Source organism: Pristiophorus japonicus, chromosome 1 (assembly GCF_044704955.1).
Source record: "Pristiophorus japonicus isolate sPriJap1 chromosome 1, sPriJap1.hap1, whole genome shotgun sequence".
NCBI classification, from domain to species: domain Eukaryota; kingdom Metazoa; phylum Chordata; class Chondrichthyes; family Pristiophoridae; genus Pristiophorus; species Pristiophorus japonicus.
Window position 1 is genome coordinate 387,367,502 of NC_091977.1, and position 519,624 is coordinate 387,887,125.

At 45.1% G+C, this 519,624-nt stretch overlaps 3 protein-coding genes and 1 long non-coding RNA gene across 13 annotated transcripts in view; 2 read left to right on the forward strand and 2 right to left on the reverse strand.

Annotated features, from left to right (window-relative positions):
* Positions 1–55,271: 55,271 nt before the first annotated feature.
* On the reverse strand, positions 55,272–399,085 carry LOC139274170 (ATP-binding cassette sub-family C member 9-like). 6 transcript variants are annotated; one of them, XM_070891221.1, is made up of 33 exons: positions 399,001–399,085; positions 397,935–398,054; positions 360,650–360,695; positions 355,856–356,536; positions 354,556–354,665; positions 348,688–348,760; positions 347,150–347,206; positions 346,856–347,041; positions 330,752–330,904; positions 328,499–328,654; positions 326,218–326,406; positions 286,276–286,384; positions 269,094–269,134; positions 264,097–264,207; positions 249,478–249,645; positions 229,724–229,893; positions 180,063–180,186; positions 142,945–143,208; positions 140,281–140,342; positions 134,737–134,893; positions 132,340–132,445; positions 123,741–124,027; positions 123,460–123,574; positions 123,182–123,284; positions 121,036–121,224; positions 102,812–103,007; positions 102,447–102,560; positions 100,970–101,102; positions 96,766–96,969; positions 75,841–75,949; positions 75,643–75,721; positions 59,294–59,470; positions 55,272–56,551 (listed from the first exon to the last, which is right to left on the reverse strand). In XM_070891221.1, exons 4-33 carry the CDS (start codon positions 356,456–356,458, stop codon positions 56,372–56,374), a joined length of 4,725 nt encoding a protein of 1,574 aa, XP_070747322.1. In that variant the 5' UTR covers positions 356,459–356,536; positions 360,650–360,695; positions 397,935–398,054; positions 399,001–399,085; the 3' UTR covers positions 55,272–56,371. The 6 variants fall into 6 exon arrangements, with proteins under 6 accessions (XP_070747322.1, XP_070747317.1, XP_070747311.1 ...); XM_070891216.1 differs by lacking the exon at positions 399,001–399,085 and adding an exon at positions 398,716–398,964; XM_070891210.1 differs by lacking the exons at positions 397,935–398,054; positions 399,001–399,085 and adding an exon at positions 398,716–398,964.
* On the forward strand, positions 398,228–413,489 carry LOC139274226 (uncharacterized). Its single transcript, XR_011595430.1, has 3 exons — positions 398,228–398,375; positions 411,574–411,737; positions 412,814–413,489. It is a non-coding gene; the product is annotated as an uncharacterized lncRNA (long non-coding RNA).
* A 13,174-nt stretch (positions 413,490–426,663) lies between these two features.
* On the forward strand, positions 426,664–488,291 carry LOC139274237 (somatomedin-B and thrombospondin type-1 domain-containing protein). The gene is made up of 5 exons (XM_070891231.1): positions 426,664–427,343; positions 462,646–462,840; positions 464,040–464,118; positions 485,755–485,931; positions 486,878–488,291. Exons 1-5 carry the CDS (start codon positions 427,121–427,123, stop codon positions 486,993–486,995), a joined length of 792 nt encoding a protein of 263 aa, XP_070747332.1. The 5' UTR covers positions 426,664–427,120; the 3' UTR covers positions 486,996–488,291.
* Positions 488,292–512,791: 24,500 nt separating this feature from the next.
* The window catches only part of terf1 (telomeric repeat binding factor (NIMA-interacting) 1), a 69,431-nt gene continuing 62,598 nt past the window's right edge, over positions 512,792–519,624 (reverse strand). For 3 of the 5 annotated variants that reach the window (XM_070891234.1, XM_070891233.1, XM_070891232.1), the window contains one exon: positions 512,792–514,537. In XM_070891234.1, the coding sequence (XP_070747335.1) occupies positions 514,352–514,537 (186 nt within the window). In that variant the 3' untranslated portion in view covers positions 512,792–514,351. The remainder of the gene's footprint in view (positions 514,538–519,624) is intronic. The other 2 variants (XR_011595440.1, XM_070891235.1) reach the window with 2 other exon arrangements.

The window sequence follows — 519,624 nt, forward strand, 5'->3', positions numbered from 1 at the left end:
TGCTCATGAAAAGGGCACTTAATACAAGGCTCTCGTTAGTCTACCCTGATCTACACGAACAGGTAGAGAGCAGGCGGCTTCAACAGAATACATATCACGATCGCGCAAATGTGGCATGCGAAATCGAGATAAATGATCCTGTATTTGTGTTAAACTATGGACAAGGTCCCAAGTGGCTTCCCGGCACTGTCGTGGCCAAAGAGGGGAGTAGGGTGTTTCAGGTCAAACTTTCAAATGGACTCACCTGCAGGAAACACTTGGACCAAACAAAACTCAGATTCATGGACTACCCAGAACAACCCACAACAGACTCTATCTTTTTCGACCCTCCCACACATACACAATTGTCAACCGACCCAGTGGTTGACCACGAAGCAGAACCCATTACCCGCAGCAGCCCAGCAGGACTCACCACGCCCAGCAGCCCAGCGAGGGCCCAACAAATAACTCACCAAAACCAGCATTTGCACCAAGACAATCAACCAGTGAAAGGAAGGCCCCAGATCGACTCATATTGTAAATAGTTACACTATTGACTTTGGGGGGGGGGGGGGCGGGGGAAGTGTTGTTACATCTGTAAACCTGTAAATACCATGTTTAACCACCAGAGTCCCCTGGAGTCCCAAGGGATCCCACAATCCCTTGGGAGCACCTGTACATAAGGAGACCTCACAGGCTGGAGAGGCACTCTGGAGACTTGTAATAAAGGACTATGGTCACACGTTACTTTGAGCTGACAGTATCTGCTCAGATTCTTTATTCAGGACATAACACCCTTAGTGTCCAAATCTATACTCATCGACAGAGCATCCACAGCCCTCTGGGGTAGAGAATTCTAAAGATTCACAAGCCTCTGAGTGAAGACATTTCTCCTCTTCTCCGCTCAGCATCTACCCTGTCAAGCCCTCTAAGAATTTTATACATTTCAATGAAATCATCTCTCATTCTTCTATCTCCAGAGACTATAGGCCCTTTTTACAATCTCTCTTCATTGACAGCCCTCTTATCCCAGGAATCAATCTAGTGAACCTTCATTACACCCCCTCTAAGACAAATATATCCTTCCTTAGGTAATGAGACCAAAACTACACAGTACTCCAGACGTAGTCTCACTATAGCTCTATATAACTGCAGCAAAACTACCTTACTCATACTCCCATCCCCTTGCAATAAAGGTTAAAACAACATTTGCCTTTCTAATTGCTTGCTGTACCTGCATGTTAACTCACTGCCTCTCTACCTCTCTTTCCTTCTTAAAACCTACCTCTTCGACCAAGCTTTTGGTCATCTGTCCTAATTTCTCCTTATGTGGCTCAGTGTCAAATTTTGTTTTATAATGCTCCCGTGAAGCACCTTGGGACATTTTACTACGTTAAAGGTGCTTTATAAATGTATGTTGTTATGGGTGTTGTGTACAAGGACACCCAAATCCCTTTGAACATCAACATTTACCAGTCTCTCACCTATTAAAAAGTATTGTGCTTTTCCATTCTTCCTACCAAAGTTGATAATTTCATATTTCCCCACGTTATACTCCATCTACCAGCTTCTTGCCCACTCACCTAACCTGTCTATATCCCTTTGCAGCCCCTTTGGGTCCTCTTCACAGCTTTCCCACCTAGCTTTCTTTCGTCAGCAAACTTGGATATATTACACTCGATGCCCATCTAAGTCATTGATAAAGATTGTAAATAGCTAAGGCCCAAGCACTGATCCTTGCAATACTCCACTGGTTACATCCTGCCATCCTGAAAATGACCCGTTTATTCCTACTTTCTGTTTACTGTTGATTAACGAATCCTCAATCCATGCTAATCCATGTTAATATATTACTCCCAATCCAATGAGATCTAATCTTATGGAACAACCTTGTGTGGCACCTTATTGAATATTTTCTGAAAATCCAAACATCCTGCAGCCACAGGTTCCCTGTTAACAAACCTACTAGTTACACCCTCAAAAAATTCTTAATAGATTCGTCATATACAATTTCCCTTTCATAAAAGTATGTTGACTCTGCTTGATGACACCCAACTCTACCTCACTAGCACTTCTCTTGACCCCTCCACGGTCTCCAAATTGTCAGACTGCTTGTCCGACATCTAGTTCTGGATGAGCAGAAATTTTCTCCAATTAAATATTGGGAAAAAATATTGTTTTCGGTCCCTGCCACAAACTCCATTCCTGAGCCACTGACTCCAGCCCTCTTCCCAACATCTGTAATGAGGTTGGACCACACTGTTTGCAACCTTGGCATCATATTTGACCTTAAAGTGAGCTTTCAACCACATATCCACAGCATAACTAAGATCGCCTATTTCCACCTCCGTAACATCGCCCGTCTCCGCCCTTGCCTCAGCTCATCCACTGCTGAAACTCTCATCCATGCCTTTGTTACCTCTAGACATGACTATTCCAATGCACTCCTGGCTGGCCTCCCACATTCTACCCTATGTAAAATAGAAATGATCTAAAACTCGACTGTCCTAACTCATACCAAGTCCCGCTCACCCATCACTCCTGTGCTCGCTGACCTACATTTGCACCCGGTTAAGCAATGCCTCAATTTCAAAATTCTCCTCCTTATTTTCAAATCTCTCCATGGCCTCGCTCCTCCCTTTCTCTGTAATCTACTTCAACCCCACAATACCCTGAGATATCTGCGCTCCTCTAATTCTGCCCTCTTGAGCATCCCTGATTATAATCGCTCAACCATTGGTAGCCGTGCCTTCTATTGCCTAGGCCCCAAGCTCTGGAATTCCCTGCTTAAACATCTCCGCCTCTCTACCTCCATTTCCTCCTTTATGACGTTCCTTAAAACCTACCTATTTGACCAAGCTTTTGGTCACTTGCCCTAATTTCTCCTTATATGGCTCATGTCAAATTTTTTGTCTCATAATACCCATGTGAAGCACCTTGGGATGTTTTACTATGTTAAAGGCGCTATATAAATACACGTTATTGTTGTTGTAATCATATTGTGATTTTCCAAGTGCCCTGTTACCATGTCCTTTAGAATAGATTCTAGCATTTTCAACTGATGTCAGGCTAAAAGATATAGTTCCCTGCATCTTTCTCCCTCCTTTTGTGAACAGCAGGGTTACATTTTCTACCTTGCAAACCACAAGGACCATTTTAGAATCTAGGGAATTATGAAAGATAGCACTATCTTTGTATCCACCTCTTTTAAAACCCTAGGGTGTAGGACATCAGGTCCAAAGGATTTGTTGGCTTTTAGTCACATTAATTTCACCAGTACTTTTTCTTTACTGATATTAACTACTTTAAGTTCCTGACTCTCTTTAGGCCCTTGGTTCCCACAATTGTATGTCTTGGTATGTTCTTGTGTCTTCTACTATGAAGACAGACATAAAATATTTGTTTAACGTCTCTGCCATTTCCTTATTCCCCATTTTAATTTTTCCTGTCTCTACCTCTAAGAGAGCAATGTCTACTTTCACTAATCTCTTCCTTTTTACATACTTGTAGAAGCTCTTACAATCTGTTTTTATATTTCTTGCTACGTTACTCTCATATTCTATTTTCCCTCTCTACCAATTTTTTGGTCATTTGTTGCTGATTTTAAAAATCCTCTCAATCCTCAGGCTTTTTGGCAACATTGTAAGCTTCTTTTTTAATCTAATACTATCAACTTTTCTAGCCATGGCTGTACCACTTTTCCAGTGGAGCTTTTATTCCTCAAGGGAATGCATAGTCGTTGAGAATTATGAATTATTTCTTTAAATCTTTGCTATTGCTTATTAACAGTTACTGTTTAATCTAATTTCCCAATCGGCCTAAGCCAACTCGCCCCTTGTACCTCTGTAATTGACTTTGTTTAAATTTAAGACTCTATCTTGTGATTTAATCACATCAACTGGAGTTGAGCTGGAAGGTGAGGAGGAAGCAATCCTGGGGAAGATCTCCGCTCAATAGCTGGCAGCGGTGGAATGATTTTTGTGGAGCCAGGAGAAGCATTCATTCATCTGTGGCTTTCTGTCCTGTTTTCAGAGCGGCTTGTAACGGTACCTCAGTCGAGGAGGCGGGAGCTCGGAGCAGCGCGAGTCCGGGGTCGGCGAGAGGCCTATAAAGGCCAGCGGGAGTCGAGCAGTTCGAGCAGTCAGTCGAGGAGGCGGGAGCTCGGAGCAGCGCGAGTCCGGGGTCGGCGAGAGGCCTATAAAGGCCAGCGGGAGTCGAGCAGTTCGAGCAGTCAGTCGAGGAGGCGGGAGCTCGGAGCAGCGCGAGTCCGGGGTCGGCGAGAGGCCTATAAAGGCCAGCGGGAGTAGAGCAGTTCGAGCAGTCAGTCGAGGAGGCGGGAGCTCGGAGCAGCGCGAGTCCGGGGTCGGCGAGAGGCGTACCGGTGCAGCTACAGGGAGAAGGCAAAGATACAAAGGTGACGTCACAGCCTAGGGGGTAAGTGATTGGCTGGTGATTGGTGAGTAGTTTTTCTTTTTCTTCTTATATTAGTCAGTAACTTTTAACATTGTTATTACCAGTTTAAGTGTATCCAAGGGTTAAGACATGGCAGGAGAGCTCGGTCGGGTGTTATGCTCCTCCTGTACCATGTGGGAACTCAGGGACACTTCCGGTGTCCCTGACGACTACGTGTGCGGGAAGTGTGTCCGCCTTCAGCTCCTGACGGTCCGCGTTGCGGAGTTGGAGCTGAGGGTGGATTTACTCTGGAGCATCCACGATGCTGAGAATGACGTGAGTATCACGTGTAGTGAGTTGGTCTTACCGCAGGGAAAGGGTCCACAGCCAGCGAGGGAATGGAAGACCAGCAGGAAGAGTAGTGCAAGGAAGGTAGTGCAGGGGTCCCCTGTGGTCATCCCCCTGCAAAACAGATACACCGCTTTGGGTACTGTTGAGGGGAATGACTCATCAGGGGAGGGCAGCAGCAGCCAAGTTCATGGCACCGTGGCTGGCTCTGCTGCACAGGAGGGCAAGAAAAAGAGTGGGAGAGCGATAGTGATAGGGGATTCAATTGTGAGGGGAATAGATAGGCGTTTCTGCGGCCGCAACCGAGACTCCAGGATGGTATGTTGCCTCCCTGGTGCAAGGGTCAAGGATGTCTCGGAGCGGGTGCAGGACATTCTGAAATGGGAGGGAGAACAGCCAGTTGTCGTGGTGCACATTGGTACCAACGACATAGGTAAAAAAAAGGGATGAGGTCCTACGAAACGAATTTAAGGAGCTAGGAGCTAAATTAAAAAGTAGGACCTCAAAAGTAGTAATCTCGGGATTGCTACCAGTGCCACGTGATAGTCAGAGTAGGAATCGCAGGATAGCGCAGATGAATACGTGGCTTGAGCAGTGGTGCAGCAGGGAGGGATTCAAATTCCTGTGGCATTGGAACTGCTTCTGGGGGAGGTGGGACCAGTACAAACCGGACGGTCTGCACCTGGGCAGGACCGGAACCAATGTCCTAGGGGGAGTGTTTGCTAGTGCTGTTGGGGAGGATTTAAACTAATATGGCAGGGGGATGGGAACCAATGCAGGGAGACAGAGGGAAACAAAAAGGAGACAAAAGCAAAAGACAGAAAGGAGATGAGGAAAAGTGGAGGGCAGAGAAACCCAAGGCAAAGAACAAAAAGGGCCACTGTACAGCAAAATTCTAAAAGGACAAAGGGTGTTAATAAAACAAGCCTGAAGGCTTTGTGTCTTAATGCAAGGAGTATCCGCAATAAGGTGGATGAATTAATTGTGCAAATAGATGTTAACAAATATGATGTGATTGGGATTACGGAGACGTGGCTCCAGGATGATCAGGGCTGGGAACTCAACATTCAGGGGTATTCAACATTCAGGAAGGATAGAATAAAAGGAAAAGGAGGTGGGGTAGCATTGCTGGTTAAAGAGGAGATTAATGCAATAGTTAGGAAAGACATTAGCTTGGATGATGTGGAATCTATATGGGTAGAGCTGCAGAACACCAAAGGGCAAAAAACGTTAGTAGGAGTTGTGTACAGACCTCCAAACAGTAATAGGGATGTTGGGGAGGGCATCAAACAGGAAATTAGGGGTGCATGCAATAAAGGTGTAGCAGTTATAATGGGTGACTTTAATATGCACATAGATTGGGCTAGCCAAACTGGAAGCAATACGGTGGAGGAGGATTTCCTGGAGTGCATAAGGGATGGTTTTCTAGACCAATATGTTGAGGAACCAACTAGGGGGGAGGCCATCTTAGACTGGGTGTTGTGTAATGAGAGAGGATTAATTAGCAATCTCATTGTGCGAGGCCCCTTGGGGAAGAGTGACCATAATATGGTGGAATTCTGCATTGGGATGGAGAATGAAACAGTAATTTCAGAGACCATGTTCCAGAACTTAAAGAAGGGTAACTTTGAAGGTATGAGGCGTGAATTGGCTAGGATAGATTGGCGAATGATCCTTAGGGGGTTGACTGTGGATGGGCAATGGCAGACATTTAGAGACCGCATGGATGAATTACAACAATTGTACATTCCTGTCTGGCGTAAAAATAAAAAAGGGAAGGTGGCTCAACCGTGGCTATCTAGGGAAATCAGGGATAGTATTAAAGCCAAGGAAGTGGCATACAAATTGGCCAGAAATAGCAGCGAACCTGGGGACTGGGAGAAATTTAGAACTCAGCAGAGGAGGACAAAGGGTTTGATTAGGGCAGGATAAATGGAGTATGAGAAGAAGCTTGCAGGGAACATTAAGGCGGATTGCAAAAGTTTCTATAGGTATGTAAAGAGAAAAAGGTTGGTGAAGACAAACGTAGGTCCCCTGCAGTCAGAATCAGGGGAAGTCATAACGGGGAACAAAGAAATGGCAGACCAATTGAACAAGTACTTTGGTTCGGTATTCACTAAGGAGGATACAAACAACCTTCCGGATATAAAAGGGGTCAGAGGGTCTAGTAAGGAGGGGGAACTGAGGGAAATCTTTATTAGTCGGGAAATTGTGTTGGGGAAATTGATGGGATTGAAGGCCGATAAATCCCCAGGGCCTGATGGACTGCATCCTAGAGTACTTAAGGAGGTGATAGCGGATGCATTGACAGTCATTTTCCAACATTCCATTGACTCTGGATCAGTTCCTATTGAGTGGAGGGTAGCCAATGTAACCCCACTTTTTAAAAAAGGAGGGAGAGAGAAAACAGGGAATTATAGACCGGTCAGCCTGACCTCAGTAGTGGGTAAAATGATGGAATCAATTATTAAGGATGTCATAGCAGTGCATCTGGAAAATGGTGACATGATAGGTCCAAGTCAGCATGGATTTGTGAAAGGGAAATCATGCTTGACAAATCTTCTGGAATTTTTTGAGGATGTTTCCAGTAAAGTGGACAAAGGAGAACCAGTTGATGTGGTATATTTGGACTTTCAGAAGGCTTTCGACAAGGTCCCACACAAGAGATTAATGTGCAAAGTTAAAGCACATGGGATTGGGGGTAGTGTGCTGACGTGGATTGAGAACTGGTTGTCAGACAGGAAGCAAAGAGTAGGAGTAAACGGGTACTTTTCAGAATGGCAGGCAGTGACTAGTGGAGTGCCGCAAGGTTCTGTGCTGGGGCCCCAGCTGTTTACATTGTACATTAATGATTTAGACGAGGGGATTAAATGCAGTATCTCCAAATTTGCGGATGATACTAAGTTGGGTGGCAGTGTGAGCTGCGAGGAGGATGCTATTAGGCTGCAGAGTGACTTGGATAGGTTAGGTGAGTGGGCAAATGCATGGCAGATGAAGTATAATGTGGATAAATGTGAGGTTATCCACTTTGGTGGTAAAAACAGAGAGACAGACTATTATCTGAATGGTGACAGATTAGGAAAAGGGATGGTGCAACGAGACCTGGGTGTCATGGTACATCAGTCATTGAAGGTTAGCATGCAGGTACAGCAGGCGGTTAAGAAAGCAAATGGCATGTTGGCCTTCATAGCGAGGGGATTTGAATACAGGGGCAGGGAGGTGTTGCTACAGTTGTACAGGGCCTTGGTGAGGCCACACCTGGAGTATTGTGTACAGTTTTGGTCTCCTAACTTGAGGAAGGACATTCTTGCTATTGAGGGAGTGCAGCGAAGGTTCACCAGACTGATTCCCGGGATGGCGGGACTGACCTATCAAGAAAGATTGGATCAACTGGGCTTGTATTCACTGGAGTTCAGAAGAATGAGAGGGGACCTCATAGAAACGTTTAAAATTCTGACGGGTTTAGACAGGTTAGATGCAGAAAGAATGTTCCCAATGTTGGGGAAGTCCAGAACCAGGGGTCACAGTCTGAGGATAAGGGGTAAGCCATTTAGGACCGAGATGAGGAGAAACTTCTTCACCCAGAGAGTGGTGAACCTGTGGAATTCTCTACCACAGAAAGTAGTTGAGGCCAATTCACTAAATATATTCAAAAGGGAGTTAGATGAAGTCCTTACTACTCGGGGGATCAAGGGTTATGGCGAGAAAGCAGGAAGGGGGTACTGAAGTTTCATGTTCAGCCATGAACTCATTGAATGGCGGTGCAGGCTAGAAGGGCTGAATGGTCTGCTCCTGCACCTATTTTCTATGTTTCTATGTTTCTATGAAATTCAATCATATTACCTGTATGTTCACTCCTTCCCAGAGGACCCTTTACTATAAGATTATTAATTAACTATGTCTCATCACACAATACTAAATCTAAAATAGCTTGTTCCCTAGTTGGTTCATTGATATTTTGTTCTAGAATTCTGTCTCAAATGCATTCCATGCATTTGTCCTCCAAGCTACTTTTGCCAATTTGGTTGGACCAGTATATATGAAGAAAATAGTCCTCCACAGTTATTGCATTACCCTTGTTACATGCTCCTCTAACTTGTTGATTTATACTGTGCCCGACACTACAACTACTGTTAGGGGGACCGTATAAACTACTCCCACCAGTGTTTTCTGTCCTTTGTTATTTTGTAGCTCCACCCATTCTGATTCTACATCCTGATTTTCTGGCTCAGATCCTTTCTCTCTGCCTTTATCTCATTGTTTATTATCAGGGTTACCTCACCTCCTTTTCCATTTTGTCTATCTTTTCTCAAAGTCAAGTACCCTGGAATATTTAGTTCCTAACTTTGGTCACCCTGCAACCACATGTCAGTAATGACTATTAGATCACACCCATTTATCTCTATTTGTGTCTTTAATTTGTCTATCTTGTTCCGAATGCTTCTTGCATTCAGATATAGCATCTTTGATTTTAACTTTTTACTATTTTCCGTTGATGTGACCTTCGTCACTAATGCCCTATTACAATTATTAAACTTTCTTTCCCTTCCTAACCCAATCTGCTTGATTTTACCCAAATTGCTTCGCTGCTCTGCTCTACACCCTTGACATTTCTCTTCAGACTTATAAATTTATCTTCATCTGAATCCTCCTTTCCCCTTATTAGTTTAAAGTCCTATCTACCAGCCTAGTTATTCGATTCACCAGGACACTGGTTCCAGCCTGGTTTCAGTGGATTCCATCCCAACAGAACAGCTTCCTCTTTCCCCAGAACTGGTGCCAGTGCCCCATGAATTGAAACCCCTACCTCCCACACCATTCTTTCAGCCATGCATTTAGACCCCTAATCTGTTTGTTCCTATGCTAATTTGCATGTGGACCACATAGTAATCCAGAGATTATTACCTTTGAGGTTCAGCTTTTTAATTTGTACCCTAGCTCCCCAAACTCCCTCAGCAGAACCTCATTTCTAATTCTACTTATGCCATTGGTTATTACGTGAGCCACAACAACTGGATCCTCCCTCTCTTCCTCCAAATTCTTCACCAGCAGTGAGGAGATATCCTTAACCCTGGTAGGCTACACAGTCTTTGGGACTCCCGGTCGTGGCTGCACAGAACATCCCCTGGACTATACGATCCCCTACGACAATCACATTATTTTTGGCTCCCCCCACATGATTGGACTCCTGTACCATGGTCAATTTGCCCATCCTCCCTTTCCTCAATAACGTCCTTGAACGTGTGATTACCTCCCAAATTCATTCCCATCTTTACCAGAACTCCATGTTCACATACCTCCAATCAGGTTTCTGCCTTGTCACAGGACTGAAACAGCTCTAATCAACGACACAAATGACTTCCTATGTGACGGTGACAAAGATAAACTATCACTCCTCATCCTTCTCAATCTGTCTGCAGCCTTTGTCATGGTTCACCACTCTATCCTCCTCCAGTACCTCTCCATCGTTGCCCAGCTGGGTGGAACCAGGCTCGCCTGGTTCCATTCTGGTAGGAAAAGCCATAAGACAGCTCAAGAACAACAATGCTACGGGATCGGATGGAATCCCCGCTGAGGCGCTAAAGTATGGTGGCGAGGTGCTGTTGGCGTGGATACATGACCTCATCTCTCTCATCTGGAGGGAGGAGAGCATGCCGGGAGATCTCAGAGATGCAGTAATTGTGACCATCTTCAAAAAAGGGGACAAGTCTAACTGCGGCAATTACAGGTGAATCTCCCTGCTATCAGCCACTGGGAAAGCTGTCGCTGGAGTCTTCCTCAACTGTCTTCTCCCTTTGGTCGAGGAGCTCCTCCCGGAGTCACAGTGCGGATTTCGTCCCCTACGGGGCACAATGGACATGATCTTTGCAGTGCGACAGCTGCAGGAAAAATGCAGGGAGATGGCCTTTTTCGACCTTACAAAGGCCTTTGACACTGTCAACTGTGAGGGTCTATGGAGCATCCTCCTCCGTTTCGGATGCCCCCAAAAGTTTGTCAACATCCTTCGCCTGTCCCACGACGACATGCAGGCTGTGATCCTTACCAACGGATCCATTACCGACCCAATCCAGGTCCGGACCGGGATCAAACAGGGCTGCATCACTGCTCCAACTCTCTTCTCAATCTTCCTCGCTGCCATGCTCCACCTCACAGTCGACAAGCTCCCCGCTGGAGTGGAACTAAACTACAGAACCAGTGGGAAGCTGCTTAACTGTTGCCGCCTCCAGACCAGGTCCAAGATCACCCCAACCTCTGTCATTGAGCTACAGTATGCGGACGACGCCTGCATCTGCGCACATTCGGAAGCTGACTCCGGGACATAGTAGACGTATTTACTGAGGCATACGAAAGCATGGGCCTTACTCTAAACATCCTTAAGACAAAGGTCCTCCACCAGTCTGTCCTCGCCGCACAGCACTGACCCCAGTCATCAAGATCCACGGCACGGCCCTCGACAATGTGGACCAGTTCCCATACCTCGGGAGCTTCTGATCAACAAAAGTAGACATTGATGAGGAGATTCAACACCGCCTCCAGTGCAGCCTTCGGCCGCCTGAGGAAAAGAGTGTTTGAAGACCAGGCCCTCAAATCTACCACCAAACTCATGGTCTACAGGGCTGTAGTAATACCCACCCTCCTGTATGGCTCAGAGGCATGGACCATGTACAGTGGACACCTCAAGTCGTTGAAGATATATCACCAACGATGTCTCCACAAGATCCTACAAATCCCCTGGGAGGACAGGCGCACCAACATCAGCATCCTCATCCAGGCTAACATCCCCAGCATTGAAGCACTGACCACACTCGATCAGCTCCGCTGGGCAGGCCACATAGTTCGCATGACAGACACGAGACTCACAAAGCAAGTGCTCTATGCGGAGCTCCTTCATGGCAAACAAGCCAAAGGTGGGCAGCGGAAAAGTTACAAGGACACCCTCAAAGCTTCCCTGATAAAGTGCGACATCCCCACTGACATCTGGGAGTCCCAGGCCAAAGACCGCCCTAAGTGAAGAAAGTACGTCCGAGAGGGCACTGAGCACTTTGAGTCTCAACACCAGGAGCGTGCAGAAATCAAGCGCAGGCAGCAGAAAGAGCGTGCGGCAAACCAGTCCCACCCACCCCTTCCCTCAACGACTGCCTGTCCCACCTATGACAGAGTCTGTGGCTCTCATATTGGACTATTCAGCCACCAAAGAACTCACTTCATGACTGGAAGCAAGTCTTCCTTGATTCCGAGGGACTGCCTATGATGATGATGATGGTTCCATTCTTATATATCTAATCATAACCAGAGACTCACTTGCAATGGTTTTGTCATGTCTCCTACATGGCTACTGTTGGTATTATCACAAGGTGTGCCACCAGAGGGCACAGCATTAAGAAACTTGTAGGTTACCTGTGTAGTTTCTCTGCACCTTGTTACAAACTCACACGAGGCATGTATATAGAAACATAGAAACATAGAAAATAGGTGCAGGAATAGGCCATTCGGCCCTTTGAGCCTGTACCGCCATTCAATGAGTTCATGGGTGAACATGCAACTTCAGTACCCCATTCCTGCTTTCTCACCATACCCCTTGATCCCCCTAGTAGTAAGGACGACATCTAACTCTTTTTTGAATATATTTAGTGAATTGTCCTCAACAATTTTCTGTGGTAGAGAATTCCACAGGTTTACCACTCTCTGGGTGAAGAAGTTTCTCCTCATCTCGGTCCTAAATGGCTTACCCCTTATCCTTAGACTGGGACCCCTGGTTCTGGACTTCCTCAACATTGGGAATATTCTTCCTGCATCTAACCTATCTAAAGCCGGCAGAATTTTAAACGTTTCTATGAGATCATCTCTCATTCTTCTGAACTCCAGTGAATACAAGCCCAGTTGATCCAGTCTTTCTTGATATGTCAGTCCCGCCATCCCGGGAATCAGTCTGGTGAACCTTCGCTGCACTCCCTCAATAGCAAAAATGTCCTTCCTCAAGTTAGCAGACCAAAACTGTACACAATACTCCAGATGTGGCCTCACCAAGGCCCTGTACAACTGTAGTAACACTTCCCTGCCCCAGTACTCAAATCCCCTCGATATGAAGGCCAACATGCCATTTGCTTTCTTAACCACCTGCTGTACCTGCATGCCAACCTTCAATGACTGATGTACCATGACACCCAGGTCTCGTTGCATCTCCCCTTTTCCTAATCTGTCACCATTCAGATAATAGTCTGTCTCTCTGTTTTTACCACCAAAGTGGATAACCTCACATTTATCCACATTATACTTCATCTGCCATGCATTTGCCCACTCGCCTAACCTATCCAAGTCACTCTGCCGCCTCATAGCATCCTCCCCGCAGCTCACACTTCCACCCAACTTAGTGTCATCTGCAAATTTGGAGATACTACATTTAATCCCCTCGTCTAAATCATTAATGTACAATGTAAACAGCTGGAGCCCCAGCACAGAACCTTTCGGTACCCCACTAGTCACTGCCTGCCATTCTGAAAAGTACCCATTTACTCCTACTCTTTGCTTCCTGTCTGACAACCAGTTCTCAATCCATGACAGCACACCACCCCCAATCCCATGTGCTTTAACTTTGCACATTAATCTCTTGTGTGGGACCTTGTCGAAAGCCTTCTGAAAGTCCAAATACACCACATCAACGAGTTCTCCCTTGTTCACTCTACTGGAAACATCCTCAAAAAATTCCAGAAGGTTTGTCAAGCATGATTTCCCTTTCACAAATCCATGCTGACTTGGACCTATCATGTCACCATTTTCCAGATGCACTGCTATGACATCCTTAATAATTGATTCCATCATTTTACCCACTACTGAGGTCAGGCTGACCGGTCTATAATTCCCTGTTTTCTCTCTCCCTCCTTTTTTAAAAAGTGGGGTTACATTGGCTACCCTCCACTCCATAGGAACTGATCCAGAGTCAATGGAATGTTGGAAAATGACTGTCAATGCATCCGCTATTTCCAAGGCCACCTCCTTAAGTACTCTGAGATGCAGACCATCAGGCCCATGGGATTTATCGGCCTTCAATCCCATCAATTTCCCCCACACAATTTCCCGACTAATAAGGATTTCTCTCAGATCCTCCTTATTACTAGACCCTCTGACCTCTTTTATATCCAGAAGGTTGTTTGTGTCCTCCTTAGTGAATACCGAACCAAAGTACTTGTTCAATTGGTCTGCCATTTCTTTGTTCCCCGTTATGACTTCCCCTGATTCTGACTGCAGGGGACCTACGTTTGTCTTTACTAACCTTTTACTCTTTACATATCTATAGAAGCTTTTGTAGTCCGTTTTAATGTTCCCTGCAAGCTTCCTCTCGTACTCTATTTTCCCTGCCCTAATCAAACTCTTTGTCCTCCTCTGCCGAGTTCTAAATTTCTCCCAGTCCCTAGGTTCGCTGCTATTTCTGGTCAATTTGTATGCCACCTCTTGGCTTTAATACTATCCCTGATTTCCCTTGATAGCCATGGTTGAGCCACCTTCCCTTTTTTATTTTTATGCCAGACAGGAATGTACAATTGTTGTAGTTCATCCATGCGATCTCGAAATGTCTGCCATTGCCCATCCACTGTCAACTCCTTAAGTATCATTCGCCAATCTATCCTAGCCAATTCACGTCTCATACCTTCAAAGTTACCCTTCTTTAAGTTCTGGACCGTGGTCTCTGAATTAACTGTTTCATTCTCCATCCTAATGTAGAATTCCACCATATTATGGTCACTCTTCCCCAAGGGCCTGGCACAACAAGATTGCTAATTAATCCTCTCTCATTACACAACACCCAGTCTAAGATGGCCTCCCCCTTAATTGGTTCCTCAACATATTGGTCTAGAAAACCATCCCTTATGCACTCCAGGAAATCCTCCTCCACCGTATTGCTTCCAGTTTGGTTAGCCCAATCTATGTGCATATTAAAGTCACCCATGATAACTGCTGCATCTTTATTGCATGCACCCCTAATTTCCTGTTTGATGCCCTCCTGAACATCACTACTACTGTTTGGAGATCTGTACAGAACTCCCACTAACGTTTTTTGCCCTTTGGTGTTCTGCAGCTCTACCCATATAGATTCCACATCATCCAAGCTAATGTCCTTCCTAACTATTGCATTAATCTCCTCTTTAACCAGCAATGCTACCCCACCTCCTTTTCCTTTTATTCTATCCTTCCTGAATGTTGAATACCCTTGGATGTTGAGTTCCCAGCCCTGATCATCCTGGAGCCACATCTCTGTAATCCCAATCACATCATATTTGTTAACATCTATTTGCACAGTTAATTCATCCACCTTATTACGGATACTCCTTGCATTAAGACACAAAGCCTTCAGGCTTGTTTTTTTTAACACCCTTTGTCCTTTTAGAATTATGATGTAGTGTGGCCCTTTTTGTTTCTTGCCTTTGTTTACTCGGCCTTCCACTATTGCTTTTTACCTTTCTACCATCTGTTTCTGACTCCATATTACTTCACCCTGTCTCGCTGCATAGGTTCCCATCCCCCTGCCATATTAGCTCAAACACTCCCGAACTGCGTTAGCAAATGTTACCCCTAGGACATCAGTTCCAGTCCTGCCCAAGTGCAGACCGTCCCTTTTGTACAGGTCCCACTTCCCCCAGAAGTGGTTCCAATGTCCCAGGAATTTGAATCCCTCCCTCTTGCACCACTTCTCAAGCCACGTATTTATTCTATCTATCCTGCTCCCTCTACTCTGATTAGCACGTGGCACTGGTAGCAATCCAGAGATTACTACCTTTGAGGTCCTACTTTTTAATTTAACTCCTAGCTCCCTAAATTCAGCTTGTAGGACCTCTTCCCGCTTCTTACCTATATCGTTGGTACCTACATGTACCATGACAACTGGCTGTTCACCCTCCCTCTCCAAAATACTCTGCAGTTGCTCCGAGACATCCTTGACCCATGCACCAGGGAGGCAACATACCATCCTGGAGTCTCGGTTGCGGCCGCAGAAACTCCTATCTATTCTCCTTACAATAGAGTCCCCTATCACTATAGCTCTCCCACTCTTTTTCCCGCCCTTCTGTGCTGCAGTGCCACCCATGGTGCCATGAACCTGGCTGCTGGTGCCTTCCCCTGGTAAGTCATCTCCCCCAACAGTATCCAAAATGGTATATCTATTTTGGAGGGAGATGACCGCAGGAGACTCCTGCACTAATTTCCTGCTCTTGCCTTGTCTCTTGGTCACCCATTCACTATCTGTCCTAACCCTTACCTGCAGTGTGACCAACTCACTAAATGTGCTATCCACAACATTCTCAGCATCGCGCATGCTCCAGAGTGAGTCCAAACGCAGCTCCAGTGCTGTAATGCAGTCTGTCAGGAGCTGCAGCTGGACACACTTCCCGCACACATAGTAGGCACGGACACTGGAAGTGTCCCTGACTTCCCACATAGCACAGCAGGAGCATGACATGGGTCCGAGCTCTCCTGCCATGACTTAACCCTTAAATTAATTTACTTCCTAAAATGTACTTAAACACCAAACAGTTACTTAGTAGTTTGCTGCCAATTAAACCAATCTTAAAGTCAGTCTAAAAGAGTTTTTCTTACCAGTCGAACAGCCAACCACTTACCAGCTTGCCTGTGACGTCACATCTCGATTTCGCACCCTTCTATCTTTGTCTGCAGCTGGTTGGACTGGTCTCTGGGCATCTGTCTGCTACTCTCGCACTCCTTATCAGCTGCTCTCGTGTCAGCACCGGTAGGAAAAACAAGACAAAACAGTACCTGCCACCCCCACTTACCAAACTCACGAATGCCACTCTTTGCTGCTGCACTCCGTACTGTGCACAAGCTGCCTCTTTTTATATCAGACATGGTCACTCTGTGACCTTCACTTTATTCCCAGGACCAAGGAGTCCTGACCCTGGGTGGGACCTCCCATTTTATACCTGGAAACCCAGGTGAGGAGTGTATCTCACAAGCTCACCCCCTGTGGTCAGGGTGTGCATTTCAAGGGTACAGGTACAGCGTGCATCAGTTACAGTTACATAACTATTGTTGTTGCAAGATGGTGAAATACATAACATCACCTCCCCTCTTAAGTCTTTTAGTTTCAGAGGTTAAGTCTATCGGGTGATCGACGCTCTCTTGTGGAGTGCCGCAGTTGTGACTCTAGTGGCTGAACCTCAGCACACGTCTCTGTAACTTGAGGTGATTCTAGCCTGTCTGGGCTGGCCGCAGGGACTGTGCATGCTGAGGGCTGTTTTTGTTCCTCATACGCTGGCAGTGGTGTGGGTAGTATCTCATCATGCTCTTCTTCTGGATCCTCTATGCTGAACCTTGTCTTTACTTGGTCCAAGTGTTTGCGGCATATCTGCCCATTGTTTAGTCTGACCACCATGGTCCTGTTTCCTTCTTTGCCAATTATGGTGCTCTCAAGCCATTTGGGTCCCAAAGCATGGTTAAGAACAAATACCGGATCATCTATTTCTATCACCTCCCCCTTGAGCCTTGATCATGGAGCTCGGTTTGGGACTGGCGCTTGCCCTCAACAATGTCTGCCAGGGCTGGGTGAATGAGGGACAGCCGCGTCTTGAGCGTGCGTTTCATGAGGAGTTCCGCTGGCGGGACTCCCGTGAGCGAGTGCGGCCGGGACCTGTAGGCCAACAGGAGGCGCGATAGGTGGTACTGAAGGGAGGGTCCTTGGATGCATAGCATGCCCTGCTTTATGACTTGGACCGCCCGTTCCGCCTGGCCATTGGAAGCCGGCTTGAAAGGTGCTGTCCGGACATGCTTGATCCCATTGCACGACATGAACTCCTGGAATTCATGACTGGTAAAACACGGGCCATTGTCGCTGAGCAGGACGTCCGGCAAGCCGTGGTCACGAAAACCTTACGCAGACTCTCCACAGTGATGGATGTCGTGCACGAGTTCAATATGATACACTTGATCCACTTCGAGTATGCATTGACAACGATCAGGAACATTTTCCCCATGAACGGGTCCGCATAGCCTATGTGAATACGTGACCGTGGCCTGGTGGGCCAGGGCCACGGGCTGAGTGGAGTCTCCCAGGGGGCATTGCCCAGCTGGGCACACGTTGAGCACCTGCGAACCCAGTGTTCCAGGTCTGAGTCAATCCCCGGCCACCATACATGTGACCGGGCAATGGCCTTCATTAACACGATGCCAGGGTGCTCGCTGTGGAGTTCCCTGATGAACGCTTCCCTTCCTTTCTAGGGCATGACTACCCGGCTGCCCCATAACAGGTAGTTGGTTTGGATGGAGAGTTCATCCATCCGTCTCTGAAACGGCCTGACTTCCTTGTGTGCGTGCGCCCAATTCCCAGTCAGGACACATTTTTTATCATGGATAGGAGGGGGTCCCTGTTGGTCCAGAGTTTGACCTGCCGGGCTGTGATGGGGGAGCCCGCAGTGTCAAAAGTCTCAAAGGCCATGACCATCTCGGTGCTCTGCTCCGACGCCCCCTCGGTGGTGGCCAGTGGGAGCCTGCTGAGTGCGTCAGCGCAATTTTCGGTGCCTGGCCGGTGGCGTATGGTGTAGTCATACGCAGCCAGTATGAGGGCCCATCGCTGTATGCGAGCTGACGCATTAGCATTGACAGCCTTGCTGTTGAACAACAGGGATTTTAACGGCTTGTGGTCCATCTCTAGCTCGAACTGTCTACCGAAAAGGTACTGGTGCATCTTTTTCACACCGTACACACACGCGAATGCCTCCTTCTCGACCATGCCGTATCCACACTCTGCCTGGGAGAGCGACCTGGAGGCGTAAGCCACTGGTTGGAGTCAGCCGTCATCGTTACCCTGCTGCAACACATACCCAACCCCGTAGGATGACGCATCGCATGTTAAAACCAGTTTTTTACAGGGGTCATACAAAGTCAACAGTTTGTTGGAACACAGCAGGTTCCTCGCCTTATTGAAAGTCCGTTCTTGACAATCCCCCCAAAACCATTCACACCCTTTACGGAGGAGCATGTGTAACGGCTCCAACAATGTGCTTAAGTTCGGCAGAAAGTTCCCAAAATAGTTCAAAAGTCCCAGGAATGATCGCAACTCCGACGTGTTGCCAGGCCTGGGCGCTCGGCGAATTGCCTCAGTTTTTGATTCAGTGGGCCGGAACCCGCCTGCAAAAACCCTCCTGCCCAGGAACTCGACCTCTGGGGCTAAAAACACACACTTGGCCTTTTTCAGCCGCAAGCCTACCGGATGCAATCGGCGTAGCACCTCCTCCAGGTTGCAGAGGTGTTCCTCGGTGTCTCGACCCGTTATAAGGATGTCGTCTTGGAATACGACCGTTCCAGGGATGGACTTGAGCAAGCTTTCTATGTTTTGCTGGAAGATAGCTGCTGCTGAACGAATGCCAAATGGGCACCTGTTGTAGACAAATAATCCTTTGTGCGTGGTGATGATGGTCAGAAGCTTGGAATCTTCTGCCAGTTCCTGAGTCATGTAGGCCGAAGTGAGGTCCAGCTTCGTGAACAACTGTCCACCTGCCAGCGTGGCAAAGAGGTCCTCTGCTCTCGGAAGTGGGTATTGGTCTTGCAGCGACACTCGGTTGATGGTGGCTTTGTAGTCGCCACAAATTCTAACCGAGCCATCTGCTTTGAGGACGAGAACGATGGGACTTGCCCAGTTGCTGAATTCAACGGCCGAAATTATGCCCTCTCTGAGCAGCCTGTCCAGTTCACTTTCAATTTTCTCACACATCACGTATGGCTTTGTGGTGCACTGGTCTGGCGTCCGGAGTGATGCTTATCACTACTTTAGTGCCCTTGAACGTTCCGACACCGGGTTGAAAGAGTGACTTGAATTTTTGCAATACCTGCGAGCGTGAACTTCGCTCCACGGATGAAATGGCGTGCACATCCCCCCATTTCCAATTCATCTCAGCTAGCCAACTCCTCCCCAAAAGCGCAGGGCCATTTCCCGGAACAATCCAGAGTGGCAGCCGGTTCTGTAATCCATTATGCGGTACCACCAAGTTTGCACTGCCCAGCACTGGGATGATCTTTTTGGTGTACGTACGTAGCTGCGTCTCAATGCACTACAGTTTGGGCCTGCTAGCTCTGTGTGGCCATAGTCTCTCAAATTGTTGGGCGCTCATGAGTGACTAGCTCCCGTATCCAGCTCCATGTGCACCGGGATGCCATTCAGTAAGACTTTCATCATCATGGGTGGCGTTTTAGTGTATGAGCTGTGGACGTCAGCCACATGAACTCTCTGAACTTCAGCATCCATTGTTATTCCCCAGGCCTCATCCTGCATTGCAGACCCCTCGTCTGGTTCCTCTGTCTCGCAGACTAGCCTCACTCCTGCCTTTTTGCACATCCTGGTCAAGTGTCCACTGACATTACAAATCCTACAGGTAAAAAGCTGGAACCTGCAGCTTTTGGCAGTGTGTCTACCCCCACACCTCCAGCATGAGCTGAGATTGCTGTTAACAAAAAGACTATTCCCAGGCATTCCTCTCTGATGGCCCGTTTGGCTGTTTCTAAGCACGCTGATGGAGGGTGTTAATGGTCCCATCACGGGATGCATTGTTGCTCGTGATGACGTGAATTGCCAATCCCCTTTCCATTGTACCTGTTATGGGCCCATCCTGGAGCTTGTTGCTGCCTAGGCGGTTTCGAATTGCCCTTGCCTGCCTGCCTGGGCGGTGTCCAATTGCCCTTGCCTGCCTACGGGGTTCTGTATCACTTTTACAACATTAATTCCCTGGTTCATCGCAACGATAAAACCAGGGCTGCGTGCGTAAATTAGCTTGGTCTCCTCGTCCCCTGCCATAAAGGTCTGAGCTATCAATGACTCCCCTTCTAAAGTCAGGTCCTTGGTCTTTATGAGCTTCCTGAAAATGCCGGCATGATTAATGCCCTCGATGAAACAGTCCCTTAACATCTCCCCCCTGCAGGCATCGGAGAACTTAGAGACTGGCCAAATGGCGCAGTTCCGCCATGAAGTCCGAGACATTTTGACTCTCCCGACGCCGGTGAGAATAGAACTGGGTGTCGGGCCATGTGTACGCTATTTGCTGGCTTGAGATGCTCACTGACCAGCTGGCTGAGCTCTTCGAAGGACTTGTCCGCTGGCTTTTGGGGTGCGAGCAGCTGGTCAGTAGATGCGCACTCCACTTGTTAGCCGCTGCCTCTTCCAGCCAGTCCTTTGTGACAAAGCTCTGCTGGAGTCTTTCCACAAAGTCGTCCCAGTCCTCACCCACACAGTAGCGTTTCTCTGTGCTACCGGTGTCCATCCTCGTGGTTTGGTGATTCCCGTTTCTCGTCGCCAGGTGTGGTGTCTCTGCACCTTGTTACAAACTCACATGAGGCATGTATATATCAGACACGGTCACTCTGTGACCTTCACTTTATTCCCAGGACCAAGGAGTCCTGACCCTGGGTGGGACCTCCCCTTTTATACCTGGAAACCCAGGTGAGGAGTGTCTGCCGCAAGCTCAACCCCTGTGGTCAGGATGTGCATTTCAAGGGTACAGGTACAGTATGCATGAGTTACAGTTACATAACATTTGTCATTGCAAGATGCTGAAATACATGACAACCTGTACAGGTATGCCTGGCCTAGTATAAAAGGCAAGCCACCAGGTGTGATCCTCACTCTGGAGTTACCAAATAAAGGACTAAGGTCACTACAGTTCAAGTGCAACACATTGCCTCGTGGAGTCATTATTAGAGCATCTAAGGACACAACAATTGGCGACGAGATTACGAACTTTCACGCGAAAATTGCTACCCTTGGTACGTTGCAGCAGTTCGCCGATGGTGATGATTGGGATGCCTTTGTGGAGAGGCTTGACCATTTATTCACAGCAAATGACCTGGCAGGAGACCCCCAGCCACACTGGCTGATAAGCGCAGAGCTATCTTGCTAACCAGTTGTGGGCCCACCGTCTATGGCCTCGTCAGGGACTTGCTGACACGAGCGAAGTCATCCACCAAGACGTAATAGGAGCTTGTAAACCTGATCCATGAGCAACTTATGCCCAAGGAGAGCATCTTTACAGCCAAATAACGGTTCTGCACCCACCGACGGCCCGAAGGCCAGGAAACCGCGAAATATGCCGCAGACCTCAGGAGGCTGGCGGCACCGTGCGAGTTCGGCACCCACCTCAATGAAGCGCTGCGGGACATTTTTGTCATTTGAATTGGCCATGAGGGCCTTCTGCATAAGCTACTGTCGGCGGATACCATAGTCACACTGCAGAAGGCCATCTCCATGAGCCAGGCATTCATGACCTCGACCTGCGGTTCTAGGCAGATGACTCACCCTCAGGGATTCAAACCCGGCAGGTACTGTGCACAGAGTGGTGCCATTTAGAGGCTGGACTGTAGAGTGTGAAGCCTCTCAGGGAAGAGAGAACAGGCTCTCGAGTCCCTTAACTCAGAGTCCACCGAGTGGGGCTAATCGAGTAGCTCTACGCTGACATTGTGGAGGGAATCACAGGGCTTACCAGTGCCGCTTTAAAGACTATGTATGCAAAGGCTGCAGCACAAAGGGCCACCTCCAGCGAATGTGTAAGAGAAATATGACTCACTGTGTCGATGAAGAGTCTGCAGATGGCCATGAATCCAGCGCGGATTATGAAACGATAGGCAGAGTCAGCTCAGCCCCTATAATATGTTTACCTGCACCACCGAGTGTTCCCCGCTGAAGATGGAAGTCGAGATAGATGGCGTTCCAGTCTTCATGGAAGTGGACACGGTGGCGAGCCAGTCAGTAATGAATCAAGAAGCCTTTGAGAGGCTTTGGGACAACAAGCTGAACGACCCAAGTTGGTCCTGGTTCAGGCAAAGCTGCGCACCTACACTGATGAAATTATCCCAGTCGTTGGTAGTGCAGATGTAAAGGTACTCCATGATGGTGCAGTGCACAAGTTACCTCTGTGGATTGTTGTAGGTGATGGACCAACGCTGCTCGGCAGAAGGTGGATGGAGACGATCCATTGGAAGTGGGAAGACTTCAACCTTCCAGCGATCGACGTCCTCCGCGTTTGGAGGCGCAGCAAGCCCTCACTTGAGGGTGGACCCGGCACCAGAGAGCAGACAAGTACAGCACCTGAAGTACAGACCGCTCAGCACAACTGCGTGGAGATGATCCAGCCGAGATGACCCAAATGCACCTTCCAGACTCCAGTGGCAGGACTCTGGAGGAAGAAAATCGGCTCCAGAGACGACTTCCCAGCTTCGGTGGCAGAACCCGGGGAGAAGAGGATCACCGCAGTCGACATCGTGGATGGAGGAAAGATGACGCCCAAACCACGAGGTGAAACGCTGAAGATAAAGATGGCCGTGGCTAGACCACGAGGTGCAGCACTGATGGAGCAACACGTGGCACCAAACGGAGAAGAGGATTGGGGTAAAGCAAACAAGGCTCTCTTAAAGGAGGCCTACAACCCACTACAATTAAAGGGACAGTTCCACACACTCAAGCAATGTAATAACAACTGTGAGTTCGAGTCAAAATGTGTAACTGACGATCAGTTACATGCAATAAGCAAGGAAAAGTCACGCGATCATGTAAAATGTGTAATTGATGATCTGAATTGTGTACATGCAACCAGCGAGGAACATGTTGCGCGATCACGATCAGAACTACAGAGTATCCATCATAAGTAATGAAAAGTTGTGCAATGTAGGATTTCAACTGCACGCAGCCAATGCAGCGGGCAGACACCCATCGGGAGCACACAGGTCCAGCGAGCTACCCAATGCTGTAGCTTGTGTCCCGGTGACCAGAGTTATGCAACATGGAGTGTGGCCACAAGCAGACAACACACACGAGCTGCAGAGCAAGCGACCTCAGCAAGTCAACGGCACTGGTATCGATACCGTGCCCCTGATCGGTTCCAGCTCTCAGGCACCCGATGGCACCAACAGCCACGAGCCTGAAAGAGCAGACTGTGCTAAGGCGCAGTCTCCAGACCCCATCGCCACCAAGGCCATACCCGTAAACGAAGAGTCACCTGCTACAGTCCCCCCAAAAGGGACCGGGACCAGCCAGGATCCTAAACCAAACAACGCTTGGGCCAGTGAGTCAGCAGTTCCCTGTGCACTGCTAGACGACAGCTCCTCAGGGAGCAGCAGCGACCCAGGGTGCAAAGAAAGGACAGGGAGCTCACAGGCATCTGTGAACCTGCCCGAGACTAGGAACCACGGCATCAGCCCCAAGAGCAGACAACCTGAGCCAACCGGGTTCCCACTGCCAGCACTGGGCACCGCGTCACCACTAGACTGCAGTGACACCACCCAGCAGCTCTGGAATTAGTCTGTCCTTACGCACTGGTCACCACATCGATAAGGTATCTCACCAGTCTAACGTACTTGTCTCACAAAGGAACCACAAATGTAATGCAACCTTGTTTTTCTGAACTAGAATGTACATGAAAGCAATGAGCCTCCGGCATAATCTATATATGCGGGAAGAGGGAGGTGGGGGGGGGGGTGGGGGAGAATGGAGTGGTCAGGGACACACACAAATAGCAACCACCAGCGCTCTACTGCACCAACCACTCACCCAAGATTGAAACGACCTGCCAAGGGCCAATCAGATAGAGCCCAGATAGAGCTAAGCCCAGAGCACAATCAATGCAGAGGTGATTTGCACTGAAGGCTTAAGGGAGAGTGATGTCATGTATCCTACATGGCTACTGTTGGTACTATCACAAGGTGTGCCACCAGAGGGCACAGCAGTGGGAGACTTTGTAGGTTACCTGTACAGGTGTGCCTGGCCTAGTATAAAAGGCAGGCCACCAGGTGTGATCCTCACTCTGGAGTTAGCAAATAAAGGACTAAGGTCACTAAAGTTCAAGTACAACACATTGCCTCGTGAAGTCATTATTAGAGTATCTAAGGACACAACAGGTTTCATTTTCCGTTCCTGTACCATTACCTCTGGAGCCTCCCAAAGATCTATGTGGACGAATTAACTGCGCAGGCAGCTATTCACGAATATGATATAATTGGGATTATGGAGACATGGCTCCAGGGTGACCAAGGCTGGGAACTCAACATCCAGGGGTATTCAACGTTCAGGAAGGATCGACAGAAAGGAAAAGAGGTGAGGTAGCTTTGCTGGTTAAAGAGGAAATTAACACAATAGTAAGGAAGGACATTAGCTTGGATGATGTGGAATTTGTATGGGTAGAGCTGGGGATTACCAAAGGGGAGAAAACGCTAGTGGGAGTTGTGTACATAGAAACATAGAAAATAGGTGCAGGAGTAGGCCATTCGGCCCTTTGAGCCTGCACCACCATTCAATAAGATCATGGCTGATCATTCACCTCAGTACCCCTTTCCTGCTTTCTCTCCACACCCCTTGATCCCTTTAGCCATAAGGGCCGTATCTAACTCTCTCTTGAATATATCCAATGAACTGGCATCAACAACTCTCTGCGGTAGAGAATTCCAGAGGTTAACAACTCTCTGAGTGAAGAAGTTTCTCCTTATCTCAGTCCTAAATGGCTTACCCTTTATCCTTAGACTGTGTCTCCTGGGGATTCTGGACTTCCCCAACATCGGGAACATTCTTCCTGCATCTAACCTGTCCAGTCCCGTCAGAATTTTATATGTTTCTATGAGATCCCCTCTCATCCTTCTAAACTCCAGTGAATTCAGGCCCAGTCGATCCAGTTACTCCTATTATGTCAGTCCTGCCATCTCGGGAATCAGTCTGGTGAACCTTCACTGCACTCCTGCAATAGCAAGAACGTCCTTCCTCAGATTAGGAGACTAAAACTGAACACAATAGTCCAGGTGAGACCTCACCAAGGCCTTGTTCAAATGCAATAAGACCTCCCTGCTCCTGTACTCAAATTCTCCAGCTACGAAGGCCAACATACCATTTGCCTTCTTCACTGCCTGCTGTACCTGCATGCCAACTTTCAATGACTGATGTACAATGACACCCAGGTCGCGTTGCACCTTCCCTTTTCCTAATCTGCCGCCATTCAGATAATATTCTGCCTTCGTGTTTTTGCCACCAAAGTGGATAACCTCACATTTATCCATATTATACTGCATCTGCTATGCATTTGCCCACTCACCTAACCTGTCCAAATCACCCTGCAGCCTCTCAGCATCCTCTTCACAGCTCACACTGCCACCCAGTTTAGTGTCTTCTGCAAACTTGAAGATATTACATTCAATTCCTTCATCTAAATCATTAATGTATATTGTAAATAGCTGGGGTCCCAGCACTGAACCCTGCATCACCACACTAATCACTGCCTGCCATTCTGAAAAGGTCCCGTTTATCCCGACTCTCTGCTTCCTGTCTGCCAACCAGTTCTCTATCCACGTCAGTACATTACCCCCAATACCATGTGCTTTAATTTTACACACCAATCTCTTGTGTGGGACCTTGTCAAAAGCCTTTGGAAAGTCCAAATACACCACATCCACTGGTTCTCCCTTGTCCACTCTGCTAGTTACATCCTCAAAAAATTCCAGAAGTTTTGTCAAGCATGATTTCCCTTTCATAAATCCATGCTGACTTGGTCCGATCCTGCCACTGCTTTCCAAATGTGCTGCTATTTCATCTTTAGTAATTGATTCCAACATTTTCCCCACTACTGATGTCAGGCTAACTGATCTATAATTACCCATTTTCTCTCTCCCTCCTTTTTTAACAAGTGGTGTTACATTAGCTACCCTCCAGTCCATAGGAATTGATCCAGCGTTGATAGATTGTTGGAAAATGATCACCAATGCATCCACTATTCCTCGGGCCCCATCCTTAAGTACTCTGGGATGCAGACTATCAGGCCCCGGGGATTTATCGGCCTTCAATCCCATCAATTTCCCTAACATAATTTCCCGCCTAATAAGGATTTCCTTCAGTTCCTCCTTTTCACTAGACCCTCGGTCCCCTAGTATTTCCGGAAGGTTATTTGTGTCTTCCTTTGTGAAGACAGAACCAAAGTATTTGCTCAACTGGTCTGCCATTTCTTTGTTCCCCATTATAAATTCTGAATCTGACTGCAAGGGACCTACGTTTGTCTTCACTAATCTTTTTCTCTTTACATATCTATAGAAGCTTTTGCAGTCAGTTTTTATGTTCCCAGCAAGTTTCCTCTCGTACTCTAGTTTCCCCTCTTAATTAAACCCTTTGTCCTCCTCTGCTGAATTCTAAACTTCTCCCAGTCCTCAGGTTTGCTGCTTTTTCTGGCCAATTTATATGCCTCTTCCTTGGATTTAACACTATCCTTAATTTCCCTTGTTAGCCACAGTTGAGCCACCTTCCACATTTTATTTTTACTCCAGACAGGGATGTACAATTGTTGAAGTTCATTCATGTGATATTTAAATGTTTGCCATTGCCTATCCACCGTCAACCCTTTAAGTATCATTTGCCAGTCTATTCTCGCCAATTCACGTCTCACACCATTGAAGTTACCTTTCCTTAAGTTCAGGACCCCAATCTCTGAATTAACTGTGTCACTCTCCATCTTAATAAAGAATTCTACCATATTATGGTCACTCTTCCCCAAGGGGCCTCGCACAACAAGATTGCTAATTAGTCCCTTCTCATTACACATCACCCAGTCTAGGATGGCCAGCCCTCTAGTTGGTTCCTCGACATATTGGTCTTGCAAATCATTCCTAATACACTCCAGGAAATCCTCCTCCACCGAATTGCTACCAGTTTGGTTAGCACAATCTATATGTAGATTAAAGTCGCCCATGATAACTGCTGTACCTTTATTGCACGCATCCCTAATTTCTTGTTTGATGCTGTCCCCAACCTCACTTCTACTGTTTGGTGGTCTGTACACAACTCCCACGAGCATTTTCTGCCCTTTGGTATTCCGCAGCTCCACCCATACAGATTCCACATCATCCAAGCTAATGTTCTTCCTTACTATTGTGTTAATTTCCTCTTTAACCAGCAATGCTACCCCACTCCTTTTCCTTTCTGTCTATCCTTTTTGAATATTGAATACCCCTGGATGTTGAGTTCCCAGCCTTGGTCACCCTGGAGCCATGTCTCTGTGATGCCAATTATATCCTATTTGTTAATTGCTGCCACAGCAGTTAATTCATCCACCTTTTTATGAATACTCCTCGCATTGAGGCACAAACCCTTCAGGCTTGTCTTTTTAACACATTTTGCCCCTTTATAATTTTGCTGTAATGTGGCCCTTTTTGATTGTTGCCTTGGGTTTCTCTGCCCTCCACTTTTACTTTTCCTCTTTCTATCATTTGCTTCTGCCCCCATTCTACTTCCCTCTGTCTCCCTGCATAGGTTCCCATCCCCCTGCCATATTAGTTTAATCCCTCCCCAAAAGCCCTAGCAAACACTCCCCCTAGGACATTGGTTCTGGTCCTGCCCAGGTGTAGACCGTCCGGTGTGTACTGGTCCCACCTCCCCCAGAACCAGTTCCAATGTCCCAGGAATTTGAATCCCTCCCTTCTGCACCACTCCTCAAGCAACGTATTCATCTGAGCTATCCTGCAATTCCTAATCTGACTAGCACGTGGCACTAGTAGCAATCCTGAGATTACTACCTTTGAGGTCTTACTTTTTAATTTAACTCCTAGCTCCCTAAATTCAGCTTGTCAGACCTCATCCCATGTTTTACCTATATCGTTGGTACCTATATGCACCACGACAACTGGCTGTTCACCCTCCCTCTCCAAAATATCCTGCATCCACTCCGAGACATCCTTGACCCTTGCACCAGGGAGGCAACATACCATCTTGGAGTCTCGATTGCGGCCGCAGAAACGTCTATCTCTTCCCCTTACAATAGAATCTCCTACCACTTTAGCTCTCCCACTCTTTTTCCTACCCTCCTGTACAGCAGAGCCACCCACGGTGCCATGAACTTGGCTGCTGCAGTCTTCCCCTGATGAGTCACCCCCCCTGTTGGAGAGAAATTTCTTAACCTGTAACCTTTGTAACTTTTATAATGTGTAGCCAGCTCCCCTGTCTTTCTCTGATGAATTATGGGACAGGGAGAGTGATCAAGTAAGGAATGTATACTTAAGCAGAAGGCATGGGTAGTCTCCAAAGTCTGCTGACCCTGAGTCATGGAGATAGGGGAAGTAAGACAATGGGCGGTTGGAAAGGCAACAGATGTATATCGCTTGTACTAATAACAGGAAGATAGTTCCTTGTTTTTCTGCTGATGCGAGGAAAATAACCCCACTTGTGTGTGTGTATGCTAGTTAACCTTTGACTTACCACAATGTAAAGATAGATTGTCATAGCATTACCATATAGGGTAAGACGTTACAAAAATGTTTGATAATTGGACAATGGTGTAAGGGGGCGGGACCGCCCCCAAAGGTATAATTGTAACTTGGAAAACTTCGCTCGGAGAAAAGGTGTGGTGAAGCTGCGGAGTTTCCCCATTTCTCCCAGAGCGCTCTGTACGAATAAACTGTGACGTTTCCCTCACTGTTCTCGGACTCGGTGTGGAATTTATTTCCCTTACAGATTTGGCGCTGCATGCAGGGGGAATATAGTCGTTTCGGGTCACCTAGCTGGTGGAGAGGGACGAGTAGTCAAGGTTTGACCGTCCAGTCAATTGAGCCCTGGGAAAGGGCGACTCCCGAGCCCCGATTCACCAAAGAACAAAACGTCCGTGAACGGTGAGAAAAACCACAGTTGAACCGCGGGTTAGAGTCTAAGCTAGCATGGTGTGAGTGGTGTGTGTGTGTGTGAAAGAAACGAATGTTCCCTGCCACCTCGATTGTCACAAACTATCTCAGTCACCTAACTGGAGCCGGAATTAAGAGGGCGAATGCCCCACGTGAAGGCCAAGGATTAAGGTCGAAGGGAACAAACGAGAGGACAAAGTGGCGACGGAAAAGTGGGGCAGTGAATGTGGTAGGAAATAATCTCATTGCGACTTTAAGCCACACAGGTCGGGACGTTGAGGATCGTGTGTAGAACAGATTAATGAGATCGTAGTAAGTCACGGAGGCCATTTTGAAGAATCGCAAGTGTAATCAGACACCTCTGACGATAAAGATTGCAAGTCCGCCTGGTAGAAGTGAGTAAGACCAGTCTTACCTCTGACAATCATGAGACCGTGACGTGAGACTACGATGAGTGGTTGTAGTAAGTTGCGGGTGCAGCTGGAAAAGATCGTAGTGGGTCGCGGAGGAATCGCAAGTGTGTTGAAACACCTCTGACAATAGAGACTGCAAGTCCTGAACGGACTGCTGACAGTAGTAAGACCACGACGGGAAAGACTGCGATGTCCGGTAAGGAAATGGAGTGGGGCCCCCGGGGTCCCTGACCAGACTGTACCTAGTCGACCAAAAGGGATTGAAGGAAACGGAGAGGGCCCCGCCTAGGGTCCCTCACCAGACTATACATGACCGAAAGGAGGGATGGGCCCCGACGGGGAAAAAAAAGTGTGAAAGAACAGAGAGAGGGGTGGGAAACTCAGAAACAGAAAGAAAAACTGGGACATTTGAGAGGGCGAAAAGCAGCCCTCAAAGCCTACGTGCTAGACTCCGTTCTAGTTATGAAAAGACAGGATAAAGATGCAGCCTTGAAAGAAAACAAATTGAACGAAATTGAAAGAAAAAGTGTCTTCGATTGTCTGAATTAGCAAAGTTACCGAGAGACAAGTCCTCTGTGTAAAATACCAAAACCTAATTTGAAGAAAGGAGATCAAAAAAAAAGAGGACATAACTTACTAAATACTAGTTGATATTGGCTGTGAAAAAAAAGATATTGGTTTAATTGAAAAGATTTTTGGAAGAGGTAAAAGACACTCCCCATTGAAAATGATTTTAAATTACGAGAAAGTTTCATTGCAGTTTGAAAAGATTTCCAGAATAGCCATGTTTATCAAGAAAAGTCCCGAACAGTCTAAACAAACAGGAGGGTTTTGAAAATAACAAGAAGAAGAGATCTAAGCTATGCGAACTCAGCACAGAAAGAAAAATTGGGAATTAGAAAATCTTACTGATTTTAAAATTCTTATAGGAAATGTTGGAATGCATACAGCTTGTGTGAAAATTGAAGTTCAGTAAACAAAATAGCTATTAAAAATGTGTGGTATCATTTTAAATCAATTAAAAAAATCATCTTTGGCAAGTACTTGAATTAGAAGTTAAGGAAAAAATTGAAATTTAATCTAAAATGCTGTCTGTCCTGATGAGAAGACTTCTATTACGACGACTTTACTAATGATTTCTGCTGTTTTAACAGATTCCTAATTTCTAAGCAAGTTTTGAAAGCACAAAGACTTAAAAAAAAAAACGAAATTCGGATGATTACGTGAAGTCACGTAATGACATCAGGCCTTCTTATAAACCTGTAAAGAAGTTAACCCTTTCCATTGACAACTGTTTTATATTGGACATTATTCATTTGAATTTCTTAATAGAATAAAGAAGACTCACCTGACAGATAAAGGAAATGGTGGGGTAGTCAGAATAAAATAAAACAGAATTAGCCCATGTAGTAATACTCACCTGATACAAGTAATGAAAAAATTATTCTAGGAACAGACTTAATAAGGGAATTTAAACTATTAATAGACGCCGGTTAACGTCCCAGAGCCCGAACATGAGGGACATAGGAGAAAACCCGGCAGAAGGCCTCCTGGGGCAGTGAAGCCGCACCAGTGTGAGGGAGTGGGTAGTGTGGCGCATGCAAAGGTGGACATAGTCCACCTTCACGCGGATACCTCCCCCAAGGAGCGGGAAGAGTGGAAGGCGATGGGAGGCGCCCCGGATAAAGACTCAGTGTGGAGGAAACAGGGGAAGGTCATAGCCCCAAATTGTATTAAGCACATTTTGTTGGACCTACACTACGGTGTGGCACATCTGGGCAGAGGGTCCATGACGGAGCTACTCACGCGCGAATGGTGGTGGCCTGGAATGGGCCGGGATATAGCCAAACACTGTCAGCGCTGTATAACATGTGCGCAACATAACCCTGGCAAGCCGGTTACGATACGGATGGTCCATCAAGTGAGACCAAGGGGGCCATGGGAAAAGATACAGATAGATTTCACCTGGCCACTGCCGGACTCGCGGGGGAAAAGATACTGCTTGGTGGTAATTGACCAATTCACTCGATGGGTGGAAGCGTTCCCCACACGAAATTGTACGGCCACTTCAGTGGCCAGGATACTGGCCGAGGAGATCATCCCCAGATGGGGGGTGCCGGTGCAAATGGATTCGGATCAGGGCACCCACTTCACGGGAGGGGTGATAAAGGCAGTATGTAAACTGATGGGGATAAGACAGAAATTCCACATCCCATACCATCCCCAGAGCTCGGGGATGGTAGAACGGATGAATCGAACCCTCAAGGTGGCGATTGCAAAGGCAATCCGAGAAACCGGGAGGACCTGGGTTGACGTGTTGCCCCTCATTCTAATGAAGTTAAGAGCGATCCCAAACAGGATGACTGGGCTGTCCCCCTATGAGCTAATGATGGGTAGAGCAATGCAACTCCCAGAAGGGATCGTCACAGGAGGGACTGATGTGGGACCCTTAAGGGATAGGATCAGGAGGTACGTCCTGGAAATGAGCAACAGTCTTAAGGAGATGAGAATGCAGGTCAGAGATAAGCAGCTCCGACAGGATGAGAAATTAGAATCCACCACCCTCCCAGATGTGCCCCAGGCAGGGACCCGCGTAATGGTAAAGGTTATCCCTGGGAAGCCTGGCTTTGCACCAAAATGGATAGGACCGTACGAGGTTATGATTAGCAGAGATACATGTGCCTGCATCGACATGAGAGGACAGGGGCAGTGGAAACACTGGATCCAGCTTAAGGTTTTCGAGCCGAAAAACTAATGCCTGTATTATCCACTATTCTTTGATTCGCCCACAGGTCAATAGAGACACTACAAGCAACATATACGGCCATTTTGCCTTTGACTATTTGTTAATATAGAGTGGTAAGATGAAACTGTGTGCCGCAGTCTGTATAATAGCCTTGGTGTACGCCAAGTGCAGCGCGTGGGAAGCGAGACAGGAACGAGAACTCCATGTAAACATCTTTCTGTATATGTCTTATGTTTATGCGCGAAATGGGAACTTTTCTAGTTGCTGGGTGTGCTCGCATATCCCTATACATTCCAAAGGGGGAATTCCTTTGCACCCCATTCCCCTGACCCTGACTGAGACTGTCAAGTGGCTTCTGAGCCAGAATGGCACGGGAGGAGGGGGGCCAATGCAAGAACGAAGGATGAAAGGCGGGTCAAGAGAGGGATCACGGATGGGAGGAGGACCATCATACCGTTACCGTGTGGACAACCACCGGACGTCACTGAGTGGGAGAGTGCTGGGTACCCCATTAGTCAAACGTTCCAGGGATGGTACCAACCACCCTATGACCATAAAAGGGAACCCCCATACCTAGTCCTGACCAATACCTCGGGGATCGGGAGACCAACCGGGACCATATGTTTAACCTGAAACGACATCAGCGGAAGGGGACGTGTCATAGGGTACAGCGATTGCCCACACAACCTCAATATCACAACAGGCGCACGGGTCACTATCCTCTCACGCCTTCCGAATAAAACAGGTGGAGGTCTGTGGGCCCAGTCTTGGGACCCCGACACGATATATGAAATGGCAGCGTATAACGGCACGTATTTTGTGTGCGGGCATCGGGCATATCCCTGGTTACCCAGGCGATGGACAGGGTCCTGTTATTTGGGATATGTGGTCCCCTTTGTCAGACAGATACATACCCTGGCAGAGGTGCATACACCAGGTCGATGAAGACGAGCGATTACCCCGGTAGAAAGACTCTTTGGAGTTGTGATGTTCCCATACAGGATAGGGCGCACCACGGATGAACTAAGAAACGTAGAGAGGGTTCTGGAACAAATAGCTAACGACACTGCCGAGGCGATGGAGAGCATAACAGGTGAAATGGTAACCATACGTACTACCGTACTTCAGAACCAAATGGCCCTAGATTACGTATTGGCCCAGAACGGAGGCACTTGCGCATTGATTGGGGCCGAATGTTGCACTTATATACCCGATAATTTGGAGAATATAACCAACCTAGCCGACCATATAAGGAGAGAAGTGAAGAAACTAACCACCCCGGATGGTGTTGTTGGCTGGCTGGGGGGATGGTTGTCTAAGTTGGGACAAAGTATTGTACAGGGGCTGATTTTGATTGTGGGCATATGCCTGGCCTTGTACCTCGCGGTAATGATGATTAAGATATGTATGTTCAAGTTGTGTACCGCGATACCCATAGCTGCCGGGACCCGCATCAACGATACAACAACCCAACTTCCACCCACAACATATCAGAAGCTGCCCCTTCATTTTCAGCAGTACCACCAACTCCAGGCTCACCCAAGAATCCTGGCACAAGACGACGAGACAGTCCGAATGTAGGATTGGATTGTTCTTATCCGCATGAGATGGGAAAAGATCAAAAGGAGGGACTGTTGGAGAGAAATTTCTTAACCTATAACCTTTGTAACTTTTATAATGTGTAGCCAGCTCCCCTGTCTTTCTCTGATGAATTATGGGACAGGGAGAGTGGTCAAGCAAGAAATGTATACTTAAGCAGGAGGCATGGGTAGTCTCCAAAGTCTGCTGACCCTGAGTCATGGAGATAGGGGAAGTAAGACAATGGGCGGTTGGAAAGGCAACAGATGTATATCGCTTGTACTAATAACAGGAAGATAGTTCCTTGTTTTTCTGCTGATGCGAGGAAAATAACCCCACTTGTGTGTGTGTATGCTAGTTAACCTTTGACTTACCACAATGTAAAGATAGATTGTCATAGCATTACCATATAGGGTACGACGTTACAAAAATGTTAGATAATTGGACAATGGTGTAAGGGGGCGGGACCGCCCCCAAAAGGTATAATTGTAACTTGGAAAACTTTGCTCGGAGAGAAGGTGTGGCGAAGCTGTGGAGTTTCCCCATTTCTCCCAGAGCGCTCTGTACGAATAAACTGTGACGTTTCCCTCACTGTTCTCGGACTCGGTGTGGAATTTATTTCCCTTACACCCCCAACAGTACCCAAAAAGATGTATATGTTTTGGAGGGGGATGACGCAGATGACCCTGCACTACCTTCCTTCCACTGCTCTTCCTGTTGGTCACCTATTCCCGAGTTTGGAGAGGCGGGAGTGCGTCGGAGGCAGGTCTATAAAAGGCCTAACGCGGCGGCAGTTCGGGGAGTTTGGAGAGGCGGGAGTGCGTCGGAGGCAGGTCTATAAAAGGCACAATGCGCCGGCAGTTTGGGGAGTTCAGAGAGGCGGGAGTGCGTCGGAGGCAGGTCTATAAAAGGCACAACGCGCCGGCAGTTTGGGGAGTTCAGAGAGGCGGGAGTGCGTCGGAGGCAGGTCTGTAAAAGGCACAACGCGGCGGCAGTTTGGGGAGTTCAGAGAGGCGGGAGTGTGTCGGAGGCAGGTCTGTAAAAGGCACAACGCGGCGGCAGTTTGGGGAGTTCAGAGAGGCGGGAGTGTGTCGGAGGCCTACTGGTGCAGCTGCAGCAGCGAAGCAAAAAAGTAGAAAGAAATCAAAAGATGACGTCACAGCCAAGGGGGTAAGTGATTGGTGAGTAGTTTTTCTTTTTCTTTTCTTTATCAGTAAGTAACCTTTTAACATTGTTGTTGCCCAATTAGGTTAATCTAAGGGTTAAGTCATGGACACGTGTTATGCTCCTCCTGTACTATGTGGGAACTCAGGGACGCTTCTGGTGTCCCTGACGATGACGTGTTCGGGAAGTGTATCCGCCTGCAGATCCTGATGGACCACAATGCGGCACTGGAGCTGTGGGTGGATTCACTCTGGACCATCCACGATGCTGAGAATGACGTGAATAGCATGTTTAGCGAGTTGGTCTTCCCACAGGTAACAGCCAGATAGTGAATGGAAGACCAACAGGAAGAGCAGTGCAAGGAAGGTAGTACAGGACTCCCCTGCGGTCATCCCCCTGCAAAACAGATACACTGCTTTGAATACTGCTGAAGGGGATGACTCATCAGGGGAGAGCAGCAGCAGCCAGGTTCATGGCACCGTGGCTGGCTCAGCTGCACAGGAGGGCAGGAAAAAGAGTGGGAGAGCGATAGTGATAGGGGATTCATTTGTAAGGGGAATATATAGGCATTTCTGCGGCCGCAACTGAGACTCCAGGATGGTATGTTGCCTCCCTGGTGCAAGGGTCAAAGATGTCTTGGAGCGGGTGCAGGACATTCTGAAAAGGGAGGGTGAACAGCCAGTTGTCGTGGTGCATATAGGTACCAACAATATAGGTAAAAAAACGGGATGAGGTCCTATGAGACGAATTTAGGGAGCTAGGAGTTAAATTAAAAAGTAGGACCTCAAAAGTAGTAATCTCAGGATTGCTACCAGTGCCACGTGCTTGTCAGAATAGGAATCGCACGATAGCTCAGATGAATACATGGCTTGAGCAGTGGTGCATAATTCCTGGGGCACTGGAATCGGTTCTGGGGGAGGTGGGACCAGTACAAACCGGACAGTCTGCAACTGGGCAGGACCGGAACCAATGTCCTAGGGGGAGTGTTTGCTCGTGCTGTTGGGGAGGAGTTAAACTAATATGGCAGGGAGATGGGAACCTATGCAGAGAGACAGAGCAAAATAAAATGGAGTCAGAAGCAAAAGATAGAAAGGAGAATAGTAAAAGTGGAGGGCAGAGAAACCCAAGGCAAAAAACAAAAAGGGCAAAAAAGGCAAAAAACAGCAAAATTCTAAAGGGGCAAATGTGTTAAAAAGAAAAGCCGGAATGCTCTGTGCCTCAATGCGAGGAGTATTCAGAATAAGGTGGATGAATTAACTGCGCAGATAGCAGTTAACGGATACGATGTGATCAGCATCACGGAGACATGGCTCCAGGGGGACCAAGGCTGGGAACTCAACATCCAATGGTATTCAGCATTTAGGAAGGATAGACAGAAAGGAAAAGGAGGCAGGGTGGCGTTGCTGGTTAAAGATGAAATCAATGCAACTGTAAGGAAGGACATTAGCTTGGATGATATGGAATCGGTATAGGTGGGACTATGGAATATCAAAGGGCAGAAAACACGAGTAGGAGTTCGATACAGGTCACCAAATAGTAGTAGTGAGGTTGGGGACAGCATCAAACAAGAAATAAAGGAGGTGTGCAATAAAGGTACAGCAGTAATCATGGGCGACTTTAATCTACATATTGATTGGACGAACCTAACTGGTAGCAATGCATTGGAGGAGGATTTCCTGGAGTGTATTAGGGGTGGTTTTCTAGACCAATATGTCGAAGAACCAACCAGAGAGCTGACCATCCTAGACTGGGTGATGTGTAATGAGAAGGGACTAATTAGCAATCTTGTTGTGCGAGGCCCTTTGGGGAAGAGTGACCATAATATGGTAGAATTCCTTATTAAGATGTAGAGTGACAAAGTTAATTCGGAAACTAGGGTCCTGAACTTAAGGAAAGGTAACTTCAACGGTATGAGGCATCAATTGGCTAAAATAGACTGGCAAAGGATCCTTAAAGGTTCGACGGTGGATAAGCAATGGCAAACATTTAAAGGTCACATGGATGAACTTCAGCAATTGTACATCCATGTCTGGAAGGTGGCTCAACCATGGCTAACAAGGGAAATTAAGGATAGTGTTAAAGCCAAGAAAGAGGCATATAAATTGGCTAAAAAAAGCAACAAACCTGAGGACTGGGAGAAATTAAGAATTCAAAAGAGGAGGACTAAGGGTTTAATTAAGAGGGGGGAAATAGAGTACGAGAGGAACCTAGCAGGGAATATAAAAACTGACTGCAAAAACTTCTATAAATATGTGAACAGAAAAAGATTAGTGAAGACAAATGTAGGTCCCTTGCAGTCAGATTCAAGTGAATTTATAATGGGGAACAAAGAAATGGCAGACCAATTGAACCAATACTTCGGTTCTGTCTTCACGAAGGAAGTACAAATAACCTTCCGAATGTACTAGGGGACAATGGGTCTCGTGAGAAGGAGGGACTGAAGGATATCCTTATTAGGCAGGAAATTGTGTTAGGGAAATTGATGGGATTGAAGGCCGATAAATCCCCGAGGCCTGATAGTCTGCATCCCAGGGTACTTAAGGAAGTGGCCCTAGAAATAGTGGATGCATTGGTGATCATTTTCCAACAGTCTATCGACTCTGGATCAGTTCCTATGGACTGGAGGGTAGCTATTGTAACACCACTTTTTAAAAAAGGAGGGAGAGGGAAAACGGGTAATTATAGACCGGTTAGCCTGACATCAGTAGTGGGGAAAATGTTGGAATCAATTATTAAGGATGAAATAGCAGCACATTTGGAAAGCAGTGACAGGATCGGACCAATTCAGCATGGATTTATGAAAGGGAAATCATGTTTGACGAATCTTGTGGAATTTTTTGAGGATGTAACTAGCAGAGTGGACAAGGGAGAACCAGTGGATGTGGTGTATTTGGACTTTCAAAAGGCTTTTGATAAGGTCCCGTACAAGAGATTGGTGTGCAAAATCAAAGCGCATGGTATTGGTGGTAATGTACTGACGTGGATAGAGAACTGGTTGGCAGACAGGAAACAGAGAGTCGGGATAAACGGGTCCTTTTCAGAATGGCAGGCAGTGACTAGTGGAGTGCCGCAGGGCTCAGTGCTGGGACCCCAGCTATACATCAATGATTTAGATGAAGGAATTGAGTGTAATATCTCCAAGTTTGCAGACGACACTAAGCTGGGTGGCGATGTGAGCTATGAGGAGGATGCTAAGAGGCTGCAGGGTGACTTGGACAGGTTAGGTGAGTGGGCAAATGCATGGCAGATGCAGTATAATGTGGATAAATGTGAGGTTTGGGGGCAAAAACAGGAAGGCAGAATATTATCTGAATGGCGACAGATTAGGAAAAGGGGAGGTGCAATGTGACCTGGGTATCATGGTACATCAGTCATTGAAAGTTGGCATGCAGGTACAGCAGGCGGTGAAGGCGGCAAATGGCATGTTGGCCTTCATAGATAGCGGATTTGAGTATAGGAGCAGGGAGGTCTTACTGCAGTTGTACAGGGCCTTGGTGAGGCCTCACCTGGAATACTGTGTTAAGTTTTGGTCTCCTAATCTGAGGAAGGACGTTCTTGCTATTGAGGGAGTACAGCAAAGGTTCACCAGACTGATTCCCAGGATGGCAGGTCTGACATATGAGGAGAGACTGGATCGACTGAGCCTGTATTCACTGGAGTTTAGAAGAATGAGGGGGGATCTCATAGAAACATATGAAATTCTGATGGGACTGGACAGGTTAGATGCAGGAAGAATGTTCCCGATGTTGGGGAAGTCCAGAACCAGGGGTCACAGTCTAAGGATAAGGGGTAAGCCATTTAGGACCGAGATGAGGAGAGGCTTCTTCACTCAGAGAGTTGTTAACCTGTAGAATTCTCTACCGCAGAGAGTTGTTGATGCCAGTTCGTTAGATATATTCAAGAGGAAGTTAGATATGACCTTTACGGCTAAAGGGATCAAGGAGTATGAAGAGAAAGCGGGAAATGGGAACTGAGGTGAATGATCAGCCATGATCTTTTTGAATGGTGTTGCAGGCTCGAAGGATCGAATGGCCTACTCCTGCACCTATTTTCTATGTTTCTGTGTTACCCTCAGCCCTCTCCTATTTGTCATCTACATTCTGCCCCTCGGCGACATCATCCGAAAGCACAGCATCAGTTTCCATATGAACGCCGATGACAACCAACTCTACCTCACCACCACCTCTATCGATCCATCCCGCTGTCTCTAAATTGTCAGATTTCTTGACTGACATCCAGTACTAGATGTGCAGAAATGTTCTCCAACTAAATATTGGGAAAACCGAAGCGATTGTCTTTGGTCCCTTCCACAAACTGCGTTCCCTAGGAACCATCTCCATCCCTCTCCCTGGCAAGTGTCTCAGGCTGAACCAGACTGTTCGCAACTTTGGTGTCATATTTGCCCCTGAGATGAGCGTCTGACATCATATCCACGCCATAACTAAGACCACCTATTTCCACCTCCATTACATCGCCTGGCTTCACCCCAGTCTTAGCTCATCTTCTGCTGAAAACATCATCCATGCCTTTGTTACCTCTTGACTTAACTTCTCCAATGCACTCCTGGCTGGCCTCCCATATTCTACCCTTTGTAAACTTGAGATCATCCAAAACTCTGCTGCCCATGTCCTAACTCGAACCAAGTCCCATTTACCCATCACCCCTGTGCTTCCTGACTTACATTGGCTCCCCGCTAAGCAAAGCCTCGATTTAAAAATTCTTATCCTTGTCTTCAAATCCCTCCATGGCCTCACCCCTCCCCATATCTGTAATCTCCTCCAGCCCCACAACCTTACGAGATATCTGTACTCTTCCAGTTCTACCCTTTTGAGAATCCCCTATTTTAATTGCTCCACCATTGATGGATGTACCTTCAGCGTCCAAGGCCGTAAGCTCTGGAATTCCCTCCCTAAATCTCTCCTCATCTCTTCCTCTCTTTCCTCCTTTAAGACGCTCCTTAAAACCTATCTCTTAGACGAAGCTTTTGGTCATTTGTCCGAATAGCTGCTCACGTGGCTTGGTGTTAAATTGTGTTTTATAACTCTCCTGCGAAGCACCTCTTCTGTGTTTTACTATGTTAAAGGTGTTATATAAATGCAATTTGTTGTTGAATACACTCAATGACTGAGCATCCACGGCTCTCTGGAGTAGGAATTAAAAAGATTCACAACCCTTTGTGTGAAGAAATTTCTCCTTGTCTCTGTCCTGAATGGCTGACCTCTTATTCTGAAATTGCTCAGTCTAGTTGTTGCCTCCCCAGACAGTGGAGACATTCTCCTAGCATCTACCCTGTTAAGCCCTTTAAGAATTTTATAGGTTTCAATGACATCACCTCTCTTCTAAACGCTAGGGAATATACAGGCTAATAAACCATTTGCTTAGCTAATTACTTACTGCATCTGCATGTTAACTTTCTGTGATTCGTATACAGGGATGTACAAGACCCTCTGAATTCCAACATTTCCCAGTCTCTCACCATTTAAAAAATATTCTGCTTTTCTTTTTTTATATTTACTGTCATATCTTTTAATCTAGTTTCCCAATCTACCTTAGACAACTTGAACCTTATACCTACATAGTTTGCTTTGTTCAGATTTAAGACTCTAGTTTTGAACTTACCTAAATCACTCTCAAACTCAATATAAAATTCTATCATATTATGATCACTCTTCCCTGGAGGATCCTTTACTACAAGGTTATTAATTGACATTGTCGCATTGCACAATACTAGATCTAAAATAGCCTGTTCCCAAGTTGGTTCCTCAACATACTAGAAAACTATCTTGAATCCACTTTCCTGCACTATCCCCATATCCCTTGATTCCCTCAACAACTGAGCCTCCAAAGCCCTCTGGAGTAGAGAATTCCAAAGATTCACCACCCTCTGAGTGAAGAAGTTTCTCCTCACCTCAGTCCTAAATGGCCAACCCCTTATTCTGAGACTGTGATCCCTGGTTCTAGACTCCCCAGCCAGGGAAACATCTTCCCTGCACCTACTCTGTCAAGCCCTGTAAGAATTTTCTATGTTTCAATGAGATCACTTCTCATTCTTCTAAACGCTAGAGAATATAGGCCTCGTCTCAATCTCTCCAAATAGGACAATCCCCCTATCCCAGGAATCGGTCTGGTGAACCTTCATTGCACTCCCTCTATGGCAAGTATATCCTTCCTTAGGTAAGGAGATCAAAACCGTACACAATACACCAGGTGTGGTTTCACCAGGGTCTATATAATTTCAGGAAGATGTCTTTACTCTCATACTCAAATCCTCTTGTAATAAAGGCCAACATACCATTTGCTTTCTTAATTGCATGCTATACCTGTTAACCTGTATACCATGCATGTTAACTTTCAGATTTGTGTACAAGGACACACAGGTCCCTCTGAACACCAACACTTCCCAATCTCGCACCATATCAAAAATACTCTGCTTTTCTATTTTCCTACCGAAGTGAATAGCTTCACATTTCTCCACATTATATTCCATTTGTCATGTTCTTGCCCATTCACTTAGCCTGTCTATATCCCCTTGAAGCCTCTTTGCATCCTCCTCCCAACTTACATTCCCACCTAGTTTGGTATCATCAGCAAACTTGGATATATTACATTTGGTCTCTTCATCCAAATCATTGATATTGTGTGTGAATAGTTGGGGCCCAAGCACCGACCCTTGCGGCACCCCACTAGTTACAGCCTGCCAACCCGAAAATGATCCGTTAATTCCTACTCTCTGTTTTCTGTCCATTAACCAATCCTCAATCCATGCTAGTATATTACCCCCAATTCCATGAGCCGTAATTTTGTTTAATAACCGCTTGTGTGGCACCTTATCAAATGCCTTCCGAAAATCCAAATACACATCCACTGATTCCCCTTTATCCTGCTAGTTCTAACCACAAAAAACTATAACAGATTTGTCAAACATGATTTCCCTTTCATAAATCTGTGTTGACTGCCCAATCCTATTATTATTTTCCAAGTGCCGTATTACCACGTCCTTAATAATAGATTCTAGCATTTTCCCTACTACTGATGTCAGGCCAGCTGGTCTGTAGATACCTGTTCGCTCTCTCCCACCTCTCTTAAATAATGGGGCTACCTTCCAATCCGTGGGAACCGTTCTAGAATCTATGGAATTTTAGAAGATGACAATCAATGCATCCATTATCTCTATAGCCACCTCTTTCAAAACCCTAGGGTGTAGGCCCTCAGGTCCAGGGGATTTATCGACTTTCAGTTGCATTAATTTTTCCAGTACTATTTTTTTTTACTAATACTAATTTCTTTCAGTTCCTCATTCTCGCTAGACCCATGGTTCTCCACTATTTCCGGGAAGTTTTTGCATCTTCTTCTATGAAGACAGACACAAAGTATTTGTTTAATTTCTCTGTTATTTCCTTATTCTCCATTATAATTTCTCGTGTCTCAGCCTGTAAGGGACCCACATTTACTTTCGCTGGCTAATCTACCGTGCAAGCAGACTGACAGTGGCGATGTCCAGACCTCTTAAAGGGACACACGAATTGTTCAGGTAAGTTTGAATTTAAGGTTTTGCACTTTTTTTTGATTTTATTGAAGTGGTGGCTTGCTGCAATAGATGTGAAACGTTTTTTTAAAGTGTGTGTAGGGAGTGCTGCTGGATGGTAAATTAAGGTTTTTGAGAAGAAATACTACGAATACTCAGCAGGCCACGCAACACCCGTGGAGAGAAAAAGAGAGTTCACGTCTCAGGTTGAGATGCTGCCTGACCAGCTGAGTATTTTCAGCATTTTATGCTGTTATTTCACATTTACAGTATCTGCTTGCAGAGGGAAGAGGAAGACACAGAAGAGGAGGAAGCAGAAGAGACTGAATCAGAAGGAAGGATGCAGCCCACACAGCCTCTTTTTGGCCGGGATATCCGGGATGGAATCATCTGCCGCCAATCCCAGTGACCACAAGCCCAATTCCCTTTTCAACCTTAGTCCCACACCTTACCTTCCATCTGTTACTGACTATCACAAGGTCCTCTTGGCCGTGATACTGAAGCCACCACAAAGCAAACTTTCCAATCCATCTATATGCATCTATCCATACAATGTGACATCAAGAAATCAACTCAAAACCCATTTTCAGCTGTATTAGTAAAACTGCACCAAGTTACCACTCTGATATAAATTAATGAATATAGTTTAATGCAAAGAAAAAAGTGATTATGTTCTATTACGCTGACCAATTGTGCTGGGTCATGGAAGATTTTATATTTGTGATTATGCAAATGAGCTTGGGCAGAAAATTGCACCTTAACTTCACTTTGGAAAAACAGCTTAATTACAAACACAATTTGCATCCAGTTTCTCTATTGCACCCAAAGTGGAAACTCTACCCCATTATGGAGCACCAATGATGACAGATGTGTTAAACAGATTCTTCAAATCAATCTTTACAAATAAAAACTGTATTCAAGTTCCCTCCAGTCATTTTGACTCTGCACTATATAACATTGGTACACATGAGTAAAGTTTATGTTATGAAGAAAATCAAAGAATTTAATCGGCGATTTTCCACTGAAGTGCATCACTGGCACATTCTGCATTGTGGGTGCAGGGAGAGAACCTCCTGCAATTTTTCAAGGTCTGCTCACTCCCTGTGCGGAATAGCCAAAGCACTAGAACTGTGGACGCTGGGGGGTGGCGAATCAGGGCTATGTGGAAAGAGGAGGAAGAACAGGTCAATGAAGTCCATTCTTTTAGGAGGTCTCCTTCCAGATCAGGGAAATGTTCAACACCTTGAAGAAGTTCTAAAGGTAATCTGCTGATATTATCACAGAAGGTGGTGATTTGTCCATCTGCCTGTGCCAGCTCTTTGGTAGAGCGATTCAATTAATCTCACTCACCTGCTCTTTCCCCATAGCCCTGTGTTTTGTTTCCCTTCAAGTATTTATCTAATTCTCTTTTGAATGTTACTGTTGAATCTGCCTCCATCACCCTTTCAAGCAGTGCATTCCAGATCACAACAACTTGCTGTGTAAAAAATAGTTTCCTCATGTTGTTCTGTTCTGTTCAGGTTCTGTTGCCAATTAGGTTACATCTGTGTCATCTGGTTACCGACCCTTCTCCACTGGAAAGTTTCTCCTTATTTATTCTATAAACCAGTCATGATTTTGAACACCTCTCTCAAATCTCCTCTTAACCTTCTCTGCTCCAAGGAGAACAACCCCAGCTTCACCATTCTAGTCAATCTCTTCTGCACCCTCTCCAAGGTCTTGACATTCTTCTTCTTCCCAAAGTGTGGTGCCCAGAATTGAATACAATGTTCTAGGTGAAGCCTAACCAGTGTTTTATAAAGATTTTTCATAATTTCCTTTCTTTTGTACTCTATGCCCTTATTAATAAAGCCAAGGATCCCATATGCTTTTTTAACAGCCTTCTCAATTTGTCCTGCCACCTTCAAAAATTTATGTACATACATCCTCAGGTCTCTCTGTTCCTGCAGCCCCTTTAAAATTGTACCATTTAGTACATATTGCCTCTCCTCATTCTTCGCATGGCGTGTTGCCTCCCTAGTGCCACGGTAAAGAAAATCATCTCTGTGTTAAATTTCATCTGCCATGCATCTGCCCATTTTACCAGTCTATCTATGTCCTCTTGAAGTCTGTTATTGGCCTGGAAATCGCGGCCTCCCTGGGTCCGTACGAAGTTTCTACTGACCCTGGAACACATCGGAAAAGCCAGTTTTCAGCACACAATGCGCATGCGCTGAAAACCGATTTTTCCGATCTGCAGATGATCCGCAGTTTGGGAGCGAGAACATTTGCTTGGGCAAGATTGCGGAAATTACCCATATCTTGCCCAGCAAATGTCCTCATAGCCTACTTTTACAGGCATAAGTATTTAAAAACATACACAAATATAATTAAATTAAATTAAAAAAACATTTTGTTGTAAAAAAAAACCCTGTCCACTACGTTACATTTATTTTTAACCATCATTAAAAAACTTTTTAAAAACTCGGAATTTTTTTTCTATAAGATTTATTAACTTTAATTTTAATTATGTGAGGTCTGTGATTTGTTTTTTTATTATATGTGTTTAGTGTGTTTGATTTTTTCCCCATTAATAGCAATGAGAACTCGTAGATACGGAGTTATCATTGTTATTAATGAGAAAGCTGTGGAATACAGTACTGATTGGCTGAGTATTCACATGTGACTGCATCTTCTGCTTGGGAACCTGGAGGATGGGAGCGCACTTTGCAGCGCGGGAAGAGAAGGCCTCCCCAATGGAATTACAGGCTCCTCCCGGACCACCAGGTACTTTCGTAGGAATGTTTCAAGCCTCCGACCGCAATTTCCGGGCCATCTTCTTCATTGTTTATTACATTTCCGAGTTTTGTATCATCTGCAAACTTTGGATTGATGTCCTGTATACCCAAGTCCAGGTCACTAATATATATCAAAAACAGCAGTGGTCCTAATACCGATCCATGGGGAACACCACTGTATATTTTCCTCTAATCTGAAAAAACATCATTCATCTCTTCTGTAGTGAAGACAGATGCAAAGTACTTATTTATTACCTCAGCCATGCCCCCTGCTTCTACAAGATTTCCTTTTTGGTCCGTAAGCGGCTCCACCTCTCCTTTGACTACCCTTTTACAATTTATGTGTTTATAAAAAACTTTTGGGTTCCCTGTTGTTAGTCTCTAATATATTCTCACACTCTCTCTTTGCCTCTCATTTCCTTTTTTAGCTCTCCTTTGTACTTTCTATATTCAGCTTAGTTCTCTACTGTGTTATGAACCTTACAATTGTCTCATTTTAACCTCTACATCTTTAGTAGACTTAGAACTAGTCCCAATGCCTCAGGAATGTGAAGCCCTCCCTCCTGCACCATTTCTCCCGCTATGCGTTAACCTGTTTTATCCTACTATTCTTATACTCACTAGAGCGTGGCACTGGGAGTAATCCAGAGATTACTACCTTTGAGATCCTGTTTTTTAACTTCCTCCCTAGTTTCTGAAGCTCTGACTGCAGGACTTCAACACTTTTCCTTCCTATGTCATTGGCTCCCACATGGACCATGACTTCTGGCTGTTCCCCTTCTCCCTCAAAATGTTCTGCACCCTCTTGGTGATGTCCTTTACCCTGGCACCAGGAGGGCAACACACCATGTGAGACTCACTTTGGTGGTTGCCGAAATGGCTGCCGATCTCCCTATTGAATCCCCTATGACCACTGCATTTCTACACTTTGCTATGTCGCCCTGTGCAGTCATTTGCCCACAGTGCCGTGGATGTGTTCTAGACAGCACTCCCCCAAGATGTCGTCACCCTCAGTGGTATTCAACACTGAAAACCAATTTGAGAGTGCCACATTCCTGGAGGATTCTGTCACAGGCTGCCTCTTGCTACCCTGACGGATGGCTGCACACTTACTATTCTCCTGAACTCTCTGTAGCTGTGGGGTGACCATCTCCTGGAACGTGTGCTCCAGGAAATTCTCAAATAAAAATAAAAAATGCTGGGAATACTCAGCAGGTCACTCAGCATCTGTGGAGAGAGAAACAGAGTTAACATTTCAGGTCGATGACCATTCTTCAGAATTGTACTGGAAAAAGAGGTGAGAGAGGGGACCTGAGTAGGACTGGAACAAAGAACGTTCCACATATCCCACTAAAAGGCAGGCATAGCTAGGCCCCATGTGGGTTCCCATAGCAACACCTTTTATTTTGGGGAAATGAGTGAAGTCAAAGGAGAAGTTGCTCAATGTGAGAACAAGTTCAGCCAGGCAGAGGAGGGTGGTGGTGGATGGGGACTGGTTGGGCCTCTGCTCGAGGAAGAAGCAGAGCGCCCTCAGGCCATCCTGGTGGAGGATGGAGGTGTAGAGGGATTGAACGTCCACGGTGAAAAGGAGACGGTTGGGGCCAGGAAACTGGAAACTGTTAAAGTGGCGCAGGGCATCAAAAGATTTGTGGAGGTTGGTGGGAAGAGACTGGATAAGGAGAGAAAAAAGAGTTGAGATAGGAAGAAACATGTTCTGTTGGCAAGAACAGGCTGAAACGATATGTCGGCCCGGGCAATCCTGTTTGTGGATCTTGGGAAGGAGGTTGAAGTGGAGCAGGCTGTGCGGGGTTGGGGGACTACGAGGTTGGTGGCCATGGAGGGAAGTTCTCCTGAGGAGATGAGATCAGTGACAGTCTTCGAGATGATGGCTTTATGTTCAGTAATAGGGTCATAATCCAGGGGAGATAGGAGGAGGTGTCAGAGAGTTGGGTGTTCTGCTACTGCAAGATAGAGGTCGGTTCAGCAAACAACAGCAGCGCCACCCTTGTCAGCAGGTTTAATGACAAAGTTATGGTTGGATCTGAGAGAACAGAGTGCTGCAAGTCCAGACGGAGGTAGATTGGAGTGAGTGAGGGGAGCAGTGAAAATGAGACAGTCGATGTCACGCTGGCAGTTCACAATGAAAAGATCTAGAGAGGGCAACAGGCCAGAGGGAGAGTTCCAGGTAAAAGAAGAATTATGAAAATGGGAGAAAGGGTTAGTGCACGGAGGGAAGACTCCTGGCCAAAGAAATGGGCATGGAGACGAAGGCGATGGAAAAAGAGCTCAGAGTCGTGCCGAGCTTGAAATTGATTGAGGTGGGGATAAAAGGTCATCGACCTGAAATGTTAACTCTGTTTCTCTCTCCACTGATGCTGCCTGACCTGCTGAGTATTTCTAGCATTTTCTGTTTCTATTTCAGATTTCCAGCATCTGCAGTATTTTGCTTTTGTAGCCAGGAAATTCTCAGCCTCCCATATGTCCTGCAGTGATTCCAGCCACTCCTAAAGTTCAGAAACCTTCAGCTTGAGTTCGAGCACCTGGAGGGACTTCCTGCACACATGGTTATCCAGGACACATGAAGCGTCCTGGAGTTCCCACATGGCACAGGAATTACTTGGCAGCGAGTCTCAGCTGTCCCATTTTTCTTTAAAAATGTCTTTAAATGTAATTAATTATTCTGCATATTTATATATTTACTGTTGCCCGTTGGTTTAAATTACTTAGCCCCTCCTTCTCTCATGAAATTCCCATTGTCACTCTGTTTAGCAAGCCACACAGTTCTGTGTGTAGCAAATATCCCTCTAATCTTGTTAAGCATTCTAGTCTGTCATGGTACTCATATGTTCACCTCCATGAGCTGCATAATCACATCTGATTCTTACTCATCTTAGTGGACTCCTGTGATTTCTCCAATCCACATTGATGTATAACACACCTTTCAGACTCCCAAGTGAATCACTGATGGTGAAAGGACCGTGCTGCAGTCTTACACTCTTGTTTTGGACAACACAGTGATCTATTGCATAGCTGTGGCAGGACTCATTATATAACAGTCAGCATTTCATCAATCTTGGTGTCAGCCATGGCTTAGTGGTAGCACTCTTGCCTTTGAGTCAAAGCTCCACAGCAGAGACATAAAACAATGGACAGGTAAAGCAGACGATCATCATCTACAGTTCTAACACCTGCACAGATCATGATATCTTCTGCAAATTTGCAGATTGTGTCCATATCCAGATCATTAATAAAAATAGTAAAGAGCAACGGTCCCAACGCTGATCCCTGCGGGACACCAAATTCATTTATAACTACTTTTTGCCTACAAGCTGTCAGATAGTTCTCAATCCAGCTATGAACGGGACTTGGTGCAGGTTAGGATATGGGCAGCAGAGTTTTGGATGAACTCAAGTTTAGGGAGGATGTAAGGTGGACAGATCAGACAGGAGAGTATTGGAATCGTCGAGTCCAGAGGTAACAAACGCATGGATGAGGGTTTCAGCTGCAGACGAGCTGAGGCAGGAGCAGAGACAGGTGATGTTACAGAGGTCGAAGTTGGCAGACTTAGTGATGGAGATATGGGGTCGGAAGCTCATCTCCGGTTCAAATAGGTCACCAAAGTTATGAACGGTCTGGTTCAGCCTCAAAGAGTGGCTAGGGCAAGGGATGGTGTCAGTGGCTAGGGATCAGAGTATGTGGCAGGGACCAAAGACAATACTGGATGTCAGACCAGCATTATGACAAATCACAAGCAGTGGAGGGGCCGAGTGCGGTCAAGGTGTGGCAGAGCTGGGTGTCGTCAGGGTACATGTGGAACCTGATGTGTTTTTGGATGATGTCGCTGAGGGACAGCAGGTGGGTGAGAAATAGGAAAGGCCCAAGGATAGATCCTTGGGGGACACCAGAGGTAACATCTGAAGAGAGGGAATGTTTACAATATCGGCTAACATGGGGCCCAGGATGGAAAGTTGGGTGGTTAGCAGTTTGGTAGGAATAAAGTCAAGGGAGCAGGAGGTGGGGCTCATAGACAAGATGAGCTTGGAAAAGATGCAAGTTCAGGGCAAGAGCAGGGGGAACCTCAGGTGAAGTTTGGCCTGGTGGGCTAGGGAAATGGTGGGAAGCAGCAGAGGTAGCTGATCGGATGGTCTCAATCTCAGTGACAAAGAAGTCGATGATATCCACGCACTTGTTGGACGTGAGGGTGGATGGTGCAGAGGACAGGGGTGTAAGAAGGCGGTTTGTAGTGAAAAAAAGCCGGGGGTTATCGCTGCATTCCAGCATAATCCTGGATCATCCAAAACTCTGGTGCCTGTATCCTAACTCGCACCAAGTGGGAGTAGTATATAGGCCCGCTAACAGTAGCTATACCGTTGAACAGAATATTAATCAAGGCTTGTAACAAAAGACTGGCCTTCAGTTTCCTGATGTACATAAACATATACACACGATGGGGGGAAATTTGCGGCCGGAGGCTTCCTTCGTACGATCGCCTCAGACACTAAAGAAATCTACGAAAGTACCTGATGGTCCCGGAGGAACGTAGGATTCTGTTTGGAGGCCTAGATTTGCTGTGCAGTGCCCGGGGAGATGTCTTTCACATACGTACGTCATGCTGGAGTCATGTGGGCCTGAACCACCAATCACTGCGCAGTATTCTCATTGATAAAAATGAGAGCTGTTTGTATGGGCTCCCATTACTATCAATGAGAAAAACTCCTAAAACACCGAAACACAGCATAATAAATAAATAAAACACCTCACATATTTCAAATTAGTTAAAATTAAATGTAATTAACTTTTGGAAAAAAATATTTTTTTGAATGTGTTTTAATAGGGTTAAAAATAAACTTACCTTAATGGATAGGGTTTTTAACTATAAAAATGAGTGTTTAAATTTAATTTTTAGATATTTTAAAACTCTAGCGCTGGTAAAAAATAAGCTATGCGCCTGCTTTTACTAGGTATAAAAGTTTGAAGGACATTTGCTGGGCAAATAGCCCAATCTCTGCCCTGTGGATGACCTTCTCCCGGGGATGTGGAGAATCTGTATGAAGAAATCTTGACGCATCAGAAAAGCTGGTTCTTGGCGCATGCGCATCGTGCCCTGAAAACCGGCTTTTGCGAGGCCTCGCCGGGTCCATGCGCACTTCGTACGAACCCGGCAAGGCCGCAATTTTCAGCCCTTATATATACGTACAATATATGTATGTAATATACACACACATGTGTGTGTATAATATATATATATATGTAGAAAAACAGAGTGGGAAGCATTAGTGGAATGCTGTAACAGACCAATCAAGTAATAAATCAGACGATTGCTCAACACCAGCTTCAGGAACAATCTCTCATCTTTCTTGTAATACAGTAACAGTTTGTTGATGACACAAAGCTGGCCAACTAACTCATGAAAAGGAGATTTATACAATTCAGAGGATTTGGACAAATCAAGAAAATGAGTTAAAAATTATAGATTATTTTAATGAGGACCACAACACCAACTGCATTATTACATTTTACAATGCATGAAATCATTTTGTATTGAAAATGGTCAAGTTTGATGGAACAGGGCTGAATGGCTTTTTCTCATCCCTTGTTTATGTATGTTACTAACAAAGATACTGCTTTATTAAGACTGAGCTGCTAGCTTCTCCAATACATTCAGACTGAAATCATCGAAGCTTGGATAGCGGAAGGCGACCATTCAGCCCATTGTGCCTGTGCAAGCTCTTTGACAGAGCTATCCAAGTAGTCCCACTCCCCTGGAGATGTTAATTATTAGGGACAAATGGAACAGTTGAATGACTTTTTTGTTTTAAAAAGTATATTGTAATGTGCTTCCTTCTTGAAAGTGCTGATTTATTCTAGGATCCAGTTTCACGAGTAACAGTCATCTTTAGTATCTTGTACACATTCTTGATGAGTGAACCTAGGTCAGTAGGTTATTTAACCATAGCACTCATCACAGGTCAAAATAATTAAGACTAACTGCTACCCAGCTGAGATTAGTTAACTCAACACAACTTGCCGATCAAACTTTATATTTGTCATGTGAGCCATTTATGCAGATTTGTGATATTGGAGATTGTAGGTAGTGGAGTTGAATTCCAGGTCTGGAAAGGATTTTTTTTTGTTTTCAAGGGTTTCTTAAATATTTTACATGCTTTATGCTCGAGTATTTTTTTATTTTTACTTATTTTTCTTCATAATGCTTGAATGGAGAAGAACATAGGAACAATGTGATATTTGGTTATGTAGTAAACTTCATCAGTTGGAAGTAGTCAGAATACGTCTGACGCCAATAATGAAATATTTGTTTGATTTGCTTCAATGTAATAAAGATTAATTTTTTTTTAAGTTTGAAAAGTGTGTTGAAATACTGTATGGGGTCGAAATTCCGTACTGCCAATTTTGAGGCGGTGTCACCGGCTGAGACGATTTTTTAACGCCAGGCATTAGGCGCGGCCCCAAAACGTAAAATTCAGTTTTGCCGCCTGAAAAGTGGATTGCAGCATAAAATCATGGCGTTGCATACTTACCTGGAGGCGGTAAGCGGTGTTGAGTGGGCTGTTAAGCGGAGCCTCAACATCTGGGCATGAGGCAGCATTTGGAGCTACGCTACCTGGATTCCATTGAGGTGTTGATTGAGTGCCTCAATGCCTCGTGGTTATATTCACTTCCTAGGCACTCACTCAGGCGGTGAAGATGGCAGACCGAGCAGCAGCAGCTCATCAGCAAGCCCACAGGTTCTCGGACGCTGCCGTGGATGCACTCCTTGATGCCCTGGAGAGGCGGCGGGTACCAATTCACAGAGGCCTATGGAGGGAAATCTCAAAACAAGTTTTTGCGAGAGACATGGTGGCCAGGACAACCACTTAATGTCTACAAAAGTGGAACGGGATGACGTTCCTGGTGAGGATGGGTATCATAAATGTGAACAGTCAACATGCTATGCTGAGCTCAATGTATGCAATCTGCTCAATGTACTGTTTCACAATCCATGCTCTTCGTGGGTGAGGCCAGATGCAAGGTTCCCATTTGAAGCCTCACCCACTGCAAGGGCCTGCATGTGCTATTAGCCTTGCTACTCGGTTCTGCAGACCCAATCCTGATGTTGTTAACTCCTCAGTGTTCTTATGCATCTCGAAGATGGTAGCCTCCCCGTTACTGTTAGATCCTGGCCCCCTTATTCTAGCATTTCCACAGCATGTCCACGCAGTGAATGGAAGCTATATCGAACTGTGAAGGCTCTCATACGGTTACATCGACTAAACTATGTAAGGCATTTGGGACACATTAATAAAAGGGCTCTAACTCAGACATTCTCTTTCATCTTACAGGAGAAGCTCGCTCACAGCCACAGGGAACAGATGAGGACTGGAGGAGAGGACTCTGAACTCCAGGACCTGACTGTTGGAGGAACGCGTCTTGGCCCTGATAGGGCGTTTAAGTTGATACCATGCCGACCCTCCCTGGGAACAGTGACGGTATGTTGAGTTTCTTTGCAGCATCCAGCAAGCCACTTAGGCCTGTCACCATAATCCTTCAGCTCTTTCCATGAGACAGCCAATCTCGAATGCCTTTGCCGCTTCTGGCCCCCTCCCCCGCAGGTAACTGTCCTTCTCTGGCGTTGTGCTTTCAGATGAAGAATCAGACGCCAGGGGCCTGCACGTCAGCCTTCCACTGCGGGTGACGGTGGAGAGGAGGAAGAGGCGGAGGACACCTCTCTGGACGCGACAGTGGATCCAGCGTCCTCACAGAGCGGGGTCAGCAGCTTTTTGTCGAAAGGCGTGGTCGGGGAGATGGAGATGGGTGATGCTCCGGGGCCCAATGGCCTGCAGCAACACCACGGGGGAGGGGAGATCAGGGAACCAGATCCCCGGAGGGTGAGTGCGCACCTGAGTGATGCTCAGCAGCACTCTAATGATCAGGCCGAATTAGAGGATCTCGCAAGACAGTCATTGCAGATACATAGCGATCTGCTGGGTGTTTTGTCAAAGGTGCCCGAGAATATCGATGCACTTGCTTTGCTTGTGGTGGAGGCCGCCTCAATGATTGCATTTGTTTCTCAGCAACCCATCGAGCCCACCCTTGGATGTTGGATGCTTCAAGTGACCATGGGGTCCCAAGCATGGTGGCACGGGCTAAGGCTGATGTGGCAGTAGCCATTGAGCACCAGGCCGACACAATGATAGCCCTGCAGACTGTCATGTCGTCAGTACGTGGTGGCATCAATCAGCTCTGTGGTGTGCTGCAGTCGCGGTCTGCTCTGATGCAGAGTCAACTTGAATCCCCATATCATCATCATAGGCAGTCCCTCGAAGCGAGGATGACTTGCTTCCATGCCAAAAAGGGATGAGTTCACATGTGTTTCAATGAAGGACCTAATATTCCAGATCCTGAACTACATTTTGAAGGGTGGAAGATGCCTGTGCATGGATTTTTTTAACATGTGGTGGGCATTGCACACCAGCCACCACACAGGCTTGACAGAGCTAGGTCTTGGTCCAGTGGCAAGGATTACCCAAGACGACTGAAGACCAGCTCTGCTGCACGGACCTAGTGCGCACACATATCGCAGTGTGGGCTGGCCCGTGCTGCCCCAGAGCCCTTGCCTCTTCTGAGCCCCAAACTCGGGCCTCTCCTGAGCCCCGGTCACTTCCATCTACAAACTCGTCTCTCCTTCGTCCCTCCTGCTGTGCCTGCCCACTTCACAGTCGTCGCCCTCCTGCAGCAGCATGCGCTGCTCCCTGCAGTGGCATGCCGTCGCACGCTGCTCCCTCCAATGGCACCGGCCTGCTGATCTGCTATTCTGTCCCAATTTCCCTTGAAAACCAAACCATTGGTCTTGATTATATATACTTCCACATTTCCACAGGTAGTCTGGAGGAGCAGCACCCAAACCCAGACACTCAACCTCCATACATCACTTTTCTTTATAGCTCCAATCAAGCACCGTTGGAGACGCATGATTCCCACAGGGAAATGTGAGGGAATCTAGCCATGCATGTTTTGGATTGTGACCCATACAGTAGGGCATTCAAGGGTCTGGTCCTTTATATTAAGGAATGCCACTGAAATACCATACATTGAAATACTTGAATCCACGCAGGCACTGACCGCTGCCATCGTGTCTGGGGCCCATCAGTTGCACGGGGAACTAACATTGGCGAAGCACGGCAGCAATCTGTGCTCAGCCAGATAGATCCAGATGCTGAGGCTCTGCCCCTGGGGAGTAGCAGTGTGTCGGGCCTGTTGGAACGTGGCGTCCTCTCTCAGGACGATATTATTCTGCCCCTTGCCCTTGCCGCTCTCTACAACCCATCCATCACAGAGTGCTGCCGCCCATGCTGAGGTGATGCAGCCCGCAGCCGGGCCTTCCCTGGCCAGAGTGGCTGGGGAATGTCCTGCTTGGCCATCAGCCGCAGGACAGCGTGGTGCACAACCTGTGTCCCCATAACTTTGCAGAGGTAAAAGCGATATGCTAGTTCTGAATGTATCCGTTGTTGAAGGCAACAATGTCTCCAAGATGCTAGTACTGAAGCTTAGGAGTCAGTAGCCGCAAGACACCAGCACCTTCGAACTGTTCAAGCAGCCAACGCAGCACAGACCGCAAACTCTGTGGGCCGGCTGCAACTCCCTGTAAATAACACCCCGGAGTCATTTTCCCACCTTGCGCACGGCAACTTTTTCAGGCGTCATTGCAGCCAACCGGTAAGTGAGGCGGACAAAGTGAATTTAGCGAGACCAGCGCCAAGGAGGTGTTGCACATGAGGTGACATCATGATTTCCATGGCGTTAACCGGCGGGACTTTAAATTTTAATGCCCTTGAAAAAGGACAACCGAATTTCCCATCAGGCAGTACCCGTGCCTAACGCCGCCGACCAGCCATTCACGCTCCGTTGCCACCTCACTCAGGCGTTATCAGCTGGTTGTAAGAACCGAATTTCGACCTCTATGTAATTTACATTCAGAGCACATTGGACAGCTAGTGAAAAGGCAGGTTGTTATAATCTATGTTCTTGATATTGTGTGATATTTGATGTTTATGCCAAACAATGTATGCAGTTGATTTTTTAATAAACAATCTAAATCTGTTATCTTGGATAGAAAAAAAATAAATCTAGGCCACAAAGTTTTCTAAGATCCTTTACTCACTCATAATATGAAAAGAAAATAAAAGTTACCCATTATCTCAGATTGTTTTTTTTATTAAACTTCTACCAAATGTTATGTTTTCTCAGTGGAACATCATTTACCTTGTCCCAGCAGGAGCTCCATTATATTCAATGGAGAAACTCTAATTGGGTCTCACTGGGAATTACCCCATGAGTCTATAGTAATGAAGTGAGTGTATTTCTTTGTTTGTATCCCTCACAGCTGGTCCTGGGAAAGTGTCAAGTGACATATACTATATAAATTGCAAGGTAGCTAATTTTTACAATGTCAATTTTAGGAGTGGCCACAAAAAACAAGTGTGTAAATAAATTCAGTCACATACCTACACACAATTCAGTCTTTATATAAAGACAATTTATAGTATTTTAAACAAAGTAAAAATGATCTAGAAAACCATTAGTGGACAATTACCGTATAGTGGGAAATTTGATCTACCACTTTCACAAAAAGCACCAAAATGAAATTCTCGCATATTACTTGGATTCAATGAATAATTAAGTGTTTTAAAAAAAAAACATTGATACATTTTTTTCTATTCCATAGAATAACTTTTTTTGGCAAGGATTCCTCTTGCTGGTATTTCCCACTATGCAGTATTTAAAAAATACATGCAACATTTTAGCAAATGCACTACATGCCTGGTCATCATTTGGTGCCCTTGACTAATTTAGCAAATAAACTATTATTTTGTTGCAGGATCTTTGGATCTCCATCTTCTACAATCCTCCCTTGTTCCATAACTAGAACTCTCTCACAATCCATAATAGTGCTTATACGATGAGCAATAATAAGTACTGTACTGTTCGTGAATGCAGTACGGATAACCTAGAGAAGAAACCAAATGAACAGAGTTACAATAAATGTTAATTCTGATATCAAATGCCAAGGCTTCCTATGGTTAGCAATGTAACAATCAATGTAATCAGTTTCTTCTACATTAATACATTAGTAATGAAATAACTCTGAAACTTGTGATTGTTAAAAAAAGCAGAAAATTGTACTGTGACAGCAATGGGTAACCCTTTGCTTGTGGGAAAATTTTAGGCTTTATTAACACACTGGGGTGTATAATGACATCCCAGTCCCACTGGGATCATCATTTCTAAGGTCTTGCATATGCTTGTATCCAAATTAATTGACCTTATAGGATAATGCAAAGTCAGTAAATTTGAACATTTTAATGGCATTCCTGGCATTTGGTGAATGATGGCCTGGGAGCACCACTCCGATCTGAAAGTTGGTCCTCAGCAACTAAATGGCCATTGGTTGCCTTGACAGCACCAATATTTTATTGAAAACAAAGATCATTGACAATTGATCATTGGCCTTTGGAGACTAGGCTTGGCAAGCAACATAAACAAGGGCTGTCCTGTTGGTAGGAAAGGGCCATCCTGAAGAAAACTTTACAATATTTGGACAGGCTTCTCCTGAAGTGCCGACTCCAAATAGGTGCTTTACTTCTGGAGCATCACTCAGACTCTTTAGTTGTATTACAGGCCTTTGGCCAAAGTTAAAAAGAAACAGAATGGTTAATGAGTCTTGCACACATTTGCTGCACAGGTTCTATGCACCAATTATGTAGTCGCAACACATTATGGAATTCATTGAGCACTGAATAGGCCCCAGAGCCCAATATTGTGGGCTTAAAGTGCTTTGGGAACTCATATGGCTTTATCTGTCCCATTCCATCGATAATGAATGCATTTCCCCCCTTCTCCTATGGTATGCATCAATCTCAGCAGAGTTCCTAGATCTCTGCCAAGGATGCACTTTAATCTGTACCTAGGAAATATGTAATACTAGTTTATCTTTAACATTTATCTATTTTGAAGGAAAATGCTTGGGCTCCTCTCATTCTTCTGCTCTTTTCCTTGCAGAATGATTTTTTAAATTTAATAGTAGCTATCATTATTTATATGTACACCAGAATCATTTTCTAGTAATCAACTGTTAAACTCAATAAAGCTGTACATCTTAATTAATTCTTCACTGTGGCTAATGCTACTGAAATACACAAAGTGCATTGGCTGGTATCTACCATGACCCAACACACAAAAATATCTTATCTAAATACAACAAAATCATTTCCATATATATGTTAAAGTTAACATGTGTGTGTGTGTGTGTGTGTGGTGGCATCACGCTGGAGGTGGCGTAAATGGTGGAGGATGGTCCATTGAATGAGGCCACACCTGGAGTATTGTGTACAGTTTTGGTCTCCTAACCTGAGGAAGGACATTCTTGCTATTGAGGGAGTGCAGCGAAGGTTCACCAGACTGATTCCCGGGATGGCGGGACTGACCTATCAAGAAAGACTGGATCAACTGGGCTTGTATTCACTGGAGTTCAGAAGAATGAGAGGGGACCTCATAGAAACGTTTAAAATTCTGACGGGGTTAGACAGGTTAGATGCAGGAAGAATGTTCCCAATGTTGGGGAAGTCCAGAACCAGAGGTCACAGTCTAAGGATAAGGGGTAAGCCATTTAGGACCGAGATGCGGAGGAACTTCTTCACCCAGAGAGTGGTGAACCTGTGGAATTCTCTACCACAGAAAGTTGTTGAGGCCAATTCACTAAATATATTCAAAAAGGAGTTAGATGAGGTCCTTACTACTAGGGGGATCAAGGGGTATGGCGAGAAAGCAGGAATGGGGTACTGAAGTTGCATGTTCAGCCATGAACTCATTGAATGGTGGTGCAGGCTAGAAGGGCCGAATGGCCTACTCCTGCACCTATTTGCTATGTTTCTATGAATGTGGAGGCTGGTGGGGTGGAAAGTGAGGACAAGGGGAACTACATTGTGGTTCTTGGAAGGAGGTGAAGGACGAAGCACAGAAATGAGGGAAATGGGACAGACACGGTCGAGGGCCCTGTCAACCATGGTGGAGGGGAATCCTCGGTTGAGGACTAAGGAAGATGTATTGGAAGCATTGGTGTGGAAGGATGCATCGTCAGAACAGATGCAATGGAGAAGCTGAGAATAGTCTTTTGCCTGGCACCACCATCCATTTTGTCATTTAATTACTCCTGCTTTTCATCCTATCACAGACCTTCCCTTTTGTTCTTTTCTCTGCGCCCCCTCCATCCCTGCCTTACTCTGTCTCTGGACTTGCTTAAAACTGTTATACCTGTAATATTTTCCAGTTCTGATGAAAGGTCACCGATCTGAAAGGTCACCGATCTGAAATGTTAACTGTTCTCCCTCCACAGATGCTGTCTGTTCTGCTGAATATTTCCTAGTGATATTATTGTTACATTATGTTGTTGTTACCCAAAAAACTATGGTCTTTCAGTATAAATCCTGCACTATTTGGATAAACAAAATGCACCAATATATGCTCATGACTTAAAATTATTGCAGTCCATCATTTGCATTAAACTACATCTACAATGCACAATACTCCTTAACATAACCCATACACACTGCAGTGGAAGGCTATTTATTAGTTAGGGCAAAAAACAATTTTGCAACAAATTAAATCCAGCAGTACATAACTTAGCTTTATGAATGTGCCCTGTAAAAACCCAAACCATGTTAAGAGTATTCAGCAAAAATAAATTTCTTACAGTTTGGAGAGCAGCATCAGTTTCCAGGTCAACAGATGCTGTGGCCTCGTCCATAATAGTAATTTTTGAATTCTTGATAAGGGCTCTAGCGATGCAGAAAAGCTGTCTCTGGCCCAGGCTGAAGTTTTCACTCCCTTCTGCCATAAGGGTGTTCAGTCCCTCTGGGAGCTCACTGACCTAATGAAATAAAGACCTTCATGAAACTGCAAGTTGGAAACACAAATATTTGGAAATTAAAATGATAGTTAGTCACTTTAAAAATTACTAATTGGGAGCTCTTTATCAGCATTGCTGTATTTGTTGCATGTGTGTGGAAATGTGTTCCTTAAACACAAACATATACCAATGGTCTATTTGTGAATAACACAGGTTTATTTACTAACATAAGAACATAAGAACATAAGAAATAGGAGCAGGAGTAGGCCGTTTGGCCCTTCGAGCCTGCTCTGCTATTCAATAAGATCATGGCTGATCTGATCGTGGCCTCAACTCCACTTCCCTGCCAGCTACCCATAACCCTTTACTCCCTTATTGCTCAAAAATATGACTATCTCCGCCTTAAATATATTCAAAGACCCAGCCTCTACAGCTCTTTGGGGCAGAGAATTCCATAGATTTACAACCCTCAGAAGAAATTTCTCCTCATCTCAGTTTTAAATGGGAGGCCCCTTATTTTGAGACTATGTCCCCTAGTTTTGGTTTCCCCTGAGTGGAAATATCCTCTCTGCATCCACCTTGTCGAGCCCCCTCATTATCTTATAAGTTTCAATAAGATCACCTCGTATTCTTCTGAACTCCAATGTATATAGGACCAACCTACTCAACCTATCCTCATAAGTCAATTCCCTCATCTCCAGAATCAACCTAGTGAACCTTCTCTGAACAGCCTCCAATGAAAGTATATCCTTCCTTAAATACAGAGACCAAAACTGGACGCAGAACTCCAGGTGTGGCTTTACCAATACTCTGTACAGTTGTAGCAGGACTTCTCTGCTTTTATACTCTATCCCTCTTGCAATAAAGGCCAACATTCCATTTTCCTCCCTGGTCACTTGCTGTACCTCCATATTAATTTTTTATGTTTCACTCACAAGGACCCCCAGGTCCCTTTGTACTGCAGCACTTGCAATTTTTCTCCATTTAAATTATAATTTGCTTTTCTATTTTTTATGCAAAGTGGATAACCTCACATTTTCCCACATTATACTCCATCTGCCAAATTTTTGCCCACTCACTTAACCTGTCTATATCCCTTTGTAGATTTTGTGTGTCCTCCTCACAATTTGATTTCCCACCCATCTTTGTATCATCAGCAAACTTGGCTACATTACATTCGGTCCCTTCATCCAAGTCATTAATATAGATTGTAAATAGTTGAGGCCCCAGCACCGATCCCTGCGGCACCCCACTAGTCACTGGAAAATGACCCATTTATGCCGACTCTCTGTTTTCTGTTAGTTAGCCAATCCTCTATCCATGCTAATATATTACCCCCAACCCTGTGAACTTTTATCTTGTGCAGTAACCTCTTATGTGGCACCTTATCGAATGCCTTCCAAATATACCACATCCACTGGTTCCCCCTTATCCACCCTGCTCGTTAAATCCTCAAAAGAACTCCAGCAAATTTGTCAAACATGGTTTCCCTTTCATAAAACCATGCTGATTCTGCTTGATTGAATCATGCTTTTCCAAATGTCCTGCTACTGCTTCCTTAATAATGGACTCCAGCATTTCCCCAACGACAGATGTTCAGCTAACTGGTCTATAGTTTCCTGCTTTGTTCTGCCTCCTTTTTTAAATATGGGCATTACATTCGCTTTTTTCCAATCCACTGGGACTGCCCCAGAATCCGGGGCAGGGTGGGGGGGGCGGTCAGAGGAACAGATTTGTTACTAAAATATAGCGCACTTAGAAATATCATGGCAAATAACAAAAGCTGCAGTAGAAACTTTAAACGCACAACAAATCTTCAGTATTGCTCTTTTTTTCTGGATTATTTACCAACTAGTAATTCAGAGGGACCTGGGTGTCCTTGTACGTAAATCACAGAAAGTTAACATGTGGGTAAAGCGAGCAATTACAAAAGCAAATGGTATGTTAGCCTTTATTGCAAGGGGGTGAGAGTATAAGAGTAAGGGGAGCCGAAATTCAGAGTCTCAAAGTGACCCGTTAATACCCGTTTGTGGCGGCCATTCCAAAAAATCGAATGTCCGCCGCTTTGGGGTCAACAAGTCGACCCGACCTAAATTCAGGCCGGGGATTTGTCGGCCTGGACCCCATTCCACCCAAGTAGTTGCACCGCCAATTTAAAAGGAATAAAAAAATACTTACCAGCCATTTTCAGATGAATCCCTCGATCCCCGCCGTGGTGCCCCCGACAGGTTTTTCTGCCGGTGCACCATCTCCGCACTGAGTGCAGCCCGGCCGACCTTAAAGGGCAGAGCCCACTGTTGTGGATGCAATGCAAAAATTTTTGCTGACCAACTTGCTGATCGGCCTGCAAAATTCTGCCCCCGGGTTCGGCCGTAACGCCAACGGGCAGCCTGGCACCCCTTCTTGGGTGCTAGGCCACTGGCCCAGCCGAATCCCTCCTTGGTGGCCCAGTAGTCAAAGTTAAAAAATGATAGAATCTCTCCCCTTTAACGGAGGGGAGAGTGTGGTGACGCACACGCGCTGTGACATCACCATGACTCCACCGCTGATTGACAGCGATGGATGCCCCAACCGACTCATTTTTCAGACAGTCAGCCTGGCTTTGAATCTAAGGCCCGCCCCTTTATGATCCGTTTCCCATAGGACTTTGAAAAAATTTCAAAGTCTTGAAAATGGATCTACTTACCGTACCAGGAGTTCCAGCGTTAAATACCACTCCAAAACCCATAGGTGCATTTGAATTTCGGCCCCAGGAAGTCTTGCTGCAATTGTATATGGCTTTGGGTGAAACCATACCTGGGGCTAGAACCTCCACTTTTTTTACATGCTTAAGGGCCACTTAACCGCTGAAATGACGTATAACGGCTATTTTGGCACAAAATGGAAACTGGCGGGCATTTTTAGGAAACTTATTGCCGAGCGTTACTTTCCCCATGTGCTTCACGCCGGGAAAAAATATTACCACCCGCCCACTTTTTTTGGGCTGAATCATCAGAATGGGCGAAATCAACAGCCATATCACCCAGCTTTACTTTCCGCATGGAATTAACGTCGAGATTCAATAATACCGCCCGCCCACTATTTTCTGTCGTAAAGATTACATCTGGCTAAACTAACGCCCAGGAGATTGCCCAGCGTCACTTTCGCCACCTAGCACACACATCGCCCACAATATCGCTCGCCCAAAAAACTGCACTGAAAAAGTGGAACTGTTCTGAATGAACGCCAGCGGTGTGGCTGGCATTTTTAAAATCGCAGGTCGCTTCATTCAAAAGGCTGCCTCAACTTCGGGGGAGTTGCATTGACTCTGGGGTTCTTCTCAGGTGAAGTGAACATCTCAACAGACATATTTTCAGACTCTGGACTATTGAGGGTTTACTCCAGGTGTATTTTAATGAGGAAATCATTGCTTCTGATCAATCGCTATTATACTTTCAATGCAATGGGGCTACCAAACAATAACTGTTCTTAAGCAGCGCTTCAGATGTCTTGACCACTCAGGAGGGGAGCTATAATACAACCCTGACTAAGTAGCTAAATTCGTGGTTGTGTGCTTGATGCTGCACAACCTGGCTATCAGGAGGGGCCAAGAATTGCCAGAAGGCACTGATGCTCCAACTCATGAAAGGGAGGAAGCTGAATGCTGACCTAGGGCCAGACAATCAGGCTGGCTATGCAACCATGCCCACAACCCCCTCCAGTCCGCAGGAAAGGGCCTGTGGTGGCTACAAAGCTGCAAGACTCTTACGTAAGGAGCTGATATCTGAACGATTTGCCTGAAAGAGCGTTGATGTGAGTGACAACGCTGACACGCTGCTGTGTGTGTGCAGCTCAGACATCTATGGTGCCCATCATCTTGGTGCCAGTTAAAGTTTACGTTGATTGATGTTAAGTTGTATTTAACCCTTTCATGTTAAGGAATCACTAGTGTGTAACAGTCCAGCTATCTGAGACAATGCACAACAAGGTTATGTTCAATAACAAAGATTTTATACCAACATTGGTCTGAAATCATAAGTATCACAGGCAACACCACCCAACCCCTGCCACACCCCATTTTTTCCACCATTGACATAAACCACATGTTCAACATGTCCAGCAACACAGAATACAAAGGCAAAGCAGGAGGGTGGCCCCCTCCCCCCATACATTACAACAAATTACATACACCCAGATGGAGATATAACACAGCCATCACCTGCGGACATGCACCTCACTTTCCTTCCCCCCTCCCCTTCACCCCACCTCTACCCCTTCACCCCCTCACTCCACGGCGCCTGGCTGAGGAGCTCCTCTAGCGGTGCCTCATTGGGGGGGATGAAGGCAGATGAGGTCGTTGCACGGGTACGGGAGCGGGGAGTGTCAAGGGGGCAACATTCTCTGATGCAGAAGCGGGATCTTGGTCCTTGCTCTCATCTGTCGTTCGCAATGGAGGTGCAGAACCTAGGGGTGGAGTGCCACGCTCAGGGACCACTGGGAGGCCTGTGCCAGCAGTGTTCCTGGCTATCGCATCCAGAGCCTCTGCCATCCGCGGAATGTACTCGGTCATGGTGGCCAGCTGTTGGGATATGCCCCCCAATGCTTCGATGAGCTGGTCACCAATGTCTACACTCCTCCTGGACAACTGTACCATCTCTCCGCTGTCATGTGGCGCTCGTGGAACAGACCTTCCGCATCCACGAGACCTCCGCGGGATTGGCGCCGTCCTAGGGACAAATGGGGTGCCCTGTGGCGAGGTACTTGGGGCCGGTACCTCCAGAGTGGAGGTGGGAATGACCGGAGGACCACTAGATGGCCTTGGGGTGGAATGGCTTCTGGAGCATGGCGATGCAGGTTCCTCGAAGTCTGCACTCTCATTAATGGAGAGCAGACCCAGCGGATTGACGGACGAGAATCGGAGCTCCTCAGCACCAGATGTAGGATCGTCCGGAGAGTCGGGCCCCGCGCCCCCATCTTCTGGCCTCTGTGATCTTGCCTTGGGACATGCTGCTGGCTGAGCTGCAAAACACAAATGAGGTTATTAGAGGTGTTATATATGTAAACTTGTATATGCTCTGTACAGCCACCAGATGGCTCATCCCCTGAAGTCCCAAGGGATCCCATAATCCCTTGGGAGCACAGGTATTTAAGGAGGCCTCACAGGTTGGAGAGCCACTATGGAGATCTGCAATAAAAGACTAAGGTCACACATTACTTTGAGCTCACAGTGTTCAGTCTGACTCTTTCTCCATAAATAACAACTGGCAACGAGATACAGATAGCGAACCCAAAGATGCAGAGAACAGTCGGCATCCTGGAGAAATTTTCGGAGGGAGATGATTGGGAAACTTTTGTGGAGTGACTCGACCAATACTTCGTGGCCAACGAGCTAGATGGGGAAGCGAACGTTACCAAACGAAGGGCGATCCTCCTTACTGTCTGTGGGGCACCAATGTATGGCCTCATGAAGAATCTGCTTACTCCAGCGAAACCAACGGAGAAATCGTATGATGATTTCTGCACATTGGTCCGAGAGCATGTGAACCCAAAGGAAAGCGTTCTGATGGCGAGGTACCGGTTCTACACCAACAAAAGGTCTGAAGGCCAGAAAGTGGTGAGTTATGTCGCTGAGCTAAGACGCCTTGCAGGACATTGTGAATTGAAGGACATTTGGAGCAATGCTCAGAGACTTTTTTGTACTTGGCATTGGCCAGGATACCATACATCGCAAACTTTTGACTGTAGAGACCCCAACCTTGAGTAAGGCCATAGCGATAGCCCAGGCGTTCATTGCCACCAGTACAATACTAAGCAAATCTCACAGCACACAAGTGCTGCTACAAGTACTGTGAACAAAGTGATGTTGTTTTCAAATTACAATGTACAGGGCAGGTCACACATGCCTGCAGCTGCACGTCCGCAGATGCCTCAGAGTCCACCATCAAAGGTGATGAATGCAAGGCCATTAACATCTTGTTGGTGCTGCGGGGGTGATCATTGTTTCCATTCATGCCGATTCAAAGGGTACGTTTGCAAGGGCTGTGGAACAATGGGACACCTCCAACATATGTACAGGCGAGCTGCAAATCCTGTTCAACTTGCAAACCACCATGTTGCAGAGGAGGATAGATCCACGGAGGATCACAACAAACCAGAGCCTCAGACCGAGGAGGCAGAGGTACATGGGGTGCATACATTCACCACGAATTGTCCCCCGATAATGCTGAATGTTGAACTAAATGAACTCCCAGTGTCAATGGAGCTGGACACGGGTGCGAGCCAGTCCATCATGGGCAAAAAGACTTTCGAAAGATTGTGGTGCAGCAAGACAAAAGACCAGTCTTAATTCCAATTCGTACGAAACTAAAACTTACACAAAAGAACTGATTCCTGTAATCGGCAGTGCTGCCGTAAAGGTCTCCTACGATGGAGCGGTGCACAAGCTACCACTCTGGGTGGTACCGGGCGATGGTCCCACGCTGCTCGGCAGGAGCTGGCTGGGAATGATACACTGGAACTGGGACGACGTCCGAGCGCTATTGCCTGCTGACGACACTTCGTGTGCCCAGGTCTTAAACAAGTTCCCTTCGCTGTTCGAACCAGGCATCGGGAAATTCCAAGAAGCAAAAGTGCAGATCCACCTAATTCCGGGGGCATGACCCATCCATCACAAGGCGAGAGCAGTACCCTATATGATGTGAGAAAGGGTAGAGATCGAGCTAGACCGACTGCAATGAGAGGGCATCATTTCACCGATCGAGTTCAACGAGTGGGCCAGCCTGATCGTTCCTGTCCTCAAGGGAGATTGCATCGTCAGAATCTGTGGCGATTACAAAGTAACTATCAATCGTTTCTTCCTGCAGGACCAATACCCACTACCAAAGGCCGACGACCTCTTTGTAATGCTGGCGGGAGGAAAGACGATCACGAAGCTGGATTTGACTTCAGCCTACATGACGCAGGAACTGGAGGAATCATCGAAGGGCATCACCTGCATCAACACGCACAAAGATCTTTTTGTTTATAACAGGTGCCAATTTGGAATTCGATCAATGGCGACGATATTCCAGAGAAACATGGAAAGCTTATTGAAGTTGGTCCCACGCACCGTGGTCTTCCAGGATGACATCTTGGTCACAGGTCGGGACACAGTCGAGCATCTGCAGAACCTGGTCTTAGTCGACTCAATCACATGGGGCTCAGGTTAAAATGCTCAAAGTGCATTTTGCTGGCGCCTGAAGTGGAGTTCTTGGGGAGGAGGATCGCGGCAGACGGCATCAGGCCCACCGATTCGAAAACGGAGGCAATCGAGAACGCACCGAGGCCACAGAATGTGACAGAGCTGCGGTCGTTTCTAGGACTCCTGAACAACTTTGGTAACTTCTTACCAGGTCTCAGCTCACTGTTAGAACCACTGTGTCTTACTGCAAAAAGGGGACGATTGGGTTTGGGGCAAAAGCCAAGAAAATGCCTTTGTAAAAGCGAGAAAATTGTTATGCTCAAACAAATTGCTTGCGTTGTATGATAAATGTAAGCGTTTGGTACTAGCATGTGATGCGTTGTCATATGGCGTCGGGTGTGTATTGCAACAAGCTAATGATTTCGGGAAACTGCAACCAGCTGCTTACGCATCCAGGAGTCTGTCTAAGGCTGAGAGAGCCTACAGCATGATTGAGAAAGAAGCATTAGCATGTGTCTATGGGGTAAAGAAAATGCATCAATACCTGTTTGGGCTAAAATTCGAATTGGAAACTGACCATAAGCCACTCATATTCCTGTTTTCCAAGAGTAAAAGGGATAAATACCAATGCATCGGCCCGCATCCAGAGATGGGCGTTCATGTTGTCCGCATACAGCTACGCCAATCCGCCACAGGCCAGGCACAGAAAACTGTGCCGATGCTCTTAGTAGGCTGCCATTGCCCACCACAGGGGTGGAAATGGCGCAGCCCGCAGATCTAGCCATGGTTATGGAAGCATTTGAGAGTGAGCAATCACCCGTCACTGCCTGGCAGATCAAAACCTGGACGAGCCAGGACCCCTTATTGTCCAGAGTCAAAAACTGTGTGCTTCACGGGAGCTGCTCCAGTGTCCCAGTGGAAATGCAGGAAGAGATAAAGCCGCTCTAGCGGCGCAAAGATGAAATGTCTATACAGGCAGACTGCCTTCTGTGAGGCAATCGAGAAGTAGTTCTCAAGAAGGGCAGAGATACTTTCATCAGTGACCTCCACAGTACCCACTCAGACATCGTAATGATGAAAGTGATAGCCAGATCCCACATGTGGTGGCCCGGTATCGATACAGACTTAGAGTCCTGCGTTCACAGATGTAATACATGCTCGCAGTTAAGCAATGTACCCATGGAGGTGCCGCTAAGTTTATGGTCTTGGCCCTCCAAACCGTGGTCTAGGGTACATATCGACTATGCAGGCCTGTTCTTGGGTAAAATGTTCCTTGTAGTTGTAGATACTCCAAATGGATTAAATGTGAGATGTCGGCTAGCAAGTCCACTGCCACTACTGAAAGCCTGCGGGCCATATTTGTCACACACGGCCAACTCGATGTCCTGGTGAGCAACAACGGGCCATGTTTTACCAGTGCTGAGTTCAAAGAATTCATGACCCGCAACGGGATCACACATGTCACATCTGCCCCGTTTAAACCAGCGTCTAATGGTCAGGCAGAGAGAGCAGTGCAAACCATCAAGCAGGGCTTGAAGAGGGTAATGGAAGGCTCACTGCAGACTCGCCTATCCCGAATCCTGCTTAGCTACCGCACGAGACCCCACTCGCTCACTGGGATCCCATCTGCTGAACTGCTCATGAAAAGAGCACTTAAGACAAGGCTCTCATTAGTTCACCCTGATCTACATGAAGAGGTAGTGAGCAGGCGGCTTTAACAAAGTGCATACCATGATAGCGCAAATGTGTCATGCGAGATTGAAAGCAATGATCCTATATTTGTATTGAATTATGGACAAGGTCCCAAGTGGCTTCCCGGCACTGTCATGGCCAAAGAGGGGAACAGCGTGTTTCGGGTCAAACTTTCAAATGGACTCATTCACCGGAAACACTTGGATCAAATCAAACTCTGATTCACGGACTACCCTGAGCAACCCACATTGGACCCTACCTTTTTTTATCCCCCAACACACACACCAGTGACAACCGGCACCACGGTTGACCATGAAGCAGAACCCATCATCCACAGCAGCCCTGCAGGGCCCAACACACCAGGCAACCCAGCAAGGCCAGCTGCACAGCAGCCCAGCGAGGGCCCAACAATTGATTCACAAGACCAGCTTTCACACCTAGATGATCAACCAGGGCAAGAAGGGCTCCAGATCGACTCATATTGTAAATAGTTACACTATTGATTTTGGGGGGCGGGCGGGCGGGCGGGGGCGGAGGGTGTTGTTATATATGTAAGCTTGTATATACTCTGTACAGCCAACAGAGGGCTCATCCCCTGGAGTCCCAAGGGATCCCATAATCCCTTGGGAGCACAGGCATTTAAGGAGGCCTCGCAGGTTGGAGAGGCACTCTGGAGACCTGCAATAAAAGACTACGGTCACACTTTACTTTGAGCTCACAGTGTTCAGTCTGACTCTTTCTCCATACATAAGAGGAGAAGGGGGTGCTAGGGTCACAAGGTGAGTCCAGCGCTACACACAGCATATGCATGACAAAAGCAGCACCGCTCTCAAAATCATCGTAGACATCGCATGTCATTACCATCAACACATTTGCATTCCAATGATTTTCATTAGGCCATTATTATTTCGAAGACAATCTTAGAAATCATCAATCATATATGATTGTTCGGATATGAGTGGGTGTGGCTTTACATCACGCAATGGTGTAAGCTTTACTCACATGGCATCATTTCAGAGTCTGCAGATGCGTCCGTGGCTGTCCGGGGGCTGCTTCCCCATGAGTGTGAGCACCCACTCCTGCAAATCCCCTGGGAGGACAGGCGCACTAACATCAGTGTCCTCGTTCAGGCTAACATCCCCAGCATTGAAGCACTGACCACACTCGATCAGCTTCGCTGGGCAGGTTACATAGTTCACATGCCAGACACAAGACTCCCTAAGCAAATGCTCCATGCGGAGCCCCTTCACGGCAAACGAGCCAAAAGTGAGCAGTGGAAACGTTACAATGACACCCTCAAAGCCTCCCTGATAAAGTGCGACATCACCACTGACATCTGGAAGTCCTTGGCCGAAGACCGCCCTAGGTGGAGAAAGTGCATCCGGGAGGGCGTTGAGCTCTTCGAATCTCAACGGCGAGAGCGTGAAGGGGTCAAGCACAGGCAGCGGAAGGAGCGTGCGGCAAACCATTCCCACCCACCCCTTCCCTCGGTGAATATCTATCCCATCTGTGACAGAGTCTGTGGCTCTCGTATTGGATTGTTCAGCCACCAAAGAACTCACTTCAGGAGTGGAAGCAAATCTTCCTCGATTCCGAGGGATTACCTATGATAATGATCTCAGTGATGTCGCTGGGGACTGGTGGCCTCCCACCCGTTCGCCTCTGCATGGACCTCATCGTCGATAGTTTCTTCTGTAAAAGGTGACAGGACGACATGGCATGAGATCATTGCGTGATATCATTGCTAGGTACTGTCACAGAGACTGATACAACACATAACCAACAGATGTAATCACGATTATCATGAAAATTATCATTCTTTACCTAAAGACGTACACCGTGACTGCAGGCTTTGAGTAAAACATTCCCGGTAAAAGTGAAAGACCTCACATCTGATGATAGTCACTCATGACTGTTACAAATCAAATTATATAAATACATAAGTACATGTAAATCAATGTAATACTTACTCTTACGGATCCCACAAAGTCGTCCCATCGTTTGCGGCATTGGTTGCCCTCACGAACCTCGTTGGTCGCAGACGAGACTACCTCTGCTATCTCTGTCCATATCCTCTGGTATGCCCTCCCCGTGTCAAATCACCCCAGCATGACTCGACCTCCTGCAGGAGGGAAGCACTTGCCTTGTCCGAGAACCACCTTGCTCTTTTGCGCCCTCCAATGTGCTCCTCTCCCACCTCACTGCTCTCTCCAGCGTCAGTCTCCACAGTGTGCTGTGATGCCTCCTCCTCTCTCTCCATTGTAGGCCAAATTTGGGTAAATATTTGGCTGGTAACAGCTAATTTTTGTTTGCCTACTTGCTGTGAAGCTCTAAAGTCTCCCTCCTTCCTCCCAAAGCAGCCACACCACACCCAGACACGCCTTCAGTCCCTCTGAGCTCCCTCTCTCTCTGTATCCTCTTCTGTGCATGTAATGATGACTCTTGACCTCCTGAATGGCAGGAATCGAGTGTTGCCATGCCGTTGCTAAGTACAGCCACACTTTACGGCAGAAGGTCAAAAAAATTTAACGCTACCACCCAGTTTATATCGCTCACGGTAGCGCCCATTTTCAAAAATGGAGACTAGGTGCTTTGAGAATGGGTGAGAAGCTGACGATCTGAAAACCCTTTTCAATGCCCATGCCGGAAGGGTGATAACTACAAAAGCGGAGGTTCTAGCCCCTGGAGTTGTGTGTACAGTTTGGGTCTCCTTACCCAAGATTGGATATACTTGTCTTAGAGGAGGTGCAACAAAGGTTCACTTGATTGATTCCTGGGATGAAAGGGCTGTCCTATAAGAGACGAGACTGAATAGAATGGGCCTATATTCTCTGGAGTTCAGAAGAATGAGAGGTGGTCTCATTGAAACCTATAACGTTCATAGAGGGCTTGACAGGTTGTTTCCCAAGGCTGGAGAGTCTAGAATTAGGGTTCATAGTCTCAGGATAAGAAGTCAGCCATTTAGGACTGAGATGAGGAGAAATTTCTTCATCCAAAGGGCTGTGAATCTTTAGCATTCTCAACCCCAGAGGGCCTTGGATGCTCATTTGTTGAGTATATTCAGGACGGAGATCGATAGATTTTTGGACACTAAGGGAATCAAGGGTGATGGGGATAGGGCAGGAAAGTGGAGTTGAGGTAGAAGATCAGCTATAATCTTATTGAATGGAAGAGCAGCTCAAGGGGCCGTATGGCCTACTCCTGCTCCTATTATGCTCTTATAATAAAATTAATTTTATACAAATTTATGTTAATTGAAAGATTGCTTGTTTTATTGCTGTAGGTGACAGAGTGCACAATGTTTTGCTAATAGATATGGCTTTTTATCTTCACTTTAATCGTTGGTTAGAACTTGTGTGAAATCTATATTGAAAGACAACTTGTATGTATAAATCACATACATTTTCATTTCAACTGCTCATTAGGAAAATGCTGACTGTTGCTCTAGGGTCTTGCTTGGTCTGTACAAGTATCTCTCACTCTACAACAGATGTGTTGGTGAAGTAAAGCCTACATTCTTTATACATGTGCATACATGACAAATGGAAAGTCTCTGACAGTGCTATTACCGATTTTGGTAGAACTTCCTCCAAGACCTGTCAAGGAGAAACTTTATCTTCTTAGCTACAAAAAGTAAAATATTCACTTCACTACATGGTAGTTTAAAAGAAATATTTTGAATTCCACGTTGAAGAGCATTATAAAAAGGCTTAGGGTGATCTATATATGACTTAAAAAAAATCTTTACTACAGTTGTACAGGGCATTGGTGAGGCCACACCTGGAGTATTGTGTACAGTTTTGGTCTCCTAACCTGAGGAAGGACATTCTTGCTATTGAGGGAGTGCAGCGAAGGTTCACCAGACTGATTCCCGGGATGGCGGGACTGACCTATCAAGAAAGACTGGATCAACTGGGCTTGTATTCACTGGAGTTCAGAAGAATGAGAGGGGACCTCATAGAAACATTTAAAATTCTGACGGGGTTAGACAGGTTAGATGCAGGAAGAATGTTCCCAATGTTGGGGAAGTCCAGAACCAGAGGTCACAGTCTAAGGATAAGGGGTAAGCCATTTAGGACCGAGATGCGGAGGAACTTCTTCACCCAGAGAGTGGTGAACCTGTGGAATTCTCTACCACAGAAAGTTGTTGAGGCCAATTCACTAAATATATTCAAAAAGGAGTTAGATGAGGTCCTTACTACTAGGGGGATCAAGGGGTATGGCGAGAAAGCAGGAATGGGGTACTGAAGTTGAATGTTCAGCCATGAACTCATTGAATGGCGGTGCAGGCTAGAAGGGCCGAATGGCCTACTCCTGCACCTATTTTCTATGTTTCTATGTTTCTATGTTTAGAGTCTTGTTTGAATACATCCCAAAAATGGTTGATGAAGGTTGCTTCCTTATGGGGGCTGAAGTTTTAAAGCAAAAAGAATCAGGCAGCTGCAATCTAGCCATTAACAGAAAGGTGTTCAATGACCTACATCACCACCAATCTTGCAATTGTTCAAAAAGACCTAAACTGAGTACGTGCAGAATGCAGAAATACTTAGTACAGCATTTTTGAGGCTCTAAATAAAGCTACATTATTATGGTCCCTATATTTTTCAGCATCAAATTTCACAAGTGCATCTGAAAATAGTTCATTATCCAGGTCTGAAAAGAAGATATATTTGACATTGCAACACTCACAACTGCTTGTATTGTTGACTGGTCCTCATTGCTCATGAAAAGAACTCTGGAAATTAACATGGAAATTACATGTTGATTCGAAGCCTAATAACACATTAGAGTTGTAGTGCCAGATGCTGGGCTCCCATCCAGGGGGTGGGGGGAGGGAGAAAGAGTGTTAAAATTCTGCAAAGGAGATCAAATCTTTCATATTCTGTAGATATGCAGAGAGGCTTAGGAGTTCAGATATAAAAATCTTTAAAAGTGAGAGGATATGTTGATGAAGCTCTTAAAAAACACATGGAATGCCAGGTTTTAAAAATAGGGATATTAAATACAAAAGCAAAGAGGTAATGATAATCCTTTACAAATCATTGGTTTGGCCACAGTTACAATATTGTGTCCAATTTGGGCACATACTTTGGGAAGGATATCAAGGCCAAGGTGAGGGTGCAGAAGAGATTTACTAAGATGATATCAACAATAAGAGCTTTAGTTCGGAGGAGAAACTGGGACTAATCACTCCACGTAATATCAAGAAATGGCTTATTTCACTGTACGCAGTAAAGGCTATGGGCTCAGAAAATATCCCAGCTGCATTGCTTAGGACCTGTGCTCCAGAACTAGTTGCATCTCAAGCCAAGTTAATCAGTATAATATTGGCATCTATCTGACAATGCAGAAATTTGCCCAGGTATGTCCTGTCCACAAAAAGCAGGACAAATCTAACCCTGTCAATTAACGTCCTACCAGTCTACTCTCAATCATCAGCAAAGTGATGGAAAGAGTAGTCAACAGTGCTATCAAGTGGCACTTATTCACCAATAATCAGCTCATTGATGCTCAGTTTGGGTTCCACAAGGACCTCCCAGCTCCAGACTTCATTACAGCCTTGGCCCAAACACGGACAAAAGAGCTGAATTCCAGAGGTGAGGTGAGAGTGACTGCCCTCGGCAGCATGGCAGCATTTGTTCAGTGTAGCACAAAGGAGCCCTAATAAAAGTGAAAACAACTGGAATCAGGGGGAAAACTCTCCAGTAGCTGGAATCATATGTAGCACAAAGGAAGATAGTTGTGGTTGTTGGAGGACAATCATCTCCAGCCCAGGACGTTGCTACAAGAGTTCCTTAGGCAGCGTCCTAGGTCCAACTATCTTCAGCTGCTTTATCAATACACGCCCTCCGTCATAAGGTTAGAAATTGGGCTGTTTGCTGATGATTGCACAGTGATCAGTTCCATTCGCAATTCCTCAGATAAGTAAGACCTGGACAATATCTAGGCTTGGGCTGATAAGTGGTAAATAACATTCGTGCCACACAAGTGCCAGGCAATGACCATCTCCAACAAGAGATACTTTAACCACCTCCCCATGACATTCAATGGTACTACCATCGTTGAATCCCCTATTATCAATATCCTGGGGGTCACCATTGACCACAAGCTTATTTGGACCAGCCATATAAATGCCGTGGTTACTAAAGCAGGTATTATATAGCAACTGACTCACCTCCTGACTCCCCAACACCTCTGTACCACCTACAAGACACAAGTCAAGTGTGTGATGGAATGCTCTTCATTTGCCTGGATGGTTGTAGCTCCAAGAACATGCAAGAAGCTCAACATTATCCTGGACAAATCAGTTTGCTTGATCGGCGCCCCACCACCAGTACATTGTGGCTGCGCAGTGTACTATCTACAGGATGCACTGCAACTTGCCAAGGCTTCTTCGACAGCATCGCCCACACTGACTTCCATCACCTAAAAGGACAAAGTCAGCTGGTGCACCAACATCTCTAAGATCCCCTCCAAGTTACACACCATCCCAACTTGGACATATATCACCGTTACTTCATCGTTGTTAGGTCAAAATCCTAGAACTCCCTACCTAACAGCACTTTGGGAGTACCTATATTACACAGACTGCAGTGGTTCAAGAAGACTCACCAGTACCTTACCTAGGGCAATTAGGGATGGGCAATAAATAGTGCCCTTGTTGCTGCCCATCTCCCAAGAATGAATTAAAAAAAAAAGTAGGCCAAGAGGAGGTATAATAGAGATGAACAAAATTATGACGGGTTTCGATAAGGGAATAAATATTTCTACTGGTTTGCGAATCAGTAATTTAAGATCATCACTAAATGAATGGAGAGCTTAAGAGAATCCATAATAGCTTTTAATGGTAAGTGGATCAATAAAAAAGGTTTACAAGAGTATGGGGAAGACCAGGGGAATGAAACCATGTAGACAGCTCTTTCAGAGAGCTGGCACAGGCAAAAGTGGGCTGAATGGCCTCATTTTGTGCTGTAAAATTCTATAATTGGATGATTCTATGTTTGTGGGAATATTTGAACTCAGGTATGTTCTATGGGCAAGGCTGATCAGTCTCCACACAAAACAGTTTATGGCAACAGTGTCCACCCTCGCAGTCACTTTTACTAGAAAAACTCAAGTCCAAATTTATGTAGGAATAAATAACATTTATTGCAGAAATAGTGGCAATTTTCTTCTAGCAATTCAGAAAATGAATTCCGTTTAATCTCACCCTTTCAAAATATTTAGCACACTTCTGGATAAAATATTCATGCAGAGATTAGATGAAAAACAGCAGAGAAAAAACTTACATACACCTTTGCTGTACAGCAACACCATTTTACCAGACAAGCCAATCACTTACCAAAGGTTTCAACTGCGCAATTTCCAGCGTTTCCCACACTTCTTCATCACTGTGCACCGACTCTGGGTCCAGATTAAATCTAGATATTAATGAGAACATTTGGTGTATTTCAGCAAGTTGGTCAAGAATAAATTGTAATTTTATGACTGTTTTCTTGTGTGTCTTGTGATACCTTTGCAACTGCTCTGCATGATTTACCTGATAGTGCCACTGAACAGAATAGGATCCTGGGGAATTATTGAGATTGCTTTCCTTAAATGGTCCAATGTGACAGAGGAAATATCTAATCCATCAATCTTTATACAGCCTGCAATGATAAAGACTATCAGAATTAACTGTTCAATTAACAAACAGAATCTGGATAAACATCTTGCATGAGGGTGTAGAAAGAAGTAACCCAGTACAAACAATATCACAAAGCCAGAGACGTGCACAAATACAAAATATGGTTTGCTCATTTACTACAAACCTGGACAAGAAGTCTGTCTTAAAAATGAATGTAATATTAGACCTTGGGAATATAAATAGGCATTATTATCAAAGACGGAAGAGATGAAGAGGAAATCTAGGTGTAAAGATATTAAATACATTATAGGTGTAAAGACATTAAATACAATGACCCAGAATTTGCAGTCGGGATTCGCCGCCATTCCACCTTTAAAACTGACCGCAACTTTGGGATTTGGCGCAAGTGGAAATCCCGAAGTTGCAGCCTGTCATTGACAGCCCCAAAACAGGTTACTCTGCAATGCCCCCCCAGAGCCGGCAATCTGTGTAATCAGCCAAACCATTGAAACTGACAAAAACTTCAGCTCTTCAGCAGTATCATAGAATCAATGGGCCCAAGTTTCAACTGGATTTGCTCCTATTTTTTTGGTGCAACTAGTTTTTTTGGGAGTATTCTAGAAATTGAAATTCTCCACATTTAGTTTGCTCCAGTTCTAATGAGTTAGTTTAGTTTCGTTTTAGTTCAGTTTTTTTTTCAAAAGGGGGCGTGTCCAGCCACTTACGCCTGTTTTGCAAGTTTGAACTGCGAAAAGTTACTCCAAACTAAATGAGAACGGAGTAAGTGTCCACTTTTGTACTCCAGGAAAAACCTTGTGTAGAGTTAAGAAATCAGCTCTGCTAGCCATAGATGGGCGGGTGGGGGGGGGGGGGGGGGTGAGGGAGGGAAGCGAGAGCACTAAACACCTTCACTTTTAAAAATAACCATCAATAATAAATGATAAATCAATCAATAAATTAATTAATAAAAAAATAAAAAATCAATGAATAAAAAAATAAAAGTCCGTACCTCACCTGCTGCAGCACGTGGCGTCTATCCGTTTGGCCAGGGGCCGGAAATTATTCACCCAGCAGCAAAGAAAATCACGCAGCAGCATATCTTCGGCCGTTCGGCCAGGGGCTAGGGGCGGGAAATCGATCACGCAGCAGCATATCTTCGGCCGTTTAATAATGGCCGATTACCAATGTTTCTGTGCCATTGCGCATGCGCAACGCTGCCGGCACTCAGACATGCTGGGCCCTAGCCCCGCCCCCATGCCGGCTATGTAGACACAGCACGTCGATAGCTCCGCCCCCCCGCAGCTCAAGCTGCGCTGCACCGACTGGAATGGAGGCCTGCAGACAGTTCAGAATAGCGAGGTACTTTTTAGGCACACTTTTAATTCTAAAATTAAAAGCGAGGTTCGGAGGTGCGCCGTTCTAATGAACAGTTCAAACTTGGGCCCACAGAATGGTTACACCACGGAAGGAGGGCATTTGGCCTGTCGAGCCCGTGTCGGCTCTCTGCAAGAGCACCTCAGCTAGTCCCACTTCCCCACCTTTGCCCCGTAGCCCTGCAAATGTTTTTCTTTTAGATACTTATCCAACTCCCTTTTGAAAGCAGGGATTGAGTCTTCCTCCACTCCCTTTTCAGGCAGTACATTCCAGATGCTAACCACTCGCTGTGAACAAAGACTTTTCTTAATTCACCTTTGGTTCTTTTGCCAATCACCTTAAATCTGTGTCCTCTGGTTCTTGACCCTTCTGCCAATGGGAACTGTTCCTCTCGATCTACTCTGTCCAGACCCCCCTTTAGACTTTGAACACCTTTATCAAGTTTCCTTTCAACCTTCTCTCCTCTAAGGAGAATAACCTCAGCATTTGCAATCTATCCATATAACTGAAATCATCATCATCATAAGCAGTCCCTCAGAATCGAAAAAGACTTGCTTCCACTCTAAAAATGAGTCCTTAGGTGGTTGAACAGTCTAATATGAGAACCACAGTCCCTGTTGCAAGTGGGACAGATAGTCGTTGAGGGAAAGGGTGGTGGGACAGGTTTGCCGCACGCTTTTTCCGCTGCCTGCGCTTGATTTCTGCATGCTCTCGGTGATGGGACTCGAGGTGCTCAGCGCCCTCCGGATGCACTTCCTCCACTTAGGGCGGTCTTTGGCCAGGGACTCCCAGGTGTCAGTGGACACTTTATCGGAGAGGCTTTGAGGGGGTCCTTGTAAACGTTTCCTCTGCCCACCTTTGGTTCGTTTGCTGTGAAGGAGTTCCGAGTAGAGCGCTTGCTTTGGGAGTCTCGTGTCTGGCAAGTGAACAATGTGGCCTGCCCAACGGAGCTGATCAAGTGTGGTCAGTGCTTCAATGCTGGGGATGTTGGCCTGGTCGAGGACGCTAACGTTGGTGCTTCTGTCCTCCCAGGGGATTTATAGGATCTTGCGGAGACATCATTGGTGGTATTTCTCCAGCGACTTGAGGTGTCTACTGCACATGGTCCATGTTTCTGAGCCATACAGGAGGGCTGGTATTACTACAGCCCTGTAGACCATGAGTTTGGTGGCAGATTTGAGGGCCTGGTCTTCAAACACTCTTTTCCTCAGGCGGCTGAAGGCTGCATTGGCGCACTGGAGGTGGTGTTGAATCTCGTCAGCAATATCTGCTCTTGTTGATCAGAGGCACCGGAGGTATGGAAAATGGTCCACGTTGTCCAGGGCCGCGTCATGTATCTTGATGACTGGGGTGGGCAGTGCTGTGCGGCGAGGATAGGCTGGTGGGTGACTCTAGTCTTACGGATGTTTAGCGTAAGGCCCATGCTTTCGTACGCCTCAGTAAATACGTTGACTATGACTTGGAGTTCAGCCTCTGTAATGTGCACAGACGCAAGCGTCATCATCCGCGTACTGTAGCTCGACGACAGAGGTTGGGGTGGTCTTGGACCTGGCCTGGAGAAGGTGAAGGTTGAACAGGTTCCCACTAGTTCTGTAGGTTAGTTCCACTCTAGCGGGGAGCTTGTTGACTGTGAGGTGGAGCATGGCAGCGAGGAAGATTGAGAAGAGGGTTGGAGCGATGACGCAGCCCTGTTTGACCCCGGTCCGGACTTGGATTGGGTCTGTAATGGATCCGTTGGCAAGGATCATGGCTTGCATGTCGTCGTGGAGCAGGCGGAGGATGGTGACGAACCTTGGGGCATCCGAAACAGAGGAGGACACTTCATAGACCCTTGTGTTGACAGTGTTAAAGGCCTTTGTAAGATCGAAGAAGGCCATGTATAAGGGCTGGTGCTGTTCCCTGCATTTTTCCTGCAGCAGTTGCGCTGCAAAAATCATGTCCCTTGTGCCCCATAGGGGACGAAATCCGCACTGTGACTCCGGGAGGTGCTCCTCAGCCACAGGGAGAAGATGGTTGAGGAGGACTCTAGCGACGACTTTCCCAATGGCCGAAACAGGGAGATTCCTCTGTAGTTTCCGCAGTTGGACTTGTCCCCTTTTTAAAGATGGTCACAGTCACTGCATCTCTGAGATCTCCTAGTATGAGGTAATGTATTTGCGGCAACAGTGCCTCTCCGCCATACTTCAGTGCCTCAGCGGGGATTCCATCCGCTCCCGTAGCTTTGTTGTTCTTAAGCTGTCTTATGGCTTTTTTTACCTCGTGCAGTGATGGGGTTTTACTGAGGTGGTGTTGGGTAGCATGCTGCGGGATGGAGTCGAGAACACTTGAGTCAAAGACAGAGTCTCGATTGAGGAGATCTTCGAAGTGTTCCTTCCAGCGGGCCCTGACTGCCTCGGTGTCCTTGATGCGTGTTTCCCCATTCTTGGCCAGCAGTGGGGTGGGATCTTGGGTGTTTGGACCATAGGTGGCCTTGACTGCGATGAAGAATACTCACACATCATGGTTGTCGGCCAGCTGCTGTATCTCCTGTGCTTTCTCCATCACCACCTGTTCTTTAGGTCCCGGTTTTTTTGTTGGACCTCAGCCATAAGCTGTCTGTAATGCTGCTTTGCTGCTCCCGAATTGGGTTGCTGCTTAAGGCTCAAAAATGCCCTGCGCTTGCGATCTATTAGCTCTTGGATCTCCTGGTCATTCGCATCAAACTAGTCCTGGTGTTTTCTGGTTGAGTGACCGAGCATCTCTTCTCAGGCAGTGGTTATGGAGGCCTGGAGGACAGACCAAACGTTGTGGGCATTCTGCGTCTCGGGGTCATCAAAGTACCTCATCCCTGGAATCATTCTCATAAATCTTTCCTGCACCGTCTCCAAGGCCTTCATATCCTTAATAAAGTGCGGTGCCCAGAATTGGACATAATTCTCCAGTTGAGGCCAGCCCAGTGTTCTAAACAGGTTCATCATAATTTTCACGCTTTTGCATCTATACCTCTATTCATGAAACTCAGGATCCTGTAAGCTTTTTTAACCACGTTCTCAACATGCCCTGCCACCTTCAACGGTTTATGCATATATACCCCTCAGTCTCTCTGTTCATGCACCCCCTTTAGGATTGTACCCTTTAGTTTATATTTCCTCTCCTCATTCTTTCAATCAAAATATATCACTGCGCACTTTTCTGTGTTAAATTTCATCTGCCATGTGTCCTCCCATTCCACCAGCCTGTCTATGTCCTCTTGAAGTCTCTCAATATCCTCCTCACTGTTCACCATACTTCCAAGTTTTGTGTCATCTGAAAATTTTGATATTGTGCTCTGTACACCCACATCCTAGTCATTAATATATATCAAGAAAAGCAGAGGTCCTAGTACCGACCTCCGTGGAACATTCACTGTATACCTTCCTCTGGTCCAAAAAACAACCGTTCATCACTAGTCTCTTTTTCCTGTCACTTAGCCAATTTTTTATCCATTCTGTCACTGTCCCTTTTATTCCATGGGCTTCAACTTTGCTGACAAGCCTATAAAGTGGCACTTTGACAAATTCCTTTTGGAAATCCATGTACACCACATACGCTGTTAAATTCCCCACTAAAAGTTAGAACCAAAGGAATTAGGTTTAATAACAACAGCTTGCATTTATAGAGTGCCTTTAACATAATAAAATGTCCCAAGGCGCTTCACAGGAATGTTATAAGACAAAACAATAAACGTGACACCGAGCCACATTTCAAAAAATGGAAAAGAAGTTTTAAAAAAAAGTTTGTCCATCTTTATTTCAGGTTTGCCTTTCCCCATGTAAGAACCCCAATCTTTCTTTTTCTCTCTCTAACTATTTTTAAAAGTTTGAGTTTTAAGAGCTTACTCACGTCACTGTCTGTGAGAATTCTGCCTTTTGATTGGCTGCTTAGATAGCCTGTTGACGTCACAGTAGTTCGAACAAGGGGATCTCCACTACAGTCCGTTGAATTGAACTGAAGGTCAGAAAACCCGAAGTTCTCGACACAGGGATCGCGAGATCCTTGTGAGGAGCGTAGTTCGGGGCCAGCAACAAATGCCTCTGAAGATACCCCAGTTATTCTGTCTTTTGATAGTTCATAAGCCTCAAATCAGGGAAGTACAGGGAATGATACCAAATGAAATCCTTGCAAATTTACCAAGAGCAGCTCATATTAGAATAACCCTAGGAATGCTACAAATTATTATGCACTATGTGTATTATCAGTTAATTTGTAAAAGCTTATTATAGAGGGCGAATTTGCCCACCGCCCGAAACGAGTCGCACCTACCGTTTTAGATAGGCTCCATCCACCCCAATGCATGGGGTAGCCAATCGGGAAAAATTAGCACTTCGGCTTTTTTTTGAAGCGGGGTGGAAGTGCGGTGGGGTCGGAATGGCTGACGCTGCAAGTCATCAGCGCGACTGACGCGTCGTAATGTCTCTCCATCAGGTGAGGGGGAGGACCGCTGCGAACTCTGCAGCCACTTTAGTGGCAAACACTGGGCCACCAGGGAGAGTTTCGGCTGGGTCAGCGGGTCATAACTGCCGGCCCGATCTGACAGTCAGCCAACAAAAAAAAACATGGAGTCACTGGCAACACCACCTCCCCTTTAAGGGAGGCCGCGCCACCAAGCCACAGAAAGGGTACCGACAGCAAAAGCTGTCGGGAGGCACCGAGCAGCGAGAAAAACATAGAAACATAGAAAATAGGTGCAGAAGTAGGCCATTCGGCCCTTCGAGCCTGCATCGCCATTCAATAAGAGCGTGGCTGTTCATTCACCTCAGTATGTCTTTCCTGCTTTCTCTCCATACCCGTTGATCCCTTTAGCCGTAAGGGCCATATCTAACTCCCTCTTGAATGTATCCAATGAACTGGCATCTACAACTGTCTGCGGTAGGGAATTCCACAGGTTAACAACTCTCTGAGTGAAGAAGTTTCTCCTCATCTCAGTCCTAAATGGCTTACCCCTTATCCTTAGATTATGTTCCCTGGTTCTGGACTTCCCCAACATCGGGAATATTCTTCCTGCATCTAACCTGTCCAGTCCCGGCAGAATTTAATATGTTTCTATGAGATCCCCTCTCATCCTTCTAAACTCCAGTGAATACAGGCCCAGTCGATCCAGTCTCTCCTCATATGTCAATCCTGCCATCCCGGGAATCAGTCTGGTGAACCTTCGCTGCATTTCCTCAATAACAAGAACGTCCTTCCTCAGATTAGGAGACCAAAACTGAACACAATATTCCAGGTGAGGCCTCACTAAGGCCCTGTACAACTGCAGTAAGACCTCCCTGCTCCTATACTCAAATCCCCTAGCTATGAAGGCCAACATACCATTTGCCTTCTTCACCGCCTGCAAAACCTGCATGCCAACTTTCAATGACTGATGTACCATGACACCCAGGTCTCGTTGCACCTCCCCTTTTCCTAATCTGCCGCCATTCAGATAATATTCTGCCTTCGTGTTTTTGCCACCAAAGTGGATAACCTCACATTTATCCACATTATACTGCATCTGCCACTCATTTGCCCACTCACCTAACCTGTCCAAGTCACCCTGCAGCCTTTTAGCGTCCTCCTCACAGCTCACACCGCCACCCAGCTTAATATCGTCTGCAAACTTGGAGATATTACACTCAATTCCCTTATCCAAATCATTAATGTATATTGTAAATAGCTGGGGTCCCAGCACTGAGCCCTGCGACACCCCACTAGTCACTGCCTGCCATTCTGAAAAGGACACATTTATCCCGACTCTCTGCTTCCTATCTGCCAACCAGTTCTCTATCCACGTCAATACATTACCCCCAATACCATGTGCTTTAATTTTGCACACCAATCTCTTGTGTGGGATCTTGTCAAAAACCTTTTGAACGTCCAAATACACCACATCCAGTGGTTCTCCCTTGTCCACTCTCCTCAAAAAATTCTAGAAGATTTGTCAAGCAGGATTTCTCTTTCATAATTCCAAGTTGACTTGGACCGATCCCGTCACTGCTTTCCAAATGTGCTGCTATTTCATCTTTAATAATTGATTCCAACATTTTCCCCACTACTGATGTCAGGCTAACCGGTCTATAATTACCCGTTTTCTCTCTCCCTCCTTTCTTAAAAAGTGGTGTTACATTAGCTACCCTCCAGTCCATAGGAACCGACGCAGATTCAATAGACTGTTGGAAAATGATCACCAATGTATCCACTATTTCTAGGGCTACCTCCTTAAGCACTCTGGGATGCAGACTATCAGGCCCCGGGGATTTATCGGCCTTCAATCTCATCAATTTCCCGAACACAATTTCCCGCCTAATAAGGATTTCCTTCAGTTTTTCCTTCTCACTAGACCCTCGGTTCCCTAGTATTTCCAGAAGGTTATTTGTGTCTTCCTTTGTGAAGACAGAACCAAAGTATTTGTTTAACTGGTCTGCCATTTCTTTGTTCCCCATTATAAATTCACCTGAATCTGACTGCATGGGACCTACGTTTGTTTTCACTAATCCTTTTCTCTTCACATATCTATAGAAGCTTTTGCAGTCAATTTTTATGTTCCCAGCATACTCTATTTCCCCCCTCCTAATTAAACCCTTTATCCTCCTCTGCTGTATTACAAAATTCTCCCAGTCCTCAGGTTTGCTGCTTCTTCTGGCCAATTTATATGCCTCTTCCTTGGATTTAACACTATCCTTAATTTCCCTTGTTAGTCACGGTTGAGCCACCTTCACCGTTTTATTTTTACTCCAGACAGGGATGTACAATTGTTGAAGTTCATCCATGTGATCTTTAAATGTTTGCCATTGCCTATCCACCATCAACCCTTTAAGCATCACTCAGCAGTCTATTCTAGCCAATTCACGTCTCATACCATCAAAGTTATCTTTCCTTAAGTTCAGGACCCTAGTCTCTGAATTAACTGTCACTCTCCATCTTAATAAAGAATTCTACCATATTATGGTCACTCTTCCCCAAGGGGCCTCGCACAACAAGATTGCTAATTAGTCCTTTCTCATTACACATCACTCAGTCCAGGATGGCCAGCCCTTTACTTGATTCCTCGACATATTGGTCTAAAAAAATCATCCCTAATACACTCCAGGAAATCCTTCTCCACCACATTGCTACCAGTTTCGTTAACCCAATCAATATGTAGATTAAAGTCGGCCATAATTGCTGTACCTTTATTACGTGCATCCCTAATTTCTTGTTTGATACTGTCCCCAACCTCACTACTACTGTTTAGTGGTTTGTACACAACTCCCACTGGCGCTTTCTGCCCTTTGATATTCCGTAGCTCTATCCATACAGATTCCACATCATCCAAGCTAATGTCCTTCCGTACTATTGCATTAATTTCCTCTTTAACCAGCAACACCACCCAAGCTCCTTTTCCTTTCTGTCTATCCTTCCTAAATGTTGAATACCCCTGGATGTTGAGTTCCCAGCCTTGGTCACCCTGGAGCCATGTCTCCGTGATGCCAATTACATCATATCCGTTAACTGCTATCTGTGCAGTTAATTCGTCCACCTTATTCCGAATATTCCTCGCATTGAGGCACAGAGCCTTCAGGCTTGTCTTTTTAACACACTTTGCCCCTTTAGAATTTTGCTCTAATGTGGCCCTTTTTGCTTTTTGCCTTGGGTTTCTCTGCCCTCCACTTTTACTTTTCTTCTTTCTATCTTTTGCTTCTACTCCCATTCTACATCCCTCTGTCTCCCTGCACAGGTTCCCATCCCCCTGCCATATTAGTTTAACCCTCCCCGACAGCACTCGCAAACACTCCCCCAAGAACATTGGTTCCGGTCCTGCCCAGGTGCCGACCGTCTGGTTTGTACTGGTCCCACCTCCCCCAGAACCGGTTTCAATGTCCCAGGAATTTGAATCCCTCCCTTCTGCACCACTCCTCAAGCCACGTATTCATCTGAGCTATCCTGTGATTCCTACTCTGACTAGCACGTGGCACTGGTAGCAATCCCAAGATTACTACTTTTGAGGTCCTACTGTTTAATTTAGCTCCTAGCTCCCTAAATTCGTCTTGTTGGACCTCATCCCGTTTTTTACCTATATCGTTGGTACCTATACGCACCACGACAACGCGCTGTTCACCCTCCCCCTTCAAAATGTCCTGCACCCGCTCCAAGACATCCTTGACCCTTGCACCAGGGAGGCAACATACCATCCTGGAGTCTCGGTTGTGGCCGCAGAAATGTCTATCTATCCTCCTTACAATAGGATCCCCTACCACTAGAGCTCTCCCATTCTTTTTCCTGCCCTCCTGTGCAGCAGAGCCACCTACGGTGCCATGAACTTGGCTGCTGCTGCTCTCCCCTGATGAATCATCCCCCTCAACAATACCCAAAGCAGTGTATCTGTTTTGCAGGGAGATGAGCGCAGGAGACCCCTGCATTACCTTCCTTGCACTGCTCTTCCTGTTGGTCACCCATCTGTCTGTGTAACCTTTACCTGCGGTAAGACCAACTCACTAAACGTGCTATTCACAGCATCCTCAGCATCGCAGATGCTCCATAGTAAATCCACCCGCAGTCCAGTGCAGCAATGCGGTCTGTCAGGTGCTGCAGGTGAATGCACTTCCCGCACATGTAGTCGTCAGGGACACTGGAAGCGTCCCTGACTTTCCACATAGCACAGGAGGAGCATAACACGTGCCCGAGCTCACCTGCCATGACTTAACCCTTAGATTAACTTAATTTGTCAACAACAATGCTAAAAGGTTACTTACCGATAAAGAAAAGAAAAAGAAAAATTACTCACCAATCAATCACTTACCCCGTCACCCTTCGATTTCTTTCTACTTCTATTTTGCCTCCCTGCTGCAGGTGTACCGGCTGGCCTCTCCGACTCCCAGCTGGATCCCGACGTCTGTTGGGCCTTATGTAGGCCTCCCCATGCTGCCGCTCCGCCTCTCCGATGTCCCGCTGGCAGTGCCATTCCCACGGGGCAATTCCAGAAGGAGGCAATTTCCCGCGGGGCAATTTCGCGAAGAGGTCGCCGCTGGTCGGTAAGCGGTTGGCATGTGCACGAAGCGGCGGGAAAACGGGTGGAGCAGTCCCCCAAACCACTCCAATAATAAAGGAGGGCAATGTTCAAAATTACGGCCCCTCCACAAGAAGTTCGCAGCCACACTGACTCGTGGCCGACGCTTTCAGGCGGCCACGGGCCTTATAGAAAGGGGCAATTTCAGTCCCGAAATGCTCTAATAGATGACAGAGGTCTTACTGGATTGAATCCATAATTTACTCAGAGTTTGAATCATGTAACTTACTCTGAAGACCAAATCATGGTACCTTCTATAAAACAGAATCTGCATCAGGCCACTGAACTACTTGTAAAATCAGGGATCATGCTAATAAATCTGTTGCATTTGAGGTCATTTTTCCTCTGCCTGTACCTCAGCCCATCTCCTGCTGAATCCCTCATCCATGCCTTTGTCATCCCCAATTGGTCTATTCCAATGATCTCGTCACCCTCTCTTCCACCACCCTCCAAAATCCAGCTGATCCAAAACTCTGCTGCCCATATCCTGTCCCACACCAGGTTCTGCTTACCCATCATCCCTGTCCTCACTGACCTGCATTGACTTCTGGTCCTCCATCACCTCAAAGTTAAAATTCTCATCCTCTCATGCCTTTATGGCCTCATTCCATCCTATCTTTGTAACCTCATCCTTCCTTACAACTTCCCCAAACTCTCCATTCCTCTGAATGGCCTCTTATGCAACCTTCTCTCCCTTCACCACACCACTGGCAGCCATGTTTTGAGCTGCCTGGGCCCCATGCTCTGGAATTACAAGCCTATGCCTCTCTGTCTTTCTACTTCCCTCTCTTCCTTTTCGACCCACCTTAAAACTCACAGCTTTGACCTTGCTATTGGTCACCCCTCCTGATCTCTCCTTTTTTGCTTAGTCTCCTTTTTTTAATTATGCCTCTGTGATCACTTTGCAATGTTCTTCTATATGTTAAAGGTTGTACATAAATGTAAGTTGTTGTTCTATTCTGACCCGATTGTGCTTGATGTTCTCTTTTTCTATCTATGCTACCAGTCTTTAGCTGGGAACACAGAAAGACTTGGAAAAAGTATACTGTGTGGTAAGGATTCGTTATAGTTCTTAAAAGTTTCGTGCAATCTGGCTGATTCCAGCTTTCAAAAATGAAAGCTGTTATGAAATTTGTGCATAATCTATTGGAAATTTTGCCTACACTAGTCAATCAAAACCCCATAAACATTGGTTGCTATATTTAAAAACAGATAGTTCCCAGTTTATGCACTGTGTTAAAGCATCATTGCACAGTCCCACATTGTGGTGGGATGAGGTTTGATCACGATCAACATTTGACAGGCTGAATTGTAAATCTTTTCTAAGATTATGACTGGAGTGGCATTATAGGTATTGTCAGTGCTGAAGGCAGGCCTCTAAATTTATGCCTGCCTCAGAAGAGCTACTGCAATTTCACCTCAACATTATCATCATCATAGGCAGTCCCTCGGAATCGAGGAAGACTTGCTTCCACTGAAGTGAGTTCTTTGGTGGCTGAACAATTCAATACGAGAGCCACAGACTCTATCATAGGTGGGACAGACAGTCGCGGAGGGAAGGGGTGGGTGGGACTGGTTTGCCGCACGCTCTTTCCGCTGTCTGTGCTTGATTTCTGCATGCTCTCGGCGTTGAGACTCGAGGTGCTCAGCGCCCTCCCGGATGCACTTCCTCCACTTAGGGTGGTCTTGGGCCAGGGACTCCCAGGTGTCAGTGGGGATGTCGCCAAGGAGGCTTTGAGGGTGTCCTTGAAACATTTCCACTGCCCACCTTTGGCTCGTTAAAAAGGGGACAAGTCCGACTGCGGCAACTACAGAGGAATCTTCCTGCTATCAGCCACTGGGAAAGTCGTCGCTAGAATCCTCCTCAACCATCTTCTCAACATTATATATCAATCCAAAAAGCAGTGAATTAGCTATAGCAAAGGTTTATATATGCCCTCTATCACTGACAGTTGTATTGCACGTAACTCTAGTAGAGTTTCACATACGAGGACTGATTTTAAGATCTTGGTAAATTGGAGTTAGAAATGACTGGCCTGCCAGTGCAGTCAGCCAAAAGTGAACTGAGATGACTGCATGGCATGGGCTCCTTGATCACCGCACAGTCCTTGTGGATACGAAGTCCTGTCTTCACACTGAGGACACCCTCCATCATTTTGTGTGGCACTACCATCGTGCTAAATGGGATAGATTCTGAACAGATCTAGCAGCTCAAGACTGGGCGTCCATGATGTGCTGTGGGTCATCAGCAGCAGCAGAATTGTATTCCACCACAATCTGTAAACTCATTGCCCAGCACATCCCTCACTCTACCATTGCCAACAAGCCAGGGAACCAACCCTAGTTCAATGAGGAGTGTAGATGATCATAACAGGAGCAGCAGCTAAAAATGAGGTGCCAACCTGGTGAAGCTACAACATAGGATGACTTGCATGCTAAACAGTGGAAGTAGCATGCTATAGACAGAGCTAAGCGATCCCACAATCAACAGATCAGATCAAAGCACTGTACTCCTGCCACATCCAGTGGTGAATGGTGGAGGACAATTAAGCATTTAACGGGAGGAGGAGGTTCCATGAATATCCCCATTCTCAATGATGGCGGGGCCCAGATCGTGACTGCAAAAGATGAGGCTGAAGCATTTGAAACCATCTTCAGCCAGAAGTGCTGAGTGGATGATCCATCGCGGCCTCCGCCTGAGGTTCCCACCATCACAGAAGCCAGTTTTCAGCCAATTCGATTCACTTCACGTGATATCAAGAAATGGCTTACCACACTGGATACAGCTAAGGCTATTGGCCCCTTCAACATCCCGGCTGCAATGCTGAAGACTTGTGCTTCAGAACTAGCCATACTTCTAGCCAAGTTGTTCCAGTATAGTTACAACACTGGCATCTAACTGACACAGTGGAAAATAGCCCATAAGAACATAAGAAATAGGAGCAATAGGCCATTTGGCCCCTCGAGCCTGCTCCACCATTTAATAAGATCATGGCTGATCTGATCCTGGCCTCAACTCCAGTTCCCCGCCCGCTCCCCATAACCCTTGATTCTTGTATCATTCAAAAATCTGTCCATCTCTACCTTAAATATATTCAATGACCAGCCTCCACAGCTCTCTAGGGTAGAGAATTCCAAAGATTCACGACCCTCTGAGAGAAGAAATTCCTCCTCATTTCTGTTTTAAATGGGCGACCCCTTATTCTGAAACTATGTCCCCTAGTTCTAGATTCCCTCATGAAGGGGAACATTCTCTCTGCATCTACCTTGTCAAGCCCCCTCAGAATCTTATATGTTTCAATAAGATCACCATTCATTCTTCTAATGAATATAGGCGCAACCTTTCTTCATATGACAACTCCTTCATCTCAGGAATCAACCTAGTGAACCTTCTCTGAACTGCCTCCAATGCAAGTATATCCTTCCTTAAATAAGGAGACCAAAACTGTACGCAGTACTCCAGGTGTGGTCTTACCAACGCCCTGTACAGTTGGAGCAGGACTTCGCTACTTTTATACTCTATCCCCCTTGCAATAATGGCCAGCATTCCATTTGCCTTCCTGATTACTTGGATGCTAACTTTTTGCATTTCATGCACAAGAACCCCTAGATCCCTCTATACCACAGCATTTTGTAATCTCTCCCTATTTAAATAATAATTTGCTTTTTTATTTTTCCTACCAACGTGGATAACCTCACATTTTCCCACATTACACTCCATCTGCCAAATTTTTGCCCACTCACTGAGCCGATCTATATCCCTTTGTAGATTTTTTGCATCATCAACTTGCTTCCCCACCTATCTTTGTATCGGCAGCAACTTTGGCTACGTTACACTCAGTCCCTTCATCCAAATCATGAATATAAATTGTAAATAGTTGAGGCCCCAGCACTGATTCCTGTGGCAATTAGTTACAGTTTGCCAGCCTGAAAATGACCCATTTATCCCGACTCTCTGTTTCTGTTAGTTAGTCAATCCTCTATCCACGCTAATATATTATCCCCAATCCTGTGAGCTCTTATCTTGTGCAGTAACCTTTTGTGTGGCACCTTATCGAAAGCCTTCTGGAAATCAAAATATACGACATCAACTGTTCCCCCTTTATCCACCCTGCTCATTATATCCTCAAAGAACTCCAGCAAATTTGTCAAACATGATTTTCTTTTCATACCATGCTGATTCTGCTTGACTGCATTATGATTTTCTAAATGACATGCTCCTACTTCCTTAATGATGGACTCATTTTCCAATGATAGATGTTAGGCTAACTGATATATAGCTTCTTGCTTTCTGTCTCACTTCTTTCTTAAATAGAGGGGTTACATTTGCGGTTTTCCAGTCCACTGGAACCTCTCCAGAATTCAGGGAATTTTGGGAGATTACAACCAATGCATCCACTATTTCTGCAGGCGCTTCTTTTAAGACCCTAGGATACATGCCATGAGGTCCAGGGGACTTGTCCACCTTTGGTCCCATTAATTTGCCTAGTATTTTATCTCTAGTGAAAGTGATTGTTTTAAGTACCACCAGCCGCCCCCCCCCCCCCCCCACCCCCGGCAATAGCTCCTTGATTATCAATTGTTGGGATGTTTTTTCAATGAAGACCGATACAAAATATTTGTTCAAAGTATCTGCCATTTCCCTGTTTCCCATTATTAATTCTACAGTCCCATCCTCTAAGGGACCAACATTTACTTTAGCTACTTGTTTCCTTTTTATATATGTGTAGAAGCTCTTATTGTCTGTTTTTATATTTCTTGCTACTTTACTCTCATATGCTATCTTCTCTGTCTTTATCATTTTTTTGAGTCATCCTTTGCTGGTTTCTAAACATTTCCCAATCCTCTGGCCTTCCATCATTCTTCGCAACATTGTATGTCTTTGTTTTCAATTTGATACCATCGTTTACTTCCTTAGTTAGTCATGGATGGTTCATCCTTCTCTTAGCATCTTTACTTCTCACTGGAATAAATCTTTGCTGAGAGTTATGAAATATCCTCTTAAATGTTTGCCATTTCTACAGTCTTACTACTTAATATATTTTTCCAGTCCACTTTAACCAGCTCTGCCGTCATACCTTTGTAATTACCTTTATTTAAGTTCAGGACACTAGTTTGAGACCTAAATTGAATTTGAAATTCTACCATGCTATGATCACTCTTTCCAAGATGATCCTTTACTATGAGATAATTAATTAATCCAATCTCAGTACACATTACCAGATCTGAAATAGTCTGGTCCCTGGTTGGTTCCACAATGTAAGAAGCCATCCCGCATACACTCTATGAACTCTTTCTCAAGGTTACCATTGCAATTTGATTTGTCCAATCAATACGAAGATTTAAATCGCCCATGATTATTGCTGTACCTTTCTTACAAGCCTCCATTATTTTTTGATTTATACTCTGTGCCACTGAGTGGCTACTGTTTGGGGGCCTGTAGACCACTCCCACCAGTGACTTCTTTCCCTTGTCTCCACCCAAACTGATTCTACATCTTGATCTTCTGAGCCAATATTATTTCTTACGACTGCACTGATCTCATCCTTTATTAATAGAGCTACCCCACCTCCTTTGCCTTTCTGCCTATCCTTGCGAAGTGGCAAATACCCCATAATATTTAGTTCCCAGCTTTGGTCACCTTGTAACCATGTCTCTGTAATGGCAATCAGATCATACCCATTTATTTCTATTTGTGCCGTCAACTCATCTATCTTGTTACGAATGCTTTGTGCATTCAGATATAGAGTTTTCGTGGACAGGTATGCCCCATCCACTAAAAGCAGGAAAAATCCAATCCAGCCAATTACTGCTCCATCAGCCTACTCTCAATCATCAGCAAATTGATGGAAGCAATGTTCCCGCTAATTTTTGTTGTGTGCGTGGCTCGTTAAAGGGGAATGCTTCAGCCTTGCCTTTTGCACTCACATGCTGGGCTCCGCCATCACATTCCTCCAATGGATATTGCAAAGATAGACAAACATTTAACGTTTATTTGAGCCTTGAAACAATATTTGCCTCCATATGCAGCCACTTTAAGTGGGTGCCATTACCTGCCCGCCTGGTTATATGGCCCATGTTGCTCACTAGCAAGGTATGTACTATGAAGTCGGGCTTTGTTTGATTTGCCCACAGCCCCAGCCTCATGCTCCAAACTGCTCCTTTGAATGTCCCAGGAAGTCGGGCTTTTTTTTGATTTGCACACGGCTCCAGCCTCGCGCTCCAAAACAAAGAGAGGAGCAGTTTGGAGTTTGGAGTGTGGGGCTGGAGCTGTGGAAAAATCAAAACAAGCTAGCCACCGCAGCAATAGAATCAACAACGCGGAGGTCATCAGCGACGAGGAGCGGTGGTCGGGATGGGCAAGGTCCGGAGGTCGGGACGGGTGAAGTCCTGACGGGCGAGGAGAGGACGGACGAGGCACGGGGGAGCAGAGAAGTCAGAGCACAGAGGTACAGCAGCGTGGACAAGATCAAGGGAAGGCATAGCATGGGCCAATAACGAAGGTGTGAGATCGTGAGGCTCACAGTGCGTACTATGAATTCCACGTAAAGAGAGAAAGAGAGGTACCGTGGGAAGGAGGAAGGAAGGAGGACAGTAGAAGTATGTTTGAGTTTGTATGTATGTATTGGCACATGCGGCAGAGCCTGGTCTCCAGTCGTCTTGGATCCCCTTGCCACTGGACCAAGACCTTGTGTGGTGGCTAGTGTGCAACGGCCACACAACATTAAAAGAATTCACGCACAGGTATCTTCCACTGTTTAAAATGAGTTTCATCAGTCACCTGAGTACTCATTTTTAGTATGGAAGCAGGTCATTCTCAACCCCGAGGGGCTGCCTATGATGATGCACTATGAGTTCAGGCCCTCAAATCTGGCACCATGCTTATGGTCTACAGGGCTGTAGTGATACCCGTCCTCCTGTATGTCTCAGAGACATGGACCATATACAGTAGACACCTCAAATTGCTGGAGAAATACCACCAATGATATCTCCGCAAGATCCTGCAAATCTCCTGGGAGGATAGATGCACCAATGTCAGTGTTCTTGATCAGGCCAACATCCCTAGCATTGAAGCACTGACCACACTCGACCAGCTCCGTTGGGCGGACCACATTGTCCACATACCCGACACAAGATTCCCAAAGCAAGCATTCTACTCGGAACTCCTACACGGCAAGCGAGCCCCAGGTGGGCAGAGGAAACGTTTCAAGAACATCCTCAAAGCCTCCTTAATAAAGTGCAACATCTCCACCAACACCTAGGAATCCCTGGCCAAAGACCGCCCTAAGAGGAGGAAGAGTATCCGGGAGGGCGCTACCACCTCGAGTCTCGTCGCTGAGAGCATGCAGAAAATAAGCACAGACAGCGGACGGAGTGTGCGGCAAGCCAGACTCCCCACCCACCCTTTCCTTCAACAACTGTCTGCCTCACCTATGACAGTGACTGTAATTCCCATATTGGACTATACAGTCACCTAAGAACTCACTTTTAGAGTGGAAGCAAGTCTTCCTCGATTTCGAGGGACTGCCTATGATGATGTGTACTATGAGTGGAGCCTTGCAAAATTTCTCTTGTGGTGTTGACCATTATTTCTTCGACCAGACTTGTGGAGGCACATATAGGGCTATGAGGAATGCCTGACAATTAGATAGGATACCATTCACTGTTGAAGGTTTTAGCTGAAATATTTCCCCACTGCCCTATTTACCCTTTACGCAAGGACATAGGTGCCTCTCCAGTTTAATTGAAGGCTATCTCGTCTGCACAGTTGTCTCGTCTGTACAGCCATCTCTTGTCCAGAAGTGTTCCAGTGTCCCAGGAATCTGAAACCCGATATTCTACACCATTCCTCCAGCCTTGATAATGTTAACCTTCCTCTCCGTCTGCTCCAGTGTGTGGCATTGCGAGTAATCCAGAGACAATTGAAAGTAGTTTACTACAGTCAAGGATATCAAGGGCTTGGAGAGGGTACAGAGGAGATTTACCAGAATGATACTACGGAAAAGGGAATTCAGTTGTGTGGAGGGACTCGAGAAGTTGATATTGTTCTCCTTAGAGCAGAGAAGATTAAGGGGAGAATTAATAGAGGTGTTCAAAGTTATGAGCCTTTTTTTTGTAGAGTATATAAGGAGATACTGTTTCCAGTGCCAGGAGGGTCAGTAACCAGAGGATACAGATTTAAGATAATTGGCAAAAGAACCAGAGAGGAGACGAGGAGAATTTTTTTTTACGCAGTGAGTTGTTATGATCTGGAATGCACTGCCCGAAAGGGTGCTGGAAGCAGATTCAATACTAACTTTCAAGAGGGAATTAATTGTTGTGCAAGACGTGAAGCACTTTTGATTTAACAGCTATTGATAATATTAGTTTAACTTGACTTCTTACCAAGGACATCAAAGCTGACCCAAAGTATAATTTAAAAATCTGTATAGGATCAGGTACATTTTGCTGAATTGGGCTCAAGAATTTGGATTCTGGTTACAGTTTGTCAGAAATATGAATTCTGATTTTTGAACAATTGTTCTAATAAGGAAGATCTCGAAGTCACATTGCAATGCCTCATACGGCACTAATTGTATTACTCAAGTATCAAGACATGTAATTTAGGTTAATGGGGGTTGGAAGTGGAGAGTTGTCTTATATGCAAATCAATGTGGCAGATGGTACTGCAGCTCAGTCTTGGAGAGTGTGCTCATCTCCCCATGACTTAGTCCTGCTCTTGTGTCTGCATGGACTCGTCATTTGCCAGCTGTCTCTCCAGCGCCTATGCCTTCTACTTGCCACAGTGGTGTAGGGATCACTCCAGAGAAAATGGCAATTTGATTGTAATGTTTCTGTTAATTGTTTCTAGCACTGACTCTGCTGTGCACCAACATAAACAGGAAGCAATAGACTAAGTGAGCCAAGAGGTGAGCAAGAGATCAGTTTCTAGAGTACAGATTGGGAACTGGAAGAGGGCAGTGAAAATGAAGGGACGGAAAGCTTAATATTATAATAAGTGCTTCTGCAGAATTGCAGCTGAAATTTAAATCTGATTTTGACAGTAATAATGCTCTTGTTTAAGGGGCTTTTGCTGGAAGTTGCAGGGGTCATCTTCTATCTGGGTCACCTTATAAACAGAATATCCAAATCAATATGTATTGACCAAAGTCTAAATTTGGATTGAGCTTAAGAGCTCCTCTATGGTAAAATGTAGAATTACAGACAAGCTTTTTGACATCTTTGACATGCCATTTGCAGGTTGTTTATGGTGTTTTCTGCAATTAACTTCAGATGCAGTTACCTGCAGCCACCCATTTATACTAGAGCACACAGCCAAGATTCGTCTTCTGTCTATTTGATCTTTCCTTTCTAGAATATCAACTCTCTTTTCCTTGCTGCATCTAGCTGTTCCTTAAATGGCTTAAACCACTCTTCCTGGCACAGTTCCAGCTGTTGATGACTCCTTACATTTTGCTCAAATTTCTCAACAAACCTGAACCTGTGCTATCTATCCAGCTCCGCTGTAGTATCTGTAAGTATTGTTTAATTTCGCTATCTTGTTAAGTATCTTACAAATCTCTGTCAAGTTCCCTCAGAGACATCTGTTTGCAAGACCGAAGAGTGTCAACCTGTCAAGTCAAGCTGCCCATAATTCTTGTGTTAGACACTAGGGATCAGCTTTGCTGCTTTTTTCTTCCCTGCCTCTAGTGTCTGGATGTCTCTTTCATGTATCAGTAATGAGAAGTGTGTGCAAAACTCCAGGTTGGGCCTAACCATTGTACTAACCTATAAATCCCAACATGTTAAAATACTTTAATACTGGATTTTTTTTTACTGTAATGCAGCAGTGTAGACAGTGCCCAGGTTGACAACCCTATGAAATATGTCTGATACATTGTTTTCTCATAATGTACTATACTTCTTCAGCATAACTTCTGCACATTTAAACTCATCCTGATTTGGAGACATAAACCAGCATCCCTATTTCTGTTTACTGTCAACTTACATTGTTTGTCACAATGGGAGATAACTCAAATAACAAATAATACCCCAAGGTTTATTTCAACTGAGATCATGTCACATTTTATCCCACCCACAAAACATACTTGTCTATTTTTACTTCTGATTTGCAGCATTTGTCTCACTCACACACACCATTATGATAAAACAGTATCAGACATATTGCACTATACAAGAGGTCTTTAAGATAGATTTCACTTTCTGTCTCATAATTAATTGTGACATTTTAAACAAATCATTCATCTTGTACAAAATTGTATAGTTTACAAATATTAGTGAGAGATATCTATTATGCAAATATCTGCAATTGATTGTCATATTTCCACATTTTAAATTTTGTTAAAACATATCTTTTCTATATGCTAAAAACTACCAATCTCTAAGCTTTCAACGTAAAATACTTTTATTGAAGTAATACAAACCTTCAAAATTGTCAATCATTCTCAGAAGGGCTAATGTCAGGCTTGACTTCCCACTTCCTGTTCGCCCACATATTCCAACTCTTGTGCCAGGGTTAATTTTTAGTGTCAGTTTGTGGAGGACAGGATCAAGCTTCTTATCATATCGTACACTGACCTCATTAAACTCTATCTCTCCAGAGTGTGGCCAGTTGGTAAGATTTGAACCTAGAGGAAAATTTACAAAAGGAAATTATGATGAATAATCAAATACTTTAAGTTACAGAAAGGAATTACTACTTGTACAAGTTTTAGTAAATGGAAGACTTTTTTCAATTAAAATAAAAAACAAAGTAAAATTGTAAGCAAAATTGTCAGAGCATGCAGGTGTGGTAACAAAATGATAAAGAAAGACTTGCATTTCTACAATGATCTTAGGACATCCCAAATCACTTTACAGCCAATGAAGTACTTTTGAAGTGTAGTCACTGTTGCAATGTAGGAAATGAGCAAGCCCCCACAAACAGCTGGATAGAGTGGAAGGACTCTGGTCTCAATCAGCACTATGATCTTCAGGAAGAAAGCAGATCTGAGCTGGAGCCAGCTGGAAAATGGTTCCACTAAGAAGAGAGAAATCAACTTTCTCTATTCACAGAGGTCACTTATACAGCAACATTGGAGGGTTTATGTGCAGATTTTACATCGACTGTAAGTAAGAGTCAAGTCTATGCCTAACAGGGAAGGAATAAAACCAAATACTATCAGCAAAGAATGACTAAGACAGCAAAGAATGACTAAGGCAGCAAAGAATGACTAAGAAAGCAATAAAGAAAGGAAAGCTAGATTACGAAGGTAAACTTGCACAAAACAGAAAAACGGATAGTAAAAGCTTTTACAGATATATAAAACGGAAAAGAGTGACTAAAGTAAATGTTGGTCCCTTAGAAGATGAGAAGGGGGATTTAATAATGGGAAATGTGGAAATGGCTGAGACTTTAAACAATTATTTTGCTTCGGTCTTCATAGTGGAAGACACAAAAACCATGCCAAAAAGTGCTGGTCACAGGAATGTGGGAAGGGAGGACCTTGAGACAATCGCTATCACTAGGGCGGTAGTGCTGGACAGGCTAATGGGACTCAAGGTAGACAAGTCCCCTGGTCCTGATGAAATGCATCGCAGGGTATTAAAAGAGATGGCAGAAGTTATAGCAGATGCATTCGTTATAATCTACCAAAATTCTCTGGGCTCTGGGGAGGTACCAGCGGATTGGAAAGCAGCTAATGTAACGCCTCTGTTTAGAAAAGGGGGCAGACAAAAGGCAGGTAACTATAGGCCGGTTAGTTTAACATCTGTAGTGGGGAAAATGCTTGAAACTATCATTAAGGAAGAAATAGCTGGACATCTAGATAGGAATAGTGCAATCAAGCAGACGCAGCATGGATTCATGAAGGGGAAATCATGTTTAACTAATTTACTGGAATTCTTTGAGGATATAACGAGCATGGTGGATAGAGGTGTACCGATGGATGTGGTGTATTTGGATTTTCAAAAGGCATTCGATAAGGTGGTACACAAAAGGTTACTGCAGAAGATAAAGGTACGCAGGGTCAGTGGAAATGTATTAGCATGGATAGAGAATTGGCTGGCTAACAGAAAGCAGAGAGTCGGGATAAATGGGTCCTTTTCGGGTTGGAAATCGATGGTTAGTGGTGTGCCACAGGGATCGGCGCTGGGACCACAACTGTTTACAATATACATAGATGACCTGGAAGAGGGGACAGAGTGTAGTGTAACAAAATTTGCAGATGACACAAAGATTAGTGGGAATGTGGGTTGTGTAGAGGACACAGAGAGGCTGCAAAGAGATTTAGATAGGTTAAGCGAATGGGCTAAGGTTTAGCAGATGGAATACAATGTCGGAAAGTGTGAGGTCATCCACCTTGGGAAAAAAAACAAAAAAAGGGAATACTATTTGAATGGGGAGAAATTACAACATGCTGCGGTGCAGAGGGACCTGGGGGTCCTTGTGCATGAATCCCAAAAAGTTAGTTTGCAGGTGCAGCAGGTAATCAGGAAGGCGAATGGAATGTTGGCCTTCATTGTGAGAGGGATGGAGTACAAAAGCAGGGAGCTCCTTCTGCAACTGTATAGGGTATTGGTGAGGCCGCAACTGGAGTACTGCATGCAGTTTTGGTCACCTTACTTAAGGAAGGATATACTGGCTTTGGAGGGGGTACAGAGACGATTCACTAGGTTGATTCCGGAGATGAGGGGGTTACCTTATGATAATAGATTGAGTAGACTGGGTCTTTACTCGTTGGAGTTCAGAAGGATGAGGGGTGATCTTATAGAAACATTTAAAATAATGAAAGGGATAGACAAGATAGAGGCAGAGAGGTTGTTTCCACTGGTCGGGGAGACTAGAACTAGGGGGCACAGCCTCAAAATACGGGGGAGCCAATTTAAAACCGAGTTGAGAGGAATTTCTTCTTCCAGAGGGTTGTGAATCTGTGGAATTCTCTGCCCAAGGAAGCAGTTGAGGCTAGCTCATTGAATGTATTCAAGTCACAGATAAATAGATTTTTAACTAATAAGGGAATTAAGGGTTATGGGGAGCGGGCGGGTAAGTGGAGCTGAGTCCACAGCCAGATCAGCCATGATCTTGTTGAATGGCGGAGCAGGCTCGAGGAGCTAGATGGCCTACTCCTGTTCCTAATTCTTATGTTCTTATGTTATGTTCTTATCTTTCTGAAAATACAATTTGAATATTATTAGAAAGTACTGTAATTTGCCCTTCTCACCCAGTATTCAGCAATTATTTTCTAGTTTCCGTCAATTCTGCTCTATAACTGGCTACATGAAAGAGTTCGGAGATGTTTCTGGCTTTTCCCTCTCTCAAGCTAAGGATTTCCATTCACATCTTCTCCCAATTGTCCAACTAAGAAATCACTCTATGCCACAGTGCATTGGTACACCAATCTGCACTACCAGACAGCACTTCAAGATTTCCTGAAATTCACAGATATGTTACTTCAGGAAATGACACTTAACTAATAAACAGAATTTTTGAACCGGTAAAAGAAAATTTATAGCTCCATGATTTCAATTAAGGCAGCAATAGTTTTGAAGGAATAATGTATGATTCATATCTTTTAAAAATAAATGCACATGACAAATCATGCATCCTTTCAATTATGTGATATGTTTAGAGTGAGCTAAGACCAGCCTTTTAGGAAATGGTAAAACTTTTGTATATTATGCGAGTATAAAACCTGAATTAGGTCAAATAATAGCACGATACACTGTAAAATTAAATTTACATAACTCACTGTGAATAAAGCATTAAACATTACAATGTAATCAAGAGTGGTATCCAATTTTCTGCTATCTGACTCATTTCAGTAGATTGTCCATTTAAAGAAAAATGACTTGTATAAGGTCTGAAATGCTAAAATCAGGACAATAATATATAAAAATAAACTCAGCATTCACAATATTGATGTTCATGGGTCCTATTACACTCAATTTCTCAACTAAATATTGTACATTAATTATGATTAAAACTGACACTCTCCCCATATTTTAAATCTGTATCTAAGCACAGTCTCTTGAAGGTAAATGGACCCATGAACATCAATATTGTGAATGCTGAGTTTATTTTTATATATTATTGTCCTGATTTTAGCATTTGACATTATACATGTCATTTTTCTTTAAATGAACAATCTACTGAAATGAGTCAGACAGCAGAAAATTGGATACCACTCTTGATTACTATTCTGCCACGCCTGTTGGCAGTCTGTGAAGGTCAAGTGACTATAGGATTGGGCTTGGTTGTGATGCCCTGTGGCCAAACAGTCTATCACCAGTAATCGTCAAATTCCCACTTGAATTATCAGCATTCACAGACTGTACCCTACAGGAAGCTCACATCTTTAAAAGAGATGGGGGAGGGGAGGTAATTGGTGGAAAAGGGAACTAAAAAGTTTTATCGGCCAGAATATTAAAATAAAGAAATAAAAATGAATCAAAGTGACATTATTCGGAGTAGAAAAAACACTGCTGATGGGTAGCTCAATAAGGCTGTAAACAAATTCCATACAATGATGTGACTAACATATTTAAGTTTGGGTTTGCAACATCCTGTTTAGAAGAATTCAGGTCATGCATTTACAACACTAATCAAGATTGGAAGTAACTGAATTAAATAAGCCAAGAACGTTTAACCTGTGTCAGTTTGAGATTCTTCAAGCTGCTGTTCAGATGGAAGGGTAGTGTAGTGATTCACCCGCTCGACTGCATTCATCTGCATTTCCATATCTGCAAACTCCCGGATACACCAGTTCAAGTAAGTAGACATCTGGAAACAAAGAAATACACTGTAAACAAAGGAAGTTGAAATAAGGAACTTGTTAAAATCACCCACTGTATTCTTGTGCACTTCTTGTGACTTTGACAAAATAGAATTAGAGATGTTACAGCAGAGAAACAGGTTATTTGACCTATTACACCTTTGCTAACAATTCTGTAAGAGTTGTCTACTCTAAACCATTTCCCTGTCCTTTCCCCGCTATCCTTTTACATGCTTCCTTTATGAATAATTATCTAATTCCTTGTAAATAATATTACAATCTTTGTCTCAGCAGCCACTTGCGGGAAAGCATTTCATGTTCTCATTAACCTTTATGAGAAAATAATCTTCTAACTTTCACCTTCATTCTTCTAGTGATAACCTGGAAGATGGTTCTGGCATCCCCATCATCACAGATTAGCTAACTCATCACAGAGCAGCGATTAAACCCATGTCTGGAAGGTTATGTGCTGTACTTATTAACAATTGAGAAGTGACACAAATGCATGAAAGGATGCAGAGAAGAACAAAAATCCCGATCCCAATTGTAAAGGGATTGAATTATTAGGAAAGATTGGAGAGCTTAAGTTCTACAGTCTGGATACAAATTTAAATTAGTGAAAAGTAAATTTAAAACCAATCTTGGAAAATATTTTTCACTCAAAGGATAATAAAGATTTGAAACGGTCTACCAGGTAAGGAAGTAAAATCAAAAGATTCAATGAATGGCCATTTTTTTAGTGAGGAGGAAGAGTAATTGAAACAAAACACTCGTGTTTAAAAATGGCCTTGCGGCAGCAGACCTTTGTTGCATTTGTGCAGCAAAATGCAAAATCAAAATAGGTATGTGAACAATGTTAAAATGTTCCTTTTGTATTGACTTTTATTCAGATTGTAGACTTGAGTAACAATTCTACCAATGAGACACATTATTCGACCTTGCTGATTTCTGTCCTTATGGATCATAACCACGTTAACACGTTTTTGCATCTGAAAATAATTCCCCACAGCAAAGATAAATGGATTTTGGAGGTTCATATAGCTTGAATCAGAATTTTGTGGGATTTTGTTTTTAAAAGCAAGATAGTGCCTGAAATGTAAATGGCTTTGTAACAGACAAAGGTGTGCGCCACACACCAATCGCGAGGCCCTGCGCAGGCCGCTCACCTGTTGTTGCCGCTGGAAGATGCACACTGCGCAGCATGTTTAAAGGGACCACGCTTAAAAGAGGGAACATTAACAGACTGCCAAAAATGAACTGAAAATCATACACCAGGTTTTGTATAATATTGGCTTTGTAAACATACTACCATCCAGATTTTTTATAAATATCATTTGCTTTTTCTTCTCTACCTTTAAGGCATATAAAATGGCAAGGCCTACGAGTCCAGCTTGCAGGTAGCCCAGTGTTGCTGTCAATAATGAGCAGAGTGTCGAAGCAAAAACAATACTTGTTCCAATTAAATCCTGAAAAATAGAATTGACATTAGAGTTAGCTATTCATTTCTATATTTATTCATCCAAATTCCGGCACCAAAAATCTTAAATTATATTAACAATTGTATCTTTTGGCAAACAAAGTTTAACATTTTAACTTTATCTTCTAATAAAATGCTTTCAAGTATTCTTTCTATAGTTCCATATAGACTCTTTCACAACTACTGAAAATAAACATCTCTCAAAAATCATTAAAATATATGGTTCATTTGAAAACTAACCAGTCGTATTCCCAGCCATCTGTTTACAGTGTTCAGATATAAATAAGCAACAGTGTTACAGTCAATCTTGTTAAGAATTTGTTGAAAGAACTTGTCTTCACGCCTATATGCTCTGATAGTTGTCAGACCTCCGAGCGTCTCAGAAACATGTGAAAAGACAGGTGATTTTGTGATGCTGTCCAATCGCTGAAGTTCCCTATATGATTAAGGACACAATTAATATCCTATTTACAAATGTTACTGTCGTTACATCTTACATTTATATGGCTGGATCAGTCTACCACAATTGCCTTATTAAGAGATTTTGAAGGTTATGTCGAGTTTCAATGGAAAGGCAGATGCACACAACTAAATACTCTCCAGATATTGATGACATTGACAGTAAGTTTTTCATTTTTTTTAAACATAGAAGTTTTAATTTTTCCAAAATGCTCTCTCTCTGCTCAGTGCCAAACTCTGTGATCAAATTCCTACTGGCAACAAAAGGGATATCAAAAAATATTGGAAGATCAATAATTCAGAATCAAGAGCAAAGAACTTGCTAATATTATAACACAGATTCTAAAAAATGCAACAATTTTTATGTGTTCATCAAGGTGAGGGTCGTTATTATTCGGAACAGTTTCTATTTCAGGCATGTAGCATCATCATCATCATAGGCGGTCCCTCGAATGAGAATGACTTGCTTCCATGAGTTCACAGGTGCTCCGATGAAGGACCCGATATTCCAATCCTGACCTCAGCTCTTCTGGGCCCCGTACACTCATCTGTCGCACCTCTGCCATAAACATCCACCGCATCTCGCCACAAACACTCGCGCTCATCTGCCCCGACCCTCCCACTTCTCTGTACCTGGGTCCTGCCGATGTTCCTGCCTACGCTCCAAAACGACGAGCAGGGTTTTGATGATGTCACCCAGTCGCCCGTCTCAAAAATATCGCACACTTGGAGTAGCTCGCGATGGAGGTTGAAGTGGTATGCCGTTCCAGCTCTTTTATTTCCCCACCTGTTTTCTCGCAGGTCGGGGGGGGCCACGGTGTTCCAGGGCCCACCACTCCAGCTCTTTTATATACACATCATACATACACACTCAAACACACACATTCACATATACTCAAGCATACACACAGATATACACACACATACATACACATCACACACATCATCATCATAGGCAGTCCCTCGGAATCGAGGAAGACTTGCTTCCTCTCCCAAAGTGAGTTCTTTGATGGCTGAACAGTCCGATACGACAGCCACAGATCGTGTTACAAGTGGGACAGACATTCGTCGAGGGAAGGGGTGAGTGAGGCTGGTTTGCCGCACGCTCCTTCCGCTGCCTGCGCTTGACCTCTTCATGCTCTTTGTGTTGAGACTCGACGAGCTCAACGCCCTCCCGAATGCACTTTCTCCACCTCGGGCGGTCTTCGCCCAGAGTCTCCCAGGTGTCGGTGGTGATGTCGCACTTTACCAGGGAGGCTGAGGGTGTCCTTATAACGTTTCTGCTGCCCACCTTTGGCTCGTTTACCATGAAAGAGCTCCGCATAAAGCATTTGCTTAGGAAGTCTTGTATCTGGCATGTGAACTATGTGGCCTGCCCAGCGAAGCTGATCGAGTGTGGTCAGTGCTTCAATACTGGGGATGTTAGCCTGGATGAGGACACTGATGTTGGTGCGCCTGTCCTCCCAGGGGATTTGCAGGATCTTGCGGAGACATCCTTGGTGATATATCTCCAGCGACTTGAGGTGCCTTCTATACATCGTCCATGCCTCAGATCAAGCAGGAGGGCGGGTATTACTACAGCCCTGTCGACCACGAGCTTGGTGGTAGATTTGAGGGCTTGGTCTTCAAACACTCTTTTCCTCAGATGGCCAAAGGCTGCACTGGCGCACTGGAGGCGATGTTGAATCTCCGCATCAATGTCTGCCTTTGTTGATAAGAGGCTCCCGAGAAACGGGAAATGGTCCACGTTGTCCAGGGCCGCGCCGTGAATCTTGATGATTGGAGGGCAGTGCTGTGCGGTGGTGACAGGCTGGTGGAGGATCTTTGTCTTACGGATGTTAAGCGTAAGGCCCATGCTTTCATATGCCTCAATGTATACATTGACTATATCCTGGAGTTCAGCCTTTGAATTTGCGCAGATGCAGGCGTTGTCCGCATACTACAGTTCAACGACAGAGGTTGGGGTGATCTTGGACCTGGCCTGGAGGCGGCGTAGGTTAAACAGCTTCCCACTGGTTCTGTAGTTTAGTTCCACTCCAGCGGGGAGCTTGTTGATTGTGAGGTGGAGCATGGCAGCGAGGAAGATTGAGAAGAGGGTTGGAGCGATGACGCAGCCCTGTTTGACCCCGGTCCAAATGTGAATTGGGTCTGTAATGGATCCGCTGGTAAGGATCACGGCCTGTATGTCATCGTGAAGCAGGCGAAGGATGTTGACAAACTTTTGGGGGCATCCAAAATGGAGGATGACGCTCCATAGGCGCTCATGGTGTCAAAGGCCTTTGTAAGATTGAAAAATGCCATGTATAAGGGCTTGCGCTGCTGCCTACATTTTTCCTGCAGCTGTCGCACTGCAAAGATTATGTCCGTTGTGCCCCATAGGGGACGAAATCCGCATTGTGATTCCGGGAGGAGCTCCTCGGTCACAGGGAGAAGACAACTGAGGAGAACTCTAGTGACAACTTTCCCAGTGGCTGATAACAGCGAGATTCCCCTGTAGTTGCTGCAGTCGGACTTGTCCCCTTTTAAAAAAAATGGTCACAATCACTGCATCTCTGCGATCTCCCAGCATGCTCTCCTCCCTCCAGATGAGAGAGATGAAGTCATGCATTCATGCCAAAAGCGCCTCTCCGCCATAATTAGCAGGGATTCCATCCGCACCCGTAGCCTTGTTATTCTTGAGCTGTTGTATGGCTTTGCCTAACTCGTGCAACGTTGGAGTTTCACTGAGTTGGTGGTGGGTCGCATGCTGCGGGATGGAGTCGAGAACACTCGAGTCAAACGCAGAGTCTCGATTGAGGAGATCTTCAAAGTGCTCCTTCCATCGGGCCCTGACAGCCTCGGTGTCCTTGAGGCGTGTTTCCCCGTTCTTGGCCAGGAGTGGGGTGGGGCCTTGGGAGTTTGGACCGTGGTATGCCTTGACTGCAGTGAAGAATCCTTGCATATCGTGGCTGTTGGCCAGTTGTTGTATCTCCTGTGCTTTCTCCATCCACCACCTGTTCTTGAGGTCACGGGTTTTTTGTTGGACCTGAGCCTTGAGCCGTCTGTAATGTTTTGCAGCTCCTGAGTTGGGTTGTTGCTTGAGGCTCAGAAATGCTTTACGCTTGCGATCTATTAGTTCTTCGATTTCCTGATCATTTTCATCAAACCAGTCCTGATATTTTCTGGTTGAGTGACCAAGTGTCTCTTCACAGGCACTGGTTATAGAGGCCTGGAGGGCAGACCAAGCGCTATGGGGATTCAGCATCTCAGGGTCATCAAGGCACGCCAGATTCGCTGTGAGGCGCTGGCTGTATAGAGCTCTCTTAGCTGGATCTCTAAGTGTTCCGGCATTAACTTTTTTGCGGAACTGCTTCTGCTGTCCCCTCTGCTTTGGGATATACACAGACACACACACACACCCACTCTCGCACCACACTCACACACATACATACATGTCTACAACACACATACATACACACACACACATACACATCATACCCACACATACACAGAAACAGACACACACATACACATCATACCCACACATACACACACACACACAGAAACATATACACACACACATATACCATTATCACCATCAACATAGGCAGTCCCTCGGAATCGAGGAAGACTTGCTTCCATTCTTAACCTGAGTTCTTAGGTGGCTGTACAGAGACTGTGATTCTCGTAGGCATGTAGCATTGAGCTCTCCCAGAGCATAGTTACATGCAGATTAAAGCTTCCTCTACTGTGCCACAACAATATGCCTCATTTACAACTCAGAAGAACATTTCTGTGCTGTATTTTTCCATTTCCCACACTCAATAACCTGTAACTTGTCTAAGCGAAATTGTCAATTTAATGTTAATTAGAGGCAATTTTGTGCTGTGGGCCCCTGTCCACTTGGAGCTGGATTGAGATTGCTCTATCTCATTTAATGGAGTAAACTTAGATCCCAAGTTTCCCTAATAAAAAATAATGGCGCTCACATACCTGGACGCTGTTTTTATTTGGCCTCTCAGTGCTGAAAATAAAAAACCTAAGTTTTCTTCTACCATGCTCACCTTTTGACACTGCGCTACCCGAGCTGATCTCGCAGGGTGGGGCTTCCAGTGTGCGCTGGAACCGCACAGCGCATGCATTCCAGAAAAAAACATGGGCAACTAATTGCACATGCGCAAAAAAATTTTAAAAAAAAATTAAAACGCCTTGTGCATGCGCACAAAAATAAAATCTGCGTGGAGGACCATTGGCCGGGGGCTAGCAGTGGCTGCAGTCAACGTCCCAGAGAATCAGGAGAAGGCTGCATTGGATGGTTAAAAAAGACAACTCGAATTTGTCTGCTATTTTTTCAATCCTGGTAATTGTAAAAGGTTTCCCTGCACTTTGTGGAAGATTTTGGGGAGTGAGAAGATCGTAGGAAAAAGGTAAAGATTTTTTTCTTTCATTGCAAGCTGACATTTATTATTGCAGGTGCAGCATTAATGGTAAGTTTACATTTATTTCTATTTTTATACTTGCCTATAGTTATTGTTTGCTTTTTAAATTCCCTGAAAGTTTATTTATAAGGGATAGGGAGTCCCTTTGACCGGGGATAGGAACAGTCCAGCACGGATTCTCTAACTGCAGGTAAGGGTTTCTCCTACGGGACTTCTAGGGTGTGTGTGTGCCGGTTTTAAAAATGTTGTTGCTGGGGAAAGTTTGTCTTTTGCACAGAAGTGGCGCGCTTTCTTCTTTTACAGGTATACCAGCGCTAGAATGTATGGCGCCAACATTCTGCCGCCCCGACATTGGGGAATCTTTGAACTGGGCTTCGGTACCAAAAAACTCACTGGGCGCCGAAAAAACGGCACCCAATGCTGGGCAAACTTGGGCCCTTAGAGTAAAGCTGATCTGTGCCACTAGTGTGAAATGTGCTCATAGGGAGTTGGCAGCCAGCCCCTTTTGACAACTTGCCAGATTTTCTTTCCATTGAAGTAAATAGAAAAAAAAAATGGGTGTAATGTAAAAGGGCTGCCGATTTGCTATGAGCACGTTTCACGCAATTAGCGCAGACTTATTTCACTCTCTTTCAGTCAACAAACAGAAGAGACTTCATTCCATTGTCTATGCTACTTTTGAGTCAGGCCTCAAGAGATGAAAGGCCAGTGTTAAATCCAATGCAAGACCCAATTCCCTTACAGCTGGATTTTTAGGTGATGTCAGTGTCAGTTGAAAAATCCTTAAGTTTTATTTTCAGCAGTGAATTTTGCTAGCACAATAAAACCAATGTATTTGCCATCCCTAACATAATCTCCGATGGTGAATTTGTGGACAATCTATTCAAGTCAAATATGCCAAGACACTTTGCTAAAAGACTCAACAAATAAAAATAAGCATGAAAGATGCTAATGGGGTATCTCTAATACCAACAAGTGCTGCTGTTACATTAATAGAGTACTGAATACCGAGCACAAGTAAAGCACCCATAAAACTATGAGAGATTTAATTCCGCCCCTTCCATGCAACACACTGCTCCTTGTCTAAAAAGCATGTGACCTGCATTCAAACCAATACTACATTTGCGCTGGCTTTTAGCAAGTGATGGAGTTAGACTAGGCTAATGCAATATAAGTAATTGCATGAATTAAGCCACATACTAACATTCTGTGGCTTTAAAATAAGTTTTCACTCCATAACCGACCTCCATACTCCTGGCCTAGGAACACTGATGTAGTGGCTAGCTTATTAAGTGTGCATACCATAGTTCACACAGTGGATTTCTTCCCTATGCAGGTGTGAAGTCAAGCTCACAGGAAAGGCTTCATTTTTAATCTGTTGTTTTGTGGATTTTCCAGTGTTTTACAGTAGACTTAAAAAAATATATATACTGAAATACGTTGCAATGCCTACATTCAAGAAAACAGCTTCCAAAAGAATAGGGCGAAGTTTAGCAAAATCTGCTTTAAGAACAGACAATAAAAAGAGTAAAAGGACGATAGAAACATAGAAACATAGAAAATAGGTGCAGGAGTAGGCCATTCGGCCCTTCTAGCCTGCACCGCCATTCAATGAGTTCATGGCTGAACATGCAACTTCAGTACCCCATTCCTGCTTTCTCACCATACCCCTTGATTCCCCTAGTAGTAAGGACTTCATCTAACTCATTTTTGAATATATTTAGTGAATTGGCCTCAACAACTTTCTGTGGTAGAAAATTCCACAGGTTCACCACTCTCTGGGTGAAGAAATTCCTCCTCATCTCGGTCCTAAATGGCTTCCCCCTTATCCTTAGACTGTGACCCCTGGTTCTGGACTTCCCCAACATTGGGAACATTCTACCTGCATCTAACCTGTCTAACCCCGTCAGAATTTTAAACGTTTCTATGAGGTCCCCTCTCATTCTTCTGAACTCCAGTGAATACAAGCCCAGTTGATCCAGTCTTTCTTGATAGGTCAATCCCGCCATCCCGGGAATCAGTCTGGTGAACCTTCGCTGCACTCCCTCAATAGCAAGAATGTCCTTCCTCAGGTTAGGAGACCAAAACTGTACACAATACTCCAGGTGTGGCCTCACCAAGGCCCAGTACAATTGTAGCAACACCTCCCTGCCCTTGTACTCAAATCCCCTCGCTATGAAGGCCAACATGCCATTTGCTTTCTTAACCGCCTGCTGTACCTGCATGCCAACCTTCAATGACTGATGTACCATGACACCCAGGTCTCTTTGCACCTCCCCTTTTCCTAACATGCGTGGCAGTGTTAAAGTGGGGGCGAAATTCCTGTGTTGTCCTCCTCCCGTTAGCGCCTCCGGGGGGGCGGGGGGGGGGGGACTGACGGGGCAGGAAAGTGTTTTCGCCCAGGGAGGGGGCGCTACCATCTCCTGTGAAATTGCGTGGGAATTAGCGGAGGCGTGAAAGCAGTAGCGTCATTGCTGTGTGCGATGATCCCTTCTCGCCCGGCGGCGGAAATTGGGAAACGCCCCTTCAGGCTGCTGTGAGCGATGTCAGTGCCAGTCTCGTGTTTCGCGAACCGGGCTGTACAGCGATCGCAGGGTGAAAGTTAATGGGAGGTGTGCTGTTCTGCGTGCCGCCTTTTTTTTTTACCTCCGACTCACCGGTCGTGCCATTGTCCATTGCTGTTGCGGGGTCCGGGCTGCGATCATGCAACCCAACACTCTGTTTTGCTGTGACCACGGCATCCTGCATCCCTGGTGGCCGAGTGAAGGCGCATCAAATGACCTTCAGGGTTCACAGCGTCCCTCCCCTTTAACAGAAGGATAGGCAAGAAGGGAAAGGAGGTGGGGTAGCTCTGTTAATAAAGGATGATATCAGGGCAGTTGTGAGGGATGATATTGGCTCCAATGAACAAAATGTTGAATCATTGTGGGTGGAGATTAGAGATAGTAAGGGGAAAAAAATCACTGGTCGGCGTAGTTTATAGGCCCCCAAATAATAACTTCATGGTGGGGCGGGCAATAATCAAGGAAATAATGGAGGCATGTGAAAAAGGAACGGCAGTAGTTATGGGGGATTTTAACCTACATATCGATTGGTCAAATCAAATCGCAGGGGGTAGCCTGGAGGAGGAATTCATAGAATGCATACGGGATTGTTTCTTAGAACAGTATGTAACAGAGCCTACAAGGGAGCAAGCCATTTTGGATCTGGTCCTGTGTAACGAGACAGGAAAAATAAACGATCTCCTCGTAAAAGATCCTCTCGGAATGAGTGATCACAATATGGTTGAATTTGTAATACAGATAGAGGATGAGGAAGTTGTGTCAGAAACAAGCATACTATGCTTAAACAAAGGGGACTACAGTGGGATGAGGGCAGAGTTGGCTAAAATAGACTGGAAACAAGGACTAAACGGTGGCACAATTGAGGAACAGTGGAGGACTTTTAAGGAGCTCTTTCATAAAGCGCAACAAAAATATATTCCAGTGCAAAAGAAGGGCGGCAAGAGAAGAGATAACCAGCCGTGGATAACCAAGGAAATAAAGGAAAGTATCAAATCAAAGACCGATGCGTATAAGGTGGCCAATGTTAGTGGGAAACTAGAGGATTGGGAAAATTTTAAGCAACAGCAAAGAATGACTAAAAAAGCAATAAAGAAAGGGAAGATAGATTACGAAGGTAAACTTGCGCAAAACATAAAAACAGATAGTAAAAGCTTTTACAGATATATAAAACGGAAAAGAGTGACTAAAGTAAATGTTGGTCCCTTAGAAGATGAAAAGGGGGATTTAATAATGGGAAATGTGGAGATGGCTGAGACCTTAAACAATTATTTTGCTTCGGTCTTCACAGTGGAAGACACAAAAACCATGCCAAAAATTGCTGGTCATAGGAATGTGGGAAGGGAGGAGCTTGAGATGATCACTATCACTAGGGAGGTAGTGCTGGACAGACTAATGGGACTGAAGGTAGACAAGTCCCCTGGTCCTGATGAAATGCATTCCAGGGTATTAAAAGAGATGGCGGAAGTTATAGCAGATTCATTTGTTATAATCTACCAAAATTCTCTGGACTCTGGGGAGGTACCAGCGGATTGGAGAGCAGCTAATGTGACGCCTCTGTTTAAAAAAGGGGGCAGGCAAAAGGCAGGTAACTATAGGCCGGTTAGTTTAACATCTGTAGTGGGGAAAATGCTTGAAACTATCATTAAGGAAGAAATAGCGGGACATCTGGAGAGGAATAGTGCAATCAAGCAGACGCAGCATGGATTCATGAAAGGGAAATCATGTTTAACTAACTTACTGGAATTCTTTGAGGATATAACGAGCATGGTGGATAGAGGTGTACCGATGGATGTGGTGTATTTAGATTTCCAAAAGGCATTCGATAAGGTGCCACACAAAAGGTTACTGCAGAAGATAAAGGTACGCGGAGTCAGAGGAAATGTATTAGCATGGATAGAGAATTGGCTGGCGAACAGAAAGCAGAGAGTCGGGATAAATGGGTCCTTTTCCGGTTGGAAATCAGTGGTTAGTGGTGTGCCACAGGGATCAGTACTGGGACCACAACTGTTTACAATATACATAGATGACCTAGAAGAGGGGACAGAGTGTAGTGCAACAAAATTTGCAGATGACACTAAGATTAGTGGGAAAGCGGGTTGTGTAGAGGACTCAGAGAGGCTGCAAGGAGATTTGGATAGGTTAAGCGAATGGGCTAAGGTTTGGCAGATGGAATACAATGTCGGAAAGTGTGAGGTCATCCACCTTGGGAAAAAAAAACAGTAAAAGGGAATATTATTTGAATGGGGAGAAATTACAACATGCTGTGGTGCAGAGGGACCTGGGGGTCCTTGTGCATGAAACATCCCAAAAGGTTAGTTTGCAGGTGTAGCAGGTAATCAGGAAGGCGAATGGAATGTTGGCCTTCATTGCGAAAGGGATGGAGTACAAAAGCAGGGAGGTGTTGCTGCAACTGCATAAGGTATTGATAAGGCCGCACCTGGAGTACTGCGTGCAGTTTTGGTCACCTTACTTAAGGAAGGATATACTAGCTTTGGAAGGGGTATAGAGACGATTCACTAGGCTGATTCGAGAAATGAGGGGGTTACCTTATGATGATAGATTGAGTAGACTGGGTCTTTACTCCTTGGAGTTCAGAAGGATGAGGGGTGATCTTATAGAAACATTTAAAATCATGAAAGGGATAGACAAGATAGAGGCAGAGAGGTTGTTTCCATTGGTGGGGGAGACGAGAACTAGGGGGCACAGCCTCAAAATACGGGGGAGCCAATTTAAAACCGAGTTGAGAAAGAATTTCTTCTCCCAGAGGGTTGTGAATCTGTGGAATTCTCTGCCCAAGGAAGCAGTTGAGGCTAGCTCATTGAATGTTTTCAAGTCAAAGATAGATAGATTTTTAAGCAATAAGGAAATTAAGGGTTATGGGGAGCGGGCGGGTAAGTGGAGCTGAATCCACGACCAGATCAGCCCAGCCATGATCTTATTGCATGGCGGAGCAGGCTCGAGGGGCTAGATGGCCTACTCCTGTTCCTAATTCTTATGTTCTTATGTTTATGTTGTTAAATGCCTCAGGGCTACACAGAGAGGCCATGTGGCACCCCCGATCCCGCCCCGAAAGGAAGCAGAACGCGTGACATTGCGCTCCACTTCCTGTGAAGAGTGATAACCTTAATTTCACTTCTGGGTCGGAACTTCTGCACCAGGCGCAAAATGTCCGGCCTCGGAAAGGTTACCGCTCCCAACTAGGGACCCTTTTTCTTTAACTTTTGCTACGTTGAAGGCGCTATATAAAGTTATTGTTGATGTTTTTCAGTTATGTAAATAATCAAGAGTGTCATCAAGGACTACCAGAATGATATCTAGTCTTAGGGCTCTTAACTATCAGGATAGCATTGGGGAATAGTTTTTTTTCATTGGAGAAGTGTAGATTTAGATGTGATATGATTGAATGTTTTCAAATTATGAAAGGAATAGATTACGTTATTTAGATATGTGATTTGAGCTAGAAAACGAAAGGAAAACTAGAGGACATCAGTAAAAATGAGGAAACATGGAGTTATGATATGCCAGGAAGTATTTATTTTTATTACTGACTTCTGGAATCATTACCAAAACATGCAGGAAGTATGGATTCGTGCAGTCCTTCAAAAAGGGGGCTGGATGAGTTCCTGAGAGTTGAGGATATTTCCAGTTATAAGAGGATATCTCCAGTTATAAAAGGTAGGTGCAGGGTTGTTGTATGCTCTGAGTTTTTTGAGTGACTAGTTGAGCTATGCCAGCCAAAGACAGCCAGCCACCACCTGCAACCAGAAGCCAATCAGCATTCGACAGCAGCCAGCCACCAGAAGTTACCTATTTACAATCAGCAACCAGCTGCTAGAAGCAAACCATCCAACAACATCTGCCACCAAACCTCAGCAAGCGAGCTAGCTAGCCGTCACCAGCCAACCACCACCAGAAATGAGCAGAAGCCACCCATTCACAACTAGCAGTCAGTCAGCCAGCCACCACCACCACATCAGACACTATTAGCCACCCATCCACAAATAGTAGTTAGCCAACAAAACCTTAAAGCTAGTGAGCTGTGCACAAGGAGCCAGCCAAATACTACCAGTTGCCCACTACCAGAAGTTACTAAACAGTCAGCTACCATTTCTCACAGCGACAGCTGGCCACTCTCAGGATACAGGGCAATGGGGTCAGAACCAGGGGAAGGGAAGAGCTGCTAGAAATGGGGGGTGGTGGGGGCAGAGGGGGAAAGGGGGGAAAGAGAGGGATGGAAAAAGCATGCTGTCAGAGTTTTGAGTTGGAGGATGGTAGATGTTAGTGCTGCCAGAACCAGAATCCCGCTCCTGCATAAAGAAAGAAGTACTTTTGAAGAGTAGTCACTGTCATAATGTAAGAAAACACAGCAATCAATTTGTACACAGCTGAAAAATTAGATAATGGCGAATGTTTTTGTGATGTTGCTTGAGGGGTAAATATTGGCCAGGACAGCAGAAGAACTCCCTCATTGCTGCACTGAAGTGGCAGCTTGAATAAGATGCTCAAGTCTCTGAAGTATCACAAATTCAGGACCTTGTTATTCACCGACAAGAGTACTACCACAGAACCAAGGCCGAGAGCTAACTCAGAAAATGACTGTTAAAGGTCAATCAAATAACTACACCAGAGCTGCTGTCTTTCCTGCTCCCGATACTGGGAACAACTGTTTGTCCCAGTCGCAAAAGTGACTGAGACAAGTGCATGCCAGCGTTTACAGTAGCTAATAAATGAGCATATTCCAATTTTAAAGTGAGTAAATGCTATATAGAAACTTAGAAAATAGGTGCAGGAGTAGGCCATCCGGCCCTTTGAGCCTGCACCACCATTCAGTAAGATCATGGCTGATCATTCCTTCAGTACCCCGTTCCTGCTTTCTCTCCATACCCCTTGATGCCTTTAGCCGCAAGGGCCATATCTAACTCATTCCTGAATACATCTAATGAACTGGCATCAACAACTCTCTGCGGTAGGGAATTCCACAGGTTAACAACTCTCTGAGTGAAGTAGTTCCTCCTCATCTTGGTCCTAAATGGCTTACCCCTTATCCTAAGACTATGTCCCCTGGTTCTGGACTTCCCCAACATCGGGAACATTCTTCCTGCATCTAACCTGTCCAGTCCCGTCAGAATTTTATATGTTTCTATGAGATCCCCTCTCATCCTTCTAAACTCCAGTGAATACAGGCCCAGTCGATCCAGTCTCTCCTCATGTGTCAGACCTGCCATCCCAGGAATCAGTCTGGTGAACCTCCGCTGCATTCCCTCAATAGCAAGAACGTCCTTCCTCAGATTAGGAGACCAAAACTGAACACAATATTACAGGTGAGGCCTCACCAAGGCCCTGTACAACTGCAGTAAGACTTCCCTGCTCCTAAACTCAAATCCCCTTGCTATAAAGGCTAACATACCATTTGCCTTCTTCACTGCCTGCTGTATCTGCATGCCAACCTTCAATGACTGATGAATCATGACACCCAGGTCTCGCTGCACCTCCTCTTTTCCTAATCTGCCACCATTCAGATAATATTCTGCCTTCGTGTTTTTGCCCACAAAATGGATAACCTCACATTTATCCAAATTATACTGCATCTGCCATGTATTTGCCCACTCGCCTAACCTGTCCAAATCACCCTGCAGCCTCTTAGCGTCCTCCTCACAGCTCACACCGCCACCCAGTTTAGTGTCATCTGCAAACTTGGAGATATTACACTCAATTCCATCATCCAAATCATTTATATTGCAAAGAGCTGGGGTCCCAGCACTGAGCCCTGTGGCACTCCACTAATCACTGCCTGCCATTCTGAAAAGGACCCGTTAATCCCGACTCTCTGCTTCCTGCCTGCCAACCAGTTCTCTATCCACGACAGTACATTACCCCCAATACCATGTGCTTTGATTTTGCACACCAATCTCTTGTGTGGGACCCTGTCAAAAGCCTTTTGAAAGTCCAAATACACCACATCCACTGGTTCTCCCCTGTTCACTCTACTAGTTACATCCTCAAAAAATTCCAGAAGATTTGTCAAGCATGATTTCCCTTTCATAAATCCATGCCGACTTGGACCAATCCTATCACTGCTTTCCAAATGTGCTGCTATTTCATCCTTAATGATTGATTCCAACATTTTTCCCACTACTGATGTCAGGCTAACTGGTCTATAGTTACCCGTTTTCTCTCTCCCTCCTTTTTTAAAAAGTGGTGTTACATTAGCAACCCTCCAGTCCATAGGAACTGATCCAGAGTCGATAGACTGTTGGAAAATTATCACCAATGCATCCACTATTTCTAGGGCCACTTCCTTAAGTACTCTGGGATGTAGACTATTAGGCTCTGGGGATTTATCGGCCTTCAATCCCGTCAATTTCTCGAACACAATTTCCCGCCTAATAAGGATATCCTTCAGTTCCCCTTCTTGCTAGATCTTCGAATCCCTAGTACATCGGGAAGGTTATTTGTGTCTTCCTTTGTGAAGACAGAACCAAAGTACTTATTCAATTGGTCTGCCATTTCTTTGTTCCCCATTATAAATCCACCCAAATCCGACTGCAAGGGACCAACTTTTCTCTTCACTAATCTTTTTCTCTTCACATATCTATAGAAGCTTTTGCAGTCAGTTTTTATGTTCCCGGCAAGCTTCCTCTCGTACTATATTTTCTCCCTCTTAATTAAACCCTTTGTCCTCCTCTGCTGTAGTCTAAATTTCTCCCAGTCCTCCGGCTTGCTATTTTTTCTGGCCAATTTATATGCCTCTTCCTTGGATTTAACACAACCCTTAATTTCCCTTGTTAGCCACGGTTGAGCACGTTTTATTTTTACTCCAGACAGGGATGTACAATTGTTGAAGTTCGTCCATATGATCTTTAAAGGTTTGCCATTGCCTATCCATCGTCAACCCTCTAAGTATCCTTTGCCAGTCTAATATAGCCAATTCGCGCCTCATACCATCAAAGTTATCTTTCCTTAAGTTCAGCACCCAAGTTTCTGAATTAACTTTGTCACTCTCCATCTTAATAAAGAATTCTACCATATTATGGTCACTCTTCCCCAAGGGGCCTCACACAACAAGATTGCTAATTAGTCCCTTCTCATTACACATCACCCAGTCTAGGATGGCCAGCTCTCTGGTTGGTTCCTCGACATATTGGTCTAGAAAACCATCCCTAATACACGCCAGGAAAACCTCCTCCACCGCATTGCTACCAGTTAGGTTAGCCCAATCAACATGTAGATTAAAGTCGCCCATGATTACTGCTGTACCTTTATTGCACACATCCCTTATTTCTTGTTTGATGCTGTCCCAACCTCACTACCACTATTTGGTGACCTGTACACAAATCCCACTAGCGTTTTCTGTCCTTTGGTGTTCCGTAGCTCCACCCATACCGATTCCACATCATCCAAGCTAATGTCCTTCCTTACAATTGCATTAATTTCCTCTTTAACCAGCAACGCCACCCCGCCTCCTTTTCCTTTCTGTCTATCCTTCCTAAATGCTGAATACCCCTGGATGTTGAGTTCCCAGCCTTGGTCACCCTGGAGCCATGTCGCTGTGATGCCAATCACATCATACCCGTTAACTGCTATCTGCGCAGTTAGTTCGTCCACCTTATTCCGAATACTCCTCGCATTGAGGCACAGAGCCTTCAGGCTTGTCTTTTTAACACACTTTGACCCTTTAGAATTCTGCTGTAAAGTGGCCCTTTTTGTGTTTTGCCTTGGGTTTCTCTGCCCTTCACTTTTACTATTCTCCTTTCTATCTTTTGCTTTTGTCTCCATTTTATTCCCCTCTGTCTCCTTGCATAGGTTCCCATCCCCCTGTCATATTGGTTAACTCCTCCCAAATAGCACTAGCAAACACTCCCCCTAGGACATTGGTTCCGGTCCTGCCCAGGTGCAGACCGTCTGGTTTGTACTGGTCCCACCTCCCCCAGAACCGGTTCCAATGTCCGAGGTATTTGAATCCCTCCCTTCTGCACCACTGCTCAAGCCACGTATTCATCTGAGCTATCCTGCGATTCCTACTCTGACTAGCATATGGCATTAGTAGCGATCCTGAGATTACTACTTTTGAGCTCCTACTTTTTAATTTAACTCCTCGCTCCCTAAATTCGTCTCGTAGGACCTCATCCCATTTTTTACCTATATCGTTGGTACCTATATGCACCACGACAACTGGCTGTTCACCCTCCCTTTTCAGAATATATTCAGGCATTATGCTCAATCACATTCCTGTCTAAAAGTAAGGGAGTGTGAGGAGAAATTCAGTGAAGGTTATCATGACTGATTGCTATCCAGTGATTCCTGCTGAAAAATGCATGAGTATGAGGTCAGAATCCGATACAAATGTGAGGAGTCCTTCCAACGCATGGTTGAATTGCCCGTCAACACTCATTGTCCAGTTTCACACAAAAGGCTAACTGGTATGTTTAGACCATATCCAGAGTGAATCACAATTTTCAGGACAGGAAAGAAAAATAATTAGAAGAGAGAAAAAGGAAATGTTAAAAAAGTAAGTTTTAATTAGAATGTCAGCAGTCGTGGCAATTGTCAGTTGTCGTGGTGCATATAGGTTTTAATTTCAAAAGGTCAGCACAGTATTGCTTTTTGTAGTTTTTGCTATGCACAGTACTTGGGTATTTTATTACTGTATCAATACAGTAGGATGAGATTGCAGTCATCAAATTTCACAAAACAGATCCTAACAAGTGTAGCCCACCAAATAACTGAGTAACTGATTCAGGATAGTTACACTGTCTCATTCTTTCTCATTTCATCTGCTAGTTTATTTGGAATGTCAGTCCAGCCTTCATTGATTAACAGTGCACCACTCTTACTTTACAAAAAATATTAAAAACTACCTGCAGGTAAGGATCATTACATTCTTGTTTTTTTTTACAGCCTAAGTTAGATCAAAATTAAACAGGATTGATACTTTAAATCAGACCAAAATGTCCAGCCACTGCTTATGGAAAATTCCTGAAATTCCTAAGAGTGTAAAAATGAATTGACCTGCATTTTAATTTTACAGGTGTGGGCAACAGGACCAAAAGAACATTTGTTAAATGTGATTTATTAACCATATAAATGCTGTTATGTATGTAACTATGTAATACTTGCCACCAGAGGGCGCGATTGTTGGAGTCCTAATGGTCACCTGCACACACGTGCAGGGCCAGTATAAAAGGTTGGCTGCCATGTTGTTTAGGCACTCTGGAGTTGTAATAAAGAAGACTAAGGTCACACTAAGTTTAGCTCACAGTACTCAGCCTCATGGAGTTCTTCTATACACAACAAATGCCATGTTAGGTTACCAGCTATTATACATTACGGACTAACTTTAATTGGCATGATTTATGTTGATGTTTACTGGCCAAAGCATAATGCCAAGATCCTGCACTTAACAGCAACATGGCACTGAACATTGCCAACTCACTATGATGTACTTCAAAGATCTTGCACCACACTAATGAAGGAGTGAAAACATGGCTAATTTGTTTTCAGTGCTATGAACTGCATTTAGAAAGCAGTGACAGCACAAGAGTAATTGAAGGAAGTTATTATGAACCTTTATAAAACACTGGCTTGGCCTCAACTGGAGTAGTGTGTCCAATTCTGGGCACTGCACTTTAGGAAGGATGCGAAGGCCTGAGAGAGGGTGCAGAAAAGATTTACAAGAATGGTTCCAGGGATGAGGTACTTCAGTTACATGGACAGACTGGAGAAGCTGGGGTTATTCTCCTTAGAGCAGAGAATGTTCAGAGGAGATTTGATACAGGTGTTCAAAATCATGAGGGGTCTAGACAGAGTAGATAGAAACTGTTCCCATTGGTGGAAGGGTCGAGAACCAGAGGCCACAGATTGAAGGTGATTGGCAGAAGAACCAAAGGTGACATGAGGAAAGTCTTTTTTACACAGCACGCGGTTAGGATCTGGAATGCACTGCCTGAAAGGGTGGTGGAAGCAGAATCAATCGTGGCTTTCAAAAGAGAATTGGATAAGTACCTAAAGGAAAAAAAATCACACGGCCATGGAGAAAGGCCGGGGGAGTAGGACTAGCTAATGTGCTCTTGCAGAAAGCTGGCACAGGCTTGACGGGCTGAATGGCCTCCTTCTGTGCTGTAACCATTCTATGATTCTATGAAGCAGGACCCCTTATTTCTACAAATTTACAGCATTAGAATACACCTAAACAACAGACTATGGACAATGGCCCTGAAATTCCGGCCTCCCCGGGTCCATACGTTGTGCGCATGGACCCGGGAAGGCATCGGAAAAGCTGGTTTTTGGCACGCAATGCACATGCGCTGAAAACCGGCTTTTCCGATCTGTCAAGTTTCTGGCTTGACAGATCGCACGCATCTCGGGAGCGAGTACATTCCCACAGCGGAGATTGGGCTATTTGCCCATCTCTTGCCCTGCAGGCACATAGCCTACTTTTACCAGCGTAAGAGTTTAAAAACATATCAAATTAAAATTTTAAAATACATATTTATGTTAAAAACCCTGCCCACTCAGGTAATTTTATTTTAAACCATAATTAAATCTTTTTTTTAAAAATCGGCAAATATTTTTTTTTTCAAAAACATTTCTATCAACATTAATTTCTACAGTGTATTTATGTGGTTTTTTTTTTAATGTTTGATGTAGTGTTTGGGTGCTATTACTATGAATGAGAAAACACTTTATCGTGATTGGGTGTCCAAGCCCACGTGACTCCTGCGGATGTCTCAAAGTGAACACGAACTGTTGCGCAAGAAGAGGAGACCTCGAGTCTGGGATCTCTGACGAGCATTCGACCAAAAGGTAAATGGGCATCTTTTGTCCTATTTTTAGTCGAGCGCCAACGAGAAGAAGAAACCGGAATTTCAGGACCATTATGCTTTTCAGAACCTGCAAAAAATGACTGCTGCCATTTCCACTAAAGAAAAACTAAAGAAAAAAAACTAATTAAAAAAGTGAAAATAATGTCTAAACCCAAATATTCCCAATCACTCAATGTGTAGGATATTTGCAACAAACTTACCTGGCGGAAGCTCTGAAAAACCTTTGAAGAAAATAGTAGAGAACAAGTAAGGGAATAACTGGAAGGAGGAAAAAAGGAGTCACGATAACATTGATCACAATGGCACTTAAACACATCATAATGTGCCACATAAGTCGCTCCAGGTTTGAGGGAATCTGATCATCTATGGTCTTGAAATCAGACGAAAACCTGGAAATAAACAAGGATTCAATGAATTTTTGCAGAGATGTGTATTTAAATGTTTACTTAAACCATCAACAATCAAAGGTCCATAGTGCACTTGATTTGCATTTTGCAGTAATCCGAAATGCTGCCCTAATTGCAGGGAATCTATTGTCTCCATTGATTTCCATATTTATGTTAGGTAATGAACAAATTTTATTTGCAAAAGAGACCAGGTTACCTTACCAACTACACTGGTAATTAGGCAATTCTTTTTACCTGAGTTGTGATCAAGCACAAGTAGGACAAGGAGGACACTAAGAAGTGCTCTAAGCTTTGACGCAGGCCGTATTTTCGTGAGCTTTAGAGCTGGGTTTTTGCCGCGATTTGACCCTCCGTGGCGAAAACCCAGTCGCAAAGCCCGGGCGGGATCCTCGGGTACCTGTTTGCGGTGGCGCTTCAAGTGCCGCCGGGGAGAGGGGCGCCGACGTGCAACGACACAGATTGCGTTTGCATCGGACTTTCGGCTCTCTCCCGACCCGTACGCCATGCCCAGAATAGCGACAGGTCAAACCTGTTGGTGCAGCCCTGCCAGCAGTGGTAAGTATGAAAACCTGCAAAAAAGGTAAGTTAAAGTTTTTATTTTTTACAGTGATTCAATAGTTAAGGGTTTTGTGAATGTTTTTGGAATTTTTTTGCAATTTTGGTCTCCATCCCAGGGCCTCTCTCACAGCGCTCCCGGCCCCAGACTAAATTTGGCAAAACTCGGGTTTCCTCGTGCAACGCCCCCCTTACCAGCAGACGTAAACCCAAAAGTTCGGCCTAAAAATGATAGCGCAACGTAAATGTTAATTCTCACATATTGCTACCATTTTTGCTGAAATACCCCGAAAGCCGAAAATCCGCCCACTGTTAAGATCACTGTGTTTATCTCTAATATTAAAAACATATCAGCAAGCTCACAACCCACTTAAAACAAGTTCTGGAATGAAAAGACAGGCCCTGAAATCCCGGCCTTGTGGGTCCATACGGAACATGTATGGACCCGGCGAGGCCTCGCAAAAGCTGGTTTTCAGTGCGCAATGCGCCGAAAACCAGCTTTTCCAATCTCTTGACAGAACTTCCGCAACCCCGTAGGAAGGACATTCGCATGGGCAAGATTGGGCTATTTGCCCATCTCTTGCCCTGCAAACGCTTGTGCTTGGTAAAAGCAGGTGCATAGCCTACTTTTACCAGCGTAAGAGTTTTAAAACATATAAAAATAACATTTAAATACACATTTTTATGTTAAAAACCCTGTCCACTAAGGTAAGTTTATTTTAAACCCTATTAAAACATTTTTAAAAATCCCCAAAATATTTTTTTTCTAAAACATTTAATTAACTTTAATTTCAATTAATTTTAAATATGTGAGGAGTTTTTCTTATTTATTATGTTGTGTTTGGGTGTTTTAGGGTTTTTTTCTCATTGATAGTAATGGGAACGCGTATAATCGGAGTTCTCATTACTACCAATGAGAATACTGTACCGTGATTGGTTGTCCAGTCCCACATGACTCCAGCTTCTCCGTCCGTATCTCCAAGACGTGGGTGCACTTCGAAGTACGTGTAAAGGAAGGCCTTCGGTCGGAATCGAAGGCGCCTCTGGGACCACAAAGTACTTTCGCAAAAATTTTTAGGGTCGGAGGCGTTCGTCCAAAGGAAGTATCTGACTGGAATTTTATATTGACTTTAAGTGGACAACCAAATCATGTCCCTTCTTGGTAATAGCAATTACCCGGGATGCTTGCGGATATGTATCTGAAGTTCTGACATAGTCTACATTTCTGGTTAGCTATTCATACAACACCTCAGTCTCACTTTCCACTATAATTATAGCTTCCAAATGCTGCACTGTCTGTGTCACACTACACAGTAATAAAATAAGAAAAGATGGTTATCTGGAAGTGAACTATATAATTAATGTAACTTTGCAAGATTCATACCTGTTTAAAATTCTTCCAACAGGTGTGGTTTCAAAGAATCTTAATGGAAGAGTTGTAATGTTTTGCAGCATGTTTGTGAAGAGATATTTTGAAGCACGGATACCTTCAATATAGCAAAAGAATAAGGAAATCACTATGAACGTTGAATGTATGGCATTTACTTTAGTTTAAGTAAAAACAATTCGAAAGGATAGCAAAAAGAATCTACATACACTTTTGTTTAGTTAAATTACAATTGATAGTGTTAAGTTCAATTGTCAGTTCAAGAATACACAAACCTGAAATGACATGTGCAAAGGAACTGAACAAAGCACATAATATTCCTCCACAAGCCAGCCCAATGTATCTATAGAGGTAATGATTGATAACGACACTTTCCACATCATTTTCATACTAAGGATATACAAGAAAAGCAAAACAATAATGGTGGTTAAGTGGAAGGGTATGACTGTTTATTTAGTAACAAATTTAAGTATTAACTCTGGTCTAACATTTAGTGATAGAGCTAGAGTTACTTAACAATATTTGGAAAGAAGACAAAAAGCTTTTGATAACAGACCTGAGTTGCAGTATCCGAATGGTTCCCTGCAGATGACCACTCAGCTAGCCAGAAATCAACAGCTACTAGAAAGCTTTGTTTTGTTACCACTGCGAGAATTAAAAAAAACAAAAACAAAAGGCCAATGGAGCGGGCATAAAGCCAGTAAATTTTTAGGGATATCGATCCTGTTTCTTTTTCCTCTTCTTGAATCAGTTTTCCACTCAAATAATCAGTGGGCTTTTTCTCCATTTTTGAAACTTCATCTACTATTTCAACATTGGTTTCTTTTTCTTCTTTATGGTCATCTAATAAAACACAATTTTATGTTTTTAACTTCTGGAAAAAAAAAACAAGGCAAACACATACACACACAATATAGAGATATTTGCTTTGTCTCTAGCAATTTTGTTCTGTAACTAGCCATGAAATGGTGAAAGTTCATGGTTATGGTATCCCATGGGAAAATACCTGGTCTCCACTTATTGCCTCCTCTTGATAGAAATGTTGCCATCTCAAGACTTGACTTTTCAAATGCCCTCACTACCCTACATAAACTCTAAATCGCCCAACACATCCTGCACAAAGTCCTGGTTCACCTATCACCCCAATTGACTTTCATTGGCTTCTCATCGATTCGCACTTTGGGATAATTTTCAACTTGCCACTCCGGTATAAAACTGGCATTACAGAATGGTGACCCAGTATAGGAACTACCAGATTTTCATTTCCCCCGCACCCCCCTCCCCCCAGGCAACAACTCCATCGCCAACGGGAAGACATGACAGATGAGTCCAATGTCAGGAGTTTAGTGGCCGGGTCATGGCTGCAATAGTGAAAAAAGTTCATTTGGTGGCCTATAAAATATTGGCCACTAAAATTCCTGGATTGCAGGTTTCAGGAGGTGGTTACTCCACAGCCAGAATAGCAAGCGGTTGGCCATCCAGAAAGGTCGGAAGAGGCAGGCAGTGCAAGAATCCTCTGAACGTGTGTCACACTCAAATTGATATTCAGCATTCAATACTGGTGAGTGTGACGACATCACGAAGGAATGCAGTCCAAGCCCAGCACCGTGAGGCAAAGCACAACGGAATAGAGCAAAGTGTAGGAACACAGTAATAATTGGGGATTTGATAGTCAGGGGGACAGACAGACAGACAGTTCTGTTACGGCCGACGTGGTGCCAGGGTGAGTGACATCATGAAGAGAGTGCAGAACATTCTCCAGAGGTGGCGAGGGGTGGGGGGGGGGGGGGAGGAGGAAAAGAGGCAGAAGTCATGGTCCATGTTGGAACCAACGATGTAGGGATGAAGTGGGTTGAGGTCCGCGTTTAAGGAGTCACGGATGGTAATTATCTCTGGATTACTAACAGTGAGAATAGAAATAGGAGGATATGGCAGGTTAACGTGTGACTAGAGACATGGCGCAAGAGAGAGGGCTTCAGATTCCTGAGACATTGGGACCAGTTCTGTGACGGGAGGGACCTGTTCAAGATGGATGAGTTGCACCTGAAAAGAGCTAGGACCAATATCCATGCGGGTAGATGAACTACTGCTGTGGAGGAGGTTTTAAACTAATTCGCAGGGTTTGGGCACCAAGGTATAGTATTAAAAATTAGAAACAAGGTGCAAGGACTAGGCAAGACAGTTAAAGTTAGAAATAATACAGAATACATACAGAATTGTATTTTATAGAAAATACAAAGGTTTGTAGTGCATGTGTGTAAATGCACGAAGCCCAAAAAACAGGTGCTGTGTGATCGAATTTCTACGTCATAGTTTCTGTGTATCTACCCTATCTAAACCCTTTATCATTTTAAAGACTTCAATTAGATCACCTTGGTACCATGCTGGTGAATCTGTGTTGTAACCCCGCCAAGACTAGAAATTCCCAAGGATCGCAGCCCAAAACTGAATGCAGTTTCACCAAGTCTCCGTACAACTGAAGTATCACTTCCTCATTTTTGTGTTCCATCTCCCTTGAGATAAAGGCCAACATTCCAGTAGCTGTTTGATTATTTTTTGTAATGATGCACTAGCTTTTAGTGATCACTGCACATGGACACCCAAATCCCTTTATTCTTCCACAGCTCCTAGTTTCTCATCATTAAGAAAATATTCCTATTTATTTTTCTCAGATCCAAAGTCGATGACCTCACATTTCCCCCATATTGAACTCCATCTGCCACAATTTTGCCTATTCAATTAGTCTATCAACATCCCTTTGCAACTTGTTGCTCCCATCCCCACAACTTATTGTGCCTCCTAACTTAGTGTCATCTGCACATTCAGGTACATAATTCAGGTAGAAATTGCCTCCCACCTGAAACGGGGTGCCACATCCCATTTGAATGGTTTTTACCGCAGCTGTGGTTCAGGTCGCCTCTTGAGCGACATTCCGCTCTTTGTTGTTTTTTTTTCCTTGGGTCCGGAAGTTGCTCTTAATGGGGGCGGTGACAACACTTGAGGGGCGGATATGCGACAGTGGCAACAACTGAGGGGCGGAAGTTGGGGGCAGTGCGGAGTGACCGCCGCGATGATGTCGTCATGGCGCCACGTCACCACGGCTCTCCCTTTCACTTAAAGGGGAGAACTTCCGCGATTTTAAAAGTTCGGCCCACTAGACCACCAGGGAGGGTTTCGGGCCAGGCACCCAAGAGGCAGTGCCAAGGTGTCTGTTGGCAGCCTGGCCGAACACGGACATAATTGTCGGGCCGATATGGCAGTTGGCCGATAAAAAAAAAAATGGTGGCAGCGGCCGTGCATCTCCCCTTTAAGGCCGCTGCAGAAGGCCACAGCCTCACAACCAGGCTTTGGCACCGCCAGGTGGGCCGAAGATTTTCCGAGGGGAATGTCGCCATCGGGAGTGTAGATCGGCAGTGCACACGGTGATGACGTGCTTACCACGGATCGGCAGCAGCAGAGTGGTGGGGGGGTGGAGCGGGGGGGAGATTGGGGCACCGCTGGGAAAACTCGGGAGGGCAATTGGGCTAGCAGCGGCCATTCCACTCCGCAGCGTAACAGGCCTTAAGGAGATGGGCAAGTTCGACCCCTCTATTCTTTTATCCAGGTTAATAATATATATGGTGAAAAGCTGAAGCCCCAGTAAAGGCCCAGCGGGAGTCCAGGGTCGGTGGTGGAGTGAGCAGTTAGCTGCAACCGGGTCAAAAGTAAGAGAGAAGTAAAAAATCATCGAGGGGAGATGTCACAGCCAAGAGGGTAAATGATTGGCTGGTTGAGTGGTGTGTAGTTTTCTTTTTCTTCATCTTTTTTCTTGTTCTTAGCAGTAAGAAACCTTTGACAATGTTGCAAAATTAAGTTAATTTAAGGGTTAAGTCATGGCAGGAGAGCCCAGACCCATGTCATGCTCCTCCTGTGCTATATGGGAAGACAGGAACGCTTCCAGTGTCGCTGATGACTACATGTGCAGGAAGTGTATCCTGCTGCAGCTCCTGACAGACCGCATTGCGGCACTGGAGCTGTGCATGGATTCACTCTGAAGCATCTGCGATGCTGAGGATGTCGTGAATAGCACGTTTAGTGAGTTGGTCACACCGCAGGTAAAGGTTACTCAGGCAGATAGGGAATGGGTGACCATCAGGCAGAGCAGTGAAAGGACGGTAGTGCAGGGTTCCCCTGCGGGCATCTGCCTCCAAAACAGGTACACCACCTTGGGTACTGTTGGGGGAGATGACTCATCAGGGAAGGCAGCAGCAGCCAAGTTCATGGAACCATGGGTGGCTCTGCTGCACAGGAGGGCAGGAAAAAGAGTGGGAGAGCTATAGTGATAGGGGATTCTATTGTAAGGGGAATAGATAGGTGTTTCTGCGGCCGCAAACGAGACTCCAGGATGGTATGTTGCCTCCCTGGTGCAAGGGTCAAGGATGTCTCGGAGCGGCTGCAGCGCATTCTGGGTGGAGGGGGGCGGGAGGGTGAACAGCCAGCTGCCATGGTAAATATAAGTACCAATGATATCGGTAAAAAACGGGATGAGGTCCTACAAGCAGAGTTTAGGGAACTAAGAGTTAAATTTAAAAATAGGACCTCAAAGGTAGTAATCTCAGGATTGCTACTAGTGTCACATGCTAGTCAGAGAAGAAATTACAGGACAGCTAAGATGAATACATGACTTGAGAAGTGGTGCAGGAGGGAGGGATTCAAATTCTTGGGACATTGGAACCGGTTCTGGGGAAGGTGGGACCTGTACAAACCGGACAGTCTGTACCTGGGCAGGACCGGAACCAATGTCCTAGGGGGAGTGTTTGCTAGTGCTGTTGGGAAGGGGTTAAACTAATATGGCAGGGGGATGGGAACCTATGCAGGGAGTCAGAGGGAAGCAAAATGGGGGCAGAAGAAAAAGATAGAAGGAAGAAAAGTAAAAGTCGAGGGCAGAGTAACCCAAGGCAAAAATCAAAAAGGGCCACATTACAGCAAAATTCTAAAAGGACAAAGTGTGTTAAAAAGACAAGCCTGAAGGCTCTGTGTCTCAATGCGAGGTGTATTCGTAATAAGGTGGACGAATTAACTTCGCAGGCAGCTATTAATGAATATGATATAACTGGGATTATGGAGACATGGCTCCAGGGTGACCAAGGCTGGGAACTCAACATCCAGGGGTATTCAACATTCAGGAAGGATAGACAGAACGGAAAAGGAGGTGGGGTAGCGTTGCTGGTTAAAGAGGAAATTAACGCAATAGTAAGGAAAGACATTAGCTTGGATGATGTGGAATCTTTATGGGTAGAGCTGCGGAATGCCAAAGGGCAGTAAGCGCTAGTGGGAGTGTGTACAGACCACCAAGCAGTAGTAGTGAGGTTGGGGACAGCATCAAACAAGAAATTAGGGATGCATGCAATAAAGGTATAGTAGTTATCATGGGCGACTTTAATCTACATATTGATTGGGCTAACGTAACTGGTAGCAATGCGGTGGAGGAGGATTTCCTGGAGTATATTAGGGATGGCTTTCAAGACCAATATGTCGAGGAACCAACTAGAGGGCTGGCCATCCTAGACTGGGTGATGTGTAATGAGAAAGGACTAATTAGCAATCTTGTTGTGCGAGGCCCCTTGAGGAAGAGTGACCATAATATGGTAGAATTCTTTATCAAGTTGGAGAGTGACACAGTTAATTCAGAGACTAGGGTCCTGAACTTATGGAAAGGTAACTTCAATGGTATGAGACGTGAATTGGCTAGAATAGACTGGCGATACTTAAATGATACTTAAAGGGTTGACGGTGGATAGGCAAAGGCAAACATTTAAAGATCACATGGATGAACTTCAACAATTGTACATCCCTGTGTGGAGTAAAAACAAAACGGGGAGGTTGGCTCAACCGTGGCTAACAAGGGAAATTAGGGATAGTGTTAAATCCAAGGAAGAGACATATAAATTAGCCAGAAAAAGCAGCAAAGCTGAGAACTGGGAGAAATTTAGAATTCAGCAGAGGAGTACAAAGGGTTTAATTAGGAAGGGGAAAATAGAGTATGAGAGGAAGCTTGCTGGGAACATAAAAACTGACTGCAAATGCTTCTATAGATATGTGAAGAGAAAAAGATTAGTGAAGACAAAAGTAGGTCCCTTGCAGTCAGAATTAGGTGAATTTATAATGGGGAACAAAGAAATGACAGACCAATTGAACAAATACTTTGGTTCTGTCTTCACGAAGGAAGACACATATAACTTTCCGGAAATACTAGGGGACTGAGGGTCTAACGAGAAGAAGGAACTGAAGGAAATCCTTATTAGTCAGAAAATTGTGTTAGGGAAATTGATGGGATGAAGGCCGATAAATCCCCAGGGCCTGATAGTCTGCATCCCAGAGTATTTAAGAAAGTGGCAATAGAAATAGAAAATGATCACCAGTGCATCCACTAACAGTCTATCGAGTCTGGATCAGTTGCTATGGACTGGAGGGTAGCTAATGTAACACCACTTTTTAAAAAAGGAAGGAGAGAGAAAACGGGGAATTATAGACTGGTTAGCCTGACATCAGTATTGGGGAAAATGTTGGAATCAATTATTCAAGATGAAATAGCAGCGCATTTGGAAAGCAGTGACAGGATCGGTCCAAGTCAGCATGGATTTATGAAAGGGAAATCATGCTTGACAAATCTTCTGGAATTTTTTGAGGATGTAACTAGTAGAGTGGACAAGGGAGAACCAGTGGATGTGGTGTATTTGGGCTTTCAAAAGGCTTTTGACAAGGTCCCACACAAGAGATTAGTGTGCAAAATTAAAACACATGGTAATGGGGGTAATGTATTGACGTGGATAGAGAATTGGTTGGCAGACAGGAAGCAGAGATTAGTGGGGTGCCGCAGGGCTCAGTGCTGGGACCCCAGCTATTTACAGTATACATCAATGATTTAGATGAAGGAATTGAGTGTAATATCTCCAAATTTGCAGACGACACTAAGCTGGGTGGTGGTGTGAGCTGTGAGGAGGATGCTAAGAGGCTGCAGGGTTATTTGGACAAGTTAGGTGAGTGGGCAAATGCATGCTAGATGCAGTATAATGTGGATAAATGTGAGGTTATCCACTTTGGGAGCAAAAATATGAAGGCAGAATATTATCTGAATGGCGGCAGATTAGGAAAAGGGGAGGTGCAACGAGACCTGGGTGTCATGGTACATCAGTCATTGAAAGTTGACATGCAGGTACAGCAGGTGGTGAAGGAGGCAAATGGCATGTTGGCCTTCATAGCTAAGGGATTTGAGTATAGGAGCAGGGAGATCTTAATGCAGTTGTACAGGGCCTTGGTGAGGCCTCACCAGGAATATTGTGTTCAGTTTTGGTTTCCTAATCTGAGGAAGGATGTTCTTGCTATTGAGGGAATGCAGCGAAGGTTCACCAGACTGTTTCCCGGGATGGCAGGACTGACATATGAGGAGAGACTGGATCGACTGGGCCTTTATTCACTGGAGTTTAGAAGAATGAGAGGGGATCTCATAGAAACATATAAAATTCTGACGGGACTGGACAGGTTAGATGCAGGAAGAATGTTCCCGATGTTGGGGAAGTCCAGAACCAGGGGTTACAGTCTCAGGATAAGGGGTAAGCCATTTAGGACTGAGATGAGGAGAAACTTCTTCGCTCAGAGAGTTGTTAACCTCTGGAATGTTTTACTGCAGAGAGTTATTGATGTCAGTTTGTTAGATATATTCAAGAGGGAGTTAGATATGGCCCTTACAGATAAAGGGATCAAGGGGTATGGAGAGAAAGCAGGAAAGGGGTGAATGATCAACCATGATCTTATTGAATGGTGGTGCAGGCTCGAAGGGCTGAATGGCCTACTCCTGCACCTATTTTCTACGTTTCTTTGTTTCTATATAAATACAAGTTGTTGTTGTTGAGGGATCTGGCAGTATTGGAGCGGCAGGGTCTAACAACCTTGCGATTGGAGGGGGATCCAGGAGAACGGGACTCAAATTGATCGTGGCACCTTTCAGACCACTTTTCGGCTTGGCAGCTGGTTCCTGAGCTAAGGCATTTAGCATACAATTAGGCAGTTTGTTGACTTACACACTCTTTAATAATCTGTAATTTTCATTAACAAAAAAAAATCTTATATAATACTCAAAAGGTTCATCATTTACGGTTTCTTCACTTTTTTATACATAACTATCCTTAAGCCCCAAAAATATTTCTGAAGGGAAAGGCTTTTCAAATTAGATTTTACCCAAAATATTGAAAGAAATGGCTTTCCATAATTGATATGGACAACAGCCAATCAGGAGGATCACAATCATTCAAACTTACGTTTATTTGGAAAAACAATTACATTCTCAATGAACAATTTTTGTTTTTTTCTAACTGTCAAGAAAATCAGAGCTGCTGTTAATCATACACATTGTCTAAGTATCATAACAGAAAAGAAAGAAAGACTTGGATTTATATCGCGCCTTTCACGACCACCGGACGTCTCAAAGCGCTTTACAGCCAATAAAGTACTTTTAGGAGTGTAGTCACTGTTGTAATGTGGGAAACAGTTGTTAATATTTTAAATGCGAGACTGGACCATAATAAAGCTATAAGAACTCAGTGTCCAGTTTGTTTCAAAGTGTTTTGGAAAAAGCAAAGAAATTCTCAAACGCCTCTTAGGATTAGGCGACAAACTCGTTACTTCAATTCACGCTGCTTCATGTTCCCATAGGGATTTCTCATTATAAATGTTGATATGTCAAACGTTACTCAAAAATCACAACACAGGAATTAAGAGAAATGTGTATTGGAAATGCATATCAGATGCAAGACTTATGTATATATTATTAGTACAGAAGGTCCATATTATAAGGCTCCCCAATATTGCATTATTTAAGCACTCATTTGATCAGAAAAATTCTGTGCAGATAACAATTTTTAGTGGAAATGTCTGATATATATTTTTTCTTCAATTTATTAGTAATCCAATAAGCAAGGTTAAAAATAGTAATTGCAGAGTAGATGTGGATTTATTAGAAATGGGGAGACATACTGTACAATAAAGTTAAGTGTGTACAGTTCAAATTTCCATTCAAGTACAGTTTGTCATAGACCTTGTGTAGTATATATTCTTGGTCATATTTTTACTGTTGAAAGAACAATGGTATTTAATGCATTTTATGCTAGGAGACAAACCTTTACTAGTCAGGCTTTTCCAAGTTTTTACCAGATTTGGATTTTGTTTAGAGATGTCCTGGTAGGTACCTTGGATTTCAATCTTCCCATCCTGCATAGCAATTATCTAAAAACAAGTGGATTGCATATAGAAGATTGCACATTTAAATATGTACATATTGCAGCTAGTATGTTTTATTTAGACAAATATTTTTGTTGAACTAAAATTTTTGATGAACAGAATTTCGATTACAAACATTGTTTTTAAATACTAAAAGGAGAAGGAGCGCCTGGGAAAAGAAATACATTTTAAAGTTATAAAGTATTTACAGCACAGAAACGGGCCATTCAGCGAACAGGTCCATGCCAGTGCTTATGCTCCACCAAAGTCTCTTCCTACACTCTTCATCTAACCCCATCAATACATCCTTCTATTCCTTTCTCCCTCAAGTGCTTATCTAGCTTCCCCTTAAATGCATCTATGCTATTCGCCTCAACCACTCCTTGTGGTACATTGGATACAAAGTACATCATCCATTTATCTCTCCAATGTGTACATATATAACACTACACAATCACTTTAATACGCGAGATTATCTAGGTCATTTTTAGCCTCCTCTGGTGGGGGAATCCAGACAAGGGGGCATAGTCGGAAAACTAGATCTAGGCCATTCAGGAGTGAAATAAGGAAACAAGTTTTCACGCAAAGCGTTTTGAAATCTGGAACTCGCTGCCCCAAATGTCTGTGGATGCTGGGTCAATTGAATTTTTCCACAACTGAGATTGATAGTATCTTTACCTAAAAAAAAAACCTAAGGGATATTGAACAAAGGTGGGTAAATGGAGTTGAGGTACAATCACCCATGATCTAATTGAATGGCAGAACAGCCTCAGGGGCTGAGATGCCGATTCATATTCCTATGTAACTTAAAGGCATGTCATAGATAGCCGTGAAAAGTACAGATACTAAACAAGGAAGGGACAGATTAAGAGTGGTGACTTAAACCTTGGTCAAGAGATAAGTTTTCAGAATGTTCTTAAAGGAGGGAGGAGAGATTTAAGGAGGGAATTTTAGACAGTATGGCCGAGGCAGCTGAATGCTTCGCAACCAATGACGTGAGGGAGGACTGCACAAAAGTTTGGTGTCAGAGAAATGGAGACTTCAGAGGAGATATTGAGTTTGAGGAGATTGCAGAGAGAGGATTTAAGATTTAAAGATTTAAAGACAAGGATGAGGATTTTGAATTTGATATTTTGGAGAACAGGAAGTCCATTCTTTTTATAAGAAGGATGTGGTGATGGGTGAGTGAGACTTAGTGCATGATAGGATATGTGTGGCAGAGATTTGGACAAGTTGGAGTTTATGGAAAGTGAAGGATGGGAGGCCAGTGAGGAAATTGTTTGAGCAGTAAAGTCTAGAAGTGACAAAGACATATATGAGGCTTTCATCACCAAAGGGTAGAGGTAGAGGCGGAGGTGGGAAATGTCATGGAGGTGGAAGTAATTGGTCTTTGTGATGGACAAAGAAATGGAGTTCCAAAGTCACCTGTGTGTTAAAGACAACATCAAGGTTATGAACAGTCCCAGTTAGGCCCGAGACAGTTGCCAGGGAGGAGGATGGAATCAGTAACAAGGGAGTGAAGTTTGTGGCAGAGACAATAGCTTTGATCTTCCCAATGTTGAGCTGGAATAAGTTATGATTCATCATGGATGTTGGACAAGCTGTCTGATAGTAGAGAAGCAAGTGAAAGAGTAGCAGAATTAATAGATAGCTGCTTGTCATCGGCATACAGGTGAAAGCTAACACCTATAAATAATGTCAATAAGGGCAGCAAATAAATGAATCGGCCAAGAAGAGAGAGGGTTAAGGTTGTTGCAGTAAAGATCAAAATCACTGAGGATGAGGAGTCATTTATTGCAAAGTGCTGAGGGAAGAGAGAATGGATGACAACTTAGGGAGGAAATTGGCATGGAGTTTGGAGGGTAAATATTGGAGATTTTAATTGACATTAAAGAAACAGTTGGATGGATATTTGGTATAGAAATACTCACCCAGCCAAAGGGTTGCTCCTTTCTTTAATATGGAATGAGTTGTAGAATTATGTCCATATTTAGAAATAATTATATTAATACTGTCAGCACAAAGGTACAGCACACCAATATATTAGAGTAATACTTTATGGAGCAGGAGGGTGGAAATTCATGATCTTGGGTTTTGAGAAAGTGCTAAGCAGAGATTAGGCACAGGGAGAAATGGTGAAGGAGAGAGATGGTGAGTCAGTCAATCACCACAGCACTGATGGAATTTATTCATTGAATGTTACATGTCCTTCCCACAGGAATCACGGAAGTCATCTAGAAAGTATGTTGATGGCTTAAAGGAAAACAACAGTAATTTGATCAAAATATCTTACGTACATAGTCAGCTTCCTCAACATATTCCAGTTTGTGTGTTACAATGATAGTTGTTCTGTTTTCCTTCTTTAAAATCCCCATGATCCCCTGGTGGAAGACATGACTTCCCACATGTACATCCAGGGCTGATAAAGGATCATCCAGAATTACAACAGAGCACCTAAATAAGATAAAAGGTAGAATAATTCAAGAAGTGTGTTTTCCAGGTACTATCAGACATTTAAAGTTTCAAAATTTTCAAAGTAATTCAAAAATCCAAAGGGTCATCAAACAATTTTGACGATTTCACCCTAGAATCAAAGCAGTTGTTCAGAAAGTATGCTCAAATTTTAAAGCGAATCTTATGCAATTTTGGCAAAATATCTTGTCTGATTCTTTAAAAATTTGTTCATGGGATGTAGGTGTCACTGGCAAGGCCAGCAATTATGGCCCATCACTAATTGTCCTCGAGAAGGTGATGGTGAGCCGCCATCTTGAACCACTGTCGTACGTGGGATGAAGGTACTCCCAACAGTGTTGTTAGGGAGGGAGTTCCAGGATTTTGATCCAACGCCGATGAAGGAATGGCAATATATTTCCAAGTCAGGATGGAAGGGACCTTGGAGGTGATGGTGTTCCCATGTGCCTGCTGCCATTGTCCTTTTAGATGGTAGAGGTTGCGGGTTTGGGAGATGCTGTTGAAGAAGCCTTGGCAAGTTGCTGCAGTGCATCTTGTAGATGGTACACACTGCAGCCATGGTGCACCGCTGGTAGAGCGAGTGCTTAAAAGTGGTGGATGGGGTGCCAATCAAACAGGCTGCTTTGTCCTGGATCATGTTGAGCTTCTTGAATGTTGTTGGAGCTGCACTCATCCTGGCAAGTGGAGAATATTCCATCACACTCCTGACTTGTGCCTTGTAGATGGTGAAAAGGCTTTGGGGAGTCAGGAGGAGAGACACATGCCACACAATACCCAGCCTCCAACCTGCTCTTGCAGCCACAGTATTTATCTGGCTGGTCCAGTTAAGTTTCTGGTCAATGGTGACCCCCAGGAAGTTGACGGTGGGGATTCAGCGATGGTAATGCCATTGAATGTCAAGGGGCGGTGGTTAGACTCTCAAGTTGCCTGGCACTTGTGTGGTGTGAACATTACTTGCCACTTATCAGCCCAAGCCTGAATGTTGTCCAGGTCTTGCTGCATACAGGCATGGATTGCTTCATTATTTGATGGGTTGTGAATGGAACTGAATACACTGCAATCATCAGCGAACACCTCCATTTCTAACCTTATGATGGAGGGTAGGTCATTGATGAAGCAGGTGAAGATGGTTCGGCCTAGGACACTGTCCTGAGGAACTCCTGCAGTGATGTCCTGGAACGGAGATGATTAGCCCCCAGCCATCTTCCTTTGTGCTGGGTATCACTCCAGCGAGTGGAGAGTTTTCCCCGATTCCCACTGACTTCAATTTTACTAGGGCTCCTTGATGCTACATGCAGTCAAATGCTGCCTTGATGTCAAGGGCAGTCATTTTGGAATTCAGCTCTTTTGTACATGTTTAGACTAAGGCTATAACGATGTCTGGAGCAAAGTGGTCCTGGCGGAACCCAAACTAAGCATTGGTGAGCAGTTTATTGGTGAATAAGTGTTGCTTGATAGCACTGTTGACGACACCTTCCACCCTTTTGCTGGTGATTGAGAATATATGGGGCGATAATTGGTCAGATATGATTTACCCTGCTTTTTGTGGATAGGACATACCTGGGCATTTTTTCTACATTGTCAGGTAAATGCCAGTGTTGTAGCTGTACTGGAACAGCATGACTAGAGGCGCGGCTAGTTCTGGAGCACAAGTCTTCACCATGACAGCCGGGATGTTGTCAGGACCCACAGCCTTTGCTGTGCTCAGCCGTTTCTTGATATGACGTGGAGTGAATCAAATTGGCTGAAGACTGGTTTCTGTGATGGTGGGGACCTCAGGAGGATTGTCAATCATGGTTACATCTTCCATTATAGTGACCCCAAAATAAAACATTAAAATTGTACTTAGAGGGGACATTTTTTTCCGAGATAGTTGGTAAGGTTGATGATTGGCTGGTTTTTATTGTGGGAAGTATTCATTAAGTTTTGTATTCCCCTATATTAGCCAGTAAAATAAATTCTCATATTAAACCTGGTGCATAAGTTGGAGCTGAATGCCCATTATGTCTGTCATAGCCACACTTACCATGAGAAAAATGGCAAATTGAATGAGGCAAAGCATAATAAATCTTTGAATACAAAACATTTTCACCTTTGTGTAGCATCGCAAAATAATGATCACAGACTACTGATTGGAGTCTGCATATCCGATTCTTCACTTTTGCATGTTGTTCTCTTACCCCTCCCGCTTTCTTTTCTTCAGTTTTATAAAAAGAGTCTTGCTCCTCCAGTTCTGATGGAGGCTCTACACCCAAAACGTTACCCTGTCTTTTCTCTATACAGATGTTAATGACCTGCTGTATATTTCTAGCATTTTCTGTTTTATTCCAGATTGTTGTTGTATTTCTATACAATATAAAGAAAACCACACTCCATACTGTGTTCCAATACATAATGCCCTATAGAATTGAAACAATATGAAGAAACTATAAATATTTCCCTTTTGGAGTTCAATTCCTCTGCGGTAGTTTTGTTTTCTCCTATACTTAATTGCTATATAAAGAGAATAGCAGTCCTGTGAAACAGCATTGCATGTGTAGTGTGATGGGACTATTTTATCTAGTTCAATGAAATCTTCTCTAATTGCCTTCATAATAGTCACTGCACTTTATAAAGTAACTTTGAAATAAAAACAGAAAATGCTGGAAATATTCAGCAAGCTAGGCAACATCTGTGAAGAGAGAAACAGAGTTAACGTTTCAGGTCGATGACCCTTCGTCAGAACTGGAAAAAGTTAGAAATGTAACAGTGCAGGGAAATGGGGGAAGGGAGGAAAGAACAAAATGGAAGGTCTGTGATAGGGTGGCAGGCAGAAGAGATTAAAAGACAAAAGGAACTGTGGTGCAAGGCAAAAGGAGATGTTTAATGGGACAAGTTTAGAAACAATAGATGGGTCTAGATGAGGTTTAACTGGAAATGGCAGAATCATCAACAGTTGCCATGGGGGAAAATAGGGGCAACGGTTATGGTCTGAAATTGTTGAACTCAACTTGAGACCAGAAGGTTACAAAGTGCCTAAACAAAAGATGAGGTGCTGTTCCTCGAGCTTACATTGAACTTCGTTGGAACAGTGCAGGAGGCTGAGGATGGAGAGATCAGAGTGGGAGTGGAACAGGGAATTAAAGCGACAGGCGACCGGAAGCTCAGGGTTACGCTTACCGACTGGACGGAGGTATTCCGCAAAGCGGTCACCCAATCTGCGTTTGGTCTCCCCAATGTAGAGACCACCACATTGTGACTCTAAAGTAACTCAATGGAATCGTAGAATTATACAGAATGGAAGGAGGCAATTCGGCCCATCGTGCCTGTGACGGCTCTCTGAAAGAGTTATCCAATTAGTCCCATTCCACTGTTCTTTACCCATAGCCTTGAAAATGTTTCCCTTTCCATTACATAACCAATTTCCTTTTGAAAGTTATTTCCACTACCCTTTCAGGCAGTATATTCCAGATCAAACAACTCGATGCAAAGAAAAACAAATTATTTATCTCCTCTCTGGTTCTTTTGTCATTTATTTTAAATCTGTGTCCTCTGGTTCCCGACCCTTCTACCAGTGGAAATCGTTTCTCCCAATCTACTCTATCAAAACCCTTCATAATTTTAAACACCTCTATTAAATCTCCCCTTAACCTTCTCTGCTCTAAGGAGAACTTTTGATGCTTTTGTTACAAAGGCACTATAGAAATGTAAGAATCATCATTACTTTTAATGATCATAGGAAATGCTTGACGAAAAAAAACAAGGTTTTCCTTCAACCATCCTGGTAGTCACTTGATCCAACAATAATGGATTTGGTAACTAATCTTGGCATTCAATCTTTATGAATTAGTCTACAAAAGAAACAAACGTGAGGCGAGGAAACCCCTAGTTGGAGAAAACTTTGGAAATCCTAGTTCGAAAATCACCCATTTCTCCCAAACATGCCACACTTACCATATGTCATCACAAATAATTGCTATACTGTATCCCAAAGTATTATTTTCTGAAAGAAATTATCTAATTTGCACTTGAATGAATCAACACTTTCTACTTCTACTGTCTCTCAAAGCCGTTTGTTCCATAGATTTACCAAAGTCAAAACAAAGTATACACAAAACAATTTCTTCATTTCACAAGCAACCCCCTTGTGAAAATGAAGAAAAAAAAACTATTTTCTAATAATTTTATTTTATACTTAGATGATGACCAGCAAGCTTTCGGAATTATAGGGCCCGAACTTGATCAAAGCTAAGGCCCACCCAAGTGCCACCCAAAAGACTGCCAAGAAACCTGGCGGTACTTTGGCAGGAAGATTCCTCAAAAAGATCTGCAAAGACCACCCGTTGGCAAAAAAACGACTTACGCCCTGAATGTGGCGGCAGTGGGAGGAGCTCCCAATCTCAGCGGCAAATGCAATCCTCGGAAAGTACTGCCGAGGATTGAGTCGGGCCCAGAGAGGGGGGAAAACACATAAAAATAAAAATTTACACAATAAAAAACCCACAGGAAAACCTTCAGGGGACCCCATTCATGTGAATCCCTGTAAAAAAAATAAATAAATAAAAGAAGTTTACTAACCTTTTTTTGCAGGTCTTCATACTTACCGTTGGGGTTAGGCCTGCCTCCATGCAGCAGTCCTTCCCCCTGCTGCCGCCGACTCCTGCCCGGAGGAATCGGTCAGCTCGGCGGGCGCGAAGACACATACGCGCCTTGTATGCTAGTGGACATCAGCTGGCAGTTCCCAGCATTCCTCCCCTCCCGCCTCGAGGAAACTGGGACCGAAGGGAAACCACCCAAAAAATTCGGCAGCAGCCGGCGACATGGTCAACTAAGTTCGGGCCCAAACTGTTTGAGTCATTTTCTGGAAATTTCAAATGCTTAAAAAAATCTTTTAAGAAGAAATACAGTTTCTGCTGCCCCTTACACGGATCGCATGGTGAGTGGCACAGAGAGAAAAATAAGTATATGAATAATTTAGTCCAATTCAGCATCTCAAAATAAATAGCTTTCATTGTTAGAATTTTCAACAGCTATTAACTTTTAAGATGTACTGTTAGAAATATTCTTCATAATAATCATAGAAGGCAACTTGTACAGCTGCAGTAATATATATCCTTATTGGAATTCGATTAGATTATAGAGCTGATTCCCTAATCAGGGACAGCAGGCACAGGGAGCACTGGTCCAGAAATCACAGGCCCAGCGCCCCTAATTTCCTGGCTATTTAAATGAGTGGATGGAAACTCAGGCGCTGTGGGCCTACTATTTCCGAACAGGTGCTGCTCCTCACTGGAAGAGCACAACTGGAAAACCATCCCTTATATCAGGTATCAGCTAAGTCTGTCAGTTAATTCCATCACAATCAAGAAACTACAAAAATGTATCCATACCTTGAGTAGAGTGCCCGTGCGACACTAACACGCTGTTTCTGGCCACCACTTAGATTAATACCCTGGAGAAAAATCAAAACGAATGCTTTTAATAACACAATACATGGCAGAATGAAATACATGGGGCCAGATTTTGCTGAAAATATAACGACGTCTGAACAACACACACCATTATTAATGTGCAAATTGGTCAGCAACTTGTAGCGAGGAAGAAATACCCCGTGAATTGCAAATTGCCATAAGTTGCTGGCTGATTTGAACCAGTCTGCCATTAGCTTCAAAGCACAGGGGAACCAGGTCACCTTCTAATCACTACAGAAAAGAAATATGGTGTAGTGTGGGTGAAGGAATAAATGTTAAATCTAATAAGGGATGCCCTGATTGCTCAGGAAATTTATCCAGTGAATAGTTTAGCTGTATAGCTCAGGTTGGATGCAAGTTTGATTTCCAGTCTCTGTTGAACTAGCTGATCTCACTATGATAGTGGTTACAATTTGCTTCAGTGCCTCCAAGTTAGAGTGGGTAAAATTGGTTCGCATTTCTGCTCCTGATTGCTATCTAGCAAACCCTTCTGGAAGTGCGTGTAAGAGATTTAGGCGAGATAAAGAGCTGGCTTGGCTGTGATTAGCCCTCTCTATCCTCCCTCTCGCAGTGAGCAAATAGCCTGCCCACACTCTCTGTCTAGGCTCATACATGAATAGCAGCCATTTGGGACAGGGGACTGGAGGATGACCGGTGGCCAAAGAGCCATTCCTCAGTGGGAAGTCAGCACCTTGAAGACGGGGTGGGAAAACTGAAAATTAATAGGAAAATGTTTTTCCATTATCAATTTGATTTCTTCATCCTCTCAGAAGCTTCTGTGAAATTTCAAATTAAAGGCCATATAATGTACAATACCCCTTCATGTGAAGTGAAACAAAATCAAACATCACTGCAGTTAAAATTACATGTTAAATGTAAGTTTAAATCACATAATATACTGCAGAAGCCTGGCCAGCGATTCCATCTGACTGCAGGGGAAATAAACAATTATAAGGCAGTGACAAAGAGAAGGTTGAGTTGCAAATGATAAACCACAAGAGTGACACTCTACTAGTTCAGTGGTTCTCAAACTTTTTGGCTGAAGGAACCCTTTTAAAATCGATTAGTAATCACGGACCCCCGAAGGACCCTTTTCAAATCGATTAGTAATCACTTTTAAATTATAATACTATATAATACTCATAATATGAAAGTGTTGCATGTATTAATGCTTTTACAAAGCAGGTATTTACTTACTGATATCAGTGTGCTGGGTGTACCTGCAGAGTCTGTCTTTCCGTGGTGTGATGTTTGACACTTTATTTAAAGCTGCTCACTTGCTCACTTGTTACATTAATTTTAAGTACCGTCCTAAAAACTACTGCTCATCTACAAATTTTAATTACAAACCTTTTTTTTTCAATATAATTTGAAATTAGCAAAAGCCTCAATTTTAAGTCAATGCTGAAGAGCTAAAGAAGTGAAATTAAAAAGAACTCAATTGGAAAAAAAACTCCCAAAACATACAGTCCCTTGAGCAATTGGGATCGTCTGTTTCACACACGTCTGCCGACATCCACATCAAAGAAACTTGTTCTTTTTGTGGTCGAGGCATTCTCAGCGGGTCAGGAATAAGTCCTTGCATTTCCAGCTGCCAACCAGTCTGCACCCTGCCGTTTCCAGTCTGTGACACGAGAACCTGAATTCTCTTCCCCTCTCCTCTCACCGCCCCCCCCTGAAAAAAAAACAGCCAGGCAACGTGACAGGACTTGGGTCTACAACAGTCTTGTTCGCTCCACTGTACAACCTTTCCAGAACTTTCCGGCACAATGTCCTGCGGTAACGGGATTTCGGCTTGATTCAGCCGTTTCAACTCGCTGACATGAATGATCTAAGATTATTCCGTGCAACTGGTTTGGGAAAACTTTACGCAATGAATAAAGTTTTCCAGCAGATCGCACAAAGCCAGCAGGAGATTTGTAGTGAACTATGACGACTTGCCCTTGGTTGAACTTTAAAACTCGCCGATTCACGATGAAATGTTTCTATTGTTCAGTCGCCCTTCGCCACATTACCAGCCAGCCAACCTCTGCTCTCCTCCCACAGACCAATGAAGTCCTTAGAAGAAACCCGAATATGAACATTCCGTTCCCACCTCCTCCCCGATCCTCGCTGGTTCATTTTTACACTCTGCAATTTTTCAGAGATCTTCTCCAACGACTAATTGGTCAATGTTTCGTGCATCCCTTGGAAAGTCTCCGCCGACCCCAGTTTGAGAACCAATGTATTAATTTACAATATCATCTTAACCCACTGAAGCATTATTAGCTTGTAGTGCACACCAGGCTATACATTATCCTATTTATGCTTACAACTATTACTTCCGAAATCACAAAGCAAGACAAAACTTTAGCTGGTTTAAATGGCACTAAAAGTGTTTTGCTCCACGGCCTTCAATTTATTTCAAAATGAAAAACTTTTGATATTTTTCAATTAAAATTAATTTTATATAAAAAGTCTGTTATTGGACCAATTTTTAAGGTCACATGTAAAATTCTAACTCTATGCCAATAAAAATTGAGAGGAAGTTACCTATAGAATATGACTGTTAAGTGTAGGCAATTATTGATTCAATGCACTTACTTTTTCACCAATTTCTGTGAGCCGCCCAGCTGGTAAAATGTCGATATCCGGCTTAAGAGCACAGGCCTCGATCACTGTCTGAAAACGCTCTTCATCAAAGCTTTCGTCAAACACAATGTTATCCTGTAAGGAAGCATTTTTCAGCCATGCAGTCTGTGCAGAATATGCTAGCGGCTGGTTGGCTGATGCCCACACCACATGACCAGAGACAGTTGTCATTTCTCCTAGTATGGCAGACACTAGCGAAGTTTTTCCACTCCCAATCTGAAATTAACAAAAATTGGATGGAAATGAACTAACAGGTTTGTGTTTTCTCCCCTACTCTCCTGCCGACGCGGTGTATGCTGTGTTATTATTCCTTGGGTACTGGCAGTTATCTGGTACCTCAGCCATATGCTCATTCATCATGTTCTGCTGATGTTTGAATGTCTCCTGTAGATCATCAAACTCTGGCCAATTTCTCTCCTCTAAGGGGTGCAGAGGTGGAGTTAGAATACCAGTCTTTATGGAGAGGGCGGGAAGAGAGCCAGCATTAAATGTGGGGGTGGGAAAAAAAAGAGTTCCAGTTTGAACTGGGGGGCAAGTATCAACATAGAACAGGTTACAGTACAAGTGACAGGTCGAACTGGTGTAGGTAATGAGAGAACAGGGTCAGTATAAATTGGGAGAGCTGAAGGGGAAACAGTGGCCCGGATTTTGCGGTTGTGGCGTAATTAAGGATTACGCCACCGGCATCCGAACGGAATGCACACTTACCTGATGGGGACCCTCCTTTGAGAACTTGCTGGCTGATGCTATGTAGAAGGCAGTGCAACGGCCCACGATTCCAGTGTGCGGAACCGTGCTTGGGATCAAACAGTCTGTTGCTCCAATCAGGTAACAGAAGGTCTCTCATTTACCCCCCCTGTCTCTCACTCACAAGCCAACAACATTTTTATCATGGGAAATTACTTGCATGTTAATGCTTGCAACATTCAAGTAAAATGCAGAAACTTTCTATTCGTATCCAAAAATAAAAATAGTGGATATATGCTACAGTGGAATGTTATTTTGTATATTATTGAACATTTTTGGAAGAGTTTTCTATGCTGATGGGGGCTCACGGTAAGTTTGAAAGGCTGGCTTGTAGCTTAAGCTTTTAAAATTAAATATATATTTAGATTTCCAAAAGGTTATCCCCTTATGCTGTGCAATTGCTGGGCAAAAGGAGCGGCAAGCGGTGGCCTGGAGCAGCGTGGTGGCCCCGACCTACGAGAGGCCATTAGTGGCAGGTCGGGGCCATAAAAGGAGCGGCGACCTGGAGCAGCATGGCGGCCCCTGGACAGCGTGGCGGTGTATCACTGCAAGGTACAGTGCGAGCTGGTGCAGGAGGGCGATGGCAGCGAAGAGGGTGACTGGATTGGACGTCATCAAGGTCCAGGTCGCTGATTGAAGCATGGGCAGGTACAGCAGGAGCGCGAGGTCGGAGCGAAGGAGCGGCAAAAGATCATGGAACAACGTGATAGGGACTCAGGAGAGGTGTGAGGCGAGGGCCCAGGGGCAGCATGGGCCAGCCCACACTGCGATATGTGTGCGCACTAGGTCTGTGCAGCAGAGCTAGTCTCCAGTCGTCTTGGTTAATCCTTGCCACTGGACCAAGACCTAGCTCCATCAAGCCCGTGTGGTGGCTGTTGTGCAACGGCCACCATACGTTAAAAAAATCCATGCAACAGGCATCTTCCACCCTTGAGAATGTAGCTCGGGACCTGGAATATTAGGTCCTTCAATGAAACACCTGTGAACTCATCCCATTTTGGCCTGGAAGCAAGTCATCCTCGATACGAGGGACCACCTATGATGATGGTGGGCAACTAGTTCAACTCTGCACCAGCAATAAATATTTCCATGATGCGGAACTTGACAGATGGCAAGTTTGGGATTTAGCGCGTGTGCTTACCGTCATACCGACCTCAAAATCCTGACCAGTATCTGTGTGACAAGGTGGTGAAATGGATAGAATACAATGTCTTTGATTACTCAGTCTGGAGTAGGTAGGGTGCCTCTGTGAACTAGAGTGGGGGGATGGGGGAGGAGGATTTGGATGCGGGAGAGTAACCGATGAGGTTGCTTTTGGGGAAATTATTGATTATGTTGAAAATCCAAATGTCTCTGTGTATTTCTTTTTTTTCCTAAAAATCAATAGTTAAGTACAGAAGTGCTTAAAAGTAACTAGAATGCATAATTTTCAATGCAACATTTTCCAAGCAGCAAGCCTCTCTGACCCCCTAGAAAGGTACCACCAAATTTGGGGTTTTCAACATTTATATTTTCCCATTCAGGCTTTCATATAATTATGCTTTTTCCCTCCTTATTACAAGTTTATGGCACATGAAAACGCGTAGGGGCTGAAATTCAGCACCCGAATAAGGCCCTTTACCACTCGTTTGCGGCAGCCATGTGGCAGAGTCGAGCGGCCGTCGATTTCTGGTCGCATAACTGCCGCAAGCTAAATTCAGCAGGGGAGGTTTTCTGGTGGTCCCCACTTTCACCCCGCTGCTGCTGACCGGCCGTGCGTGCATCATCAGTCCACACACCGCCAGCACCCCGCCACCTCCCGCAAAATTTAGCCATAAAAATCTTATTGCCGCCGAGCAGTGCCCCCGACAGCTTTATCTGTCGGTGCACCTTTGATTCCCTCCGTAAGTCCTGGCTGCATGGCGGCCATTAAAGGCAAGGGCCCAATGCCGCGACTGCTATTTAATTTTAAGTCGGCCGGACTATTGTGCCCCCTGGTTAGGCCAGGCTGCCAACAGGCACCTTCACTTGGGTGCCAGGCCACTGGCCCAGCTGAAACCCTCCCTGGTGGTCCAGTGTCCGATCGTGACTGATGGCTAATACTCTCCCCTTTAACGGAGGCGAGATACGTGGTGACGCAGACGCGGAATGACGTCACCGACGCTCCGCTGCTGAGTGACAGTGGCGGAGAATCCATCCCACTTTTACTTCCGCCCCACACCAGCACTTACCGCCGCATTTCCGACCCCGCGACCAACTTCCTTGCCGATTCAAAAAAAAGGCAAAAAGCTGAATTTCGCGAAAGGGGGGAACCTCTTCTGAAACGGCCGTAAAAACTCTTTAAAAAAACAGTAGGTACGCCAACTTTCCGGTGGGACTGAATTTCGGCCTCGTAGTTATTTGTGAATTGCCAGCTTTTTAAAGTCATGGGTAACATGTGGTATATCAAGTGAAAAATTCAAACTGATGCAATAGAGCTTCAGCTAAGGTTTAGGATGAAGTGCATTCTTCAGGCAGAGCTTTATTCTGTATCTGATTGTTTACACATGACCTGGGAGGTCCCTGATGCTGTCACTGGATGCTCTAAAGTGCAAGTACTCCATTCACAGAGCTGACATTCCTCACCTTAATCAACACGATTATTTGTTAAATATAAGAACCTGGATTACATATCTCTGTATGTTAGAAAAGCAAAAAGACAGATTTAAAAGGAAAATGCCCACATATATTAAAATGTTAACCAGGAGGAGCTTCCTGTAATTTATATTAATCGGCAGAAAGCTTAGATAGTTGGTCAATCATTGTCAGAGGTTTTTTTTAAAAGTAATCTGTGCCTAAGTTGCAATCATTTCCAAGATGAAAGCACCTTTCAATTAAGTGGTCTTATTTCTTGACGTCTAACCACCTCATGTTGGATTGGGTTTGTTGGCCTGTTTCTGTGCCATATATCCTATGTGATCTAGTCCTATGTTGACGTGCATACCAATGACAGCTCATTAAGCATTATAAGATTTTACACATGGAGGTACAAGTCGCTTTGGAGGTAATGGGTTTAAGTTTCAGACCCTCGCTAGAACAGCGCACATCGGAGAGGCCCGCCTAATTTGTAGAACAGAAATTGTGCCGAATACTTACCTTGCGATTCTCCTATATCTGTAGGCGCGGTGCGGCACAGCAGGAGCTGTTGGGGATGGAGCTACAGCCCTGCGCCAAAAACAGTGCCGGCAGCTGCACGCGTGTGCGGTGGAGGCTGTGCGTGTGCGCAGTAGCTCCTGGCTCTCCCAGTATGTTTCCGCGCAACGACCCTATCCCTGGCTGAAGGGACGTCGCCCCTATACCGGGCCTACGCGGCGGCCCGTCCGGCATCTCCTGGGGGCAGGCCCCGTCCGAACTCCTTGTCGGCGGTGGGGCCCGCCTGGCATCTCGCTGGGGGCGGGCCTCGCCCGAAGTCCTCGCCGGTGGCGGGGCCCACCGAAAGTCCTGGGCGGCGGTCCGGCATCTCGCTGGGGGCGGGCCTCGCCCGAAGTCGTCGCCGTCCTCGTCGGCAGTGGGGCCCACCCAAAGTCCTGGGTGGCGGTCCCGCATCTCCTGGAGGCGGGCCTCGCCCGAAGTCCTCGCCGTCCTCGTCGGCAGTGGGGCCCACCGAAAGTCCTGGGCGGCGGTCCGGCATCTCGCTGGGGGCGGGCCTCGCCCGAAGTCCTCGCCGGTGGCGGGGCCCACCGAAAGTCCTGGGCGGCGGTCCCGCATCTCCTGGAGGCAGGCCCCGCCTGAAGTCCTCGGCGGCGGCGGCGGGGCCTGCCCGAAGTCCTGGGCGGTGGTCCGACATCTCCTGGGGGCGGGGCCCACCCGCTCGGCTTCTCCTGGGGGTGCCCCGTCCCAGCAGGCTGTTGGAGGGCTCCCAGTGCTGCAGTAGGTGAGTAGAAACTTTTATTTTTTTATTTATTGATTTGATTTAATTTTTTTTTTGGATTGATTTATTGATTTATTTATCATTATTGATGATGACTCTTTATTTGTTAAAGTGAAGTCTTTAATGCTTGTAAACCCCCTAACTTCACTCGAACTTCCTTCCCCCTCCCATCTCTCGTCCCCTGCGCCTAATTTATAAGTGTAGGCATGGTTTTTCTGAGCGTACAAAAATCTACACTTACTCCATTCTAAGTTAGTTTGGAGTAAGTTTTCACTGCCTAAACTTGCAAAACAGGCGTAAGTGGCCGGACACGCCCCCTTTTGAAAAAAAACCTGTTCTAAAACAAAACTATTCTAACTCACCAGAACTGGAGCAAACTAAATGCTGAGAATTGCAATTTCTAAGATACTCCATTCTAAACTAGTTGCTCCAAAAAAATAGGAGCAACTCGAGCCGGAACTTGAGCCCAATAATTCTACTATGTCTAACTTCCAATATGACATGCATTCAAAAACAATATAAAATCAATCAATCAACATTTACAAAAAAAGACAGAACATATCTGCTGCGATTGCCCTTCAAGGCATCTATTTTACATTGGTGGCGAGTAGGCTGATAATGACTGAACTAAAGCACACATTTGAGATCGACGAGTTTCTGAAAAAAATGAACAACTGAGACACAAATCAATTGATTTATAATTTGTTATAACCTGATGATCAGATGACAAGTTCACTAACTGACAATAATGAGGTTTTTGCATCGAGAAGCATTTGATCCCACTGGACAGGGAATTAACATAGTCTGCACTGGTAGACCAATCAGCTTCATTCTGTTTTGTAAACCAAACAGTAATTCTAATTCAGTTTACTAGCCCAGTTATTATACTACAATCTGTTTGATAAGTTAAACTTGCTTAATTCTGATTACTGGATAATACGAGTTGTGTTAAAAAAACATCCTCCAGAATTGTTGTCTTAGATTTATTTAATTAGAATTACTTAGATGATTAGATAATTCAAATATTTGTGTGTAAAAATCAACTTTGAATTATGATGAGTAAAACTAAGAAATGCTAATTTTGTAATACATCAATGCAAAATCCATTGTATCACATGGGAATTAAGGGACTGAATTGACAATGCATTGAATTTTGGCAAGCAGTGCCAGACTACCTCAAGGCTGTAGTCGCAATTGGTTCCACTTCTCTCTAGCTGAAATGTAGCTACAACTGCTATGAAGTGACTTCAACTTGATTTTAAATTATTAGCATCCAGCAAAAAGTTGACTGACTGACTAACATTAAAAATATAACCATCGCCCGAATACCAGTAAGCAGAGCTCAGAACATGCACGGAAACACACATGCATTGAGTTTTGTTTTCATGACTAGACAGCAACATCATACCAGCAGTCTAAAAAGCATAGAAACTTACAGCGCAGAAGAAGTCCATTTCGGCCCATCGTGTCCGCTCCGGCCGACAAAGAGCCACACGGCCCTTCGTCAGCAGCCCTAAAGGTTACATAGAAACCCATGAACAATGACGGAAAGGCAAAGAGCACCCAGCCCAACCAGTCCGCTCCACACTAAAAACATTCTGCACTCCACCCCAACTGGAGCCATGTGATCTCCTGGGAGAGGCAAAAACCAGATAAAAACCCAAGCCAATTTAGGGATAAAAAAATCTGTGAAAATTCCTCTCCGACCCATCCTTTTTAGACCGCTGGTATGATGATCGAAATTAGTCCAGGAGATCACCCTGCCCGTATTCTATTCCCTGCAGTACTTAATATTATATCTGTGCCGACCAATAAAAATTTGTCTAGTCTAATCCCAATTACCAGCTCTCGGTCCGTAACCCTGCAGGTTACGGCACCTCAAGTGCCCATCCAACCATCTCTTAAAAGTGCTGAGGGTTTCTGCATCCACCACTCTTCCAGGCAGCGAGTTCCAAATCCCCACAACCCTCTGTGTAAAGAAGCCCCCCTCAAATTCCCTCAAGACCTTTCACCAACCCCCTTAAAACTATGCCCCCTCGTAATAGACCCCCCCACCAATGGGGATAGATCCTTACTATCCACTATGTCCAAGCCCCTCAATATTTTGTACAACTCGATGACGTCTCCTCTCAACCTCCTCTGTTCCAATGAGAACAAACCCAGCCTACCCAATCTGTCCTCATAACTAAGATTCTCCATTCCAAGCAGCATCCTAGTAAATCTCCTCTGCACCCTCTCTGGTGCAATCACGTCCTTCCTATAATACGGCGACCAGAACTGCACGTAGTACTCCAGCTGTGGCCTAACCAAAGTGTTATATATGAAGAAAGAGTCTGACTGGATACTGTGAGCTCAAAGTAAAGTATTTTATTGCAGGTCTCCAGAGTGCCTCTCCAGCTTGTGAGGCCTCCTTAAGTACCAGTGCTCCCAAGGGATTATGGGATCCCTTGGGACTCCAGGGGATGAGCCCTCTGGTGGCTGTACAAGGTAAATACACGTTTACATAACACAAAGTATAATACAATTTAAGCATAACCTCCCTGCTCTTATATTCTATGCCTTGGCCAATAAAGGCAAGCATTCTATATGGCTTCTTAACCACCTTATCTTCCTGCCTGTGCTACTTTTAGGGATCTGTGGATAAGCACTCCAAGGTCCTTTTGTTCATCTACACTATTAAGTGGCCTACTGCTTAACGTGTATACCCTTTCCTTATTAGCCCTCCCAAAGTTCATCACCTCACACTTCTCTGAATTAAATTCCATTTGCCACTGCTCTGCCCACCTGACCAGCAGATTGATATCCTCCTGCAGTCCATGACTTTCCTCTTCATTATTATCCACACAGCCAATTTTAGTGTCGTCTGCAAACTTCTTAATCATACTTCCTATTTTCAAATCTAAATCATTGATATATACCAGAAAAAGCAAGGGACCCAATACTGAGCCCTGCGGAACCCTATCTGAAACATCCTTCCAGTCACAAAAACATCCATCAATCATTACCCTTTGCTTCCTACCTCCAAGCCAATTTTGGATCCAACTTGCCACTTTGCCCTGTATTCCATGGGTTTTAACCTTCATGACCAGTCTACCATGCGGGACCTCATCAAAAGCCTTGCTAAAGTCCATATATACCACATCGTATGCACTACCCTCATCGACCGTCTTGGTTACCTCCTCAAAAAATTCAAGTATGTTAGTCAAACACGATCTTCCCTAAACAAATCAGTGATGACTGTCTCTAATTAATCCTTGCCTATCCAAATGCAGATTTATCCTGTCTTTCAGGATTTTTTCTAATAATTTTCCCACCACTGACATTAGGCTGACAGGCCTGTAATTACTCGTCCTATCCCTTTTTCCCTTCTTAAACAAGGGTACTACATTCGCAGTCCTCCAATCCTCCGGCACCATGCCCATATCCAAAGAGGACTGGAAAATGATGGTCAAGGCCTCTGCTATTTCCTCTTTTACTTCGCTCAACAGCCTGGGATGCATTTTATCCGGGCCTGGGGACTTATCTACTTTCAAAGCTGCGAACCCCTTAATACTTCCTCTCTCACTATATTTATTTCATCCATAATATCACACTCCTCCTCGATAGCAGTATCTGCATTACCTCTTTCCTTTGTGAAAACAGATGCAAAGTATTCGTTAAGAACCCGACCAACATCTTCCGCCTCCTCACAAAGATTACCTTCATGGTCTCTAATAGGCCCTACCCTTTCCTTAGTTACCCTCTTGCTCTTAATATATTTATGGAACATCTTAGGGTTTTCCTTAATTTTACTGGCCAACAATTTCTCGTGTTCTCTCTTAGCATTCCTAATATCCTTTTTAATTTTACCTCTTATCTTTCTATATTTCTTTAAAGATTCTAAAGTATTTAGCCGTTGATATGTGACCTAAGCATCCCTTTTTTTCTGAATCCTCCCCTGTAAGTCCCTAGACATCCAGGGGGCTCGAGAATTATTTTTCCCAGCTTTTTTCTTTAAGGGCACATGTTTGGCCTGAACCTTTCGGATCTCCTTCTTGAATGCCTCCCACTGTTCCGACACCGATTTACCCACAAGTAGGCCTATCCAGTCCACTATGGCCAAATCACTCATTAGCTTTTCCCCAATTCAGAACTTTTATTCCAGGCCTATTCTTGTCCTTATCCATAACCAACTTGAATCTGACTGAATTATGGTCACTGGCACCCAAATGCTCCCCCACTAATACCCCTTCAACTTGCCCAGCTTCATTCTCCAAAACTAAATCCATATAGGCATTCTTAGCTCAGAAAGGCTCTGAATATGTATAGCAAGGCAGGACATATCCCAGCACCTTTATCAAACAGAGGTTGGGTTATTCACAGTTCCTTCTGGCCCACGAATTTATAGAAGCCCGTGGATGTTGGTACAGGTTATTTATTCTCGATCTATGACATAGGTAGAAAGAGGGATGAGATCCTGCAGGCAGAGTTTACGGAGCTAAGAGAGAGATTAAAAAGCAGGACCTCAAAGGTCGTGAGTACAGAAATAGGAGGATAGAGAAGATGAATGCGTGGCTGGAGACATGGTGCAGGCGGGAGGGCTTTAGATTCCTGAGGCATTGAGACCGTTTCTGGGGGAGGTGGGACCTGTACAAGACAGATGGGTTGTGTCATGTATCTTACATTATTATATATAACTGTATCCGAACATGCTATACATGACTGTAATAAGATATGACCTGTAACCACTAGCATACCTTACCACCAGGGGTGCACTTGCAAGAGACAGGTATATAAGGACAGGTCTCAGGCAAGTGCAGCATTCCAGAGCTGTGAAATAAAGGTGCAGGTCCAGAGTGACCTTGACTTCACTACATGCCTCGTGTACTGAGGGGACAGAACTTTACAGTGGCGACGGGTTACGGGATTACAGAATCCACAGAATGGCGAACAACGGATCAGATGAAAAGTACAATGCGGGAGACAATTGGGAGGACTTTATAGAAAGGCTCCAGCAAAGCTTTGTAACCAAAGACTGGTTAGGCGATGATAAGGCAGACAAGAGAAGAGCCCATCTCTTGACCAGCTGTGGCTCGAAAACATACGGTTTAATGAAGGATCTGGTGGCACCCGAGAAACCAGCAAGCAAGTCGTTTGAAGAATTGAGCACACTGGTAAGAGACCACCTGAAGCCAGCGAGCAGCCTACACATGGCCAGACACAGGTTCTACAAATACAGATGCTGTGTGGGTCAGAGCATACCCGACTTCGTGGTGGAACTTCGGAGGTTGGCTAGTTTATGTGAGTTCTCCGATGAACTGAGGAGAGAAATGCTGAGAGACTTTTTCATTGAAGGAATAGGCCACGCAGGCATATTCCGAAAGCTCATAGAGACCAAGAACCTGAACTTAGAGACAGCAGCACTGATTGCACAGACATTCTTGGTAGGGGAAAAAGAAACGAGGTTGATTCACAATGCAGGTACGACAACTAACGAAATATCGGAAGAAGTAGTTCACAGCACTAAACAAGCTGCTACCCACAAACACAGACAAAACCGGGAGAACAGGCTCTCGACAGCAGGCAGAAGCCATCAAGCTGCTACCCCCATACACAGACAAAACCGGGAGAACAGGTTCTCGACAGCAGGCAGAAGCCATCAAGGGCCACAGGAACGGCCGTTCACACCTCATCAACCCACAATGCGAGCAATCAACTACAAACTGAGAGAAGCTCAAGAGAGATCAGCCAGACGTAGCTCATTCTTTGTGAACTCTTTGAACAATGGAACAGGTCTGTGCTGGAGGTGTGGGGGTGGGCACTTGTCAAGAGGATGTCGATTTCAGCAGGCTGTTTGCAGAAATTGTGAATATACAGGGCATTTGGCTCGCATGTGCAAAAAAACGGCAGCTCGGCTGGTATACGGATCGGATGGGTCGGAAAGCGGACCAGAAGATGGTGGGGACAGTACCCGGGACACCGGCGTACAGCGGGTCAACACAATCAATGGCCACTGCTCCTACAACAGGATGCCTCCGAAAATGAGGAGGGTCCTACTCAACGGGATATCTGTCAACATGGAGCTGGATACGGGAGCGAGTCAATCTCTCATGGGCACTCAACAATTTGAACAACTGTGGCCGCATAAAAGAGACAGACCAAAACTCACAAGGGTTGATACCACACTAAGGACCTATACCAAAGAAATTGTACCTGTCCTCGGCAGCGCCATGCTCTGTGTCACACACAAAGGGACGGTGAACCATCTTCCCCTGTGGATTGTCCCCGGAGATCTCCCAGCACTGTTGGGGAGAAGCTGGCTGGCAAAACTAAACTGGAAATGGGATGATGTCCATGCCATGTCATTAGAGGAATGGACCTCCTGCTCAACAGTTATAAAGTGATTTGAACATCTCTTTCAGCCAGGTGTGGGCACTTTCAAAGGGGCCAAAGTCAAAATCTACATCACACAGGATGCTAGACCGGTCCATCACAAGACCAGAGCTGTACCCTATGTGATGAGGGAAAAGATTGAAAACGAACCAGACAGGCTTCTGCGGGAAAGCATTATATCACCTGTGGAATTTAGCGACTGGGCAAGTCCCATCATCCCAGTCATGAAGCCTGATGGATCCGTACGAATCTGTGGGGAGTACAAATCTACCATAAACAGAGTCTCCCTACAGGACCAGTACCCGTTGCCCAGAGCGGAGGACTTATTTGCCACATTGGCTGGAGGTAAACTTTTCTCAAAATTATATGACGCAAGAATTGACTGAGGAATCCAAGCTACTCACCACCATCAACACACATCGAGGCCTTTTCATGTACAATCGATGCCCATTCCGCATCAGGTCGGCAGCTGCCATATTCCAGCGCAACATGGAGAGTCTGCTCAAGTCCATCCCGGGGACGGTTGTATTTCAAGACGACATACTTATCACGGGGCAGGGACACCGACTCCGATCTCCGTAATTTGGAGGAAGTACTAAAGCGGTTGGATCGGGTAGGCCTACGAGTCAAGAAATCCAAGTGCCTGCTTCTCGCACCCGAGGTTGAATTTTTGGGCAGAAGGATTGCCACTGATGGAATCCGACCAACAGAGTCCAAAACAGAAGCAATTCGCCTGGCACCCAGGCCCCGGAATGTCTCAGAACTGCGCGCCTTTCTCGGGCTACTCAATTACTTTGGGAACTTTATGCAGAACTTAAGCACGCTGCTGGAGCCTCTCCACGTGCTACTCAGGAAGGGGTGCGATTGGTTTTGGGGGGACGCCCAGGAACACGCCTTCAATAAGGCACGCAACCTTCTGTGTTCCAACAGTGTTTTGACTTTCTTTGACCCAGGTAAAAAGCTAGTTCTCACATGCGATGCGTCAGCGTATGGGGCCGGTGCGTTTTACAACATGTCAACAGTGCGGGCAAATTACAACCCATAGGTTATGCCTCCAGGTCACTTTCGCGGGCGGAGCGCGGATACGGAATGGTAGAGAAGGAGGCGCTCGCATGCGTGTACGGTGTCAAAAAGATGCACCAATACATTTTCGGGGCCAAGTTCGCGTTAGAAACCGACCACAAGCCTCTCACGACCCTCCTATCCGAGAGCAAGGCAATAAACGCCAACGCCTCGGCACTCATGCTGGCATCCTACGACTACACAATAAGGTACAGACCAGGCACAGACAACTGTGCCGACGCGCTCAGCAGGCTAGCCCTGGCAACCACAGAAGGGTCTGACGAACAGGACTGAGAGATAGTCATGGCAATCAATGCCTTTGAGTCCACAGGTTCGCCCATGACAGCTCGCCAAATCAGAGCCTGGACGGCCAGCGACCCCACGTTATCCTTAGTAAAAAGATGTGTCCTAACCAGTGCATTAATGAGCTATCACTACAAGCAGACTGCCTGATGTGGGGCAGCTGAGTAGTCATGCCTCTGTGAGGCAGAGAGGCATTTGTCCGGGAGCTCCACCGCGAATCATTCTCATGAAGGCCATAGCCAGATCCCACGTCTGGTGGCCTGGTATTGACGCGGACTTGGAGCACTGCGTCCGAAGGTTCACCATTTGTGCCCAACTCAGCAATGCCCCCAGGGAGGCTCCACTGAGCCCCTGGCCTACCAAACTGTGGTTGCGGGTGCACGTAGACTATGCTGGCCCATTCATGGGCAAAATGTTCCTCGTAGTTGTAGATGCATTTTCAAAGTGGATCGAATGCACCATTTTAAACTCGAGCACAACCTCCACCACTGTGGAGAACCTCGCAACCATGTTTGCAACGCACGGAATCCCTGGCACATTGGTCAGTGACAACGGCCCGTGCTTCACCAGCGCAGAATTCCAAGACTTTATCATTGACCACGCCATAAATCACGTCAAGACGGCACCGTTCAAGCCGGCCTCCAACAACCAGGCGGAGAGAGCAGTGCAAATCATTAAACAAGGCATGCTTAAAATCCAAGGTCCCATGCAGCAGGGTCGCCTGTCGCGACTGCTGCTGGCATACAGATCTCATCCGCACTCACTGACTGGGATCCCCCCCCCCGCGCAACTGTTGATGAAAAGGACTTTAAAAACAAGGCTCTCATTAATCCTCCCAGACATGCACGAAATCGTTGAGGCAAAGCGCCGTAAGCTGACTGAGTACCATGACAGAAATTCGAGGGGGAGATGGAATGAGATAGGGGACAAAGTATTTGTACTAAACTATGGCAGGGGTCCCAAATGGCTTGCAGGGACAGTAATGGGCAAGGAAGGAAACAGGCTACTGGTAGTACAAATGGACAATGGCAAAACCTGCCGGAGGCATGTAGATCAAGTCAAAAGCAGATTTACCAACAACACTACGGAACCAGAGGCAGATTACAATGTGGAACTTGCACCACACCTGGTGGACAGACAGAGGGAACAACCTGAGGAAAGGGCAATCCCAACAGACAGCCCAGGCGAGTCAACAACAATCACACCAATCGAAACAGACAGCCCAGGCGAGATACCAGCAACCACACCCAAAGAAAAACAGACACCAAGGCAAACAACTGAACCACAACTCAGACGCTTCACGTGAGAGCGTAGACCACCTGAGAGACTTGAACCTATAAAGACACTAAGACCTTGGGGGAGGGTGATGTCATGTATCTTACATTATTATATATAACTGTATCCTAACATGCTGTACATGACTGTAATAAGATATGACCTGTAACCACCAGCATACCTTACCACCAGGGGTGCACTTGCAAGAGACAGGTATATGAGGACAGGTCTCAGGCAAGTGCAGCATTCCAGAGCTGTGAAATAAAGGTGCAGGTCCAGTGTGACCTTGACTTCATTACATGCCTCGTGTGAATCTGTACTGAGGGGACAGGACTTTACAGGTTGCACCTCAATAGAGCAATATCCTCGCGGGAGGGTTTGCTACTGCTGTTGGGGAGAGCTTAAACTAGCTTGGCAGGGGAATGGGAACCGGAGAATAGATTCAGTGAGGAGAGAAGCAAAGCTAGATTTCGGCAGCAGAAAAATAGAAAGTGAATTTCTAAGACAGAGGAAACAAGGGCTGGATAATGGACAACAAGGGAGTTTAGCACCACTAAATGGTATATACTTCAATGCAAAGAGTATAGGGAATAATGCAGATGAGCTGAAAGCACAGATAGACACTTGGGAGTATGATATTATAGCTATTACTGACACATGGACGAAAGAAGGGCAGATATGGCAGATCAACATTTCTGCTTTCAGACAGGATAGAGAGGAGGGGGAATCACAGTATTAATTAAAAAACAATTACAGCTGTGAGAAGGGATGATATGTTAGAGGGGTCATCAAACAAGGCCATATAGGTTGAATTGAAGAACAAAAAAGGGGTGATCACATGACTGGGAGTGTACTATAGACTCCCAAATAGTCAGAGGGAGATAGAAGCACAAATATGTGGGCAAAGTGCTGCGAAGTGCAAAAAAGTATAAAGCCGATATGGTGGGGGATTTCAACTACCCTAATATTAACTGGGGAAAAAAGCAGTGTGAATGGTACAGAAGATGCGGAATTCCTCAAATGCATTCAGGAGAACTTCTTTAGCCAGCATGCAACAAGCCCAACAAAGGAGGGGCAGTTCTGGACTTGGCTTTGGGGAATGAAGAGGGGCAGGTGGAAGGGGTATCATTGGGAGAGCATTTTGGTGCTAGTGATTATAATTCAGTAAGATTTAGGGTAGTTATGGAAAAGGACAAAGGTGGACCAGGAATAAAAGTTCTTGATTGGGATAAAGCCAATTTTGCTGAACTGAGATGGGATTTGGCCAAAGTGGACTGGAAACGGTTACTTGATGGTAAATCAGTGGCGGAGCAGTGGGAGGCATTCAAGGAGGAGATCCTGAGGGTACAGAGCAAGCATGTTCCCTTAAAAAAAGGATGGGGCTAACAAATCTAGAGCCTCCTGGATGTCAAGGGACATACAGGGTAAAGTAAAGAAAAAAAGAGAAGCTTATGACAGATACCAAGAACTCAATACTGCAGAAACTCTAGAGCTGTATAAGAAGTGCAGGGGTGCAATTAAAAAATATATCAGGAAAGCAAAGCGAGAGTATGAAAGAATGTTGGCAAGTAAAATCAGGGAAAACCCAAAGATGTTTTATAAATACATTAAGAGCACAAGGATAACTAGAGAAAGAGTGGGGCCAATTAGAGACAATAAAGGAAATCTGTGTGTGGAAGCAGAAGATGTGGGTATGATTCTTAATGAATACTTTGCATCTGTTTTCACAAACGAGAGGGACGATGCAGACTTTGCAATGAGGGAGGAGGAGTGTGAAATATTAGGTGAGATAAACGTTTAAAATTCTGACGGGTTTAGACAGGTTAGATGCAGGAAGAATGTTCCCAATGTTGGGGAAGTCCAAAACCAGGGGTCACAGTCTAAGGATAAGGGGTAAGCCATTTAGGACCGAGATGAGGAGAAACTTCTTCACCCAGAGAGTGGTGAACCTGTGGAATTCTCTACCACAGAAAGTTGTTGAGGCCAATTCGCTAAATATATTCAAAAGGGAGTTAGATGAAGTCCTTACTACTAGGAGGATCAAGGGGTATGGCGAGAAAGCAGGAAGGGGGTACTGAAGTTTCATGTTCAGCCATGAACTCATTGAATGGCGGTGCAGGCTAGAAGGGCTGAATGGCCTACTCCTGTACCTATTTTTCTATGTTTCTATAGTGAAAGAGGAAGTAGTAAGGGGCTCAGCAGCTTTGAAAGTGGATAAATCCCCAGGCCCGGATGAAATGTATCCCAGGCTGTTAAGAGAAGCAAAAGAGGAAATAGCAGAGGCTGACCATCATTTTCCCATGCTCTCTGGCTACAGATATGGTGCCAGAGGACTGCTAATGTTGTATCTTTGTTTAAAAAGGGAGAAAGGGATAGACCGAGTAATTACAGGCCAGTCAGCCTAACCTCAGTGGTGGGAAACTGATTGGGAAAAGTCTTGAGGGACAGGATAATGCTTCATTTGGAAAGACATGATTAATCAAGGACAGTCAGCATGGATTTGTTAAGGGAAGGTCATGTCTGACTAACTTGATTGAATTTTTTGAGGAGGTAACCAGGAGAGTTAATGAGGGCAGTGTGTATGATGTAGTATATACAGATTTTAGCAAAGCTTTTGATAAGGTCCCAATGGCAGACTGGTCATGAAAGTAAAAGCCCATGGGATCCAAGGCAAAGTGGCAAGTTTGATCCAATATTGGCTCAGAGGCAGGAAGCAAAGGGTAATGGTTGATGTGTTTTTGTGACTGGAGGGCTGTATCCAGTGGGGTTCCGCAGGGCTCAGTGCTAGGTCCCTTGCTTTTTGTGGTATATATCAATGACTTGGACTTGAATGTTGGGGGTATGATTAAGAGGTTTGCAGATGACACTAAAATAGGCCGTGTGGTTGATAATGAAGAATGCTGCAGACTGCAGGAAGATACCAATGTACTGGTCAGATGGGCAAATGGAATTCAACACAGATAAGTGTGAGGTAATGCATTTGGGGAGGTCTAACAAGGCAAGGGAATGCACATTAAATGGTAGGACACTGAAAAGTGTAGAGGAATAAAGGGAACTTGGAGTGCAGGTCCACAGATCCCTGAAGGTAGCAGGCCAGGTAGATAAGGTGGTTAAGAAGGCATATGGAATACTTGCCTTTATTAGTCGAGCAAGGAGGTTATGTTCAACTATATAAAACACTGGTTAGGCCGCAGCTGGAGTACTGTGTGCAGTTCTGGTCATCACATTATAGGAAAGATGTGATTGCACTGGAAAGGGTGCAGAGGAGATTTACAAGAATGTTGCCTGGACTGGAGAATTTTGGCAATGAGGAAAGATTGGAGATGCTGGGTCTGTTTTCTTTGGAACAGAGGAGCCTAAAGGGAGACCTGTTTGAGGTGTATAATATTATGAGGGGCCTGGATAGATTGGATTGGAAGAGGGGCCAACAACCAGGGGGCATAGATTTAATGTAATTCAGGGGAGGTTTAGAGGAGATATGAGGGGAAATGTCTCCACCCAGAGGGTGGTGGGGGTCTGGAACTCACTGCCTGAAAGGGTGGTAGAGGCAGAAAGCCTCATCACATTAAAAAAATATTTGGATGTGCACTTAAAGTGCCGTAACCTACAGGGCTACGGACCAAGATCTGGAAAGTGGGATTAGGCTGGATAGCTCTTGGTTGGCCAGCACGGAACGATGGACTGAAATAGCCTCCTTTCGTGCTGTAAATTTCTATGATTCTATGATCTCTTGACCTACTCCCAATTTTGTGCCTTGCTATAAGTGACAGGCAGGCAAGATTACTTAATAATGTAGCTGGTACTCAGTCAGACTAATCTGACCTACTCCTACAGAGTAAGAGTAGTAGGTTAGATTAGACAGACATGTGCAGAGGTAAGCATAGTTCTTTTGGTTCATATTGGCTCCATGATTAGAACCTCATCAAATCCCTACCTCAGTAATCAGACACCTGAGCAAGGTAGTCCCTGTGGTGCTCCATGGTATTGTACATGATTGACCAGCTTGCCTGGACATTGAGGGAAAGACTAGCTGGGACAGGACTCTTTCCACTTAGCTCCAGCCAATCCTGAAAGCCAGAACCCCAACAGGTTGGTTGGCCATAGCTGGGCAAACAGTACAAGGTTTTTTGAAACTCTGTACTGGTAAGACTTGCGTTTTGGCTGGTTAAAATCTAGCAGTACCCGTTCACACATTTGAGCTCCCTGAAGTGAGGCTGGAAAGTTTTGGCAGAGATCGCATGCAAGGAGCCAACATTTAGCTGCATTAAAAACAAGCTATGCAATCGAGCACACTGGAGCTTTATATGATGTCGGAGTAAGAAACCGTGTGTTGCACCACCCACCTGCAACACCATTACCACATTTTGATATATGTGATTTCCCCAGAAGCTATTAAGCTGGGTTATATACCTATAAAATGCGGAGATTGAGGAATGAAAAAGAACAGCAATAGCATTTTAAATGTTGCAAGTGCCAATGTTTACGTTGTGATGTTATTACAGTCATACCAATGTGAAAATCATACCTGTAGACAGGAGTTTTACTGCCCATCATCTGAAAACACAGCGGCAGTTTCCACATGCACGCTGACTACACCCAGCTCTATCTCACCACCACTTCTCTCGACCCCTCCACTGTCTCCAAATTGTCAGACCGCTTATCCAACATCTAGTACCAGATAAGCAGAAATTTCCTCCAATTAAATATTGGGAAGGCAGAAGCCATTGGCCCAGAAATTCCGACCTCCCGGGTCCATACGGAGTGTGTACGGACCCGGGAAGGCATCGCAAAAGCCGGTTTTCAGCGCACAATGCACAAGCGCTGAAAACTGGATTTTACAATCTGTCGAGCTGGAGCTTGACAGATCGCATGCATCTCCACATCCAGGACATTTTCAAGGGCAAGATTGCGGTATTAACCCCTATCTTGCCCAGCGGATGTCTTGAAAACTCTTGCGCCTGATAAAAGCAGGCGCATAGCCGACATTTACAGGTGTAAGAGTTTTAAAATACATAAAAACATAAAAATAGAAAATTAAAAAAACACATTTTATTGTTAAAAACCCTCCCCACTATGGTAAGTTTATTTTAAACCATAATTTAAAAAAACGTTTAAAAAAAAAACGGAAAAATATTTTTTTTCATATAATACATAAATAACTTTAATTTAAATTAATAAAAATATGTGGTGGATTTTTTTCTATTTTTTTTAATTTGTGTTTTGGGTGTTTGGGGGGATTTCTCAATCATAATAATGAGAACTCCAACGTACATAAGAACATAATAACAGCAGTAGGAGGCCATAAGGCCCCTCGAGCCTGCTTCGCCATTCAACACGATCATGGTTGATCCGATCATGGACTCAGGTCCACTCCCCCGCCCGCTCCCCATAACCCCTTATTCCCTTATCGGTTAAGAAGCTGTCTATCTCTGTCTTAAATTTATTCAATGTCCCAGCTTCCACAGCTCTCTGAGGCAGCGAATTCCTCCTCATCTCAGTTTTAAATGGGCGGCCCCTTATTCTAAGATTATGCCCCCTCGTTCTAGTCTAGTTCTGGAAACATCCTCTCTGTATCCACCCTGTCAAGCCCCCTCGTCATCTTATACGTTTCGATAAGATCGCCTTTCATTCCTCGGAATTCCAATGATTAGAGGCCCAACCTACTCAACCTTTCTTCATAAGTCAAGCCCCTCATCTCCGGAATCAACCTAGTGAACCTTCTCTGAACAGCCTCCAAAGCAAGTATATCCTTTCGTAAATATGGAAACCAAAACTGTACACAGTATTCCAGGTGTAGCCTCACCAATACCCTGTATAACTGTAGCAAGACTTCCCTGCTTTTATACTCCATCCCCTTTGCAATAAAGGCCAAGATTCCATTGGCCTCCCTGATTACTTGCTGTACCTGCATACTGATCTTTTATGTTTTATGCACAAGTACTCCCAGGTCCTGCTGTACAGCAGCACTTTGCAATCTTTCTCCATTTAAATAATAACTTGCTTTTTGATTTTTTTTCTGCCAAAGTGCATGACCTCACACTTTCCAACATTATACCCCATCTGCCAAATTTTTGCCCACTCATTTAGCCTGTCTATGTCCTTTTGCAGATTTTGTGTGTCCTCCTCATACATTGCTTTTCCTCCCATCTTTGTAGCAAACTTGGCTATGTTACACTCAGTCCCTTCTAATAAGTCGTTAATATAGATTGTAAATAGTTGGGGTCCCAGCACTGATCCCTGCGGCACCCCACTAGTTACTAATTGCCAACCGGAGAATGAACCATTTATCCTGACTCTCTGTTTTCTGTTAGTTAGCCAATCCTCTATCCATGCTAATATATTACCCCCAACCCCGTGAACTTTTATCTTGTGCAGTAACCTTTTATGTGGCACCTTGTCAAATGCCTTCTGGAAGTCCAAGTACACCACATCCACTGGTTCCCCCTTTATCCATCCTATTCGTTGGATTCCAGTAAATTTGTCAAACATGACTTCCCCTTCATAAATCCATGCTGACTCTGCCTGACAGAATTATGCTTTTCCAAATGTCCTGCTACTGCTTCTTTAATAATGGACTCCAACATTTTCCCAACCACAGATGTTAGGCTAACTGGTCTATAGTTTCTTGCTTTTTGTCTGCCTCCTTTTTTAAATAGGGTGTTATATTTGCAGTTTTCCAATCTACTGGGACCTCCCCAGAATCCAGGGAATTTTGGGTAAATTACAACCAATGCAACCACAATCCCTGCTGCCACTTCTTTTAAGACCCTAGGATGCAAGCCATCAGGTCGAGAGGATTTATCCGCCTTTAGTCCCATTATCTTACTGAATACCACCTCCTTAGTGATTGTGATTGTGATAAGTTCCTCCCCCCCTATAGACCCTTGACTATCCACTGTTGGGATATTGTTTGTGTCCTCTACCATAAAGACTGATACGAAATATTTGTTCAGAGTTTCTGCCATCTCCATGTTCCTCATTACTAATTCCCCGGTCTCGTCCTCTAAGGGACCAGCATTTACTTTAGCCATTCTTTTCCTTTTTATGAGCCCAAGTTTCCACATGATTTGCGCCTGATTTTTAGGAGCAACTGGTGGAGAACGGACTATCTTAGAAATCGCAATTCTCCACATTTTTTTTTCTGCAGTTCTAGTCAGGTAGGACAGTTCCACTTTGGAACAGAATTTTTTCTTCAAAAGGGGGCGTGTCCGGCCACTGACGCCTGATTTCAAAGTTTCCACAGTGAAAACGTACTCCAAACTAACTTAGAATGGAGCAAGTGAAGATTTTTGTAGAACTGAAAAAACCTGTTCTACACATTAAAAAATCAGGCGCAGGTTACAAATTAGGCGTCCAGAACGAGGTGGGGGGGGGGGGGGGGGAAGGGAAGTCATTAAATTCTATAATAAATCCTTATTTATACTTATACAAATATTATACAAATAAATCCAACCTGAATAAACATTTATAAGCAAAGAAAAGATTAAATAAACCATCTTCCTACCTGTGTGAAAGTGCTTCAGGCAGGCCTTTCGGGACCGAAGGCTGAACGGGCCGGCCCGAGACTTCGGGCAGGGCCCGTCCCCAGCACCAGATTTACAGGTAGGTGGCGTTGGGTCGGGTTGGGTCGGGGAGGTTCGGTTCGGGTCGGGGGGAGGAAGGGAGAGAGAGAGGGGAGGGAGAGAGAGAGAGAGAGAGAGAGAGAGAGAGAGAGAGAGAGAGAGAGAGAGAGAGAGAGAGAGAGAGAGAGAGAGAGAGAGAGGAGGGAGGGGGAGGTCAGGTCGGGGGAGGGGGAGGTCAGGTCGGGGAGGGGGAGGTCAGGTCGGGGAGGGGGAGGTCAGGTCAGGGAGGGGGAGGTCAGGTCGGATCCAGTCCGGGGGCGGGGGGGGGGGGGGGGGGGCGGAGCGGGAGTCGGGTCGGGTCGGGTCCAGTCGGGGGGGGGGGGGGGGCGGAGCGGGAGCGGGAGTCGGGTCGGGTCCAGTGGGGGGGGGGTCGGGTCGGGTCCAGTCGGGGGGGGGGGAGCGGGAGCAGGAGCGCGGGTCGGGTCCAGTCGGGGGGGCAGGGGGGCGGAGCGGGAGTCGAGTCGGGTCCAGTCGGGTGGGGGGGGGAGGAGCGGGAGCGGGAATCGGGTCGGGTGCGGAGACGGGGGGAAGCAGGACCTGGCCGTGGGAGGAGCCTTATTCACGCAGCCCCAGTGAGGCCATTCGGCCAGGGCTAGGGGCTGCGTGCTTCGGGCCCCTCCCACACAGTTTCGGGCGCCTGGAGCTACTGCACTTGCATGCCCACTGTAGCGCGCATGTGCAAAGGTCCCGGCACTGTTTTCAGCGCAGGGACCTGGCTCCGCCCCCCCACAGCTCGTGCTGCGCCGCGCCGAGGGCCAGAGGACCTGCAGGGAGGTGGAGAATACGGAGGGTTTTTTTAGGCGCACTTTGTGGCGTGAGGTCGGGACTGCGCTGTTCTAGGCGCATGTGGAAACTTGGGCCCTATATACCTATTGAATCTCTTGCTATCTGTTTTTATATTTTGTGTTAGTTTACTTTCATAGTCCATCTTCTCTTCCCTTAATTTTTTTTTAAATCATTCTTTGCTGGCTTTTAAAAGCTTCCCAAATTGCTGTCCTCCCATTAGTTTTGGCCACTTTGTATGTCCTTGTTTTTAATTGGATACCGTCCTTTATTTCTTTACTTACCCACGGGTGGTTATCTTTTCTTTTACACCCTTTTCTCCTCACTGAAATATATTTTTCTTGAGAGTTGTGAAATATCTCCTTAAATGTTCATCAACACTACACTTTTAATCTATTTTCCCACTTCACTTTAGCCAACTCTGCCCTCATACCTTCATAGTCTCCTTTATTTAAGCTTAGTACGCTGGTTTGAGATCCAACTTTCTTACCCTCCATCGGAATTTGAAATTCAACCATGCTATGATCACTCATTCCAACGGGATCCTTTACTAGGAGATTGTTTATTAATCCTGTCTCATTACACAGGACCAGACCCAAGATATGTCCCCTGGTTGGTTCCGTTACATACTGCTCAAGGAACCCGTCCCTTATACACTCTTCCTCAAGGCTACCCTGACCAATTTGATTTGTCCAATCAATATGAAGGTTACAATCACCCATGATTATTGCTGTTCCCTTTTTACAAGCCCCCACTATTTCATTGAAACATAGAAAATAGGTGCAGGAGTAGGCCATTTGGCCCTTCGAGCCTGCACCACCATTCAATATGATCATGGCTGATCATATACTCCTGGTTTATACTCCGACCAGCAGAGTTGCTACTGTTAGGGGGCCTATAGACTGCGTCCACCAGTGACTTTTTCCCCTTATTATTACTTATCTCCACCCAAACTGTGTCAACATCCTGATCATTTGAGCCAATATCGTTTCTCACTATCGCAGTAATTCCATCCTTTATCAATAGAGGTACCCCACCTCCTTTTCCTTTCTGTCTGTCCTTCCGGTTTGTCAAATACCCCAGAATATTTAATTCCCAGTCCTGGTCACCTTGCAACCACGTCTTTGTGAAGGCTATCAGATCATACCCATTTGTATTTATTTGTGCCGTCAACTCATCTATTTTGTTACGAATGCTACGTGCATTTGTACAAAGTGCCTTTAAATTTGTTTTTTTACCCTTTTGTCCTGCTTGTTTCCTCTCTCCTTCAAGCTCACTTTCTTTATTTTTGCTTTCTAATTCCAGCTTTACTCCCCTCCCTGCTGAATCTATTTTCATGTTCTCATCACCCTGGCAAGCTAGTTTAAACCCTCCCCAACAGCATTAGCAAACGCCCCCCCACGTGAGGATATTGATCCCGGCTCTGTTGAGATGCAACCCGTCCGGCTTGTATAGGTCCCAATGCCTCAGGAAACTAAAGCCCTCCCACCTGTACCATCTCTCCAGCCACCGTATTCATCTGCTGTATCCTCCTATTTCTGTACTCACTAGTAATCCAGAGATTACTACCTTTGAGGTCCTACTCTCTTGTAGCTCCCTAAATTCTGCCTGCAGGACCTCATCCCTCTTTCTACCTATGTCATTGGTCCCGATATGGTCCACGACCTTTGGCTCTTGACCCTCTCCCCCCAGAATGCCCTGCAGCCGCTCGTTGACATCCTTGACCCCGGCACCAGGGAGGCAACATACCATCCTGGAGTCATGTCTGTGGCCGCAGAAACGCCTGCCTGCTCCCCTGACTATTGTATCCCCTACCACTATCGTTTTTCTATTCTTCTTCCTGCACCCCCCCTCCCCACCGTGCAGCTGAGCCACCCATTATGATGAATGAGTATATACTTTACCTGGATTGGCTGTCCAAAGCCATATGACTACAGCTCCAGCCCTGCAGATGTCCTGACGTGCACGCGCTCCAGCCTCAGTACCGGGATCGCTCGTTGGCGCAACAGGTTCAGGTATGTGTGCATCTTTTTTAACTTTTTTACCCGATCGCCCGCGGAAGCAGCCGACTGGGATTTCTAGGCCTTTGTCTTTGGTCCCCGCCACAAACTCCGTTCCTCTCCCTAGCATCTGTCTGAGGCTGAACCAGACGGTTCACAACCTTGGTGTCATATTGATCTTGAAATGAGCTTCTGACCACATATCCGCGCTATAACTAAGACTGCCTATTTCCACCACAGACACATCACCTGACTCCACTCCTGCTTTAGCTTATCTGTTGCTGAAACCCTCAACTATGTTTTTGTTACCTTGAGACTTGACTATTCCAATGCACTCCTGGCTGGCCTCCCACATTCTACCCTACGTAAACTCGAGTTCATCCAAAACTTTGTTGCCCGTGTCCTAACTTGCACCAAATCCTGTTTACCCAATCACCTTGTGCTCGCTGAATTACACTGGCTCCCTGTTAAGCAACACCTCGCTTTAAATACTCTCATCCTTGTTTATGAATCGCTCAATGACCTCGCCCCTCCCTATCTCCTCTAGCCTCACAACCCCTGCCCGTCCCCGAGATATCTGCGCTCCTCTAATTCTGGCCTCTTGAGCATCCCAGATTTTAATCACTCAATCTTTGGTGGCCAAGCCTTCAGCTGCCAAAGCTCTAAGCTCTGGAATTCCCTCCCTAAACCTCTCTTTCCTCCTTTAAGACGTTCCTTAAAACCTACCTCTTTGACCAATCTGCCCTAATTTCTCCTTACGTAGCTTGGTGTTTTGTTTTATAATGCTCCTGTGAAGCACCTTGGGACGTTTTACTACGTTAAGTGCGCTATATAAATACATGTTGTTGTTGTTGATGATATGACCTCAGCATCAGGGACAGAACTTTAGTTTCACTCTACAATGGAGTACATTTGATAAATTTCAGAATGAAGCTTGCAAGTTAAATTAACTTAACAAATAAATAGCTGAGGACATCTATCTATATGAATGCATGCAAGGGGATGCGATACATGAACTCAAAATTGTGAAGACAATTCATTAAACAGAGATGAGCAAAATTTTCATTCCGGATTAAAACAAGAAGTACAAAATAGAAGATCGAACAAGCAATTACCAAAAAAAATCTCTTACATTGAATAAACTGATATATTATGAAGAACATTACGTGCTACTAGTAACTACTAGGCTTAATTTTGTAAAGTGTTTTTCCTTGCTTCACTGCACCCTGCTATTATGCGACACAATGTACAACAAAAAACAATGCGACAGTTTAAAAATTATTGCAGGAAAACCACAAGAGGCATTATCGACATATCAGCATGATGATATTAGCAAGCAGTCCTGCTGCAAAATTACAAGTCTGATAAAAGTAGGAACGGACTAGATCCTTTTGCAATAATACTTCAACTAAGAAAAAAAGGCCGACTATTTTATATTAACACTGAAAAGATCATGAATGGTATGCCCGGGGGGGGCGCTAACGACTTTTTGCCCAGGTGCGGCGTCGCTACCGACTCTGGTGCAATTCTGCGGGGGTTTAGTGGCGGCGGTAACCGGTGGTGCCCCAAGCCGCTGACCAGTTTTCGCCCTGGAGCGAACATTCGGTAGCACCCTGTGAAGCTGCCGTGGGCAATGCCAGGCTGTAGGTCGCTCACAGGGTGAAAATTAAAGGGGAGGTGCAGCAGCAAAAAAGTCGCGGCATTCTTGATAGCAGATCGTGGAGTCCGTGCTCTGCTCTTGCAGCCCGGCACTCTGCTTGTGTGCCGGGCTGCTGCCACGGCATCCCGCTCCCTGCTGGTCCAGCGATGGCCCCGTTTCCCGCCCGCAGAGTCGGTAGCTTGGCCCTCCCCTTTAATGGAAGGGGAGGATCCTGTCAATGTGCCAGCACTACATGTACCACCGTGTAGCCCTGGAAACCTCGCGTGCCTTTGCATCCCGGTCCCACCCCAAGGGGATTGCATCGCGATATTTTGCGCTGCAGTTTCTCTCGGGGATGGTAAGCCCAATATAGCCAGCAGAGCGGGAGTTCCACACTTGGCACAGGGGACTCCCGCTTCCCGGCTGGTACTGCCCCCAAATGGAGCGGTACCGAATTTCACCCGCTGAGTAATTTTTCTTATGAAATACTACTGGTTTAAATCATTCAGGGGGGGAATTTTAACCCCCAAAAACGGGTGGGAAGTTAAAGTGTGATAATAATGAATCCTGACCAGAATCCGCCTCCAACCTGGCCCACATCCAGTTTTAACGGAGGCGGGACGGGAGGCAGGCAACCAACCTGCTCCCAGGAGGCGAATTGTGTATTTAAATATTATAATGAGGCTGGCGTGCCTCAGATTTAATCTGCATTTCAAATTAAATGTGGTTTGTTGGGTTCCGCAGGCTTCCAGAAACCCAACAGCTAATGGCTTTACACTTGCCTCCTGGATCCGGCGTCCCTACGTAACCCACCCCCCACAAGGCTTCCGATATCACCTCCCGAAACCTCCGATCGCCCTCCCAGCCACCCCACACCCTGCCCTGACAATGATCATCAGGCCAGCCAAATGTTCACTCCGTCTCCCACTCTCCAATCCTCCTTCATCCTCCGATGTTCTCTCTCTCACTCCTCCTCCGGCCCCTGCTGTTCTCTCCCTTCCCCTCCCACCCTCCTCCACCGACGCTCTGGTGTCTGTTCTTCCACCCCCCCCATCACCCCACCTCTGTCCAATGCTCCGGAGCCCGGCCTCCAATCTTCCTTCACTCCTCCCCCCGCCCCCGCCCCTCAATGCTCCGAATTTCAATCTTCTAATCCTTCCCCTCTGATTCTCCAGCCTCTGACTACCCCCCACCATACCCCCCAAGCCCCCAATGCCGGGGCTCCAGACACCCCCCCGCCCCACCTGATCCCTCCAACCCTCCTCTCTGCAACCTAATGCCGCAGGTCTACCCACCCACAGCCAGCAGTCTATTCACCTGGCTGGCTGCGGACGGGAAACAGAGGTTTGAAATGCAAATCAGGCCCTGTTCTCCCGGCCGCTTCCTTGTCCCCCGCACTCCCCACTCCCCTGCTCCCAACCCGTCTCCTGATGAAAATTCTGGCCCAAATGTCTGCAACAATGACCCAGCATAATGCATTCTAAAGGAATGAGTTGCCACTCTTCACACTTTCATCCCCAGAGCTATCAGAGGAGCTTTGTTAATGCTATTCTAAAGAGCACACATTAGTAACTAGTATCGTATTTACTTATACACCTTTAGCTGTGGCAGAACTCTGTGGCCTCAGTAATACCCAACACACGCATCCTCACCAAATTTCACTGCCTCACTATGCTCCAGTGAATCTGCTTCAAGATCCTAGTTTTAGATCCTTCCACAGCTTTGTCCTACTTCATTTGGAAAATATACTCCGGCCAGATGTCCTGACTCGCACCCGCCATGCCTCCAACTCAGATTACTGCTCGTCTCCTGGTCCCTCATTCCACTATAAAAAACTAATCTTTCTGTCTTTATGTCTCTTCTCTCCGGAGCAATCTTTCAAAAACACTTTGCCTTGCCATAACTGCCTTCAAAAGCCTGATTAAAAACTGATCTATCCAACTACAAGAACATTGAAATAGGAGTAGGCCACTCAGCCACTCAAGCCTGTTCTGCCACCAGTTTAAGTCATGGCTGATCTGTACCTTGACTTCATTTACTTGCCTTGGATCAATATTGTCATGTATTCAACAATCATTGTAACCCATGTATAAGCTGACCTCAGTTGTACACCTTGAGAACATTGACCACAAGGGGGTGAACTTGTGGGAGACACTCCTAACCTGGACTTTCAGGTATAAAAGGGGAAGCTCCACCCACCTTCATCACTTGAGGTCTTGGTAATAAAGATAACTCGTCACAGAGTGACCTTCTCTCAAGTATGGGCCTCGTGTGTATTTATACTGGATAATAAGGACATATCATTGGCGACGAGAAACTGGGATTTAAATCATGCGAGCATGGCCACTAGCAGCACAGAAGAGAGGTACTGTGTTGGTGATGATTGGGACAATTTTATTGAGAGACTACAGCAAAGTTTTGTCACTAAGGAATGGTTGGGACAGGATTCGGCCGACAAACGCAGGGCTCATCTCCTGGCGGTTTGTGGATCCAGAACGTACTCCCTGACGAAAGACCTTCTAGCACCAGAGAAGCCGCCGGACAAGACGTTCGAAGAGCTCAGTAAGTTGATCGGGGAACACCTTAAACCGGCGATCAGCATGCACATGGCGAGACACCGGTTTTACACGCACCAGCGGCGAGAAGGGCAAAGCGTCCGGCGACTGGCGAGCCTATGTAAGTTCCCAGATGCATGCAGAGCGGAGATGCTGCGAGACTTTTTTTTATTGAGGGCATCGGGCACGCTGGGGTTTTCAGGAAACTGATTGAGAACAAAGACTTGACCTTGGAAGCGGCGGCTCTGATAGCCCAGACATTTATCTCAGGGGAGGAAAAGACCAGAATGATGTATGACAAAAATCTTGCCTCAAATGCTCTGAGCAGCGCGAGTCCGGGGTCGGCGAGAGGCGTACCGGTGCAGCTACAGGGAGAAGGCAAAGAAAGAAACAAAGGTGACGTCACAGCCTAGGGGGTAAGTGATTGGCTGGTGATTGGTGAGTAGTTTTTCTTTTTCTTCTTATATTAGTCAGTAACTTTTAACATTGTTGTTGCCAATTTAAGTGTATCAAAGGGTTAAGTCATGGCAGGAGAGCTCGGTCGGGCGTTATGCTCCTCCTGTACCATGTGGGAACTCAGGGACACTTCCGGTGTCCCTGACGACTACGTGTGCAGGAAGTGTATCCACCTCCAGCTCCTGACTGTCCGCGTTGCGGAGTTGGAGCTGAGGGTGGATTCGCTCTGGAGCATCCACGATGCTGAGAATGACGTGAGTATCACGTGCAGTGAATTGGTCTTACCGCAGGGAAAGGGTCCACAGCCAGCTAGGGAATGGAAGACCAGCAGGAAGAGTAGTGCAAGGAAGGTAGTGCAGGGGTCCCCTGTGGTCATCCCCCTGCAAAACAGATACACTGTTTTGAGTACTGTTGAGGGGGATGACTCATCAGGGGAGGGCAGCAGCAGCCAAGTTCATGGCACCGTGGCTGGCTCTGCTGCACAGGAGGGCAAGAAAAAGACTGGGACAGCAATAGTGATAGGGGATTCAATGGTGAGGGGAATAGATAGGCGTTTCTGCGGCCGCGACAGAGACTCCAGGATGGTATGTTGCCTCCCTGGTGCAAGGGTCAAGGATGTCTCGGAGCGGGTGCAGGACATTCTGAAATGGGAGGGAGAACAGCCAATTGTCGTGGTGCACATTGGTACCAACGACATAGGAAAAAAAAGGGATGAGGTCCTACGAAACGAATTTAAGGAGCTAGGAGCTAAATTAAAAAGTAGGACCTCAAAAGTAGTAATCTCGGGATTGCTAACAGTGCCACGTGATAGTCAGAGTAGGAATCGCAGGATAGCGCAGATGAATACGTTGCTTGAGCAGTGGTGCAGCAGGGAGGGATTCAAATTCCTGGGGCATTGGGACCGGTTCTGGGGGAGGTGGGACCAGTACAAACCGGACGGTCTGCACCTGGGCAGGACCGGAACCAATGTCCTCGGGGGAGTGTTTGCTAGTGCTGTTGGGGAGGATTTAAACTAATATGGCAGGGGGATGGGAACCAATGCAGGGAGACAGAGGGAAACAAAAAGGAGGCAAAAGCAAAAGACAGAAAGGAGATGAGGAAAAGTGGAGGGCGGAGAAACCCAAGGCAAAGAACAAAAAGGGCCACTGTACAGCAAAATTCTAAAAGGACAAAGGGTGTTAAAAAAACAAGCCTGAAGGCTTTGTGTCTTAATGCAAGGAGTATCCGCAATAAGGTGGATGAATTAATTGTGCAAATAGATGTTAATAAATATGATGTGATTGGGATTACGGAGACGTGGCTCCAGGATGATCAGGGCTGGGAACTCAACATTCAGGGGTATTCAACATTCAGGAAGGATAGAATAAAAGGAAAAGGAGGTGGGGTAGCATTGTTGGTTAAAGAGGAGATTAATGCAATAGTTAGGAAAGACATCAGCTTGGATGATGTGGAATCTATATGGGTAGAGCTGCAGAACACCAAAAGGCAAAAAACGTTAGTGGGAGTTGTGTACAGACCTCCAAACAGTAATAGGGATGTTGGGGAGGGCATCAAACAGGAAATTAGGGGTGCATGCAATAAAGGTGTAGCAGTTATAATGGGTGACTTTAATATGCACATAGATTGGGCTAGCCAAACTGGAAGCAATACGGTGGAGGAGGATTTCCTGGAGTGCATAAGGGATGGTTTTCTAGACCAATATGTTGAGGAACCAACTAGATGGGAGGCCATCTTAGACTGGGTGTTGTGTAATGAGAGAGGATTAATTAGCAATCTCATTGTGCGAGGCCCCTTGGGGAAGAGTGACCATAATATGGTGGAATTTTGCATTAGGATGGAGAATGAAACAGTAAATTCAGAGACCATGGTCCAGAACTTAAAGAAGGGTAACTTTGAAGGTATGAGGCGTGAATTGGCTAGGATAGATTGGCGAATGATACTTAGGGGGTTGACTGTGGATGGGCAATGGCAGACATTTAGAGACCGCATGGATGAATTACAACAATTGTACATTCCTGTCTGGCGTAAAAATAAAAAAGGGAAGGTGGCTCAACCGTGGCTATCAAGGGAAATCAGGGATAGTATTAAAGCCAAGGAAGTGGCATACAAATTGGCCAGAAATAGCAGCGAACCTGGGGACTGGGAGAAATTTAGAACTCAGCAGAGGAGGACAAAGGGTTTGATTAGGGCAGGGAAAATGGAGTACGAGAAGAAGCTTGCAGGGAACATTAAGGTGGATTGCAAAAGTTTCTATAGGTATGTAAAGAGAAAAAGGTTAGTAAAAACAAACGTAGGTCCCCTGCAGTCAGAATCAGGGGAAGTCATAACGGGGAACAAAGAAATGGCGGACCAATTGAACAAGTACTTTGGTTCGGTATTCACTAAGGAGGATACAAACAACCTTCCGGATATAAAAGGGGTCAGAGGGTCTAGTAAGGAGGGGGAACTGAGGGAAATCTTTATTAGTCGGGAAATTGTGTTGGGGAAATTGATGGGATTGAAGGCCGATAAATCCCCAGGGCCTGATGGACTGCATCCCAGAGTACTTAAGGAGGTGGCCTTGGAAATAGCGGATGCATTGACAGTCATTTTCCAACATTCCATTGACTCTGGATCAGTTCCTATCGAGTGGAGGGTAGCCAATGTAACCCCACTTTTTAAAAAGGGAGGGAGAGAGAAAACAGGGAATTATAGACTGGTCAGCCTGACCTCAGTAGTGGGTAAAATGATGGAATCAATTATTAAGGATGTCATAGCAGTGCATCTGGAAAATGGTGACATGATAGGTCCAAGTCAGCATGGATTTTTGAAAGGGAAATCATGCTTAACAAATCTTCTGGAATTTTTTGAGGATGTTTCCAGTAAAGTGGACAAAGGAGAACCAGTTGATGTGGTATATTTGGACTTTCAGAAGGCTTTCGACAAGGTCCCACACAAGAGATTAATGTGCAAAGTTAAAGCACATGGGATTGGGGGTAGTGTGGTGACGTGGATTGAGAACTGGTTGTCAGACAGGAAGCAAAGAGTAGGAGTAAACGGGTACTTTTCAGAATGGCAGGCAGTGACTAGTGGGGTGCCGCAAGGTTCTGTGCTGGGGCCCCAGCTGTTTACATTGTACATTAATGATTTAGATGAGGGGATTAAATGCAGTATCTCCAAATTTGCGGATGACACTAAGTTGGGTGGCAGTGTGAGCTGCGAGGAGGATGCTATTAGGCTGCAGAGTGACTTGGATAGGTTAGGTGAGTGGGCAAATGCATGGCAGATGAAGTATAATGTGGATAAATGTGAGGTTATCCACTTTGGTGGTAAAAACAGAGAGACAGACTATTATCTGAATGGTGACAGATTAGGAAAAGGGAAGGTGCAACGAGACCTGGGTGTCATGGTACATCAGTCATTGAAGGTTAGCATGCAGGTACAGCAGGCGGTTAAGAAAGCAAATGGCATGTTGGCCTTCATAGCGAGGGGATTTGAATACAGAGGCAGGGAGGTGTTGCTACAGTTGTACAGGGCCTTGGTGAGGCCACACCTGGAGTATTGTGTACAGTTTTGGTCTCCTAACTTGAGGAAGGACATTCTTGCTATTGAGGGAGTGCAGCGAAGATTCACCAGACTGATTCCCGGGATGGCGGGACTGACCTATCAAGAAAGACTGGATCAACTGGGCTTGTATTCACTGGAGTTCAGAAGAATGAGAGGGGACCTCATAGAAACGTTTAAAATTCTGACGGGTTTAGACAGGTTAGATGCAGGAAGAATGTTCCCAATGTTGGGGATGTCCAGAACCAGGGGTCATAGTCTGAGGATAAGGGGTAAGCCATTTAGGACGGAGATGAGGAGAAACTTCTTCACCCAGAGAGTGGTGAACCTGTGGAATTCTCTACCACAGAAAGTAGTTGAGGCCAATTCACTAAATATATTCAAAAGGGAGTTAGATGAAGTCCTTACTACTCGGAGGATCAAGGGTTATGACGAGAAAGCAGCAAGGGGGTACTGAAGTTTCATGTTCAGCCATGAACTCATTGAATGGCGGTGCAGGCTAGAAGGGCTGAATGGCCTGCTCCTGCACCTATTTTCTATGTTTCTATGTTTCTAAATGACCAGGGAGTCAACATTGTTAACACGATACACAGTTCTCTAGGCAAACAAGGGCAATCGGACATGCCCCAGCATGTAGTCGAACCCAAAGGGGGAATTCAACAGAGACAATGGCTAGCTGAACGGCGATTCATGCCATCGCAATGGACAATGCGGCCAGTAATGGGGCCATCAACACCTGTTAATGGTGTGCTTAAGGACAGTAACAGAGACAGTCAGAGACGATCGACTGGTAATGAACCTTTTGTTCCGACAACGGGGCCTCCAGCTCATGCTGCAGGCGTGGAGGCAAACACCCAGCCAGAGCTTGCAGGTATCAGCAATATACCTGCAGAAACTGTAATGTCAGCGGTCACTTGGCACGTATGTGCAGGAAGCCTGCAGCCAGGTTGATGTACGAGGAGGACGGGCCCGATGTAAGCCCTATGAGGCCAAATGAATACTGGGGGAAATTGCTGGAAGCTGAAGTTCAGCGAGTTCATGTGGAGCACATATACAGTTCATATACCAGGACGCCACCGGTAATGGTGAAAGTGCTCCTCAATGGCATCCGAGAATTAATGGAGCTAGACACGGGGGCCAGCCAGTCCCTGATGAGTATCAAACAGTTCGAAAGGTTGTGGGTGTCCAAGGCCAGGAGGCCAAAATTATCGCCGATTGACGCACAGCTACGGACATATACAAAGGAGATCATTCCGGTGCTAGGCAGCGCCACGGTAGTCGTGACCCACAAAGATTCGGAGAACAGGTTGCCACTCTGGATTGTCCCGGGGGACGGTCCCGCACTACTGGGGAGGAGTTGGCTTGCTGTCATGAACTGGAAATAGGGCGATGTCAATGCAATTTCTTCTGTGGAGCGAGTATCACGCTCACAGATCCTGGACAAATTTGACTCACTATTTCAACCCGGCATTGGCACTTTCATGGGGGCCAAGGTAGTGATTCACATAAACCCGGTCGCCAGACCAGTACACCACAAGGCCAGAGCGGTGCCATACGTGATGCGGGAAAAGATAGAATGTGAATTGGACCGCCTGCTGAGGGAAGGCATCATCTCACCAGTCGAATTCAGTGACTGGGCGAGCCCGATCGTGCCGGTGCTCAAGGCGGATGAGTCAGTCAGGAAATGTGGCAATTACAAGGCCACCATCAATCGGGTGTCACTCCAAGACCAGTACCCGCTACCGAGAGCGGAGGACCTCTTTGCGACGCTATCTGGTGGCAAACTTTTTTCAAAATTGGACCTGACCTCAGCTTACATGACCCAGGAGCTGGCGAGTGAGTCGAAGAAGCTGACCACCATCACGACACACAAGGGGTTGTTTGAGTATAACAGATGTCCGTTCGGGATTCGCTCGGCCGCTGCGATCTTTCAGCGAAATATGGAAAGCCTCCTCAAGTCGATTCCAAGGACGGTGGTTTTTCAGGACGACATCCTCATCACGGGTTACGATACTGAAGAACACCTCCACAACCTGGAGGAGGTGCTATGCAGACTGGACCAGGTAGGGCTGTGACTGAAAAAGACAAGGTGCGTCTTCTTAGCTCCAGAGGTAGAATTCCTGGGGAGGAGGGTAGCAGCAGATGGGATCAGACCCACTGCGTCCAAAACAGAAGCGATCCAGAAAGCACCCAGACCCCGTAACACGACGGAGTTGCGTTCGTTCCTGAGGCTCCTGAACTATTTTGGTAACTTTCTTCCCAAACTGAGTACGCTGTTAGAGCCGCTACACGTGCTCTTATGCAAAGGTCACGATTGGGTCTGGGGGGACAGCCAGGAAAGGGCTTTTGATAGAGCATGCAATTTGTTATATTCCAACAATCTGTTAAAGCTATATGACCCATGTAAGAAACTTGTTTTAACGTGCGATGCGTCGTCCTATGGGGTCGGGTGTGTGTTGCAGCATGTGAATCCCAATGGTCAGTTCCAGCCGGTAGCTTATGCCCCCAGAAGTCTGTCCCAGGCAGAAAGGGGCTATGGGATGGTAGAAAAGAAAGCGCTAGCATGTGTATATGCAGTAAAAAAATGCACCAGTATCTGTTTGGCAGGAAATTTGAGCTGGAGACAGATCACAAACCCCGAACTTCCCTTTTGGCCGACAACAAGGCCATAAATGCGCATACAGAGGTGGGCACTCACGTTAGCCGCCTATGACTATACAATTCGGCACAGACCAGGCACTGAAAACTGCGCCGATGCACTCAGCAGGCTCCCACTAGCCACCACTGAGGGGGCAACTGAGCATGATGCTGAGATGGTCATGGCTGTTGAAGTTTTCGAAAGCGAAGGCTCACCTGTGACAGCCCGTCAGATTAAAGTCTGGACAAATAAAGACCCGCTAATGTCTTTAATTAAGAAATGTGTCCTGAATGGGGACTGGGCAGCCACGTGCCCTGAGGAATTTAAACCGTTTCATAGGCGCAAGGATGAACTCTCGATTCAGGCAGATTGCCTACTGTGGGAAAACCGAGTAGTCATGCCCCAGATGGGCCGAGAGGTGTTTATCAGAGAACTTCACAATGAGCACCCGGGCATTGTCATGATGAAGGCAATTGCCAGGTCACATGTTTGGGCCAGGAATAGATGCAGACCTGGAACTTTGTGTTCGCAGGTGCAACACGTGTGCCCAGCTGGGCAACGCACCCAGGGAAGCCCCCCTTAGCCCCTGGTCCTGGCCCGCCAAGCCATGGTCACGCATCCATATGGACTAAGCAGGTCCTTTCATGGGAAGAATGTTTTTGGTTGTAGTAGACGCCTACTCCAAATGGATTGAGTGTGCCATTTTAAATTCAAGCACATCCTCTGCCACGGTAGAAAGTCTACGGGCAATGTTCACCGCCCATGGGCTACCGGATGCCTTGGTCAGAGACAATGGCCTGTGCTTCACAAGCACTGAATTCCAGGATTTATTGGCAGGCAATGGAATCAACCATGTCAGAACGCCACCGTTCAAGCCGGCCTCAAACGGCCAGGCGGAACGAGCAGTGCAGATAATCAAACAGGGGATGCTCAGAATCCAAGGGGGTTCCCTATAAAGCCGCTTATCATGCCTCCTGTTGGCCAATAGATCCCGACCACACTTGCTCACAGGGGTGCCACCCGCAGTGCTGCTAATGAAAAGGATGCTCAAAACCATGTTAATCCTTATACACCCCACTACGAAAGAGATTGTTGAGAGCAGGCGTCAGTCACAATGTGACTATCATGACAGGAATGCGAAGGCGCGATGTATTGATGTCAATTACCCTGTTTTTGTCCTTAATTACGCTGCAGGGCCCAAATGGCTTCCAGGCACTGTGATTGCCAAAGAGGGGAATAGGGTTTTGGTAGTTAAACTTACCAATGGACAAATCTGCCGCAAACATGTGGATCAAACTAAAAGAAGGTTCAGCAACCCCATAGAAGCAGCAGAGGAAGAACACGACATAGAATTTGCTCCACCACAGGTGACCGAACACCGGAACCAAGTGGAGGAGAGCCCAGTCACTGTGGGCAGTCCGGACAGGCCTGAGGAATCGCAAACAGCAGACACTCAGGCCAGCGCCCAACAACCGGAGCCCCAACTCAGGCGCTCTACAAGGGAGTGTAAACCACCAGAGAGACTTAACCTGTGATCCCAATAAGACTTTGGGGGGGAGGTGATGTCATGTATTCAACTATCATTGTAACCCATGTATAAGCTGACCTAAGTTGTACACCTTGAGAACACTGACCACTAGGTGGTGAACTTGTGGGAGACACTCCTAACCTGGATTTTCAGGTATAAAATGGGAAGCTCCACCCACCATCATCACTTGAGGTCTTGGTAATAAAGGTAACTGGTCACAGAGTGACCTTCTCTCAGGTATGGGCCTCGTGTGCATTTATACTGTATAGTAAGGACATATATATCCCTTGATAACTTTACATAACAAAAATCTATTAACCTCAGTCTTGAAAATTGCAATTGACCCAGCATCCACAGCCTTCTGGGGAGAGAGAATTCTAGATTTCTACTGTGCTTTATGCCCTAGCACTAATTAAAAATTGTGTCCACTTGTTCTCTATTCCCCATAGCTTTGCTTTGTGTACTCTATCAAATCCTATCATTTTAAACACTTCTAATTGATCTAATTAACCACCATCAAAGTTTGTTTATCTTCTGGTTCATGGCAACCTCTCCAGTTGTAAAGCAGTCTAACATGATATTTTACAAGAGGAACACCATAAAAATGCAAATGATATTGTTGCTGACGAATTAAAAGATTTATAGATATAAATCTTACCTTGCCTACAATAACTGTAATTGTATTTTTGGAAATTTTTATCGAGATATCCTGAAGGACAGATCTGTTGGAATTGCTATCCCATGCAAAACAGCCATTGTGGATCTCCAGTGCATTGCCAATACTAGAAAAGAAATAAAATATTGCATCAGCTTTAATTAAAACTTCTTTTGAAACATAACTTTTGTAACAAAAAGTAAGGTAATGATTATCCAAAATTCTGCAATTTTCCCCAACTTTTTAGTTTCATTTATATTAAATTATTTTTGAAAGATTGTTTAAAAATGTAGGTGAAAAAAATGGGAGGAGAGAAAACAAATTAGAGATCACATGCACGATCAAATAAGAAATGAGAGTCTGCCCAAAAAGCTTTTCCTCCAAGCAGATACACAATCTACCGCAGTCTGGACTCTCCCAACTTAATTAACATTCAGCAAACAAGTCAACCTATGTCATTCTTATGTATGTAGCAGCTATGAGAGGGAAGGGGAGAGGACTGGCAATGCGAGGGAGAGAGACAAATCGAGTGTCAGCATTGTTATGTATGTAACCCGAGGCAAACTGCATCATACCGCCACCAGACGGCCTACCTGTTGGAGTCCCAAAAAATCCCAGCATCCCTTGGGAGCACTGTATTTAAGCAGGCCTCCCATGCTGTACCAGCATTCTGGAGTTTAAATAAAGGAGCTAAGGTCATAGTTACTCATTGTCTACAGTATTCAGTTGCATTACTTTATTATGAGCATAACAATTGGCGACGAGATAACGAACAACCACGCGAAAATGCAAAGAGCTGTTGGTATCCTGGAGAAATTCTCAGAAGGGAACGATTGGGAGGCCTTCGTGGAGCGTCTCGACCAATACTTTGTGGCCAACGAGCTGGAAGGGGACGAGAACGCTGCCAAACGAAGGGTGATCTTCCTTACCGTCTGTGGGGCAACAACCTATGGCCTCATGAAGAATCTTCTAACTTCAGTGAAACCAATAACAAAATCCTATGATGAACTGTGTACGCTGGTCCGGGTGCACCTAAATCCGAAGGAAAGCGTTTTGATGGCAAGGTATCGATTCTACATGCATCAACGGTCTAAAGGCCAGGAAGTGGCGAGCTACGTTGCTGAACTGAGGCGCCTTGCAGGACATTGCGAATTCGATGGATTCCTTGAGCAAATGCTAAGAGACTTTTTAGTGCTTGACATTGGCCATGAGGTTATCCTTCACAAATGATTGACTGTTGAAACACCGAATCTGAGCAAAGCCATAACGATAGCCTAGGCATTTATGTCCACCAACGATAACACCAAACAAATTTCGTGGCATAAAGAGATTTCGGCCAGTACTGTACATAAAGTAACATCGTTTTCAGGCAGGAATGCATATGGCAGAATGTACATGCCGGCAGCTGTGCGACCTCAGATGACCCAGAGTTCGCCATCAATCGTTAATGCGAGGCAGTTAACACCTTGTTGACGCTGCGGAGGTGATCATCAAGCCCATCAATGCCGCTTCAAATACTATGCTTGCAAAGGCTGTGGAACAATGGGATACCTCCAGCAAATGTGCAGACGAGCTGCAAACCCTGCAAACCACCACGTTGCAGAGGAAGATTGATCCATGGTGGATCAGGCTGAACTAGAGACTCGAACCGAGGAGGCAGAAGTGTACGGGGTACACACCTTCACCACAAAATGTCCACCAATCACGTTAAAAGTTGAACTGAACGGAATTCCAGTATCCATGGGGGCGAGTCAGTCGATCATGAGCAAAAAGGCCTTCGACAGGTTGTGGTGCAACAAGGCACACAGGTCCAAGCTTAGCCCCATTCATACCAAGCTAAGAACTTACACCAAAGAGCTGATCCTTGTTATTGGCAGCGCAGAAGTAAAAGTCTTCTATGATGGAGCCATGCACGAACTCCCACTATGGATTGTACCAGGAGATGGCCCCACACTGTTAGGCAGAAGCTGGCTGGGAAAAATCCGCTGGAACTGGGACGACATCCGAGTGCTCTCGTCCGTTGACGACGCCTCACGTGCCCAGGTTCTGAGCAAGCTCCCGTCGTTGTTTGAACCAGGCATTGGAAGTTTCTCGGGGACGAAGATGCAGGTCCACTTGGTTCCCGGTACACAACCCATCCACCACAAGGCACGGGCGGTGCCATATATGATGGGAGAGAAAGTGGAAATTGAGCTGGACTGGCTGCAGCGAGAAGGCATCATCATGCCGGTGGAGTTCAACGAGTGGGCTAGTCCGATTGTTCCGGTTCTCAAAGGTGACGTCACGGTCAGAATTTGTGGGGACTATAAAGTAACGATTAACCTTTTTTCGCTACAGGACCAGTACCCGCCACCGAAGGCAGATGACCTATTTGCGACCCTGGCTGGAGGAAAGATGTTCACCAAGTTGGACCTGACCTCGGCCTACATATGCAGGAAGCTGGAGGAATCTTCAAAAGGCCTCACCTGCATCAACATGCACAAAGGTCTGTTCATCGACAATAGATGCCCGTTTGGGATTCGATCGGCTGCGGCAATTTTCCAAAGGAACATGGAGAGCCTGCTAAAGTCGGTTCTGCGCACCATGGTTTTCCAGGACGACATAATGGTCACAGGTCGGGACACCATCGAACACTTGCAGAAACTGAAAGAGGTTCTAAGTCGGCTAGATCGCGTGGAACTCAGGTTGAAACGCTCGAAGTGTGTTTTCCTGGCGCAGAGGTCGAGTTCTTGGGGAGAAGAATCGCGGCAGACGGCATCAGACCCACCGACGCCAAGACGGAGGCCATCATGAACGCGCCAAGACCACAGAACGTGACGGAGCTGCGGTCGTTCCTGGGACTCCTCAATTATTTCAGTAATTTCTTACCCTGGTTAAGCACCTTGCTAGAACCTCTACATGTGTTGCTATGCAAGGGAGACGACTGGTATGGGGAAATCACAAGAGGCTGCTTTTCAGAAAGCCAGAAATCTGCTTGCTCTGTATAACCCATGTAAACGATTAGTGCTAGCTTGCGATGCGTCGTCATACGGGGTCGGGTGTGTGTTACAAGCGAACGAATCGGGAACATTGCAACTGGTCGCCTATACGTCCAGGAGTTTGTCCAAGGCCGAAAGGGCTTACAGCATGATTGACAAAGAAGCTCTGGCATGCGTTTACAGGGTGAAGAAAATGCACCAGTATCTGTTTGGTCTCAAGTTTGAGTTAAAAACTGACCATAAGCCGCTCATATCGCGATTCTCAGAGAGCAAAGGGATTAATACCAATGTCTTTGCCTGCATCCAAAGATGGGCGCTCACGCTGTCTGCATACAAATATATAATCCGCCACAGACCAGGCACAGAGAACTGCGCTGATGCTCTCAGTCGGCTACCATTGCCCACCACCGGGGTGGAAATGGCACAGCCTGCAGACTTGCTCTTGGTGATGGATACATTTGAAAATGAAAAGTCACCCGTTACGGCCCGCCAGATCAGGAATTGGATCCTTTACTATCCTTGGTAAAAAAAACTGTGTCCTCCATGGGAGCTGATCCAGCGTCCCAGCGGAGATGCATGAAAAGATCAAGCCGTTCCAGCGGCGCAAAGACGAAATGTCCATACAGGTGGACACTCTTTTGTGGGGCAATCATGTGGTTTTACTGAAGACTTACACAGTACCCACCCAGGCATAGTAATGATGAAAGCTATAGCCAGATCCCATCCAGCATCGACTCAGACTTAGAGTCATGCGTGCGCCAATGCAACACTTGCTCTCAACTGAGCAATGCACCCAGAGAGGCACCGCTAAGTTTGTGGTCATGGCCCTCCAAACCGTGGTCTAGGATCCACGTTGACTTTGCGGGCCCATTTCTAGAAAAAATGTTTTTGGTTGTTGTGGATGCTTGTTCAAAATGGATTGAATGTGTAATAATGTCTGGAAGCACATCCACTGCCACCATTGAAAGTCTACGAGCCAGGTTTGCCACGCACGGCCTGCCTGATGTCCTGGTCAGCGACAGTGGGCCATGCTTCACCAGCTGAATTCAAGGAATTCATGACCCACAATGGGATCAAGCACGTCACATCTGCCCCATTCAAGCCCACATCCAATGGCCAGGCAGAACGGGCAGTTCAAATCATCAAGCAAAGCCTGTCCCGAGTCCTGCTCAGCTACCGCAACTGACCCCACTTGCTCACCGGGGTTCCCCCAGCCAAGCTGCTCATGAAAAGGGCGCTCAAAACAAGGTTATCCCTTGTCCACCCTGATCTCCATGATCACGTTGAGGGCAGGTGGCATCAACAAAGCATGTACCATTATTGTGCAAACTTGTCACGCGATATTGAAGTCAATGACCCTGTATTTGTACTCAACTATGGACATGGTCCCAAATGGCTTGCTGGCACTGTCATAACCAAAAGAAGGGAGTAGGGTGTTCCAGGTCAAACTTGCCAATGGGCTAGCTTGCAGAAAGCATTTGGACCAAACCAAACTGTGATTCACAAACAGCCACGAGCAACCCGAAGAGGACACCACCAACTTCGACCCTCCAACACACACAAGTGGCAACGACATCACGGTTGACCACGAAGCTGAATTCACCATCCCCAGCAGCCCGACAAGGCCAGCTGCCCAGTGAAGAACCAACCAACTCATCCACACCTGCATTTGTACCGAGATGATCGACAAGGGAGCAAAAGCCCCAGATCGTCTCACCCTGTAAATAAGTGTACTATTGACTTTGGGAGGAAGTGATGTATGTAACCCTAGGCAACCTGCATCATACCGCCAGCAGAGGGCCTAACTGTTGGGAGTCCCAAGGGATCCCAGTATCCCTTGGGAGCACTATATATAAGCAGGCCTCCCATGCTGTACCAGCACTCTGGAGTTTAAATAAAGGAGCTAAAGTCACACTTACTCATTGCATACAGTACTCAGTTACATTACTTTATGAGCATAACAAGCATGATTTGAAGTGAGAGAGGGAGAAGAATGCCAACATGTACTGGAAGGAGAGGTGAAGGATGCCTCTGAACTCTAGGAAGGGTGGAGAATTGCACATCCATGTTATCGGTGAGGTGGTGGGAGCTGAACAACCAGGGTTCTCAATTCTGTTCACCATCCTGAAATGCTGCTGGAAATACATGTATGTGGATGTCACGTGAGGACAGGATCATCTGTGTTTCCCCTATGGTAAAATAACCTGCTAACAACCACCCTGAATGCTTGCAGATAAATACTGATCACTTGGGTATGGTACTGCAGGGAAACCAATGACTGTGAGATCATACCCAGGTTGGAATCAATTCCACCTCCTGTTATCTCTCTTCAAGCGAGGGAGCAGGGGAGAAAATAATCAGATAGAAGAACTAACAAAATGTTTTAAATAGAGTTTTTAATTAAAAAATAGAACTACATTGAGCTACAAGGCATTAGAACAATTACATGAAGGACAACGGTGATGATAAAACACAATGGGCTAGATTTCGGCTCATTTGCACCCTATTTAGCGCCTCGGCGGGGCGCAAAAATGATTTTTTGGCCGTGAAACAAGGCGCACAAGATCTTCGCCAATGGTTTTGCAGTGGGGTTAAAACTTAGCACCGCGCCACTGTTTTGACCGTTTGAATGATGTAAATCATCGTGCATCGCTGCGCTAGCGCCTCAGGCGGAACTTTTGAGCATTTCGCCCAATTTACTGTCCGCCCGAGAACTGGACCCAGGGCGCACCAAGCGCTAACGTCGCCATCTTGAAAATGGAGGAGGAAGTTCTGAATGATTAAAAGGATTGGGAGAAGAACACTGCATTACTGCATACTTTTGATTTTGAAGTTTATGTGAGTTTCTAGTTTGTTTTATAAAGGACATTTAAGGACATTTTAAAAGATGGGGCCATGCTCGGTTGGGAGTCAGTAAACCTGGCAGCTATATTCAAATGGCTTTGAGCTGGAAGGCTGCTTATGATGATCATTTTCAACATAATCAAAGAAGTCGCAGATGTATGGGGAGGAGGCCTTACACCCAACGAGTTTACAGGGAATATCGCTCATACCTCCAGCTCTCTGAGGCAAAGTGCGTTAGAAGGCTGCGCTTCCAAAACGAAGTGGTCACAGAGATATGCCAGCTCATACAGGCAGACCTACAGCCGACCAACAGCAATAGGACTGCACTGCCCGTCAAGGTGAAGGTGACTGTGGCACTTGCCTTCAATGCCTCCGGCTCCTTTCAGGCATCAGCAGAGGACATATGCTCCATCTCGCAGCACGCTACACATTGCTGCATTCACCAACGTGGACCATTTCCCATATCTCGGGAGTCTCTTATCAACAAAGGCAGACATTGATGCGGAGATTCAACATTGCCTCCAATGCACTAGTGCGGCCTTCGGCCGTCTGAGGAAAAGAGTGTTTGAAGACCTGGCCCTCAAATCTACCACCAAGCTCATGGTCTGCAGGGCTGTAGTAATACCCACCCCCCTGTATGGATCTGAGGCGATGTATAGAAGGCACCTCAAGTCGTTGGAGATGTATCACCAATGATGTCTCCACAAGGTCCTGCAAATCCCCTGGGAGGATAGGCACACCATTAGTGTCCTTGCCCAGGCTAACATCCCCAGTGTTGAAGCACTGACCACATTCGATCAGCTTCGCTGGATAGGCTACATAGTTCGCATGCCAGATTCGAGACTCCCTAAGCAAATGCGGAGCTCCTTCATGTTAAACGAGCCAAAGGTGGGCAGCGGAGGCGTTACAAGTACACCCTCAAAGCCTCCCTGGTAAAGTGCAACATCACCACTGGCACCTTGGAGACCCTGGCCGAAGACCACCCGAGGTGAAGAAAGTGCATCCGGGAGGGCGTTGAGTTCTTCGAGTCTCAATGCAAAGAGCGTGAAAAGGTCAAGCGCAGACAGTGGAAGGAGCACACGGCAAACCAGCCCCACCCACCCCTTCCCTCGCCGAATTTCTGTCCCACCTGTGACAGAGTCTGTGGCGCTCGTATTGGACTGTTCAGCCACCAGAGAACTCACTTTGGGAGTGGAAGCAAGTCTTCCTCGATTCCGAGGGACTGCCTATGATGATGATGAATGCACTGCATGCACACAGAATGGACTTCATAAACTTTCCAATGACCAAGGAGCCCCAAAATGAAAGAGCTGTAGGTTTTGGACGATTTGCTGGCTTCCCCAAGTTCAGAGTGCCCTTGACTGTATGCATATCGCCCTGCGAGCACCTTTACAGAATGCTGAGGTTTACCGAAAACGAAAGGGATTCCACTCCACGAACGTACAGATCGTCTGTGACCATATTCAGTGCATCATGGCTGTCAATGCCCAATATTCAAGCAGCATCCATGATGCTTTCATCTTGTGTGAGAGCAATGTCTCAAGCATGTTCCAGCGTCAACCACAAGGCCAGAGCTGGTTGCTGGGGCACAAAGGTTACGACCTCGCCTCTGGCTCATGACCCCCCTCCAGAACCCTCAGACAGAAGCCGAGCATTGCTACACTGAGAGCCATGCAGCCACACGCAACATCGTCGAACAGACAATTGGAGGGCTTAAACAGCACTTACGATGCCTTGACTGCTCTGGAGGTTGCCTACAATATTCCCCTCTCCAGGTCTCTGAGTTCATTGTGGTGCATGCTACACAACTTAGCCATCATGAGGAGACAAGATTTGCCAATGGGGATTGCAGGACCACCTCAGGAGAGGGGGAGGAGGAGGAAGACGAGCCTGGCGAGGAACCCACGCCACCATCACCGCCACCATCACCACCACCTCCCCTACCACAACCACAGGGGAGGCATCATGGAGATTTAGCTGCTGCAAAAGCCTTACGCAGGCAGCTCATAATTGAACGCTTTGCTTGAAGAGTGAATGGAACGTTTGACCGTTGCCTGGCCACTGGTATAGACAATACAAGATTATGATAATCCTCCTTGCCTTTTGTATCTTGCAGGAAGTGGAAAATCACAATTTGATCTTAAACAAGTCACTTTCTCTGAATTTTCCTGTTTGTATGTTCAACTTCATCGTAGTAAGTTGAGTATTAGCAAAAATAAACAATAAAATCACAAAGAAAGAAAGGAGAATGCACCTTATGTATGTAAATGAAGGGCCTGAAGACCATTTTGGGATCTCTAGGTATCACAGGGAGCAAAGCAAGCGCATTACGTGCATCCACGTGACCCTGGAGCCGGCTGATGCTAAAAATGTGAGTTTTAGAAATCTTTAAAACTAAATCTTGTGGAGCCAGAAGGAGTAGGAATGCAGGCTGTTATTAGCCTGTTCCCACTGAACCTCCCCGCCCTCGCAGTACTCACCTGAGGCCTCTGCCAACAAGGCAGGCAGCCAAACTAAAATTCATTTCTGGAGAAGGGTGCACCTCCACAGGCAGCTCACCTTTCTCCATGAATGAATTTCAGATTATTTAGACGAGGCCAGAGGCCCAATTTAGGGCTGGCCTATAGCCTCCCGATTCAACTGTACATTGCAGCTACATCATTGATTTCGCGACCGAAATCGGGTGTCAACAAATTAACAAAATTCTGCTCAGGCTTAATCAGAAAAACCCAAAAGCTAACCCCCTTTCAGTTGTCTTAATATCCCTGGTATTTTTTCATTTTATTTATTTTTAATTAATTTTGCACAATTTCGAGTCCTTCCTAGGCTTTTTGGTTCCTGCAGCTTTTTAAAAATAATTTTGTTTAGGCCGTGGTTATTTTGAACCTCTTAGCTCAGCCACTGTGGTCTCAGCCTTATTATTTTTCTCATGGAAATATATTTAATTCCCATCTCCTTCACAGTAGTCCTAAAAAATATTTTGTATTTTTAGTTCAGTTTCCCACTTAATCTTTCCCAGAACTTTTCTCATAGTGCCATAGTTAGCTCTTCTGCAGTCATTAACATCTATGTTGTCTTTGGCTCAATCTTGATTATATTTCCTAGTAGAGTCTAAGTATTAACACTATCAAAAGGTAAAGATGTGCAGGCCAATACAGAAAGAGAAAACATTTCAACAAGAAGCACCCTTCCAGAGACCCATTAAGGCCAATGAACCCCTTGTAAAATCATTACTCCACATAAGCAGCACCCTCAATAGCTTAGCTTAACAAAATGCCAGAGACAGTCACTAAATCATCATGATACCCCCATATATACTTAACCCTGCTAACAATACTTGTGCACCGATGTACAGTGCAATAAAACTGTACAGAGACTTCATAAAATAAACATGTATTTTTTTCTGTAATGAAATAAATTAATGTTACACAACATCCATACTGGCATAAATCCCGTGCAAAAATCATTATTACAGAGCTGCTGAATCTCAGTCTGACTCCAGTCTGTTGTTTCCATGGAGAGCCACTGAAGTTGACGGTTTAGGAATGGACAAATCTCTGCTTAAAATACACTTGGCAAAGGAAGATTTCATTTCCCCAGCAGCAGTTCAGGTCAGCCACACTGTAACAAAGCACTCCAAAGAACTTAGAAACATAGAAACATAGAAAATAGGTGCAGGAGTAGGCCATTCAGCCCTTCGAGCCTGCATCGCCATTCAATAAGATCATGGCTGATCATTCCCTTTCCTGCTTTCTCTCCCTACCCCTTGATCCCCTTAGCTGTAAGGGCCATATCTAACTCCCTTTTGAATATATCCAATGAACTGGCATCAACAACTCTCTGCAGCAGGGAATTCCACAGGTTAACAACTCTCTGAGTGAAGAAGTTTCTCCTCATCTCAGTCCTAAATGGCCTACCCCTTATCTTAAGACTATGTCCCCTGGTTCTGGACTTTCCCAACATCGGGAACATTCTTCCCGCATCTAACCTGTCCAGTCCCGTCAGAATCTTATATGCTTCTATGAGATCCCCTCTCATCCTTCTAAACTCTAGTGAATAAAGGCCCAGTTGATCCAGTCTCTCCTCATGTGACAGTCTAGCCATCCCTGGAATCAGTCTGGTGAACCTTCGCTGCATTCCCTCAATAGGAAGAACGTCCTTCTTCAGATTAGGAGACCAAAACTGAACACAATATTCCAGGTGAGGCCTCACTAAGGCCCTGTACAACTGCAGTAAGACCTCCCCTGCTCCTATACTCAAATCCCCTCGCGATGAAGTCCAACATACCATTTGCCTTCTTCACCGCCTGCTATACCTGCATGCCAACTTTCAGTGACTGATGAACCATGACACCCAGGTCTCATTGCATCTCTCCTTTTCCTAATCTGCCGCCATTCAGATAATATTCTGCCTTTGTGTTTTTGCCCCCAAAATGGATAACCTCACATTTATCCACATTATACTGCATCTGCCATGCATTTGCCCACTCACCTAACCTGTCCAAGTCACCCTGCAGCCTCTTAGCGTCCTCCTCACAGCTCAAACCACCACCCAGTTTAGTGTCATCTGCAAACTTGGAGATATTACACTCAATTCCTTCATCTAAATTATTAATGTATATTGTAAAGAGCTGGGGTCCCAGCACTGAGCCCTGCGGCACTCCACTAGTCACTGCCTGCCATTCTGAAAAGAACCCGTTTATCCCGACTCTCTGTTTCCTGTCTGCCAACCAGTTCTCTATCCACGTCAGTACATTACCACCACTACCATGTGCTTTGATTTTGCACACCAATCTCTTGTGTGGGACCTTGTCAAAAGCCTTTTGAAAGTCCAAATACACCACATCCACTGGTTCTCACTTGTCCACTCTGCTAGTTACATCCTCAAAAAATTCCAGAAGATTCGTCAAGCATGATTTCCCTTTCATAAATCCATGCTGACTTGGTCTGATCCTGTCACTGCTTTCCAAATGCGCTGCTATTTCATCCTTAATGATTGATTCCAACATTTTCCCCACTACTGATGTCAGGCTAACCTGTCTATAATTACCCGTTTGCTCTCTCCCTCCTTTTTTAAAAAGTGGTGTTACATTAGCTACCCTCCAGTCCATAGGAACTGATCCAGAGTCGATAGACTGTTGGAAAATGATCACCAATGCATCCACTATTTCTAGGGCCACTTCCTTAAGTACTCTGGGATGCAGACTATCAGGCCCTGGGGATTTATCGGCCTTCAATCCCATCAATTTCCCTAACACAATTTCCCACCTAATAAGGATATCCTTCAGTTCCTCCTTCTCATTGACCCACTGTCCCCTAGTACTTTCGGAAGGTTATTTGTGTCTTCCTTCGTAAAGACAGAACAGAAGTATTTGTTCAATTGGTCTGCCATTTCTTTGCTCCCCATTATAAATTCACCTGAATCCGACTGCAAGGGACCTACGTTTGTTTTCACTAATCTTTTTCTCTTCACATATTTATAGAAGCTTTTGCAGTCAGTTTTTATGTTCCCTGCAAGCTTCCTCTCGTACTCTATTTTCCCTCTCTTAATTAAACCCTTAGTCCTTCTCTGCTGAATTCTAAATTTCTCCCAGTCCTCAGGTATGTTGCTTTTTCCAGCCAATTTTTTTCCCTTGTTAGCCATGGTTGAGCCACCTTCCCTGTTTTAATTTTTACTCCAGACAGGATGTACAATTGCTGAAGTTCATCCATGTGATCCTTAAATGTTTTCCATTGCTTATCCACTGTCAACCCTTTAAGTATCCTTTGTCAGTCTATTCTAGCCAATTCACGTCTCATACCGTCGAAGTTCCCTTTCCTTAAGTTCAGGACCCTAGTTTCCGAATTAACTGCATCACTCTCCATCTTAATAAAGAATTCTACCATATTATGATCACTCTTCCCCAAGGAGCCTTGCACAACAAGATTGCTAATTAGTCCCTTCTCATTACACATCACCCAGTCTAGGATGGCCAGCTCTCTAGGTGGTTCCTCAACATATTGGTCTAGAAAACCATCCCTAATACACTCCAGGAAATCCTCCTCCACCGCATTGCTACCAGTTTGGTTAGCCCAATCAATACGTGGATTAAAGTCACCCATGATAACTGCTGTACCTTTATTGCACACATCCCTTACTTCTTGTTTGATGCTATCCCCAACCTCACTACTACTGTTTGGTGGTCTGTACACAACTCCCACTAGCGTTTTCTGCCCTTTGGAATTCCGCAGCTCCACCCATACCGATTCCACATCATCCAGGCTAATGTCCCTCCTTACTATTGCATTAATTTCCTCTTTAACCAGCAATGCCACCCCGCCTCCTTTTCCTATATGCCTATCCTTCCTAAATGTTGAATACCCCTGAATGTTGAGTTCCCAACCTTGGTCACCCTGGAGCCATGTCTCCGTGATGCCAATTACATTATCCGTTAACTGCTGTCTGCACAGCTAATTTGTCCACCTTATTCCGAATACTCCTCGCATTGAGGCACAGAGTCTTCAGGCTTGTCTTTTTAACACACTTTGCCCCTTTAGAATTTTGCTGTAATGTGGCCCTTTTTGTTTTTTGCCTTGGGTTTCTCTGCCCTCCACTTTTACTATCCTCCTTTCTATCTTTTGCTTCAGCCTCCATTTTATTTCCCTTTGTCTCCCTGCATAGGTTCCCATTTCCCTGCCATGTTAGTTTATCTCCTTGCCACTAGCAAGCACTCCCCCTAGGACATTGGTTCTGGTCCTGCCCAGGTGCAGAACGTCTGGTTTGTACTGGTTCCACCTCCTCCAGAATAGGTTCCAATGTCCCAGGAATTTGAATCCCTCCCTTTTGCACCACTCCTCAAGCCACATATTCATTTGAGCTATTCTGCGCTTCTTACTCTGACTAGCACATGGCACTGGTAGCAATCCTGAGATTACTACTTTTGAGGTCCTACTTTTTAATTTAGCTTGGAAGCAAAGGGCTGCAAATGATCTGGAAAATTCCTCTTCTTCCTCGTGCCCCTGATGCATTGTGTGTGAATAGCTAGCTACCTATGAAACAGACATAAATCAGTTTCAAAATTGCAAAGCAAAATTGTGACGTTGGGTCAAGTTTCTTCACAGTATATAGAAAGGAAGATGTTTAAGTGCCAGCTTGGCTCAATGAGAACACTCTTCCCGCTGAGTCAGGAGATCATGAGTTCAAACCCCACTCCAGTACTTGTACTTATAAGCCAAAGGTCTCTGGGTGACTAAAGGTAGAGGTTAAAATGAGACAAAAAAAAAGAGATTTATGACAATTGTAAGATTCAAAATACATAGAGAACCAAGCTGACTAGAAAGTGGAGAGGAGATCTAGGGCTGGAAATTGCCCTCCGCCTAGTTTAGGGTGGATAATTCAAATTAAATGATGTATTACTGCCAGGACAGATGGGGCGGAGATTGGAGGGAACTTCGTCCCTTTTCTGTTAAAAAATGAATGGACCGGTGTTGGTGCGCCAGAGGGGCGGAAGATAGTTGTGAGCGCGGCGGAAGGTGGCATTTAGCACATCAGCGCGACACTGATGACATCACTCAAAGGGAAGGGACGCTGTGAGGCCTCCATTGCGCCATCAGGGACAGGTTCAGCCGGGCCAGCGGCCCAGCACCCAAAGGGGGATGCCGGGCTGCCTGTTGGCAACACAGCTATAAATAGAGCTGGAGCGTCGGGCCCTGGAATATTGTGGGCCGCCCTGACCTGTGTGAGAACACCACCGCAAGTCGGGGCTATAATTAGAGCTGGAGTGCCGGGCCCTAGAACATCGTGGCGGAGGTGCGGCGAATGAGGGTACGGGGCCCACAAGAGCCAAGGGCCCAGGGGCAGTATGGACCTGCCCACATTGCGATATGTGTGCGCATTAGGTCCGTGCAGCAGAGCAGGTCTCCAGTCGTCCTGGTTAATCCTTGCTACTGGCCTAGCTCTGTCAAGCCCGTGTGATGGCTGATGTGCAATGGTCACCACACGTTAAAAAAATTCACGCACAGGCATCTTCCACCCCCTCAACTGGAATTCAGGACTGGAACATTGGGTCCCTCATTGAAACATCTGTGAACTCTCGTGGAAGCAAGTCATCCTTGTTCGAGGGACCACCTATGATGATGAATAGAGCAGGCAGTAGCCAGATATTAGATAGGATAAAAATAGCTAAAGGGGAGATAGTTCAAAGGTTGACAGTCCTCATAGTAGAAAAGTCACCAGTCCGGATGGAATGCATCCCAGGTTACTGAGGGAAGTAAGGGTGGAAATTGTGGAGGCTCTGGCCACTATCTTCCAATCCTCCTTTGATTATGGTGGTGAACCAGAGTACTGCAGGATTACAAATGTTACACCCCTGTTTAAAAAAGGAGAGGGGGATAAACCCACTAACTACAGGCCAGTCAGCTTTTATGTTAAGCTGGCTGGTGGGGAAACATTTAGAGATAATAATCCAGGACAAAATAATTGGCATTTAGAAAAGTATGGGCTAATAAATGAAAGTCAGCACAGAGTTTACAAAGGCAAATCGAGTTTGACTAACTTGATTGAGTTTTTTGATGAAGTAACAGAAAGGGTTGATGAGGGTAGTGTGGTTGATGTTATGTATGTGGACTTTCAAAAGATGTTTGACAAAGTACCACATAATAGACGTTATAAAAATTAAAGCCCATGGGATTAAAAGGAGAGTGGCAGCATAGATACGAAATTGGCTAAGGGACAGAAAGCATTGAGTAATGGTGAACAGTTGTTTTTCACACGGGAATGAAGTATAAAATGGTGTTCCCCAGGGATTGATATTCGGACCACTGCTCTTTTTGATATATATTAATAACCTGGACTTGGATATAAAGGACATAATTTCAAAGTCTGCAGATAATATGAAACTCAGAAACGTTGTAAACAATGAGGAGAATAATAAGACTGCAGGAAGATATTGACAAACTGGTGAAACAGGCAGAGACATGGCAGATGCAATATAACATACAGAAGTATGAAATGATACATGAGGAGAGTTAATATGAACTAAATGGTATAATTTTAAAGGAAGTGCAGGATCAGAGAGACCTGGGAGTGTATGTACATAAATCTTTGAAGGTGGCCGGACAAGTTGAGAAGGCTGTTAAAAAAACATATTAATAGAGGAATAAAAGCAAGGAACTTGTGCTAAATCTTTATAAAACACTGTTTAGACCTCAGCTAGAGTATTGTGTTAAATTCTGAGCATCACACTTTAAGGAAGATGACAAGGCCTTGGCAAGGGTGCAGAAGAGTTTTACTAGAATGGTACCAGGGAAGAGGGACTTCGGTTAAGTGGAGAGAATGGAGAAGCTGGAGTTCTTCTCCTTAGAGCAGAAAGGGTTAAGAGGAGATTTAATAGAGCTATGCAAAATTATGAATGGTTTTGATAGAATAAATAAGTTGATTCAGTGGCAAATGAGTTGATGACCAGAGGACACAAATTTAAGGTGAGTGGCAAAAAAACCAAAGGTGACACGAGGAAACATTTATTTTAGGCAGCGAGTTGTTGTGATCTGGAATGTGCTGCCTGAAAGGGTGGTGGGAGCAGATTCAATAGTAACTTTCAAAAGAGAGTTGGATAAATATGTGAAGGGAAAAAAAATTAGAGCTATGGGGAAAGAGCAGGGGACTAGGATTCATTTAACAGCTCTACCAAAGAGCTGGCACAGTCATGGTGGGCTGAATGGCCTCCATCTGTGCTGTATCATTCTATGATTCTCACAACCAAGTGCCAACATAAGATAGTTAATAGTAATTGCTTCCTTCAAATATTCACAAGGGTAGCCATGAGCAATATCCCTCCTACAGAGAGATAATCTAAGCAAAATTCATAACTTTAACTATAAAGACCAAAGTTCTACGCATGCTAAAAAAATCTCAAAAGAAATAGGGGATGGATGATATTTATCCCAGGGTATTAAGAGAGAATAGTGAGTAAGTTTGTGAAGCACTTACAATTATTATGAGGAGGTACCAGTAGACTGAAAACAGGTCAGCATGTCACCCATATTCAAAAAGAGAGACAAAATAGACACTGGCAACTGCAGATACATTAGTCTTATTGCAATACAGTTAAAAAAATTGGAATTGATCAGGAATAAACTTAATTATCTGTACAACAACAACCACCTGGTAAACACAGTCGATAAAGATTCTGAATGGAGAAATCGAGGTGTACCATCCTCCTTGACTGCTTTTTTGGGAAAATGCAATTCCTGGTGAACTATGCAAAGCCTTATGACATGGTTAATCGAGATTTTCAAAATCCATTTGAGAAAGTTTCACAGGAAAGGCTACTAGTTGAACTCAAAGATGTAAAAATTCAGGGTCAATTTTGAGAATGGATAAGAAATTAGCTGAAGGTTCGAAAACTACAGCTGCTTGTAAAAGAGGAGTTATATCAGGGTGGGTGTAGGGTAAATAATCAGTGAAGTGCCTAGAGGTCGGTGTGGGGACCACTACTGCTTCTCATTTAGATGACTTGGGCTTGGATCCATAAACTCTATGCAAATCGGTCAAATTTGCAGATGATAACAAACTAGGAGGGGCAGTAGAATCAGAGCAAGCAACTCAAAAATTAGCAATTGAAATTTAATACAGGTGAGTGTAAAATATTGCACCCAGGAAGGAAAAATAGACAAAACATGAATAGTGCTGATATAGCCAGGAATGAAGTTGAAAGAGACCTAGGAGTCTTACTCAACATTCAACAAGTCAAATCAATGCAGAGCAGCAATAAACAAAGTCAATAGAATTGCCAAAACAGTAGAATACAAGTCACAGGAAGTGATGCACAGTATGCTGGTCAGGCCGCACTTTGTGTAGTGTATTCAATTCTGGTCACAAAGACACGAGGGTGGCATTCAAGCAATGGAGGCAGTGCAGAGAGGAATCACAAGAGCCTAGAGTTAGAGATATGTTACAAGGAAAGACTAGAGAAACTTGGATTTTTCAGCTGTGAAGGGAGGCACCCGAGAGGTGATCCGATAGTATCTAACCGTGAATGGTACGCAAAAGGTAAAACTGGAAAATGACTTCATACTAAATTGTTAGGACAAAGCACAGAAACAAACAAAACCAACAGCAGCATCAATTTGCATTTATATAGCACCTTTAATATAGCAAAAATATCCCAAGGTGCTTCACAGAAATATGAGGAAAAACAGATGTCAAGCCAAAAGAGGAAATCTGGGAGGGGTGTCCAATAGCTTGTTCAAATAGGTGGATTTTAAGGGTGGTTTTAAAAGAGAGGAAGGTGAAGAGGCAGAGGGGTTTAGGGAGGGAAATCCAGAGTGCGAGACATAAAAGGTTGAAGGTATAGCTACCAATAATAGGGAAATGGCAGGGTGGGCTGCACAAGAAGCTGGAGTGAGAAGAATGGAGAATTTGGAGAATGGCTGGGTTTGGGACTGGAGGAGGTTACAGACTTGGGGAATGGCAAGGAGGAATTTTAAAAATAAAGGGAGAGAATTTTAAATTTGAGACACTAGGGGAACAGAAGGCATTGTAAACCAGTGAGAAAGGGGGTGATGGTTGAGCAGGATTTGGAGCAAGAAAGTATAACAGCAGAAGAGTTTTGGATGAGCTGTTGTTGATGGAGTGTGGATGCAAGGTCAGCCAGGAGAGCATTCAAGTAATTGAGTCTGGAGATGACATGTATGAGAGTTTCAGCAGCAGATGGGTTCAAACAAGTTCAAACAGGTAAAAATCAAACATAGGACCAATATCAGGAAATCTGCCTTCACATACAGAGTGATCAGTATCCCACCAAGATGGCCGCCGGGGGAGGCAGTTCCCGAGGGGAGCTCCCCCACTAATCAATTCCCAGCCTCTACCATCGGCAACTTTCAACCTTACAACATCCCCTCTCCCACTGTTTAAACTTCCCCTAGCCCCAATAGACCCTAATAGGGGGTCTTAAACACTTAACCATCACCCTAAACCCAACCCCACTAGCTCGGGCCTACCTCAGGCTTCTCACCACGCCACCCATCGGTAACCGGGACTCCTGCGGCGTCGACCGGGGCCGCCTCCTGCGGCGACGACTGGGGCCTCCTCCTGCGGCGATGACCTGGACCTGACGATCGGAACACCTCCAGTGGCAGCAGATGGGCCTCTCCTCCCTGATGACGGCTGGACCTCCTGCAGTGATTGGTGACCTCCTCCCCAACGGCGACGCGATGACTGGGGCTCTCCTGTCCCACTGGTGACCTGGCCTCTTCTCCTCACCAACACTTGGTGAGCATCATGGCTGTGACCCCACTGGCCTCCCACTCTGAACCCAAGTGGGTCACTGACCCTCCCAATGCCTCCCCCCAGCCAAGCCGCGGACCACCGACCATCCAGAGCGCTACTCAGCGCCGAGCCTGCAGCCAACATCTTGCTGTAGGCAACTAGGCCCACATAGCAGTGTCCAGTCTTCAGTCGTTTTGGACCCCCTTGCCACTGGACCAAGACCTTGCTCAGCTAAGCCCGTGTGGTAGTTGGTGTGCAACGACGACACCGGTTAAAAGAACTTGCGCACCGGCATCTTCCACTCCTCTAACATGAAGTTCGGGATCTGGAACATCAGGACCCTTATGGGCAACCCCAACAGCGACAGGCCGGAATGCCGCACCGCCATCGTTGCCCGGGAACTTAGACGCTTTGATATCAACATCGACGCCCTAAGCGAGACCCGGCGGGCAGGGGAAGGCCAGCTCAAGGAACAAGGTGGAGGTTACACCTTCTTCTGGAAAGGGAAACCAGAGGCAGAACGCCGCCTCCACGGAGTCAGCTTCGCCATCAAAAACGAGCTGGTCGATCCCTCAAAGACTCCCCCTGCGGGGCTAACGAACACCTCATGATTCTTCGACTCACCCTATCCCGGAATCAACGTGCCACAGTCATCAGTGCATACGCCCTGACACTCGATGCAACAGATGAGACCAAAGAGGGTTTTTACTCCAGCCTCGAAAAATCCCTTTCCCGCGTCCCTGCGGACGATAAACTGATCCTCCTCGGTGACTTCAAGACCAGGGTTACAAGGACACAGGCCTCTGGGGAGGCGTGATTGGAAGAGAGGGGGTAGGGAAAGCCAATGACGGCGGTAGCCTACTCCTGACAAAATGTCTAGAACATGAACTTGTCATCACCAACACCTTGTTCCGCCAGAGGGACAAATACAAGGCTTCGTGGCAACACCTTTGCTCCAAACACTGGCACCTGCTCGACTATGTCATCATCCGAGCCAGGGATCGCAAGGATGTGCGCATCACCTATGCCATGACAGGAGTGAACGACTGCTGGACGGACCACCGCCTAATCCAATCCATCATTGACATCAACATAGCCCCAAAGTGGAGAGGGCAGCAGACGCAGTGCCGCAAAAAAGTCAATGTCAGAGCACTTAAAGACCCAGCTAAGAGAGCCTTCTACAGTCAGCGCCTCACAGCTAACCTGGCGTGCCTTGATCACCCTGAGATGCAGAATGTCTACAACGCTTGGTCTGCCCTCCAGGCCTCCACAACCAGTGCCTGCGAAGAGACGCTCGGTCACTCAACCAGGAAACACCAGGACTGGTTCGAGGAGAATGATCAGGAGATCCAAGAGCTAATAGATCGCAAGTGCAGGGCATTTCTGAGCCTTAAACAACAACCCAACTCGGGAGCAGCAAAGCAGCATTACAGACGGCTCAAGGCTGAGGTCCAACAAAAAACTCGGGATTTAAAGAACAGATGGTGGACGGAGAAAGCACAGGAGATACAGCAGCTGGCCAACAGCCATGATATGTGCGGATTCTTCATCGCAGTCAAGGCCACCTATGGCCCAAACACCCAAGGCCCCACCAAATTGCTGGTCAAGAACGGGGAAACAATCATCAAAGACACCAAGGCAGTCAGGGCCCGCTGGAAGGAGCACTTCGAAGATCTCCTCAATCGAGACTCTGCCTTTGACTCGAGTGTTCTCGACTCCATCCCGCAGCATGCTACCCGTCACTACCTCAGTAAAACTCCATCACTGCACGAGGTAGAAAAAGCCATAAGGCAGCTTAAGAACAACAAGGCTTCGGGAGCGGATGGAATCCCTGCTGAGGCACTGAAGTATGGCGGAGAGGCACTACTGGCGCAAATACATGACCTCATCTCTCTCATCTGGAGGGAGAAGAGCATGCTGGGAGATTTCAGAGATGCAGTGATCGTGACCATTTTTAAAAAAGGGGACAAGTCCGACTGTGGCAACTACAGAGGAATCTCCCTGTTATCAGCCACTGGGAAGGTCGTCGCTAGAGTCCTCCTCAACCGTCTTCTCCCTGTGGCTGAGGAGCTCCTCCCCGAGTCACAGTACGGACTGCTGCAGGGAACAGCACCAGCCCTTATACGTGGCCTTCTTCGACCTTACAAAGGCCTTTGACACCGTCAACCGCGAGGGTCTATGAAGCGTCGTCCTCAGTTTCGGATGCCCCCAAAAGTTCATCACTATCCTCCACCTGCTCCACGACGACATGCAGGCCGTGATCCTTACCAACGGATCGATTACATACCCAACCCACGTCCGGACTGGGGTCAAACAGGGCTGCGTCATCGCTCCAACCCTCTTCTCAATCTTTCTCGCTGCCATACTCCACCTCACAGTCGACAAGCTCCCATTGGAGTGGAACTAAACTACAGAACCAGTGGGAACCTGTTCAACCTGCGCCGTCTCCAGGCCAGGTCCAAGACCACCTCAACCTCTGTCGTCGAGCTACAGTAGGCGGACGATGCCTACGTTTGCGCACAGACAGAGGCTGAACTCCAGGACATAGTCGACGTATTTACTCAGGCGTACGAAAGCATGGGCCTTATGCTAAACATCGGCAAGACAAAAGGTCCTCCACCAGCCTGTCCTTGCCGCACAGCACTGTCCCCCAGTCATTAAGGTCCACGGCATGGCCCTGGACAACGTGGACCACTTCCCATATCTCGGGAGCCTCCTATCAACAAGAGTCGGCATCGACGACGAGATCCAACACCACCTCCAGTGCGCCAGTGCAGCCTATGGCCGCCTGAGGAAAAGAGAGCTTGAAGACCAGGCCCTCAAAACTGCCACCAAGCTCATGGTCTATAGGTAATACCCGCCCTCCTGTATGGCTCAGAAACATGGACCATGTACGGTAGACACCTCAAGTCACTGGAGAAATACCTCCAATGATGTCTCCGCAAGATCCTACAAATCCCCTGGGAGGACAGACGCACCAATATTAGCGTCCTCGACCAGGCCAACAACCCCAGCATCGCAGCACTGACCACACTTGATCAGCTCCGCTGGGCAGGCCACATAGTTCTCATGCCAGACACGAGACTCCCAAAGCAAGCGCTCTACTCGGAACTCCTTCATGGCAAACGAGCCAAAGGTGGGCAGCAGAAACGTTACAAGACACCCTCAAAGCCTCCCTGATAAAGTGCAACATTCCCACTGACACCTGGGAGACCCTGGCCAAAGACTGCCCTAAGTGGAGGAAACGCATCCGGGAGGGCGCTGAGCACCTCAAGTCTTGTCGTCGAGAGCATGCAGAAATCAAGTGCAGGCAGTGGAAAGAGTGTGTGGCAAACCAGTCCCACCCACCCCTTCCCTCAACGACTATCTGCCCCATCTTTGACAGAGACTGTGGTTCTCGTATTGGACTGTTCAGCCACCTAAGAACTCATGTTAAGAGTGGAAGGAAGTCTTCCTCGATTCCGAGGGACTGCCTATGATAATGATGATCAGTACATAGAAAGCATGCAGATGAGGCTTTGATTTCAATTTTGTTTAAAATAGCTATCTGCTAATCCAACACCAGTTTTTTTTATGGGACTTCCCAATTCCTGGTTTTAGTGAGTCCTGCCAAGTTTAGTTTTGGGTTGCAGCCAGGTGCAGGAGATTCGTGCATCAGACGGCGGCAGCACGAGCATGGGTCTTCAACAATATAAAGGCAACATACCTCTGCCCAAATATCATATACAGGAGTCAGGAACCATGTTGTGAGGAACCAGCTATATTTTTATATTAGAACTCAACATCCAGGGGTATTCAGCATTCAGGAAGGATAGAATAAAAGGAAGAGGAGGTGGGGTAGCATTGCTGGTTAAGGAGGAGATTAAGGCAATAGTTAGGAAGGACATTAGCCTGGATGATGTGGAATCTATATGGGTAGAGCTGCAGAACACCAAAGGGCAAAAAACGTTAGTGGGAATTGTGTACAGACCTCCAAACAGTAGTAGTGATGTTGGGGAGGGCATCAAACAGGAAATTAGGGGTGCGTGCAATAAAGGTGCAGCAGTTATAATGGGTGACTTTAATATGCACATAGATTGGGCTAACCAAACTGGAAGCAATACGGTGGAGGAGGATTTTCTGGAGTGCATAAGGGATGGTTTTTTAGACCAATATGTCGAGGAACCAACTAGGGGGGAGGCCATCTTGGACTGGGTGTTATGTAATGAGAGAGGATTAATTAGGAATCTCGTTGTGCGAGGCCCCTTGGGGAAGAGTGACCATAATATGGTGGAATTCTGCATTGGGATGGAGAATGAAACAGTTAATTCAGAGACCATGGTCCAGAACTTAAAGAAGGCTAACTTTGAAGGTATGAGGCGTGAATTGGCTGGGATGGATTGGCGAATGATACTTAAGGGGTTGACTGTGGATGGGCAATGGCAGACATTTAGAGACCGCATGGATGAACTACAACAATTGTACATTCCTGTCTGGCATAAAAATAAAAAAGGGAAGGTGGCTCAACCGTGGCTATCAAGGGAAATCAGGGATAGTATTAAAGCCAAGGAAGTGGCATACAAATTGGCCAGAAATAGCAGCGAACCTGGGGACTGGGAGAAATTTAGAACTCAGCAGAGGAGGACAAAGGGTTTGATTAGGGCAGGGAAAATGGAGTATGAGAAGAAGCTTGCAGGGAACATTAAGACGGATTGCAAAAGTTTCTATAGATATGTAAAGAGAAAAAGGTTAGTAAAGACAAACGTAGGTCCCCTGCAGTCAGAATCAGGGGAAGTCATAACGGGGAACAAAGAAATGGCGGACCAATTGAACAAGTACTTTGGTTCGGTATTCATGAAGGAGGACACGAACAACCTTCCGGTTATAAAAGGGGTCGGGGGGTCTAGTAAGGAGGAGGAACTGAGGGAAATCCTTATTAGCCGGGAAATTGCGTTGGGGAAATTGATGGGATTGAAGGCCGATAAATCCCCAGGGCCTGATGGACTGCATCCCAGAGTACTTAAGGAGGTGGCCTTGGAAATAGTGGATGCATTGACAGTCATTTTCCAACATTCCATTGACTCTGGATCAGTTCCTATGGAGTGGAGGGTAGCCAATGTAACCCCACTTTTTAAAAAAGGAGGGAGAGAGAAAACAGGGAATTATAGACCGGTCAGCCTGACATCGGTAGTGGGTAAAATGATGGAATCAATTATTAAGGATGTCATAGCAGTGCATTTGGAAAGAGGTGACATGATAGGTCCAAGTCAGCATGGATTTGTGAAAGGGAAATCATGCTTGACAAATCTTTTGGAATTTTTTGAGGATGTTTCCAGTAGAGTGGATAAGGGAGAACCAGTTGATGTGGTATATTTGGACTTTCAGAAGGCGTTCGACAAGGTCCCACACAAGAGATTGATGTGCAAAGTTAGAGCACATGGGATTGGGGGTAGTGTACTGACATGGATTGAGAACTGGTTGTCAGACAGGAAGCAAAGAGTAGGAGTAAATGGGTACTTTTCAGAATGGCAGGCAGTGACTAGTGGGGTACCGCAAGGTTCTGTGCTGGGGCCCCAGCTGTTTACACTGTACATTAATGATTTAGATGAGGGGATTAAATGTAGTATCTCCAAATTTGCGGATGACACTAATTTGGGTGGCAGTGTGAGCTGCGAGGAGGATGCTGTGAGGCTGCAGAGCGACTTGGATAGGTTAGGTGAGTGGGCAAATGCATGGCAGATGAAGTATAATGTGGATAAATGTGAGGTTATCCACTTTGGTGGTAAAAACAGAGAGACAGACTATTATCTGAATGGTGACAGATTAGGAAAAGGGGAGGTGCAAAGAGACCTGGGTGTCATGGTACATCAGTCATTGAAGGTTGGCATGCAGGTGCAGCAGGCGGTTAAGAAAGCAAATGGCATGTTGGCCTTCATAGCGAGGGGATTTGAGTACAGGGGCAGGGAGGTGTTGCTACAGTTGTACAGGGCATTGGTGAGGCCACACCTGGAGTATTGTGTACAGTTTTGGTCTCCTAACCTGAGGAAGGACATTCTTGCTATTGAGGGAGTGCAGCGAAGGTTCACCAGACTGATTCCCGGGATGGCGGGACTGACCTATCAAGAAAGACTGGATCAACTGGGCTTGTATTCACTGGAGTTCAGAAGAATGAGAGGGGACCTCATAGAAACATTTAAAATTCTGACGGGGTTAGACAGGTTAGATGCAGGAAGAATGTTCCCAATGTTGGGGAAGTCCAGAACCAGAGGTCACAGTCTAAGGATAAGGGATGAGCCATTTAGGACCGAGATGCGGAGGAACTTCTTCACCCAGAGAGTGGTGAACCTGTGGAATTCTCTACCACAGAAAGTTGTTGAGGCCAATTCACGAAATATATTCAAAAAGGAGTTAGATGAGGTCCTTACTACTAGGGGGATCAAGGGGTATGGCGAGAAAGCAGGAATGGGGTACTGAAGTTGAATGTTCAGCCATGAACTCATTGAATGGCAGTGCAGGCTAGAAGGGCCGAATGGCCTACTCCTGCACCTATTTTCTATGTTTCTATGTTTCTATGTACAGGGTGCAAATCCACATCTGAACAAATGCTCAAGTGAAATGAATATTTCCATTGTTTGTTAACTGCTGCGCACCATATTTTCAAAGGAACCCTTGACATTGTGACTCACAAGGGTTAAAAGATCAAAGATTGTTCTTTAATAAATTACACTGCATACTTTATTCAGATATCTAGACAGTGAAATATTTATTAAAAATATCAACATATACAGGCCAAGTGCTTCAGTCTACAAAATATTTAAAGTGTTGAAAGAAGTCATTTAATTTTATATTATACTTCCATTTATGAAATAAATCACAGCACATCACCACAGAAATATGCAATTATTTAACTTTGTAACCCTGAATTTGGCAGTGTGGATGATGTCAATTTCAAGGTATACATTTGTGTCAGTCAGTAGCCTTTTGCTTTATTTTGTACCTAATCATTCCATTATTTCTCAATAGCACACTTCAATGGGGGGAAAACTGCGGTCGGAGGTTTCCTTCGGACGAATGCCTCCAACCCGAAAAAAATCTACGAAAATACCTGGTGGTCCTGGAAGAATGTAGGATTCCGGTCGGAGGCCTTCATTCGCTGTGCAGCATATGGGAACATGTCCTCCAGATACGAATACGTATCCTGGAATCACGTGGGCCTGGACCATCAATTACTATGTAGTATTCTCATTGATAATAAAGGGAGCTCTGTTTTTACGAGCTCCCATTACTATCAATGAGAATACTTCCCTAAAACAAGAAACACAACACAAGAAAGAAAAAAACACCTCACATATTTAAAATTAATTGAAATTGAATGTAATTAAATGTTTTAGAAAAAAATATATTTTTTGGATTTAAAAAAATGTATTTTAATGAGGTTAAAAATAAATTTACCTTCATGGACAAGGTTTTTAATATAAAAATGTGATTACATTTAATTTTTTATATTTTAAAACTTTTATGCTGGTAAAAGTAGGCTATATGCCTGCTTTTAGCAGGCGTAAGAGTTTGAAGGACATTCGCTGGGCAAGAGTTGGGCAAATAGCCCAATCTGCCCCGTGGATGTCCTTCATGCGGGGATGCGTAGGATCTGTCAAAAGAAATTTTGACAGATTGCAAATGCCAGTTCTTGGCGCATGCGCATCGCGCTCCAAGAATCGGATTTTGCAAGACCTCGCTGGGTGCGTGTGCAAGTTATACGCATCCGGCGAGGCTGAAATTTTTGGCCCAATTATGGGCCCAAGTTTCCACATGATTTGCGCCTGATTTTTAGGAGCAACTGGTGGAGAACGGACTATCTTAGAAATCGCAATTCTCCACATTTGTTTTTCTGCAGTTCTAGTCAGGTAGAACAGTTCTGCTTTGGAACAGAATTTTTTTCTTCAAATGGGGGCGTGCCCGGCCACTGACGCCTGATTTGAAAGTTTCCACAGTGAAAACGTACTCCAAACTAACTTGGAATGGAGCAAGTGAAGATTTTTGTAGAACTGAAAAAACCTGTTCAACACATTAAAAAATCAGGTGCAGTGACAAATTAGGCGTCCAGAACGAGGTGGGGGGGAGGGGGGGGGGGAAGGGAAGTCATTAAATTCTACAATAAATCCTTATTTATACTTCTACAAATATTATACAAATAAATCCAACATGAATAAACATTTATAAGCAAAGAAAAGATTAAATAAACCATCTTCCTACCTGTGTGAAAGCGCTTCAGCCAGCCTCACAAGTTCGTTCGTTCGTTCCCGACGGCGGGCGGGCACGACCGCAGCGGGGGGGGGGGGGGGGGGCGGGGACAGGAAGACGTTCCCGGCAGCGGGGGGGGGGGGGGGGGGCAGGAAGACGTTCCCGACGGCAGGCGGGAAGGAGACAGTGAGAAGGCTGCAAGAAGCCTCAGTGCTGATGTGCTGATGGCAATGTGCTTTTATTAAAAAATGTTCAAAAATTAAACAGCTACAAAGAACTACAAAAATGGCCGAGTGCCAATGTTTCCTTCACACTGCGCGTGCGCGAACACTCCAACGCGCACGCACAGCGTTGCCGGCAGGAAAAAAACTAATTTAAATAGTACCCGCCCCCTCCCACTTACAAAAATGGCGTGAGTGTAGGCTCCGCCCCCCTGGGCGCCGCGCCAAACAGACAAGGAGCTGCAGGGCTCTCCAGAATCGCGAGTATTTTTTCAGGCGCCGTTTTAGGCGCGAAAAACGGGCGCCCAGCTCGGAGGGAACCCGTTTTTTATCGTGTGGAAACTTGGGCCCACAGTGTGAAATAGCAACTGATTTTCTCATAACCCATTATATTCGACACATAGGGCTAGAATTTCTTTAACCTGTTTTTCTGGCGCCCTCACCCAAGCTGCACCGTTTGTGTCCGGCTCCAAGCGTGCCAAAAAAAGACATCGGTATTCTGGCCGCTCCCCAGCCCCACTTTTTAAAAAAGGAGGGAGAGAGATAACAGGGAATTATAGACCGGTCAGCCTGACCTCAGTAGTGGGTAAAATGATGGAATCAATTATTAAGGATGTCATAGCAGTGCATTTGGAAAGAGGTGACATGATAGGTCCAAGTCAGCATGGATTTGTGAAAGGGAAATCATGCTTGACAAATCTTCTGGAATTTTTTGAGGATGTTTCCAGTAGAGTGGACAAGGGAGAACCAGTTGATGTGGTATATTTGGACTTTCAGAAGGCTTTCGACAAGGTCCCACACAAGAGATTAATGTGCAAAGTTAAAGCACATGGGATTGGGGGTAGTGTGCTGACATGGATTGAGAACTGGTTGTCAGACAGGAAGCAAAGAGTAGGAGTAAATGGGGACTTTTCAGAATGGCAGGCAGTGACTAGTGGGGTACCGCAAGGTTCTGTGCTGGGGCCCCAGCTGTTTACACTGTACATTAATGATTTAGATGAGGGGATTAGATGTAGTATCTCCAAATTTGCGGATGACACTAAGTTGGGTGGCAGTGTGAGCTGCGAGGAGGATGCTGTGAGGCTGCAGAGCGACTTGGATAGGTTAGGTGAGTGGGCAAATGCATGGCAGATGAAGTATAATGTGGATAAATGTGAGTTTATCCACTTTGGTGGTAAAAACAGAGAGACAGACTATTATCTGAATGGTGACAGATTAGGAAAAGGGGAGGTGCAACGAGACCTGGGTGTCATGGCACATCAGTCATTGAAGGTTGGCATGCAGGTACAGCAGGCGGTTAAGAAAGCAAATGGCATGTTGGCCTACATAGCGAGGGGATTTGAGTACAGGGGCAGGGAGGTGTTGCTACAGTTGTACAGGGCCTTGGTGAGGCCACACCTGGAGTATTGTGTACAGTTTTGGTCTCCTAACCTGAGGAAGGACATTCTTGCTATTGAGGGAGTGCAGCGAAGGTTCACCAGACTGATTCCCGGGATGGCGGGACTGACCTATCAAGAAAGACTGGATCAACTGGGCTTGTATTCACTGGAGTTCAGAAGAATGAGAGGGGACCTCATAGAAATGTTTAAAATTCTGACGGGGTTAGACAGGTTAGATGCAGGAAGAATGTTCCCAATGTTGGGGAAGTCCAGAACCAGGGGACACAGTCTAAGGATAAGGGGTAAGCCATTTAGGACCGAGATGAGGAGGAATTTCTTCACCCAGAGAGTGGTGAACCTGTGGAATTCTCTACCACAGAAAATTGTTGAGGCCAATTCACTAAATATATTCAAAAAGGAGTTAGATGAAGTGCTTACTACTAGGGGAATCAAGGGGTATGGTGAGAAAGCAGGAATGGGGTACTGAAGTTGCATGTTCAGCCATGAACTCATTGAATGGCGGTGCAGGCTAGAAGGGCCGAATGGCCTACTCCTGCACCTATTTTCTATGTTTCTACGTTTCTTCGGTTGTGGCGCAGCATGGCCCAATAGATTGGGGGCGGAGCCAGGTCCGGGCGCTGAAAACAGTGCCGGGACCTCTGCACATGCGCGCTAGAGTCTGCGCGCATGTGCAGTAGCTCCTGGCAGGTCATTTCTGCAAACGCGCGCTGCAGGCTGTGGGGGCGGGGCCCGAAGCACGCCGCCCCTAGCCCTGGCCAAATGGGCTCCCTCATCGGCGACCAGAGTGTGCTCTGCAGACTGTGTTAACTCTAACCTGATTGCAAAACTCCTGGGGATCTGGGTTTGTAACACTCGACCAGATGAACCAGGGATTCATGCGGGTGTTTGATACCATGCTGGACATCAGTCCAGACGTGCCAAACTCTTATAGGACTCTGAAGTAGTTTGTGGACTATTGTCATCAGCAAGCGGTCATCACCAAAGCCCTCCAAAGATCAGTGTCCTAAACGTGAAGCCTGGCCCTCTGTGAGCGAGGACGGGAGTAATTGCGTCGCGCAGGCAGCCCAGTAAGCGGCCCTGACAGCAGGAACAGATGCGCCTGAGCGGAGGGAACGTCCACCATATCTCGGGCGAAGAAGATCCTCAGGATACTGAAGTCCAACGAGCTGGCTCCAGACCTTCCAGAGGATTTGTAACATTTGATCAAGAGGGCACTTCGTCACCCCTCCCCTTCCCTCCGCCCCTCCCCCTCTCTCCCCCACCCTCCCCCTCATCCCGCCCTCTCTCTTTTCCCCACCCCCCATCCCCCTCCTAGCCCTGGTCGAATGGGTCCCCTCATCGGTGGCCCGCTGCGTTCCTTAAGGTAGCACTTTTATTTTTTATTTGTTATTTACTGATTGATTTTAGTACTTTAGGTGCAGGGTTCCTTCTATTTTTTTATTTGTTATTTATTGATTGCTTATTACTTTGGTCTTGGTGCTTCAGGGGCAGCGTTCCTTCTATTTTATTTGTTCATTAATTGCTTATTACTTTTTGTGCTTTATTTGGTGCTTGGTGGTGCTTTAAATGTAGTTACTTGCACCGATTCCTTAACTGTAAGTAAGGTTTTTCTGTGCGGACAAAAGTGGACACATACACTGCCCTAAGTTAGTTTGGTACAACTTTTTTCTGGCCAAATTGGCATAATTGGTTTAAGTGGCTGGGAACGCCCCCCTTTGAAAAAAAATTGACCTAACAAAAAACCTAACTAACTCACTTTCACTGGTGCAAATTAAATGGCCATATTTGCAACTAAAAAGATACACCAGAAAAATAAAGTTACATCATAAAAAATGTTGCAACTCATGGGGAAATTTGGGCCCATAGAAACATAGAAAATAGCAGTAGTAGGCCATTCGGCCCTTCGAGTCTGCACCGCCATTCAGGATAGCTCAGATGAATACATGGCTTGAGGAGTGGTGTAGAGGGGAGGGATTCAAATTTCTGGGACATTGGAACCGGTTCTGGGGGAGGTGGGACCAGTACAAACCAGACGTTCTGCACTTGGGCAGGACCGGAACCAATGTCCTAGGGGGAGTATTTGCTAGTGCTATCGGGGAGAGGTTAAACTAATATGGCAGGGGGATGGGAACCTATGCAGGGAGACAGAGGGAAATAGAATGGGGGCAGAAGCAAAAGATAGAACGAAGAAAAGTAAAAGTGGAGAGCAGAGAAACCCAAGGCAAAAATCAAAAAGGGCCACATTACAGCAACATTCTAAAGGGGCAAAGTGTGTTAAAAAGATAAGCCTGAAGGCTCTGTACCTCAATGCGAGGAGTATTCGTAATAAGGTGGTCGAATTAACTGCACAGGCAGCAATTAATGAATATGATGTAATTGGCCTCACGGAGACATGACTCCAGGGTGACCAAGGCTGGGAACTCAACATCCAGGGATATTCAACATTCAGGAAGGATAGACAGAAAGGAAGAGGTGGGGTAGCGTTGCTGGTTAGGGAGGAAATTAACGCAATAGTAAGGAAGGACATTAGCTTGGATGATGTGGAACCTGTATGGGTGGAGCTGCAGAATACCAAAGGGCAGAAAACGCGAGTGGGATCTGTGTAAAGACCATCAAACAGGAGTAGTGAGGTTGGGGACAGCATCAAACAAGAAATTAGGGATGCGTGCAATGAAGGTGCAGCAGTTATCATGGGCGACTTTAATCTGCATATAGATTGGGCTAACCAAACTGGTAGCAATACGGTGGAGGAGCATTTCCTGGAGTGTATTAGGGATGGTTTTCTAGACCAATATGTCGAGGAACCAACTAGAGGGCTGGCCATCCTTGACTGGGTGATGTGTAATGAGAAAGGACTAATTAGCAATCTTGTTGTGCGAGGCTCCTTGGAGAAGAGTGATCATAATATAGTAGAATTCTTTATTAAGATGAAGAGTGACACAGTTAATTCAGAGACTAGGGGTCCTGAACTTAAGGAACGGTAACTTCAATGGTATGAGATGTGAATTGGCTAGAATAGACTGGCAAATGATACTTAAAGGGTTGACGGTGGATAGGCAATGACAAACATTTAAAGATCACATGGATGAACTTCAACAATTGTACATCCTGTCTGGAGTAAAAATAAACCGTGGCTAACAAGGGAAATTAGGGATTGTGTTAAATCCAAGGAAGAGGCATAGAAATTGGCCAGAAAAAGCAGCAAACCTGAAGACTGGGAAAAATTTAGAATTCAGCAGAGGAGGACAAAGGGTTTAATTAGGAAGGGGAAAATAGAGTGAGAGGAAGCTTGCAGTGAACATAAAAACTGACTGCAAAAGCTTCTATAGATATGTGAAGAGAAAAAGATTAGTGAAAACAAGTGAAAAATGTCCCTTGCAGACAGATTCAGGTGAATTTATAATGGGGAACAATAGAATGGCAGACCAGTTGAACAAATACTTTGGTTCTGTCTTCATGAAGGAAGACACAAATAACCTTACGGAAATACTAGGGGATCGAGGGTCTAGTGAGGAGGAATTGAAGGAAATCCTTATTAGGCGGGAAAATGTGTTCGGGAAATTGATGGGATTGAAGGCCGATAAATCCCCAGGGCCTGATAGTTTGCATCCCAGAGTACTTAAGGAAATGGCTCTAGAAATAGTGGATGCATTGGTGATCATTTTACAACAGTTTATCGACTCTGCATCAATTCCTGTGGACTGGAGGGTAGCTAATGTAACACCACTTTTTAAAAAAGGAGGAAGAGTGAAAATAGGTAATTATAGACCAGTTAGCCTGACAACAGTAGTGGGGAAAATGTTGGAATCAATTACTAAAGATGAAATAGCAGCGCATTTGGAAAGCAATGACAGGATCAGTCCAAGTCAGCATGGATTTATGAAAGGGAAATCATGCTTGACAAAACTTCTGGAATTTTTTGAGGATGTATCTAGTAGAGCGGATAAGGGAGAACCAGTGGATGTGGTGTATTTGGACTTTCAAAAGGCTTTTGACAAGGTCCCACACAAGAGATTTCTGTGCAAAACTAAAGCACATGGTATTGAGGGTAATGCACTGACGTGGATAGAGAACTGGTTGGCAGACCGGAAGCAGAGTCGGGATAAACGGGTCCTTTTCAGAATGGCAGACAGTGACTAGTGGGGTGCCGCAGGGCTCAGTGCTGGGACCCCAGCTATTTACAATATACATTAATGATTTAGATGAAGGAATTGAGTATAATATCTCCAAGTTTGCAGATGACACTAAGCTGGTTGGCGGTGTGAGTTGTGAGGAGGACGCTCAAAGAGGCTGCAGGGTGACTTGGACAGGTTAGGTAAGGGGGAAAATGCATGGCAGATGCAGTATAATGTGGATAAATGTGAGGTTATCCACTTTGGTGGCAAAAACATGAAGGCAGAATATTATCTGAATGGCGGCAGATTAGGACAAAGGAAGGTGCAACGAGACCTGGGTGTCATGGTGCATGCCAAACTTCAAACATCAGTCATTGAAGCTTGGCATGCAGGTACGGCAGGCGGTGAAGGAGGCAAATGATATGTTGGCCTTCATAGTGAGAGGATTTGAGTATAGGAGCAGGGAGGGTTACTGCAGTTGTACAGGGCCTTGGTGAGGCCTCACCTGGAATATTGTGTTCAGTTTTGGTCTCCTAATCTGAGGAAGGACATTCTTGCTAGTGAGGGAGTGCAGCGAAGGTTCACCAGACTGATTCCAGGATGGCAGGACTGACATATGAGGAGAGACTGGATCGACTGGGCCTTTATTCACTGGACTTTAGAAGGATGAGAGGGGATCTCATAGAAACATATAAAATTCTGATGGGACTGGACAGGTTAGATGCAGGAAGAATGTTCCCGATGTTGGGGAAGTCCAGAACCAGGGTCATGGTCTAAGGATAAGGGGTAAGCCATATAGGACCAACATGAGGAGAAACCTTTTCACCCAGAGAATTGTGAACCTATGGAATTCTCTGCCACAGAAAGTTGTTGAGTCCAGTTCGTTGGATATATTCAAAAGGGAGTTAGATGTGGCCCTTACGGCTAAAGGGATCAGGGGGTATGGAAAGAAGGCAGGAATGAGGTACTGAAGTTGCATGATCAGCCATGATCATATTGAATGGTGGTGCAGGCTCGAATGACCTGCTCCTGCACCTATTTTCTATGTTTCTACTCTCTGTTTCATAAGAACATAATAAATGTTTCCTGTCAGTTAAACAATTTTCAATCCATGCCAATACATTACCCCAATCCTATGTGCTTTAATTTTGCACACTAACCTCTTATGTGAGACTTTATCAAAGGCCTTCTGAAAATCTATATTCACTACATCCACTGGTTCTCCCTTATCTATTTTATCAGTTACATCCTCAAAAAACTCCAGTAGGTTTGTAAAACATTATTTCCTTTCATAAATCCATGTTGACTTTGTTTAATCCCGTTGATATTATCTAAGTCTGCCGTTATCACATCCTTTATAATAGACTCCAGCATTTTCCCTAATACTGATGTCAGGCTAACCGGTCTGCAGTTCTACGTTTTCTTTCTCCTTCCTTTTTTAAATAATGGGGTTACATTTGCCACCCTCCGATCTGCAGGAACTGTTCCATAATCTATAGAATTTTGGAAGATGGCAACCAATGCATCTACTATTTCCACGGCTACCTCTTTTAGTACCCTGGAATGCAGATCATCAGGCCCTGGAGATTTATCGGCCTTCAATCCCATTAGTTTCACCAGCACTATTTTCTTACCAATAATAATTTCCTTTAATTCCTCTTGCTCACTAGACTCTTGGTTCCCTAGCATGTCTGGGACGTTATTTGTGTCCTCTTCCGTGAAGGCAGAACCACAGTATTTATTTAATTGTTCTGCCATTTCCTTGTTCCCCATTACAAATTCTCCCGTTTCTGTCTGTAAAAGACCTACATTTGACTTCACTAATCTTTTTCTTTTTATATTCTTGTAGAAACTTTTGCAGTCAGTTTTTATGTTCCTTGCAAGTTTACTCTCATACTCTATTTTTCCCCTTAATCAATCTCGTGGTCCTTTTTTGCTGAATTCTAAACTGCTCCCAATCCTCAGGCTTGCTACTTTTTCTGGCAACTTTGTATAACTCCTCTTTGGATGTAATACTATCCTTAATTTCTTTTGTTAGCCATGATTGGGCACTTTTCCTTGTGTGTTTTTACGCCAGAAAGGAATGTATAACTGTTGTAATGAATGCATTTGTTCCTTAAATATTAGCCATTGCCTATCCACCGTCATGCCTTTTAATGAATCCTCCCAATCTATCATACCTTCGTAGTTTCCTTTGTTTAGATTCAGGACCCCAGTTTCGGATTGGACTACTTCACTTTCCATCTTAATAAAGAATTCAATCATGTTATGGTCACTCTTCCCTAAAGGCACAACAAGACTGTTAATTAACCCCTTCTCATTACACAATACCCAATCTAGGATAGCCTGTTCCCTAGTAAGCTCCTCAACATACTGGTCTAAAAAAACCATCTCGTATACACTCCAGGAATTCATCTGCCACAGTATTATTTCTAATTTGGTTTGGCCAGTCTATATGTGGATTAAAGCAATCTACGATTACTGTAGTACCCTTGTTACATGCATCTCTAATTTCATGTTTGATGCCGTTCCCTACACTACCACTACTGTTTGGAGGCCTATAGACAACTCCCACCAATGTTTTCTGATCCTTGGTGCTCCTTAGCTCCACCCAGATTCTACATCTTGATATCCTGAGCCAATATCCTTTCTCACTATTGCTCTGACTTCATCCTTTACGAACAATGCCACATCACCCCCTCTTCTTTTTGCCTGTCCTTCCTAAATATCGAATATCCTTGGATATTCAGTTCCCAACCCTGATCACCCTGCAACCATGTCTCTGTAATTGCAACTATATCGTATCCGTTTACATCTATTTGCACTGTTAATTCGTCTACCTTATTACAGATGCTTCATTCATTCAGATACAATGCTTTTAAATATATTTTTTTAACATTATTAGACATCTTAACATTATTTTGTATGATAGCCCTATTTGTCTCATCGCTATTTTTTCTCAGCTGGACCCTATTTGTTAATGCACTCTTTTGTTTGTATGCTCTGTCCCTTCCTGACATAATCTGGTTGTCCTTACCACAATCATTTTCCTGCATTGCTTCCTTTTCTTATCTCTTTAGCATTCTAGATTGCTCTCTACTGCAACCACCTTCCTCCGCACCTCCTTATTTAGTTTAAAGCCCTGTCTAACTCCCCAGTTAGTCAGTTCCCTAGAACTCCGGTCCCAGCATAGTTCAGGTGTAGTCCGTCCCCACGGAACAGCTCTTTCTTTCCCGAGTATTGGTGCCAGTGCCCCACGAATCAAAACCCACTTCTCCCACACCAACCTCTGAGCCATGCATTCATCGCCCTGATTCTATTGACCCTATGCCAATTTGCTCGTGGCTCAGGTAATAATGCAGAGATTATTATCTGTGTGGCTCTGCTTTTCAATTTATTCCCGAGCTGTTCAAACTCTCTCAGCAGAACCTCTTTTTTAGTCCTACCTATGTCATTGGTACCTACGTGTACCACGACAACTGGATCCTCCCACTCCAAGTTCTTTTCCAACCCGGAGATGTCTTTTACCCCGGGTAGGCAACACAGCCTTTGGGACCCACGCTCTCAGCTGCAGAACCCTATCTATCCCCCTAACTATACTGTCCCCTACTACAACCACCTGCCACTTTACTTCCCCCACTTGAATGGCTTTCTGCACCACGGTGCCTTGGTCAGTCTGCTCGTCCACCCGCAGTCTGCACATTGTCCTCAAGTGTCGCAAGAACCTCAGATCTATTGGACAAGTGAAGGGACTGAGGCTCCTACAGCAATACTACCTCCTGGATTCCTTTACCTGCTTCACTCGCAGTCACACCCTTCTGACCCTGACCAAGTGTCAATTCTGAAGTATTTAATCTAGAGGGTGTGGCTGCCTCCTGGATCAAAAGGTCCAGGTAACTTTCTCCCTCCCTGATGTCTCGCAATGTCTGTAGCTCGGACTCCAGCTCCTCAACTCGGAGCCAAAGTTCGTCAAGCCGTAGACTCTGACCGCAGATATAGTTGCCCTGGACCAAAATGTCCAGAAGCTCCCACATATTGCAGCGGCAACACAACTCCTGTTTTCCCATTATGTTATTTAATTAATTAGTTTAGCGTTAATCAAGTATTTACCCCATATAGTTTGTTACATTAGTTAAACAAATAAAGGTGAGTTTTTAGTATTTAGTTATATGCTATATGTTAATTTAAAAGAAAAACTTAGCCCACAATCACTACCAATCACAGCCAAGACTACACGCCCCGGTAACATCCCAGCTGTAGTGCTGAAAACCTGCACTACAGAACTAGATGTCTGTCTAGCCAAACTGATCAGTACAGCTATAAAATTGGCATCTTCCCGACAATGTGAAAATAGGCCAGGTTTTATGTCCTGTCCACAAAAGCAGGACAAATCCAACCCGGCCATTTATTGCCAGATCTGCCTACTTTCAATCATCAGCAAAGTAATGGAAGAAGTTATCAACAATGCTATCAAGCAACACTTACTCACCAATAACCTGCTCGCCGATGCTCAGTTTGAGTTCCGCCAGGACCACTCGGCTCCAGCCTTGGCCCAATCATAGACAAAAGAGCTGAATTTCAAAGGTGCAGTGAGAGTGACTGTCCTTGACTTCAAGGCAGCATTTGACCGAATGTGGCATCAAGGAGCTCTAATAAAATTGAAATCAATGGGGATCGAGGGAAAGCTCTCCAGGGGCTTGCATTCTACTTGATACAAAGGAATTTGGCAGTAGCTGTTGGAGGCAAATCATCTCAACACCAGGACATCACTGCAGGAAATCCTTGGGTCACCGTCCTAGGCCCATTTATCTTCACCTGCTTCCTCAATGACCTACCCTCTATAAGGTCAGAAGTGGGGATGTCAAGTTATCCTACATTACAAGAGTGACTGCATTTCAAAAGTACTGTTAGATGTAAAGAGCTTTGGGACTGCACAGCCTGATTTGCATGGGAAGCCTCTTTCACACCCAGTACCAGCCAGATTGAGAGGCTGACTGGCTGCGGGTAGGTAGGCCTGTGGCACTAGGCCGCAGAGAGGATGGAGGGAGGGATCACGTGCGGGCTGGCCGGAGGAGCATGGGTGAGCCGGGTGAGGATCAGGGGACAGAACCAGCAGGGGGGGTGGTTGGGGACGTGGATGAGGATGAGGATCGGTGGCTGGAGGAGCACGGTGATGGCCGGGGGGGGGGGGGAATGGTGCAGAATCGGCAATGATCAGGGGCCGGCGGACTAGATCGGCGGGGCCAGAGGAGTGGGGGAGGGGTTGAGGGGGAGGGAATGATCGGCGGCCATAGCAGCATGTGGTGGGGTAGAAATCATAGGCCGAGGTGTGGGGAAATTGGAGCCGAGGCAGGAGAAATCAGAGGCCTGGGGGAGGGGGAATCCGGAGGCTTCGTGTGGGGGTCTCCGATCGCAGGGTGTGGGTTAGGCAGGGTCGCTGAATCCAGGAGGTAAGTGTAAAGGCACTTACTTCCTGGATTCAGCAGTCTTTGCCTTACATTAACTGGCAGGTTTCACCTGGCTGGCTGCAAAACCCGACCAGCTAAAGTTAATTTCAAGATGGAGGTTAAAGCAGCCTCATTATAATATTTAAATTGTTGACCCGCCTCCTGGGAGCATGTTGCCTGCTCGCCCACCTTGTTAAAACCGGAAGTGGGTTCTGATCAGGATTCACTTCAACATCCCACACAACCCCAACCCACCTGTTTTAGGTCAAAACTTCCCCCCAGTGCCTTTAGTCAAAAAGAATCATCTCAATGTGCACTGAATAAATCTATTGGCCTGCTTAGCGCTTCCTGTTATCGTCTCTGGAGGGCAATAATGGGGCACTAACGACTTATTGACCGGGTGCGACGAGATGAACGACTCCCACAAACTTTGGCGAGAGGTCTGCGGCGGTGTCGGTAAGACGTTGCACCCCGATCGCCTTCGCCCAGAGATTGTGACGTCATTGCTATGCGCATCGCCCTGGACCTGAACTTCAGTTCCGCCCTCTGCAGCATCGCCGGGCGAAAACACTGACAGCTGCAGGAGGCGTTGTTTGGGAGGCCGGGCGTTTAGGGGGCTAAAGTTAATGGGGAGGTTGCTGAGATAAGCAGCAACATTTCTGAAACTTTTTTATCTCCCCAATTTAAAAAAAAATTCTCCTGGGCCGCGATCGATCAGTCCGGCACTCTGCTGGAGTTCATGGGCTGATTGAGCTGAATCGCGGCTGCCGTCGGGGACCAGCTAACTGGTCCAATGCAGAACCTGTAGTGATGGTCCTTCCCTTTAAGGAAGGGAAGGAGCCTTGGACATGGCAGCTCTGCAAGGCCCAGTGTAGCGCTGCACAACTAACGCCCCGCTTGCGTCCTTTAGCACTCCAGGAAGGAAGTGGAGCACTTGATTTAGTACTCCACTTTCTTCCTGGAGCACACCACATTTTTTCAAAGTTGAAATACATTAGCGCCTGCCGCTAATTTTTTCAACTTTCAAAAGTTAACACCCCAAACGGGGCACTCCCGAATTTCTCCCCCATTATATTTTTTTAAGTGAGTCAAAGGATAAATACATTTTTTTAATGAAGTGTCCAATCAGAATAACAACATGAGAATACACCACAAACTTGGATTAGAAAATCTTAAATTCATGTTTGAAGTCAACATCAGGAAAAAAAAGTCAATATTAAATTGAATTAATCATCTGCAATGGCAGAATGTGAACTTTCCCAGCTTCAAACAGCCCTAAACGCATTTAACTGCCAATAACCTGAAACAACTTGAATTTATTACTTTCTGCGGTGAGATGTCACTACAGATAGTTCCACTGCAGTACTAAAAATGTCTAATTGAAAAGAACGTCTCAATTTTACATGTTTAAATTTGCAACATAGCAGCCAGTAGATTAAAAATCTAGAACTGGATTCTAATCACACATTTTCAGGTTTCAACTTAGTAAAATGTCAGGTTCCATACCACTTGTATTTCAATTCCTCCACCTAAATCCTGTTCTTAGTATTAGTTCGTGTTTAACACGTCATGCATACTGAAAATAAGTTTCAAAATGAATGTTTTCCACTTTCCGAGAAAATATATTTGCTGCTTTTGAGAAATCACAGTAGCTGTTTATCACCACTACCTCACACTACTTGCTAAAACAGTGCAGAAATTAAAATGTCAAGACTAATAATTAAACAGAAGAGCCTAGACTTTGGGTTAATGGCTATGCTTCACACTGCCAAGATTTCCTAGATTGCCATGATTGCCATGTATTACATCAGACAACAACAAGCAGGGGGATGTGATCAGATGACAAAGACGAACAATCTTTTTAAAGAACAAATGGCTGTTCTCAGTTCGAGGAAAACATCAATTTAGATTTTTCTTCTCTGTACAAATGAAATAATGAACACAAACACATGTGGACAAATGTGAGGTTATCCACTTTGGGGGCAGAAACATAAAGGCAGAATATTATCTGAATGGCAGCAGAGTAGGACAAGGGGAGGTGCAACGAGACCTGGGCATCATGGTACATCAGTCATTGAAAGTTGGCATGCAGATACAGCAGGCAGTGAAGGCGGCAAATGGTATGTTGGCCTTCATAGCGAGAGGATTTGAGTATAGGAGCAGGGAGGTCTTACTGCAGGTGTACAGGGCCTTAGTGAGGCCTCACCTGGAATATTGTGTTCAGTTTTAGTCTCCCAATCTGAGGAAGGACGTTCTTGCTATTGAGGGAGTGCAGCGAAGGTTCAGCAGACTGATTCCCGGGATGGCAGGACTGACATATGAGGAGAGACTGGATCGACTGGGCCTGTATTCACTGGAGTTTAGAAGGACGAGAGAGGATCTCATAGAAACATATAAAATTCTGACGGGACTGGACAGGGTAGATGCAGGAAGAATGTTCCTGATGTTGGGGAAGTCCAGAACCAGGGGACACAGTCTAAGGATAGAGGGTTAGCCATTTAGGACTGAGATGAGGAGAAACTTCTTCACTCAGAGAGTTGTTAACCTGTGGAATTTTCTACCGCAGAGAGTTGTTGATGCCAGTTAATTGGATGTATTCAAGAGGGAGTTAGATATAGTCCTTCCGGCTAAAGGAATCAAGGGGTATGGAGAGAAAGCAGGAAAGGGGTACTGAGGTGAATGATCAGCCATGATCTTATTGAATGGTGATGCAAACTCAAAGGGCCGAATGGCCTACTCCTGCACCTATTTTCTATGTTTCTATGTTGCTAGGGATTAGACAGTTAAAAGTGCTCTATTAATTAATTGCAAGTTCTTTGTTTACTGGAATTTGATTTTAATGGTTCAATCTATTTTGTAGGTTTTATTTTTCATAATAAATGTGCACTTATCTAGAAGGGGTACTATCTTACACGGGCTTGCAGATGGTGACATGAGGTGAAGCCCACTGTTCAAGATCAACAACAATTGCCTCCCTTTACAAGGTTAGGCCACAAGAATTTTGGGGAAAGGGCAATCCAAATAAAAAAAAAGGGTTTAACAAAAGACAACTTAATATTTAAATCAGATGCAATTAAAGAGTAAATATCATTCACTGCCCATTGGTCATGAAGTTAACGAAACAGCAGACATTACACATCGTTATGCCAAGGTTACTTGGCAAACTATAGATCTGAACATAGATAAGTGGTCAGAGGAATCATGGCTGATAATATTTGTACCCTGGACTTGTGAATTGCAGATCCAGCAAAGTCCAAGAGCAAACTCACCATGAGGTCCTGTGATCTTTGGGCTCTACAACTAAAATAATAGTGGAACTAAATTTAACCAAAATGTTTAAAGCAGACACTTAAGTAGTTACACTTCATTCCACCATTATTTTTATTGTTTGCAGAGCGAATAGATCAGAGGAGCTCATTCGTTTTTCAGGCATAAAACGGGTGCCAATTCTTCCAATATGGCGGGTGGTGTGCCTGTACATATTCCGTGCCAGATCTGCATGGCCCACCATATTGTTACAGGCAGAGAAAGAGGCGTATGCCTGAAGGCATTAGACCTTTTGCATATACAAATATGGGGAAAACATAGTCTACATGCAGCTTAGCCAGCGGTCGTTAAAGGGACAGCTGCAGGCTGCTACCACAAAGGCAAGTTTGTTAAATACTACTTACAGGTATCTGAATTTGGAGCAGGGAGAAGCAGGAGTGCTCCTTCTGCTGCACTCCACTCCAGCATTGAAGACCATTGTCAGCTCCAGCTTGGCCCTCTCCAGTTCGCTCCCCTCCCTCTCCTGATCATCATCGTCTCTCGATCGCCTCCCGCTCCTTCTCACGATCACGCACCTCCCCGCTATCCCCTCTAGCCCAGGGTTACAGCAGGCTGAAATCCAATGCTGGCGACCTGCGTGGGATCATCCAGCAGGTGTGCACAGCTCACCAGTCTAATTTAAATAGACCCAAAAGCGGGTGTGCCTTGGGCCTATCGTTCTGGCGCAGGTATTGTCTCTGCAGGCAGTTCCCGCCAGCAGGCCTGCTCTATCCAATTTTTTACGCCCACATATTTCATAAAACTTGAGATGAAGAGTCTTTGGGCCCAAATTTCCCCATGAGTTGCACCGTTTTTTTTGGTGTAACTTGATTTTTCTGGTGTATCTTTTTAGTTGCAAATATGGCCATTTAATTTGCACCAGTGTAAGTGAGTTAGTTAGGTCAGTTTTTTTTTTCCCAAAAGGGGGCGTTCCCAGCCACATACACCATTTATGCCAATTTGGCCAGAAAAAAGTTGTACTAAACTAACTTAGGGCAGCTTATGTGTCCACTTTTGTCCGCATAGAAAGACCTTACTTACAGTTAAGGAATCGGCGCAAGTAACTACATTTAAAGCACCACAAGCACCAAACAAAGCACAAAAAGTAATAAGCAATTAAGTAACAAATAAAATAGAAGGAACCCTGCCCCTAAAGCACCAACACCAAAGTAATAAGCAATCAATAAATAAAAAATAAAAAAACAGAAGGAACCTTGCACCTAAAGCACCAAAATCAACCAGTAAATAATAAAAATTAGAAGTCCTACCTTAGGGAACGTAGTGGGCCGCCGATGAGGGAGCCCATTCGGCCAGGGCTAGGGACGGCGTGCTTCAGCCCCTCCACACAGCCTGCAGCGCGCGTTTGCAGAAACGGCCTGCCAGGAGCTGCTGTACATGCGCACAGACTCTAGCGTGCATGTGCAGAGGTCCCAGCACTGTTTTCAGTGCCGGGACCTAGCTCCGCCCCACTCTCTTTGTTCTGCGCCATGCCAGCTCCACAGACGGCCCGAGAATCGGCCATGATCGCAAAGATTTTTTGGGGCGCTGCTTCTGATGTAAAATGTCGGTTGGGGGCTCGGAGATGCGCCGAAGAAACCAGAGGGCCAAATTTGGGCCCCTAGTCTGTAACTGTGTTAATGGAATTCAGGAGAATACAAGGCACAGGTCACTGGATATAAAGAAAATTCAACTTATAACCCAGCTCAGAAATCTCAAGTGGCAAAATTGAGACTGGGCCATAAAGGCTAGGTCATGATCTGAATGGCTTGCGCACTGAGTCATATCACAAGACGAGCAGTTTTGCTAGCAAACAGCCTGACAAGCATTTTAATTTATATTGTGAAATGGTCATTGGTTCTAATTACCATCAATTCACTCATGTTACTTTTGCTTTTATAAAATAACCCTACCCTCATTACAAATCATCTTAGAGAGCAAGGGCAGCCCAGGGCTCCTCTTCTCATTGACTAATCATCTTTGCAAACCCTTTTATCCATCCCAATATTTTCACCTCTAATACAAATTGTGAGGAGCTTTTAGATTTCTTTAAAATATCAAACATTTATTTTACAAGAGATGGACAAGCAAAAAGTAACAGTCCTATAATAAAGTTAAATATTTATAGTAGAATAACTTTTATCAAACTCCTTGAATGGTCAAAATAATAAAAAAAAAGAATGCAACTGCAAGAACTAGACAGATTTTTTTGTGAATAACTTTTAAATAATATGCAATATTTATTTTCCTAAACTTTCTTACTGCCATAGGAGCATAATTTCTTAGCTGTTTCTTGAAAATCCAAGCCGAATTTTCTTTCTTTCAGGAGTTGCAAATTGATTAGTTCCTTCTCTGAGATTTTCAAACATGCTCTCAAAATAAAAATAGCCCTTTTTAAACTGAACATTCAAATTTAAAATGGAACAGTCAGTAATATACAAACTGCCCCAATCTTACAGCTTTCTTAAAGTTTCAATTATTCCTCTCTCTAGCCTGTAACCAATGAAACTTGCAACATTGCTTCAAAATAAGCTTAATGCAGACATGCGAACAGCACCCAGTTTTCAATCTGTTTATGCACTGTGACTTGATTTAAAGCAACAGGAACAATACCAAAACGAAACAAAAATACTTCATTTTATGCATAAGGCGACGGTTTTCTGCTTCTACGTATATATTTATAAAGAGTCTTAAACACTTTACACATTAGATTCATGGGACAGGACAAGATATGCTCTTTAGCATCTATCTGGTTATCATGAACAAAATGCTTAGTTCCCAGGGACTATATCAGAATGAGGGAGGAGTATGTCTGGACACAATTTCCACAAAGGTGGAGGAAACCTGACTCATGTCAGGAAATGACCATTCTTAATGAATGTTCAGATACGCGCAATTTTGAGGACCAATGCAAGAAAGATGTCTGATCCGATATTCGATTGAGCCATTTTTCAGGCGTCCCTAGCAGCCATTTAAAATAGGAGTTTGACTCTTTACACATGTAAGTGAGGGGCATAACGCCTATTTTAGGATCCTTGCCTAAATTGGATAATGATTCTTCGGCAGCCAGCAAGTCTTTTTTTTATAATTTTAAATCTTACTGTGGAACCAGGAAGAGCAGGAATTCTCCCTCGACTCCACAGTACGTATGATTGGCTACCACCCACCCCCACATTGCCATTCCAACCCACCTCTAGGGACTAGCTTTCAGTCTGCTGTCAGCAAGATAAGCGGCCCAACATTCAACTTCTTAAAATGGGCGAGCCGCCTGTAGAAAAGCGACAGATGTCGACAGCTCGGCTAAATAATATTAATGAGGCCCGGGAACCAAGTTTGGGCTGGCCTCGATTGAGGGAGAAATTTTGGCCTCATAGAACTTCCTTCTCTTCTTCAAATACGAGCACAGATAGAATGGGTCAAATGGCCTCCTCTGTGCCATAAATTTAAATGAATAGAACCATAGGATCTTTTACATCTATTTGAGCAGGCAGACAGCGCGTTGGTTTAATGCCGCATTCAAATAACTGCGCCTCCACCAATGTAGCACTCCATTAGGCACTGATGTATCATCCTAGATTATGTGTTTAAGCCATAGCGGGGCTTGAACCCACAGTGTGCTTCAGAGGCAAGACTGCTACCGAATGAGCCAATGTGAGCATTGTAACCAAGTAAAGCTGACCAAAGAACTACAGGAGCTTGTCCTGCCGCAACGCAGAAAACTGGGGGGGGGGGGGAAATTCCCCTGTTGTGTGCCTCCCGTTTGCGTCTCCAGGGGACGTTAACAGGGCGCAAAAGTGTTTTTGCCCGGGGAGCGGCGCTACCAGCTCACCAGAAATTGCTCATGAGTTAGCGGGGACGTGAAACCAGCAGCGCTGTGCCCCGTTGGACACGCCCCAGGCCGTTGCACCTCCGGCAATGAAGTCATTATTGTGCGCGGCGACCCCTTTTCGCCCCGCGACAGAAATTGGGCAGTGCCCTCATGAGGCTGCCATAGGCGATGTCAATGTCAGCATTGTGGGTCGCGAATTAGGTCGTACTCCGCTCGCAGAGCAAAATTTAAAGGGGAGGTCCGCAATGCTGCGTGCTGCCATTTTTTTTTTTATTTTGGCAAATTATCTGACGATTTTGCAGGGTCCGTGCCGCAATCGTGCAGCCCGGCACTCAGTTTCTGTGCCAAGCTGCAGCTACGGCACCCCACATCCCCGGTGGCCTAATAGAGGTCCATCAAGAGCTGTGCAGAGTTTGCAGCATCCCTCCCCTTTAATGGAAGGGGAGGGTCCGTGGAATGCATCAGCGCTACGTGGAGATGTCATGTAGTGTGCTGCGTTGCGCACGCTTAGCGCCCCCGAGAGGAAGTGGAGTGTGCAACATTGCACTCCACTTCCTGTCAGGGGAGGTAAGCCCCATTTGCTTCCGGGGCGGGACATCTGAGCCGGGTGCAGAAGGTCCGGCCTCGGAAAGGTTACCACCCCTCAAACGGGGTGATACGCAATTTCAGCCCCCTGGAATCAAAATACATGCACTATTCACCTACCCTTCTGACATAGACCATCCCAACAACAAAACATGTCTCAGTACATGAAATAGAACCAGAATTAATGCCCTTTACAGTCTAATAGTGGCAACGTTACCTCTGGATGCACCTGCAGAAACCACTTCTTTTGGTGGATCGGAGGCACCAAAAGAGCTGCCTCAGCAGCATCAAGAACAGATTTGTATTTTTGTAAATGACTTCACCACTGCCAGGAAATCCATCTGCCTGACTGACTGCTTTGAAGTAACAGATCCCTTAATTTGTGATTTCCATTCATTCATTTTATTCCCACTGTGGATTTTGCAATTACATTCTACATTTGCAGTTTAAATGATTATTTTAGAAAAAACAACTTTTTGGTGGAATATTTGGTATACAAATTTGGCCATTCTGATGTTAAAATTCAGTTTATCAGACACTTCATTTATTTAAGCGCATTAAAAACATTAGCAGCATGTTAATTTCATCTCAAACATTGTGACATCTTGAGATTGGCATTTTATGAAAGCAGAAAAAGTTGCATGTTTAGAATGTTGTGCAATGGCAAATTAGGTCCCTCATTATGACATTTCTAGAAAGCACACTATTTAGTAACGTCTGGTACATAATCCAAAACCTTTATGTTTTTAATTCCTTGTCCAAAGAATTATACCCCTTTGTTATCCTGCATGGATGAGCATATTGTTTAATAATACTGTTTATATTGTTTTAGTTGGATTAGAATCAATTCCTTTATTTGTTAGCCTATTTGGATTAATAAAGAATTCCCGAGCTAATTTCATGCCAAAAGACTGACTGATCTTTGTGCTTATAATGCCTCAAATTAGATCACTATAAAAATGTTCCCACTGTCGGCTATTATTAGCAATATTTGAGTTTTAGCCAGTGGCTCAGTTGGTAGCTCTCTCACGTCTGAGTCAGAAGGTTGTGGGTTTAAGTCCCATTCCATGAGCACAAAAATCTAGGCTGATGCTCCAGGGCCCTGTCTCCTCTGTTAGGTGGGCGTAAAAAAATCCCATGGCACTTTTCGAAGAGCAGAGGCGTTATCCTCGGTCAATATTTATCTCTGGTCAATATTTATCCCTCAATCAACATCACTAATAAAAGGTTTCCTAGAATACAAAAGTGACTACATTTCAAAAAGTACTTCATTGGCTGTAAAGCGCTTAGGCATGTTTGATGGTCGTGATAGGCACGATATAAATGCAAGATTTTCTTTGCACTCTTTTTATCTTCGTTCGTGGGATGTGGGGGTCGCTGGCAAGGCCAGCATTTGTAATGAGAGAGGATTAATTAGCAATCTTGTTGCGAGAGGCCCCTTGGGGAAGAGTGATCATAAAATGGTAGAATTCTTCATTAAGATGGAGAGTGACACAGTTAATTCAGAGACTAGGATCCTGAACTTAAAGAAAGGTAACGTCAATTGGCTAGGATAGACTGGCGAATGATACTTAAAGGGTTGACGGTGGATAGGCAATGGCAGACATTTAAAGATCACATGGATGAACTTCAACAATTATACATCCCTGTCTGGCATAAAAACAAAACGGGGAAGGTGGCTCAACCATGGCTAACAAGGGAAATTAGGGATAGTAACACTATCCAAGGAAGAGGCATATAAATTGGCCAGAAAAAGCAGTAAACCTGAGGATTGGGAGAAATTTAGGATTCAGCAGAGGAGGACAAAGGGTTTAATTAGAAGGGGGGAAATAGAGTATGAGAGGAAGCTTGCTGGGAACATAAAAACTGACTGCAAAAGCTTCTATAGATGTGTGAAGAGAAAAAGATTAATGAAGACAAATGTAGGTCCCTTACAGTCAGAATCAGGTGAATTTATAATGGGGAACAAAGAAATGGCAGACCAATTGAACAAATACTTTGGTTCTGTCTTCACTCAGGAAGATACAAATAACTTTCCGGAAATACTAGCGGATCGCGGGTTTAGCGTGAAGGAGGAACTGAAGGAAATCCTTATTAGTCAGGAAATTGTGTTAGGGAAATTGATGGGATTGAAGGCCGATAAATCCCCGGGGCCTGATAGTCTGTATTCCAGAGTACTTAAGGAAGTGGCCCTAGAAATAGTGGATGCATTGGTGGTCATTTTCCAACATTCCATAGACTCTGGATCAGTTCCTATGGATTGGAGTGTAGCTAATGTAACCCCACTTTTTAAAAAAGGAGGGAGAGAGAAAACAGGGAATTATAGACTGGTTAGCCTGACATTGGTAGTGGGGAAAATGTTGGAATCAATTATTAAAGATGTACTAGCAGCGCATTTGGAAAGCAGTGGCAGGATTGGTCCAAGTCAGCATGGATTTATGAAAGGGAAATCAAGCTTGACAAATCTTCGAGAATTTTTTGAGGATGTAATTAGTAGAGTGGACAAGGGAGAACCAGTGGATGTGGTGTATTTGGTCTTTCAAAAGGCTTTTGACAAGGTCCCACACAAGAGATTAGTGTGCAAAATTAAAGCACATGGTATTGGGGGTAATGTACTGTCGTGGATAGAGAACTGGTTGGCAGATAGGAAGCAGAGTCGGGATAAACGGGTCCTTTTCAGAATGGCAGGCAGTGATTGTGATTGTTTTAAGTTCCCCCTCCCCTTGATTATCTATTATTGAGATGCTTTTAGTGTCTTCTACCGTGAAAACCGATACCAAATATTTGTTCATAGTCTCTGCCATTTCAGTGTTTCCCACTATTAATTCTCCAGTCTCATCCTCTAAGGGACCAACATTTACTTTAGCTACTCTCTTCCTTTTTATATACCTGTAGAAGCTCTGTCTGTTTTTATATTTCTTGTTAGTTTATTCTCATAATCTATCTTCTCTCTATTTTTTTTTAGTCGTCCTTTGCTGGTTTCTAAACATTTCCCAATCCTCTGGCTTATCACTAATCTTTGCAATATTGTATGCCTTTATTTACAATTTAATACCATCCTTTACTTCCTTAGTTAGCCACGGATGGTTCACCTTCTCTTAAGAGTCTTTCCTTCTCACTGGAATATATTTTTGCTGAGCGTTATGAAATATCTCCTTAAAATGTCTGCCACTGCTTATCTACCGTCTTACCCTTTAACCTTTTTTCCAGTCCACTTTAGCCAACTCTGCCTTCATACCTTTGTAATTGCCTTTATTTAAGTTCAGGACACTAGTTTGAGACCTAACTTTCTCACCCTCAAACTGAATTTGAAATTCTACCATGCTATGATCACTCTTTCCAAGAGGATCCTTTACTATGAGATCATTAATTAATCTGGTCTCAATACACAGTACCAGATCTAAGATAGCCTGCTCCCTAGCTAGTTCCACAACGTATTGTTCTAAGAAACCATCCCAAATGCATTCTATGAACATGGCTTCAAGGCTACCTTGGCCAATTTGATTTGTCCAATCAATAAGAGTAAAATCGTCCATGATTATTGCAGTATCTTTCTTACAAGCCTTCATTATTTCTTGATTTATACTCTGTCCTACAGTGTAGCTACTGTTAGCGGGCCTATAGACTACTCCAACCAGTTACTTATTTCTCTTCTTATTTCTTATCTCCAACCAAATTGATTCTACACCTTGATCTTCTGAGCCAATTATCATTTCTCACGACTGCACTGATCTCATCCTTTATTAACAGAGCTACCCCACTTCCTTTTCCTTTCTGCCTATCCTTCCGAAATGTCAACTACCCCTGAATATTGTTCTGTAATGGCTATCAGATCATACCCAATTATTTCTATTTGTGCCGTCAACTCATCTATCTTGTTGCGAATGCTGCGTGCATTCAGATAAAGAGCTTTTAATTTTGTCTTTTTACCATTTTTTCCTACTCTGACCTTACCTATGCTACCATACCCCATGGATATATATGATGAATCTACAAACCATACTTAAGTTTCCAGTGTCCTAAAGCCACTTCCTTTTGCACTTGCCTTAGACTTAAATGGTCTTTCATTTTCGATGCAACTTCAGCGACCAACCAACATTATTAATCAGCAGCTTTATTGGGCCATTCCAAATGGACATTTCATTTTCCATTCTAAGGTAAGATTTTTTTTTAATCCAAATTTTCCTTTGCTTTTTAAAAAAAAAATTCGAAGTCAGAACTGATAAAATGCCATTCGGCCCAACAAAGCTCATTACTGTCAAGTACATTACCTTTCCCAACAAGTGATCTAGTTGGTCTTATAATATCCCAATGTTTTTATATCTGATACATTGGTTGATAGATTGCTACCAAAGCTAGTCATTCACTTTTCAAAAACCTTTTATATCTATAGTAATTTGATATGTATAGTATGCCACTAACGCCAAAAGAAAATTCACCACATTTACAATTAATGAAATTAATTTGAAACATTACCTGCATTTGGGAAGGAGTTCCACGTCATCTGGATTGCATTCTTCTGGCTTTGCTCCATTGGAATAATTAATTATAATTATAGAGTCCGATTGGGGTTTGTCTGGGTGGTCTAAAGAATCAGTGTGGTTGTTAGAATGATCAGGAACATCTTTTCCTTCTGTCTGCCCAAGCTGTGAAATTAAAATAAAGTATAATGAAAAAGAAAATCACACTTTAATTTTTCTGGTAATGGTAGTAGTAGCTCAAGTAAATGATTCCTCCAAAATTGCATGGAACAAGCAATAAAGTCATTCATAGTATTAAAGCTATCATAGAATGGTTACAGCACATTCGGGCCATTCGGTCCGTCGAGCCCGTGCCGGCTCTCGGCTAGTCCCATTCACCGTCCTATCCCGTAGCCCAGCAATTTTTTTTCCTTCAGATACTTATCCACTTCACTTTTGAAAGATAAGATAGAGTCTGCCTCCACCACCCTTTCAGGCAGTGCATTCCAGATCTGTAAGCATCGGCTCCCCAAGGATTGTTGGATATCTGGACATTGCATTTTAATATTTCTCACTGCAGAAAAAGCTGGCAGCCTGTTGTGGGAGGGGCCCAGGTACTTTTCCATGTTGTACTCGAAATCCACATTTGATGGGTGGGGGTGGTCTGGGAAGTTACAATGGCCAGGAGAAGGCAACTCATCACAGGCAATGGGCAAAGATGGAGGGTCCATTGTTAAGCAATGTGAACTGGTCAGTAATCAAGCCATTACCTTGAATGAGATAACCCCGAGAGGCAGGAAACCAGAACAATAGAAAGCCATTATGTCCCAGACAGGAAGCGAAACCCCCATCACCAGAACACACATGGGCCACTCACAGAAGCCTCGAAACAAGGAAAATTTTATTGGGCCAGAAGATATAAAAGGTAGCCGCATGGCCATAGCTCTCTCTCTTTTGCTCTCAGCTTGCTTCACCTCTACAAGGACCAAGGACTCCGTCTAGGATGGAAAAAAGAAACCATAGACAGTACAGAACCAGAAGAGATACGTTTTCACCAGGAGAAGCAGCGAGTAAGCCATCATCCCTGCCCACGCATCTTTAAGATCACAGCCACTGTGTGAGGAGGTGTTGTGTGTTCTCCCAACCAAGCCTTAGAAGGGTTTTAATGGGGAGGTTTTGTTGCGAGGACCATAGGGGTACGCCCAGCCAGTCAGTACAGATTCGGGGGTAGACTGTGGATCTGAGCAGAGGGTTTAGATGTTGGGTACTTCGCGATAGGGGCGGTTTAGACACGCCAGGGTATTGGATTGTACTACATCATCACTGTATTTACTTTGTCGTTTTGCTGTGTTGAGGTAGCTTTAATAAAGTATTTACGGTTGAGACCGAGGTATTTGTCCGTGACTCATTCATCTGTTCAGTACAGTAACCACTCCTAGGTCTAGAACTATTGTAACATGGGGGTGCGTCAAAAACACCCAAGGGAAACCACTTACAGATCTTAATCACTCGCTGCGTAAAAAAGTTTTTTCTTGCATTGCCTTTAGTTCTGTTGCCAATCACCTTAAATCTGTGTCCTCTGGTTCTCGACCCTTCTGCCAATGATAACAGTTTCTCTCTATCTACTCTGTCTCGACCCCTCATGATTTTGAACAACTGCATAAAATCTCCTCTCAATTTTCTCTGCTCCATGGAGAACAGTCTATCAACATAACTGAAGACCCTCATTCCTGGAATTATTCTCGTAAATCTTTTCTGCACCTTCTCTAAGACCTTCACATCCTTCCTAAAGTTTAGTGCCCAGCATTGGACACAGTACTCCAGTTGGGGCCGAACCAGTGTTTTATACAGGTTCAACACAATTTCCAAGCTTTTGTATTCTATGTCTCTATGCCCAGGATCCCGTAAATCTTTTTAACAGCTTTCTCAACCTGCCCTGCCATCTTCAACAATTTGTACACACATACCTCCAGGTCTCTGTTCATATACGCCCTTCAGGGAAAAAGTCACTGGTGGGCGTAGTTTATAGGCCCCCAAATAATAACTTCATGGTGGGGCGGACAATAATCAAGGGAATAATGGGGGCATGTGAAAAAGGAACGGTAGTAGTCATGGGGGATTTTAACCTACATATCGATTGGTCAACTCAAATCGCACGGGGTAGCCTGGAGGAGGAATTCATAGAATGCATACGGGATTGTTTCTTAGAACAGTATCTTACAGAACCTACAAGGGAACAAGCTATCTTAGATCTGGTCCTGTGTAATGAGACAGGAAAAATAAACGATCTCCTAGTAAAATATCCTCTCGGAATGAGTGATCACAGTATGGTTGAATTTGTAATACAGATTGAGGGTGAGGAAGTTGTGTCAGAAACGAGCGTACTGTGCTTAAACAAAGGGGACTACAGTGGGATGAGGGCAGAGTTGGCAAAAGTAGACTGGAAACACAGACTAAACGGTGGCACAATTGAGGAACAGTGGAGGACTTTTAAGGAGCTCTTTCATAGTGCTCAACAAAAATATATTCCAATGAAAAAGAAGGGTGGTAAGAGAAGGGATAACCAGCCATGGATAACCAAGGAAATAAAGGAGAGTATCAAATCAAAGACCAATGCGTATAAGGTGGCCAAGGTTAGTGGGAAACTAGAAGATTGGGAAAATTTTAAACGACAGCAAAGAATGACTAAGAAAGCAATAAAGAAAGGAAAGATAGATTACGAAGGTAAACTTGCGCAAAACATAAAAACAGATAGCAAAAGCTTTTACAGATATATAAAACGGAAAAGAGTGACTAAAGTAAATGTTAGTCCCTTAGAAGATGAGAAGGGGGATTTAATAATGGGAAATGTGGAAATGGCTGAGACTTTAAACAATTATTTTGCTTCGGTCTTCACAGTGGAAGACACAAAAAGCATACCAAAAATTGCTGGTCATAGGAATGTGGGAAGGGAGGACCTTGAGACAATCACTATCACTAGTGGGGTAGTGGACAGGCTAATGGGACTCAAGGTAGACAAGTCCCCTGGTCCTGATGAAATGCATCGCAGGGTATTAAAAGAGATGGCGGAAGTTATAGCAGATGCATTCGTTATAATCTACCAAAATTCTCTGGACTCTGGGGAGGTACCATCGGATTGGAAAGCAGCTAATGTAACACCTCTGTTTAAAAAAGGGGGCAAACAAAAGGCAGGTAACTATAGGCCGGTTAGTTTAACATCTGTAGTGGGGAAAATGCTTGAAACTATCATTAAGGAAGAAATAGCGGAACATCTAGATAGGAATAGTGCAATCAAGCAGACGCAGCATGGATTCATGAAGGGGAAATCATGTTTAACTAATTTACTGGAATTATTTGAGGATATAACGAGCATGGTGGATAGAGGTGTACCGATGGATGTGGTGTATTTAGATTTCCAAAAGGCATTCGATAAAGTGCCACACAAAAGGTTACTGCAGAAGATAGAGGTATGTGGAGTCAGAGGAAATGTATTAGCATGGATAGAGAATTGGCTGACGAACAGAAAGCAGAGAGTCGGGATAAATGGGTCCTTTTCGGGTTGGAAATCGGTGGTTAGTGGTGTGCCACAGGGATCGGTGCTGGGACCACATCTGTTTACAATATACATAGATGACCTGGAAGAGGGGACAGAGTGTAATGTAACAAAATTTGCAGATGACACAAAGATTAGTGGAAAAGCGGGTTGTGTAGAGGACACAGAGAGGCTGCAAAGAGATTTAGATAGGTTAAGCGAATGGGCTAAGGTTTGGCAGATGGAATACAATGTCGGAAAGTGTGAGGTCATCCACCTTGGGGAAAAAAAAACAGTAAAAGGGATTATTATTTGAATGGGGAGAAATTACAACATGCTGAGGTTCAGAGGGACCTGGGGGTCCTTGTGCATGAATCCCAAAAAGTTTGTTTGCGGGTGCAGCAGGTAATCAGGAAGGCGAATGGAATGTTGGCCTTGATTGCGAGAGGGATGGAGTACAAAAGCAGGGAGGTCCTGCTGCAACTGTATAGGGTATTGGCAAGGCCGCACCTGGAGTACTGCATGCAGTTTTGGTCACCTTACCTAAGGAAGGATATACTAGCTTTGGAGGGGATACAGAGACGATTCACTCGGCTGATTCCGGAGATGAGGGGGTTACCTTATGATGATAGATTGAGTAGACTGGGTCTTTACTCGTTGGAGTTCAGAAGGATGAGGGGTGATCTTATAGAAACATTTAAAATAATGAAAAGGATAGACAAGATAGAGGCAGAGAGGTTGTTCCCACTGGTCGGGGAGACTAGAACTAGGGGGCACAGCCTCAAAATACGGGGGAGTCAATTTAAAACCCAGTTGAGAAGGAATTTCTTCTCCCAGAGGGTTGTGAATCTGTGGAATTCTCTGCCCAAGGAAGCAGTTGAGGCTAGCTCATTGAATGTTTTCAAGTCACAGATAGATAGATTTTTAACCAATAAGGGAATTAAGGGTTACGGGGAGAGGGCGGGTAAGTGGAGCTGAGTCCACGGCCAGATCAGCCGTGATCTTATTGAATGGCGGAGCAGGCTCGAGGGGCTAGATGGCCGACTCCTGTTCCTAATTCTTATGTTCTTATGTACCATTTACTTTATATGTCCTCTCCTCATTCTTTCTACCAAAATGTATCACTTCACACTTTTCTGCGTTTAATTTCATCTGGCATGTGTCCGACCATTTCACCAATCTTACTACGTCTTCCTGAAGTCTATCCCTCTCCTCCTCACTGTTCACTCTACTTCCAAGTTTTGTGTCATCTGCAAATTTTGAAATTGTGCCCTGTACACCCATGGCCAAGTCATTAATATATCTCAAGAAAAGCAGTTAGTCCTAGAACCAACTGCTGGGGAACACCACTGTATACCTCCCTCCAGTCCAAAAAACAAGCGTTCACCACTACTCTCTGTTTCCTGTCACTGAGCCAATTCCGTATCCTTGCTGCCACTGTTCCTTTTACTCCATGGGCTTCGACTTTGCCGGTAAGCCTATTATATGGCACTTTATCGAACGCCTTTTGGAAATCCATGTACACTATGTCAACTGCATTACCCTCATCAACCCTCTCTGTTACTTCATCAAAAAACTCTAGCAAGTTGGTTAAACATGGTTTGCCGTTAAAAAATTTGTGCTGGGTTTCCTTAATTAATCCACACCTATTCAAGTAACTGTTAATTTTATTCCTGATTATTGTTTCTGAAAGCATTCCACACTGCTGAAGTTAAACTGACTGGCCTGTAGTTGCTGCGTTTATCTTTACATCCTTCTTTGACAATGGTGTACCATTTGCAATTCTCTTGTCCTCTGGCACCACCACCGTATCCAAGGAGGATTGGAATATAATAGCCAGTACCTCCACGATTTCTTTCCTCAATTCCCTTAGCATCCTAGGATGCATCCCATCCACTCCTGGTGATTTATCTATTTTAAGTACAGCCAGCCTTTCTAATACCTCTTCTTTATCAATTTTTATCGCACTACCTCCTCCTTCACTATGTCAATAGCAGCATCCTCTTCCTTGATGAAGACAAATGCTAAGTATTCATTTAGTACCTCAGCCATACTTACTGTCTCCATGCATAGGTCTCCTTTTTTGATCCCTAATCGGCCCCACCCCTCCTCTTACTACCTTTTTACTATTTATGTGTCTTATAGAAGACTTTTAGATTACCTTTTATGTTGGCTGCCATTCTATTCTCATACCCTCTCTTTGCCCCTCTTATTTCCTTTTTCACTTCTCCAATGACCTTTTTATATATAGCCTGATTGTCAGATGTATTTGCAACCTGACATTTGTCATACACGCTCTTTTTCTGCTTCATCATATTCTCTAATGATTTCGTTATCCAGGGAGCCCTGACTTTAGTTGCCCTGCCTTTCACCCTCATGGCAATGTACCTCAACTGTACTTGAACTATTTCCTCTTTAAAGGCAGCACATTGTTCCATTACAGTTTTGCTGCCAATCTTTGATTCCAATTTACCCGGGGCAGATCCGTTCTCATCCCACTGAAATTGGCCTTCCCCCAGTTAACCATTTTCACTCTAGATTGCTCCCTGTTTTTTTCCATAACTAATCTAAACCTTACGACTCTATGATCACTGTTCTCTAAATGTTCACCTACTGACACCTGCTCCACTTGACCTAACTCATTTCCCACAACCAGAACCAGGTCCAGCAATGCCTCCTCCCTCATTGGGCCGGAAACATACTGATCAAGAAAGTTCTCTTGAACATACTTCAGAAATTCTTCCCCTTCTCTGTCCTATCTCATTACTATTACTATCTCAGTCTATATTAGCATAGTTGAAGTCCCCCATTATTACTACTATATAGTTCTTGCACCATCTGTAATTTCTCAGCAAATATGCTTCTCCATATCATTCCCACTATTTGGTGATCTATAGAATGCACTTAGTAGTTTTAGGGAATGAAGTTGAGCAGGTGGAAGGGGTATCAGTGGGAGAGTACTTAGGTGCTAGTGACCATAATTCAGTCCGATTTAAAGTAGTTATGAAAAAGGACAAGAATAAATCAGGAATAAAAGTTCTAAATTGGGGAAAAGCCAACTTTGCTAAGCTGAGAGGTGATTTATCCAAAGTGGATTGGAAACAGCAACTTGAAGGTAAATCAGTGTCAGAGCAATGGGAGGCATTCAAGGAGGAGATCCGGAGGGTTCAGGCCAAATATGTGCCCTTAAAGAAAAAGGGTGGGACGAACAAATCGAGTGCCCCCTGAATGTCTAGGGACATACAGGGTAGGATTAAGAAAAAAAGAGATGCTTAAGAGAGATACTGAGGGCTAAGTACTGCAGAATCTCTAAAGGAGTAAAAAGTCCAGGGGTGCAATTAAAAAGAATATTAGGAGAGCAAAGAGAGGACATGAAAATTCTTGGCAAGTAAAATAAAGGAAAACCCAAAGGTGTTTTATAAATATATTAAGAGCAAGAAGATAACTAAAGAAAGGTAGGGCTTATTAGATACCATGAGGGTAAACTGTATGTGGAAGCGGAAGATGTGGGTATGGTTCTTAATGAATACTTTGCGTCTGTTTTCACAAAAGAGAGGGACGATGTAGACACTGCTATTGAGGAGGAGGAGTGTGAAATATTAGATGAAATAAACAGAGAGAGAGAGGAAGTATTAAGGGGTTTAGTAGCATTGAAAGTGGATAAGTCCTTAGGCCCGGATGAAATGCATCTCAGGCTGTTAAACGAAGCAAAAGAGGAAATAGCAGAGGCTTTGACTATCATTTTCCAATCCTCTCTGGCTTCAGGTGTGGTGCCAGAGGACTGGAGGATAGCTGATGTGGTAACTTTGTTTAAAGAAGGGAGAAAGGGATAGACCGAGTAATTACAGGCCAGTCAGCCTAACCTCAGTGGTGGGAAAATTATTGGAAAAAATTTTGAAGGACAGGATAAATCTTCATTTAGAAAGACACAGATTAATCAAGGACAGTCAGCATGGATTTGTTAAGGGAAGGTCCTGTCTGACTAACTTGATTGAATTTTTCGAGGAGGTAACCAGGAGGGTCGATGAGGGCAGTGCGTATGATGGATTTTAACAAAGCTTTTGATAAGGTCCCACATGGCAGACTGGTCACGAAAGTAAAAGCCCAAGAGATCCAGGGCAAAGTGGCAATTTGGATCCAAAATTAGCTCAGAAGCAGGACGCAAAGGGTAATAGTTGATGGGTGTTTTTGTAACTGGAAGGATGTTTCCAGTGGGGTTCCGCAGGGCTTAGTACTAGGTCCCTTGCTTTTTGTGATATACATCAATGCTCTTGACTTGAATATAGGGGGTATGATAAAGAAGTTTGCAGATAATACTAAAATCAGCTGTGTGGTTGATAATGAAGAAGAAAGCAGTGGACTGCAGGAAGATATCAATCAACTGGTCAGGTGGGCAGAACAGTGGCAAATGGAACTTAATCCAGAGAAGCGTGAGGTAATGCATTTGGGGATGGCTAACAAGGAAAGGGAATACACATTAAATGATAGAACACTGAGAAGTGCAGAAGAACCAAGGGACCTTGGAGTGCCTGTCCACAGATCCCTAAAGGTAGCAGGCCAGGTCGATATGGTGATTAAGTAGGCATACAGAATGCTTGCCTTTATTAGCTGAGGCATAGAAAACAAGAGCAGGGGGCGTAATGCTTGAACTGTATAAAATACTGGTTAGGCCACAGTTGGAGTGCTGCGTGCAGTTCTAGTCACAGTATTACAGGAAGGATGTGATTGCACTAGAGAGGGTACAGAGGAGATTTACGAGGATGTTGTCAGGAGTGGAGAATTTTAGTTATGAAGACAGATTGGATAGGCTGGGTTTGTTTTCCTTGGAACAGAGGAGGCTGAGGGGGGAGACCTCATTGAGGTGTATAAAATTATGAGGGGCCTATATATAGTGGATAGAAAGGGCCTATTTCCCTTAGCAGAGGGGTCAACAACCAGGGAGCATAAATTTAAAGAAATTGGTAGAAGATTTAGAGGGGTTTTGAGGGAATATTTTTTCACGCAGAGGGTTGTGAGGGTCTGGAACTCACTGCCTGAAAGGGTGAGGCGCAGAAACCCTCACCACATTGAGGGCCCAAGTTTCGAGCCGCGCCTGGAACGGCGCAGTCCCGACCTGGACGCCCGTTTTTCGCGCCACAAAAAACCCTCCAGATTCTCCACCTCCCTGCAGGTCCTCTGGCACTCGGCGCAGCGCAGCACGAGCTATAGGGGGCGGAGCCAGGTACCTGCGCTGAAAACAGTGCCGGGACCTATGCACATGCGCGTTACAGTGGGCACGCATGTTCAGTAGCTCCAGGTGCCCAAAACTGTGTGGGAGGGGCCGAAGCACGCAGCCCCTAGCCCTGGCCCAATGGCCTCACTGGGGCTGCATGAATAAGGCTCCTCGCACGCCCAGCTCCTGCTTCCTCCCGACCCGACTCGACTCCCCCTTCCCGCCTCCGGACCGGACACGACACCCGCTCCCCCCCCCCACCCCCGCCCCCGGACTGGATCCGACCTGACCTCCCTCCCCCCGACCTGACCTCCCTCTCCCTCCCCCCGACCTGAACTGAACCGACCTCCCTCCCACCACCCCCCGACCCGACCCAACGCCACCTACCTGTAAATCTGGTGCTGGGGACGGGCCCTGCTCGAAGTCTCGGGCCCGGCCTGTTCAGCCTCCCTCCCCCTTCTCCTTCCCCCCCACCCCCCCCAATCTCCTTCCCCCCCGCCCCTCAATCTGCTTTCCCCCCCCCAAATCTCAAATCTCCTTCTCCCCCCCCCCCCAATCTCCCCCCCCATATCTCCTTTCCCCCATCTCCTTTCTCCCCCTACTCCCCCCTTCTCCCCCTTCCTCCCCCATCCCTCCCTCTGCTCCCCCCCCTTCCCTTCCCTCCCCAATCTGCTCCCCCCCTCTCTCCCTCTACCCCACTCCTCTCCCTCCCCTCGCTGTCAGAAACACAGACACTGACAGACAGAGAATGAGAGACACACAGACAGACAGAGAGATAGAGACACTGACAGAGACACACTGAGGGGGGCATCCCAGCACGCTGTTGGAGGGCTCCCGGTGCTGCAGTCGGTAAGTAGAAAATGTTTTATTTATTGATTTAAAAAAAAATTATTTCTTATTAATTTTTTTTGATTGATTTATTGGCTGATTTATTGATGTATTTATGATTTATTGATGTATTTATCATTTATTATTGATGATGGCTCTTTATTTGTAAAACTGAAGTGTTTAATGTTTGTAAACTTCCCTTTAAACACCCCCTCCCCCCTCCCCCATTCCCTACGCCTGATTTGTAACCTACGCCTGATTTTCTAAAGTGTAGACAAGATTTTTTCGAACGTACAAAAATCTTCACTTACTCCATTCTAAGTTAGTTTGGAGTAAGTTTTCACTGACGAAACTTTGAAAACAGGCATAAGTGGCCGGACACGCCCCCTTTTGAAAAAAAAATTCTGTTCCAAAGTGAAACTGTTCTAACTGACTAGAACTGGAGCAAACTAAATGACGAGAATTCCGATTTCTAAGATACTCCGTTCTACACCAGTTGCTCCTAAAAATCAGGAGCAAATCATGTGGAAACTTGGGGCCTTAAAAAGTATTTGGATGTGCACTTGAAGTGCCGTAACCTGCTGATTACTTCTATGATTCAATTGTAATGGCACCTCTATTATTTCTTAACTCTAGCCATATAGATTCTGTCCTTGACCCACCCCCACCACAGGACATCCTCCCTCTCCAGCACTAACATTTTTCCTTAACCAATACTGTTACACCACCTCCTATCTTTCCTAAACACTTTATAACCAGGAATATTTAATACTCAATCCTGCCCTTTTTTGAACCAAAACCATTCAAGTCTAATATAGGACATGTTCTAACACTCGCTTCATTCTATTTCCATAAGTTTTCTTTAAATTCCTTTTCTCAGTCTCAAGGTCACTCCAGGACATTTGTGAGATCACAAAACAATTGACATGTTCACCTAATACTTCAGAACCTTGCACTTCCAATCAAGCAACCAAACTCTCATCATCTGTAAGTGCTTTCAGAAATCGATTCCTTAGCATTAATTTGGAATATAGGAACAAGATTAGCCCATTTAGCCCCTCTAGCCTGTTCTGCCATTCAATAAGATCGTGGCTGATCTGTATCTTAATTCCACCCACCCGTCCTGGCTCCATATCCTTTCATACCCTTGGTTAGCAAAAATACTACTGATCTATGATTGAAAGTTATTAATTGAGCTAGCATCTACTGCTCTTGGTAGGAGAGTGCCACACTTCTACTACCCTTTGCGTGAGGAAGTCTTTCCTAACTTCTCTTCTGAATGAACTGGATCTGATTTTACAACAACACCAACAATTTGTATTTATATAGTGCCTTTAACTTAGTAAAACATCCCAAGGCGCTTCACAGGAGCGTTATAAAACATAAGGAGAGAAAAGAGAGGTAGAGAGGCAAAGAGGTTTATGGAGGGAATTCCAGAGCTTCGGGCCTTGGTAGCTGAAGGCACCACCACCAATGGCTGAGCGATTAAAATCAGAGATGCTGAAGAGGCCAGAATTAGGAGATTTTAAAGTTATGTCCCCTTATCCGAGACTCCCCGACTAGCAAAAAAAGTTTCTCTCTATCTACCTTATCAATTCCTTTCAAAATTCTAAAAACCTCAATCAAATCAGCCCCTAACCTTTATATTGCTGGAAATACAAGTCTAGTTTATATAATCTCTCCTCATAACTTAACCCTTGGAACCCTGGTAACATTCTGGTGAATCGCTGTCATCGCCCGATGCAGCTTTAGGGGACGATACCCAATTTAAGGTCCGGGATGCTAACAGGGCGATGCACACAGTGATGACGTCACGATCTCCGGGCGCAATGCCGTAGCGCTGCCACTAAACTCCCATCGAATTTGCGCCTAGTCGCAAAGTCATTTACGCCCTGTTAGCGCCCCCCAGGGGTGCTAACGAGAGGCACAAACGAAACCAATTTCTGCCCCCTCATCTCCTTACTCTCCCACAGGTCCATTAAGAGCCTAGCACTATCCAGGAAGATGACTCCTCAGAGCAGCCTCCAGCCTCTGTGGGTGCACCCTCACCAGACATATGGTCATCCAGCATCAGCGCAGATACGGTGGGTGGGTCCAACACGAGATAGAGTAGTGTTGTCACCTGATGACTTACAACTCACAAGTGGGCAAGAGCAGATGGTGGAGACAGGGACAGTAGTGGAGACTCCTCGCCGGAGGGCGGAGAATGTTCCCAGCTCTGCTTAGCTGCATGCAGATGCTGAGCCTCATGGGCCATCCAGAAAGAGGGCGATCCTGGAGGTGCAGGAAGAAGTGTAGGAGGCTTTGACAGGTTTTGCGACCGCGATGTCTGCAAATATGCAGAGAATGGAGTCGTCTATCTCTAACATGAGCACCACCATGTAGGCTCTTCCATGGATAGGATGGCCACCTGCATGGAGCAGCTAATGCGCCATTCACAGGAGCACATGGTCTCTATGGAGACTAGAGGTTATCTATGCAAAATAGATGGCAAAGGCTCATCGATGTTCTCTCTAAAAGGGATGTCAACGTAGAAGTGGGTCCTCATGTCTCCACTGCTGTGCAGCAAGGTGTTCTCCAGTTCCTTGCTACCAGGGAAGTGCGGGTGGCCCACGAATGGGATGATGGTGAGAGGGGACATGCAAGTGGGGACTCTTCTCAAAGCTCTCTCACTTCTCCCCCATTGCCCCCGCCCCCAAGTCAGAGCCCCAGATGCCTCCTGTGATTGTGATGGCCGAGTCTGCCCCTGCAGAAGAGGAGCAGACTTTGGCAGGGCCATCACAGGCTCCAAAACCCTGAGGACATCTGCCAAAAAGGTCTGTGCAGTCGCAGCAGGGAAGCGAGTAGATTGCCTCTACTTCTGATGAAGCCACATGGGGTAGCACCTCATAGAAGCACGGATTAGAGAAAGATGAAACACAAACAGATTCGCATGGGTAGCCACTTCGGTGTTTTACTAAATGTTTCTGTAAAGTTTCCGTTACTGTGATGTCAAACATATAAATCTTTTTTTCACCACTTTGCAGTCATGGACAAATTCGTATGCACCTTTGGAAGTGGCTTAGTGAGTTGGAGTGAATGATGAGGCATAACGGTACCTCCAGCAATGGTGTATGGCCTGGTCATTATAGGGATACTTATGGTGTTGCTGTGGGGTGGTGCAAACCTGGCGCAGCATGTGGCAGTCATATGGGTGTAATGCGTAAAGTTGTAAATCTGTCCATCCCTGGCAGCAATGTGCTCGGGTGCTAGTGGGATCTGGACCGCAGGTTCCTCCTCCTCGTCTTCCAGCTGATGCTCCTCTTCCTCCTCTGAAGAGGCAGTGCGCTCAGTGCCTTGCTACTCATGCAGCATTAATCCTCGGTGCTGTGCTATGTTGTGCAGGGTGCAGCAGACCACAACAACTGTGGAGACCTCAGCTGGTGCATACTGAAGGGCTCCTCCCAATCCGTCAAGGCATCTGAAGCGCATTTTCAGCATTCCTATTGTCTGCTCTATGACACATCTGGTGGAAATGTGGCTTTCATTATATCTCTCTTGGACCTCAGCACTTAGCCTCTTCAAGGGTGTCATGAGCCCGTCTTCAGTGGATAGCCCTCGTCTTCAAACCGGAATGTTTGTTTGGAGAAGAGCTGAGGGAGGGACGAGTCATGATAGGTGCCTGGGAATTTTGCGCGCACATGCACGATGATCTTCCTATGGTTATAAATGAGCTGCACATTGAGGGAGTGGAAGGCATTGCAGTTGACAAAGACTCCTAGGTGATGATGGGGTGCCCTGACGGCCACACATGAGCAGTTGATGATGTGGGAAGCCAGCCAGAGTGACAAAGCCGAGCGCCCGCTCAGTAACACTGGTTTCATCAGTGGCAAAGTTGATATAATTGGCTGACTTGTCAAAGAGGGCATCGGTGACCTGTATTTATGCATCTATGGGCGGCTGACTGCGAGATGCTTCAAATCTCTGCTGCAGATGCCTGGAAGGAGCCTGAGGTGAAGAAGTTCAAGGTGCTGGTGACTTTGACAGCCACTGGTAAGGCACTCTTCTGGGCTGCAGGGCTTCATGTAAATGTACAAATGTCTGCGACGACCTGGCGTGATAGCCAGAGCTTCCTTTGGCACTGCTGCTCAGTTATGTTAAGGAAACTCATCCTCTGCCTGTTTACCTTGTGCTGGGGATATCGCCTCCAGCGCAGTGCAGCCCTGCACTGATGCCCTCTGTCCTGTGGAACATCAGGTGGTTGAGGAGAAGGTTGGTGGTGTTGTTGTTGGTGCTGCTGGTGTTTGGGCTCATCGTACTCTGATTCTGAGGACCAAGGTGAGCCAGTATAGACGGCACCCATGCTGATGGAATAGATGGCAGGTGTAGTAGAGATGACAGAAGCAATCTGTTCATGGTGTGATAGGTTCTACCAATGAGGTGACAGTGGATACCAACATTGCTAGAAACACGTGCAATCTCTAGAAAGCTAAATCTGTGTTGACAATGCAGTCAACAACAGCATCTGCCTTATGAAAGTGATCAGTTGTGAGGTGGGAGTTTTTATTGTACTTTTCATGTTGTGCACTAATGAGCTGGATCAATGGCCACTCAACTTCCGCCTCAGGTTCACAGATGTGGTTCCGAGCTGCGTGATTCACATGCTCATCCAGGGAAATTTGAAAGGTAGGGTGAAAAAGGAACTTAAGGGTCTGACAAGTACCTAATTAATGATTTTAATTAGTTCACCCACCTTTGCCGTTCGGGTCGCTGCCGCGCCGGCAAACGTGTCTGAGGGAAAGACAGGTAGGGGGCGGGATGACAGTGAGTCGCTGATGAGCTGCAAGATTTTTCAAATTTCCCATCTGACCCGCCCCCAATCCCGCCCACACGGATGCCCAAAATTTAGGCCGTTAACTCTGTTTCTCTCTCCACAGATGCTGCCTGACCTAAGTATTTCCAGCATTTTCTGTTTTATTTCAGATTTCCAGCATCCGCAGTATTTTACTTTTATATCAGGTCTTTTGTATAGCTGTATCAAAACTTCCCGCCCGTTATATTCTAGTCCTCTAGTTATAAAGGCTAAAATTCCATTAGCCTTTTTGGTTATTTTTTGTACTTGACTACTATATGTTGGTGATCTGTGTACATGGACGCTTAAATCTGTTTGGACCTCCACTGTTGTCTTAGTTCCTTATAATTAGATACGTTCTCTCCATCTAACTACAACTTCCAAGTCTCCTCCAGCTCCATCACTAATTCACTGTAAGCCCCATATGGCGTTTTCTGTAATCGCCTAATGCCTGAAGCATACATGCAAACATTTAAAGTCATACACTGTAAGAACACCATACTTTACAATTTCATAGTCCACCTATGAGAAAAATGAGTGTTTCATTGCTATTACAAGTTGTTCAGCCAAAATTACTTTATTCCACTTATGGTGGTTCTGTAAAGATTCAAACACTCACAAAATCCATCTATGGCATCTCCCTCTTTAAAATTTGGTAACAAATTTAACTTTAAAAAAAAATGGGCTAGATCAACTACACCCGCACTCACCGACAATATAATTTTCTCCAGCAGGTCAACTGTACAATAGTCCTTCTCCCTTTCCTCTCCCTCAAATTTCTGTTCTCCTGTCTGCCTTGACTCTACACTGGCAGTCTTTTTCATCAGCCTCGAGTAGGTAGTGTGCCTCTTTGAGTTTTTCTTTCGCCTCATGTTTATAGCATTCCTTCTCCTTCTTATGTTGTTCTTTCACAGCCTCCACCTTCAATATTTCTAATTCACATGCATGTTTACTTTTTAAAAATGTCTTCTTGAAATGTGGGTGTCACTGGCAAGACCACACTTATTGGCCATCCCTAGTTTCCTGGAGAAAGTAGTGGTGGACTTTCAACTAGAACCGCTGTATTCCTTGTGCTCATGGTGTTCCCACATGTTAGGTGGGGAATTCAAGGATATTGCTCCAGCAATGATGAAGGAATGGCAATATATGTCCAAGTCATGATGGCGTGTGACTTGGAGGGAAACTTGGAGGCAATGGATTTCCCACAATATTGATGCTGTTGGAGTAATCTTGGTAAATTGCCACAGTGGGTCCTGTAGATGGTAAGTAATGCAACCACAGTGCACTCACGGGAGTGGGATGCACATAGAGTCCAGTGGCAAGGGCACCAAACTACTGTGTCCTGGATGGTGTCGAGCTTCTTAAGTTTGCTGCAATTGCATCCATACAGGTGAATGGAAGAATGGTGAGTATTCAACCACATTCCTGACATCATCCTCAAAGATGGTGCAGAGGCATTGAAAGGCAAGAGGTAAGCTACAGTACCCAATGTTGTAGCCAAAGTTTTAATAGGGCTTGTCTAATTAAGCTTCTGGTCAAAATGACAACCACCACAATGTTGCTGGGGGACGAGGGGGATGGTGGTGCTATTCAAGTTCATGGGAGATGGCTGGACTTTATCCTCTTAAAGATAGTCATGACTTGAAACTTTTATGTCCTGTAAATGTTACCTCGTACTTGTCAGCCTAAGCTTGAAGGTTAACCAGGTTTTGCTGTATGGGATGCTTCATTATTAAAATGAATTGTAAATGAAGGTGAATACTACAAATTCTTCAGTGAACAGCCCCATTCCTTACGTTTTGACAGGGAGCAGGTCACTGAAGAAGCAGCTGAAGATGACTGGGCCAAGGGCGCTTTCCTGAGGATCTCCTGCGACAAATTTCTGGGGCTGTGATGACTGGACTCAATCAGCCACAGCCATTTGCCAATACATCATCTATGATTCCAGGCACTGGAACATTTTCCCCTTGATCCAAACTCCATCCCCCTCTTGCCCCTTGACCCGAACTACCAACCCACCCCATTTGACTTCAGTTTTGCCAACACTTCTTGGTGCCATACCAGGTCAAATGCGGTTCTTGTGTCCATAATCTGGATCATGGCTATGGTGAGGTCTGGAGTCAAGTGGTTTTGCCGGCATGTCACTTCATGACAATATTGAATACATTTTCCATAGCTTTACTCAATGATTGGGAGGATTCTAATAGTGTAGTTATTGGCCGGGGTGGATTTATCCTGTTATACCTGAGCAATCTTCCAGAGTCATTGCTATGCTGGAACAGCTGGTCTAGAGGGACTGGTGCACAGTCTTCAGTACTATGTTCCTTGGCTTTTTCTTCTGCAGCTAAACAGGTTAATTCTAGCTCCCGGTCTAAATCTTTTTGAGCCGGTGTTCCAATGTTCCCTGTGAGCTGCGCTTTGTTCTACACAGCCTGTTTCTTTTAATGTTCGTCCATTTAAAAATCTGCGCATGCGTGGCATTTACAATGTAAAAGCTGGTGAGCAGCTTATGTGGCTGCGCAGCTAGGAACATAGGAACAGGAGTAGGCCATTGAGCCCCTTGAGTCTGTTCTGCCATTCAATGAGATCATGGCTGATCTGCGACTTAACTCACATATACTCGCCTTTGGCCTATAGTTATAAATTTACTAATTTTGTTTGGAATGTTTATTTTACAGTGGTTCTCATTTCAGCTTTGTGCTCAGGAGGACGCTGTGATATTCCATGACAGAGGGATAGTATGATGGGAATGTGGATGATGGGAATGTGGTGAACAATGGGGATCTGGGGTTTCATTCACTCAAATCTAAATTTGATGAGGCGTTCACGGACAGCCAATGCGGAAGGAAGATTTGTTGCCTGCCTCCTTATTCTCCTCCTCTTCCTCTTGCTGCTCCTCCTCCTCCTCCTCTCCCTTGCCCTCTTCCTGAGGTGGTCCCACAATTCCTGCTGGCAAGGGCTGTGCCCTCATGATGGCCAAGTTGTGAAGCATGTGGCAGACCTCCACGAAATGGGACGCCTGCTCCTCTGAGCGGTCAAGGCAGCGGAACCGTTGCTTCAGCAGCCCGATGGTCTGCTCGATAATGTTCCTGGTGGGAGCATGGCTCTCAGTATAGGAGGATTGGCACGAGTGTTGGGGGCATCAAGTGAGCATTACACATTCACTGACATCACAATATGCATAATCTTCATATCCCTAGTGAGCACAGACATTGGAAAATCGCGGCCGCCGTGGGACCTGCCAGCAGGGGGCGGAAGTGAGGCAGCTGCCATTTCTTTTTTGCCAAAATTGGCCTTAACAGCCAGCACTAACACCTCCAATTTCTAGACCCAGATATTTTCCTTGGATTCAGCGCCACTGGCAACTCCCGTAAATTCAGCTCCCATTCCCTATAAAGGAGAGGAAAGTGGAAAGACAGAGGTGCTTCGGAAGGGAATTCCACAGTGTGAGGCCTAGCAGTTGAAAATACACTGCCGTTGGTGGGGTGAAGGGAAGGAGGTGCACAAGGGGCCAGAGTCGGAAGAACTGAGAGTTCGGGGGAGGGCATAGGGATGGAAGAGGTTTAGAAATGGGAAGGGGCAAGACCACAAGGGAATTTAAACACAGATGGCACATCTTGATAAGGAAAACAGGCTAGAATGGCCTCTGGGGAGCAGAGCCAAGCCCGCGAAAAGTCTGTGGGAGAGTGTCAGCGAGACAAATGGCAAAAGCTGTTCCTTCACCACAGAGATCAAAATGCGGGCCATTATACTATAGAACACTGTTCGAACCTGTCCTTAACAAACTTTCAGAAAAAATATTCCATTTGCATTGCGAAAATAAAGTACTCTATACCTGCTTGCAACGTACCATCTTCATTGAATTGAATTCAGTCACATTGTTATGGAAAAAAGGAAACTAGTGCTATGAATCTCATAATATGAAGTACCACGTTGGCAATAATCCAAACCTTCAGGCAAAATACACCGGATGCCAGGTGGAAAGTGAGAAGACTCATTTAACTAAATTTTTCAAACTGTTGAATGATGTTATGTCCTCAGGACAAGTACTAGTCTTAACATGTGCTTGACAGTATTTCTGAGGTGAAAACTGAAATCCTGTTATCACATTAATTTTCTCCTGGTAAAATGAAAAAAATTCTTACAATTCCCAAAATAAGTTTGCAACTCTACTTGGAACAGCTTTAAACATATTGGTCCAGATTTTGCAGTAAAAATAACAGCGAGGCAATCAGAGCTCGCCGTTATTATAAAGAGTAAATCAGACAGCAGATTCCGGTGACCACACACACAAAGTTAAATGCGGAAATCAGGAAGTTGCTGTGCGAGTTGCCCTGCTCCTCCAGAAGCATCGCTATACCAGCATTTCACCCAGAGACTCACCAATGACACTCATGGAAAGTGGGAAGTTGCTGTACTTACCCAGTCGATACCAACTAAACTTGCCAGAAAAAGTTAATGCTTATCCATTCTAGTGAAAGTATCATTTAACAGCATGATAAGTCTTAATTACTGCCAAACAATCTCTCAGGCACTGAAAATGGACTTTTACAATTGTGCAGTCTCATTCCGTTAGATTTTAATTATTGTTGGTGAATTATAAAAAATAATAAATAATCTTTTTTACTTTGTCTTCCCATCTCTTTTATCTCCCTCTCTCTCTTAATTCCATATTTCTTTCCCACTCTTTATTTTTGTTTTCTGTACATGATTTGGCACTGAATTAAATATTCTATCTTACACTTCTTGGTTTAGACTCTGCACTGTTTATTAAAAATTTGTCAATCTGATTGGTTAGAGAGATACACTGTTGCTGATCCTGCTCACACAGGTCCCAGATCCCCTGTAGAGGGCGATGTGCTGAAATGGATTTCTAATTACCACAAGTTTCAGTGCAAAAGCCCATAGAAAGTCTGTGGACAAGTGTAAGTGTAATGAATAGCTGCCGCCATTCATAGCCTCTGACTACCAAATCTGGGCAATAGATATTTTACATCAGTCTTAAGTTCCTAATTAACTATTAGACTCAAACAACATTTAGAAAATCACTGAAGTGATTACATTTAGCCTGTCTGTGAAAGCAATATTTAAGAATTAATTTCATAATTAATTCCTGCTTTAGTAACAATGCTTATTGTAGAAACATTCCACTTCAAGGAATTTTGTGTTTATTAACTGATATATTTTGCATGATATTAAAATTCATCATATCAAATTTCAAAAAGTTAACCTTTTTTGTGGATTGGTTTAATCCAGACAATCAGTGAAATTAAAATTGTGCAAAATTTATTAGTAACCTGCCTTCAATGAAATCTATACGCAACTGATGACTACTTACAATGACTATAACTATCAACAACTTCTTACTTCAACAGGCATGTATCCATTTTTGCCAGATGCGTCTGCAGGGGTTAAGTAGTATTCTGCTTCTTTAGATCCAATGTCAGATGCTGTCATTCGCTTCAGTTCCTCAGTGTTAAAGAAAGATGCTAATCGTCGAGTGCTGACAACTGCATTCACCGTTATTTTCACAATCTGGAATAAAGTGGGACAGGAATTAGATTTCTTTATCTGACAAGAGAATTTAAAAAAAATCAAAGATGAAAGAGTAGAATCAATTCTGAAAGATGAATTATACCCGATGGATAACATACATTCAATTGACAAAATTTTAAAAATAATAGAGTGCACAGCAAGTTAAAATATGTATGGCTGCAAAAAAATATAATTTATCTAATTCTAGAAAGTAATTCAAAGCCACCTTAAGAAGATAATTTTACACTTCATCATCTACTCACTAACGGCAGTATAACTGCAAGCAGCATGATGCAAACTTTAAACATTCCGAGATGGTGGAACTGTTAAAACAGTTTGGTTGTAGCAAAAAGTCGATTGTCTCATCAGCTCTTCGCTAACATTAAAAATTTAGTCTGCCATTGGATTGTTGAAAACTGCAATGTCCACGCTGTATGCTTATACTGTTCTAAATTACAAAATGTTGTTTTCTGGTTTTGACTAAGATCACAAGAAAACGACAAACATATTCTCACTTAAAATATTTGTTTAAAATTATAAATGCAAGACTGAAATAAAACTTAATTATCTTCGAGAAATACAGCAAAGTTATCCTTTATTGATATATTCAAAATATTCCAAGTCTTGCTTAATCACAGCAAGTCAGGGGATAGGCTGCTTTACAAAGGTAGGACCATTTTACAGTGCAACATGCAATGTAACATTCTGCTGCTAAGGTAGAGCTATATATAAACTTGCTTGTTGCTTTATGGTTACATGGTTGAATGAAGCGAGATTGAGTAGAATGGGTGTAGACTCTTTGGAGTTTAGAAGAATGAGAGGTGATCTCATTGAAGCATATAAGATTCTGAGGGAGATTGACAGGATAAATGCTGAAAGATTATTTCCTCTGGCTGGAGAATCTCGAAATAGGGGACATAGTCTCAGCATAAAGGGCTGGCCTTTTAAGATTGAGATGAGGAGGAATTTCTTCACTCAAAGGGTTGTGAATCTTTGGAATTCTCGGTCCCAAACTACTGTGGCTGCTCAGTCATTGAGGATATTCAAGGCTGAGATAGATAGATTTTTGGACTCTAAGGAATTAAGGGACATGGGGATAGGGCAGGAAAGTGGAGTTGAGGTCGAAGATCAGCCATAATATTATGGTGGAGCAGCCCTTGTATGGCCTACTCCTGCTCCTAATCCTTATGTTCTTATGTACACTGAACACTATGGGCTGGATTTTCGGTTCTGCTCATTTCGGGGCAGTAATGACAGCGGGGCGGTAAAGTTTGTGCATGGGAACAGTTTGCGCCTCAGTCAGCAAAATTCAACAGCTGGGCCCTGTATGTGAGGCGGAGCGCTAAGGGAGGCGTTACCTCTCTTTAGGTACTAGGCTAGCTGAGCAAGTGTTCTAGGAGAGGACTGGGGGGGGGGGGGGGACTGAAAACACCAAAAACATTCCCAATAAATAATTTGCGCCAACAAAACATAAATCGCAAAAAAACCCAATCAACCTTACCGGAGTTCGACATTACTTACCTCACTGCAGCTACAGCTTGGACCGCCAGCTCTCACAGGCGGTCCCAGTAAGGCGCTCTACGGATCGGGCGGCAGCCAAAAATCGAGGGGTGTTGCACGCCGGTTCGCCTCTTCCGGGCGGTAATGCTCCGCGCCCCGTCGAAACCGGCTCCGAATATCCCAGCGGGGTGCTGGAAGCTGGCCACCTATCCGGAAGTGCTAACCGCCGGGACGCTAACAGGGGTGGCGGAAGACCAAAAATCAAGCCCTATGTATTTAATGTCCTTTCCATGATAGGATGCACAAAGTACTCTGTGACCTAATCAATGTTAAGTTTAATTTATGATTTTACAAAAAATTGAAGCACAGAAACTGGCCATTCAGCCCAACGTTGGTGTTTATCATCCATACAGGCAGTAGTCCTAATCCCATATGGCTTGTTCGCATGTCCTTTTATTCCCTTTTCCTTCAACCACCTATCTACCCAATTCTTAAATGTTCACATGGTCTCTGCTTCATTTTGAGGCAGTGCCATCGGCTGAGAGGATTCTTGAACGGCAGGCGTTAGGCGCGGCCCCAAAACGCGAAATTCAGTTTTGCCGCCTGAAAAGTGGATCGCAGCGTAAAATCATGGCGCTGCACACTTACCTGGAGGCGGTAAGCGGCGTTGAGTGGGCCGATAAGCAGAGCCTCAACATCCGGGAGTTAGGCAGCAAATTTGTGAAACGTCAACATGCTATGCCCTGAGCTCAATGTGCACTCTTAGGAATCCATGCTCTACATAGGTGCGGCCAGATGCAAGGTTCCCATTTGAAGCCTCACCCGTGGCGAGGGCCTGCATGCGCTGTTAACCTTGGCACTCGGTTCTTCAAACCAACTCTCATGTTGTTAACTCCTCAGTCTTCATATACATCTCGAAGACGGTAGCCTCCCCGTTACTGTTAGGTCCTGGCTCATTAATTCAAGCATTGCCACAGTAAGTCCATGCAGTAAATGGAAGTTACATCGAACTGTAAAGAATCTCATATACAAACATCTACTAAATGATATAAGGCACTTGGGACACACTGATAGAAAGATTCTAACTCAGATGTTCTCGTTAATCTCACAGGACAAGCTCGCCCATAGTCGCAGGGAGCAGATGATGATTGGCGGAGGTGACTCTGAACTCCAGGACCTGGCTCCATTGGAGGAACACGTCTCGGCCCTGATGGGCGTTCAAGTTGGTGCCATGGCAGTGGGTGAGGCCGATACCCCTGGGGACAGTGATGGTATGGAGTTCCTTTGCAGCATCTGGCAGGCCTCTTAGGCTTGGCACCACAATCCTTCAGCTCTTTCCATGAGATTGCCATTCTCAAATGCCTTTGCCACTCCTGGCCCCTTCCCCTAAAAATAACCACTCTTCTCTGGCTTTGTGTTTTCAGATGAAGTCAGACGCCAGGAGCCTGCATGTCAGCCTTCCACTGCGGGCGACGGTGGAGAGGAGGCGGCGGCGGAGGACACCTTTCTGGACGCGACGGAGGATTTAGTGTCCTCACAGAGCGGAACCAGCAGCTTTTGGTCAGAAGGCGTGGTCGGGGAGATGGAAGTGGGTGATGCTCCGGGGCCCAGTGGCCTGCAGCAACGCCATGAGGGATGGGAGATCAGGAGGCCAGCTCCCCGGAGGGTGAGTGCGTACCTGAGTGATGCTCAGCAGCACTCTGATGATGAGGCCGACTTAGAAGGTCTCTCAAGGCAGTCATTGCAGATGTATATCGATCTGCTGGGTGTTTTGTCAAGGGTGCCTGAGAGTGTCGATGCACCTACTTTGATTGTGGAGGCATTTGTGTCTCAGCAGCCTATCGAGCCCATTCTTGGTAGATACCAATGGATGTTGGATGCTTCAGGTGACCATGGGGTCCCAGACTATGGGATCACGGGCTATGGCTGATGTGGCAGTAGCCATTGAGCACCAGGCTGACGCTATGGTAGCCCTGCAGACTGTCATGCCATCAGTGTGTGGTGGCATCAATCAGCTCTGTGGTGTGCTGCAATCGCAGTCTGTCCTGATGCAGTCAACTTGAATCCATGCAGGAACTGATTGCTGCCATCGTGTCTGGGGCCCATCAGTTGCACGGGGAACTAACGTTGGTGAAGCACGGCAGCAATCTGTGCTCAGCCAGATAGCTCCAGATGCGGAGGCTTTGCTCCTGGGGAGTAGCATTGTGTCGGGCCTATTGGAACATGATGTCCTCTCTCAGGACGACATCATTCCACCCTTTCCCCCGCAACCCATCCCCCAGAGTGCTGTCACCCATGCTGAGGTGATGCACTCCGCAGGCGGGCCTCTCAGGGCCCGAACTGGTGCAAACGTCCTGCTAGGCCATCAGCTTTGGCAGCGGTGCCAACACAGCGACCTACTACCAGCCTTGCTGCAGGCACCGAGACCCCATTGAGGAGGAGCAGTAATCCTAGGAGGGGGAGAAGGGAAGGAGTGGGAAAACACTGAGAAAGAGCCAGTAAATATGTGTGTGCTAATGGTCAGAAATGGTGACCTTGCTCGAAAATGAACTTATGTCAATAGCATGAGCCACTAAAGAATTGTGTGATGCTGGCCAGAGATGCTGTACTTGTTCCATGATGAATTAATGTAAATAGTTGCACGTGGATGTGGATGATAATTCAAGGAGTGTGGTTTCAATTATTGTTTGCTGTGGATGATGGCGTCCTTTAGTGCTTCTTTACAGCATGCTATGGTTTTGTTTGTAAATAAAAATTTGTTTAATTTGTCACCATCTTGTCTTGCCATTTCTATGCATGGAGGCTTGGAGAGTGGGGTGTGATGTCTTCAGCTATGCCACATGCATACAATCAATAGACCCCTGAACCATGGGGAAGCCCGCTATTCTGGCGAAGCTACGGGAGTGCTCATCCAAGTCTTCCCTGGACATGCTGAACTTGATGTAGTCCATTCGTTTGCTGTAGAGAGCGTCGGTAACCTGGCAAATGAAGAAATGTACTGCAAACTGCTAGATGTTGCATATATCGCCTACAGGAGAGGGAAGTAGCCGATAGCACAGATGTTGTGGGCTGCTGTCACTTTCACTGCCACTGACAGCGAGGTCCTGGTTCCGATGTTATCTGCCAGGTATTTCTGCAAGAGGTGGCAGAGCTCCATCACCACCTCTTGGCGGAACCTCAGCCTTCTTAAGGCACTGGGCCTCGGATATAGGGTAAACCCTGCGACTACATGATGTTCTGCACCTCTGTCTGCACCTTCTCTGGTGAGCATCCACATTTACCATAAGACGTCTCTGCAGCCGACGCCTTTGAAGTCCTCGCAACAGGATGACATAGTGTGTGATCACTGCCCCCATAATTTTTCAGAGGTTAAAGTGATATGCTAGGTGCAAATGTATCTGTTGTTGAAGGTAATAATGTCTGTGAGTAGCTAGTCCTGAAGCTTCGGAGTAATTAGCCGCAGGACGTCAGCACTTTCGAACTGTGCAAGCAGCCAACGCAGCACGGACCGCGAACTCTGTGGGCCGGCTGCAACTCCCTGTAAATAATGCCCTGGATTTCTTTTCCAGCCTTGCGCACGCCAACTTTTTCAGGTGTCATCGTTGCCACCCGGTAAGTGAAGCGGGCAGTGAATTTGCCAAAACCAGCGCCAAGGAGGCGTTCCACGCGAGGTGACGTCATGATTTACATGGTGTTAGCCGGTGGGACTTTAAATTTTAACCCCCTTTAAAAAAAGACAACCAAATTTCCCATCAGGTAGCATCCGTGCCTAATGCTGACGGCCAGCCGTTCACGCCCCGTTGCAGCCTCACTCATGCGGTATCAGCTGGCAGTAGCAACCGAATTTCGACCTCTAACTTCGGTAGTGCATTCCACAGCCTCGCAACCCTCTGTCTCTCCTGCTTTCTGTTCTAAATCTCTTACATTTAATATTATGTCTATGTCTCCTCATTCGGGATTCTTCAATCACTGGTAACAGTCTGTTTCTATCTACTCTGTACCTTCCCTTCATAATTTTAAAACCTCTGTCAAAGCACCCTATAATCTCTGTTCTAATGAAAACAGCCACAGTTTTTCAAGTATCCCTTTTATTTGTATTTCCTAATATTCGTCAACATCTGAAATGAATCTGCACTATACCTTCTCCATTGCCTCAACATCTGCCCTACAGTATTGGAGTCTAAAATAGCAGACAGTACTACAACTGTGCTCTCACTACGGATGATATAGATTCACCATAGTATCTCAACTTTTATATTCTTATGGAGGTGAAATTGCCCCTTCTGATAAAGCCTCTCGTTGCCTGAAAGAGGCTGCCACGGGGCAGCGCGGCATGACCACCGAGTCTTCGCCATTTTAAACACTGCCCTTCCTCAGGGTCGGAGCGGTGTAGGGGACCACTCCACCCATTTATCCCACCGCGGGGACCCCTCCCCAAAATTGCCATGTGGGAAATAGCCCTTTTGCGGAACTGTCCCGCGGGAAGTGCCCCACTGCCGGTCGGTGCCCCCGAAAACTTTTTCTGTCGGTGCACTTCTTGTTGGTCGGCGGTGCGGCCGCCCTTAAAGGGGAGATGGTGCTGCCGGCGACGTCGGCCCGACAATTATGCCCCCGGGTCCAGCCAGGCCGCCAGCAGACAGACTGGCATCCATGGTGTACCAGGCCGCTGGCCCGTCCGAAACCCTCCCTGGTGGCCCAGTGGACCAATGTGAAAAATAGGCAGAGCTCGCAGTGGCTCTCCCCTTTACCTGAAGGGGTGGGATGTTGTTACATGTCAGTGGCGCGCTGACATCATCAGCGAGGCGCCGATGACTGTTCAGGGCGGCCAACCCGCTACAAGGGCACTTCCGCCCCTCAGCTGCCACAACATCCGCCCCGACCGGAAAAAAACTTCAAAGTGCCGAATCTCGACGGCATCTTCATTGCATAGGTTGCGGCGGAGAAAACCTTTAAAAAACGGAGGGTACGCCCTGTTTCAGGTGGTGGGCAATTTCGGTCCCTATACCTCTTACCATAAAATCCAGTAATCTGTCACTGTTTAATGCCTTATCCACTTAAGATGCTGCTTTTAATGTTTTGGGAACCTGAACCCAAATTACATTTGCTCTTTCACATCACCCAGTTTAATTGTATTTTTTTTAACACTAAAATGCACCATCTCACATTTACCGACACTGAATTCCATCTGCCACATTTTTGCTCATTAATTAATATTCTCTTCCAGCATCCTTGGGTCCTTAGAATTATTTACTATGCCTCCTATTTTAAAATCATTCACAAATTTGGATACCATTCCGTCTTGCCCTATATCCAAATCATACACAATTAACAGAAGTGGTTCCAGAACAGAACCCTGTGGGACACCACTACCCACTTCCAACCATTCTGGGAAACTACCCTCGACTCCTATTCACTGTTTGTTACCTTTTAACCAGCTTTTAATCCAATTTGCTACCCTCTCTCTAATTCCATACCCCTTAATCTTTTCTAATAGTCTCCTGTGTGGTATTTTGTTAAAAATTTTCTGAAAGTCCATTTATACCACATCTACTGCATTTCCACCATCCACTGTATCAGTCACTTCTTCAAAGAACTTCTTTGCTCTCGTACTCTATGCCCCTATTTATAAAAAAACAAAATTCTATGGTTCTTTTCATGTTTTACTTATGTGTACTTTCACTTTCAAGAAATTATTTAGCTGGTCCAAAATGTATTACCTCTCACTTATCCAGATTAATATTGCATCTGCAGCCTGCCTGTCATTGTCAAGACCAGTCTAGATTTCCCTGCTCCTTTGCAGTCCTTCTATTTTTCTGTTATTTTGAGGCTGTACTCCCTACATCCAGGTCCAAATTATTTATATATACACAGAACAAAAATGAATCAAACACTGTGGTACAGCACATTCAAACCTCCAATCGGAGCAACATCCATTTAACGTAACTCTTAGTTTCCTGTCTGTCAACCACCTTTCAATCCATACTGCAACATTTCCTCATACCATATGGCTGAATTTTGTTAAAATAATTTCTTTTGAGGCGACTGATTGAATGCCTTATAAAAGTCTATGCACATTACAACTACTACATTCATGTTATCTGTCCATTTACTTCTTCAAAATAACCATTAAATTTGTCAAACACAACTTACTTTTAATAAATCTATGCTAGCTGTCTTGATCCCACAAGCTAAGGCCTAAGCGCTTTTAAAAACTATCTTTATCCAACCAAGGTTAGCCGAGCACTTTCTGATTGCATGTTGGTCCTGGTGAATGATCATAACTATGGCCTAAGGATATGAGTGGCCATCCGGTAGGTATGGTAGCATACTAGTAATCCAGAGGCCTGGATTAATGAAGCCCAGAGACACAAGTTCTAATCCCACCATGACAGCAGGGGAATTTAAATTCCGAATAATAAAGCTAGCATCAGTAAAGGTGACCATGAAACTACGGATCTTTGTAAAAACCCATCTGGTTCACTAATGCCCTTTAGGGGAGGAAATCTGTTACACTTACGCGGTCTGGCCTATATGTGACTGCAGTCCCACCCTACTCGTTCACTCTGGTGTGGCCCTCATCTCTGCTTCCTTAAGTCCAAGGGACGCAAACTTGAATGGATATGGCGGACAACTGGTTTACCCATTCACCGCCAGATCTGGCTGGACCACATTATCGGGTCCCAATCGCGTCTGTCAAAATCGCTCACTATTCCAGAATCATTCTTGAATGCCAGGATAAACCCAAGCTTCTATTATCCACTACTAACCGTCTTCTTTAACCCCTCTCCCGTCTCCTCCACCCTCACCTCCGACAAGTGTGAGGAGCTCATGGACTTCTTTGTCTCGAAGATTGAGACCATCTGTTCAGCTGCCTCTGCCACTTCCCTTCCTTCCCCTAGCCCACCGGGCCAAACGTCCTCTAGGATCCCCCCTGCCCTAGCCCTGACCTCACATCTTTCTCCAGTTTCTCTCCGATCTAACTTCATGACCTCTTCGAGCTCATCTTGTCCCTAAGACCCATTTCCTGCTCTCTTGACCCTATTCCCACCAAACTACTGACCACTCAACTTCCTTTTCTGGCTCCCATGTTAGCCAACATTGTTAACGGTTCTCTCCTCAGGTACTGTCCCCCTCTCCCTCAAATCTGCCATCATCACCCCTCTCCTCAAAAAAACAACCCTTGACCCCTCCATCCTTGCAAACTACCGCCCCCATCTCCAACCTCCCTTTCTGCTTCAAAGTGCTTGAACATGTTGTCGCCTCCTAAATCCGTGCCCATCTTTCCCTTCAATCAGGTTTCCTCCCTTGCTACAGTACCGAAACGGCTCTCAAAGTCACAAATTACATCCTTCGTGATTGTGACAAATAAAGTAGCCCTTCTCGACTTATCTGCAGCCTTTGACACGGTTGACCATTCCATCCTTCTCCAATGCCGTCCAGCTGGGTGAGACCGCACTCGCCTGGTTCCATTCTTATCTATCTAATCATAGCCAGAGAATCACCTGAAATGGCTTCTTTTCCTGCTGCCACATCGCTACCTCTGGTGTCCCCCAAGTTTCAATCCTTGGCCCCCTCCTATTTTTCATCCACACACTGCCCCTTGGTGACATCATCTCAAAACACAGTGTCAGTTTCCACATGTACGCTGATGACACCCAGCTGTACCTCACCACCACTTCTCTCGACCCCTCCAAGATCTCCAAATTGTCAGACTGCTTGTCTGACATCCAGTACTGGATGAGCAGAAATTTTCTTCAATTAAATGGCTGAAGCCATTGTTTTCGGTCCCCGCCACAAACTCTGTTCCCTAGCCATTGACTCCATCCCTCTCCCTAACATCTGTCGGAGGCTAAACCACACTGTTCACAAACTTGGTGTCATATTTGATCTTGAAATAAGCTTCTGACCATATAGCCGCAGTATAACTAAGACCGCCTATTTTCACCTCCATAACATCGCCAGTCTCCGCTCTTGCCTCAGCTCATCCACTGCTGAAATCCTCATCCATGCCTTTGTTACCTCTAGACTTGACTATTCCAACGTATTCCTGACTGGCCTCCCACATTCTACCCCACGTAAACTGGAGGTGATCCAAAACTCGGCTGCCCATGTTCTAACTCGCACCAACTCCTGTTCACTCATCACTCATGTGCTCGCTGACCTACATTGGCTCCGGCTTAAACGACGCCTCGATTTCAAAATTCTTATCCTCGCCCATCCCTATCTCTGTAATTTCCTTAAGACCCACAATCTCCCAAGATAACTGTGCTCCTCTAATTCTGCCCTCTTGAGCATCCATGATTATAATCGCTCAATCATTGATGGGCATGCCTTCTGTTGCCTAGGCCCTAAGCTCTGGAATTCCCTGCCTAAACCGCTCCACCTCTCTTTCCTCCTTTAAGACGCTCCTTAAAACCTATCTCTTTGGCCAAGCTTTTGGCAACCTGCTCTAATTTCTCCTTATGTGGCTCGGTGTCAAATTTTGTGTCTTATAATACTCCTGTGAAGCGCCTTGGGACGTTTTACTACGTTAAAAGTGCTAGATAAATACAAGTTGTTGTTGTTGTTATATCATCTATAATAATGGGGCGACAACAGTATTATATATATATAGCCAATTTTAAAATTGATTAAAACAACCAAGTAGACTTTTTTGGTAATGGAAAACTAAATCCAATGACTTGAGTCTCTGGTATGTGAACAGACAGATCCATCTGGCAGATCAGATCAGCTACTTGCATTTAGACTGAATATCATTCCCTGAAATAATAATACATTTTAACTGTCACAACTACAAGCAGATGAATTTTTAACTACTCATGAAATAAACATGTAGAAGCTGTGTTAGAACTTCATACTGAATTTACAGGTACAGAAACAGTGCAATGGCTGGGCACATTGGAGTTGTATGACACAAGGTTAAGCTCACACTCCTTAACATGACTCAGCCAGGTTGTCAGTATGAGGCATCCAGTGAGGCCAGGTACTGCTGACCGGGTGGCAACGCAGAGAAAAAAAAATGAAGCCAAAGCACAGAACCACACTATATCTGGAATTCTCTCCCTGTCTCTCCTCCTTTAAGACTCTCCTAAAAACTCTTTCATAGAAACATAGAAAATAGGTGCAGGAGCAGGCCATTCAGCCCTTCTAGCCTGCACCGCCATTCAATGAGTTCATGGCTGAACACCAGTTCACCGTCCATTGTTTGATTACGCTTCTGTGAAGTGACTTGGGACAGTTTTCTACGTCAAAGCTGTTATATAAATGCAAGTAGTTATTGTATAAATACTAGTCTTTCTTCCTTCAAGTATAAAAAGCTAACACCTATATTGGACTGAGAACTATAGCCCATAGTTCAATCTTCCATGATCTTGAGGGCCCTCGTTAATCAAATCACTCTTGTTGTGGGAGTATGTTGCAAGATTCTCTCATTTCAAAGTTTTTGCTGAAAAGACAAAGACCCAGTTTTTTTTTTAAAGCATATTTTTGTTCTGGTCTTTACAGATTTGGAGGCTAGGTGATCCCAGCGGATCATAATAAGCGAGTGAGACTTGCCCAGGATACTCTGCACTAGGAGTCTCCCAAAATTGACCCTTTTGCTGAATCTTCACACTCAAAGTCTGAATTTGGCAGTAGTGTGAAATAATGCTGGTCATCAAGAAAAAGATTATTTTCTACCATGACTAACCTCAGACTGCTTTCTAGTGTTGGATGTTCATGAATAAATAGAGCAGAAAATCTGCAGTAAATGGTATATCTTATTTCAAAAAATGACGGGCTTAAAAATGTATTTTATTAATTAATATCCAGAATATAGCAGGGAGTAGGAAGCTAATTTTCTCCGTAAGAAAATACTTTTGAGCTCAAATTTTATTTTGAACTTCATGTGTTGAGCAGTATAACTGATATAACAAGGAGCATTAATAGTTGGTGAAATCCAGTGCTCAGTGCAATGTAGTTTGGATGTTTAAAAACTGAACACTACATGGAAATTAACATGAGCATTACAAACAGATTAAAAATTGAGAATAGAAAACAAGCTATCAGCATCTTAGAATCATCGAATGATACAGCACAGAAAGAGGCCCACCATGCCCATGCTGACTCTTTGGAAGAACTATCCAATTAATCCCACTCCATGCTCTTTCCCGATAGCCCTGCAAAATTTTCCTTTTCAAGTATTTACCCAACTCCCTTTTGAAAGTTATTATTGAATCTGGTTCCACCACCCTTTCAGGCAATGCATTCCAGATCATGACAACTCTCTGCATAAAAATGTTTTTCTTCATGTTGCCAATTACCGTTAATCTGTGTCTGACCCTTCTGCCATTGGAAACAGTTTCTCCTTACTTACTCTATCAAAATCTTTAATGATATTGAACACCTCTATCAAATCTCCACTTAACCTTCTCTGCTCTAAGGACAACAACCCCAGCTTCTCGTGTCCCTCCACATTATTGAAGTCTTTTATCTCTGATACAATTCTAGTAAATCTCCTCTGAAACGTCTCGAAGACCTTGACATCGTTTCTAAAGTGTGGTGCCCAGAATTGGCCACGGTACTCCAGCTGGGTCCTAACCAGTGCTTTATAAAGGTTTAGCATAACTTGCTTACTATTGTACTCTATGCCTCTATTTATAAAGCCAACGGTCCCATGTACCTTTTTTAACAGCCTTCTCAACTTGCCCTGCCACCTTCACAGATGTGAATATGTTCACCCCAGGTCTCTGTTCCTGAACCCCATTTAAAATTACAAAGACTTATATCGGATATACAGCACAGAATCAGGCCATTCGGTCCAATCAGTCCCTGCTGGCGTTTATGCTCCACTCGAGCCTCCGCCCATCCTTCCTCATCTAACTATCAACATAATCCTCTATTCCCTTCTCTCTCGTATGCTTATCTAGATTCTCCTTAAATGCATCTATACTATTCGCCTCAACTATTCCCTGTGGTTGCGAGTGCCACATTCTCACCACTTTCTGGGAAAAGAAGTTTCTTCCGAATTCCCTATTTGATTTCTTGGTGACCATCTTATATTGATGGCCTCTAACTTTACTCTTCCCCACAAGTGGAAACGCTCTCTCTATGTCTACTCTATCAAAACCTTTCATAATTTTAAAGACCACTATTCAGTCACCCCTCACCTTCTCTTTACAAGAGAAAAGAGACCCGGCCTGTTCATCCTCTCCTGATGGGTATAACCTCGCAGTTCTGGTATCATTTTTGGAAACCTTTTTTGCATCCTCTCCAGCACCTCTATATCCTTTTAATAATATGGCGACCAGATCTGTACACAGTACTCCAATGTGGTCTAACCAAGATTTGATACAAGCTTAGCATAACTTCTCTACTTTTCAATTCTATCCCTCTGGAAATAAACCTTAAATAAATGATGACTTTGAATAAATATTTTTGCTGTGTTTCTATTTTACTAGTACTTTGTAAATATACAATTGTCTTTACAACAAAGCCTTCTTAAATATTTTGATTCTGGCAAGTTTCATGTTGTTCTTATGATCACGATAAATATATTTTAAAATGAATCACAGAAAATAGGTCACTTTTGTGCAGTACTTCCGCTAGACATGGCTAGTAGCTGTGTTAGTGTCAGCTGTGGCTCAGTGGGTAGCACTTTCGCTTCTGAGTCAGAAGGTTGTGAGTTCAAGTCCCACACAAAAAATCTACGCTGACACACTGCACTGTCAGAGGTGCTGTCTTTCGGATGAAACGTTAAACTGAGGCCCCGTCTGCTCTCCCAAGTGGACGGAAGAGATCCCATGGCACTATTTCAAAGAAGAGCAGGGGAGTTATCCCCGGTGTCCTGGCCAATATTTATCCCTCAATCAATATAACAAAAAAGGACAGTTTATCTGGTCATTGCTGTTTGTGGGAGCTTGCTTTATAAATCCAAGTCTTTCTTTCTTTTAGATTTGAAAATTCTATGCTAGATTTACAATTACGGATTAGAGACATTTAATTAAAAATAATACAAATGTAAACATGGCATCTACACACAAAGACTATCATTTAGCAGTTTCTGTATATGCAAGTTTATTTGCAGAATGTTTGTTGGGTACTTCAAGTACTAATTATTTTTGTTGAAAAATAAGGGATGAAGGTGCAAGGCAAAAGGGGCAGTGCTGGGACAAAAAAAGTTACAAAATCTTTTTTACACAGCGAGCGGTTAGGATCTGGAATGCACTACCTGAAAGGGTGGTGGAGGCAGACTCAATCACGGCTTTCAAAAGGGAGTTGGATAAGTATCTGAAAGAAAATAATTTGCCGGGCTACGGGAAAAGGGCAGGGGAGTGGGACTAGCTGATGTGCTCTTGCAGAGAGCCGGCATGGGCTTGATGGGCCGAATGGCCTTCTTCCCTGCTGTAACTATTCTATGATTCTATTAAAAGATGGGGCTAGAGAAGCTGTAAATGACAACAGTAGAAACATTACCAGCAGCTGCTGCCTGAAAAAATGGGAGCAGTGGTTATGAGCTGGAAGGTTCAGTTCCACACTCGGCAATGTACTGTCCAACTGAACTATCAGGAATCTCCAGTACATAATACATATAACCACATCGGCTAATGAATTTATAGAGGCCTCTAAAAATAAGCAACATTCTCTAAAGTTTATTGATACTTTTGTCTACTAAACAATCACTTCTCTCAGAATAATAGTCTGTAGCATTGAGAAACATAGAAATAGGTGCAGGAGTAGGCCATTCGGCCCTTCGAGCCTGCACCGGCATTCAATGAGTTCATGGCTGAACATGCTTCCTGTCTGCCAACTAGTTCTCAATCCACGTCAACACACTACCCCCAATTCCATGTGCTTTAACTTTGCACATAACACCAATTTTTTTTCAGACTTGACTTTCTAAACCACAGGTGACTCGAAAATCTTGTGTTACTTGTATTTAATATTGAACAAAATATTTAGCATGCAACTCACCATGGGAAACATAAGTAGTGGAGAATTAAATTTATCAAAAAGTGCCAGTGCTGAAAAAGCCATGTTAGCAGTCAGTGGTGACCCACTCAAACTAGAGTAAATGCTGAAAGTCTAAAAAGAAAGTTAAAAAAAAAATTAATAAAACTGAAGATTCCCTAACATTCCTTACTTCACAGATTTAACTACAGATTTTGTAGAATTAATTTTTATATTAGCTGCACAAATCATTAATTTTTCTTCAATTGTAATCTTTGTACTCTTCAAATGTAAATACACTTTAATCTGCAAAACATTCCAAGAAGATAAAATTACATTTGCAGTCTTTAAAAACATAATGGGCTAGAATTTCCACAATGAAGGATATCACCGTTTTTGGCGTTATTTGCAATTAACGCTGTTTTTTTTGTCGCTAAAATAACACGAAAAAATAAACGCTTAAATTTCCCCAAACGGTTTCTAACTTTTGGCGAAGGGCAAAATAAGTGCCATTTTGAGAAGAAAAAAACGGCCGTTCTGCGCATGCACGGAAATTTCTTTTTTTGCCTGTTTTTCACGTGACGCGCATGCGCTTCCTGGTCTGGAGCAGCAAATTTTGTAGGGAATTGAAAGTTGCAGGAGAGTTCTCAATACATACACACAGGTGCTGCAGGAACAAAAATGCAGCTTGATTCGGGAAGGAAGAGGGCTAGAAAGTTTAGCCAGAATGCAAATGAACCCCTGGTAGGCGCGGCAGAGAGAGGATGGGGCCAGATTGGGAAGAAGGGTCCTGGTAAACTGCACCCATCTACAATGGTTGAAGCTTGGCGATGCGTTGCCGAGCAGGTTTCCTCGGTGGACTCCATCAGGAGAACCTATCCGCAGTGCAGGAAGAGGTGGCATGACCTTTGTGGGACAGTTAGAGTAATTAATATTTTTATTTATGCACTCCAATTACTTGAATTGTAAATGTGACCCATCTTGGTATCGCTAGGCTTCTGATCGTCACACATTATAAAGATTGCTTTTTTTCTGCACTGCACTTCGATGTTTTCATGATGAACAACATGCAAGTAAAGGGACACTGTACAGATCACTTAATTAAATGCACACATTATGGTATAAGTGCTTTGATGACTACCTGTGTGTGCCGCGACAGCAGAAAGCCCCTCTCTTAAAAATGTCTATTGCCATCTTTGCAAAGAAAGTTGTCCGAGAACCGGCGAGAGCAGCGGCAAACCGCTGGGGGTCCGGCAAGACTGCTCCCAATCATCGCCCTGGAAAGTCAGATTGCAGGTCTTATTGGTGCGTCGCAGAGACCGACCACCTGTGCGGATACTGAGCCCAGGTTCGAGAGAGAGGGTAAGTCTTACAAAATCCACAGTCTGGGTTGGCTCAATGTTAAGTACTGTGTGGGCTAGGCTTTGGTTCATGCGATGTAATCGCCGTCGGCTAGGCTTCGGTTTATGCGATGTACTATCATTCGTCGTGGTCCTTCAAATGAGCCTCCGCTATGTGAGCCTACTCATGTCACCCTGCCCCCTTCCTTGCTGCTAACCAGTCATCTGTTCTTTGATATTTTGCAGATGTTTCAGATACATCCAATAATGGAGAAGACCCTGCCAGCTCGCCACAAACAGAAGTGGATGACACTGAACTCAGCCATCCTGCAGAACTGCCACAGGAGGAGGAGGAGGACGATGCTTCAATTGATGTTTTTGGGGGAGGATGATCAGATGGTGGTATTAAATTTGGAGGAGCTCGACGCCACGGAGGTAGAAAGGGTTTTAGCCTGCCCTACGCAGGAGTGGACACATGTCGGTTATGCACCATCCGAGATCCCAGGTCCCAGTGGGTTGCAGGAACTCACACCAGGGCAGCAGCAGGCCCATCTGTATGAGGCGGAGATGTGAAGAGTGTGCTCCCGAGATGCAGGCTCCATATGAGGTGGTAGAGTTGATAGGAGTGACCAGGGAGAGTGTCCAGCTCACCAAATCACTCCTCGACGCCATGGGTGGGATCTCGGCAAGCATTGCAGTACTATCCGCTGACATTAGGGAGGGCATGTCGGGATCCATAGCAGTACTATCTGCTGACATCAAGGAGGGCATGTCTGAGATAGATACTGCGACGCGGGAAAACACCGAGGCTGTCATTGCCCAGCGGACAATTAACGCCACTCCAATCCCCAGACCAATCTCAACCGTCAGGGTGCGGGTTGATCTACAGGCTGAAGAATCCGAAGCCGGGCCTTCCGTAGTCAGAGGTTTTCAAGGGCTTCCGTTGGTGTCTCCTTCGTCTGTCCCCCTACAAACTAGGGTTCACCGGGGGTAGGGCTAAGCCTGCGGTAACGGGCAAAGCTAATGGCAAGGGCGAGAAGGATGGACGGCATGGCGGTGTTTAAATAAGGGGGGTGGTGGGTTGGAGAGGTGGCTGCAGCTGAAGTTTGTTTGCTGCTGTTATTGTTTTGCTGTTCTTTTGTTCTTGTGGTTGGTTGTTTGCATTATTGTTATTTTAAGTGATGTTAATTTAAAAGTTTAATATAATACCAAAAGTTTTTATGAAAGTTAAGTACAAGTGTACAAATGTTTAATAAATTTCAAATTATTTTTTCAACTAAACCAAACTTATGCACTCATTCGCAGAATAACAGGGGGAAATAGTCAACATGGTGGGATACAGTGGGCAGTCCATGATGCAACGGCCGTTCAGCCTTCATGCAAAGCAGTGAAGTATCAGCTGCTGATGCAAGGCTCTTGCAATGACAAAAGGTCCACAAGGCCTCCTCCCGTGTCCTCCTGAGGGTGGTAGGGTGGCATGGGTTCCATGTCCTCCTCCTTGTCCTCTCATTCTGTGCCACCCTGCTCATTGGTAAGTTGATGAAGTCTCTCCTACGTGCAAACAGTGCAGTAGTCACCTGGCGAATGCAGTGATGTGTAGCGTGCTGCGAGATGCAGCATATGTCCCCTGCTGATGCTGAAAAGAGCCGGAGGCATAGAAGGCAAGTGCTGCTGTCACCTTCACCTCAACGGTTAGTGCAGTCCTCCTTACGCTTATAGGCTGTATGTCTGCCTTTATGAGCTGGCATATCTCTGTGCCCACCTCTTGTCGAAAGCGCAGCCTTCTAATGCACTGTGCTTCAGTCAGGTGAAGGTATGAGCGCAGTTCCCTGTAAACTTGTTGGGGGTAAGGCCTCCTCCCCATAATTCTGCGACCTCTTAGATTACACTGATAATGCTGTCGAATAAGCCTTCTTCTATGATTATCCTGGATAGCATAAGCAGTTACCAAATATGGCACAAGTGGAATAGGCCCCATTCTTAAAATGTCCTTAAATATCCTTGAAAACGAATTAAAAATTCACTAATCTTTAAATGCAGCCTTCCCTCCAAAACCTTTAACTCTGCTCCGTTTTTCAAGATGGCGCCGTTATTGCCGATTTCGAACCGACTCGACCAGGTAAGACAAGCTTTTCAGTTCGGCATTTATCATTGTTCTTAAACATGTTGCTTTGGCCAAATTCACAAAAATGGCGATATCGTTATTTTTGACGTCTAGTGACGTCATAAAAATGGTTCTGGAAAATGTCGGAAGCTATTTTTTTTTTTTTAAACGACGGCGTTAAACCACTGGCCAAATTTGAAAAATGGCCTTACATTTTATTAACGGCAAAAAAAACATTTTAATGCAAAAAAAGGCGTTAAAACGTGCGTTAGGCTGGGGAATTTCTAGCCCAATGTACTTTGCATCCAAACTAATTCATTTTGACTGTATTAAAATGCAGTACTTCCAAGAGTTTTATTTTACAAAACGTAACTAAATCTTTATGCACACTTGATGATAAATAATACAGCTAGTGAAACTAGGACTATAACTAGACATTCAGTTTGCATTAAATGAAGTCTGAGCTAAAATGTGTTACAGCAAAATAATACTTTGATTATTCTTTCATTACATCTACATACCAGATGATTGCCAGTTGGCATGAAAACCAAAAGGTCAAAAGCTACTGGTAGTTGGCACTGCACTTCAATTAGACTCAAGAGGCACATTATCATTGAAGAATGGCTAAAGCTATGGCTGCATATTTTGTGTGCATGCCATAATTAATTTTTTACCCTTCGCAAAACTCAGCAATATGACTTATGATCAAACTGACAGATAACAGCCAAAAGTGCAACACCAAGGATTTTTGTAATTCCAGACATTAACTACATTGGAAATCAAGCTTACTTCTAGCTCAGACTTTCAGATTAATACTCATGACCCTGAGGCCTTAAAGTACTGATCACTAAGAACTTTGTGCTGTGCATTAATTTCCAATTAGCATAATTTATTGCCCTTTATCATTGATAGTCGGTGCGGAGAGAAGTCAACATTATCAAACTGCTTCTCATTTTCACTTTGGATCTTTCAATCAAATTACCTTCTTCTTACATTCATTTTATTGAAAAATACAGTTCAGAAAATATAAACATGAAAGTTGAAAATGTTCAATAAAAACAGAAAATGTTCACCAAGTTGGTCACCATCTAAAAGAGAAAAGGTTAACATTTCAGGTAGGACACTTCCTCAGAACTCAGTTCTTAATTCAGTTCTGGTGAAGGTGACACCCAAAATATTAACCCTTCTTTTTTTCTTTCAGAAGCTGACTAACCTGCTGTACATTTCCAAATGTCCTTTTTTTAATGCTAGATCAGGAACATGGCAGCCATTGTAGAATATTCTGATATGGTTACATTTTCATTAAAATAATTAGCTTATAAAATTGTTCCTTTGCCTTGCTAATAAGGTCCACTTAACATGACATAGTTAAGATTGGTAACACAACAGTGTGGTTGGGCTAGAGGAGAAAGAGGGAATTATAGACACAAGCTTTGTCCCAACCTCCAAAGTGCTGTAATACTGCACTGCAAACCAATAACGTAACTTGTTGTGCTAGTATGTTTCACTTGATGTGTTAATCTCAGTTAAGATGCAGACAATTAAATCAAAATGGTGAATTAGATGTGTTTACCTACCACCATTGTTGCTAAAACAGGTGTCACCTGGGTGAGAAACACTGCAAAGACAGAGTTAAAAAAATGAAATATTCAATTTGATTAAATATTATATAGTCTCTGATAACATACAAAAAGCTTTATAAAGGATAGAAAGTTACATAAAGAAAATGCTTTACATTATCCAATAGTGAGAGCCATAAATAAGTTCAATCATTGAGCATTCAACATCCGTATTCACATTCCTCAACCTTTGCAAAAACATTATTTGCAAACATTTTAAAAATCTAATATTTAGACAATAAATTATTTGGATAGTTACATTCATAGTCTTAGGAAGAAAATTCTCTTATACCAATAAACTTATATATTTTTTAAAAGCTTTTACGAATCAATTTATTTATTTGTATAAAACCCCCAAATCAATTTTTTAAAAAAAAGAGTATTACATAAATTTACCTTGAGGACTGACTCCCCGCTGGCCACCAGCTCCCCCCCCGCCTCCCCCCGCCCCCCCCCCAAAGAATCCCCAGTTTTCGTGTTTTAAAAATAAAATGCTGGTTGATACAGCTCTGAAATATAGCACTATAGCAGTTATACAGCTGCTAAGTGCTAGATCCCAATTATTTCTTTGATCTCATGATATAGAGATCTACACAAGATGATCAAAGCAACACTTCAATCAGTTTTAGCACTGTAACTTTCAGTGCACAACATCCATATTTCACCACACAAAAGGAAATGAAGACGACGCTGAAGCATACAAAATATTTGCTTCAAGGTCTTTCAAAATCTAACCTTAAAATAAAGGAAAAATCCAGCCAAAAGTGAATTTATTTCATGCCAAGTGTATGTAACAGCACATGCTACATTCATCAACTTCCTTCAGGTTGATTGCTCTCACTGCACACATCTCCTGCACAATGGCTGAATCTATGCATCTTGATCCCCTTTATAACTTTTAATAGGGCAATGAAAATCTTGTTTCTTTAAGTCTCTCAAGTCCAGCCAACTACTATCATCTCTTACTTTCCTTAACCTTTCATCTGTTGACTTTTTTGGCCTAAATGTGTGCTCTGACATCAAATTGACCGCCCACATCTCCCCCACTGCTAAAACTGCCGAGAAGACACCATAGAACCATAAAGCTTACCACACAGTCCGAAGGTAAGTGTGATTGTTTTCTCTTTAAATCTTTTTTGCGGTTTATGTTGTGGTGGCGAGGGCTATGTATTGGGAATGTTTTTGTGTTTTTTTTTCACGTTTTTTTCTCCCCAGGCTTCTCTCAGAACGCTCCTGGCCCGGCTCTTTAGCTTGGGATTTTCCAATGCTAACGCCCCTTAGCGCTGTGCCCCAGACACTCTTTTCCTCAGGCGGCCGAAGGCTGCACTGGCGCACTGGAGACAGTGTTGAATCTCATTGCATGGGCCTTGCACTAAACATCCGTAAGACAAAGATCCTCCACCAGCCTGTCCTCGCCGCACAGCATTGCCCCCAGTCATCAAGATCCATGGCACGGCCCTGGACAACGTGGACCATTTCCCATACCTCGGGAGCCTCTTATCAACAAGAGCAGACATTAACAACAAGATTCAACACCACCTCCAGTGCGTCAGTGCAGCCTTCGGCCGCCTGAGGAAAAAAGTGTTTTGAAGACCAGGCCCTCAAAACTGCCACCAAGCTCATGGTCTACAGAGCTGTAGTAATACCTGCCCGCCTGTATGGCTCAGAGACATGGACCATGTACAGTAGACCACCAAGTTGCTGGAGAAATACCACCAATGTTGTCTCTGCAAGATCCTACAAATCCCCTGGGAGGACAGACGCATTAACATTAGCGTCCTCGACCAGACCAACATCCCCAGCATTGAAGCACTGACCACATTAGATCAGCTCCGCTGGGCAGGCCACTTTGTTCGCATGCCAGACACAAGACTCCCAAAGCAAGTGCTCTACTTGGAACTCCTTCACAGCAAACGAGCCAAAGGTGGGTAGAGGAAACGTTACAAGGACACCCTCAAAGCCTCCCTGATAAAGTGCAAAATCCCAACTGACACCTGGGAGTCCCTGGCCAAAGTGGAGGAAGTGCATCCGGGAGGACGCTGAGCACTTCGAGTCTCATCGTCGAGAGCATGCAGAAATCAAGTGCAGGCAGTGGAAAGAGCATGCGGCAAACCTGTCCCACCCACCCTTTCCCACAACAACTATCTGTCCCACCTGTGACAGAGACTGTGGTTCTCGTATTGGACTGTTCAGCCACCTAAGGACTCATTTTAAGAGTGGAAGTAAGTCTTCCTCGATTCCGAGGGACTGTCTATGATGATGATGATGATGACAGTAGATGTGGTGTATATTGATTTTCAGAAGGTGTTCGATACGATTTCTGATGAGGCTTGTTAGAAAATTCCAGACATATAGTAAAAGTGAAAATGTAACAGCATTGATGGAAAGTTCATTGGTGGATAGGAAACAGAGTTAAGGGTAAATGTTGTTTGGTTTGGAGCAGAGTTGGAAGTAGTGTACCCCAAGAGTCAGTGCTACATCCTCTTTTGTTCTTGGTAGATATAGATGATTCGAACTTTGGTATAAAGAACACAAGCTTAAAATTTGCTGGCATCTCCAAAGTAGAAGCTTTGGGAAACAATGAGGAGGATGCAGAAGACTTCAGGAAGATACAGAAAGGTTAGCAGAATTGGCAGACAGGTGGCAGATGCAATTTAAAGTGGATGTGTCAGGTAATATATTTTTGGAGATAAAGAAGGTAGCATGCTGTGGGATGGAGATAAAGAAGGAATTGAAATATATTTATTGCCACCACAGCTGTTTACTTTACAATGTCAGAAGCTTAAGCCTTGAGGATTTAAAATAAACTTTTGAGCTGTATGCAGTTTGGAAGTGTTTGCAGTGAACTCTCTGTTCACTGTCACCTTCTTGGAGCAACCTCGCTCACCATTGACAGATCGCTTCTGTGATCTCAACCTCACTGCCATCTATCCCAGCAGCATCTTGAAAAAATCTCACCTTGGTCCTCAGAATCCCACCATGATCAGCCCCAACACCAACATCACAAAATACACCAGCAGCATTAATAACAACACCAAACTTCTCTGCAATCACCTGATGCTGTACAGGACACAGGACATCAGCACCTGACCACATTGCTGCCTGGGAGGCCAGTGATGGCCTCACCATGGCCATATTTACTTCACTTGACGCTGTGTACCCTGGCTGCCACATGATACACCAGGTTGGCGCCACCCTACACCAGCACCATAAAGCAGCCCTGCAATGCCAAAGCCATTCCTTTCACACTCATCGTCATTGTGCAGAGTACACTTATGTCTGACCATTCTCTACAACTCACTAAGCCACTTCCAAAGGTGCACACAAATCTGTCCAAGAAAACAAAGTGTTCAAAATAAAGATTTGAATGGTTGACAATTAGCAGAAACTCTACATGAACATTGGCTAAAACACCCAAGTGCCTACCCTTGTATGTTGTTAGTTGGTATGATTGGACAAGGATGAGGGTGAATGTAAAGGGTGTCTCGTGAGATGGAGAAAGTGACTGTAGATAGAGAGAGGGATTGGTGGAGGTGCAAGGTAAGTAAGTTGGTGTGAGTACGGATGTGCAGGAGTAGGGTAGGTAAGACACATGATGTGCATGTAATGAGTGGCACAGCAGGATGAGGTTGAGTGTGGCTTTGCCGTAACGTTTTGCGATCTACTGAGATCATTGAAAGGTTTGCGCCACTGCAGTCAGGTGCTGCTGACAACATCCCTGCTTGTGCCCTCCTGTGCAATGTGCAACCAGGCTGCACTGATGTCCTGTGGATCTATTCCGTCCAGTGGAAGGGTAGAGAACCTCCCTGCGTGCTGTGACTCCCTCCATAAGCATCTGGAAGGAGTCATGGAAGAGCCTGGGTGTAGCCGTACACCTATGTGCAGTGCTTGCCTGTGTTTGCAGCACCTCAATGCTGTAGAACACTGACAGCATAGCTGTCAAGAAAAAGTTGTCTATGGTCCCTTTAAGGAAAGCAGCTGATGAAGCGTCAACAGAGGACGTCATCAGACCCACTTCTTGTTAATTGGCCGGGAACCTCGCAGGGCGGGCTTAATAAGCCCCATCAAGAAAAGATTGTGCTGAGAGGACAGGATGGAGCCTGGAGCACGTTCCCCACATGCCACCACTGCCGGCCGCACTGGTCTCGCCACTGTTGCCAAAATCGCGGCCATGGGGTTGCTCCTCTAGAACCTCTCCTCATGGCAAAATATCTGATAGGTGGCGCCTCTCTCATTTCTAATCTCTCTCTTGCTCTCTATCACTATCTCTTGGTGTTATATTTTAAATTGACTCTACTACCATTAGTGTTCTGCCAAACCTTCCTCTCTTGCCCTCCCCCCCAATTTTCAAAAATGCTAACATACTTCCTCCTCCCTGCAGCCTCACTGGGTGAAATCAAAACTCATCACATCCTTTTTCAGTTCATTAGTTTCTAGGACTTCGGCCCCTATTTGTCACAATAAAGATATGTTTTATCCCCCCCACCGTTAGCGCAAATAAAACTGAGCACTTTCCACAAAATAAAAGTTATCTTTAGCGCCACGCTACCACAGGCCATTTCGGGGGGGCGCAGAGTTTATAGTGTGCACCGCAAAATCACTGCGCATGCGCTGAAAAAAAATCACTCACTGCGTGTGCCTGGAGTCTGTTGTTCGGTCTAGAGTGGAGGACCTTCGGCCAGGGATAGCAGCGGGTTGGATGCGTGGAAAAAGCTCTTCTGGAAGTTTATTTTTGCCTGGTTTATTTTTACCTGGAGTTTGTTTAGTCTGGCATGGAGGACCTTCGGCCAGGGATTGCAGCGGGCCAGCGCCGATTTCATTAACTTAAGGTAGGCTTTATTAAAAACGAGCTCAAAGGTCTCTGTGCACCGTTTAAAAAAAAAAAAATCGGTGATGAGGAAAATGGCCTTATTGAGCCAGAAACAGTATGGGATCACTTCACAACGTAGACCAGCGCCAAAATATCTGGCGCCAAAAACTCTGGTGCTGATAGTCGGCACCGGCACCAAAAACTGGGGAAAATTTAAACTGATCTATTGCCCCAAAACAAAATCGCTGGGTGCCAAAAAAAACACTGCCCAATGATGGTGAAAATAGGGGCCTTAATACTGTGGAAGACTTTTTTTTATTAATCATTCATGGGATGTGGGCGTTGCTGACATTTATTGCCCATCCCTAATTGTCCTTACTCTTTCCTTCCTTCCTCATCACGGAGTGGCTTGCTAGGCCACTTCAGAGTCAACCATATTGCTGTGGGTTTGGAGTCACATATAGACTGGATAAGGTGTGTGTGTGTGTGTGTGTGTGTGCGCATGCGTGTGTGCGGGTGCACGCACTCCCGAGGGAGCGCCCAAAGAGTGTGCACGACATAGATCCTTATCTAGGAACAAATCATAAACCATCAAAGTCATCATACATGTTGATTCATTAGAAAGTCACAAAGCAGTGATACTAGACATGGAAAATTAATGCCTTCAAACGTATGCCGTGTCTTTCTTCTTAATACTCACAAACACGAGGAATCCATCAGTGAGACAAACCTCAGATTTCAGCCCCCATTATGCCAAACACCAGGTACACTATGTACATTTCTACTCAACACGAGGCTTCCCCTCCACAATTATGCCAGATCAAATGACCCACCATGTTGCCAAACTCCAGCTGTCCCATTTCATGACTGTCAAACTCCAGGATTCCCAACCTAGGATTAATCAAGGACAGTCAGTATGGATTGTTAAGGGAAGGTCGTGTCTGACTAACTTGATTTAATTTTTTGAGCAGGTAACAAGGAGGGTCAATGAGGTTACTGCATTTGATGTGTTCTACATGGATTTTAGCAAGGCCTTTGACAAGGTCCCACATGGCATGTTGGTCAAAAAAGTAAAGCCCATTTGATCCAAGGGAAAGTGGCAAGTTGGATCCAAAATTAGTTAAGTTGCAGGAAGAACTTAAGAACATAAGAAATAGGAGCAGGAGTAGGCCATACAGCCCCTCGAGCCTGCTCCGCCATTCAATAAGATCATGGGTGATCATCGACCTCAACTCCACTTTCTCGCCCGATTTCCATATTCCTCCATTCCCCTGGACTCCAAAAATCTATCTATCTCAGCCTTGAATATATTCAGAGACTCACATCTACAGCCCTCTGGGGCAGAGAATTCCAAAGATTCACAACTCTCTGAGTGAAGAACTTCCTCCTCATCTCAGTTTTAAATGGCCTAGCTCTTATTCTGAGACTGTGTCCCCAAGTTCTAGACTCTCCAGCCAGGGGAAACAACCTCTCGGAATCTTTTATATTTCAATGAGATCACCTCTCATCCTTCTAAACACCAGAGAGTATAGGCCCATTCGACACAATCGCTCATCATAAGGCAGCCTTCTCATCCCAGGAATCAATCTAGTGAACCTCTGCTGTACTGCCTCCAAAGCAAGATAAGGAGACCAAACTGTGCATAGTACTCCAGGTGTGGTCTCACCAAAGCACTTTAACAATTGTAGCAAGACTTCTTTACTCTTATACTTCAATCCCCTTGCAATAAAGGACAACATGCCACTTGCCTTCTTTATTGCTTGCTGTAGCTGCATGCTAGATTTCTGTGTTTCTTGCAGGACACCCAAATCTCTCTGAACACCAACATTTAAAAGTTTTTCACCATTTAAAAAATATTATTTTTCTAATTTTCCTACCAAAGTGAATAACCTCACATTTCGCTACATTATACTCCATCTGCCCACTCGCTTAGTCTATCTATATCCCTTTGCAGATGCTTTGTGTTATTCTCGCAGCTTACTGTCCCACCTAACTTTGTGCTGCAGAACACCAAAGGGCAAAAAACGTTAGTGGGAGTTGTGTACAGACCTCCAAACAGTAGTAGTGATGTTGGGGAGGGCATCAAACAGGAAATTAGGGGTGCATGCAATAAAGGTGCAGCAGTTATAATGGGTGACTTTAATATGCAGATAGATTGGGCTAACCAAACTGGAAGCAATACGGTGGAAGAGGATTTCCTGGAGTGCATATGGATGATTTTCCAGACCAATATGTCGAGGAACCAACTAGGGGGGAGGCCATCTTAGACTGGGTGTTGTGTAATGAGAGAGGATTAATTAGCAATCTCGTTGTGCGAGGCCCCTTGGGGAAGAGTGACCATAATAGGGTGGAATTCTGCATTAGGATGGAGAATGAAACAGTTAATTCAGAGACCATGGTCCAGAACTTAAAGAAGGGTAACTTTGAACGTATGAGGCGTGAATTGGCTAGGATAGATTGGCGAATGATACTTAAGGGGTTGACTGTGGATGGGCAATGGCAGACAGTTAGAGACCACATGGATGAACTACAACAATTGTACATTCCTGTCTGGCGTAAAAATAAAAAAGGGAAGGTGGCTCAACCGTGGCTATCAAGGGAAATCAGGGATAGTATTAAAGCCAAGGAAGTGGCATACAAATTGGCCAGAAATAGCAGCGAACCTGGGGACTAGGAGAAATTTAGAACTCAGCAGAGGAGGACAAAGGGTTTGATTAGGGCAGGAAAAATGGAGTAAGAGAAGAAGCTTGCAGGGAACATTAAGACGGATTGCAAAAGTTTCTATAGGTATGTAAAGAGAAAAAGGTTAGTAAAGACAAACGTAGGTCCCCTGCAGTCAGAATCAGGGGAAGTCATAAATGGGAACAAAGAAATGGCGGACCAATTGAACAAGTACTTTGGTTCGGTATTCACTAAGGAGGACACAAACAACCTTCCGGATATAAAAGGGGTCAGAGGGTCTAGTAAGGAGGAGAAACTGAGGGAAATCCTTATTAGTCGGGAAATTGTGTTGGGGAAATTGATGGGATTGAAGGCCGATAAATCCCCAGGGCCTGATAGGCTGCATCCCAGAGTACTTAAGGAGGTGGCCTTGGAAATAGTGGATGCATTGACAGTCATTTTCCAACATTCCATTGATTCTGGATCAGTTCCTATCGAGTGGAGGGTAGCCAATGAAACCCCACTTTTTAAAAAAGGAGGGAGAGAGAAAACAGGGAATTATAGACCGGTCAGCCTGACATCGGTAGTGGGTAAAATGATGGAATCAATTATTAAGGATGTCATAGCAGCGCATTTGGAAAGAGGTGACATGATAGGTCCAAGTCAGCATGGATTTGTAAAAGGGAAATCATGCTTGACAAACCTTCTGGAATTTTTTGAGGATGTTTCCAGTAGAGTGGACAAGGGAGAACCAGTTGATGTGGTATATTTGGACTTTCAGAAGGCTTTCGACAAGGTCCCACACAAGAGATTAATATGCAAAGTTAAAGCACATGGGATTGGGGGTAGTGTGCTGACATGGATTGAGAACTGGTTGTCAGACAGGAAGCAAAGAGTAGGAGTAAATGGGGACTTTTCAGAATGGCAGGCAGTGACTAGTGGGGTACCGCAAGGTTCTGTGCTGGGGCCCCAGCTGTTTACACTGTACATTAATGATTTAGACGAGGGGATTAAATGTAGTATCTCCAAATTTGCGGATGACACTAAGTTGGGTGGCAGTGTGAGCTGCAAGGAGGATGCTATGAGGCTGCAGAGCGACTTGGATAGGTTAGGTGAGTGGGAAAATGCATGGCAGATGAAGTATAATGTGGATAAATGTGAGGTTATCCACTTTGATGGTAAAAACAGAGAGACAGACTATTATCTGAATGGTGACAGATTAGGAAAAGGGGAGGTGCAACGAGACCTGGGTGTCATGGTACATCAGTCATTGAAGGTTGGCATGCAGGTACAGCAGGCGGTTAAAAAAGCAAATGGCATGTTGGCCTTCATAGCGAGGGGATTTGAGTACTGGGGCAGGGAGGTGTTGCTACAGTTGTACAGGGCCTTGATGAGGCCACACCTGGAGTATTGTGTACAGTTTTGGTCTCCTAACCTGAGGAAGGACATTCTTGCTATTGAGGGAGTGCAGCGAAGGTTCACCAGACTGATTCCCGGGATGGCGGGACTGACCTATCAAGAAAGACTGGATCAACTGGGCTTGTATTCACTGGAGTTCAGAAGAATGAGAGGGGACCTCATAGAAACGTTTAAAATTCTGATGGGTTTAGACAGGTTAGATGCAGGAAGAATGTTCCCAATGTTGGGGAAGTCCAGAACCAGGGGTCACAGTCTAAGGATAAGGGGTAAGCCATTTAGGACTGAGATGAGGAGAAACTTCTTCACGCAGAGAGTGGTGAACCTGTGGCATTCTCTACCACAGAAAGTTGTTGAATACAATTCACTAAATATATTCAAAAAGGAGTTAGATGAAGTCCTTACTACTAGGGGGATCAGGGGGTATGGTGAGAAAGCAGGAATGGGGTACTGAAGTTGCATGTTCAGCCATGAACTCATTGAATGGCGGTGCAGGCTAGAAGGGCCGAATGGCCTACTCCTGCACCTATTTTCTATGTTTCTATGTATCGTCAGCAAACTTGGATATATTACACTCAATCCCTTCAACTAGGTCATTAATATAGATTGTAAATAGCTGAGGCCCCAGCACTGATCCTTGCAGCCTGCCAACCTGAAAAAGACCCATTTATCCCTACTCTCTGCTTTCTGTCCGTTAACCAATCCTCTATCCATGCTAATATATTACCTCCAATCCCATGAGCCCTTATCTTGTATAATAACCTTTTATGTGGCACTTTATATCAAATGGCTTTTGGAAATCCAAATACACTACATCCAATGGTTCCCCTTTATCTACCCTACTAGTTACATCTTCAAAAAACTCTAATAAATTTGTCAAACACAATTTCCCTTTCATAAAACCATGTTGACTGCCTAATCATTTTATGATTTTCTAAGTGCCCTGATACAACTTCCTGAACAAGAGATTCCAGCATTTTCTCGACAACTGATGTCAGGCTAACTGGCCTGTAGTTCCCTGTTTTCTCCATCTCCTTTCTTGAATAGCGGTGTTACATTTGCCAGCTTCCAATCCGCTGGGTCGTTCTAGAATCTATGAAATTTTGAAAGATCAAAACCAATGCATCCACGATCTCTGCAACCACCTCTTTTAGAACCCTGGGATGTAGGGCATCAGATTCAGGGGATTTGTCAGCTTTTAGTCCCATTAGTTTCTCGAGTACTTTTTTTCTACTTGTATTAATTACATTAAGTTCTGCACCCTCATTAGACCCAAAGGGTAAACAAAGGGTAATGGTCGACGGATGTTTCCAGTGGGGTTCCGCAGGGCTCAGTACTGGGTCTCTTGCTTTTTGTGGTATATATCAATGATTTAGACTTCAATGTACGGGATATGGTTAAGAAATTTGAAGATGATACAAAAATTGGCCGTGTGGTTGATAATGAAGACGAAAGCTGTGGACTGCAGGAAGATAGCAATGGACTGGACTGGTCAGGTGGGCAGAAATGTGGCGAATGGATTTCAATCCGGAGAAGTGTGAGGTAATGCATTTGTGGAGGGCTAACAAGGCAAGGGAATGCACAATAAATGGTAGGATACTGAGAAGTGTAGAGGAACTGAGGGACCTTGGAGTGCATTCAACAGATCCCTGAAGGTAGCAGGGCAGGTAAGAAGGTTAAGAAGGTATACGAGATACTTTCCTTTATTAGCCGAAGCATAAAATATAAAAGTGGACGGGTTATGCTAGAAATGGATAAAACACTGGTTAGGCCACAGCTAGAGTACTGCGTACAGTTTTGGTCACCGCATTACAGGAAAGATGCGTTTGCACTAGTGAGGGTACAGAGCAGATTTACGAGGATGGTGCCTTGACTGGAGAATTTTAGCTATGAGGAGAGATTGGATAGGCTAGGGTTGTTTTCTTTAGAACAGGGGAGGCTGAGGGGAGACTTTATGGGCTAGACTTTCCACTTTGCTGGCTATCGCCCAAAAAATGGGCGATGTTCCAGCGATGGTCGATGTGTCAGCCTTACCGATCGCTGGAACATCGCCCATTTTTTGGATCGCGATTTTTGACTTGGCAATAGGCCAGCGAAGTGAAATGGGCGAAGCGAAAGGTCAGCGATGTTACGTGGGCCCAGCAAACGGCCAGCAATGTGGAAGGCAAAAGCTTCCTTAGCAACGGCCTTCTGCAAATGCAATTTTTTTTTTTGGTGGACAGCTTTTCCCGCGTTTCGTGAGTTTAGGGGTCATCCACACATGCGCAGAAGGCCATTGCTGAGGGGGAGAGAGAGCGAGAAAGGAGAGGAGGAAAGCATAGTTATAAAGAGAAGAAAATAGAGAATAAAGAGTGACAGATTGCAATAAAACAGAGAAAAAATATATAAAAGCAGTTGGAGAGAGTGACAGATAAAAAAAAGAGAATAAAAATGTCATCATTGGACAATGTGGAGGCGGATCGACGAGGCCAATGAGGTCCTCGTCCAGGAGGTGCACTCCAGGTGGGGTGAGTTAACCCGGAGTGGCAGTGGGAAACCTCCACCCCAGGTCTATTGGAAAATTTGGGACCAGATCATGGACAGGGTCGCCTCGGTATCCCACGAGGCGAGGAGGCCTGACCAGTGCTGCAAACGCTGGAACAGCCTGGTGACGTCAGCAAGAGTAAGTACAGATTTTATATTGTATTGATTTCATTAATTGTTGTAAATTATTTACATACATACACACATAAATGCATGCATGCATGCATGCATGCATACACACACACACATATATATATATATATATATTCCCTGATAGTGTCTGGACAGGGCTCTGAACCTGTGCCCTTTTTAAGTCTCTCTGACTGCTGCAGTATCGAGAGATATATGTGTCAAGCTGTAGCTCCTAAACATGCTGAGCTTTGTTACAACTGTGCATCAATTGTTGATCCTATTTGCATGCAACGTTTGAAACTGTTGTGTTTCCATAATACCTCGTCAATTAGCTTATGCCATGCTCTTTTCTCGTTTGCAGAAGAGATCTAACAGCTGCAGCAAGCAGAGGTGCACCGGAGGGGGCACGGCTCAGCTACAACCACTGACTGACCTGGAGGAGCGTGAAGCTTCACTCGTGGGCTATGAAAGCCGTTCGGCCACCACCCGTGGTCTTGCGGAACCCTGCAATGCGTCTCGTGAGTAATGTGTCAAACAGTTTTAAAAAGTAATGTAACATCCTGTAATTATAATGCAATATACGAATGATGTCATGTCATGTCATGCAGCCTTTGTGTTACTCTCAGGTTGATAACATAAGAAGTGATAAGAGCAGGGGATGCAGCCGCGACAGTTTTCTGGGGCAGTGAAATCCACATGATGTATACTATGTAACGTCTCTCGTCAATGTGTACCCTGATGTTCTAATAAGCTCAAATGTGCTTTGAAGGTCAACTGGAGAAGCCAGTGGAGGTCTCACCTGAGGAAGAGGAACAGGAGGAGGAGGAGGAAGAAATATCTACGACCACTGAACCAGAGGAGGAACATTTGTTTGATCCCACAGATGGGGATGAACCTGTGGCCACTTTGGACATCTCTATTGAGACAGAAGAGGCTCCAAGACCAAGCGGCATGTAGCCGGCAACGCCAAGGCGCATTATTGTGCACACGCCGACCCCACGGAGGTTGGGTCAGCGAGGTCTGCACTCGCCTCCCAGAGATGATCGGTTGGAGGCCTTAATCTCCCTGTACGAGGAGACGGTCGCGATAAGTCGCGAGCATCTCCAGGCTTTTCACCCGTTCACGCGGGACTTTGCACAGATGTTTGCTGAGCATACGGAGGTAGCGAGGCAGATACTTGCACAGTTGTGTGCACAGATCACCACCACCAATGTCTTGCGGCATGTGCTATTGGCTGTGCATAACGCTGCACCCCAAAGTGTCGTGCTCGGTCCGAATACCAGCCCAAGCACTCAAACGAGCCAGGAGGAAGAACTTCCTTCTTAGTCGGAAGACGATCCCTCCGCTTCGTCTTCCCCTCCAACACCGCCCCCCCCCCCCAGTCGATCGTGCCACCATCACCCCCACCATGGCAGGAAGTCTTTCCGTTGCCCGCTGCACGCCAGACTCGTCTCGGTCTCCGGGGACCAAAACGGGCGGGTGGGGCGCGGTGGGGGAAGCATCTGGAGGGAAACGTGGCCACAGGTAGGGAGGGGTGTGGGGGGGGTGTTTTTGTTGTTATTTTTAATGTTATTACTTTTATTATTGTTGTGTTCTTTTTATCTTATTGTTACTGTTGGTTTATAGTTGGGGGCGGGGGGGGGGGAGTTGTTAAAAATTAAAATTCTTGTTACATTAATAAAACATTTTATTAATGTAACAATTGTTGTGCATTGTCTTATAGTAACATGTTAAGTTAAGCTAAACATTAATGCAACTGTTGTACAACAATGGCCAGGCCAGGGCAGAGCAGTCAAGGCTAAAACATAACTCAACGCAAATGCAACTGTGACTAACCATAACTGTAGCCATCCCCAATGTAAGTTCATGCAAAGCGTTCAGTTATGAGCTGCTGGCGCAACAGCTTTGCAGCCGCGTAACTCCCACAGGGTTTTTCCAGTCTTCAGGGGGAGGACGGTGGTACCATGGATTCATCGCCAGGCTGATTGTCCTCTCCGAGGTCCTCATCAGCCTCCTCCTCCTCCTCCTCGTCTGCCTCTTCCACCTCCATTCCTTCTGGAGATGGACCAGCAGCCCCATCTGATTTTGTTGTCCTCTCCTTATAACTAGGTTATGCAACATGCAACACACCACAATAAACTCAGCCACCTGGTCAGAGTGGTACTGTGGGCTGCCACCAGAGTGGTCCAGGCATCTGAAGTGCTGCTTGAGCACTCCAACTGTTTTTTCGACGATGTTGCGTGTAGCTATGTGGCTTTCATTGTAATGCTTCTCGGCTTCCATCAGGGGATTACGCAGGGGGGGTCATGAGCCAACTGGCAAGGCCACATCCTTTATCCCCCAACATCCAACTTTGACCTTCTGGCTGAATGACAAACAGGTCAGGGATAGCACTTTCACGTAGGATGTGCGCATCATGGATGCTGCCTGGAAATGTAACATTTACTGCCATGGTAATTTGGTTGTGGTCGACAATGAGCTGCACATTCAGGGAGTGGAATCCCTTTCTGTTATGAAACAACTTCGGGTTCTGTAAAGGGGCTTTCGGGGCAATGTGCATGCAGTCTATTGCTCCCTGCACCTTGGGGAAGTTTGCTATTCTCGAGAAACCCAAAGCTCTCCTGGTTGGTGCCTCTCTAGTCATAGGGAAGTTTATAAAGTCTAGCCTGCGAGCGTAAAGTGCTTCAATCACATGTCGAATGGAGCAATGTGTGGCGTGCTGAGAGATGCCACAGATACCGCCAGCTGAAAGGATCCAGATGCGTAGAAGGATAGTGCCGCAGTAACCTTTACCTCAACAGGCAGTGCGGTCCTGATGGTGCCGGTAGGCTGCAGAACCCCCTTGATGAGCTGGCATATCTCATCGATGACCTCCTTCCAGAAGCGCAGCCTCCTAAGACACGCGTTTTCAGACAAGTTGAGATTAGATTGCTTTTCCCTGTACCTTCGTTGGCTGTACATTCGGCTCCTCTGCCACCTCTTCGATTGATCCTTTCAGACGCCAGCGTGTGAGCAGTTACAAGTAATGGCAGAGAAGTCATAGGCCCCATCACTATCACTAATATTATCACTTGCTATAAATGCCCTTTTTAGTTAAAAAAATGCTTAATCTACTAAAATAAAAGCTATTATTATAATTATTAAATATAAGTATAAATGTGAGTGCATCTATCTGTAAAAGACCCTAAAATAACTCTCAATTTATAAGCTCGCGTTTTTTAGCAGCCTCCACCCTTCCTCCGACATTCAAAATGCCCAGTTCTGTGAGGAAGGCCCGGGAATAGCAACTATTCTCCAGCGATGTTCTCGGCGAGCGATCAGCCCGGCGATGTACCGAAAGTTGGGCTGGGTGATGTGCGGGCGATTACCTCGGCAATGTGAGCCAAAGGTGGGGGGGAGAATTTTCCGGCGATGTTCCAGCCTAACTTTCCACTTTTCAGTCAAAATGGGCGATAGCAGGCCATTTTGGGCAATATATGGGCTCTAGGCCAGCTAGGTAAAGTGGAAAGTCTAACCCATTGAGGTTTGTAAAATTATGAGGGGCCTAGATAGAGTGGATAGGAAGGACCTATTTCTCTTAGCAGAGAGGTCAATAACCAAGGGCAATAGATTTAAAATAACTGGTAGAAAGATTAGAGGAGAATTGAGGAGAAAGTCTTTCATCCAGAGAGAGGTGGGGGTCTGGAACGCACAGTCTGAAAAAGTTGTAGCGGCAGAAACCCTCATCACATTTAAAAAATACTTGGATACGCACATGAAGTGCAGAAGCTTGCAAGGCTACGGACCAAGAACTGGAAAGTGGGATTAGGCTGGATAGCTCTTTTTCGACCAGCGCAGAAACAGTGGGCCGAATGACCTCCTTCTGTGCCATAATTTTCGATTAGTCAATGATTCAGTGCTACCAAAGCCAAGGACTGCCCCAAGTGCAGCTCAATTACATTACCTCTCACCTCTACTGCTAAATGCTAGGAATTTGAAATTCGGTAACACCCAGTTTGGGGGCAGTAACCGAGGCGAGGCGGGACTTCCTGTGCCCGGCGAGAAAGTCCCGTCCCAGCCGCAAAATTGTGGATATCGCCCCCGAGAGGAAGTGGAACACAATATCGGGCACTCCACTTCCTCTCAGAGGTGGGACCAGTGGGACCGGGGCGCTAAGTGTGTGAATTTTTCAGCGCTACGTTAAAGGGGAGGGCCACTGCGAACTCTGCAATGGGGTGAGGAGTCACCACTTCTCCTCTGGGGAGCGGGGTACCGTGGCAGCAGCCTGGCTCAGAAGCAGAGTGCTGGGCTGCAACATGGTGGCACGGGCCCCGCGAAATCGGCAATGCAAGGCCGCGACCGGTATGTCGGCCATTGAGTAAAAAAATCGCCACACACCTCCCTTTAATTTTTGTCCTGTGAGCGGAGTGGTTCGCGACCCATGTGGCGGGCTCAAACAGTGCCCATGGTGGCCTCGCGGTTCGATACTGAATTTCTGCTTCATGGCGAAAACAGGTCGCTGCACACGGCAATGACATCATCATCACCGGTGCAGCGGCCCTGGGCGCTACCGGTGGAAGCTGTTCACTGCTGGTTTGCACCTCCACTAAATCCGATGAAGTTTTGTGGGATGTGGTTGCAACCCTGCGCCCCGGGCGAGAAATTGTTTGCGCCCCGTTAACGGGAGGCACAAACGATGCAAATTTCATTCCCTAGATTTTTACCCCCAATTATTATATCTTGCATATCACTTTGCTCTGTATTTTCAGTTTTAAAAATGAGAAAGGATATAAATTAAATACAGAGGTAAGGAAATATATATACATAAAATATAAAGGCCACTCACTTACAGTTTTTGTAGAATAATGGACAGAAATAGTGAAATTCAATTCCTACTTCTCAGTAAAAATTTCATTGTACATTTTTTTTAAATAATGCAATTTGATTTATTCAGTCATGGTAAATCAGTTGCCTTGATATCTCCTAGAGCGAATCCTCTGACTCATTATGAGCTCCACAGGACATCTACAGGCTGGACCTCCCTTCTCTGGCATCACCCCTCGTCCAGCATGATTCCGGCAGCCGGGAGTGCAAGCGCAGAACGCGGCCAACCTCCACCCCGACTTTGGGGCCATGCTGACACTCGGCCCGCTGGGGCCGCTCCCACACTCGGCCCGCTGGGGCCGCTCCCACACTCGGCCCGCACCAACACCCGCTGGGGCCGTGGTGACACTCGACCCACTGGGGCCACTCTTCCCCGACGTCAGGCCGCCTCCCTCCGGGCCGCTGACCTCCCTTCATGCGCTAAAATCTCTTGTTCGGCAGGGTCCCGAGGGTGCCAAATAACCTGTATTAATATAGAATAAAATTTCTGTCTTTTGTGTTGCAGTCTCCTCGATTCAAAGTACAATGAAACTTTTTAAGCACTAAATTAATGGGCAATTCAAAGTTTTTAACTGCAAAAAACAACTGATTTATCAGGAGTAGATTGTACTGCCTGCAACCGTTATGTAATGATTTCTTAAATTGCACACTAATGTTGTGCAACTGCTTTGAACATATTCTGATTCATAAGCTATCAAAAGTTTTCATAAATGATCATTTCTGAATAAAACTCACATGTTGCAATGACATAAACAGCTCCTTTCAGCATATACTTCAGCTCCTTCTCCCTTGCCACCTCAACAGTCTTGATAAAGATACCTTCCCAACTGTAAAGCTTTAAAAGCTGAAAGATAATTAAAATGTAGGTTAATTAAGAACTCCAATCTAAAACGTTCATATAACTCTTTCTAACCCATAAGATGATATAAACATTCTGGTAAAAGGCATTTGAATGAAAGGGAGACACACATAAAAGAAAACAAATTTGAGTGGCAGTCAGGTGATGCTTGGAACAGAATAATCACTTAAAGATACCACTCATTCCTCTAATGATTTAGCTGGTAAATTCATTGCCACACAGACCAAGGAACAAATTTAAGCCACGATCCCAAATTGACAACTATGTAGAAAAGGAAATAGAGTTACCTACCATATCACCTGAAATTGATCAATTTTCTTCCAAAACTAAACTTATCAACAGTATAACAGGAGTGGGACTCTAGAAGGACCAACGCAATTGAGGCAATGCAAGCAAATAAATCAGATTACAGCTTCAAATAGTAAGAAAAAAGGAAAGAACTTGCATTTATGTAATGCCTTTCACAACCTCAGGATGTCCCAAAGCGCTTTACAGCCAATGTAGACCTTCTGGAGGTTAGTCACTATTATAATTAGAAAGCGCGGCAAACAATCTTTGCAAGGCAAGGTCACACAATTAGCAGTGAAGCAAATGACAAGATCATTAAAAAAAAATTAAAGTATTGGTTGGGGGATAAATAACACTGGGAGAACAGCCACCTCTTCTTCAAATAGTGTCGTGGGATTGTTTACGTCCACAGGAGAGGGCTGACTGGGCCTCGGTTTAACATCTCATCCATAAGATGGCAATTCCTTCAGTACTGCACTGAATTGTCAACCTAGATTACGTGCGCAAATCTCTAGAGTGGGGTTTAAACCCACAACCTTCTGACTCAGAGGCAAAAGTACTACCACTGAGCTGACACCTTCAGCAGCAACGCAGCAACACATGCAGACACAAGAACACGTTAAGCATTTGTTCCGAGAATGGCGCATTGTGCAGGGAAACAGATTTTTTTTAAAAATCAAATATAATTAACCACTAGCACAAATTCATCTTCCTAGATCCGCAATTAGACCGCCTTCAACTCCTGATAACTGTACAACTTTTGCAGAAAATATCAAGGTACAAACAATAGCGTTTGAGGCAATTTTATCTCAATTTGTCGAAATCAATCAAATATAAGCCACTCTCTTCCTCCCCTCGTGTCCACAGAAACAACAAATTTAAAATTGTAAAGATGGAATAATTGGTTTGAACATGAAACTATTCCATGTGCACAATGTACTCTTAGAATTCGATTAGGTACATCACTGCAGAAATTGTACATTAAAGGCATAACTGCGATGTATTAAAAAAACTTGCAATTTAAGCTTGCTTGTTAAATTCAAAATTTTTAAATTAAGATCATAGAATCAGAATAGTGCACTTCATAAAACAGCACAGGAGGGTACGGCCCATCGAATCTGACCCTGGTAAAGATAAAAAAATTAAATTTGAAAGTCACAATTGCAATCAGAAGCAAAGTTTTTGTGCTTCTTTTATCTAAATGTAAATTTTGGGAGGAAGAGTAATTGAAAATCCGATGCAAGCCAGATACTGTAATCCTATTTATTCTTTACAATGGTCAATTTTGTACGGTCCAATATTTAAACAACTGATTAGCAATGCACAAACAATATGCCTGGGGAAAGAGGCAGGGGCCGAAATTTAGTCCCGCCAGAAAGCTGGTGCTCCTACCTTTTTTTAAAAGTTTTTTTTTTACCGCCGTTTCGGACGACGTCTCCTCTTTCACAAAATTCACCTCTTTGTTTTTTTTTCCAATCAGCCAGATAGTTGGTCATAAAGGAGGCGGAAGTATGGCAGTAAGTGCTGGTGAGGGGTGGAAGTGGAGGCGGGACAGATTCTCCTCCGCTGTCACTCAGCAGAGGAGCAGTGGTGACGTCATTGCGCGTCTGCGTCACTACGTATCTCGCCTCCGTTAAAGGGGAATCAGCCATCAGTCATGATCGAACACTGGATCACCAAGGAGGGTTTCGGCCAGACCAGTGGCCTGGCACCCAAGAGGGGTGCCAGGCTGCCTGTTGGCGGCCCAACTGGACCCAAGGGCACAATAGTCCGGCCAACATGGCAGTCAGCCGGCAAAAAAAATAAAATGACGGCCGCAGCATTGGGCCCTTGCCTTTAATGGCCACTATGCAGGCAGGGCAGAGAGAGAGAGCATACAAGGTGCACCGACAGAAAAAGCTGTCGGGGGCACCGTTCAGCAGCCATAATATTTTGCTCGCTAAATTTTGTGGGAGGTGGAGGGGGTCCCGATGGTGCATGCACGGCCGGTCAGCAGCAGCGGGGGGGGGAGTGGGGACCACCAAAAAAAACCCCGAGCTGAATTTAGCTTGCGGCGGCCAATCGACCAGAAATCGGCGACTGCTCAACTCTGCCGCAAACGGGCAGTAACGGGCCTTATTGGGGAGCTGAATTTCGGCTCCGTAGTGTTACATTATTCAAAAGTGTAAATTCTACATACAGTATTTGGCAATCACATTTATCCTGTAATGCTCGAAATCTTGTAACCAAATGCTTTTCAACAGAAATAAAGAGCATTGCTGACATAAGTTGTATACTAAACACAATGGTTCTCAGCTTGAATTCCAAGAATTTCCCTAAAAGGGCAAAATGACAACAAGTCATAATGCATTAATTCTACGAATCCCAAAAAGTGATTTTTCAAAAATGCTGATTACACATTGTGAAACTGCTGTACAAAGCAGACAATTAGCCATTATAGGGACTACAATACTAAACTTGTTCTGGGCATTTGGCAAGATACTTCCATGTAGATTGAATTACCAAGTAAATCACAAGAAAATTTGTTACAACTTTTTCATTTTATTAATGTTAGTTTGAATGTTCTACACAATTCAATAGTATTTTAACTTATTGAATGTGGTTTATAGTCTGATTGTAATTAAATCTGAAAAACACTAATCACAATGCTCAGAGTATTAAAAGATAAAATGCGCACATTATTAAAACATCTGTATTGCTACAAGTACATCAAACATTGAAATCCCACAGACATCAAAAGCACCCATGACATTGTATATTTTCATTTCATATCCTTATTTTAAAGGCATATCATGAACAAAATATTAATTCTATTTAAATATGCAGTTGGAAACATAAGATAACAATTTCAAGGGAAGAAAAATAAAATCAACTGGTGCTCCTGCTCGAAACTGCTACACAATGAATGGCATTGCTGGAAAGTTTGAGTATGCCAATTGAGAGCAGCCTCAGTTGTGATGTTTATACATGAAGAATGGCCATTTGTTGAAAGTACTGCAGAAGCTGCTGGTCCTATCGGGACTAACTGCCTTCAGCAAAAGAGGGGAGAATGTTAGGGGAACAAGGGACATATTTCACTACATCACTAGATTTTATACAATACTTCAACACATGAACTGTGTTACAAATCCAATACTGTACAACTGAGAGGTTTAGGCTTCATAATAATCCATAAAAGTGAAGCTTAAGACATTAATAAATTCATCCAAAACCTGAACTTGTCTTACAACTTAGCCACATCACCTATTGGGAAGTGGCCATTTCGACATTTGGAATCACGTGTTTCATTGTAACACATTTACTGTTTAGGTCTGGATCTTCCACAGCCATCCATGTGATTGTGATTGTATATGTTCTCAAAGGGGAACACTACCTGACAGAAAGCAAGAGTGAACCAGTTATGAAAAGACACTTGAGAAGGTAGGGCTTTTTTCACAAGAGCCAAGGAGGTTAAGCATAACCTGATAAGAGATTTTCAAGATTTTGAAGGGGTTATAAAGCAAATAGTGATAGATTATTTCCACAATAAAAGGGCAGTTAGAACATGGCTTTCTCTGCTGGAAACTGTTGGAGAAGCGCAGTTCATAAATTATTTTCAAAGGGAATTATATGGTTGCTGATAAAAGAGGAATATTAAAGTATATAAGGAATGTGCAGGGTTAGGCCAGCTGACTGGAGGAAAACAATGATGCTGACCTGATGGGTTGAAAATAGTAAATATTCTGAATGAATAAAATAACCTAGATAACAGGAAAACCAATTGAATGTGTAAAAAAAAGCATGTGACAGTCAATGCAAAGAAGTCAAATTCAGATCATACCAATCTAGGAGGAGCAAGTGAAATTGAAGGTAGCACAGAAATTACAAAATGAGGGGGACAAAATAAGTATGTGGGCAGGAAAATGGTTCTGTGGTAAAATGTATTTCAGATAAGTGCAAAATACTACAGAGGAAGGAAAAATAGGCAACACATTGATACCATGTATTGTGTTGAAATAGCTATGGATGAAGTTGGATAAGATCTACGAGTCTTGGTAGACTCTATGCTCAATATGTCCAACTAATGTGCAGCACCAATCAACAAACCAATACAATGCTGAACCACATAGTTAAGAAAGTAGAACATAACTGAGAGAAAGTCAGAATCAAACAGTGTTCCATGTGCATTCTGACCAGAGCACTGTACAGTATCCAGTTTACCAAGATAAAAGGAAGCCATTCTAGTGCTAAAGAGCCATGAGGCTGATCCTAGTGTAAAACATCCAAGATATGAGGAAAGACCCGAGAGACTTCAGTTTTCAGCCTGGAAAGGAGGCATCCGAGAGCTAATCTTATTAGGTATATAAGATACTTAAGAGCTTTTAAAAGGTAAATTTGGAATATTTAAACAAAATTACAATAGTAGGGCTAGATGATACAGAATCAAGCTAATGGGCCCAAGTTTCCACATGATTTGCACCTGATTTTTAGGAGCAACTGGTGGAGAACGGACTATCTTAGAAATCGCAATTCTCCACATTTTTCTTTCTGCAGTTCGAGTGAGGTAGAACAGTTCTACTTTGGAACAGAATTTTCTCTTCAAAAGGGGGCGTGTCCGGCTACTGACGCCTGATTTCGAAGTTTCCACAGTGAAAACGTACTCCAAACTAAAGTAGAATGGAGCAAGTGAAGATTTTTGTAGAACTGAAAAAACCTGTTCTACACATTAAAAAATCAGGCGCAGGTTACAAATTAGGCGTCTAGAACGAGGTGGGGGGGGAAGGGGAGTCATTAAATTCTACAATCAATCCTTATTTATACTTCTACAAATATTATACAAATAAATCCAGCCTGAATAAACATTTATAAGCAAAGAAAAGATTAAATAAACCATCTTCCTACCTGTGTGAAAGTGCTTCAGCCATCGTTCGTTGCCGCGGGGGGTGGAGAAGGAGACAGCCGTCTGTTGCCGCCGTGGAGGGGAGGGAGGGGGAGGAAACTGCCGTTTGTTGCCGTGGAGGGGAGGGAGGGGAGGGAGGGGAGGGAGGGGAAGGAGACAGCGGTTTGTTGCCGCCGTGGAGGGGAGGGAGGGGAAGGAGACAGCGGTTTGTTGCCGCCGCGGAGGGGAGGGAGGGGGAGGAAACCGCCGTTTGTTGCCGTAGAGGGTGGGGAGGGGAAGGAGACAGTGAGAAGGGTAGCCTCAGTGCTGATGTGCTGATGACAATATGGTTTTATTAAAAAATGTTCAAAAATTAAACAGCTACAAAGAACTACAAAAATGGCCGAGTGCCAATGTTTCCTTCACACTGCACGTGCGCGAACGCTCCAACGCGCACGCGCAGCGTTGCCGGCAGGAAAAAAACTAATTTAAATAGTACCCGCCCCCTCCCACTTACAAAATCGGCGCGAGTGTAGGCTCCGCCCCCCTGGGCGCCACGCCAAACAGACAAGGAGCTGCAAAGCGCTCGAGAATAGCGCGTTTTTTTTCTGGCGCCGTTTTAGGTGCGAAAAACGGGCGCCCAGCTCGGAGAGGCGCCCGTTTTTTATCCTGTGGAAACTTGGGCCCAATGAAAGGTAAATTTAAGACCGATATCGATAAGTTATTGATACAAAAAGACAAAGAGTGAATAAAGATGGAATTGGGTCTCCAGCTAAAATGGAGACAAAAACCCTGAAATCATTTATGAACCAACTGGATATCACAATGGGAGTACTTTAGGATCATTCTGGATGGATAAATTAAAATGGGCTAAGTAGCCTTCTTTATCGATAATTAGAATCATAGAAGGTTATGTCACAGAGGCGGCCATTCGGCACATCGTGTCTGGTCCGGCCAAAAAAGAGCTATCCAAGCTAATCCCACTTTCCAGCTATTAGTCCATAGCCTTGTAGGTTATGGCACTTCAAGTACTTTTTAAATGCAATGAGTGTTTCTGCCTCTACCACCAACCACCATTTCAGATAGTGAGTTCCAGACCCTCACCACACTGTGGGAGAAAAACATATCTCATCACCCCGCTAATCCTTCTACCAATTACTTTAAATCTATGCCCCCTGGTTATTGACCTCTCTGCCAAGGGAAATAGATCCTTCCTATCCACTCTGTCTAGGCCCCTCATAATTTTATAGACCTCAATTAAGTCTCCCCTGAGCCTCCTCTTGTTCCAAAGAAAACAACCCCAGCCTATCCAATCTTGCCTCATAGCTAAAATTTTCCAGTCCTGGCAACATCTTCATATATCTCCTCTGTACCCTCTCTAGCGCAATCACATCTTTCCTGTAATGTGGTGGCCAGAACTGTACACAGTGCTCTAGCTGTGGCCTAACTAGTGTTTTTTTACAGTTCTAGCTTAATCTCCCTGTTCTTATATTCCATGCCTCAGCTAATAAAGGAAAGCATCCCATATGTCTTCTTAACCACCTTATCTACCTGTCCTGCTACCTTCAGGGATCTATGGACATGCACTCCAAAGTCCCTCTGTTCCTCTACACTTCTCAGTATCTTATCATTTATGCTGTATTCCCTTACCTTGTTAGCCCTCCCCAAATCCATTACCTCACATTTAACTTCCATTTGCCACTTTTTTGCCCACCATTGATATCTTCCTGCAGTCTACAGCTTTCTTTCTCACTATCAACCACAGTCAATCTTTGTATCATCTGCAAAGCATGAAAAGCAAGGGACCTAATACTGAGTCCTGTGGAAACAACCTTCCAGTCACAAAAACACTTGTTGACCATTATCCCTTGTTATCTGCCACTGAACCAATTATGGATCCAACCTGCCACTTTCTTTTGGATCCCAATTCCTTTGGATTACTTTTCTGACCAGTTTGCCTTGTGGGACCTTATCAAAAGCCTTGGAGACTACATGGAGACTACATCAAACACGCTACCCTCATCGACTCTCCTAGTTACCTTCTCAAAAAATTCAATTGGCTTGTAATTACTCGGTCCAACCCTTTCTCCCTTCTTAAACCATGGTACAACATTAGCAGTCCTCTGGTACCACGTCTGTAGCCAGAGAGGATTGGAAAATGATGGTCAGAACCTCTTCATTTTCCTCCCTTGTTTCTCTTAACAGCCTGGGATACATTTCGTCCAGGCGTGGCAATTTATCTACTTTATTTGTGTGTAAATTATCATGTGAAATTCTAAATCAGAACACTAAAATTAGTTAGTGTCAGCCACTTGAAATATGTGCAAATTCATGGGAACATTGAGTTAAATGTCATGTGCTTCATGGGCAGTACCTAAGCAGCCCATCAAAGAATAAAAGCTTGAACACACCAGCTCTATATTTAAACTTTAATTAAGTTGCCATCCTTGGTCAAAAATTCACAGCAGAATACTGTTTAATAAGTTCTCATTGTACCAAGGCAAGTAAACGGAGTTAAGATACAGATCAGCCATGATCTAATTGATAGCAGAAAAGGCTTGATGGGGCTGAATGGCCTACTCCTGTTCCTACAGAGAAAGAAACATAGCTACAGAGAAAGAATAAAGGAAAATTGGTCTAACTGTGTCTAACAAGAGAAGTTAAATAAAAGTTTCCTACATTACATCAGTGACTGCACTCCAAAAGTAATTCATTGGCTGTAAAGCGCTTTGAGACATTCAGTGGTCATGAAAGGCACTATAAATGCAAGTCATTCTTTTTCATTGAAACATATAAAATTCTTACAGAGCTTGACAGGGTTGATGCTGGTAAGATGTTTCTCTTGGCTGGGGAGTCTAGAGCTGGGGGGGTCAAAGGGGGTGGCCATTTAGGACTGAGATGAGGAGAAATTGCTTCACTCAAGGTTTTGTGAATCTTTGGAATTCTCTACCCCAGGGGGCTGTGGATGCTCAATCGTTGAGTATATTCAAGACAGAGATCGATAGATGTTTGGATATTAAGGGAATCAAGGGATATGGGGATAGTGCGGGAAGGTGGAGTTGAGGTAGAAGATCAGCATGATATGATGGAATGATGGAGCAGGTTTGTATTCCCCATTATAGCTTCTCCTGTCTCTGCCTATAAGGGATCCACGCTTACTTTCCCTAATCACTTGCTTTTTACATACTTAGAGAAGCTTTTAAAACCTGTTTTTATGTCTCTTGCTCGTTCATTTTTATATTGGATTTTCTCCCTCTTCATCAATTTCTTGATCATCCTTTGCCGAATTCTAAAATTCCCCCAATCTTCAGGCTACTACTCTTTTGACAACATTATAAGCCTCTGCCTTTAATCTAATAGTATCTTTAACTTCTCTTATTAGCCATGGTTGGACCAATTTTCCTGTATTCTTTCTCCGTAGCTATGTTTCTTTCTCTGTAGGAACAGGAGTAGGCCATTCAGCCCCATTAAGCCTTTTCTGCTATCAATTAGATCATGACTGATCTGTATCTTAACTCCATCTACCTGCCCTTGGTATCATAACCCTTCATACCCTTACCCAACAAAAGTCTATCAATCTCAGTTTTGTCATTTTCAATTGACCTCGCCTCAACAATTTTTTGAGGAGCGTTTCAGATTTCCACTTGGTTCTGGATTCTCTCACCAGAGGAAATAGTTTCTCTCGGCCCAAATTTCCCCAACCCCTTTTTCTGGCACATTCACCCGAGGTGCGCCGCTTTTGTCCACCTCCAAGCACGCCGAAAATCTTCCTCCCAATTCTGGCCGCTCCCCAGCTTCTCCTTGGTGATGGCGTAGCGTGGCCAGTGGATTGGGGGCGGAGCTAGAGTGCGTGCGTATGTGCAGTGGCTCCTAGCAGCCCGAATCTGTGCAACGCTCTGCAAGCTGTGTGGGAGGGGCCCGAAGCACGCCGCCCCTAGCCCTGGCCGCATGGGCTCCCTCATTGGCGGCCCGCTGCGTTCCCTAAGGTAGGACTTCTATTTTTTATTTGTTATTTATTGATTGATTGATTGCTTATTATTTTGGTCCTGGTGCTTTAGGTGCAGGGTTCCTTCTATTTTTTTATTTGTTAATTAATTGCTTATTACCTTTTGTGCTTTGTTTAGTGCTTGGTGCAAATGTACTGCTTTGTTTAGTGCTTGGTGCTTTAAATGTATTTATGTTTCTTTAATGTTGTTGTGAAGGTGTTTAGTGCTTTGCAAGGTCCCCTTCCCCGCCCCCCCCGCCCCTTCCCCCCCATCTCTGGCTGCCTGCGCTGATTTCTTAATTCACCGCAAGGCTTTTCAGAACGTACACTTACGCTGGCCTAAGTTAGTTTGGAGTAAGTTTTAGCTGGCTAAACTTGCTTAAATGGCCAAAACATGCGTAAGTGGCTGGTAATGCCCCCTTTTTCAAAAAAAAACTAAAAAAAAAATCTAACTAACTCACTTACACTAGAGCAACTTAAATGGGGAGAATTGCAATTTTTAAGTTAATCCAAAAAAATCTAGTTGCTCCAAAAAAGAGCAACGCCTGGGGAAACTTGGGCCCGTAGCTACCTGATTACATACTTTCATCATTTAAAAAACTTCAATGACATCATCCTTTAATCTTCTATACACAAGGACATACAAGCCTAGTCTATGCAATCTGTCCTCATAACTTAACCATTTTAGCTCCCATATAATTCTGGTGCATCTGCGCTGCCCCACTCTAAGGCTAATATATCCTTCCTGAGATGTGGTGCCCAGAACTGAATGCAGTACTCCAGATGGGGTCTAACCAGAGCTCTGTACAGCTGCAACATAACTTCCACCCCCCTTGAGATAAAGGCTAACATTCCATTAACATTTTGAATTGATACAAACATCAAAGGCTCTGATGGACAAAAAATTATGTCAGCAGATGAAGCGGCAGCTTTCAACAAACTTGACGGCAACACCAAGATCGTCAACTATGTCTGATCTACTCACCTTGGACGAACTAAACATGGCCCTGTCGACAACGTAATATGGAAAAGCCTCTAGTCCAGATGGTGTTTCCCCAGAATCCTTAAAAGCACTAGGACCCAAAGCAAAGAGTCCTTATAGAGGACCCCACAGTACAACCTGTGGATGAAACCTTCCTCGCAAACAGTGGATATCCACCAACTGCCTCAGAACTGATCATGATAGATGCTGCCACCTTCTCCATAGGTGAAAGATTAAAGCATCCCCATCATGCGACTGTGGAGCTCCTAATCAGACCCCGGAGCACATCATTGAGCACTGCCCTCAGAGGAAATTTGCAGGCAGCCTGCAAGATATTCACGCTGTTACACCGGAAGCTTTGGCTTGGATATCCAACTTGGATATTGAAGTTTGATTTGCTTTGCTACTAGCATACGAAAGAAGATGATTATTTTTTGTACCTGTCCACTAGCATTTAGTGATCTCTGTACTTGGACCCCTAAATCTCTCCGCTCCTCCACAGTTCCTAGCTTCTGACCATTTAGAAAACACAAAGTGGATGACTTCACACTTTCCCACATTAAACTCCATCTGCCAGTTTTGCCCACTAACCTAATCTATCAATATCCCTTTGCAACTTTCTGCTCCCATCTGCACTACTTATTGTGCCACCTAACTTAGTGTCATCAGCACACTTAGATATGCGGCTCTCTATTCCTTCACCCAAATCATTTATATAGTGAAAAGCTGAGGCCCCAGTACAGATCCCTAGGGGACACCACTAATCACATCCTGCCAATTTGAGTATATACTCATTATCCCTACTCTCTATCCCCTACCTCCTAATCAATTCCCTATCCAAGCCAATAGATTGCCTCCAACTCCATGCACTCTCCATACTGGCAACTCCTATACAATACTAGTACCTTCACCACAATTGATATTTAAAATTAACATTTCAAAATAGTGGGCTAGATTTGACAGGTCAGATTGAATCTGTAAGCTTCATGCCACATGGTCTTGACACTCTCCCTAGGCTCAACGGAACTCACACCACTTCTGCAATGGGCCTTCCAAACGCCAGAAATATTTCTCCGGAATAGGTGATTGATCACCTTGAAATTAATTTAAAATTTGCTGTCAGCTATTCAGCTCTTCCCAGACCACTCTCTGTGCCATACAGCAGCTTGGAACCGCTCCAACTGTCATGCAGGCAGTTGGGTGAAATGCCTCAATCGTGCCTGCACCAGTGAGGGACTCCCATCCAAGCTATTTAAATAACCCTATCACTACACTTTGGGATGGAGTGCATATCCTCCACTGTTGGGAGTCGAGCTCTTCAGCAGTGGAGCAGGAGCAGCGATCCCCAAACCTCAGGCCATGTGTGTTTAAAAGAGAAGCTGGAAGATTAAAAGGGGATTTTTTTTTTTTAAAGTTAAACTCTGGTCTGTTGTAGAACTAACAGCTGTAATAGGTCCTCACAGAGCATAAATCACTTCAAAAGTACTTTTGTCCCAAGTTTCAAGCCATTTAAGGAAATTGGAACTTGAAAATTTTCATATCACATTAAAACTTAAATAAAGCTTTAATTCTTTTTAAGCAAGTGATAAATTAAATGAACAGTTACAAAGAAAAAGTGTGACAACACATAAAATAGTTGCAGTCCTATTGTTGAGGATTAATAAATCAAGGTTAGATATGGCACTTTCATAAGCTAAGTTTACATTTTGAATTTGGAAAGTTTATGAAATACATTTTTTCTCAGAAATTATTGCTTTATTCATTTACGTGTTAGAGTTCATCCACTAATGTAGGCAACTTTCCATCTGGAAGGATTATTTTATGAAAGCATTCCAAAGGTTGAGAGGAGGTGAACCCACGAGAGGCCTTAGAAGGGGATCATGTTTTTTTTCCCTTTTGTGTTTCACATTTTACAATATCTGCTTGTTTTTTTCACAAATAAATAGCATTCTGATAGAAAAGGTAGCTTTATCTCTTATACATTCAGTTAAACAGATTACTGGAATAATGCTAGACTTCCCCATTAATGTAGTACTATAATTCTCAGAATTCAACAAGCCATGTAAAATGGGAAAGGTACCAAATAAATATCAATAGTAATCTCTAATATTAAATAGTTTCATTCTATTGACCATCAATCAAACGAATAAATTAAACATTTTTTATGAAAAGCTTTCAATTGTTGAGCAGTATCCCCAGCCAAGTGCTAAACTTATTCATCTCAAATGACAGGAATTATAAATTTAAAAGCATACACTCAACTCTGCTATTCAAATGATAAGTCTGTTTTTTTTTTAAAAAGATTTTGAAACAATGTACAGTGATTGGGCTCAAGTTTCCCCAGGAGTTGCCCTGTTTTTTTTTAAAGATTAAGTAGCTTTTTTTGGAGTAACTTAAAGATCACAAATTTCCCCATTTAACTTGCTCCAGTTAGTTAGGTTTTTTTCTAGTTTAGTTTGTTCTCTCCAAGAGAGGGCATGACAAACCACTTACACCTCTTCTGGCCATCGAAGCAAATTTGGGCAGCTGAAAGTTACTCCAGTAACTTAAGTCAGTGTATGTGGCCACTTTTGTAGGCACAGAAAAATCTTACCTACATATAAGAAATCAGCGCAGGTAGCCAGAGGGGAGGGGTGGGGTGGGGTGGGGTGGGGTGGGGTGGGGTGGGGTGGGGTGGGGAGGGGGCGGGGAAAGAGGGGGGGAGGTGAGTTAGAGGATTCTAAAGCACTAAAGACCTTCACAACATCAGCACAACATCTTCAGTACAACAGCTGCACAACATCATCAAAAATAAATGAAAGATAAATCAGTTACTGAAAATAGAGCAGTCTTACCTTGCCAACTACAGAATGCACCAGCTAACCCTTGTCAGGGCTAGGGGCGGCAGGCACGCATGACTGTAGGGGTGAGAGATTTTTACTTTTTACAGTTGTCCATAAATGTTGCATGGTCCTCATGAAACATGATTCAGTTTTAATGCAAAATATCTTTTATTGGGTGTTTTACAGTGCACTTCAATGACAACAACAACAGCAAAGAAAGGCTGCACCCATCCCTCACCCACATCTCGGGGAAAGTGCACTTCCTCATAGAGTCGGTGATGATGGTGGGGGAGGGTGGGGTCCCGGCTCAGGTCTCACTGGTGGCTGGTGCGGATTAAAGTGGGAGTGGCATTTGAGTATCCGGCCTTTGTGCCCTTATTGCAGAAGCTAGCTCCCTCATGGCATTTGCCATCGTCTGCACACCCTCTGAAATGCTCGCCCTCACTTCCCATCTCAGTGCTGAGATTTCACCCGACAGTGTCGCAACCTCATCACGCACCACACTGACGGCCGCCACGAGTGATCTTGTGAGGGCATTGGTCTCCTCATCCAATGACAGAACCTGATTTAACCTCTGCTGTGGGCTTGCATGTCAGGAGAGACTGATCAGCTTCTCCTTCCCCTCACCGTGGGTCTACCTAGTGGCACTCTTCCAGTGTGAGGTGCAGGCTGGGACTGTGGGGCACTGGGTATTCCAACATGCATTTCACGACCGCCACTGAGACCTGTGACCTCGGAAGGTGTGAAACCATGGAATGTCGCCGAGGTGCTCATGGAGGTTTCTGGCAGTGTGATGCCCTGTACTATGGACTGATCCATTATCGCGGTCAGCATTCTCCCGTGAACACATTTGCATAGACCGCTCCTCCCCTCACCCGCCTTGCTCTGGATCTTCTGGTGGATCTTCAGGATGTTGAGGAGAGTAGCCTTCTTCTGCAAAATACAACGGAACAGTCAAATGGTTAGCAGCACAGGAGGGGGCAGGATGGGTGGCATGAGTGGTCTGTCGCGTAGCAGGCCAGTCAGCAGGTTGATTTGAAGGGCGACTATGCATTTTAATGACTCACCCTCACCCTCGCTTGTGGGTCCAGCTTGTGCAGAGCTGATTCTTTTTCTGCTGATGCGGCTCAGCAAGGCAGCAACCCTCTGTTCCAGGGGTGACAGTTAGTGCAGATTTGGCAGCCCTCCTCCTGTTCTAAGTCTTTCCCTTTTGTAGTGGGCCAATTTCTTCTGCAAAGATGAAAATATTAATTTTCACACATGGTCTGCTTCTGATGAGTGGGACACATACAGATCATCACATTTTCAATTGCAATTCAATTTAAAGATGATGCTATTACTTACACTCACTACTTGACCAACGTCCTGCCATTTCTTCTTGCACTGGCTTCCAGATGTTGCGGTATTGACCCCTGCGGAGTATTCTTCTGCAACTAGGTTCCATCTTCTTCTCATTTCCTTGGGTGAAACGTTTGACGGACCACTCTTGCTGATATCCAGCTCCAGCCATTTGTCCTCAATGACAGTCACTAGTTTCTCCACTTCCTCATGGAGGAAATTCTTTGTTCTTGTTGCACGCTCTTGCGCCATTCGTGTATTGGACTTACACTCCGGTAATGTTCAAAAATCGCACTTCTCACTTTTCTTCCACGTATCCAGCACTCCTTTCCACTCCCTCAATATTTAAACCTTACCTTTACATATGGTCCATTACCAATGATACTGAGGATGCTCTCCCTTTAATTGGCCAATTGCCAAGCTTCCTGCTGCACTGCGCATGTGCGCACGCTGAAACGCCCATTGCGCATGCAGGCACGCTCAAACACTCATGCGCCCCCCTACCGGCACTCCACAAGACGCTGGGCCCAAGCCCCGCCTCCCTGCTGGCTGCACTGAGCAAGCACGGCCAAAGCTCCGCCCGCCGCAGGCTCTGAGCACCACGCCGATGGATCTGGACGACGAGGGTGCGGCCAAAGTGGAAGGTAAGTTTTTGCCGCCTTTCTTGGCTTAGAAAGTTGGCGTGCCACCCCTAACTGCGCCGCTCTAGGTGGCTGGGAAAATTTGGGCCCATTAATAGGGCAAGTAAAAGATATATCCCATATGCTGAAAGAGCCAGTCCACTTATGTATGCGGTGTATGTATTACAGAGCCACTCTTAGATGTCAGAATCAGCATCCTTTTTTATTCTATTCAGTATGACAATGCTAGAGTTCGGAGAAACTGGAAGACTCAATATCAGGGAATAGAGAAGTAATTTTGTCATCTTTAGGTGGCTTCTGCCATTTGCTTATGTAGTCTAAAACCATCATCAAATCCACTTGCATGTACACACTGGCTATTACTCCAGACTCGCCCTCTTTTATCCCTCTGCTGGCCACATCCCAGCCCACTCAGCTTCTGTCCTGTCCCTCAAGCCTGTTACTCGTATCCCACTCCCTTTTTATTCCCCATCCCACTCAACCACCTTTTTTGCTCCCATTCCAGGCTTAAGTCCCTCCTGGATATGCTACAACTGCTCTCCATTCCACCATAAGCATCCTCTGCCAAGGCCAACACAGCGCCCATTGCTACCATTCTACATAATTCTGCTAACGTGGCAGATATGGTGCCCAGTTTGTTCTTTGGGGTTAATCTCTGACCTCCACCCTATTCCCTCGTTCTCCCCCCACCCCTCCCCTCACCAACTTCCCCAGCAAGTCTCCAACCACCAGCACTTTTGTGTCCCCCTCGAATGTTTTTTCCCTTATCAACATGGCCCATTCCATCTATGGCCTCATCTTGGATGTCTGTTGATATCCTGAGCCTAGCTGAAACTGGGTCACTGATGGTGACTCCTTCCCAGACCAAAGCCTCCCCACCAGATTAAACAATCCATACCATTTTCGAAATTGCCTTACCAACTATGCTGGCTGCGTGGCTCTCATTACCAGGTCCCCTTTTAGTACTTTGGCACCTTTTCCTCATTGAAACACCTGCCTCCTTCAAAATCCTGGTCATCTAAACACCCCCTCCCACTCACATCCCCAAAGTGATTTCTGCTCTAACATCTCTTCCCTTCGCCTTTGCACCAAGTGATTCCACATCCTTGATGACTTCAACCTCCAGTTAAATTCTCTTTGGCACCTATTTTTTTTAAAACTGAACAGCACTGTGTTATATAAATCCCCCAACCTACAGCCAACCCTTTGACTTCACCATCACAAGACTTTGTTACCTGAGGTCTCAATTATTAACTAAGCCATCTCCAATCACTTACTGAGCTCCCTTATCATTCATAATCCTCTACCCACCTCCAACACCACTACTCTTACCCGTCCCGTCCCCCCGCCACGCCCCTACCCACCGGCCGGAATATTCCCGGCGCTGCGAGTGCGGGTTTGGAGGTGGGCCCGCTGTCCAAATGGCCATGATTGACAGTGGGGTGGATGTCCGCTCTGAACCCACCTCCTTGTGAATTTCCCAAGTGCGGCTCTGCCTGCGGTTTGCAGATCGGGCCCTTAGTGGTATGTCAGGCAATTGCGATAGTTAAGAAGCTGCTTAAAGCTATTTAAGCAGCATTTTACCAGGTGCTTACCATTTTATCAAGTTTTTTTCCCCGAGGTTCTCGTCCCTCGGGGATCACGTCAGGTAAGTGTATCGGGTTCTCACCAACTCTGGATTGGTTTGACTAGTTGACAGCTGCAGAAGTGGTATACAAGCTACCATTCATAGCTGTTCAATTTCAAATCTTAGAAGCTGGAGCCTTCAGGAATACAATTTTCAGCTTTATGGAGGTTTGAAATGAACTCTCTATCCAGTGTCACCTCCTTGGAGCAATCTCTTTTACTATTCAGATTGCTTCTGTCATCTCAATTTCATCTGCCATCTATTCCATGATGCACCAGGTTGGCATCATCCCAGACCAACACCATAAAACATCCCTACAATACCCGCCATTCCTTTCACACTCATCACCATTGGCCGAGGGGGGGGGTGGGGGGGGGGGGGGAAATACTGTAATGTCTCACCATTCATTGCAACTCACTAAGCCACTTCCAAAGGTGCACACAGATCTGTCCAAGAATGGAAAGTTTTGAAAATAAAGATATTAATGTTTGACAACACATTAACAGAAACTTTGTATCAGCATTGGTGATAACGCCCAAGTGCCTACCCTTGTATGGTGCTATTTGGTATGATTAAACGAGGATGAGGGTGAGTGTGAGGGGTGGCTAATGAGATGGGGATGTGATAACGTCGATAGAGGGATGGGTGGAGGTTCAAGGTAAGTTGGTGTGAGTAAGGATGTGCAGGAGTAGGGAAGGCAGAGTGATGGGGATGTGATGAATGGCACAGCGGGATGAGGTTGAGTGCGGCTTTGCAGGAACATTTCGTGATCCACTGAAATCATTGAAAGGTTTGCGCCACAACAGCCAGGTCCTCATGATGACATGCTTGCTTGTGTCCTCGTGTATAACATGCAACCAGGCTGCGTTGGTGTCCTGGGGAGATCTCTTTCGCCCATTGGAAGGGAAGAGAACCTCCCTGCGTGCTGTGACTCCCTCCATAAGCATCTGGAGGGAGTGATGGGAGAGCCTGGGTGCAGTCATGCACCTTTGTGCAGTGTTTGTCAGTGTTTGTAGTACCTCAATGCTGCAGAACACTGACAGCACAACTGTCAAAATGTACGTGGACGTGGTTCCTTTAAGAAAACCAGCTGATTGCACGTCATCAGATGACGTCATCAGACCCGCTTCCTTTTAATTGGCTGGGAACCTTGCAGGGCAGGCTTAACAAACTCCAGAAACATAAAATCACGATGACAGAAATGAATGAAGACAGGAGCGAGGTTCCAGCACTGGAAGTTGCATTCCTCACTTCTGACCTGGTATGAAAAATCACAGCCACCAGTTGTGACACTGACACACTCATCACTCTTCTCTGGCCCTGCATCTGCCTCAACACTATTGTCTCGGTTAACTTGCTCAGCTGCTCATTTGTTTCTGCTTTTGACACCATCATTCAGGACCTTCCATTCCAATGTTACCATGATATATTTCAAACCTCCACATTCTGCAACCTGAAACCTGCAAACTCAAGTGCACCTCATCTATACCTGGCCTAAGCAAGATCTGGCTTGACCATCTCGAGTCTTCCTCACCATGGCCAAATATCCTTACTACAGGATCAACCAAAAGGTCAAAGACATGCCCAGAATTTTGATCCAGCAACAATGATGTTGTGTGACTTGGAAGAGAAATTGGGAGTTAATGGTGTTCTTATCAATTTGCTGCTTTCATCCTTCTTAATGGTTAAGATCACAGGGAAATGAGATGCTGTTGAAGCGAGTTTGGTGAATTGCTGCACTGCATCCCAAGATCGCACATATCGTGGATATTGAGTCAAATGGCAGCGGCACCGACCAAGCAGAATGCTTTGCCTTGGCTAGTAGAGCTTCTTGAGTGATGTTGTGACTGTACCCATCCAGGCAAGTGGTGATTATCCCACTGACGCTTGGGAACCCCTGCTCAAAGTGGAGGAGAATCATCAGAGAAGGTGCCGAACACTTCAAGTCTCTTCGTTGGGAGCACGCGGAAGCAAAGCACAAACAGCGGAAGGAGTGTATGACAAACCAAGCACCCCCCCCATCCCTTCAACCATCACCTGCCCCACCTGTAACAGAGAATGTAGATCCCGCATTGGTCTCATCAGTCACCTTCGAACTCATATTAGTGTGGAAACAAGTCATCCTCAACTCTGGAGGACTGCCTAAGATGAAGATTGTCTCATCACACTTGAGATTTAAGCCATAAACATGGTGGAGACTTGGAGGGGTCAGGAGGTGAAAGTGCCTCAGGATCCAGCCTCTGTCCTGCTCTTTTAACCATGGTGTAGATATGGCTCGTCCATTTAAGATTCTAGTCAATGGTGATCCTCAAGGTAGTCATGATTAGAAAATCAGTGATGGTGATTCCAAGTGAAGGTCTGGAAGAGGTAATTGGCCTTTTTCTTGCTGGAAATGGCTAAAGGTTAGTGAGCTTTCTACCTAAGAACACAAGAAATAGGAGCAAGAGAAGGCCATTTGGCCCCTCGAGCCCGCTCCGCCATTCAATAAGATCATGGCTGATCTTCTACCTCAATTCCACTTTCCTGCACTGTCCCCATATCCCTTGATTTTCTATATTGTTGTCACCTTCAGTTTTGCACCTAAACTACTGTACCATCTTATTCCTTGCTCTACAATACTGCCCCCTACAGGCTACCATCTTGTACTATTTAGAAGCATCTAAGACTAGGTACAGCTCACCTACGCCGATCTCCCAACCACACAGAAATATGGTGTGGATTAAAGCACAGAAAGACAGATGTTACAGGGAAGAAAAGGCAGAACCTATACATACTCATCATTGGAGATAACATGCTCATTCTCCATACCATTACAGCCTTATATTTGATTTACTCCAAAATTTAATGCTATCACAAGGCACCTGGCAAAGCTATTACAGAAAGCAGTACATTAAACTTTTCTTAAAATTAGTGAAATACAGAGGTTTTTAAAACCATTCATAAAGGTGGCATTAAATAGCTCAGATAAGTTTCAACTTGTACCAAGGGAAAGCACAGGCACAGATATATTTGAAATGCTCTTGGTCCTTTAGCAAACAGCTGCCACCACCACCACTAACGTGTATTTATATAGCGCCTTTAACATAGTAAAATGACCGAAGGTGCTTCACAGGAGCATTACCAAATATTACCAAAATTTTGACACTGAGCCACATAAGGCAATATTTGGAGAGCTGAGCTACAGCTTGGTCAAGGAGATAAGCTTTAAGCAGGGTAGAGGGACAGAGAGCTTTAGGGAGGGAATTCCAGAGCTCAAGGCCTAGGCAGCTGAAGAAACGGTCTCCAATGGTTAAAATAGGGATGCGCAAGAGGCCAGAATTGACAGTTGTGGGACTACAGGAGGTTACAGAGATAGGGAAGGCGAGGCCATGGAGAGATTTGAAAACAAGGATGAGAATTTTAAAATCAAGGCGTTGCTTAACCGGGAGCCAATGTAGGTCAGCGAGCGCAGGGCTGATGGGTGAACAGGACTTGGTGCGAGTTAGAATATAGGTAGCAGAGTTTCGGATGAGTTCAATTTATATAGATGGAAGGTAGGAGGCCGGCCAGGAGAGAATTAGAATAGTCAAGTCCAGAAATAACAACGGCATGAATGAGGTTTTCAGCAGCAGATGGGCTGAGGCAGGGCCGGAGTCGGCTGATGTGGCGGTGGACCGGAGCGGGAGCAGAGCGCAGGCGGAGCAAATGAAGAGCGCAGTGAGTGCAGGCCCCAGACCGGAGGCAGCGGACCTGAGCCGGAGCAGAGCAGGAGCGACTCAACAGAGGCAGAATTCGAAAGCGTGATGTCAGAGTGAAAAAAGGGATGTCGGCACAAGGGAAGGAGCTGATTGGTGAGTAGCTGGTGAGTGTTTTTTTTAAGTTTTAAGTTTTAAGTTTATTTCTGCTGGGTTAGATCTTAGTCTATTAAATAGAGGCATGGCAGGGCAGCTGAGACCCATGGAATGCACATCCTGTGCCATGTGGAACCTCCTGGACACTTCTCGTGGCCTGGACGACTACATGTGCAGGAAGTGTCGCCAGCTACGGCAGCTCGAGATCAGTGTTTTGGAGCTTAAGCGGCAGCTGAAGTTACTGCAGTGCATCGCGAGGCTGAGAACTTCGTGGATAACACGTTTCTGGAGATGGTCACCTCACAGCTTAGGAGTGTGTAGGCAGAGAGGGAATGGGTGACTGCCAGACAGACAAGAAGGACCAGGCAGGTAAGGCAGCAGTCCCGTAATTTCATCTCGCTCTCCAACCAGTATTATGTTCTGGGTGCAGGTGGGGGTGATGGTTCCTCTGGGGAGTGCAGCCAGAGCCAAGTCCACAGCACCAGGGTGGCTCCGCAGCATAGGGGGGGAGAAAGAAGAGTGGAAGAGCAATAGTGGTAGGGGATTCGATAGTTAGGGGAGCAGACAGGTATGTTGCCTCCCTGGTGCCAGGGTCAAGAATGTCACCGAGCAGCTGCAGGACATTCTGAGGGGGGAGGGTGAACAGCCAGAGGTCGTGGTCCATATCTGTACCAATGACATAGGTAGAAAGAGGTATGAGGTCCTGCAGGCAGATTTTAGGAAGCTAGGAGGGAAATTAAAAAGCAGGACCTCAAATCTAGTGGGTACAGAAATAGGAGGACAGAGCAAATGAATGCGTGGCTGCAGAGAAGGTGCAAGAGGGAGGGCTTTAGATTCCTGATGCATTGGGACCATTTCTGGGGAGGTGCAACCTGTACAAGCCGGATGGGTTGCACCTCAACAGAGCTGGGACCAATATCCTTGCGGGGGATATCCTAGTGCTGCTAGGGAGGGTTTAAACTAGTTTGGCAGGGGAATGGGAACCCGAGAGTAGATTCAAAAGGGAGAGAAGCAAAGCTGGAATTGGAAGACAGAAAATGAGAAAGTGAATTTGGAAGGCAGAGGAAACAAAGGCTAGAAAATAGACAACAAGGGAGTTTGGCAGTGCGAAATGGTATATACTTCAATGCAAGGAGTCTAGGGAATAAGGCAGATGAGCTGAGAACACAGATAGACACTTGGGAGTAGGATATTATAGCTATTACTGAGACATGGCTGAAAGAAGGGCAAGTATAGCAGCTCAGCATTCCTGGCTACAGGGTTTTCAGACGGGATAGAGAGGGGATAAAAAGGAGTGGGGGTGGGGGGGGGGGGGGGTCGCAGTATTAAAGGTTGAACCTGAATGTTTTTTTCTGTAAATATGTTGTACGAATGTGTTTCGTGTTGTATTTTAAGGGATGTATTTGGGGTGTTTAAAAGTAAAGTATATAGGGTTGGTTGGACCATGACGTGTTTTCACCAGCGGATTCTTGAAATATCATAGGGGCGACTGTAAGAATTCGGCAAAAACACGTTTTGGACCTTTTGGACTTTGCTTGGACATATTTTCTGTTATTGCAAAAGAGCAGACAGCTGAAGTGGGACAGGTCCAAACATGTCTCACAGGAATACACATCAGCTGGGTGGGAATGAGAATGCTGAAAGCAGGGACATCATGGTTGATGAGCGCCTTTTATCATGGAATGGGAACCCATCAGTGAGACATTAAGTAAAGTGACCGGGGTTTCAGGCCATCGAAAGACAAAGGAAACCTATTTAACCACAGACTCGTCGGAGCCACACATCAAGGTACAGCCCAGTTGACAAAGGAACAGGCACCGACTTGAGTTTGCTTTTCAGTTGGACAGCCTCAGATGGAAATACAGTTGGATTTTTGGCGCGAAGAAGGCACATTTTTGCAAGTATAAGAGAGGCAGTGTTGGCTGCCATCTCTCTCTCTCTCTCTCTCTCCCCTCTTCGACACCTGCTTGCAACGCTCAAGGACTGAGCACTCCATCTGGGACGGAGAGAAGAAACCACCATTTGCGAGCCAAGAGAGCCTCACTACTTCGACTGGGAAGCTGATCTTGAGACTGGACTTGAATACCACAGTTTGGTACAGAACCAGAAGATACGCCTCATTGGGAGAAGCAGCGAGTAAGCTAGAAGGGTAATTGGTGAGCATTTATCCCAGCCCAAGCACTTTTAATACCACCGCATAGTGTGAAAGGGTGTTGTGTGTCCCAACCAAGCTTGAGGGGTTTTAGTGGGGAGGTTTTTGCAAGGCTCATAAGCGTAGGCACATTCTGTCAGACAGATTTCAGTGGTGCAATTTTGAATCCGAGCAAGGGTGTTTTAGACATGGGTACTTCGCATTAGGGGCCTGTTTAGACAGGCCAGACTTTGTGTTGTACTGTGTTTGTTTATATTACACTACCAGGGTGTGTTTTTACTGGGTGCAGGTGTTTTTTTAACTTGAATAAAAGCATTGTGATGGTGGAGACCGAAAAGATCTGTCTATTACTGTTCACGACTATAATTCCGGTGTCTCGAACTATTATGAGAGGGGTGATTCGAAACCACCAGGGGTAAAACCACTTACAGAATCTGGTGACCGCGGGCAGGACTCCGGTATGAGTGAACAGACATTCATTGAGGATCTCAAGGTCAAGGGATCGGCAATGGGGGATAGGATTTCCTCCTACGTATTCGGTAAAGTTAATGTAACACAGCAGTGGGTGTTACACCTGTTGCGAGCTGAGAGTCCAGAGGACAGCTTACAGGGTAGCTAGCAGTAGGGGGTTTGAGAGTGCGAATCATGGGCCCTGCCAAGAAAAAATCCAAAGCTTGACTCAAACTCTCGCCAAAGCCAAAGGGATGGTTTGCTTGATGGCCCCGGGGAAAGCTCAGGTGGACTGGGAAGAGGAAGAAGATAGCAAGGATTGGGGGCAGGGTAGGGACGTCCGACTACCGCTTGAAGCGCCAAAGGGACTGATGTGGCCCATACGGCAGCAGAAGGTCGGCCCGCCCGTAGACGTCGCGGGTCAGGATGCACTGCAAAGCGATTTTGTGGTTCCGTTCACCACCCCGCAGCTACAGAATATGATCTTGGGGGTGTCCAAGTTAAAGAAAGAAGGGGACCCCTCAGTTCACTTCACCGAGGTGGACCAGTTGGGGGGATTAACGGGTGTAGTGAGGCCCAGGCTCACAAGCTGTTGCTGTTTTCTCTGGATGGGAAACTGTATCAGGCCCTGTCCGCTGAAACCAAACGGGGACAGGGGACCACGGCCGGCTTAAAGGAGGAAATCCTGAGAGCCATGGGTCACACTCAGGGTAGTCCATTCTCTCGGGTAGAGAGGACACTGGCAGGGGAAGCACCTCAGGCATTCGCGGACAGGCTCTGGCCCATCTACGAAAAGGCCACGGGTGGGGTACTCGACTGAGCACAGTTGCAGGGGGGCACCGAGAAACCTTTGGCTCAGGACCCTCGTGAATAATTTTGCCATGAATAAGGGTAAAAGCGGAGGCCTGATTTGATTCCGAGGATCTCGCAAATATGGAGGCCACAGTGCTCCGTTACATGAGCCTGGCTTTTAAAACCGGCTCAGAGGAGGAGGTCAAACCAAGTAAGGGCAAGGAACATGAAAGGAAGGCCAGTGAGGCTCGTAAAAAGGAGTGGTATCAGGAAGGGGTTAGCGCAGGGAAGGCTAGGATGTGTTTCGGGTGTGGGAAGATGGGACACTGGAGGAGAGACAGCCCGGCCCCAAGGAGGGGGCAAGGCAAAGGAGATCCTCCAGCGCCTAAGACAAAACCTGTCGAGGCGAAGGGACCGACCGCGGAACAATTTGATATTCTGGTGGCCGCCCTTCGGACAGTTTTTGTGCCAGAGCAGGGAAGGGTAGAATGTGCTGTGAGCAGGGAAATCCCGACCGCTCCGGTAATCCCACCACCCTGACTAGCGCGCACCCAGCCTGAGTACCTGTGTTCACTCGCATACGATGAGTGGAGTAGACCATGTGTGAGGATGGGGGTGGAGAAGGTAGAGGGGAAGTATTGGTGGACACCGGGGTTTCGAGCACGGTGATCCATGCAAGTAACCAGACTGATTCACCCTGGTCCAGCAAGGTTCCATTCAGTCTGGTGGGGTTCACCGGGAACGAGCAGACGGGGGTGATGTCCAGGCCGTTAGCCATAGATTTAGGATCCCTCCACACCAGGTGGGAATGTGTCCTAATAAAGTGGGAACTGCCAGGGTCAGGAGTCCTAGGGGCCGATTTTATGTTCGCCCACAGGATTATAGTGGATTTGAGGAATCACTGCCTTTGGGGAGCAGTGGGTTCCAATAAGGAGAAAGAAGTTGTAGTGATCCCAAGGAAAGGGGAAGGAAAAGGCAACAGGTGTACCATGAAGCCGAAGGGAAGTTACGACCTAGAGCAATTGGTCAATACTACCCCGGCCAAGTACCAGACATACGTGCGGGACAACATCACATCATTCGCCACACATAAGTACGACTGTGGTAGGGTGATGGGGGTGGAAGTCAGAGTACAGGGGGACCCCATGTCACAGCCACAGAAGCAGTACAGTTTCCCCAGAGAGGCAGAAGCTGACTTGGAGGCTGTTATATATATATAAACTTGTATACACCTTGTACAACCACCAGAGGACTCATCCCCTGGAGTCCCAAGGGATCCCATAATTCCTTGGGAGCACAGGTACGTAAGGAGGCCTCAAAGGCTGGAGAGGCGCTCTGTGGACCTGCAAGAAAAGACTACGGTCACACTTTACTTTGAGCTCACAGTATCTAGTCAGACTCTTTATTCTTACTTAACAACTGGTGATGAGATACAGATGACGAACCCAACGATGTAGAGAACAGTGAGCATCCTGGAGAAATTCTCAGAGGGAGATGATTGGGCAACCTTCGTGGAGCGATTTGACCAATACTTCGTGGCCAATGAGCTGGAAGGAGAAGCGAACGCTACCAAACGAAGGCAATTATCCTCCCCGTCTGCAGGGCACCAACGTATGGCCTCGTGAAAAATCTGCTTGCTCCAGCGAAACCCACAGAGAAATCGTACGATGATTTGTGCACACTGGTCCGGGAGCATCTGAAGCCGAAGGAAAGCGTGGTGATGTTGAGGTACTGGTTCTACATCTACAAAATGTCTGAAGGCCAGGAAGTGGCGAGTTATGTCGCCGAGCTAAGACGCCTTGCAGGACATTGCGAATTTAAAGGACATTTGGAGCACATGCTCAGAGACTTTTTCGTTCTTGGCATTGGCCATGAAGTGATACTTTGCAAACTTTTGACTGTGGAAACACAAACCTTGAGTAAGGCCATAGCAATAGCCCAGGCGTTCATTGCCATCAGTGACAATACTAAGCAAATCTCTCAGCACATGAGTACTGCCACAAGTACTGTGAACAAAGTGGTGATGTTTTCAAATCGCAACGTACAGGGCAGTCCCCACATGCCATCAGCTGCATGTCCGCAGATGACTCAGAATCCACCATCAAGGTTGATGAATGCAAGGTCATTAACACCTTGTTGGCGTTGCGGGGGTGATCATCGTTTCCATTCATGCCGCTTCAGAGGGTACGTTTGTAAGGGCTGTGAAATAATGGGACACCTCCAACGTATGTGCAGGCGGGCTGCAAATCCTGTTAATCCTGCAGAGGAGGACAGAGCCATGACAGATCACGACGAACCAGCCTCAGACTGAGGATGCAGAGGTTTATGGGGTGCACACATTTACCACAAAGTGTCCCCCGATAATGCTGAAGGTTGAACTAAATGGACTTCCGGTGTCAATGGAGCTGGACACGGGAGCAAGCCAGTCCATTATGAGCAAAACGACTTTTGATAAATTGTGGTGCAGCAAGGCCTTGAGGCCAGTCTTGACTCCCATTCGCACGAAACTGAGAACTTACACAAAGGAACTGACTCCCGTAATCGGCAGTGCTACTGTAAAGGTCTCCTATGATGGAGCGGTGCACAAGCTACCATTCTGGGTGGTACCGGGCGATGGTCCCACGCTGCTCGGCAGGAGCTGGCTGGGAAAGATACGCTGGAACTGGGAGACGTCTGAGTGCTCTCGTCCGCTGACGACACTTCCGTGTGCCCAGATCTTAAACAAGTTCCCTTCGCTGTTCGAACCAGGCATCGTGAAGTTCCAAAGAGCAAAAGTGCAAATCCACCTGACTCCAGTGGCGCGACCCACCCATCACAAGGCGAGAGCAGTACCGTACATGATGAGAGAAAGGGTAGAGATCGAGCTAGACCGGCTGTAAAGAGAGGGCATCATTTCGCCGATCGAATTCAACGAGTGGGCCAGTCCAATTGTTCCAGTCCTCAAGGGAGACAGCACCATCAGAATCTGTGGTGACTACAAAGTAGCTATCAATCATTTCTCTCTGCAGGATCAATACCCACTACCTAAGACTGACGACCTCTTTGCTACTCTGGCGGGAGGAAAGACGTTCACGAAGCTGGACTTGACCTCGGCTTACATGACGCAGGAGCTGGAAGAATCATCGAAGGGCCTCACCTGCATCAACACGCACAAAGGTCTCCTCAGTTATAACAGATGCCCGTTTGGAATTCGATCAGCCGCGGTGATATTAGAGAGAAACATGGAAAGCTTACTGAAGTCGGTCCCGCGCACTGTGGTCTTCCAGGGTGACATCTTGGTTACAGATCGGGACACAGTCGAGCATCTGCAGAACCTGGAGGAGGTTCTTAGTCGACTCAAATGCGTGGGGCTCAGGTTAAAACACTCGAAGTGCATTTTCCTGGCGCCTGAAGTGGAGTTCCTGGGGAGAAGAATCGCGGCGGACGGCATCAGGCCCACCGATTCGAAGACAGAGGCAATCGAGAACGCACCGAGGCCACAGAACGTGACGGAGCTGCGGTCGTTTCTAGTTCTGAACTACTTTGGTAACTTCTTACCGGGTCTCAGCACACTGTTAGAACCACTGCATCCTTACTGCGTAAAGGAGATGAATGGGTATGGGACAAAAGCCAAGAAAATGCCTTTGTAAAAGCTAGAAAATTATTATGCTCAAACAAATTGCTTGTGTTGTATGATCCATGTAAGCGTTTGGTACTAGCATGTGACGTGTCGCGTACGGCGTCGGGTCTATATTGCAACAAGCTAATGAATCTGGGAAATTGCAACTGGTGGCTTATGCATCCAGAAGTCTGTCTAAGGCTGAGAGAGCCTACAGCATGATTGAAAAAGATGCGTTAGTGTGTGTCTATGGGGTAAAGAAAATGCATCAATATTTGTTTGGGCTAAAATTTAAATTGGAAACAGACGAAATTCCACTAATATCCCTGTTTTCCGAAAGTAAGGGGATAAATACGAATGCATCGGCCCGCATCCAGAGATGGGCGCTCATGTTGTCCGCATACAACTACGCCATCTGCCACAGGCCAGGCACAGAAAACTGTGCCGATGCACTTAGTAGGCTGCCGTTGCCCACCACGGGGGTGGAAATGGCGCAGAATGCAGATTTAGTCATGGTTATGGAAGCATTTGAGAGTGAGCAATCACCCGTCACAGCCCGACAGATTAGCCAGGACCCCTTGCTGTCCCAAGTAAAAAATTGTGTGCTTCACGGGAGCTGGTCCAGTGTCCCAGCGGAAATGCAGGAAGAGATAAAGCCGTACCAGTGGCGCAAAGATGAAATGTCGATACAGGCAGACTGCCTTCTGTGGGGCAATCGGGTAGTGGTCCCCAAGAAGGACAGAGATACTTTCATCAGTGACCTCCACAGAACCCACCCAGGTATCGTAATGAAGAAAGTGATAGCCAGATCCCACGTGGGGTGGCTCGGTATCGAGTCCTGTGTGCACAGATGTAACACATGCTCGCAGTTAAGCAATGCACCCAGGGAGGCGCCACTAAGTTTATGGTCTTGGCCCTCCAAACTGTGGACCAGGGTCCATATCGACTACGCAGGCCCGTTTTTGGGTAAAATGTTTCTTGTGGTTGTAGATGCGTACTCCAAATGGATTGAATGTGAGATAATGTCGGCAAGTACATCCGCTGCCACCACTGAAAGCCTGCGGGCCATGTTTGCCACGCACGGACTACCTGATGTTCTTGTGAGCGACAATGGGCTATGTTTTACCAGTGCCGAGTTCAAAGAGTTCATGACCCGTAACGGGATTAAACATGTTACATCTGCCCCGTTCAAACCAGCATCCAATGGTCAGGCAGAGAGAGCAGTGCAAACCATCAAGCAAGGTTTGAAGAGGGTAACTGAAGGCTCACTGTAGACTCGCCTATCCCGAGTCCTGCTTAGCTACTGCACAAGACCCCACTCGCTCACTGGGATCCCACCTGCTGAACTGCTCATGAAAAGGGCACTTAAGACAAGGCTCTCGTTAGTTCACCCTGATCTACATGAACAGGTAGAGAGCAGGCGGCTTCAACAAAGTACATATCATATAGCACAAATGTGTCACGCGAAATTGAAATCAATGATCCTGAATTTGTATTGAATTATGGACAAAGTCCCAAGTGGCTTTCTGGCACCATTGTGGCCAAAGCGGGCAGCAGGGTGTTTCGGGTCAAACTTTCAAATGGACTCATTCACCGGAAACACATGAACCAAATCAAACTCAGATTCACGGACTATCCAGGGCAACCCACTTTGGATCCTACCTTCTTTGACCCTCCAACATACACACCAGTGGCAACCGACACCGCGGTTGACCACAAAGCAGAACCCATCACCTGCAGCAGCCAAGCAGGACTCACCACACCAGGCAGCCCAGCAAGGCCAGCTGCACAGCAGCCCAGCGAGGGCCAACAAACGATTCACCAAAACCAGCATTTGCACCGAGACGATCAACCAGGGAAAGGCCCCAGATCGACTCACCTTGTAAATAGTTACACTGTTGATTTTGGGGGGGTGGGGGGCGGGTGGGCGGAGTGTTGTTATATATGTAAACTTGTATATACCTTGTACAGCCACCAGAGGGCTCATCCCCTGGAGTCCCAAGGGATCCCACAATGCCTTGGGAGCACAGGTACTTAAGGAGGCCTCACAGGCTGGAGAGGCACTCTGGAAACCTGCAATAAAAGACTAAGGTCACACTTTACTTTGAGCTCACAGTGTCCAGTCAGACTCTTTATTCATATATAACAGAGACAGCACTGGGATCTCTGGTAGCACAGGAACTGTTGAAGCCCATAGCCACATAAGTGAACTGGCCACTTTGGCCGGTTAGGAAACCAGACCAGTCGTGGGAAGCCACCAAGAACTATCAGGTACTCAACAAAAACATCCCAGCCTGTGCGCCCATAGCTGATCTGATGGGGAGTATTCCAGCAATCGCAACCACATTTACGGTGCTGGATATTTCAAACGGGTTTTGGTCAATTCCCCTGAAATGGGAAGACCAGTACAAGTTTGCCCTCACTTTTAAAGGACAGCAGTACACATGGACATGCCTTCCCCAAGGATTTCATAACAACTCCTCCGTATTCCACCAATGTATAGCAGATGCCTTAAAGGGTTTCAGCAGACCCCAGCAGTTGGTGCAGTATATGGACGTTTTGATTTTGTTCTCCGATGAGGTGGAGGAGCATGGTCCGCTTCTGGCTGAGCTCCTGGAGCTGTTGAGGGAGACAGGGTTCAAGGTCAAACCTAAGAAAGCTCAGATCGGTCAGAAGGAATCAAAATTCCTCGGGCTGACCATGAGGACTGGGGAAAGGGCTATAGACGAGGCCAAACGGAAAGCGGTACAGGAGTTACCAGGCCCCATGACCGTGACAGAGCTGAGATCCTTCCTGCGGCTCACAGGGTACTGCAGGGATTTTATTGAAGATTACACTGCCACGGCAGCCCCTCTACTTCGGCTCCTCAGCAAGGGAGTTGGATGGGAGTGGGATGAGGACTGCACGGCAGCGTTTAATCACCCCAAGGGAGACCTGCAGCTGGCACCCGCATTAGGGGCGATTAATGGTGGGGAGGACTTCTTTTTGGAAGTAGCAGCCAGCGGGGACAGTTTGAGCGCGGTGCTGCTCCAGGAGTGGTATTACAAACTGAGGCCCATGGTGTACTCATCAAGAGTCCTCACGGATGTAGAACGGGGATATTCCAATTGCGGGAGGCATCTCCTAGCCACACGCTGGCAGCTCTTTACGGGATTGTCCCTGATCGCTCTACTAACCCACCATACCCCCACTCAAATGTTATTAGATGGGAGGATAAAGGATGGCACGGTGAGCAGTGCTCGCATTGTCCGCTGGACTTTATTGCTCTCACAAATGTATCTGAGAGTGCAAGGCCTGAGTGAGCCCAAGTTGGTCGCCAACATGATCTACCCAGGGATGGCCCACAAATGTACGGTGGAAGGGGTATGGGATGTGGACGTAGGGCTCTGGGCCGGGTTACACCCAACAAAGCGAGATCTACTAGTTCGGTAGTGAATGGGGAGCGTTTTACCGGGTGCGGGATTTATGACCCTACGGCTGGGATAGTAAGGGCCATTAAACTCCCAAGCACCCCGAGTGCCCCATACACCATCTGCTCGGATTCCATGTTTACATGCAATTCATGTACCAAATACTTGGCCATCTGGGCTCGTCGCGGTTTCACATCCGCAAATGGGAAGCCCTTAGCAACAGTACCGTTGCTGAGAAAGGTCTTAGAGGCCACAGGGACCCCGGGATGTCATTACATCCACAAAGTAAAGGCTCACTCTAAGACAGAGCCCAGAGGGGAAGGGAACCGAAGGGCAGACGAGTTAGCAAATGAGGGAGCCAGGGAAGGAGTTTTTTGGGATCCATACGGGTCCAGCCCAGGAGCAGCGATCCGGGACAAAGGGGGGACACCAGGAAGTGCAGGGGTAGCATTGGCCCCGGACTTGAGGCAAGTCCAGGCACAGGATCCTGTCCTCAAGGTCGTCCTGGAGCAGCTGGCTAAGGGTGAGAAGATAGGAGGTCCGTTCGGGGTAGCATTGGCATCACAGTAAAGGAGGGGATGGTCTTTAAAGGGGATCGGTGGATAGTTCCCAAGGTGCACCAGAGGGAATTCCTCCAGTTGGCCCACGGGGGCCCAGGAGCGGGACACCCAGGGCCGGAGACTACCTGGCAAAGGGTAGAACAGGCAGGGTGCTGGCCGCAACTGAGGGAGGGTGTCTGCAATTTTTGTGCAGACTGTCTGATGTGCGCGGCAAATCCGCAACGTAGGAAGGTTCCCTTGGGGCACACGAGAAGGGTAGAGGGACCATGGCAGTCGGTACTGGTCGGTTACATCGGGCCATTGCCCTCCACAATGGGGGGTTACAAGTACTGTTTGGTCCGAGTAGACGTGTTCTCCAAGTGGGTGGAAACCTTCCCTTGCCGATCAGCCACAGTGTTGGTGACGGCAAAGATTTTGGTAAGGGAAGTATTCTCCAGGGGGAGACTGCCACAGATCGTGGAGTCCGACCAAGGGAGCCACTTCATGGGGCAAGTCATGCAGGCCACCTTGAAGGTTCTGGGGATAGAGGGTAAGTGGCATGTGGCTCACAACCCACAGTCATCGGGAGTTGGTGGAGCGACTTAATCAGACCATCAAAGAAAGAACGCAGAAGGAAACAGGACAGTCCCCGAAAAGGTGGGATGAGGTCCTGTCGTTAGTTTTGATGGGGGTCCGAGACAGCCTCTCCAGGAGCACAGGGTACTCCCCGCATGGGCTCATGACCGGGAGGGTCTTGCGCATGCACACCGATGTTCTGGCACCGATTCTCACCGAAGGTCAAGTGAGAGAAGTAAACCTGGATAAGTTTGTCAAGAATCTGTACAAGAGGTTGAAGCAGATTCATTGGCAGTCAGCCAGTAACATTGGTTGCAGCTCGAGCCCCAGAGAACGCACGAGTGGAAGGTAGGGGACCTCATGTAAGGACATTTGAGCCACTGTATATGGGACCTTACAGAATAGTGGATAAGGCAAGCTCCATGATTTACGCGGTTAAACTTCCAAGGTGCACAATATGGTTCCACGAGAACCAGTGTAAGTTGTTTAACCTGGGGGAAAGGGTAAGGAAAGAAACACCAAGGCTCTGTAAGCAGCATGGTGGATGCGGGTCTTCCTCCCATAGTTTGGGACACGAGGATCCCGTGGTGGGGGCTGTAAGAAGGAGCAACAGGATCCCACGGCCAAGGGTGCCGTGGACGCCTCCTTACACGCCGACCAGGAGCCGTAAAGGCCAGGCAAGAGGTGCCACCCGGCAACACGGGTGCGATTGTACACAGTTTCCTTTTAAAGTGTTTTGGTTAGTTGTAATGAAGCCAGACCTGTGGAGGTAGACCCTCTCACAGCAGGGTGCTTGTTAGTTTGGTTTTGCAGGAAGCCGAGGACGGAATGGAGACAGGCCTGAGACTGAGCCTGATTTGGATGTTGGCCGGAATGGGGCACAGCAGGAGAGGAGATAATGAGTTGTCCTTCCTCTACAGCTGTACTGGGGGGGGGGGGGGGGGGGAAACGGACCCACCATGACACAGGGGGGTAGGACAGGGGACACGGACAGGATGGCAGCATACTTCCACGAGGGAAGGTGGCCAGGGTGGCTGGGGTCAATTCGACAAAATACTCCAGCCACGCCGGGTTCACATATGGGGAGGCTTCCATACCGTGTCCCACACTGAAGGTCACAGCCACACAGGTTGGGGTGACCGAGGGCAAGCGCATATGCTTGACGTGCAAGGGACACATTCCCCTGGAACGATGGTGGTGGCTCAGGAAACTGAGTCAGGACACGGGGAACCAGACAGCGGACTGGGAGAGACTAGGGAATGATATGTACCGACAGATTACGGAGACACAGGGAGGAGTGGAAGTGTGCTGGGACAAATGGTGGAAGGAGGAACCGGGAATGTGTTTGTGTATTTTGGGGTCGGAACAGATCTACCCAGCGGGTGTGTCGATTGCCTTTTCGTGGCAATGGCAGGACGCTGGGGCTGGGATCAGATGGGATCGGAGTATGGACTCCTGCGTGATCCCAGAACCTCCCAACACAATAAATTCTATGGAGCTTGTCGCACACGAGAGGAAGCCTCTGCCCACAGCCCCACCGGTACAGGCGACAGAAGTTAGGTGTTACGCCACCACACCAGGCCCAGGGAATGGTTTAGTTTTAGTTCCGACCGGGAAGGTTTTATTTCAGGGGATGCATTACGCAGCCGCGTCGGTCATTTTAAACTTAACCGGGATACATCTGCCCGAGTGTCCAAAAGAAACTGAGCAGCTGTATGAGGCGCTCATTAAAGAAATGTTCCGGCAGTTCTTTGAACTCAGTTAAGGGGATGTGAGCCGGGAAAACTTGTACAACTTGGGAGTGTACGATAACGTTAGTCCGGGGAGGCAGAGGCGAGGGGTACTCAATGATGTCGCTATGGCGTTTAGTGCGATACATCCCTCGTCAATAGTATGGATGACGTGCAGCTGCAGATGCAAGTTAACGGTTTAAAAGGACCAGCTGCGGAGGATCCTGAGGGAAGGGAACGAAGTGGTAGGGTCGGAGCTAAAGGAGGAGCAGGCGATGACTATTCACTTAAAAGAGGTCATCACGGTGCTGGAGACACATGCTAAAACGGTTAATGAATTAATACGGGGGGGACAGGAATGCCTCGGCACAGGCAGCCATGAATGAAGTGTGCATGTTGTACGGTGCCTGGATGCTAGGCGAGGGGTGCAGTAATTTGGAGGATCTCCAGCAAGGTCGTGTCCCATCGTGGGTTAGCAACCGGCACCTCGCAGCACTCAGCCCGTATCATAACTTGATGAGTCCGTGTCAGTTCCATTTAGCTTCCGAAGTCTACCCAGTTCCAGTGGATTGCAGTCGAACCAACCACTCGGATATGGGGATTGTGTTGCGTATGCCAGTGATGGACGGGACACCATAGCCAGCGCCGGTATACAGAGTGGAAAACATTGGCGTCTTACGGGAGGCATGTGCGCCCCATGGGGCCCCACCCTTTGTAATAAAGTGGGAGCACGCCATGACAGGCACTGACCTCAAGAGGTGCCAGAGCAGGGGCGCACACGTCATATTGTGTCCTCAGCGTTTGATCGGACAGAGTGCGGGTTTGAATCAGAGAGTACAGAGCCTATTAATTGCACCATGGAGGTGATGGCCCAGAGCCACATGCCACCTCAGGTAGCATATGCGGGCAATGGGATGTACTGCGTCATGACGAGCGTGGACCAGTACCGGGTGCACCGCGACACTTGGTGTCCAGTCACCGACAAGACTTTCTGCTTGAAACCCCACACCAAAGTTCAAGTGGCCCAAGAGCGCATCCTTCCAATCCCAGAGCCACCCACGGTACTCATCACGGTGAACGACACAATCCATAATCTGCAGCAGTCCATCACACAGTTCGGATATCAGATTCCTTTTCTGCCCGAACACCTCACAACGTTAATAAAAGCTGTCGAGTTCTCGCAGAAACATTATTTTACCTTGGAACAGACAAACCGGAAAACAGAGGAGGAAATTAAAGGGATAAATTCCCCGCCCTGGTGGGACATTGGTTTGAATGTAGAAGTTCCTCCGTGGATCCGGATTTGCTCGCACTCTCTTGTAATTGTACAGTTTCTCATTGTAATATATTTGTTGCGGCTGTCTTGCAAAAGGCGCAGCAAGGCGCTCCGAGGTCGGTGGGAGGCCTTGGTTAAAGGTTGAACCTGAATGTTTTTCTTCGTAAATATGTTGTACGAATGTGTTTCGTGTTATATTTTAAGGGATGTATTCGGGGTGTTTAAAAGTAAAGTATATAGGGTTGGTTGGACCATGACATGTTTTCACCAGCGGACGTTTGATATTCCAGAAGGATTCTTAAAATATCATAGGGGCGACTGTAAGAATTCGGCAAAAACACGTTTTGGACCTTTTGGACTTTGCTTGGACATATTTTCTGTTACTGCAGAAGAGCAGACAGCTGAAGTGGGACAGGTCCAAACATGTCTCACAGGAATACACATCAGCTGGGTGGGAATGAGAATGCTGAAAGCAGGGACATCATGGTTGATGAGCGCCTTTTATCATGGAATGGGAACCCATCAGTGAGACATTAAGTAAAGTGACCGGGGTTTCAGGCCATCGAAAGACAAAGGGAACCTATTTTACCACAGACTCGTCGGAGCCACACATCAAGGTACAGCCCAGTTGACAAAGGAACAGGCACAGACTTGAGTTTGCTTTTCAGTTGAACAGCCTCAGATGGAAATACAGTTGGAATTTTGGCGCGAAGGCAGCATATTTTTGCAAGTATAAGAGAGGCAGTGTTGGCTACCATCTCTCTCTCTCTCCCCTCTTCTATGCCTGCTTGCAACACTCAAGGACTGAGCACTCCATCTGGGACGGAGAGAAGAAACCACCATCTACGAGCCAAGAGAGCCTCGCTATTTCGACTGGGAAGCTGACCTTGAAACTGGACTTGAATACCACAGTTTGGTACAGAACCAGAAGATACGCCTCATCGGGAGAAGCAGCGAGTAAGCCAGAGGGGTAATTAGTGAGCATTTATCCCAGCCCATGCACCTTTAAGACCACCGCATAGTGTGAAAGGGTGTTGTGTGTCCCAACCAAGCTTGAGAGGTTTTAGCAAGGCTCATAAGCGTAGGCACATTCTGTCGGACAGATTTCAGTGGTGCAATTTTGAGTCCGAGCAGGGGTGTTTTAGACATGGGCACTTCGCATTAGGGGCCTGTTTAAACAGGCCAGACTGTGTGTTTACTGTGTTTGTTTGTATTACACTACAAGTGTGTGTTTTTACTGGGTGCAGGTGTGTTTTAACGTGAATAAAAGCATTGTGATGGTGGATACCGAAAAGATCTGTTTATGACTGGGTATTACTGTTCACGACTATAATTCCGGTGTCCAGAACTATTGTACGAGGGGTGATTCGAAATCACAAGGGGCAAAACCACTCACATACAAGAGCAGGGAGGTTATGCTTGAACTGTATAAAATAGTTAGGCCATAGCTAGGGTACTGCATGCAGTTCTGGTCATCACATTACAGGAAAGATGTGATTGCACTAGAGCGGGTACAGAGGAGATTTGCGAGGATGTTGCCCCGACTGGAGAATTTTAGCTACGAGCAAAGATTGGATAGGCTGGGTTTGTTTTCTTTGGAACAGAGGAGGCTGAGGGGAGACCTTATTAAGGTGTATAAAATTACGAGGGGGCTAAATAGAATGGATAAGAAGGACCTATTTCCCTTAGCAGAGGGGGTCAATAACCAGGGGGCATAGATTTAAAGTAATTGGTAGGAGGTTTAGAGGAGATTTGAGGGGACATTTTTTTTCCCCAGGGTGGTGGGTGTCTGGAACCCACTGCCTGAAAGGGTTTTAGAGGCAGAAACCCTCACCACATTTAAAAACTTGGATGTGCACTTGTAGTGCCATAACCTACAGGGCCATGGACCAAGAGCTGGAAAGTGAGATTTGGCTGGATAGCTCTTTGACGGCTGGCGTGGACACGATGGGTCGAATGGCCTCCTTCCATGCTATAAATTTCTATGATTCCATGATGTTACGGAGATGGAAGTAGATGGTCTTGGTGATCGAGTGGATATGTGGTCAGAAGCTCATCTCGGGGTCAAATACGACATCAAGGTAGTAAACAGTTTAATTCAACCTCAGACAGTTGCCAGGAGGATGGATGGAGTTGGTGGTTAAGGAACAGAATTTGAGCGGGGGTCGAAGACAATGGCTTCGGTCTTCCCGATATTTATTGGAGGAAATTTTTGCTCATCTGGTAAGACAAGCAATGTGACAAATCAGAGACAGTGAAGGGGTCGAGAGAGGCGGTGGTGAGGTAGAGGTGGGTGTCGTCAGCGTATATCTAGAACCCGAAATTGTGTTTTCAGCTGATGACGTTGAGGAGTGGCATGTAGATGAAATAGGAGGCCAAGGATAGATCCTTGGGGGAATCCAGAAGAACGGTGCAGGAGCGGGAAGAGAAGCCTTTGCAGGTGATACTCTGGCTACATTGGATAGATAAGAATGGAAACAGGTGAGTGCTGTCCCACCCAGCTGGACAACAGAGGAGAGGCATTGGAGGAGGATAGAGTGGTCAACCATGTCAAAGGCTGCAGACAGGTCAAGAAGGATGAGGAGGGATAGGTCACAGTCACATAGGATGTAATTTGTGACTTTGATAAGGGCAGTTTCAGTATTAAGGCGAGGCGGAAGCCTGATTGGAGGGATTCAAACAGGGAACCGATGTTCCACTTAGTGTCTCCAACTGACAGTGAGAATTAGAGATGCTTGTGTTTACCATTCTGTAAAGCTCAACCTGAAATGTCAATTTACTTACTGACACTATACTCTTCAGCCAAACAGCTGCTCAATTCCAACTGAATTGAAGACAATATCCATGCCTAAATGTTCCAGGTGGGGAGAGTTAAGCTTATATCAGAACAAAATAGTGATGATTCAATAATAAAGTATGAAAGCAACTAGTATTCTTTTAACATAAAAAAAGAAAGGGAATGGAGTTCATGACCTTGTTTTTCAGAATCAGATTTTTGCTCCTTCATATTTAATAGGAATGTAGAGTTATACCCAACCAAGTGTGAGGTCATGCACTTTGGCAGAAAAAAAATCAAAGAGCAAGTTATTATTTAAATGGAGAAAGATTGAAAGTGCTGCAGTACAGCAGGACCTGAGGGTACTTGTGCATGATACACAAAAGATTAGTATGCAGGTACAGCAAGTGAGCAGGAAGGCCAATGGAATCTTGGCCTTTATTGCAAAGGGGATGGAGTATAAGAACATAAGAAATAGGAACAGGAGTAGGCCATATGGCCCCTCGAGCCTGCTCCGCCATTCAATAAGATCATGGCTGATCTGATCATGGACTCAGCTCCATTTCCCTGCACGCTTCCCATAACTCTTTATCGATTAAGAAACCGTCTATTTCTGTCTTAAATTCCACAGCTCTCTGAGGCAGCGAATTCCACAGATTCACAACCCTCAGAAGAAATTTCTCCTCATCTCGGTTTTAAATGGACGGCCCCTTATTCTAAGATCGTGCCCTCTAGTGCGAGTCTCCCCCATCAGTGGAAACATCCTCTCTGCATCCACTCTGTCAAGCCCCCTCATAATCTTATACGTCTCGATAAGATCACCTCTCATTCTTCTGAATTCCAATGTGTAGAGGCCCAACCTACTCAACCCCCTCATCCCAGGAATCAACTTAGTATAAAAGCAGGGAAGTCTTGCTACAGTTGTACAGGGTATTGGTGAGACCACACCTGGAATACTGCATGCAGTTTTGGTTTCCGTATTTACGAAAGGATATACTTGCTTTGGAGGCAGTTCAGAGAAGGTTCACAAGGTTGATTCTGGAGATGAGGGGATCGACTTATGAGGAAAGGTTGAATTGGAATTCAGAAGAATGAGAGGTGATCTTATTGAAATGTATAAGATTATGAGGGGGCTTGACAAGGTGGATGCAGAGAGGATGTTTCCACTGATGGGGGAGACTAGAACTAGAGGGCATAATCTTAGAATAAGGGGCCGCCCATTTAAAACTGAGATGAAGAGAAATTTTTTCTCTCAGAGGGTTGTGGATTTGTGCAATTCGCTGCCTCAGAGAGCTGTGGAAGCTGGGACATTGAATAAATGTAAGACAGAAATAGACAGTTTCTTAAATGTTAAGGGAATAAGGGGTTATGGAAAGCGGGCAGGGAAGTGGACCAGAGTCCATGATCGGATCAGCCGTGATTGTGTTGATCAGGCTCGAGGGGCCGTATGGCCTACTCCTGCTCCTATTTCTTAAGTTCTAACAACAATAACAACTTGTATTTATATAGTGCCTTTAACATAGTAAAATGTCCCAAGGCGCTTAACAGGAGCGTTAACAAACAACATTTGACATGAGTCACATAAGAAGATATTAGAGCAGATGATAAAAAGCTTGGTCAAGAGGTGGGTTTTAAGGAGCGTCTTAAAGGAGGAAAGAGAGGTAGAGAGAAAGAGAGGTAGAGAGAAAGAGAGGTTTAGGGAGGGAACTACCAGAGCTTAGGGCCTTGGCAGCTGAAGGCATTTTGGTGGAGCAATTAAAATCGGTGATGCACAAGAGGCTAGAATTGGAGGAGCACAGGCATCTTAGAGGGTTTTAGGGCTGGAGGAGATTACAGAGATAGGACCATGGAGGGATTTGAAAACACGGTTGAGAATTTTAAAATTAAGGTGTTGCTTAACCGGAAGCCAGTGTAGGTCAGCGAGCACAGGGGCAATGGGTGAACGGGACCTGGTATGTGTTAGGACATAGGGAGCAGAGTTTTGGATGACCTTAAGTTTACAGAGGGTAGAATATGGGAGGCTGACCAGAAGTGTGTTGGAATAGTCAAATCTAGAGGTAACAGACATGGAAAAAAGTTTCAGCAGATGTGCCGAGGCAAGGCAGAGTTGGGCAATGTTACAGAGATCTTTACTATATCAGCCATTACCTTTATGCTCTGCAGCATTTCGTTGGATTTCTTGATTCTCTCATCTGAACACTCCATCGTTCTTTTTTGAATAAAAGCAAATCTTTTCGAGATGAAGTACTGAAGAGGAGCGAGCAGAAGGACGATAGATATTCCTATCAAAGCACTATACCCCAATTGCATATAGAGTAATATCACTGCCACTATAATCTGAAATCAAAGTACATGTAGAAGAAAAGGGGTCATTGTGCATATCAGAATAAGTAATACATCAAATAAACTGTTTCACACGACTATAATGAAGGACTAAAATAAGCAAACTTGTCAAATGGGTGATAAAAATTGTTGCCAAACATGTCAAAATGAGTGATAAAAGTTGCTAGCAGTCTATTGGTTACTGTGGAATTTGAATGTTTTGACTTTATGTGCAGCTGCTGTACTTCAGGTGATCCTACACCAGTCATGAAGCGCTTACTTCATGTGCAAACCTGTTACTTTCTAACTTTCTAATTTTCTCCAACATTCCTGTCAGAAGATTTACTATTTTCAGATTCCCGGTGACCAGTTCTGGAAAATTTTACTCATCCAGGTCAGTTTCTACCCATTCTAGAATAGGTAGGTTTTAAAATGCATATAATGCAACCTACACATATTACCACTTACACTAGCTCAGCAAGATTTTGTTTTAAATAGAGAATTTCTCAATTCATCCTCCCGACCCCCTTCCCCGTCCTCCTCCCCCCGCCCCCCCCCCCCCAACGTTATTGTTTTACTTATCCACGCTTCTTTTTCAATGGAAAGAGTATAAATAAGACACATGGACGATAATCATTACTTTATAGCTTGTTTTTCAGATTCAAATGCAGAAAATGTTTCCATTGTTGCAAATAGGTGTTAATTATTTTTATAAATCAGAGAGTATATGGTGTTCCATTTTCAGGTAGCAGTTGCTCATTTCAATTTCCTTAGCAAATTTCAAAACAAAATGATTTCGAAAGGACACTTAGGTAAAGCGTAATTGACTGTCTCACTCGCTCCTACACAGTGAGTTTAATGGCCCGGAATCTGCAGTCCTGATGATGGCGAACTGGCAGCGCTTGCCAGTCATTTTGCTTTTGAAACTGACCGTCACTTTGGGATTTAGCGCAAATCCTGAAGTTGCGGTCTGTTATTCACTGATCCTCCATACTCTTCCTTCCCCATGCCCCATGCCCCCTGCCCCCGCCCCCGCCCCCAGAGCTTGCAATCAGTGAAATCTCTCAAATCATGGAAACTGATGAAAACTTCAGCTCTTCCACAGTAAATAAGCTGTTAAATACCCCATTAAAAGTTAGACTATTTTGGATTAGGTGTAACTGGGGTTTTAACAGCATATTAACTGCTAAACAAAGGTTTTGGCCCTGAAAAACTGATTTTAATTTTGTGCAGTGTCAAATTTATTATTAACTTCAATAAAAATTTAAATATTTAAGAAACTTTAAAAGAAAAATGGTTTTTTTTTTAATAAGTTTGTTCATCTTTATTTCAGGTTTGCCTTTTCCACAAGTCGGAGCCCCAATCTTTTTTTTGTTCTCTCTAATGCTTTTAAAAAGTTAGAATTTTAGGAACTTACTCACTTCTTTTTGCTGTTTATGAGAATTCTACACTGTCATTGGCTGCTTCGACAGCGTGATGATGTCACAGCAGCTCATACTAGGGGATCCCCACTATACTACGTTGATTTCAACTACCAGTCAGAAAACCTGAAATTTGCAAGATCTTTGTGCGAAGCTTACTTCGGAGCCAGTGGCGAAGGCCTTTGCTTCGCTGCTGACCGCATATTCTGGGCCAACATTTATTTGCCACAAGCAAATTAACTGGATATTCTCAATATCCAGTCCTATAAGCAACTCAATTAGTTCAAACTGTTATGTGGATCTGAAAATACATTTGGCAGGAATCAGTCACATGGTTTTATATTTGTTTTAGTGACTACTCAGTTGTCAAACCAGACATTTTAAGCAAGGTTTGGCAGAAGAGCTGCAGTATAAAATCAAGGCAACATTTCCTAATATAGTTACCACAATGACATCTTAAACATATTGGAGCCAACATACCAAAGGTTGTGGAGCATAGAATATAAAAAAAAGATTGTTGCAACCCTAGCAATTATTGACATAATCTGCGAGCTACATACACTAAATAACCTAAAGGGGGAAAAGGTCAATTTATGGAATTTCTGATGTGTAATTTCTACTTTATACATTTATTTTATGGAAAATGCAAAAATTCTGTTCAGTTAGATTTTATAAAGTTAACATACCTGTATCGGAATTGCAATAATATAGAATCCCATAAATGCTGCCATCATTATTTGAAAAGCATCCACTGACATGTGATTAATAATCTGGCCCACTGTCAGATGACCACCATTGAAGACCCATACAGGCAGTGACAAAGCTTTCAAGTAAATCATTGTCTAGAAAAATAACAAACACACTGATGATATTGATCAAAAGGTGGCTTATATTTACTACAGTATTTCATGTTACACCCACTTCTTTAAAGCAGCATGAATGAAAGTTACAGCTTGTGTAAACAATACAGTGCCCTTTTTAATCAAGTCACAAAGCATACTCATGAAAGCAGCACAATGGTCCAATACAGAGGCAATGCCGGGAGAACGGAGGTTCTACCAAATTTAACAACAGAACCTCATTAGAAATGTTTTACTTCGTTTACCGCCCGAACATCCAAGCAGATTGAAGACTGGCTGGCTGCCAGGCATGAAAGCCTGCACTACAAAGCAGCAGCCGAAGACCACTGAGGCAGTCCCCAGCTATCGGGAAGATCGTGGGGTGGGGAGAGGCAGGAGATCAGATCGCTGGCGGGGGGGGGGGGGAAGATTGGATCACAGGAAGGGGAGTAGGAGATCAGTTCGCACGGAGGAGATTGGATCGCAGGGAGCGGGGAGAAGATCGAATGCCCTTGTCCTTCAAGGTGATAGAGGTTGTGGGTTTGGGATGTTTGCGAGTTGCTGCAGTGCACCTTGTAGATGGTATACACTGCATACACTGTGCGCCGCTGGTGGAGGGAGTGAATGTTTAAGGTAGTGGATGGGGTGCCAATCAATCAGGCTGCTTTGTCCTGGATGGTGTCGAGCTTCATGAGTTTTGGAGCTGCACTCATCCAGGCAAGGGGAAAGTATTTCATCACACTCCTGACTTGTGCCTAGAATATGGTGGAAAGACATTGGGGAGTCAGGAGGTGAGACACTCGCCGCAGAATACCCAGCATCTGATCTGCTCTTGTTGCCACAGTATTTTTGTGGCTGGTCCAATTAAGTTTCTGGTCAATGGTGACCCCAGGATGTTGATGGTGGGGGATTCGCCAATGGTAATGATATTGAATGTCAATGGGCGGTGGTGAGACTCTTTCTTGTTGGAGATAGTCATTGCCTGGCACTTGTGTGGCGCGAATGTTACTTGGCACTTATCAGCCCAAGCCTGATAGTTCTATAGCCACAAGACACTCTTCCAGACATACTGTTTTAAGTAATCTGTGTGACCATTATAAATCTTTTTGGCTTGAGGAACTTGTTTCGAACGCAATAGTGACTTTCAGAGTGCATTAAATTACTTGATTTTGAAAAAGTTACCAATATGTGTCCTGCCCAATAAAGGACTTGATACCAAAAAGTACATTTCCATTGAGAAGGAAAAGAGGAGAAAGGAACATGGGAACAAAAGCAGGCCACTCAGCCCCTCAAGCCTGTTCTGCCATGCAATTAGATCATGGTTGTTCTATATATTAACTCCTTCTACCCACATTGGTTCCATAACCCTTAATACCCTTTGCCTTACAAATCTCAGTTTTGAAATTTTCAATTGACCAAGCCTCAACAGCTTTTTGGGGGAGAGAATTCCAGATTTCCACTACCCTTTGTGGGAAGAAGTGCTTTATGACATCACCCCTGAAGGGCCTTGTTCTAATTTTAAGGTTATGCCCCTTGTTCTGGACTCCCCACCAGAGGAAATAGTTTTGCCCTATCGACAATATCAAAACCTTTAATCATCTTAAACACCTCAATTATATCACCCCTTAATCTTTTATATTCAAGCTAATACAAGCCTAGTCTAGACAGCAAACTGTCCTCATAATTTAATCCTTTTACTCCAGTATCATTCTTGTGAATCTGTACTGCACCTCCTCCCAGGGAAAAGAGATAGGAAACAGAGGAAAGAGAAGGGGAAGGAAGAAAAGAGAAGTGGGAAAGGGGAAGAGAATGAAAGGGGGCAGGGAGGGAAAGAGTGGGAGAGTGAAACCAAGGTTTTTGATTGCTATCCAAATAACCCTGCTGAATATGCATGAGTTGGATGTCAGATGAGGTTCGGATCAGGCCCCCCACAGCTGAATGGCCTACACACTGTCTAGATTCTGTCTTAAGATTGGTCACTTTGGGTGAGACATAGGTCACCATTGGGCTTCCATAGAATCAGACCCTGGAAAGAAGAGGAGACAGGATGGATAAAATTGGCTGAAGGGAGAGAGAGAAAAAAAGAAAAATGCACCTTACCTGCAGAGCTGCTTTTATGTGTATTCCATCCAGGATAACAATGTAATATGATATCTGTAAGCAAAAGTTCTGAACGAGCACTGTACAGAGCATCAAGAACGCCAATACATAGCCGTTACTAGTAAATTCCCAGAAACTCACAAAATGTATTCCCTGTGTAAAGTGAGGATATAGAACAGTATTAATTAGACAATTGAAGATGGTCAATGCCTCTTCACAAGCATATACATACATTTATGCAGACCAACTTTGTTTTCTAAAGACAATCAGCTTTTGGACCCTCATATCTGCTTGTCTACACTTACTGATGAAAATCAGCTCATTCAAACTTCCTCCAGAGAGCTCTGGATAGCCTCACCATAAACCATTAGTTCCCATGCTCAACAGATAAATACACAGGTGCTGTTAGTAAGGGGAAGATAAGTGGCAATAACTGAAATGGCACATGCAAACAGGCAGCACGGACCTGGTCACTTTTTCAACTCAACTTGAGCACCGCACAATAGTAAAACATGGAATTAATGCTGAAATACCTCAATTAACAGGGGTTAGAACTTTATTTGAAAAAAGAAATTTGAAAATTGAATTTTTAAGTTTCCTGGATAATAATTGCGTGAAGGACAGTATAAATGGAGTTTTCAACAACTTTCAGAAGGATGTGCCATCACACTGGTGATGGAACTGTAGATGTTCAATCAGGTCAGCAATTACATTGAAAGCCTCTAATATGTTATTGCTTCTGAATATCTTGCTGAGATGATAAATAAGGGAGACTAATAATTTTAAAAAAATGCTTAATAAGTGCCTACTCCAAGAGAGCTCAACTCCAATCACTAAATGCCCTCAAACAAAAAAGTTAATTGGTTTTAAAATTATATTTTGTTTTTAAAAAAAGTATGGGGGGAGAAATTGCAATGCCTCGCGCACTTTTAGGGATCCAAAACGGGTACCATGAAGTTGAATTCAGCAACGCAATGTTCCATGCAGGAAGTGAGCACGAAGCCATATTGGTGCTGGGGCTCGACAGGTGTTCCCGGCAGCTGCTTGCAATAAATGCAGTCATCATTTAAATATCATAGTAAGGGCGCTGTGACTAAATCAGGGCCCTTTTGTTAATTTCGTGTCATTGCGTGCCTGAAACGTCACTTCCTTAACCCACCCAGTTGGAACAATCAGCAAGCAGCATTCACAAGTGATATTTAAAGGGATCCTCACCTCCGTTAAGTCTCTGGTTAGTCATAGGCTTCCAGGTTGCTTTTGGCTATTTTGGCAAGTGTTTGTCTGTTAAATACTTTTGCAGGGTGAGTTTGGGGAGGGCAAGCACTATTTCACAGAATTTGCTTGTTCTTAAAATTGAACACGGGAATGCTGCTGGGCTTACCATTGAAGTCACTGAACTTGTTCCTACATTGCAGCAATGTCCTGGGGCACTGCTTCTGGTACTGATGCGCTCTGCCACCTCTGCCCTCTCATGCCGGCTTGCTTGCCTGGATATCTTCCTGTCCCCTAGTCAATAGAAGATTTCTCTCCTCCTGCTAGCCTCCTCCATCTAAACCTTCAAAGTAGTGTCAGAAAACCAGCAGTCCATTGCCACTTCAGCTCTGCCTGCCATTGTCCAAAATCTTGTGTCACTGTTGCCTGCAGCTAAAGTGCACCTTCCCTTTGAGAATCCTCGAATCATAGAGCTAGAATTTCCCTTAGGATCGCCCATTTAATGCCCATTTTGGACAAAAATGTAAATTACCGCCCTGTATTGCCCGTTTCACCTCCCGATTAGCGCCGGCGGTAATTTCGGCCTATGATTACTGCTGGTGTTGCTGAAAATCTCCCGCCCACATTTGCCACTCAGAAATCGCCCAAAATTCCCCCCTAGTGCTAATTTCCACGAGAAAGTATTTTTTAAGGCCCATTATCACTCCGATCAAAAGCACCCATTTTTAAAGTACTTTAAATATGTCGAGGAACCAACTAGAGAGCTGGCCATCCGAGACTGGGTGTTGTGCAATGAGAGAGGACTAATTAGCAATCTTGTTGTGCGAGGCCCCCTGGGGAAGAGTGACCATAATATGGTAGAATTCTTTATTAAGATGGAAAGTGACAGTGTTAATTCAGAGACTAGGGTCCTGAACTTAAGGAAAGGTAACTTCGATGGTATGAGACATGAATTGGCTAGGATAGACTGGCAAATGATACTTAAAGAGTTGACAGTGGATAGGCAATGGCAAACATTTATAGATTACATGGATGAACTTCAACAATTGTACATCCCTGTCTGGAATAAAAATAAAACGGGGAAAGTTGCTCAACCGTGGTTAAGAAGAGAAATTTGGGATCGTGTTAAATCCAAGAAGAGACATATAAATTGACCAGAAAAAGCAGCAAACCTGAGGACTGGGAGAAATTTAGAAGTCAGCAGAGGAGGACAAAGGGTCTAATTAGGAGGAGGAAAATAGAGTATGAGAAGAAGCTTGCAGAGAAAATAAAAACTGACTGCAAAAACTTCTATAGATATGTGAAGAGAAAAAGATTAGTGAAGACCACCATAGGTCCTTTGCAGTCAGAATCAGGTAAATTTATAATGGGGAACAAAGAAATGACAGACCAATTGAACAAATACTTTGGATCTGTCTTCACTAAGGAAGACACAAACAGCTTTCTGGAAATACTAGGGGTTCGAGGGTCAACGAAAAGGAAGAACTGAAGGAAATCCTTATTAGTCAGGAAATTGTGTTAGGAAAATTGATGGGATTGAAGGCCGATAAATCCCCAGGGCCTGATAGGCTCCATCCCAGAGTACTTAAAGAAGAGGCCCTGGAAATAGTGGATGTATTGGTGATCATTTTCCAACATTCTATTGACTCTGGATCAGTTCCTATGGACTGGAGGGTAGCTAAACACCACTTTTTAAAAAAGGAGGAAGAGAGAAAACAGGGAATTATAGACCAGTTAGCCTGACATCGGTGGTGGGCAAAATGTTGGAATCAATTATTAAAGATGAAATAGCAGCGCATTTGGAAAGCAGTGACAGGATCGGTCCAAGTCAGCATAGATTTATGAAAGGGAAATCATGCTTGACAAATCTTCTAGAATTTTTTGAGGATGTAACTAATAGAGTGGACAAGGGAGAACCAATGGATGTGGTGTATTTGGACTTTCAAAAGGGTTTGACAAGGTCTCACACAAGAGATTAGTGTGCAAAATTAAAGCACATGGTATTGGGGGTAATGTATTGACGTGGATAGAGAACTGGTTGGCAGACAGGAAGCAGAGAGTCGGGATAAATGTGTCCTTTTCAGAATGGCAGGCAGTGACTAGTGGGGTGCCGCAGGGCTCAGTGCTGGGACCCCAGCTATTTACAATATACATCAATGATTTAGATGAAGGAATTGAATTTAATATCTCCAAGTTTGCAGATGACACTAAGCTGGGTGGCGGGGTGAGCTGTGAGGAGGATGCCAAGAGGCTGCAAGGTGACTTGGACAGGTTGGGTGAGTGGGCAAATGCATGGTAGATGCAGTATAATGTGGATAAATGTGAGGTTATCCACTTTGGTGGCAAAAACTGGAAGACAGAATATTAGCTGAACGGTGACAGATTAGGAAAAGGGGAGGTGCAACGGGACCTGGGTGTCATGGTACATCAGTCATTGAAGTTTGGCATGCAGGTACAGCAGATGGTGAAGGCGGCAAATGGCATGTTGGCCTTCATAGATAGAGAATTTGAGTATAGGAGCAGGGAGGTCTTACTGCAGTTGTACAGAGCCTTGGTGAGGCCACACCTGGAATATTGTGTTCAGTTTTGGTCTCCTAATCTGAGGAAGGACGCTCTTGTTATTGAGGGAGTACAGCGAAGGTTCACCAGATTGATTCCCGGGTTGACAGGACTGACATATGAGAGACTGGATCAACTGGGCTTGTATCCACTGGAGTTTAGAAGAATGAGGGGGATCTCATAGAAACATAAAATTTTGACAGGATTGGACGGGTTAGAGGCAGGAAGAATGTTCCCGTTGCTGGGGAGTTCCAGTACCAGGGGTCACAGTCTAAGAATAAGGGGTAAGCCATTTAGGACCGAGATGATGAGAAACTTCTTCACTCAGAGAGTGATTAACCTGTGGAATTCTCTACCACAGAAAGTTGTTGAGGCCAGTTCGTTAGGCTGAATGGCCTGCTCCTGCACCTAATTTCTATGTTTTCTATGTTTCTACCTGACTTGGGTCCAGCGTTATGCACGATTAAGTATTGCCAGCTGGGATACAAACTTCATTCAGAGTGGAGATTACGAGAAACTTTTCACCAAAAGAACATAAGAACATAAGAAATAGGAGCAGGAGTAGGCCACCTGGCCCCTCGAGCCTGCTCCGCCATTTAATAAGATTATGGCTGATCTGATCATGGACTCAGCTCGACTTCCCTGCCCTCTCTCCATAACCCTTTATTTCCTTATCGCTCAAAAATCTGTCTATCTCCACCTTAAATATATTCAATGACCCAGCCTCCACAGCTCTCTAGGGTAGAGAATTCCATAGATTTACAACCCTCTGAGAGAAGAAATTCCTCCTCATCTCAATTTTAAATGGGCGACCCCTTATTTTGAGACTATGTTCCCCAGTTTTATTTTCCCCTGTGAGTGGAAATATCCTCTCTGCATCCACCTTGTCGAGCCCCTTCATTATCTTATGTTTCAATAAAATCACACCTCATTCTTCTGAACGCCAATGAGTATAGACCCAACCTATTCTTATAAGTCAATCCTCTCATCTCTGGAATCAACCTAGTGAACCTTCTGTGAACAGCCTCCAATGCAAGTATATCCTTCCTTAAATACGAAGACCAAAACTGTGCGCAGTACTCCAGGTGTGGCCTCAACAATACCCTGTACAGTTGCAGCAGGACTTCTCTGCTTTTATACTCTATCCCCCTTGCAATAAAGGCCAACATTCCATTTGCCTTCCTGATTACTTGCTGTACGTACCTGTGTTATGTATGTTAACTGGGTTTTACCTGCCACCGGAGGGTGCGACTGCCGGAGTCCTAATGGTCACTGGCAGACAGGTGCAAGGTGTATATAATGTTGGCAGCCATGTTGAATCCTCACTTTGAGAATAAATAAACTGGAGTAAGGTCATGCCTGAATTAGTTCACTGTACTTAGCCTCGTGGAGTTATTCGATATTTAACAACCTGCATACTCACTTTTTGTGTCTCATGCACAAGGACCCCCAGGTCTTTCTGTACTGCAGCACTGCAATTTTTCTCCATTTAAATTATAATTTGCTTTTCTATTTTTCCTACCAAAGTGGATAACCTCACATTTTCCCACATTATACTCCATCTGCCAATTTTTTGCCCACTCACTTAGCCTGTCTATATCCCTTTGCAGATTTTGTGTGTCCTCCTCACCATTTGCTTTTCCACCCATTTTTGTATCATCAGCAAACTTGGCTTCAGTACACTCGGTCCCTTCATCCAATTCATTAATATAGATTGTAAATAGTAGAGGCCCCAGCACTGATCCCTGCGGTACCCCACTTGTTACTATTTGCCAACCGGAAAATTACCCATTTATCCCGACTCTCTGTTTTCTGTTCGTTAGCAATCCTTTATCCATGCTAATATATTAACCCCAACCCTTTTATCTTGTGCAGTAACCTTTTATGTGGTACCTTATCGAATGCCTTCTGGAAATCCATCATCACAGGCTGGCTGATCACTCCAGCTGTTCAGTCTTCTCCAATTTATTTTACATCACAAAGCCAGAAACTTTAAAAGAGCAGTCAACTAGACACTAATCTGACCAGAAATGGTCACCAACACCATGACCTGCAACAGCGCAGCTCAAACAAGGCACAGCTCCAGCTGGGAAACTTCAGATACTTTTGTTTTTTACTACAATCTGCTATTGGCACTTGCAGGTCATTTCAAAATTAAGAGGGATTTTGATAGAGTAAAATAGGGAGAAGCCGTTTCCATTGGCAGAAGGTCAGATTTAACGTAATTGCCCAAAGAGCCAGAGGGAAAAGGAGAAGATTTTTTTTTATATATAAACGCAGCGACTGGTTAGTGGGTTAAAACAACTAGATCAGGTTTAATTCTCAGTTTGTGTCGAGTTAGCTAATCGAGGTGAAATTGATGTCTTTGGAATTGGCCTCGACACCCCCAATCTGGGAAAAGAGTATGAAAACCAGGGTTTGAGCTCCTGATCACTGTGCAATGACCCCTGCTGGAACTTGCATGGCACACTGATGCATGGATGGGCATGCACACATTCTTTCAAGTGGCAGGTAAGCGACAGGTGACATGAAGGCTTTGGGCACCCTCAAGGAATACAAGGTGAGTGGGCGGCGCCTGCCCTCAACTAAAGAGCCTGGCCTTGCTCTGTATCGGATGCGCATCTTTGATCCAAATCATATTGTTGCCAAGTCTCGATTCTGGTACTTCATTTCTTTGATGAAGAAACTGAAAAAGTCTGCTGGTGAAATTGTCTACTGTGGACAGGTTTTGGAGAATTCACCAGAAAAATAACTTTAGTATTTGGCTGCGCTATGACTCTCATGCGCAGAGAAAGTTTTCCAGCCGTTTTGTACAGTGGTTCTGCTTGCCTTTAGTAAGGCAAGCAGATCGCCGAGTTTTAGCCCTCCGCTGCCGCCCACTATCGGAACGCTCCGCCATCACTGAAGAGCAGAAAACCACGGGAGCGCGCATCAGCGGTATTCCAGCGGTCCCAAGGAAGCAACCACCGGAATACTGATAAGTATCCGGCCCCAGCGATTTGAGGTAAATTTCTAGCCTATAGAAATTTACAGCATGGAAGGAGGCCATTTCAGCCCATGGTGTCCGCGCCGGCCAGCCAAGAACTATCCAGCCTAATCGTACTTTCCAGCTCTTGGTCCAAAGGTTACGGCACTTCAAGTACACATCCAAGTATTTTTTAAATGTGGTGAGGCTTTCTGCCTCTACCTTCCTTTCAGGCAGTGAGTTCCCGACGCCCACCATCCTCTGGATGAAGAAAGTTCCCCTCATATCACCTCTAAACCTTCCCCTAATTATTTTAAATCTATGCCCCCTGGTTGTTGACCCCTCAGCCAAGAAACATAGGGCCCAAGTTTCCACATGATTTGCGCCTGATTTTTAGGAGCAACTGGTGGAGAACGGACTATCTTAGAAATCGCAATTCTCCACATTTTTTTTTCTGCAGTTCTAGTCAGGTAGAACAGTTCTACTTTAGAACAGAATTTTTTCTTCAAAAGGGGGCGTGTCCGGCCACTGACGCCTGATTTGAAAGTTTCCACAGTGAAAACGTACTCCAAACTAAAGTAGAATGGAGCAAGTGAAGATTTTTGTAGAACTGAAAAAACCTGTTCTACACATTAAAAAAATCAGACGCAGGTTACAAATTAGGTGTCCAGAACTTGGTGGGGGGGGGGGGGGGGGGGGGGGGGAAGGGAAGTCATTAAATTCTACAATCAATCCTTATTTATACTTCTACAAATATTATACAAATATATCCAACCTGAATAAACATTTATAAGAAAAGAAAAGATTAAATAAACCATCTTCCTACCTGTGTGAAAGTGCTTCAGCCATCGTTTGTTCCCGCGGGAGGAAACCGCCGTTTGTTGCCGCGGAGGGGAGGAAGGGGGAGGAAACCGCCGTTTGTTGCCATGGAGGGGAGGGAGGGGAAGGAGACAGCGGTTTGTTGCCGCCGTGGAGGGGAGGGAGGGGAAGGAGACATCGGTTTGTTGCCACGGAGGGGAGGGAGAGGGAGGAAACTGCCGTTTGTTGCCGTGGAGGGTGGGGAGGGGAAGGAGACAGTGAGAAGGGTAGCCTCAGTGCTGATGTGCTGATGGCAATGTGCTTTTATTAAAAAATGTTCAAAAATTAAACAGCTACAAAGAACTACAAAAATGGCCGAGTGCCAATGTTTCCTTCACACTGCGCGTGCGCGAACGCTCCAACGCGCACGTGCAGCGTTGCCGGCAGGAAAAAAACTAATTTAAATAGTACCCGCCCCCGCCCACTTACAAAATCGGCGCGAGTGTAGGCTCCGTCCCCCTGGGCGCCATGCCAAACAGACAAGGAGCTGCAAACCGCTCGAGAATAGCGTGTTTTTATTCTGGCGCCGTTTTAGGCGCGAAAAACGGGCGCCCAGCTCGGAGGGGCGCCCGTTTTTTATCCTGTGGAAACTTGGGCCCATAGAAACATAGAAAATAGGAGCAGGAGTAGGCCATTCGGCCCACCATTCAATAAGATCATGGCTGATCATTTACCTCTGTACCGCTTTCCTGCTTTATCTCCATACCCCTTGATCCCCTTAGCTGTAGGGGCCATATCTAACTCCCTCTTGAATATATCCAATGAACTGGCATGAACAACTCTCTGCGGTAGGGAATTCCACAGGTTAACAACTCTCTGAGTGAAGAAGTTTCTCCTCATCTCAGTCCTAAATGGCTTACCCGTTATCCTTAGACTATGTCCCCTGGTTCTGGATTTCCCCAACATCGGCAACATTCTTCCTGCATCTAACCTGTCCAGTCCAGTCAGAATTTTATATGTTTCTATGAGATCCCCTCTCATCCTTCTAAACTCCAGTGAATACAGGCCCAGTCGATCCAGTCTCTCCTCATATGTCAGTCCTGACATCCCGGAAATCAGTCTGGTGAACCTTCGCTGCACTCCCTCAATAGCAAGAACGTCCTTCCTCAGATTAGGAGACCAAAACTGAACACAATATTCCAGGTGAGGCCTCACTAAGGCCCTGTACAACTGCAGTAAGACCTCCCTGCTCCTATACTCAAATCCCCTAGGTATGAAGGCCAACATACCATTTGCCTTCTTCACCGCCTGCAATATCTGCATGCCAACTTTCAATGACTGATGTACCATGACACCCAGGTCTCGTTGCCCCTCCCCTTTTTCTAATCTGCCGCCATTCAGATAATATTCTGTTTTCGTGTTTTTGCCACCAAAGTGGATAACCTCACATTTATCCACATTATACTGCATCTGCCACTCGTTTGCCCACTCACCTAACCTGTCCAAGTCACCCTGCAGCCTCTTAGCGTCCTCCTCACAGCTCACACCACCACCCAGCTTAGTGTCATCTGCAAACTTGGAGATATTACACTCAATTCCCTCATCCAAATCATTAATGTATATTGTAAATAGCTGGGGTCCCAGCACTGAGCCCTGTGGCACCCCACTAGTCACTGCCTGCCATTCTGAAAAGGACACGTTTATCCAGACTCTCTGCTTCCTGTCTGCCAACCAGTTCTCAAGCCACGTCAGTACATTACCCCCAATACCATGTGCTTTAATTTTGCACACCAGTCTCTTGTGTGGGACCTTGTCAAAAGCCTTTTGAAAGTCCAAATACACCACATCCACCGGTTCTCCCTTGTTCACTGTACCAGTTACATCCTCAAAAAATTCTAGAAGGTTTGTCAAGCATGATTTCCCTTTCATAAATCCATGCTGACTTGGACCGATCCCATCACTGCTTTCTAAATACGCTGCTCCTAGTTGACTCCTCAAGTTAGTCAGACATGACCGTCCCTTGACAAATCCATGCTGACTGCCCTTGATTAATCCATGTCTTTCCAAATGAAGATTTATCCTGTCCCTCAGGATTTTTTCCAATAATTTTCCCACCACTGAGGTTAGGCTGACTGGCCTGTAATTACTCGGTCTATCCCTTTCTCCCTTTTTAAACAAAGGTACAACATTAGCAGTCCGCCAGTCCTCTGGCACCACACCTGTAGCCAGAGAGGACTGGAAAATGATGGTCAGAGCCTCTGCTATTTCCTCTTTTGCTTCTCTGAACAGCCTGGGATACATTGCATCTGGGCCTGGGGATTTATCCATTTTCAAAGCTGCGAAACCCCTTAATACATCCTTTCTCACTATGTTTATCTCGCCTAATATTTTACACTCCTCCTCACCTCATTGCAGTCTGCATCGCCCCTCCCATTTGTCAAAACAGATGCAAAATATTCATTAAGAATCATACCCAGGTCTTCTGCCTCCACACACAGATTTCCTTTATTGTCTCTAATAGGCCTCACTATTTCTCTAGTTATCCTCTTGCTCTTAATGTATTTATAAAACATCTTTGGGTTTTTCCTGATTTTACTTGCCAACATTCTTTCATGCTCTCTCTTTGCTTTCCTGATACCTTTTTTAATTGCACTCCTGCCTTTAAATGGCATTAGTAATGCACCCCAATTAGGTGGGTTGCCAATGAACAGAGCAAGTAGCATTGGCAGTCCACCTATTTTATTTAAATTAATTTTAGGGCCAAATTTGGGATCTTCTTTGCGGCCACGCGATTGGACAGGCGCTCCAAGCATGGTGCTCATTCTGCACACGAAAACGCACTAAAAGCAATTTCTACCCGATGATCTTCATGAATTCAGGTCACATCATCTCTTAATTAAGATAATGTAAAGAAAACAGCTGATTGCAATTTGTTATGGTCCCTTGAGGACCAGCATCTGCAGAATAAACCCCCATTTCCAACAAGCTTCAGGCACTTAGGTAGGTGAGAATGAGTACAGCTGCTGACAGCCTGCTGCAAGTGCAGCCTCTTGCATTTGGAACTATTAATTTGTTTGTTTGTTTTCTGAGAGCATGAAGGGTTTTATATTTTTAATGAACTTTTAATTGGGTTTCCAAAATTGTACATTTGCAATTTATGAAGCTTTTAACCATATAGATGTACATTTGTACATATAATTTATGAAGCCATTGTACAATTAAGTGTGCATTCACATAGATATTTTGGGGGTAATTACACATTTCAGTGCACAATCTCAGATTTTTTGAGAGTTTACATCCCCATATATAATTTAAGTCATTGCACATGCTGTCTGCACAATGACTGAGGAGGAAATGTTTTGCCACATTAGACTGCTTGTACTGTGAATAATTCAGGTTAACGAACCATGGCAGCTTGACCCCAACTTCTGGGGTCAGTTAGGATTGTGGATGGTGGGACGGGTTCCTGAATTGTGGGCTGTATATTTTAGTTTTTTCCCAATTGGCAAATAAATTGTTCCTGGAGGAGTGTAGTGTGCAAGGCTGTCTAAGAATCTGCAATAACAGGGGCTAGCATAACTGTGTTCCGTGTCTATTTCAGGATAAATAGGTTGTTCGTTTTCTTTTCAAATGAGGATTTCATTCCAGTCAACCTCTGTGATCAATGTTGTAGGTTGTTGCTGTTACTGTGAAAGTCTTAATATTCTGCAAATTTGAAAGTGGTTTTCGTTGGGCTAAAAATTCGACAACGCTAAAAACCAGCCGGTACCACCGCGGGTTGCTACTAACGGCCAGCCAAAATGGTGGCGCTGGCAGGACCGGTAAAGTGGCGCTGGGGACTAATTAACATTAGCCTTGCGCTAAACTCACTGTGCAACGCCATCCTGGTGGCATTCGTCACAGCTCGAGGCCTCAATGTAGCGTTGCCATAGCGCATTGTAACAAGAACAAGGGTGTCATTTCAGAAAGCAGTTCGGTCTCTTAATGAAGAACTGCCTTCTGAAATGAAAAAATAAAAATAATGTAAAAATAGGCAGCTTTTAGCCCTTACAGTTTAAATGGCTTCTGAAAAAAAACATTAAAAAGAATTCCCAAATGGGAGTCTTAAGCTCTTAAAGCTGAATTCCCTTCCGCATCTAAAAAAAAATGGGAAAAGTACTTCAGCACGAACACAAAAGACTCAGCAAGCCAGGAAGGGGCACCCAGGGTCTCACATGCAGCACCCCAGCTTTGTGCAGGGGGTCAATACTGCAAGAGAGGTCTTCTACCCACAGGGGCTAGGAGGCCCTCCAGAAAAAAAGCATGTGGGGCAAGATGACTGAGGCCATCACTGCCAACAGTGTCACCCCCATCACCTGGCTCCAATGCCCAAAGAAGTTTCATGGCCTCAGACCAGTGGTCAATGAATGCATCTTCATGAGCTGTCTCCTACCAACTGCATCACTAGCCTCACACAGTGCTCAATGCATGAACCCCACCCCCGCCCTCCCATTCACTCACCTACCAAAAATCTGTCCCAAACATGAGGCACGCCTCCCATTCCTAACGTCACCTCACCCCCTTGGAGGAGATGGTGCTGGCCAGTCTTGGCAGGGGCATGGCTGATCTCTGGGCCAGCAGTGGGACTGAAAGAATACAAGATGCTGGTATCCTTATATATGATCCACCTTGTTGCATGCACCTTTTGCTTTCCTGCCTTTCCCTCACCACAACTCCACCCTTGTGTCTTCTTCATTTCACACACCAAAAAAAATTGAGAGAAAGAAAAGAGGAGAGGGAATGAGAGGAGAGGAGAGAGGAGAAAGAGAAGGAGGAGAGGAGGTAGAGGAGGAAGAAGAGACACTGTCACTCGATTTGACACTCTCAGCCATCATCTCCTTGAGGCTGACCAGCAGGGTCATTTGCAATGTTTCCTACTGAAAGTCAGCAGCCTTCCACCAGCCATGCTGCAACCATTGGGGTAGCACTGCGTGACATCAGTAGGATAGGCAAAGGCACGCACAAGTTAGTCACTAAGAGAATGCATAAGGGTGATGAGTTGGTTTCTTGATGTCATATTGGATGGATGGATGGATAGATGGATAAAGTTGGATTGGAAAGTTTGCTTTGTGGTGGCTTTTATTTCAGCATCGTGGCCAAGAGGACGCTGTAATGGTCAGTAACAGAGGAAAGGTAAGGTGTGGAAGAAATTTGAAAGGGGAATTATGGTTGTTGTCAATGATACCGCAGGCGAATGATTCCATGTCAGATATCCTGGCCAGAAAGGGGCTGTCTGGATTGCATCCTCCTCTTTTGTCTCTTCCCATTCCCTTTGCAGGTAGATAGTATAAATCTGAAATAAAAGCAGAAAATGCTGGAAATAGTCAGCAGGTCAGGCAGCATCTCGACCTGAGACGTGAACTCGGTTTCTCTCTGCCTGACATGCTGAGTATTTCCAGCATTTTCTGTCTTCCTTTACCATCCAAGGCCTTGGCAAGCATCTAGCAGTACTCCTTGCCCACTTAAAAAACTTTTAACATCGATTGCACCAAGCCTCTACTTCAATATTTTTTTTAAAAATCCAGTCCAAAAACTTAAATACAAACTTACCTGAAAGATGCGTGTGTCCCTTTAAGAAGTGCTGACAGTGTCTCTGTCAGTCTACTGAATGCTCGCTTTGCAGCTCGAGATTAGGACCCAGCGCTACGGTTAAAGTTTGCAGAGGTGGCATTGCGCATCTACTGACGTCACCCTCTCTTCATTTACATCTCCTGGGCCAGAGCTGCTATCCACAGTGCTAAGGCTCTCACCAAAATGGCGGCCACCGAGTCCCACGCCAGAGATGGGCGCTAGATTGGCAGCCGCCATTTTAAGCCAGGATAGCAGCACAAACAAATGGCAGTTGGCAGCCCAATTTCTATGCCAGCATTTAAGTACTTGTTGATGCATTAACATGCAGTAACCATGGAGACAGCCGACAAAATCTGTGTTATAGCTGTAATAACCACAAGAAAACTTGGAGTGATAGTAATAATGGGATGAAATGCACAGCAGGTTGCTCAGCATCTAAAAGAGAAACTGACAGATTTCAGTGTGGCCCTTCTTCAGAACTCATGTCAAAATTGTTTTTGTTACTGATCCCTCTTATTCTTCTCGAAGATATTTAAAAATAAAAATAAAATGTTTGTTTAAAATGGTTTAATAGACCCGTTAATCCTCCGTCTGGGCTTCCATAGGATCTGGTATAGCAACAGATATGCCAGTGAATCAGTTTTGTTTTGTCAATGTGGAATGTTCTGATGTTTGTTTTACTATTGGTGAATATGTTTCAGTTCACAGCCTAAAGTGGTGTAACTGAGGTTAAATTCTCTTTGGAAGGGATGGGACTCTGCAAGGTTGTACTTTATTTTTTTACATTTGTAAATATGTAACGATAAAACTATTTGTTTTGAAAGGCAGAGTTAAAATAGACTCCAAAATGCTGGTTATTGCACCAAATAAAGTGTCAAAAATCTAAATTTGTTGTGTGCCTTTTTCATTCACAATTTTTTTAAACCATCATTCCTTTTGTGCACTTCGGATTTCTTTCTGCATATAAAATGTAATGAAATGTTGGGTATACCTTCAACTCTAATTAGGACAAGCCTATGTCATAGAAACTTACAGCACAGGAGGGCATTTGGCCCGTCGTGCCTGTGCTGCATTTATTTGTTTTCAAATGACATAGATTTATATTAAGTAATATTTTTGAGTTACAGATCAGCATTTTAGGTCATATTAGCATTGGCAAAAAATTTTTTTTTTGAAGTCATGTTAATTTATGGTCTTAAGAGTATATATTTTATTGATGACAGTGCTGTGTTTTCCAGTTAGGCCAGTGAATACAGCATGTTGGGGTGGTAATGCAGTCTGCCACACAGTAATGGGATATAGACTGCCCCTCTCAACTAGGCTTCGGTGGAAGCCATGCACTGCTCCAAGGATAAAGATTTTTTTTAAAGTCTGCATGCAAATCAGCCGACAATCACACAAGCCGAGACACAGACCAGCATTGCAAGGGACCCAGAATGAGCCTGGAGAATGCTACACCGCAAGGGGAGAGGCAAGTAGAAAGAGGGAAATGGCAAAATGAAGATGAAAAAAGTAATACTATATATTACATAATACATGGAGTGCTACATGGAAATATCTTGCATTATCCTTTGTTGTTGGTTAGTATAACACTAATGTGATACTTCTACAAGCTTGTTGTTGTAAAATTGCTGCCCATTCTACTTTTTGTAAATCATCATTTCCCGGAGCGCTATGTATCACCATTTACTGCCCTCTCGCCAAAAGCCAGGAGAGTTGGAGTGTTCAGACTTTGGCTCACATGAGATCCCTTCAGTAAAGTGGAAGAGCATTGTACCATAATATCAGTGGTGTGGCAAGACCCCGGGGCTTGACTAAGAACCAGCATAATTCATTTAAAAAATTTGCCCAACACTAACAGCAGACACACAAAACAAATAAAATGTTTCACAAGTGGCATCAAGCTCCAGAAATTCTAAGATATATATATATATTTAAATTCTTGGGCTTTGGAGATGGCTAAGTTGGTAAAAGCATTGGCCATTAGAACCAAGGCATACAAATCAAGCATGGTCCAAGTGCAATCCTTGGGCTGTCAGCTAATCTCAGCTAGGGTGCAGTATGAGGCTTGTGTTAGGCTTCTTGCCCAAAGGTGCTGAAACCCATCAGTTAGGAACTCCTGTTAGAAAATGTGCGTACAGCAGTTGGGTGAGGACAAGATTAAGCTCAGCTGTTACCTCCAGACTCAACTATTCCACTGCTCTCCTAGCCGAACTCTCATCTTTCACAATCCAAAAATGTGAGCTCATCCAAAATTCTGCTGCCCGTATCCTAACTCGTACCGTCCCATTCATCCATCATCTCTGTGCTCGCTGACCTACATTGGCTCCCATCTACCAAAGCCTCAATTTTAAAATCTCATCCTTGTTTTCAAATCCTTCCATGGCTTCACCACTCTCTATCTCTGTAACCACCTCCAGCACTACAACTCGCAGAGAACTCTACATTTCTTAAACTCTGGCTTCTTGAGCATTCCCCACTTCCTTCATCCCACCATTGGCGGCCGTGCCTTCAGCTTTCTAGGCCCTAAGCTTTGGAATTCCCACCCTAGAAAAGGGGTTGTGGGCCGTCTTCTTGACTTTTTTTTAACCGAATGGTTTGTAAGGCCACATCATAGGGTATTAAGAGTCAATCACATAGCATGGGATTGGAGGCAGGTGTACTTCAGACCGGTAGAGTTGGCAAGTTTACTTCCGCGAAAGACATCAATGAAAAAGTTGGCTTATTGTGACAATCTTTATGACAAGCTTTCATGGACAATTTTCTGGCCCCAACGCACAAATTACCAGATTGATTGTACTCAATTTCACAAGTTACTGTGGTGAGATTTAAACTCACAACCTCTGGGTGACTAGTCCTGTACATAACCACGATATTACCATGCCCTGCATCTGGGCCACATGGCCAGATTCTCAAAAGGTAGGTATGGTTAGCGCAGAAAAACACACAAGAACCCTTACCTCCTGCGATTCCTTTGACTCTGCAGCCACAAATCTGAGAATACCATCAATGCAGAGTGGCCCACCTAATCCTACCAGATCGCCTACAATCTTCAAAAATGCTGCTATCAGGAAAGGCCTCCCAAAAGCCTTGTAATAAACCATTCCTAGATCTCGCGACCCTGTTGTTCCTGAAGGTTTATTTTCCTAAAATTCATAATAAAAAGCATTAATTTAAGTTCAATGCATTATCCTCCCTTAGAAAAAATGCATACTATTATCTAGATCCCAAGGATTTAATACAAACTTACTTACCTTTTGCTTATCATAATACACCTTTAATAAATCAAAATTTTTCTGTGCAGTTTCTTCCTAAAAAGAAAATACAAACATAAGATTGGGCCATTTTAAAGGTTAGACTGCCAACACCAAGGCTACACTCACAGAAAAAATGGTTGTTTAGACAAGGCACCCAAGGTTGGTAATAGATTGGCACCAAAGGGTGGTAATGGATGCACACCTAAAACCTTCAGTGTAGGGAGCCGGGGCAGTAAAGGGGGAAGCAAACTAACAATAAATAGCCAAAGTTCTCAGATAAAAAGAAAAAAGTTCTCTTTTCAAAATTTCTATGTACTTGTTTGTTTTAAATGCTCCAGAATTTACCTCATTACTAATATAATTCCTTCTACACATATAAATTAACTTACCTGACAAGAATGATACATTCAAATAATGGAGCTAACAAAATGTTAAACATAAGATTTTCAAAGTAGGTTATAATAATTTATAAATGAAATTAAGAATGAAATGTTGTCTAAGAAGCATAATAATTCATCAGTGTGCATTATAGAGTATGCAACCCGAAACAAATAAAATAATTGAGATCCTATCTGGCTAACCTCATCTCTTATAATTTTAAGGGTGTGGTGAGAAAGAGAAAGTTACATGGTATGGTACCTAAAGATCCAAGTTCAAGCCTGGTCTGTGCTAATCTTACTAAGGGCAGTAGTTGTGGCACCAAAATTGACTTCAGCACTCTGGGTTAGAAAAGGCCCAAAACAGCCAGGTTTCTCTAAAGTACCTCAACTTGCCTGGAATTAGTTTTGCACCAACTCCAATAGAAATTTAAAAAAACATTAAGGGCTGGATTTTCATTTTGATTGCGTCTCTGTTACTGCCACAGAGGGTCTGAAAATGGTATCCACCCAGGCAGCCAGTTTCCAGTGCCCCACCGGGAAATTTGGTGGCAGTTTTGCAGCGGTGCTGAGCAGTACCGCCTGGGAGTGTCGCGCCGGTGTGCAATGCCCCCAGTGTCGACAGTGGTATGATATTTGGTTGGAGCGGTTCACAGTAGCACCTCGTAGTGAGACCGCCAGGGAAAGCTGTCAGTCAGACCTGTTCCGGCGGCGGTGAGGGAAAGAATGATTGTATGAGGCAAGTGCGATTTCTTTTTTTGTTTTTGCGATTTATCTTTATTTGGGGTCAGTAATATATTGGGAATGTTTTGTGTTTTGTGCGCCGATTTGTTGTTATTGTAGGAAGGCCTCTCTTAGGGCGCTCCAAAGCCAGCTCTTTAGCAATGGGTTTTTAGTTGCCCTAAGAGAGGTGTGGAATGCTTCCCTTAGCTCTCCGCACTCAGGGCCCAGCTGCTGAATTTTGTGGCTGCCAAAGCAAACCATTTCCTGCCGCAAAATTTACCGCCCCACCACCATTAGCGCCCTAAGAAGCCTCCAACCGAAAATCCAGCCCTTACTGTTTTACATAGGGTGTGTATAATTCCATTTTTGTATTATATATGAACCTTTATAAAATGTCTACATTCTAACAAGATAAAGTGCTAAACAAAAAACAACCTGAGAGAGTTTTCCAAGAATTTCCATCTTAATTGGCTCCCGATAACCACTTTTTAATAGCCATGAAATCCACCTAGGCAATAAAACAGAAGGCACTGTTGTAATGAAGACAAACAAGATAGCCAATTCATACATAGAAAGTTCTCACAAACATTAAATTAGATAAATCAACAGTAACTTGGCTTTTGCTATTGTTGGGTGCTGTAGGAATGTTGGCCAGGATACCAGGAGAACTTCTTGCTCTTCTTTGAAGAGTTCCATGGGATCTTTTAAACCCACCAAAACAGACAGACCTCCATTTAACACCTTATCCAAAAGATTGCTCCTCCAGCAATGCAACATTCACTCAGTATTGTACTGAAGTGTCAGCCTAAGTACGCGTTAAGGCCTGGAGTGGGCTTGAACTCATAACCTTCTGACTCAAAAGTGAGAGAGCGAAGACTTGCCTTTTATGCAATAATCTGGTTTGCTGCAATGCAGTTGACAGAACTGAGAAATTATACAATTCAATTGGATAGGAGTACGGTAGCATAGTGGTTATGTTACTGGACTAGCAATCCAGGGACCTGGACTATTAATTTGTAGATGTGAGTTCAAATCCCACCACAGCAGCTGGGGGATTTAAATTCAGTTAATTAAATAAATTTTCAATTTTAAAAAAAAGCTAGTATCAGTAATGGTACCAGATTGTTGTAAAAACCCAACTGGTTCACTGTGCAGCATACATAGAAACATAGAAAATAGGTGCAGGAGTAGGCCATTCGGCCCTTCAATGAGTTCATGGCTGAACATGCAACTTCAGTAGCCCATTCCTGCTTTCTCGCCATACCCCTTGATCCCCTTAGCAGTAAGGACTACATCGGACTCCTTTTTGAATATGGGGTCCTCCAGGTACTTATTCGTATCCTGGGCCTGGACCACCAATCACGATGTAGTATTCTCATTGATAATAATGGGAGTTCTGTTTGTATGAGCTCCCATTATTATCAATGAGAATATCCCCCTAAAACAAGAAACATAATAAAGAAAATACCTCGCATATTTAAAATTAATTGAAATTGAATGTAATGAAATGTTTTTCAAAAATATATAATTTTTTGATTTTTTTTTAAATGTGTTTTAATAGAGTTAAAAATAAACTTACCTTAATGAACAGAGCTTTTAATATAAAAATGAGTTATTAAATTTAATTTTTCTATGTTTTAATATTCTTACACTGGTAAAAGTAGGCTCATCATCATCATCATCCTTGACAGTCCCTTAGAGTCGAGGATGACTTGCTTCCACACTAGAAATGAGTTCTCAGGTGACTGAAGAGTCCAATGCAGGACCTACAGTCTCTGTCACAGATGGGGCAGGCGATGGTTAAAGGTACAGGCAGGTGGGTGGGGTGCCTGGGTTGCCACGCGCTCCTTCTGCTGTCGCCGCTTGGCTTCAGCTTGCTCTCGGGCAAAGGGACTCAAGGTGTTCAGCGCCTTCCCGGATGCCTTTCCTCCACTTTCGGCAGTCTTGGGCCAGGGAGTCCCAGGTGGGGATGTTACATTTTTTCAAGGAGGCTTTGAAGAGTTTCCCCTGTCCACCTGGGGCTCGCTTGCCGTGACTGAGCACCGAGTAGAGCGCTTGTTTTGAGAGTCTCGTGTCAGGCATGCAGACGATGTGGTCAGTGCTTCAATGCTGGGGATATTAGTCTGAGCGAGGACACTGATGTTGGTGCGCCTATCCTGCCAATGGATTTGCAGGATCTTGCGAAGGTAGCGTTGGTGGTACTTCTCCAGAGTTTTGAGGTGCCTGCTGTACATAGTCCATGTCCCTGAGCCATATAGGAGGGCGGGTATCACCACTGCTCTGTAGACCATAAGCTTGGTGCCAGGTTTGAGGTCCTGGTCTTCAAACATTCTCTTCCTCAGGCGACCGAAGGCTGCACTGGCACATTGAAGGCGGTATTGGACCTCGTCGTCGATGTCTGCCCTTGACGACAGTAGGCTCCCGAGGTATGGAAAATGGTCCACGTTGTCCAAGGCCTCGTCGTGGATTTTCATAACCGGGGGGCAGTGCTGTGTGGCGGAGTCAGGTTGGTAGAGGACCTTTGTCTTCCGGATGTTTAGTGCAAGGTCCATGCTCTTGTACGCCTTGGTGAAGGTACTGATGATAGCTTGGAGCTTGCCCTCCAAGTGTGCACAGACACAGGCGTCATCCGCGTACTGTAGTTCGAGAGGGAGGATGGGACGACCTTTGATCTAGCCTGGAGGCGACGGAGGTTGAACAGATTTCCGTTTGTCCTATAATTTAGCTCCACTCCAGCGGGGAGGTTGCTGAGGGGGAAATGGAGCATTGCAGCAAGGAAGATCGAGAAGAGCGTTGGTGCGATGACACAGCCTTGCTTGACCCCAGTCATAACGTGGAATTGGTCTGTGGTGGATCCGCTGGTCAGGATCACAGCTTGCATGTCATTGTGGAGCAGGCGGAGAATGGTGACAAACTTTTGAGTCAGCCGAATCTGAGGAGGATGCTCCATAATCCTTCACAGTTGACAGTGTCGAAGGCTTTTGTGAGGTCGAAGGCGGCCATGTACAAGGGTTGGTGCTGTTCCCTGCATTTCTTTTGTATTTGCCGCGTGGTGAAGATCATGTCCATTGTGCCCCTTAGTGGGCGGAATCCACATTGCGACTTTGGGAGGAGTTCTTCAGCCACAGGAAGGCGGCGATTCAGGAGGATTTTTCAATGACTTTCCCGGTGGTCGACAGCAGGGAGATTCCTCTGTAGCCATACTGCGCTGTTGGAGGGTTGGTACTGAGGGAGCGCCGCACTGTCTGAAGGTGCCATTTTTCAGGACAAGACGTGAGCCCCCCCCTTAGAGAGGCATATAAAATTCTGATGGGACTGGACAGGTTAGATGCAGGAAGAATGTTCCCGATGTTGGGGAAGTCCAGAACCAGAGGTCACAATCTAAGGATAAGGGGTAAGCCATTTAGGACCGAGATGAGGAGAAACTTATTCACTCAGAGAATTGTGAACCTGTGGAATTCTCTACCACAGAGAGTTGTTGAGGCCAGTCGTTAGATATATTTAAAAGGGAGTTAGATGTGGCCCTTACGGCTAAAGGGATCAAAGGGTATGGAGAGAAAGCGGGAAAGGAGCACTGAAGTTGCATGATCAGCCATGATCATATTGAATGGTGGTGCAGGCTCGAAGGGCCAAATGGCCTACTCTTGCACCTATTTTCTATGTTTCTATGTCACCGCAATCGGAGTGGTCACCTTTCTTGAAGATGGTCATGATTACAGCGTCTCCGAGATCTCCTGGCATGATCTCCTCCTTCCAGATAAGAGAAATGAGATCATGGATCCGCACCAGTAGTGCTTCTCCGCCATGTTTTAGTGCTTCGGCGGGGATTCCATCTGCTCCTGATGACTTCTTGTTCTTCAGTTATCAGATGGCCTTTTTAACCTTGTGCCGGGCTGGGGTTGTGCTGAGAGGGTGGCATGCTGTGGGATGGAGTCAAGGACACTCACGTCGATTGAGGAGATCCTCGAAGTGCTCCTTCCAGCGGGCACTGACTGCCTCTCTGTCCTTGATGAGCACATCTCCGTTCTTGGCCAGTATTGGGGTAGGGCCTTGGATGCAAGGGCCGTAGGTTGTCTTGATTATGCTGAAGAATCCTCGCACGTCGTGGTTGTCGGCTAGCTGCTGGATCTCTTCAGCTTTCTTCACCCACCATCTGTTCTTTAGGTCGTGGGTTTTCTGTTGGACCTCGGCCTTCAGACGTCTGTAGATCTGCTTTCTAGCCCTCGAGTTGTGTTGCTGCTTCCAGTCCAAGAATGCTTGGGACATATTAGCTCCTGGATCTCCTGGTCATTCTCGTTGAACCAGTCTTGGTGTTTCCTGGTCGAGTGACTCTTCGCAAGTACTGATTATGGAAGCCTTGAGGGTTGACCAGACAAAGTAGGCTATACACCTGTTTTACCATGCATAAAAGTTTGAAGGCCATTCACTGGGCAAGATTTGGACAAATAGTCCAATCTCTGCCCTGTTGATGTCCTTCCTGCGTGGATACGTGGGATCTATCAAAAGAAATTTTGACAGATCACAAAAGCCGGTTCTCGGCACAGTACATTGCGCACCGAAAGCCGGCATTTGCAAGTCCTCTTCGGGTGCGTACGCACATCGCAATTTTCGGCCCAATGGATTTTAATGATGTTGGCTGAGGGACAAATATTGGCCAGGACATGGGGAAAACTCCCATGCTCTTCTTTGAATAGTACAATGGGAACTCAAAGATAGCACCTCCAATAGTGCAGCACTCCCTTGGTACTGCACAGAAGTGTCAGCTTGGATTATGTTCAAGTTTCTGGAGTGGGACTTGAATCCATACCCTTCTGGTGAAAAGGAAAGAGTGCTACGACTTAGCCAAGGCTGGAGCCTTAGATCTCAAAATGCATCACTGTAAAAAAAAAAACTGCAGTAGACATTTCTTTTACATCTGGACACCATCACTTTCACAATAATTACATTTTTTTAAATTCCATCTATATTATTGAGAAACTTAAGAAATAGGAGCAGGAGTAGGCCATCTGGCCCCTCCAGCCTGCTCCGCCGTTTAATAAGATCATGGCTGATCTGATCCTGGGCTCAGCTCCATATCCCTACCGGCTCCCCATAACCCTTCACTCCCTTATCGCTCAAAAATTTGTCTATCTCTGCCTTAAATATATTCAATGACTCAGCCTCCACAGCTCTCTGGGGCAGAGAATTCCACAGATTCACAGACCTTCTGAGAAGAAATACTTCTTAATCTCCATTTTAAATGGGTGATCCCTTATTCTGAAACTATGCCCCCTAGTTCTAGATTCCCCCACGAGGGGAAACATTCTCTATGCATCCAACTCGTCAAGCCCCCTCAATATCTTATATGTTTCAATAAGATCATCTCTCATTCTTCTAAACTCCAATGAATATAGGCCCAACCTGCTCAACCTGTCCTCATAAGGCAACCACTTCATCTCAGGAATCAACCGAGTGAACATTCTCTGAACTACCTCCAATGCAAATATATCCCTCCTTAAATAAGGTGACCAAAACTGTACATAGTACTCTAGGTGTGGCCTCACCAATACCCTGTACAGTTGTACCAGGACTTCCTTGCTTTTATACTCCATCCCCTTTCCTGATTACTTGCTGCACCTGCATACTAACTTTTTGTGTTTCATGCATAAGGACTCCCAAGTCCTTCTGTACTACAGCATTTTGTAATTCCTCTCCATTTAAATAATAATTTGCTTTTTTATTTTTCCTGCCAAAGTGGATAACCTCACATTTTCCCACATTATACTCAATCTGCCAAATGTTTGCCCACTCATTTAGCCTGTCTATATCCCTTTGCAGATTTTTTGTGTCCTCCTCACAGCTTGCTTTCTCACCCATCTTTGTATCATCAGCAAACTTGGCTACAATACACTCGGTCCCTTCATCCAAGTCATTAATATATATTGTAAATAGTTGAGGCCCCAGCACCGATCCCTGTGGCACCCCACCAGTTACCGTTACCAACCGGAAAATGACCCATTTATCCCGACTCTCTGTTTTCTGTTAGTTAGCCAATCCGCTATCCATGCTAATATATTACCCCCAACCCAATGAGCATTTATCTTGAGCAGTAACCTTTTATGTGGCACCTTATCGAATGCCTTCTGGAAATCTAAATGCACCACATCCACTTATCCACCCTTCTCATTACATCCTCAAAGAATTTCTGAACCATTTTGATCTTATTCATCAAGAAAAATGTATTCACACCGGATTCCGGTTTTAATTGCGTCATGGGAGGATACCACTGAACATGTCATTATTAAGTTGTAGAAAACAAATTACGTGTAGGTAATCTGGGACAAAATATTGACATAAGGTTGATGAAATTTTTTTTCTGAGTCTTGTAGTTCCAATGGCGGGTTGTCTCTGGAATACCCTGGACAGAAGTACCCCTAAAATAAATAAATTACATATTAGTTCAGCATACAACTTGTCATGATTGCAAACAATTTTTGTCATCTTTCAGCAGTATACAAAAAACATTTAAAATTCTTTGCAATAATGTATTTGGAAAATCTGAATATTTACAAAACACAAATGCAGTGACATCAGTTATACCAAAATACATTAACACATCACTTGAAAGCAACATTATCCTGACAAACAGTGCAGCTTTTTGTTATTTCTTTCCCCCCCCCACCCCACCACCAAGTTTGCAAATACTTTTTTATGGAAATAATGAAATTATGGAATATATACTTACATGCGCGCGCACAAACACACACAATGCATTTTTTATTTAATTGAGAAAGCAACTTAACCTACTTCCCTCAAATACTGTAAGAAAACAAAATAAAACCAACATTACAATCCCACAAAAAACAATTCTATATTTAGTCGACTTTTAAAGACCGCAAGGGAGATGACAAATAATAACAAGTATTTATATTCTCAGTTTTAGTTTTCTAACTAAATCCACATGTTACAGTTAAGAATCCAAGGCCTTTAATACCCTCAAACTTATTTTGTTCCTCTAAATGAGTCAACTGCTCTGAAACATTAACTAATACCAATCCAAGTTCAAGCAACATTTAATGGTAAAATACAGAAAAAAATACAAACAGGCTTAGATATAAATGTAAATAACATTAAAATCAGCAAAGCTCATGTTATTGATACATTTCAGAAAAAAACTAACAGGTTTTCAACAAATCCTATACAGTCGTGAGAATTTGTTTTAATGTCAAAATAATTAAAGGTCAGCTTTGAAATATTTACAATTATAGTCAAAGAACTTAAATGACTTATCTTCTCCTATTAGTAATTACAGTGCAATGTCCATTATTCACCAAAGTTTGATTAGGCACGGCATAAAGCTGTTGCCAAAATATGCCTCAGCCCCAACTTCAAAACTGCAGCAGAATTGACATTTTTTCATTCCTATACTAGCCAGGCTGCAGTCTACCAATCTAATGGCAATTGATGTCAAATTAGGAGCAGTTTTAAGATCATGCCCATTAGGTGCTGATGTAATGGTCCAAAGTAATTTCATGCAATAGAACATACACTTTAAAATGACCATAATATAATTGGATTTTAAAAAGTGAAGTAATTTTGTTTCAAATTGCAATTCAGGACCTACCTTTTTAAAAAATATGCTGAGTTCCAGAATGAGAAAGAATCCATAGATTGAAACCAAGATACAGACAAGAAGAAAAGTCAGATCACTGGCGATGAACCTCTGTGAATACAGCTGATACACCTTAAATGCATTAATGCTACAAGCAGCGGGCCAGTGGAAGATAAAGAGCACCAAAAATGTTGGTGCATTTGCACTTTCAGCTACATCATAGTAGATGATTGAAAGGAGACAAGAGGCTAGTTGTGCTGCATCTGGTATATAAATAAATGGTCTGTCAAACTTCGAGTACAACTGTGACAAAATGCCATCCCCGACACAACAGGCAGATATAAAGATGTAGAAGAATGTTAATGTCCATCGAATATTGTGCCATGGAAAATGGATCCAGCCTCTCAAGCTACTGTCAATATGAAATGTCGTAGTGGAACGCCGTCTGCACTTGATCACAGTAAGACCAACAAGAGAACAAAACACAAATCCCAGATGTACAAGGAAGATTACACCTTCAGTGAAACAAATTTCTTCAACAAAAGACACTTCATTTGGTTTGAGGGTGTCATTTTTGTTGGCAAGGCCACAAAATGCAATAAAAGCATCTTCCATCTTGATTACTTCCTTTCAGTATCCATTCAGTGCAATTCTAGTATCATAAACTTCAACTTTTAAGTAACTTAATTTAACCTGTGAAAAGAAAAAGAAAATGGTTAATTATCTGAACAAAACATCTGTGAATACTGCATTTCACTATTTTAAATTGAAATAGCATAAACGTTTCACATACTGTTAAAGGAAGCTATGTTCAAGCAGTGAATTCATTTTCTTTAATTAAATCATTCACTTAGCTTCTCAGTCATTTCATACCCGGTCTGTGGTTGGACAGCCTTTCGGTTACCAGAGCATCGTTTTAATGCTAAGAACTATAATTAAATGAGGTCACTGAAGGCTCATATGTTCATTCAACAAGACAATTTTAACAGGAACTGAGTCAGCTGTCAATTACATCACTCACCCTGAATTCCCAGCAAGGAAAATAACTGATATGACATGTGGCCTTTCTAAGTAAGTGAAACTAGATGTACCCTACTTTGAGACAATCATTCACATTAATCAACTAGGAAAATATAATGACATCTGTATTGGAGGTTAGTTCTCCACAGACAAAAACTCAATGTTATTTTATTTTAAGAAAGAAATCAGGAGAATTCAGAGTATCAAAAATCTAAATTAGTAGCATAAGAACTAACAACAGTTTTTCCGCTTAACTTTTTCATGTAGTTGCATCAGCTATATCCATGTTACTAATTTAATTTGTGTATTTTTCTTAGAAAAATAAGATTTGTCCCACCATGAATGAGTTCTTTGGGTTGGGGTAAAAATTGAAATTTCCCATCCCCTCCTCCCCCCTCCACTGAATGAGCCAAAATTTCCTGTCACTTATCAACAACCCAAAGCAATCCTCCAGCAAGCTTCTCGCCTTCATTTCCATCAACTTCTCCAGCTGCCAGATATGGTTAAGTCCAGAGAAAGAACACACTTGCATTTATATAACACCTTTCTGATCATATGGATGTCACAGACAATAAATTACTTTTGATGTGTGCTGTTATATCAGTACAACATTGTTGATTGAGAGAGGAATGTTGCCAAAGACTCCATGAGAAGTTTTGCACTTCTTTGAATACCGCCATGGCATCTTTAACATCCGCCAGAACAGGCACACATGGTCCACTTTAATGGACAGTCATTTGCTGTCAAAATAACATCGAGGCTAATGGCGCTCACTCTTATTTATGCACAAATACTACAACGACTTCAAGCAAGGGCAGATGCAAGGTGAAACAAGGAAATCCAAAAGTTGCTGTCTGAAATGTGCTGCTCCGCCATAATCTTCGCGAAAATGGCATTTCGCTGTCCAACTCACCTTTGAAATGCATTGAACAGTGTGAAGTTGCTGTACTTGTGCAGTAAATACGAACTAAATTCACCACAGAGAGTTAAGTCTTGTCTATTTCAGTCTAAGTACCCTTTTAATGATGTGATGTGCTAATTATTGCCAGTCAACCTCCCTGGCACTGAAAATTACCGATTACAAGTGTGGAGTTTCATTCCTTCAGGTTTTAATTGCTGGAGATTTTAAAAATGCTAAAAAAAATTTTTTTTTTTGTTTTCCTTTCTGTCTCTCTTTTCTCTCTCTCAATCCAATCTTTCTTTCCCTCTCATTGGGCCCAAGTTTCCACAAGAAAAAAAACAGGCGCCCCTCCGAGCTGGGTGCCCGTTTTTCGCGCCTAAAACGGCGCCTAAAAAAATCCTCGGTATTCTCCACTGACTTACAGGTCCTCTGGCCCTCGGCGCAGCCAGCACGAGCTGTGGGGGGGGCGGAGCCAGGTCCCGGCGCTGAAAACAGTGCCGGGACCTCTGCACATGCGCGCTACAGTCGGCATGCAAGTGCAGTAGCTCCAGGCACCGAACTGTGTGGGAGGGGCCCGAAGCACGCAGCCCCTATCCCTGGCTGAATGGCCTCACTGGGGCTGCGTGAATGAGGCTCCTCCCACGGCTAGCTCCTGCTCCCCGTCCCCGACCAGACACCCGTTCGCCCCCCACCCCGCCGACCAGACCCGACCCGACACCCGCTCCCCCCCCGACCCGACACCCGCTCCCCCCCGACCAGAGACCCGCTCCCCCCCCCCGACTCGACCCAAGACCCGCTCCCCCCCCCCGACCCGAGACCCGCTCCCCCCCCCCCCGACCAGAGACCCGTGCCCCGCTCCCCCCCCCGACCCGAGACCCACTCCCCGCCCCCCCGACCCGACACCCGCTCCTGTTCCCCTCCCCTCTTCCCCCCACTTCCCCCCCCTTCCTCCCCCCCCTCTTCCTCTCCCCCCCCCTCTCTCCCTCTCTCCCTCTCAGCGGCACGAACAGCTGCAGAATTCTCCCTGGCTGAAGCACTTTCACACAGGTAGGAAGATGGTTTATTTAATCTTTTCTTGGCTTATAAATGTTTATTCAGGTTGGATTTATTTGTATAATATTTGTAGAAGTATAAATAAGGATTTATTGTCGAATTTAATTACTTCCCTTCCCCCCCCCTCCCCCCCCACCTCGTTCTGGACGCCTAATTTGTAACCTGCGCCTGATTTTTTAATGTGTAGAACAGGTTTTTTCAGTTCTACAAAAATCTTCACTGGCTCCATTCTACTTTAGTTTGGAGTACATTTTCACTGTGGAAACTTTCAAATCAGGCGTCAGTGGCCGAACACGCCCCCTTTTGAAGAAAAAATTCTGTTCTAAACTAGAACTGTTCTACCTGACTAGAACTGCAGAAAAAAAAATGTGGAGAATTGCGATTTCTAAAATAGTCCGTTCTCCACCAGTTGCTCCTAAAAATCAGGCGCGAATCATGTGGAAACTTGGGCCCTTTATTTCTCTTTCTATACCTGATTTGACAATGAATTCACACACTCTAATTTACATTTCTTCTCAGTCCTTGCACTGTTAATTTCACAATCCTTCAATCTAACTGGTTAAGGATGGATATACAAACTTGCTTGCCCTGTTCACTCAGGTCCCAGATGCCCAATTTCCCTTACTGCGATGTCATCAGCTCCCATTTCCCGCAATTTGCAAAGTGAAAAGTTTAAAAACCTAAACATGCAAAGGCAAATCTAACTAACGGTAGATGTTGTTGGATTCACTCCTGCAGTAAATTATGGCCAAATGTTTTATATAACACACAGCACCTCTGATAATGCAGCACTCCTTCAGAACTGCACTGAAGTGCCAGCCTAAATTATGTGCTTAAGTCCCAGAGTGGAACTTAAATACACAACCTTCTGACTGAGATGAGAGTCCTACCAACCAAGCCAAGCGGACACTTAAAGGCAAGCTGCTTGATCCATCCCCAGAACCATTTCACTTCCTCCCCCACTGTTTTCTTCTGTGCAGGTACTGGTGCTTAGGGTGTGGTGGCACTAGCAGTGAAAAGTGGATGAAGTGAACGTGGATAATCAAGGGAGGGTGCAACAAATGGGTGCTTTGGCAACAGTGTTGAGAGATGGCACATGAGAGGGGGGGGGAGGGGAGGCAAGGGAAATTGGGCAGGAGTCATGAGAGGCAGGAGGAGAGTCCAGAGTTCAGTGACAGTATGGGTGTGGCTAGTGGCAGCAGCAAGCAGGGAGAAACATGGTGAAGACAGCATGGCTGGAGGCAGTTGGGGAGTGGGGAGGAAATAAAAGGGTGAATGACAATGCTCTCCTTCCATCCCAGAAAATAGTGGGGGTGTTCCTCTGGTTTTGCTTCACTGTTGAGGGTAAATTTGGGATTTAGCAGATCTGTAGAGGGGGATCCAAGGTTTGACAGAATGCCTGGTGGAATATCAGGTTTGTGTCACTGGTAGATTCCTGGTGTGCGTCATCACGGAGGGGAAGCAACTAGTTTGTAACTTTCCAAGGAGTTTCTACAAACATTAGATTTGGTGTTTTGCAATCAGTTCCTGGAAGTATATTTGTCTGGTTTTCCAGTGTCGCAAGAATGTTTACATTTTCTCACTATCAACCATGCATTGTAGAGGCTTCGTTTCATATCAAAATTCAACCTGCTGGGTTTTTGCTTATATTCCCTCTGTGTCTCTCCCTCTCACATTTCATCTCTCTTGTTCACTCTTTCTTACAGGTATCAAAAATTAGAATGCTCACATTATCTACAATAAAACCAAGATGATAATCAGAGGCTTTACTAGCTTTCAAAATTAAACTTGTGTTTTTAAAAAAAAAACTCAGTATACTGTACTGTACCTACAGATATGTCTAATCTTGCACGTTTTCTTCGGTACGCAGCACTGGACCTAAAAATATAGAGATAGTAAAAATTAATCGTATTCAGGTTTCACCAGCAACATAGTAGTTAATCTAAATTCCTTATCATGATTATTTAAAATATTCACAGTAATTATGTACTGTCAACTGCTACACTCAAGGTTTTTGCTCAATAATGATCCTTCATTCTCGTGACCTTGTTCTTTCACTATATGACTCAATGCTCAATATTCATGTCTAGCATTCATCTGTGGTTATACAAGATAAAAAAAATTCTGACTAACCACAAAGGCTTTAGTTAGAATTGAAAAGATGCGGTGCAGAGTTTTTCATATAATTTTTTTTAAATTGGTGTCTTGAAAATTGATGACAATAAGAATTTGAAACTTTACATGATGCACAATTTAGTGTAGGCAATTTTAAAAGAATGTTAATTGTTTTTGGGATAGGGAGTGCAAGCAAGGAATCTATAATTAAAATAGGCTAGGGTTGCAATGATAGCAGCTGCGATCATCAGCTGTTTGGGCCTGGGAAGAACTGTGATGGCAACAGTGGGAAGAGAAATCACAAGCAATGCCACAGTGCCATGGTGCAAGGAGGGGGCGAAGAGCGAAGCGCTGGAGCGTAATGGCAGTGGGAAATTAGATAGTAAGAGTAGAGCGTCACTGTCGTAACCGTAGATGCGATTCCCAAGTGGTGTGTAACCTCGCAGGTGTCAGGGTAAGAAAAATAACGGAGCAGAGGCAACAGCTCTTCAAGAGAGGAAAATCACCCAAAACTTTTAGTTCATGTTACAGCCAATGATACAGGAAAAAGAGTAACATTCAGGTTCTGCAAAAAGAGTTTGAGAATTTAGGAGGTAAATTAAGACAGAACCTCAGCGAGTAGCGGTTTGAATATATTTGTTCTCAGGGTGTGGGCAATGGCAAAGCAGCATTTATTGGTCATCCCTAGTTAGACTGACAACTGACTTGCTTAAGATGCAATTGCATAGTGTAAAAGTGTATTGGGCAGCGTTTATAATTATGGAATCAATTATTAAGGATGTCATAGCAGTGCATTTGGAAAGAGGTAATATGATAGGTCCAAGTCAGCATGGATTTGTGAAAGGGAAATCATGCTTGACAAATCTTCTGGAATTTTTTTGAGGATGTTTCCAGTAGAGTGGACAAGGGAGAACCAGTTGATGTGGTATATTTGGACTTTCAGAAGGCTTTCGACAAGGTCCCACACAAGAGATTAATGTGCAAAGTTAAAGCACATGGGATTGGGAGTAGTGTGCTGACATGGATTGAGAACTGGTTGTCAGACAGGAAGCAAAGAGTAGGAGTAAATGGGGACTTTTCAGAATGGCAGGCAGTGACTAGTGGGGTACCGCAAGGGTCTGTGCTGGGGCCCCAGCTGTTTACACTGTACATTAATGATTTAGACGAGGGGATTAAATGTAGTATCTCCAAATTTGCGGATGACACTAAGTTGGGTGGCAGTGTGAGCTGCGAGGAGGATGCTATGAGGCTGCAGAGCGACTTGGATAGGTTAGGTGAGTGGGCAAATGCATGGCAGATGAAGTATAATGTGGATAAATGTGAGGTTATCCACTTTGGTGGTAAAAACAGAGAGACAGACTATTATCTGAATGGTGACAGATTAGGAAAAGGGGAGGTGCAAAGAGACCTGGGTGTCATGGTACATCAGTCATTGAAGGTTGGCATGCAGGTACAGCAGGCGGTTAAGAAAGCAAATGGCATGTTGGCCTTCATAGCGAGGGGATTTGAGTACAGGGGCAGGGAGGTGTTGCTACAATTGTACAGGGCCTTGGTGAGGCCACACCTGGAGTATTGTGTACAGTTTTGGTCTCCTAACCTGAGGAAGGACATTCTTGCTATTGAGGGAGTGCAGCGAAGGTTCACCAGACTGATTCCCGGGATGGCGGGACTGACCTATCAAGAAAGACTGGATCAACTGGGCTTGTATTCACTGGAGTTCAGAAGAATGAGAAGGGACCTCATAGAAACGTTTAAAATTCTGACGGTGTTAGACAGGTTAGATGCAGGAAGAATGTTCCCAATGTTGGGGAAGTCCAGAACCAGGGGACACAGTCTGAGGATAAGGGGTAAGCCATTTAGGACCGAGATGAGGAGGAATTTCTTCACCCAGAGTGGTGAACCTGTGGAATTCTCTACCACAGAAAGTTGTTGAGGCCAAATCACTAAATATATTCAAAAAGAAGTTAGATGAAGTCCTTACTACTAGGGGAATCAAGGGGTATGGTGAGAAAGCAGGAATGGGGTACTGAAGTTGCATGTTCAGCCATGAACTCATTGAATGGCGGTGCAGGCTAGAAGGGCCGAATGGCCTACTCCTGCACCTATTTTCTATGTTTCTATGTTTCTATTAATAAATAAAACTAATTTGAGTGATTTGCCAGGGACCTCTCTCTCACACCTCCTACCCCAGTATTGTTTGTCAGCTGTTGAGTTAAATTTGTGAATGATGAAATTCATAGGGTAATACAATAGTAGTTTCAGACTTGGACTGCAACAAAGGAAATACTACATTTTATATGGTAATAGAATACAAGGAGTAGGTACTGTTATGTAGATTAGACTTCACAATTTAAAAGAAAGGAAATGTAGAATTATGAGTCAGTAACAGGGCAGAAAGGTTCCAGTGATCTTGTGAACTAAATGTGCAAATTTCAATGGCTCGTCCTATAACTACTATGGTACTGGATTGGCTGTAACTCATCTGCTATAGCATTATAAGTCAATAGTCAAAGGTTATAAAAAGGAATGCTTATCTAGTGGCAGTTTGGATCTTATTTGGTCAGGAATATCATACCATGATATTTGGGATATTTTTCTAGTTTAGACATTCAATGTTAACATTAGGAATAGCACATCCAAATAAAGAATAAAACTCCTTCTACTCTCTATTAACCCAGGAAAGCACCACTTGCTGCATCAATTCTAATCGAAGAGAGACTGACTACTGTGAGAAATATACATGCAACATGCATTTCTTCTGAAATTCCAGTTTGGTGCAATATTGGGGCAGAATTGAGGAAGCTTTATTCTACATATTCATGCTTTACCTGAATTATGATTAAGCAATGCTAAATATTAAAAGAGGAAGCATTACATTATCCAACGCTTTTCCCTCTGCTTAACGAGCACTGTTTTTTATATATTCTGCCCAACAGGTTCATTGACATGGAGTGCGCCAAAAACCTGCTTTTCCGATCTGTCAAGATTTAGCTTGACAGATCCTCCACATCCCCGCGGGAAGGACATTCGCACGGATAAGATTGGGCTATTTGCCCAGCGAATGTCCTTGAAACTTTTACGCCTGGTAAAAGCAGGCGCATAGCCTACTTTTACCAGCGTAAGAGTGTTAAAACATATAAAAATTAAATTGAAATACACATTTTGAGAGTAAAAACCCTGTCCATTCAGGTAACTTTATTTTAAACCCTATTAAAACACATTAAAAAAATCCAAAAAATGTTTTTTTTTGAACATTTAATTAACTTTAATTTCAATTAATTTTAAATATGTTTTTTTTTTATTTATTCTGTTGTGTTTCTGTGTTTTAGGGGGTTATTTTCATTGATAGTAATGGCAACTCGGAGAAACGGAGTTCCGATTACTATCAATGTGAATACTGCAGAGTGATTGGTGGTCCAGGCCCACATGACTCCTGCTTTTTCTTGTGTGCGAGGAAGTCCTCTTCCCGTACGCTACACGTCAAACCTAGGCCTCCGACTGGAATCAAAGGCGCCTCCGGGACCACCAGATACATTCGGAGAAAAATTCTGGATCGGAAGCGTTCGTCCAAAGGAAGCCTCCAACCGGAATTTTAGTCCCAAATAAAACCTCATCGATAGTAGATTATCTCCTAATCAAGATCACCACCTTAAAAGTGTTTCTAAAGTTGGCATTAACTTTGATTCTCAGTAGTTCACATTGCTCTATTGAAAACAATGTACAGCAGAAAATCAACCAACACAGAATGCCAACTGATATGAAAACAGAGGCGCACTGGCCAATATAGAGTCATCAGGAATTACTTATGGTCCTCCTACCTAGGTCTTGATGTTGATCCTAGCTTTGAAAGGAAAAGGTAGGAATGCATGAAGAAACATGTAACTCAGGTAATTTGAAGAACATTATGGATAGTGGAAGAATTTTGTACAAGAAGATTTAGTTTTAATGGTGTCAAGATAGGCATGCACTGCAAATATGACTGCTGCCATCAAACCCAGGATCTACACATGTAGCTTGCCTCCATTTAAAGTAAGGGACTTTTGACAAATGGGTAAATACGTTACTTGGTGCTGTATTGAGTCATAAATATATATTTTTGAAAACCATGGTTCCTGCATCGAATTGCTATCCAGTGACTTATGCTGGAAAATCTATCGGGATCAAGCTTTTCCATGATACCCCAAACAGTTGAATAGCCCATCACTCTGAGCTTGCATTAGAAGAATGGCAACTTGAGCAAAATAACAGAGGGCTGCCAGCATCCATGGATCTTAATTTTCTGGGAATTTGCGCTATAATAAATGACAAATTAACACCGTTTGCGAATTAATACTTAAAAATTCCTAGAAATAATGCAGTGAATGAGTTATGCCATGAGCTGCGTTGTGCCAGTTTGATGGCAAATATGTGCCGCTCCGCCATTAGCCTGGCCAAAGCGGATAAAAGTCAGTTTCTCCTCTCCGCCCTCCATTGTAGTCAATGGCAATTGCCAATTTGGTGGATTTAACCACTATTCGCGTCGCAGTGAGTTAGACTGAAAAATAATGGCATAAGTGACCAGGCAATTACATGATTTTTGGTCGACACATAACTCTTAGGCTGAGAGTACAACTAAGGGTTCATTGAAGCTGTTGAGGCTCACCCAGACAGTTTGTTTGAAGAGTATTTATTTCCTAAATCTCTCGTTTTTGGCAGTTTATTCTTCACAACTTTGCCATCGAAACTGCTGTTAGCATCTGAAGGCAATTACTTTCAAGGTCCCCACCTAGTTCTATGTGTAAGGATTGTAATGGGTTATCGACTGGACATTACCCTGATCCTGATTTTTATGGATGAGCTGGAGAAGGAGCCGAGGGAGCAGGTGTGTTGCTTGAGGCACCATGGCTGGAGGCTGAACCGATCTTGCTACTATCCCCCGCAGTGTGTGTACAGGGAATGGATGCCATCTAAGGCAGTCAGAAGGGCTCTGCATGTGCAGACCATGCTTCAGCAAGAAAGTAATTGGTCATCTATGTTCGATGGTCCATGAAGACCTAAAGCCGGCATCCACCTCAGCAAGGTGGTGTCAATAAAGGTGTCGATAGCCCTCAATTTCTATGGTACTGGTTTCTTCCAGTTAGACACTGGAGACCAATGTGACATCAGCCAAGTTGCTGTGAGGACCAGTGTTCTGCAGGTGACAGATGCTACCTTCTGCAGGGAATCAGACTTCATTAAATACAACATGTTCCCTGCGCAGCCACAAGATGTAAGGGGCAATCGATGGGACCGTGTGTCACTGAAGGCTTCACTTGAAGAACCTGACAGTTATCGACAGGAAGGGTTATCACTCACTAAATGTGCGAATTGGTTGCGATGCCCAACTGAGGATTCTGCACGTTATTTCAGAGGATCAAGGAAGCGCTCATAACGCCTTTGTCCTTCACCACTCCAACATCCATGGTTCATTCAGTAGGGAATGGCAAGGACATCGATGGATCTTGGGGTACAAGGCCTATCCAATGAAGGTGTGACTGATGACACCATCCTGCATCACCAACACAGCAAAGGACAGGTATAACCATGCACACGCGGTGGCCCAGAAGTATCCTGCAGTGTGCCCCAAATAAAGTGGCAAAGATTGCAGCAAAGATTGTAGTAGTCCGCTGCGCACTACACAATTTGCCCTGCAGGAAGGGCTTGCCCTTAACGTGGCCGACGAACTGCCCGTAGAATCAGATAATCCCAACCCGCATGCCCTTTAGCTCATGGGTGGTGGTCTCCCAGAGGAAGGCACGGTAGCGGTGGCCAATGATCAGCTCGTGGCTCAGGTGTTTGGACAATGATTACCCGCACCCAGACTCACCATTTCACCCTACCCCATTCGCCCCCCCCACCCCACCCCCCCAAAGTTCATCCAGTTAAATGGAGCTCCATATGGAGTGATAGTCCTGAGGATTGATCCCAGTGGTGACACGAACATAAAGAAGGACAAGCAAGATTTAAGCAAACAATTGAATTTTTATTAACTACAATAGTGCAATAACAAACAACCTTTAAAGAAGTTTTTTTTTAATAAACCATAATTAACCTTCTTATGTTGATTTAGATTGATTTCAGGAGGTGCAGCTAACTTATCTCTCGGTGCCACACCTTAATCTGCCTATGACATGTGGTTGATCTGCTAGGTAATCCATTGGCTGCGCTGTCCATGAGGTCCTTGATTCGCCATTGACCTCGCCACGCCTTATATGGAGGTGGTGACAGCCCTCAATTTCTACGGTACTGATTTCTTCCAGTTCAACACTGGAGACCACTGAAACATCAGCCAAGCTGCTGTGAGAATCAGCATTCTACAGGTGACAGATGCTATCTTCTGCAGGGTATCCGACTTCATTAAATACAACATTTTCCCTACGCAGCCACAAGATGCAAGGGGCTATCGATGGGACCCTGTGTCACTGAAGGCTTCACTTGAGGAACCTGACACTTATCAACAGGAAGGGTCTTATATTCAGCAAATAACAGTGCAAATATAGATCGCTATAAATGGGGAGCTGAAAATGGCATGTGCCTCAAATCACGCTGTTTCAACGATCTCCGGTCCCATGAAACCGTAGTCAGCAAGAGTCATCAGATTCAAGCGAGGTGAAAAGTTGGAGAGAACAAAATAGCGGGAGGAGGAGTTAAACTTAAAAATCTTGAGAAGGTCTAACCACAGAAAGACTAAGGGGTCGAAATTCCATTTTACAACGTCGCCCATTAGCACCGATGTCTGTGTTAAACAGCATCCACGGCTCAGAAGAAATTCAGTCGGCTCTTTGGTAGAGGCGCCAAGAGGTAATGCTGCGCCATCTAACACCACCCACGTGGTGACGCCATCCAGCTGACAACACCCCCTTGGCGCCACTCTCGCGACATTTGTTTTGTTTGGATGCCTAATGACAAGACGTCCGTACTGCCTGTGAAAAGTGGAGGGAACATCGCGATGCTCGGGCGTATTTGCCCCGGAGATCAAGGTAAGTTTTTTTCTTTCTTTATTTCATCTTCTTTCCATTAGTTGTAACAGTGGGGAAGTTTGTGTGTAGGTCAGAGAAGTTTGAGTGTTTTTTCTTTCTTCCCGTTTTCCAGCTGGCGTGGTGGCAGCCTCCCGTTGCGAAATTCAGAAGGTCTCCTGAGCTCCCGTCCAAGGATGAGTGTGCAACACCACTTTGTAGCGCTGCTCTCTCATCTTTGGGCGTAAAAACTGAATGACAGTTTGAGTCTGCACCTAACGTCTGGCGGTAAAATCAACACTCAGGCAGTGACACCGCCTCAAAAACGGCGGTACTGAATTTTGACTCCTAAGAGTATATTTGTTGCATTAGCCATCTTTGTGGCCTCTCAGAGTGAGATTGCTATTTAATACCAAATCACACATAGTTGTGTGCTGCTGACCCATACCAATAATTAAATGGATTGAGATAACTGCATACAGCCAGCAGAATGAAACATTCATCCCATTGTTCTGTACTAGATTCAAACCCAGGTACCATAGAAACATAGAAACATAGAAAATAGGTGCAGGAGTAGGAGTAGGTGTAGGACCAGACTTAAAAGAACATGTGCTAACCCACTGCAGCAGCCTGTTCCAACGATACCTACTTTAAATTAAAATTGTAATTGGTTAATTTTATTATGAAATAACTTTACCGTGTAGTTTTCCCTGAATCTGCTTCAGTACTCGGATTACAATTGTCCCCTTACACAATTCAGTGCATTACTTTTACTGCATGACACAAGTTACAGATATTCAGGGACTTTCCTTAGCCCAACCCATCCTAGGAAACTAAAATTAAATCCCAATCACAGTTTTCCCATCTTTGATAATGCAATTTCATTACAGTAAATAATTTCACAAGCCAGCTCCAATCCATTACAGTAACTAGTGAAACTGGAAAGCATCCAGTAGGAAAGAAACATGCCCAAACATAACCTTATAACATTGTATTGTTTAGGAATCTATTCATTCAGTGTTAGGTTATTCATTTTATTTAGCTAGTTACATCCAGATTGCACTTGTGATTGTCACTTGAATATTGAAAACTTTTCAACTGACTTATCATGAATTCTGACCCTCATGCAAAAAGACTTAGATTTTCTCAGAAAATGTAATTAAAACCCGACATTGCTTTGTATGCATCATCCTTCAGAAAAATCAGGACATTTTAGCTCAGTCATTGATGGCTCTGCCAGGTGGAAATTAGGGCCCAAGTTGCTCCTATTTTTTGGAGCAACTAGTTTAGTATGGAGTATCTTAGAAATCGCAATTCTCGGCATTTAGTTTGCTCCAGTTCTAGTTAGTTAGAATAGTTTCGTTTTAGTACAGTTTTTTCTCAAAAGGGGGTATTACCAGCCACTGATGCCTGTTTTGCAAGTTTAGGCAGCGAAAAGTTATTCCAAGCTAACTTAGAACGGAGTGTCGATTTTTGTACGTTCAGAAAAACTTTGTCTACACTTTAGAAATTAGGTGCAGGTAGCAAGAGATTGGGGGGCGGGGGGGGGGGGGGGTGGAAGGGAAGTTAGGGGATTTTACAAAGCATTAAACACCACTTTTACCAATAAAGAGCCATCATCAATAATAAATGATAAATAAATCAATAAAATCAATTAAAAAAAATTTTAAAAATTTAAAATAAAAAATAAAAAAAATCAATAAATAAAAAATGTAAAGTTTCTACTCACCTACTGCAGCACCGGGAGCCCTCCAACAGCCTGCCGAAGAGCTGGTTGGGTGAGCCCTGCCACCGAGGAGGTATTCGGGCAGGGCCCACCACCGCGGTGTAGTTCGGGCGGGGCCTGCTACCGAAGAGCTGCTGCTCTGGCGGGCCCCTCCGCCAAAGAGGTGCTCGGGCAGGCCCCGCCACTGAAGAGGTGCTGGTCGGGGGGGTCCTGCCACTGAGGAGGAGTTTGGGCGGGGACCACCACCGAAGAGCTGCTGGTCAGGCAGGGCCCGCCACCAGGGAGGAGTTCAGGCAGGCCCCGCTGCCAAAGAGGTGCTATCGGGCGGGCCCCGCCGTCGAGGAGATAAGGGCAGTGGCGACGAGGCGAGGGATGGTGAGGCAGGCAGGCCACTCGCCCGGGATAGGGGCGGCAAACAGCACGACGCCCTTCGACCAGAGATAGGGTCACCAGGAGACAGGACGCACTGGGAGGACCAGGAGCCACTGCGCACGCACGTAGACTCCACTGCGCATGCGCGCAACTGCCGGCATTCTTTTTGTCACAGGGCTGTAGCTCCGCCCCCAGCTGTTTGTGTTGCGCTGCATTGACTGTGAAACAGGCCTGCTGGACTCGGAGAATCGCGAGTTAAGTTTTAGGTGCCTTTTTTATTCTAAAAAATAGGCGGGCCTCTTGGAGTGCGCCGTTCTGGGAGGACATCCGAAACTTGGGCCCTATGTGATGTTCGGGAAGCTTCCTTTCAAATATTTACCACTGCATGCATTCACTTAGATAGATCTGCACTTCAACATTTTAACAAGCCCTCAGCTATGGCATTAATTACAATGATGTAGAGTTGCCTTCTTTGTCAAATCAAAAGCTGAACAGGGCAGGACAGAGATAGGCACAAGTGAAACCTAATTTGAGTTCTGAAAGTTTCTTAGCTGCTGATGAAAATTAATTCAAGAACTTACTAATTAATACCCTTAAAAATAAGACTTTTTCTATTCAGTTTACATTTCCAGATGATCAACTCAAGCCTTGGTGATAATGGTACTGGGAATCGATTGTGTCAAATCTAAGGAGGCTCACTGTATTCACACCTTGCATAACAGGATTTTTTTATAAATCGAGTAAGACTCTAGCATATTCTGGATTTACTTAAATCCAACACAGACATCTCAAAGAACTACCAATGCAGTGCCACTCACAGCAATTTGATGACTCCACTCAGCTGAACAGCTCAGGCTGCCTTCATCAGTCTTTATATGGTAAGGATTGCTCAGAATCCAGACAGAATTACAATTTTAACAATTTTAACAAGCATCACCATGCATAGTTACACCCACGAGTTGTGGATAGTTACACCCACGAGTTAGTCAATTGCCACCTCGAGAGAAAATTTCCAATTAACTGCAGCTGAAATGAAAAAACGTTTACAAAAAAAAGCTAATTAGATTTTTATAATTATAGTAAATTGATTCACCATAAAACAGTCCATGACAGTATCATTTCAAATATACAAAGAGGGGTTAATGGGGCAGACTTTCACTTGGCGAGGGTGGTAAACTGATGGTTTCAGGCGCCTGTTATGCTCCCCCACGCCCCCATCCGATTGACTTTAATGGAACTGAAAATTGGGCAGGAGTATGACGGGCGGCTAATCCATTACCACTACTGTATTGTTTTCATGCCAAAAGTGAAAAATGGCTCCTATATCATTTATTTAAAATGGTCCCTGATTTTAACAGTTAAAACTAAAGCGAAAAATATGACTAAGTGTACTTGTACTTGTTACGCTGGAATAACAGGAGTCAAACACTAAAATGGCATACTAGTTGGTATACGAAAAGTTACTGGGCAGTAATTTGCAGCCTCTACGTACGAGGTGCGCAAGTTCCGGATTTTCGTATATGCGTTTCGCCATCTTGATAGGTCCAACGCATCCCCGGGAAAAGGGCATCCGCGGGTGGAGAGTTGGGCTATTTGCCCAACTTCTGCCCTGCGAATGCCCATGAAATTCTTACACCTGGTAAAAGCAGGTGCAAGGCCCGCTTTTACCAGCGCAAGAGTTTATTTTTACCCTCTTAAAACATTTACATTTATTTTTAGACAAATTAAACTTTTGTTCTAAATATTTAATTAAATGGCATTTTAATTAATTTTAAATATGTCATTTTTTTTTTTATTTATTTGATGCGCAGATGTATTTTTTGAGGTATTCCCATTCATGCTTATGAGGATCCTGTACATACAGCTAGAGGCCTCCGAGATACGTGGACCTCTACCCGCGGGTACCCATAGAAGCCCAGGACCGCAAATCTCCATACCTCCAGACCACCAGGCACGCGGGCACTTTATTTGCTGATCGGAGACATTTCCCCGCGCGAAGCCTCCAACTGCATATTCAGGGCCAATAGCTTATAAAAATACACAGCATCAGAACATTTCTAAAATCATTTGATAACAGAATTAGAAGTTTTGTATATATTTCTGGACAAGTTTCAGTTAATGATTAAAACATTATTTCTCTTTAAAAACTCAAAATTATATCTCTTTAAAAACTCAATCATTTCACCGCCCCCCCCCCCTCCCGCCCCCCTTTTGTATACCTGCAGCAAAACTTCCATTAGCCTAACCAATCTCCTAACCAGGTCAATATTTGCTTTCAATTCTATGAGCTTTAATTGTAGCTAACGGTTTATGTGGAACCTTATTGAATTTTCTGGAAGTCCATATAAACTACATCCAAAGATGTTAACCTCTCTACTACTTTAGTTACTTCCTCAAAAAATTCAATTAGATTTGTTGGACATTGCCTACCCTTTACAAATCCATGTTTGCTCTCCCTAAGCAGCTCAAATTTCTCTAAGTGCTCAGTCACTCTGCTCTTAATTATAGATTCCAATAACTTCCCCAAAAGAGAGAGATTTTAAGTTGAAGAACTCTATTAGCCAGTTAGGCATTGTGCTAACGTCACAGAAGCCATCACGAGCATCCTAGAGGGTGGTAGGTCCGTCATCTCGATTACTCCAAGTCGAAAGGCCAAAGTTGTACAAGATCAAAGCAACAAGTTATAGTTATATCAGCAATAAGCTGAACTGACTAGACTTTTTGGGGTAGAATTTCTGTTTGGTTGCACTGGTTTTTTCACACAATTCGCCCGAAATTGGTGTAGTCCACGCAAAAGATCCCGGCATTTAAAGTGCAAATTACGTTCAAAGCAACTCGAATTTCCGTGCTCTTTTCTGCTCGTTTAAAAAACATCGGGCTAGAAGCCGGCCTCGCCCACAAAACTGGCCACGCCCCTAGGATGATTGGGAGTTTCTGCTAATTGCGCTCGTTTGCAAGCCTTTGAGGAGGCTTTAAAAATTAAGCTAATTCTTTTGGGTACAAGGTCACCAATAGGTATGATTTTAAAGTTTTTGAATGTAATTTTTTTAATTTACTAAGAAACTAACTACTATACCCAAATATACCAAACAAATGGTTCTGTATAATATTTTTAAAGTCATTTTCAGTCATTTAAAATCGGGTTACTCACAGGTGGCAGACTGATTTTCAGCTGTATTAATCAAACTGCACCAAATTAATGAATATTTTTGAAAGCAAGCATTTTTAAATTATGTTTTAAAACGCTGACTAATTGCACTGGTTTATGACAGATTTTGCATTTGCAGAATGTGCAAAAAGGAGTTTGAACGGAAACTCGAAAAAAGCACTTTGCAAAACTGCCGCAATTTTGGTTGCAATTTATACCCGGTTGGGCGATTGCACCCAAAGCAGAAACTCTACCCCTTCATATTATTGATGAAAGGTAACAGTCCTGAAATGATAAGAGTGTTTCTCTTTCCACAGATGCTGCCCGAGTATTTCCAGCATTTTCTGTTTATATTTTGGACTTTTCATATATTTGACAGCCTCATTAATCAATGCATTTCATTTACCAGTTGCACACAAATCTAACCAATATTATGTCAGCCTTGGACACGAAGCATAATGGGAACAGGCCTTTGGATTAATGGTAGCTATTCCACCTCTCAGTCAGAAGGTGCAGGGTGTAAACCACGCACTAGACAGTCCAGGCAAGTGCAGACGGAATTCTGGATCGACATCCAATGGGTATGGGTTGTGGGATACAATAAAATCCTGTTAATCAGCCTGCGGATATTTCCACTACTTCATAACACAATTTCCAAGGGAAGAGTGTGAAGATACAAAAACACTTGAGGTATTCCTCTTACACAGCTAAAGTCCCAGCAAGTCAGCACCTCCTGGAGAAGTGGGACGAAAATTGAGGAGGACGACGATATTGAGATGACAGAAAATCCCACAAATATTCTGCATTGCTCTTGCTCTCTGTACACCTTTACATAGAAATATAGAAACATAGAAAATAAGGTGCAGGAGTAGGCCATTCGGCCCTTCGAGCCTGCACCACCATTCAATATGATCATGGCTGATCATTCACCTCAGTACCACTTTCCCGCATTCTCTCCATACCGCTTGATCCCTTTAGCTGCAAAGGCCATATCTAACTTCCTCTTGAATATATCCAATAAACTGGCATCAACAACTCTCTGCGGCAGAGAATTCCACAGGTTAACCACTTTCTGGGTGAAGAAGTTTCTCCTCAGCTCGGTCCTAAATGGCTTACAACTTATCCTTAGACTGTGACCTCTGGTTCTGGACTTCCCAAACATCGGGAACATTCTTCCTGCATCTAACCTGTCCAGTCCCGTCAGAATTTTATATGTTTCTATGAGATCCCCTTTCATTCTTCTAAACTCCAGTGAATACAGGCCCAGTCGATCCAGTCTCTCCTCATATGTCAGTTCTGCCATCCCGGGAATCAGTCTGGTAAACCTTCGCTGCAATCCCTCAATAGCAAGAACGTCCTTCCTCAGATTAGGGGACCAAAACTGTTGTACAGGACCTCACCAAGGCCCTGTACAACTGCAGTAAGACCTCCCTGCTCCTAAACTCAAATCCCTTAGCTATGAAGGCCAACATGCCATTTGCCTTCTTCAACGCCTGCTGTACCTGCATGCCAACTTTCAATGACTGATGTACCATGACACCCAGGTCTCGTTGCACCTCCTCTTTTCGTAATCTGTGGCCATACAAATAATAGTCTGCCTTCCTGTTTTTGCCACCAAAGTGGATATCATCATATTTATCCACATTATACTGCATCTGCCATGCATTTGCCCACTCACCTAACCTGTCCAAGTCACCCTGCAGCCTCTTAGCATCCTCCTCACAGCTCACACTGGCACCCAGCTTCGTGTCATCTGCAAACTTGGAGATATTACACTCAATTCCCTCATCTAAATCATTGATGTATACTGTAAATAGCTGGGGTCGCAGCACTGAGCCCTGCGGCACCCCACTAGTCACTGCCTGCCATTCTGAAAAGGACCCATTTATCCCGACTCTCTGCTTCCTGTCTGCCAACCAGTTCTCTATCCATGTCAATACATTATCCCCAATACCATGTGCTTTAATTTTGCACACCAATCTCTTGTGTGGGACCTTGTCAAAAGCCTTTTGAAAGTCCAAATACACCACATCCACTGGTTCTTCCTTGTCCACTCTACTAGTTACATCCTCAAAAAATTCTAGAAGATTTGTCAAGCATGATTTCCCCTTCATAAATCCATGCTGACTTGGACCGATCCTGTCACTGCTTTCCAAATGCGCTGCTATTTCATCTTGAATAATTGATTCCAACATTTCCCCACTACTGATGTCAGGCTAACCAGTCTATAATTCCCCGTTTTCTCTCTCCTTCCTTTTTTAAAAAGTGGTGTTACATTAGCTACCCTCCAGTCCATAGCAACTGATCCAGAGTCGATAGACTGTTGGAAAATGAACACTAATGCATCCACTATTTCTAGGGCCACTTCCTTAAGTACTCTGGGATGCAGACTATCAGGCCCTGGGGATTTATCGGCCTTTAATCCTATCAATTTCCCTAACACAATTTCCTGACTAATAAGGATTTCTTTCAGTTCCTCCTTCTCGCTAGACCCTCGGTACCCTAGTATTTCCAGAAGGTTATTTGTGTCTTCCTTCGTGAAGACAGAACCAAAGTATTTGTTCAACTGGTCTGCCATTTCTTTGTTCCCCATTATAAATTCACCTGATTCTGACTGCAAGGGACCTACATTTGTCTTCACTAATCTTCTTCTCTTCACATATCTATAGAAGCTTTTGCAGTCAGTTTTTATGTTCTCAGCAAGCTTCCTCTCATACTCTATTTTCCCTCTCCTAATTAAACCCTTTGTCCTCCTCTGCTGAATTCTAAATGTCTCCCAGTCCTCAGGTTTTCTGCTTTTTCTGGCCAATTTATATGCCTCTTCCTTGGATTTAACACTATCCCTAATTTCTGTTGTTAGCCACGGTTGAGCCACCTTCCCCATTTTATTTTTACTCCAGACAGGAATGTACAATTGTTGAAGTTCATCCATGTGATCTTTAAATGTCTGCCATTGCCTATCCATCGTCAATCCTTTAAGTATAATTCGCCAGTATATTCTAGCCAATTCACGTCTTATACTATCGAAGTTACCTTTCCTTAAGATCAAGACCTTAGTCTCTGAATTAACTGTGTCACTCTCCATCTTAATAAAGAATTCGACCATATTATGGTCACTCTTCCCCAAGGGGCCTCGCACAACAAGATTGCTAATTAGTCCTTTCTCATTACACATCACTCAGTCTAGGATGGCCAGCCCTCTAGTTGGTTCCTCGACATATTGGTCTTGAAAACCATCCTTAATACACTCCAGGAAATCCTCTTCCACCGTATTGCTAGCAGTTTGGTTAGCCCAATCTATATGTAGATTAAAATCGCCCATGATAACTGTTGTACCTTTATTGCACGCATCCCTAACTTCTTGTTTGATGTTGTCCCCAACCTCACTACTACTGTTTGGTGGTCTGGACACAACTCCCACTAGCGGTTTCTGCCCTTTGGTATTCCGCAGCTCTACACATCATCCAAGCTAATGCCCTTCCTTACTATTGCGATAATTTCCTCTTTAACCAGCAACGCTACCCCACCTCCTTTTCCTTTCTGTCTATCCTTCCTGAATGTTGAATACCCCTGGATGTTGAGTTCCCAGCCTTGGTCACCCTGGAGCCATGTCTCCGTAATCCCAATTATATCATATTCGTTAATAGCTGCCTGCGCAGTTAATTCGTCCATCTTATTACAAATACTCCTCGCACTGAGGCACAGAGCCTTCCGGCTTGTTTTTTAAGACACTTTGTCCCTTTAGAATTTTCCTGTAATGTGGCCCTTTTTGATTTTTGCCTTGGGTTTCTCTGCCCTCCACTTTTACTTTTCTTCTTTCCGTCTTTTGCTTCAGCCCCCATTTTACTTCCCTCTGTCTCCCTGCATAGGTTCCCATCCCCCTGCCATATTAGTTTAACCCCTCCAACAGCACTAGCAAACAGTCCCCCTAGGACATTGGTTCCGGTCCTGCCCAGGTGCAGACCGTCCGGTTTGTACTGGTCCCACCTCCTCCAGAACCGGTTCCAATGTCCCAAGGAATTTGAATCCTCCCTCTTGCACCATTCCTCAAGCCATGTATTCATCTTAATTCTCCTGCTATTTCTACTGACTAGCACGTGGCACTGGTAGCAATCCTGAGATTACTACCTTTGAGGTCCTGCTTTTTAATTTAACTCCTAGCTCCCTAAATTCAGCTTGTAGGACCTCATCCCGTTTTTTTACCTATATCGTTGGTACCTATATGCACCATGACAACTGGCTGTTCACCCTCCCCCCTCCAAAATGTCCTGCATCCGCTCTGAGACATCCTTGACCCTTGCACCAGGGAGGCAACATACCATCCTGGAGTCTCGATTGCGGCCGCAGAAACGCCTATCTATTACCCTTACAATAGAATCCCCTACCACTATAGCTCTCCCACTCTTTATTCTGCCCTCCTGTGCAGCAGGGCTACCCATGGTGCCATGAACTTGGCTGCTGCTGCCCTCCCCTGATAAGTCATCTCCCCCAACAGCACCCATGGTGGTGTATCTGTTTTGGAGGGGGATGATCGCAGGGGACCCCTCAACTACCTTCCTTCCGCTGCTCTGCCTGATGGTCACCCATTCCCTATCTGCCTGAGTAACCTTTACCTGCTGTGTGACCAACTCACTAAACATGCTATTCACGACATCCTCAGCATCGCTTAGTATATATTGGGTCAGATTTTGCTATCAAAATAACAGAAAGGCTTAATGGCATTTGTTGTTTTTGCATAAACAGTACAGCAACTTCAGGCGATGTGCAGATGCATGGTTAGATGCCAATATCCAATGGTTGCAGTCCAAATTGCGTCACTCCACCATTAGCTTCCCAAAAATGGTTTTCACTGTCTGCCTCAGCATTTACATGCATTTAGTAGCGTGAAGTTGCTGTTTTTGCATGGTAGATACAAACTAAATTTGCCACAGATATTTAAGGCTAGTAATTGCAAGAGCAAGTACCCTTTTAACGATGAGATAAGTGATAATAACTGCTAATCAGCTCACTGGCACTGAAAATTAACTATTAATAAAGTGTGGAGTCTCATTCCTTCAGGTTGTGAATTGTTTTAATGTCAAATTTTTTTGAAACTTTTAAGTTCTTACTTTTCCTTTTTGTCTCTCTGAATCCAACCTTTCTTTCCCTCTCTTTATTTCTCTTTCTGCACCTGATTTGACATTGAATTCACAATTTTAATTCATCCTCCTTCTCGGTTCTTCTCTTGTTTATTTCTCAAACCTTAAATGTCACTGGTTAAGGAGATACCCTGTTGGTTGCCCTGTTCACTTGTCCCAGATGTCCCATTTCCTTCACTTCACCACTTTCAACAACTTAGTGGGAAACATTTTATTGAGCTGTAGGGTGCAGTGTCAAGTCTAACTAATGGCAAACACCATTTGATGCCCTGCTACTAAAATCTGGCCCATTGATATCTGATTCATGATCATAATGAATAAAGCCTTGCAAATGGACACTACAACAACCGCAATATCTCAAAATACAACATTTTTATGGTTTTGTGAACCATAGTAGATTTGAAGACTCATTAAAAATGTATTAAATACAAATGGAAGTTGCAAAATAAACATTCACCTCACAGATATACAGTATCAGGAAAATGTTTCATAATTTGGAAATACCGAAAATGCTCACCATCTTCCATTTGATATTTAGAAATAGTCCTGTGATATGAACAACAGGAGTAGGAAATCCAGAACCTCAAGCCTGTTCCACCATGATCAATTAGATATGGTTGGTCTGTACCTAAACTCCAATTACTCACCTTTTTTCCATATCCCTTGATTTCCTTAACTAACAAAAAAAACTGGGCCATTATGAATTCTGCTTCTACCGCTGTTTGTGGTAGGATAATCTGTGTCCGAACAACCATCTCGTTTAGCACAATGATGCATAAATGGAATATACACTTAGCCAGATGCTGTGCCACCTTGATAATGTGTTGATGTATTTGACTTATTTAAGAGCATAAAAATTAGGAGCAGGAGTAGGCCATATGGCCCCTCGAGCTTGCTCCACCATTCAATAAAATCATGGCTGATCTTCAACCTTAAATCCATTTTCTCGCCCGAACTCCATATCTCTTGATTTCCCCAGACTCCATCTATTTACAATATATTAGCAAATTAATCTGGAAATAAATAGTTTAATGTGATAGCAGAAGAATAGATTTATTCTCAGGAGGAAAAGAAAAGATGAAAACTGGAGTGACTTTAGTTACACTGCTTTCAGTGTAGTTTCATGCAGACTGTGAAACAGGAGGACTTTCTCATTGTTTATGGAGCTGTAAAAGAGCGAGTGATGCAATAGCTTAGAAAAATCATAAATTCTAAATCTTAATTTTCACGATGACAGCTGTTTAAAGTGTTTCACTTTCCAAACTGCTCTTCCAAAGAGGCAGTGAATAACAGTAGTAGCCCAATCATAGATTAGTTGTAGTCATGAATGGGTCTTAAATGCAGCGCTTTTAAACAATTACAACCTCAGATGGTGGATTCCAGAATGGCATGTAGCCTCCTGTACCAATTGCTAACCCATTTCTAGGGGGTCGGTGTTTTTAATCTATCCAATTGTATCTAGAAATCGAGCCCGAGTTAAAAATGAAAAAAGAATGAGTTCGCAAATATTGTTTTTTTTTAAAATTTGTTCTTCAATGTGGGTGATACAGATAAAGCTGAATTTTTATTCACCATTCATAGTTGCCCTGAAGATTGTTGTGAGCCTTCCCCTTGAACCGCTGCAGTCCTTGTGCTGATAGTGTTTCCACAATGTTAGGTAAGAAATTCCAGGATTTTGACCCAAGGACAATAAATGGACAGAGATACATGCCCAAGTCAGAATGGTGAGAGACTGGAGGGAAACGTGGTAATGTGATAATGCTTCCATGATATTGCTACTCTTATCCTTCTTGATGCTAGAGTTTGTGGGGCAGAGGGGTGCTACCAATATAAGCCTGATGAGCATATCCTGTATATACTACAGCCAGTTGATGATGATTAGGTGATAAGGTGATAATTAGATGAATTAATCTATCCTGCTTTTTGTGGATAGAACATATTTGAGCAATCTTCCACATTGTTGTTAGATAGCTACCAGTGTCATGCTGAACTCAAATAGCTTGGCTAGGAGGTTAGAAGAGTCCTCTTTATACTGAGTCCCATCTTTGCCTCTGCCTCCACTCATCTGCTGCTGAAACCCTTATCCGTGCCTTAGTTACCTCTAGACTCGACTATTCCAATGCTATCCTAGACGCCCTCCCAATTTGCACCCTCTGTAAACGTGAGTTGATCCAAAACTCTGCTGCCCATATCCTAACTTGCACTAAGTCCCGTTCACCCCTCACCCCTGTGCTCGCTGACCTACATTGGCACATGATACGTGAATGCCTCAATTGTAAAATTCTCATCCTCATTTTAAAAAGCTTCCATGGCTTCGCCCCTCCCTATCTCTGTGACCTCCATCACCCTATAATCTTCCAAGATCTCTCTGCCCTCCAAGACTCTTACGCATCCCCGATTTTCATCGCTCCGGCATTGGCAGTCGTGTCTTCAGTTGCCTAGGCACAAAGTTCTGAACTTCACTCCCTAAACCTCACCTCCTCCCTACTCTCTCCCCTTCTTTGAGACACTCCTTAAAAACTACCCAATATCCCCTTATGTGGTTCGGGGTCAAATTTTGTTTGATAACACTTGGGACGTTTTACTATGTTAAAGGCACTATATTAATGCAGGTTGTTGTTGTTGTTGGCGACTACAACTTAAAGAATCCAACACTGGCCTCTAGATTTCAGAACTGTGGAAGTTTTCAGTTCCAAATACCGAAAAAATATTGGCCCGTAATTTGTGGTGGGTAATAACAATGAACGAATACCCCTTTGAAATTGACCGCCTTCAGGATTTAGCGCATGCACATCCTAATGCGGAAATCCTGAAGTTGCACTCAGTCATTCACTGCTCCAACACTGGCTGCGCTGTGCACCCCCCCACCCCACAGTGGGCAATCAGTGTCATCAGGGTAATCAGTGAAATTAACGAAAACTTCAGCTTTTCCTCGGTATTATCGCTGTTAATACTCCATTAGAAGTTAGACCCTTTTGGATTAGGTATAACTGGGATTTTAATAGCATATTGACTGCTAAACAAAGGTTATGGCCTTGAAATCTAATTTTAATTTCGTGGAGTCAAATTTATCATTTTTTTTTATTGTAATTTTTAAGAAACTTAAAAAAATTTAAAGTTTGTTTGTCTTTTCCCCATGTGAGAACTCCAATCTTTGTTTTGTGCTCTATAACATTTTTAAAAAGTTAGAACAAAGGAGTTTATTCACTTCCTGGTTCACATTCTGTGAGAATTCTGCATTGTAATTGGCTGCTTAGGCAGCTTGTTGATGTCACAGCAACTCGCGTTAGGGATTCCCCATTAACTAACACTCTCGAATAAATGTCAGAAAAGCCGAACTTCTCGCCACAGAAATCGCGAGGAACTTAGAAAATCATAATATGATTAGTCAGAGCCAACATAGTTTTATGAAAGAGAAATGAGGTTTAAGAAATGTATTAAGAGTTTTTTGCGGATGTAACTAGCAGGGTAGATAAAGGGGAACCAGTCAGTGGATGTAGTATATTTGGATTTCCAAAAGGCATTCGATAAGGTGTGATATCAAAAGGTTGCTAGACAAGATAAGGGCTCATGGAGTTGGGGGTAATAGATTAGCATGAATAGAGGGTTGGTTAACCGACAGAAAACAGAGAGTAGGGATAAACGGGTCATTTTCCAGTTGGCAGGCTGTAACTAGTGGAATGCCGCAAGGATCAGTGCTTGGGCTTCAGCTAGTTACAATCTATATTAATGACTTAGATGAAGGGACCAAGTGTAATGTATCCAAGTTTGCTTCTGATACAAAGCTAGGTGGGAAAGTAAGCTGTGAGGAGAACACACAAAGAGCCTGCAAAGGGATATAGACATTAAGTAAGTGGGCAATATGGAGTGTAATGTGGGGAAATATGAGGTTATTCATTTTAGTAGGAAGAATAGAAATACAGAATAATTCTTAAATGTTGAGAAACTATTAAATGTTGGTGTTCAGAGAGATTTAGGTATCCTCATACAGGAAACAGAGTTAGCATGCAGGTACAGCAAGCAATTAGGAAGGCAAATTGGCATGTTGGCCTTTATTGCAAGGGGGTTAGAGTACAAGAGTAAGGAAGTCTTGCTACAGTTGTACAGGGCTTTGGTGAGACCTAGAGTTCTGTGCAGGTTCGGTCACCTTATCTGAGGAAGAATATACTTGCCTTAGAGGCAGTGCAATAAAGGTTCACCAGATTGATCCCTGGGATGAGAGGGTTGTCCTATGAGGAGGGATTGAATAGATTGGTCTATACTCTCTGGAAGTTTAGAAGAATGAGAGGTGATCTTATTGAAACATGCAAGATTCTGAAGGGGATTAGCAGGGTAGATGCTGAGAGGTTGTTTCTCCTGGCTGGAAAGTCTAGAACTAGGGGGCATTATCTCAGAATATGGGTCGGCCATTTAAAACTGAGATGAGAAGGAATTTCTTCAATCAGAGGATTGTGCATTTTTGGAATTCTCTATCCCAAGGGGCTGTGGATGCCGAATTGTTGAGTATATTCAAGTCTGAGAGCGATAGATTTTTGGAATCTTGTACTCGAGGGGAATTAAGGGATATGGAGATCAGCAGGAAAGTGGAGTGGAGGTCGAAGATCAGCCATGATCTTATTGAATGTCGGAGCAGGCTCAAGGGGCTGTATGACTCCTGTTCCTAATTATTATGTTCTAAGCTTACTTCGGGGCCAGCGATGAACACCTTTGCTGACCACAAATAATGGGACATTAAGTCCTTGGGTTGATTTTAATATTGTGATCGCATACAGTAACCATTGTACTTTAGTGTGTCACATGCTCAAGTATATCTCGAAGTGTTTATATCCTGAATTAAACTACATTAGCTCAACACATTCAGAAAATAGATAATAGAGCTTGTGACCATACACAACTGCTTCCAGTTCATAGCAATGCATCCCCAGGGGACTCAATGTAGTTTTTTTCTTTCTCTTAAGGGGATCAAGGGATATGGAGATCGGGCAGGAAAGTGGAGTTGAGGTCGATGATCAGCTATGATCTTATTGAATGGTGGAGCAGGCTTGAGGGGCTGTACGGCCTACTCCTATTTCTTATGTTCTTCCCCCTTCACTTACAAACCAGCTCCTGAAATTCCACATCTTTTGTTGCATCCACCCCATCACTGTTTGTCACTAATCTCCTATTCATTACAACAGTCTCTCACTATTCTCCTTTGTGCCAAAATCAATTCTGCAACATTACTTGACTCTATAACCAGATAAAGGGACAAGAGCCAAACTGTCATAAAAAAAATGTACAAAACAAATGCCAACACAAGTTTAATATCCCTGGAGAACATAATGCCAGGATAAGACTTTTTTTTTTTAAATTGGAGGCATGGGGTGGGATGATGTTTTGGGGCAATACAGATATTTAAAATAGTTGACAGGTTTTGAAGATCAATAATTACAAATGGAAGCAAACTTCTTGTAGACAACCTATTCCAGCCTGTTGTGAACATGGAAGAGATCTCTTTGGCTATTATGCTGTTGTCAAATACAAATATGCAGCAATAGAAAAAGCTGAATGAAATCCTTTTATACAAGTAAAAATTGTTTCATTTGTGCCATATAGGCATTTAATCATTGTGGAATTGGCTCCCCTTCCCTCGCCACCGGAGGCCAAGAGGTTAAAGAAATCTCAAAAACAGAAATATTTCCCACACAAAATAAATCCTGCTGATCCCCAGTAAAGGTCATTTGAGTTACATGAAGTATCAAAGTTAATGTACTGTAAATCATTGAAATGACTGCTCACATGATATAATTGAACAAAATATAATCTTCTTTCTGAAAAGAATTTTACCCAGAGCAACCTCCCTCAAACACTGTAGGTACAAGGGCTCAAAATGAAAAACACTTGTAGATTAAAATTTCATCCCCAAAATCTTCACACTGCTGCACAATATATATTCTCTATTTCCCTTTTAAAAGCAATATATTTCAGGACAATAGCTGGAAATGTCATTTGGCTTGAGTAGTCATTCACCTCTCCCCCAATTCATTAATTTATAAAAAATAAAACTGATTTAAACTTCTTACTTCAATTCCTAGCCTGTGCTTAGCTGATCTCAACCGTGGTGACAATTGTAGTTCTACAACTGGCCGTAGTGTCCCAGGTTGGAAAGGGAAAAAACATCAGCAAGTGCTCACATGAGGGCAGCATTAGGATGTCCGATACCCTACACAGGCAAATATTCTGTCAACACTTGGAGACACGGAAAATCAGATGGATGAAGTGTCCCTGGTACTATATCTCAGCAAGAGCCAGTACCTACTAAGGAAGGATGAAGAAAATGGAGGAGGGGGTGGGAGAAAGAGAGAATTAAAGCCCTTATATCGTAATGGCTTGCTTTGTAGTCAGTGCTGCTACACTGTTCCTAAGGCTAGATAGGAGATTTAATGGTTCAGTGCTAGCTCTTGCTCTCTCCTCGTTCACACTGAGTCAATCAAGAGTGTGGGCAGGCAACCTACTCCAAGGCTTGTACCAACATCTCTATATAACTGGCTATTAGATGATGATCAAGAGCAACATGGGCTTACTTGCTCTCAGAATTATTCCTTACCTTTGGCAAAGTACCTGATCTCTGGTCCTAATCTTCCCCAATACCCAACTGATATCAGGAACTTAATAATGAGTGGGAAATGTAATGCTGAGAGGCAAGGCAGGAACTGACTATCATGGGAAAGGGTCGGGGGAAGTGGAAGTTCAGGTTTTATTTGCTCCTTCAGTTTCAATTTTTCAGCTAATTTGCGACATCTTCTCATGTTTCAGCTCACCAGGGCTCAGAAGTCATACCTACCAATTCCGTGTTGGCAGAAATCAAAGAGTGGCAAACTCCACAAGCTAAGGTGAGTGGGTAGTTCTGAGGAAATTATTTTTATATACTCCCTTAAGATGATGTCATGGTGCATGGGATCAAAAGTAAAAGCCCCTCTCTATAATTTAATCTTTGAGCGCCACACAAAAAAGTGGTTATGTGGTTTCTGTCATGGCATATCAGGGTTATAGTAAAGATCTAACATTCAGCATCCTGTATTATGACATGATTCCACATAACCCACTGACAAAAGTCTCGATTCCTGAGGCATTTTGAATAATATTGCTCCAGTCGCACTAGATGCTCTGGATTCTTCCAAAACTCAGAGCACTGCTGCATAGACGCGGCATCGTGAGTCATGCACATGCCTATTTGCTGCTGTTCTAAGTGAGCTGGAATGCTTTTTGATAGACTCGGGATTGATAGAAACATTGGGCTCAAAACTGGTCAGGAGTTGCCCCGTTTTATTTGGAGCAACTTGATTTTTCTGGAGTATCTTAAAAATCACCATTTTGCACATTCAATTTGCGCCAATATAAGTGAGTTAGTTACGATTTTTTTAGTTTAGGTTTAGTTTTTCTCAAAAGGGGGTGTACCAGCCATCTATGTCAATTTTGGCCATTTAGGCCACTTTGGCCAGCTAATAGTTACTCCAAATCTACTTAGGTCAGCGTATGTGGCCACTTGTGAAAACCCTTGCGGAGAGCTAAGAAATCAGTGCAGGTAGGTACATCGGAGACCAGCAGAACTTAATGACGACTAAAGAATGTGAATAGGATCAAACAGCTATACAGGACATCATATGACAAACTTTGCAAAGTTAATTTACTATACAATTGAAGCATTCATGGAAGCTTAAACTACAAAAATAAAAGTAAAGATAGTTGAATTAAATTGCTATAATCTCACAACTAATTTAAACAACTATTTGTTTGCAACGATTATACTGGGCCAAAACTGAGCCCATATTATCTAAATAAAGTCTACTTCAATAAATAAGATATTCTCTCAGTGTTTCTCTGTCACTTATGTTCTTCTTTCACAATAGCACCAGGTAAATAGGCTTGACAAATGGTCACCACTATTCACAAGAGACAAAACATATTTACATCATTTTTTCAAAATATCCAAATAAAATATAGAAGTCCTACCCTACCTTCATCTTCAGCCTGGGAAGCCAGCGGGCCGGCCTGTGCGGTAGGCCTGGGATGGGGCGGGACACACCAGCAGCCGGTATGATGATGATAATGGGGACCCACGCACGCACACTGAGAGGCTGGGGGCGAGGAGCTACTGCGCATGCACGCACACTCCAACGCACATGTGCAGACGTTCCGGCACTATTTTCAGCGCAGGACGCTGGCTCCTCCCCCGACCTGATTGGCCACGCTGCGCGAAGACCCGGAAGATGCCGGACAGCGGCCAAAGTGGGGAGTGATTTTTTCGCAGCACTTTGCAACGCAGAAAAGCGGTGCATCTCTGGCGAGTGCGCCGAAAAAAGGGATGGGCCAATTTTGAGTCCATAAACTCCAATCCACATAATGCAATATTAAAGATTGTATTATGGGGCTGTTTCTTAATTCCTCATACAACAGAGCTGGAGTAACTTAACTGCACTATCACAGCACCTTGATATATTTAATAGTGGTAACCTGGTGCAGTTTTATTAATGCAGCTGAAAATGGGTTTGTCACAAAAAGTAAGCATTTTTAATAAGAGCGGCAAGTCCATCACCTGGGAGTAACTTCATTTAAAATCACAGAAAATAACTTAAAAACCGATACTGAACCATTTATAATTTTGTTGATGTACACTAGTCAGTTTCTTAGTATTTATTAATATTTAAAAGCTTTTAAACTGTGCTTTATCATGCCTGTGCACCTACAAAATTAGCTTAATTTGAAGAGGCTCCTCGAATAGTCGCAATTGCCAAAACTCGCCATGCTCATTAATTTGATCTGCGGGGAGGGGCAGGACTGGCTTTCAGCGTGATGTTTTATTAAATCAACATTAAAGATCGCGGAAACTCGATTTACGCTCGATGTAACTTGCTCTTAAAATTCCTTTCTTTTATGCTGGTTTGGTCGATTTCAGGCAAATTGTGCTTGTAAAACCAACGCAAACTAGTGGAAACTCTAGGCCACAGTTTTTAAAATTAATATTAGCGATATGGGTGTCGCTAGCAAGTCCAGCAATTATTGCCTATCCCTAGTTGCCCTTGAGAAGGTGGTGGTCAGCTCCCATCTTTATAGTCCATAGTGGTCCATAGCAGACCATAGTGAAGGTACTCCCACAGTGCTATTTGGTAGGGAGTTCCAGGACTTTTACCCAGCAACGATGAAGGAATGGCGATATACGTCCTAGTCAGGATGGTTTGTGACTTGGAAGGGAACTTGAAGATAATGGTGTTCCCATGCGCCTGCTGCTTTGTCCTTCTATGAGGTAAAGATCACCAGTTTAAGAAGTGCTGCCGAAGAAGCCTTGGCGAGTTGCTGCAGTGCATCTTGTAGATGGTACACACTGCAGCCACGGTGTGCCGGTGGTGGTGGGAGTGGATGTTAAGGTGGTGGATGAGCTGTCAATCAAGTGGACTGCTTTGTCCTGGATGATGTTGAGCTTAGAGTGTTGTTGCAGATGCACTCATTCAGACAAGTAATGTGTATCCCATCACGCTCCTAAGTTGTGCCTTGTAGGTGGTGGAGAAGATGTGGGGAGTCAGATGAGCCACCCGCCGCCGAATACCCAGCCTCTAACCTGCACGAGTAGACAAAGCATTTACATGGCTGGTCCATTTAAGTTTCTTATCAATCGTGATCCCTAGAATGTTAAAGGTGAGGATTCAGTAATGGTAATGCCATTGAATGTCAAGAGGAGCTGGTTAGACTCTCTTTTGTTGGAGATGGTCATTGTCTGGCACCTGTGTGGCACAAATGTTACTTGCCACTTATCAGCCCAAGTTGAAAATCGTCCAGGCCTCGCTGCATGCGTACATGGAGGAATTGCAAATGGAATTGAACACTGTGCAATCATCAGTGAACAACCCCACTTCTGACTTTATGATCGATAATCTCTCTATGAAGCATCTGAAGAAAGTTGGGCCTAGGATGGCGCCCTGAAGAACTTCAGCGGTGATGTCCTGGGGCTGAGATGATTAGCCTCCAACAACCGCAACCACCTTCCCTTGTGCTAGTTATGACTCCAGCCATTTGTTTCCCCTAATCCCTATTAGAATCATAGAATGATATAGCACAAAAGTAGGCCAATCAACCCAGCATGCCTGTACTTTGAAAGAGCTACCAAATTACTCCCACTCTCATGCTCTTTCCCCATAGCCCTGCAAAATTCTCCTCTTCAAGTAGTTATCCAATTCCCTTTTAAAAGTTATTATTGAATCTGCTTCCACCACCCTTTCAGACAGCGCATTTCAGATTAAACAACTCGCTGCATTAAAACATTTTCTCTTATGTCTCCTCTGGTTCCTTAGCTAATTACCTTCAATCTGTGCGCCCTTCTGTCACTGCAGACAGTTTCACCTTATTTACTCTATCAAAACCAAAACCATTCCTGATTTTGAACACAACAATCAAATCTCCCTTAACCATCGCTGCTTTAAGGAGAACAACTCCAGTTTCTCTAGTCCCACCACATAACTAAAGTCCCTCATCACTGGTACAGTTCTAGTAAATCTTCTCTGTAACCTCTCCAAGGACATGACATCATTCCTAAAGTGTGTTGCCCAGAATTGGCCACAATACTCCAGCTGGGGCCGAACGAGTGTTTTAGAAAAGGTTTAGCATAACTTCTTTGCTTTTGAACTCTATGGCTCTATTTATAAAGCCAAGGTTACTGTATCTTTTTAATAGCCTTCTCAACTTGTCCTGCCACCTTCAAAGACTTGTGTACGTACACCCCCAGGTCTCTCTCTGTCTCTTACAATGCCTTCGGCTTCTTCCTTGAACAGAGGCTCAACCAGTCCCCAGCCACCACCACTGCCAAACTGAATTTGTTCTCACATTGAACAACTTCTCCTTTGACTCCAGTAACTTCCTCCAAATAAAAAGGTGTTGCTATGAGAACCCATATGGGTCCCCTAGCTTTGCCTGCCTTTTCGTGGGATATGAGGAACATTCTTTGTCTCAGTCCTACTCAGGTCCCCTCCTTCACCTCTTTTTCCAATACAATGATGACTGTATTAGTGCCATTTCCTGCTCTCGCCCCGAACTAAAAAATGTAATCAACTTTGCTTCCAATTTCCACCTTTCCCTTGCCTTTACATAGTCCATCTCTGACCCGACCCTTCCTTGACTTCTATGTCTCCATTTCTGGGGTAGGCTATCGATCAATATTAACTATAAGCCCACTGACTCCCACTGCTACCTTTAACTACAGTTCCTTCCACCCTGCTTCCTGTGAGGACTCTATCCCAGTCTCCCAGTTTCTCCATCACCATCGCATTTGTCCTGATGACGCCATACCAGTGCTTCCGATATGTCTTCCTTTTTCCTCAACCAAGGATACCCCTTCACCGTAGTTCACAGGGCCCTTGACCGTTTTTGTTCCACTTCCCACACTTCTGCTCTCACCCCTTCCCCCCCTTGCCAGAACCATGATAGGATTCCCCTTGTCCTCACCTTCCACCCTCTGCCATTTCCGCCACCTCCAGCTTCATCCCACCATCAAACACATCTATCTCTCCCCTCCCCTTTCAGCATTCCGAAGAGACCGTTCCCTCCGCAAAACCCTGGTCCACTCCTCAATCACCACTCCCCTTCCCACGGCACCTCCCCATGCAAGCGCAGGAGATGCAACATTTGCCCTTTTACCTTCCCACCGTCCAGGGCCCCAAATACTCCTTCCAGGTGAAACAGCGATGTACTTGTACTTCTCATAGTTAATATACAGTATTCGCTGCTCATGATGCAATCTCCTCTACATTGGGGAGACCAAACGCAGATTGGGTGACTGCTTTACGGAACACCTTCATTCAATCCGCAAGCGTGACCGCGAGCTTACGGTTGTCTGTCATCATTAATTCTCCTCTCCACTCCCACTCCGTTCTCGACCTCTTGCACTGTTCCAACGAAGCTCAATGTAAGCTCGTGGGACAATACCTCATCTTTTGATTAGGCACTTTACAGCCTTCTGGACTCAACATTGAGTTCAACAATTTCAGACCATAACCTTTGTCTCCATTTTTTCTGACAGCAACTGTTGATGATTCTGCTATTCCCATTTAAACCTCCTCTCGACCCATCTTTTGTTCCTTTACTTGTTCCATTACCATCTCCTTTTTCCTTGCACCATCATTCCTTTTGTCATTTAATCTCTCCTGCCTTCCATCCTGTCACAGACCTTCCCGTTTGATATTTCCTCCCCTCCCCCCTCTGCACTTGCTTAAAACCGGTTATATCTCTGATTTCTTTCCAGTTCTGACGAAAGGTCATTGACCTGAAACGTTAACTCTGTTTCTCTCTCACAGATGTGCCTGATCTGCTGAGTATTTCCAGCATTTTCTGTAATATATCCAAGTTTGCTGATGAGACAAAACTAGGTGGGAATTCAAGTTGTGAGGAGGATGCAAAGAAGCTTCAAGGGGATATCGACAAGCTAAGTGAGTGGGCAAGAACATGGCAAATAGAATATAATGTGGAAAAATAGAAAAGCAGAGTATGCTTTAAACAGTGAGAGATTGGGAAATGTTGGTGATCAGAGGGATCTGGATGTCCTTGTACACAAATCACTGAACGTTAACATGCAGATACAGCAAGAAATTAAGAAAGCAAATGGTATGTTGGTCTTTATTACAAGAGGATTTGAGTAGGAGTAAAGATGTCTTACTGCAATTATATAGGGCCCTGGTGAGACTACACCTGGAGTATTGTGTACAGTTTTGATCTCCTTACCCAAGGAAGCATGTACTTGCTATAGTGGGAGTGCAACAAAGGTTCACCAGACTGATTCCTGGGGTGGTGGGATTGTCCTATGAGGAGAGATTGAGTAGACAAGGCCTATATGTCTCATTGAAACATACAAAATTCTTAAGGGGCTTGACAGGGTAGATGCAGGGGGTTGTTTCCCCTAGCTGGGGAACCAGGGGTCACAGTCTTAGAATAAGCAGTCGGCCATTTAGGACTGAGATGAGGATAAATTTCTTCACTCACAGAGAGTTGTGAATCTTTGGGATTCTCTACCCGAGGGCTGAGGAAGCTTAATCGTTGAGTATATGCAAGATAGAGATCGATAGATTTTTGGAAATTAAGGGAATCAAGGGATATGGGGATAATGCAGGAAAATGGTCTTGAGGTAGAAGATCAGCCATGATCTTACTGAACGGTGGAACAGGCTTGAGGAGCCGAATGGCCTACTCCAGATCCTATTTATCATGTTCTTATGTTCTAAGGCTATAATGAGGTCTGGAGTTTAGTGGCCCTAGCAGAACCCATACTGAGCATTGGTGAGCAAGAGTCACTTGATAGCACTGTTGATTATTAAGAGTAGGCTAATAGGATTAATAGAACTCATTTTAAGAGTGGAAGCAAGTCTTCCTCGATTCTGAGGGACTGCCTATGATGATAATGATGATGATGAGGATGGCAATTGGCCGGATTAGATTTTTTTCTGCTTTTTGTGGGCAGGACATATCTGGAAAATTTTCCATGTTTTAGGGTAGATACCAGTGTCATAGCTGTACTGGAACAGCTTGGCTAGAGCCGTGGCTAATTCTGGAGCACAGATCTTCAGCACTGCAGCTGGGATCCATACCCTTTGCAATGTCCAGTGTGCTCAGCCATTTGTTGATATGGCTGAAGACTGGCATCTGTGACGGTAGGAACCCAGGAAGGGGCCAAGACGGATCATCACTTGGCACTTCTAGATGAAAATGATTGCGAACATTTTAGCCTTGTCTGTTGCACTCACGTGTTGGGCTCTGCCATCATTGAAGATGGGGATGTACATAGAGCTGCCTCCTCTTCCCCCCCTTTAGTTGATTAATTGTCCACCACCATTAAACCCAATGGATGTGGTTGGACAGCAGAGGTGTGACCTGATCAGTTGGTTGTGGGATCACTTAGCTCTGTCTATAGCAAGCTGTTTGCAATAAAATGGGAAGCTTCAATCAAGAATTTTTCCCCTCCTCTAATTGTTCATCCAGTTCCATCCAAAATCTCTGTTCCTGAAAAGATACAGTTCCACAAGTGCTGTGGAATTCTCCAGTATTTCACCAAAGGCCCTATTCCTCAAACTTGTCCAGACAGTGAATATCAGAGGGTTATTCAACCATGAGGGGTATTACAAGACTGACTTAATCCTCACACACATTCCAGAACAGATTGTCAGAATAGTAAAATAGTCTTGTCAGTCTTAAAATGTAAAGGCAGCTTCTGAGAATAAACAGTAGAGTAACCTTTTTGTGATGATGCTGTAGAAAGTTATCATATGCAGCCCCTCAAAATCGAGGAAGACTTGCCTTCCACTCTAAAAGTGAGTTCTCAGGTGACTGTACAGTCCAATATGGGAATTACAGTCTCTGTCACAGGTGGGACAGACAGTCATTGAAGGAAAGGATGGGTGGGGAGTCTGGTTTGCCGCACACTCCTTCCGCTGCCTGCACTTGTCGCCAAGAGCATACAGAAAACAAGACTCAAGGTGCTCAGAGCCCTCTCGAATGCTTTTTCTCCACTTAGGGCGGTCTTTGGCCAGGGACTCCCAGGTGTTGGTGGGGATGTTGCATTTTATCAAGGAGGTTTTGAGGCTGTCCTTGAAATGGTTCCTCTGCCCACCGAGGGCTCACTTGCCGTGTAGGAGTTCCGAGTAGAGCACTTGCTTTGGGAGTCTTGTGTCGGGCATGCGGACAATGTGGCCTGCTCAACGGAGCTGGTCGAGTGGTGTAGAGAGTATGCTGATAGTGATCCTACAGAAATTCTAAAGGAATGTTAAATTGTTTTACAGATATCCTCATAAGGAAAGCCAGTGCCTGAATATTGATGAGAGTTGGCAAATAATTGTCCCATAATTGTTTACATTGGCTTTAGCATCTCCAGTATAGAGAAAGAAATCAGCCATTGCTCTCAAGTAACTGATACTGGAATGTACACACATAGTACAACTTTTAGATAAATTCTTACCTGGTGTTAGCATAGGATTCCACTTGCTTTGCATGAGATTTAAAGTACAAAATTATAAACCAAACATAACATAACAATAAACTGTCAGGTTTGATAAACTATCAGGTTTGACCATGGGACAATATAACTTTACTCATTTTTCTGTAAAATGTAGTTTTCAGATTAAATTTCCGATTAAGTGGCACGTGCTACAAATATTTGCCATTTAGCTATTTCTGTCCGCAGCATATATAAATATTGACCTAAGTGAGCTACGATGGTGGTTCAGTGGATAAATACCTCATGTGGTATGATACCAAAACATTTAGAGCAAGATGATGCAGTATTTAATCTCCAATGTGTGGAGTTAGCTGATTTCAGAGGAATGATGGGGGGTACCACAGTTGACCTCACTGTCTCCAGGTCAGAGAAGGGAAAAAGTCAGAAATGGTTTCAGCTTTTGATTATTCTCCAGTAATCTGTTTTGGAATGTGTGAGAGGATTAAGTCAGTCTTGTAATGCCCCTCATGGTTGAATAACCCTCTGATATTCACTGTCTAGACACGTTTGAGGAATAGGCACTTTGGTGAAATACTGGAGAATTCCACAGCACTTGTGGAACTGTATCTTTTCAGGAACGGAGATTTTGGATGAAACTGGATGAGGGTGAAAAATTCCTGATCACAGCTTAATATTTTATTGCAAACAGAAAATTACACACTCACCCTGGCCGTTCCCTCTGGTACGGCCCTCATCTTTGCACCCTTAAGTCCAAGGGACACAGACTTGAACGGATATGGCGGACAATTGGTTTAGCTATTCACCGCCAGATCTGGCTGGACCACATAAAACATTATTGGGTCCTGCTCTCGTCTGCTAAAATTGCTCACTATTCCAGAATCATTCTGGAATGCAAAGATAAACCCTTCTATTATCCACTGCTAACCATCTTCTTAAAACCCTCTCCCCTATCTCCTCCACCCTCACCTCCAACAACAAATGTGAGAAGTTCATGGACTTCTCTTAGAGACAATCAGTTCAGCCGCCTCTGCCACTTCCCTTCCTTCTCCTAACCCACCGGACAAAACTTCCTCGAGGATCCCCCCTGCCCTATACCTGAAGTCACATCTTTCTCCAGTTTCCCTCCGATCAGCCCTCATGACCTCTCCAAGCTCATCTTGTCCATGAAAACCACTTTCTGCTCTCTCGACTCTTGACCAAACTGCTGACCACCCAACTTTCTGGCTCCCATGTTAGCTGACATTGTTAACAGTTCTCTCTCCTCAGGTACTGTTCCCCCTCCCTCAAGTCTGCCATCATCATCCCTCTCCTCAAAAATAACAACCCTTGACCCCCTCCATCCTTGCAAACTATTGCCCCATCTCCAACCTTCCTTTCCTCTCCAAAGATCTTGTCGCCTCCCAAATCCGTGCCCATCTTTTCCGCAACTCCACGTTTGAAACCCTCTAATCAGGTTTTCGCCCCTACCACGGTACCGAAACTGCTGTCATCAAAGTCACAAATGACATCCTTTGTGACTGTGACAGAGGTAAACTATCCCTCCTCGTCCTTCTTGACTTGTCTGCAGTCTTTGGCACGATTGACCACTCCATCCTTCTCCAACGCCTCTCCATCCAGCTGGATGGGACTGCACTCGTCTAGTTCCATTCTTATCTATCGAATCATAGCCAGAGAATCACCTGCAACGGCTTCTCTTCCCGCTCCCGCATCATTACCTCTGGTGTCCCCCCCCTCCTATTTCTCATCTACATGTTGCCCCTTAGCGACATCATCCAAAAACTGTTTCCACACATATGCTGATGACATCCAGCTCTACTTCACAACCACTTCTCTCAACCCCTCCACAGTCTCTAAATTGTCAGACTGCTTGTCCGACATCCAGTTCTGGATGAGCAGAAATTTTCTCCAATTGAATATTGGGAAGATCGAAGTCATTGTTTTTGGTCCCCGCCACAAACTCCGTTCCCTAGCCACAGACACCATCCCTCTCCCGAGCATCTGTCTAAGGCTGAACCACACATTTTGCAACCTTGGTGTCATATTTGACCCTGAAATGAGCTTCCGACCACATATCCGCAGCATAACTAAGACCGCCTATTTCCACCTCCGTAACATCATCCGTCAATGCCCTTGCCTCAGCTCATTTGCTGCTGAAACCCTCATCCATGACTTTGTTACCTCTAGACTTGACTATTCCAACACACTCCTGGCTGGTCTCCCACATTCTACCCTACGTAAACTTGAGGTGATCCAAAACTCGGCTGCCCAAGTCCTAGCTCGCACCAAGTCCCGCTCACTCATCACCTCTGTGCTCGCTGACCTACATTGACTCCTGGTTAAGCATCACCTCAATTTCAAAATTCTCAACCTTATTTTCAAATCATTCCATGGTCTCGCACCACCTGATCTCTGTAATCTCATTCAGCCACACAACCTCCGCACCTGCCCCCCACCCGATATATCTGCGCTCCTGTAATTCTGCCCACTTGAACATTCATGATTATAATCGCTCAACCATTGCTGGCCGTGCTTTCTGTTGTCTGGGCCCTAAGCTCTAAGGTCTGGAATTCCCTGCCTAAACCTCTCCGCCTCTCTACCTCGCGTTCCTCCTTTAAGACGCTCCTTAAAACCCACCTATTTGACCAAGCTTTTGGTCACCTGCTCTAATTTCTCCTTATATGGCTCGGTGTCAAAATTTTTGCCTTATAATACTCCTGTGAAGTGTCTTGGGATGTTTCACTATGTAAAGGTGCTTACATAAATACAAGTTGTTGTTGTTGTTCTTTCAAGTAATTCCCTTTTGAAAGCCACGATTGAATCTGCCTCCACCACCCTGTCAGGCAGTGCATTCCAGATCATAACCACTTGCTGTGTAAAAAACTTTATTCCTCATGTGGCCTTTGGACCTTTTGCCAATCACCTTAAATCTGTGTCCTCTGGTTCTCAACCCTTCCGCTAGTGGAAACAGTTTCTCTCTATCTACTCCATCTGGACTTCTCATGATTTTGAAAACCCCTATCAAGTCTCTTCTGCTTGAAGGAGAACAATCCCAGTTTCTCCAATCTATCCACATAACTGAAGTCCCTCAACCCTAGATCTACACTACTCCTTCTCTCAGTTTGCCAAAGACTTAAGAAATTGCAAGAAATAGATTGAAGAGGTGAAAGATTTAAATACAAATATTAATAGGCAGCCAAGGTAGAGTAAAAGTCCTTTTATGGCCTATAAGAAAACGGTCAACAGAAAGCTTACACTACTTACAGTAGTGCATGTATGTTGTTCTCAATATAAATAGTCTTCTCGTGTAATTTGTCGTCAATTCAACTCAGTATGACATTGGTCATTTTTCCACCAACAGAACTGTGGGAACATATTAGACAAAACAACAGCTGGACAAAGAATGCATTACAATGTAATCTAGAGATACATAAATAGCCACAGCAATTAAACCAAACCAATGTAATGAAAATGTAACTTGACTACTCAGATACACATTACCTTTAGTTATTAATAAAATCTTTCTTGTGAAAACTTGAAATCATCTTCAAAATGTTGGTGCTTTAAGGTGACGATATTTTCTAAACCAAATCCGAGCACACACAGGGTGGGAGTACAGCAAAGTAGCCAGGACGGGAAATGTAGGTTGTGTAGCACAGCAAGGCAAAACATTCCAACAGCCTATATTTTAACAGTTGTATATATACACTACAAATGCAAAACAAATGTGCATATAATTACCGCGGATGTGACATCACACTATTGAAGCGCATACAGACACCGTTTATAAATAATACAATAACATTGTTCAGGAACGTCAGTTTTTCATACCCACTCGATATATGGTCTATTCAGAAAATATTTCTTCATATCACCGCCCATGTCAATTATTTTTCACAGATTTATTAATGATTGCTATGCTTTCTCTGTGTTTCAAGAAAACTAGCATGATGACTTTGTTGCTTCTCCTAGCAGAATACGCGTAGAGATTAACCTCCATCAATTATCACTAGTCTTTGACAGTTTGCCCATGTTCCTATCTTTAGTTTGCACAATAATGACCACAAAGTACAACCAAACAGCATCCAACTATTAGTTCCAAGCTTTCTGTACACTGACTGACACCCACCTCTACCTCTTCACCGCTGCTCAGTTGTCAAGATTGTTCGTCTGACATCCAATCCTGGATGAGCCAAAAATTCCTCCAGTTAAACATTGGGAACATTTAAGCCATTGTTTGCAGCCCCACCACAATATCTGATGCTTGGCCACCAATTCCTTCTCTGTTCCCTGGCTCAGGTTGAAACAAATGGTTTGCCAACGCAGGTAGGATAAGGACAGAATTGGACTTGCCTGTGATGGCCTCCACATTTGAACTGCCTTCAAACACCCATCATTTAGGCACAAACATGTAAAATTCCCACCCGGGATAGGCACAGTAGAGCTACCAATCACCATTTAAAACAAATTTTAAAAACATGTTGAACAAAAAGCTAAATTCTATTAAAAGCCTCTTCCACTTCTGCCTCTCTTGGCTTTTGCTAAATTAATGTTTGTGTACTGCAGTCAAACAAAAGCCTTAGCAAGAAAAGGCAATGTTATTTTAGGTATATTGTATATATCTGTAAAAGTATTGAGACGTTTTGAAGCATTAAATCATTGTCTGTAATGGAGACTCACCAAGCCGAACACCCTTACTACGAGGTCTGATGACTAAATGCATTCCAGAGCAGCCCCACTGAAAGCAGCGGGCACCGTTACTTTTGGCAGGCATAGAAGCTGGTTTAGTTGAGTCAAGTCCTGGGAAAAGGCACTTATTTTAGAATGTATTGAAAATGGATTGCGCGACATGATCTGGCATGCAATCCTATACTCAATGCACCTTCAGGTATTGGTATTTACATTTCTTATACCAGTCTTGCTTAAATATTAAAAGTGGATCAGAAAACTTCCAGATCAAACGAACGGACCACGCCACAACGCTCAGAAAACCGAGTAGGTCTTCACAACCGGTCCCACCTCCTTCCAGATCAGCTGCAGCAAAGCACACCATTACAGCCAGCATGCAAATGTGCAGCCGATGTCTGCCTGGAAACAGACTGGAGTCAGATGCAGAGACAGGTTGCAGCTTCACATCACACAAAGCTCTGCAAATTACTACAAGCTTCTGCTCTGTCGGGTTTATCTCAACTCACTAAGAGCGCTAGCTCAGAACAGCCTGCAAAATATTTAGACTTACTTGCTTTAAAAGCGGAACAATATACACATTTTATTGGCAAACAAGTAATCGATTTAAAGGGTTCTGCAATGCGTCTGACAGACGGTATTTGCGCCCCCACCCGACCTTGCAGTTGCTTCATGTACCGTTAGGCCCCAATAATCCTCGGCCTCGCCGCGGACTGGCAGCCGGTTGACAGCGTCGGCGGGCCGCCAGCCCTGCCCACCACACCGAGTGACTTACCTGGACACGGAGCGCCGGCGCAGCTGGCGGCTTGCACTGAGCACCCGGGCATCCCCCGCTCTAGCCAAACTCCCCCGCTGATCGCTTACTGGAAGGGAGGTTATGTAAGAGCATCAAATGGCGGGGGAGCACCTTGCGCTACTCGGAGCTGGTTTCACCACATCCCGGCCCGGGCTGGCCAGGTGGCGCCTCGGCTCCGAGCTCCTGTGGGACCCGCTCGGGCTGAAGACACAGACCCCCGGACAACGAGTTAACAGCAGAAAGATCAGCCTCTCAGTAACTCACCTGCTCCAGTTCCCTGCTGGGTGACTGACCTGTGCGATGCACCTTTTTGCTATTTTCTGATCACTCGGGTCGGCCGGGTTTAATTTCTACCTCTTTTTTTTTTTAAAGCTTTAAAATTGAGTTTAAAATGGAACAAAACTGTCGACACAGGCGCTGACTGATTATCAGTAGAATTTATAAGTTATATATATTTCCTCAGCCCAAATGATTGTATTATGGTGTAGTCTTTCAAATTCTTTTTTTTGGTTTAATATACAGGAGAGAAATACGTTTTCCTAACAATTCTTTAACTTTTTGGAAATGGAAATTTAATAATTTTGACTAAGTGTCTTTCATTCTTTGATCATCAACCCGAAACATTAACTTTTCTTCCTCTCCACAGATGCTGCCTGACCTGCTGAGATTGCCAGCATTTTCTATTTTTATTCCAGATTCCAGCATCCGCAATATTTTGCTTTAATATTAATTAGTATGAGCTGACTGAGGAGATTGACTGATTTCCTAGACTATGGACAGTGTGTAAAACAATACAGAAGCATACAGGCAACATATATCTTGGTGTGGGTCACTTCAGTATCTGAGTTTCCCAGATAAATTTGGTATCTCTCTGGACAAGAACTTCAGTTCCCAACAAGTAAACTGAGATTATGAATCATCATCATCATAGGCAGTCCCTCAGAATCGAGGAAGACTTGCTTCCACTCTTAAAATGAGTCCTTAGGTGGTTAAACAGTCCAATATGAAAACCACATCCCTGTCACAGGTGGGACAGATAGTCGTTGAGGGAAAAGGTGGGTGGGACAGGTTTGCCGCACGCTCTTTCCGCTGCCTGCGCTTGATTTCTGCATGCTCTCGGCGATGAAACTCAAGGTGCTCAGCGCCCTCCCAGATGCACTTCCTCTACTTAGGGCGGTCTTTGGCCAGGGACTCCCAGGTGTCAGTTGGAATGTTGCACTTTATCGGGGAGGCTTTGAGGGTGTCCTTGTAACGTTTCCTCTACCCACCGTTGGCTCGTTTGCCGTGAAGGAGTTCCAAGTAGAGCGCTTGCTTTGGGAGTCTTGTGTCAGGCATGCGAACAATGTGGCCTGCCCAGCGGAGCTGGTCGAGTGTGGTCAGTGCTTCAATGCTGCCTTCAATACTTACCTGAACAGATTTCCAAATTCATTGTGGTATGCTGCATGTTGCACAACTTGGCCAGGCATTGCCAGTGGGGATTGCAGTCCCACCTCCGGAGGAGGAAGAGGAGGACGATGAACAGGAGTCTAGCGAGGCCCCCATTGGATAGCCACACCATCCACGGGAGAGGCAGCGTGGAAATGCTGCCGGAGTCGCATGTCACCAGCGCTCCTAAATTGAGGGATGGAGCTAATACTGGACACGCTTTATAGGACCCCCTATAAAAACACATCTGCGGTGAACGTTGGAATGATACACAAGACACCAATGGCAAAGGATGAATCCTAATTTTTACTGCAACAAAGTAACAAAATCTCCCACCAGCAAAAGAAAACCATACAATATACAAGGTTATGTTGCAGGGCACTGAACAACAATGAAGTTCCTTAAATCAACAATACTATTTACAAGGGAAATGAACAAAACACAGAACATCTGCAAAACCTTTCCCTGCACATTATTCTGACTTGTCCTGCACTTTTCCACCCCTACCCTTTACCCCCTCCCACACCTGCTGCTGCTCCTCAATGAGGCCTCAGTGCCCACAGCAAGGCTGCTTGAGGGCTGCTGTGTAAGGGGGCAGACAGTGCAAAGGGCCGAGGACGACGCCCTGGACCATCGCTGCGCCCGGGAAAATTGAAATGTGTCCACGCATGCGCGAAATGTCAAACTTTTTTAACGCCGCAATTTTTGGGGCAAAAACTTCCTTGTGTAACGCCTGATTTTGCGCCCCCGATCATGGAACCTCATTTTTTGCCGAATTTTGCCAAACTTTTTCCAGACGGTATCAGGACCATCACACCGCCATTACTGCCGTCACAAAAGCCAAAAATCCAGCCCCATACTACATCCTCATTAGTCATGTCCTAAAGCTTTCCTAGTCCTATTCTATGCAACTTCCTATACACAATAACAACTTGTATTTATATAGCGCCTTTAACGTAGTAAAATGTGCCAAGATGCTTCACAATTAGGAAAAAAATTGACACCGAGCCACATAAGAAAATATTAGGGCAGATGACCAAAATCTTGATCAAAGAGGTAGGTTTTAAGGAGCAAAGAGAAGTGGAGCAGTTTAGGGAGGGAATTCCAGAGCTAAGGTCCTTGGCAGCTGAAGGCACAGCCACCAATGGTGGAGGAATTGAAATTGGGGATGCTCAAGAGGCCAGAATTAGTGGAGCACAGATATCTTGGAGGGATGTGGGGCTGGAGGAGATTAGAGACCATGGAGGGATTTCAAACACCTTGCTCCTATTTCTATGTTACACCATTATTGCCTCTCTGAGTACATCGTTAGATATCTTCTACTGCTATGCCACTAGGTATGCTAGGGACCCTATTATAACATTGTTATGTTGCCAAGTACAGAATTTACTCTCAATGTCACTGACCTCTTCCTGCAGAAGAATTTTCTGCTAATCAGCCTTCAAAACAATAACCTGTATTTGTATAGCGTTGTTAAGTAAAACGTCCCAAGGCGCTTCACAGGAGCGTTATAAAAACAATTTGATACCGAGCCACATAAGGAGAGATTAGGGCAGAAAGAGATAGGTTTTAAGCAGTGTCTTAAAGGAGGAGAGTTTTAGGAAGGGAATTCCAGAGCTTGGGGCCTTGGCAACTGAAGGCATGGCCAACAATGGCGCAGCGATTAAAATCAGGGATGCTCAAGAGGCCAGAAATAGAGAAGCGCAGATATCTTGGATAGTGGTGGGGCTGGAGGAGATTACAGAGATAGGGAGGGGGTGAGGATATGAAAATGAGGATGAGAATTTTAAAATCAAGGCATTGCCGAACTGGGAGCCAATGCAAGCACAGGGGTGATGGGTGAACAAGACTTAGTGGCGAGTTAGGACATGGGCAGCAGAGTTTTAGATGACCTCTAGTTTACAGAGGGTAGAAAGTGGGAAGCCAGCCAGGAGTGCGTTTGAATAGTCAAGTCTAGAGGTAACTAAAACATAGATGAAGGTTCAGCAGATGAGTTGAGGCAGTGTGCAGTAGTGCGATGCTCCAGAGGTGGAAATAGGCGGTCTTAATAATGGCGCAGATATGTGGTTGGAAGCTCATCTCGGGGTCACATATGATACTAAGTTTGGAAATAGACTGGTGCAGCCTCAGACAGTTGCCAGGGAGAGGGATGGAGTTGGTGGCTAGGGAACGGAGTTTGTGGTAGGGACCGAAGACAATGGCTTTGGTCTTCTCAATACGTAGTTGGAGGAAATTTCTGCTCAGCCAGTAAGGGAATTGGATAAATAATTGAAGGAAAAAAAATTGCAGGAATATGGGAAAAAGTGGGAAAGTGGGACTAACTGGATTGGTCTTCGAAAGAGCAGCATAGCCTTGATGAGCTGAATGGCTTTCTTCTGTGCCGTACTGTTCTATGGTTCTATGAAATGCATGTTGTTGTTTCTGTTACCATGACTGTTGGCATCATCATCAAAGACAAACATGGCTCCTTTAAAATTCAGTCACCTTGATGCCTGATGAATTTCCACTTACTATATGCTTTTATTGAACAATTTGAATGAATGAACTTGCATTTACATCATGATTTTCCTGACCTCGGTACATCCCAAAGTGATTCACAGCCAATGAAGTACTTTTGAAGTGTAGTCACTGTTGTAGGAAACACAGTAGCCAATTTGCACACAGCAAGGTCCCACAAACAGCAATGAGATAGTGAGTGTATAATCTGTTTTAAGTATAGGTTGAGGGATAAAAATTGGCCAGGATACCGGGGCCACCCTGCTCTTCAAATAGTGCCATGGGATCTTTTACGCCCACTTAAGAAGTAGATGGGGCCTCGGTTAAACGTATCATCCGAAAGAATGTATTGATGATGCCTCCTATATATGTGGTTTTGGATTAACCAGTGTACATAGTTTTCCTTCTTTCCTTTGATGAGCTCATCACCTTGTTTGATGAGCTCATCACCTTGTTTGATCGAGTGGTTTAGTTTGCTCTGTATATGTTAATCAATTATAAGCATTTGTTTTAATATTTATTTTCTTCTTGATGTCCTTTATAAAAAGGTACATTATCTGTTGGGTTTATAAATGTAGAAAGCTTGATTATCAATTTTCAACCAAATTGAAGACCCTTGGTGATTGACATCAAGTGTGATGAGGTATCACTTAGTAATTTTTTTCAAGAATACTATCGTTCTTGTTTTAATGACTTTCGTTCAACAGTAAGCTTTGTGCACTGTTTTTAGAAAGAGCTGAAATATAGTGTGATACTTCGATGTCTGAAACTGAAACAAAGATAATATGTAAATTAAGAATATATATATTTCAAGGTAAACTATTGTCTATTTTCATTTTTGGATGGGGGTTATGGATGGATGAGTATATTTTGTCAAACTCGGAACTAGCTCAAGTGTAAATTTCACAATTTCTATTCATCAGTTACAATTAGAAGATAGTCCTCAGAGAGGAAACATAGAAAATAGGTGCAGGAGTAGGCCATTCAGCCCTTCGAGCCTGCACCGCCATTCAATGAGTTCATGGCTGAACATGCAACTTCAGTACCCCCTTCCTGCTTTTTCGCCATACCCCTTGATCCCCCGAGTAGTAAGGACTTCATCTAACTCCCTTTTGAATATATTTAGTGAATTGGCCTCAACTACTTTCTGGTGGTAGGGAATTCCACAGATTCACCACTCTCTGGGTGAAGAAGTTTCTCCTCATCTCGGTCCTAAATGGCTTACCCCTTATCCTTAGACTGTGACCTCTGGTTCTGGACTTCCCCAACATTGGGAACATTCTTCCTGCATCTAACCTGTCTAAACCCGTCAGAATTTTAAATGTTTCTATGAGATCCCCTCTCATTCTTCTGAACTCCAGTGAATACAAGCCCAGTTGATCCAGTCTTTCTTGATAGGTCAGTCCCACCATTCCGGGAATCGGTCTGGTGAATCTTCGCTGCACTCCCTCAATAGCAAGAATGTCCTTCCTCAAGTTAGGAGACCAAAACTGTACACAATACTCCAGGTGTGGCCTCACCAAGGCCCTGGACAACTGTAGCAATACCTTCCTGCCCCTGTACTCAAATCCCCTCGCTATGAAGGCCAACATGCCATTTGCTTTCTTAACCGCCTGCTGTACCTGCATGCCAACCTTCAATGACTGATGTACCATGACACCCAGTCTCGTTGCAACTCCCCTTTTCCTAATCTGTCACCATTCAGATAATAGTCTGTCTCTCTGTTTTTACCACCAAAGTGGATAACCTCACATTTATCCACATTATACTTCATCTGCCATGCATTTGCCCACTCACCTAACCTATCCAAGTCACTCTGCAGCCTCTTAGCATCCTCCTCGCAGCTCACACTGCCACCCAACTTAGTGTCATCCGCAAATTTGGAGATACTCGTCTAAATCATTAATGTACAATGTAAACAGCTGGGGCCCCAGCACAGAACCTTGTGGTACCCCACTAGTCACTGCCTGCCATTCTGAAAAGTACCCATTTACTCCTACTCTTTGCTTCCTGTCTGACAACCAGTTCTCAATCCACATCAGCACACTACCCCCAATCCCATGTGCTTTAACTTTGCACATTAATCTCTTGTGTGGGACCTTGTCGAAAGCCTTCTGAAAGTCCAAATATACCACATCAACTGGTTCTCCCTTGTCCACTTTACTGGAAACATCCTCAAAAAATTCCAGAAGGTTTGTCAAGCATGATTTCCCTTATACAAATCCATGCTGACTTGGACCTATCATGTCACCATTTTCCAAATGCACTGCTATGACATCCTTAATAATTGATTCCATCATTTTACCCACTACTGAGGTCAGGCTGACCGGTCTATAATTCCCTGTTTTCTCTCTCCCTCCTTTTTTAAAAAGTGGGGTTACATTGGCTACCCTCCACTCTATAGGAACTGATCCAGAGTCAATGGAATGTTGGAAAATGACTGTCAATGCATCCACTATTTCCAAGGCCACCTCCTTAAGTACTCTGGGATGCAGTCCATCAGGCCCTGGGGATTTATCGGCCTTCAATCCCATCAATTTCCCCAACACAATTTCCCGACTAATAAGAATTTCCCTCAGTTCCTCCTCCTTACTAGACCCTCTGACTCCTTTTATATCTGAAAGGTTGTTGGTGTCCTCAGTGAATACCGAACCAAAGTACTTGTTCAATTGGTCTGCCATTTCTTTGTTCCCAGTTATGACTTCCCCTGATTCTGACTGCAGGGGACCTACGTTTGTCTTTACTAACCTTTTTCTCTTTACATACCTATAGAAACTTTTGCAATCCGCCTTAATGTTCCCTGCAAGCTTCTTCTCGTACTCCATTTTCCCTGCCCTAATCAAACCCTTTGTCCTCCTTTGCTGAGTTCTAAATTTCTCCCAGTCCCCGGGTTCACTGCTATTTCTGGCCAATTTGTATGCCACTTCCTTGGCTTTAATACTATCCCTGATTTCCCTTGATAGCCACGGTTGAGCCACCTTCCCTTTTTTATTTTTACGCCAGACAGGAATGTACAATTGTTGTAATTCATCCATGCGGTCTCTAAATGTCTGCCATTGCCCATCCACAGTCAACCCCTTAAGTATCATTCGCCAATCTATCCTAGCCAATTCACGCCTCATACCTTCAAAGTTACCCTTCTTTAAGTTCTGGACCATGGTCTCTGAATTAACTGTTTCATTGTCCATCCTAATGCAGAATTCCACCATATTATGGTCACTCTTCCCCAAGGGGCCTCGCACAATGAGATTGATAATTAATCCTCTCTCATTACACCCAGTCTAAGATGGCCTCCCCCCTAGTTGGTTCCTCGACATATTGGTCTAGAAAACCATCCCTTATGCACTCCAGGAAATCCTCCTCCACCGTATTGCTTCCAGTTTGGCTCGCCCAATCTATGTGCATATTAAAGTCACCCATTATAACTGCTGCACCTTTATTGCATGCACCCCTAATTTCCTGTTTGATACCCTCCCCAACATCACTACTACTGTTTGGAGATCTGTACACAACTCCCACTAATGTTTTTTGCCCTTAGGTGTTCTGCAGCTCTACCCATATAGATTCCACATCATCCAAGCTAATGTCCTTCCTAACTATTGCATTAATCTCCTCTTTAACCAGCAATGCTACCCCACCTCCTTTTCCTTTTATTCTATCCTTCCTGAATGTTGAATACCCCTGGATGTTGAGTTCCCAGCCCTGATCATCCTGGAGCCACGTCTCCGTAATCCCAATCACATCATATTTGTTAACATCTATTTGCACAGTTAATTCATCCACCTTATTGTGGATACTCCTTGCATTAAGACACAAAGCCTTCAGGCTTGTTTTTTTAACACCCTTTGTCCTTTTAGAATTTTGCTGTACAGTGGCCCTTTTTGTTCTTTGCCTTGGGTTTCTCTGCCCTCCACTTTTCCTCATCTCCTTTCTGTCTTTTGCTTTTGCCTCCTTTTTGTCTCCCTCTGTCTCCCTGCATTGGTTCCCATCCCCCTGCCATATTAGTTTAACTCCTCCCCAACAGCACTAGCAAACACTCCCCCTAGGACATTGGTTCCGGTCTTGCCCAGGTGCAGACCGTCCGGTTTGTACTGGTCCCACCTCCCCCAGAACCGGTTCCAATGCCCCAGGAATTTGAATCCCTCCCTGCTGCACCACTGCTCAAGCCACGTATTCATCTGCGCTATCCTGCGATTCCTACTCTGACTAGCACGTGGCACTGGTAGCAATCCCGAGATTACTACTTTTGAGGTCCTACTTTTTAATTTAGCTCCTAGCTCCTTAAATTCGTTTCGTAGGACCTCATCCCTTTTTTTACCTATGTCGTTGGTAACAATGTGCACCACGACAACTGGCTGTTCTCCCTCCCTTTTCAGAATGTCCTGCACCCGCTCCGAGACATCCTTGACCCTTGCACCAGGGAGGCAACATACCATCCTGGAGTCTCGGTTGCGGCCGCAGAAACGTCTATCTATTCCCCTCACCATTGAATCCCCTATCACTATCGCTCTCCCACTCTTTTTCCTGCCCTTCTGTGCTACAGAGCCAGCCACGGTGCCATGAACTTGGCTGCTGCTGCCCTCCCCTGATGAGTCATCCCCCCCAACAGTACTCAAAGCGGTGTATCTGTTTTGCAGGGGGATGACCACAGGGGACCCCTGCACTACCTTCCTTGCACTATTCCTGCTGGTCTTCCATTCCCTAGCTGGCTGTGGACGCTTCTCCTGCGGTAAGACCAACTCGCTACACGTGCTACTCACGTCATTCTCAGCATCGTGGATGCTCCAGAGTGAATCCACCCTCAGCTCCAACTCCGCAACCAATCACTAGCCAATCACCAATCACCAGCCAATCACTTACCCCCCAGGCTGTGACGTCACCTTTCTGTTTCTTTCTACTTCTTTTTTGCCTTCTCCCTGTAGCTGCACAAGCACGCCTCTCCAACGAACTCCCGACGCCTCTCGCGGCCTTTTATAGGCCTCCGACCCCGGACTCACGCCTCTCCAACGAACTCCCGACGCCTCTCGCGGCCTTTTATAGGCCTCCGACTCCGGACTCACGCCTCTCCAACGAACTCCCGACGCCTCTCGCGGCCTTTTATAGGCCTCCGACCCCGGACTCACGCCTCTCCAACGAACTCCCGACGCCTCTCGCGGCCTTTTATAGGCCTCCGACCCCGGACTCACGCCTCTCCAACGAACTCCCGACGCCTCTCGCGGCCTTTTATAGGCCTCCGACCCCGGACTCACTCCTCTCCAACGAACTCCCGACGCCTCTCGCGGCCTTTTATAGGCCTCCGACCCCAGACTCACGCCTCACCAACATCATGTTTTGTGTGGTCCCTCAAGAAAGTCTCATATCTGCAGAAATTACAGATGCTAATACCAGGAAATGTAGCTTTTTTTTGTTTATTCCTGGGATGTGGGCGTCGCTGGCAAGGACAGCATTTATTGCCCATCCCTAATTGCTTTTGAGAATGTGGTGGTGAGCCGCCGCCTTGAGCCGCTGCAGTCCGTGTGGTGAAGGTACTCCCACAGTGCTGTTACGGAGGGAGTTCCACGATTTTGACCCAGCGACAATGAAGGAATGGCGATATATTTCCATGTCAGGACGGTGTGTGATTTGCAGGGGAACTTCGAGGTGATGGTGTTCCCATGTGCCTGTTGCCTTTCTTCTTCTAGGTGATAGAGGTCATGGGTTTGGGAGATGCTGCTGAAGAAGCCTTGTGAGTTGCTGCAGTGCATCTTGTAGATGGTACACACTGCTGCCATGGTGCGCTGGTGATGGAGGGAGTGAATATTTAAGGTGGTGGATGGGGTGTCAATCAAGCGGATTGCTTTGTCCTGGATGGTGTTGAGCTTCTTGAGTGTTGTTGGAGTTGCACTCATTCAAGCAAGTGGAGAGTGTTCCATCACACTCCTGACTTGTGCCTTGTAGATGGTAGGAAAGCTTTGGGGAGTCAGGAGGTGAGATACTAGCTGCAGAATACCTAGCCTCTGATCTGCTCTTGCAGCCACAGTACTTATGTGGCTGGTCCAGTTAAGTTTCTGGTCATTGTTGATGTTGGGGGATTCAGCGATGGTAATACCATTGAATGTCAAGGGGCGGTGGTTAGACACTCCCTTGTTGGAGATAGTCATTGCCTGGCACTTGTATGGAGCAAATGTTACTTTCCATTTATCAGCCCAGGCCTGAATGTCGTCCAGGTCTTGTTGCATGCAGGCATAGGCTGCTTCATTATCTGAGGAGTTGTGAATGGAACTGAACACTGTAATCATCAATGAACGGCCCTACTTCTGACCTTTATGATGGAGGGAAGGTCATTGATGAAGCAGCTAAAGATGGTTGGGCCCAGGACACTGCCCTGAGGAACTCCTGCCGTGATGTCCTGGGGCTGACTTGATTAGTTTCCCACAACCACGACCATTTTTTGTGCTAGGTGTGACTCCAGCCAATGGAGAGTTTCCCTGATTCCCATTGACGTCAGTTTTACTAGGGCTTCTTGATGCCACACTTGGTAAAATGCTGCCTTGATGTCAAGTGCAGTCACTCTCATCTCACCTCTGGAATTCAGCTCTTTTGTCCATGTTTGGACCAAGACTGTAATGAAGTCTGGAGCCAAGTGGTCCTGGTGCAACCCAAATTTAGCATCGGTGAGCAGGTTATTGATAAGTGCCATTTGAAAGCTCTGTCGACAACACCTTCCATCACTTTACTGATGATTGAGAGTGGACTGATGGGGCGGTAATTGCCAGGATTAGATTTGTCCTGTTTTTTGTGGACAGGACATACCTGGGCACTGTTCCACATTGTCGGGTAGATGCCAGTGTTGTAGCTGTACAGGAACAGCTTGGCTAGAGGCGCGGCTAGTTCTGGAGCACAAGTCTTCAGCACGACAGCCGGGATGTTGTCGAGGCCCATAGCCTTTACTGTATCCAGTGCTCTCAGCCGCTTCTTGATATCACGTGGAGTGAATCGAATTTGCTGAAGACTGGTTTCTGTGATAGTGGGGAGCTCAGGAGGAGACCTAGATGAATCATCCATTCGGTACTTTTGGCTGAAGATAGTTGTGAATGTTTGGCCTAAAATGCAGGAAACAATTAAGTTCAACATATTTGTGTACTATCAAAATGTGTGATATATATTTTGTGTTGGTCCTGAATTTGATGACTTGGTCCAGTCCTAGCTCAGCCAGTATCTCATTGATTAGTAGAAATTCAATTTACCCTTTATCCTCATGGAATGTTGTGTCTGCTACTTTTGTTTTCCGTTCAATTGTGTAATTAAATTGCATCCTAATTGATAATGTAGCATTAAATATATGTAGCTAGATCTTAATTTATTTTTGCAGTACGTATTGTTTGACCATTTTTAATTATATTCTGTTCAATATTTGTGTCTCAGAAATCTTTTTATGCACACTCAACCATTGATTATTTGCGTAAAGTTGCAGATCGCACATAAATATATTTATAAATATTCATAAGTAATGTTGGGTGAATTAGAATGTAGATGGTATGCTGTAATTGTGAGACTTTGGCTATGTGCCATTGCAGCCGCACCATCTAGTGGTATGAAATGGGATTTTGTTTACATTTTTTTTTACTTCTGGCAGTTTGCTTGTCCTTTGTGTGAATATTTGCCTCCAGAATTTTAACATTTCTAATTCCACATCTGTTACTTTGTGTCTCCTTATTGGTGCTCAGTTTGTTGCAGTACAAATCATTTTGGGGTATGCTATCACAATATTGTATTTATTCTATAAAAAAACGATATAACTACTTGTACTGCGTCTGTCAAGCCCCGACCCCCGCCGCCCCCCCCCACACACACACTGCCTGTACTGTACTTTTTTGACCGACAGGCGACAAGCCCCGCCCTCTGTCAATCTCTGCCCCACCCTCCCAGCCCGAATCATTCCATGCATGTGGTGCTGAGAAGCAGGACCTGAGGCTCCGACTCTTCCCCCCCGGGGCCAAGAGTGGCCGGCGGGGGGGTCGAGAGTGGCCGGCGGGGGGGCGATAGCAGCGGTCGTGAGCCCGAGAGCAGCTGGCGGGGGGGGAAGCCGAGAGTGGCGGTCCTAGGCTCGCTAGCGAGAGAGCGGCTTGGGGGGGGGGGGAAGGCTGAGGGGGAGGGGAAGAAACACGGGTGGAGGGGAAAGACGGATCACATTCTTCCAACCCCCTACAAGAGACATTGTTGGAGTGGATGATATCCAGAAGTCATGACACTGTCACAATTCACTTCAGACCCAATAAACCGGTTAACAATCCGTACACAATGCCTGCCTCATCTATGATGGGTTGGGGAGGAGGGGTTGAGGGAGGATGCACTTGCGCTGGGGTAAGGCACTTCGGCTGGGGGGAGGCACTTTGGCTGGGGGAGGCAAGCATTTGGACTGGGGTAAGGCACTTTGGCTGGGGGAGGCATGCACTTGGACTGGGGTAAGGCACTTTGGCTGGGGAAGGCATGCACTTGGACTGGGGTAAGGCACTTCAGCTGGCCCTTGCTGTCTTCTGGGGAGCTCTGTCCTCTGTCGCTTCAGGAAGTCAAAGTGGATTGAGTTACAATTTGCAAAGTCAGTGAAGCCTTGGGATGGACGGTTCCAGTTACACGTTCCTGTGAAACTTTAGGGTGTGGCTTATCCTCCAAGGGGACCAATCTGAATCAAAGGGTGAAGCATGTTGGCCATTTTTGCAGTACAAATAAGCACATCCATAAAGAAAGGCCATTCTTTCACAACCTCACAACGTCCCAAAGTCACCATTGTAATGTGGGAAACGCAACAGCCAATGTGTGCACTGCTGGCTCCCACAAACAACAATGTGATAATGACCAGATAATCTGTGATGTTGATTAAGGGATAAATATTGGCCACAACACTGAGGATAACTCCCCTTCTCTTCTTCGAAATAGTACCATGGGATCTTTCACATCCACCTGAGAGAGCAGACAGGGCCTCGGTTTACTGTCTCAGCGAACGATGGGATTTCCGTCCGTGCAGCACTGGAGTGCCAGCCTAGATTTTTATGCTCAAGTCTCTGGAGTGGGACTTTATCCCACAATCGTCTGACTCAGAGGTGAGAGAGCTACCAACTGAGCCACGGCTGGCACTTATGACCTAACAATTTCAAAGCTTATCTCTTTAGCATTTTAATCATCATATATTCCTTACAGCCTCTATGATGTATTAACAATGATATGTAGCTAGATAGGGGTCGAAATTGCCCCTTTCTATAAGGCCTCTGGCCGCCTGAAAGTGGCAGCCACGGGTCGGTGCAGACTGGCCGGCGAGTCTCCGCAGAGGGGCCGCCATTTTGAAAATTGCCCTATCTCGGGTTTGGAACAGTATAGGGGACCGCTCCGCTGGTTTTCCCACCATGGCGTGCATGCACCGCCCCCTTACCAACTGGTGGGGGCCCCTTCCCGAAATGTCCCCTTGGGAAATTGCCCCTTTCCCGGAATTGCCCTGCTGGTCGGTACCACCGACAGCTTTTGTAATCAGTACCCTTTCTGTGGCTTGGCAGCACAGCCACCTGTTATGTTCAGAATAAATCCACAGGACTATATCGCAAGCTCAAACTGTTGTGACCTTGGTCTCTTTATTCAGACTCCAGAGTGAGGAAGCAGCATGGTGAATCACCTTTTATACCTGCTTGCCCCAGGGTGCACAGGTGACCCTTAGGTCTCCCACAGATGTGCCCCCTAGTGGCAAGTCTTACATTTTGGTAAGGTTTACATACGTACATAACACCACCCTTAAAGGGAAGGTGGTGCTGCCCGCGACGCCATCTTATTTTGCAGAATTCGCAGCGGCCTTCCCCTTTAACTGAAAGGGAGAGACGTGGTCACTCCGCCCCGCCCCCACGATAAGGCCACTCCCACCCTGTTCCAAAAAAAAACACGAAGTGCTGAATTTCTCCAGAACACTTCGAAAACAGTAGGTGCGCCTCGTTTTGGGCAGTGGGCAATTTCAGCCCCATAATGTCTAAATTAATGTGTGCATAAACTAATTCTGTGGCTTTTGTTAGATTCTACTATCAGCTTTCAAATGTAAATAAGTACAGAAAGCCTTACCATTTTATGTACATTAATGCTGCTACTGCATACATTAAATATATACAGATTTTATATTGCCTCTTGCATTTATTTCAAGCACTAGGGTGAGAAACAGAACAGACAACTTTCTCCTGGACCTTAGCCTTGTAACTACGGTGGAAGTTGACTAAAGATGGAAGATACAGACTTTTCTGCAGTTTAGATAACTGTGGTGCCTATATGTTTTAAAGCTTCAAATACACCTTACAAAATTTAAGTATTATTCAGTCATATTATTGCTAGATGGTAAGTTTATTTTACTAGCATGAGACAATCTACTACAGCCTAGTTACAGTTTAAAATACAGGTTGGAATGCTGCCCTGAATCCATAATCAAAGCTGCATCATCAAAGGTTCCAGCAAGAGCCTGAATCCAGTTTCTGGTAACTGAGCATTGTATCTTGTGTTGAACATACAATAAGTTCACAGAGTAGTGTATATTACGTTGCCATGAATGTGGCAATTGAAGAGAAGCTGGGCACAAGATGTTTGAAAGTAGGTCTTAGGAAGTAATATGCTTCTTTCACTTGTTCCAAACAAAGTGGTGAGAATTGATGAAAGTAGATTAAACCAAGCTCAAGCAACTACCTGGCCCATCTAAGGATTAACAAAATAAATTGCAAGCCAGAGACTGATAAGAGTACTAGTGAGACTTTCCTGTACTGATCTTCCAGCCCTAGATGTTGATTGATAGATGTTAACTGCAGCACAACTGTATTTATGAAAGAAACAAAGGAAACCTGTACTATTCATAAAAAGCATTAAAATATTTCAAAATCACTTTACTTTATCAACAAGGATCTTTTTAGCTATTCATCTAGTCATTAGTATTTCTGTCATAAGTAATTTACTAGTCAACATACCTTACTGTTTTACTGCTTTTTAGACGAGTGGACTTCTTGAAGACCATTCTAGGATTTCACAACCCCACTTTATGTAAAATAGGATAAGTAACTTCCAATATACTAATAAATCTAAATGGCTGTTTTTTTTCTAATCTACTACCAGCAGTCTTTATCCATCTTCATGACCATTATGGAACAATGCATTAGACGATGTAGGTGCTTCATATATCCAGGTTGTAAGATCATTTATATTATTTAACAATAATTTGAAACACATTTTAAAATAATTTTACAATTACTTGTGCTTATATAGCAACTTTAACCACAGGAAAACAGGGGCTCTGACGCCAAATGGGAAGTAGTATCAAGGAGGTGACAGTATGCAGAGTCCATAAAATAGGTTTGAGGAGATTTTAAAGGGGGTGAGAGATGTGACACGACAAAGGGATTTAGGAAGGTAATACCAGAGTGTAGGAGCATGATAACTGAAGATCCTGTCCTGTTGGTGAAATTGCAAAGAGGTCAAAAGAGCAGAGATTTCAAGTTCAGCCATAGGGCTGGAGGAGGCTGCAGAGGTAGGTGGAGCAAGGCCAATATAGACTTATGCTTTGCACACAGGAATGTAATCCCACAGTATTATGTTAGAGAGGCAATGATGATCGAATGAACAAACCTCCAGGCCCTCTGTGTTGTTTTTCAGTTTCTTCATTTTCTTAATTTTTCTTGGATAGGCCTCTCATTGTCTTGGTTTGAAGTTGAGGTCATCCAGTATTCTACTGCCCATGTCCTAACTCACACCAAGTCCTGTTCACTCATCACCCCTGTGCTCACTGACCTACAATGGCTCCCGGTTAAACAATGCCTCGATTTTAAAATTCTCATCTTTGTTTTCAAATCCCTTCATGGCCTTGCCCCTCCATGGGCCCGAAGTTGGTGGCCTTACCGCCCACTGCCACTAGCTGCCGCTGACTTTTTTGGGCGGTCTCCCCTCGGTGCAATTTTCCACTAGGCCTCCCGCCAGCGGGAGGGGAGTACCGCTGGGAAACGGCCGCTGGCACGCAAGGCGCGTAAGTGTCCTCCTGCCCATCGAGCTGCCAGTTTGGTGCAGGTGGGAGTCAGCGGCAACAGGGGAAAGACCACAGGTCTAACCCCAATGGTAAGTAAGACCTGCAAAAAAAGGTTAGTGAACTTCTTTTACTTTTTTTTCAGCGATTTATGTGGATGGGGGTCCCCTGAAGGTTTTCCATTGGATTTTTTTTTTGTGTGTAAGTTTTTATTTTTAAGTGTTCCCTCTTCCCTGGGCCTGACTCAAGCCTCGGCGGCACTTTGGCGAGGATCGCATGTGCCGCCAAGATTGGGAGCTCCCGCCCGCTGCCACCCAGATTCATGGCATAAGTCCATTTTTTTCCACGGACGGTCTTTCAAGGACTTTTTTACGAAACTGCCGTCCAAAGTACCAAGTTCGGGTCTCATATCTCTGTAATCTCCTCCAGCCCTACAATCCTCCGAGATACCTGTGTTCCTCTAATTCTGGCCTTTTGCACATCCCCTATTTTAATCGCTCCACCATTGGTGGCCGTGCCTTCAGCTGCCAAGGCCTTAAGCTATGGAATTCCCTCTCGAAACCTCTCAGCCTCTCTACCTCTTTCCTCCTTTAAGACATTCCTTAAAACCTACCTCTTTGACCAAGCTTTTGGTCATCTGCCCTAATATCTCCTTGTGGCCCAGTCAAATTTTATTTTATAATGCGCCTGTGAAGCGCTTTGGGCTGTTATACTATGTTAAAGGCGCCTGAGGAAGAGTGTTCGAAGATCAGGCCCTCAAATCTGCCACCAAACTCATGGTCTACAGGGCTGTAGTGATACCTGTTATGTATTTAACCCCTTGTAACCTGTATTACACTACCACCAGAGGGTCTATCTGTTGAAGTCCCAAGGGATCCCAGCATCCCTTGGGAGCACGGTATATAAGCAGGCCACCCACGAGGTACCTGCACTCTGGAGTCTTATTAAAGGAGCTAAGGTCACACTTGCTCATTGTACACAGTACTCAGTTTCATCCTTTATTATGAGCATAGCAATTGGCGATGAGGTAACGAACAACCGCGCGAAAATGCAAAGAACAGTTGGTATCCTGGAGAAGTTCTCAGAAGGGGACGATTGGGAGGCCTTCGTGGAGAGACTCGACCAATACTTCATGGCCAATGAGCTGGAAGGGGACGAGAACGCTGCCAAATGAAGGGCGATCCTCCTAACTGTCTGTGGGGCAACAACCTATGGCCTCATGAAGAACCTCCTAGCTCCGGCAAAACCAACAGAAAAATCCTGTGAAGAATTGTGTACACTGGTCTGGGAGCACCTAAATCCTAAGGAAAGCATTCTGATGGTGAGATATCAGTTCTACACGTGTCAACAATCAGAGGACCAGGAACTAAGGCGCCTCGCAGGACATTGTGAGTTTGAAGGATTCCTAGAACAAATGCTGAGAGACTTTTTTGTACTGGGCATTGGACATGAGACAATCCTTCGCAAACTGTTGACTGTAGAAACTCTGAACCTAAGTAAAGCCATAACGATAGCCCAGGCATTTATGTCCACCAGCGACAACACCTAACGGATTTTGCAGAGTAAAGTTTCGGCCAGTACTGTGCATAACGTAACGTCGGTTTCGAGCAGAAATATACATGGCAGAACGTACACGCCAGCTGCTGCTGCCTGACCTCAGATGACCCAGAGTCCGCCATCAATCGTTAATGCGAGGCAGTTAACACCTTGTTGGCGTTGTGGAAGTGATCATCAGCCCCATCAATGCCGCTTCAAGCACTATGCGTACAATGGTTGCAGAACAATGGGACACCTCCAGCGAATGTCCAGGCGAGCTGCAAACACTGCAAACCACCACGTTGCAGAGGAAGATCGATCCACTGTGGATCAGGCTGAATTGGAGACTCGTAGCGAGGGGGCAGAAGTGCACGGGGTATACGCATTCACTAGGAAATGTCCACTAATAATGTTGAAAGTTGAACTGAATGGTATTCCAGTATCTATGGAACTGGACACGGGGGCAAGTCACTCCATAATGAGTAAAAAGGCCTCCGACAGGCTGTGGGGCAAAAAGGCACACAGGCCCAAGCTCAGCCCCATCACACCAAACTAAGGACTTACACAAAGGAACTAATCCCTGTAATTGGCAGTGCAGAAGTCAAAGTCTCCTATGATGGAGCAGTACACTGCTATAGATCGTGCCAGGGGATGGCCCCACTTTGTTTGGCAGAAGCTGGCTGGGAAAAATCCGCTGGAACTGGGACGACATCCGAGCGCTTTCGTCCGTCGACGACGCCTCATGTGCCCAGGTTCTGAGCAAGTTCCCATCGTTGTTCGAACCAGGCATTGGAAGCTTCTCGGGGGTGAAAATGCAAATCCATTTGGTTCCCGGTACACGAACCATCCACCACAAGGCACGGGCGGTACTGTACATGATGCGTGAGAAAGTGGAAATTGAGCTGGACAGGCTGCAGCGAGAAGGCATCATCGCGCCGGTGGAATTCAACGAGTGGGCCAGTCCGATTGTCCCGGTACTTAAAGAGGACGGCACGGTTAAAATTTGTAGGGACTATAAAGTACGATTAACTGGTTTTCGCTACAGGACCAGTACCCGCTACCCAAGGCAGACGACCTATTTGTGACCCTGGCTGGAGGGAAGACGTTCACCAAGCTGGACCTGACATCTGCCTACATGATGCAGGAGCTGGAGGAGTCTTCGAAAGGCCTCACCTGCATCAACACGCACAAAGGTCTGTTCATCTATAACCGGTGCCCGTTCGAGATTCGGTCGGCCGCGACAATCTTCCAACGGAACATGAAGAGCCTGCTAAAGTCGGTTCCTTGCACCGTGTTTTTCCAGGACGACATACTGGTTTACAGGTCGAGACACCAATTGAGCACTTGAAGAATCTGGAAGAAAGTTCTTAGTCGGTTGGATCGCGTGGGGGCTCAGGTTGAAACGCTCGAAGTGTGTTTTCCTGGCACAGGAGGTCGAGTTCTTGGGAAGAAGAATTGCAGAAGACGGCATCAGACCCACCGACGCCAAGGTGGAGACCATCAAGAACGCGCCGAGACCACAGAACGTGACAGAGCTGCGGTCGTTCCTGGGACTCCTTAACTATTTTGGTAATTTCCTACCTGGGTTAAGCACCCTGCTAGAACCCCTACATGTGCTACTGTGCAAGGGAGATGACTGGGTATGGGGGAATTCACAAGAGGCTGCCTTTAAGAAAGGCATAAATCTGTTGTGTTCAAACAAACTGCTTGTCCTGTATAACCCTTGTAAAAGATTAGTGCTAGCTTGCGATGTGTCGTCATACGGAGCCGGGTGTGTGTTACAACAGGCTAACGAATCGGGGATATTGCAACCGGCCGTGTATGCATCCAGGAGTTTCTCCAAGGCCGAAAGGGCCTACGGCATGATTGAAAAAGAGGCTCTGTTGTGCGTTTACGGGGTAAAAAAAATGCACCAGTACTTATTTGGCCTCAAGTTTGAGCTTGAAACTGACCACAAGCCGCCCATATCACTCTTCTCTGAGAGCAAAGGGATTAACACCAATGCCTCTGCCTGCATCCAAAGATGGGCGCTCACGCTGTCGGCATACAACTATGTAATCCGCCACAGGCCGGGCACAGAGAACTGCGCAGATGCTCTCAGTTGGCTGCCATTGCCAACCACCAGGGTGGAAATAGCACAGCCAGCGGACTTGCTCATGGTCATAGAGGCACTCGAGAACGAAAAGTCCCCCGTTATGGCCCGTCAGATCAGGACCTGGACCAGCCAGGATCCTTTACTGTACTTGGTAAAAAACTATGTCCTCCATGGGAGCTGGTCCAGTGTCCCAGTGGAGATGCAGGTAGTGATTAAGCCGTTCCACAGGCGCAAAGATGAAATGTAGCTGCAAAGGGACTGTCTGTTGTGAGGCAATCGCGTGGTCTTGCCCAAGAAAGGCAGAGATACGTTCATACGTGAACTGCACAACACCCACCCAGGCATTGTAATGATGAAAGCCATAGCCAGATCCCATGTGTGGTGGCCTAGCATTGTCTCAGATTTAGAGTCATGCGTGTGCCAGTGCAACACTTGCTCTCAGCTGAGCAATGCACCCAGAGAGGCACCACTAAGTTTGTGGTCGTGGCCCTCCAAACCATGGTCAAGGATCCACATGGATTATGCGGGCCCATTTCTAGGCAAAATGTTTTTGGTTATCATGGACGCTTATTCAAAATGGATTGAATGTGCGATAATGTCTGTAAGCACATCCATGGCCACCATTGAAAGCCTACGAGCCATGTTTGCCACACACGGCTTGCCTGATGTCCTTGTCCTCGTCAGCAACAATCGGCCGTGCTTCACCAGTGCTGAATTCAAGGAATTCATAACCCACAATGGGATCAAACACATCACATCTGCCCCGTTCAAGCCTGCACCCAATGGCCAGGCAGAACGGGCAGTTCAGACCACCAAGCAAAGCTTGAAACCTGTGTCAGAAGGCTCCCTGCAGACCCGGCTGTCCCGAGTGCTGCTCAGCTACCGCACCAGATCCCACTCACTCACCGGGGTCCCCCAGCCGAGTTGCTCATGAAAAGGGCACTAAAAACAAGGCTCTCTCTTGTCCACCCTGATCTCCATGATCGCATGGAGGGCAAGCGGCATCAACAAAGTGTGTACCATAACCGCGCAAATTTGTCAGGCGATATTGAGATCAGTGATCCTGTGTTTGTGCTCAGTTATGGACATGGTCCCACATGGCTTGTTGGCACGGTCACAGCCAAAGAGGGGAGTAGGGTGTTTCAGATTGGCCAATGGACAAACGCACAGAAAACATTTGGACCAAATCAAATTGCGGTTCACCAACAGCTACGAATAACCTGAAGAAGACACCACCAACTTTGACCCTCCAACACACACACAAGTGGCAACTCACATCATGGTTGACCACAAAGCTGAACTCACCATCCCCAGCAGCCCGGCAAGGCCGGCTGCCCAGCAGCCCAGTGAAGAACTGACCAACTCACCCACACCCGCATTTGTACCGAGACGATCGACAAGGGAGCGCAAAGTCCCAGATCGTCTAAGCTTGTAAATAAGTGTATTGTTGACTTCACGGGGGAGTGATGTTATGTATTTAACAGCTTGTAACCTGTATTACACACTACCACCAGAGGGCCTACCTGTTGGAGTCCCAAGGGATCCCAGCATCCCTTGGGAGCATTGTATATAAGCAGGCCCCCCACAAGATACCTGCACTCTGGAGCCTTATTAAAGGAGCTAAGGTCACACTTGCTCATTGTACACAATACTCAGTTTCATTCTTTATTATGAGCATAGCAATACCCGCCCTCCTGTATGGCTCAGAGACGTGGACCATATACAGTAGACACCTCAACGATTTCTCTGCAAGATCATGCAAATCCCCTGGGAGGACAGACGCACCAACGTTAGCATCCTCGATCTGGCCAACATCCCCAGCATCGAAGCACTGACCACACTCGACCAGTTCCGTTGGGCAGGCCACATTGTTCGCATGCCTGACACAAGATTCCCAAAGCAAGCGCTCTACTCGGAACTCCTACACGGCAAGCGAGCCAAAGGTGGGCAGAGGAAATGTTTCAAGGACACCCTCAAAGCCTCCTTGATAAAATGCAACATCCCCATCGACACCTGGGAGTCCCTGGCCAAAGACCGTCCTAAGTGGAGGAAGAGCATCCGGGAGGGCGCTGAGCACCTCAAGTCTCATTGCCAAGAGCATGCAGAAAGCAAGCGCAGGCAGCGGAAGGAGCGTGCGGCAAATCAGACTCCCCACCCACCCTTTCCTTCAACGACTGTCTGTCCCACCTGTGACAGAGACTGTAATTCCCGTATTGGATTGTTCAGTCACCTAAGAACTCATTTTTAGTGGAAGCAAGTCTTCCTCGATTTCGAGGGATATGATATAAATACAAGTTGTTGTTAGCGATTTTCACATTCTTTTGTTTCTATTATCTTTCATTCCATCGCTGAAATATTTTATATTATCTAGCAATTTCCCTGCTTGCTTTTAACCAGGCTTGAGAGTACTTTAGCCATTAACTTTCTCTCTTTGATTAGAGTATCTGTTTCTTGTTTGTTTTCTCCTCCCCCCACGCCCCCGCCCCCCGCAGTCTACAAAATGCTTGTTTATCTTTGGTTTTAGTTCTGAGGAAAAGTTCTACTCAAAACATTAACCTGTCGTTTCTTTTTACAGGTGCAGACAAACCCATTGTGTAATTCCAACACTTTCTGCTTTTGTTTTAGATTTCCAGCAATTGCAGTATTTAATAGAATCGTAGGTTGCAACACAGAAGGGCGCCATTTGGCCTATCGTGTCTGTGCATTCCAAAACTAATCCTAAGCAGATCTCAGTGATCTATTATCAATGGTAACAACTGTTACTTTTTTCGACTGATGTTAATTCATGAGTTGATTAATTTGGTAGTAAATGTGATTTTGGTGGCGAGTACCTTTGCACGTCAAACTATGAAGCACTGATTTTCACATGTAAAATATATTGAGGATGATATCAGGGAGATCCAAAAGTCAGTAACTAACCATCATTAAGACTCGACAACATTGACAGCTGGTATTTATATAGCACCAAAATACAATATTGCCAACTCTCACGAATCCATCGCGAGATGTTAAAAATATGCAGATTTGCACATGCACGGAAAAATGTGATTTGCACATGCACGAAAAATACCAGATTCAGAGGGCTTTCCATATCTTCCATAACACGCAATCAGCCAAGCAAGCCACGCTCAGCTTCCTCCCCGCCGACCCCGACTGAGGACAGCAGTCCCTGTTGCATCGATTGGCTCCATGACCTCACACCCCCTCCCTCCTCCTGCTCCCAATGCCAGAGATCTCATGATATCATGCGCCTCCTACGGGGTTGCCGTGAGAGACAGCGCTGAAGCATAAGGTGGGGGAGCAAAGGAGCCGAAGAGAAGAACTCTTGTAAAACGTATTTAATGGTCAGAGTGGAGCCTATCTTTTTCTGGACCAAGTCAAGTATTGAAGCCTTAAAGTAATCTAGTTTATGGAGAGTACAGTATTATGGTTTTGAAAGACTCGAAGGCATGGGCTAAGACATGGGGATGGAGGCGATTGCAGGTGCAGGGTGGGGCAAGGCTTCATGGAGGAGCTTGTAAATAAGGACAAGAGGTGCGTTGAAAAATTTGGAGGTTGTGGAGTTTGGTTCGGACACAGCTGATGGACGGGATGGAGGTGATGTGGAACAGTTGGGTGGAGCTAGGGAGCCTGCGAGGAGAGTATCGGAGAATTCAGGTAATGAAGATGTGGATAAGGGTTTCAGCGATGAGTGAGTGATGTTAAAGAGGTAGAAAGAAGCGTTCATGGTAATAGATAGGATATGGAGTGTTAAACTCAGCTCGAGGTCGAACAGACACAGAAATTAATCAGTATTGGAATTCACACTTCGAGCAGCCAAAACAGGGATGGAATTGGGATAAGGATACAGAGTTTTTGGTGGAAACTTAAAAAGATGGCTTCAGTCTTGCCAATGTTAGGGGATAAATCTTGGCCAGGATTAATCCCTTAACCAACATTTGCCATAAACTGACTTAGGGACAAATTATCTGGCCACGATCATATTGCTGTTTGTGGGACCTTGCTATTCACAAATTGAAGGTTGCGTCTATTTACAACACCGGATCTCTGGTCACCTTGGAGGTCAAGACCAGATTTTTGATTAGTCCCCTTCAAGATAAGACACTCCCAATAGTTTGTCTGCAATGTGTAATTTAATCTGGAACGTAGAAGTCGGAGCGCTGAGCTTTGCTTTCCAGTAATAACATATGAAAGTATTCTTGTCACTTTGAAACATATGGAAATAAATGTTTCAGTATTAAATGCATCATTACATCTCGACAATGGAAGCCTTATACACTAAGAACACATTCAAGTATTTTCATTTGTATTGGCCCACTTCAAAGCTTTCTATTTAAACCTAACCTATAGTAAATAATATGTTGTGATTGTGACTTTCTCTTTATCTTAGGGGACAGGTCCATGCAGGTGGGAAATGGAAAAACAGTGTTGCCGGCCTGTATGAGTGCACTGCGAGTTCAACTTGCCCAGAACAAAATGGCATAAAGACATTTAACATAACTGATGGCATCTATTTACGTTTGACTCTCATGTCTCCACACCACGTCCTGAGTGGAAGAAAGTAAGACTTCCAAACCCCTGCACCTGCTCTCCTTGTACAATCGGACTGGAGAGCGCGAGAGGTGGCTGTGCAAACAGGGACTCAAGCCTCAACACTGCTAAACTCCGAGGTCCTCACACACTCGCTGAGGGCGCAAGGTGGGCAAGCTCGACTGGATGAGAGGGGCTTTAAACATCTGGGCCCGGGCTGGGTTTCCAACTCAGCAGATTCTCACTGACTTCTACCCTAATGCCATGGCTTACTGCTCAAGCCTGTGCCTGCCAGCCTGCCCCATCGATGGCTAGCGATGGACTGGCAAGGGCACTCTGGTGTTCATCCTTGTGACTGTATTTAGCCCCCCCTCCCTCATACAGGCGCATGCACAGAAGGACACAGAAGACCGTGCAAATAATCACAGTGCACAGTGCCGTGTTTCCTACATTACAACAGTGATTACACTTGAAAAGTACTTCATTGGCTGTAAAGCGCTTTGTAAGATCCTGAGGTTGTGAAAGGTGCTATATAAAATGCAAGTTATTCTTATTCATCTACCTGGGCAAGCCTTCAGCACATCTGGACCACAGTGATAGCTATGTCATCTGCCATAACCTGACTTAAGGACAATATCGAGAACATAAGAAATAGGAGCAGGAGTATACCATTTGGCCCCTCGAGCCTGCTCTGCCATTTAATAAGATCATGGCTGATCTGATCATGCACTCAGTTCCACTTCCCTGCCCGCTCCCCATAACCCTTTATTCCCTTATCTCTCAAAAATCTGTCTCTATCCACCTCAAATATATTCAATGGTCCAGCCTCCACAGCTCTCTGGGGCAGAGAATTCCATTGATTTACAACCCTCTGAGAGAAGAAATTCCTCCTCATCTCAGTTTTAAATGGGTGGCCTCTTATTCTGAGACTATGTCCTCTTGTTTTAGTTTCCCCTATGAGTGGAAATATCCTCCCTGCATCCACCTGTCGAGCCCCCTCATTATCTTATATGTTTCGATAAGATCACGTCTAATTCTTCTGAATTGCAATGAGTATAGGCTCAACCTACTCAACCTATCCTCATAAGTCAAACCCCTCATCACCGGATTCAAATTAGTGAATCTTCTCTGAACAACCTTCAATGCACGTATATCTTTCCTTAAATAGGGAGACAAAAACTGTATGCAGATGTCGAGGTGTGACCTCACCAATACCCTGTAGAGTTGTAGCAGGACTTCTCTGCTTTTATACTCTATCCCCCTTGCAATGAAGGCCAACATTCCATTTGCCTTCCTGATTACTTGCTGTACCTGCATATTAACTTTTTGTGTTTCATGCACAAGGACCCACATGGGCCAACTCTGTACTGCAGCACTTTCCAATATTTCTCCATTTAAATTATAATTTGCTTTTCTATTTTTACTGCCAAAGTGGATAACTTCACATTTTCCCACATTATACTCCATCTGCCAATTTTTTGCCCACTCACTTAGCCTGTCTATATCCCTTTGCAGATTTTTTGTGTCCTACTCACAATTTGCTTTCCCACCCATCTTTATATCATCAGCAAACTTGGCTACATTACACTCGGTCCCTTCATCCAAGTTATTAATATAGATTATAAATAGCTGAGGCCCCAGCACCGATCCCTACGGCATCCCACTAGTTACTGTTTGCCAACTGGAAAATGACCCATTTATTCTGACTCTCTGTTTTTTGTTATTTAGCCAATTCTCTATCCATGCTAATATATTACCCCCAACCCCGTGAACTTTTATTTTGTGGAGTAACCTTTTATGTGGCACCTTATCGAATGCTTTCTGGAAATCCAAATACACCATATCCACTGGTTCCCCCTCATCCACCCTGCTCGTTATTCCTCAAAGAACTCCAGCAAATTTGTCAAATATGATTTCCCTTTCATAAAACCATGTTGACTCTGCTTGATTGAATTGTGCTTTCCAAATGTCCTGCTATTGCTTCCTTAATAATGGACTCCAGCATTTTCCCAACGACAGTTGTTCGGCTAACTGGTCTATAGTTTCCTGCTTTCTGTCTGCCTCCTTTTTTAAATAGGGGCGTTACATTTACGGTTTTACAATCCACTGGGATCTCCCCAGAACCCAGGGAATTTTGATAGATTACAACCAATGCATCCATTATCTCTGCAGCCACTTCTTATAACATCCAAGGGACATGTCTACCTTTAGTCCCATTATTTTACCGAGCACTACATCTCTAGTGATAGTGATTGTATTAAGTTCCTTCCTCCCTCCCTATAGCCCCTTGATTATCCACCATTGGAATGTTTTTAGTGCCTTCTACCATTTGTTCAACATCTCTGCCATTTCTTTGTATCCCATTATTAATTCCCCAGTCTCATCCTCTAGAGGACCAACATTTACTTTAGCCATTCTTTTCCTTTTTAAGTATCTGTAGAAAATCTTACTATCTGTTTTATATTTCGTGCTGGTTTACTTTCATAATCTATCTTCCCTCTCTTTATTCTTTTAGTCGTTCTTTGCTGGATTTTAAAAGTTTTCCAATCTTCTGGCCTCCCACTAGTCTTGGCCACATTGTCTGCCCTTGTTTTCAATTTGATACCATCCCTTAGTTCCTTAGTTAGCCACAGATGGTTATCCCTTCTCTTACAGTCTTTCCTTCTTATTGGGATATATTTTTATTGCGAGTTATGAAATATCTCCTTAAATGTCTGCCACCGATCATCAATCGTCCCATATTTTAGTCTATTTTCCCAGTCCACTTTAGCCAAGTATGCCTTCATACCTATGTAGTCTCCTTTATTTAAGCTTAGGACACTGGTTTGAGATCCAACTTTCTCACCCTCCAACTGAATTTGAAATTCAACCATGTTATGGTCAATTATTCCTAGAGGATCCTTTACTGGGAGATCGTTTATTAATCCTGTCGCATTGCACAGTACCAGATCTAAGATAGCCTGGTCCCTGGTTGGTTCCACAATGTACTGTTCAAGGAAACTATCCCAGATACACTCTATGAACAAGTACTGGACCAACTCTTCATGTTGTTGTCAAAGTCATTGCAGCATTGAGTTTTTATTCAATTCCAAGGCATCCACCAGATAAACCAAACTGTTGTTCATTCCTGTACAAAGCAAGTCAATGATGTCATGTTTGCCAAAGAAACAGCTTTCTACTGGAAAGGAGACACTAACTGCACAGAGCAACGAACTTTTCTTAAATAAAAACAGAATGTGCTGGAAATACTCAACAGGTCAGACAGCATCTGTGGAGAGAGAAGCGGAGCTAACGTTTCTTCGCTGGCAGGCTTTATAGATGCTCACAGCAACACCAATGCAGACATGAACAGGAGGGCGACGTGCCCACACTGCCGACTTGCCCAGCTCCAATTTTTCTGGGTTCACCAAATAAGGCCTAAAATATTTTACTTAAAACGTCATACTTTTCCAACTATTTTATATATTAAATAGTGATTTACTCTCGAGCTCAATGGGTTCGAATGGGCCAGAGCTGATTAATTCAGCCATAGTTAACCGTTCCAACGGTTTTTGTGCAATAATGTAAAGTTAGTATTAATATCCTGTAAATAAATATACATGAAATTTCAGGCTTCTTGTGCCAACAAATAGTCGCCAGTCTTTGAAATAAGCTCTTAATCAAAGTATTTAGAAAAGGGTAAATACGAATATATTTTCTGGCTGTCTTTAAAGGAAAATGATTTGATATAGAAAGCCGAGCCAGTGCCCCCACACTGCATGCTCTTGTCTGTGGATTGGAGCCCACTGTTCACATTCCTTTGGGCTGTGTTAGAATAGCGTTCGAGACATACTGGGGCTGGCCGCTGTGAGTCACTGGAGAGAGAACTGTGAGTGTTCTTTCTCCCCGCTTGTTGCACTGGCATCATTGGAAACAAGTCACAGCAAACCATCGTTTAACAATCTCCGTCAATTTCAGCCTCCGACACAGGACTATCATTCTGAACGTTTTCTGTAAAACTAAGGAGGATCAACCTTTCTCACATTTGGATTCAGTCTCTTGTGAGGAAGGATCAACTCTGGCGAGGTTTCCCTGGAATCACTTTAGTGAAGAAAAAGGATCATCTATCCCTGGAAACGTTTTTTTTTTCTTAAAGGAATATTATTATCTTTGATGAAACTATTTTCCATTTAGGTAAAACCCACGTCAGTATTACAAGAGCTGACCTGCTGTGCACTCCCCTCCTCCCTGTAATATTATTGGAAGTCGGAGCGAGTCAGTTGCCCCACTTGCTGCGGCCGCGGTGCTGTGTTACAATGGGGAGTATACGGGTGAGTTTGCTTCTCCTGGCCGGACTGCTGTGCTTTTCGGATATTACTGAAGCGGGCTGCTCCGAATCTCACAAATGCTGTCACGGCAGGGACCACGGATGCAGCAGCACGGGTTGGAGAATGGACCGGGTTTACGGGACTTGCTACTGCGACGAAGCATGTAAAAGTACTGGCGACTGCTGTTACGATTACACACAGACCTGTCCAGGTAAAGGGGAGCTCGGCATGGCCGGGCGTGCCACCACCAAAGTGGATCCAGTAGTGTGTTCCTTCCTCTGAATGCGGGCAATTGTTTCTCAGATTATATTTATACTTAGGTAGGTCAGCACTGTGAGTTCGTTCACTTATGTAGGAAGGGATCGAAAGGGTTGAAACAACGCGAGGAGCAATATATCGCTTTCACAATCACATTACATTAATGCGCCTGAGAGTTTTTTCTATTTCTAAAATAGTGTAAAACGTAATCTAGCATGTAAAATTATTTTGTAAACTCACAAACGTCTGTGTTTTTTACAATCAGAAGCAGACAGAAATCTTTGATTTAAAGGCATCGCTAGTGAACTTTCTGACACGAGTTAGTATATTAGTGTTAAAAAGTGAGACACAGGAGGAAATGAAAGTTCAATATACAGTTGTAATTTTAAGGTACGTTGCGGATCATTTCGCATGGCTGGTGATAATGGATTTCGTGCAAAGCTAGTTTGAATGAGCTTGTGTGGAGAGAATGGAGCGATGAACTGAGCTATTGTATTAGTCACAGAGGCGCGATTCCCGCCCCGGCCATCCCGTTTGTACACACTCCCGCTATCCAATCTCATATTATCATTAGGAAGACATCTAGCCCGTTCGAATAGATCGAAAGATCATCCATCAAATTATATAGATGGTTCCTAACTATATTGATTTAAAAAATATTTATTGAAAGAAATGCTTTTAATTGGCCCATTAAAACTTGAAACAAAAAAACTTTTAAAATGTCTGAAATTGCACTGTTGACCTATATTTTCACATTTTCCTTTTAATTTATAATTACAATTACCATTTGTAGTAACTATCCAGGTTAGTATTTTTTTAAATACACAGAGATGTGAAGTAGCTGCCTTGTAATAGTATGAGGGTTTCATTTCCACTTTTAGGAAGTTAAGATTGAAAATTACAGGGCTCTTCTGTCTGTTTTTGGTAAAACGTGACGAGTTGTAATTACTGCATCAATTAAGAATGATTATTGCTCACTGAGAGGTGTGAAATTGGGGTCAAACATTATTCAGAGTTAATGTCTACGGCAGTAATGTTAGTGATATAATCTACAAGTAAACTCTTATTACAATGATTGAATAATGCAATAATCTGGAGAGTTGTCCCTCGACAACGATCTGTATTTGGAAAGAGGGGAGAACTCACCCTTGTTCTGACTGATATTTCTGCCATATCTTATCACCCTCTGCTGGCTATTATCCTCATTGCTCTAACTGTATCAAAAAGGTTATCAGAAATGCCCATCTTTACTTGCACTTTAGTATCACTCAAAGCAGTTTCCTCTTCACACCAATCTTACAGTTGTATTATAAATCTAGAGTCAAGACCTGATCTGATTCTGGAGATAATGGCATGAGACTCACTGGAGGGAGTAATCACATACCATTTTGATTTGAAGCCAAATTCAGTGCAACTCCAGTGCAGCGTAGAACAATGTTTTGAAAATGCCCTTGAATTTGCCAAAGACTTTTTAAACCTGCTTTGAGCTAAAGACAGCGTGGGCAGTGATACCTACACTCTCAATATTTAAATGTTAACTGCTGTGAAAGAAGCTCTGGGCATGTGGGTAGCTCCATATTGTGCGTAACTCCTTATGCACAGAGCTTTCTCTTGGGTGGAAAAATTCGAGTTCCAGGCAGATTGTATAAAGTGTGGCATAGAGTTTCTGATTAGGGACCAATCGGAAATTGTGCCCAAAATGCACTTGAAATTGCGCAGGCTAGGTTACAGTTCAAGTTTCTGCTAAAATTTAGTAGCATATCACAAACATACAATCTTCCATAAACCAACGCAATCGGGCAGCGTAATAAAATGTAATATTTAATTTTTAATTTTTTTCCATTCAGTAGTATTCCTTGATGAGTTTAAGAGTGGTAACCTGGTCCAGCTTTATTAATATAGCTGAAATTGGGTTTATCACCAAAAATAAACATTTGAATAAGCGTATTCAGTCCTCCACCTGAGTAACCTGATTTAAAATCACTGAAAATGACATTAAAAACCAATGTTGAACCATTTAATAGTTTCATTGGTGTACACTAGTATTTAGTAAATTAAATATGAAGAAACTCTTACAACGTGCCTACTAGTGCCTGTGCACCTAAGAAAAGGAATGCAATATGAAGAGCCTTCCTGAACCAGCACAATCGACAGAATCTTATAAAATTGACCTGGAGGTGTAGCCCGTTTTGTCTTAGATTGGTATCTATTCAAATTTCATTCAAATACAAACATTTTATGGGATTTGTTGAAATATGTGTTGGATTGGCAGATTTCTTTTTGAATACAACAGTGATTTAAAGGCGAATTGAATCTTGAACCCGTGTAAAAGATCACGGAAATCACGAACGTAAGGGGTTCGTAAAGAGCATTACGTTTACTTACGTTTACTTACGTTTAAAATCCCCCGATCTTTTGGGCTGGTTCTGCCGATTCCTCCCAGATTGCACTGATACTACTAGCGTAAACAAGCGGAAACTCGACCTTGGCATGTCTGGCTGGAACAAATATTGCAGCTATTTGTCTTAAACTGGTAGATGTAGTATAACGATAACATTAATATTTCAATGTGGATCATGTAGACAATATGTAGAGCACTTTTTTTTTCTAATTGCCGCACTCAAATTCATTGTGAAGTTATGGTGTGTGTTTTGCTGGAGCTCATTGCCACATGATGATCGAAAGAATAAAAAGCAGTAAGCGTATAGTTCTTTTCTACAGTTTATGAACTAAACTCTTAAGGGGTAAAATTGGATAAAGCTGAAAAATGGGTGCGGACACCACGATGCGTGATCAGTCTGCGCCTGTTGAAAGCTCAGGCATCATGTCAAATTCATGTTGCCTGCTAATTATAATGATTGCAGCGCACTGCCCAGTGCTGAACGTGTTGCTGACAGGCTGTGCGCTCAGCAGGAGGTCGAAGTTCTCGATGTTCATTCGAGGCTTGCTTTACTTATAGCTTTACTTAAAGCTAGCCTGCGCCTCTTAAAGGCAGTCTGCACCTCTTAAAGGTGAGCTGTCTTCTGGTTACGAAAAATGTTAAAAGTACTTCAGCATAACCCAAAAGGTCATAGCACTCGAGGCCTTTGTGCATTTGGTAAACACTGGAAGAGAGGTGCTCTACCCATAGGGGGCCAGGAGCAATGTTCCCTTTAAGCTGCGCAGCCATGTAGTGCTCCAGGGATCCTGTGCAGCGGGCTTGCCAGCTTTTCAATGCAAAAAATGCACATGCATGGTATAAGGGGCTTTGTAGTGCCAAACAAATTACAGGGAACATTGACCAGGAGACCCCCCAGAAAGAAGGATGTGGGACAGATCACTTATGTCACCTGCAGGATGTGGCTCCAGTGCCCGAAGAAGTTTCATGACCTCAGACCAATGGTGAAGGTCAGTGAATGCATCTTCAAAAACTGTCTTCTACCAACTGCACCACTAGTCTCACACACTGCTCAATGCACAACTCCCCCCCTCCCCCACATCACTCATCTACCAACAATGTTTGTCAAACACAAGGCACACCTCACATTCTTAGCTTCACCTCACCTCTTTGGAGGAGATGGTGCTGGCCATTCCTGACAGGGGCATGGCTGCACCATTGGCCAGCAGCATGGCTGAAAGAATACAATCTGCCGGTATCCTCATACATTATCCTTCTTTTCACATCCCATTTCCCCTCATCCCACTATATCTTCTGATTTACTAGCTGCCCATGGTGTAAGCATGTACATCTTGCTTTATCCTCCTCTCTCACCACAACCTTTCCCTCATGCCTTCCCCATTTCAGACACCCAAGATATCCAGCCTGCCCAGCCTGTGGTTGAACAAGAAGAGGGAGAGGAAAGAACAGAAGAAGAAACACCATCACTCGATTTGACACTCACAGCCACCAGCTCCTCGAGGTTGCCCTGCAAGGCCATCTGCAGTCTCTCCCACTAAAAGTCAGAAGCCTTCCACCAGCCATGCTGCAGCTACTGGAGTAGCACTTCATAAGAGCACGAGGAAATGCAAAGACAGTCACTAAGCTAATGCACAAGGGTGATTAGTTGATTTTTTGGTGTAATATTTGCTTTTTGGTGGCTTTTATTTCAGCATTGTGGCTAAGAGGACACTGTGATGGTCAGTAACAGAGGGAAGGGAAGGTGTGGGACAAATGTTGAAAGGGGAAATGAGGTTGTGGTCACTGATACCGCAAACAGATGATTCAATCCTGGATATCCCAGCCAGAAAGGGGCTGGCTGGGTTTATATCTTTCCTTCCGCTTCCTCCTCTGCTGCTTCCTCCTCCTTCTCTTCTGCTTCCTCTTCTTGCTTGTTCCTCTTCCTCCTCCTCCTCTTCCTCCTCAAGCAGCTTGTCCTCTTTGCTGCCTCTGTTCCATCTCAATGTCATGCTGCAGCCCAAGGGGGATTGCAACTGGAGCTCTCAGGACTGGGAGCAAGTGTTGTTGTCAGAGGCCTTCCTTTAAGAGCCAAAGCTTTTCAAATGTCTAGCAGCATTCCCTGTGCACTTTAACAACATTTTAAATGTCTTACACCAAACCACGACTCAAATAAAGCATAAAGAAACCAGTACAAAAGCAAAAATCTAAACTTAACTCAAAGTTGCATGTGTCCCTTTAGAAGTGTTGGTAGAAGGTCTGTCATGCAGCTGAATGCATGTTCAGCTGTGCGTGCTTTGGAGAGAGCATTGAGCGGAGCGGCGACGTCCAAAATAGCAGGTCATGTATCAGTTCAGTGTTGTGCGCTGATTAACATCACGTTCTGACTAATTACCATAGTGCGGGCAATGGCAATGCTGCCAAACTACCCAAAATTGTGGCCACTGTGTTCCATGCCAGAAGTGGCTGAAATGAGGTGGCCACCATTATTTCTCCGAAACCAGCCTTATCAGCTGGCACTAAGGTGCCAAATTTCACAGTCTTATGACTTAACTGTGCAGAAAATAAAAATCTTTAGAACCAGAAAATGGTTATCAGACTCAACTCATCACTTTTTGGTAGTTCAACCCCACCCACTCATCCTTTTTCCCATATCCTTCCATCCTTTCTCTCTCTGGAAACAATAGTCACTTGAATCTATTTATACTTGCCCCTGTACCCTATCAAGGGCAGAATCTGTCCTATAGTTATTATGTTACAACTTAATTTTTTTTTAAAGTTTAGATATTCTTTAGGTTCAGAACCATTGCTCTCCATGTTCCTCAGATTGCTTCTGGATGCCCAGATATCTAAGTCTATTCTTTGCATGTCCAAGGATCGAACAAAAAACCCTTTTCACTATATATCAGCTTACTGGTTTTATTATATGCCTTCACATGATCTTCCTTGACTTCGTAAATCATCAAAATGAAACCAAATTGGACTGTGACTTAGGCTTTAATGAATTAGGCATTAAGCCAAATAAATTTATTAAACATTCAAAGAATAAGTGATCAGTAGCAATGACACAACATAGATTTTACAATAATTATTAAACTGAACTATCTCCTCGAGCAAATAGTAAATGAATAGTTGCAACTACATTAACAACTTTTATTTATATAGCGCTTTTAACATAGTAAACCGTCCCAAGGTGCTTCACAGGAGCGTTACAAAATAAAATTTGACACTGAGGCACATAAGGAGAAATTAGGGAAGATGACCAAAAGTATGGTCAAAGAGGTAGGTTTTAAGGAGCATCTTAAAGGATGAAAGAGAGGTGGAGAGGTTTAGGGAGGGAATTCTTGAGCTTAGGGCCTTGGAAGCTGAAGGCACAGCCATCAATGGTTGAGCAATTAAAATTGGGGATGCTTAAGAGGCCAGAATTGAAGGAGAGCAGATATTGAGTGACACATGGCAGGGCCTACCCGACTGCGTATGCGAAACCTGTGGCCGCCCAAAGTCCACCAGCGGGAATGCATCCGATTTCTCCGTGTTGGCATTGTGGGGGAAATCACCGGCACCAGCAGTGACGATTTAAGCAATATAGTTGCAAAGGCTGTCTGAGAGTGGGGCATCTCCAGCGCAAGTGTCCACAGATGAGCAAGCATGCTGCGACACACCATGTGGAGGATGATGGTCAGACTAGCGCGGATCTGGATGCGCAATCCGAGACACCAGAGGAGGAAGTGTATGGACTGTACTCGTTCCTAACTAAGAGCAAACCGATAATAATCAACGTGAAATTTAATGGGGTGCCAGTATCGATGGAACTGAACACGGGGGCGAGTCAATCGATAATGAGCCAGAGGGCATTCGACAAGCTGTGGGATACTAAGGCTGTGAGGCCCAGGCTGAGTCCAATCAATGCCAAGTTACGCACATACACCAAGGAACTCATAACGGTGATTGCAGTGCCACAGTTAAAGTGTCGTATGACGGTGCGGTTCACGAGTTAACGCTATGGATTATCCCAGGCAATTGCCCAGCGCTGTTTGGCAGCAATTGGCTTGAAAAAATCAGATGCGATTGGAATAACATCAAGGCATTGTCGTCGGAGAAAGATACATGTGCCCAAGTACTGAGCAAGTTCCCCTCGCTGTTCGAACAAGGCATCAGCAACTTCACGGGGGCCAAGGTGCAGATCCACGTGGACTCGGATGCAAGACCTGTCCATCATAAAGCTCGGGAAGTTCCGTATATGATGAGGGAGAAGGTCGAAATCGAACTGGACAGATTACAGCGTGACGCGATCATATCACCGGTTGAATTTAATAAATGGGCCAGCTCCATTGTTCCTGTGCTGAAAAGTGATGGCACAGTCAGAATCTGTGGAGACTACAAGGCTATGATCAACATGGTTTCGAAACAGGATCAGTACCCTTTACCGAAGGCTGATGACTTGTTTGCAACGCTAGCTGGGTGGAAATTGTTCACCAAATTGGACTTGACCTCGGCCTACATGACACAGGAGCTGGTCGAGACGTCGAAGAGACTTACGTGCATTAACAAGCATAAAGGACTGTTTACTTATCACAGATGCCCTTTCGGAATTCGCTCAGCTGCAGCAATATTTCAGAGGAACATGGAGAGTGTACTGAAGTCCGTTTCCAGAACCGTCGTGTTCCAAGGTGACATCCTGATCACAGGTCGTGACTCCGATGAACACCTGAACAACCTGGAAGAGGTTCTACATCATCTGGACAAAGTGGGATTCAGACTGAAAGGCTTGAAGTGCATCTTCATGGCACCAGAGGTCGAATTCCTGGGGAAGAAAATTGTTGCTGACGGCATCAGGCCCACGGACGCGAAAACGAAGGCCATCAAGAACGCACCCAAGCCATAGAATGTGACAGAGCTGCGTTCGTTCCTGGGTCTACTCAACTACTTCGGTAACTTCCTACCTTAATTGAGCACCTTATTAGAACCACTGCACATGCTGCTAAGAAAAGGCAACAACTGGGTGTGGGGTGCGTCTCAAGACAGAGCTTTTGAGAAAGCCACTAATCTGCTTTGCTCTAACAAGCTGCTAGTACATTGTGACCCATGTAAACGTTTAGTATTGGCCTGTAATACTTCATCATATGGAATTGGTTGTGTACTCCAACAAGCTACTGAGTCAGGTAAATGTCAACCAGTCGCACATGCTTCAAAAAGTTTGTCTAAAGCATGGTAGAGAAAGAAGCACTAGCCTGTGTGTATGGGGTTAAAAGATGCATCAGTACCTGTTTGGTCTTCGGTTTGAACTGGAGACAGATCACAAGCCGCTCATTTCACTGTTCTCTGAAAACAAAGGTATCATGTATCTCACACTACTGTATATAACTGTATCTTACCATGCGATACATGACTGTAACTAGATATGACCTGTAACCACAAGCATACTTTACCACCAGGGGTGCACTTGCAGGAGACATTGCACATCTGTTCCACACAGGTATATAAAGGCAGGTCTCAGGCAAGTGCGGCACTCGAGAGCTATGAAATAAAGGTGCAGGTCCAGAGTGACCTTGACTTCAGCATGTGCCTCGTGTAATCTGTACTGCAGGGTCAGGACTTTACAGTGGCGACGAGAATGGGATCACAGAATCCAAAGAATGGCACCAACGGCTCAGATGAGAAATATAATGCTGAAGACAATTGGGAGGACTTTATAGAAAGGCTCCAGAAAAGCTTTGTAACCAAAGACTGGCTGGGCGATGATAAGGCAGACAAGAGAAGAGCCCATCTCTTGATCAGCTGTGGCTCGAAAACATACGCCTTAACGAAGGATCTGCTGGCACCCGAGAAACAAGCAAACAAGTTGTTTGAGGAGTTGAGCACACTGGTGAGAGACCACCTGAAGCCAGTGAGTAGCCTACACATGGCCAGACACAGGTTCTACAACTACAGGCGCTGTGTGGGCCAGAGCATACCCGACTTTGTGGTGGAACTTCGGAGGCTGGCTAGTTTATGTGAGTTCTCCGATGAACTAAGGAGAGAAGTACTGAGAGATGTTTTTATTGAAGGAATAGGCCATGCAGGCATATTCCAAAAGCTTGTAGAAACCAAGAACTTGACCCTAGAGGCAGCAGCACTGGTCACACAGACGTTCTTGGCAGGAAAAGAAGAAACGAGGTTGATCTATACTGTGGGTATGACAACTAACGAAACATCGGAACAAGGGGTTCACAGCGTGAAACAAGCTGCTACCCCCACACACAGACAAAGGCAGGAAAGCAGGCCTTCAACAGTAGGCAGTGGTGCCAGAAGCCATCAAGGACCACATGAACGGCCGTTAACACCTCATCAACCCACAATGTGAGCAATCAACTACAGACTGAGAGAAGCTCAAGAGAGATCAGCCAGACACAGCTCATCCTTCGGAAACAATGGAAGCGGTCTGTGCTGGAGATGTGGGGGAAGGCACTCAACAAGGGGGTGTCGATTTCAGCATGCTGTTTGCAGAAACTGCAACTATACAGGGCATCTGGCTCGCATGTGCAGAAAAACAGCAGCTCGGCTGGTATACGAATTGGAAGGGTCAGAAAGCGGACCAGAAGATGGTGGGGACAGTGCCCGGGACGCCGAGGTACAGCGGGTCAACGCGATCAATGTCCACTGTTCTTACAACAAGACGCCTCCAATAATGATGAGGGTCTACTCAACGGGATACCCGTCAACATGGAACTGGACACAGGAGCTAGTCAATCTCTCATGAGTGTCCAACAATTTGAACAACTGTGGCCACACAAAAGCAACAGACCAAAACTCACAAGGATCGACACCAAACTAAGGACCTATACCAAAGAAATCATCCCAGTCCTTGGCAGCGCCATGCTCTCAGTCACACACAAAAGGACAGTGAACCGACTTCCCCTGTGGATTGTCCCCGGAGATCTCCCAGCACTGTTGGGGAGAAGCTGGCTGGCAAAATTAAATTGGAAATGGGATGATGTTCATGCCATATCGTCAGAGGAACGGACCTTCTGCTCAACAGTTCTAAGTCATTTTGAACACCTCTTTCAGCCAGGTGTGGGAAACTTCAAAGGGGCCAAGTTAAAATCTACATCACACAGGATGCCAGACCGGTCCATCACAAGGCTAGAGCTGTGCCTTATGTGATGAGAGAAAAGATTGAACATGAACTGGACCGGCTTCTGCGGGAAGACATTATCTCACCCGTGGAATTTAGCGACTGGGCAAGTCCCATCATCCCCGTCATGAAGCCTGATGGATCCATACGAATCTGTGGGGATTACAAGTCTACCATAAACAGAGTCTCCCTACAGGACCAATACCCGCTGCCCAGAGCGGAGGACCTATTTGCCACATTGGCTGGAGGAAAACTTTTCTCGAAACTAGATCTCACATCTGCGTATATGACTCAAGAACTGACCGAAGAGTCTAAGCTACTCACCACCATCAACACACATCGAGGTCTTTTTATGTACAATCGATGCCCATTCGGCATCAGGATGGCAGCTGCTATATTCCAGCGCAACATGGAGAGTCTGCTCAAGTCCATCCTGGGGACGGTTGTGTTTCAAGATGACATACTCATCATGGGCAGGTACACCGACTCCCATCTCCGCAATTTGGAGGAAGTACTAAGTCGATTGGATCGGGTAGGCCGAAGAGTCAAGAAATCCAAGTGCCTGTTTCTTGCACCCGAGGTTGAATTTTTGGGCAGAAGGATTGCCGCTGATGGAATCCGCCCAACAGAATCCAAAACCGAAGCAATTCGTCTGACACCCGGGCCCCGGAATGTCTCGGAACTGCGCGCCTTTCTCGGGCTACTCAATCACTTTGGGAACTTTATGCAGAACTTGAGCACGCTGCTGGAGCCTCTCCACGTGCTACTCAGAAAGGGGTGCAATTGGTTTTGGGGGTCGCACAAGAACGCGCCTTCAATAAGGCACGTAACCTTCAATGTTCCAACAGTGTTTTCGCCTTTTTTGACCCAGGTAAAAAGTTAGTTCTTACATGTGATGCGTCAGCGTATGGGGTCGGGTGCGTTTTACAGCATGTCAATAATGCGGGTAAATTACAACCCGTTGCTTATGCCTCCAGGTCACTTTCGCGGGCGGAGCGTGGGTACGGTACCAATATCTTTTCGGGCCCAAGTTCGCGTTAGAAACCGACCACAAACCCCTCACGTCCCTGCTATCCGAGTGCAAGGCAATAAACGCCTACGCCTCAGCGCGCATTCAGCGGTGGGCACTCATACTGGCGTCCTACGACTACACAATAAGGCACAGACCAGGCAAAGATAACTGTCCCAACGCACTTAGCAGCCTACCCCTGATGACCACGGAAGCGTCCGACGAACAGGACTGTGAGATGGTCATGGCAATCAATGCCTTTGAATCCACAGGTTCGCCCATGACAGCTCGCCAAATCACAGCCTGGACGACCAGCGCCTCCACGTTATCCTTAGTCAAAAGATGTGTTTTAACTGGTGACTGGGCAGAGGCTCGTGATACCTGCTCCGAGGAGATCAAACCTTTCCATAGGCGCATGCATGAACTATCACTACAAGCAGACTGCCTGATGTGGGGTAGCCGAGTAGTTGTGCCCTTGCGAGGCAGAGAGGCATTTGTCCGGGAGCTCCAACGCAAGCACCCGGGGATTGTCCTTATGAAGGCCATAGCCAGATCCCACGTCTGGTGGCCTGGCATTGCCGCTGACTTGGAGCTCTGTGTCTGGCAGTGCACCATTTGTGCCCAACTCAGTAATGCCCCCAGGGAAGCCCCCCTAAGCCCCTGGCCCTGACCCACCAAACCGTGGTCGCAGGTGCATATAGACTATGCTGGCCCATTCATGGGCAAAATGTTCCTCGTAGTTGTCGATGCATTTTCAAAGTGGATCGAGTGCACCATTTTAAACTCGAGCACCACCTCCACCACTGTGGAGAGCCTTAGAACCATGTTTGCAACGCACGGAATTCCTGACATATTGTTCAGTGATAATGGTCCGTGCTTCACCAGCGCAGAATTTCAAGATTTTATAGTTGACCACAGCATAAATCACGTTAAGACGGCACCGTTCAAGCTAGCCTCCAATGGCCAGGCAGAGAGAGCAAATCGTTAAAACAAGGTATGCTAAAAATCCAAGGTCCCATGCTGCAGGGCCACCTGTCGCGACTGCTGCTGGCATACAGATCTCGTCTGCATTCGTTGACTGGGGTTCCCCCCCCGCAACTATTGATGAAACGGACCTTAAAGACTAGGCTCTCGTTAATCCTCCCAGACATGCATGAAATTGTTGAAGCAAAGCGCCGGAAGCTAACTGAGTACCATGACCGAAATTCGAGGGGGAGGTGGAATGAGATAGGGGACAAAGTGTTTGTGCTAAACTATGGCAGGTGTCCCAAATGGCTTGCAGGAACAGTAACAGGCAAGGAAGGAAACAGGCTACTGGTTGTACAAATGGACAATGGCCAAACTTGCCAGAGGCATGGAGACCAAGTAAAAAGTAGATTCACCAACAACACTGCAGAACCAGAGGCAGATTACAATGTGGAGCTCACACCATACCTGGTGGACAGACAGAGGGAACAACCTGAGGAAAGGGCAATCCCAACAGACAAGCCCAGGTGAGATACCAGCAATCATACTGAACGAAACAGACAGCCCAGGCGAGATACCAGCAATCACACCGAAAGAAAAACAGGCACCAAGGCAAACAACTGAACCACAACTAAGACGCTCCACGCAAGAGCGTAGACCACCTGAGAGACTGAATCTATAAAGACAATAAGACCTTGGGGGAGGGTGATGTCATGTATCTCACACTACTGTATATAACTGTATCTTACCATGCTATACATGACTGTAACTAGATATGACCTGTAACCATAAGCATACTTTACCACCAGGGGTGCACTTGCAGGAGACACTGCATACTTGTTCCACACAGGTATATAAAGGCAGGTCTCAGGCAAGTGTGGCACTCGAGAGCTGTGAAATAAAGGTGCAGGTCCAGAGTGACCTTGACTTCAGCATGTGCCTCGTGTAAGTCTGTACTGCAGGGTCAGAACTTTATAAAAGGTATCAATACCAATGCTTCATCCCGCATCCAGAGGTGGGCGCTGACATTATCCGCTTATGATTATGTCATTCGCCATAGACCTGGCACCGAGAATTGTGCCAAAACTTTGAGCCGTCTGCCGTTGCCCACACTAGAGGCGGAAACGCCAGAACTGGCATACCTATTGTTAGTTATGGATGCTTTTGAGAGTGAAGGAACCCCTATCATGGCTCAACAAGTTAAGACCTGGACCAGCCAGGACCCGATTTTATCGGTGGTGAAGAGCTGTATCCTCAAAGGTGATTGGTCTGCCATACTCAAGCAAATGTGCGTGGAGACCAAATCTTATATTCGTCGCAAAGACGAACTCTCTATTCAGTCAGATTGTATACTGTGGGGCAATCGTGTTGTTATGCCCAAGAAAGGGAGAGAGAAATTTGTACATGAGCTACATAGCACACATCCTGACATTGTAATGATGAAAGCCATCAACAGGTCTCATGTATGGTGGCCGGGAATTGATTCTGAGCTGGAATCATGTATGCATCAGTGCAACACTTGCCTGCAGCTCAGCAAAGCACCAGCGGAATCGCCGCTGAGTCTGTGGCCGATGCCGTCCAAACCATGGTCCAGGATCCACATAGACTTTGCAGGTCCCTTCCTGGGGAAGATGTTTTTAGTTGCGGTGGATGCATATTCGAAGTGGATAGAGTGTATAATCATGTCATTCAGTACATCCACAGCTACCATTGAGAATCTCAGTGTCATGTTCGCGACACATGGTCTGCCTGACATCGTTGTTAGTGACAACGAATCATGCTTCACTAGTCAGGCGTTTCAAGAGTTCATGAAACTCAATGGTATCAAACATATAAGGTCAGCACCGTTCAAACCTGCTGTCCAAATCATAAAGCAGCATATGAAGTGAGTAACCCAAGGATCACTGCAGACCCGCCTGTCATGCACACTGCTTAGTTACAGGACAAGACCGCACATGCTTACCGGGGTCTCGCCTGCTGAACTAATGATGAAGAGAGGTCTTAAGACCAAGCTATCTCTTGTACACCCTGACTTGAATAATAATGTTGAATATAGAAGACAAAGTCAACAAGGGTATCACGATCGCGCAGCTGTGTCACGCGATATTTCTGTAAATGATCCTGTATATGTTCTGAATTATGGTCAGGGTCCCAAGTAGATCGCTGGTACTGTCATGGCCAAGGAGGGCAACAGAGTATTTATTGTCAAGCTCAACAATGGGCAAACATGCAGGAAACATATGGATCAGACAAAGCTGCAGCACACAGACGAACCGGAACAGTCGGAGGAGGAGGAGACAATCGATGAGCAACCAACCTACCCCCCAGTCATCAGAGGACTCAGTGGTCATCAGTGAATCGGGACTTTCAATCACTGACATGTTCAATGAAAATGGACTTTCAATCCCTGACATGGCCATTGCCACTCCCACCAGGTCAGCCACCCAGCCACCAGTCACAACAGACTCTGAACACTCACCTAAGACTAGAGTTGAACTGAGACGGTCAACCCGGGAGCATAAAACCGTCTCAATTTGTAAAAGACTGCGTTAATATCTCAGAGGTGGGTATTGTCATGTATGTACTTTTGGGATCACGAGCCACTTGATGGCATCACTGTTGGAGGCCATTGGGCTGCACGCACATGTGTGCAGCTCAAGTATAAAAGGCCAGTCATTTTGTATATTAGGCACTTTGGGCCTCAATAAAGCAGAGCCAAAGTCATACCTCTTGGAGTTAAACAGTACTCAGTCTAACAGTTATTGCATACACAACACCATGCTAAATCTTAGATAAAATGATTTATTTTTGCCATAATTCTTCCTATGATTAGGTGACTTAAAGTACATACATACTGCAGACAGCTCTAACTAATACCTTATATAGCAAAAATACAACTTTGTTAGATTTTCTATATAAGGTATTGGCTAGATCTGTCTATAGTATTGTATGTACTTTCAGCCACTCTATTTCTCTGTTAAAACAACTCAGTGCCTTATTTGTCTTTATTAACTTGGCTAAGCATGGTACTGATGGTTCCTTAGATTTATCCCCAGTATTCCCCAGAACTCTTTCCCGATCAGCATGCTGTACCAGTATTATATTTAATGCAAACTCCCTCTTTAGATTCTTCATTTCCTATTAATTATTTTACTCTTTTCCACATTTACTTTCTATTCTATTGACCCCGTTACCTAAAAGATCAAAATCCTTCTTAATCTGATTGCAGTGTTATTAATTGCACTGAGTCTTACTTGGTATCATTTAATAACATTTTTTCTTACTGTACGCTTGTCCAAGTCATTAAATATATGTTAGAAATGTTCAAAATTGATCGCTTTGAGATACCTAAGCCATAACTTCTTCCCAGATTGAAAAGTTCTCATTCACGGCTATCATCTGAATCATGTTTTTAAGCTAATTTTCTTTCCAGCACTATACCTCATATTCCATGACTTCTTATCTAAGCCATTAATTGCTAATGTGGAACTTCACCAAAATATTTGAAAATCCAAATATAAATCAACCCTGTCCACTATATCAGTAATGTCTTCAAAATTGCCAAGCGGGTTAGTTAAACATGTCCTCCTTTTCCTGAATTTATGCTGACTGTTCATTAACAAGTTGTGCTTATCCAAGTGTTTACCACAGGATCTATCAAGATCATTTCAAAGACTTTCTCTACAACCATAGATACATTTACTGATCCACAGAGATCTTTTTCTAAATAATGGAATTAACCACTTTCCAATTCTCTGGAATCTTCTAAATTTAACAAGTTTACTAAATGTCAATTAAAGTTTCGTGACTTTCATCTCCATCCTCTCTATGAATTATGGGTGCCGGGTGTGTCTTTTGCTTTTTTAAGAGCAAAACCTTTTTTACAATCATATTCTTATGGTTATAATCTATTATCTGGGGTCACCAATTTAAGAAAAAACTTGGAAAGGGATTGGCTGATGAAGATGCTATGGAACATTTGGTGGTAATGCACAGTGAAGGCAACTGCATTTCCAAAACTGTGGCTTCTGTTCAGTGTCTCTTTGTGACAGCCCAGTGGAAGTTGGCAGCACAGCATGTGGGGAAATATGGGTGAGACCCCCATGGTAAAACATGTTGCTGCTCCAATATGCTGTGGATGCCAAGGCCGTGGAGATGGTGCAGAGGAGATTTACTAGTATAGTACTAGGGATGTGGATAGACTAGAGAAGCTGAGATCGTTCTCCTTGGAGCAGAGAAGGTCAAGGGGAGACTTAATAGAGATGTTCAAAATTATTATTATTATGTATGTAGGCACCTTGTTAATGACTCCATGAGGCAGGGGTATGGTACTTAACCTGTGAAGACTGTAGTCCTTTATTGCAGCTCCTAGAGTCAGGACACCAAGAGGTGAGCTCCCTTTTATACTCTGCAGGTAACCCTTAGGTCTCCAGCAGCAGCACTCTCTGGTGTACAGGTAAGGTGTGGACAGTGTAAAGGTACATTCAGTGTTACAGAACATCATAATAATATAAGCATGCATACATAACAACACTCCCCCCTAAGCATTTTTCGAGTCCTTATTGCCATGACCTGGGGAGGTGATCAGTAGTGGGCTGTGGGAGGTTGTGGTGAGGGTTGTGTGGGTGCCAGGTATGATCCCTGTACTTGAGGCTGGTCTCATACATTCCCCTCCCTCACACACAGACCACTGTTGTGGGATCCCTCAGTGGGGTAGCCAGTGCAGCAGTGGGTAGGGTACATAGTCTATAGTGTGGGTAAGTTTGTGGTGGTGGGCAGGGCTGCAGGACTGTGTGGGCTCCTTGTCCTCCTGTTGGGATGATAGTCTGGTCATCCCAGGGTTCGCCAGGAAAGCTGGAGAGTACTGGTCTCTCACTCCTGGTGTTGGCCTTGGTGACCAGGGGGTGTAAGGCCGATCTGGGGCAGGTTGCCAGTGGTGGTGGCTGTGCTGCCCATTGACCGCTCTCCCTGCAGTGGGTCTGCTCCCACTGGGTGTGCGTGAGCCCTTCCTGGGGCATCACATTTATTCCAAAAGTCCAGGCTACATGGTCAGGTAGTCCACTGGATCTGGGGGTCTCCCACAGGGGGAATCCTCTGGCATTTACATTGTCCCTATAGAACCCGGTGTCTACTTCCTGTATACATGACACATTGGCTCTGATCATACATAGTCGAGTCTACATTATTAACTACCTTTACATTGTTAATTACAGCATTTACATCACTTTCTTGTATCACGGCCTCTCCATACATGGTTACATTTGTCATTTTGAACTTTCTATCATAATCCTTAGGCATTACAAGCTTGTTCTTAACCTTACTTACACAAGCATCCATTTCATTTTTCTCATCAGTTACTCTGGCATCACAATTCCTCATTAAATTATCATACCTGCATTTGCTAACTGCATTTTTAACTTTAAAATTCTTGTCATCTTTCGATTGAAACTGTCCCTTTAAATTCTTTGGGTTACCAATCTCCTTTAAGGGGGCCTTCCAATCCAGTTCGCCGCTCGGTGCCATGTGTCGCTCCTCCAACGCTGCCCGTCATGGTCTGGTCGTGGCCATTTTGATTTTAGGTTCTTCGCCTCGTGGTGTTGCCGCCATCTTCTCGCTCTCCTCCAGGTAGGCTGTGGTGATCTTTTCCTCCTCAGGTTCAGCCATGGACATCGGGAATCCATTTTTTCGATGATATTCGTCTCTTGGCGCCCTGCCACGGCCTGGAGGGTGAAGTTTGGACTTTTGGTTCTGGAGATCTCGCCGCGGTGTTGTGAAGTCGTCACCGCGCAGTCGAGCTGGACGGTGGGATCCCTAGGTGCAGTGATGGATCCATGTTCAGGGCGGCGTGGGATGTCGATTGCTGGAGCCCGGAGGCCATCGTCACTTTGACTGACTTGGACCTGCTTCATCCAACTTCTTCCCAGCAGCGTTGGACCATCGCCGGCAACAATCCACAGGGGGAGTTTGTTCATCACGCCGCCCTGGGAGACCTGGATGTCCACGCTGCCAACAACTGGGATGGTGCCTTTGGTGTAGGTGAGCAGCTTCGCTTGGACAGGAGACAGTTTTGGTTGTTTGGCGGGATTGATCCAAAGTTTTTCAAAGGTCGTCTGGCTCGCCTCTGTGTCGATCTCCATTGAAACTGGAACTCCGTCGATGTCTACTTCCATCTTCCACGGGGATCTTTCAGTGGAGCAGGTATAAATTCCATACTCTTCTTCCAGGGGTTGAGCAGCTTTGCCTTCATCTGTGTCGGAGCCCCGGTGATCAGCCAGTTCTTCAGCGATGCGGTGAGTAAAGCTTTTTCTGCACATTCTCTGAAGGCGCCTTTTCTCTTTGCAGCCTTTGCAGGTATAGCCTTTGTAGCGGCACTGGTGGGCACTGTGGTTTCCTCCACAGCACAGTATGGGACTAGCCGGTTTGCCCCATGTGGCGTGTAGTGTCTCTGCACCTTGTTACAAACTCACACGAGGCATGTATATATCAGACACGGTCACTCTGTGACCTTCACTTTATTCCCAGGACCAATGAGTGCTGACCCTGGATGGGATCTCCCCTTTTATACTTGGAAACCCAGGTGAGGAGTGTCTCCCACAAGCTCACCCACTGTGGTCAGGGTGTGCATTTCAAGGGTACAGGTACAGTGTGCATGAGTTACAGCTGCACAACTATTGTTATTGCAAGATGGTGAAATACATGACATCACCTCCCCCCTTAAGTCTTTTAGTTTCAGAGGTTAAGTCTATCGGGTGGTCGACACTCTCGTGGAGCGCCACGGTTGTGGCTCTGGTGGCTGAGCCTCAGCACACGTCTCTGTCACTTGAGGTGATTCCAGCCTGTCCCGGCTGGCTGCCGGGACTGTGCATGCTGAGGGCTGTCTTTGGTGCTCGTATGCTGGCAGTGGTGTGGGTGCTATCTCATCATGCTCTTCTTCTGGGTCCTCTGTGTCTATGCTGAACCTTGTCTTTACTTGGTCCAAGTGTTTGTGGCATATCTGCCCATTGTTTAGTCTGATCACCATGACCCTGTTTCCTTCTTTGCCAATTATGGTGCTCTCAAGCCATTTGGGTCCCAAAGCATGGTTAAGAACAAATACCAGGTCATCTATTTCTATACACCTCCCCCTTGAGCCTCGATCATGGAGCTCAGTTTGGGACTGGCATTTGCCCTCAACAATGTCTGCCAGGTCTGGGTGAATGAGGGACAGCCGTGTTTTGAGCATTTCATGAGGAGTTCCGCTGGCGGGACTCCCGTGAGCGAGTGCGGCCGGGACCTGTAGGCCAGCAGGAGGCGCGATAGGCGGTACTGAAGGGAGGGTCCTTGGATGCGTAGCATGCCCTGTTTTATGACTTGGACTGCCCGTTCCGCCTGGCCATTGGAAGCCGGCTTGAATGGCGCTGTCCAGACGTGCTTGATCCCATTGCCCAACATAAACTCCTGGAATTCATGGCTGGTAAAACACGGGCCATTGTCGCTGACCAGGATGTCCGGCAAGCCGTACGTCATGAAAACCGTACGCAGACTCTCCAAAGTGATGGATGTCGTGCACGAGTTCAATATGATGTACTCGATTCACTTCGAGTATGCATCGACAACGATCAGGAACATTTTCCCCATGAACGGGCCCGCATAGTCTACATGAGTACGTGACCATGGCCTGGTGGGCCAGGGCCACAGGTTGAGTGGAGCCTCCCTGGGGGTATTGCCCAGTTGGGCACACGTCGTGCACCTGCGAACCCAGTGTTCCAGGCCTGAGTCAATCCCCGGCCACCATACATGTGACCGGGCAATGGCCTTCATTAACACGATGCCAGGGTGCTCGCTGTGGAGTTCCCTGATGAAAGCTTCCCTTCCTTTCTGGGGCATGACTACCCGGCTGCCCCATAATAGGCAGTCGGCTTGGATGGAGAGTTTATCCATCCGTCTCTGAAATGGCCTGACTTCCTCGGGGCACGCCCTGTGTGCGGGCGCCCAATTCCCAGTCAGGACACATTTCTTTATCATGGATAGGAGGGGGTCCCTGTTGGTCCAGAGTTTGACCTGCCGGGCTGTGATGGGAGAGCCTGCGCTGTCAAAAGCCTCAACGGCCATGACCATCTCGGCGCTCTGCTCCGACGCCCCCTCGATGGTGGCCAGTGGGAGCCTGCTGAGTGCATCAGCGCAATTTTCGGTGCCTGGCCGGTGCCGTATGGTGTAGTCATACATAGCCAGCGTGAGGGCCCATCGCTGTATGCGAGCTGACACGTTAGCATTGACAGCCTTGCTGTTGGACAGCAGGGATTTTAACGGCTTGTGGTCCATCTCTAGCTCGAATTGTCTACCGAAAAGGTACTGGTGCATCTTTTTCACACCGTACATACACGCGAGTGCCTCCTTCTCGACCATGCCGTATCCACACTCTGCCTGGGAGAGCGACCTGGAGGCGTAAGCCACCGGTTGGAGTCGGCCGTCATTGTTACCCTGCTGCAACACACACCCAACTCCGCAGGATGTCACATCGCATGTTAAAACCATTTTTTTACAGGTGTCATACAAAGTCAACAGTTTGTTGGAACACAGTAGGTTCCTCGCCTTATTGAAAGCCCGTTCTTGACAATCCCACCAAAACCATTCACACCCTTTACAGAGGAGCATGTGTAATGGCTCCAACAATGTGCTTAAGTTCGGCAGAAAGTTCCCGACATAATTCAAAAGTCCCAGGAATGATCGCAACTCCAACGTGTTGCCGGGCCTGGGCGCCCAGCGAATCGCCTCAGTTTTTGATTCAGTGGGCCGGATCCCGTCTGCGGCAACTCTCCTGCCCAGGAACTCGACCTCTGGGGCCAAAAACACGCACTTGGCCTTTTTCAGCCGCAAGCCTACCCAATCCAATCGGCGTAGCACCTCCTCCAGGTTGCGGAGGTGTTCCTCGGTGTCTCGACCCGTTATAAGGAAGCCGTCTTGGAATACGACCGTTCCAGGGATGGACTTGAACAAACTTTCTATGTTTTGCTGAAAGATAGCTGCTGCCGAACGAATGCCAAATGGGCACCTGTTGTAGACAAATAATCCTTTGTGCGTCGTGATGGTGGTCAGAAGCTTGGAATCTTCCGCCAGTTCCTGAGTCATGTAGGCCGAAGTGAGGTCCAGCTTCGTGAACAGCTTTCCACCTGCCAGCGTGGCAAAGAGGTCCTCTGCTCTCGGAAGCAGGTATTGGTCTTGCAGCGACACTCGGTTGATGGTGGCTTTGTAGTCGCCACAAATCCTAACCGAGCCATCTGCTTTGAGGACGGGAATGATGGGACTTGCCCAGTCACTGAATTCAACGGCCAAAATTATGCCCTCTCTGAGCAGCCTGTCCAGTTCACTTATAATTTTCTCACGCATAATGTATGGCACTGCTGTGGCTTTGTGGTGCACTGGTCTGGCGTCCGGAGTGATGCGTATCACTACTTTAGTGCCCTTGAACGTTCCGACACCGGGTTGAAAGAGTGACTCGAATTTTTGCAATACCTGCGAGCGTGAACTTTGCTCCACGGATGAAATGGCGTGCACATCCCCCCATTTCCAATTCATCTCAGCTAGCCAACTCCTCCCCAAAAGCGCGGGGCCATTTCCCGGAACAATCCAGAGTGGCAGCCGGTTCTGTAATCCATTATGTATTACCACCAAGTTTGCACTTCCCAGCACTGGGATGATCTCTTTGGTGTACGTATGTATCTGCGTCTCAATGCGTTCCAGTTTGGGCCTGCTAGCTCTGTGTGGCCATAGTCTCTCAAATTATTGGGCGCTCATGAATGACTAGCTCCCGTATCCAGCTCCATGTGCACCGGGATGCCATTCAGTAAGACTTTCATCATCATGAGTGGTGTTTTAGTGTATGAGCTGTGGACGTCAGCAACATGAACTCTCTGAACTTCAGCATCCATGGTTGTTCCCCAGACCTCATCCTGCATTGCAGACCCCTCGTCTCATTCCTCTGTCTCGCAGACGAGCCTCGCTACTGCCTTTTTGCACATCCTGGCCAAGTGTCCACTGACATTACAAATCCTACAGGTATAAAGCTGGAACCTGCAGCTTTTAGCAGTGTTCTACCCCCACACCTCCAACATGAGCTGAGATTGCTGTTAACAAAAGGACTATTCCCAGGCATTCCTCTCTGGTAGCCCGTTTGGCTGTTGCTAAGCACTCTGATGGGGGGTGTTAATGGTGCCATCACGGGATGCATTGTTCCTCGTGATGGCGTGAATTGCCAATCCCCTTTCCATTGTCCCTGTTGCGGGCCCACCCTGGAGTTTGTTGCTGCCTGGGCAGTGACGAATTGCCCTTGCCTGCCTGCTTGGGTGGTGTCGAATTGCCCTTGCCTGCCTGCGGGGTTCTGTATCACTTTTACAACATTAACTCCCTGGTTCATCGCAATGTTAAAACCAGGGCTGCGTGCATAAATTAGCTTGGTCTCCTCTTCCCCTGCCATAAAGGTCTGAGCTATCAACCCCACCCCTTCTAAAGTCAGATCCTTGGTCTTTATGAGCTTCCTGAAAATGCCGGCATGATTAATGCCATCGATGAAAAAGTCCCTTAACATCTCCCCCCTGCAGGCATCGGAGAACTTACAGAGACTGGCCAAACGCTGCAGTTCCGCCACAAAGTCAGAGACATTTTGACCCTCCCGACGCTGGTGAGAGTAGAACCAGTGCCGGGCCATGTATACGCTACTTGCCAGCTTGAGATGCTCACTGATCAGCTGGCTGAGCTCTTCGAAGGACTTGTCCGCTGGCTTTTGGGATGCGAGCAAGTCTTTCATCAGCGCATACATCTGTGGTCCACAGCTGGTCAGTAGATGCGCCCTCCACTTGTCAGCCGTTGTCTCTTTCAGCCAGTCCTTTGTGACAAAGCTCTGCTGGAGTCTTTCCACAAAGTCGTCCCAGTCCTCACCCACACAGTAGCGTTCCTCTGTGCCACCAGTGGCCATCCTCGTGGTTCGGTGATTCCCGTTTCTCGTCGCCAAATGTAGTGTCTCTGCACTTTGTTACAAACTCACACAAGGCATGTATATATCAAACACGGTCACTCTGTGACCTTCACTTTATTCCCAGGACCAAGGAGTGCTGACCCTGGGTGGGACCTCCCCTTTTATACCTGGAAACCCAGGTGAGGAGTGTCTCCTGCAAGCTCTCCCCCTGTGGTCAGGGTGTGCATTTCAAGGGTACAGGTACAGCGTGCATGAGTTACAGTTACATTACTATTATCATTGCAAGATGGTGAAATACATGACATGGCGGACTCAGGGTTGCGGGACTTGGGGCAGCATTTCTGCCTTTCGAAGTAGCCATTCGGTGCACTGCGTTCGTCGATTTCGAGTCATGGGTGTAGGTCAATATTCGCCTGGAGTCGCCGACCGAAATCATGTAGGCCCGGCTCACTTTAATTACCTTCTGCAGGGTGACTGATGTCCACAGAGAGCAATTTGTGGAGGAGGCTCTCGTGGCCGATTCCGATAACAAATATGTCCCTTAGTGCTTCGTTAAGGTGGCTGCCAAAATCACACAATGTAGCCAATCTTCTTAAATGTGCAGCATACTTAGCAATTTCTTGGCCTTCGGTTTGCCGGTGAGTGCAGAACTGGTGCCTGGCTGTGAGGATGCTTTCTTTTGGTTTTAGTTGTTCTTGTATTAGTGTTACAAGTTCCTCATAGCTCTTGGTTGTTGTCTTCTCCAGGGCTAGCAAGTCCCTGACGAGACAATAGATGGTGGGCCCACAACTGCTAAGCATTATGGCCCTGCGCTTATTCGGTCGTGAAGCCGGTGTGTCCCCATCCAGGTCGTTGGCTGTGAAGAAATGTTCCAATCTTTCCACGAAAGCATCCCAATCTTCCAATCTTCCCCATTGGTGAATTGTTGAAAGTTGTTGAGATTCGACATGTTGTGCATGTAGTTTGTGACCTCGTCGCCAGTTATTATGTTAATGACTCCATGAGACAGGGGTATGGTACTTAAACTGTGAAGACTGTCGTCCTTTATTGCAGTTCCTGGAATGAGGCCACCAAGAGGTGAGCTCCCTTTTATACTGGGTTACCTGTGCAGGTAATCCTTAGGCCTCCAGCAGCAGCACCTCCTGGTGTACAGGTAAGATGTGTACAGGATGAAGGTACATTCAGTGTTACAGAACATTATAACAATACAAATATGCATACATAACAATTATGATTTTGATAGAGTAAATAAGGAAAAATCATTTCCACTGGCAAAAGGTTTGGTAACCAGTGGATACGGATTTAAATTAATTGAAGGGAACGAGGAGAATTTTTTTAATGTAGCTAATTGTTATGATCTGGATTGCACTGCCTGAAAGGGTGGTGGAAGCAGATTCAGTAGTAACATTCAAAAGGGCATTGGCTGTATATTTAAAATGAAAAAAAAAATCAAAGAAAGAGCAGTGGAGTGGGATTAATTGGATAGCTTTATCAAAGAGCCGGCGCAGACAGGATGGGTCTGTCACCTTCTTGCTGTATGATTCTATAATTTATTAAATTAATCAATGGAAATTTCAGGGATTAGGCACTGGAATTCCTGATATACACTCCAGGAGCACATGTTCATAAAACTACCTTTCTATTCTTCTATTTCAATCCCATAGAAACTATAGCATTAACTGTAATTTTTGAGTCTATCAGACTACGCTCTTTGTGAGATGCATAACAAAGTTAAAAAAAAGTTTGAAAAACCCCTGTAATTTTCTGTTGTTTTTTCTGGGACAGCCAAACTTTAGTCTGCCCCAAACATGACCCTTGACGTCAGAGGGGGTAGCACGAGGATGCTGAATTCCCACTTTGGAAATCTCTTTAGCCCCAACCACCCCACTACCCAGCGACCTCATTTTTTCTTATTATCTCTACCGTGTAATTTAATAATTTCTCTCTTTTACAGAACTCAGTAATGTTAGAACTACTGGAATTTATTCTCACTTTCAATTATCTCTCCCTTCCAAAGGATGTTAATGGGTTGCAGTAAAAATCAGAGTGGAGTCAAATCCGAGAAGTTTGGATTTGCAAGCCTGCACCTTAACCTAAGAAGAGAGTATGCTTCCTTTTAGTACCTTGGTGTGAAGGTTGGAGGGAGTATCTTCTCAAGGAAAATTCCTCGGAAAATTATTAATCAGAATCGCATTGCTCTGTGTCTAAAGATTTCATATTTCTCCTTTTTGTGACATAAATTTTTTCCTCCAGTGAGATAGCACTTACTTTTTTAATATTAAGGGAGCAAAATTGGGTGCCACCCATTAGTGCCCCCGGAGGGGGTGGGGGCGGTGGCTAAAGGGGTGCAAGTGGCTTTGTGACTGGGCGTAGTGCTGACATCGAGTCCCGCCATATTCTTTGGGAGTTTTGCAGCAGAGCTACGGCATTGCGCCCTGATCGCCTTTGCCCAGAGATCATGACACCATCACTGTGCGCATCTCCACGGTAGTGCCCCAGACCCGAAATTGACTTCCTCCCCCTGCAGCAGCGGTGGTTGAAAACACCAACAGCTGCAGGAGGCATGCATTGGGTGGCCGGCCACTTCGGGGGCGATACTTAAAGGTGAGGTGGCCGAGGAAAGTAAAAAAAAAACGTACCTTTGTTGTCGCCGTTTTCTTCGTGGGTTCCTGCCCACAATTGATCAGCCCGGCACTCTGCTGATTGCACGGGATCGTGGCTGCCTTGGTGGTCCAGATATATTCTTTTTACATTGCAGAGTCTGCAGTGATGGCCCTTCCCTTTAAGGGAGGGAAGAAGCCTTTGAACGCGGCCCATTGTGCAGCGCTGCTGAAGTCTCCGCCCTGTCTTCTGCCAATTGCGCATCAAGAAGGAAGTGGAGGGCTTGATTTAGCGCTCCACATCCTTCTTGGAGCGCAAACGGCAACTTTTTATTTTTAAATTTGAAATCGTTAGTGCCTGGTGCTAAGAACATAAGAACATAAGAACATAAGAAATAGGAGTAGGCCATACGGCCCCTCGAGCCTGCTCCGCCATTCAATAAGATCATGGCTGATCCGATCATAGACTCAGGTCCACTTCCCCGCCCGCTCCCCATAACCCCTTATCCCGTTATCGTTTAAGAAACTGTCTATCTCTGTCTTAAATTTATTCAATGTCCCAGCTTCCACAGCTCTCAGAGGCAGCGAATTACACAGATTTACAACCCCCTGAGAGAAGACATTTCTCCTCATCTCTGTTTTAAATGGGTGGCCCCTTATTCTAAGATTGTACCCTCTAGTTCTAGTCTCCCCCATCAGTGGAAACATCCTCTCTGCATCCACCTTGTCAAGCCCCCTCATAATCTGATACGTTTTGATACTAAAACTAAAAATCATGGTTTAAAAACTAATATTAAAACACTTTACCTAAACGCACGCAGCATTCGAAACAAAGTAAATGAGTTGACAGCACAAATCATTACAAATGGGTATGATTTGGTGGCCATTACAGAAACATGGTTTCAGGGTGGCCAAGACTGGGAATTAAACATACAGGGGTATCTGATGATTCGGAAAGATAGACAAGAAGGGAAAGGAGGTGGGGTAGCTCTGTTAATAAAGGATGATATCAGGGCAGTTGTGAGAGACGATATTGGCTCTATTGAACAAAATATTGAATCATTGTGGGTGGAGATTAGAGATAGTAAGGGGAAAATGTCACTGGTGGGCGTAGTTTATAGGCCCCCAAATAATAACTTCACGGTGGGGCGGACAATAATCAAGGGAATAATGGAGGCATGTGAAAAAGGAACGGCAGTAATCATGGGGGATTTTAACCTACGTATCGATTGGTCAAATCAAATTGCGTGGGGTAACCTTGAGGAGGAATTCATAGAATGCATACGGGATTGTTTCTTAGAACAGTATGTGTAAAGTCCTGTCCCCTCAGTACAGATTCACACGAGGCATGTAGTGAAGTCAAGGTCACTCTGGAACTGTACCTTTATTTCACAGCTCTGGAATGCTGCACTTGCCTGAGACTTGTGCTTATACACCTGTCTCTTGCAAGTGCACCCCCGGTGGTAAGGTATGCTGGTGGTTACAGGTCATATCTTATTACAGTCATGTATAACATGTTGGGATACAGTTATATATAATAATGTAAGATACATGACATCACCCTCCCCCAAGGTCTTATTGTCTTTATAATTTCAGTCTCTCAGGTGGTCTACGCTCTCGCATGGAGCGTCTGAGTTGTGGTTCAGTTGTTTGCCTTGGTGTCTGTTTTTCTTTGGGTGTGGTTGCTGGTATCTCGCCTGGGCTGTCTGTTTCAATTGGTGTGATTGTTGTTGGGATTGCCCTTTCCTCAGGTTGTTCCCTCTGTCTGTCCACCAGGTGTGGTGCGAGTTCCACATTGTAGTCTGCCTCTGGTTCCGCAGTGCTGTTGGTAAATCTGCTTTTGACTTGATCTTCATGCCTCCGGCAGGTTTTGCCATTGTCCATTTGTACTACCAGTAGCCTGTTTCCTTCCTTGCCCGTTACTGTCCCTGCAAGCCATTTGGGACCCCTGCCATAGTTTAGTACAAACACTTTGTCCCCTATCTCATTCCATCTCCCCCTCGAATTTCTGTCATGGTACTCAGTCAGCTTACGGAGCTTTGCCTCAACGATTTCATGCATGTCTGGGAGGATTAATGAGAGCCTTGTTTTTAAAGTCCTTTTCATCAACAGTTGCACGGGGGGGATCCCAGTCAGTGAGTGCGGACGAGATCTGTATGCCAAGAGCAGTTGCGACAGGCGACCCTGCAGCGTGGGACCTTGGATTTTAAGCATGCCTTGTTTAATGATTTGCACTGCTCTCTCTGCCTGGCCATTGGAGGCTGGCTTGAACGGTGCCGTCTTGACTTGATTTATGGCGTGGTCAATTATAAAGTCTTGGAATTCTGCGCTGGTGAAGCACGGGATTCCGTGCGTTGCAAACATGGTTGCGAGGCTCTCCTCAGTGGTGGAGGTTGTGCTCGAGTTTAAAATGGTGCATTCGATCCACTTTGAAAATGCATCTACAACTACGAGGAACATTTTGCCCATGAATGGGCCCGCATAGTCTACGTGCACCCGCGACCACGGTTTGGTAGGCCAGGGCCAGGGGCACAGTGGAGCCTCCCAGGGGGCATTGCTGAGTTGGGCACAAATGGTGCACCATCGGACGCAGAGCTCCAAGTTCGCGTCAATACCAGGCCACCAGACGTGGGATCTGGCTATGGCCTTCATGAGAATGATCCCCGGGTGCTCGCGGTGGAGCTCCCGGACAAATGCCTCTCTGCCTCGCAGAGGCATGACTATTCGGCTGCCCCACATCAGGCAGTCTGCTTGTAGTGATAGCTCATGCATGTGCCTGTGAAAGGGTTTTAATTCCTCGGGGCAGGCATCGCGAGCCTCTGCCCAGTCACCAGTTAGGACACATCTTTTTACGAAGGATAACATGGGGTCGCTGGCCATCCAGGCTCTGATTTGGCGAGCCGTCATGGGCGAACCTATGGACACAAAGGCATTGATTGCCATGACTATCTCACAGTCCTGTTCGTCAGACCCTTCCGTGGTCGCAAGGGGTAACCTGCTGAGCGCATCGGCACAGTTGTCTGTGCCTGGTCTGTACATTATGGTATAGTTGTAGGACGCCAGCATGAGTGCCCACCGTTGAATTCGCGCCGAGGTGTTGGCGTTTATTGCTTTGCTCTCGGATAGGAGGGACGTGAGGGGCTTGTGGTCAGTTTCTAATGCGAACTTGGCCCCGAAAAGGTATTGGTGCATCTTTTTGACACCGTACATGCACGCGAGCGCCTCCTTCTCTACCATTCCGTACCCGCGCTCCGCCCGCGAAAGTGACCTGGAGGCATAAGCTATGGGTTGTAATTTTCCCGCACTATTGACATGTTGCAAAACGCACCCGACCCCATACGCTGACACATCGCATGTGAGAACTAGCTTTTTACATGGGTCAAAGAAAGTCAAAACACTGTTGGAACACAGAAGGTTGCGTGCCTTATTGAAGGCGCGTTCCTGGGCGTCTCCCCAAAACCAATCGCACCCCTTCCTGAGTAGCACATGGAGAGGCTCCAGCAGCGTGCTTAAGTTCTGCATAAAGTTCCCAAAGTAACTGAGTAGCCCGAGAAAGGCGCGCAGTTGTGAGACATTCCGGGGCCTGGGTGCCAGGTGAATTGCTTCTGTTTTGGACTCTGTTGGGCGGATTCCATCAGCGGCAATCCTTCTGCCCAAAAATTCAACCTCGGGTGTGAGAAACAGGCACTTGGATTTCTTGACTCGTAGGCCTACCCGATCCAACCGCTTTAGTACTTCCTCCAAATTACGGAGATGGGAGTCGGTGTCCCTGCCCGTGATACTGGCCCACACAGCGCCTGTAGTTGTAGAACCTGTGTCTGGCCATGTGTAGGCTGCTCGCTGGCTTCAGGTGGTCTCTTACCAGTGTTCAATTCTTCAAACGACTTGCTTGCTGGTTTCTCAAGTGCCAACAGATCCTTCATTAAAGCATATGTTTTCGAGCCACAGCTGGTCAAGAGATGGGCTCTTCTCTTGTCTGCCGTATCGTTGCCTAACCAGTCTTTGGTTACAAAGCTTTGCTGGAGCCTTTCTATAAAGTCCTCCCAATTGTCTCCCTCATTGTACTTTTCATCTGATCCGTTGTTCGCCATTCTGTGGATTCTGTAATCCCGTAACCCTTCACCACTGTAAAGTCCTGTCCCCTCAGTACAGATTCACATGAGGCATGTAGTGAAGTCAAGGTCACTCTGGACCTGCACCTTTATTTCACAGCTCTAGAATGCTGCACTTGCCTGAGACCTGTGCTTATATACCTGTCTCTTGCAAGTGCACCCCCTGTGGTAAGGTATGCTGGTGGTTACAGGTCATATCTTATTACAGTCATGTATAGCATGTTGGGATACAGTTATATATAATAATGTAAGATACATGACAGTATGTTACAGAACCTACAAGGAAGCAAGCTATCTTGGACCTGGTCCTGTGTAATGAGACAGGAATAATAAACGATCTCCGAGTAAAAGATCCTCTCGGAATGAGTGATCACAGTATGGTTGAATTTGTAATACAGATTGAGGGTGAGGAAGTAGTGTCTCAAACGAGCGTAATATGCTTAAACAAAGGGGACTACAGTGGGATGAGGGCAGAGTTGGCGAAAGTAGACTGGGAACACAGACTAAACGGTGGAACAATTGAGGAACAGTGGAGGACTTTTAAGGAGCTCTTTCATACAGCTCAACAAAAATATATTCCAGTGAAAAAGAAGGGCGGTAAGAGAAGAGATAACCAGCCGTGGATAACCAAGGAAATAAAGGAGAGTATCAAATTAAAAACCAATGCATATAAGGCGGCCAAGGTTAGTGGGAAACTAGAAGATTGGGAAAATTTTAAACAACAGCAAAGAATGACTAAGAAAGCAATAAAGAAAGGAAAGATAGATTACGAAAGTAAACTTGCGCAAAACATAAAAACAGATAGTAAAAGCTTTTACCGATATATAAAACGGAAAAGAGTGACTAAAGTAAATGTTTGTCCCTTAGAAGATGAGAAGGGGGATTTAATAATGGGAAATGTGGAAATGGCTGAGACCATAAACAATTATTTTGCTTCGGTCTTCACAGTGGAAGACACAAAAACCATGCCAAAAATTGCTGGTCACGGGAATGTGGGAAGGGAGGACCTTGAGACAATCACTATCACTAGGGGGGTAGTGCTGGACAGGCTAATGGATCTTAAGGTAGACAAGTCCCCTGGTCCTGATGAAATGCATCCCAGGGTATTAAAAGAGATGGCGGAAGTTATAGCAGATGCATTTGTTATAATTTACCGGATTGGAAAGCAGCTAATGTAACGCCTCTGTTTAAAAAAGGAGGCAGACAAAAGGCAGGTAACTATAGGCCGGTTAGTTTAACATCTGTAGTGGGGAAAATGCTTGAAGCTATCATTAAGGAAGAAATAGCGGGACATCTAGATAGGAATAGTGCAATCAAGCAGATGCAACATGGATTCGTGAAGGGGAAATCATGTTGAACTAATTTACTGGAATTCTTTGAGGATATAACAAGCATGGTGGATAGAGGTGTACCGATGGATGTGGTGTATTTGGATTTCCAAAAGGCATTCGATAAGGTGCCACACAAAAGGTTACTGTGGAAGATAAAGGTATGCGGAGTCAGAGGAAATGTATTAGCATGGATAGAGAATTGGCTGTCTAACAGAAAGCAGAGAGTCAGGATAAATGGGTCCTTTTCGGGTTGGAAATCGGTGGTTAGTAGTGTGCCACAGGGATCGGTGCTGGGACCACAACTGTTTACAATATACATAGATGACCTGGAAAAGGGGACAGAGTGTAGTGTAACAAAATTTGCAGATGGCACAAAGATTAGTGAGAAAGCGGGTTGTGTAGATGACACAGAGAGGCTGCAAAGAGATTTAGATAGGTTAAGCGAATGGGCTAAGGTTTGGCAGATGGAATACAATGTCGGAAAATGTGAGGTCATCCACCTTGTAAAAAAAAACAGTAAAAGGGAATATTATTTGAATGGGGAGAAATTACAACATGCTGCGGTGCAGAGGGACCTGGGAGTCCTTGTGCATGAATCCCAAAAAGTTAGTTTGCAGGTGCAGCAGGTAATCAGGAAGGCGAATGGAATGTTGGCCTTCATTGTGAGAGGGATGGAGTACAAAAGCAGGGAGGTCCTTCTGCAACTGTACAGGGTATTGGTGAGGCCGCACCTGGAGTACTGCGTGCAGTTTTGGTCACCTTACTTAAGGAAGGATATACTAGCTTTGGAGGGGGTACAGAGACGATTCACTAAGCTGATTCCAGAGATGAGGGGGTTACCTTATGATGATAGATTGAGTAGACTGGGTCTTTACTCGTTGGAGTTCAGAAGGATGAGGGGTGATCTTATAGAAACATTTAAAATAATGAAAGAGATAGACAAGATAGAGGCAGAGAGGTTGTTTCCACTGGTCGGGGAGACTAGAACTAGGAGGCACAGCCTCAAAAAACAGGGGAGCCAATTTAAAACCGAGTTGAGAAGGAATTTCTTCTCCCAGAGGGTTGTGAATCTGTGGAATTCTCTGCCCAAGGAAGCAGTTGGGGCTAGCTCATTGAATGTATTCAAATCACAGATCGATAGATTTTTAACCAATAAGGGAATTAAGGGTTACGGGGAGCGGGCGGGTAAGTGGAACTGAGTCCACGGCCAGATCAGCCATGACCTTGTTGAATGGCGGAGCAGGCTCGAGGGGCTAGATGGCCTACTCCTGTTCCTAATTCTTATGTTCTTATATTCTTATTATGATAAGATCACCTCTCATTCTTCTGAATTCCAATGAGTAGAGGTCCAACCTACTCAACCTTTCCTCATAAGTCAATCCCCTCATTCCCGGAATCAACCTAGTGAACCTTCTTTGAACTACCTCCAAAGCAAGTATATCCTTTCGTAAATATGGAAACCAAAACTGCACGCAGTATTCCAGGTGTGGCCTCACCAATACCCTGTACAACTGTAATAAGACTTCCTTACTTTTATACTCCATCCACTTTGTAATAAATGCCAAGATACCATTGGCCTTCCTGATTACTTGCTGTACCTGCATACTATCCTTTTGTGTTTCATGCACAAGTAACCCCAGGTCCCGCTGTACTGCGGCACTTTGTAATCTTTCTTCATTTAAATAATAACTTTTCAAACTTTTAAAAATTAGCGCTCCAAATTAGTGAATTTCTTTCTCCCGCTAAATCTTTATTCTATATGATGTAATTAGTAATGTCACTGCCTATTCTTATGTGAATATCAAAACGGAGAATTCCCATGTGTGAAATAACATGACAGCAGCAAACTATGTTAAGAATTTCTTTAAAGAAATATTAAAGTGTTACTAGATGTATTTGCCCGTGGGATAAATAGGCCAGCTGAACAGTGTCAGTGAACTGCAGATGTTTTTAAAATTAGATGAAGGACCACCATAGCTCAGTTGTGTAGACTGAGCTTTTGAGCTTGAAGGTCTTTCAAACTTGCCAAAGTGGCTGTGTAGTTCCAAGTCACCAATGAGATATAGTATTTTCCATATCTTTACCCTAGCATTGTATCGTTATGGTATTTAATTTGTTTTCAGGGTAAATTTGAAAACCAATATTTTGTGTTTTGTATCTGGACGATTGTTTTTTTAATTTTCTAGTAATCATGTTGGAACACTTTATAAGTTTTCAGACAAATATTTAGTAAAGTAAGAAAATTGTTCTGACATGGTGAAATGACATAGACAAGTTCACTGTATTTAAACACAAAGGAGGGCACAGTGACAACATTACAAGTACTTCTTAATCTACATGTAAAAGCATTACTTTAACCTTTTCTTTAAAATCTAAAAGCAGTAGCACATACAAGTTCTGGTGCAGAACCCAATATGCAGTTTCCGTGGAGTTAAAAGCCAGCCCAAAATTTCACCTGCATGGAGATTCCAATTCTATAACCTAATCCAGTTGAATGGCACTGCCTTCCTAAAAAAATACTTGCCATACCTTTTCTTGTTTTGTTGCAACCAACACGATATGATGATATAAATCTTGTTGATAAGCAGTCCTGTGTTACTTAAACGTAGGGGTGTCATGATGAAAGAGATCACAAGGGCCTTATTATTCCTTCTGTTCAAAATAAGAAAGTGTTTGCCAAGCATTTGCTCCTTTAAGTTTATTAATTTTTCCATTAGCTCAGCTATTATCTTGTTTTCACAACTAGCTGCATTTTTAAGAAATAACCTAACATCAGAATGACTCGACAAATATTGCAAAGTACATACATAGATACCCACCATCTAAATAGCTTCCTTAGATTTACTCATGATCAGTGTTCCACAGACTAAGCTTTGAATCCAGATACTTCCAGTATTTTGGAAAGATAGGATAGTGACGTTTCCTTCAAAGGCATTAGTGTTTTTATTTTAAAGCTGCAATATATATCATAGTAACTCATCTTTACTTGGACGATCATTCTATTTCACTTATGTGAACCAGCTCCTGTGGAAATAACTGCCTGCCTCAGATATTAAGTCACTGGGCCTGCCACAGAGCTTGATCCCAATCTCCCATTCCTATACCGAATATTTGGGAACAACTTGACCCTCCACACCTTCAAGTTCTTGTTCACAGTCTAATTGCTGCTAGGTGCTGAGTGGAGGTCGAACATCTCATCACAAAAAAAAAGTAAAATCATAGAGGTATCTTTGGACCACAGCTGGCTCTGAGCTGCATTGGCAGGTGGTCACATGTTTACCCACATTTTGTATTGCAAATGATGCATAGCTTGAGGGAGATGAAGGAAGGGAAATTAAGAAGTTTATGTCCTTGCCAAAAAAAAAAATCCAATGGTAGAGTTACCTCCAGTTTTAAACTATTGCTTTTGACCCCACTCAGCATCTCGAGCACTGTTCCACATGGGCCTCCAGAGATCTCAGTGTGAAACTGAGGAATTAGGTAATCAATGAATCTCAGATATTAAATAAATTTAACAAATGGACAATATTATTATTTGAATTTTTTTTTACATTTCAGCAAACTCGTGATAAACTTTCAATTAACAATTAGCTTGAACCTTCAGAGCTGTTTCAAATATTTTGCCAGCAATCTTGACATTTAATTAAGCTTACTGTCAACAATTGCAACATGCTGGACTACCATGTATTACCTAATCAAAAGATACAGTCGCTTTATTGCCAGAGTGGCTGTATATCAACTCCAAAGACAGTGGGATATGATTTTGAATTGCAACTCCAACTGACATTTGAACTCGAATGTTGCCATTTGATGACCTAGATTGGATGGTGCATGCCCATTTTGCAGGCGTAAAACAGGCATCTAAGCTCTAATATGACAGGCTGCATGTGCCGGAGGTTTCTTGCCTGTAATATTGGTAAAGGCTCCTGCATAGGCGTCCATGGCTTGTGCCTGAAGCAGGTGTACTCCTCTGGCTCTACATTACATTTTCAGGCTGCTGCTGGCCACTGCTCGCTCGCCTTCCAATTACCTCTTACCCCTAACTGAACCTTATTGTGTTCGATCTAGGTGCCTTCTGGGACCGGTAATCTGCCTCTGTGGCTGTGATTGATGCCCTACACCTCAACAGTAATAAACAAATGAGCTAGCAGACCAATTTCCTGTGGCCTTGTGCAGCACCAGGATTGTTCCCGATTCAGATGTGATCCAATTTTTAGGTCGGCAAATTTTGCACCTATTAGTTTGGCCACTAGATGGAGCATTGGATAGCAATGGATTGCATATAATGGCAGAAAATACATTTCCATGTCCAGGCTTGCACCAAAAAAAGATTCTTTGGGGTGGAAAAGCTTCACTTAACCAGTCTATAGATAGATTAATCACATTAACACCAAGAATACGAAGGAGACATGTTGAAGATAATCATCTTTTTACATTTATCCCCTTACACATCTGTTTCACAATAAAAATAAACATTTGAGACACCAATAAGCATAAATACATACCCTTTACAAATGATACTTTGCCTGAAAAACTGAAGCTGTTGCCACAGTTAGAACAGCTCTGCTGAACATTTACATTTACATCTATATCAAAAACTAGAGTGTGGTTAGGATAGAATTTAATGGAGGAATAATTTCCAGATATGAAATCAGTCACAGATCATACAGGAAAATAATGTGCACATTTTAATGTGGCACAACAGACATACACTAGAATATTCTAAAATCTTTGCTGTAAGAGCATGACTACAATCCTGGGCAAACATTGCAACTTCATGCTGTTTCTTTGTTTACAGCCAGTCCATGTGTAGTGAGTGAGTGGGGTCACTGGAGTGGCTGTGCTGAGCAATGCCAACCAACTGTGCGGATTCGATGGCGTCATATTGAGCAAGAACCTAAGAATCACGGAGATCCTTGCCCAGCACTGGAGGAACGAGCAGGCTGCCTGGAGTACATGAATTACCAGGGCGTACATTGTGGACAGTCTCATGGTACAAATCTGTTACGTTTTCTCATAATCTCACTCTCTATATAGTCTTTAGGAATTTTCTATTGATTTAACTAAAATTTGCATTTGGTTAGCGAGAAAGCATTTTCAGCCACTTCAAATTAACATTATTGTATTTTCTTTTGTTCATTAAAGTGAAATATGCCAGTATTAGGGTAATGGAACATTTTCCGATCCCCTATTTCACCCATATTCGCATCAAGCACAAGAGTGTTAATGCATGATTTATATGTAGAATTACACTCATTGTATAATGTACCTTAACCCTAAACTCAGAAAAACATCCTAAAGTGTAACAGAATGAATTTTTCATTTTCAACACCAACTAGTCTTAAGGCTTTGAGTGAATTGCCAATTGATGCCAAACCCAGCCATTTTGTGCAGTGGAATGCATGATCTCATTTCACTTGGGATCCTTCGAGCTAGCAGAGAGAAGTCACTATTGTTCTATTAGTCAGGGTTGGATTTATATCCAGAGCTCCGCGGTAAAAGGACAGTGGCTTAACTCAGTGTGACACTACATATCCATTTTCTTAGAAATATGATTGTCACATCTAACTATGAAAGCATTCACGAGTGCATAAGCCCTTTCTGTATAACTTTGCATAACTGAGCATGAACCCTCCAGCAATATCTCTACTAAATGGATGTTTGATGAAGAGATATCAGTTTAAGAGGAAGAAATTAGAGTTTGATATTCAGAGAATTCTGACGATAGTAGCAGTCAAAGTATAACTGTTTTCTTCGTTGCAGTTGTAACAACTGTGTAGACCGAATAAGCAGCCATTATGATGAGATCAGTTTACTTGCAGGCCTCAGTATGGACTATCACCAAATGCTGTTCATTAATATTACATTATTCATAATAAGGAAAATACTTCTATTTATATAGCACTTTTCATGACCCCAGAATGTCCTAATGTGCTTCTCAACCAATGAATTACTTCTGAAGTGTGGTCTCTGTTGTAATGTAGTGGAAATACAGCAGCCGGTAATGCTACAAAATAATGGATTCTAGTTTGTACATATTAAGAAATTTGCTTCACTGTATATGATTAGCTGACAGCCAATTGGACTACATTGACATTGTCTTGTTTGGTTTTGTCTTTACTCTTAAAAATGAATTAAGTAACTGCTCGATTATGCAGCTTGTGATTCAACCTTTTGGTTTTACTGTTCTAGTCCCTGCTTTTATAAGCACAGCAGAATACAATAAAGAGAGAAGAAAGCGTGCTTTGTTTGAAGATAAAGAGATTCCTGGGTGAGTAGCAATTTTCACTTTAGTATCAGGTTATCACTTTGAACAGAATTGGCTGGATATTAATCTAATATTAAATAGTATATGACTTTATGTACTCAATTTGAATAGCTGGCAAAACCAATACTATACTGCATTACTAATTAGAAAGGAGATGTATAACTGGGATTGTAAGTGAACACTAAGGTATTTTAGTGTTTTGACAAAAGGTTTCTACTTGAATCTTTAAACTATATTTTCTCTTTTCAGTTGCTGGTGGCCTTGCTGTATGTTTCCAGGATGTTCTGCTTGTATTTCATATTTTCAGTATTTGGAATATTTTCTATTTAAATTTTACTGAGAGTGAGAATACATGAATTGTTCAGGAAAAGAAAGAGTATGCAATTGCAAAGCTGCAGAATAGAAGGTGAAAATTAATTCAACATGGTGAGAGTAAATAAATACAGTGCGCTTTCTTCTCTCTTTATATCCCTTGATTCCCTTAATATTCAAAAATCTATCGATCTCTGTCTTGAATATAAACGACTGAGCTTCCATAGCCCTCTGGGGTAGAGAATTCCAAAGATTCACCACACTCTGAGCGAAGATATTTCTCCTCATCTCAGTCCTACATAGCCGACTCCTTATTCTGAGACTGTGACCCTCGTTCTAGATTCCCTGGCCAGGGAAAACATCCTCTCAGCATCTACCCTGTCAAGCCCTGTAAGAATTGTGTATCTTTCAAAGAGATCACCTCGTTCTTTTAAACCCTAGAGAATATAGGCCTAGTCAACTCAATCTCTCCTCATTGAACAATTCCCCCATCCCAGGAATCAGTCTGGTGAACCTTTGTTGGAAAGTGTGAGTTCATCCACCTTGGGAAAAAAAACAGTAAAGGGGAATATTATTTGAATGGGGTGAAACTACAACATCCTGAGGTGCAGAGGGACCTGGGGGTCCTTGTGCATGAATCCCAAAAAGTTAGTTTGCAGGTGCAGCAGGTAATCAGGAAGGCGAATGGAATGTTGGCCTTCATTGCGAGAGGGATGGAGTACAAAAGCAGGGAGGTCCTGCTGCAACTGTATAGGGTATTGGTAAGGCCGCACCTGGAGTACAGCGTGCAGTTTTGGCCACCTTACTTAAGGAAGGATATACTAGCTTTGGAGGGGGTACAGAGACGACTCACTTGGCTGATCCCGGAGATGAGGGGGTTACCTTATGATGATAGATTGAGTAGACTGGGTCTTTACTTGTTGGAGTTCAGAAGGATGAGGGGTGATCTTATAGAAACATTTAAAATAATGAAAGGGATAGACAAGATAGAGGCAGAGAGGTTGTTTCCACTGGTAGGAGAGACTAGAACTAGGGGGCACAGCCTCAAAATACGGGGGAGCCAATTTAAAACCGAGTTGAGAAGGAATTTCTTCTCCCAGAGGGTTGTGAATCTGTGGAATTCTCTGCCCAAGGAAGCAATTGAGGCTAGCTCATTGAATGTATTCAAGTCACAGATAGATAGAATTTTAACCAATAAGGGAATTAAGGGTTATGGGGAGCGGGCGGATAAGTGGAGCTGAGTCCACGGCCAATCAGCCATGATCTTGTTGAATGGCGGAGCAGGCTCGAGGAGCTAGATGGCCTACTCTTGTTCCTAATTCTTGTGTGCTTATGTTCTTATGTTCTTTGTTGCACTCCCTCTATGGCAAGTATATCCTTCCTTAGGTAAGAAACATAGAAACATAGAAACTAGGTGCAGGAGTAGGCCATTCGGCCCTTCTAGCCTGCACCGCCAATCAATGAGTTCATGGCTGAACATGCAACTTCAGTACCCCATTCCTGCTTTCTCACCATACCCCTTGATTCCCCTAGTAGTAAGGACTCCATCTAACTCCTTTTTGAATATACTTAGTGAAATAGAAACATTAAGGAGACCCAAAACTTTACAAAATACTCCAGGTATTCACCAGGGCTCTATATAATTGCAGTAAGACATCTTTACTCTTATACTCAAATCCTCTTGTAACAAAGGCCAACATATCATTTGATTTCATAATTGCTTGCTGTCATCATCATCATAGGCGATCCCTCGTATCGAGGATGACTTGCTTCCACGCCAAAAATGATGAGTTCACAGGTGTTTCAATGAAGGACCTAATATTCTAGGTCTCGAACTACATCCTGAAGGGTGGAAGATGCCTGTGCGTGGATTTTTTTAACGCGTGGTGGCCGTTGCACACCAGCCACCACACGGGCTTGACAGAGCTAGGTTTTGGTCCAGTGGCAAGTTTTAACCAAGACGACTGGAGACCAACTCTGCTGCACGGACCTAGTGCGCGCACATATCGCAGTGTGGGCTGGCCCGTGCTGCCCTTGGGCCCACGCCTCTAACTACATGCTAGCTATCAATGATTTGTGTACAAGGACACCCAGGTCCCTCTGAACACCAATATTTCCCAATCTTTCATCATTTAAAAAATACACTGTTTTTCTATTTTTCCTACCAAAGCGAATAACTTCACATTTCTACACATTATATTCCATTTGCCATGTTCTTGCCCACTCACTTAGCCTGTCTATATCCCCTTGAAGTCTCTTTACATCCTCCTCACAACTTACATTCCCACCTAGCTTTGTATCATCAGCAAACTTGGATATATTACATTTGGTCCCCTCATCCAAATCATTGATATAGATTGCGAATAGCTGAGGCTTAAGCACTGAACCTTGTGGTACCCCACTAGTTACAGCCTGCCAATCCGAAAACCATCTGTTTATTCCTACTCTCTGTTTTCTGTCCATTAAACAATCCTCAATCCATGCTAGTATATTATCCCCAATCCCATGAGCCCTAATTTTGTTTAATAACCTCTTGTGTGGCACCTTATCAAATGCCTTTTGAAAATCCAAATACACCACATCCACTGGTTTTCCCTTATCTGTTCTGCGAGTTACAACCTCAAAAACTCTTAACAGATTTGTCAAACATGATTTCCCTTTCATAAATCCGCGTTGACTCTGCCCAATCCTATTATTATTTCCTAAATGCACTGTTACCAGATCCTTAATAATAGATTCTAGCATTTTCCCTACAACTGATATCAGGCTAACTGGTCTCTAGTTCCACGCTTTCTCTCTCCCTCCTTTCTTAAATAGTGGGGTTACATTTTCTACCTTCCAATCTGTGGGAACCTTTCTAGAATCTGTGGAATTTTGGAAGATGACAGCCAATGCATCTATTATCTCTATAACTAACTCTTTCAAAATCCTAGGATGTAGGCCATCAGGTCCAGGGCATTTATTGGCTTTCAGTCCCATTAATTTCTCCAGTACTCATTTTTTAATAATACTAATTTCTTTCAGTTCCTCATTCTCGCTAGACCCTCAGTTCTCCACTATTTCCGTGAGGTTTTTTGTGCCTTCTTCCATGAAGACAGACAGAAAGTATTTGTTTAATTTCTCTGCCATTTCCTTATTCCCCATTATAATTTCTCCTCTCTCGGCCTGTAGGGCTAATCTTTTCCTTTTTACATACCTATAGAAGTTTTTACAGTCTATTTTTATGTCTCTCACGAGTTTACTGTTAGATCTCTTAATTTCCAATGAAATACAAACTCCGAAAGTAGTTTTAATGTCACTTTATTTTGGCCGCAGTAACAAGCTCTTGGCTTTAAGCCAGGTCTTTGTCCTTCTGATATCACATGGCCAAAATGGCTGTATTTATACCGGGTTCAATTTACAGAAAAGAACTCGCCTTCTTTGACCTTATTGGCTCAATTAATAGTCTTTTAACCTTTTAATTGGCTCGCTACCCAAGATCCTAAAATGTCAAGTTGATTGATGACTTAATGCAACATGCTCAGTCGCACGTAGACCTGGAAGTCTGTGTTTTCTCAACCTGTCTAAATGCAGCATGTTTGAATTCTCTATCATTACTCACATTCTATTTTCCCTTTCTTTATCAATATTTTGGTCCTGCTTTGCTGACTTCTAAATTCCTCCCAATCCTCAGCCTTACTGCTCTTTTTTGGCAACATTATAAGACTCTTCCTTTGATCTAGTACTATTTCACTAAATATATTAAAAAAGGAGTTAGATGAAGTCCTTACTACTAGGGGGATCAAGGGGTATGGTGAGAAAGCAGGAATGGGGTACTGAAGTTGCATGTTCAGCCATGAACTCACTGAATGGCGGTGCAGGCTAGAAGGGCCGAATGGCCTACTCCTGCACTTATTTTCTATGTTTCTATGTTTCTATGTTTCTACCTTCTCTTGTTAGCCACGGTTGGACCATTTTTCCTGTGAAGTTTTTGTGCCTTAAAGGAATGTATGTTTGTTGTAAATTAAGTATTAATTCTTTAAATGCTATCCATTGCTTGTCCACCATCATACCTTTTAATGTTGTTTCCAAATCTACCTTAGCTAACTTGCCCCTCATACTTACATAGTTTTCTTTGTTTAGATTTAGGACCCTAGTTTCAGATTTAACTGAATCACTTTCAAACTTAATATAAAATTCTATCATATTATGGGCACTCTTCCCTAAGGGCTCTTTGCTACAAGGTTATTAATTAACCTTTTCTCATTGCACAATACTAGATCTAAAATAGCCTGCTCCCGAGTTGGTTCCTCAACATACTGATCTAGAAAACTGTCTTGTATACATTCCATGAATTTGTTCTCCACATTATTACTGCAAATTTGGTTTGCCCAGTCTATATGTAGGTTAAAGTCCCCCATGATTAATGTATTACCCTTGTTACATGCGCCTCTAATTTCCTGATTACAACTACTGTCTGGGCACCTCTAAACAATTCTCACCAATGTTTTCTGTCACTTGCTGTTTCTTAGCTCCACCCAAATTGAATCTACTTCTTGATATTCGGAGCTAAGATCCTTTCTCTCTACTGTCTTTATCCCATCTTTTATTATCAGGGCTACCTCTCCTCCTTCTCCATTTTGCCTATCTCTTCTAAAGGTTAAGTGCCCTGGAATATTTAGTTCCCAACCTTGGTCACTTTGCAGCCACGTCTCCATAATGATTATTAGATCAAACCTATTCATTTCTATCTGCGCTATTAATTCAACTATTTTGTTGCGAATGCTTCGCGCATTCAGATATACAGGTTAAACCTCCCTTATCCGGCACCCTCTGGACCTGGCCTGTGCCGAATGAGAGATTTTGCCGGATCAGTGGAGGTCATCAGCCCATGGGGCGGGGTGTAGGAGATGGCCCAAGATCGGGGGGAGAGGGGGAGGAGGAGGTCGTCGGCCCGAGCAGGACCAGCGGGCCCCGAAGAGTCAGCGGGCGGGCGGGCCCTGAAGCTTCGGCGGGCCGGTGGGCCCCTAAGTGTCGGCGGCACGAGAGGGTCCGAAGTTTCGGCGCAGCCCAAACAAACCCTGAAGAGTCGGCGGACCGAGCAGGCCCCGAAGGGTCGGTGCGGCCCGAGCAAGCCCCAAAGGGTCGGCGGCCCAAGCAAGCCCCGAAGAGTCGATGGCCTGAGCGGGCCCCGAAGAGTCGGCGGCCCAAGCGGGCCCTGGCGGGTCGGCGGGCTGAGCAGGCCCAGAAGGGTCGGCGGGCCAAGCGGGCCCCAAAGACTCAGCGACATGAGCGGGCCCCGGAGCAGGCCTGACCACCGCTGTGGGGAGGAGCGGCCGACCCGAGGGTTATGGCTGCAGGCGTTCCAGCAGGGTGACGAGGAGGAGGCAGCTGATAACCCCGACATCGAGGAGAAAGATTATATTGCTGAGTACCTTGTACAAATTTTCTTTAATGTATGTTCTGAGACTGGGTAAGGAAGGATTTTGACGGGTTGAGTTCTGCGCATGCGTCACCCGGCGGCCGGGAATGGTGCAGGATGAGGGGTGCTGCCGGATAAGGGAGTCCCAGATAAGCGAGGTTCAACCTGTAGGGTCTTTAGTTTTTACCATTTTTCTATTTTTCCCTGATGTCACCTAAGTCATTGATGCCCTATTACCTTTGTTATTCTCTCTGTCCCTTCCTGACACACTCTGTTTATTTTTACCCCAAACTCTGCTCTGCTCTAGAGCCTTGACATTTCTCTTGCTGCTTTTAAATTTACTCTTTCCTGAATGCTCCCACATCGCCCCCCTCCTTCATTAGGTTAAAGCCATGTCTACTGCCCTAGTTATTCATTTCGCCAGGACACTGGTTCCAGCCCGTCCCAAGTGGTGCCCGTCCCTACGGAACAGCTCCCTCTTTCCCCAGTACTGGTGCCAGTGTCCCATGAAGCAAAACCCCTGCCTCCCACACCACTCTTTGAGCCACGCATTTAACCTTCTAACCTTCTTATCCCTATGCTAATTGTCGCATGGCTCAGGTTACAATCCAGAGATTATTGCCTTTGAGGTTCTGCTTTTTAAGTTAGATCCCAATTCCTCAAACTCTCGCAGCAGAACCTCATTCCTAGTTCTACCTATGTTGTTGGTTCCTACGTGGATCACGACAACTGGCTCCTCCCCTTCCCACTCCATGTTCTTCTCCAGCCACGAGGAGGTGACTTTAATCTTGGCACCAACTGTGAAGTGTGTTGCACCACTGAGTCAGGAAGAGACACTCAAACAGATGGACAAGAATGGTATAGAAAAGCAGGATGCTTTAATTGTTCTGTTAGGGGAAGAGATTCTTGCATCTTCAGGCCTGCCTGCAGCCTGGCAATGATACAGTTTTTTTTGTGTGGAAGTAATCCAGTGCTCATACACTAGACTCTTAAATATATCAGAAGTTCAAATCCTGAATTTGATATTTTCCCTCAGGCTTCCCCTCTAGTGTTTTGTCAGCCTTGACCATGACAATGAGAGGAAGGAGGGAAAATGGCCCAGGAGATACATTTTTGCACTGGTCAGGTCTGCCTCTTGGCAACAACCAAATTATGGCAATGAGCCAGTGGAGGCCTCAACAGCTGGATCATCCTACCCTTCTGACCAATTGAAGAGTCTGCCAATAAAGGAAGCATGAACGAAACAGGAAACAACATCGATAACATAACATTTTTAATGCATTGTTTACACTGGCTTTGTGATTTGTTTTGATGAAAGAACTGTGATCTGGCAGTAAGTGATCGGTACAAGCTGGCTAAGTTGTAGGCTTATTATCTGTTTTGAGTTCCATTATCCACTTCAGTTTTCCTTTTAACCAAATTCTGGCATAAACAAGCAAGATAAATATTTTCTTTTCATCTCTTTTATGGAATGATTCTATAAGCAGCAGAAGAAATCATATGACATAATAAAAGTTCCCGTTCTACAGGAGAAGGAGACAGGATTCTGAGTATATCTCAAAGAAGTTGCTGGCTTCTTTCTTTAAAAGGACAAACCAACACTTGTACAACAAAATGAGCATGTACTGCACCCTGTTTATGGAGAACATGGGCTAGATTTTACACTTTTGTGCAGATTGCCCAAATATGGGCGATATTTACGGCATGTGCGGTAAAAATGGGTTTTCAGATCGCCGGCTTATCGCTCATTCTCAAAGCCCTTAGTCTCCCCCCCCCGCCCCGTTGTTACATATGTAAACCTATAAATACCTTGATTAACCACCAGAGGCCTCATCCCCTGGAGTTCCAAGGGATCCCACAATCCTTTGGGAGCACCTGTACTTAAGGAGGCCTCATAGGCTGAAGAGGCACTCTGGAGACCTGTAACAAAAGACTAAGGTCACACTTTACTTTGAGCTCATAATATCTGGTCAGACTCTTTATTCATATATAACAACTGGCGATGAGATACAGATGACGAACCCTACTGCAACGATGCAGAGAACAGTGGGCATCCTGGAGAAATTTTCGGCGGAGATGAGTGGGAAATCTTCGTGGAGCGACTCGACCACTACTTCTTGGGCAACGAGCTGGAAGGAGAAGCGAACGCTGCCAAACGAAGGGCGATTCTCCTCAGCGTTTGCGGGGCACCAACATATGGCCCCATGAAAAATCGTATGATGATTTATGCAAACTGGTCCGGGAACATCTTAACCCGAAGGAAAGCGTTCTGATGGCAAGGTACCGGTTCTACATATACAAAAGGTCTGAAGGCCAGGAAGTGGCGAGCTATTTCGCTGAGCTAAGACGCCTTGCAGAACATCGCGAATTTGAAGGACATTTGGAGCACATGCTCAGGGATTTCTTTGTACTTGGCATTGGCCATGAAGTGATACTTCGCAAACTTTTGACTGTAGCGATCCCAACCTTGAGTAAGGCCATAGCGATAGCCCAGGCATTCATTGCCACAAGTGACAATACCAAGCAAATCTCTCACCACACGAGTGCTGCTGCAAGTACTGTGAACAAAGTAATGTTGTTTTCGAATCGCAATGTAGGGGGCAGGCCTCACATACCTGCAGCTGCACGTCCGCAGATGTCTCAGAGTCCACCATCAAGGCTGATGAATGCAAGGCCATTAACACCTTGTTGGCGCTGCGGAGGTGATCATCGTTTCCATTCATGCCGCTTCAAAGGATACATTTGCAAGGGCTGTGGAACAATGGGACACCTCCAACGTATGTGCAGGTGAGCTGCAAACCCTGCTAATCCTGCAAACCACCATGTTGCAGAGGAGGACAGATTCACAGCGGAACACGGCGAACCAGAGCCTCAGACCGAGGAGGCAGAGTTATATGGGGTGCGCACATTTACCACAAAGTGTCCCCTGATAATGCTGAAGGTTGAATTAAATGGACTCCTGGTGTCAATGGAGCTGGACACGGGCATGAGCCAGTCCATTATGAGCAAAAAGGCTTTTGATAAATTGTGTGCATCAAGGCCTCAAGGCCAGTCCTGACTCCCATTCGCACTAAACTGAGAACATACACAAAGGAACTGATTCCTGTAATTGGCAGTGCTACCGTAAAGGTCTCCTACGATGGAACGGTGCATAAGCTACCACTCTGGGTGGTACCGGGCGATGGCCCCACACTGCTCGGCAGGAGCTGGCTAGGGAATATATGTTGAAACTGGGACAACGTCCGAGTGCTCTCGTCCGTCGACAACACTTCGTGTGCACAGGTCTTAAACAAGTACCCCTCGCTGTTCGAACCAGGCATTGGGAAGTTCCAAGGAGCAAAAGTGCAGATCCACCTAATGCCGGGGGCATGACCCATCCATTACAAGACGAGAGCAGTACCGTACATGATGAGAGAGAGGGTGGAGATCGAGCTGGACCGGCTGCAATGAGAGGGCATCATTTCGCCGATCGAATTCAACGAGGGACCAGTCCGATTGTTCCAGTCCTCAAGAGAGACAGCACCGTCAGAATCTGTGGTGATTACAAGTAATTATCAATCATTTCTCCCTGCAGGATCAATACCCACAACCAAAGATAGACGACCTTTTTGCGATGCTGGCGGGAGGAAAGCTGTTCACGAAACTGGACTTGACCTCGGCCTGCATGATGCAGGAACTGGAGGAATCATCGAAGGGTCTCACCTGCATCAACACGCACAAAGGTCTCTTCATTTACAACAGATGCCTGTTTGAGATTCGATGAGCCGCGGCGATATTCCAGAGAAACATGGAAAGCTGACTGAAGTCAGTCCCACGCACCGTGGTCTCCCAGGTCAGGACACAGTCGAGCATCTGCAGAACCTGGAGGAGTTTCTTAGTCGGCTCAACTGCGTGGGGCTCCGGTTAAAATGCTCGAAGTGCATTTTCCTGATGCCTGAAGTGGAGTTCCTGGGGAGAAGAATCGTGGCAGACGGCATCAGGCCCACCGATTCAAAGACGGAGGCAATCAAGAACGCACCGAGACCACAGAACGTGACGGAGCTGCGGTCATTTCTAGGACTCCTGAACTACTTTGGTAACTTCTTACCGGGTCTCAGCACACTGTTAGAACCACTGCACGCCTTACTGCGTAAAGGAGATGAATGGGTATGGGGTAAAAGCCAAGAAAATGCCATTGTAAAAACTAGAAACCTGTTATGCTCAAACAAATTGCTTGTGTTGTATGATCCATGTAAGCGTTTGGTACTAGCATGTGATGCGTCGTCATACGGCGTCGGGTGTGTATTGCAAGAAGTTAATGAATCTGGGAAATTGCAACTGGTTGCTTATGCATCCAGAAGTCTGACTAAGGCTGAGAGGGCCTACAGCATGATCGAAAAAGAAGCGTTAGCATGTGTTTATGAGGTAAAGAAAATACATCAATATCTGGTTGGGCTCAAATTTGAATTAGAAATTGATCATAAGCCACTGATATCCCTCTTTTCTGAAAGTAAGGCGATAAATATGAATGCATTGGCCCGCATCCAGAGATGGCCGCTTAGGTTGTACACATACAACTACCCCATCCGCCACAGGCCAGGCACAGAAAACTGTGCCGATGCTCTCAGTAGGCTGCCATTGCCCACCACGGGGGTGGAAATGGCACATCCCGCAGATTTAGTCATGGTAATGGAAGCATTTGAGAGTGAGCAATCACCTGTTACCGCCCGACAGATTAGAACGTAAGAACATAAGAACATAAGAATTAGGAACAGGAGTAGGCCATCTAGCCCCTCGAGCCTGCTCCGCCATTCAATAAGATCATGGCTGATCTGGCCGTGGACTCAGCTCCACTTACCCGCCCGCTCCCCGTAAACGTGGATGAGCCAGGACCCCTTACTGTCCTTAGTAAAAAACGATGTGCTTCGTGGGAGCTGGTCCAGTGTCCCATTAGAAATGCAGGAAGATATAAAGACGTACCAGTGGCGCAAAGATGAAATGTCTATACAGGCGAACTGCCTTCTGTGGGGTAATCGGGTAGTGGTACCCAAAAAGGGCAGGGACACTTTCATTAGTGATCTCCACAGTACCCAACCAGACATTGTAATGATGAAAGCGATAACCAGATCCCACATGTGGTGGCGCGGTATCAATGCGGACTTAGAGTCTTGTGTGCACAAATGTAACACATGTTCACAGTTAAGCAATGCACCCAGGGAGGCACCACTAAGTTTATGGTCTTGGCCTTCCAAACTGTGGTCTATGTCGACTATGCAGGCCCGTTCTTGGGTAAAATGTTCCTAGTGGTTGTAGATGCGTATTCCAAATGGATTGAATGTGAGATAATGTCGGCAATACGTCCGCTGCCACCACTGGAAGCCTGCAGGCCATGTTTGCCACGCACGGCCTGCCTGATGTCCTTGTGAGCGACAACAGGCCGTGTTTCACCAGTGCCGAGTTCAAAGAGTTCATGACCCGCAATGGGATCAAACATGTTACATCTGCCCCGTTCAAACCAGTATCCAATGGTCAGGCAGAGAGAGCAGTGCAAACAATCAAGCAGAGCTTGAAGAGGGTAATTGAAGGCTCACTGCAGATTCACCTATCCCGAGTCCTGCTTAGTTCCCGCACAAGACCCCACTCGCTCACTAGGATTCCACCCACTGAACTGCTCATGAAAAGGGCACTCAAGACAAGGCTCTCGTTAGTCCACCCTGATCTTTAGGAACAGGTAGAGAACAGGCGGCTTCAACAAAGTACATAAAATGATAGCACAAATGTGTCACGCGAAATTGAAATTAATGATCCTGTATTTGTGTTGAACTATGGACAAGGTCCCAAATGGCTTCCCGGCACTGTCATGGCCAAAGAGGGGAGTAGGGTGTTTCGGGTCAAACTTTCAAATGGACTCATCTACAGGAAACACTTGGACCAAACCAAACTCAAATTCACAGACAATCCAGAGCAACCCACATTAGACCCTACCTTTTTTGACCCCTCAACACACACACCAGTGACAACCGACACAGCGGTTGACCACAAAGCAGAACCCATCACCCGCAGCAGCCCAGCAGGCCTCACCATACCAGGCAGCCTAGCAAGGCCAGCTGCACAGCAGCCCAGCGAGGGCCCAACAAACGATTCACTAAAACCAGCATTTGCACCGAGATGATCAACCAGGGAAAGAAAGGCCCCAGATTGACTCACCTTGTAAATAGTTACACTATTGACTTTGGGGGGAATGTTGTTATATATGTAAACCTGTAAATACCTTGTTTAACCACCAGAGGGCTCATCCCGTGGAGTCCCAAGGGATCCCACAATCTCTTGGGAGAACCTATACTTAAGGAGGCCTCACAGGCTGTAGAGACACTCTGGAGACTGTAATAAAAGACTAAGGTCACACTTTACTTTGAGTTCACAGTATCTGGTCAGACTCTTTATTCATACATAACAGTTATCACGAGAGATCTGAAATGGGCGTCAGAGTTAAATCTTTCTGACCTTCTGCCGTAAAGTGTTACCGTCATTAGCAACGGCATGGCAATGCTCGTTTCCCGCGATTCATTACATGCGCAGAAGAGGAGACAGAGAGAGAGTGAGCAGAGAGGGACTGAAAGCATGTTTAAGTGTGGTGTGTGCTTGTTTGGCTGTTATGGGAGGCATGAGGGAGATTCACCAGCAGCAAAAAGCCTAAGCACCCAGAACATAGTTGCCACCGAATTTTTGTCCAACAAATAATATATAACATGGAAGGGATGGAGGAGGCCCTGCAGCTGTTAGCTAGGAACACTGGTGGCAGAGGGCTCCCAGTGGTCCCGGAGCGCGACACTGCACCTTAAGGTGCCGCACCCCCATTGCCAACCACACATGAGAGCCAGGAGCAACATCTTGCTTCTGGCTCAGAGCACGTTCCCACCTCAGGACTGTCCTCTCCTGTCTCCGTCCAAGCATCGGTTCGGCCGTCATCCCCCCACCCCCCAATGAAGCAGCACCTGAGGAACTCCTCGGCCAGGCGGCTTGGTGTCAGGAGTGGAAGGGGAAGGGGTAGAGGTGGGGATGAGAAGCGGTGGCGGGGAGGGGGTGGGGGGTGGAGGGTCGGTTTTTACAGATCTACTTATGATTTCAGACAAATGTTCAGTTTAAATGTTTTTTATTTAACATAACCTAGTTGTGCATTGGCTCAGATAGCTGCACCGTTACATACTGGTGATTCCTTAACATCAAAGGATATAATTACACTTAACTTCAATCAACTTAAACTTTAACTGTCATCAAGGTGATGCCCACCATTGATTTTCACCTGCACACCCAGCAGTGTGTCAGTCTTGTAAATAACACCAACGTTCTTCTCGGCTTCGGTGTGGGTGTCACACAGGGGGTCATCAGCCAGGTGGCGAGGTCATATCCTTTGTCACCAAGCATCCAGCATTGACCTTGTGGCTGATTGTTAAACAAGTCAGATATAGTGCTCTCACACAGGATGTGAGCACCATGGATGCTGCCCGGAAATTTTGCATTCACTGCCATAATAACTTGCTGGTGGTCAACAACGAGTTGCAGAGTCAGGGGGGCCAAGTTTCGGCCTGTTTTTTTGGAGCAACTGGTTTAGAACGGAGTATCTTAGAAATTTGAATTCTCGGCATTTAGTTTGCTCCAGTTCTAGTCAGTTAGAACAGTTTCACTTTGGAATAGAATTTCTTTTTCAAAAGGGGCGTGTCTGGCCACTTACGCCTGTTTTCAAAGTTTAGGCAGTGAAAACTTACTCCAAACTAACTTAGAATGGAGTAAGTGAAGATTTTTGTGCGTTCGAAAAAACCTTGTCTACACTTTAGAAAATCAGGTGTAGGTTACAAATTAGGCGTAGGGAATGAGGTGGGGGGGAAGGGAAGTCATTAAATTCTGCAATCAATCCTTAGTTATACTTATACAAATATTATACAAATAAATCCAACCTGAATAAAAATTTATAAGCAAAGAAAATATTAAATAAACCATGTTCCTACCTGTGTGAAACAGCAGCAGGCTTCGAGCTGCTGTGCTTCAGGCAGGCCTTTCATGTTGGAGACAGGCAGGGGGGTGGCGTCAGTATCTCGATGGCAGCCCCAACAGCGGCAGCAAGCTTCGAACTGAGCTGCGGTGCTTCAGGCAGGCCGTCATTCTCTTAGTGGCTGGCCGTGAAGAATCAGCACCGGACGGATGTGAGGCCATTCGGCCATGGGATAGCAGCGGTGTCAGTGGCTGGCCAGCAGCCAAACAATCAACGCCGGACACACGCAGCTCTTTAAGGTTCTTGAGGCCATTTGGCCACGCTTTAGGGGCGGCGTCAGTGGCTCAACGGCAGCCGAAGATACAGCAGCAGCCTTCAAGCTGTGAGGGGGACTGAGGCCATTTGGACAAGGAGAGGCAGCCACAGTTTTATACTTAAATTTGCAGAATGGGTGCTGCATTGTCAACACCACATATTATGCAATGGTTTGCCATCAATTCACTGCATAGGAGAGAATTGATTAGAGCTCACCGCACCAGGAATGTTGTAGCCCGTAGGTTGATGGGCAGGAGACCATACCCACGTCGACAATATCGAACCAGGCGCTCGTAGCTGGACATGAGCGAGGATGATTGTGTGAAAAGGCTGCGTTTTCGCAGAGAAGTTGTCACTGAGATCTGTGATATGGTGAGAGCAGATTTGCAGCCCAGAAACAAAACGCCAACTGCCTTGTCTGTTGCAGTGAAAGTAACAGCTGCACTTTCTTTCTATGCCTCGGGATCGTTTCAGGCTACAACTGGAGATGTGTGTGCCATCTCTCAACGTGCAATACATGCCTGCGTTTACCAGGTCACGGCTGCACTATATGCATGAAGGAATGACTTCATCAATTTCCCAATGACCGCACAAGCGATCCGTGAGAGGGCTGTGGGCTTCTTCAGTATTTCCGGCTTCCCAAAGGTACAGGGCTGCATTGATTGTACCCACATAGCCTTGCGAGCACCTGTGGAGGATTCTGAGCAGTACCGAAATAGGAAAGGTTTCCACTCTATCAATGTGCAGCTCGTGTGTGACGACAAGCAGCGCATCATGTCAGTCGATGCGAGATACCCTGGCAGCACCAACGATGCGTTCATCCTACGCGACAGTGTTATATCTGACATGTTTCAGCAGCAGCCAGAAGGGCCGAGCTGGCAACTGGGAGACAAAGGGTACGGCCTGACCACCTGGCAGTTGCTATACTCTCCTCAGATTGTCGGTCACTTCACTGTTGTGTGCTACATGCTTCATAACTTAGCCATCATGAGGCAGCAGGAGCTGGTAGTGGAACCAGAAGACCTACGTGAGGGTCCAGTGCATGATGATAGTATTATGGAAGAGCAAGATGTGGATAATAGCGACAATCAGGAAAGCATGCAAGTGCCTGATACCGGAGCACGAGGTCGGAGGAGGGCCGTCCATCGTGCCCCTTTAACGATTGCTCGAGCCTTGCGCCAGCAGCTCATCCGTGAACACTTCAACTACTGATGCCTGAGGGCTCTGCGACCACTTTTGCGCATGGACATGTTTATTCTTTGCAGTCGTTCCTACGTTGTGTTGTGTTAATGGAACATGAAACAGTTTTAATAAAAAAATATTTTATTGAAAAGTTAACGTCACTGTAATAAAATATTTGTTGTATCAAACTATACTTTTTAATATGACTCTTGAAGATCACTTAAAAACTTTAAGATCACTTATAACTTGTAAAGTTACAAAAGTTACAAAACAATTTCGATGTGAAAAATGTTACACCCTAAGATCACTTACACTTCAAGATCACTTTTTAGATGCAAAATTAAATAAGTTACAGAATGTGAGAGCATTTACACTATAAGATCACTTGAAAACCCTGAGATCACTTATATGTTGTAAAGTTACAAAATTTACAAAACAGTTTCAATGTGAAAAATCTTACACTCTGAAGAACACTTAAACTTCAGGATCACTTTTTAGGTGCAAAATTAAATAAGATACAAAAAAATGTGAGAGCATTTACACTATAAGATCATTTAAAAACCATAAGATCCCTTATAAGTTGTAAAGTTACAAAACTTACAAAACAATTTCAATTTCAAAAACGCTACTACAGCTACATCAAGAACAAGAACAAAAGCAGCAAAGAAAGGCTGCCACTATGTCTCATCCATATCTCAGTGAATGTTCACTTCCTCATGGGGGTGTCATTTGATTGGCTGGGCTGTGTGCCCTTATTGCAGCAGCTACCTCAACCAGGCCCTCCCTGACGGCCTGTGCTGACACTTGCATGCCTTCCCTGACGGCCTGTGCCGTCGATTGCACTCCCTCGGACATTCCCTCCCTAAGTTCCCGTGTCATTATTGCTATTTCTCCCGTCAGGACCGTCAACTCTTCACCCACTGCACTGATGCTACCGATGAGTGATCGGGTAAGCTCATTGGTCTCCATACCCAATGCCACAACCTGAGCTGCATCTGTTGCACGCTGCATCTCAGGAGAGCGTGTCTCCAATCTCCTTCTCCTCTGCCTGGGTCTGCCTCATGGCACCACTACACTGGGAGGCGCGGGCACCGACGGTGGGACGCTCGATGTTGCAAGCGGCACCACTACATAGGGAGGCGCGGCTGGGACTGTGGGACGCTCGGTGTTCCAGACGACTGAACTGGAGGGAGAGGCTCGGGCTGGAATGGTGGGATGCTCTGTGTTGCAGACGGCAGTACTAGAGAGAGAGGCTCGGGCTGGGATGGTGGGACACTCGGTGTTCCAGACGACAGCACTCGAGTGCGAACCATGAGCTGGGATGTTGGACGAATGGGTGTAAACTGCTCAATGATATCAGCAGCAGCACTGGGACCCGCAGCGTTGGAATCAAAACCATAGTAGGTGGAATCAGAACCTATGCGAGAGGGAGGCGTAGGCTCGGACGGTAGTGCACTGAATGTAGAATGCTGCATTATACCAGCAGCACCACTGGGACCCGCAACATTGGAATCAAAACCATGGAAGGTGGAACCAAGATCTATGCTAGGGGTTGAAACTCTGATGCCCCTTGATGGGGGCTCATAAACATTAATTTGGAAGCTCTCCTCTGCAGACATTTCAGTCGTCGCTGCCATCATCCAGTCTGGATCGTCCACAGCTGGTTGTACTGGTTCTTGTTCTGTATCTTCAGGATCCTCAGGGTTGGCAGCAGCAGCATTGTCATCATCATCGTCATCATCATCATCATCATCATCATGTTCTGCAAAATACATCAGAACAGTTAAATGTTTAACAGCAAGGGAGGGGGCCGGATGGGTGGCATGAGTACTCTCACACATAGCAGGTTAGGCAGCAGGTTGATTTAAAGGGCCACGATGCATTTTCAGGACTTAGCCTCTTCCTCGCGTATGGGCCCAGCTTGTGTTGTACTGATTGCTTTTCTCCATGTACAACTCATCATAGCAGCTACCCTTTGTTCCAAGGGTGTCAGTGGATGCAGATTGGGCATGCCTCCTCCTGTCCGAGTTGCCTCCCTTTTGTTGTGGGCCAATTTCTTCTGCAAAGAGTAAAATATAACTTTTTACAGAGTGTGTCAGTCTGGAAGGTGGGACATACAGATAGCCAGGTTACAATTACGATTAAATTAAAAATGGGAAATATTCCTTACACTAACTACTTGACCAAGGTTGTGCCATTTCTTTTTACACTGGCTTCCAGATCTCATGGTATGCACCACTGCACAGTAATCTTCTGCAACTTGGTTCCACCGTTTCTTCATTTCTTTTGGTGGCACTTTTATGCGACCTCTGTTACTGGTATCTAGCTCCTGCCATCTCTGCTCAATTACGTTGACTAATATCTCTACTTCCTCATGCAAGAAATTATTTGTTCTTGGTGGACGTTGATCCATTGCAAAGTTAAATTGGCACTCTTATTTCTCAAAACACACAGTCCTTAATTTGCATGCACCAATGCAGCACCGGTTCTGCAAGTTTAGCAGTGAAAAGCTGAACTCACTGATTTCAGCAGGTGATTTATTCAACAGTGCTGCTAAAAGCACTCCCTCACACACAAAAATATCACAAAAATTAAATTACAAGCCTTTCCAGGGGTCCAAGAGACAAATCTTCACTTTTTCTCCAGTCCCTTTAAAAATAGCCGAGTGCCAATGTTTGTTTGACACTGCGCGTGTGCGCACGCTCCAACGCGCACGCGCACGGTTGCCGGCACGACGTTGGCTCATTTAAATTAGACCCGCCCCCCCCACTGCTGACAGAATTGGCGCGAGTGTTTGGCTCCGCCCCCCCGCTGTGAAGAGCGCACCGCGCCAAGCTGAGATCGAGCTCCGAGGAGCCGGAGAATGTCGCAGTTTTTTTCATGCGCACTTTTGGTGCAAAGAACAGGCATGCAGCTCGGGGCTACGCCGTTTTCGGCGCGGCCGGAAACTTGGGGCCAGGGAGTGGAATCCCTTGCGGTTCTTGAAAACCTCTGCATCCTGAAAAATTGCCCGCATCGCAATGTGCGTACAGTCTATTGCTCCCTGCACCTTGGGGAAGTTAGCAATTCGGTAGAATCCTAAAGCCCTCTCAGTCTGAGCCTCCCTGGTCATAGGGAAGCTGAAAAAGTCCATCCTGTGTGTGTACAGGGCTTCAGTGACCTGTCTAATGCAGCAATGTGTGGCATGCTGAGAAATACCACAAATGTCGCCAGCTGAGGCCTGAAAAGAACCCGACACGTAGAACGACAGTGCCGCGGTGACTTTGACCTCGACGGACAGTGCGATCCTAATGGTGCTGGCAGGCTGCAGATCTCTCCTTATGAGCTGGCATATCTCACTGATAACCTATTTGTGGAAGCGCAGTCTCTGAAGGCAGGTGGTGTCGGTCAAGTTGAGGTAAGACTGCTTCTCCCTGTACTTGCGGAGGGTGTAACATCTGGTTCTCCTCATCAGTCTGTCACGTCTTACATTGGGCACATGATGCTGTTGAGCGTACCTTCTGCCATCTCGAGTCTGCAGCATGTAAGTGGTCATCAAGAGAGGGTGAGAAAGGACAGGCCCCATTCTAATAGCTATCTGTTTTCCACCGATTTGTCACAAATTTGGACTTTCAGAAGGCTTTCGACAAGGTCCCACACAAGAGATTAATGTGCAAAGTTAAAGCACATGGGATTGGGGGTAGTGTGCTGACATGGATTGAGAACTGGTTGTCAGACAGGAAGCAAAGAGTAGGAGTAAATGGGGACTTTTCAGAATGGCAGGCAGTGACTAGTGGGGTACCGCAAGGTTCTATGCTGGGGCCCCAGCTGTTTACACTGTACATTAATGATTTAGACGAGGGGATTAAATGTAGTATCTCCAAATTTGCGGATGACACTAAGTTGGGTGGCAGTGTGAGCTGCAAGGAGGATTCTATGAGGCTGCAGAGCGACTTGGATAGGTTAGGTGAGTGGGCAAATGCATGGCAGATGAAGTATAATGTGGATAAATGTGAGGTTATCCACTTTGGTGGTAAAAACAGAGAGACAGACTATTATCTGAATGGTGACAGATTAGGAAAAGGGGAGGTGCAACGAGACCTGGGTGTCATGGTACATCAGTCATTGAAGGTTGGCATGCAGGTACAGCAGGCGGTTAAGAAAGCAAATGGCATGTTGGCCTTCATAGCGAGGGGATTTGAGTACAGGGGCAGGGAGGTGTTGCTACAATTGTACAGGGCCTTGGTGAGGCCACACCTGGAGTATTGTGTACAGTTTTGGTCTCCTAACCTGAGGAAGGACATTCTTGCTATTGAGGGAGTGCAGCGAAGGTTCACCAGACTGATTCCCGGGATGGCGGGACTGACCTATCAAGAAAGACTGGATCAACTGGGCTTGTATTCACTGGAGTTCAGAAGAATGAGAGGGGACCTCATAGAAATGTTTAAAATTCTGACGGGGTTAGACAGGTTAGATGCAGGAAGAATGTTCCCAATGTTGGGGAAGTCCAGAACCAGGGGACACAGTCTAAGGATAAGGGGGAAGCCATTTAGGACTGAGATGAGGAGGAATTTCTTCACCCAGAGAGTGGTGAGCCTGTGGAATTCTCTACCACAGAAAGTTGTTGAGGCCAATTCACTAAATATATTCAAAAAGGAGTTAGATGAAGTCCTTACTACTAGGGGAATCAAGGGGTATGGTGAGAAAGCAGGAATGGGGTACTGAAGTTGCATGTTCAGCCATGAACTCATTGAATGGCGGTGCAGGCTAGAAGGGCCGAATGGCCTACTCCTGCACCTATTTTCTATGTTTCTATGTTTCTAAAGAATGAATGTCCTCACGAAGATACCTATAAAATTCCAATCATCCACAGTATGATAAAGATGTTTGTTTAAATGTTCACATCACCTCCAAAGACCTCCATTGTACATCCGAACTCCCCCGAGGTTGAAGCAGAGCAGCCTTTTAAATGATGCGACATGTGATTTAGAACATGGCGTCCATACCACTGTGATTAATTCTGGTTGGTTCCACTTTTTCCGGTGATTTTTTAGGCGAGAGATATTGTGGGCGAGATGTGTGCAAGGTGGTGAAAATGATGCTGGGCGATCACCTGGGCGTTAGTTTTGGCAATTGTGATCTTTACGACAAAATAAATTGGGCGGATAGTATTATTGAATATCGGCGTTAATTATGTGCGGAAAGTAAACCTGGGCAATATTATGGGCGTTGGTTTCGCTCCTTCTGATGATTCCACCCCAAAAAAGTAGGCAGACGGTATTATTTTTCCCCGGTATTACGTACATAGAGAAAGTAACGCTCGGTGATAAATGTCCAAAAAAATGGGCGTCAGTTTCCATTTTGTGGCTAAATGAGTGATATCTGGGCGTTATACCTCATTTCAGCGGTAAACTGGACGTTAAGTGGGTGTTATGCATGCAAAAATGTGTAAAATCTAGCCCCATGTCTCTCCTGTCAGGAATGCAGTCACAATGCTCCATGTTTAATGGGAAGCATGCATCAAATATATAGGGGCCGATTTTAACTTGCTCAAATTGCATTAACGAGCATTAACAGTCTCAAAAGCGTGTCGGTAGACATTAACACTGATGCTGCAAGCCTTTTTAAAAGAATTTATTGCTGAATGGCAGAACCGCCTGCCTGTTTCAGGTGGTAGGCCCATTAAAGAAGCAAATTGGGGTTTTACGATGCACATTGGGTCCTGAACAGACGTGAACAGAACCTGTGCCAGTCACTCTGCGACCATTTTTACAGGTGGTTTTTGATCTTTACATTAAAAAAGGCCACAAATGACTAAATAATCTGGGCTGCTCTCATCCTGGGCTCCTCTCCCACGATCCCCCCTACCCCCAAGGGGCCCAAGAGAGTTGCTACAGTGCCTCTTGTAGATGGTGCACACTGCAACCAAGTTGTGCTGGTGGTAGAGGAGGATATATTGGCCTTGGAAGGAATGCAGTGCAGATTCACCAGAATATCACCAGGACTCCAAAGATTAAATTATGAGGAAAGATTGCATAAACTAGGTTTATATTGCATGGAATATAGAAGTCTAGGAGGTGATTTGATTGAGGTTTTTACGATTTTGAAGGGAATTGATAGGGTAGATAGAGGAAACTTTTTCCACTGGTGGGGACTCAAGGACAAGGGAAAGATTCTTAAAATCAGAGCCAGGGTATTCAGGAGAGAAGTTAGGAAACACTTCTTCACGCAAACAGTGGTAGAAGTATGGAACTCTCTCCCACAAAAAGCAGCAGATATTAGCTCAATTAATTTTAAAATCTGAAATCAATAGATTTTCTTCTAGCCAAGGGTATAAAGGGATATGGAGCCAGGCAGGGTGGATGAAGTTAGGATGCAGGCTAGTCATGATCTCATTGAATGGCAGAACAGGCTCGAGCTGAATGACCTACTCCTGCTCCTATGTTCTTAATTCACTTTTACTTCTTATGTTATTAATCAGGTATTGTACAGAGTTTACGATTGAATCGCTGTCCTTCCACTGCACTGTAGAAAATCGTCCATTTGCTAGATGGATGCAGTATCTCCGAGAAGGTTACACTGTCTGTGTAACATGTCAGCCACCAGCCATGAATTCACCCAACCACCGTTGTCATGGTGATGGGGCAAGCGACAATGGGTAATTATGAACTCAATCAAATGTGCATGTATGAAGAGTAAATATATGCAGTTAATTCATTAATTTACCAGGTGCTATTTCTTGAGTTTTCCAGTTTCTGAAATATTTTCCTATTATTGAACAATATCAGCTCATTAGTAACTTTGAACCGAATAGGTTGGTTTTAAATTCTGTTCATTAGTACAAACATATCACTGCTGATCATGACGTGGGTCAAATCAGAAAATGCACACCTCATTTACTATGGATAGTATACATATTCTATTGTATATGTTCATAGTATATCCATCGTCTTGTGCCAAGTGTGCACCTCTCACAACAGGACACCACAATTCACAGTGTTACTTTTTGCTACTGATGCAAAGCAATCTTAAAAAAAAGAAAGTTAATTATTACATGATGGTTCTTCTGGTCTGGAGCCAGAAATTTATAAGCAGTACAATTGTCCTTGGGAGTTTACAATTAGCTACAATTGCCTGGATTTGCCGATTTAGATCACTTGCGCACAATGAATACTTGAGCAGTGGCCTTAAAAGGACAGACCAGGTTATTGGCTAATCGTGCTTCAGTCCCCAGACTATCCACAAACACTGCCACAGGAGATCCTCCAATATTATGTTAAATTATGTTAATATCAGTTGTGGTGTCTTTCCCAGCTTGAAAGCACACATACGACCATGTTTCAAGTACTCTTTACAGATGCGGACAGACCTGTTCTATATTTCCAGCATTTCCTGCCTTTATTTTAATCGTCCAAATGTGTGTATTCTATAATTCAGATCAGTTTTAGAACTTTCAGTTTTGTTGTCAGGTTTGTTTTGTTATCAAAGCGAGTCTTTTTGTGTCTGTATCTCTATGTACACAGCTTTCCATATATGCTGACACGGTTTGTACTTCTTGTGTTAAGTTTATTATTTATCTTTTTTCATGTTTGCGTTTCTGGCAGGACTCATATTTTCCAATGGCAAGCAGTGGGTAATTCTCGATGTAGAGGAACGTGGAAAAAAGTGCGTGAGGTGGCACAGTGTTCATGCCCCATTGTCCACAGTTTCATATTTACTTAAGAAGACATTCCTTATTTTAGAAACTTTCCACACTAAGTTATAAACGACGTTATGTAATGTTAAGCCTACATTTATAACAATCTGACAAAAACACCACTCATCTTGCTTTCAAGATCACACTTTTGGAAGTATTAATGTAAAACAGGACTGGATCGCTCCGAATGTGAATGAAGATCTTTAGAAAGACCAGTTCAAATGTTTAATAAAACTGGCACAGGTCTGAAGACACAATCTGTGAATTTTATACTGTATTCTTGGGTTTTAAACTTTTGTTTAAAAATAGAAATGCCTCTTGACATACAGCAGACATTGATTGTTTGCTTAAGTATTTAATTTCAAATTCATGACATACTTTTCATTAGTATTTTGAAATTAATTTAAATCAATAAGAATGCATGTAGGGAACTTGCCCTTTCGGGTTCGAATCTAGTCTAGACAAGTGGGAGGGAAAAGTTCAGACAGCCAAAGCAACTGCCAGTGGAGATGTACAAAACACCAACTTGCCACTCATTAAACAGTGACTGAGCAATTTTACTAAGGGTGCTGTAAAATTAGAGTGGAATGCAAATGAGATGATGGGTTCCGTGGACAATGCTCTTCTAAAGTGGGGGCTCAGGCACATTCGCTGGATTTGGTGGAGTGAGTTTTGCATTGCATCTGGACCATGCTTTACCTGACCTTGGGATGAAGGATGCAATCAAATAGCCAGAAAATATTGTTCTATCCCCCAGGCAAGTCAACACATTTTTATAAGCACAAAATCAAATGTGTATTTTTGGACTTGCTGCTCAGTACCAATTTGGAGATTGTGCAGTATTCCTTCATACCAACCATGCTGTTGTAAGGCAAATTTGGAAAAAAAGATCATTGAAAGACCGTTTGGTCATTTTACTTACGATGCATGCAATTTTTGTCTGATTTAAAGGATTATTAAAATTTGGGGAGAATGGAGAACATACATCCTAAAGATAGAGAAAAAAAATGTGAACAACATTTTTCATGATCCTTGATGAATCATTAAGTGTTAGTTTGGGCTTCTGTTCAGCTGTAATAACATCAACTATAGAAAACAGCATGGGCTTTACATGTATTTGAAACAGCTTACGAGAAAACACTGCACTTAAATACTGCTGAGGTAAAGATACAAAAGTTTCACTCAAAAATATAACATTGTCCCTTAAATCACAAGCTTTGTTCAATTTAATGTTACATTAAACTCATTTGTAATGTACATTTGGCAACACAGAAAAAAATTAGTTAAGTTTTGCAAATAAAGTGTAAAAAATTTGTAGCATCTGTCAACAGTGAAATTTGGACTGATTTTATTTACCAGAAACATCTGATTGGGCAAATGATTGAGAAATAATAACTGGAGTACATGTAGTTATTTAATTTCAGTTTATTGCAGACAAGTATATGAGATATGACTATGGGCTAGATTTTACACTTTTGTGCATATCGCTCAAAAATGGGCATTATTTCTAGCGTGGATGGTAAAAATGGGTTTTCAGATCGTCGGCTTCTCACCCATTCTCAAAGCACCTAGTCTCCATTTTTTAAATTGGGCGTTACCTCAAACGATATGAAATGGGCGGTAGCGTTAAATCTCTCTGACCTTCTGCCGTAAAGTGTCGCCGCCCTTAGCAACGGCATGGCAATGCACGATTCCCGCGATTCAGGAGGTCAAGGGTCATCATAACATGCGCAGAAGAGGAGACAGAGAGAGAGGGAGCTGAGAGGGACTGAAAGCATGTGTGGGTGTGGTGTGTGCTTGTTTGGCTGTTGTGGGAGGCACGAGGGAGATTCACCAGCAGCAAAAAGCCTACGAAGCACCAAGAACATAGTTGACACCAAGTTTTTGTCCAACAAATAAGATATAACATGGAAGGGATGGAGGAAGCCTTGGAGCTGGTAGTCAGGAACACTGGTGGCAGAGGGCTCGCTGTGGTCCCCAAGGTGCCGCACCCCCATTGCCAACCACACATGAGAGCCAGGAGCAACATCTTGCTTCTGGCTTGGAGCACGTTCCCACCTCGGGACTGTCCTCTCCCATATCCGTCCAAGCAGCAGTTCAGCCATCATCCCCCCACCCCCCCGCCAATGAAGCATCGTCTGAGAAGCTTCTCGGTCAGGTGCCTTGGAGTCAGGAGGGGAAGGGGAAGGGGTCGAGGTGGGGAGGAGAAGCGGGGGGGGGGGGCGGGGGTGGGGGTGGCGGGGGAAGATTTGGTTTTTACAGAAATATCAATGATTTCAGACAAATGTTAGGTTTAAATGTTTTTTATTCAACAAAACCTTGTTGCACATTAGCTCAGATAGCTGCACCGTTACATGCTGGTGATTCCTTAACATGAAAGGGTATAATTACACTCAACTTCAATCAACTTAAACTTTAACTATCACCAAGGTGATGCCCACCATTGATGTATGATCTACACACCCAGCAGTGTGTCAGTCTTGTAAATACCATCAATGTTCTTTCAGGCAAAGCGCTCAATGATGAGCTCCTGATGTAAGGCTCTTGCAGCTATCATGCCACCACGGGCCCTTTCATGCGGTCTACAGGGGGGCGGGGGCATGGCTTCAGCATCAGCCTGATAGTGTGGCCCAAGGTCAGCATTTGCCTCCTCTTCCTCTCTGTGGTGAGGTGGACTGTCAGATTCTTCAGGCAATTTTTGTCCCCTCCTGATAGCCAAGTTGTGCAGCTTGGAACACACCACCACGAATTAAGCTATCTGCTCAAGGTGGTATTGGAGCTTGCTTCCTGAGTGGTCCAGGCATTTAAAGCGCTGCTTAAGCACTCCAATGGTTTTCTCCATGATATTGCAAGTGGCTCTGTGGCTCTCGTTTTATCGCCTCTCGGCTTCGGTGTGGGTGTCATGCAGGGGGTGTCATCAGCCAGGTGGCGAGGCCATATCCTTTGTCACCAAGCATCCAGCATTGACCTTTGTTAAACAAGTCAGATACAGTGCTCTCATGCAGGATGTGAGCATCATGGATGCTGCCCGTAAATTTAGCATTCACTGCCATTATAATTTGCTGGTGGTCGATAACGAGTTGGACATTTAGGGAATGGAATCCCTTGCAGTTCCTGAAAATCTCTGCATCCTGAAAAGGTGCCCACATCGCGATGTGTGTAGAGTCTATTGCTCTCTGCACCTTGAGGAAGTTTGCAATTTTGGAGAATCCGATAGCCCTCTCAGTCAGTGCCTCCCTCGTCATAGGGAAGCTGATCAAGTCCCTCCTGCATGCGTACAGGTCTTCAGTGACCTGTCTAATGCAGCGATGTGTGGCATGCTGAGAAATACCGCAAATGTCGCCAGTTGAGGCCTGAAAAGAACCCGACGCGTAGAACGACAGTGCCGTGGTGACTTTGATCTCGACCGACATTGCAGTACTGATGGTGCTGGCAGTCTGCAGATCTCCCTTTATGAGCTGGCATACCTCAGTGATAACCTCTAAGTGGAAGCGCAGTCTCCAAAGGCAGGTGGTGTCGGGCAAGTCGAGGGAAGACCGCTTGTCCCTGTACTGGCGGCGGGTGTAACGTCTGGTCCTCCTCATCAGTCTGGCACTTCTTACATCGGGCACATAATGCTGTGGACCGTACCTTCGTCCATCTTGAGTCTGCAGCATGTAATTGGTCATCAAGAGAGGGCGAGAAAGGATAGACCCCATTGCAATTGCTCTCTGTTTTCCACCGATTGGTCACAAAGAATGACTGTCCCGACGAAGACACCTATTAAATTCCAATCAGTCACAGTATGGTCAAGATGTTTGTACAGATGTTCACATCACCTCTAAAGACCTCCAGAATACATCCGAACTCCCCCAAGGTTGAAGCAGAGCAGCCTTTTAAAGAATGCGATATGTGATGTAGAACATGGCGTCCATAATGCTGTGATTACTTTCGGTTAGTTCCATTTTTTCTGGGTGTTTTTTTGGGCGAGCGATATTGTGGGCGATATGTGTGCGAGGTGGTGAAAGTGATGCAGGGCGATCTCATGGCGGTTAGCTTCGGCAAATGTGATCTTTACGACAAAAAAAAGTGGGCGGTCGGTATTATTGAATCTCGGCGTTAATTCCGTGTGGAAACTACAGCTGGGCGATATTATGGGCGTTGATTTCGCTTATTCTGATGATTCCACCCAAAATAAGTGGGCATGCGGTATTATTTTTTTCCTGGCATTATGCACATGGGGAAAGTAACGCTCGGCGATAAGTTTCCAAAAATGCCCGTCAGTTTCCATTTTGTGGCTAAATGGGTGAAATGGACGTTAAGTGGGCGTTAAGCATACAAATAAAGTGGAAAATCTAGCCCTATGAAACAGAGCTAACAATCTATTCATCTTGCACTTTACCTGATCAGGTGAATTTTCAAATCACAGAGCTGATTTTAAGCAAACATAAAATATTTTTTAATACATATTTAAATTGACAAGGGGAATCCAAAGAGCTGGTCAACTCACATTCTTTAGGTCCTGATACACAATATCGACAACAATGTAATCTTTATGTCTGGGGCTTCCTGAATGTTTAGAAAGTGTGTGAGCAGACTGTGGTTCTTTGCCCATATTGGGCTGAAACAATATTCGGCCCACTCCCTACTATAGTGCAAGGAAGCAATTACATTTTGATAAACCAGCTCCGCATCCTAAATTCAGATTTAGTTCAGAATGGAAGTTTATTTGCACCTCTCTATCTCAGGAAACACTTTCTCCCACCAGGGTAGGTCCTGAGGCCCACACCAAGGCCGGAATATTTACTCTGGAGTTGGGATGGGCGCGTGCGGGCCCTGTAGCGATCGCCATCCCGAAGATTTGAACAGCGCATTCTGCGCTGCGTATTTAACTCAATGGCACCAATTAATTGAGCCATGCATGTTTCCCGGTCCAATTAAATGGAGCGGGTCTGATGACATCACAGGTGGCTCATTTCAGCGCCAATATTTAAAGCAGCCTTCTACGCATCTCATTTGAAGTTTGCTGTAGGAGTGTTCAAGTTGATTTCAAGAGCTCAAAATTGCTGAATAACGTTGACGATTCTGTGGGTCATGGAGCCACAAAGGCGAAGGGTGGCCCCGAGACTCCCAGATGCCTCCCTGAAATTGCTGGTCCAGGGAATCAGAGCATGCAGGTAGGTCCTCTTCGCTGCAGATGGCCAAAAAAGACCAGCAAAAAACAATAAGAGGGCATCACTAGAGATCACAGAGGAGGTCAGTAGCAGGGATGTGGTCAGGAAGATGTGGATCCAGTGCCGCAAAAGATTTAATGATCTAATGAGGTCAGGAAAGGTGAGTGCAATGCCACATTCACCTACATCCTGATGTGCCTGTCACTACAACCCCATCACTTTGTCTTCCCAAGCCTACTCCTGCACATCATTCCTCATACTAGACAGCGCAGGACGCTCCAAGCTCTGTTGAACTGCATGCAAATGTTGAACGTCAGGGGCCATCGAGAAAGAGTGTGATCTTGGAGGGGCAGCAACAATTGCATGAGGTCCTGGCAGCTTTTACAGTCGTGATGTGTAAAACTGTACAGAGAATGGAGAAGTCAGTCTCCAACATCAGCACCACCATCTCGCAGGCGATGGTGACAATGTGCTGTTCCATGGAAAGGATAGCCACCTGCATGGAGCAGCAATTGCACCAGTCCAACAAGAACATGCTTGCTGTGAACAACAGATTTCAGACACTCATTGACATCATCTCGAGGAGGAATATTAACAATAGACTTGGGCGTTCATCGCCCCACTGATGTGCAGCAAGGTGCTCTTCAACTCCTTGCTCGCAGAGAAGTGCTGGTGGCCCATAAGAAGGTTGATGTTGAGAGGGGACATAGAAGTGTGGGTTCTGCTCAAAGCACTCCCACCTCTCCCCGTTGCCTCCCCCTCAGTCAGAGCCCCGCATGTTACCTTGGATCCTGATGGCCAAGTCTGTCCCTGCACTGTTACGAGAGGAACAGTCTTTGACGGGGCTTTCACAGGCGCCAAAACCTAGAGGACATCCACCAAAAGTGTCCAAGCAGTTGAGGCAGGGAAATGAGCCTCTACCTCTGCTGAAGCCACAGGGGTGCACCTCGTAGAAGCACGTGTAAAAGAAAACTGACACAGAAGTAGATGCACAAAGATATGCACATAGGTGTATTCCAAAATGTTAGTGTTAGGTTTATTTCTTTGCACATAAATTTATTTCTTTGCACAATTTTCCTGTCTTGTCCATTTTTGCCTGCTACCTGGGAAGTGGCTTTGTCATGTGGAGGGAATGGTGATACATTATTTAACCTTGAGCAATGGGGGTTTGGGTGAGAGAATGGATTGGTCATTGTAGGACTGCTTTGCAGTGTTGAGGGGGTGGGGGGTGAGTGGTGGGGGGGGGGGGGGAAGTTAGTTACAGCATCTGGGAGCCATATGGGTGCACTCATGCAAGTTAAGTAAATCTGGCCATAATGAGGCCATCCTGAGCAGCAGTGTGCATCGCAGCTGGTGCCATCTCCACCTCAACTTCCTCCTTCTCCTCCTGTTCCTTCTCCTCATATTCCACCTGTTCCTCCTCCTCCTCCTCCTCCGAAGAGGTGCCTTGCTCCTCCTGCAGCACCAATCCTCTCTGCTGCGCTAGGTTGTGCAGTGCACAGAATACAATAATGATTCTGGAGACCTTGACTGTTGTGTACTGAAGGGCTCCTCCAGATCTGTCAAGGCATCTGAAGCGCATCATCAGCATGCCAATTGTTTGCTCTTTGACACATCTGGTGGACATGTGGCTGTCATTATAATGCTCCTTGGTTTCATTACTTGGCCTCCTCAAGGATGTCATCAGCCATGTCGTCAATGGAAAGTCCAGCTTGCCGGTAAGTCAATTTGGAGGTGCGACGACCTGAGGGAGGGTGGACTGGCGCAGGACAAAAAAGTCATGACAGCGACCGTGGAATCTGGCACACACATGCATAATGATTTTTTTATGGTTGGTAGATGAGATGCACATTGAGGGAGTGGAAGCCCTTGCAGTTCACAAACACTCCTGGGTGATGTGAGGGTGCCTTGTTGGCCACATGTGAGCAGTCGATGATGCCCTGCACCCATGTGAAGCCAGCCAGAGCTGCTAAACCAAGCACCCACTCAGTAACACTGGCACTTAAGTGGCTGATGTGTCAAACATGGCATTGGTCACCTGGGTGATGCATCTGTGGGCAGCCGACTGTGAGATCCTGAAAATGTCTGCTGAAGTTCCTGGAAGGAGCCTGAGGTAAAGAGGTTGACAGCGGTGGTGACTTTGACAGCCATTGTAAAGGCATGTCCACCCAGTCCTCTAGGCTGCAGGTCTTGCTTCAGCAAGCTACAAATGTCTGTGATGACCTGGCACAATAGCCTGAGCCTCCTGAGGCAGTGCTGCTCAGTCATGTCCAGGAAGCTCATCCTCTGCCTATATACTCTGTGTTGGGGGTATTGCCTCTGGTGTACCGCACCCTGTGGTGCCCCCTCTTTCTGTGGAGCATCAGGTCATTGAGCAGAAGGCTGGTGTTGTGGCTGCTGCTGCTGGTGTGGCTGGTGTAGTTAGTGTTGGGGCTCATCATAGAAACATAAAAACATAGAAAAATAGGTGCAGGAGTAGGCCATTCGGCCCTTCGAGCCTGCACCTCCATTCAATAAGATCATGGCTGATCATTCCCTCAGTACCCCTTTCCTGCTTTCTCTCCATACCCCTTGATCCCCTTAACCGTAAGAACTATATCTAACTCCCTCTTGAATATATCCAGTGAACTGGCATCAACAACTCTCTGCGGCAGGGAATTCCACAGATTAACAACTCTCTGAGTGAAGAAGTTTCTCCTCATCTCAGTCCTAAATGGTCTACCCCTTATCCTAAGACTATGTCCCCTGGTTCTGGACTTCCCCAACATCGGGAACATTCTTCCCGCATCTAACCTGTCCAGTCCCGTCAAAATCTTTTATGTTTCTATGAGATACCCTCTCATACTTCTAAACTCCAGTGAATAAAGGCCCAGTTGATCCAGTCTCTCCTCATATGACAGCCCAGCCATCCCTGGAATCAGTCTGGTGAACCTTCGCTGCACTCCCTCAATAGCAAGAACGTCCTTCCTCAGACTAGGAGAATAAAACTGAACACAATATTCAGGGTGAGGCCTCACTAAGGCCCTGTACAACCGCAGTAAGAACTCGCTGCTTCTATATTCAAATCCCCTCGCTAAGAAGGCCAACATACCATTCGTCTTCTTTACCGCCTGCTGTACCTGCGTGCCCACTTTCAGTGACTGATGAACCATGACACCCAGATCTCGTTGAACCTCCGCTTTTCCTAGTCTGCTGCCATTCAGATAATATTCTGCCTTCGTGTTTTTGCCCCCAAAATGGATAACCTCACATTTATCCACATTATACTGCATCTGCCATGTATTTGCCCACTCACCTAACCTGTCCAAGTCACCCTGCAGCCTCTTAGCATCCTCCTCACAGCTCACTCCGCCACCCAGTTTAGTGTCATCTGCAAACTTGGAGATATTACACTCTATTCCTTCATCCAAATCGTTAATGTATATTGTAAAGAGCTGGGGTCCCAGCACTGAGTCCTGTGGCACTCCACTAGTCACTGCCTGCCATTTTGAAAAGGACCCATTTATCCCGACTCTCTGCTTCCTGTCTGCCAACCAGTTCCCTATCCATGTCAGTATATTAACCCCAATACCATGTGCTTTGATTTTGCACAACAATCTCTTGTGCGGGACCTTGTCAAAAGCCTTCTGAAAATCCAAATACACCACATCCACTGGTTCTCCCTTGTCCACTCTGCTAGTTACATCCTCAAAGAATTCCAGAAGATTCGTCAAACATGATTTCCCTTTCATAAATCCATGCTGACTTGATCCGATCCTGTCACTGCTTTCCAAATGCGCTGCTATTTCATCCTTCATGAACGATTCCAACATTTTCCCCACTACTGATGTCAAGCTAACCGGTCTATAATTAACCGTTTTCTCTCTCCCTCTTTTTTTAAAAAGTGGTGTTACATTAGCTACCCTCCAGTCCATGGGAACTGATCCAGAGTCGATAGACTGTTGGAAAATGATCCCCAATTCATCTACTATTTCTAGGGCCACTTCCTTGAGCACTCTGGGATGCAGACTATCAGGCCCCGGGGATTTATCAGCCTTCAATCCCATCAATTTCCTGAAAACAATGTCCTGACTAATAAGGATATCCTTCAGTTCCTCCTGCTCACTAGATCCACTGTCCCCTAGTACATTCGAAAGGTTATTTGTATCTTCCTTTGTGAAGACAGAACCGAAGTATTGGTTCAATTGGTCTTCCATTTCTTTGTTCCCCATTATAATTTCACCTGAATCCGACTGCAAGGGACCTACATTTGTCTTTACTAATCTTTTTCTCTTCACATATTTACAGAAGTTTTTGCAGTCAGTTTTTATTTTCCCTGCAAGCTTCCTCTCGTACTCTATTTTCCCCCTCTTAATTAAACTCTTAGTCCTCCTCTGTTGAATTCTAAATTTCTCCCAGTCCTCAGGTCTGCTGCTTTTTCTTGCCAGTTTATATGCCTCTTCCTTGGCTTTAACACTATCCTTAATTTCCTTTGTTAGCCATGGTTGAGCCACCTTCCCAATTTTATTTTTACTCCAGACAAGGATGTACATTTGCTGAAGTTCATCCATGTGATCTTTAAATGTTTGCCATTGCTTATCCACCGTCAACCCTTTTAGTATCGTTTGCCAGTCTATTCTAGCCAATTCACGCCTCATACCGTCGAAGTTATCATTCCTTAAGTTCAGGACCCTAGTTTCCGAATTAACTTTGTCACTCTCCATCTTAATAAGGAATTCTACCATATTATGGTCACTTTTCCCCAAGGGGCCTCGCACAACAAGATTGCTAATTAGTCCCTTCTCATTACACATCACCCAGTCTAGGATGGCCAGCTCCCTGGTTGGTTCCTCGACATATTGGTCTAGAAAACCATCCTTAATACGCTCCAGGAAATCCTCCTCCACTCCATTGCTTCCAGTTAGGTTAGCCCATCAATGTGTAGATTAAAGTCGCCCATGATTACTGCTGTACCTTTATTGCACACATCCCTTATTTCTTGTTTGATGCTGTCTCCAACCTCACTACTACTATTTGGTGGTCTATACACCCACTAGCGTTTTCTGCCCTTTGGAATTCCGCAGCTCCACCCATACCGATTCCACATCATGGTCTGATTCTGCGGTCCAAGGTGAGACAGGTGCAGAAATGACCAGCAAATTTCTGACAGCTAAATCTTTGTACTAAATGGAGCAAGTAAGAGACTTTCCATTCGGCAAGGAAGCAGGTGTAATGTGTGAGAATTTGTGTTTTTCTTAGCTTTCACTTAATGGACTCGCACAATGTCCACTGGGCTTCCTCCTCCCCATCACAGGCGAGATTGCCGAGGTGCGTGAATCCCATGTGCAACAAGTTAAAGCCAAAACCTGATGTTAAAAACACAGTTAAGGGTCTCTCAACAAACAGTTAACTACCTCAATGAGATCGCTCGCCTCTCCTGAGCGGGTCTGTGGCGCCCTTCGAAATGTGCCCCAGCTAACTGCAGAAGTTGATGGGATAATGACGGGTTCCTGATGTGCTGTCAATTTCAGCGATTTTCACTGCCGACCTGCTCCCAAACCCACATGCTTGGCACCAGGAAAACTCTGGCCCAAGTCTCCATCAGCAGTCTGGTATGACTTCCCGCCCCCCCACGCCCTGCCACTCTGCTCCCCATCCCCCACCCAACACCTCCTATGTGTAAACTGACTTGGGAGCAGAACTATTTTTCCAGGTTACGGAAACAACTCGGAGCAGATGGAAGTCCCACCCTTCCAGAAATGCCTCTTAAATTGAAAGCCTAGGCCATTAATAGAGTAAATAAAATAGAGTATGAGAGTAAGCTTGCAGGGAATATAAAAACTGACTGCAAAAGCTCCTATAGATATGTGAAGAGAAAAAGATTAGTGAAGACTAATGTAGGTCCCTTGCAGTCACAATCAGATGAATTCATAATGGGGAACAAGGAAATGGCAGACCAATTGAACAAACACTTTGGTTCTGTATTCACGAAGGTAGACACAAATAACCTCCCGAAAATACTAGGGAACCGAGGGTCTAGTGAGAAGAAGGAACTGAGGGAACTGAGGGAAATCCTTATTAGTCAGGAAATGGTGTTAGGGAAATTGATGGGACTGAAGGCCGATAAATCCCCAGGGCCTGATAGTCTGCATCCCAGAGTACTTAAGGAAGTGGCCCCAGAAATAGTAGACGCATTGGTGGTCATTTTCCAATATTCCATGGACTCTGGATCAGTTCCTATGGATTGAAGGGTAGTTAATGTAACCCCACTTTTTAAAAAAGGAGGGAGAGAGAAAACAGGAAATTATAGACTGGTTAGGCTGACATCGGTAGTTGGGAAAATGCTGGAATCAATTATTAAAGATGTAATAACAGTGCATTTGGAAAGCAGTGACAAGATCGGTCCAAGTCAGCATGGATTTATGAAAGGGAAATCATGCTTGACAAATCTTCTAAAATTTTTTGAGGATGTAACTAGTAGAGTGGATAAGGGAGAACCAGTGGATGTGGTGTATTTGGACTTTCAAAAGGCTTTTGACAAGGTCCCACACAAGAGATTAAGTGCAAAATTAAGGCACATGGTATTGGGGGTAATGTTTTGACATGGATAGAGAACTGGTTGGTAGACAGGAAGCAAAGAGTGGGAATAAACGGGTCCTTTTCAGAATGGCAGGCAGTGACTAGTGGGGTACCGCAAGTTTCAGTGCTGGGACCCCAGCTATTTACAATATATATTAATGATTTAGACAAAGGAATTGAATGTAATATCTCCAAGTTTGCAGATAACACTAAGCTGGGTGGCAGTGTGAGCTGTGAGGAGGATGCTAAGAGGCAGGATGACTTGGACAGGTTAGGTGGGTGGGCAAATGCATGGCAGATGCAGTATAATGTGGATAAATGTGAGGTCATCCACTTTGGTGGCAAAAACAGGAAGGCAGATTATTATCTGAATGGTGATAGATTAGTAAAAGGGGAGGTGCAATAAGACCTGGGTGTCATGGTACATCAGTCATTGAAAGTAGGCATACAGGTACAGCAGGCAGTAAAGAAAACAACTGGCATGCTGGCCTTCATAGTGAGAGGATTTGAGTATTGGAGCAGGGAGGTCTTACTGCAATTGTACAGGGCCTTGGTGAGACCATACCTTGAGTATTGTGTTCAGTTTTGGTCTCCTAATCTGAGGAAGGACATTCTTGCTATTGAGGAAGTGCAGCGAAGGTTCACCAGACTGATTCCCGGGATGGCAGGACTGACATATGAAGAAAGACTGGATCAACTAGGCTTATATTCACTGAAATTTAGAAGAATGAGAGGGGATCACATAGAAGCATATAAAATTCTGACTGGATTGGACAGGTTAGATGCAGGAAGAATGTTCCCGATGTTGGGGAAGTCCAGAACCAGGGGTTACAGTCTAAGGATAAGGGGTAAGCCATCTAGGACCGAGATGAGGAGAAACTTTTTCACCCAGAGAATTGTGAACCTATGGAATTCTCTACCACAGAAAGTTGTTGAGTCCAGTTTGTTGGATATATTCAAAAGGGAGTTAGATGTGGCACTTATGGCTAAAGGGATCATGGGTATGTTGCATGATCAGCCATGATCATATTGAATGGTGGTGCAGGCTCGAAGGGCCAAATGGCCTGTTCCTGCACCTATTTTCTATGTTTCTATGTTTTTCTATTATGTCTGTGCATATTCTGTTTATAGCACTACCATATTTTCCCACGATTGGATCAAATTGCATATTTCTAAAAGATTCAGAACTGTGAAACAATTAATAGTCAGCAAAATCTTTCAGTCAAAAAACTGCTGAAAGTGACCAATTTGTTGAAAATATATTTTTTAAATTTCTCATCTGACATTCTTAAGGATTCTAACATAATAAAAACATTAAAATGTAATATTTCACAATCACATAACTAAAAGTACTTATAAATCAACTTTGAGCCCTTAGCTCTTGAAAGGCTTGAAATTGTTATTTTCTTCAGACCTAACATTCCTCAGAACTGAAGGGAGTTACAACTAGAATATCCTAGCTGTTCACAAGAACATAAGAAATAGGAGCAGGAGTAGGCCATTCAGTCCCTCGTGCCTGCTCTGTCATTCAATAAGATCATGGCTGATCTGATCTTGGCTTCAACTCTGCTTCCCTGCCTGCTTCCCATAACCCTGACTTCCTTATCGTTCAAAAATCTGTCTGTCTCTATCTTAAATATATTCAATGACCCAGTCTCCACAGCTTTCTGGGGTAGAGAATTCCAAAGATTCACAATCCTCTGAGAGAAGAAATTCCTCCTCATTTCCATTTTAAATGGGCGACCCCTTATTCTTAAACTATGCCCCCTAGTTCTAGATTCCCCCACGTGGGGAAACATCCTCTCTGCATCTACCTTGTCAAGTCCCCTCAGAATCTTATACGTTTCAATAAGATCACCTCTCATTCTTCTAAACACCAATGAGTATAGGCCCAACCTGCTCAACCTTTCTTCATAAGATAACCCCTTCAGCTCAGGAATCAACCTCATGAACGTTCTCTGAACTGCCTCCAATGCAAGTATATCACTCCTTAAATAAAGAGACCAAAACTGTACGCAGTATTCCAGGTGTGATCCCCCCAATGCCCTGTACAGTTGTAGGAGGACTTCCCTACTTTTATACTCCATCCCCCTTGAAATAAAGGCCAACATTCCATTTGCCTTCCTAATTACTTGCTGTACCTGCATGCTAACTTTTTGTGTTTCATGTACAAGGACCCCAGATCCTTCTGTACCCCATCATTTTGTAACCTCTCACCATTTAAATAATAATTTGCTTTTTTATGTTGCCTATCAAAGTGGATAACCTCACATTTTCCTATATTATACTCCATCTACCAAATTTTTGCCCACTCACTTAGCCTGTCTATATGCCTTTGCAGATTCTTTGCGTCCTCCTCACAACTTACTTTCCCACCTATTTTTGTATCATCAACAAATTTGGCTGCATTACACTCGGTCCCTTCATCCAAGTCATTAATAGATTGTAAATAGTTGAGGCCCAGCACTGATCCCTGTGGCACACCACTAGCTACAGTTTGCCAAACTGAAAATGACCCAACTATCCTGTCTCTCTGTTTTCTGTTAGTTAGCCAATCCTCTATCCATGCTAATATATTACCCCCAACCTCTTACCTTGTGCAGTAACCTTTTATGTGGCACCTTATCGAATGCCTTTTGCAAAATCTAAATACACATCTACTGGTTCCCCTTTATCCACCCTGTTCGTTGCATCCTCAAAGAACTCCAGAAAATTTGTGAAACATTATTTCCCTTTCATAAAACAATGCTGACTCTGCTTGACTGTATTATGCTTTTCCAAATGTCCTGCTACTGCTTCCTTAATAATGGACTCCAGCATTTTCCCAATGACAGATGTTAGGCTAACTGGTCTATAGATTCCTGCTTTCAGTCTCCCTCCTTTCTTAAATAGGGCATTACATTTGCAGTTTTTCAATCTTAAATAGGGCATTACATTTGCAGTTTTTCAATCAACTGGAACTTCTCCAGAATCCAGGGAATTTTGGTAGATTACAACCAATGTATCCACTATCTCTGCAGCCACTTCTTTTAAGGTCCGACGATGTAAGCCATCAGATCCAGGGGACTTGTCTACCTTTCATCCCATCAGTTTGCCTAGTACTTTTTCTCTAGTGATAATGATTGTTTGAAGTTCCCCCCTCCTAATAGCCTCTTGATTATCAATTATTTGGAAGCTTTTAGTGTCTTCTACCATGAAGACCGATATAAAATATTTGTTCAAAGTCTCTGCCATTTTCCTGTTTCCCATTATTAATTCCCCAGTCTCGTCCTCTGAGAGACCAACGTTTACTTTGGCTACTCTTTCCTTTTTACATACCTGTAGAAGCTTTTACTGTCTGTTGTTATATTTCTTGCTAGTTTACTCTCATAAACTATTTTCACTCTCTCTTTATTATATTTTTAGTTGTCCTTTGCTGGTTTCCGAAAATTTCCCAATCCTCTGGCCTTCCGCTGTCCTTCGCAACATTGGATGCCTTTGTTTTCAATTTGATACCATCCTTTACTTCCGTAGTTAGCCACGGATGGTTCATCCTTCTCAGAGTGCCATGATTGAAGCACGGCATGTGTACAGAATATTTCAGCATACCTCAGTATCTCTCACTGTACAAATGTTCACTATTTAGATAAACGATTTGGACTTGGGAATCGGAAGAATAATTTCAAAATTTGCTGATGATGCCAAATTGGGGGGTGTAGTTTAAACAAAGGAGGACTGTGACAAACTACAGGGAAGACATTAATAAACTTGCAGAATGAGCATGTAATTGGCAAATTAACCTCAAAATAATTAAGCACAAGTTAATACATTTTGGTCGAAAGAATATGGCGGCCTCATACTCCTGGGAAAATAAGGCCTAGAAATTGGATATGGCCCAAAAACAGCCAGTGTCATTGGCCCAACGCTATTAAGCTGCGCCAGGTCAAAGGGTAGCATGAAAAATTCATGCTCAGTCCTCATTAACATGATTATAGTGCTGATCTCAGCACTAAAACTGCTGCTCATTGGCTTACCACTGAACAGATGGGCCAATATCAGGTGCAGTCTAATTCCAAGTCATGTTTGGTGTAGGCTTTATCCATTACTTAAAGGGGAGGTGCATTGATGCAACAGCACCTTATTGCCATTCCATTTGGAACTCATCTTGGAAGCACAAGCAACTACAAAGAGCTGGCTGAGCCTCAGACGATTCTCAGATGCAGTTCTGGAGGCACTGGTGGTGGACATGGAGAGGAGGTGGGCTGTCTTCTTCCCGCAAGACGGCAGGAAGCCATCGGCCCATACATCCAGACGGCTGTGGGAAGAGATATGTGACTATGTACAGCCACCAGTGTATTCCCCAGATCCTCCATCCAATGCCACACAAAGTTTAATGACCTCACATGGCAAGTCAAGGTGAGTGAAGGCTTCAGCAAATGCCATATCCCACCATCTGCACCACAAGCCTCACACGCCGCACATTGCACCACACTCCAAGTACTTGCTTACCAACAATCTCAACCTATCACCACTCAAACCTCACAATCATAGCTTCACTTCACTCTCACAACCTTAACACTGCTGCAAAGCTCACATCTTGCACACTGACAGCTGTTGACTAATGGCAGGCACATCACCCAAACACATAGCACTACACTCACTCACACACTTCCCTTTGCAGGCCAAGGTCGCACATAATTGTCGGGAGCAACGGCAGTGGGACTGGGGACAAGCTGCCATACAGGCCTTGAGCCAACTGGAGGAGAGAGTTCTTGACACCATTGGAGGGGAAGTCACCCAGGCCATGGCAACGGGAGAAGTTGAAGCCCTTGGGAACAACAATGGTATGCTCATTCCTAATGCTTCTTTTCACATCCCACTTCCCGCTCATCCCACAATCTCTTTCCACTTTCAAGCTGATGATGCTGTATGCATGCATATCTTGCTTCTCCATCCCTCCCCTCACCATAACCCGACTCTTGTGCTTTTCTGCTTTGAGATAACCAAGAACAAGCAGCAACACAGCCTGTCCCCAAGGTGATGGAGGAGAGCAAGGGGGGAGAAGAAGACACAGCATCACTGCACCTGACGCTTGCAGACAGCAGCTCAGAAACTGGCACTGCGCGCAATTTAGAGAGTAGTGTAGATGCGGGATCTGCACAGGGTGAGGCACCGGGCACAATTGGGCTGCAGCAAAGCCAGGGGGAAAGGGTAGCTCGGGGGTCAGCTCCCCAGAGAGCAAGTTCGCGTGCGAGTTTTGCTGCATACGACTCAGATGAGGACCTCAATGTGGCAGCCTTCAGAAGAAGGGTGATGGCCTTGCACACTGAATTTCTCGGTGCAATGGAAAGCCTGGCAGAGAGCCATTTGGCAACATCAAGGAGCATGGAGAACACCGCCTCCAAAATTCCATGGGGCTTTATGCAGAGCTTGGAGACCATGATTTCCAGGCTTGAAATGATGGAAAATTTCAGGAGACACTGTGTCAACCCAGACATGATACCCTGTGTGATTGTACGATGCCATGGCTACCATTGCAGCATAGGTGGAAACAACCCAATGAATTAGTGCTGCAGCGGAAGCGCAGACCGCCGTCGAGCAGTCTCAGCTTGCTGCCACGCAAGGCTGGGTTTACCATTGTTGAATGGGGCTTGCAGGGTGTCGCAGGAGGCCAGGAATTTGTCCTCCACCAGCTTGGTAGGAATGCTGAGGCACCACCCTGGTGCAGTGGGCCAGTAGTATAGAAACTTGCTGTCCTCTCTCAGGATTACAGCATTTCTGTTCCCACCACTGTCACTCCACCATTGCCGCTGCCTGTCCATCGGCCAGCCCAGACTGATGCTGTCCATGCCGAGGTGGTGCAGTCGACAGCTGGGTCTTCAAGTTCCAGAGCTGCTCAAGGTCATCTAAAGTCTCCCCCATGGAAACTCAGCAGCCTTCCACCAGCTATGCTGTAGCCAGTGAGGGTGTACTCTGCAGGAGCACTAGGACAGGAAAGGGGACCCGAATGACAGGCACTAAGGGATTGCACAAGGGTGACTCATTCATATAGTATGAGTGAATTGATTCTTGATAAATTTAATAATTTTGTTTGAAATTGTTTTTTTGTGATGGCGTTCAGTTCCACTTTGTGCCCAGGAGAATGCTGTGATATTCTGTGAGAGGGATCGTATGATGGGGATGTGATTGATGAGGATGTGGTGAGCAATGGGGATCTGGGGTTTGATTCACTTGAATCAGAGTCTGATGAGACGTTCACAAACAACCCGTGCCAAAGGGGGATTTGCTGTCTGCCTCCTCCCTTCTCCTCCTCCTCCTCTACCTCTTCCTCTGGTGGTCCCGCAATCCTTGTTGGCAAGTGCTGCGTCCTCAGATGGCCAACTTATGAAGCATGCAGCAGATCACCACGAAATGGGACACGTGCTCCAGCGTGTACTGGAGGGCTGCCCCCGAGCATTCAAAGCAGTGAAACCGTTGCTTCAGCAGCCCGATGGTCTGCTCGATGATCTGCTCGATGATGTTCCTGGTGGCAACATGGCTATCATTATATGAGCGCTGGGCACGAATGGTGGGGTTGCGAAGGGGAGTCATCAACCAGGTGCAGAGCAGATAGCCCCCGTCTCTGAGCATCTGGATGTGACGTGGTTGCTGAAAGATTGCTGGCATACCGGACTGACGCAGGATGAAGGAAACATAGCTGCTGCCAGGAAAGCGGGCATTGACCATCAGGAAGCACTGGGCGTGGTTGCACAACAACTGCATGTTACGTGAACAGTAGTAGCCTTTGTGGTTATGAAACATCTCAGCATTATTATAGGACGGCCGCAAAGCCACATGGGTGCAATCAATGGTGCCTTGCACCATGGGGAAGCCCGATATCCTGGCAGAGCCACATGCACACTCCTCCTGCTTCTATCTATTTGGAGAGAAGTAAACGTAGCCTCTTCTTCTGGTATAGAGCGCCTCAGTGACCTCCCGCATGCAGCGATGGACAGAAAACTGGGACGTGTAGCACTGTCTCATGCTGCAGACTGGAAGGATCCGCTGGCGAATAAATTGAGGGCAATGGTGACTTTTAGTGCCATTGGTAGAGTGGTGGTCGCCCTGTAGACATTCTGTGAATTCAGGCTCTTGCCACCTGCAGAAATGGAAAGCTTCAAGCAAGCTAACGTTTGAAATAAATTATTAGTGTTACATGATCTTGTGTATTGTAGACAAGATGGATAATAACCCCAGCAGAAATATGCAAGTGGCTACTACTAAAGACATCCAAATTTACACCACTTAATTTATGCCACATAATAAAAATTGTTTCAAATCTAAAAGTTTTTCAGCTTATAGAAGACACTTCTCGGTCTTGGTAATGCAGATTAACAAACTCACCAAATATTGAAGGGAACCAAGAAGTTAAAATATTTTACTGACTTGATAAATTACTTTTTAGCTATTGAGATGAAGGTTAGTGCTCTAGGGCAGAACATTTACAATATCCGATGGTGGCAGCAATTTTCTTTACTATTTTTCCCCAAGTCTCTTTGGACTATATGCTTCCTCTAGGTACCTGCTTCCAGGCCTCTGTCTATTCTACTTCAGAGTTCTACTTTTTCCCACTTTAGTAACATCACTAAGGTCAGGTACTCAGGAGAATGAAAGAACCAAACCTGCGTCAGTTTACAGCACTGCATAATGATGTTCCACTATTGCCATGCATTTTCTTTAAAAACAGGGATAAAAAATGTCCAATCCAAATCCAATCAAAAATGGGGCTTCACTTACAGCTGTATAGATAGAACATGTCAAACGAATTGGGTAGCGTTGCCCGAGGCCAAAGCCTAGAGTGGGCCCATACAGGGTCGGATTAAGGGTAAGGGTAAACAGCATTGACATAAGTGGCATAGCAACAGCGGAGGCGTGGAGCGAAGCTGCGAGGGCTCAGGCGCATGTTATTTTCGACTTGATATAAACAGACTCTCGATGCTCTTTTCCTAGTGATGCATTCTACACACAAATCGGCGGCGAAAAAAAGGAAAGAGCACCAGCTACATGAGGAGCAAAAGAAAGAGACGAGAAGTAGCTAAACTGCTTAAACGAAATAATTTTTCCCAACTAAAACTCAAGATCACGAAGATGAAAGTCAAGACAATGCTGTGCAGTCAACTTCAACAATTAAACCACTAATCCGACCCGGAGTTGGCCGAGTTGGAACTCCAAGTCCATAAAGTTGAAGAAGATGAAAACCAACTGGTGCATACTGAGCTGAAAGTGGCACAACTTATGAGTGACATTGGGCTGTGGGGAGACAATATCTCAGAAGACATGCAAAGCCATTGGATTGCAAAAGGTAGTGAGGACTGCCAAAACTGTGATAAAGACTTCCAAAACCCCAGCGTGATTCATGCCAAGGAAGGATGTTGCTGATACTATTCAAAGTCCTTCTTCATGTGTGCACCCGCTGACAGGGGAACATGTCGAGCGAACGTGGCTCTGTTATTCACCTTCAAACGGCAGAGTATACTGCTTTGCTTGCAAGGTCAAAGCACGAACAAGTAGCCACTTTACTCATGGGTTTAATGATTGGAAGCATGGAGATAAGAGGATTTCATCTCATGAAAACAGCTACCAGCATAGAGAAGCCATGGTAGTAATGTGCACTAGACAAGCAGGCACTGGTTGTGTGGATGGCCATATTGTCTTCCAGTTTGTAAATGAACGGCAGTACTGGCACAAGGTGCTAGAGCGGGCTGTCTGTGTGATAAAGTTTCTCTGTGAATGAGATGTTTCATTGCGAGGCAGAGACAAAATCGTTGGGTCTCCAAGTAATGGTAATTACTTGAGTGTGTTGGAGATTCTCGCAAACTACGATGCATTTTTTGCTGAACACATCAAGCGTTTCGCCATCAAAGGCAAGGGGCATATTTCATACTTGTCTGCCACCACTTGTGAAGAATTGATTAGTCTGATGTGTGGCAAAGTACTTGAGACAATTATCCAGGAATTGAAATCAGTGAAGTTCTATTCAATATCTGTTGATTCAACGCCAGATGTCACACACTCAGATCACTGACATTTGTCATCTGCACTGTTCTACCAACTGGTCCTGAAGAAAGGTTCCTAAAGTCCTTGCTGATAATCGGTCCTACTTGACAAGAAATAGCAGAAATAATACTGACCTTCCTAGATGAGAACGGGATCGACATACAAAATTGTCGCAATCTTATGATAATGCTTCAAATACGAGTGGGAAATACATTGGTGTCCAAACTATCAGAGCAATGCCCATATGTGACGTTTATACCATGTGCAGCACTCACTCAACCTTATGGGGAAAAACAGTGCCGAATGCAGCCCAGTGATCGTCAGATTTTTTGACATTGTACAAAAGTTATAGTTTTTTCTCTGCATTGACGTATCGCTGGTGACTACTTTATGAAAAACTAAAGCCTTTATATGGTTGTATGTCGTCAAACAGCTTTCTGCTACTCGATGGTCAGCAAGGTATGAAGCAGTATCAGCCCTGCTCAAAGGTTACACTCCCATATGTGAAGTGTTGGAATCCCTGGCAACTGACGAGGAACAGAAAGGTGAATGCCGAATGAAGCTTAGTTGAGCCTTGACAAACTGGATTCAGTTATTCTCATTGTTATTTGGAACACAGTCTTGAAGCGCTTTCACCTGACCAATCTCTCACTTCAAGAGACCGGCTTGAATCTGAATGTCATGGTGTCCTTGCTCAAGTCCCTTGTTGATTTTGTTAAGACCCAGTGGACAGAGCTTGAGGACTTCGAAGACCTAAGGATTAAACTGTGTGGCCATGAGTACAATTCTGCTCAGAGGCGTGTCCGGGTAAGCAACCGCCGCTATGACGATGGAGATGCTGAAAACACTGTGCTGTCACCCAAGGAGAAATTCAAAACTGAAGTGTTCCTTGTCATCATTGATCAATTAATCAGTACCTTGAAACATCGCCTTGAAGCATACAAGGAAACCAACTGTAAGTTTGGATTCCTGTCCAAGCTAGCCGCTCTCTCCACACACGAGATCAAGCAAGCCGTAGCAAATCCCAAAGATCTGGAACTTATGATTGAAAGTGAATTCATCAAGTTTTCTAGCCTGGCGGCATCCTCAACAGAGCTTCAAACTTCAATTTGTGTCAAACAAACTAAGTCAGCAGAGCTGAGAATGTACCAATTCCTCCATACACACACCCTCACCCAAACCTTTTCGAACATTGAAATAGCTCTTCGGCTATATCTGTCGATGATGGTATCAAATTGCAGTGGTGAGTGGCTCTTCTCAAAATAAAACACATCAAGGATGAGGTCAGAAACCAAATGGGACAAGATCGACTTAATAGTCTTTCAATCATGAGCATCGAGAGCGAAGTACTGAAGGGACTTGACTTCTTGAAAATCATTAACGAGTTTAGCCGACAAAAATCTAGGAAAAGACCAATGTAATGTTATACTTGTAGTGACCCCTGTGGAGAAAATGGAATGCAAATGATGGTCTTCCAAAAAAAATTGTACTGTCTTGTTCTAAATTATTGTCATTGTTGATTTAGTTTCAAAATGTAAGGATTTTTAAAATTAAAGTTGTTGTTTACTGTTTATACAGGGTTTCAAGGTATCGGTTTGATTGTTTGGAAACAATAAAATATTAAATGAGTGTCATCATAGTATCAATGAGAACATAACCTGAGATGTAGAGCTGACCAGATGCATACTCAGTATGGTGCCCTGTGACTTGGCTCACTAATGTAATTTACTGCAGGATGTGAATAGTGTAGGGGGCCCATAGCCAGGGTACTGCCCGGGGCCCCCTTAATCCATTCCTGTACAATAGGAGCATTGGCCTCATCAGACTCTGCAGTTGTGCTTCATCTTTTATTTTTAATAATTCTATTTTTCCTTTCCATTTTCACTCTGGTCTACTAAATCATGCACCAATTAAAAGAGAGGGCAGATGATGCTCTGAAACAAAGAGATGCACAAGAGCCATCTAGAGATGACCTTCCTATTGGTTTTCCCTCTACTCTAATTCGAAATTTTTGCTTTCCCATAGCATTTCCTAATAACAATGATTCAGACCAGGAACTATAGATTGAGGAAACAAGATAGCGTGTGCTCATTCAAATATGCCACCAGACAGTGGATTTGTCAAAAGGTAACTTGCTGCCTGCTCATACACAGTCATTCATTTAAATCTAATACAGTTCAATGAATTTACAAAGTAGAGATGCTACTGAAAAATATCTATTTAGAAACAATGCACAGGTTGGGAACCGTAATGAAGCATTTGTAATAAGCGTTGACATCTCTGTCCACCACCACTCTTCCAGTCAAGTTCTTTGGTCCCGAGTACTATGCCCTAACCCAGAAGCTAAGGTAAGCTGCTCTTTGTTTGTTTCTGCCTCTTGCCAAGTTGTGACCCTAAGAAATCCAGTTTATTCACTCTTGCAGGCACTGTAAGCATTTCCATTCATGTATTGGCAACAAAGAAAGCAAAAGTTCACTAAATCTTTCTTTGGATTAAGGTAACTAAACAGGAAGGATGCAAAAAGACAATGAACCATATTACTCTGTTAGACTGGGAAGAACTGCCTCAGTATTCTTGCTCAAGTGCAGAATCCTTTAAATAAAGTTATTTCTTGGAATTTACCTTTTCGATTTTTCTTACAAAACTTCTAATATACAAGGGAAATTTGTCCATGATAGAATAAGATCAGGTTTACTCAAAAAGATGCTTTAAATTTTTTTTTAAAAAAGTACAAAAATGTCATACATTAAATATTGGTCAGTTTGGGCATACAGGTTAAGTGTTGTGAATCCGGAGCCCTCGGGACCAACGCCGTTCTGGATTTTTCCGGACTTTCGATTGTCTTTCTGACATCACGAATCCGGAAACACCCGAGCCCAGGTTTGGGTATTTCTGGATTTCGGAACGTCAGAAAATGGGAGGGGGGTGTCCCCGCTGAGGAGCTGTTCGGGTGGGCGAGCCTCACTGAGGGGAAACTATTAGGGCGGGCTCCGCCGTGGGGAAGGGGCTCGGGCGGGCCCTGCCGTGGGGAAGGGGCTCGGGCGGGACCCGCCGTGGGGAAGGGGCTCGGGCGGGCCCTGCCGTGGGGAAGGGGCTTGGGCGGGACCCGCCGTGGGGAAGGGACCCTGCTATGCGGAAGGGGCTCGGGCGGGACCCGCCGTGGGGAAGGGGCCCTGCTATGGGGAAGGGGCTCGGGCGGGCCCTGCCGTGGGGAAGGGGCTCGGGCGGGACCCGCCGTGGGGAAGGGGCTCGGGCGGGACCCGCCGTGGGGAAGGGGCCCTGCTGTGGGGAAGGGGCTCAGGCGGGACCTGCCGTGGGGAAGGGGCTCGGGCGGGACCCGCCGTGGGGAAGGGGCTCGGGCGGGACTTGCCGTGGGGAAGGGGTTCGGGCGGGCCCTGCTATGGGGAAGGGGCTCGGGCGGGCCCTGCTATGGGGAAGAGGTTCGGGTGGGACCCGCCGTGGGGAAGGGGCCCTGCTATGGGGAAGGGGCTCGGGCGGTCCCTGCTATGGGGAAGAGGTTCGGGCGGGACCTGCCGTGGGGAAGGGGCTCGGGCGGGACCCGCCGTGGGGAAGGGGCTCGGGCGGGCCCTGCTATGGGGAAGGGGTTCGGGCGGGACCCGCCGTGGGGAAGGGGTTCGGGCGGGACCCGCCGTGGGGAAGGGGCCCTGCTTTGGGGAAGGGGCTCGGGCGGGCCCTGCTATGGGGAAGAGGTTCGGGCGGGCCCTGCTATGGGGAAGAGGTTCGGGCGGGACCTGCCGTGGGGAAGGGGCCCTGCTATTGGGAAGGGGTTTGGGCGGGACCCGCCGTGGGGAAGGGGCCCTGCTATGGGGAAGAGGTTCGGCGGGACCCGCCGTGGGGAAGGGGCCCTGCTATGGGGAAGGGGTTCGGGCGGGACCCGCCGTGGGGAAGGGGCCCTGCTATGGGGAAGAGGTTCGGGCGGGACCTGCCGTGGGGAAGGGGCCCTGCTATGGGGAAGGGGTTCGGGCGGGACCTGCCGTGGGGAAGGGGCCCTGCTATGGGGAAGGGGCTCGGGCGGGACCCGCCGTGGGGAAGGGGCTCGGGCGGGACCCGCCGTGGGGAAGGGGCTCGGGCGGGCCCTGCCGTGGGGAAGGGGCTCGGGCGGGCCCTGCTATGGGGAAGAGGTTCGGGCGGGACCTGCCGTGGGGAAAGGGCCCTGCTATGGGGAAGGGGTTCGGGCGGGACCTGCCGTGGGGAAAGGGCCCTGCTATGGGGAAGGGGTTCGGGCGGGACCTGCCGTGGGGAAGGGGCCCTGCTATGGGGAAGAGGTTCGGGCGGGACCTGCCGTGGGGAAGGGGCCCTGCTATGGGGAAGGGGTTCGGGCGGGACCTGCCGTGGGGAAGGGGCCCTGCTATGGGGAAGAGGTTCGGGCGGGACCTGCCGTGGGGAAGGGGCCCTGCTATGGGGAAGGGGCTCGGGCGGGACCCGCCGTGGGGAAGGGGCTCGGGCGGGACCCGCCGTGGGGAAGGGGCTCGGGCGGGCCCTGCCGTGGGGAAGGGGCTCGGGTGGGCCCTGCTATGGGGAAGAGGTTCGGGCGGGACCTGCCGTGGGGAAGGGGCCCTGCTATGGGGAAGGGGTTCGGGCGGGACCTGCCGTGGGGAAGGGGCCCTGCTATGGGGAAGGGGTTCGGGCGGGACCCGCCGTGGGGAAGGGGTTCGGACGGGACCCGCCGAGATGTTCGATGTGGAGGCGGTGTTCGGACGGGCTGGCGAGGAGGCCCCGAGGTAAGGGCAGCGGGGGCAAGGTGAGCGAGGCGAGGAGAGGCCAGAGGTCAGGCAGTGACAGGGCCCCGAGGTCGATGGGTCCGGATTCCAAAACATTTTACAGATTTCGGACAACCCTGCCACCGATCGGCCCAGAGTCCGGATTCCAGAACATTCCGGAATTCCGGATTTTCAATACTGCACCTCTGTTGGTATATATAAAATACTAATGGTAGCTTAATGTATTCAAAAATTAAAAATACATTGGGAAGGATGAATGATCCATGCTCACTATTAGCAAGGGAGTTGGGAGTAGAATTTAAAAAAGAGAAATATTGAAGTATGTTGTAACAAAAGAGACAAAATGCTGCATCCTGATGTTTATGAAGAACATTTATTAACATGAATCATATACAGATATTGAAACTAAACAGTATTTCTATCATTTAATTTAAAATTTAAATTCTCTCCTTCCCGAAAGTTTTTCTAAAAAAGCTCCTGGCAGCATCTTTCAATAATGGGCATGTAACAGCGGTATCATGTTGCTACTCTGCAGTTTCCCTCCCTGTAGGGAGTTGGCTAGCTTCCAGCCAACACTTCTGCAATGATACAAAAAAACAGGAATATACTGTGATTTTACCACGCTCAGTGCACAGCAACAGACCTTACACTATGTAGCTAATCGTTAATAAAAATTGCATCCCAATATGGGATATGCAGAACATTTAGAATTAAACTGCATTTAGTTCACTTAAAATTTTGAGCTCCCAAGATTTAATCTTTCAGCCATTCAGAATTTCTACTGGCATGGTTTCTTGTTCAACCAGGAGGAGATTTGAGCCGAGAATGCCGACATCTCCAGATTATTGTTGCTCCACAATAAGCTGAAAGGAGCTGCCACACTTTTGTGGGATAGAACTGGTCCTGACAGTCTTTTCTTGTCCCTTCATTACCAAACTGGGAACTTGTAAAACCCATCTAACAACTGTGTTCCAATAATAGCCAGTGAGACTGGGGTTTAAACACTGACCTTGCTTTGAGTTCAACACTTTAATAGAGGCTTAAGATAGACATCAAATTATTTTAATACCTCCATCCCACACAGTACACTAGGGAACAATCACTTTTCTCTATCTGGCCATTATTTTAATGTTATTTTATACAATGAGACTAAAGTAGCATGGTATGGGGATATTTTGGTAAAACAATTGTTTAACATGACACTCAATTATAATATGGTGTGAACTTTTCATTGCAATTTCTATGCTAAATGACAAGAACACCAAATAGGATATTCACAGCAGCTCACAAAATAGGCTAATGGGCTCTCATGTAAAGGTTTGATGCTCTTTAATACACAAGAGCTGCCCTGGGTCCAAACAGGCACTCATATATGAGTCTTTGATACGTCACTTCCCATTCACTTGCAGTGCACTCAACCTCAAACACTGGGAAAGATCTAATCAAAATATCTGCTATGCCTTGATTGGTCTCTGCACCATGTTTAAGGAACACATCATTAAGATACTGGTGGAACAAAGGTGTAATATCGAATGGTTGTCAATACTGGGTAGATTTGGGGACTATCAAAATGCAGCTGCATCCACTCCCTCCTCCCACACAGCACATGGAACAGAAACATTCAGATGTGCAATCTTCATATTTCACAAAGCAAGCATTTCACTAAAGACAGAATTTAGATAAACACAAGACAAAATGTGTACACAATTAGATGGTATATTTGAGAAATTTACCAAATGTGTCTGATATATCAAGTCCTCCTCAAAGTCTACTGAATGAACGTAGATGTTTCAAAGCGATGGATCTGGCAGTTAAATACGTTGATCTACACATTACCATAAAAATATGAAAAGATCACCAGTCCATCCATTTATGATGGTGATCAATGACTGGAATTTTAAGTGCTATTATTTCTCAGCTATCACTCTCATCATTATCAGAGTTGACCATGCAGAGCTTTTTCATGGTTCTCCATCTGTCCTTCAGCATTACACTGGTACGATTGTTGAATTCACAGTGCTCCCAAATCTTGGTCCAGTTTCCAGATCCAAATCTTCTCACACCTTCCTTCAGCTGCATGTCTTCTTCCCATAACCAGGGCTTTAAAATAAATATTTATTTAATTACATTGATAAGCTGATTTGCAGCTCTTTATAAATTGAATAATTTATAAATATTCTCTTTTTAAAAGTTATGACAAGTATTGTCTGGTACTAGATCATTCACAAGGGAATATATTATAGATTAAAGAGGAATTTTTGAAATTGAGTGCATGTGATCATAAGCTGCATAGGTGCTAGGATGATAATTCTGACCTTCCCTATAAATTATCTGCTTAGTTTGGTAAACAATTTTCCACACAAAATATTACAACAACTTCACATCTTATCCTCACCCCTGAAATAAATGGTTAACTAAGTTAGGTTTGATTATTTGGAAAAGAGGTTTTGAGGTAACCTAACTGAAGTATGCAAGATTATGAAGGAATCCAAGCAAATTGTTCTGGCAAAAGGTGAAAATACCAGGACAAATTAAAATTGGGAAGTTAAGGTAGGCAGGTCAGGCAGAACTCTTACACTTTTCAGAGTTATCCAAAATTCTGCTGCCTGTGAACTAACTCGCAACAAGTTCCGTTCACCTATAACCAGTGATCCCTGTAAGGTGCGCGCCCACACAACTGCACACTGATCCAGGGAACACCCGCAACTAGCTTTTCAATGTAAAAACCGTGTATGTGCAGTATGTTGAATGGCTCGCACAGTGCAGGGCCAACATTTGTTTTTATAGGGAACATATCCTATTACCCATGTGCTTGCTGACCTACACTGGCTTCTGGTTAAGCAACACCTTGATTTTAAAATTCTCATCATTGTTTTCAAATCACTCACTGGCCTTGCCCTCCCTATCTCTGTAATCTCCTCCAGCTCACAACCCTCTGAAATATCTGTGCTCCTCCAATTCTGGCCTCTTGCGCATCTCCGATTTTAATTGCTCCACCATTGGCGGCCGTGCCTTCAGCTGCCAAAGCCCCAAAAGCTCTGGAGTTCCTTCCCATAACCTCTCCACCTCCTTTAGGATACTCCTTAAAACCTACCTTTGACCAAGCTTTTGGCCATCTGCCCTAATTTCTCCTTATGTAGCTCAGTGTCAAATTTTGTTTGATAACACTCTTGTGAAGTGCCTTGGGGTAATTTACTATGTTAAAGGTGCTATATAAATACAAGTTGTTGTTGTAATCGTGACTATTTATGTTCTATTTTTGAGTTAGTTCAGTTTAATAACTGTAAAATCTATGTTGTGTCATTACTACTGTTCACTTATTCTTTAAATGCTCAATAAATTTATTTGGTTTAATGCCTAATTTATTAAAGAGGATATGGGGTCGTTAGTTCTGCTCAGGTTGCAAATAGTCTCGAGCAGCCTGACAGTGGCCAAGGAGACGGATGAAGTCGATGACAAGTTTGTGATGGGGACTGAAGATAATGGCTTCGGACTTCCCAATATTTAATTACAGGAAATTTCTGCTCATCCAATACTGGATGTCGGACAAGCAATGTGACAAATCAGAGACAGTAGTGGGGTTGAGAGAAGTGGTGGAGAGGTAGTGCTGGGTATCATCAGAGTACATGTGGAACCAGGCATCGTGTTTTGGGGGATATCGCTGAACGGCAGCATGTAAATGAGAAATAGGAGGCAGTCAAGAATAGATCCTTGAGGGTGTCCAGAGGCAATGATGTAGGAGCGAGAAGAGAAGAAATTGCAGGTGATTCTCTGTCTACGACTGAATAGATTGGAATGGAACTAGGTGAAGGCAGTCCCAGCCAGCTCAACAACAGAGGCGTAGGAGCAGAATGGTGCGGTCAACTGCATCAAAGGCTGCAGAGTGGTTGAAAAGGATGAGGAGTGATAGGTTAGCTTGATCACAATCATATTGGTTGTAATTTGTGACTTTGATAAGGGCCGTTTCAGTGCTGTGGCGGGGCAGAAACCCGATTAGAGGTATTCAAACATGGAGTTGCGGGAGAGATGGGCACAGATTTATGAGGAGACAACACGTTCAAGGACTTGAGCGGAAAGGGAGGTTGGAGATGGCAGTAGTTTGCAAGGACAGCGGGTCAAGGGTGGGGTTTTTTGAGGAGTGGGTGATGATGGCAGATTTGAAGGGGAGGGGGACAGTACCCAAGGAATGGGAACTGTCAACAGTATCAGCTAACATAGGGGCCAGGAATGGAAGTTGGTGGTCAGCAGTTTGGTGGGAATGGGGTTGAGGGAGCACGAGATGGGTCTCATGGACAAGATGAGCTCAGAGAGGGTACAAGGGGAGATAGGAAAGAAACGAGACAAAGATGTGAGTTCAGAAAATTGAAGGTCATATTCAGTTGGTAAAAGACTGCATGTTTGATGTCAATTGAACAGTGAAGTTCAGTGAGAACTTACTTTGGCCCACTTCCATTTCATTTGCTCATTCATTATTCCACTAATCAAAGTAGCTGGGTTGGGCTGCATCAAGTAATGACAGAAATATAAAGGGTAGCCATAGTCTATGACAGAATACTACTATGGGACAAACAACTTACTGTGCAGGCCATCACATGCAGTATGGTTCAATAAAATATGCTTTTATTTTTAGAAACCCTACTGAAATATGAACTATGATATAATGTACACTAAAAATAGTAATACAATTGTAATAATATTCAAACAATAGCTTAAGCATTATAATTCCCAAGCTATTCAAATTGGACAATCACTTGCGCTTAGAAAGGGGATGGGCTACAAAACTAGAATTCTTTATTCAATTAGTCAGACTTGGATAACATGCAACAAAACTACTCATAAAATGGTGCATATTGCACCAAGGAACTGAACTATTTCATAAAAACTATGAGAAAACAAAGCCAACATTAAACTAAAGTAGCTTAGAGAGTCCATGTCAAGATTCAGGGGTCAAGTTTCGGCCTGAGTTGCTCCTATTTTTTTGGAGCAACTAGTTTAGAATGGAATATCTTAGAAATTACAATTCTCGGCATTTAGATTGCTCCAGTTCTAGTGAGTTAGAACAGTTTCATTTTAGAACAGATTTTTATTTTCCAAAAGGGGGCGTGTCCAGCCACTTACGCCTGTTTTGCAAGTTTAAGCAGCGAAAACTTACTCCAAACTAACTTAGAATGAAGTAAGTGTAGATTTTTGAACGCTCAGAAAAACCTTGCCAACACTTAGAAAATCAGGCGCAAGGAAGAGAGATTGGGGGGGGGGGGGGGGGTGAAGGGATGTTTACAAACATGAAACACATCACTTTTACAAATAAAGCGCTATCATCAATAATAAATGATACATTGATCAATAAATCAACCAATAAATCAATCAAAAAAATTAATAAAAAATAATTAACAAATCAATAAATAAAAAATAAGTTTCTACTCACCGACTGCAGCACCGGGAGCCCTCCAACAGCGTGCTGGGATGGGGGCCCCCCCCAGTGTGTGTCTCTCTGTCTGTCAGTGTCTCTCTATCTCTCTGTCTGTGTCTCTGTGTTTCTGACAGCGAGGGGTGGGGGGGAGGAGGGGAGGAGGGGGGGAGGGGGAAGAGGGGGGGGGAAGAGAGAGGGCGGAAGAGAGAGGGGGGGAGAGAGAGGGGGGGAGAGAGAGGGGGGGAGAGAGGGGGAAAGAGAGAGGTGGGGAGAGAGAGGGGGGAGAGAGAGGGGGGGAGAGAGAGGGTAGGGGGGAAGAAAGAGGGTAGGGGGGAAGAGAGAGGGTAGGGGGGAAGAGAGAGGGTAGGGGGGAAGAGAGAGGGTAGGGGGGAAGAGAGAGGGTAGAGGGGGAGAGAGAGGGTAGGGGGGGAGAGAGAGGGTAGGGGGGGAGAGAGAGGGTAGGGGGGGAGAGAGAGGGTGGGTGAGAGAGGGTAGGGGGGACAGAGAGGGTAGGGGGGAGAGAGAGGGTAGGGGGAGAGAGAGGGTAGGGGGAGAGAGAGGGTAGGGGAGAGAGAGGGAGAGAGGGAGAGAAGGAGGGGGGAGAGGGAGGGTGGGGGAGAGGGAGGGTGGGGGAGAGAGGGTGGGGGAGACGGGGGAGGAGAAGATTGGGGAGGAGAGAGGGCGGCAGAGAGGGGGGGAGAGAGGGAGGGGGGGAGAGAGGGAGGGGGGAGAGAGGGAGGGGGGGAGAGAGGGAGGGGGGAGAGAGGGAGCGGGGAGAGAGGGAGAGAAGGAGGGGGGAGAGGGAGGGTGGGGGGGAGAGAGGGAGGGAGAGAGAGAGGAGAGCGAGAGTGGGGGGAAGGGGGGGGGGAGAGAGGAGAGGGGGGGGGGGGGAAGAGGAGATGGAGGGGGGGAAGGAGAGGGAGAGAATGAGAGGGAGGGAGGGGGGAGAGGAGAGGTAGGGAGAGGAGAGGGAGAGAGAGGGTAGGGGGGAGAGAGAGGGTAGGGGGGGAGGGAGAGGTGTAGGGGGGAGAGAGAGGGTAGGGGGGGGAGAGAGAGGGTAGGGGGGGAGAGAGAGGGTAGGGGGGAGAGAGAGGGTAGGGGGGGAGAGAGAGGGTAGGGGGGAGAGAGAGGGTAGGGGGGAGAGAGAGGGTAGGGGGGAAGAGAGAGGGTAGGGGGGGAAGAGAGAGGGTAGGGGGGGGGAAGAGAGGGGAGGGGGGAGGGGAAAGGGAGGGAGGGGGAGAAGAGGGGGGAGGGGTAGGGGGGGAAGAGAGAGGGTAGGGGGGGAGAGAGGGAAGGTGGGGGGAAGAGAGAGGGTAGGGGGAATTATAGTGGTCTATGTCTCTCTAGAGAGGGTAGGGGGAGAGAGAGAGGGTAGGGGGGGAGGGGGAGGTAGGGGGGGAGAGAGAGGGTAGGGGGGAGAGAGAGGGTAGGGGGGAGAGAGGGTAGGGGGGGAGAGAGGGTAGGGGGAAGAGAGGGTAGGGTGAGGGAGAGGAGAGAAGGAGGGGGGGAGAGGGAGGGTTGGGGGGAGAGAGGGTGGGGGAGAGGGGGGAGGAGAAGATTGGGGAGGAGAGAGGGCGGCAGAGAGGGGGGGAGGGGAGGGGGAGTGAGGGAGGGGGGGGAGAGAGGGAGGGGGGAAGAGAGGGAGCGGGGAGAGAGGGAGAGAAGGAGGGGGGAGAGGGAGGATGGGGGGGAGAGAGGGAGGGAGAGAGAGAGGAGAGCGAGAGTGGGGGGAGAGGGGGGGGGGAGAGGGGGGGGAAGAGGAGAGGGAGGGGGCCGG

What these genes read in the sequence shown, in the direction of transcription:
- LOC139274170 (XM_070891221.1), bottom strand. Translation starts at nt 356,458, where the DNA reads ATGGAAGATGCTTTTATTGCATTTTGTGGCCTTGCCAACAAAAATGAC. An exon ending in AAATGCTGCAGAGCATAAAG is followed by an intron (nt 286,385 to 326,217) that starts GTAATGGCTGAT and finishes ATTATCTTTCAG; the next exon opens with CTTTTAAAGCTTTACAGTTG. An exon ending in AATGATTGACAATTTTGAAG is followed by an intron (nt 75,950 to 96,765) that starts GTTTGTATTACT and finishes TTATCATTGCAG; the next exon opens with GCTGTATAAAGATTGATGGA.
- LOC139274237 (XM_070891231.1), top strand. Translation starts at nt 427,121, where the DNA reads ATGGGGAGTATACGGGTGAGTTTGCTTCTCCTGGCCGGACTGCTGTGC. An exon ending in GAAGATAAAGAGATTCCTGG is followed by an intron (nt 464,119 to 485,754) that starts GTGAGTAGCAAT and finishes GTTATTAATCAG; the next exon opens with GTATTGTACAGAGTTTACGA. An exon ending in GATGGGGCAAGCGACAATGG is followed by an intron (nt 485,932 to 486,877) that starts GTAATTATGAAC and finishes CGTTTCTGGCAG; the next exon opens with GACTCATATTTTCCAATGGC.